This window comes from Sturnira hondurensis, unplaced genomic scaffold, assembly GCF_014824575.4.
Source record: "Sturnira hondurensis isolate 20B ecotype Veracruz unplaced genomic scaffold, ASM1482457v3 Scaffold0018877, whole genome shotgun sequence".
Lineage (NCBI taxonomy): Eukaryota > Metazoa > Chordata > Mammalia > Chiroptera > Phyllostomidae > Sturnira > Sturnira hondurensis.
The window spans coordinates 1,905,071-2,388,597 of record NW_028091508.1 but is presented as its reverse complement, the minus strand read 5'-3'; the positions used below and the strand labels follow the sequence as shown (position 1 = coordinate 2,388,597).

The window sequence follows — 483,527 nt, the reverse complement described above, 5'->3', positions numbered from 1 at the left end:
AGTAGGAGGGATTACAATACCTGATATCAAACTGTATTACAAGGCCACTGTAATAAAAAAAAGCCTGGTACTGGTATAAAAATAGGCACATAGACCAATGGAACAGAATAGAAAACCCAGAAATAAACCCAACTCTCTACAGTCAATTAATATTCAATAAAGGGGGCAGTAACATAAAATGGGGTAAAGATAGTCTCTTCAACAAATGGTGTTGGGAGAACTGGACAGCTACATGCAAAAAAATGAAACTCGAGCACCAACTTACCTCATACACCAAAATAAATTCAAGGTGGATAAAAGACTTAAATATAAGCTGTGACACCTTTAACGTCCTAGAGGAGAACATTGGCAGGAAAATATCAGATATTTCACGCAGCAACATTTTTACTGATATGTCCCTTAGAGCAAGGAATATAAAAGAAAGAACAAACAAATGGAATCTCATCAAAATAAAAAGCTTCTGTGCAGCTAAAGAAAACAGCATTGAAATAAAAAGACAACCAACTGTATGGGAAAACATATTTGCCAATGATATCTCAGACCAAGGTTTAATCTCCAAAATATACAACGAACTCACACGACTTCATTCTAAGAAGACAACTAACCCAATTAAAAAATGGGGAAGGGACTTGAACAGACACTTCTCCAAGGAGGACATACAGAGGATCCAGAGACACATGAAGAGATGCTCAATATCGCTTTCTGTCAGAGAGATGCAAATTCAAAGCACAATGAGATACCACTTTACACTGGTGAGAATTGCTATCATAAACAAAGGAACAAACAAGAAATGTTGGAGAGGGTGTGTGGAAAGGGGGACTCTGGGCCACTGTTGGTGGGATTGCAAACTGGTACAACCATTATGGAAAACATTATGGAATTTTCTCAGAAAACTAAAATTGAGAGGACTTCCGCCAAGATGGAGTCATAGGTGGAAACACTGTGCCTTCTCCCACAACCAAGTTTGAATACAACAAAGGTTTGGAGAACAAAGATACAGCCAAAGAACAGAAAATTGAATTATATGGAAGTCCGCCTACAAGGAACCGTTCAACTGGGATGGTAAGAGGGGCGGAGCCAGCAGCCGAGCAGGGTGGAGCAGGAAAGATCCCTTGACCTAGGTGCGCAGGCAGCCGGAACCTAGTCTGGGTATGCGGCAGACTGACCGGGGTCGGTCGCACATTCAAGCACAGTGAGACAGCCCATGCAGGCCCCAGCAGGCGAACCCAGTGGTGGAGGGCTGATGGCTGTGGCACATTCGCGTGCAGTGGGACGAAACACGTGAGCCCTGGTGACAGTGGTAGGTGCGGTACCTGTGGCAGCAGCGGCGGGAGGCAGCAGAGGGACCGCCGTTGCTCCTCTTTGACCCGGCCTCCACATACAGTGTCACAACCTAGCGACTGAGTTGCCCTGCTCTGGTGAACACCTAGGGCTCTGATCCTGATATTTAACAGGCATGAACAGGCCAAAAGATGGCTCAAGAAGAACTCAAAGCCCCAGAGGCCATAACTCTAAGTGACCAAGAGATTGCCAGCCTCTCAAATGCACAGCCATCAAACACTGGTCATCAGGATGCTCACAGAACTGGTTGATTACAGTCACAAATTAGAGGAACACATGAAGGCTAAACTAATTGAAATGAAGGGAGATGCACAGGAAACCAATAGTGATGGAAAGGAAACTGGGATTCAAATCAATGGACTGGACCAGAAGGAAGAACAAAATGACCAAACAGAAAAGAATGAAGAAACAAGAATTCAAAAAAATGAGGAGAGGCTTAGGAACCTCCAGGACATCTTTAAACATTCCAACATCTGGATTATAGGGGTACCAGAAGGGGGAAAGAAACAGCCACGAGTGGAAAACTTATTTGAACAAATAATAAAGAAGAACTTCCCCAGTCTGGCAAAGGAAATAGACTTCCAGGAAACCCAGGAAGCTCAGAGAGTCCCAAAGAAGTTGGACCCAAGAAGGAACACACCAAAGCACATCATAATTACATTAGCCAAGATTAAAATGAAGGAGAGAATCCTAGAAGCAGCAAGAGCTAAGGGGACAGTCACCTACAAAGGAGTACCCATCAGACTCTCAGTGGATTTCTCAAAAGAGACCTTACAGGCAAGAAGGGGCTGGAAAGAAGTATTCCAAGTCATGAAATCCAAAGACCTATAACCAAGATTGCTTTATCCAGGAAAGCTTTCATTTAGAATGGAAGAACAGATAAAGCGCTTCTCAGATAAGGTCAAGTTCAAGGAGTTCATCATCACCAAGCCCTTATTATATGAAATGCTTAAGGGACTTATATAAAAAAAGAAGATGAAAAATATTAACAGTGAAAGGACAGCAAACTCACAGTTATTAACAACCACAGCTAAAAGAAAAGCAAACCAAGAGGACACCTAGATCAGGAGTGGAACCATAGAAATGAAGAACACATGGAGGGTTAGCAAGAGGGGAGTGGGAGGAGGAGAAGTGGGGAGAAGGCACAGAAAATAGCATAGATGGTAGGTAGAAAATAGATAGGGGGAGGGGGAGAATAGTGGGGGAAATATAGAATCTAAAGAACTTGAGACATGTGGTTATAAACTAAGGGGGGGGAATGTTGGGGGAGGGAGTGTGCGGGTGGAGGGGAATGAAGGGGGGGAATAGCACAACTGTCATGGTATAATCAATAAAATATATATTAAAAAAATAAATAAATAAAATTGAACTTGCCTTTTGACCCAGTAATTCCACCGCTAGGATTGTATCCTAAGAACCCTAAAACACCAATCCCAAAGAACATATGCACCCCAATGTTCATAGCTGCACAATTTACAATAGCCAAGAGTTGGAAGCAACCTAAGTGCCCGTCAGTAAATGAATGGATCAAAAAACTATGGTAGATATACACAATGGAATTTTATGCTGCAGAAAGAAAGAAGGAGTTCCTACCTTTTGCTACATCATGGATGGAACTGGAAAGCATTATGCTGAGTGAAATAAGCAAGGTGTTGAAGGACAAATACCATATGATCTCACCTTTAACAGGAAGCTAAACAACAAAACAAACAAGCAAGCAAAATACAACCAAAGACACTTTAATAGAGAACAGGCTGACAGTGACCAGAGGGGACAGGGGAGGGAATTTCAGGGGAAATATGGGAGGGATTTAAAGGAACATATATAAAGGATACATGGACAACAACTGAGAAGGGCGAAAATGAGAGGGAGTGGGGGAACATGGGGGGTGGGAGGGGATGGAAGTAATAGACAGAAAACTGTACTTGAAAAATAATTAAATAAAAAAATTGCAGAAGACATTGGAAAACAGTCAACAGGAGAGTGTGCTGGGACAGTAAGGTCCCTGGCATCTGCGCGGGACAAAGGCTGCTGTGGCCTGATGCAGGATACAGGGAGGAGAGTTATACCATCAGCTCCCTCCCCTACCAAAGCAGGGAGTGCAGGCTGACACTAGGAGGGACCTAGGTGATGAAAGTCGCTGGGGGAAGTAGAGATGAAGTGGGAGACACACAGAGGTGGTACACACCCACTGGGACGCTGACACTAGACAAATTGGGGTGTTGGCGACACCTGGAGAAGGGAGGAGTTGAGCGGTGTTGGATCCTGACTGGATAGTCTCTGGCTAGTAGAAAAAGCAGGGTTGTGTGGCGTGCTTGTTAAGAACAGTGGGCAGCTGTTTTGTAAGGAACTCTCCAACAGTGGTTGGCGCCCCCTAGGTTGATTTCAGGCTCGCTGGCCCAGTGAGGGTGGAGGTCAACTGTGCACCCTGCTAGTCTCGCACAGTGCGCCCAAAGACAATAGCCAGCTGAACTGTGCACCCTGCCTGTCTGGCACTGAGCACACCCAAATTAAGTGGAGGAGGGGAAATATGCGCCCTGCTGCTCTGGCACTGAGTGCACAAAGACAGTAATAGGGGCACCCCGCTTGCCTGGGGCTCCACTCGGAGATTGACTCACATTGTGAGCAGCTGAGTGGCTGATTTGAGCCTGGCAGCTCTGGAAGACCTGGGTGGAAGGCTGGGAAACGGTGAATAGTGCAACCCAAACCTGGTCCCCATCCTCTCAGAACCAAAGGAAGGGAGAAAAGAGAAGCCCAGCTCCCTCTTCCTGTAGCATCTAGGAAGACCAGAATAATTCATTGAACAGGTTTAAAGTCAGCAGGAGGCTTATTATTATCTTTTTTTTTTCTTTTTGGATTCTCTCTTCCCACCCCCCTTTTTTTGTTGTTTTCTTTTTTTCCCTCATCCAAGTGAGACAATAAGACACAAGTTACAAAGGGTCCAGAGCCTGGTCAAAAGGGAAAGCACAAGGCTAATCCCCAAAACTGAGAAACTGAGACAAATATCACTTTGCTATCCCACAGAGCTGGCATTTTATTGTGTATGTGTATTATTATTAGCATGCAATTATTATTTACCACTTTTATTTTACTGGTATTTTTTATTTCCCTTCCTTATGTTTAGTTTTCCTCAATTTATTTCCCTGTTTAATTGCATTGCTTGACTGTTTTTTCTTATTCTCTCTCTATATTGTATTTTAATTTTCCTTCTTTCACTTAACCTGTGTTCCAATAACACCCAACTCTTTAGTGGGTACTTTCCATTCTATTTATCCAAGTCATTTATTTCTTGTCATATTATTGTTGTTCCAGTACTATTGTAAATAATCATTGTTCCATACAATTGTACACACTATACAACAACCCTCCATGATCTTAGCCCACTTCACTTTGACCTTGATCATTAGTATTGCTGTGGTTAACTCTATTCTCTCTCACACTACATCTACTTTCTATTCTTTACTCTCACTATATCTCATCACTGAACCTTGCAGGAGCTGTCTGTTTTCTGGATTTGCTCACAATCATCCTCTCCTTTCACAAGAGTCTTATCTCTCTTTCACTTTTTATGAAAAGTGGCTAATTAGGTGAAATATCACAGTTATTGCTATACTTATCCAAAGAATCTCCTATCTTTTCTCTACTTGCTGGTATTTTAAACTCCATAAAACACTTTCTTGCTGTTTAAATCCATTTTGCCTACCCCCTGCCACTGAGCAAATACAAGAATAGGTGGGAGCTATGGAAATCAGTATACCTGCTGGAGCAGAGAAACTACCAATAAAGGAAACACCAAAAGGTACAAACCCAAGAACAACAAGAGAGCTGACACAAACAGAAGAAAGGGCAAGCCTAGAGCATCCAATCAAGGATATCAGAGACCAGACCACTGAACATCATAGAATTCCTACCATGGAAGTTCACCCTACAAAGACAACTAAAAAAGCTAAACATCAGGAGACACAGAAACAAACAAAAAGAGTCATCTAAAATGGTCAGACAGAAAAAGAACATGCAATGAAAAGGAATGAAGATTTCACACTAAAAGAGCAAAACAAAATGGAGGTAACCAAACTACCAGATATAGAATTTATATTCATGGTTACAAAGATGCTCAAGGACCTCACAGACAACTAAAAGGAACTGAATGAGAACTACATCAGCATGAAAAAGGAAATAGGAACTATAAACAAAAACCAAGAAAAATGAACAATAAAATATCAGAAATAAAAAATGCATTAGAAGAAATTACAAGCAGACTGGATGAAGCAGAGGATCAAATCAGCGAGTTGGAGGACAAGGTAGGAAAAAACTCCCACATAGAGCAAGAGAAAGAAAAGAGACTCAGAAAGAATGAAGAAAGGTTAAGGGAACTGCAAGACAACATGAAATATAACGATGTCTGTGTAATAGGGATACCAGAAGGAGAAGAAGAAGAGCAAAGGATACAAAACCTATTTGAAAAAGTAATAGTGGAAAACTTCTCTAATTTGATGAAAGAAAAAGTCACACAAATCCAGGACACAGAAGATTCCAATCAGGAGGAACACTAAGAGGCCCACTTCAAGACACACATCATTAAAATGGCAAAATTCAAAGATAAAGAGAGAACCTTAAAGCCAACAAGGGAGAAAAAGGAAGTAACATACAAGGGAGCCCCAATAAGGTTAGCTACTGACTTCTCAATAGAAACACTCCAAACTAGAAGAGAATGCAAGAAATACTCCAAGTAATGTAAGCCAGAGGCCTGCACCCAAGACTACTCTACCCAGCAAGGCTCTCAATTAAAATGGCAGGCCAAATAAGGAGCTTCCCAGACAAAAGAAGTCTAAAAGAATGCACCTCCTCAAAATCAGCTCTGCTAGAGATGTTAACGGGACTGCTTTAAGAACAGGAAGGAAGAGAGTGAGAGAGAGAGGAACACGGGTATGAAAAAATGGCAATGAATAAGTACCTGTCAATAATAGCCTTAAATGTAAATGGATTAAATGCTCCAATCAAAAGACATAGAGTAGCTGAATGGATAAGAAAGCCTGACCCACACATATGCTGCCTACAAGAGATCCACCTCAAAACAAAAGACCTACAGAGACTGAAAGTGAAGGCCTCGAAACAAACATTCCAAGCAAACAGGCATGAAAAAAAGCAAGGCTAGCAATACTCATATCAGACAAAATAGACTTCAAGAAAAGAGCCACAAGAAGAGACCCAGAAGGTCACTACATAATGCTCGAGGGAAGATTCCGTCAAGAAGACATCAACATTGTAAATATATATGCACCCAACATAGGAGCACCCAAATACATAGAGAAAATTTTGGAGGCCTTCAAGACAGATATTGGCAGAAACACAATTATACTATGGGATTTTAATACCCAACTGTCAAAAATGGACAGATCTTCCAAACAAAATATCAACAAAGATATTGTGGCACTGAACAATGCCATAGAGGAAATGGACTTAACTGATGTATATAGAGCCTTTCATCCCAAAGAACCAAAATATACATACTTTTCAAGTGCACATGGAACACTTTCAAAGATAGACCACATGATAGGACACAAAACAAGCCTCAACAAATTCAAAAAAATTGAAATCATATCAAGCATTTTCTCTAATCACGAGGGACTGAAACTAGAAACCAACCTCAAGGGAAAAAACCCAAAATACTCAAAATCATGGAGATTGAATAGCATGCTATTAAACAATGAATGGGTCAAGAATGAGACCAAGAAGGAAATTAAAAAGTTCCTGAAAATAAATGCAAATGAACTCACAACAACCCAAAACTTTTGGGGCACAGCAACAGCAATCCTGAGAGGGAAATTCATAGCTAACAGGCCTACCTAAAAAAATAGAAACATTTCAAACAAACAACCTACCCTATGCCTACCAGAATGCAAGGAACAACAACAAAGACAGCCCAGAGCTAGTAGAAGGAAGGAAATAACCAAGATCAGAGTGGAATTAAATGACATAGAGACTAAAAACACGATTCTAAGGACCAATGAATCCAGGAGCTGGTTCTCTGAAAAAAATAAACAAAATTGACAAGCTTTTAAACAGGCTAATGAAGAAAAAAAGAGAGAGGACCCAAATAAATGCAATCAGAAATAAAAGAGGAGAGATTACAACTGATACCACAGAAATACAAAGAATTGTAATAAATCATTTTGAAGAACTATATGGCAAGAAATTTGAAAACCTAGGTGAAATGGACAAATTTCTAGAAAAATATAATCTTCCAAAACTCAATGAAGAAGAAGCAGAAAGCCTGAGCAGACCAATAACAGCTGATGAAATTGAAGCAGTAATCAAAATACTCCCAACACACAAAAGCCCTGGGGCTTCACAGGAGAATTTTACAAAGCATTTATGAAATAGCTAACCCCTATCCTTCACAGACTATTCCAAAAAATCCAAAATGATGGAAGACTCCCAAACCCTTTTTATGAAGCTGGCATCATCCTAATCCCAAAACCAGATAAAAACACAACAAAGAAAGAAATCTTCAGGCTAACATCACCGATGAACATAAATGCTAAAATCCTCAACCAAGTATTGGCAAACTAGATCCAGCAATACATTGAAAACATCATACACCACAACTGGGTGGGATTCATCCCAGGGATGCAAGAATAGTACAACATTTGCAAATCAAGAAACATAATACATTACATAAACAAAAACAAAGATAAAAATCACATGATCATATCAATAGATGAGAAAAAAGCATTTGATAAAGTACAGCACCAATTTATGATAAAACAATCATCAAAGTGGGACTCCAGGGAGCATTCCTCAACATCATAAAGGTCATATATGAGAGACCTACTGCCAACATCATACTCAATGGACAAAAACTAAAAATATTCTCACTAAGATCAGGAACAAAACAAGGTTGTCCACTTTCACCACTCCTGTTCAACATAGTATTGGAAGTCCCAGGCAGAGCAATCAGATAACAAAATGAAATAAAAGGTATCAAAATGAAAAGAGGAAACAAAACTGTCATTGTTCGCAGATGACAGCATAGTGTACACAGAAAACCCTATAGACTCCACCAAAAAACTGCTCAACCTAATAAATGAATTTGGCAAAACAGTGGGATACAAAGTCAATATACAGAAATCAAATGCTTTTTTGTATACCAATAATGAAATATCAAAAAGAGAAATCAGGGAAAAAAGTCCCATTTGATATAGCAACAAGAAAAATAAAATATCTGGGAATAAACCTAAGGAGGTAAAATACCTGTATGCAGAAAACTACACAACACTGAAGAAAGAAATCAAGGAAGACACAAACAAATGGAAACACATATTGTGTTCATGGGTTGGAAGAATTAACATCATCAAAATATCCATACTACCCAAAGCAATTTATAGATTCAAGGAAATACCTATTAAAGTATCAATGGCATATTTCACAGATATAGAACAAACACTTCAACAATTTATATGGAACCATAAATGACTCCAAATAGCTGCAGCAATTTTGAGAAAGAAGAACAATGTAGGAGGAATCACAATACCTGATATCAAGCTGTATTGTAAGGCTACTGTAATCAAAACAGCCTGGTACTGGCATAAGAACAGACACATGGAACAAAATAGAGAGCCCAGATATAAACCCAAGTCTCTATGGTCAGTTAATATTTGACGAAGGGGGCAGCAGCATAAAATGGAGCAAAGATAGCCTCTTTGACAAATGGTGTTGGGAGAGCTGGACAGCTACATGCAAAAAAATGAAACTAGACTACCAACTTACACCATACACTGAAATAAATTCAAGGTGGATAAAAGATTTAAATATAAGTCTTGACACGACTAAAGTCCTAGAGGAGAACATTGGCAGGAAAATCTCAGATATTCTTTGCAGCAATATTTTCACTGACATGTTCCTAGAGCAAGGCACATAAAGAAAGAATAAACAAATGGGATCTCATCAAAATAAAAAGCTTCTGCACAGCTAAACAGAACAGCATTAAAATGAAAAGAGAACCAACCATATGGAAAAACACATTTGTCAATAATAACTCAGACAAGGGTTTGATCTACAAAATATATAAACAACTCACACAACTCCATTCTAAGAAGACAAGCAACCCAATTAAAACTGGGCAAAGGACTCCAACAGGCATTTCTCCAAGGATGACATACAGAGGGTCCACAGACATACGAAAAGATGTTTAGTATCACTAGCCATCAGAGAAGCAAATTAAAATTGCAATGAGATACCACTTCATACCGATCAGAAAGGCCATCATAAACAAAGCAACAAACAATAAATGTTGGAGAGGGTGTGGAGAAAAGGGGACCTTAGTGCACTGTTTGTGGGATTGCAGACTGGTACAACCACGATGAAAAAAAAAACAGTATGGAATTTCCTCAGAAAACTAAGAATGAAAATGCCTTTTGACCCGGCAGTTCCACTGCTAGGATTATATCCTAAGAACTCTGAAACACCAATCCAAAAGAACTTTTGCTCCCCGATGTTCATAGCAGCACAATTTACAATAGCCAAGTGCTGGAAGCAACCCAAGTGCCCATCAGTAAATGAATGGATCAAAAAACTGTGGTATATCTATACAATGGAATTCTATGCAGCAGAAAGAAAGAAGGAGCTACAACCGTTTTCAACAGCATGGATGGATCTGGAGAGCATTATGCTAAGTGAAATAAGCCAGGAAATGAAAGACAAATACCATATGATCTCACCATTAACAGGAACCTAATCAACAAAACGAACAAGCGAACAAAGTGTAGCCAAAGACATTAAAATTAAGAACAGGCTGACAGTGATCTGAAGGAAGAGGGGAGGGGATAAAGGGGGGAAAGGGAGGAAAGGTTTACAGGAACAATTGTAAGGGACATACGGACCACAACGTGGGGGGAGGGGTGAAAGGCAGATAACTGTACTTGAAATACAATAAAAAATTGTAATAATAAACAAAATTTTTAAACTGTCAGAGTCAAAATATAATTTTCCTCTCATATGTTTATGGTTTTCAGGTTTGACTAATAATCACATGAGACACATTATCAGGAGAAAAGGAAATTGTTTAATAACATGTATAGTACTGTATACATGAGAGAGACTCAGGAAAACTAAGTAGCCAAAATGGCAGAAGTCACCATCTTAAATACTACCCTGAGCTAAAAATGAAAGAAGATATTGGGTATGCAGATTCAGGTATGAAGGTTAGCAAGAAAAGCACAATAAACAAAGTAATGTCGTTATACAGTTCTAAGTCTATGCCTTTCCATTGTTAGTGTAAGGCAGACCTGGTACAGTGAGGAAAACATCCTTACAGATGGAGAGTTCCCTTACAAATATAAATGTCCTTTTACAAAAGGTAATTTCTACTTGGTTTTTATATTTTCTCCCATGTCTACTATTTCTTAAAATTAACTAGCCTAAATTAATGTTTCAAAGGCAGTTTGAATGTTTTAATGTTTAAAATAGGCATATTTTAAAGTGACAAATTCTGTTCCCCTTAGTTTCCTAAAAAGGCTATTACATGTAATTTAAGTATGTCACTTATTTCTTTATATGACAGCGAGATTACAGAATGGTTCTATTATATTATTTTTAAGTAAAATTAATAATTATAGTTCTAATAATGATGGTTCTCACAGGCAAAAATAGGAATAAGCATTCATGTAGTTATTGCTTAAATGAAGTCATAAAGCTTGAGATCAATATTGACCAATAATAGCTTCTGAGGCTCTAAAACATATTTTTATGTGGATCCACATTTTGGACCTATATTTAAATTTTTTTTGCAAAAAGGTGTCACTGTATTAGGAAAAGAAGTACAACTGACCCTTGAGCAACGTTAGGGACCCTTGAGGGTTAGGGATGCCAATTCCCCATATAGTCAAAAATCTGCATGTATCAATAACCGTTGTTACCCCAAAACTTAACTATTAATATTCCACTTTGACCAGAAGGCTTACCAATAACAAATAGTTGATTAACACATATTTTATATGTTATATGTATTTTATATGTTATATTTTATATGTTATATACTGTATTCTTAAAATAAGCTAGAGAAAAAAATGTTATTAAAAATCACACAGAAGAGAAAACACATTTATAGTGCTGTACATATTTATTGAAAAAAATCTGCCTATAATTGGAACCATACAGTTCAAACATTTATTGTTCGAGAGTAAACTGTAATATTATTCTGAGTACCATATACCAGGCACTATGCCACTATTTAACACATGTTGTTATCTTGTTTCATCTTTACCAAAATCCTGTAACATACAAAACTGGGGCTCTGAGATAAATGTCATAGGCAGTTAGACAGACAAGAGCAGAGTAGGTACATGACAGAGAAGTCATGCCATAGACTCCCTTAGAGGAGGAACAAAGGGGCTGCATAGTAGCCTCATATGACTCCCATACAAGCCTTTGCACTGCCATTCAAACATTAAGCCCTCAAGACAATGAGATTCTGACCCACATCAAATAATCTTAGGAACAAAGCCTCAAGTCTGTTGACCACAGAGACAGTGTTTTGGTCAAACTAGATATAATATCTAGGCCTCACTTGTGTTTTAGCTCCAGATCCAGAAAAGCAGGAAAACCAGACAGAACAACGCCATGCCTGGCATCAGGACCAGGTGTAATGACTAATCATCCCCTCCCCTAATGCTCTTCAATCAGTGGAGACCAAAACCCTGAAAGGCCACACTTGGAAAAGTTGATGAATATTCTATTGAGATTCTCCTCTAGAACTTCCCCTAAGATCACCATCTCTAGAGGAGGTTCTCTCCTAAAACCTCCCCCTGAGGGATAAAACCCTCAGGATAAAGGACTCAGTGCTCTCTCTTTCTTTCTCTCATATGCCTATGCCTTTCCCAACCTTTTCTATCCCCAGGTCAGTGCTCTCCCTGGAGCACAACCATACCTTTTCCTCTCCCCCCAACCTCAGGTGTATTACCACTGCCATTTTTCCTCCTAAGCTCTAAGGGCACTTCTCTGGCCTTTGCCACTCATTTCCTGAGCCCACACAGACCTGCTGGCTTCTTCCATGGCTCACTTCTACCTGTGTGATTTTCTACAATAAATAAGTAAACTTTTGCTTGCATTTAAGTCTTGGCTCTGAAATCTTTCTCAGCCAGAACTCAAATACCAAGGTTGCTGAACAAAGGTCCAATTGCTGGTAATATTCTGGTGCCATTTTGTCACTAACATAAATATCTCACTCAAAATTCTATAGCTACTAAACAGTTTTAAGTCCAGAATCTCCAGATGACTCCAAAACTCTTTTGTATTAACTATGCTACCTTGTTAACTTGTAAGGGCATTGTTTGACCCTTGGATTCATTGAATTTAGTCTTAAAGGTAGTAAGATCATAAGCAAAGCATAAGAGCATGTTAATTTTTATATCAGGCAAGTAGAATCTAAGTTGACTATTCTGGTTGTTTTTATTTAGTTTAACTGATATCCATATTGATTTTAATTATGTAACATTACTTGGTCATATAGAGTACCTTGAACAAGCTTAAGAGGTGTTCCACAGTCTCAAATGTTTGGGCTCTTGTACAGTCTTCTGCTATGCTTAGACTATGTCCAGGTGTCTTCCACCTTTCAAATTTTCTTTTCTTGCTTAATAAATCTATGTCTGGGAAGGTTCATCTTGGAGGTATTCTCTTACTTGTCTTACTAAGAATCAAATCACATCAATTCTTCAATTCTGAAAGCACTTCTTCTGAGTCACTTGACTATATGAGCTACTCTCTTCTTCCAAATACCACAGCCAGCAGCCACACATTTACTAGATACCAGTCATTTTCAAGAGGCAGCTTTCTCAAGTTATGCATAAATTTAATAAGTTGAAGTTTCGGTCAAGTCACTATCTCGGAGTTCTAGTTTGGAGGTGGAGACAAAGAATATTCTAAGATTAAAGCTCAGTGAGAGTAAATGCAGAAAGGAGAACAGCCTGGATGATATATAGGGAAAACCAGTAGCTGTGCTTAGGGGAAATAAATATTACACAAAAGAGAGGTAGGGGTTAAGTCTGAAAGGGATGTTTTGGTTCAACTTGTACAGAGCTAAGGAAATTGAACTCTATTAGTGAACAGAAAATAGGTAACAGTTCTTTTGAGAAAAAGGAAACAATCAATCCTCACAGTTCTTTATGAAATAATTTGGGGATGATCAAGAACAGAAAATTTGAAAACTTTTGAAATCATAGTAGAATCTATTTAATTGGAACCATTTGGTTACAATGATGAGAAACTGAACAAAGCATGTGACATAAGAGTATTTAATGAATAACTCCACCTATGAAACACAGCATATCCAGGCAACAAACAGTAGTTAAAGCAATAAAAATTTCATTATAAAGAACTAACTCAGATTTTTCTATTGAATAATTTTGAATAAAGTATACCCGAAATGCATGGTGGGGTACAAAACAGACAACTACTACTACAAGAAAAAAGAAACTCTTGATTTGAGCTCTGTATTCTTGGTGGGTCCACATGTCAGGCCAAAGAGCCTTGATCAGGTGAGTGATGACTGCCATCTGTATCAGAAAGAGGGTCACAACCACTGTGATTATAATGACAACCATACAATAATTCAAGATAATGAATTTGCCGCGGATGAGATCTTTGTGGAACTCAAAGCATCGGTGTTGTTCTGAATAACTTGGATCTATACCATATTGTAAAAAAAATATTGGCAAAAATATTAGGCTACCCACCATCCAAATAATAATGCTTAAAACTACCACATGGTACTTTTGTAACTCTTGCATTTGGAGTTTCTTAAAATAGATGAGCAATCGGAGTATGACAATGATCACATAGAAAACAAAGGTGAAATACATATGCCAGTATATTATGCTGCTAACCAATCGGCATGTAAAGGATCCAAACTCCCAGGTGCCTAATAAGTAATAGCTGAGGCGGAGTGGAAGGCTGATTAGGAGGACCAAGTGCAATACTATGATATTAAGAACAATCGTGGCAATCACGGATAGGCTCTTCCTTTTGATCATTAAACGTGACATCAATACTATTCCAGTAGTACCTCCAAGAAAAACCACGCTGTAGAGTGTTATCAGAATCATCTTGCAGCGGGTGTTGCAGTAGCTTGGTTCTAAGCTTGAGATATTTGACTGGGTAGTTGTATTGATTGACTCCATGTTTCACCACAAAATGCTTAGAAGATCATAGACCCTTAAATGAAAAGTTTTACAAAATTCAGATGAATATATTGAGACTTTACAGCAACTGCACATTAATAGTATTGAGTTTTACAATCTTAGCCAATTATTTACAAACCTAAAATTGGATATCCAATAAATATTGTCAGAGACCCCACCCGATTACCTAAACATATTGAAGGGACAGAATTGAGAGAAACAAAAATCACAAAAATAAATTTTAATATAAAATTCATAATTGCATGTTCAGGTATTTTATGTTTATATATGTTTAATCTCAAGTACTAAGGCCAGGATCAGTGTGAGACATGTTAGCTGCTAGCATGAAATTTAAGGAAGGGCCAAAAACTCAGTATTCAAAGTATATACCATTTTAACACCGTATCTTTTAAAAATCAAAATCAATACAAAAAATTCATGATGGACAAAATAAGAAATTTTTAATAAAAATTGGGTCAGTATACACACAGTGCATATTTAGATCAGATCTATAAAGGTTATCTCTCCTATTGTCAGAAAATCCAACTTGAGGTAGAAAAGACAGTATAAAGCATGTAGTTCTTATAAGAAAGGATATCAGACAACATTTTTAAATATTTTCTGTGAAAAAAATTTGAGCAAGAAGCAGCATATAATATATATGTTATCTGCATTCTTTTTTTTTCTTCCTGACCCTGAATCTGTTCCTAGACTGATGTGCTACCTTTTGGTGAAAAATCTGGGTTTGAAGTTTTTTTTCGTTTTCACATGGTTTTCGGGAATGGATGCATAAGGGCAGTGATTGTGTAGCAGAAAGAGTGCTGGCGACCTACCATCTTTCAAGTAAGTTCCAACTCTGACATTTAGTCTCTGTGGCAATGTGCATGAAGCTTTAGCTATGAAATGGGAAAGGTTGTACTGCCTACTTTAAAGAGTTATTAGAAAATTAAAGGAGTTAGTGTGTTTGAGACAGCTTTGCAACTGACATAAAAAGCCATATGAAAGTTATGATTCTTAAGATGAAACAATAAAAACAAAAAGACACTATTTTCTTCTTTCTCCTTACTCTACATAGGGGCAGATACCCAGTTAAATTAAATAAAATTGCTGTTGCATCAGTAAGTATTTAATAAATATCTGACCATTAAAAAACTTTTTCAGACCTTTGATTAGACTGTATGAGACCCAGGCATCAGCACATCAGACTTTTCCATCAGGAAGTGTGTCCATTTTCCTCACCTATCTCCTGCCCACCTGGCCAGAAGCAAAGATTGAGCATTTGTATCTGAGGGAGAAGTTATTCCACAGTGAACATCTAAATATTTTAATATTTTTCTCCTGCTACTAAAGAATCTTTTTAGAATAATTTAGTTTTGTTTGTGAAAAATTATACTGGACCTGGCATATTTATACCCTCAAAAAAGATTTTATTGTAACAACATAATTATAACTTGCATAACAACCTAAGTTTTACGTGCTGAAATATGCATTTAAACAAAGTATGTATATATAAAATATATAATGCTTATACACTTTTTGTACAAAAACAAATAGTTTAGATAATTTATAAACAAACAAGATACTAACTTGGTTTTAAAATATTCTTAGTCTTTAAGTCTAAGCAGACAAGATTTAATTTTGGAATTATTTTAAAGCTTTGAAAACTTCAATTATTTATCAGATCCACAATTTGAATGGAAACATTGAGAAACAGGTTGCACTGCCACTTACTAGCTGTCTAATCATGGGACAAATATTTCATTGTAAAGTTGTCTCTCAGCTGTAAACATGAAAATGAGAAGACCTATTTTGCAAGAATGTTTTGAGAAGTATGTTAGAATACATCTATAAAGATCATAACAGATTTACTGACAGAGAATAAGTCATTAAAGTGTCAATGCTACTTCTCCCTCCCTAATGTACACAAAGATCTTTCACAAACACAAGTTCCTATTCTTTTGTATTTACTTCTCAGAACTGTCCTACAAATATTTCAATGCACAGTGATGAATTCATTGAACAAGAAGTCATATCATCACTTTTCTTTCCCCTCAGGCTATTACCCTTACGACCATCACAGCCCCAACATTATTCTTCAACAACCTGTAAAACCAAGTACTGAAATTTCTAGATTTGTTTTCTATGCAGAAACAAATTACTACCAAAACTACTCACTTGTTCTTTTCCTCTAATAATTTGCTTCTGGTGGAGGACTTAAAGCATCCTGGTCATTTGTTGGTGCTCTACATCAGGGCAGGCAATAAGAGCAGTTTGCTATAATCCAGACTCCACTAACACAGTCAAGAGAGATCTTGTGATGAGTGATGAACTAGGAAATAGCTCAAACTTTAGGTGGAGGCTCTTGCATTAAACTGCCAAGATGGAGGAACCAGATAAAATGAGTGGACCACAAACGGATGTTTACTTTAAAGCCAGTGGTTAAACAGTTTCAACATTATGTTTATAAGTAAAGTCATTTTTACCATCAATGACTTATCTGGAGGAACTTTTCTTTGTACTGTGGACAACTTAGAGTTCCTTTTAAAATGCTATTTCTTATCACACTTTTATGTTTTACCCAAAATGTTTTACATTCAGATAAAAATGACCTACTTTCTGTGAGACTTTCATAGACTCAGCAGCAAGCTCAAAATAGTTATATTTTGCCTTTCAACCTTTCAATTTCTAAAGACTCCCTTCCTTCATTAACTACCATTTGGAAATTAGTTCTTTGTGAAGCTCAATCCTCCAATGATGTCACTTCAACAAGAGGGTTCATTTAATTTCTCTCAAAAGTTTTTCATTTTCTTACATCGACCTTCTCACTGCCTGTCCTAACTTCATAGTCACCTTGAGGTATGCTAAGAACTCAGGGCATATTTAAGAAAGTATTGTGTTTAGTATACATAAAGATAGGAAACCAACATGCCTTCAGAAGGAGGCAAATACAGCTCCAAATCATATTATCGTTCAGCTACGGGAATTCAAAATGGCCAAAACTCTATTACTGTATAACAAGCTCATTATGGCTTGCATTTAGGTAACAAGTGATAAAATTCTCATTTTCTTTGGAAAAGAATGAGAATTGCGCTCTTTTGTGTCATGTGTTATACAATTGTCCAATAGTGCTTATAGCCATAGAGATATAAAATGAAATAAAAACATAATGAAGCCATATGCTTAATTATTTCAAGAAAAATTCTCTGTAGAAGATACAATTACAACTCTTCTTATTAAAAGCAAATTTGTACCAATTGAACTCAGCTGGAAAAATTTCCCATGGAACCAATTTTTCAACCAATTATATATATGATGAGTATGTAAGTCCTTAAATTAATAAAATTAATTAAAAATAGAAAAACATAGGGTATATGCCTGTATTTGAACATATTTTCTGGCAGGGCTTATTTTTCAGATGTAAACATATTTCTGGAATCTGCAGGGTAAAGCACATACCCAATAAAACCATGCGATACTTAGGGGTTGTTGTCTGACAAAGGACTAAATTGGCAAGAAGTTAATTGTGACCAGGAGTAGAACATCAAAATAAAACTCAGTTATTATTTGGAAGTGTGGCCAGCATACAAATTAATTGTTAACATTGATTATATAAGGATTTCAAAATACTGAAATGTATGTATTTATATTTACAGCACAATAAGAAGAATGCATGTATTCCATATTTTTCCCACTATATTCAGAATTCAGATTTTTTTCTTAAGCAGTGTCAAGGTTTTAAAGAGAATGAGCAAAATCATAATATGAGAGTTAGGAATAACACAGTCCAGAATAGTACAACCATCTTACGAAAGCGATAGGGCCCCCATAATTCAGGGAGTTTTGAAAACTACCATAGGCCACAGGACTAGGTAGGGAGCAGATAAGGTTGAGAACCACATCCTTGTTCAAAGCACACGTGTCCACTGCACTTCAATGCACATATATACGGTGAACTTGAGACAATTTCTGGTGACACATTAACAATCTGTGGCTTAGTTTTCCATCTTCTTCTCTGTAATATCTGGAATCTTATTCTTGGAATGGACCTAATGTTTAAGTAAAAACATTTTTTAATCCTAGAGAATTAAAATTCTTCTCTAAATGTAGTTCCCCCCCAAAAAAATGTTAGAATAAGGCATTAACATTGGTAATTAGCTTAAGGTAGTTTTAAGAAGGCAAAGTCAATCTGTCCTCTGCAGGAACAGGTCCAAACAAATGCTGCTGGAGATGCCAACATCTTGCCCATGTCTCCCCCTCCATGCAACATGTGATTTGAGATTACTGTTGGTGGGCAATCTCAGCTCCTGAAAGAATGGGGTGCAGGTCGTTTGTCCGTCTCGAGTGTTCGATTGCTGCTATACTTAACAGAAATGGGGTTCTGCTGACCACCAACACCCTCTAGGCAAATTCCATAAATAAAGGTTAGTGGGGAAGGAAAAGGTCTTTATTAAGATGCTCCATAATTTGGGGGACAGGAAACTCCCTGGCTCCAGGCCAGTTTCTTCCACAAAACACAGGAAAAAACTATTTGTTCCCAAAAGGCCTGCAACCCAAAACCATCCCCAGAAATCCCATTCTATTCTTATCTGCTATTTGGAGCTCAAGACTGCTAAGCAGATGGCTCTCTGGCTTCAGACTCCCTGGGGTCTGCACACGAGGCTCCCATCAGCATTGCCACACCTTGGCTTCCTGCAATGGGGGCCCAGGGCCTGCCTCCTGGCCACATGACTTCCAGGGCCCACCAGTCTCCTAGTGCTCTGGCACACTTGTCCATTCCATGAATCACAAGGAAGAAAAGAAGGGTGAGTATCTGCCTTCCCTCCATTTAAATCTCCTAATCCAAGCTTCCATGCAATCTGGAGGGCTCCAGCACCCCAACCAATTCCATTCTTTTCCCAGTCTAGACTTACAGGATTTTCCCAGCACAGCACCTCCCCCTTCCACCATGTACCAGAGGGGAGTCAGAGGGCTTTTCATTAGCCTCACCCATGCTCTGTGCAGGGCCACTTTCTGCTGTGTCTCTGTCTGGGGTCGAGAAATCTGTCATCACGGGCCACACCAGCCTCTTTATCACTGCCCTGGGCCACCTCCTCCTACAAACTGTCCCTCTCTAGGGTCTGGCCAGGCTGTCTAGCCAGATCAACCTGTATCACTACTATAAAATATTCTTAGGGAAGTGGTAACAAGATCTGTAACTGCCAATTCTCAAACCTGTTTACCCTCAGAAGTCATTAACCAAGATCTTAAAATACCAGGCTTGATGCCCTATCTTACTCAAAAGGCCTAAAGACTAAGCCTGCCTAGATACTGGAGGCTGTACCTGGGACTTTGATGTCTCCTATTCCAGGTACCTGCATCCTCAGTCCCTCTCTCTGTTTATGTGCATGGCTCTATTTTTCTCACCCTCTCCCAGGAGCAACACAACCTTCTTCCATGGAGACATGAGATTTTAAACCATAAGAGTCCAGAGAAACTATCCCATCCCTCTCCTCCATTTCACAGATAGAATATAGAGACCCGGGAAGGTCATTCTGTCCTTCTCACTCCTTCCCCTAAAGAAGGTGACTCAAGGCAGTATTGCTGATAATCTCTAGGTGCAAACAAACTGAAGATTATCAACAAGCAGATTTCTAGAAACCCATATTTCTTTAAAAATTAAATATTCTCTAGATTTTATTTTTTAGTGTTGATATAGTCTAAAATAATAAAATCTAAGTTGATGCACAATAGTCTTGGATGGTTGAAAGGCATGGATATTAGTTTTCAAATATATATATAAATGTATAATTCATCTTCTCGGTGTGTTCCCTACAGCTGACAAAAAAAATTATGTGATTTTAACCTGGCTGGTGTAGCTCAGTCGATTGAGCACGGCCTGAGAACCACAGGATCACAGTTCAATTCCTAGTCAGGGCACATGCCTGAGTCGCAGGCCAGTTCCCAGTAGGGGACTCACAAGAAGCAACCGTACATTGATATTTCTCTCCTTCTCTCCTTCCCTTCCTTTCTAAAGATAAATAAATAAAATATTTTTTTAAATTATGTGATTTTAAGTACAGCAAGAGAGATTGAGATTAGACATTTAAGAAGAAAACTTTAATGAATGCAGAGAGAGATTTATGCTGGCCCCCAAAACCTTCCATTAACATGTTCAACTTTGATTCATACCACATCATGCTCCATGCTTCAACTTTTTTTCCTTCTTGAGGATACCCACGTGCTCGTATATGGTGTCCTTTGCCATTATGGGTCTTTCTGCCTGGAGTGCTGTAATAACTTCCACATGTTAGTCTGCCTCTTATCATTTAGTTCTCAATACTGATGTCACCTCCTTCAGGAAGTCCTCTCTGACTGCCACAGTGTTAGGCAACTGCTCAGGTACTACCTCTTTGCCCCATTTTAAATCTGTACATATAAGTTTTCCACCAGGTATTTTAATTGTTCAATTGTTCAACCTCGGTTTTTTATTTGCTTTCTTGTCTGCCTCCAGTATCTCATTATACTTAGCTTTTGGACTTTAATATCAAACAGGACATTCTGCTAGGCATTTCAAAGTTTTGGTCAATGACTTGGTAGTATAAATATATTTGAGAAATAGCCATTGCTGATTTATTTACCATTTTCAGAAATATGTATTACACCAGACCCTAGCTGTATTGTTCATTGTTACTTCCCAATGCCCAGAATAGTGCCTGGCACATACTTGTTGAAAGAATCTAATGTTTGTTGAATGAATGTAAAAATGTACATGATTTTCTAAGAGTGACTAGAAATAACACTCCTTTTAAAAAATAGATATCTCTTTTTTCTTACTTTTTAAAAAGCTTGTTTAATTGTTGTTCACATACAGTTTTCTATCTTTTACTCCCATCCCAGCACCCCCCCCCAGTGCTCCCCACCTCCTTCCCATTTCCATCCCCCTTAGTTTTTGTCCATGTGTCCTTTATACTTGTTCCTGTAAACCCTTCCCCTTTTCCCCTGAAATTCCCTCCCCTCCCCCTTCTGGTCAGTGTCAGCCTGTTTTCTATTTCAGTGTCTTTGGTTATATTTGGCTTGCTTGTTTGTTTTGTTGTTTAGCTTCTTGTTAAAGGTGAGATTCTATGGTATTTGTCTTTCACCACCTGGCTTATTTCACTCAGCATAATGCTTTCCAGTTCCATCCATGCTGTTGCAAAGGGTAGGAGCTCCTTTCTTTCTGCTGCATAGAATTCCATTGTGTATATCTACCATAGGTTTTGGATCCATCATTTACTAATGTGCACCTAGGTTGCTTCCAACTCTTGGGTATTGTAAATTGTGCTGCCGTGAACATTGGGGTGCATAGGTTCTTTTTATTGGTGTTTTAGGGTTCTTAGGATATAATCCCAGCAGTGGAATTGCAGGGTCAAAAGGCAGGTCCAATTTTAGTTTTCTGAAAAAATTACATGCTGTTTTCCATAATGGTTGTACCAGTTTGCAATCCCACCAACAGTGGACTAGAGTCCCTTTTTCCCCACAATCTCTCCAGCATTTCTTGTTTATTGCTTTGTTTATGATAGCCATTCTGACTGGTGTAAAGTGGTATCTCATTGTGGTTTTAATTTGAATCTCTCTGATAGCTAGTGATATTGAGCATCTTTTCATGTGTCTCTGGATCCTCTGTATGTCCTCCTTGGAGCAGTGTCTGTTCAAGTCCTTTCCCCATTTTTAATTGGGTTAGTTGTCTTCTTAGAGCAAAGTTGTGTGAGTTCTTTGTGTATTTTGGAGATTAAACCTTTGTCTGAGATATCATTGGCAAATATATTTTCCCAAAGAGTTGCTTCTCTTTTTATCTTGATACTGTTTTCCTTAGCCATGCAGAAGATTTTGATGAAATCCCAGTGGTTTATTCTTTTTTTTATATTCCTTGGTTTAGGGGACATATCAGTAAATATGTTGCTGTGTGAAATATCTGAGATTTTCCTACCAATGTTGTCCTCTAGGACTTTAATGGTGTCACGGCTTATATTTAAGTCTTTTTATCCATCTTGAATTTATTTTGGAGTATGGTGTAAGTTGGTGCTCAAGTTTCATTTTTTTGCATGTGGTTGTCCAGTTCTCCTAACACCATTTGTTGAAGAGTCTATTTTTACCCCATTTTATGTTACTGCCCCCTTTGTTGAATATTAGTTGCCCATAGAGACTTGGGTTTATTTCCGGGCTCTCTGTTCTATTCCATTGGTCTATGTGCCTGTTTTTATGGCAATACCAGGCTGCTTTATTTACAGTGGCCTTGTAATACAGTTTGATATCAGGTATTGTGATCCCTCCCACTTTGTTCCTCTTTCTCAACATTGCAGCTGCTATTTGGGGTCATTTATGGTTCCATATAAATTTTTGAAGTGTTTGTTCTATGTCTGTGAAATATGCCATTGGTATTTTAATAGGTATTGCATTGAATCTGTAAATTGCTTTGAGTAGTATGGACATTTTGATGATGATAATTCTTCCAATCCATGAACACAGTATATGTTTCCATTTGTTTGTGTCTTCCTTGATTTCTTTCTTCAGTGTTGTGTAGTTTTCTGCATACAGGTCTTTTACCTCCTTGGTTAGATTTACTCCCAGATATTTTATTTTTGTTTTTGCTATATCGAATGGGATTTTTTTCTTGAGTTCTGCTTCTGTTGCTTCATTGTTAGTATACAAAAATGCCTTTGATTTCTGTATATTGACTTTGTATCCCGCCGTTTTGCCACATTCATTTATTAGTTTGAGCAGTGTTTTGGTAGAGTCTATAGGATTTTCCATGTACACTATCATGTCATCTGCAAACAGTGACAGTTTTGTTTCCTCCTCTCTGATTTGGTTGGCTTTTATTTCCTTCTCTTGTCTGATTGCTATGGCTAAAACTTCCAGTACTATGTTGAATAGAAGTGGTGAAAGTGGGCAACCTTGTCTTGTTCCTGATCTTAGTAGAAAAGCTTTTAGTTTTTGCCCATTGAATATAATGTTGGCTGTAGATCTCTCATATATGACCTTTATTGTGTTGAGGAATGCTCCCTCTATTCCCACTTTGCTAAGTGTTTTTATCATAAATGGGTGCTATACCTAATCAAATGCTTTTTACGAATCTATCGATATGATCATGTGATTTTTGTCTTTGCTTTTGTTTATGTGATGTATTACACTTACTGATTTGCAAATATTGAACCATCCTTGCATCCCTAAAATGAATCCCACTTGGTCATGGTGTATGATCTTTTGAATGTATTGTTGGATGTGGTTTGCCAATATTTTGTTGAGGATTTTAGCATCTATGTTCATCAACGGTATTGGCCTGAAGTTTTCTTTCTTTGTTGTGTATTTATCTGGTTTGGGGATTAGGATGATGCTTTTTTTCATAAAAAAAGTTTGGGAGTTTCCCATCATTTTGGATTTTTTTGAGTAGTCTGGGAAGGATAGGGGTTAGCTGTTTTTTAAATGCTTTGTAGAATTCTCTTGTGAAACCATCTGCTCCAGGGCTTTTGTGTGTTGGGAGTTTTTTTATTACTGCTTTAATTTCATCTGCTGTTATTGGTCTGTTCAGGCTTTCTGCTTCTTCTTCACTGAGTTTTGAAAGATAATATTTTTCTAGAAATTTGTACATTGCACCTAAGTTTTCAAATTTCTTGGCATACAGCTCTGCATAGTAATTCCTTACAATCCCTTCTATTTCTGTGGTATCAGTTGTAATCTCTCCTCTTTTATTTCAGATTGTGTTTATTTGGGTCCTCCCTCTTTTTTTCTTGATGAGCCTGCTTAAAAGCTTGTCAATTTTGTTTATCTTTTTAAAAAAACAGCTCTTGGATTCATTGATCTTTAGAATTGTGCTTTTAGTCTCTATGTGATTTAATTCCACTCTGATCTTGGTTATTACCTTCCTTCTACTTGCTCTGGGCTGTCTTTGTTGTTGTTCCTCGAGTTCTTGTAGGCTTAGGGTTAGGTTGTTTGTTTGAAATGTTTCTATCTTTTTGAGGTAGGCCTGTATTGCTATGAACTTCCCTCTCAGGACTGCCTTAGCAGTGTCCCATAAGTTTTGGGTTGTCATGAGGTCATTTTCACTTGTTTCCAGAAACTTTTAGATTTCTTCCCTACTTTCATTCTTGACCCATTTATTGTGTAATAGCATACTATTCAATCTCCATAGTTTTTGGTGTTTTGGATTTTTTCCCTCGGGGTTGGTTTTTAGTTTCAGTCCCTTGTGGTTGGACATAATGCTTGGGATAATTTCAATTCTCTTGAATTTGTTGAGGCTTGTTTTGTTTCCTATCATGTGGTCTATCTTTGAAGATGTCCCATGTGCATTTGAAAAGAATGTGTATTTAGCTTCTTTGGGATGAAGAGCTCTATATACATCAGTTAAGTCCATTTCTTCTATGGCATTGTTCAATGACATAATATCTTTGTTGGTACTTTGTTTGGAATATATATCCATTTTTGACAGTGTGCTGTTAAAATCCCCTACTATAATTGTTTTGCTCTCAATATCTTTCTTGAAGTCCTCTAAGATTTTCTTTATATATTCAGGTGCTTCTATATTTATAATGTTGATATCTTCTTAGTGGATTGTTCTCTTGAGTATTATGGACTGACCTTCTGGATCTCTCTTTATGGCCCTTTTTAATGAATGTTTTTTCTGAATGTGTATTGCTACCCCGGCTTTTTTTTCCTGTCCATTTGCTTGGAAAATTTGTTTCCACCCCTTCATTCTTAGTCTGTGTAGGTCTTTTGTCCTGAGGTAAGTCTCTTGTAGGCAGCATATGTGTGGGTCATGCTTATCCATTCAACTTATCCATTCAGCTTTTCTATGTATTTTGATTGGAGCATTTAATTCATTTACATTTAAGGTTATTATTGGTAGGTACTTACTCATTGCCATTTTTGTACCTGTGTTCCTCTCTGCCTCTTTTTTCCCCTTCCTTTAAAGCAGTCCTTTTAGCATCTCTTGCAGAGCTGGTTTGGTGGAGGCATATTCTTTTAGACTTCTTTTGTCTTGGAAGCTCTTTATTTGGCCTTCTTTCTTGATTGAGAAGCTTGCTGGGTAAAGTAGCCTTGATTGCAGGCCTCTGGTTCTCATTACTTGGACTATTTCTTGCCATTCCCTTCTGGCTTGGAGCATTTTCATTGAGAAGTCAGCAGCTAACTTTATTGGGGCTCCCTTGTACATTACTTCCTGTTTCTCCCTCACTGCCTTTAAGATTCTCTCTTCGTCTTGGAATTTTCCCATTTTAATTATGATGTGTCTTGAAGTGGGCTTCTTTGGGTTTCTCTTGATTGGGACTCTCTGCATTTCCTGTATTTGTGTGACTTTTTCTCCCATCAAATTAGGGAAGTTTTCCATCATTACTTTTTCAAATAAGTTTTCTATCCCTTGCTCTTCCTCTCCTTCTGCTATCTCTATTATTTGGATATTATTATGTTTCATATTGTTTTGCATTTCTCTTCTCCCATCAAATTAGGGAAGTTTTCCATCATTACTTTTTCAAATAAGTTTTCTATCCCTTGCTCTTCTTCTCCTTCTGCTATCTCTATTATTTGGATATTATTATGTTTCATATTGTTTTGCATTTCTCTTAATGTTTCTTCATTATTTCTGATCCTCTTTTCCTTTTCTTGCTCTTTCTGGGTGTTTTTTTCTACTTTGCCCTCCAACTTACTGATCCAGTCTTCTGCTTCATCAATCCCACTTTTGATTCCTTCCACTGTGTTCTTCAGTTCAGAAATTGTATTCTTGATTTCCTCTTGGCCCTTGTTGATAGTTTCTATTTCCTTTTTCATGTTGATATAGTTTGCAGTGAGTTCAGTGTAGCTCCCCTGTAGTTTCTGGTAGCTCATTCTGATCTCTTTGAATTTCCTGATAACTAGGGCTTTGAATTCAATATCTAATAGCTGACTTGCCTCTATTTCATCCAGTACTCTTTCTGAGGCTTCCTCCCTTCCTTTTTCATTTGGGGTTTGTTTCTTTTTCTTCACATTGTGAGACTCTTTTTGTTAGTGTCTGCTTCTTAAATTGTTTTTTTTTCTAGGTCCCTGGGTTTATGGTGTGAGTTTTTGTGGTAGAACACTTGTGAGATTTAGTGGTGTGGTCTCCTTGATCTCCCAAGCTCACTGGTCTTGGGCTGCCCTTTAGGTTGGCTCTGGGTTTGTCTTTGGTTTTGATTGTTTTGGGGCCTTTCTTTTGTGGGTCTTTTTCACCAGTTGGTTAACTGAGGGTCACTCTGTCCACCATGTCTTGTAATTTGTTGTGCTGGTGAGGGCATGTTGTATTGAACTAGTTCTTTCATGTGTACAAGGTTTTGAGGATTCTCTTTTGCTCCTGTTCAGTTGTTTGTACTGGGTAGTTTCTCCACTGTTTAGTTGTGTTTCCAGGTAGGCTTTGGATTGAGGTTTGTGTGGTTTCCACTCCCTCCTTCACCTTCTTCTGTTGTTATCTGTTGGTGGCTCCTTTGTTGTTGGGTTTCCTCTTCAGTGGGTATCCTGGTGTTCATCACTTCCACCTACTCTTTTTTTGTGATCAGTTAGAGGGGAAGGCAAAATGGTTTATGACAGCAGGAGAGTATTCTATGATATTTACAGTAGCAGCCAGAGAGAAGAGATAGGAGACAGTGAGGTTGTGGGAAGTCAGATTCTGAGGTAGGGTGAGAGTAAAGGATAGTAAATAGGTGTAGTGTGTGAGAGAATAGAATTAACCACTACAGTAATAGATTTCAGGAAACTGCGAAGTGGGCTAAGATCCGGGAGGGGTGATGTGAAGTATTTACAATGATATGGAACAGCTATTATTTACAGTAATAGTAGAGCAACAATCATATGACAGAAGCTATGTGATCTGGATAACATGAATAGGGGATATAGAATTTTGGATAGTGTGCTAAAGGAACCCAAGTGATGTGAAGAATAGTAAATTAGCAATACACTGTGGAAGAGAGAATAGGGGAAACCTGTCAAATGATATAATGTAACCAGCCAAGCAAAGATGACTATACAGAATGAATAGGAATAAAAAAATACTATTAAAATAAAAGATGTAAGAATAATGAAAAATTATACAAATATGCAGTAACTTGTAGCTTCTCCACAATAGCAAAGTGAAATCTGTCTCTCCGTCTCTACTGTTGGGATGCTCCTTCTTTGAGTCCAACTCTGGTCCTTTCACAGTTCCAAGTTTTTTGTCTCATTTGTGGGTATAAAAAAAGGGCAGGAGAGGGAGGAAGAGAAGATAAAATTGGAAAGAAAGAAAGGAGGAATAAAACAAGAAAGAAGGAAAGAGAGGAAAAAGGTGTTGAACAATAAAACAATAATAAAATTAAAAAAAATAAAAGATTACTTAAATAAAGAACAAAAAAAAAATCACCTCTTGTTGGTTTCAAACTGGCCAAACTGGTTTTTCTGGTATCGCTGACTGCAGCAGGCTGAGGGTGCTATTTGTGTGGCCTCTCTTCCTTTCCAGTGTGTACTCAGCCAGTCTTGCAAGCACTCTCCCAAGAGCTAGTCTGGTGCCTCTTTTAGGCACCTTATGTGGGGTATCCAGGTCTTCTTCAGAGCAGTTTCCCAGGGGGTTATTGCTGTGGGCTGGAGTGTGGGTGAGCACGGGCGCCCAGCCAGGCTGCCTGGGTCCCACAAGTTTGGGCGAAAACGCTTCCCAGTGCTATGGGGGAATGCAGGGCCTTCCGCACAACCTCAAGATTGCTGCTGAACTGGGTGGAAAGTAAGCTGAGCGGCTGTCGCAGGAGAATCCCCTAAACAGTTTACTTTTTGAGAAATTCCTCGTTCTCAAGCCTGCAGTTCAGTACAGCCCAATTCTCCAGCCAGACCAGTGACTATCAGGGTCAGTGCCCATCACTGCAGGGCTCTCAACTCTCCCAAGCCAGCAACCACAGACTCCTCAGGTGATCAAGGCCCTTGTGTGTTTGCCTCTTTGTCCTTATTCCCCTCTCTGCAACTTCAAGCGAGCAGGTCTCTCCCGGTGCTGCTCAAACCCTGCTTGGCTGGGGAGGGAGGGACCAGTTGACCCGGCTCTCTCCCAAGGACTCTGTGGCAGGCCCGTGCCTCCCAAAGAGTCTGTGGTAGACCCAGCACCAGCAACCGGCACTGGGCCTGGGGCTGCAGCCACCCTGGTCCCCACGCTGGTCCTTGGGACCTTATTGTCCTGCAGCAGTCTCCTTACCTTCTGGTTTTTTAGTGTCCACAACAATTTTTGGTCTCTTGTTTTCATATATGCTGTGGTACTGTTGGCTGTCCACTCTGCTCCTCATTAAATCGACCAGGTTTTTCTCCTGTGTGTAGGGGGAAGTGGAATCTGCTCCCTCCTACTCTGTCACCATCTTCCAAGTCCGAAATAACACTCCTTTTGAAGATAATTATTTAATAATTTTTAACTTTCTCAGACCAGGGTTGAGTACGAGAGGTAGAATTGACCTAAAACAGGCTCTATTGAATCCAAGTAAATCATTTTACAGAAGAAGAAACTGAGCCAGAGAGGCAAGGCAGCCTGAATAGAAGCCACACAGATGCCCTGCCTCTGATCCTCCCGGCCCATCCTTTTCTGACCTGCTTTACCACCCCAGGTGACCATCTGACCAATTCCCAGGCCACAACAATGGAGGCTTCACCATATTTCAAGAGTCTTATGTCATTTTTAGGTGACTGTGTCTTCTACCCATTTGGAAGCATTCAGAGAATGGAGACATTCAATCAGTAGTAAGGAAATATTTTGTTCAACATAAACTATTCCTATAATCTTTCTTTTAGCTTCAGATCTCTAAATGCTTTATGTGAATCATGTCTTGTGCCTGAGGGTACCTATCAGTATAGAAAAAGCAGATTACCTCTTTGTAGTTTGCTGTATAATGTGGTTTAGTTTTTTACTTCCGTTTTATTCTGCTCCTTTATGAAAGGGAGGTAATGTTTCCTCAGAACACAGGAAAGTAACAGGTGATTATATTAACACATGACATATACTAGACTGAAGAATGAGATGTAACTCAGATCAATAGATTGAACTCAACTGCTTTCTGAAATGATAATTATCTTAATACTTCAATATCCAGATGTACTTCAGCCAAGATATGGTCAACAGTGAATCTGATTACTATGTCAAGAAGGACTTGGCAAAAATTCACAGAAAAAAAAACTCTTTCAGGGTATAATAATATACAGAAACTGTGCGAGGACTCCCACTGTAGTATTTAAAAAATGACCTTCTGGAGCAATGTGTCTCATGTTATAGTTGTTATGAACCACCTAGGGATCTTGTTAAAATGCAGAATCTGACTCAGTAGGTCTGTGTAGGAGCCTGAGATTCTGCATTTCTAATGGCATGAAGGTCATGCATAAGCCGCTGATCCATGGACCACACTTTGAGTAGCAAGACTGTACTACATTATCCATATGGTAGCCATTCAACACATGTGCCTATGTCAACTCATTTAAAATAAATGAACAACTCATTTCCCCAGCTGTGTTAGGCATATTTCAAGTGCTCAGTTACAGAAAGTTCTATTGAACAGATTTACTAAAGAAAGCATAATTTTAAAAATAATTGCTAGTCCCCATGATCTCCTCTCTTTCCTAGTTACAAGCTGCCAGCTCTTATTTTTAAAATGGCAAGCACCTGATGGAGAGGCAGGTGTGTTTAAAACTGAGGGAGATGGGGCAGAAGAGAACCAGGAAAAGAGTTGTTGAGGAATCCAAAGAATAAGGATTTCAAGAATGGGAAGGTAAACAGTGTCAAATGTTGAAAGCTGCCCATTGACTATGAAAGTGTGGATAGAGTAAAAGAGTAATAGTTGGTGGAACATGGGATCAAATGAGGGTTTTTCAAGATGGAATATTTTTGCTTATATACATGATGAAATTTGAAAATGCCAGCCATGAGCTACAGGGGATAATAAAAGTAAGAATATATAGGTTTTGTATACTGAAGTCAAAAAGGGACCTGTGGTGATCTTGTTCATGCTTTGAATGTTCAAAGAACTTAAATACTACACTCATCACATGAATTTGACATCTTGCTCCCCAGTATATGTCATCAGTTTGGCTCAAATAGACTCTTTTTTTAACACATAACACCTTTATTTTTAAAGGCTTTATTTATTTATCTTTAGAGGAGAAGGGAAGGAGAGAGGGAGAGAAATATCAATGTATGGTTGCCTCTTGTGTGTTCCCTGCTGGGAACTGGCCTGCAACCCAGGCATGTGCCCTGACTGGGAATCGAACCATGATCCTTTGGTTCACAGGCCCACACTCAATCCACTGAGCTACACCAGCCAGGGCAAATAAACTCTTCTTTTTAAATATTTTTTCAAATTCTTACCTGAGGACATGTTCATTGATTTTAGAGAGAGGGGAAGGGGTGAGAGAGGTAAATATTGATGTGAGAGAGAAATGTGGATCATTTGCCTTCTCACATGCTCCCATCATTGATGGAACCTAAAACCTAAGCATGTACCCTGACTGGAAATCAAACCCATGATCTTTTGGTTTACAGGAAGTCTCTTTAACCAACTGAGCCATATTGGCCAGAACTCAGACAAATTCTTATTTAAAAAAAAAAAACCACAACTGTTAAAGACTTCCATACTGATGTGCACAGCTCAAGCCTTCAAAGAAACCTCGCATTTCCTCCTGGTTAAGTATGCAAATAATTGCTTTGTCTTTATTATATATGTGGCTACAGAACTGCTGGCTCTTTTACAGGCTGTAATTAGGATGAAGAGTATTTTTACTAATCACTTTTTACTTAACATCTCACCAGATCCTTAAAAATAAACTGTCTTTTCAAGGAGAAGCCAAAATCCCTAGAAGGGATTTTGTCAATTAAAAAACTAAGCAAACAACTAGAACAGGAACAGAATCACAGAAATGAAGATTGCATGGATGATTATCAGTGGGGACAGGGAGAGGGGAGAAGGGGGGAAAGGATAGGAAATAAGAAGCATAATAGGTAAGTACAAAATAGACAAGAGGAGGTTAAGAATAGTATAGGAAAAGGAGACGCCAAAGAACTTATATGTACAACCCATGGACATGAACTAAGGTGGGAAAATGCTTGGGGGAGTGATGTGCAGTGCAGGGCACAGGAGAATAAAGGGGAGGAAGAAATGGGACAATTGTAGTAGTATAATCAATAAAATATACTTAAAAAATAAAAAATAAAAGTAAACATAGATAATATATTGAAAACTATATGTAACTGTATTTTAATAAAACTTTAGTTATAAAAATAAACAAATCATTCAATGTATAAAAGCAGTTTTAACTAGGGTAGGTTACCTCTGAGCACTGAGTGACAGCAGAATTTTGGGCTGGCTTGCCTATGAATCTCATGACTACAAAATGGCAGTTTTTGCTTTAGTTTTCACGTTCTCCCACAACTTTATGGAGAAGCAGAAAAAAGAACTGTGCCTCTTTTTATCAGGAAGGAAAACATTTCTGGAAGCCCTCTAACAGATCTGTCTATACATCTCTTTGGTCAGAATGAGTTATTTGGTCAGTCCTTTACCCATCTTAGAACCTCTACAGTTTACATTCTGTGGCCGTAGAAGGGTCTCCTTCCCTAAGCCTACTTCACTGCAGTACTAAAATGGGCTGCAGTGCACAGGGAAGGAGTAAGGGGACCTCTTCAGAAGGCATCATTTGTTGTCTTCTTCTATCCTCTCAGTAACACAATCAAAGGATTCAAAATACAAGGAGCAGGCCCCTATACAATATACTGCACAAATTCTTCATGGCCTATCCATTATTAAATGGAAAAAAGTTATGTTCAAGGAGATAAGATCTTAAATATAACTCAGAGCACTACCAATTGTTTATCCATTCATCTTCCTCTAAAACACAGTGCCTATTCCCTCCCAGCACATCCTCCCCTGTGCAGGCTCTGGGAGTCTTTGTGTCATCTCAACCTTTGTGTGGAGATGCACTTAGCTGCATTTCTTAACTTGGGCCTTTTCTTACTTTAAATTTTTGAAACCAAATATTCCTCCTTCTAACCTTCTTTTCATTTTATTTTGATCATCTCATTTCAGATATTTCACCTCTAACATATTTCCTTCTTCAGGGGAAGGTGGAAAAGCATTTCTTTTTAAATGCTATAGAAAAGTAGTCTGTGTTCTGTTTTTGAAATGACATACAAACATTTATGACTAATGATCTCTGTAAGTCATGTAACTCAGAAACACATAGACTTCTTGCTTGATTTAATAATGTTTCATAAATGTAGTGTTTAGTTTGTACAATACCTTTTGTACAATACCTTTGTACAAAGCTATTTCAAAAGAATACTTACAGTAAGACGATCTTAATTGACTTTTGTATTTCTTCTTTCCCTTTTTCCAAAATTAAAATAAAGAAATGAAACATGATCTCAATATCAGAACAATCTCAAGTTTGAACATTCAAGACAGTCAAGCTCTTTTTCCCCATAAGAATAAGAAATGGTATTGCAAAAACAATTAGTCATTGTATCTAGAATATACATAGAATTCCTCATGTGGATAAGTTTTAAAAATCCAGAAGGCTAATTGTTGAGAAAAAACTTACAGTTATAAAACCATCAGTGTTCAAAGAAACATCTATAAGTTAGACACTAATCTTACTGTAAGAAGTTAAAACTAGAAAGGTGATGACTGTTGTTCAAATCTCACCCGAAGTATAGTGTAGAAACAACTTTTGACTTGCTCAGGCTAGACACACACTGCTAAATATGACTGCCCCACATGGCTACTGAGTACTTTAAATGTGGTGCATCCTAGTTGAGATGTGTTATAGATATAAACTACGCACTGGATTTCGAAGACATTATTTTTTTAAATAAAATATTAATTTTTCATATTGATTATATGTTGAAGCAATGTTTTTAATATATTAGGTTACATAAAAGGTTACATTAATTTCACCTATTTATTTTTTACTTTATTAAAATGTAGCTACCAGAGAATTTTGTAGTGTATTTTGAAATCATGTAGTTTAACACCAAGTTTGGGGTGGGGTTGTTGTGTGTGTGTTCAAGATTACTTTGGCTATTTTCTGTCTTTCATGGTTCCATATGAATTTTAGAATTGTTTTTTCTGTTTCTGTGAAAATGCCATTGAAATCCTCACAGAGATGGTATTGAATCACTATATTGATTTAGGTATTATGAGTACTTAAAAACTCTTTCCATACATGAATATAGAAATCTTTCCATTTATTTGTGTCTTTTTTTTTTTCATCCATGTCCTACAATTTTCAGTGTATAGATCTTTTACATTCTTGGTAAATTCATTCTTAAATATTTTCTTTATGTGACTACCCACCATGACCTTCCCACATCACATTTTGGGGACTACTTTACCTCAGTTTAGGAAATTTTCTCTGTAGTCTGATTAACTCAGACCATTTATTTGAATTATAGTGATTGGCTTATTAGCTAGGAAAGCACCTCAGTCCCTCACGCTGACAAATTTCTGGCATTGTAAATGTCCGACTGAAAAAATAAGGAAGTTTTCCATTTGTGCTTCTTTGGTGAGATAAGATGTGTCCTTGATTCACACATTGTGACTCCATTGTGAATTGTATCACTTCCTGTTCTTTAGGGATTTGTAAGGTGCATCATCGTTTCTGAATATTTCAATTGCATACTGTCTTGCTTCATCTACTCTAAAGCCTGTGATTCACACATCTAAGCATTGACCAATTTTCCTAAAGAGAACTAATTTCCCATTTTTAGACAGGCCTTTTCCTCTTCTTCTCAAGGTATTCATGGTATTTTAATTGTTTACTTTTTTAAGCTAAATTAATTAAAAAATTGTTCATTTAATCTGAAGTTATTTCCAGCTTTCTTCAAGATTCTGTTTGGGTAACAGCTAGGAATGGGTGGCAAGAGGGGAAATAAAGAGCCCTTGCCATTGTTATCTAACAAAGAATTTAGTACAGGAGGCTAGAAACAAAGGAAGACAGGTCTCACCCATTGACCCAGCAGTCCTGTCCCTGGTCCAGTAAGATTGCCAGGCATTCCGTAGAACACAAGCAAAATTATAATAGTACAAGAGGAGGACAGAGTCCTTGAGACTGGGCTTCTGTAAGCTTCTGCAACAATCTTACTAAGATTTTCAGGTGTCCTAAACATCTTAAGGCCTAGAAGGTGGAAGAGAAGTTTTTGACATTCTATGTATCGTTTCCACTATCTTGGAAAGAACCCTCACACATACTTATACTTGGGTAGTCATGTCCCTCAGGGGAAGCTGGCACCACCTTTAGCTACCAATCAATATGTAACTCCCTCACCCCAATCCTGCCAATTATAAGTCCTCAGAACAAAGGACCTGATTCATCTTGCCACCATGGTTATTGCCATCCTGCCTCTTGCCACCTTTGCTCTTAATACTCCTTTTTGCCACCCAAACTCTTGCCTTTCTCCCTTATCTTAGCAAGGCCCATTCTCTTCCATGAGAACTTATCAATCATAAACTTTGCTTGCATACTAATAGGCTTGCTGATCTGTAATTCTTTACTGCATCGGCAAGAAGAATTGAGTGAGTTTCTTCTGTAACAATTTCATTTTTATAAATAATAACAAGACCTTCTTCGAGAAGAAGGCCACCTATCAGGCCTTCTCTATGGGATTTTTCTATTTTATAGGCATAGTACATCTGCAACTCCAACATTCAAAATTGGAATAGAAAGATTTAACTTTTATTTAACCAGAATTATACCCTACTAAATGTCTTTCTACATTCTTCCATTTGAAAATAATTAAGTTCTATGGCTTGTCAGCAGCTCTCTTTAATAGTGTAGTCAAATAAAATATAAGATGTCCAGTTAAATTTGAGTTGCTGATAAACAACAAATAATATTTTAGTACAAGTATATCCCACACAATATTTATTTTGCTAAAGATGGCAACCCTATCCCTCACCCGCTTCTGTAATCAGTGCCTTCTCTGAATTTTCATACCACTTTGTTGGTTCGTTTGTTATATAACATATTTCATTCTTCCTTGTCTTATAGTAAATCTAGAGATTTGCTTTTCTATAAGTGTATGAACACCTCTGTGAATGAAAAAGGGGTTCCAGGAAAAGTAACCTCACAGAACAATCTGGGAAGGTCATGGAGGTAGTCATGCTCCAGACATACAACTTTTTAGTGAAAGGTTTACCTTTGCCTTAAGCAAGCCCTCCATTGTTTCTGTGCATCTAGGTTAATATACCTTTGAAATAAGCTTAACTACCCACAAGAGAACACATATCTTAACTATTCTGTAATCCAATCCCTGCTTTGATTTCCCCCCATCTTCAAGTAATCTTTTTTATGGTCCTTTCTTAATTTCAAATGCTGCAAAACTGATATTCTCCAGAGCATCTGAGTCTTGCTCCCCAGAAAATGTGATCAACTTTGCTCAAATAAACTCTTATAAAAATTTTCCACTCGTGTGAACTTTTACTACAATGACATTATAAAGGTGGAAACTCAAGAGTTAAAAATTTTAGCCTTAATTGACAGGCTTATTGACTAACAAACGTGCAAAGCTGTTATTCTGGGAACTGGAATGCATGACACGTGAATGACTCCACAAGCAATTCAATCTTTACCCCAGGGGGTCTGCAAGCCACCAAAAAGATATCTGAGCCATTGTGCTCCAGGAAGGAAACACTCATGATGCAAACATAGGATTTTCTATCACCAGATAAAGAAGTGCAGGAAAAACTACTGCAGGACTGCAAATCTTACCTGATTAACCTTTTTTTCTAAACTCCTTACCTACCCTTCTATCCAATTAACCTTTTCCAAACCCCTTAGCCACACTTTCTTCTCCTTATAAAAACAAGAATTAAGGCAAGTTTTGAGGGTACATAGCATGCTATCCTCTCAGATCACCAGCCATCTGAATAAAGCACCCATGAAGATTCAATCCTTGTCTCTACTTATTGGTTCTGGTAGTGACAGGAAGAAGGAACTCCATCTTTTCCAGTTTCAGAAACTGCACATAGCTCACTGTTTTGCATATAGTCAACGTTCATAAATGTAATGGCTACTGAATAGATTTCATCATCCTAGTATGTTGGTTCCGCTAGACTTACTTAAAATAATATGTCTAGAACCCTAAGACATATTCAGCCCTGTTAAATTGGTATTGATATGCTAATAATATTAACAAAATTTACTAAGTATATTCTCTGTGTTCATACTGCTAAATTATACAGATGACCAGGGCTGGGACTCCATCTCTTTTATTGACCTATATATTCAAAGCCTTCCACAATGATCAGGGTATAAAAAAAATGTACTATAAATTTTTGTTTTTAAATACTAGGTATTTTATCTATATTATCTCATTTACACTTCTGTAAAATCGTGTACAATTGGTATTATTGCACCCATTTTGGGGGTGGGGAGTTGAGGATAATAAGACTAAAGGAGTTACAACACTTTCCCACCATCATTTTTGGAGTGATAAAATAATTCTGGTTCATGTGGCTCTTCAGACCATACTTTGAAGTATTCATGATATGATACAAGCAAGTATTGCTGCCTTTCAAAAATTGATATTCTATCTCAAACTGGATTCAAATGTCCTTGAAAAGTTCCTTGCAAACAGAATAATATATTTTTTCAAGCATTGGAACTGAGACTTTAAAGTTAGGTAATTTGCTCAACTAAATGGCAAAGTTAAAACAGGAATTTAGGTCTGCCCAATTTCAAAGCGCTTTCTGTCCAATTTTCACAAGTGCTATACTTCCCAAACAGTGTTAGTCCATACAAATTTCTAGCTCTTGGGGACTGTAAAAAACACTAAAGGAAAAGGGCTGCTTGCTCTCTTGCACGTAAGTATCGATTCACTCATAGTTCCAACCACCATTCATCTACTTGCTATGTGGCCCAGCCTCTTTGTTTTTCTGCCCTGCATTCCCCTCCTTCTTCTGGAAAAAGAAAAAGAAAAAAAAACTTTCTCTGAATAAAAATTCTGTGGTCCTGAGGAAGCTGCTGGTTTCTTAAATGACCCAACATCTTAGGGAATTTTTGAGGATTCTGAGGTAGCCTCACCATGCTGTCCAATCATAGTACCTCATCCCCTGGCCATAGACCATAATAACCTAAGGTAATTAAATTGGGATTTTGAGAATTTTTACTGATAAAGAAAGGGAGGCTCATAGAAGTTATTTGCTCAAGGTATCATAACCAGTAAAAGTTAAATAAGGCTTGTGCTCCAAAACTGCTTTAACTCTGAAGTTAAGTAACACAAATATTGATACTTGCCTACAAGAAAATGGCAATAACAAATTTCTTGACATACAGTTCCACATAGTAATTTCTTACAATCCTTTCTATTTCTGTTGTATCAGTTGTAATCTCTCCTCTTTCATTTCTGATTGTGTTTATTTGGGTCCTCTCTCTTCTTTTCTTGATGAGCCTACTTAAAGGTTTGTCTATTTTGTTTATCTTTTCAAAAAACCAACTCTTGGATTCATTGATCCTTAGAATTGTGCTTTTAGTCTCTATGTCATTTAATTCTGCTCTGATCTTGGTTATTTCCTTCCTTCTACTTGCTCTGGGCTGTCTTTGTTGTTGTTCCTCGAGTTCTTGCAGGCGTTGGGTTAGGTTGTTTGTTTGAAATGTTTGAAAACCTGGGTGAAATGGACAAATTTCTAGAAAAATATAATCTTCCAAAACTCAATGAAAAAGAAGCAGAAAACCTGAACAGGCCAATAACAGCAAATGAAATTGAAGAAGTAATCAAAAAACTCCCATCACACAAAAGCCCTGGACCAGATGGTTTCACAGGAGAATTCTACAAAGCTTTTAAGGAAAAGCTAACCCCTATTCTTCACAGACTATTCCAAAAAATCCAAAAGGAGGGAAAACTCCCCAACTCTTTTTATGAAGCCAGCATCACCCTAATTCCAAAGCCAGATAGAGACACAACAAAGAAAGAAAATTACAGGCCAATATCACTGATGAACATAGATGCTAAAATCCTCAATAAAATATTGGCAAATCGCATCCAACAATACATCAAAAAGATCATACACCACGACCAAGTGGGATTCATCCCAGGGATGCAAGGATGGTTCAATATACGCAAATCAATAAATGTAATACACCAAATAAACAAAAGCAAAGACAAAAACCACATGGTCATATCAATAGATGCGGAAAAAGCTTTTGATAAGGTACAACACCCATTTATGATAAAGGTACTCAGCAAGGTGGGAATAGAGGGAACATTCCTCAATATAATAAAGGCCATATATGAAAGACCTACAGCCAACATCATACTCAATGGGCAAAAACTAAAAGCTTTTCCACTAAGATCAGGTACAAGACAAGGTTGCCCACTTTCACCACTTCTATTCAATATAGTATTAGAAGTTCTAGCTGCAGCGATCAGACAAGAAAAGGAAATAAAAGGCATCCAAATCGGAAAGGAGGAAACAAAACTGGCATTGTTTGCAGATGACATGATAGTGTACATGGAAAACCCTATAGCCTCTACCAAAAAACTGCTGGAACTAATAAATGAATTTGGCATAACAGCGGGATACAAAGTTAATATCCAGAAATCAAAGGCATTTTTGTATACCAACAATGAAGCAGCAGAAGCAGAAATCAGGAAAAAAATCCCATTCGATATAGCAAAAAGAAAAATAAAATATCTGGGAATAAACCTAACCAAGGAGGTAAAAGACCTGTATGCAGAAAACTACACAACACTGAAGAAAGAAATCAAGGAAGACACAAATAAATGGAAACATATACCGTGTTCATGGATTGGAAGAATTAACATCATCAAAATGTCCATACTACCCAAAGCAATTTACAGATTCAATGCAATACCTATTAAAGTACCAATGGCGTATTTCACAGACATAGAACAAACACTTCAAAAATTTATATGGAACCAGAAAAGACCCCGAATAGCTGCTGCAATTTTGAGAAAGAAGAACAAAGTAGGAGGGATCACAATACCTGATATCAAACTGTATTACAAGGCCACTGTAATCAAAACAGCCTGGTACTGGCACAAAAACAGGCACATAGACCAATGGAATAGAACAGAGAGCCCAGAAATAAACCCAACTCTCTACAGTCAATTAATATTCGACAAAGGGGGCAATAACATAAAATGGAGTAAAGACAGCCTTTTCAACAAATGGTGTTGGGAGAACTGGACAGCTACATGCAAAAAAATGAAACTTGAGCACCAACTTACACCATACACCAAAATAAATTCAAGGTGGATAAAAGACTTAAATATAAGCCGTGAAACCATTAAAACCCTAGAGGAGAGCCTTGGCAAGAAAATCTCAGATATTCCACGCAGCAATATTTTTACTGATACGTCCCCTAGAGCAAGGAACATAAAGGAAAGAATAAACAAATGGGATCTCATCAAAATTAAAAGCTTCTGCATGGCTAAGGAAAACAGTATCAAGATACAAAGAGAAGCAACAGCTTGGGAAAACATATTTGCCAATGATACCTCAGATAAGGGTTTAATCTCCAAAATATACAAAGAACTCATTCGGCTCCACTCAAAGAAGACAAGCAACCCAATCAAAAAATGGGCAGAGGACTTGAACAGACATTTCTCCAAGGAGGACATACAGAGAATCCAGAGACACATGAAAAGATGCTCGATATCACTAGCTATCAGAGAGATGCAAATTAAAACCGCAATGAGATACCACTTAACACCAGTCAGATTGGCTATCATAAACAAAGAAACAAACAACAAGTGCTGGAGAGGTTGTGGGGAAAAGGGGACTCTAGTTCACTGTTGGTGGGATTGCAGACTGGTACAACCACTATGGAAAACAGTATGGAATTTTCTAAGAAAACTAAAAATGAACGTACCTTTTGACCCAGCAATTCCACTCTTGGGAGTATATCCTAAGAACCCTGAAACACCAATCCAAAAGAACCTATGCACCCCGATGTTCATAGCAGCACAATTTACGATAGCCAAGAGTTGGAAGCAGCCTAGATGCCCATCGGTAAATGACTGGATCAAAAAACTATGGTACATTTACACAATGGAATTCTATGCTGCAGAAAGGAAGAAGGAACTACTACCCTTTGCAACATCATGGATGGAACTGGAAAGCATTATGCTGAGCGAAATAAGCCAGGCGGTGAAAGACAAATATCATATGATCTCACCGTTAACAGGAATCTAAACAAACCAAACAAGCAAGCAAAATACGACCAATGACACTCAAATATGGAACAGGCTGTCAGGGCCCAGAGGGGAGAGGGGAGAGAATCATAGGGGAAAAGGGAATGGACTCACATGAACAAGTATAAAAGACACATGGACAATAACTAAGGGTGGGGGGTCGAAAGGGGGAGGGAGGCTGGTAGCATGGGGTGGGGGGCGGGTTTTCTGTCTTGTTCAAGACAGAAACCTGTACTTGAACAAGAATTAAATAAAAATTATATTTAAAAAAATGGCAATAACATTCAATAGCAGGACATTTTAAGATTTTTGCTAAATTTTTAATTCGGTAACTTCCAAATAAGTATTAAGTGAAGAAATAACCTACAAAAGTATTACATAAAAGGTAAAATATAAGTCAGAATCAAAAGAAAGTTAAAGAAAATATAATTACTTGTCTTCCAGATTTTAATTTTGTGTTGTTACTTTTATGCTAAAACCTGAAATATAAACTTTTTAATAAAACTGTTGTTTATTCACCCAGAAAATTACATCATACAAATTGGTTTACTGCTTCTGGGGATCGTTTTAAGCTTGATAGATTAGAGGCAAAGTACTTAAAGCAATTTTGGGGAGCGAAGAAAAAAATAGATTAAATAGGAAAATAGAGAACATTGATAGAGCTCATCATTTTCTTCAAATCTTGTCCTCTCAGGATGCCAAAAGGCATCTACTTAAAACTTGTATTCGCTTTGGCCAGATGGCTCGGTTGAGCATTGTCCTGTACACCAAAAGGTTGTGGTTACATTCCTGGTCAGGGCATACAGCTAGGTTGCAGGTTTGATCTTCAGTCAGGGTTCATACCGGAGGCGACTGATATATGTTTCACTTTCACATTGATGTTTTATATTTTCATTCCTCTTTCTCTAAAATCAGTAAACATATCCTTGGGTGAGGAGTAATTTTTTAAAAAATCTGACCATGGTACTCTTATAACAATCTTCTTTAAATCTAACAATGACTCTGATTACGAAGAAGATTAAGTCCAACCTCAGCCTCAGCTCTCTCCCAACTCTTAGATCACATTTCCAGGACCAGCAATCTGGGAAAGATCATAGTTCTTTTTGTGAGTACTGGTGAGTGTTCAATAACTGTTTGTATCTTATCTCACTGGGTTTGATCATGATATCTATTCTCTCTGTAGAGCTATCTCCCTTCTTCCACACCTTTACCATCTCCACTGCTGCCATCTAGCTTGCTAACAGCTTCATCCTTTAAGGCTCGTCTCAGAAATTCACTCTCCAAGTAAGTTTTTCTAACTTTAGAGTTGGGCTGGGTATCCCTGCTCTGAGTTCTTATAATATTGGGTGCATATCCCTATTAGTGCTCTTTTCATATTAGTAATATAATTACATAAACTTACACTATGAATTCCCTCAATTTTTTTTTATCAAATGGCTTTATCAAACAGCTTGGTGCTTTTTGACAGGCACATAGTAGACACTCAGAAAATAACTACTGAATCGATGAATCTAATTCAATCAAGATGCGCTAGTCAAATAATTACTGAGTAATTACTGAACGCCAGGCCTAGATGCTAAGGATAGAACAGATAAAGTCCTTGCCTTCATTTCCTCAAACTATATAAAGGTAATTATAGTATATTCTATTGCTGTTGAAACAAAATATCACTTAGTAACTTAAAGCAACTCAAATTTATTACATCACAATTCTATAGGTCAGAAGTCCAGGTAGGGGTCAACTTGTTCCTCTGCACCAGATCTCACAAGGTCAAAATCAAAATGTCAATTAGCCCAGGGTGGCCCTGGGGCAGAAAATGCTTTTAAAGGTCACTTAGGATGTCGGCATAGTTCGGTTTCATGTAACTGTAGAAGTAAGGTGTCCATTTTCTTGTTGGCTGTCAGCAAGGAGTATCTCTTAACTCTTTAAGCTCCCTGTATTTCTTGCCAAGTTGTCCCCACTTCTCCCCACTGTCTGTACCAACCAAGAGTATCTCCCACTACTCTTCTGCCACATTTAATTGCTTCCAACTTGAGAAAGTTCTCTGCTTTTAATGGCTCATGTGATTAGATTGAACCAAAATGAGTAATCCAAAATAATTTCCCTTTCTTAAATTTGTGCTCATAATTACATCTGTAAAGTCCCTTTTGCCATATAACATAACATACCCACCAGTTCATGGGTTGGGGCAAGGGCTTTTTTTTTAGGAGGCTATCATTCTACTCATCTTGAATTATTTCCTGGCATATCCCTCACATGGGTAATTAAAAAAATATCTTGCAGTGATATGACTAAATTTATTTGGGGGTATAGCGTTGAGTTTTGTTTGAACAATCAAGAGAAACTAGAAGTTCTTTGTGGAGAACTTAATTATTAGCTGGATATTGTTAGTAGAAAGAGAGGTTGACTAAGGATTTAGAGAAGGGAAAGATCTAAAATAGACCTTGTGAATAGAATAAAAATAGCAAGTAAATGATAGAGGAGCAATGCGAATATTTAATTTAGCAGCAAAAGAATATAATAGGGTTGAACAATTACTGTATTTCACACTATTATAAGTATGATGCTTCATAAATGCTATGAAGTATTATTAATGTGCTATTAAAAACAACATAATATCCTATTTTAAACACTACTGAATTTATTTTGTTTGAAATGAACTGAAATTCACTTTTCTCTTAAAATTTTTTCCAACACCAAATATATCATGAATGGGTTTTATTCTATATTTCAATGTATTAGCTAGTAATCTAGAATAAAATTTAAATTTAATTCAACAATATAGCATTTTAGAGCATCTACTATTTGCTGGATCCAGAAGATTAGAATATAGTTATGTTATTCTCTATGCCTACAGGAAATTCACAGGCATATAAGTGAATAAATTACAATACTGTGCAGACAACGCTGTAAGAGAAGCAAGAACATATGGAAGGAATGATTTACTCTATGAAGTAGTAAGATAAGGCTTCCCTGTGGGTTTCTTTTTCTTCTTAAAGGCAATATTTTTAGATAGGTTTTTGGTTCACAGAAAAATTGAGAGGACAGTACAGAAATTTCCCATATAGTCTCTGCCCCACAAATACATGGTGTCCCCTATTATCAACACCCCCACTAGCGTGGTACATTTGTTACAATCAACGAACCTATATTGATGGATCAAAATACCCCCAAAGTTCACAGTTTACCTTAAGGTTTACTTTTGATGTTGTACACTCTGTAGGTCTGGGCAAATGTTTATGACATGTATCCATCATTGTAGTGTCGTACTAAGTATGTTCGCTGCCCTAAAAATCCTCTGGGCTCCACCTGTTCACCGCACCCCTGCCATCCTAACTAACCACTACTGATCTCTTTACTGTCTCCATAGTTTTGACTTTCTCAGAATGTGATATAGTTGGGATCATACAGTAATATAGTCCTCAGATTTGCTTCTTTCAATTAGTAATAAGCATTTAAGGTTCTTCCATGGGTTGACACTCATTTCTTACCAGTGTTTAATAATATTCCATGTCTGGAAGTATCAGTTTACACATTCAGACATCTTGGTTGCTTCCAAGCTTGGCAATTATGAATAAAGCTGCTATAAACATGTCTGTAGGTTTTTGTGTGAAGATAAGCTTTCAACTTTGGGGGGTAAACACAAGAATTACTATTGCTGGAGGTAAGAGTATGTTTAGTTTTGTAGGCTTTCCTAGTTTTGAAGGAGGCATAAGCAAAGACACTGAATTATAAAAAGGCACAAGGTATTGGGAAATTTTAGGTATGGCTGGAGAGTAAACAGCAAGGAGCAAGTTGGTGAAATTAAGGCTGGAAGGTTGGCGGCGTCAGGGCCTATTCTGCCATGTATTTTATTTTATGGAGATAAAGCACCAGCAAAACCTTTATTGGGAAAACATTTGATTGAATTTGTACTTTAGAAAGATTACCTTGACTACACAGAATAGAATGACTGAGTTGCAGGTCAGTTACAGGCTGGAAAACCAGGTTAGATAAGTCAGGGATACATTCTGAGAAATGTGTTATTAGGCAATTAGATGTTGTGTGAGCATCTATAGAGTGTTCTTTGGCAAACCCAGATGGTAGAGCCTACTATTGGGGCAGCCAAGAAGTCCATTTGGTTTTATCCATAAAATAAAAGACAAATTTTCCATTTTCACCAATAACTTTATTAGTTTGGGTATTTTGAGTATGTCTGCTGTCTCCCGCATGGTATAATGTTGATTGTTCTCAATTAATGTCTCAACTTGATTGCTATCAACTTCAACTGGTCTACCCAACTGTGGAGCATTAGCCAGTGAAAAATCTCCAGCACGAAACTTTGCAAACCACTTTGGACATGTTCACTCTGTCACAGCACCTTCTCCATACATCACACAAATAATTTTTTGCATTTCGGTTGCATTTTTACATTTCTTGAAATAATAAAGTATAATACACCAAAAATGTTGCATATTTCTTCCATCTTCAATATTAAAATGGCTATATAAAATTCACCAATTTGATTAAGTTTTTTAAAATGTACATTGATAAGATAGCTGTCACAATACAATTTAACAAAATTGTTTCAAATGAAGTTAAAGACAAATAAGTGCTCCTAGAGCTACCTTACAGAAAAAAAAAAAACGAACGAACTTTTTGGCCAACCCAATACATACCTAGGCTAGATGGTATACCACCATTGTACGTGCAATCCATTGTTGATCAGAACATTGTTATATGGCACATGACTGTAATGTTACACAATTCAGGGTGATGAATATTAACTGGAATTATTCAGGTGATCATTTTGCAATATACACAAGTATTGAAACATTGCATTGCACACCTGAACCTAATATAATGTTACATCAATTTTACCTCAGTTTTAAAAAGCACAATTCAAATTTAACATTAAGAAAAGGACAGGGTTGTAGGGATGAAAGCCTAAGCTAAAGTTGTGGAAATGACAATGCAGAGTGGTGGAGAGATTTTGAAGAATCAACAGACTTCATGGCTGTTAAAGGTATGGGTGTGTAAAAGGGAGAGAAGGGAAGGGTGAGGAGGAGAGTGAACAGCGAAGACAAGGGTGGATTTGACATTTTTGAAAATTTCTGACATGGTAAAAAAATCCAGGTATTTAATAAAGGCTGATGAAATTAGGAAATAAAAGAAAACAAGGGGTGAACAGATGGTGGCAAACACTTTCCCTTTGACCAAATTTTTATTAGGTTTCTCAAAGCTCTCTTCTTGTCTAAGCTTCCTGTGTGGTTCCTATCTTTGGCCTGCCAAGTCCAGTGTTAGCAAAAATCCTGTTAAATCAGTTCAGATAGAATTTCCCACCGTGGACATCTCATCACCCTTGGTATATGATCAAATTCCTCATCTCTCACCCTTATTCGGACCATCACATTGGTCCATCTTTAGCAAGAATCCTGTAAAGTCAGTTTAGCAAGGATCACCTCCACCCTTAAAGTCCTCTCTTAGTAATTTTCCATCCATTGACTTCTTTTCCTCTGCTCTTGGGTTATTTAGTTCCATCTGTCTTTGTCATATTCAAGGTTGAGGCCAATCTGTCTCCTACTCTTCAGTAGTCTTGACACCTATAGAAATAGTCTTAGGACTATAATCATTTTAACAAGTATAAGAATATTTTTTTCCTTTAACAATGGGGAGAAAACAGCTCTCCAAAACTAAAGATACTTCTATATGCATGCAAAATTTAATTTGTACATACATCCTTTAACTATTGTATAAGCTAAAAAACATGTCTGGATTATGTACTGCAGGGGTTTACCAGGCATAATGATGTATACAATCCATCCATGTGTGTGCCTCAAGAGTCTAGCAAGCTGGCTGTCTCATCTTAATAAAATAATAATTATACTAATGTCAGTCCAGCCCCCAGTGTTTGGCAGCTTACCCTTCCTAAAAGACTTTACAGTAGTTTTACAGGCGAGCTAAAGTTTAACACCCATGAGGGTACTAGTGTATCTAGGGGGAGAGGGTAAAAGCCTTGGTAACATTTTGAGTTTGAGGTACAGTAATGACACTCTTTTGTTTTCTAACCTCAACTTATCTGCTAGTTCAATTCAAAAGAGTAAGGGAGGACACTGTTGTAACTACCCAAATTTGCTGCTGTAGCCTGAATGCTGCTTGACATGTAAAAGAATGAGCAAGGCTGGGTTCTAATAAAACTTTTTTTATGGGCACCAAAATTTGAATTTCATGTAATTGTCACGTGTCCTAAAATATTTTTATTTTTTTTAACCACTGAAAAAATGTAAAAACCATTCCTAGCTCACAGATACTCAAAACAACAAGTGGGCCCTATTTGTCCTAAGGGCTATCTATAGTTTGCTGACCTGGTACACATAAAATGTCAGAATTTGAGTATATACTAACTTCATAGGTAACTTCCAAAGAGATAATATATGTTAAACCGCTTTCCACTGATATTTAGTTCGGCGGCCAAGCCAAGGAATGGTGACAGCTAAGGGGTAGCGGCCCGGACTCAAGCTCCGAGGGAGCGTGACACAGAATGGGAAGCTCACAAAGAACAGAAAACAAACACCTTCGTCCGCCCCCAAGCGGCGGCGCCGTTCCAGTCGCCAGCAGGTGCGGGCCGGCACGCAGGCCAGACGCCTCGCTCCCAGTTTCGCTCTATTGCGCACGTCTGGAGGCGGGGTGAGAGGGGCGACTGACCAGCTGACCGAGGCCACTCCTCCAGGTGGGCGGGCAGACGCTGGCCGCGTTACGTCACTTCCTCTGGAGCGGAGCGGGTGGTCTTGGCCCTGCCCTTCGGTTTGTGTTGGGAGCTCAGCTGATGCTGGCAGGCCTGAGTGGAGGTTGATTCCGGGAAGAGGTGCGTCGCCACAGCCGCGGTAGTAGTTGTGGCCTGCACTACGGTAAGTGGCCGCAGAGGGACACAGGCGGAAGCTGGAAGCCTTGGAGCCCCGGGCGCTTATTCAGCCCTCCTGGTCTCCTGAGCTCTCCTTCGAGGACGCTTTCAGAGAGGGCGGGGGTGTCGGGGGCGGGGGGGCGAGACTCGCAGCTTGCAGGAGGCCCCAAGACCTAGGGTCCAAAAGGCGACCGGACAGGGAAGGAGCTTGCGAGTACTGGGGCTGTTTGGTGCGCCGTGCCCTCCGCCCCGGTACCCCCGTGGGTTTTGTTGGGCACAGACTTGCAAATTGTTTTGATTTCTCTGGTCCCTCCTCGCGCTTCTTGCTCCACCTCGACTTCCAGCCTAGTTACCCAGAGTCTGCTTGGCTTCCCCCAACGGTAGGGTTTTCCAGCATTTCCCCGTTGACTGTCAAAACAGCTTTCCTATTCTACATCATTCTCGAATGTCAGTGCACCGGCTGACTTCATTGCTTAGTATTTTTGTCAGCTACTACTTTTTAACCCCACCCACAATTTAATCCTATCCTTAACTATTGCTTATGCGGATGCAGTTGTATGCTTTTTATTTTATTTCTTAAAACATTTTATTTAGAAGGGAAGGGAGAAGGAGAGGGAGAGAAACATCAATGCGTGGTTGCCTCTCACGCACCCCGCACTGGGGACCCGGTCCGCAACCCAGGCACGTACCCTAGACTGGGACTGGAAACCGCGAGCCTTTGGTTCGCAGACTGGCCTTCAATCCACTGAGCCACATCAGCCAGGGCCAGTTGTGTGCTTTTTAAAAGGTGATACTGAATGCATCATTATACTGCAATGCTTCCCGTCATTGTCATCGTGGGAGGAACCTAGTTTCTGTGCTTCATACAATGGTAATATTAAAGAAAAGTGGTGACTCCTAGGAAAAACTTAGGAGATTTGTCATTAAGGACCATCAGATAATCTTATTTAAAGCAGTGTTTTTACTTCCAGTAATAGTTGCATCCTGCTTTCACAGTCCTAATTGTTGAGATTTCAAAAGTGAAAAAAAAACTTTAAATTTATCAGGAAAGTGCTGTTAAAACGGTGTATTATTAAGAATTTAAAAAGTGAGAATTTTTAGAGTTTATGCCTATGAGGCAGTTGTTTCAAACCTATTGTAATTATTTTGTTAAACTGCTTGAGCAGATTTGTTGTACTTTCAATAATTTCATAATTTTTATTAATAACTTTTTCTTATAATGTTGATATTTTCCAATTCTATGTGAGATGTAAATTAAAATCTTAAAAGCAATATCCTTTTATTAAGTGATGTTGAATGAAAGGCTCAGTTTCACTAGTTTATATATTTACTTAACATGCAAAGTTAAAAGTACAGCTTGTACTTTGGCTTGTTTTTTTGGCTCAGACATTGACAAAGGAATTGTGCTGAAGGTACATATTGTGTCACTTGTGTATCATTTATGAAAATGTCGGAGTTAGAGCTATTAGCCCAAGACACCTTCCTGTTTTCATCATCTTTCTCATATTTTACTTTGTTCACTATCCATCAGTTTTTATTTTTTAAATATTTATTTATTTTTAGAGAGAGGGGGAGGGAGTGAGGAGGAGAGGGAGAGAAACGCCAATCTGTGGTTGCCTTTCATGAGGGCTCCCCACTGGGGACCCAGCCTGTGCAACCCAGGCACGCACTGGGATTGTTAATCAAACCAGTGACCCATGTGGTTCTAAGGCCAGCACTCAATCCACTGAACCACACCAGTCTGGGCTATCCATCAGTTTTTAGAACTTTGCCCATCAGTTTTTATAATATTGACTTCATTGCCCTGACTTTTTTCAGACTGACTATCTGAAATAAAAGTATTTTCCAGATACTTTTTTTTCCTGACTATCTTTTCTCCTGTGCCTTTTGTTTCCTTGGATGACTTCCTCTTTCTAACTCTGGATGGCAGTCAAGGCTCTATCCTTCTTCTCTTTAAACCACAGTTTTAAAATTTGAAATCCAAGGAATACATTAGTAGGTCCATGAATATCCTGAAATGTCATGGAAAATATAGTATACGTATGCAACTAAGCATTTTTCAAAGAAGAGGCAGTTTTTTCAGGTTCTGTGATCCCCAAAAATTATTACTGTAAATCTGTCTTTCGAAAATGCACCCTTACAGTTTCAGCGGTCACTGTGCTTAAAACTCTAGCCATAAATCAGTAGCTTAGTTCCTGTAGTACATCTCCATTTCAATGTATGACTAAGTACAAGAGATTTTTCTTTCATATTTAATTGGCCCCCTTCCCAGTTATTCTATATTTACAAATGGCATTCTCCGTATGACTGATTAAATACCTTTAGTTGTCTTGGCACCTCCTGTTCCTTACCCCATCTTTCCTGTCCTGTGTTGTATCTCCATTTTGAAAGTGTGGCTGAGTTACTCCCCTCTCCATCACAGTACTTTTACCTTAATTCAGATCCTTGTCAGTTTATGCCTGCATTATTGCAATAACTAAGTCCCTAGAAATTTATTCTTTCCATCCCCAGGTGAACCTCTACCTAGAAATTCCTACATTTCTTTTCTATTAAATTTATACCTCCATTGTATTTATACTACCTGCAAAAAGGTAGTCTAATCTTCCCTGCTCTTTTCTTAGTTGATGATACCACCTCACTTTACATTTTTCTCTGTGTATTTTTGCACTCTAACTTAATTTCAGGTACATTTACTCTCAAAACACTTACCTGCATTTACTAGTGTATTTTGGTAGCAGTTAAATTAAGCTTGATTTTATTAATAGCTCTTTACATTTAGTAATTTTTCTTGAGAATTGTCATTTCTAGAGAGGTGTATTAAAAATTGGTTGTGAAATTATCTAGTCTTCCTGTCCCACCCCCTCCCCCTTTTCCTGCCTTATATACTGTATTTCAATACCAGGTTGATAGGTGTATTTATGATTGGTCATGAGGATTATATCCTATTGGAAAGATACAATTCAGACCTCCACTGTAGTCTGGGCTTATGTAGCTCTGTCTTTTGATTGACTCTTGGGCCCATCTCTACCATTTTTCTTCCCTTCAAATCACCTTTTGTTCTTGCTATTCCTGATCAAAGTCCATTCTTGTCTCCAAAGGTTGGTTGCTTTTTCCTCTACCTTGAATGCTTTTTTCCAGATACTTTGAATAATTTGTGTCCTCACTTTATTCAGGTCTCCAGTAAAATGTCAACTCACTTCTGACAGCCTCAACTAAAATACCACCTTCTGTGCCTTTCCTTCCCAACCCCCAGCTTTATTTTTCTTTATGGCATTTCACTACCTGATATTATATGTTATGTTAATTCTTTATTTGTTAATAGATTGTACTGTCCTCCAAGGCCTAAAAGACTACCTGAGATTTAATAAATAATTGGATTATTCTTTTTACTATTATATAGTATCCCTTTTTATACATATTCAGTGATTTTTACCTTGAATTTGCCTTTAAAGTGCTTTTTTGCTTTCTTTTGGTTAGTGTATACCTAGTATATCATTTTCCATGTTCCTTTATTTTTAATCATTCTTTGTCATTTCAGTATGGGTGTGTCTAGTAACTAGCATGTAACTGAAGTTTTCATTTCAGAAATTTGCTCTTTCTGATCACTCTTTGTACAATTCTTGTCTCCTTATTTTTTGTTTCTTTTGTGTTTTCATTGACCTTGTAAATCTACTCAGTTTTTTCTGTTTTTCTTATTCAGGACTACTAAGTCTGGATTCATATTTTCCATTTTGGCTATATTTGCTAGTACTCTTGAGGTGATGATTTACTTTCTTGCTTGTTTTACTCTTTGAGTTAAACTTTAGTGGTAGTGCCTTAGTGTAGGAGTATCTTTTGCCTTGTGCTTTGGAAGTGTTCTTAAATGTTAATTTCTGCTGACTTCGCCAGCTCTGACTAGTTTTCATTTGTTTAGGGTCTCTGTACCATCAAGGTAATGGGACTGTAAATCTAGGTCTGTGATTCCTCTTCACCTGTGGATATCTCACTGTTTTTGTGTTTGTGTGGTCAAAAACACATATAAAATTTACCTGAACCATTCTTATCATATAGTTCAGTGGCATTAAGTTCATTCACACTGTTGTGAAACAGATCTCCAGAACTTTTTTAACTTGTAGAACTGGAACTCTGTACCTATGAAATAACAACTGTCCTTTGCCCAGTTCCCCAAGCCCCTTATAGCCACCACTCTACTTTCTGTATTTGAATTTGACTACTCTAGATACCTCCCATAAGTGGAACCAGTATTTGCCCTTTTGCCACTGGCTTATTTCACTTAAAATCTTTTAAAAACCTTTATTTCACTAAAGGTTCATCCATGCTGTAGCTTGTGGTGAGATTTTCTTCCTTTATTAAGGCTGCATAATGTTATATTTCTTTGCCATGTTCTGTTTATCTCTCCATGGACACGGGTTGTTTCCACCTCTGTTATTGTGAATAGTGCTGCTATGAACATAGGTGTGCAAATAGCTCTTTTCTTTGAGACCCTGCTTTCAATTGCTTTGGTCATATACCCAGAAGTAGGATTCCTGGATCATATGATAGTTCTATTTTAGTAATATTTTGAGGGAACCCCATACTGTCCCCCAGTGCAGCCATACCATTTTAGTCCCACCAGTAATGCTCAAGAGTTCCAACTTTTCCACATCTCTGCCAACACTTGTTATTTATTTATTTTGATAATAGCCATCCTAATGACGTAATATGTCATTTGATTTTGACGTGCATTTCTTTGATGATCAGTGATGCTGAGCATCTTTTCATGTGCTTGTTGGCCATTTGTTTATCATCTTTGGAGAAAAGTCTATTCAAGTCCTTTGCCTCTTTCTTAATTGGGTTGTTTTTTGTTGTTGAGTTGTAGGAGTCCATTATTGGTTTTGAGCATCGCTTTTTGTCCACAGATATCCATAATTATGATTGTATTTTATCAAATATTTCTGTATTGGGGATTTTAGATCTTTTATGTTAATTCAGCTTATTTTATTGACTGCAAGTCCTGAGCAAGAGCTAGGAAGACGGATAGGTTTGCTTCTTTTCTGTCCTCCCCACAATAAAATTGAATATTTTAAAATAATATGCTCACATGCAATTTAGAAAGATTTTAGTTCATGCTACCATCTTCTGAACAGTCACACTAGGTTCTTGTCCCATTACTCCATTCTCTTGGAGATCTGCTAGTATCATCTTTTAATGCAATTCCTTTCCTTAAAATACCTTATTGACAGTTTGATTTTTAATCTCCTTAGCAAGATTTATGAGACCCTTCATCATCTGGTCCGAACTGCCTTCGCAATATCATCTTCTACCTCTCTCGTTGTTCTCTCTAGATCCTGGAGTGAGAGTAGGCTCCTTGCAGCTTTTGTTCGTGTTATGTTTGCTTTCTGAAATGCTTGTTTTGTTTTGTTTTCATTAAAATTCTCTCCTTCCCTTATCTTTGTCCTGTGATACTTTTTAATTTTGCCCAGTTTTTACTATCTTTTTTCAGACTTGCCTGGATATTTACTCTCACTTTGTGTCTTCTGTTCATAAGGCACCATCTATTAAAGTGCTTTAAACTGTTTGATTTTTCTTATTACAAAAGTAAAATAAAAAGTGAAAGTCCTTCTCATTTTCTTTTGACCTCACTCCTCAGTTCACGGGAGTAAACTGGTGCTTTTCCTTTCAGAATCAATCAGTCTGTGTAGCCACAGCTTTAAAGTACACATGTAGGCTTTTATTTTCATTTACTACATATCTACATGCTTACATTTAGTGACTTTGTGTGTATATACTACATATAGTGTTGCAGCTTGCCTTTTACTGTACTCTGTATGAAGGATATGTTTGTATACACAGATCATATGTTTATATACCACCAGGTGTGGTAACTGTGGTGGGGCTCTGCCCTCAGGGCACTTCTGCCAACCAGGGATGCGAAAAAGTCCACCAAGACGTGATCCGCTTGGGGAGGACAGGTGGTTGAGCTCTCAAAGGAGAAGGGGTAGGGGCCTGCTCCTCAGTGGGCTTTTATTCGGTTCAGTTTGCACAGGAATACAGGTAAAGCTCATCAATCATTGTCAGTCAGTATGATCAAACAATAGATAACATTCCAAGAACAGTGAGGGCTTATTTTGAGTCAGGGTCAGTTAGCTAAAGGCCCATAAAACTTTGGGGAAACAAACTCATTCTGTGCTTGGACCTTTATTATTTTTTTTTTTTAATTTTTTTTTTGGTGTGAACGAATCAAAATTATGTCTATTTTTTTGGATTGACAAAATATATATATTTTTTGGTGTGCTATAGAATTTTAGTAATATATTTGTGTGCCATGAGATGAAAAAGGTTTAAAATTCATGCTTAGATGCTCTGTCTTGAACCATAAACATACAGGTCATATAATAGAGTTGTATCTTATTAATCACATTACATAATAAGGTCCCATCTGATTGGGTAATTCTTGGTATGTGAAATTCTTTTTTTTTTTTAGAAGTTTACACATATAACCACTTTATTTTTTTTAGTGAAAGCGTGTGGTCATGTTATACATCTTTAGTTTTAGTTTTTAATTTATTTAATTATTTTTCAAGTACAGTTTTCTGTCTATTACTCCCATCCTATCCCACCCCCCTGTTTTATTTTTATTTTTAATTTATTGTATGTTTTTCCATTACCATTTAGTCCCTTTATACTATCCCACACAATCACTGTACTATTGTCTATGATCAGGAGTTCTTTTTCTGTTTTGTTCAATGCTTCCACTGCCTACTATACCCGTAGGTGTCATTCTGCTCTCTAGCTAGCTATGAGTCTTTCTATTTTGCTTGTTAGTTCAGTATGTTCAGTATACTTGTTAGTTCAGTATATGAGTGAAATCATATAGTATTTGTCTTTCTGTGACTGGCTTATTTTCACTTACTATAATGTTCTCCAGATCCATCCATATTATTGCAAAGGGTAAAATTTCCATCTTTTTTCAATCTGAGTAGTATTCCATTGTGTAAATGTCCCATAGTTGTTTTATCCACTCATCCACTGATAAACACTTCAGCTGCTTACATATCTTTGTGATTATAAATAACACTGAAATGAACCATATGATCTCACCTTTAACAGGAATCTAAACAACAAAACAAACAAGCAATCAAAATATGACCAATGACACTCAAATATGGAACAGGCTGACAGGGTCCAGAGAGGAGAGGGGAGAGAATCACAGGGGAAAAGGGGAGGGACTCACATGAATAAGTATAAAGGACACATGGACAATAATTAAGGTGGGGGGCGGAAATGGGAGGGAGTTGCGGAGCACTGGGGGGGAGCAGGGCAGGGAATATAAAACAGAAAACTGTACTTGAATAAGAATTAAATTTAAAAAAAAATTTTAAAAAAGATATATGAAAAATGTGCTCAGCATCACTAATCATCAGAGAAATGCAAATTAAAACCAAAATTAAGCCCTGGCTGGTGTAGCTCAGTGGATTGAGCGCGGGCCTTCGAACCAGAGGATCGCAGTTCGATTCCCAGTCAGGACACATGCCTGGGTTGCAGGCCAGTTCCTGGCAGGGGACACATGATACATTGTGTGTCCCCAGCAGAGGCAACCATACACTGATATTTCTCTCCCTCTCTCCTTCCCTTCCCCTCTAAAAATAAATAAATAAATAAATAAATAAAATTAGATATTATCTCACACCTATAAGGATGGCTGGCATCAATAAATCAACAAACAAGTACTGGTGAGGATGTGGAGAAAGGGGAAACCTTTTGCACTTTTCGTGGGAATGCAGATTGGTGTATCCACTGTGGAAAGCAGTATGGATTTACCTCATTAAACTAAAAATGGCTTTGCCTTTGACCAGTGTTCCCACTTCCTGGAATATATCTGAAGGAACCTAAACCATTAATTTAAAAGAACATAAACACCCCATGTTCATTTCAGTGTTATTTATAATAGACCTTTATCATTTAAATTGAGGGTATTAGGAAAGGAGGTTTCAGAGGATTTTATGCATTCTTTCTTAGGCCTGATTGCCCTGGGGCAACCTCCCTTTCCAGCACAGGGCTATACCCACCTCTGGCTTTGTTTTAGGCTTAAATCAGGCAGGGGAAATAAGACAACCAAGAGATTAGGAGACTTCTCGCAGACAGAATGAGGACTCAGGCTACGTCAAAGCTCAGGGGTGAGGATCCAACATCCCCTTTTTCCATAGTCCCCCAAGTCCTTCCCTGAGGGCCCCTTCACAACCTAGGCCTGTCTTAGGTTGTCCCTCCCTTGAGGAATCTTACCTGTTGTTGGCACCCTGCTGGGGCCAAGCAGGGTGAAGAAAAAGGGTGCAGAGGTGGGGCCCCTAGGAAGATAAGCTTTGTCTCCTTAGTGGCTTATGGTCCCGAGGTCTTTTTACTCAGCCTTGGTCATGGAGGGGTTACAACTTCTGAAACCAGGTAGGGCATGTCCCAACAGATAACTCATTCCATTGTATGTATGGACCATAATTTATTTACCTGTACCTTGCCAGAAGAAATTTACATTTGCTTTCAGTGTTTTGATATTTCAAGCAGTGCAGCAGAGATTGTGTGTATTTATATTTGCACGACTATGCAAGCAATTCTTAATAGGGGAATTGCTGATTAAAGAATATGTGCCTTTTAACATTTGATAGATAGCATTTAATATTTCATTAGATACTGTCAGATAGCTCTCTGTGCCTGATTTCCCCAGCCCCTTGTTAAATACTGGATATTATGAGTCATTTACATTTTTACCAATTATAAAATGTATTTTAATTAGCATTTTTTAATGCAAAAATGTTTTCATAATTTTTTGTATTCTTCTGTGACTGGACTGTTTATATTCTTTGCCTGTTTTTCTGTTGGATTATTTTTTTCCTTTTTTTACTTGTATGTGTTGTTTTTATATTGTGGTTATGAACCCCTTAGCTGTTAGATGTTGCAAATAGCTGCTTGTAGTCTGACTTCGTTAATAAGAACTTATTACTTGATAGTGAACTTTTCTTTACACAGCTATCTCTAGCTCTAAACTGAAAGTTCCCTAGTACCCTGTTTGTCTTTGTAGTCTAAGCTTTTAGCAACATATGGAGTATAGATTACATATTTTGTAAATGATTTACAATAAATGAGTTATAAGACCTGACTCTTGTCTTCAAAGAACATAGTCTAGCATCACGTAAACTTGTCAGGACTTTAACTACAAAGAAGAAAAACAGCGTACACATTCAGTTAAGTGGTGTATAAAAACTTATCTGTTGAGTAGCTTCTCTAAGTTAGTGCTCATGAAACATCCTACTACTCTTTTTTTTTTCATTGACTTCTGTCCTGAAAGATGAATTATTTTTATTAGCTTTAAACTGAAATCTGTATCAACCATAATGAAGTTATATTATTCTGTCTTTGTGAGAAGTTTCCAAGTTTAGTTCTTGTAGTAATTAATATTTTTTTACACCTAATTTCAATTTTACCTTGAATTCTAATTTTTTTTCCTTGCCATTTCAGGGAAGACCATGAATTATGGCATTTCTTAAATGAAGCATTCAGGAATGAAGTGAAAGTCATAACAAATAGAAAATAAGTGATTTCTAAGTTATGTCTGTTAATTTGACTATAGATATATATATTTACCTCCTTAGTAATTCACGAAGTCTTTGTGGGAAGCAGAAAAGCAAGCAACTACATTTCTTGTGCTCACCTAAATATTACTGGAAAATAATCAGTCTACAAAGAGGTTTTCATACAAGCAAAATAAGATGTAAAGGGACTAAAAGTAAAGCCTCTGCTTGCAGTAAACACTGTTACTCTCCAAGCAACAATGATTTACATACTGGGATTTTGAGACTCAGCACTTCTGCTCCCAAGGGACTTACGAAAGTGAGCGTTCGTATGTCCCGTATTAAAGGTACTGTAACCTCTGTTTCAAAGGCTCTTTTTGGAAATCAGAATGAAATGATCTCACATTTAGCTCAATTTAAGCGAAGTTCTATAACATTAAGAAAAGTATCAGATGGTGGCTGCTTAAAACAGAGAAACATTAAACAAATCATCAAATCTCTAAAAAACTATAGTGACAAATCAACGGAAAAGAGTTCTGTTCCAGAAAAGGAAAGTCACATTATAGATAAAGACGAAAATATTGGTAAACAAACCGTTTTTCATTACACAAGTAGTATAACCACAAAATTTGGAGAGTCATTCTACTTTTTATCCAATCATATTAATTCATACTTCAAACGTGAGGGGAAAATGTCTCAAAAAAGGGAAAACAAACATTTCCAGAATAAATCAAAACTTGAAGATAAGAAGGTTGAAGAAGAGAAATCCAGTTCTCCAGATCCTGGTGTGCTGACTGATAAGAAGCTAGACTCAGAATTTTCTTCGTATACTGTGGATAAGCCTCAAAGTCCCAGTGGAACACCTGAGGTTCTTCCAGTTTCTACTAAACAAAGTATCGCTAACTTCCTTTCTCGTCCCACTGAAGGTGTACAAGCTTTGGTAGGTGGTTATATTGGTGGACTTGTCCCCAAATTAAAGTATGATTCAAAGAGTCAGTCAGAAGAACAGGAAGAAGCCACCAAAGCTGAGCAGGCTGCCACCAAAGATAAAAATGTAGAGGAGAAAAAGCGTTTATCTCTTCAGCGAGAAAAGGCAAGTTGTTGTTATAATGATTTTAAGCTTTAATTTTTGTCAAATTGATGTTTTCTTTCCTAATGGGACTTAGAAACTTTAATCATTTGTTAGTATTACTAGAGCAGTATCATGTTATAATCATATATTTTACATGTCTTTGTAGATTATTGCAAGAGTGAGTATTGATAACAGAACCCGGGCATTAGTTCAGGCATTAAGAAGAACAGCTGACCCCAAACTTTGCATTAATAGGGTTGAAGAATTGACTTTTCATCTTCTAGAATTTCCTGAAGGAAAAGGCGTGGCTGTCAAGGTAATTTTAATTTTTCTAATCTGGTTTTGTCTTGGAGTAAAAATACTGATAAACCTTCTAAAATGGGGAAGACAGTGCCTTTCATTATTTTATTTAAATATTTTTGTGGTTTATATCATACATGTGATGTGTAATATTCAGTAAATTTCCCCATTCTGTAGTACACATTATGCTAAGTGCTCCCTTTTATTCTATGTTATAAATTGTGCTGTTAGTAATAATATCTGTATTTTAAAATTAAACATTTTAGCCTTGGCTGGTGTAGCTCAGTGGATTGAGCACAGGCCTGTGAACTAGAGGATCGCATGCAGTTCGATTCCCAGTCAGGGCACATGCCTGGGTTGCAGGCTGGTTCCCTGCAGGGCAACTCCCAGCAGGGGACGCTCGAAAGGCAACCATACATTGATGTTTCTCTCCCTCTCTCCTTCCCCGCTAAAGATAAATAAATAAATAAAATCTTTAAAAAAAAAATATTTTATAATGGAAGATAAATATCAATATATTAACTTTTCTTTGTTTCAGTTTTTTCAAGTATAAAATAGTCAAGATAATTTACGTCCATTTAAACAGAATATTTTCAGAAAAATACAATAAAATATAAATGATGTGGCTGAGTATCTGTGCATCTGTGGTAGGGTTATTTGTAATATTTAATGAACAATTCAAAATATAATGAATAGACAGTGTTAATACTCCATTAGAGACCTGTAGTGCATATTTTTAACTTGACATTCAGAAAGTTTTAAGTTAGTTTTTATGTATTCAACTTTTGGACAGCCATCTTTGCTGCAAAATTATCTAAATCTTTGAATAATGTAGTTTCCCATTACAATAACAGCTAAACTTTCATGCTCATAAAATTTGGAATTATCTTTCATATGGGTATAATCTGTTACCTAGGATAAATTTTCTAAATATAAATGTTCATTGAAGTCTGTTTAACATTTTCATTCATATACTGAAAGCAGAGACCTAAAATTTCATGTTTTAAAGAACTCTTTAAAAATATTTATTGAAGTAAGTTGTGAGTATAAGGTTCAATGAATTTTCAAAAACTAATACACCCTTGTAACTAGCACCTACTTGAAGAACGAATTGACCATGCTTCAGAAGCTTACCTTGTACCACAAGTCATAGTCCCACTCTAAAGTAATCACAGGTTAGTTTTACTTCATGTTGTGAATTATATGAAATACTGTGACTGGCTTCTTGGAAGAAATCACTCATATTGTTAGTTGTATATCGTTTAGTCATCGTTGCTTTTACATTTCATGGTTTGAATATACCACAATTTATTTATTAATTGCACAATTGATGGATTTTTTATTATTTTCAGTTTTAGTCTATTATGAATAGTCTTGCTAACTGAAATTTGAGGGCTCTTGTTTTGCATAACTGATCCCAAATCAAAGGACCCTTCAGTACCAAGGAGAAATGTGATATAGGAATGTATATTCAGATCAGTCATGTATGAAAATGTAGGTAAAGAAAGTTTCACTCTTCTCCTAAATAATATCTCAGTAACAATGAACCTTTATTTATGTGTTTGTTTGTTTGTTTATTTAAGTGTTGTTCAAGTACAGTTTTCTGTCTTCTCCCATCCCAGCCCATCCCCCAGTGCTCCCCCCTCCCTCCCATTTCCACCCTCCTTAGTTGTTGTCCATGTATCCTTTATACTAGTTCCTGTAAATCCTTCCCCTTTTTCCCCTGAAATTCCCTCCCCTCTCCCCTCTGGTCACTGTCTGCCTGTTCTTTATTTCAGTGTCTTTAGTTATATTTTACATGCTTGTTTGTTTTGTTGTTTAGCTTCCTGTTAAAGTTGAGATCATATGGTATTTGTCTTTCACCGCCTGGCTTATTTCACTCAGCATGATGTTTTCCATTTCCATCCATGCTGTTGCAAAGGGTAGGAGCTCCTTGATAAATTGCTTTGAACATGGTAGCATGTATACTTTCATATGACTTCCCAACTGAATTTTTAATTATTAGCAAGAATCGAGCTGTTGAAAAATGTTAGAATTGTTTATAAAACATCTATATGAGTTTTATTTGTGTGTACCATATTTATGGGCAAGTCTAGGAAATTGTGGGGTTTTTTGTATCTAATGTTCTAAAAGAAACTAGTTTCTGTGTATGTATTTTGTGTACTGCACCATGGCAGCCATATCTAGGAAATTATCTGTGATGATTTTTTCACTGTTGATGGTGAAGATGATACCCCTTCACTATTTTTTAAATAAAAAAGTAACCTTTTATAATTTTTTAAGAGACAGCACATGAAAATTGTAGAAAATTTTTAGAAAAAACAAAAAATAACAAAATAAAGCCATTTCTACAATCTGAGATCACTACTATTATTAAAGTGTTAGTATCTATTTATATTAATTAGGTTGAGCTGAGTTAAGCTCTAATAACAAACAATGCCAAAATCTCAGCAGCTTAACATAAGTTTATCACTCATGCAAAGTCAGCAGTGATTCTGGGTGACTCCAAGAAAGTGTACTTACATGCAGTGGTTACTTCGATCCTGTTTTTCATATCTCAGTAGGAGGCCTCCTCCATCTTTTCTATATCAGGATAAGAGTATTTGAGGAGAAAGTACCACAGGTTTGTTTTGCTCAAAACTTACTTGTCCTGCCAGTTCTACTGGCCTGAGAAGTACTTGCCTTTGTGTTCCTATAGGGGAAGTGAACTAGGTATTGGTAACGTCTACCACAATATTCCTCCAGAAATTGTTCAATAAGTATATATCAAAATGAAGTCATTGTATATGTACTATTTTATAACCTGTTTTGTTCAGTTTGCATTGTACACCTTTCTATATCAGTATATTTTCATCTCATCCCAAATCCAGTTCACAATGTTTGGTATATAACTGATTTGGTCTAAAAGAGGTTCCAACTTAGACCATACATTTCATATGGTTATTTTCCCTAAGCCACTTAAGAGGTCTGTTCAGAAAGTATCCAGCCATGTACTATGAAAGATAGAGACATTTGTTGAAGAAGATACAAGAAATACTGTACATAGGACAACAATGCCTCAGTCCCCTTCTAAGTAGGCACTTTGGCACCTCACACAGTTCTCCCAGCATGTCTTCTGGTATTCAAAACACTCTGCAAAATCCTTTGTTGGAATTGCCATCAGCTGCCCCATCGTATTTTCCTTAATCTCATCAACCACCTGAAATCTCTTCCCTTTCTAGTATGATTTTAATTTTTGAAAAAGCCAGAAATCACAGGGTGCCAAATCTGGGCTGTAGGTGGGCCAAGTCACCTGGGTGGCATAATGATTCACCAAAAAACTACACAGTGCTGCATGAGTGCATGAGCAAGCAAGTTGTAGTGATGCAGCTGCCAATCACCAGTTGCCCATAGCTGTGACCATTTTCATCATGTTGCATGTCTCAACTGACAACGAACATTGAAGTGTAGTACTCCTTATTAATTATTTGGCCTGGAGGGGCGTACTTGTGATAGACAACACCTTCCCAATCAAAAAACACAGTTAACATAGTCTTGATCTTGCCATGACTTTGTTATGTCTTCAGGCATGGAGAACCAGGGGACTTCTATTGGGATGACTGAGCCTTGATTTCTGTCATAGCTGTAGACCCGCGCTTCATCTCAGGTTGAGAAAATCTGGTTCATTGGTAGCGGTTTGAATCAAGTCATTAGCAACTGCAGCACAGTGTTCCCTCTGCTCTGGTAGCAGAAGCTGTGGAACACATTTTGCTGTGACACGTTTCATGCCAAGATCCTGCATCAAAGTCTCAGACAGTAGTTTTTGGAATCCCCAGATCAGATTCTAGTTCTCACACTGTCAGTCACCCATCTTTGTTGATGGTAGCCCATACACGTTCAACATTCTCAGGTGTTCTGCTTGTTGCAGGTGAATCACTTTCAGCAGATTTTTGACCATCTTTGACGTGTTTGTGCCACACTTTTATTCACACTGCACTCAATTGCATCGTCTCCAGCAGCCTTCTGAATCATCCAGATAGTTTCTACAGAGGAATGTTCAAGCTTAACATAAAATCTGATGCAGATTCATTGCTCTACTCTCAGTCATTTTGAATACAATGGCCACACAGTACCCATATATGAGTGAACACTCAATGGTGTCTACTGCCACCACTGACTAGTATAGTGAAGTTGTCATAGTTCACTCATATACATTCCAGTCCACTCTTCTTGGCTGTCAGGTTACATTGATGTTGCACAGACTGTTCTCATATTAACAATATCTGGACTTTTTCCAGACCGACCTTATATAATATAATGTAGACCTTCCTTACCTGCACCATTAGAACTGACTAGTTGAAGAGAACAGGCTGTTTATCTTGTAGAATGGCTTGACTTTCTGGATTTACCTGGCTTCCTCTTTTAGTGTGATTTGCTAGATTCCTCTTTCCTTTATTTCCTGAACACCGGAATTTAAATATAAAGGCTTGATTGAGTTAACCATTTTCTTATGAGAACAAATTGTAGTTGGTTTTCAGTGCTTCATACTGCATCCTGTTAGAAAACATAGTTAGTAGAACAACCTAGTGATGCTAACTAAGGCTGACCACTGGATTAGGGAGGTGACAGTCTTACCTTTTCACTGGACATTTAAGCTGGAACCATTATTTTGTTAACCATTAACCTGTTTCCAGAACTAGTTGTTTCATTAGGATTGCAGAATAAATTTCTAATTCTGTCATTCTTCTGCATTATAATTGTTATTATTCTGTGAAAGTAGAGATTTCGTTCATTAGCTAAAGCAATTAGGTTATTTTTAAAGATCAATTTTACAGGAAAGGCAAGAGAAATAATTTTTTTCTAAACATAAATTTTCAAAGTACAGAGTTGCTCCAAAAGCTTCCTCAATAGTGATATGATTTGGGGCATTTTTTTCTTTACTATCATTATGAACTTATGGTTTTTAATAACTTGTGCTTCTGTAATCCTTTCTTCTTCCCATCTCTTTTTTTAAATGCTGAATTTGTCTCAGCTTTGCCTTGGAGGTTCCCCTTCAAGCTGATTTAAATATCTTTTTTAAAAGTTACTATAAAAGATCTATATCTATAGAAAATATATGTCATAAGTATACAGCTCCATGAATTTTCAAAAATTGAACACATCTGTGAAACCACCACCCAGTGAAAGAGTTACCCATGTTCCAAAGGCTCCTTTGTTGCCCCTCTAATCACTGTGTCCAAAAATATTGACTACTTTTTCTGTTTTCTAGCAGTGTAGATTAGCTGTGCTTTTTTTCTAAATGTTATATAAATGGAATAATACAGTATGTGGTTTTTTATGTTTCGTTTTTCTGTTGAACATTATCTTTGCTAGAACTTTCTATATTATTGAGCATAGTTGTGGAACATTCATTCTCATTGTCGTGTGTTTTGTGGTATGAATACGGCACGATATATATATATCCATTTTATTGCCAATGGCCATTTGGGTAGTTTTCAGTTTGGGGAATATTTAGGAATAGTGTTTCTGGGATGTATCTTTTGGAAAACATGTCTTCATTTCTTGGGGTGAATACCCAAGAGTAGTATTCCTGACCATAGATTATGCTTGTTTTCTTCTTTAGTAGATAATGCTTGATGATTTTGCATAGTACTTATACCAATTTATACATTGACCAGAATTGCATGAGCCTTCTGGTTGTTCTGCTTCCTCTTCAGCACTTTATATTATTTATCTTTCATATTTTAGTCATTTTGTTGAATATTTAATGGTATCGAATTGTGGCTTTAATTCGTATTTGTCTGGTAGCAGTGAAGTTCAGCACCTTTTCAGTGTTTATTGGTCATTTGAATATTTCCTTTGTGAAGTGCGTATTCAGGTCTTGCTCATTTTTCTGTTGGGTTGACCAACTTTTTCCTACTTATTTGGAGAATCGCTTTATATATAATGGATATAAATGTTTCTATATATATCGTAATATATGTATATACAATATATATCTATGTTTATTATAAGTATTTTCTCCCAGTCTAGCTTACCTTTTTATTCTTTCTAATGGTTTTTGGCAAACAAATATTCATAATTTTAATATTGTCCAATTTATAAATATTTTCCTTTTTGCTTAGTGTTTGTGTCCTGTTTAAGATATTTTTGCTTATCCTAAGATCATAAAGAGATTATCCTCTGTTTTCTTCTAAAACTGTATTGTTTTACTATTCACATGTTTGCTATTCATGTAGGATAAATTAGAGACCTGACTTTTTTTTTTTAAATACACATATGCAGTTGGCCTGGCACATAATTGTCATAAATCAGGTGATTATGCGTGGGTCTGTTTCTGAAGGCTGTGTTCTGTTCCATTGGTATGTTTATCCCTGTTCCCATACTATACTGCTGAAATTGTAGCTTTATAATAAATTGAATGTCTGGTAGCACAAATCTTTTAACTTTGTTTTTCATCTTAATATTGACTTAGGTGTTCTTAGCACATTGTAGTTCCATATAAATTTTAGGATCACCTTATCTATCAAAATTTTTTTTAAAGATTTTATTCATTTATCTTAGAGGGAAAGGGAAGGAGAGAGAGAGAGAAAAATCAATGTATGGTTGCCTCCCGTGCGTCCCCTGCCGGGAACCGGGAATCGAACCACGATAGTGTGGTTTGCAGGCCCACGCTCAATCCACTGAGCTACACCAGCCAGGGCCACCTTATCTATCAAAAATTTTAAGAAGAGCCCCGACTGGTGTAGTTCAGTGGATTGAGCATGGGCCTGTGAACCGAAGGATCGAGGTTTGATTCCCAGTCAGGGCACATGCCTGGGTTGCAGGCCAGTTCCCAGCAGGGGATGCATGAGGGGCAACCATACATTGATATTTCTCTCCCTCTCTCCTTCCCTCCCCCTGTAAAGATAAATAAATAAAATCTTTAAAAATTTTTAAGAAGAGAATTATTCATGCTGGGATTGCATTGATTCTATAGCACAGTTTGGGGTGAATTGAGTCTTTATAATACTGAATCTTCCAAACCTTGAATATAATACATTCTTCTGTTTATTTGGACTGTCTTTATTTTCCCTCAGTGTATTAGTAGATTTGGACTGCTACAGCAAAATATCAACTAGGTGGCTTATAAACAATAGAAATGTATTTTTTGGAAGCTAGAAGTTCAAGTTCCAGGTGCCAGCATGATCACTTGTGGTGAAGGTCCTCTTCCTGGTTCCTAGCTGGTACCTTGTCACTCTGTCGTCTCATGCTGGAAAGTGCAAGGGATCTCTTTTGAGACCTCTTTTATAAGGGCGCTGGTCCATTTATGAGAGCTCTGCTCTCATGACCTAAGCACCTCCCAAAGGTTCCATCTCCTAATACCATCCTAATACCACTATACCTCCTAATACCAAAGATATTAGGGCATTAGGATTTCAACATACACATTTTGAGAGGACACAAATACTCAGACCAGAGCACTCAATGTTTAAAAGCTCTTCAGTCAATGGCTTCACGTATTTCATTAGATTTTTTTTAAAAATGTAATTCCTAGGCGTATGATGTTTGGGTATAGTAATTTTATTTTGGGTATTTTTATTTAATATATTTGACTGGTGATTGTTATATTAGGATCACCTCTTGGTCTTTGGTCATTTGGTACTTGTTTCACATACTATATAATTTTTCTGGGTACTGGACATTGTAAATTCAAAAACTTGCTTAAGATCTATATTATATCAAATGATTTCTTTTCCCAGAGATAGTTTATTTGTTCCTGTACTTGAAACATGGAGGGGGGGCACTGATGACTTTAAATCAATTAGGGTCAGAGCTGGGTTAAGGCTGGTTTACAATTTGGTGAGACCTTTAGTTTGCCCTTTTTTAAGGCCATATTTCTCTAGGGCTTGTGGTTGAGAGCCTGGTGTGTTCACGACCACCACTGCCATTACCCTTCTGAGCCTTAAAACTCAAGAATACAAAAATTGCACTCTCATTTGCAGAGTTTTTCAGCTTTACCTTCCCATACTACATAATTTAAGAATCCACCAAATATCTTGAGGTGAAACTGGCCCCTCATTGAGGGGCCACAAATACCAGTCTTCAGTTTTGTGACTCTAAAACCCACGAGACTCTAAATTCTAAATGACCAACTGGTTTCACTGTCCTCCATTTATGGTCTTCTGTCTGAGCCAAACCCAGCATTTCAATCTTCAGTTTCATCTCCAACTCAGCAAATGCTTCAGGGGAAATAAAAGTTCACATCCTAGCAGTTATCCTTTTTCCAGTATCTTAGCTCCTCCTGTACCTACAGCTTCAGCAGCTCTTCAGTGCTTTTAAATCAATGGCCCTTTTTTTTTTACATCAAGCTTTCCAGATGGTCTTACAAAGAGACTGTTCTGTGCCAACAAGAATAACAGTTGATATCGTCATGCTCCACCATTGCTCAGGTTACTCCAGTGGGGCCTTGGAGGTCAACACTAAGCCAGAGCAAATAAAACAAAAAAATTGAAAAATTCAGAACAGTAGTATTTTAGATTTGATTTATTATTTAAAAAAGAATCAAAATGAGCGATACATTGGGGGTTACTTGATTTACTGGAGGTTATGCAGCACAAGAATAGCTACAACTCAACTATTCCTTTAAACCTTAAATCTGGGCTACTGACAAGATAAGATGTTTCTGTGCTCAGAACCTGTAGAGCCTGGGAAACTCATCCTAGAACCCTAGGATTTAAGCTCTTGCCTCTGATCAACAGTATGGAGTTGAATGCGTAGCATCTTAAAGTCCCAGGTTTGTTTAACTTTTTAATAGTAATGGTCAGCTTTTGCCTTCTACCTTAACTTTATTAATTAACTTTTGTTCATATCACTGTGAGCTACCCTAGTGTTCCACGTTGAGTGTACACAAGGTGTTTTTTTTTCTTCTGGTAGCAAGTTTAATTTCCTATAATTACCATGAAGCAATTTCATCTTAACTTTGGTATTTAGACAAATTTGTATAAAAGTTATAATGTTAACCTTTTGTTGTAACATTGTTTGTAAAGTTTTGTTAAGCAAATTACATTTTCTCTAATTTTTCAGTATTGTATCTTTAAAGGAAATACTTGGAAAGAGGTCAATTTTTGACCCAGATATTAGGACAAATATATTCTAAATATTAATTGACATTAGTTAATGTGTCAAACATTAACGTATCATTTAAGATACCTGAGAAAGTAATAAACACTGGCACCTTCATTGCATGTGATGCTATACACATAATGGTTACAAATTAATCACGTATTTTTACTTTTGACTTGACAAAAGTAACAAAAAACCATTTTTCTCAATATAGGAGAAAATTATTCCATGTTTATTACGATTGAGGCAAATTAAGGATGAAACTCTTCAGGCTGCAGTTAGAGAAATTTTGGCTTTAATTGGCTATGTGGATCCAGTGAAAGGAAGAGGAATTCGAATTCTTACAATTGATGGTGGAGGAACAAGGTAAGACTGGAAAAATGATCTTTAAAATCTATATTCCAATTCAGCCTTAGGAATTTTTAAAAAATAATTTGGTATAATTATGTCATTGCAAAATCAAATTTTTTAAATAAAACATGAAATAGTTTTATTTATCTATCAATTTCAGAGTTCCTTCAGCATATCTGAATTTCCTTTTATTTTAATTCAACCTAGTATTTATATTTTAATTTGGTCTTTTCAGTCAGTTTTGGCAGTTTAGAACAGTTTATGAACCAACCTTCTTTTAAAATCTTGGCAGTGTTTTATAATGCTCGCTTTTTAAATTACATTTATCTTACCATATGTCAACGACTTGTTTAGTAAAATGATGGTACTAGAGGAGACTGTATCAGTGGCTTCCTGACCCCCAACATCTTCACTTGCAGATGCCAGTTCTGGTGCTACCCAAGTGCATCCTTAGTTCAGAAGGAGATGATTTTACTGTCAAGCTCCATTCTTCTGGCAGTCCATCCACGCTTCTTATTCTGTCTTAGTTTGTCTAGTTTCTTATGACTTACCAGTTAGATTCTTTGGCTTGGTTTAATGAAACTTTTCCCCCAGTTTGCTGTCTTGGGTCCCAGTTCCCTGCCATTTCTTCTCTTACCTCTTGGAGTCATAGTACATGCCTTGCCTTATGTTCTTCAGTTAATTTATCTCTCTGACTTCCTTCTCCGGTATACCTGCCTTGCCAGTCATTATTCTGTATGATCAAGTACTACACTTATTTTTTGTTAAATTCTATAGTTGTGCATGTTAGCCAAATCTTTTAATGTGAGTGATGAGAGGAGGAGACTATTTAATAATATAGGCAGAAGGCAATAAAATACCAGCCTCATGTGGTGGCAAGTGGGAAGCAAAAAAAAAAAGGAATAAGATGCAAAAAATTTGAAGGGAAAGGTGGGCTGGATATAATTAACAGTAGGTTAATCAAGATCATTCTTAAGTATAAACTCTGTGGGTGACTAGGACAGAATTGCAAGGATAGGGGAGAAGGTGATTGATACTGAAAAAGAGTTCTGTTTTAGACATGTTGAATATAAAGTATCATACTTCCACATAGAAGTGCCTATTAGTTGGTAAATGAATATAAAATTGATTGAGAGGAAAAGTCTTAGGAGACCTTTTGGGTTGTTCTTAGGGAAGTGAAATAATCCAAGAAGGTGGACATCATTCATGTGATAAAGTTGTAAACAATCGAAGAGAATCATTTTAATTCACGGAATTGGTTCAAGGGATGAGAAGCAGGGAAAGTGGCAGTTAAGTGAGTAAGGAATTTCACTGAGGAGTAGGAAGAAGCCAGTTCTCTCTGCCATTAAGTTCAGGGGAGTTGGGAGGGATGATGTTATTCATTGTCAACTAACAAGCATTGATTAAGTGCCCACCATGTTCTAAATACTGATTTAGGTCCTGGTTAGACTCAGTAAACAAAACAGACAAAATCCAAGTCTTCATCATGCTACTATTCTAGAGAAGGAAAGAGACAACAAATAGAAAAAAATACTGAGTAGCGGGTGCTATGAAGAAAATAAAAGCAAAGTAAAGGGATAGAGAGTAACAGTGTTATTTCAGAGAGTGAGCATGACTGACTTCTTTTTGAACAAGTAACATTTAAGTAGAGATCTGAAGGAAGAATAAACATTAAAGGGCATTCAAATATCTGTTTTTAGAGTGAGGGAGATAATGGGGAAAGAGCTTTATGGCGGATAAGTATTTGACTAGAAATGGTAGTTTTGAAAGTCAAAGGAAATTGAAGTGAAGATAATTTGGGAGAACCTAGAGGTGGGTTAGAATGAAGGTAGGGGTAGATCATTGCTTCTTCTCTGGAGACATCTCTTCCCCCTAGAAGATACTTGTGTCTAGAGGCATTTTTGGTTGTCACAACTAGGGGACTGCCACTCGGATTTAATGAGAAGACAGTGGCTGCTGAGTATCTACAATGCATAGGATAGCCTTTCAACAACAAAGAATTATCCATCCCAGAATGTCAACAGTGCTGTTGTTGAGAGAAACCTTGGTTTAGGGGAACGTGACAAAGCAGCCAGAATGGGAAATTTGTGTTGAAATGAGTAAGGTAAGAGGGTTTGTAAGACAAAGAATTTTTATCTTTTATTTATTTTGTGTAAGAAAAGGTACAGTATTGGGCATATAGAACCAACCTGACAAATATATTTATTTTTAAATTTATCCTGAGTTAATTTCTAAATATAGCATTTACAAGTAGTTTTCTTTCTCATTATACAAGTAAAATTTGGGAGGAAAAATACAAAGTAAAACAAATCATAGCTCAGAATTTCAAGATTATTTTTAATATTTTGATTTATTTCCTGAAATATTTTTATGTGAATATATATGCATGTTTTATTTCACTTTTATAAGTAAGGGAGATCATATTATTAAATACACTTTATCCAGCATTATCTTTAACTCTTCATGTCTCACCTTGAATTAATAACATAGCTCTGTTATAAGTCATTTTATGTTCTCTTAACATTTCAAGTCCACGTTATTTCTTACAATTAAACATCAGCATTTTTTATTTTTTGGTGACTTCCTGTTAGCAGTATCAAAGTATAATTTGTCATTCTCAGTTTTATTTTGTGGTGTCTGACTGCCATTGTGTTCCAGGACTTCTCTGCCCTACACCTTGGTTTGGGATTGTAATGTTTCATTATTTCTGTCTATTCTCTGAGTGTTAAGAATTGTCCACATCCCAGAGGTTATTATGCTAAGTGAAATAAGTCAGACAAAAACAAGTATCAAGATTTCACTTAAATGTACAATCTGGAAAACACAATAAATGAACACACAAAACAAACTCGTAGATACAGAGAACAAACTAACGGTTGTCAAATGCAGGAGTGGGTGGAAAAGGTAAAAGGATTTTGAAGCACAGATTGGTACTTAGAAAATAGTCACAGAGATGTGAAGAACAGCATAGGAAATATAGTCAGTGATACTGTGATAACCATGTATGGTGCCAGATAGTTTACCAGACTTACCAGGGTGATCACTTTGTAAGTTATATAACTGTTTAATCACTGTTATATACCTGAAACTAATATAATATTGTATAACAACTATAATTGAAAAGTAACTTCAAAATTTTTTAAAACAGAATGTGTCTACCTTGAATTGGCTTACACTTCCTAGACTATTTCATCTTTTACATTCATTGTGAAGTTATTTGCAGCCTTTAGCAAAGATCCAGAAATGAATAAAGTCAGTAGCATAAATTAATACAATTTTAATATAAAGCACTATCCTAAGGTCGTTAAGACTTTTAAACAATGAATAAAAGCTTAAAAACATGACTAGTGAAATGTGTAAAACAAAATCGTGTAGAAGCTTAGGCAACTGACTGACTACACTGGTAAGAGAAGAAACCAATATGTGGCATCCCCAAACTGGTGAGTGGAGACTCTAAGTATTTTTCACAGTTGGGGTATTTTTTATGTTTTTATCTTTATTATATTCTTCTATGTATTGATTTTTAGGAAGAGAGAGACATCAGTTTGTTGTTCCATTTATTTATGCACTCAGTGGTTGATTCTTCTATGTGCTCTGACCCAGGATCCAACTTTAACCAGGACAACACTAAGCGACTTAGCTACCCAGCCTGGGCAGTTGGGAGTTTTTTTACTTTAATCTTACATTGGCATATCTTTGTAGTCTGGATACTAGTATAAATTTTAAAACATGCAGCAGTAGCATAGGTTTTGTACCATTATTTAGATACTGGATATTCAAAGGTCATCTTGAAAACTTAAGCAACTTTTGCTGAGGCTAAAGTATATTACTTGCTTTTGTATTAGCATACAAGCTAGAAAAGCAACTTTTAGGATTGTTTTATTCAATAATGTAACTTTCCTTGAAACAGGAATTTTTGCCCTTATATTTTGCCTTTATATTTTTATAGGGGTTTGGTTGCTCTTCAGACACTGCGAAAATTAGTTGAATTAACTCAGAAGCCCGTTCACCAGCTGTTTGATTACATCTGTGGTGTCAGCACAGGTAATTATTTTGGGAATGGTACATCCTAGCAGTCATTAAGAAGAATTTTAAGCACTAACGTTCAAGATCATTCTTTGAAATGGTGAATATCAATTTCATGTTTTGGTGAATAATCCTTTGGTTTGCATAATGAACTTTGAAAAATAATTTATTGGGAATAAGGTAACATTAAGAAAAGAGTTTTTAATGTGCTAATATTTTCTAAATACATCACAGTGACAAGTTACAAACTATGAATTATCACTGTGGTATAGTCACTTTAAGGACAGTGATGAAATGAAAGGTCAGTAGGTACTCAACTTGAACCAATAGCATATTAAAGATAGATAAGATTGTACTTATTTGTGAGAAAAAACAAATTAATTGCTTTTTCTATCATTTTTCTTTAATCTGGTTGTTTGTATTATGGAACCCCATCTATGCTGTTCTGAAACAGCTATGGGGTTCGATTGCCTGCCACCAAGAAGCATGACTTTCAAGGCAAGAGTTTGGTGAAAAAGGAAAGGGAGTGTGTGTTTATTTACAGGTTATAAGATTCAGAATAATGACAGATTTCTACTGTTAAGTCCCACTCTGTTTAAAACAGCCCAAAACACATAATCCTGCCCCCCTTTGCCAACCCAGGCCAGTTGTAGAGTACAGCAGTCAGAGGTACTGTCTTTCAGAAAAGCAGAAATCTGCAGCTCAGCATTTCTCGTCATAGTTCCGCATGCCAGGCATCTCCCACTAATCCATGCTTGGTTAGACAGGTCTGTGCATGGCTCCATCAGCTCTGCCACTGTATTCTCTGGGCAGGTTTCCCAGCAAGTCTCCTGTTTCCTTACTCCAGCTCTTAATCCAAATTCGCATGGCATCTCCTTACTCCAAATCACATGGTGCCTCATTACACACCAGACTTCATGGCTGAATCCTTCTACTTCATGGCTCCTTCCTCTTTGCTGCCTCTTTCTCTCTCAGACCTCATGGCTCCTCTTCACTGCTGACCTCGTGGCCAATGAGATGGCCTTTCTACACTTTTTCAAACCACATAGCTGCTACCCTTCTGTTTCTCATTCTGCCCTTATTTTAAATGCTTCCCTGGAGCTTCTTAAGTGACTTCATATCTGACCCCCTACAATGTGCTACTGTTGGCAGTTTCCCCATATCTTTTACCTTGTTTTGGCTGCCATCTTTAATCAGGGCAGGAGTCATTGTATGGTCTAAAAGTCAAGGTCTGAGAGTCACGTAAATCTTTTACCTGGAAGTGAGTGTAGCACTGCTGTCAATTAGCTGTCAACTTGCCATTGTTATGAAAAGTATTTTATTAACTGCAGTGTCATCCCTCTCCTCCATCCCCCAACCTTGGGCTGTGGGGAGTATTTTGGGGGACCCCCATTTTGTACCCCATTTCATTTTCAAATTGATAAATATGAGAGTCTATGTTTATTAAAGGCTATGTTTATTAATACTTTTCATATTGCTAGTTGACACATAGTTAAATTTTATAGTTTCATGTTTGTATAGAAGAACTGGGCAACTTAGGATACAATCATACTGAATAATTTCTTAGTTTTTATTGACTCATCATACGAATTTTTATTTTGTTCTTCTATCTCTTTACCCCAGCTCTCTCACCCATCTGTTCCCCACTCCCAATACCTCCCACCCCTTCACATCTTATCTCAGGATACTGATTGCTATTGCTTAGCTCCCAGGTAACTCTGAAGGACTATTAAGATTGCAGATCCTTGCTATATATTTTACTGTTTGACTTGATAATTTCTCATTTTAGTTTATCTTCGTAGATTTTAATTTTTATATCTTGTATCTAATTTTTTAAATTATAATAGTTTTAAAGACCTCTAGCAACAAAGTCAAATGATTATTCCAGATTATTTGTGTCAAGTATAACAAGTTGTAAAAACTGAATGAGAGTAGTGATTTCATCACAGGGATGATTCAATAGCTTTGGGAATCAGATTTCTATGATACTGCACTGAATACTCATTCCTCAAGGTGTTGGCGTATTTGGAAAATGTTGGGTTAAGGGAAGTTAAACAAGTTTCTTTATGGAAGCACCTCTTAGCTCTTTTGGTGTGTTAAAAGTGCATCATGACTCAGAATTGGAAAATAATATGTATATCCCAAATTTATTTAACTATGGGGACTTTTCTTGAAGAAACATTTTCCAGGGCTAGAGGTTTTTTGGTAATTTTTTAAGTCACAAAGATTAACCCATGGAGTAGAATATCAGTTTATATAATATGTACCTTTCTATATTAGTCATACTATATCTTTTCTGTTGTTTTCTAGCTTATGTTAAACTTAATTTGTAATACATTACTTATAATTTTTCTTTTTTCCATTTTGTATATTCTAATGTAGAAATTTTGTTTCATTTATAATTTCTATAAAGTTAATTAATATATACTTAATACAGGGGTGATGTCCTTACCAGTAATAAAATTCAGTGTTTATAATATCTGCCAATTTATATAGTAGCTCTACTTAAAAGGAAAGGAACTTGATTTTTTGGCAAGTTACTTCTTGTGTTAATTACAACTTTTCTACAGATTGAAAAATAACTATCTATTATATATTTATGCCACACAGTGTATTTTCAAATATAAGCTGTCTTACCTTTCACTAGAATAAAGCTAAATATAATAAAGTATATAAAATACAGTGTATTAGTGATTTTCTGTTTTCTCTTTTTGCAATCTCAAAGTAAGTAGTGATATGATACCGGTCTTTGCCTTGTCCAACCCAACAGTCTCCCCATCCCTCTAAACCTTTCTCCAATTTTTCTTGTTAGTTCAGGGTTAGGCCAACTAGGTACACTAAGTGGCAGCATGTCCCACCAATTGCAGCTAGGATATGAAATATGCTATTTAAAATAATATACTAAAGACCTCATTTCTTTAATTACATTGGTTCCCCACACTAGACTAAAGGAGAAGCAGTTTTTTTAACGAATTGGAAAGTTGTCAAATATACTGTTTTCTGTGACCAAAACTAAGGAATTGTTAAGGTTAGAAAGGACATTCTCTACCACAGTATCCTAATTATATATGATTTAATCTAAGGTAAAACAACACATTTTTTGTATATTTTTAAATTATCGTCATCATCATTGGTTGCCATTTATGTATCCTTATTGAGGCTGAGTAGCCCTTTACATGTGTTATCTCAATATAAGGACCTTGTAAATTTTTTTAAAGATTTTTTAAAAAAATATTTTAGAGAGAGGAAGGGAAGGAGAAAATCATCAATGTGTGGTTGCCTTTTGTGTGCTCCCAAGTGGGGACTTGGCCTGCACCCCAGGCATGTGCCCTGACTGGGAATCGAACCACTGACACTAGAACCTTGTAAATTTTTGTTGTAATTATCCTTGCTTCATAAAGGAAAAATTAGGGCTCTGAGAGGTTAAGTAGTTTGTCCCAGGTGACACAGTTTCTTTTCTTTCAGGTGCTATATTAGCATTCATGTTGGGATTATTTCATATGCCCCTGGATGAATGTGAGGAACTTTATCGAAAATTGGGAACAGATGTGTTTTCACAAAATGTCATTGTTGGAACAGTGAAAATGAGTTGGAGCCATGCATTTTATGACAGTCAAACTTGGGAAAATATTCTTAAGTAAGTTTAATTATTCTTTCTAAAAACATTTTGATTACCTGGGTAATACCGCATGTTCTAATGAGAGCAATATGGAAAAATATGAGGAAGAATATCAAATTACTGATCCCACTAGTTAGAGATAATCATGATTAATATTTTGGTGAATCTGTTCTAATCACTATTTCATTGGGTTTGTATGTGTGAGATTTGCATATAAAAGTTGCAGTTGTCTTTCAGAAATTGATACCATATTGTGTATAGACCATGTCTGCATCCTATTGTTTTTATTTACCATATTAGTTTTCCTCAGAAATCATTAACAGATAATCTTCTAAAACTTTCATTTTTAATCTTTTTTGTTCAAAATACCACAAAGCCATTATAGCCATATCCCAAAGTAGAAGCCTTAAGTAGAAACTTAAAATTTTACACAGTCTTGACCTTGCAGTGTATCAGTTTATAAGATGCATTGGACCAATGCTGATGTGTTTTAAAAATAATCATATATGTCTCAGAGTATCCTTTTGGGCAAAGCCGAACTAAGCTACTATGAGGTGAGAGCTGTGAACACCAGTATACCTGCTAGAAGAGGAAACCAACAAAGAAACAACCAACAGATAACAATGGAAGGAGGTGAAGGAAGACATACTAACCTCAACCCAGGACCAATCTGGAAATACAACTAAATGGTAGAGAAATAAACCAGAACAAACAACTCAACAAGAGTGAGACAGAAGCCTAGAAACCACATACAGACAGAAGAACCAGCCTCAACAAAACGTGTCCACAACTGTGCAACAGAATACAACATGTGGTGGATAGTGACCCTCCGTTAACTAGCTGGAGGGAAGGACCCAGCAAAGAAAGATCCAACAGCAGTCAAAAGCCAAAGACATACAGAGAGCCAACTTAACTGACGCCCAAGACCAGTGAGCTTGGGAGATCAAGGAGACTGCACCACTGAATCTCACAGGTATTCTACCAAAAAATTTCACACCATAAACCCAGGGAGCCAGAACAAATCAATTTAAGAAGCATACACAAAAAGTCTCACAATGCAAAGACAAAGAATCCCCAAGTGAATGGAAAGGAGGAAACCTCAGAAAGAATGCTAAATGAAAGAGAGGCAAGTCAACTGTCAGATACTGAGTTCAAGCAGTGGTCATCAGAAAGCCCAATGAGCTCACAGAGAATTACCAAAAATTGCAGGGAAACTACAACAAACTCACTGCAAACTATAGCAACATGAAAACGAAAATAGAAACTATCAACATGGGCCAAGAGGAAATGATGAATATAATTTCTGAACTGAAGACACAGTGGAAGGAATCAAAAGCAGGTTAAAAAAAGCAGAGGATCAAATCAGTGAGCTGGAGGACAAGGTAGGTTAAAAAAAACACCCAGGAAGAACAAGAAAAGGAAAAGAGGCTCAGAAAGAACAAAGAGGGGTGTAGGGAAATGCAGGACAATGTGAAATGTAACAATATCTGTGTATAGGGATACCAGAAGGAGAAGACTAAGAGCAAGGAATAGAAAACTTATTTGAAAAACTCATGATGGAAAATATCCCTAATTTGATGAGAGAAAAAGTCACACAAATCCTGGAAAAACAGAGAGTCCCAGTCAAGAAGAACACAAAGAGACCCACTTCAAGACATCATAATTAAAATGGCAAAATTCCAAGACAAAGACAAACTTAAAGGCAGCAAGGGAGAAACAGGAAGTAACAAGGGAGCCCCAATAAGACTAGCAGCTGACTTCTCAATGGAAATGCTCCAGCCCACAAGGGACTGGCAAGAAATATTTCAAGTAATGAAAACCAGAGGCCTGGAACCAAGCCTACTTTACCCAGCAAAGCTCTCAGTTCAGATGGAAGGCCAAATATGGAGCTTCCCAGATAAAAGAAGTCTAAAACAATACACCTCCACCAAACCAGCTTGACAAGAGATGCTATGCTAAATGGACTGCTTTAAGAAAAGGAAGAAAAGGAGTGAGAGAGAGAGGAGCACAGGTATGAAAAAATGGCAGTGAATAAGTACCTATCAGTAATAACCTTAAACATAAATGGATTAAATGCCCCATCAAAAGACAGAATAGCTGAATGGATAAGAAAGCATGACCCAAACATATGCTGCCTACAAGAGACGCACCTCAGGACAAAAGACCTACATACACTAAAAGTGAAGAGCTGGAAACAAATTTTCCAAGCAAACAGACAGGAAAAAAAAAGTCACGGTAGCAACACTCATGTCAGACAAAGTAGACTTCAAAAAAATGGCCATAAAGAGAGACCCAGAAGGTCACTTCATAATACACAAGGGAAGAATCCACAAAGAAGACATCGACATTGTAAACATATGTGCACCCAACATAGGAGCACCCAAATACATAAAGAAAACATTGAACAACTTCAAGAAAGATATTGACAGTAAAATAATTATAGTAGAGGATTTTAATACCACACTGTCAAAAATGGACAGATCTTCCAAAAACATATCAACAAAGACACTGTGGCATTGATCAATGCCCTAGAACAAATAGACTTAACAGATATATAGAGAGGCTTTCATCCCAAAGAAGCAAAATACACATTCTTTTTAAATGCACATGGTACATTTTCAAAGATAGACCACATGATAGGACAAAAAAAAGCCTCAACAAATTCATCAAGCATTTTCTCTGACCACAAGGGACTGAAACTGGAAACCAACCTCAAGGGAAACACCCAAAGCACTCAAGGTCATGGAGATTGAATAGCATGCTATTAAACAATGAATGGGTCAAGAATGAGATCAAGGAAGAAATCAAAAACTTTCTGAAAACAAGTGAAAATGAACTCACATCAAAACTTATGGGACACAGCGAAGGCAGTCTTGAGAGGGAAGTTCATAGTGGCACAGGCCCACCTAAAAAAAAATAGAAATATTTCAAACAAACAGCCTAACTCTATGTGTACAAGAACTCTAGGAACAACAAAGACAGGCCAGAGCAACTAGAAGGAAGGAAATAACCAACATCAACAGTATTAAATAGCATGGAGACTAAAAACACAATTGCAAGGTTCAATAAATCCAGGAGCTAGTTCTTTGAAAAGAAACAAAATCAACAAGCCCTTAAGCAGACTCATCGAGAATAAAAGAGAGAGCACCCAAATAAACACAATCAGAAATAGAAGAGGAGAGATTACAGAGATTACAGCTGACAGCACAGAAATACAAAGAATTGTAAGAAATTATTATGAAGAACTATATGGCAAGAAATTTGAAAACTTAGGTCAAATGGACAAATTTCTAGAAAAATACAATCTTCTGAAACTCAGTGAAGAAGCAGAAAGCCTGAGCAAACCAATAACAGCTGATGAAATTGAAGCAGTAATAAAAAAAAACTCCCAATACACAAGAGCCCTGTACCAGATGGTTTCACAGGAGAATTTTACAAAGTGTTTAAGGAAGAGCTAATCCCTATCCTTCACAGACTATTCCAAAAATCCACAATGATGAAAGACTCCCAAACATTTTATGAAGCCAGCATCATCCTAATTCCAAAACCAGATAAAGACACAACAAAGAAAGAAAACTTCAAGCCAATATCACTGATGAACATAGACCCTAAATCTTCAACAAAACATTGGCAAACCTTATCCAGCAGTACGTTATAAGGATCATACACCATGATCAAGTGGGATTCATCCCAGGGATGCAAGGATGGTACAATATTTACAAATCAGTAAATGTAATACATCACATAAGCAAAATGACAAAAATCACATGAAATGACAATCATATTAATAGATGAAAAAGCATTTGATAAGCTACAGCACCCATTTATGTTAAAAACATTTTAAAAATTGGGAATAGAGGGAGCATTCCTCAACATAATAAAGGCCATATACAAGAGACCCACAGCCAGCATACTCAATGGGCAAAAACTTAGAGCTTTTCCACTAAGATCAGGAACAAGGAAAGGATGCCTGCTTTCACTACTCTTACTTAATATAGTATTGGAAGTCCTCCGCAATCACACAAGAAAAAGAAGTAAAAGATGTCTAAATGGGAAAAGAGGAAGCAAAACTGTCATTGTTTGCAGATAACATGACAGTGTACATAGTAAATCTTATGTACTACACCCCAAAACTACTTAACCTAATAAGTGAATTTGGCAAAATAGTGAGATACAAAGTCAGTATTCAGAAATGAAAGTCATATTTGTACACCAACAATGAAATACCAGAAACAAAAATCAGGAGAAAAATCACTTTTGAGACAGCAATAAGGAAAGTAAAATATCTAGGAGAAAACCTAACCAAGGAGGTAAAAAACGTGTACTCAGAAAACTACACACTAAGAAAGAAATCAAGGAAGGCACAAACAAGTGGAAACATAACACCATGTTCATGCATTGGAAGAATTAATGTCATCAAAATATCCATACTACCCAAGGCAATTTATAGATTCAAATCAATCCCTGCTGAAGTACCAATGACATATTTCACAGATACAGAACAAACATTTGAGAAATTTACATGGAACTGTAAACTACCCTGAATAGCCGCAGCAGTTTTGAGGAAGAACAAAGCAGGAGGGAACACATCCCCTGATATCAAACTCTATTACAAGACCACTGTCATCAAAACTGCTTGGTACTGGCATAAGAATAGTCATGTAGACCAATGGAACAGAACAGAGAGCCCAGAAGTAAACCCAAGTCTCTGTGGTCAATTAATATTTGACAAAGGGGGAGGAAGCATAAAATGGAGTAAAAATAGCCTCTTCAACAAATGGTGTTGGGAGAACTTCACAGCTACATGCAAAAAAAAAAAAATGAAACTTGAGCACCAACTTACACCATACACAAAAATAAATTCAAAGTGGATAAAAGACTTAAATATAAGTTGTGACACCATAAAATAAAAGTCTTAGAAGAAAACATCAGCAGGAAAATCCGAGACATTTCATGGAGCAACATCTTCATTGATATGTACCCGAGATCAAGGGACATAAAGGGAAAAATAAACAAATGGGACCTCATCAAACTAAAAAGTTTCTGCATAGCTAAAGAAAATAGCAGTAAAATGAAAAGAGAACCAACTATATGGGAAAACATATTTGCCATTGATACCTCAGACAAGGGTTTGATCTCCAAAATATATAAAGAACTTACACAACTCCATTCTAAGAAGACAAGCAGTCCAATTAAAAAATGGGCAAAAGACTTGAACAGACATTTCTCCAAGGAGGACATACAGAGGGCCCAGAGACATATGAAAAGATGCGCAGCATCATTTGCCATCAGAGAGATGCAAATTAAAACCACAGTGAGATACCATTTCACACCTGTGAGAATGGCCATCATAAAGGAAGCAACCAGTGTTGGAGAGGATGTAGAGAAAAGGGAACCCTAGAGCACTGTTGGTGGGAATTCAGACTGGTGCAGCCACTCTGGGAAACAGTATGGAATTTCTTCAGAAAACTAAAAATGGAACTGCCTTTTGTCCCAGCAGTTCCACTGATGGGATTAATGTCCTAAAAACCCTCAAACACCAATCCAAAAGAACTTACTTACTCCAATACTCATAGTAGCACAATTTACAGTACCCAAGTGCTGGAAGCAACCTAAGTGCCCATCAGTAAATGAATGGATCAAAAAACTGTGGTACATTTACACAATGGAATTCTATGCAGCAGAAAGAAAGAAGGAGCTCCTACCCTTTTTGACAGCATGGATGGAACTGTAGAGCATTATGCTAAGTGAAATACGCTAGGCAGTGAAAGACAGATACCATATGATCTCACCTTTCACTGGAATGTAATCAACAAAAGAAAAAAGCAAATAAAATATAATCAGAGACATTGAAATTAAGAACAATCTAACAATAACCAGAGGGGAGGAGGGAGGGGAAAATGAGGGGAAGTGTTTTCAGAAACTACTGTAAAGGACACATGGACAAAACCAAGGGGGAAGGTGGAAGCAAGGGAGGGAAGTGGGTTTGGCTAGGGTTGGGGCAAGTGTTTAGGGGAAAATGCAGACAACTGTAATTGAACAACAATAAAATAATTTTAAAAAGTAATCATATAGGAAATATTGAACATATAAAGAAAACTGATAATAACATAATCATACTATTGACATAGGGATGTGCATTTTTTGTGTATGTTTGTTTTTAGAATTTCTTACAGATATCTAAGTGTGTGTGTACTGGGTTCTGAGTGTGTGTGTGCTTAAATAACCCTTCACTAAATTGGGGTGATAATGAACCTGTAATTTTGACCCTGCATTTTTACCTTAGCATTTTTTCATGAATGATATCCTACATCATTGTTTTCTGAGACATGTTTTAATGGTTTTTCACTGTCCTATGTTATGGATGCACTACACTGCTTGTTTTTATTTAACAAATTCACTATTTGAAAAGAAGGACAGTTAAGGAATATTTACAGTTTAGGGCCTATGAACCAGACAGTCACGGTTCAGTTCCCAGTCAGGGCACATTCCTGGGTTGCAGGAGCCAGTTCCCAGCAGGGGATGCACAAGAAGCAACCATACATTGATGTTTCTCTTCCTCTCTCCTTCCCTTCCCCTCTAAAGATAAATGAATAAAATATTTTTTTTAAAAAGAAATACTTACAGTTTAAAATAAATCAACTTCCTATATTTGTGCTTAAATCTTGGATTATATCTTTAAAGTAAATTACTAGAGTGAACTTTTGGGACAGAAAATACACATTTTAAAAATTGCTAGCTATAAATATATAGATCTCTCATATAGCTAGCAATTTTTTAAACATGTATGTATATATATATATACATGTCTAGTCATGTATATTTATATATTTGTATATATAAATATACATGAATATATATGTATGAATTCTTCTTCAAAACAGTTGACCCCATTTATTCACCCAACAGCATGAATTTGCATTTCCATTTCAGCAAACATTTTAGTTTTAAAACCATTAGTTTGAGAGTTTTTTAAATTGATGTTTCAAATTTGTATCACTTTGATAAATTGTAATAATTTTTGTGTTTTGATTTTATATATATTTATATAGGTATATATTTATATTTTGGTGAATTTCAAGGGCATAAATTTTCTCATTTTCCATCAGGGTATTCTTCTCTATATTGTAAATATATGAAACATTTATATGTTGATTGTGTTTTTAAGTTAACAATAGCTTTTTTTTTTAAGATTTTATCTATTTATCTTTAGAGGGGAAGGGAAGGAGAGAAGGAGAGAAATATCAAGGTATGGTTGCCTCTCGTGCATCCTCTGCCAGGAACTGGGAACTGGCCTGCAACCCAGGCATGTGCCCCGACCCGGAATTGAACCGCGATCCTGTGGTTCACAGGCCCGCGCTCAATCCACTGAGCAATACCAGCCAGGGCTAACAGTAGCTTTTAATGTTAGAGGAGTTTAAAATCTTTAGTCAAATTATTTTTTATTTTAACTTTGCTTTCATGTTTAGAAGGGTATTTTTACATTAAAATGAAATACATTTTTATATTATTTTCTAGTCTTAAAGTTTAATTAATTTTGTTTTTAATCCTTGTCATCTGAAATTTATTTTGATGTATATTGCAAGGGGGTCAGACTGAATATTTTACTCCAATGTAAATCAAATGTCCCTGTACCTATAACAGGTACTCAGTGTAATCAAGGAGTTTTTTCTTTTTTTCCACTGATTTGAAACACCATATTTATCATATTTTAAATTCTTACCTACATTAGAATCTTGGTCAAATTTTTGGTTTTTTAATTGACTTTAAAATTTTTAGTCCAAATTCATTGATTAGTTATTGATCCTTTCCATAATGTTTTTATATTGATTTTCATAAATCTGTTCTCTATTTTCATTTTATCTCCAGAATGAACCTTAGGTTACTCTTATTTATTTAAAAAACCCTACTTATATTTTGATTGAAATTACATGAAATATAGAAGTTATTTTTGGATTAATGGCATCTCTTGATTTGAGTAATCTTTTTATTCATTAATGTTGTTTGCTGCTTATTTTGGGGTTTTCTTTTGTTTCTATTTAAAAAGAAAATTGTATTCTCATCATAAAATCATACTATTGGTAAAAAGATTTTCATGAATATTTTAAAAATTCATGTTTTTAAAAAGGGAAAAATTTTTTCTTTTTGTTACTCATTAGAATATTTTTATGTATTTGCTTATTGTTCTTTCACTGATGCTCCTTCAGAGGCTTCTTTATTGCTAATCACATCATTGATACAAACTTTCTAAGTGTGATCTTTTTTCCATTTTCAACTTTTTCATTCAACCTTTGCTGCAAAACAGATCACTCCAAAACTTGTTTTAAAATGACAGTGATGTAGTCTCATGCTTCTGTGGTTTGAGGGTGTTTCTTCTGTTCTTATCTACACTCACATGGCGGGGGGCTGTCAGCTGCTCAGCTAAGATGCCTGGGACAGCTGGTCTCTCCCTGCGCATGGTCACTCTTACTCTGGACTTTACCTCATAGTGGTAGTCTCAGAGTTCCAAGAAGGCAAGCCCAGTGCAAAAGTACTTAACAAGCCTTATTTTATTTTATTCTAATGTATTTATTTTTGCTACAGTATATATTTTTTTAATTCAAAGTGAGTCAACAGTCACACACCATAAGTTCTTTTTGATACTCACTAAAATAGCGACCTGGAAAACCTGCTTTTTGTGACAAAGTATAGAAGGCTTGGTCACATTTAAATCACTGAGAACTAGATAAAATTATTACTGAAACTGTAATAATCAGTAGTATCCATAACAGTCTTCCTAGTCCTTGTTTTAATATTGCACAGTACAGTTGCTACATGGTAAACAAGTGCAGCGTAGAAGTAAAAGCAAAAGTAAACTGAAGAAAAAACACAAGTCTAGAATTGTTAAATGGTTAATAGTTTAAACTTAGTAATCAAACCTGTCATTGGGTTAATTAAAACAAATCCTTCTACACCTTGCAGTGTATGATTTAACCTTTACTTTAACACAGACAAGTTTAAAATTATCAGTAGAGATTATAGAAATGAAAAGACTTTTGCTGTGGCATGTTTGCCAATGTCCCAGTGACCAAAGCCGCTCGAACCTAGGGTCCAGGTGGGAAGGAACAATTTACAGGTATATGGATATCAGGAAGTATATTCATTGGGGGCCATTATTGTTATAATCTACCATACCTACTCTCTGAATGTTTCTGTCATTTTTTTCTCAGTGTTTTTTGAGAGCAGTTTTATGGGTGTTTGCTCCTGTGAAAATGCTTTTGTATTATTTTATTTTATTTTTATTTTTATTTTTTAGCTTACAAATTTTTTTTAATTTAATTCTTGTTCAAATACAGTTTTCTGTCTTATATTCCCAGCCCTGCCCCCGCCCCGTGCTCCCCACCTTCCTCCCATTTCCGCCCCCCTCCTCCCTCCCATTTCCGCCCCTCACCTTAGTCAGAGACACTTTTAATTATAGCATCAGCAGCATCTAGAAATGTCGAGATTTTTTAAAAATATTTTGTCATTTCTCTGAAATAAGCAATGTTCCTGACTTTCTCTTTGAATTTATATTTATAACTTAATTCACTAACACATTTTGGTTCTGTTAATAAAAGCAAGGTTTAAACAAAAGTAAATGAGAACTTTGCTTAAAGTGCGAGTGCAGCTGCTCCCGAGGGTCTCTGGCCCAGTTTCACAGCAGGAGTTCTGTGGAAAGGTAAAGTGAAAAATCTGTAGAAAAACAAAATGGCTTTGATCTTCATGCAGAAGAAACATAGGTCATGTTGGGAAAGACAAAGATCTTGTCTGTTTCAGAAAGTATTTTACATGAATATCTTTGAAAGATTGTGAAGGGTATATTATGCAAAATTTGTCAATACTACCCTTATGTGAATTCACTAACATTCTAGTTGAGAAACATGAGTATTATTTGAAAAAAAATGTCATTAGAAAAATGTTTTTTCTTACTGAAGCAAGTTGGTAAAAAGCATAGTCTTTATATTCAACACAAGGGAAAGGGGATATTTTAAGTCAGGAAAAACTCTGCATTGAAATAAAATTCCCATCATGGAATTTTAAAAATTGCTGCCCTAAGACAATATCTGTAATGCTACAGTAATTCAAATGCCAATTCAGATGACTTAAAAAACATTTTGGGGGATGGTGGTGAATTGGCTTTGTATTACTAATAGAAGTTTAAAGTCTGAATGTCCTTGATCTGGTATCTGGATTAATCTGTAACTAGTACCCATCTGTACCCATTCTGCAGTCTTATCTCTATACAGCTCCTTTATCCTGTCAGAAGGACCTTGAAAACAACACATTTATTGTGCATCTGTGCCTTTCCTGTTTATGTCCTGACTTTGAATGTGTTATCTTGCCATGTTTTGGGGTTCTTTTCAAGCTACACCTCTATGTATCTTTCCCAGATACTGCAGCCTATATAATCCCCCCCCCCAGAACCATAGGTACCTGTGGTTTGAATCAGAGATTAATAAATAATCACATACTGTTCATGTGCCTTGATTGGATAAGCCTACTGGAGGAGAGTCTTATACTTTTTTTAAAAATTTGGGCCCTCATGGCACTTTGACAAAGCCATGGGCAAACAATAATTGCATAGTGTAAGTTCCCTGATGTTAGAAGATAAAATAACTTGATACAATTTATTTCTTCTCCTTTAATAAAGGGATAAAATGGGATCTTCACTAATGATTGAAACAGCAAGAAACCCCACATGTCCTAAGGTAAGTTTAGGGTATATAACACCTAGTTAGAGTTGAAGATGACGTGAAAATACTTAAGTTGAAGGCCCTTTATTAAAGGAAAAAATTCTAGGAACCTCTTTTAATAGATTATATTGATTCCTCATATATTGAGTCATTCTATGAAAATATGTGATCTTTAGACATTTTCTATATGTAGTAAAAGTAAAATAATAAGAACATGAAAGACTGAGGCTAAAGATAAGGAAGAATTATCTATAAGGGTTAATCAAATTCAGTGAGTAAGAAAAATTGTGGCATTTTTCTCTCCTAGAAATTATATATGCCTCTTAGATATATATATAGGATTAATATACACATGGAATCCTATCTTAAAAATGTTATGTTACTAGAATAAGTCTCAGCCTGGCTTCTCTTTATTTTGTTTGAAACACAATGTGCTGAGTATTGCTTGAGTTCTATGTTCTGTGATAATACTTTTTAAGGAATAGAATTAAGGAATAGGATTTCTGCATCTAGAAATTCCATGCAGTTTGTATTTATTTTTGGATAACAAGCTGTAATCATGAAAAAAATCAAATACCGCTCCCTCTCTTGGTCTTTCACTCTTGTTTGGTTATATTTTCATTGATTCTTTAGGTATTACTTATGCACCCAAATGTGCCAGAATTGTGCTAGGCACCTTGGATTCATTAGTGAGTAAATGCAGACATGGAATTTTATAGTTTAGTAGGGCAAATTACATTAATCAAATAATCACACAAATGAAGTAAAGTTTCCCTGAAATAAGTTTTATGGAGCATAAAAACAGTTCTCTGAAAGCGTGTATTTACAGGGACTTGAGGGAAGGCTACTGCAAGGAAATGAGATTTGGGATCTCAGTGTGAAGGCTGATGAGTAGGAGTATGCCTGGCAAAGGGGAATGGCCTCTGCAGGAGAAATTCTGGAGATAGTCAGGAACTGGGGGAGTTCCTGAAGACTAGAGCCTACGGATCCAAGGACAACCTGTGAAATGAGGCTGGAGTGGTAGGTGGATCAGACCAAGCAGGGCCTTGGAAGCCATGGTACTAAGAGACATATAGTTCTTTTGGAGAAGACCCTCAGATGCATTGTATACCTCTTGTTTGTTCCCCTGAATCATCGGAGCTTCTTGTTTGTTTTTAAATCATGGGAGTTGTCAACTTTAAATAATAAAGAATAAAGTGGGTGTGGGGGAGCTTTAACCACCTCAAATTGTAATTCACGCATAAGTGGAACAGTTACCCATGTTTCTTAATTCAGCCTGTTTGTATACCAATGGGTAGAAAGATCTGTATTATAGTATATGGCCAACTTTTATTCATAGTCACCTAGAGCTGCACTTGGATCACTCATAGGAACTTGGGCTAAGGCCTTTAGTTTATATGAGAGCAAGGCACACAGGCCCCTGGCAGGGCTTGACCTGGGACTCAACAGCTTTGGCCTTCTCAATACCTTTCACTGTTTAACTTTATACTTCAGGTCATTGGTACATATTGCACGTGAATACAGCTGATATTGGTAAAATCTGAGACCCAGGTTGATGCACATTAGTTTTTTAAATAAAAATAATTATCTAGCTGCCAGTTATTAACTATGATCAGAAAGTCTTAAGAGTTTGTGTAGTCTGAGTTTCAGTTGTTAATGTTTTCAAAAAGCATAGGAACAAAACTAATTAGTAGATTTTATTGTGAAAATAGTATATTTATCTTTAGGTAGTTTTTATTTGTTGCTGCTGTTGCTGTATCTGTTGTTATGTAAAGATCTACAAATGTATGCCTTCTTGAATGTCTTCTTAAATAAATGTCAAATCATGTAGTCAAAAATACCTTTTATATTTTGCAAAATTATCTCAATCTTTGTATCTACTTCTTTATAAAGAAATACCTATTTTAAAAGGTTGGTTTAAAAGGTTGGGTTTCCATTGCTTAGTATTATGGTTATTTTTACATTTATCTTAATGGATAGACTTGTAGGTTTTAATTCATACTACTAAAAATGTTTAATTTTTATAAATCCCAAATATTGCTGCTTACAGTGGGTATTGTTCACTTTTTAATTTACTAGGTAGCTGCAGTAAGTACCATAGTAAACAGAGGGATAACGCCAAAAGCTTTTGTGTTCAGAAATTATGGTCATTTTCCTGGAGTCAACTCTCACTATTTGGGAGGCTGTCAGTACAAAATGTGGCAGGCCATCAGAGCCTCATCTGCTGCTCCAGGCTACTTTGCAGAGTATGCACTGGGAAATGATCTCCATCAGGTAAGTTGAGTCTATGGCCGATCTTTTAAAACTTTACACGATTGCTTTAGCCAGGTTGCCGAGTTGGTTGGGGAGTCATCCCATGCCAGGGGTGTCCAACCTTTTGGTGTCCCTGGGCCACACTGGAAGAAGAAGAGTTGTCTTGGGCCACACATTAAATGCACAAACACTAACAGAAACTGATGAGCAAAAAAGAGGTTTTAAGTAAATTTACAATTTGGTGTTGGGCCACATACATAGCCATCCTAGGCTACATGTGGCCCATTGGCCGTGGGTTGGACACCCCTGCATCATACACCAAAAGCTCATGGATTTGATTCCCTGTCAGGGCACAATCTTCAGGTTGCTAGATTGATCCCTAGTCAGAATGTGTATGGGAGGTGACTGATCAGTGTTCTTTCTCACATTGATGCTTCTTTCTCCTGCTCTCCTTCCCCCTTCCTCGCTCTCTAAAGTCAATAAACATATCCTCAGGCAAGGGTTTAAAAAAAAAACTTTAACCTGATTAAAAAGAATCAGCACTTAAAAAATGTCACTGAACTTAGAACAGATCAACCAAGGAGGCTACTTCTTTATGTTTCCATGTGGTAGAAGATGTATGGTACAAGATTTTTTGTTGTTATTGTTTGTTTTTCTTTAAATTAACAAGCCTTCCGGCTCAAAGAGCATATTGTAGGAAAGATTCTTTGTATTTTCCATAACATGATTCATACCCAGTTACGATAAAGATTGCCTTTCCAAATGTGACAAAAATTAAAAATGAAACACAGTTCCTGGAAGTGCAGAACACAATCTGTTTGACAATTTGGGTGGTCACTTAAAACAGTTTTTTCAGTTATTGTTGACATAGAATATTATGTTAGTTTCAGTTTTACAACATAGTAATTTAGTAATTTATTTGTAGACATTTATGTAACTTAAAAAGTGATCCCTCTGATAAGTCTAGTACCCATCTGACACCATAGATATTGTATTATTGACTATATTCCCTATGCTCTACATTTGGCGGTCGTGTTTTGAATGAGAGGATGTAATAAAATAATAGTAAACACTTCAGTTACCTATGTGCTAGACATTATATAGTCCTTTGTATGCATTATCTCATTTAATGATCACTGCTTATGAGGTAGAGTTATTTCCATTTTACAAATAAATTTGAATCTTTAGAGAGGTCAAGTAACTGGACTAGGATCAGAGCTATTAACTAATAGGATACTTTCTGTAATTACACTCAAAATTTATGGCTAAATGATATATAAAATTGAATATTTCTGGTAATTCATTCCTTTTCTGTTATATAGACTCATTTCCTCCCATCCAAGTACTAACCAGGCCTGACCCTGCTTAGCTTCCGAGATCAGACAAGATCGGGTGCTTTCAGGGTAGTATGGCCATAGACGACTCATTTCCTTATAATTTTTTTTCTCTGTTAAAAGTGTTTCCCACTTTGTGTGGAATTCTTAAATCATAACTTATATTAAGTGATAAAAGCAATAAAGGTTTTGAGCTAATAGTGCTGAAATTTATATATTTTTATATGCTGAATTTTTTATATAATATTCCACTTAAAGTTAATCTCATTTGATGTAATCAGTAGCTTTAGCTTTCCTCTTTAGTCAATGAAGTATATGGCATGCTCTCTCTATTTGGTATTCAGATATATGTTGAGAAAAATAAACTAAAATTTGGACAATTTTCAGATGTTATTAAAAACATCAAAGGGGGGCATGGCTGGGAATATAAGACAGAAAACTGTAGTTTAACAAGAATTAAATAAAAATAAAAATTAAAAAACATGTATAGATCTTCTGTCTAAACTACATGTCAACTATATAATTTTAATTTATATGTGTCAGTGTTTAATAATATTTTTATCAATTTTTTCTATTTTTCATATAGTAGCTTAAATATGTTTTTAAATGTGACTGTTAGCTCTCATTTTGTTTCTGTGTTTGTAGTTAAAAGATTAAAGTAGGACTCCTTTTGTCTTTGGAGTCAATTCTATTTCTTTGTCAAATCAGTCATTGTTGAATTATAGAAGACACTTTCCCTTCTTTCTCTTCTTTCTTCCATCTTCTCAAGACAGAAGCTATGGAGTTTTTCTCACATTGATTTCAGATCTTATTGGTCAAAATAAATTTTTATTTTAATATGTAGCTTGCTGTTTTTAAGAACTATTTCTCTCTATTCTTACCATGTCATAAATGATGAAGTAACAGTGCATTCAAAATATAGTGGTTAATTTTCATAACTTTAAGGTGGTTGCTATATAACCATCTTAAGGCGAGGGATTAGCCAAAAAACATGCATGCATATCCCGAAGACAGCATAACCCCTGGGTACAGACAAGTGTGGCAGTGCCCTGAGGGAAGGAGAGCTGGGGCGGAGGCTGGGTGGCAGTGGACAAAGGCATTCGTTATAGTGTCAATAATAAAAATAAAGTTAAAAACAAAGGTGGTTGTCACGCTACAAAATTGCCATTATGGCAAATATTAGTGAAAGTCTCAAGTAAGTCACTGCACTTCAGAAGCATATGTTCCCAGATTTTCTTTTTATTTTTTATCTGAGAAGTAGTAGTTCTAAAGTTTAATTTGGCCCTGTAGAGTGCATGTAACAAAAGTAATTTAGTGGTTCTATTTCATTTCAGATAGGTCAGTGATACTTCTTTTCATGCTTAGCCATTTCTGTTTTGATGACCATAATCTTTGAATTTAGGTTGAAATAACTTCTATAAATTTTATGTAAAGCATATGAACACATGTACAGAGAATGCGTTTTTACGTAAATGGTGACCGACTTCAGAAATATTGGCACGTGGAATTTAATAGGAATATTCAAAGGGAATCTAGACTCTAAACAAACCTTAAGTAATATTTTCTTTACTGCCTTCTCTTCCAATCCTTGAGGAAAAATGGGGCATTTTTCTCTTCAAAAAATACTATGAAAGATTGATTAGCATATTCTACAGTATGAATGATCTTGATTGCTTAAACAAAGAAAACATTTAAGCAGTTTCTTTTCAGTTCTTCAAAAGTTGCCAAGAAGTTTAAAACTAAATGTAGTAAAATGTACTTACTACAATCCTCTTATCTGTTAAGTTCTTTGGAATGCTCAGTTATCTCCAGTCTCATTTTTAAAACTACTTTTAATTGTCATGTGTGACACATGTTTTAATGTATAAATTACTTCATATCCTTTTTGGAATCAGGAGAGTATAAACTATAGATTAGCATTCTATTTCAGCAGTTTTTGAAGGTAGTGCTATAATTGATTATGTTTTGGAAGACAGCTGTGTGTACAGAAGTGGCCCTCAAATGCTGGAGGAGCTGAGAGACCAAAGAATGGAGCAGACAAGTCCAGCTTGTAGGTTCAAGAGTTTAATAGGGGACTTATATACAGAAACACAGTCCTGGGCAGTAACAACATGAAATGGATCCCTACAACTTCACCCCCCATACCATGTGCTTATATGTCTGAAGCAAGGAGAGTGCTCTGATAATCAGAGGTATGAAGTACTGGGAAGCCCTGGTGCCAGAGATAGACGAGTCAGGAGAGAGACAATGTTGAATGCAACTTGCCCTGGAGAGAGAACTACTGGAAATCCTGTGATCAGCCCAGAGCTCTGTGTACCTATTCTACCAGTCACCTGGGGGAAGCTGAGAGACTCAAGGATCCTCATTTACCCAGATGTCAAGATAAGGTGGAGTCATTTATGTTTTCACACAAGGCAGACGGACAAATTTCATTTGCCTTTGATTACAAAGAGAATATTACAGGTTTATTACGTATCCTAGAACATTATTGTCAACCCACGGTCATAGGAATAAATTCAACATCAACAGAAATCCCTAATTTGGGGTGCAATAAAAAATGAAACTTTATTCAGTACAAACAGTTCAATTATGATTCAGAACAACTAAGAATAGCTCAGTAGTATTACAGCTAAATTATGAAGAAGCACAGCTGTGAAATAGGATGGCTGGGAGGTACTGGGTGGGGCCAGGCCCCTCTTTGGCTAGATGGCTCTGCTCTGCTTGTGTTTGGTCCACTCAGGCCTGCTATGCCTGCTCCTCCCTACCTGTTCTTCTCTGCTCTGATGGCAAGATTTCTTTGGTGTTTCAGCTACAGTCTGGGACATGGCCCTCAGTCTGTGGTGGAAAGGGAAAGTGTGGTCTCAAAGCCAGAAGGGAGCTGACTTATATAGAAGTCCCCACCCTTGGTGCTTGATTGGTCTGCCCTCAAGCAAATAGGACTCCAAATTTTCCCAGTTTGATTGGTCCAAAAAGCACTGCCCTGATAGGTCAGGATAAAGCTGCTCTGATTGGTTGGTGAAAATACTGATAGGGGATATAGGCTCACAGCTCCAATTTTGGATAGGGAAAAAGCCTCAGTCTTATTGGTTCAAGTAATATTCCAGGAACTCCTTTTTAAGGGCTGGCTCAGATGGCAGAAACCCAGTGTAGGCAGTTCAGTGCTGGAAGCAGGCAATTTAGTGCAGGATTTTCCCTGAAGTGTGATTTGTATGAAAAGCCCCTATGGGGAAATGGCTGGTAGGCTCTGTTTTTTTAAATCTGAATCCAATTAAACTACTGAGAGCCCTTCTTAGTAGGTATTTTCTTTCTCATTTTTCATATTATAAAGTGGGAAGAATTACTTTTGAGTAGTTTTCAATGTATTCTCACTTCCCTGCCCAACTAGCATCATATTTATCTTGAAATAGTACTTTCTACATAAAGTTATTTCCCCTTCCCTCCTCTCTCTACATCTCTCCCCCCCAAAAAACCTGCACAGATTTCATGTATACAATTTGATGAATTTAGGCATAATAGATATAACCCTTTTGTTCCCTGTCTTTAGAGAAAAGGCCTGATAAATTGCTTGCATTAGGGATTTTGATGACAGTCTCATATTTTTTTGGCCTTATTTACATTTTAAAAGGTTATGTTCAGAACTCAGAATGCATTAACCTAAAGGGAATTATGATACTTCATAAAAATGTTCTAGGTTAGGAGTGTTTTTAGCAGAGAGTCTGCCTAGCACCTGCCAAGCTGTGTGTCTGCCAGGCCACAACTATTAATTTTTGTTAAAATGTAGTGAGCACTTACTCAGTTTTAGGCACTGTGTTAGCCATGAGAAATATAAAGACTTTTAATCAGTGCTAGCATATTGTTTTTATTTCCTGGATTCTACCCTCAAGCTAGAAGATTATAAATACAGTTATAGAATGAGATGATAAATTCAATAATAAAAATTAGTATGGCCTTAAGAAGTAGTATAGAAGATGTGATTTCTTCTGTCAGTATTAGCTTTACAAAGATGTTTTGATCTGAACTGATATATAAAGAATGAATAATTGATTAGGATAGAACCAGAAGGGGAGGACAGCATGGGGAGTGATTGTGTAATAGTTACAGAGTTTCTGTTTAGGGTGGACAACATTTTGGAAATAGGTAGTGATAATTGTTGTAAAATATTTTGAATGTAGTTAATGCCACTGAGTCATAAACATGGTTTAAAACACCAATTTTATGTTACATATATATATTTTACCATGATAAAAAACAAACTTTTAAAAAAACTTCAAAGAAGATGATATGATTAGGAGACATTTGTGTTGTCCATTGATTATTTTCTGGTAGGTGGTCTGATTTATGATTTGAAAAGATTAAATATGCATTGAAAGTAATTAAAAAGTGCCTAAAATTTAGGCCATTAAGTACATGCACAATGTTTATAGGTAAAATGTAATCCTGCATATACCTCTGAAATTATTCAGTCAGTATGTTTTTGAAGTCTTTTTTACCTCAGCACCTAGCAATGTGCCTGGCAAATGCCAAGTACACAATAAATAAATAAATGTGAATTTGACTACTTAAAGGAATGGAAAGGCTCCATAAAATACCATAAACATAACATTTGCCTAATGACTTACTGAGAGACGCATCTGACAAAACTAGGATAACTGTAAACAGAGTTTAAGGGATGCTGAGCCTCACCACTGCAGTGAGAGAGAGTACCAAAATATTAACTTCAGCACTTTTTTGAGGGAAAGCAGGTAAAGTGTAAAAAACAGGAATTTACTTTGAAGCATGGCAACTTTTTGTTTTGGGATTGATCTTCCTGTTACCAATTCTTGCTAAACCTTGTGTGTCTCTTCTTTTCTCCCTTTTGTTTTTATCTTATTCTTCATAATATAATAATGAAGTGTTTTATTTAATATACCAGATGATTAGAAGTTATGCAGAGTATTACTATAGAATTTAAGATAAAAATAGTTTAATAAAAAGGTAACTTTTGCTGAATTAGCAATCAAAGGTTAACTCTATTATGGGATCGGTATCATTCTAATGTACTATTAATTGAAAACAAAGCAAAAAGTTAAAAAGATAAAATTTGACCTGAGAAAACCTTTAGAAAATAATTATTATTACCTCTATTTAAGGAAACTAAGTAGATATTTAGAAAGTTAAACAATACAAGTTCCCAGTCAATTCATGACTTTCAAAAGATCACTAAATTTAAAAATAGGTTTTTTTAGCTGGTGAATGGCTAAACTGTTACATTTGAATAATTAACTATTGCTCAGCCATAAAAAGGTATGAATTACATGGATGAATTTCAGAAGCATTCTCTAGGTGAAAGGAACCAGACTCAAAAGATTATGTGCTATGTGATTCTATTTATTTTGATAACAAAAGGTAATGTGTGACCTTGGAGAGTAGGGGGAATAGTTTTTGTCAATAAGAGGATTACGGAACTGAGAATCCACGGTACTGTAAAGATGTGAAGTCATGTTGGGTAATATAAAGGATTTCTTCCTTTTGCACATGGGCTGGCAGAGGGCAGAAAGCCATGGCTCACAGCCATGTCTATGAGCCATATGCTGACCAACTTGTTGAATAGGAGTGACTGGTAGGTGACAATGATACTGGGGAAGTGGCGGTGTAGTGGAATAGCAGAGTCTTTAAAGAACATGAAGGTCAGTGGGCCTAGTGCACTAAGAACTTGTCCCACTCACCTTAGTGATCGGTTGTAGCAGGTACCGTCTCACTTCATCTGCTTCAAACGGCACACACAGGAATCACGCTTTTGGGGCTGTCATATAGAGTAGGTAGGCATTTAAGTTTTTAGTGAATGAACTGAAACAATCTACTTGGTCAGAGAAGGCTTACTTCTTACAGTCTGAACTTGCACTTTGATAAGTTTAGTTTAGGATTCTGATGTTTTGTGCATATTCTCTGCCATTCTGTGAGTTTAGGAATGACTCAGCTATTACTATTGCATTTAACTATCTCACTAAAATTTACACTGAAAATTGGGCCTGTTGAGTCTATAATAAAGACTATAGTCTTTATATAGTCTTTTTATTGTACTATAATAAGTACAATGCTAGCGTGTGGGCTGCCTTTTTGTCATTGTGCTCCTGGTACACATTTCCTTCTTCCTGAGTGTGAAGAAAGGAGGAAAGTTTCACCTTTTTTAGCACACCTCCTGCCAGTTGGGGGGCAAAGAAGGTGAACCCAGCCTTCCCGCACTCCCATCATTTTTTTCCTGTCCCAGACCTGGGTTATTCACAAACCATCTTTCTATCGTTTCTAGGTTTCAGAGACAATTGCAGTTTAAGCACATTTCAGCCACAAAGTGACATTCAGGAAAGGAGCCAAAGACCTGAAATATGGTGGGCCTGTGTCCCTATTGACAAGAGATTTCTTTTAAAAGAATTACCTTTTCTCATGAAAGTCACAAATGTGGAAACATAAGACAGTCTTTTGAAGAGAGGTAGTTAGAGAGTGGAGGAGGCTGGCAGCTCAGGAAGGTAGAGGTTAGATTTGAAGGCAGCAAACAACCCACTAAAATGGCAAACAGAGCCAACACTGAGAACATGTGCTACAGCAGCTTTTCTGAGAGTCCACACAGCCCTGTGTGTTCTTGTTCTCATTCCAAAGGTATCATAAAGCTGTATGTTGGGGGTGAATGACATATGCCATGAGAAAGGACCATTAGTCTCCCATTGGGTATTCCTTAACTGAAGAGCCAGTCAACGTTTCTGGAAAGTGTGGTTCTATTTTGGAACATTTCTGTGTTCCTGCCATCAGTGTAATCTCAACAACTTGAACCAGGCTGTTATTTGAGATACCTGTTTTTGAGAAAGTTGTTCTGGTAATGTTTAAAATGAGTTATAATTACCAATGATTTGTGAAATAAGTATGACCCCTCCTAAAGTAACCGAATGTAAGTACACAAAAGGTTGGAAGTGTTTCTCCTTCACAGTCCATAATATATTTTGGTAACAGTAGTAAACTTCATTAGCAGAGCGAAGTCCTGCATAATGTTTTTAATGGGGCCTTAAGCTAGAGACCACTAATACTGACAGTAGTGGAGGTTTCGGGTAGATGATGTTTCACAAGGAAAGGAAGCCACTTGGGAGAAGTTTCTTTGATCCTTTGATAAACTATTTCTGTAAAAAGGCGGGCAGATGATTACCTCTCTCCAGGTTGGGTTGCTGCATGTTCTTTTTACCTTTATTAGAAACTGGCAGATTATTTGAAAGGAAAACTTGTTAAAGTTCTAGGGCCAGTACTAAAATTTGCTATTGTGCTCATGTAAAATTGTGTGTGTATCTATAATCAAAATAATACCTAATCATAAAATTTTGGAACTGGAATGGACTTTACAAATTATCTAGTCTAACTTTATTTTTTAAAGTATGGTGCCTCAGCACCATAATAAAAAGGTGATGATTTTTTATTATAATAAAAGATTATAATGTTTTTAAAATAAAAGATTTAAAATGTTTTTAAAACTTTTTAAATGGTACATTATTTTTGTAAAGTTTTATTTATATTTTATTTTATTTTTTTTTAGAGGGGGGAAGGGAGGAAAAAGAAAAGGAGAGAAACATTGATGTGAGAGAGGAGCATCAACTGGTTGCCTCTCGTACGCACCCATCCAGGGATCAAACCTGCAACCCAGGCATGTGCCCTGACTGGGAGTAGAACCTGTGACCTTTCCCTTTGCAGGTTGGTGCCCAAGCAACGGAGCCTCACCAGTCAGGGCACTTTAAAGGAACCTTTTGTTATTAAATAATATGTTGTTGAATTTATTAAATAGTCCAGCTTTCCCTGATAGTTTTAAACTATAATTTTTGTTTTCATATTTCTAAAATAGAATTTTACTTTTAAGAGTTTTGTGTTATGTTTTCTTGTATTTTGCAGGATGGAGGTTTGCTTCTGAATAATCCTTCAGCATTAGCAATGCACGAGTGTAAATGTCTTTGGCCAGACGTCCCATTAGAGTGTATAGTGTCCCTAGGCACTGGACGTTACGAGAGTGATGTAAAAAACACCATGACATATACAAGCTTGAAAACCAAACTGTCTAATGTTATCAACAGTGCTACAGATACGGAAGGTTAGTTGTTTGCTACCTTAGAGCACTTCAGCTTCTGACTCGAGCTTTTGGAAAACGTGCTGCTGCTTACTGCAAAAGAGTGTGTGTTATGTCTGTATTGTAAGCTTAGGAAGCACGTGGGAGCAGGTCTTTTGTTTTTATTTCTCCCCACTTATTTCTTCTAAGTGACCCTAGAATAGAGACTCTTCTCCATGTGGGAGTTAGGCCCTTGCCTATTTGGAGTTGGAGGAGTACCTATAGCTGGGTTAGCACAAAGGCTTAGTTGGAGACTTGTAAGCCATTTAAGAAACTGGTAATGAAAAGGAGTCAGGTTGGTCCAAATATACACACACAATAGTGAGAGAATTAGAATACTCCCAGCATTAGATTATTTAGTAACATGGAGACAAACTGGAATTAGAGTAAGGTCTTCTGCCCTTGATGCTCCTTTAATCTAGTCTTCATACACGAAAGCTGAAGTGATTTTTTAAAAAACGTAAATCATGTCTTTTACCCTGCTCAAAACCCTCTAGGCTTCCCATCAACTTAGAACCAAATCCAGAAGGCTCAGTCCCTGAAATTTACCAGGCCCTGTAAAACCCAGCTTTTGACTACGTCTCTTCCTCCTCCCCTTCCCCCACAAAACGGGTCCCTTTTATAACATATCCACCTGCACTTTAATTTTTACTGTTCCTCAAACTTGCTAAGAAGTCTCCTGCCTCAGGATCACTACATTGGCTGTATTCTCTTCCTACAAGGCCTTTCCAAGATAACATGCCTGATTCATTCCTCATTTTATTCAAGTCACTGCTCAGATATTATTCACTTAGAGACCTTTCTTCACCACTTTCTTGCTCCCTCACCATTCTCACTCTAACACCTTATCCTGTTTCTTATTTTCAGTTTCTTAAAGCGTTTATCTCATTTGGATGTATGTTACGCATTTGCTTGTTTAATTGCCTGTTGTCTCTCTGTCTTACAAGAATGTGAGGCAGGAATTGATCCAGTTGAATATGTTGATTTCAGTGTCTGGTACTTAGTAGACAGTCAGTATTTGTTGAATTTCTAGTTTTGGACTTGAGATCTCAATCTCCTTGTTTTACTATTTTATTTTTAAATCCTATGTGAAATCAATTATTAAATTTTTAAAAGGAATTGTTACCACTTAGCCCCTTGCTTCTGAATCTCACTTTTTCTTATTAACATATTATTAGCTAACTCATTTGCCTACATAAGGACCCTAATAACCCACAAAGGACTTTCATCTATTCAATGATAACCCAAGAAAAGCTGACATATGTACTGGTTTTTTCACTATGTGAAATTTGGGGGTCAAATCAGTAAAATACTCTTACTCTTACTGCAGGCAATTTACTGAGAAAAAGATAAATTATGCAGCTTTTCATATTAAACACGTACCTTGTACAAACCCTATGATGAGCTCACTTCAGATTTTGAAGAAACGTGAAAGGCTGTCATTCTAGACTTATTTCACTCTCGTTAATGAAGAATTTATGTGGCTGTGCAAAGGACCTAAAATAGCCAAGACAGTTTTGAAAAAGAACAAAGTTGGAGGAAAGCAAGGGACTGTGTTATTTGCATAAAGATCGACATAGATCAGTGATACATGATAGAGTACAGAAGTTGATGTATACATGTAAGCTCAAAAGATTTCTGAGAAAAGGAAATTTTCAACAAACTGTACTGGAATAACTAGATAGCTGTATTCAAAAAAGATCGAAATTTGACCCTTTATTACGTACATAAAAATTAACTTGAATGGATCGTGAACCTAAGCATGACAGCTACAATTGTAAAACTTCCTAGAAGAATACCCCAGAGAAAATATTAATGGCCTATGCTAGCTTAAATTTTGTAAATGTAACACAAAAAGCATGAACCAAAAGAAAGTAAGTTAGACTTCATCAAATTACAAATTTTGCTCTTTCAAAGACACTTCTTTATCTTTTTTTAAGATTTTATTGCTTTATTTTTAGAGAGGGGAAGGGAAGGAGACAGGGAAATATCAGTGTGATTGCCTCTCGCACGCCCCCTGCTCGGTACTTGGCCTGAAACCCAAGCACATGCCCTGACTGGGAATCAAACCGGCAGCAACCCTTCGGTTCACACGCTGGGCCAGCTCAATCCACTGAGCCACACCAGCCAGGCCTCAAAGATACTTCTGATAATGAACAGACAAGCTACATGCTAAAATAAAGTATTAGTAAAATGTATATCTGATCCATTATCAGAAATATATAGTCATACCCAAAATATATAGAGAATTCCTATATCTATAAAGAATATATAAAGAAGAAAACAAGAAATTCAGTAAAAAATAATGCCCAAAATACTTGAACACACACTCCATGAAGATGTACAGATGGGTGATTAATAGGTATCTGAAAGACTTCTCAACATCCTTAGTATTAGGGAAATGAAAATTAAAGCCCCAAGATACCACTACACATTCTCCCAATGGCTAAATTTAAGACTGACAATACTAAGTTTTGGCAAAGATACGAAGAAGCAGTGGGAACTTGGGTGTATTAATGATTGGAATGCAAGATGGTATAGCTTTTTGGAAAACAGTGTTGCAGTTGTTAAAAAAATAAACATACTTTTACCACTTTCATCCCCTGGTATTTACCCTAGAGAAAGAGAATCATTTATCTGCAAAAGATAAAGTGCAATTTATTTACTTGGGTGTAACTGTTTATAGGAGTATTATTTCTAATATCTAAAAACAAGAGAAATAACTGGAGAGAACAAATTATGCTAAATTTTACAATAGAATACTAGTCAGCAATAAAACGGAAGGAACCATTTATACATGCTAAACCTAGGTAAATTTTAAAAGCATCTAGACATAAAAGGGCTGTATCCTTAGGATTCTATTTATGTGAAATTCTAGAAAAGGCAGAGGTAAGGGGAAACCAACTGCAGAGTCCTGAAGGACTTTGGGGGATGAAGGAAATGTTCTATGTCATGATTGTTTTGGTGGTTACATGGAAGTGTATACATTTGTCAAATCGTGTCGAATTACATGGGTAAACTTGGTAAATTTTATTGTATGTAAATTGTGCCTCAACAAACATGATCCCAGAAAACTAAAAACAAATATAGGAGATTGGAAAGGCATTTCAGCTGTGGCTAAAATTTGGTATGACCAAAAACAGAGAGAAGAGAGTATTGGATCAAGTATCCTAACTTAACAGAACTATAGAAAGTATTCTGGGAGTTAAGTTTTATTATATAGTTATATGTATTATTATGGATTTCTTTTCTACTGTTAATTAGCTGGAATGATGAAATAAACGAGGTTTTGTANGAATTACATGGGTAAACTTGGTAAATTTTATTGTATGTAAATTGTGCCTCAACAAACATGATCCCAGAAAACTAAAAACAAATATAGGAGATTGGAAAGGCATTTCAGCTGTGGCTAAAATTTGGTATGACCAAAAACAGAGAGAAGAGAGTATTGGATCAAGTATCCTAACTTAACAGAACTATAGAAAGTATTCTGGGAGGTAAGTTTTATTATATAGTTATATGTATTATTATGGATTTCTTTTCTACTGTTAATTAGCTGGAATGATGAAATAAACAAGGTTTTGTAGTTTTCTCTGAAAGAAGATAACTTTTAAAAAAACATTAGATCACTACAGAAGAATAACTGGTTCCTTATCCACCCTGTTCTCTCTCTGTTTTAACAGAAGTCCATGTAATGCTTGATGGTCTGTTACCTCCTGACACCTATTTTAGATTCAATCCTGTAATGTGTGAAAATATACCTCTAGATGAAAGTCGGAATGAAAAGCTGGATCAGCTGCAGTTGGAAGGGTTGAGATACATAGAAAGAAACGAAGAAAAAATGAAAAAACTTGCGAAAATACTAAGTCAAGAAAAAACAACTCTGCAGAAAATTAATGATTGGATAAAACTAAAAACTGACATGTATGAAGGCCTTCCATTTTTTTCAAAATTGTGATGAGTGTTTGCGTGTATTCCCATAATGAAGGCCTATTCGGAAGATCCACCGAATTCAGTGAGGAATCGTGGGGTTCAACATTAGTTAACTTTGAAATATTTATGAATTCTTGGGGATCCCCAAAAAGACAGGGCTTGGACCAGCTTGCACAGCACAGGGGGTATACTTGGTTTCAGAATATATAAGGAAATTAGGTTTTTATGGTGTTAATAATTAACTGTGCTTTAGGAATATTATTGTTGTGTTAGTTGGTTGTAGTAAATATTGGTGTTACATTGTTTGATGTTTGAAAATTTATTAATATATGTGCCAAACAAGAACTGAAAATGATCATACTTGATATTTTTTCTGTAGTCACCATAATCATGTTGAATTTACTTGATCACTAATATTCTTCTATGTGGAAAAAAGCTAATTACTTAAATTTATATCACATGTTTTTATCAGCCACATTCTACAATCAGAGTGTTGCCTTTTGCTGTAATATCATTTAAACATATAGAAAATTGGAATTTTCTTTGTCAAAGGACTTTTACATTGAAAATATGGAAGAATCAGACACAGTTTTCTATTCCAACTTATTTCAACATCGTTTGATTAAAAATTAAAAGTTTAAGAGAGATTTCAATCACTTTCTGCCCTTAAAATTTCAATGTAATTCTGTATGTTAACTTTTCTAAGTGCTAGCTTATTATTCACTGTTATAAAATTATTTGAATTTACTAAGAAAATATCCCTATCAATAACAAGAATAAACTATTGAAATAATTTATTGTTAAAAGGCTAATATCATTTTAAGATTGTCTATTGTTTGTAACATAGCTCCCCATCTCTTTGTGGCATTTGAATATACCGGTTAACAGTAGTATGCACTAAAAAATGTTAGTCTTGTTTTGCCATATTAACTCCTTTAACTGTCTGGATTTCATAGAAATTAATAACATATACCAACTCAAATCATTGTTTATGCCAACCAAATTCATCTCTGTTGGATTATCTAGCTGCCTTGTTAATCATGTTTAGATTTGTGAAGAAAATGAAAAAAGGTAAGTGCCCTTTGCTTTGTACGTATAGACTAAAGCTAACAACTTCTTTTGCCCAGACTGTCGCATTGCTTCTTTGCAACACTGGTTTATAGAGTACGATGTGGCTCTGAGTGCTGAGGGGAGCTGAGAGTCTGAATGCTAATCCCACCTCCACTGCAGAGTCCTGTTTGTGACCTGGAAGAGGGCAGAAACCTTTCTGAGTTTCAGATATTTCATTTGTAAAATTGGGAAAGCTAGCTCTAAAATATTAAAATATTATTTACATTTCTATATAGCAACCTAAAAACTAATCTGTAAATGTACAAGCAAAGTATAGGAAGAGATGTGAGAATGAATTTTCAGTACCACACAGGTAAAATATGTTTTTTTAATAAGTAAAGAATATTTGAGAAATAAAATGTAATAAATTCTCCAACTTATCAGTTCTGTAAAATATAGAGAATAAGAAGTACAGATGGGCATTACAGACTAGCCATGGGGATATGAAGTACCAGTATACGAAATGGAATAGCTAAAGAACTTATACGTGTGACCCATGGACGTGAACAATGGTGAGAGCATTGCCTGAGGGAGTGAGGGGGTGCTGGGTGGAGCGGGAGCTAAGGAGCAGAAATCAGAACAACTGTAATAGCATAATCAATAAAATAGAATTAAAAATACAGAAAGAATAAAAATTGTTTTGTTGCTCAGGCCTTCTTGGATGTCTCAAAATGTTTATCACTGTAATAAATGGCATACTGGTGATATTTCATTTCCTTCCTTGCTGTGACATTATTCCTTAATAAAAATGGTACCTTAGATAGATTGTCCTTAGAGGCATATGGTCTGGCTGGGGTTTCCTCTAGGGCTTGGAGGTAGGATGGCCTGGGTTATAATTACACTATGCGCTTCTTTCCCTCCCAAACTGCATTTCATTCAGGAGAAAGCAGATATCAAAGGAATCTTCTGAGTGGGGAGGGAAGTCATGAAAAGTCAGCCTGTAGTCTGCTGGGATAGAGGAGGATCTTACAGCTTTGTTTTGGTAGTTGGATGGAGGGGGCCCTTTTTAGCTTCCTCTGCCCCAGTAGCTACTGACACCTGGCTCCCCTTTTCCCTTATAAAGCTGGTGATTACTGAAGTAGCTAGGACTCCTGGAGTTCAAAGCTCAATTTTACCTAACCGTTATGTTCTACAAAACATTCTAACAGTTTTGAATATTTCACAGGTATTGGTGCTAGTAATATGATTAAAGGCATTAACTTTTAATACCTGGATCACTGTTGCTTGATGCAGTGTAAGCAAATATGAAGATATCAATTATTTCTAAAAATGTAAAATTCTTTTGGACAATGGATTTCATATTCATAGGCAACCAGAAAATCTTGTAAATGTAAGAAAAATACAAATAATTGGAAATTAGAATATTTCTGAGTATTCTTTATATTAAGCTGAATTTTATGCACAGTAGAGTGGTGCTTGATACATTTTGCATATGTGCACTTCTCATGAAGTTAACTTTGTCCCTTGTTTTTGCTTAGCTGATTATTTCCCTCTTGAATAACAATAAAATATACAGGGTGGGGCAAAAGGAGGTTTATAGTTGCATGTGAAGCACAGTTTATTGTATTGTTTATTAATTGTATTATTTTCTATACAGACAACTGTAAACCTATTTTTGCCCTAAGTGTATTCTGGGAATAGCTTCTCTCTTAAACCACATAGCATTGTAATAGGGTAGGTTGGACCAAATCGCTGGGGAGCTGCTGAGGGGCCCCAGAAGCAGTGCCAGAGCCAGTACCTCCCCTCTGCCTCAAGGCAGGGGTTGCAGGAAGTCCAGAGGCTGCCTGGATTGCCTGGATTGAAATCACAACCCAAACCACGTGACAGCCTTCCTATACCCTAAGGCAACGAGGCTGTACAAACCAGCGTGACATAGCCTACAAAGATCCAGCATTAGCTGTGGGAGCCATACACCCAACGTCGGGCTGAGACGCTTGTGTGCCTGTGCACTGCTGGGAAACTTCTGCCCCCTTCTGCAAAGTGGCTGCGGGAAGAGGAGCAAAGACACTGTGACAAACATGCCGACTTTGGCCCACATTGGTTGAAAAGCTCGACGCTCCATCACACATGGGTTCCTGGGCCTAGGCTTTGAAACACAACATGTGCGAAAGTGCACTCTTCCTCTCCCTTTGCCTTTGTTTGGGGTGCAGGGAGTGCTCAGCAAGACGCCAGGCCTCACTCCTAGCTCTTGGCCTGACAGCTCGCTTTGGAGCAGGGCCCTTCGAAGGACATGCATTCCACCAGTGATGGACTCTGGCGAGACTCTGCAACCCTACACCACACAGCAGGGATCCTGGACTGCTTCCTCTCTTCCCCTGAGGGTAGCATCTCTTGCTCTCAGGGTAGCACAGATGGAAGGTTCCTTTGTCTGAGGGGCACAAGCAGCTTTGGATATTGAGGCCCCAAAGAGGGCACCCCTTGACTGATTGGAGTGACCTGGCAGAGTGCACCCCCAGACCCTGGGGGAGAGAGGAAGCTGCATGAGACGATGATGACTCTGGAACCCACAAACACACCGCTGTGTACACACCCACAAGTACACACCCACAAGTACACAGCTTTCAGAGTACCTGAAAGCTNGACTCTGGCGAGACTCTGCAACCCTACACCACAAAGCAGGGATCCTGGACTGCTTCCTCTCTTCCCCTGAGGGTAGCATCTCTTGCTCTCAGGGTAGCACAGATGGAAGGTTCCTTTGTCTGAGGGGCACAAGCAGCTTTGGATATTGAGGCCCCAAAGAGGGCACCCCTTGACTGATTGGAGTGACCTGGCAGAGGGCACCCCCAGACCCTGGGGGAGAGAGGAAGCTGCATGAGACGATGATGACTCTGGAACCCACAAGTACACACCGCAGAGTACCTGAAAGCTGGAGAGACAGAGACCTGTTTGGGTAGCCAGCTGCCTTGGACTCCAACAGGACAGACAAGGAGTGATGGAGAACTGGGCATGGGTTTAGATTTCTCTCGGGAAGGAGGGAACTTCTGTGTGTTACAGAAGAGCTTGGCTTGGAACAGAGATACTCACAGCCCCACCAAAGTGGCTATCCTCTTAATAAAGACCTTTTTCATTCTCCAAGCCTCAAGTTATGCTTGCACATGGTGGCAGGTGGCCAGACCCCAGGCTGCTCAGGTACAGCATGGCACCTAAGCAAGTTCCCAAGCTACAGGGGGTTTTTTAGCTCTTACCACTCTGTAACCAAAGGTACACCCAGTTGTGAGGTATGCCGCTTTCAGCCATTGCTGTTTGCATTTGTATTAGAAACTGATTATCTGCAGAACTGTGTAAATTACCTGAGATAATCATTTTATAATGTAGCCAGTGCTTTTCTTTGTCCAAGAGCATATATCTCTTTTCAGAAAAGAACAACTGAAGAACAATCTTTTGAAAGAAGAGAACTCACTGCCAAACAGGCTCTAGATTCTCCATTGGACTGTTGTTTAGTAGGATTAAGATTTTTATAATAGAAATTTTAAGGACAGAAAAATGGCCTAGTTAGCTTCCTTTCAACCCTGTAATTCTGTGATCATATGTATGTACTACAATGATCAGTAAAAGAAATATTTGTTGGTCAAAGAAGAATTTAGGATATTATATTGTTCATTCATATCACTTATTCTATAAGATTTAACTAATGTTTTTAAAAGTTTATGTTTTTTGATAAACTTATTTAAATCAGTTTTCATTCATGCCAATGGATAGATCTTATTTTGTTAATCATGTTGATATTTTAAAACACAGCAATGTGTGCCTTGAACATGGCTATATTTTGAAAAATCTGATTGAAAAAACAAAATTCATCCACTCACAATAGTTTTATTACAGTTTTGGGTAATGTTGATTAGATTATGGTTCTGTTTTTACATTAAGAAATTTCATAGCTACAGAAACAATATAAATGTGTTTTGTTAAGTGTTTTCACATTTATAGAGGAAACCTGAATATTGTTTTTTTAAAGATTTTATTTATTTTTTAGAGAGGGGAAGGGAAGGAGAAAAAGAGGGAGAGAAACACCAATATGGTTCTCTCTCATGCGCCCCCTACTGGGGACCTAGCCCACAACCCAGGCATGTGCCCTAGACCTGGAATTGAACCAGTGAACCTTTGATTTGCAGGCCAGCACTCAGCACTGAGTCACACCAGCCAGGGCAAACCTGAATATTTTTGTGCTGGTTAATAGCCAGTACCTAGTACCTGTGTGCCAAGCAGTAAACAAATCTCTGTATCTGTGATCTCATTATACACCTGTGAAGGAGGTACTAGTAGTCCTATTTCCAACTAAGGACACCAAAGTTATAGAAAGTTAAATAATAGTTTTCAGGATTTGCCTACAATGCTGCATAATGCTGCTATGAAAATCATGAGCATGCCTTTGTGAGGTTGTATGATTTCATTTCTCTTGAATAAAAATCTGGAAATGGAATTGCTGCAGTTGTATGGTAAGTATATATTTAACCTTAAAAAAAACAGCCAGTTTTCCTAAGTGTCTATCATTTTATGTTCCTATCAGCAATCTGTATAAGAGTTCCAGTTTCTTCACATCTTCAGCAGCCGTGAATATTGTTTGTCTCTTTAATTATAGACATCTGTAGGGGTATGTAATAGAATCTCATTATGCTTTTAATTTTAGTCCACTAATGATTATTGATGTTGAGCATCTCTTTAGGTGCTTTTAGCTCTTTGTGTATTTTCAATGAAATGTCCATTCAAATATTTGCCCGTTTTTAAATTGGTTTGTCTTATTAAGTTGTAAGAGTTCTTTATGTATTCTGGAAACAAGTATTTTGCCACATAAAGCATTTGCAACTATATTCTCCTAGACTGTTGCTTGTCTTTTTATTTTGTTTTTAATATTGATGGTCAGTTTATCAATTTGTTCTTTGGAGTTAATTTTGTGTCTGTTGTAAATAACAGTCAAATTTATGTATTCACTCACTATTCATTTATAAGGATAGCCCATTGTTTCAGCATTATTTGTTTAAAAAACCTAATCTCTCACCACCAAAGTGCTTTTAAGCTTTTGTCAAAAATGTGTTTTCATTACATTTGAGAGGTTATTTTTGGACTCTATTCTGTTTCATTGATCTATATGTTAACCTATGCCATTACCAGACTGTCCTGGTTCCTATACCTATGTAAGTTTTGAAATCAGACAGTGTAGTTATTTTGACTCTTCTTGTTCCTTTGCATTTCCATATAAATTTTAAAATTAGCTTATCAGTGTACACAAACAGAGATCTTGCTGGAATTCTAGCAGATATCATTGATGTATAGAGTTGAGAGAATTGCCATATTAACAATATTGACTCTTTCAGTAGTATCTGTCTTTTGAAACATACAATGAACATGGGCTAGCTCTCCATTAATTTAGTTTTAAAAGTTTTTCTCAGCAATACTTTACAGTTTTCAGTGTATAAGTCTTGCACATTTTTGTAAAATTTAATTCTAAGTCACATTTCGATGCAGTTGTGAGCAGAATTTTTAACTTCATTTCTGATTGTGACCAGTATGTAGAAATATACACAGTGATTACAGCCCTGGTGGTAGCATGCTTTGTGAGCGTGTCAATTATCAAACTAGTAATGTCACAGTTTCCGAATCCGTGAAGTACGGGTAGAGTGCTACAGATTGGGAAAAGTAATTGTAGTGGTAGCCTACTGATAATGCAGGACTGATAGTTTTGGGTTGTTTTTATTTGGGGGCATTGAACACCTGTTTTAAAATGTTCAGTTCTAATCGTGCAACTATATATGTGTGTGTATAATTCCACAATGTGTTAAGTATCACATTTACATTACGGTGTTATTGTGACATAACGATATGTAAATCTAAAAAAATATTTACTTAGAAAAAAGTCAGATCCTGCCTTGGTATCTGGATTGGATTATATTTTATTGTGGCAGGCACTCAGTATCTGGTGAGTTACTTGTTACATTTTAGCATTTTGTTATTGCTAACAAATAACATTTTACTTTGTAAAATGTTTTGAGTTTCTTTTTGATTAAATATGTTGATTTGGGCTAGATTTCAGTCTCAATTAGTAAAAACATGAATTGCAGGCTATTTTTGAAAAGAACAACATATTAGGTGCTCAATACATTTGTTAGATCAAGAAGTTAGGAATTAAAGAGCACGCTTCCTTGTTTCATATTTCTTTACTGTGGATTCCTGTGCTGAATACATAATTAAAGAAACAAAACATTTTGTCATAGACTGAGCAGTTATGAACTATCAAATATAGAAGTTCTGAATTTTACCTATTTGAAACAGGAATAGTGATGAGTTTAAAATAGGGCACAAAATAGGAAACATGAAAGCTCCTCTCAGACTTTAGAACTTTATTAAAACACATACTTTTTTTTCACCGGTTAAGACAACAAATAAATTATTTCTAGTAGTAGAAGTTGCCTTTTTCCTTATATATAGTTATTTCTGAAACTGCCCTAATTTACCTTTGTTTCTTCCAGTGTGCGTTATTCTGACAGATTCTTGGTCCTGAATGCCGGCCGTTAAAGGCCTAAACCCCGACCTCGCCACCTTTATGCGTGCGTAACGGCCACACCATTTGAGTTCTTGTTGAATACCAGGAACTGACCTAAGCAAGTTACACGTATTAGGACATTTAACCCCCACAGTAAGCCTATGAGGTAAATATTTCCCTTTCTTAGAAAAAGTTACCCATATTATCACAGCAAAGAAGTGATAGAACTGAGATAAATCCATTTTCTTGACCACAGCTGTCACTCTTTTGTAAAATGTCCTTTCCTGAATGTTACAAAATGAATTCAAATCTAGTATACTAAACTGAAATTGGGAAAGTTGAGTTTAGTCCATGAACAAGCATAATTTCAACATCAAATTGTATTATACTCCAGATGGTCTTGTCTACCACAATAGTTCTCTGCTAGGTGTGGCATTACCCCTCTTCCTGGAAGAATCCGAGAATCTGGGGGAATCAGGAGAGATTGTCTGGGGGTAAACAGAGAGGGCAAATGATAGGCAGTGCACAGGGCATACCACAGACACTCATAATGGAGAACTGTCCCACCCAGAACACCAACATTGCTCCCTTTCGGAAACTGTGAGTTGGTTATCCACAGAATACAAATTGTTCCACAAGAAATTGAGGATATTCTTTGCTCAGGGTTAGGGCATATAAACCATTTGTAACATTCCACTTTGATTCTATCCCAATAGGAATTTTTAAAGAATTAATTGCTCCTTTTTCTTTTTAACTTTTTGCCAAGTTTATTTATTTTTTGTATAAACATGCCACATTTTATTTATCTACTCATTGGTTGATGGACATATGAACATTAGTGTGTAAATTTTTAGATGAATGTATATTTTCACTTCTCTTGAGTATATACCAAGTAATAGAATTGTTGGGTGATAGGGTTTCTGCTGTCTGCTAATTAACCAAACATGTATCCCAAGGTATGTTCCAAACATGTATAAAGATTTGTCAAGAGTTCTTGCCTAAACAATACAGAAGGAAATGAAGATTCCTTAAGCAGTTTTCTTTTTTTATTATTAATTGAATTTATTGGGGTGACATTGGTTCACAAAAACATACAGGTATCAAGTGTACAACTCAGTGAAACAACGTCTGCACATTGATTGTATCTCGTGCCCATCACCCCAAGCAGTTTTCTTTATGTCCTCATTTTCTAATCCTCTGCCCACCTCCACCTGGCCCCCACCACCCTTTTCCTCTGGCTATAACCACACTGTTGTCTGTGCTTATGTACTTTTATCTGCATAATTCCTTCACTTTCTTTCATCTGGTCAACCAACCCCCCTTCCTTCTGACAGCTGTCAGTCTGTTCCATGTATCCATACTACTGTTCCTATTTTTGTTTGTCAGTTTATTTTATTAGATTCCATATATAAATGAGATGAGATCATGTGGTGTTTGGCTTTCTCTGACTGGCTTATCTCACTTAACATAATAAGCTCTAGGTCTACCAATGCTGTCACAAAAGGTAAGATTTTCCTTCTTTATGGTCAAGTAGTATTCCATTGTATAAATGTATCATAGTTTTTTTTTTTTTTATCCACTCATCTACTGATGGGGACTTAGGCCATGTCCAGATCTTAGCTATTAAGAAGAGCAATGCAATGAACATAGGGGTACATGTATTCTTTTAAAAAACTATTTTGGGTTTCTTCAGATATATTCCCAGAAGTAGAATTGCTAGGTCAAAAAGGGAGTTCCATCTTTTAAATTTTTTGAGGAAACACCAGTGTTTTCCAAATGGCTGCACCAATCTGCATTACCACCAACAGTGTGCAAGGGTTTCCCCATCTCTACATCCACACCAGCATGTGTTGTTTGTTGATTTATTGATGACAGCCATTCTGATAGGCGAGAGTTGGTATCCTGTTGTGGTTTTAATTTGCATCTCTCTGATGGCTGGTGTTGTTGAGCATCCTTTCACATATCTCTGGGCCCTCTGTATGTCCTCTTTGGAAAAATGTCTGTCAGGTCCTTTGCCCATTTTTTTATTGGATTGTTCATCTTCCTGGTGTGGAGTCACGTGAGTTCTTTTTATATTTTGGAGATCAAACCCTTGTCCGAGGTATCTTTGACAAATATGTTTTTCCATGTGGTTGGTTCCCTTTTCATTTTCATAGTGTTTTCTCTAGCCCCAAAGAAGCTTTTTAACTTGTTATAGTCCAATTTGTTTAGTCTTTACTTTCTTGCCCTAGAGGGTATGTTGGTGAAAATATTGCTGTGTGGGATATCTGAAATTTTGCCTGTGTTTGCTTCTAGTACTTTATGGTGTCATGACTTATGTTTAACTCTTTTATCCACCTTGAGTTTATTTTTGTGTATGATGTAAGTTGGTGGTCTACTTTCATTTTTAAAAATATTTATTTTTAGACAGAGGGGAAAGGAGTGAGAAAAAGAAGGAGAGAAACATCATTTCTTTGTGGTGGACTTTCACACGCCCCCAACTGGGGGACCTGGCCTGCAACACAGGCATGTGCCCTTGACTGGGAATTGAACCAGTGACCCTGTGGTTCACTGGCCAGTGCTCAATCTACTATGGCCATACCAGCCAGGGCTAGTTTCATTTTTTTTTGCATGTACCATTCTAGTTCTCCCATCATTTGTTGAAGAGGCTATTTTTACTTCATTTTGTGTTCCTGACCCTTTGTCAAATACTAATTGACCACAGAGACTTGGTCTCTCTTGGTTTATTTCTGGGCTCTCTGTTCTGTTCCATTGATATATGCCTATTTTCATGCCAGTACCAGGCTGTTTTGATTACAGTGACTTCGTAATATAGTTAGATATCAGGTATTGTGATCCTTCCTAATTTGTTCTTTCTCATGATTGCTGCAACTATTTGAGGTCATTTTTGGTTCCATATAAATTTTTTAAATATCTGTTCTAAATATGTGAAATATTTCTTTGGTACTTTAATATGGATTGTGTTAAATCTGTAGATTGCTTTGGGTGGTGGGCACATTTTAATGATGTTAATTTTCCAGTCCATGAACATGGTATATGGAAAAGTCCATTTATTGGTATCTTCCTTAATTTCTTTCTTCAGTGTTGTGCAGTTTTCTGAGTACAGGTCTTTTACCTCCTTGGTTAAGTTTATTCTCACGTGCTTTATTTTTCTTGTTGCTGTAGTAAATGGGACTTTGTTTCCTACTTTTTGCTCCTGCTATTTCATTGTTGGTGTACAAAAATGCCTTTGATTACTAAATGTTGACTTTGTACCCCACTATTTTGCCAAATACAGTTATTAGGTCGAGTAGTTTTTTGGTGGAGCCTATAGAGTTTTCATGTACACTGTCATGTCATCTGCAAATGATGACAGTTTTACTTCCTTTCTTCCAGTTTGGATGCCTTTTATTTCTTTAGCTATTTGATCACTGTGACTTGAGCTTCCAATATTGTGTTGAATAAAAGTGGTGAAAGCAGACACCCTTGTCTTGTTCCTGATGTTAGGGGGAAAGCTTTTAGTTTTTGTCCATTGAGTATGATGTTGCTATTGGTTTTTCATATATGGCCTTTATTATGTTGAGGAATGCTCCCTCTACTCCTAGTTTACTGAACTTTTCTATCATAAATGGGTGTTGTACTTTATCAGATGCTTTTTCAGCATCTATTGATATGATCACGTGATTTTTGTCTTTCATTTGTTTATGCGGTGTATTACATTTACTTGATTTGCAAATATGGTATGATCCTTGCATCCCTGGGATGAATCCCACTTGCTCATGGTGTATGACCTTTTTAATGTATTGCTGGATCCAGTTTGCCAATATTTTGTTGAGGATTTTAGCATTGATGTTCAGTGATATTGGCCTGTAGTTTTCTTTCTTCCTTGTGTCTTTACCTGGTTTTGGATTTAGGATAACACTGGCCTCGTGAAAAAAAGTTTGGGAGTCTTCCCTCTTCTTGAATTTTTTGGAATAGTTTGAGAAGGATAGGAATGAGCTCTTCCTTAAATGTTTGGGGAAATTCACCTCTAAAGCTGTCTGGGCCAGGGCTTTTGTGTGCTGGGAGTTTTTTTATTACTATTTCAATTTCACTAATTTTTATCAGTCTAATCAGGCTTTCTGCTTCTTCTTGATTTAGTTTTGGAAGCTTATATGCTTTTAGAAATTTGTCCATTTTGCCAAGGTTGACAAATTTCTTGGCATATAGTAGTAATGTCTTAAAATCCTTTGTATTTTTGTGGTATTTGTTGGAATTTCCCCTCTTTCATTTCTGATATTATTTGGGCTCTCATTCTCCCTTTTTTTTTTTATGAGTCTGGTAAAAGCTTGTTCATTTTGTTTATCTTTTCAGAGAAACAGCTCCTGGATTTATTGATCCCCTGGATTGTTCTTTTAGTCTCTGTGTCATTTAATTCTGTTCTGATATTATTCATCTTCATTTTACTCTGTGCTTTGTTTCTGTTTCTCTAGCTTTTATAGATGTAGGGTTACATTATTCATTTGAGATTTTTCTGTCTATTTTAGATGGGCCTATATTGCTGTGAACTTCCCTCTTGGGACTGCTTTCACTGTGTCCCATAGGTTTTGGGGGGTTGTGTGTTCATTTTCATTTTGATTTTCTCCTTGATGACATTGTTCACCCATTAATTATTTAATAGCATTTTATTCAGTTTTCATGGATCTGAATGTTTTCGAGTTTTTCCTTGAGGTTAGTTTTTAGTTTTAAGCCATAGAGATTTCAATATATACTTGATATGATTTCAGTTTTCTAAATTTGTTTAGACTTGTTTTGTGTCCTACCATGTGGTCTATCTTTGAAAATATTCCATGTGTATTTGAGAAGAATGTATATTTTTCTGCTTTGGGGTGAAAGATTCTGTATATACTGATTATGTCCATTTGATCTAGAATATTGTTCAGTGCCACAATATTCTTGTTGATTTTTTATTTGGAAGATCTATCCACTGTTGACAGTGGAGTGGTAAAATCTCCAATGATGAGTGTGTTGCTGTCGATATCTTTCTTGAAGTTCTCCAAGATTTTCTATATATATTTGGGTGCCTGTAGGTTGGGGGCATATATGTTTACAAGGTTGTATTGCCTAAGTATTATGTTGTGTCCTTCTTTGTTTCTTTTTATGGCCTTTGTTTTGAAGTCTCTCTTGTCTAAGTATTACTACCCCAGGTTTTGGGGGTTTTTTTTCCATGTCCATTTGCTTGGAATATTTTTTTCCATCCCTTCACTTTCAGTCTGTGTAGCTCTTTTGTTCTGAGGTGGGTCTGTTATAGACAGCATATGTGCGGGTCATATTTTCTTACCCATTCAGCTACCCTCTCTCTTTTGATTGAAGCATTTAATCCATTTACACTAAGGTTATTATTGATAGATACTTACTCGTCGCCTTTTGTTTCCTTTTCCCTCTGTACTTTTGTACTTGTGTTCCGTTCTCTCTTTCTTCATCTTTTTTAAAGCAGTCCTTTAGCATCACTTGCAGTACTGGCTTGGTGGAGGTGTATTCTTNCTAAGTATTACTACCCCAGGTTTTGGGGGTTTTTTTTCCATGTCCATTTGCTTGGAATATTTTTTTCCATCCCTTCACTTTCAGTCTGTGTAGCTCTTTTGTTCTGAGGTGGGTCTGTTATAGACAGCATATGTGTGGGTCATATTTTCTTATCCATTCAGCTACCCTCTCTCTTTTGATTGAAGCATTTAATCCATTTACACTAAGGTTATTATTGATAGATACTTACTCATCGACTTTTGTTTCCTTTTCCCTCTGTACTTTTGTACTTGTGTTCCGTTCTCTCTTTCTTCGTCTTTTTTAAAGCAGTCCTTTAGCATCACTTGCAGTACTGGCTTGGTGGAGGTGTATTCTTTTAGGGTTTTTTTTTTTTGTCTGGAAAACTTCCTATTTTGCCTTTCATTGTAAATGAGAGCCTTACTGGGTAGAGTAGTCTTGGTTACAGGCCTTTGCTTTTCATTATTTGGAATTCATCTCAGTAGAATATAGTGTTTACCATACACTGTCTTCTCTTTCCAGATCTGCCCCTGGTGACTTCAGATGGTGTCCCAGTGTGGCCCTTGGCAGCCTGTTTTGAGACTATCAGTGATCCACAATCTGTGGCTGTCTTCCTCAGTTAATCTAGTCAATCTGTAATCAGCCCTCATACTTAAGCACCATAGGGTAGGGCCCAGTAATTCCTGTGGGCAGGGCTATTTTTTCTCCTCAGGCTGAGGCTACTTGGAGGGGAGCGCACTGCCTGAGCAAGATGGCAACTGCAGTATGGGGGATGACTCAGCACAGAGATTCTTGGAGGCTGCTCCCTCAGTTCTGTCCCCAAAACCATTTCCACACTTTCCTCAAGTTTCTCTAGTCCACTCTGTCCCCACTTTGCTGGAGCCCAGGGTAATTGGCCCAATTGTGTGCATTGGCCCCTTAAGAGGTTCCATGTGTCTTCAGCCATCTCTCGCTGGCAGACATAAGCCCTGCTGCTTTTCACAGCTACCTGGATTCTTTTCTGGCTCTGGCGCTGTAGGCATGGGGAGCCCAGCTTGGGGTTTAGAGCCCACATTTCTCAAGGGGAATCCCTCAGCTGCTGAGATTTCTCTCTGGAACTTCAGCTGCCACCTGTGGTAGCCCAGCCAGGTCTCCTGTGCCTCCTGTGTACTCTACTAGTCACGTTGCCGTAAAGTGGTTGCTTACATCTGCCCATGGTCAGAAGGTTTCCAGCTATTTTTCATTTGGGAATTCCCAATGATTTCTCTATAATTTAGTTGTAGTTCCAGATTGGTCCTGGGAGGAGGTTAGTAGCTTCCACATATTCTTCTACCACCTTGGATCCTCTCCTTTTTTGTTTATTCATCTTCTTAAAGCAGGCCTTTTAACATTTCTTGCATTACTGGGTTGGTGGTAACAGACTCCTCTAGGGGTTTTGTTGTTGTTGTATGGGAAGCTCTTTATTTCTCCTTCAATTTTAAATGATATCCTTGCTTGATACAGTGGTTTTAGTTGTAGGTCCTTCCTTTTCTTTTTTTAAAAGATTTTATTTATTTATCTTTAGAGGGGAAGGGAAAGAGAAAGGGAGAGAAATATCAATGTATGGTTGTGCCTCATGCGTCCCCTGCTAGGAACTGGCCTGCAACCCAGGCATGTGCCTTGACTGGGAATTGAACCGCAATACTCTGGTTCACAGGCCCGCGCTCAATCCACTGAACTACACAAGGCAGAGTGGTCCTTGCTTTTCATCACTTTGAATATTTCATGCCAATCCCTTTTGGCCTGAATTGTTGCTGTTGAGAAGTCAGCTGACAGTCTTATGGGAACTCCTTTGTAGGTAACTAATTGCTGTTCTCTTGCTGCTTTTAAGGTTCTCTTTTTCTTTAACCTTTGACATTTTAATTATGGAGTGTCTTCTTGTGGGTCTGTTTGGGTTCATCTTTATTGGTTCTACTCTTTCTGAACACTTGTGACTTTTTCCTTCACAAGGTTTGGGAAATGTTCAGCCATTATTTCTTCAAACAGGTTCTGTATTTTTTGCTCACCCTCTTCTTCCTGTGGTACTTGTGTGTTGTGGATGTTCTTATCCTTATGTTGTCCTAGATGTCCCTTAGACTTTCCTCTGTTTTTTTAAACTTTCTTTTCTTTTTGATACTCTGTTTGGGTGCTTACTCTTGTCTTTCTTGTCCTCTAAATCATCTGCTACTCTGCTTCATCTAGCCTGCTGTTGATTACTTCTAGTATTTTCTTCATTTCAGATACTATAGCCTTCATTTCTGATTGGTTCTTTTTTTGTGGTTTCTATGTCTTTTTAAATGCTTACTATCTATTTAAGTTTTCACTGCAATCATCCTTTTCCTCTAAGGTCCTTGAGCATCCTTATAACCATTATTTCAAACTCTGCAGCTGATATTTTGGTTGCTTCCATTTAATTTAATTTTTTTCCAGGGTATTCTCTTGTTCTTTCTTTTGATGCCTATTTCTTTTTCTCCCCATTTTGTCTCTGTATTGTATTTGCTATGACTTCCAACTTATTTTGATGGCTTTGTGATGCAAGTGTCTTGTTTGACTTGGTGACATAATCTTCCAGATCACCTGAGCTTGGTGCTCCAGGAATATTGTTTTGTGGGTTATGTGTAACCTCCTGTTGTAGGTGTGTTAAGTGCTATTGGCCCTTTTGTGGGTGGAGTTCACCCTTCAGGTTAGCTGACTATAAGGATAAACCTCAGTACCCATGTATGTGCAGAGGCTGCCCCTCAAGGCAGAGTTGTTCCCAGCATGGTCTAGTATCTTCAGGGATCCCCCTTTGGGTGTGCAACTTGGGTAGCTAGTTGGGTTGAGCTCTGGTGTGGTCCGAAGCCTGGTACTGTTTGTGTTGGTTCAGGGTCCATTAGGATGGGGTTCAGTGACAATGAATAGCATGGTGGCTCCAGAAAGGTAGCCTCCTTGGTGTCTGGAGCTGCCACACAATTAACTGTTTGTTGCTGTGTCTACTGGGCCTGACTGTGCATGAGAGGGGCCAATCTGTGTACAGGGGTCTGGTTCCTCCAACTTAGAGCTGGGGCAGATCTGTAAAAGATTCAAGACTCCCTGGGGCCTGCCTCCACCTATCAGCTACTTTGCCTCCCTCTGAGGTTGCCTGGTCTTCCTCCAGAGCCTTGCAAAGACTGTAATAGGCCCAGGCTGGCCACACCCACAGACCTTCTCACAGGTCAGGAGCTTAGTGTGGTAGGGAGATTGGTTGAGAGGATGGGGCTCAACCAATGGGTCCCCCACTTGGGGGCCATGTGGTCAGGCACTCAATGAGGGGAAAGTGGCTCCTACTTCAGAACCAGAGAACTCAGTCTCTGCCGTAGTCTCCAACTCGAGCTCCCCCAGGAACAGTACATCGAAAGGTCAGTTTGGGTACAGCCAGCCATCCCCTCTGCAGGAGCAAGCCTGGCATGGTGAAGCCCCCGGGGCTTGGGGGAGACAGATCAAAAGAGTCATTGTGAGTAGTGCCAGTTCAGCCTACAGTTGGAAGCCAAGCACTTTGTCCTGGTCCCCAACAGTAGCTTCTAATGGAGACAGACTTCAGATGTCCCAGCTCCAAGCAGCCCTCCCTTCCCCCTGCAGAACTGAGCTCAGCTGGGTAGGATCACTGGACTTGGGTAAGGGCAGATCCAAACAGTTTCTCATTGGGGGTGCTGCAGACAAGCTTATAGAGGGGGGAAGGACAGTTGTTCCCCTTCCCAGGATGGCATAGCCGGAGCTTACAGAGGAGATAGGAGTGCCCACCCCACTCCCTGCAGTGATGCCACACAACCCACCACCCACCTGTCTGATTTGTGAGCAGAAGTCTCCATGGGAGACAGCCCTCCAGAAGTACCAGCTCTGCATGGCCCGTGAGCATGCTTGCTTGCGCTCCCTTCTCTCTTTTTGCCAAGTTTAAATACAAATGAACAATTCACTTAATTTGGACCAAATCTATGGCAGCTACTCTTCATGAGTAGGAAACAGAAAGGAGGAAGATGACATTTTTCTTTAAATTTTATTCTGTTGATTTTGGAGCTCTCCACCATCCAAAAAAGACTCAGAGTACAAATGTCCCTGGACTAAATTATTTGCATGTACTTGTCCAGGGGGTTGATAAATGTCTTTTTCAGAAGTCATACTGATTGCCTTATTATAACTTTTATTCAACTGATGCAAGTGGCTTGAAAATTATCATTTTATAGATATGTATACTAGTATATACAATTAAAGTGCTGACTGTAATGTTGACTTAACCTTCATAATAAAATCTTTAACTTAATATAGACATATTCTTAACCAATAGATGGTGTATATCGAGGTGTAGTTTAAAGATCTCAGTCTGGCCCTGGCTGATGTAGCTCAGTGGACTGAGTGCAGACTTGTGAACCAAAGGGTTGTTGGTTTGATTCCCAATCAGTGCACTGGCCTGGGTTTCGGGCCAGGTCCCCAGTAGGGGACGTGTGAGAGGCAACCACACATTGATGTTTCTCTCTCTTCTCCCTCCCCCTCTGTCTAAAAATAAATAAAATCTTAAATATATATATATATATATTTAAAAAATAATTTATAAAAAAGATCTTAGTCTGATTGAATAAGGTCTAAAATGGTTGCATTCTAGTTGTAGTTGTAGCTGATATTCAGCTGTTGGAACTTCACAACAACCGTATGAGGTAGGTATTATCACTGTCCCTGTTTTATACGAGCACTGAGATGATGATGGTGAGAAAAGTCCTCTATTTCTTGGCTGCTATTTAGACTCTGTATAGATTATGGTATGAACATGGTGTATAGCAGTCTTTCTTAAATTACATGTCTAAGATAAATACTGTAGTATCCTTTCACAGATTCTAATCTAACACCACATTTAAATGCCTGGTTTGTATTACCTAGGCAATTTTCAAGGATCAACCCCAAATAAATATATCCATCTTCTAGAAGAATAAAGTAGCTAAAATTACTCTTTGTAGCACTCTTTCTTATAGTATACACTACCACTGACAATTTTGGTAAGAGGCAAAGTAACAGCAATCCGAAAGTACAATTATCTGAGAAGAAAGGAAAGCTGTGTCATCTTACGTTAATTGTATTACTTTGTATTCCCAGTAGACGTTGCTTCAAAATAGTCTTTAATGTAGCATTGCAATTAAATTACCTATCAAAATAATTTTAAAAGAACTGTGAATGCAGTTAAAACTAACCTTTATCTGACCAAACAGAGCAATAAAAGAGAAGAAACAAGTCACTGAGTGTCCCATGCCAAGATCTACAGTCCTTGGTAGTCAGTATAGAAATCTCACCAAAGAAATTCCCTTATCTTTCATTATGTTTTGTACAATTGGACCACATTTTTTAAAATAAATGTTTTAGGATAACAAATAGTCACTTTAGTTTGTGTTTATGGCAACATATATGAACAATCTGAAGAATTCTTAATCAGGAGTTTCTCAAATTGAAAAAGTTAAAACTAGTGTAACTTACACTTCTCTCTGCCTTTCAGATTTATTTTAAAAAAACAAGTTTTTTAAATAAAACTAGTAGGTTAAGAGCCATTTAAACTCACAGTTCTTTTCTGTCTCTTAGTCATTGAAGCCACATTCTTGTAAATTACCGGTTCTCTTATTTTGCTTATTATGATGAACACGCTTGGTATCAGGATACAGTTAATCCATACACATCTAAACATGCCTTCAGGTATCTATTTCCAGTCTGAATTATGGGAAAAGTGCCCAATACTGATACTCAAGCACTGTAGAAGTGATGGAACCTTAGACTATAAGTATGTAATGCAAATACCTTCTTATATATATTATGCATATAGAGTTTAACAAGGAAATACATGCTTCAAGGTTTTGATGAGGTTCAGATAGTACAGAATTTTAATATAAGCTTTGTCAACCAATTGTCATTGGCCATCAATTCCATGTCAACCGGATTTGGGGTGCAATAAAAAAGGAAACTTTTTGTCAGTGCAAACATCTCAATTGTGATACAGCTCAATTGTGAAGCCATGCTGTGAAAACTGCAAGGCTATGGATTAGTTCAGTAGTGTTACAGCTCAATTATGAGGCAGCATGGCTGTGAGGCGGCCCTGGGGCAAGGCCCATCTCCAGCTAGACAGCTTTTCTTTGCTCTGGTATGATCCACTTTGGCTTGACTCTACTCAGGTGAAACATCTTTAGTGTTTCAGCCCCAGATCCAGTCAAACAGTATGCAGTTTCAGTGAAATGGGAAAGTGCACTCCCTGAGCCAGGGGCACTGACTTATGTAGGCAGAAGTCCCCAGCCCCGGTCCCAGGTAGGTCTGTTCTCACACTAATGAGGACTCTAAATTCTCACAGTTTGATTGGTCCAAAAGGCACTGTCCTGATTGGGCTGAGTCAAATGGCAGGAACACAGTGCAGGAGGCAGTTCAACCAGGAAGCAGGCAGGTTAGTGCAGGCTGCTTCCTGAAGTATGGTTTGCATGAAAGGCCCTTGAGTATTAATCACTGCTAGGTTGTTATTTTTGTTTTGTTTTTCGTTTCAGCACAGTTATCACTGGGATCCTGTGGGAGCAACTTTGCCAGCAAGTCCCCCCATCCACTACAGGTGAAATAATACTGCCAAGACGTGATCTGCTTGAGGAGGAGAGGTAGTCAATCTCTCACAGGAGAAGGACCAAGAACCTCTTTCTCAATGGCTTTTATTAGGTTGTAGTACACAGGAATATAGGTAAAGCTCATCAATCAATATCAGGTGGCAAGGATCAAACAGTAGATAACATTTTTTAAAAATCTGAGGGCTTAATCTGAGTCAGTGTCTGTCAGATGAGGGGGCTGCAGAAACTTTGGGAGACAAACTCATTTCCTGCTCGGACCCTTATTGTATGAATGAAAACACTCTGAATTCTTTCTTATGCCCGATCACCCCGGATCCTGCTCTAGCCAGCAAGGGGCTGCATCACCTTCCCATCATAGGTTTCTAGGCTTAAGTGGATTAGAGCCAGGAAGCACTTCTCCCAGAGGACATGGGGACTCAGGCTATGTCACACAGCTGGGGTGGGGGGTGAGGGTCCATCACTCCCTCTTTGCTGCAGCCCCCCAAGTCCTTCTTGGAGGCCTCCCAAGTGATTGTGTCTGACTTAGGTTGCCCCCTCTTTGAGGGTTCTTACCCATCTCTGACTAACTGACCAAACGTTGGGGGCAGGGGATGAAGCAGAAGCAGCGTTTGCTACCAGAGACAAGCTTTGTCCCTTTAGTGGCTCGCATTCCAGAGGTCGCTCACTCAACCTTAGCCATGGGGGGCAGTTACAACTCCTGAAACCAGGCAGAGCTGTTCCCAACAGGAGCTCCTCCAAGTAGGTATCTTCTTTCTCAGGGTTCAAAGCTTATACCACTGTCATTTTCTGAGCATGAGTAAGTGGCTATGTCCTGATATTCAGACCATGTCCTGTGTGTCTACTGTCGTGTGTGGAAAAACAATGTTATATCCGTCACAAGCTTAATAAACAGCTTAAAAAATGAGAGCTCAACTGCAACTCTCTTTAAAAGTTTCACAACCAAAGAATTACTTTTTAAAAAAGTACCTGGAAAGCACTGCAATCATTTGAAAACATCTGCAAAAGTCATGATTACGATTTTAAAACATGTACATAGAACTATTATATGTACTTCTTTAAGAAGCATGAGAGAAAAATGAAAGAAAATAGTCATTGGGCAATAACTGAAATAATGTAGCCTTGTTTTATCTAATTATTTTATGTATTCCCAACTCAATTGTCACATGCTCCTTAAGAATATTTCACAGTTGTAGAATTGTGCACTTGAAACTAGTATAATTTTGTTAACCAGTCTCTCCGCCAATAAATCCAATAAAAGGGAAAAAACCTAAAAATTTAAAAAAAATGGACATTTGAAAAAATAGAGCCTCTGTCACTCTGCTAGATGTGTTAATAGGTCCTTAATAAATATTTTTCTTCAATTTGGCTTAATGGAATGATCTGCTTTATGCCCTTCTGGGAAATTGGCAAAGTGAAAATGCTGGTGGTAGAATCGTGGCCGGGTTGTTTCCTTCGTGTGAGCAAGACCCTTTCCAGACAATAAAAACTGCACAGTGTGCAAAGCTTGTCATTTCATTCCACCCAACACCTGAGGTAAGCATTGTTCACACTGTTTGCGCGTCTTGTATGTTGACAGGGATCAAATGCAACCCTCTGGGCACAGAAGGAAGATTCCTTTTTGAAGTGTGAGCTTTTTCTTTGTCCTTCCTCTTTCTGACCAGTATCTGTTCATTCTGAAAACGTACTTCTCATCTCTGCCTCCTAGCTGGGGATCGTCCTCATTTTGTCAGATTGAGGCTTTTTACTGAGCTGCCTTGTTGCCTAAATCCTTAAAGACACACCTCATTTTACTCAGTTTATGGATAGGGAAGTCTGTACCTTCAATGAACAATAGCTACAGTAATACATTTTTCTACAACACTTATTTGTAGTTGGTACAGCATTTATATACTTTCCAAAACACCTTTAATATACTTCATTTTATTCTAACAGCCATCCTGAGGGTTCGGCAAAGCCTGCATTGTTATCCCAACAAGGAATATATGGAAAGAAAGCACTGAAAAATCCAAAGGCTTATTTGACCTCATCCTGTTAAATAAGGCGGCTAGAGCCAGTGGATTTTCAGCCCAGGGCTCTTACTTCTGCTTTGCAAGTAATAGTTGGAAGTGGTGAGATCAGGTGCAACTAATAGGTTTGATCATGGTGGCAACTCGTATTCTTTCCCAATATTGCACAAAACTTGTATTTCTGTGAGATTTGCTTTTGTGTTTCTAACATGGGAGTCCTTCATCATCTAAATAATATTTGTTAAGTGCCCCTCATATCATCAATCTATTTTTAAAGATTTATTTATTTATTTGTAGAGAGAAGGGAAGGGAGGAAGAAAGAAAGGGAGAGAAACATCAATGTGTGGTTGCCTTTTGCATGCTCCCTACTGGGGACCTGGCCTACAACCTAGGCATGTGCCCTGACTGGAAATTAAGCCACAGACCCTTTGGTTCACAGGCCAGCACTCAGTCCACTGAGCCACACCAGCCAGGTCTGTGTCATCAATCTTAATTTGAATGACATTTCAGCTTATTGAAGAATTTGACCTGTGAAGGTTCTGTGATGATCTGGATGAAAAAAAATAATATAGTGAGTGATATCCTCTACACAATGGAAGTACACAAATGGATCAACATAGTGTTGCCCAGTTTGTACCTAGTTTCTTCAAAGTCCCTGGTCATAGTCCATAGGAGGCAACAGGGTTTGTGTTTAAGATGAAGATCTTTGTCAAAACTTGAATGCGAAGGTTCACAGGAACAAGTATAGGGACACGGACAAAAACTAACAGGGGTGGAAATGGGAGGGAGGTGGGCAGCACTGGGGGCGGGGTGAGCTGGGATGGGAGTAAAAGACAGAAAACTGTATTTGAACAACAATTAAATTTTAAAAAAACTTGAATGGGTTCAAAGTGAAGCCTTAGACATGTCACTTCACATCCCTGCGAATTTTACTTGAAAAATACGGAGTTATGAGCACTAGGACTAATGGAGGTTAAAGTGCCTGGACTGTAATAGCTGCTCACTAAATAATAGCTGTTATTTTTATGTCCTGGGAATTTAAAATACTGAGGGAAGTATACAGAATTAATTTTTACTTCAATGTATTTTTCTGAAATCAAAGTGTTGTTTCTCAAATGCAATGTCACAGATCTAAGTTATGCAAAACTTTCCTTTCCAGTTCTTGAACATACGATCACTTGCTATGACCTCTATACTTTCCTGCATTATCTTTCATTATTCTGTTATATTGTACCATATGGTACATTGCTAAAAACACTAACACTAGTATTATACTTTGGGAATATAAACTGAGTATATAATAATATACACTCTTGTATAGGAAAATAATATTGTAGATCTTGGAGACAAATGCTCTTCTTGCACATGTATTAATACATTTCATGTGATTTGCTTCCAAATAATTATAAACAATTTTCAGTGCCCTAGTTTCTGAAATTTATTTTAAAATATAACAAGTATGAACTTAGAAACTGTAAGCCTTAAATATTTATTTATGCCTAAAAAGATACGTTAGGATATTCAGTAAATTATATATCCCTTAGGTTGCAGAAGTTTCTAAATGTGCAGGTGATGTTATTTGAAATGAAAACAGTTCTGACTTTCTACATTGACAAAGATACCTTCATAAAGATCCTTTTTTCGGGTTCTTTATTTGTATTTAATTATTTTTCAAGTACAGTTTTCTGTCTTTTACTCCCATCCCAGCCCACCCACCAACCTTCATAAAGATCTTGATGTCCACATTTGAACTTATAATTCTTGGACTTCAGTGCCAGCATGTGGTGGTGCAGGGAGCGCAGCCCCAGACCCCAGCCCATGGCCCACCCTTGGCTTAGTCCTGGATCTTCAAAGGCCTCAAGTGTACTTGGGCAAACACCCCAACCTACATGTCCAAGTTCTGTCCACACCCCTGTATCAGTCACTTATCAGAACAGCAGCTTTTTGTTTGTTTGTTTTTGTTGCTTTTCCAGCTTTAGTAAGATATATTTGGCATATAACATAGTATAAGTTTAAGGTGTACAAGGAAATGATTTGATATATGTATATATTGCAAAATAACACAAGATTAACACATCTATCACCTCACGATTTTTCTCTATTGAGATATAGGTGATATATAACATTGTATTAGTGTCAAATATACAACACAATGATATTTGTATATATAATGAAATTACTACAGTAAGTCTAGTTAATACCCATCACCACACATACTTACAATTTTTTTTCTTGTGATGAGGACTTTTTCCCCCTTCTTAGAGAATTCCCTTTAATACTTGTAATACTGGTTTGGTGGCAACAAACTGTTTTAGCTTTTTCTTTTCTAGTAAGCTCTTTTTGTCTCCTTGGATTCTAATTCATAGCCTTTGTGGGTAAGTCTTTGCTTTCAATCGCTTTTAATATTCCATGCCAGTTTCTTCTGGCCTGTAAAGTTTTTGTTGAGAGACCAGCTGACAATCTTATGGGAGCTCCCTTATAAGTAACTAATTGCTATTATCATGCTGCTTTTAAGATTCTCTTCTTGTCCTTAATCTTTGGCATTTTAATTTTGATGTGTCTTGGTGAGGTCCTCTTTGGGTTCATCTCTTTTGGAACTCTCTGTGCTTCCTGGACCTTTGTGTCTATTTCCATCACCAGGTTAGGGACATTGCAGTTATTATTTCTTTAAATAGATTTTCGATCCCTGTTCTCTTCTCCTTCTGGTACCACAATGGTGTAAATGTTGGTACACTTGATACTGTCCAAGAGGTCCCTTAAACCGGACTCATTTTTGAGAATTCTTTTTTCTTTTTGTTGTTCTGATTGGGTGTTTTCCACGACCTTGTGTTCCAAATTATTGATTCAGTCCTCTGCTTCATCTAATCTGGTTGATTTCCTCTAATATATTCTTTATTTCTGACTGGTTCTTTTTTTATGATTTCTTTCTCTTTGTGTAAGTTCTCACAGAGTTCACCTATTCTTCTTCTAAGTTCATTGAGCATCTTTATACCAGTATTTTGAACTCTGTATATGGTAGATTGCTTGCCTCCATTTCATTTAGTCCCTTTTCTGGAGTTTGTTCTCATCTTTCATTTAGGACATATTTGTCTCCTCAATTTGGCTGCCTCTCTGTCTGTCTCTAAGTATTCGGTAGATCTGCTATGTCTCCAAGGCTTGGCCAAGTGGCTTTATATAGTAGGTGTCATGTGAAGCCCAGTGTTATAGTCTCCCTGGTCTCCTGAAAGTGGGTATGTGTGCCTTCCCATTGCAGTTGAGCCCTGATTGTTGTTGGCACATCAGTCCTGGGATTGCGCCTCAGCCTGACTGGCCGTGAGGTCTGGCCATAATACAGTAGACAAGTGGGATTCACTTTAGCTGTGCTCTGGTACCTGCTGGGTTCACCCTATGAGACTGTCATTTGTGGAGCTAATTGGCTGGTACTCTGGTGTAGCCTGAAGTGAGTGTTTTGGTTCTGGGGCTTCTTAGGAGGGGCATACTGAGGCTGGCTACTAGCAGTGCTGGGCTTGGGCCACTTGGCAAGAGGTACAGGACACACTGAGGCCAGCCACTACTTGTTTTGGGTTTGTGGACCTTTGAGAGAGTTTAGGGATATCTTCAGCACAAGCAGAGTGGCTGTTTGTGGGACATAGCCACTGAAGGAGGTTCAAGCTGATTCACTGAGTTGGGCAGGGTCTCAGGGAATCACCAGGGTGGATAAAGCAGTATTGGCCAGATTCATGTAGACTCAGATTAGGCACCTGCCTATACCTGCCAGCTGTGTGTGGGTAGGGTTCAACATGAGATCAATGACACCTGCCAGCATTTCTACTTGGGAGAGAGCTTTACCTCCCACTCTCAGCCTGAGGGCAGTTCAGTTCCTCCCCATATGTCCCTGGTGCTTTTTCAGCTACTGCCCCTTCACTGGAACTTAGGGCAAGTGTTTATGAGTGGATCTGTGCTTGGGCTTTTTAAGAGGACACCATTACAGCAGCCCTTGTCTCATCTGGACAGAGTCCCCACAGTTCTTTAAAGATTTTATTTATTTATATTTACAGAGAGGGGAAGGGAAGGAGAAAGACAGGGAGAGAAACATCAATGTGTGGTTGCCTCTCACATGCCCCACACTGGGGACCTGGCCTGCAACCCAGGCATGTGCCCTGACTGGGAATCGAACCCGTGGCCCTTTGGTTCACAGGCCCTCAGGCCCACCCAATCCATTAAGCCATGCCAGCCAGGGTTCCCTGCAGATTTTTATAACCAGATATTGAGGGGAGTTCTCTTCCTGGCACTGCTGGGACCCCTTACTGCTCAGGGAAGACTTCTATAGCTGAGATAGCCCTCCAGACCTAACTGCCACATGTGGGTGTAGGGCCAGCTCTTTAACATTTCTGCCCTACGTACCAGTCTGGACATGGCTTCCTGATATCTTTTGTTATAGGAGTTCTATTCAGCTAGTTTTCAGGTGGTCCTCAAAGGTGGTTTTTCTATAAGTTCGTTGTAATTTTGATGTAGCCCTGGGAGGAGGTGAGCGAAGTTTACCTACTCAGCTATCTTGACCAAAAGAGAACTTTTTAGATCTTTTCAGGCCTCAAGTTCTGCACACCAGGAGAGCAGTCCTCTGCCAGGTGACTGATGAGCAGGTCTTTGCAGGTTCTGCTGGTCCCAGAGTGGTACTTAGGGCAGCATGGCCTCCTGGTGAGCCAGAGAGGGCTCTCTAAAGCGCAAGGCCCTGGTGGGGTGGTGCTGCACCTGCTCGTGTCCTTTAAAATTCTGACATTTAAAAAATTAGAAAGACCTTCAAGTAAAATTAAATCAATGTTTAAAGAAAATATAAACAGAAATAAATGTTCGTATCTATTTACTTAAAATCTTTGTTGTTCTTTTAAAAATGTGACATAAAAACAAATAGGAAAGACTGTAAGTCAACCAACCATTCCTTTAGATCTCAGAGTATTGTTCCTGAAGTCATTTCCTTTCTTTTCTCTACAGTGAATTCATCTTCGTTGTACCTGTCATCTGTTTCTTCTTATGGCAGATATGAAGGGCATATAGCAAGAGCGTTGGTCAGTATCTCTGTTTTCAGAGCAACAATTTTCTGTCCCCGATGACCCCAGTTACAATGGCGAATTGCACGTTGACCTTGGCTAGTCTGAAATCCATTCAGTAGAATGGATTTGCACACTCTTTTTTAAAGATATTTTATTTATTTGTCTTTAGAGGGGGAAGGAAGGAGAGAAAGAGAGAAGGAGAGAAATATCAATGTATGGTTGCGTCTCGTGAGTCCCCTGCTGGGAATTGGCCCACAACCCAGGCATGTGCCCTGACTGGGGATTGAACCACGATTGTCTTGTTTGCAGGCCCGCACTTAATCCACTGAGCTACACCAGCCAGGGCTAGATTTGCACATTCTTAAAGATAGACAGAATTGTAGGAGGAGATGGAGGAGTTGACCACAAGGAATAGGCTTATTATTATTGCAAATGTTCCTCCTTTTTCCAGCTTGATTCTCCAGGCATGAGGGTGGACAGAGATCTTAGTGACTCATAGCTTCTAGAGAAAAAATCCACTTATAATAACAGCTAAAGTCACATTTTCCTCCAATAGCTTGAGCATTACATTCTTTAGATAGGTGTAGGGATACTGTATTGCTAAGCACTAGGCAAGAAATTGGCTGCCAATTTCTGTTTTCCGTTTGACATATGCCCTAGCAGAGCCAGACAAGCACACAGAATTTTGTGGTTATTTGGTGCATGGTGAGGAGAGGCATGAGAGAACAATTGGGATTTTGAATCTGTGGTAACTTTCTTCTACTCACTGCTCAGGACATGTATGGAACTGCACATTTTATTATTTATATATTATCTGTAACTGCACATCCTATTATTATCTGTAGTGGGTAATAATCACCCACTATGAAGCTTCAAGGGGTGGGGCACAGCGGAGCCTGTGGCTGACATCCAAGAGGAGACAGGAGCAGCTCTGGTTGGGCACAGTAGAAGGCTAACTCCAGGCTTGGCTGTATGAGCTGTGTGTTTTGGGTATGGAACCAGGAGCTGCTGAGGTTCACCTTGGACAAGTCATACTGACATGTTTTCCAAAATTGCTTCTTTAACCATCACCCTATCTGCATCTTATGACAACTATCATCTAATTCGTTTTCTCCTTTCCTGTACAGAAAAGAGATAGGATTGGTGTGGTCAGAGGCAAATTTAGAGTTCTGCACTTATATAACTGTATCAGTGATGAATTTAGCAGCTTAATACTAGAAACATTACCTCCCGGTACAGATGAACTGAGTGTTCTGTCTCTGGGTCTCTTAAAAGGCTGCAGTTGGGGAGCCATCCTGGACTAGAGTCTTTCCCATGCTCACTCACATGGCTGGGGAAGGACGCGGCTCCTCCTGAGCCACTGAAGTGAGGGCCTCTTTCCTCACAGGCCATTGGCCAGAGGCCTCTCTCAGTTCCTTGACATGTGGTAGCTCACAACGCAGCAGCTGGCTTTCCCCTGGGCAAGCAAGCAAAAGAGCAGGACTGCAAGACAAAAGAAGCCAGAGTCTTTTTTCTCTTTTTCTTTTTAAAGCCAGAGTCTTTTTAGGTCAATATCAGAAGTGACATCCCAGTACTCTTGCCATATTATATTCATTAGAAGCGAGTCACTAGCTCTGGTCTACACTCAAGGGGAGGGTCAGTGAATGAATACCAGGAGGAGGGGATCTCTGGGAGCCATCTTGGAAGCTGCCCACCATAACAATTATGCTTTTTGACAATATTTGGTTATAATAATATCCTTTCAAATAGAAGGGTTTTAAAAATTACTGACTTTACTATATCCCTGTCAGAAACCCAATGCATGTTGCCCAGCTATGGAATATTACATTAAGACAATGATGACACTGATGTAAGCCACTCTCGTAGCAAACAACCTTGTTACTACAGGACATTTTCAGTGATCCACTCTTTCTTACCTAGAGTTCTGCTAGCTTCCATCTGAGTTTTACCACAGCAGTTACCACCAGAATCACAAAATGATGCAGCTAACAGCAATTTTTGTTTTTCCCTCGCCCAACTCCTTCCTTTCACAGCATGGAAACACTAAAAGAGGAAATGACTTGTTCAGGGATGCACAGCTTGGTATAGTGTGGCTGAGTCCATGTTAGGTTTTGGTGAACCTAACATTGGTTTTAGGACAGGGCTAATTGCACTACCTCACCAAGGTGGCCTGAGCATAGATGTAGATCAAGAATACTAGGATGGAAAATAAGGTGAGGGAAGAAAAAAGTGAAAGAGAAAAAAATAGAAAGGGAAAAAATCCAAGAAAGAAACAAATAGGGCTGCAGTAGAGGAGGCAAGGAAAAACGCTAAAAACTTATTCACGCAAGTGCCACTGGAGGGCTCCATGACTTTCCGATATAGCTGCTTTAATGCAATGACATTCTTAGGCATCCATCAACACACATTATAGTGTGCTGTCATTGAAAGGCAGCAGAGCACAATGGGTAAGACTGTGGATCCTAAAGCTAGGACGTCCAGGTTTGGATCCCAGCCCTGCTACGAGGTTACGTGACCTCTGCAAGTTACTTAGTCCCACTTTCCTTGTTTTCTACACTGGGGATAATACTCGTACACACTGCATGGGATTGCCATGGGATGAAATGAGTTAATCACTGCAAAGAACAGTGCTGGGCCTATGGAAAAATGCCCTAAGCTGAGTTTGAAGATGGAGTGAATCTTGGGACAGAGAATAAGGTAAGTTCAGGGATGGAATAAGGCTTGGCAGTTAAAGTAAGGCGTGTCAGTGTGCAGTCAGATCAGAATGCTGTATACGTCATCAAGCAAGTCAAGTAGACAGTTCTTTTGCCTACTCAGGCATCTTTCTAATCCTTTTCCAGATCGTTCCTCCTTCTCCTCATGCTCTCTTCTTTTCAGCTCCTTGTGCAGTAGCCGTTTGGTTGTTCCCGTCACTCATCCTCTCAGGACACTAATCCCCAATATGTAGAGCTAAAATGAAATTGGATAATAATGTCATACTATTACAAGTATTATATATATCAAAACAAAAGTATTTATTTATTTTTGGTGCTGTCACTGTCGTAGTGTTTCCTCCACAGCTTTTCCTCTCTGCTGTCTTTGTTCTTTTTATTGAAGGAACATTCATACGACAAAACATCTGATGAAACAATTGCTTTTCAAACTAGAGTTTGCTGAATACCCATTATGTTCTAGACCCTGTGCAGTGTTTTAAATTGACCCTTACAATAACTGTGCATTAAGTATTGCTATGCTACCTGCAGGGATAAGGAAAACTCTACCTAGAGAAGTTGTCGCTTGCCCGAGATTCCATCATGTCTGCATTCCTTCAACAATAACTGCGTGCCTCTACACATAGGCAGTCTTCAAGGCCTAGGACTGACCTGGACCTCCCTAGGCTCCACGCACCAGGGCTGGGGTCTGAAGAGTAAGACTCATTCAATGCAGCAGTTGGAGATGTTTAGGGAAGGTCCTTATGAGGTTGTAACTAACATTGGGGGACATGAGCAGTGCTTCACTGCCCAGGGGACAAACTGTTACACAGAACTAGGGCAAGAACTGAAGAGGGAGAGGTGCCATTTTTCCCACCTCACAGGTTTGCCATGTGGGTGCCCTGGAAAGGAATGTCATCAGGGAATCTGGCTCACAGTGGCTGAGGGAAGGGGCACCCTGGGCATGCCAGAGCCCAGAGCAGAACGTGCAGTACAACCCCAGGCAATTACTGGGGTTGGGAGTTGTACTGAGGAGGGGATTGAGGGCTCTGAAGTCATGCAGACAGTTAGGAATGATGAGTCACTGAGAGTTTAATTATGCGTACCTGTGGCTCTATTTTGTGATAGTCTGGAATGTGGTCACACAAAAATAAGACAAATTGTCCTCAAAGAAGTGATATTTTCTGTAGTCAAATATGCTAATGTAATTAAAATGTGACAATTACTATTATAATAAAACACCTAGGAACTTAGGAAAGACTTCAGAAATGAAGTAACAACTGAGTAAGGCTCTGCGAGATGAGCAAAAGTTTTCCAGATAAAAAAGAGATGGGAGGAATATTCTGGAAAAGAGGAATCTCACATGCAAGGGTTTCATGTTGCAAAAATTCTTTTCTCTGAAGGATGGAGAAGTTAGGGGCAGACTGTGAAGGAGCATGGCAAGAGAGTTGGAATTGGCTTGATAGGCAACAGGGAACCAGCCCATACTTTTAAATAAGGGTATCATGGATTCACATCCCCCCCCTCCTTTTTAAGGAAAGGTAATTTAGAGGGAAATTTGGACAATTGAGAGGTGAAAGGTACCCAGGTAGGGTAGGGCAGGGTTAAGACTAGGATCAGAAAGCAACAGGATTGAGGAAAAGTTATGCAAAGACCTACTAGCCAGAGATCATAGTACTGTTTCAGGAACTGTGGTTTCAGGAGCAGGACGTTCTGTGTGGCTGGAGCACATTTGGTGGTGGGAGGACAGGATGGCAGCAGCAAAAGAAAGAAAAGGCTGCTCACTTGCACGCATGGAGCTGTGGGTAGAAGTGACAAGTTCAAATCAGAGTAGAGCAGAGTTGTCAGGATGGCCTTGTGCCTTTTTTCTTCCTGAACCCCTTCCCTAGCACTGAGGGCCCAGAGCCTGGGAGTGGGGAGAGGGGACCATGGACGACGCAAATGTTTCCTTGAATTAAAGTAGACAACTGACCCAAGCCAGGCTCAGGCTAAGTGAGAGTAGAGCCTGCAGTAAGTGGTGGTCAAGTCGGTGATACCTCGTGGTTGAGAGGAACCTTTGGGAATGCAGGCCGCGGAGCAGAGTGGATTATTGAGGACCTTAAGGGCCAGGCTAAGGGTCTTGGGTACCGTGTAGGACACAGTGGAGTTAGGGCTCCAGAGCCTGGCCCCTGAAGCCCTCAGGGTGTTTGCTAAAATTCTACACATTTAGAAAATTTTAACTATCCTTACATTTCAAATAATTCTTCATAGTGTTCCTAAAGTGGAAAATAAGCAAATTTGAACTAATTCTGTTCTCTGGGACCAGAAGACCCAATTCCTACCGCAAATAGATAGCATCTACCTTACTCTGAAGGCTCCCTTTTCTGGTGGCTGTTTGGAAATAACGCTTGAAAAATAAGTAAGTAAATAAATGAAAACAAAAGGAAATAATTTTCAATCATCCCACCTGGCAAGTTTCGAAAAGATTAAATGTTTTAAAAGAAAAAAGGAAAAGAAAAAGACCACAGACGTTGCACAGAAATGGAAACCTGGGAGAGTGGTATTTAAAAACCACCCATTTATTTTCTGCAACACCTTCTGTAGCCAAATCCCAACCACCCTCGTCCCGGAACCCTCCCACCCTTTGCCCCTCAGTCCCTCCCCACCCCCAGCATCCTCCTGCCCCCTCCCCCCCAACACAACCACCACTTCACACGCTCGCAGGATGACGTTGCGTGGTGGTGGCCGGTGCTCAGGTGAGGAGCTCCCCGAACCCCCCGCCCCCCCAGGCGCTGGCGGCAGAGTTCATTAATAGCCGGCACCTCGGCATAGGGGCGGGAAGGGTGCTGGCCGGGAGGGGAAGGGGCGGGGTACCCCGGGGAGTGCGGGAGCCCAGAAGAGGGAGAGCGGACGCGGGGAGGGGGAGCGACGAGGGCGGGAGCGGCGGGGGCGCGCCGGCGCGGGGCCGGTCCAGCTTTGCTCCGGTCGTGGGCTGGCGCGCGCCGCAGTCGGAGCAGCAGACGCTCGGGCACAGGGACGGCGAGGGGCTGCCGGAGGCGACAGCTTCGTCAGGATCGACTGTGCAGGCTGGGCTCGCGGGCCAGCGCTCCAGGGCTGAGAAGCGGGTGCCACGTTAGAACGTGAGTAGCTCGGTGCAAGTCTGACGGTGGCCCTCGGTGCTGACCGGGGTGCGCCTGAAGCGGAGGCGGGCGCGGGGACTGCTGCCGGGACGCCGGCCCGGGGATTAGAGGAGCGTTCCCCCGCTGGCAGCGCCACGCCGGCCGTCCCTGCGGCCAACTTCCTGCTTCGCCTCGGGCCCCGGACCCCACCGCGGGCACCCGGGTGAGGGCACAGTGCCCACCCGTTGCCCAGGCTGGCGCCCAGCACCACCTCCAGGCCAACTTCTGCCTCCGAGTCCGAGCCCGACGCGTAGGGGGAAGCTTCCCTGGTGGTCCCTCCGTGCAGAGTTGGGCCTGGAGGGGTTGCCGAGCTGGACACTGGGCTTCTCCGGCGCGGACACTCGGTGCGGGGAGGTCACGCCCCAGTGCGGGCCCGGGAGCGCGAGGGCTGGGCCGGCGCGTTCAGGCGTGTGCGCTCCTCGGTCCAGGAGGACGCAGCTGGGCGTGGGCTTTGTTCGTACGTGCTCACACCTGCGCGGACCGGCGGAGTTGTGGGACGAGCAGACCTCGGCTGCCGCCGCCCCGGAGAGAACTCGGGGAGTCTAGAGGGAACGGCAGTGTGGGCTCTGCCCTGGGCTTTGTGGCCCTACAGGTACCGGCCCGGGGGACCTGGCGCCACGCCCAGCCTCTGGGGGCTGGGTCGCCAAGGCTTGGGGCCGACTCGGAAGAGCACCTTCCCTATCCTTGCGCCCCAAAGCGGTTCCTGCCCTCGCTCCCAAAGGGGTTATCTGGCAACAGCTTCGGCAGGCGAAGCTGTGTTGAGCGGGGAGAGACTGCTGGCTCTGGAGCATCCATCTCGCGGCCAGCGCCTTCTGTGCCGGGTCCCTCCACGCTTCGCGGGTGGGAACCGCTGCGTGGTGGTCCCCAGTGGATCGCCAGCTCAACCATTCTCAGCCTGCATCTGCCAGCGCGCAGAGAGGGGGAGCCAAGGAGTCGTCATTTCTTCCAAAGCGGTGTACACAGGGCAGCAAGTGACGCCGGTGGGTTTCCTGGGTCCGGGTGACTGGCGAGCAAGCCATTTTCTTTCTCTTCGGATCTCCTCCCCGCCCACCTGCATCCTAGTCCGCAGCCTCGTTCTCTACCCTCCGCACACTCCCAAGCCGCCCCTTCCTGGGGGTGGGCGGAGAGGGAGGATGCTGGGGCTGAGCCTTGGCATCTCTTTCCCACCCCACCTCTCCGCTTTTTCGTACCGTCAGCTCCAGCCGGAAGCCACAGCCGGTGCGAAGCTGTCTGTCCTAAGAGCGGGGCATTCTTTTCCTGCAGGGTCGCTCCCCCTAAACGCGCAGAGGTGCGGTTCCAAGGGGCTGGGCCCTTCCTCTCCCTAGGCTCTTGCCTGGAGGCGAGTGTACTGGGGTGGGAGTCGTTCGTGCAGTACCAGAAGCTTCCCCTGGGGCTATCCTGGGAAGGGACAGCGGTAACCGCTGAATACAAGCCTAAGGAGGCTGGTCTGCTTTGGGTTGGGACTGTTTTCTGCTAACCATGTCCTGTTATTAAAATATTGTAATAATACCTCGCGAATAAATGAGACCTTCCAGAAGTATAGAAATGGGTTTAGACAATTGGGTACTTTCTACTTTAACGGTAATAATAGTCAACATTTTTTTAAAAAGCTTCAGATATACCACTGGATGCTGGGTATCTTACACGTATCATGTCATTTACTTTCCACAACAATCACATGTTAAAAACTGGGAGATGGAGACTTACAGAAGTCAAGTAACTTTACCAAGGCCACATGCCAAGAGAAGCAAGGGTAAGCTTTTTGCCCCTACACGATGTCATTCAAGACTGTGAAAATGGGGCCTTTTGGAGGCTTATCGTTAGTTTAGAGGAAGCCTGAAATCAAGTGTTCAAAATCAGGGACATATTATAAACCCATTTAATTCTAACCCCTGTAGACCTCACAGTAGCAGGCAATATAGTAATTCAGCGAATTGTATTGTGTAAGTAGCCTTTTATTGCCCTTTAATTCCTTTACAAGTTTCTTTATTCCCGTTAGCTTTTAAGTAGTTGGCTGTTAACCACAATCCAACTAGTTACAGTCACTGGACTGTTCTTAGTGACTAGAGCCATTACAGAGAGGCTGAGAGGTTCCTGACATGTGACAATTTTTGAGAAACCTTTTAATTTATGTAGTTATTTTCTTTTTTAAGAAAAGGCAGTGTTTCCATTTGGCAAATGTTTCTATTTCAGGTTCCAAGCCTTGAATCTCTTTTGTAGACACTTTTGACTGAGGGAGATTTACTTCTCAAATTGGATGTTAAATTTGAATAGACCCTAGTTATAAAATCTTAGAAAAGCATTCAATATCCTAAATATATAAGACTGTGTGGTGCATTTGCAAAAATGTTCCGTGTTAACTATTAGAAACAAGAATTTGAACTAAAGAGAAAGCAACTGTTCCTGCAACAGTTTTTAGGATGATTATAATTGACTGATCAATTTTGGAAAAGTGAGTTCTAAATCCTACTAACTCTTGGTCTTCTTTCAGCCTGCTTTTACTTTATTACAGGAAATTTGCTAAACATTTTATATAATTCAGGAATTTTAGAGCTGTAAGAGAACACTACCTGAACCTTTGGGTTTCAAAATAAGTACAGTGGGGCCTGGGAGGTTACCCAGCTCTCTAATGCAGGGTACTGATGAAGTCTTTGGACTGTAGGCTAGTACCCTCATACCACATCATTTTTTAAAAGATTTTATTTATTCATTTTAGGGAGGGGAATGGAGGGAGAAAGAGAGGAAGAGAAGCATCAATGTGTGGTTGCCTGTTGTGCGCCCCTTGTTGGGGTCTTGGCCTACAACCCAGGCATGTGCCCTGCCTGGGAATCAAACCAGTGACCTTTTGGTTCACAGGCCCAGTGAGGGGTTCAGTCCACTGAGCCACACTAGCCAGGGCCACCCCATCATTTTTTGTTATTGCATCAGTGAGAGTAAGTGAAAAAGAAGTTATCTTTGGAAATCATACTTTCTGTGAGGCCCATGTGACAATGACAATAATAGTTGGGTGTGAGTACTTCAGGAAGGTGAGAGGGTGATGAGAATGTATACACCTGCACTGTAGAAAATTTCCTTAGGAGTCATTTCAAATAAAGCTTTTGTGTTGGTATAGTTTTCCTTGTGTAACTGATTGGAAATGAGTAGAATCTGAAGATATTATATTCTGTATGTACAAAGGAGTTATTTAATAGAATCCTACAGGAAGCTTTTCTGAGAAAGGGAGTCATTCATTCATTTGTTCATTCATCACTACTTACTTTGTGCGTGGCCTGCTGTTCTAGGCAATGGAGTTACAGTGGTGAGTAGAACAGAATCCCTGCCTTCAGGGAGAATAATTCTAATTTTATGCTACATACTTCTGCACACAGAGACTCTCTTTTCACATAGTATAAATGCACAGCTTGCCAAACGTGCACAAACTGAACACGCCAGATTAGCTCAAGACAAGGAACAAAACGTGATGAACACAGGAGAAAGCCCTCTTGTGGCTTCTACCAGTCATTATTCGCCCTGAGGCTAACCCCTTAGACACCCATGCTTTTTTTCTGGTAGCCTCACCATGAAATCAGAGTCTATGTCCTAGTCAGCGTGGGCTACCATCACAAAGTACCGTAGACTGGGTGGCTTAAAGAATGGACATTTATTTTCTTATACTTCTGGTGTCAGGAAGTCAGCGATCAAGGTGCCAGCATGGTTGGGTTCTGGTGAGAGCTCTCTTCCCAGCTTGCGGACTATCTTCTTGGTGGCTTCCTGTTGAGAGAGAGAACCCCCTTCCCCTTTCCTCTTCTTATAAGGGCACTGATCCAATCAGATTAGGGCCCATCCTTATTACTTCGGTTAACGTTGATTACCTCCTAAAAGCAGTATCTCCAAACACAGTCATCCTGGGAATTAGGACTTCAACATATGAATTGGGGGGGGGGCACAGTTCAGTCCGTAGGAGGAGACCTGATTTGCCGCCTCTCTCGGCAGACTTTGGTGTCTCATTCCCATTTTCAAAGAACAGTTTCCATTTGAGGAGTGTGGTAACCAATAACAAATTTAACAAGAATATAGAGTTCCTAATGTATTCTTTTTGTCTGGGAAGTTTTGTGTGTTTGCATCTCAAGACTGTTTTAGGTCAGCCTTCAGCTGCCGAAATAATTGTCAAAGAGGAAAATGAAAAATAATTTGAAATGCTTGAAAATTACTAAATACTTTTAGACATGTTTCCCTTTCATGCTTTCCCACCTGAAGGAGCCCTGGCTTTTCTGCCAGGTGAGAACAAAGGAGATGGTAGGGATCTCCTAGCACCTAGGGATGCCAGGGGCAAGACCCCGATGGCTTATTTTATTCAATCCTTGTCCATCCAGGCAAACAAAAGGCCCCTTTGGGAGGCTGAAGTTTCTAAGACTAGGAAAGTGTTCCAGAATGAACTGATGAGTGTTTATTTTTTCCCTCTCAAAATGTGAAGGAGAGGACTACATGAGGAAAATACGGGAATAGCTCTGCCTCCAGTTTTAGCAATGGTAACTCTTTTCAATATCAGGGTGTCTTTAAATAGGGGAGTAAATGCAGTACATCCATAGTTATACAAAGTGTGATGTTGTTGCTAAGTTACTTTTGCATTGTGGTGAAACATACAACAAAATGTACTGTTTTACCCCCTGGCTGGTGTGACTCAGTGGATTGAGTGCTGGCCTGTGAACTGAAAGGTCACTGGTTCAATTACCAATCAGGGCACATGCCTGGGTTGCAGGCTAGGTCCCAAGTTGGGGGCATATGAGAGAGGCAGCCAATTTATGTGTCTCTCCCTCTCTTTTTCCCTCCCTTCCCCTCCCTCTAAAAATAAATTTTAAAAATCTTTTTTAAATGTACTATTTTAACTATTTGAAACTGTGTAGTTTAGTAGTATTAAATATTTCACATTCTGTACCCATCACCACTGTCCATCTGTAGAGCTTTTGCCACCTTCCTGAACTGAAACTCCGTATCTGTTAAACACCAGCTCCCTATTCCCCTTCTCCCCAAACGCTGGAAAAAACCATTCTACTTTCTGTCTCTGAATTTCTCTGCCCTAAGTACCTCATATGAGTGAATTTATACAGTATCTGTCCTTTTGTAACTGGCTTCATCAGTTGGTGTAATGTCTTCAGGGCTCATCTGTGTGTTAGAATTTCCTTCCTTTTTAAAGCTGAATAATATTCCATTGTATATACATACCACTTTTTAAAAAAATTATTCACCTGTGAATGGACAGTTGGGCTAGTTCCACTTTTTAGCTATTGTGAACAGTGTTGCTGTGATCAGGGGTGTACAAATATTTTTTTGAGTCACTGCTTTCATCTCTTTTGGGTATGTAGCCAGAGCGAGATTGCTGAATCATATGGTAATTCTATTTTAATTTTTTGAGGAATCACTGTACTGTTTTCCACAGCAGCTACATGTTACATTCCCACCAAGAGTGAACAAGGATTCCAATTTCTCCACATCATTGCCAGCTCTGATTTTCTGTGTTCTTGCTAAAGCCATTCTATTGGTGTCAAGAGCTAGAGTTGTAAATTTTTAAAGTTGTAAATTAATATGCAATGTATTATAAACAAGTTATTCATAATGTTTTCTAACTTATCAGTTTAACTTTTATTAATAAGGAGATGTATAGTTTTTAAGAAGTATTCATTGACTCCATACTTTGTGCAGAGCTAAAATAGATGCTGTATAGCATGTGTCATGGTGCAGGATGAGCCAGCATTGGCTACATATATTCATGGTATTTTTTTTGATGTTGAATTGGATGTTGAATTGGATTTGATATTGAATATGAATTGTCATATATGTCTGTAGTGCATTTGTGCTCAGTGATTTTGCTATGAGGATAGATTAAATATTATTAGGGTGCTTTTATTTTACTGGAAAAATGACTTTCTATTTTAACCCATATCAACAGCAAATTTGCTTCATATCTAGAAGTATTCAGGGATGCTCTGGAGTTGTGTTGGGGCTGCGTTGGACATTTCTCCCCATCATTAAGTCCCTGAAGATGACAGCACAAACACTCACCACCCAATTATAATTGCTTAGCTGAGCTAATAAAAAAGATGTGGTGTCAATGTAATTGACCTATTTTACTAGCATACAAGGTTGGAATTTTAAATTAGAAAAAGGTAATTTTAAAAAATTTGATGGAGGGTTCCCCTCAACTGACTAAAAAAAATACTGAATAAAAGAAATGCCAATCGTAAAGGGAACAAATCTGCAAACACTGATGCTCATCTGTGGCACATACTGCCCAACTGGCTTATTCAGTTTAAAAACAGGAATGACAAATAAATCTCATCTTGTCTTTTGTGCTCTCTGATTTTCTTTCACACTCCCCTGTATGCAATGAAGCATTGCTGAATTCACATGAGAGTGAAAATGACAGTTACTATTAGCCGAAAATGATCCTTTTAAGAGTTCTTTTTACTAAATGTTGATAGGAAGAGCTGGAGAAAATATTTTGAATATATAAATGTATAAATTTATATGTACATTTAAGTTTTATGATGTGCATGATATATTGATTCAAAACTGACTGTAACCAGAAAAATATATTCCCAGGGCAATCTGAGGGAATCCTGTAGGAGGTCTTCTACTGTGTAATATGCCATGAATTTGATTTATCTTTCCCAAGTGGGCTGAGAGCATTCAAAAAATTCAGTATATGTATTCAGCGTGTAGCGATCTTTTCTCCAAACTTCAACTTTAAAGCCACTTTCATATGCCCTTGGCATTTGAATGGTATGATTTGCAGCATACATTTTTGATGAACATTACAGACTCCTGTAAAACACCATTAACATATTCTTTCTCAAGAGAAAGGGAAAGCACTAATGTCCCATTAATTGTGGCTTAAGGTAAAAGTGGACTGTCGAAAGAGTTTCATTCTCCAGTTTTTTGGTCTTTGAGGGAGGTGGCTTGTGAGCTGGTGTGCTGCTGCCTTCCAAAGCCTGTGTGCTTTTCAGGGCCTCACCTCAATAGGGAGCTGAAAGGACAAAAGTGAACAAAGGAGGCCTGTTTTGCCTGCCCCACTTGCTGGGCTGTTGTCTTGGCCCTTTTCAGTGAAGGAAGGAGGGGGAGCTGGGTCAAAGTTGAAGAACACTGAAAAGGAATTCAAGCTTCATGTCGAAATTTGAATTATAGCTTTAGTTTGAGTGCTGAGTAGATTAGTTTGAATTGAAATTTGTGAATCTGCGGAAGCTTTAGTGACAGATGGTGTTGGAACAACGTACATGGAGCTGGACGGTGTTCCCAAAATGTTGAGTGCCCAAGCGAGGCACTCGGTAAACATCTAGTTAACTGACAAAAGTTTTAAAATTGTAGGAAGTGCAGTTTGATGCCTTACACTGCATTAAGACATTGGTCTGTGTGAATAAGGAGGGGCCCCTGCATCTGGCATACACTCAGATGCACTTGTCCCTCCTAGTTGCATTGCAAATCTTCTTCTGACTGTTCTGCTGCGTTCACCTCTAGTATCTAGTTGAATAAACACAGAAATGCCCACTCAACATCCCCTGTAAAATCTCACTGTAGTGTTATGATATTGATCACAGATTGTTTTGATATGTGACAAGATAAATCTATCATAAACATTGACTAACCAGTGTTTTCTCCTATATGAATACAGTTAAGAAGAGTGATTTCAGCTTTCTGTTTCTAGTGGGAATCCATCACTATCATATTTGTTATTGAAGTTTTTAATGTGGCACATAGTTCCTCATTCAATTTGATAGGCAGCATCTGATTTAAAACATTTCAGAAACAGAAGTTGGCTGAGTGTATAATGAGAATAATAAGTAGCTACTGGGAAGTTGAGGCTACTGGAATGCAAGAGAATAAAAAATAATTTGGGGTAATTTGAAATACTTCCTGGGGTTCCATAAAACTACAATTGGAAAATTTTGCTTTGGTATCTTTGACCACTTGCAGGACCCGATGATGGTAATAGCCTTTTGTTCTGATGTAAGTGACATGATAGCCAAAAGCCATTTTCATATGCACTTAATACATTCAGCTGACTATGTCTACTTGTTGATAGTTGGAGAAATAATGGCAAGAAATTTCTACATGAATAAGATAGTAAAGTAGAAATCCAGAGATAATTAATACTATTAATTATGTAATATCAACAAAAGTAAATTTACTTCAGAATTGATTACGTTAACTTCTGTTGCATGTTTTCTTTACATAAATTGTGATGCATGCTTTGTATGTCTCACAAATTCTAAAATAACTTGCATTTTAATAAATACTTGGAGTAGGGTTTTAAAAACTCTGTTACTATGTATATATTTCTAGTAACAGTTACCTTGTTGCAAAATTAAGTGGAAGGTAAAATATATCAAAGGTTTATTGCTGTCCTAGAGCCATCTCATTAAACAGCCGGGAGTGAGTTCATGGTCAAATTGATTGGTAGGACTGGGGATTGGAAGCATAGGCATCAGAGAGAGTGAAGGATTCAGATGGAGGGGAGGCTCAGGTGAGTAATGAGAATTGTGACATCCTGGAGAAGTGTCCTCTACAGAAGGCAGAAGAAGTGAAAGGAATTTTAAATAATGAGATGAGAGTAAAGAACAGCACTGTAGAGGCAATAACTTAAAATCTGAGAGAAAGAAAAAAAAAAGTAAAAATGGGGCAATTGGTTGGCTAATGGAGAATAGCCTCTATTTCAGAGTGTTTGATACTAAATATTTTAAAATGAATTTTTTGTGGTATGTTAGGTCATTGAAGTGACTTGACATCATAAAATGGAAATAACTTATAAAACATTCTTCAAAACAAAATATAATACATTTACATTGAGAAGAAATGCAATGAGAAGAACTAAGTCAAAGCTAATGTTGTTTCAGAATAAAACAATTAGATTCTTTTTTTGAGTTATAATTGTACCATTTATGTATTTATTTAATATATCTTATTGATTATGCTATTACAGTTGTCCCATTTTTCTCCTCTTTATTCCCCTCTGTCTTGTACCCCCTCTCACCCGCATTCCTCCCCTTAGTTCATGTCCATGGGTCATACATATAAGTTCTTTGTTTTGTCCATTTCCCATACTATTCTCAACCTTCCCCTGTCTATTTTGTACCTACCGTTTATGCTTCTTATTTCCTGTACCTTTCACCCCATTCTTCCCATTCCCCCTCCACACTGATAACCCTCCATGTGATCTCCATTTCTGTGATTCTGTTCCTATTCTAGTTGTTTGCTTAGTTTGTTTTGTTTTGGTTTTGGTTTTGGTTTTTTCATTCAGTTGTTGATAGTTTTGAGTTTGTTGTCATTTTACTGTTCATAGTTTTGATCATCTTCTTTTTCTTAGATAAGTCCCTTTAACATTTCATATAATAAGGGCTTGGTAATGATGAACTCCTTTAACTTGACCTTATCTGGGAAGTTCTTTATCTGCTCTTCAATTCTAAATGATAGCTTTGCTGAATAGAGTAGTCTTGGATGTAGGGCCTTGCCTTTCATGACTTGCAATACTTCTTTCCAGCCCCTTTTTGCCTGCAAAGCTTTTTAGAAATCAGCTGATAGGCTTATGGGAACTTCTTTGTAGGTAACTATCTCCTTTTCTCTTGTTGCTTTTAAGATTCTCTCCTTATCTTCAATCTTGGGGAACTTAATTATGTGCCTTGATGTGAGATTCCTTGGGTCCAACTTCTTTGGAACTCTCTGAGCTTCCTGGACTTCCTAGAAGTCTATTTCCTTTGCCAGATTGGGGAAGTTTTCCTTCATTATTTGCTCAGATAAGTTTTCCATTTCTTGTTCTAACTCTTCTCCTTCTGACATCCATATGATTCAGGTATTGACACGTTTAAAGTTGTCCTACAGGTTCCTAATCCTCTCCTTATTTTTTAAACTCTTGTTTGTCTTCATTCTGTCCTGGTTGAATGTTTATTTCTTTTTTCTGGTCCAAACTGTTGATTTGAGTCCCAGTTTCCTTCCCTTCACTGTTAGTACCCTGTACATTTTTCTTTCTTTCACTTTGCATAGGCTTCAGTTCTTTCTCTTTTGCAACTGCATTCAATTATTTCTGTGAGCATCCTGATTACTAGTGTTTTGAACTGTGTATCTGATAGGTTGGCTATCTCTTCATCACTTAGTTGTATTTTTGAAGTTTTGAGCTGTCCTTTCATTTGGCCATTTTTTTTTTTGTCTCCATGCCTGTTACACAGGAAGGGGTGGAGCTTTAGGTATCCCCCCCCCCCCAACCCTGGGCAACCCACATCACTGACTTGTGGCTGTGTATGACGGGGAGGGGTTCCAGAGGGAATAATGCTGCTTGCTCGGTGCTCAGCTGGATTTCAGTCACTTCCCCCACTGCCCACAAGCAACTTGGGCCCCTCTGGTGCTGATTCCTGGGTGGGGGGTTTGTGTATGTTTTAGGACCCTGTGGGTCTCTCCAAAGAACTCTCCTGTGAGGCTCGGAGCTTCTCCTGTCACTGCAACTTCCAGTAGTTTTTACAGTCAGAGGATTTGAGGCTTTATTTCCCTACACTGGAACCCTGGGTTGTGCAGTCTGGCTCTCTCCCCAGTTGTTCCTCCTGGTTCATCCACATGCAAATACGGGGCCACTCAGTCCTTCAGCACTGCCTTGCTGCGAGTTCTCTCTGCCCCTCCTACTGGTCTGGATGAATGTTTCTTCTTTAACTCCTTGGTTGTTGGACTTCCATACAGTTTGATTTTCTGGCAGTTCTGGTTATTTTTTGTTTTTAAATTGGTTGTTGTCCTTCTTTTGGCTGTGCAAGGAAGCAAAGTATATAGAACAGTTAAATTCTTAATCAGATCACCTCTTCTTTAGCTATTTTTTCCTTTATAAAATATATAGATGGCCCCACCTTGAGAAAATTAGATATATTAAAATATGAACTTGACCAATATATTTGGGGTGATTATTAATAGTAAATAGGATTCTTTGCTTTGTACAGGACTATATGATGATGAGTGAGCTCCTATAATGTTTCAAAGTCAATTCAGGCACAACTTTCCAGGGATATCTAAGTGGATGGGGTATTTTGTCTATTCAAAGAGCACAGCAAAATAGGTATCAAATGAAACCCAAGCAAAAGGCAAAAGAAAAACCAGTAAAGACATTAACAGGTGGTAAGTGAAGAGAATTACCTCAATTTTATGAAAATATTTGATATTTTCTGTAGATAATATTGAGAGACCAAGGCTCTCGTGGTAAAGAAAGGCAGATAATAGTCATCCAGGGAATCCGGGCAATTTTGGCATTTCACGAGAGAACTCAGTTAGCTCTCCCAGCCTCCAGGTTGTGAAGTCAGCCCTTGCTCTGCTTCATTAAGGGCCTGAGCTGCATTTCTCATTATGCCTGTGGTGTGTATGCACGAGTCCCCATATTTGATGAATGAGTGAATGCAAGAGTGAATGACTGAAGACTTGAATATTGCAAAATGTCAAGTAGATCTTATGTTGGAGAAAATGGAGAATTTTATCCTCCGCCGTGGTTAAAAAACATACACAAAGTCTAGGGCAATGAAAATCAAACATTCATAATTTCATGCCTGGATTCTGTGTGATTGTAATTTGCCTCCTGGTTCTAAACTAGGCACTAAAGCAGACAGGTGAGGTACTTTAATCCAGAAGTGTACCATTTTTAAAATTGCTGCTTTGGAGCCCTAAATGACACTTTTGTATCCCGAAAGGGGTCCTCTGTAAGTGTCTGCCTCTGCTTGTGGCAAATGATTCAGGATCTGCACAAGGCTTTTCTTTCCCTCACTGCCTGCAGCTGGTGTTCGTCATTTCCTTCCGTATGTCTCTGGGTGGCTTCACACCGATCACTGATGGAGTTAAGTACTTTCCGAGATTGCTTTCTACTCTCTGAGTTTGAGGAAATGAGAAGTGAAACAGACAGGACAGAACTGAAATGTAAAGTGTAAGGCTGGTGCATGAAACCAGGGTCAGAAGCGTTCAGGATGCAGTTTTAAAAGCTAAATTTTCTTGCCGTTTAGTTGGTCATTAAGTATTCCTATCTGTTGTTTTCTTTATATTCCAAGATGTGAGTTGATGGCCTGGCCTTATCCAACTAGTTAGGGGGTTACAAGGCAGTGATGCCACGTTTGAGAGATACCCAAAGAAAATAAATTACATGAAATTTATAATTAAATTTTGAGAAGTACTGATCCACTCTACATAGACTAAAAAGCCTCAGTACATGTATAGCTTTGGAAAAGTAGCTTAAGTACCTCTCTTTCTTTAACTAGATAATGAAGGTAAAACATAAATTTACTTATCATCCAACCTACCTCATGAGAGTACGTCATTAGGACAAGTGAAAACAATGAAAGTGCTGAAAGACAACATCAGTCTGTGTTCTTACCAGGCAGCATGCACCTGCCATTTTTTTCATGATTTTCTGCCAAATTTGCTTCAGAGATATATATGTTCACAAGTCCTTAGCCACAGTTATATGTACATGATTTTAAATAAATGAAGTAGTCTCATTCCGCAACTAGATTGATACCTTTTGGATGCTGCATGGCGGGACTGTTTTCAAAACACAGACTATATTCTTCAACAAATAACAATATGTATGCAAAATCACCTTGAGTCAATATGATTAAAAAGTTTGTGAGTTCAGCCAACACATGTTTCCAAATGTATTCTGTCAGTAATAGTCTTTTGAAATCTAACTGTGTTATTTCAAGCCATATCCTATTTATATTTTTCAAGAGGACATGATTAATATTTTTGTGCGTCAGCCACAAGGAACTAGCAGCCCCACAAGCAAATAAAATGTGAAACCATATTAATATATGAAACTAATCAAGCTCACAAATTGCATACACTTTGAGGTTTTATATAAAGAGAGACACATGCAGTGAAGCCTGTGAGTAGGTTTGTGTTTATATTGTTGTTTGTGTTTATTCTGTTCCTCTGCACTGCAGAGAAGAGATGGGCACTTAAAAACTGAAGCCACACAACTACTCTGGAAAACATTAAAAACAGAACTGTTGTATGACCCTGGAGTTCCATTTCTAGGTATATATCCAAAGGAAATAAAAACAGGACATTTAAGAGAGATCTATATCTGCACTCCCATGTTCATTATTGCGTTAGTCACAACAGTCAAGATATGGAAACAATCTAAGTGTCCATCAACAGATGAATGGATAAAGAAGATATTCCATATATATTTGTGACAACATGAATGAGTCTAGAGGAAGACCAATACTGTGTAGTATTAATTATATGTGGAATCAAAAAAACAAAGTCAAACTCATAGAAACAATAGAAAAGTGCTTGTCAGGGGCTGGGGGCGGGGAAATAGAGGTTGGCGAAGTGGCGCAAACTTTCAGTTACAAGAAGAATAAGGTCTGAGGATCTAGTGTAAAACATGGTGATAATAGTTAATAACACTGTATTGTTTAATTAAAAATTGCTAACAGAATAACACTTAAATGTTTTCACCCCCATTCCTCCCCTGGATAGGTGATGGATGTGTTAATTGACTAGATGGGAGGAATCCTTTCACAATACGTAGGTACATTAAATCGTCAGGATGTACACTTAAATATCTAACAGTTTTATTTATCAGTAATACCTCAATAATGCTGAAAAGTCATGGTTATCATTGACCTGGGTATAGACATATAACTTTAGAAATGGGCATGTGTTATAGGTGGTCAGTGTCCCCTCAAATTTATGTTGAAACTCTAAACCTTAGTACCTCAGAATATTACCTTATTTGGAGATAAGGCCTTTACAGTTAAAATGAGGTCATTAGAATGGACCCTAATTCAGTATAACTAGTGTCTTCATAAAAAAGAGGAAATTTGGAGATAGGCAGAGTGGGAGAAAGCCATGTGGAGATGAAGGCAGAGATTACAAAATAAGGAACACCAAAGATTGCCAGCAAACCACCAGAAGCCAAGGACAGGGATGGAACAGATGCCTCAGAAGGAACTAACCCCGCTGACACCTTAATTTTGGACTTCCAGCCTCCAGAACTATGTTGTATATCTATGTATCTATATCCATCATTGTCTACAAAAGGAATATGTATATAAATCATTTATTTAGAAAGTCTCCATGCTTTGAATTAAATCACATAAATACTGGGAGTGGTGGGGAAAGTGTTCATTTTCTTGACAATGTATGGAGTTAGTAGTTTAATCAGGTGATTACTCTTTTTGGTTGTAATCAAGTTGACTCAGACTTGACTGATGTTCTCATCAGTTGGGAACTTAAGGGGGTACATTTTGCTCAAGCCTTTGTAGGTGACTTTGCTGCTCCTTGCCAAGAAGAAGGTGTCTTTACACTTAGACCGTGGTAGGTTGCTAATATTGCCTCGTGCTGAGGAAAGCGAAGGCTTGGACGAGCCTCCAGACTTCGCTGCAGTGGAACAGGGTGACGGATAACATTGTGGAGAACTTTGCAGGTAAGTGTAATCAGGCAGCGCCTCTGTCATTTGAAGAAGCAGATTGTCAAGCACTTTTAATCAACTTGAATATTAGTTTGAATGAATTAAAAATTAAAAGCATTTTGGCTGGTCCTTAGTGATGTCTTCGCACTTGATGTGCATGTCTCGTCTTCATTTTCACCTGTGACAGTCTTATTTGTCTTAGCTGGTAAGCTCCTTTTTGGCAATGACCCTACCTATCAATGTCTTATGTATGGCATTTAATGAGTTGCACGTCCAAAGAAGGGCCCTGTGGTTTTCAATAAAAACAGTGAGATGATTTGGTAGGAAGGTTTTTGGAATGAGCCCTGAAGACTTTATGCTTCTGAGTTGTATGATTTACTAGTTCCATTTTAATCTGTAAACCATTGGCTGATTTGGGATTTCTTCCTGGTAATAGTGTTATTCCCCTGCTATGTGCTCAAGTCAGAAGGGACTAAAGAAAATCCACTAGCACCCGGCAGGAACTAATTTACAAACAGGGCTGTTTTAATTTTGCAGGCTCTTATAGCTTCTCTTCCCCATGCAAGGCAGGGAGATGCAAATTGATGGAGCGAAATGTCCAAGGCCCTAGACAAGAGCAGAATATGGGCAGTGGTTTGTTTCCAGATATCACCAGCTCAGTGTAAATTCTTTACATATCTTATTTATTTTTTAAATATTTATTTATTTATCTTTAGAGGGGAAGGGAAGGAGAAAGGGAGAGAAATATCAATGTATGGTTGCCTCTCATGTGTCCCCTGCTGGGAACTGGCCTGCAACCCAGGCATGTGCCCTGACTGGGAATCGAACCGCGATTGTGTGGTTCGCAGGCCTGCACGCAATTCACTGAGCTACACCAGGCAGGGCTCTTTACACATTTTAATAGCTGCCTTGAAAGACAATTTTGTGGAGATGGCTTGAAAGATTTATGGGAACCATTGTGACATTTGGTGTTGAACAAAATTTATTTGCAAATGTACTAATATGGATCTAGCAGTGCTACTTCTAGGATAAATTACCAGCTTTAGATCTTATTATTTATTTATAATCCTCACCTGAGGATTTAGAGAGAGAGGAAGGGAGAGAGAAAGAGAGAGGGTGAGAGACATTAATGTGGGAGAGAAACATCAGTCTGTTGCCTCCTGTATGCACCCCAGTTGAGTATCAAACCTGCAACCTAGGTTTGTGCCATGACTGAGAATTAAACCCGCAACATTTTGGTGAATGGGGTGATGCGTCAACCAACTGAGCCCCTGGGCCAGGTCTTTTTATTATTTTACATTGTTAGCATAGATTTTGTTACATTAAACTCACATTTTAAATTTTTGTGTTCAAGACCACTCTTTTCTTATTTCCTATCCTGGACAAGTAGAATACTTCTTGGGAAAGCAGTTATTTCTAGGGAAAATGGAAATAGGCTGTGCTCTGGTCATCTTCTGAGCATCATTTCAGCCCTTCCCAGTCCTGCTCCAATCTCCTCTACAGTCAGGAGTGGGGCTAATGATAAATATGCATGTGTCACACTCCTGTGACCAGGATATCCTCCATCAAGGAACAGCAGAGTATCAGTTTCTTGAAATGGACGGCTTGTGGCAGCTGCTGCCCGTGGCCCGCCGGGCTCACTGCCCTGCACCGACAGCTGCACATCCCGTCCTGCCATCACACCACCTTGGTCACCTCCATCAAAAAAGGGGGTTGAGCCTACTGACCCCAAGGCGTTACTTCGTGGGCAGTCTGCCCGAGGCCGAATATATAAGATGCTTCTCTGAATAAGATCACAAGGATTTTTACAATGTTGTACTATTAATAAATAACAATAATCCACGTCTCTTCATTGCTTAAGTATATGCACATCTTACATGAATTATCTTATTTAATCTGCATTATGACCCTTTATGTCAGAGGCCAGCAAATTTTTTCTGTAAAGAGCCAGATAGTAAATATTTTAGACTTTGTAGGTCATGCAGCCTCTCTCAAAACAGTCATAGAAACTGTGTAAATGAATGGACATTTCCATGTTCCCATAAACTTTCTTTACAAAAATGGGCAGTAGGCCAGATTTGGCCCATGGGTCATAGTTCACTAAACCCTGTTTCATGCTATTATATCCCTTTCAAAGGTGAGAAAACGGAGGCTTGGAGAGTTTAAGTAAAGGGTCAAAATAGCACAACTATTAAATTGCAGAACCCAAGGAGTCTGACCTCTATTCCTTAGTCTTAACTCCTGTGAACTACAGGTTATCTTAACATGAGAAATAATAAGAAATTGAGTTTTAGTTTCCACATGTTGCGAGTTCTGGTTATGTCCCAAACTTCGAAGAAAAGCTTCCCGTTCCCTTAGAAACATTGTGAAATGAAGAGTATAAGTCCATGTCTTGAAGATGTGAGGTAGGGAATACAGGCAGTCTAATCTTACAGCCCACTCAAGTGATGGGACTGCATCCTTGTGTGAAGGAGCCTTTTAAGGTTCTACAAGTGACCTGATATTGTGGCCATTTTTGTCAATAGGATTGCAGAAGCCAAATTACCCTAATTTAAAAATATATGTAAACTATTACTTTTTAAATTTGCTTATACATTGGTGGTCCATGTGTTATGTAGCCAGATAACTTTGGCATATTCTCAAAAAAGATTTTTATTTTTATAAAAATACAAATTATGCAGAGGAGTCTCATGTTTAGTGTAAAATCCTTGAATGAGAATTCTAAACAGTTTTTATTTTCCAGGATGGACAACTTCTTTTGTGTCGTATTTCCATGGTAACAGTTAAGTTTCAACTTGAGAACAACAAACCTGCAAGATAACCATCCGGTTGACATTGTTGGGCATCCCCTTAGGGAATTTGTAATGCATCACAGTGTTGAGATAGCACCTGAAGTAGAAAAACACAGGCCTTCTGTGTTTTTCTTATTTAAAGGCTAAAGTTTTTCATAATAGATTGAAGTTAGGAAATATTTAGTTTTAGGCAGCAGTTCAGCACATGCAAAATACCTTGAGTAGCCAAACTTCAAAGATGGTCCCAAGACACCATAAAGAGTTCCAGGACTCCCAGTTCCTGACCGGTGGGTGAATGAGATTTTAGGAAGTACACAGCTGGTAAAATGGAGACTTCATGTGACTAGACATTGTTGTTTGTTCTTTGAGAAAAGCTCAAAATGGAGCCACTCCCTGGTGGAGAAATCAGAGAGTGGAAACTTGTGGGGAGGTAACTCTATTCTCTTTGAAAATCTGAAGTCTTTGAATTTAAGTGAGCTTCTATTCCTTACTAAGAAAGCTGACAGAGGAAGAAAATCCAACTCGTGGAAAAGTTGACTACTGTTTTCCTGGGAAGTAGTTACTTGTGTATTAATTGGTGTAACAAATTATAAAAGGCATGGTCAGATAAAGTAGAAAAGTTCTTTGTTGAATCATTTCCTAAGGGGTTAGTTCATTTAATGAAAAAAAAATGTAGCCCAAATAAAAAAATGGATTTCTGATACATGGGCAACTTTCTGTTTTTCTCGGTATTATTTTATTTATTTATTTATTTAGCTAACAAAGTTTACAGTTTTATTTTCACATTTCACAATACAAATGAATTTTTTTCTCCTACTCCCCTCCAAAACTACTCTCTCTTCAATAGGAAGAGGGGGTGAGTCTTCTTTGTCACACTGTTAGAGGACACTCAGAGTCACGGCACCATGATCTCCTGGTGAAGCAGAAAGACACATCTCCTGGTCTGTCTTTCTCAGCTGCAGAGTCCTGGGTGAGGTGTGTACTGCAGTGGTCACAGGAAACTTGGGCATGTTGTCCTGCAGGCCACTGGCCACTTGGCTGGGTACCACCGGCATTATTTTACATGTTATCTAAACTATCCATGTTAAGTATGCAACTTAGTGATTTCTTAAATAAATTTAAAAATGGAATAACTTAAAAAATTGTGCAACTGTGGTAAACGCATTTCTAAGATGGCCTCTAAGGATTTTGCATATGTAATTAAGGTCCCAAGTCAGTCAATTAAGAGTCAGTGGAAAGGGAGATATCCTGGCTAGCCTGACTTAATCAGTGGTAAAACCTTAAAAAAAAAAAGAATAGTCACAAAAGAGACACTTATCCACAGGCCTTGAAGAAGTTTTTATCCACCTTGTGAATTACTTATGGAGAAGTTTCTTGCGGTACTTCAACCAGAAGGAATTTAGTTCTGCCAACAACCTGAGTGAGCCTATAAGGGGGACCCCTGAGCTCCAGATAAGATGGCAGTTTGACCAACACCTTGACAGAGTCAGCTCAACCATGACCAGACTTCTGACCTGTGACAAACTGTCAGATAATATGTGTGTTTTTTTAAGACTCTAAATTTGTGGTAACTTGTTGCAAATCATAGGAAAATAATATAACAACTGCCCCCCCAATCTAGTTTTGAACATTTTCATCACTTCCCCTGAAATAATATTGAGGGGCTAAAACCACTGATCTGTTTTATTTCTCTAGAACTTTACCTTTACCAGACATTTCATATTAATGGAATGATTCAATTTGGAATCTTTTGTGTTTGGTTTCTTTTATTTAGTATGTTTGTAGCTTATAATAACTTTTGAAATTAGGTAGTATAAATCTTCTAAATTTTTCTGCTTTTTAGTTGCATCCCATAAATTTTAATATTAATATTATTGACTTGGTTGAGTTTATGTATGACACTTTGCAATTTATTTTCCATTTGTGTCACTTCTCGTTTGTGTCACTGATTTTCTTTTACTGATTGTTAAATAATCTTTAGAGTACCATTTCAGTTCCTGTATTGAAGTTTTTACACCCTTTTCTTGAATTCTTTCCTTTAATGCATAAGATATATGCATCTTATCATGCTGTACTTCAGAAAAATACTTTTAGCAAAATATACAAACTTTGCTTCAATATATCTCCTTTTCCTCCTCCTCCTTTGTGCTATTATCATTTACATTATATTTATATATTATAAATCCTCCATTTAATGTTATGTTATTGCTTCATAATATCTTTCTTTACCTAGAAATTATCTTTTTAGGGGGATGCTTTTTATTTCAAAGGATACTTTGTATGATATTTTCTTGGTTGACAGATTTTTGTGCTTTCAGACTTTGATTGTCATTCCCTGCATTCAGGCATCCATTGTTTCTTTTTTAAAAACTTTAAATTACAGCTTACATTCAATATTATATTTTATTAGCTTCAGGTATACAGCATAATGGTTAGACAATTATATGAGAGGGGACCCCCCAAAACCCTGGAATTTATTTATAAAACATTGTATATTTATTCTTACACATTTAAACTTCAGCCACTTTCAAAGCACTCTCCATTCGATGCAATACACGTGTTGAGACCTTTTTTCCACTGGTTAACACAGGTTTTGAACTCATCCATTGTGATGCCTTTTAGTGCTTCTGTCATCTTTTGTATCACCTCTTTCACATCAGAAAAATACTTTCCTTTGAGGATTTTTTCATCCAGGGAAACAAAAAAAAAAGACTCTTGGGGTCAGATCAGGTGAATAGAGAGGGTGAGGCATGGGGGTCATGCTGTTTTATGGTCAAAAACTGATGAACACTTATTGCGGTAGGGCAGGTGCACTTGTAAATCACCCATCATGAAATGGGCGAACACAGTAAAAGAGTCTTCAGAAAGACTCTTCACCAAAGCTGAATGCAGACTCTCACAACACTGCCAGTTGATACATTGGTACAGATGGGATTCTAGAACACTGACCTAGTGGAGGAAGTGGGGCCCACCCTGTAGTAGGTATTTCCAGTACTCATCTAGTACCATACATAGTGATGGCAATATTGCTGACTATATTCTCTGTGCTGTACTTTACATTCCATGACTATTTTGTAACTACCAATTTGTACTCCTTAATCCCTTCACCTTTCCCACCCAGTCTCCCAACCCTTCTCCCTTCTGGCAACCACAGCCTAGGCCTCCACTGTTCCTGATGAGAAATCATAAATTATTTGAGTTTTTGTTTCACTGTAGATGATGAATCATTTTTCTGTTGCTGCTTTCAAGATCTTTCTTTGCCTTTGATTTTCAACAGTTTGACCATGATGTGCTTAGATACAGATCTTTGTGTTTTTCTTATTTATGATTCATTGGACTTCTTGAATGTGTATATTAATATGTTGCATCCAAGTTGGGAAGTTTTCAGCTATTATTTCTTCAAATGTTTTTTCTGCCTCCTTTCCCCTCTCTTCTCTTTTTGGGGGATTACCATGGCACTTGTATTGGTATGCTTGATATTGTCTCACAGTTCTCTGAGACTCTACTTAGTCTTCCTCACCCTTCTTTCTGTGTGTGTGTTTTCTAGGTTGTATAGTTTGTTTATCTGTTTTAAAGTCTACATTCTCTCTTCTTTCTTCTGGAATTGGCAATGAGTATGTCTAGTGAAATTTTCATTTCAGATATTACACATTTGAACTCCAATTTTCATTCAGTTCTTACAACTTCTATTATTTTATTGAGCTTCCTTATTGCTTAATTTTCATAATACTTTTCTTTAACATATTAAAGATGGTGGTTTTTTTAAAGTTTTTGAACATATTTATAATAGCTGCTTTGAAATCATTGCCTGCTAAGTCCAACTTTTAGAACCAGTCAGGGCCATTTCCTATTGATAGCCCCCTTTTCCCTATGTATGGATAATACTTTCCTTTTTTTTTCTTGCCTTGCAACTTTTTTGATGAATATTGATACTTAAAGATATGTAGTAGCAACCCTGGATTCTGCCTTTATTCCCTCTGGGGGATTTGTCGTTGTTGGTTATTTGTTCAATAACTTATTTGTATTAAATCTGTGAACTGTCTCCTCTGCAAAGTGTTACTGCTGTTGCTTCCATTCGGATTCTTTTAATTAAAAAAAATTTTTTAGCTAAGCTTCTTAGAGTTTGTTCTTGTGTCTTCTGAGCTTAGTAGTCAGCCAGTGACTGATTGGTTATTCTCAAACACATCCACCCAGTAAGATTTCTATTTTCTGCTGAGGGATTCATCTGTGCCTGGGAAATACATTCAAACTTCATGCCATTTTTCAAGTCTTCCCCCAGCTTGTTCAGTCTTCTGGACTTCCTTGTGTCTCCTGTGTGGGTACATAAGCTCCACTGTACATAGGTACGGGCTTGGCTTGGGCGCCTCTAGTCTCTGCTGAGCATTTATACCATCTCCATCAGCCCAGTATAAATATGAAGAGCTTTTTCTAGTCCCACCATGTCTGGTTCTCCTACAGAACTCCCAGTTAAGTCCTGATTAGTCCACCAGTTCTTTTTTGCCCCAACTAGGACTTCTGCCTCAGGCTTTCCAAACCACTAGTATGCTTGCTTGCATTCCAGTAAGAACTTCCACTTCATCTGTGAATGCCCCAAACAAGTGAAACCACTCACTTCTGCAGTGAAGCTGATGATTTTCACAGCGTTTCCTGTCTTGGCTGAATGACTTACCACTGCAACAGAGGCAGGGTAGGGAGTGGGCATGGGATAGAAGCAGGTCCAGGCAACAGCACTGCCATGGACTCACTATTCTGACCACGAGTTTAGTAAATTGTTAGGAATAAGTGTTCAGATTGTTGTATGTCTTTGGTCAAGAGCACTGAAATTGTTGTGGTTTTTTGACAGTTTTATCCAATTTTATAATAAATTTGAGACACTTACATAGTCCCATTATCTAAAGGATAGATTTTTTTCTAAAATTCACTTAGATAGGCATGGAAGAGATGAAATAGAAATAAAATGACTTTAAACATTGATAGGCCTTAGTTCAGACCTATCTCTACTATTTGCTACTACTTGTATAACCTCAGACTAGTTACTTGATTTCTAGAAGACTTAGTTTCTTTATTAGTAAAATGGGGATTATAATACCTTCCTTTATAGTGTCGTTGTGAGGATTGAGATAATTTAAAATACTTAGAGCAAAGCTCAGTATATAGGTAAAAAGCCTAATAAATACCAGTTCCTCTTGTATAAAGTTAGCAAGTTATCAACATTGACTCAGAGAATATATTTTTTCTTTTAAAGATTGAAACTATGGCACCTATTTTTTTAAATCTATTTTATTGATTATGCCATTAAAGTTGTTCTAATTCCCCCCCTTCGTTCCCTTCCACCCTGCACACCTCTCCCCCACCATTCCCCCACTTTAGTTTATGGCCACGTGTCTCAAGTTCTTTAGATTCTATATTTCCCCCACTATTCTTGCCCTCCCCCTGTCTATTTTGTACCTACCGTCTCTGCTACTTATTTTCTGTACCTTCTCCCCCCTTCTCCTCCTCCCACTCCCCTGTTGCTAACCCTCCATGTGTTCTTCATTTCTTTGGTTCCACTCCTGATCTGGCTGTCCTCTTAGTTCGCTTTTGTTTTAGGTGTGGTTGTTAATAACTGTGAGTTTGCTGTCCTTTCACTGTTCATATTTTTTATCTTCTTTTTCTTATATAAGTCCCTTTAGCATTTCATATCATAAGGGCTTGGTGATGATGAACTCCATGAATTTGACCTTATCTGAGAAGCACTTTATCTGCCCTTCCATTCTAAATGAAAGCTTTGCTGGATAGAGCAATCTTGGCTGTAGGTCTTTGGATTTCATGACTTGGAATACTTCTTTCCAGCCCCTTCTTGCCTGTAAGGTCTCTTTTGAGAAATCAACTGACAGTATGATGGGAAGTCCTTTGTAGGTGACTGTCCCCTTAGCTCTTGCTGCTTCTAGGATTCTCTCCTTCATTTTAATCTTGGCTAATGTAATTATGATGTGCCTTGGTGTGTTCCTTTTTGGGTCCACCTTCTTTGGTCCACTCTCTGAGCTTCCTGGATTTCCTGGAAGTCTATTTCCTTTGCCAGACTGGGGAAGTTCTCCTCTATTATTTGTTCAAATAAGTTTTCCACTTGCTCTTTTGCTTCTCCTTCTGGTACCCCTATAATCCGGATGTTGGAGCATTTAAAGATGTCCTGGAGGTACCTAAGTCTCTCCTCATTTTTTTAATTCTTATTTCTCCATATTTTTCTGTATGGCACCTGTTTTTAACAATTGAAAAATTAGACTGTTCAAAGAAAGGTTAAAGTATTTGGAATGAGTCACCACAAGAAAAGAAAGCAGGGAGAGACTTAAACATAGTATTAAAGGATATTGAATTAAGAAATGTACAGAAATGCTGATGCAATGGACACTGGATTGAAAAGACAAACAGATAATCCATACGAAGAAGAGAGAGCAGTATCAAATCTCTGCCAACAGGTCTTTAGCTTCACCTAGAGTGGAGGGAAGCTGGTAGCAAGAATTGTGTTCCATTCTTGTCTCCTCGGTACTGCCTTGCCCAGTGCTGTGCACACAGCATGTACTCTTAACAACACCACCCTGGGAGGCGCTCCTGCCCGGAACCTTCCTTCTTTCCGTCCTTAGGCATTTTTTTTCCTAGTTCAGGATGGATCTCTGAGTGTAGTCTCACAATAAAGTTCTCAACCATGTTAAACCCACATGAGACCTAAGGATGAAAAGTGACACTAGTCACTTGTTAGAGGCCAGTCCTGTCACAGTCTTAGCTTCTTTCCCCTCAGAGAAAGAAGGATTAGTCAATCAATTCTAGTGTTTATATGGAAGTACTAACAATTAGATACAGAAAAGGTGTCCAGTGCACCGCCTCCCATCAGTGATGAAAACTAAGTCCCAGGTATGTGACTTGTCCCAGCTCACAGAGCAGTTATGTGTCAAAGCCAGCATTCAGGTAGGTCATTTGCTTAGAATCGGCCTAACTGCATAGACCAGCCTATCCTCAGGTCTAATTACTGATTATAGCTATGCAGAATGATGACTTCAAGCCTCTGTAAGATCTTTCCACTCCATCAAAGAGCACATTAGGGATAGGATGCCTATTTGTTCAGGAAAGTAGACTAATAAGTTTTAGAAGGATTTTCAACAAAGATGGAAACAAAAAGCCTTTCAGATAATTAAAACTAAATAAACTGGACTTCCACCAAGATGGAGGCATAGGTGGAAACACTGTGCCTTCTCCCACAACCAAGTTTGAATACAACAAAGGCCTGGAGAACAAAGACACAGCCAAAGAACAGAAAATTGAATTATACGGAAGTCTGACTACAACTAACCATGCAACTGGGACGGTAAGAGGGGGCGGAGCCAGCAGTGGAACAGGGTCGGGCAGGACAGATCCCCTGACCTAGGTGCGCAAGTGGCCTTGACCCAGTCAGGGTGTGGGGCAGACTGACCGAGGTCGCACATTCGTGCACAGTGAGACGGACCACACAGGCCCCAGGGGGCAAACCCAGTGGTGGAGGGCTGACGGCAGTGGCACACTCGAGTGCAGTGGGACGAAACACGAGGGCCCCAGTGATGGTGGCAGCTGTGGTGGCAGCGGTGGGAGGTGGCAGAGGGGACCACCATTGCTCCTCTTTGACCCCACCCCCACATACAGGGTCACAACCCAGCGACTGAGTTGCCCTGCTATGGTGAACACCTAGGGCTCCAATCCTGCTACGTAACAGGCACGGACAGCCCAAAAGATGGCTCAAGAAGAACTCAGAGTCCCAGAGCCGATAACTCTAAGCGACCGAGAGATTACCAGCCTCTCAGAAGCACAGTTCAAGACACTGTTTATCAGGATGCTCACAGAACTGGTTGATTATAGTCACAAATTAGAGGAACATATGAAGGCTAAACTAATTGAAATGAAGGGAGATGTCCGGGAAACCAATAGTGATGGAAAAGAAACTGAGACTCAAATCAATGGAATGGACTAGAAGGAAGAACAAAACATCCAACCAGAAAGGAATGAAATGAGAATTCAAAAAAATGAGGAGAGGCTTAGGAACCTCCAGGACATCTTTAAACGTTCCAACATCCGGATTATAGGGGTACCAGAAGGGGGGAAGAAACAGCCACGAGTGGAAAACTTATTTGAACAAATAATAGAGGAGAACTTCCCCAGTCTGGCAAAGGAAATAGACTTCCAGGAAATCCAGGAAGCTCAGAGAGTGGACCAAAGAAGGTGGACCCAAAAAGGAACACACCAAGGCACATCATAATTACATTAGCCAAGATTAAAATGAAGGAGAGAATACTAGAAGCAGCAAGAGCTAAGGGGACAGTCACCTACAAAGGACTTCCCATCATACTGTCAGTTGATTTCTCAAAAGAGACCTTACAGGCAAGAAGGGGCTGGAAAGAAGTATTCCAAGTCATGAAATCCAAAGACCTACAGCCAAGATTGCTCTATCCAGCAAAGCTTTCATTTAGAATGGAAGGGCAGATAAAGTGCTTCTCAGATAAGGTCAAATTCATGGAGTTCATCATCACCAAGCCCTTATGATATGAAATGCTAAAGGGACTTATATAAGAAAAAGAAGATAAAAAATATGAACAGTGAAAGGACAGCAAACTCACAGTTATTAACAACCACACCTAAAACAAAAGCGAACTAAGAGGACAGCCAGATCAGGAGTGGAACCAAAGAAATGAAGAACACATGGAGGGTTAGCAACAGGGGAGTGGGAGGAGGAGAAGGGGGGAGAAGGTACAGAAAATAGCATAGACAGTAGGTGGAAAATAGACAGGGGGAGGGCAAGAATAGTGGGGGAAATATAGAATCTAAAGAACTTGAGACACATGGTTATAAACTAAGGTGGGGAGAATGGTGGGGGAGGGAGTGTGCGGGTGGAGGGGAATGAAGGGGGGAATAGAACAACTATAATGGTATAATCAATAAAATATATTTAAAAAAACTGAATAAACTGTCTGGTTCCCTGGATAGTCTAATTTAGAAAAGAATTATAGTGTTTCTGACACATTGACTAGACAGTCAATATATGTGACTGACTGAGGTTGCTCTGATGCTGATGCAGTGAACCCTCCAGTAATTAAATGTTGATTAGAACAACAGGTCAAGGATCAAGTGCCAACATACACCCACTCTCCCTCCCCTAAGTAGTAAATAACACTGGACTTGCCCACTATCCCATTTCCTGAGCAGTCTATTAGACTTCTAAAGCCTAAGAAATGGCATGTACAGATTGTTCATGTTATCCCAAGAAAAGCTTCCTTGAGCAAATGGCTCTTAGGCTTGGGCAGCCAGCACTCCTGCCCTGGGCCCATGGTTAGAGGGTTCTGGTCTGCTGCTCCTTGAATCTGGCTGTTCTTCAAGGGATGAGGGATCAAAGTATATGTTTATTTTGCTTCTCATAGTTTACTGTACACTTGAACCAACTGCATGGGACCTGAGACTCTGCTTCTAATAAGCTCCTAGATGATAATGCTGCTGATCCCCAGGGCATACCTTAGGAAGCAAGGTTCAAGACCTCATTCCAGGAACTAGAGACCCTAGAATTCCCTGTCCAAAGAGCATAGCCTGTATATAAGACATGTATGGGTCTTTGAAGACTACCTGCGGCAAGTGTGCATTTCCACTAGACTGAGGAGTAGCTCGGGATAGCTGTGTGTTTGTGAGAAATGGGGGTGGGTTTGGAAGACAGAGACTGGACCTTCAAGCTGGGATTCTATACACAGGAGTGTAAGGCCCCTCATGGTGCACGACTGAGATGGGGTGGGAAGAAAAGGAAGCCTCCATGTGTACTCTTGCTTCCAGTTGGGACTGGGCCTCTTTGTGGATACCTCAGGAAAGAGTTCTTAAAATTGTGTTAATATTATATATAATGTGTATATAATACATAATAATATATTGTCTGTCCAGAAGGTATCCAGCTATGTAATATGAAAAAGAGACATGTGTTGAAGAAGATACAAAATACAAGAAACATTGTATATGGGACAATGATGTCTCAATCCCCTTCAAAATAGATATCTTGGGACCGCACACAGTTCTCCCAGATGCCATCAGCCTGCCCCACTGTATTTTCCTGAATCTTATCGACAGTCTGAAATCTCTTCCCTTTCAAAGGTGATTTTAGTTTTGGGAAAAGCCAGAAGTTGTAGGGCACCATATCTGGGCTGTAGGGGGGGCTGAGACACCTGGGTGATTTGATGTTTCACAAAAATCTCTGTACAGGACATGTGGCACGAGTGGGAGTGTTGTGATGAAGCTACCAATCGCCAGTTGCCCACAGCTGCACCATTCTGAGTTATCCGAGTAGTTTCCACAAAGGAATGTTCCAGCTTAACGCAGTATCTGATGCATATTTGTTGCTCTACTCTCTCACTCATTTTGAATGTGATGGGGCTACACAGTACACATGCTCCCTCGTGGCATCTACCGCCTCAACTAACTGGTACAGTGAAGCTGTCATTGTTCACACATGGTCATTGCAGTCCACTCTCCTTGGCTGCCAGGTTACATCAGTGTCATACAAACTATTCTTGTTATACTAACAATAGTTGGATTTTTTCTGGACAGGCCTGTGTATATGTGTGTGTGCGTGTGTTTTACTGTTTTATCTCCAGACCTAAACAAAATTATTTTCTAGTTTTTCTTTTTTTCATGCATTATTACTGTCTGAGAAAATGCTTTTATTTCTCCCTTTACTGTGCTCATTAACTACTTGAAGTATTTAGCCAACAAATTTTTAACATACTTGTTTACTATGTTTTTGACAACTGAGAATCCCCCATATTTCTAGCTGGCCACTTAGTGCTGGTGCTAAGATGTGTCTTATACTGTTTGTTGGAAATTGATAGTATTGTTGCATCAATTCTTTGAACAAGAAGAAGCATGCTAATGTTATCTCTGAAGAATTGGCAGAAATAGGCAGTAATTGTCATTACCGGCATTTTAAGTAATCCATATAAGAGAATCAAGAGGGTCAATGCCATTAACCTTCATTCCTTATTCTTTCTAAAAAATGAAAGACCTTGGTTTTTTAAGCAGTTTTAGGTTTAGAACAAAACTGAGAGGGTGGTACAGAGGTTTCCCATGACCCCCCCTGCCCCCTTAGATGCATCGCCTTTCCCGTTATCAACATCACTCACCAGAATGGGGCTTTTTTTAAAAACCAGGGATGGACCTGCCCTGACACATCATAATTACCCAAAGTCCATAGTTCATCTTAGAGTTCACTATAGGTATTGTGCCTTCCATGGATTTGGACTAATACATAGCAACATAGTGTACCCATCATTATAATATCATACTAATATTATTTTCAAATTATATTGGACATTTGTATGGAACCAGAAATTTCTAAGACTAATCTACTCTAGTATGTGTGAATATACCTAATTTATTCTTTTTAAAAAACACATAAGTGGTTGAATTTAGCTTTAGATATTACATTGGGCTGGTCATTCTGCTAGAAGTCTACTGCCCTTTGAGTTTTACAGAATAGACCTACAGAAAAGTAGGTCAGACTCACCTAAGTGCCCAGTGTGGGGGGCAGCGCAGCTTGGGAGTCACCTGGAATCTACAGACATTTCCCCTGACTTGCCTGGGTCTGTTTCCTTCCCTAGACAAGGCAGGGTGGCAGAAATCAGGTGGGTAAAAGCATAATTTACAAGATCAACTATGTCTCTCTTTTTTTAATGTTGAAAAACTAATAATAATAAATTATACTGAGTATTTTCAGTGCCCTAAAAATCCCCTGTGGTCTGCGTCTTCATCCCCACCCCTGAAACCACTAATTTTTGTCATCTCCATAGTTTTGCCTTTTCCAGAATGTTAATTGTAGTCATACAGTGTGCAGCCTTTCCAGGTTGGCTAGTTTCACTTAGTAATATGCATTTAATTTGCCTCCATGTATTTTAATGTCTTGATAGCTTGGTTTTGTTTTTTTTTTTTAGCACTGAATAATATTCCATTGTCTGGATGTACCACAGTTTACTTACCCATTCACCTACTGAAGGAGCTCTCGGTTGCTTTCCAAGTTTTGGCAATTATGAATAAAGCTGCTGTAAACATCTGTGTGTAGGTTTTGGGGTGGATGTTAGTTTTCAACTACTTTGGATATACAGTCGTCCCTCAATATATAGTGGTTCACTTATTGCAGCTTCACTGTATTGCGGGTTTTTTTAAAAATACATATCTAATTCTGTATCTTAAAGTTTTCTCTATATCACAGGATTTTGTGGTATATAGGTATTTATGTAATATTTGTGATTTTAATTATTTTTGCCTAAAAAATTAAGACAATATGAAAATATAAAAATGTTAATTCAAACATATTAAAGAATATTAAATTGAAATAAAGTACCGCATGTATTTCTTTAGTGGATGAATACCATGCTGTACAAAATTACTTAGGTTTAAGAGTGTAGAAAGTGTTTAAGAGCATATGAAGTGTTTATAAGAGTGTGGGAAAGGTTGATAAGAGAGTGGGATGTGTTTATAGGAATGTGGGAAGGGTTTGTGAAGCCTTAAAATACATATAAATAATAAAATAAACATAGTGCCACTACTTTAGATTTTCACCTATCGCTGGGGTCTCTGGAATGTAACTCCCACAATAGGTGAGGGATCACCGTATATTACAGAGTACAATTGCTGGATTGTATGGTAAGAGTATGTTTCTTATTCTTTCGTAAAGCTTGTAGAAAGCTATCGTCGTGGACATGAAACAAAGATTACTGGTTGAGATGGTAGACATTCTGTAAAAACAACACATGCAAACAATATTACAAACAAATCTAGCAACTGAGACAAGGGCTGTCCACTAGGATTCTGAATACATTTCCTAGCAGCACCTCTGCTTGCTTGCCTTCTTCACTTCCTTGCTAACTAACTGAAAGGGTTTCAGCCAGAAGCTGGCTCCCGAATTGCTAGGCTAGTCAGAGAAATGCCAGGTCCACAGAGCAGATTGGCTTACTAAAGCTAAGTTACCTTTACCTCTACCTCTTCATTTAGTTATCATGGCTCTGAACAGGTCTTTTAAAACTAACGTGTAGCAATATTGCCTTGCTCAGATTTGGGTTATGCCTTTAAGAAGTCCTTTGAATTTAATGCTAGCGTCGTACACTGTTCTTTTGACAGGAATTATGCGTCATGATCAAAACTAAGGACAGTAGTCAATTGTTGAGGAGTTGCTGCAGCCTTTGGCCATAGTGCCACACAAGGCCTGAGTTTCCCCAACACGAGATGTATATAACAAAGCGGGTGCTTATGTTGGCTGCCCAGTCAGACTCTGTGGCGGTGGAAAGTGCACAAGCTGTGGAAAGAGCACTGGGCGAAGAGTCTGGAAGCTTTGGCAGGAGTTCAGTCTGCCATAAATTACATGACGTGTCACACATAGCAAATCAAGCATTTTTTCCATTGAAGAAACAATGTTCTTTCTCTTCTCAGGATTATTATTGAGATAAAATGAGATAATAAGTCAAAGTGCCTTGAAAAAGTGAAAAGCAGTGGCAAATATTAGTAGTGTTTTTATTCATTTAGCAAACATGTACATGCCAGACATGCACTGTCTGCATTTGTACACTAGGAGACACCTGACTGATCCGTGAGCTGGATCCTGTGGTTACTGGGTTAGTGGGGAGATGAACCAATACGTGTGTCCTCACAGTGCAGCGTGGTTGGGTGTCAGAGCTTATGCATCTATGAAATCCTATAAGAGAACAAAAGTGGCCCTGGCTAACTCTGCCTAAAGAAGTGGTTGAATTCATCACAGAAATAGTGGGTTTTGATATGGCTCCTGGAAAATGAGAGTTTGCCGGACTGAAGGCAAGTGAAAGAGCATTCTAGGCAGAAGGACCTGCATGTTCAAAGTTATAGAGGTGTGACTGCATAACATTACCAGCACATTAAAATGAACCCAACTGAGAACCTACTCTCTAGGCACTGCTAAGGACTGGAGAAACAGCAGTGAATAAAATGGCCTCAGTCCCTATGTACTTTTGAATGTTTATTTTATTAGTTTCCTATGGCTAATGTAGCAAATAACCACCAACTCAGTGGCTTAAAACAGCACAAGTGTATTTTTTTTTACAGTTCTGGAGATTGGAGGTCCTAAAATAAGGCATCATCTGGTCTGCATTTTATCTGGAGACTCCAGGGGAGTACCTTTTCCCTCTCCTTTTCCAATGTCTAGAGGCTGCCCCCATTGGTTGACTCATGGACTTTCCTTCCATCTTCAGAGCTAGCAGTGTAACGTCTCCAAAATTCTCGATCTCACTGACTAGCCCTCTTGCCTTTTTCCTATAAGGACCCTTGTGATTATACTGGGTCCATTCGGATAATGCAGGGTAATCTTGCCATCTCAAGATCCTTAATTTAATCCCATCTGAAAATCTCTTTTGCTCCATAAGGCTACATAGTCACAGGCTCCAGGAATTAGGACAGAGACATCTTCCAAGGGAGCCATTATTCAGCCTACTGCATTCATTCATTCAGCCAGTAGTTTTTAGTTTCCCAAAATTGGGCACTAGAATAAGGTAAATGAGCCTCTTGCTCTCAAGGATTTCCATGAGTGTCTTGATAATGGGGCATTATGATATAGTCATTTGTGTTCTAGGTACTAGACAGATTTAGCAAAAAAGTGTTTCATACCCAGTACATCCCAAACTGACTTGCTTTCCTCCCCTCATCAGATTTGCTTCATCTCAGTTGATCCTTTTAGTTGCTTCTGCTAAATTTTGGAAGTTCCGCTTGAGCCTTTTTTTTTCCTTCTATATGACGTATCTAACCTGTCGGGAAATCCAGTTCATTCTACCTTCAGAATACATTCAGAATCCATCTACTTCTCATCTTCACCACCAGTTCCACACAGGATCAAGCCACTGTCCGGATTACTATAAAAGCTTCCTCCTGTTCTGTTTCCTCCTTGGCTGCTACATTTTATTCTCAATGGAGAAAACATAAAGATCCTCTTAAAATAAAAGTCAGATCATGTTACCTCTAATAACAACCCATTTCCCTCAGAGTGAAAGCAAGATTCTCTGGGCATTGCCCCTGACTTAGGCTTTTGCACTGGCTACTTCTTAGGCCCTGCACCTTTCCCTGGTCCATTCCTTCACCTCTATCATGTCATTGTCCAAATGTCTCCTTTTAATTTGGCTATTTGGTTGCCCTATTTAAATTGCAACTCCCCATCCCTTCTTTTTTTTTCAACTTTTAGAAACTTTATTTTCCATCACTCTTACTTCCATTCTGTTAAAAGCTTGTGGAAAACCAACTTAAGATCACTCAGTGGTTGTTCCTACCCATTCCGTGGCCTGTGCAGTGGGGGCGCAGACCAGTCTCCAGTGGCAGGCTGAGCACCCCAGTCTTCAGTGGGAAACTGCTGAACAGGCACAGAGGGCACCTGCGCCTTCAGACCAGTCAGCTACCTCAGGCTGCGTAGCAGTGAACTTGGGAGCTGGAGCCCTCCGTTCACCCTGAAATTCCTCCTTGGCCACAGCCTTGTCAGAAGTGGCCTGCTCTTCCTTCTTAATCTCTTCAGGATCTCTGTAGCAGTAGAAATCAGACAGGACCTCCCCTGGGTGGTCTAGGGAGATGGTACTGCGCATGTGCAGAACTTCCCGGCCCGGCATCCACCACAACAGACCCGCTGAGTAATCCGCCTTGTTGTGGCAAAGGATGGCAATGTCCACATAGCTCAGATGAGAGTGTGTTACACAAAGCGATGGTAGGCAGGTTAACATTGGATGCCTCCATGAGAGGCTGGTGATCGGCCCTGGGATCGGTAACCACCAGAAGTCTCGGCTCCAGGAAGGCCTCCTGGACATGGTTAGTGAAGGTGCCAGGAGTGAAGCGCTGGCAGTGGGAGTGGCTCCAGTGGCGGCAGCAGACTTCGGCACAGCTCATTGGACAGTGTTTCTGGATGATGTGACACATCAGCGGGGTTCTCAGTGGCAACAACAGGACAGGCTGCCAGCAAAACTTATTGTGGGTTCTCTTCAGATTTATGATGTAGATGCCGTCACTTTTCCTTCCATAGATGTCCTGTTCCATTTGGAAGTCAAGGTTACTGCTACCTAAGTGGGTTCCTGCAGAAGGAATTTGAGGACAGTTTCCTCTTTCATTTGCAGGACATCGAGACCTCCAGACATTGTGAAAGCTTGCCTTTAAGTTACGTGGGAACTGAGAACAACGCCATACAGGCCCTTTCCTTGGTAGCGTGGAAAGGCCCATCTCTTAACTTCTGACTCCCCTTAACTTGCTGTAGTTTTCCATTTTCCATTCTACTTACCACTTTTTAAATATTGCATATTTGTTTGTTTAATTTGTCTCCCCCCAAAGAAATTTAAGCTTCACAAGACCAGAGATTTTGCATCCCAAGCACATACAACCCAGTATACATTAGCAAATGTTTGTTGAATGAATGAATGAAAAACATCACAGTGTATGTTGTCAAGAAACTTTTCTATGTGAAGAAAAATGATGGGCTCTGCTGAAACAATGTGCACTGTCTTGGATTATTTGCAGTTTAAGTATTGTAAATCTTTAGTTGGGAGAGTCCTGAAAGGTCTGCAGTGGTGAGAAGTAAAATGAACTCAGGTCTGCCTTCTGTGCAGAAAGTGTATATTTGAGAAATGAACATTTGGTTAAAGAGGAGACTCTTTCAAATTAACTCCCTGGTCTTGTTTTGCAATTTAAAAAATAAATGTCATTAATTGAGCACCTGCAACATAATGCATCCTTCACTAGGCCCTCTCAACTAAACAGAGCTTGCATGGAACCATCAACCTTCCTCTTTATGGTCTGGAGAAATGGCCCACTTCGTAATTCTTGGAATGCCTTTAAAAAAATAAAACTTGAGGTCCAAATGAAATGTCAGAATAACAATTTTCCTTCTTACTCTTGGTCTTTGCCAAGAATTACTATAAATAATTTTTAAAGGATAGCATGTATTCTGCCAGGTTGTCAAGTGCTTCAATTCTGCAAAATGAAGAAATTGAAAAACAAGTGTAAATGAAGAGGGATAGATGAAAAAAAGTGTGAAAGATTTCAAAGTCTGAAAGGAAAGGAGGTCTGTACTATTTTAAATATGCTTATGGAAAAGTACATAAAATTATTTACATTGATATCAAGGAAAATTTCTGTGAAAGCTAGTAGTTTTAGTGTATTAGATATTTGTCCACTGAGGGGTGACCCCTGTCTGCTGAGCCCATCAGTATATAGTGAACCCTCTGCTTGGTTCTATTCCCTTTTCTATTTCTCTTACCCTCTCTCCTCCTCTGTCTTCCTTTTCTCCAAGGATCTCAGCATCTTTTGATTTGCAGTGTTTGTGAGTTTGTTGGCAAGAACACGTAGCCTTTTCACAAACCAAAAGGTCACATGTGTAAAGTCCTGTTTCTCTACCCCTTAGGACAGCGGGTTAGTCCACATGCTTTTCTTCTTTATTAGAGCAATTAAAATATGTGTCACATAGAAAGCAAAGAGGTCTAAAGTGGAAATGTTTATATATACTTTATTAATATATTTAGGCAGAACTAATGCAGTCTATTTAATCAATTAATTTTTATAATTCTAGATATATTAGCCAAAAATATAAAGGCCACTTTTTTTTCTCAACTGTGTGTAGGAAAACTGTTTGGTTTTTTTTGCGTATAATAGCATGCAGCTATAACTAATGTCAATAAAATGCTTACAGATTTATATCTTTTTTATTTCTATGAAGTTTTAGAATTTTATTTGTTTACTTATTTTGCTTTATTGTGTCTTTTGTCTGGTTAGAGCTATCCCTCACATAGCCCATTTGTCATTAATGACCCATGGCCCCTTTTTATTAGACATACTGGAGAAGGTATGGATCTTAACTCCGTTGTAAAGGGGACATTTCATTTTCCTAATTTGCAGATTGTGAGACCACAGGGGAATCTTAAAATTTGATTGCTGGTTAATCACTCAAATAAAATATGGAGGTAAAATAATTAAGAAAAAATAAATCTAGAGGATGTTCAAATAACTATGTTTTATAGGATTTCTCAGGCTTATTGTTTATTTTTGAAATAATTATTTTTATTACCAGCTAGTAAATTTTTTCTGAACAAAAGAACTGTGTTAGTGGCCATCACTTGTTATTCAGTAGAGGATTCTAAGTTTCTGATTTCTTTTTGGAAATACTTATGCAGAAAATATGGTATAGTTCAAATGCTATGAATGAAGTGAGAATGGTAACCATAAGTAAATTTCTTTTTCTCTTAAAGACAAAATTGGTGCTACTTCTGAGTAGTTCTCATAAAATTTTCTCTCCAATTAGTGACATTGTAATGAAGAATAAAATCAGTCCATTTCTCAAGAAACTTGATTTAGGTTGAAATTTTGAGCCAAATAATAATTAAATGCAACAAATATTTATTGAAAGAGTAAATTCAAATTTTCAAGGGAGACTGATGGATGACCCCAGGTATTTCTGAAGCAAGGCTGATTATATCCATAGAGCCAAAAAGCGAAGTATCTATACCATCAGAACTATACAAGAGAACTTTACATGTGCCAGACTCATTTGTAAAGTAAGTTATGTTACAGTTAGCTTCCATATGTATTTGATCCTCATTATTTTCATTTGATTATAATTGATCCACATAATAGTCTCAAGCAATGGGGTAAACAATATATATTATCCCAACTACACTATAAGAGAATAAACTAGAACCATGATCTTGCCATGACCAGACAGCTGCTGGTAACAGAACAAACCAGGAAGCCGGTTCTGTGGGCTTCCCGTCCTGTGCCTTCCCCAATATTTTGTGCTGCATTCTTTCTCCTGCCAGTTATCAGCTCAAATGAGTGAACCGTACCAGTAGTTCTTGAAGTGTGGGCACAGGACCAGCACCATCATCTGGGGACTTGTTAGATATGCAGATTCTCGGGCCCTGCCTCTGACCTCCTGACTTGGGAATTCAGATAGAGCCCAGTCATCGGTGCGGAACAGTCTAGGTGATTCTGATGGACACTCCAGTTTTGAAACCACTGAACTTGGGATATACATTTCTTGGTCAGTGAAAATGTGAGGTAGGCCTGGCTGGTGTGGCTCAGTTAGTTGAAGTTTCATCCCATAACCAAAAAGTTGAGGGTTTGATTCTTGATCAGGCCCTGATCCCCGGGGGCATGTATGGGAGGCAACAAATGGATGCTTTTCTCTCGCATCAATATTTTTGTCTCTTCTTCCTTCCTCTCTCCCTCTCTCTCTAAATGTCCTGGGTGAGGATTAAAAATTTTTTTAAAACTTGGGAGAGGCAGTTTATTATTAATCCATAAGAGCTGCCTTATGAGAGGCACAGGGAGTGTTTGACTTCTGGGCACTCATCAAGTTCAGAGGAGCAGACTAGCTCAGCTGAACCAAGTACATGTGCTGGCATTGTTCATTCATTAAGGGCTAGGTCAAGGGTAGAGCTATTCATGCAGTGAGTCTTCAGGAAGGAGAGTCATCCCTGAAAATAGTGATGGTTGGAGAAGCCCTCCCAGAAGAAAAATAAATGGAGCTTGGTCTTGAGGTGCCCTAGGAATTGGAGTGAGGAATCTAGAGAGAGGGAATTTCTGAAGAAAGACAAGTTTGTGAAACAGTAAGGAATACTGGTTTAAACAGAGCTTTTGTCTTAGGAATAGAAATAGATCAAATGAATAAACTGGGCCAAATTGTAATAAACTTCCTTAATCAAAAGATAGTTTAGCACAGGACAATGGAGAGAAATAATGGGTTTTGATTAAATAACTGAGATAGTAACAGCATGGTTAAGGACCATTAAACGACCTGTAAGTAACAGGATCCACATATAATTTGAATGTCTCACACCTTGTTTTGCACCTTGTTTCTTCCCCCCATAAATATTTGTGGGTTTTGAAGTAAAGTCTGGTTTTACAGATATTTTTAAAACAAAAAATAATTTTCTTTTAGATTATGAAAATAATTACATATTTTGATTGCTGGGTGAAATAAGCAGGTGTGCCTGTTGTTTGGATGATAGGACAGGTGGTCTTAATCTGCTGATGAAGAAAGGCAGCCAGGGTCTCCGCTGATCAGTGTAGCTGGTGGTGCTCCCCCTTCGTGGGCCTTCTTGTTTTGTAGGTCAGAGGGGCTTTGGCCTTACCCCGAATGAGGCTTCTGCTTAGAGAAAGAAGAATGATGTGGATTTTTTCTGGTCAGAATGACCTTTCCACGTGGGCACCATGCAGTTGGAAGCTTTATCAATTGCAAAGGCCTTTAGTTAAATATTTATTTTACACAATTAAAATAAAGAGGAAATGGATATCAAGTACCTAATCATTTAAACCTCGTGCCCAAAGCATAGCAATGGCTCTGGTGTGTTCCCTTGTCAATAGCTGGCACCTAGAGCTTTGGGGAGACAGGTACACTGACATTCACAAGAGAATATAAAATGAAAAATAGTTATGTGGCTTCAGCTCACAAGTGAAGATAATTGGAAATGTTACCATATTCTGCCTCATGTACAGTTCTGATGGCATAGATATACTTCGCTTTTTGGCTCTGTGGACGTAATCAGCCTTGCTTCAGAGATACCTGGGGTCATCCATCAGTCCCCCTTGAAGATTTGAATTTACTCTTTCAAATAATTGATGCATTACTGACATCCTTGTGGGGTTGAAAACTTAACGTTTCCATCATAAATAGAGAAGACAACGGTGTAGGCCACCTGATTTACATCCTAAAGAAAACGGTGGGGGGAGGGGGCAGTAGTGACACAGGGAGCTCAGAGCTTTGTTTCCCTCAGTGCGGTGGGGAAGTTGAGGCTCTCCTTAGTAATTGCGCCTCTCCCTGAAGTCTGTTCTCCTCTCCTCCCATTTCTCTCCTGATGCTCCCAAACGGAGGTCAGTGTCAACCGTTTATTTAATCTGCCGTGACAGTGAGAGTGCACGTGATTCGCCAGTACAGTCAGTGGAGCCAGACAGACTGATGTACAATTCTGTGTATTTAGGCGGCCACTCCTACTATTTTGCATTTTATTTTATAACCTCAAATTTTGATCTGATTGTTAGGGTAAGTGTGTATGTTCTAAACATATTTAAGAACTATAAAATCTCGGGCAATCGCCTGAGGCAGCAGACTTACCGTGACGTGTTCACATATCTTGACAGACTCATTTAATAGATTGCAAGAACAATAAACACACCATAAGTTTAAGTCAGAAAACTTCCCACAAATAAAACCTACTGGTTTAAAATGCTGCACGTGGGTCACCTCTTCCAGGTTGGATTCCCCCTTTGCAGCAGGGTAGGAGACAATGCGGAGGGTTAGAGCTGTGTGGGGTCTCCGTCCCCATATGTACATAGAAAAACGAATCAGAAATGGCTTTAGAAAGATATAGGAAGTAAATATTGGGAAAATAATACCTTACTTTTTTAGTGTTTCACTTCTCTGAGTTATTTTCTACCATAAACATGATTCGTTATAATCTTAACTAATAGTGTAGTGTGGTAGTTCTTAACCTTCCTGGTCATGATTACCTTTAGAATCCAGTGAAAGCTATGACCCCTCACCCCAGAAAATCACTCATGTGGACATCTTTACAAAAATATTCATGAAATTTTGGAGGGGTTCATGAGCTTCGTCAAACCCTAAGTCTTAAGGCATTCATTGAATGTAATGAATTAACTTATTATCTATGCCCTGGCTATATTTGAAGAAAATAGTCATGCGTATCATTTTTATAGACCTTAATTCTTTCAAAATTAAGTGAAACCCTGATTGAGAATAGCTGTGGGTGAAATGAGACAAAAACCCTTATGTATTACATGCTAAACTTATAGTCATCCTACTGCTTGAAAATAATATACAAATTTGAAATTTAATAATTATGCATTTCAAAGGTGGATTAGTTTCCAGTATGTTCTTTTGCCCTGATGTTTTTTATGTTAGAATAAGTTATGTTCAGTTTCACTGAAATGACTATTTGCTTGGCACCTTCGAGAACCATTACACACTAGCTACAGGTAGTACTACCCGGCATTCAATTTTTAAAATCCAGAATAACAATTTAAACTCCATTGACAAAAGCTTAGTTTGAAAATGATGGGTTTTAACCTTTTATGTTAAAGGAAGCAGAAGGGATTTTGGCTTCCACACATCTTTGTTTACTTGCCCAACAGGCCACACATCACTCTATTCAAGCGATTAGTAGACGTGCTAATTCTCAGTTTGAGATACCACTGTACATCTGACCAACCTCCTTCTCTCCAGGGCTTCTAGGAAAGCCCAGCACAGGCAGTTTTTCCAATAGTACTTTTTTTTTTGCTGAGTGAACATTATGGCTACCATCTTGGTGATTTCACAGGGAAGCCACACAAGGCTGGAAGTGGCCATTTCTAGCTTATTCCTTCTCACCAACTCTTTGATATTCCATTCCTTATAGGAAACACAATATACCATTATTCTCATCAGTCAACTCTAGGCCAAATTGGGGTCCTAAGAGTTGTGACTGCAGGGATGATACTTCCTTTCTTTTATACAAATGTTCAAATCCAAGTCTGATGGGCACACACAGGCATGCGACTGATAGAACAACTGGCCTGGGGTGCATTTGAGGTAAGTGCAGTGGCTGCTGTCCTCTTGGAGAGGAGCAGAAGCATCTGGAGAAGGGGTGGTGACAACAGTAGATTAGATGTGAGGCTTGCCACTCTATTTAGTAGGAGAAGCTTGAAGATCCACTTCCAGAAAGGAGATTTCTCCATTCTGGTGTCGGTATGTACCAGTTGTTTGGCTTCCCTATAGCTGAATGTCTTCATCCAGGCTTCATCCTGGAATTCCCCACCCTTGCCTCATTAGAGAATGGAGCTCCAGCCCTCCCTTAGGAGCAGCGCCTACACGTATCACTGATGGCCTTGGTGATGACCCTGAGGGAGAGAGAAAGTTTAAGAAGTTCAATTCTGTGTAAGAAGGTCAGGAAGTGTGGCATGTTTTTAGCAAGCTTTCCACTCAAAATAAGGTTGAGGGCTTAAGGTGATAAATCTGTTATCTGGAATATGGACTCATGCAATGGCCAAGATGAGGTGCCACTAGATTTTGTTTTGGAGCCCCGTCAATCAAAATGTCCATGCTTGCGCTTCTCAAGTTTCCCTTTAAAGCAAGCTCAAAACATAGAGTCAAGTTTGAATGAGGAAATTATGAGAGAACAATGGGATAAAAATGACCTTTTATTTTTATCCCATTGTTCTCTCATAATTTCCTCATCTTTATGTCTTTTTATCCTTTCCTCTCTGACTGGTAAGTTCTCCTCATTTTTGTTAAACTCCTGCCCCGTCTGGACTCCTCCCTCAGCCTGCCTTCCCCACCCACTCTACCTTGGATCTTTTTCTCACTTTCTCTTCCTTCTTACCTTAAATCTTTCTTATGCTTTCATTACTTCCTTCCCTGGCCTACTAGAATATTCTTCTTCCCTCAGCTACTTCTGCAATTTGTATGACATATATGTGCAGTTATTTTCATGTATATGAAAAGATAAAGAACAATATAGTGAAAACACTGTCCTCTGCTAAGCTGAAGGAGAACATCACCAATTTAGTTGAATCCCTTTCCCCAACTATAACCCCCACACTTCTGCCTAGAGGTAACTGCTGTCTTATATTTCACATCCTATTCTGATTGCCCAGGGCAGGAGGAAGGATGCTGTCCCCAGTTCTTAGCCTTTCCAATGGCATCTTCTCTTGGCTGCTGGAAGCCGAGCCTGGGCTGGGGGCTGGCGTGAGAAGGCCTTGCCGCTGACTCGAGGGCAGGGGGAGGGCCAGAGCAGGTGGGAAAGGGTAGCATTCACTGCAGAACTTGGTTGCATTGTTCCCCCTTTGAGAGTCATGTTTTGGGGTTTTTTGTGGAAGAATTTTTAATTTTTATTTATTTTTTAATAATTTTTAATTTAACTCTTGTTCAAGTACAGCTTTCTGTCTTATATTCCCAACCCTGCCCGCCCCCTGCCCCCCCCCATGCTCCCCACCTCCCTCCCATTTCCACCCCCCACCCTTAGTTATTGTCCATGTGTCCTTTATACTTGTTCATGTGAGTCCATCCCCTTTTCCCCTATGATTCTCTCCCCTCTCCCCTCTGGACCCTGTCAGCCTGTTCCGTATTTGAGTGTCATTGGTCATATTTTAGGTGCCCGGCTAGCTCAGTCGGTAGAGCATGAGACTCATGTTTTTATTCAGATTTTCTTTTCTGACCTTTTTGACATATTTGAATAATAAAATGTTATGAGTCCAATAAACGTTTAATAAGCACTTTCCCAATGATCGCCACTGTGCTTGATAGGACTTTATGGGGCTTGTAGATGCACTTCTGTCCTTTCTTCCTATTACCCTTTTCTTTTGATAGAGAAACTCCATTATATTTTTAAATGTATTTTTGTATAAAGGGTTATTTGTATCTTTCAATTTAAGTATATTTGTTGACAAGCTGGGTAATGTGTATTATATGCTCCGCTTCTCACTCACTATGTTTGAAATTCTTCACATACACGAAAGAGCTTGGGCCAGAGGCATACAGACATGGGCTGGACCGCAGCTGAGCCACTTATTAGTTGGATGAGCTTAAGCAAATTACTTAGGTTCTCTCAGCGTTGGTTTTTATTTTATTTTTAATAGTTTTATTTTTTAAATTTATTTATTTTCACAGAGAGGGGGAGGGAGAGGGAAAGTGAGGGAGAAAAACATTAATGTGTGAGAGAAACATCGATCTGTTGCCTCTTGCACACTCTCAACAGGGGACCTGGCCTGCAACCCAGGCATGTGCCCTGACCAGGAATTGAACTGGTGACCTTCCAGTTCACAGGCCAGTTCTCAATACACTAAGCCATACCAGCCAGGGCAATAGTTTGTTTTTTATTGTATTTTTTACATTACCTAATGAGGGCTAAGTGGCACAGGTTAGGAACATTACCATTTCATCCCCCTTATAGTCTCTTCCATCTCCACTCCCTCTGCAATAACCACACTGTTGCCCCCGTCCATGAGTTCTTTTTATTTATTGCTCAGTCCCTCCTCCCCCAAACCTCCTTCCAGAACTGTCAGCCTTGTTTTTTTTAAGTATATTTTATTATGCTATTACAGTTGTCCCAATATTTTTCTCCCCTTTCTCCCCCTCCTTCCTGCACCCCCCACATTTCAGCATTCCCCCACTTTCTTAGTTCATGTCCATGGGTTGCACATATAAGTTCTTTGGCTACTCCATTTCCCATACTGTTCTTAACTTTGCTCTATCTATTTTGTGCCTACCAATTATGCTTCTTATTCTGTGTGCCATTTCCCCTCTTCTTCTCCTGTCCACTGATAACTCTCCTTTGATCTCCATTTCTGTGGTTCTATTCCTGTTCTAGTTGTTTGCTTAGTTTTGTTTTTGTTTTTTAGGTTCAGTTGTTGATAAGTGTGAGTTTGTTGTCACTTTACTATTCATAGTTTTTTATCTTCTTTTTCTTAGCTAAATTCTGTTAACATTTCCTATAATAAGGGCTTGGTGATGATGAACTCCTTCAACTTTACTTTATCTGGGAAGCACTTTATCTGCCCTTCCATTCTAAGTGAAAGCTTTGCTGGATAGAGTAATCTTGGATGTACGTCTTTGCCTTTCATGACTTTGAATACTTCTTTCCAGCTCCTTCTTGCCTGTAAGGTTTCTTTTGAGAAATCAGCTGACAGTATGATGGGAACTCCTTTGTAGGTAACTGTCTTTTTTTCTCTTGCTGCTTTCAAGATTCTCTCATCTTTAGTCTTGGATAACTTAATTATGATGTATCTTGGCGTGTTTCTTCTTAGATCCAGCTTCTTTGGGACTCTGAGCATCCTGGACTTGCACTTCCAGTTCCTTTGCCAGACTGGAGAAATTGTCCTTCATTATTTGTTCAAATAAGTTGCCAATTTCTTGCTCTTCCTCTTCTCCTGCTGGCATCCATATGATTCGGATGTTAGAACATTTAAAGTTGTCCCAGAGGTTCCTCAGCCTCTCCCTACTCTTTTTTTTGAATTCTTCTTACTTCATTCTGTTCCAGTTGGATGTTTACTTCTTCCTTTGGTTCCAAATCATTGATTTGAGTCCTGGTTTCCTTCCCTTCTCTGTTGGTTCCCTCTATTTTCCTTTATTTCATTTTGTATAACCCTCATTATGTGACTGAACATCTTCCTTTTTCGACTGAACTTCATCATTTCTGTGAGCATCCTGATTACCAATCAGCGCTTTGAACTCTGTATCTGACAGGTCGTATATCTCCTCATTGCTTAGTTCTTTTTCTGGAGTTTTGATCTATTCTTTCATTTGTGCCATATTTCTTTGTACCCATGCACCTGTTATGTTGTAAGGGGCAGAGTCTTAGGTATTGGCCAGGGCTGGGTAACCCACTTCCATGCATTGTGGCACTGTAGGTGGGGGAGGGGTCAGAGAGGGGAAAATGCCCCTTGCTGGCTTGCTTGGCTCTCGCTCCACTTTCTGTCATTTCCCTCACTTCCCACCGTTGGATTATACCCTTTCAGGTGCTGATTTCCTGGGCAAGAGTGTTGGTTTGTGTACATTCTAGGACACTATGGGTCTCTGCAATGGACTCTTCTGTGAGTCTGGGTGTTTCCCCCGCCACCACAACTGCCACAGATTTTCACAGCCAGAGATTTTTGAGGCTTTAGTTTCCTGCACTGGAACCTGAGTTCAGTGGTTTGCCTTGCTCCTCACTTGTTCCCCCCGGCTTATTGGTGCACGAATGTGGGAAATCCCACCCACCAGCCACCACCTCACCCCCCTGGTCTGCTGCTGCCTTGCCATGCATCCTCTCTGCCCAGGCTGCTTATCTCCACCCCTTCTACTAGTCTGGATGAATATTTCTTTAACTGCTTGGTTATCAGACTTTTGTGCAGTTTGGTACTCTGGCAGTTCTGGTTGTTCTTTGTGTTTAAGTTGCTTGTATCCTTTTGGTTGTGTGAGGAAGTGAAGCATTTCTACCTACACCTCCATCTTGGCTTCTCTCAGTCTTGGTTTTTAAATGTGGGAAAAAGGAGTTGATAGCACCACCTCTCATAGCTGTTTATAAAAGGAGGTAATGCATGTAAAGTGCTTATTGAAGTGCAAGGCATGCAGCACTAAATACAGGTTAGCTATAGTAACACGGAATTTTGAATTTAGAATGTAAAGCAGAGATACATTTAATTTGAAGCCCTTATTTTAGGATGGAATATAGCATTTGAATATGGCATATGGCATTTGTGTGGCTGACTTTGCCACTCAAAAAAGAAGCATAGGAGAAGGGGGGAAAATTCATCATAGACGATACATTCTTCTGCCTTAGAACTTGTGAAGCAGTCCCTGGGGGACGCCTAGTCTATGAAACGTCATCTCGTAGAGGAGGCTGGAATCCCACGTGCTATAGACCTGTTCCTCCTGCTCGTCCACTGTGGATGGCATGTAATAAACATACCTATAGTTTCCTGTGGAGGGGCTGCTGACATTCTGTCTGTCTGATCTTTCTCCTCCTGTTAGGCACAATGTGATAAAATGTACAGTAAACTTCCACAGCAGGTCAGAAAGCTCTGTAAACTTTTAAGATCCTACCAATAGCTGAGATCACAGAGTTCTCAAAAAAGATGTGTAGATTGATCATAAAGCAAAAAGATTGAAGAGCAGTATGACTTATTCTGTCAGTGGTTACTACCCCATTGATATTCCTTGAGTTGTGAATAGCTTCAGTTTCCAATCTGGAATACAGAAAGAATGATACCTCTTTTATTTAAAAACAGAACAGAATTGGGGTCATACTGTATATTCATTTTGTGGTCTGCTTTTTCCTTCAAGTAATTTTACAACTAAAATAACAGTAGCAGTGATTCTGACACTGCTTCATGATAAAGATTTTTCATTTACAAATGTTTTCACATTCTCAGTTTATCTTCAGAAAACCTGGCATTGATATGTTTTAATTATTCTTCTTAATAAGAGAAACTTAGTTTTTCTAATAAATTCCATAAATGTGTTATTTCTTACTATACTAATTATGCAGAACCTGTGAAGGACAGATAATGGTAAAGTTATTTTTTACATACTTTCTTGCTTCTCGGTGCTAATACAGTAATGGAAACATTCTCAGCAGAAAGTATTGACATGTTTTATTATTGATTGATAAATACTTGGTCACAATTTTGGAAATTTTATTACAAAGTTTAACAATACTTATTTTTGAATTTTTTAAAATTAACATTTGTGTATTACAAATAAAATTGCAGTAATTTATATTTGGAATACTTACAAATATTTGAATATATGATTATGAAAACCTAAACATTAACAAATGGCATATGAAATTATTGTAGGCAATACCTCAGTGTGATGTATCAAAGATAAGGCTTTTTAAATTCAATGTAGTTCAGACTAATTTCTCTCATAACGTTTCAACCAGTTCTACTCCATCTAACACAAGTTGATGATTCTTTCATGTTGTTTAATGCACACACACACAATCTTGTTTTCCCAGCACCTACCATAATGTTGAACTCACAGTGCTGGTGTAATGAATGCTTCTTAACTGTCCGTGTAGGATTGTTTTCCTGTGTGTGCTATTTTAGGGTGTGTTGGGGGAGTGGAGTTAGCTCTTTGCTTTCAAACAGTTGTGGTTTTCATTAACCCTTAGTTAACAGGTACTCTTTCCAGTGTGCTCTTACTGTATTAAGGAGATATTTACCACAAGTAATTTCTTCCCCTTTTATTCCAACACATACCCCCTTACTTTCTTCCTCCCCCTCAATTCTGAAAGATGTTTCCTTACAGAACTCTGCAATAGTGCCATACACTGGAACAAATATAATACTAGGGGTACAGAGACATCTAGGTTATCTGGATATTTACTATTGTGTTTCTACTCTGGGCTTTGGGAAGAGATTCAATGAGACCAAAGTTAGGAGACTAATAGAATAGTTGGGAAGAGAAACCATGGGTACCTTAAAAAGTCAAGTCATGATATAAATTCACCTAGAATAAGTATAAAATTAGTAGTTGATCCTATTGGATATGGGAAATGTTTTGTGAATCAGGGAATTGGTCTAATTTTTTTCTAGGTAGCTGAGAAACTGCTCCTACAACAAGGGACTCCAGGATTCCCTTAAAATATGTGGCCAGAAGAAAGGTGAATAAAAATTTGTTTTTATACTTACATACTTTAGAAATCACCAATTCTCATATTTTTAAGAACTTTGCATTAAAAAACACATCGGTTGTTTCTTATTTTAGGAAAGTGCTGCTCACTGTTTGGGAGTGGGGATCTTCTCAGAAACAGAAATGCATAAAGGAGACCACCAAGTGTCTGCAGAGATGCGTTCTGTGTGTTCATAAAACAGAATCTCTGCAGTAGTATCTACTGAAGTAGGTATTTTAATGATTGATGGAGGAAGTAGATTTTGACTAGTGCCAAAGAAAAACAAGATCTGCTCTTTTCCCCAGATTCCTCAGTCTCATGTAGATATTATAAAGGTATATAGCCTTTGTAGATGCAAGTGACAACAAATTAAATTTATATATGAAATTAAAGCACCGTATGAATGCTAAAGTATTAGACTTCCTGATCTGTAACTGAATAACTGAAGGTGGTTCTGTCATACATAAAAATGAAAAATAAGGTGAAGTTCATTTACTGATGCCGACTTCCCCCTTTTTTACTCTGTTTGTCTGTGGTGCTACTGGAGGGACAAAATGCCCACTAGACACCCCCACCCCAACACCAAAACCTGCCCTTAAAAAAAGCCCCAGCTTTAAATCCATTAGTTCAAAATCAGATCATTCTTCACCTGCCGAGTTTTAAGCTATCTCTGTAGTTCTGGCATAAAAAAAAATTTTGTCTTATCTAGAGGAGTTTCAGGTGTTGACATGGGAGTGGAGAAATGTAACTTTCTTGGGGTGTGGGAAGGGAATCTTTGAAGGGAGAGCACCTGGCGAGCCCTCACTTCCCTATGTCCTAGATGTGTATTATTTATCAGGATGATATTGAACAGATATCTCAGAAATACCCTTCCAAACTCATAAAAAAATGAATGCTGAATGAGCTTAGATGGAAAGAGCAAAATTTAATGGATACATGGTTTTATTTTATTTGGATTTTGAGCATTAAAATGTAAAATCTCTTGCACATAGATGAATGAGATTGAATTAGAAAGTAAATCATATGTCTCCCTTGATATATGATAAAAAGAAGGTGGATGGATGTACAAGAGAAAAATCTTGATTGTGAGCTGGGCAGATTATGCAGAGAAGAGGCTAATTGAAGATTATATGTAAAAAAAAAAAAAAAAACAACTCTGCAGCACTCCCTGGGGAAATTGACGCCAATGAGCAGCATATTGTGAAAACACAGTGACTTACGTTATCTTTTAAGAACAGTTTTTGGGATGATAGCATATCTTTTACTTAAATGACAAAAAAATTAACCAATGAATCTGAAAAGGGTGGAATGATAAGCACTCACAGGGTAAGCACTTACCCCATATGATAAGCACTAAACAGGGTAGACACAGTGAAATTTTTTTGGTGAAACCAATTAAGCATACATGTATCCTATTAGTGCCTCTTATTATCAAAGGGACTGTGAGGCATTTTTAGAGGTTATGGGGAGAGAATAATCACTCCTGAACAACTCTTAATTTCTGCTTGCCACTGAGTTACTTGGAAAGTACTTGTGTCACAATCAAATGCCACTGTATTGATAGTCAAATAAACTTTCTTAAAAATGTCTTATTTTTCATTTACAGTTGACATAAATTATAATAGTTTCAGGTATACAACATAGTGATTAGACATTTATATACCCTGGTAAGTCTAGTACCCACCTGGCACAATACAGAGTTATTATAATATTATTGACTGCCATATTTTGCCATGTCTAATGCACAGTTTTTTGCCCAAACTTTTGAGGGAAAAATAAGAATGTCCATTATACCTGGGTATAATGCTTACATACCGTGGGTATGATAATCCTGTGTATAGTGCACACATAACATGGGTGCACATTATACATGGCAAAATAGGGGTATATTTCCGTGCTGTACTTTACATCCTCATGACTGTTTTGATTACTGGCAATTTGTACCTCTTAATCCCTTTACCTTTTCAGCCACCTACTTCAACAAATAAATTTTCATACTGGAAAAATAAGCTAGAAAAAATGTACATGGTCGTATAAAATGTTAAAATTATATTAAATGTTTGGAATCAATCAAATTAATTATTGACCTTGATCATAATGTGAAAATGAGAATGGCGGTGTACTTTCTGACACTTAGGTGTTTAGTAAATGTGGTTAGGCCAAGGCAGCTTCCATGGCTCAGGCTGTGGCGCTTACCACTTCAAGGTGGAGCGTTACCACTTGTCCCAAGTATTTCTGTACTTCAGTGACATCCTCGTCCTGAGAACACACCAGCCATTCATGTCCACGAAGAAGCTCATTTGCTGGTATTCTGTGAAGGGCTTGCCTTTCTTCCCCAAATATGCTGTGGTAGTGTGTGCTTTCGGGAAGCAGAAATCTTTTCTTCGGTCAGAGAATCTCTAGTTCAGAAATATTATGTAAGTCAGCCAGTCCTCTTGCATTGACTGGCCTTGAACTCCAGAAAAGACCAAAGAAATGCAAATCTATGGTACCACAGCTCTGAAGGAAGTGGGGGACTGTACCTCTCCCTGTCACTTGGAGGTTGTCTCTTGTTGTGCGTCACAGGTGTAGCTTCTTCTATGAATGTGGCTTCCAGAGAGCCATGCTTTTATTTCTCCACTAAAATCAGTGTGGAGCCCATCGGCCCACTGTTAGTGACTGCCGCTTTCAGTGCCAAAAGGCTGCGGCAGCAGTTCAAGGTGAGACATTGAGAATTGCTGCCCACTTAGTGTACATCTTGTTGGAAAGTCAGTTTGGCTCAAGGGCTGCCGTACTATCAGAAAGATGAGTAATGAGTGGTTGTCAGCTAGTGGTGTTTAACTAGGTACATACAGAAGTGTCACTCATGCAGCTTGTAAAAGAAGGGGGAAAAAAAGAGAGAAAAGTCACCTGCCCAGTGTCCAGAGATTTGGGGGTTGAGGGCTGGATGTTTCAGTAAAAAGAAATATGCTATAGGTGATTGTGACATGAACTCCCAATTGAATTGCTGGAACATTTACCTCAGTTACAAGAGTATTATTTATTTTCTCCCTTGTAATTGTAATAGGCTACTATCCTTGTCTTAACTATTCCTAGAAGCACCAGTGTTCATGGCAAAAGCAGAGACTCGTGAGGCATTTAGTTAGTTACTCTTTAAGGGAAGATGGGAAACAAATAAATGGCCAATGACAACAACAGCAACCCACCCAAAGTGATGCTCCCAAACGATGAATCTTCTCTGGAGGGTGTGTGTTTATAATGGTGTCAGTTGATTGAGCAGAAAAGTTAACAGAGTGGAGCTGAAATGGGAGGGGACTGTCATAAAGCACACCCTCTTTTAAGAGTTCTTAACAGTAGGTGTTATTTGATAGCAGGCTAGTAAGATCCAAGAGGAACCTCACTTAATTATGAATGGCAATAGTAATTAATAGGATGTGTGAACTGTTCTGCAGTGACTGAAATTTCATTCAAGTTTCCTTTCCCTCCTGCTGGTTTCCTTCTGCTTTGTGGAAGGAGGTCCCAGGACTTCAACTGCCTGGTCCTGAAATTCAAGTCTTGAAAAGTATATTTTATAATATTACTTATAATATTAAAATTTTCCTTGGGGTAATAATCTGTCTGATTAGGAAATACTTATTTTAGTTGTTTCTTTCCCAAAGAGGCAGGTAATTAGATATAAAATGAAAGAAAAAAACCCTACATGATTGCCTTCTGGCCAGAACATGTGACCTGCTGCCATGGAAACATCTCTGTGATCAGAGAAATGATGACAGAGCATAGTTCTGATAAAGCAGATTCTTTGCCACATGTGTAAGGTTTTATCTTCCCCACCTCCAGAATTGTCAACCATGTCAATTGTACTGGAATGTCTCGAAACATCTGTAAAATACTGATTAAAATAGACATAATGGTACTATAAAAGAAATCTGTTGTCTTATTGTGTCTCCATCTTACCGCCTAGAATTGCATTTGCAGTTTTACTAAAGCAAATGTGTTGTCTAACTCTCCTATAGGAGTCCTTTCTAGAATAAGGTAAGTATTTTGGTCAGGCTGGACTAGAAGGATGGGCTTGCTTGTGCTCGCTGGCCCTGCCCTGTCATGAAAGAGTCATTTTTCTGGGGAACAGAAAACAAGTGAAATGTTTCTGAAATGTTTGGGGTGTCTCTAAGAGAAAAAAGAAACCCCATGGCAGAAATACAGCCAGAGAAGGCCACTGTAAAACACACTTGCGGATAAGAAAAACCGCATAAGAGAAACCACATGGAAGCCACTGAGCCCTCTCATGTCCTCTTTATGGGCAGAAATTAGGATGTGGGACAACCACTTAATTAAGAAGCTTTCATTATCTCCTTTGTCCCGCTTGTCATTGCATCCTGCTCTGCACCAAACCCCTCTGCTGTGGTGAGGCCATCAGCCCCTCCCCCACTCGGCACACCCACTGCCGCAGCTGCGCCCTCTTCACCAGGGTGACTCCTCCGCGGAGCACCCTCCAACATTCCCTCCCAGCCTCTCCCCCAGCGATTGGCTGTAGGTGGATTGGGTGGTTTTTCTTCTCTCTGTGAATACCTTTTGTATTTACTGTATGCCCTATTACAAAGACTGCTATAAAATAGTTTCCATTTTCTAACCCTCTGTTCAACAAACCCTTTCATTGCATTCATCCTGGCTTTCCCTTCCTTTCATCCTGTCTACTTCACTTACTGTTACGTGTATAAATGTCTCATCTCCCCAATTAGATTATTAGGTGGCTGTGAACAGGATTGGTTTTTCTGTCCGTCTCTTGTACCCCTACCCAGGGTTGGTCTAATGCACAGTGCAGTGTTTATATTCTTAGTGGGCTTGCCTTAGCTTGGGTTCTGTGGAAAACATAGTCGGAGACAAAACTTACATGGAAGGGCTTTTGGAGAAGGTGCAATTTCAGAACAGCTATACAGTGATCCCTCACCTATGGCAGGAGTTATGTTCCAGAGACTCCTGCAATAGGTGAAAATCCATGAAGTAGCGTTATATTTATCTTATTATTTATATATGTTAAGGCTTTATAAACCCTTCCCACACTCCTATAAACCTTTCCCACCCTCTTATTAACCTTTCCCACAGTCTTATAAACACTTCATACATTCTTCTACACTCTTAAACCTATGTAATTTTAACAACATATACAATTCTATATAGGTACTCACCAGTGAAGAATACAGTTGTCCCTCACTATATTGAGGTTCACTTATTTCAGCTTCACTGTATCTCAGGGGGTTTAACCTGTGATACAGTAAAGCTGCAATAAGTGAACCATGATATATCGAGGGACAACTGTAGTGAGAGAAAAGGGGAAGCCAATACAAGATAACATGTTACCAAGTTGCCCATAGCTTCTTGTGCTATGATACACATTTTCTTACAGACAGGTCTTTGGAAGCACTGTACCTCACAGTAGTCTGTCACAGGGAGAAAAGGCAAGGAATTGATCTTCTACATCCTTCTTGTCTTCTTTAATTGGCCAAGGTTACCCCATTGGACTTTAAGTCCCTGTTTCCAGTTTGTGTTACCCAGCCCCTCTGGGGAAGCCAGATCCTATACCCCACAGCTTGGTGCTTCATGGGATTCCCAAGTGGAGGGTGAAACCAGAGCCTCCACAATACCTGTTCAGGTGGACTAGGGTGCCAGGGCCATTGCTGCTCATGCCACATGCTCATGACAGAGCCGGAACCAGAGCCGTCACCCCCAGAGAGACTGAGACAGCTGATGGTGTTGGAGAAAAGGTGGCAGCAGGAACAGCAACTGCGTGGAGTCCAATACAGCACACAATAGTTTGATATTGGCTGAACAACTAAGCATAATAAATGTATAATAAACATTTGCTCACTTTTGTTGTTTAATTGCTTCCTATATTTTTACCTTACTAATATTATTGGGAGATACAAAGAGAAATTTAATAATCAGCACAAAATAAATAAGTAAGTATTGAGAAATCAAAGGAGAGGAAGAACTAAAATGTGTGAGACCCAGCAAATTAATCAAGGAAGGCTTTCTGGAGGAGGTGAGTTTTAAGTTGTCTTTTGAAGGCTATAATGGTAAGGATTTATATATAGGAGGGAGTTTTCTGCAAATGTCTCTTTGAATCTTAGAACCTGAGCAAAACGCCAGATTTGGGGGTAGATTTTTGACATCTTCACTGTTTTAGCTTCACTGTTTTTTGAAAAATGCAACAATAGTCTAGAATATTGCTATTTTGGCTTATGATCCAAACTTTGGCAAAACCCAACATTGTTTTTTGCCTTTGAGATTGGAAAAATTAAAGTATTTAATGTTAGAAAGAGGTAGAGAAATAGTTTTCTTATACTTTTTTTTTCAAAGTGTGTAAATAATCACAGTGGTTTTGGAAGTCAGTCTATATTTTTTTACCAAAATTTTAAATCCAAATAAATTATTGATACAAATTCCATTTTTATTATATATATTTACATGATTATCCATTGCAGTTTTGTTTCTAATAGTGGAAGGGGGTTCAAATGAAGTATCTATTAACAGTGGAATCGATAACAAACTAACGAAATGTTTCTGAAACATCGGTGGTGTCTCAGAGAAATAAGAAATTCAGTGGCGGAAGTATAACCAGAGAAGGCCACTGTAAAAAAAAAAAAACATTTGAGGATAAGAAAAACCACATCAGAAAACACGAGGTAAGCTACATTTTTGTCTGTTAAAAGATGCAAACCCATATGCACTGGTATGGAAGGATCTCAGTGCACATTGTCACACTGAAAATGCAAGTTGCGAAAGAGCTTATAGAGTATCAGCCCAGAGGGGTAAGAGACAAGAAAGAGCAAAACTCTAAAGAAAATTCCAACCAAAGGGTTGGGACGTGAAGGGATTTTTTCTTTTTGTTCTGTTTGCTGCTGCATGTATTACCTAGTCTAAACTTAAGAGGGGGGAAGAAAACCCTTAAGGGTATCATCCTTCAAATAAGAACAAAAGTTTATCTCCCAGAAAGGGTCAGAGCAAATTTTAATATTAATGCTTCAGGATAAAAAAAATTAAAAAGATAATTGAAAAAGAATCCATAGGTAGTTCTGTATCAATGACATTTCAAAGAACATGTAGAATGAGGAATTTTTTATTAATTGAAGAAAGGAAATGCCAACTAATTTAAAGAGGCCTTTTATAGGCTGAAGTAGTAGAAAGATGGAAAATATAAAAAATTAGAATATAATAATTCCATTAGTTGTGGAAGGAAAAAATTAATAGACTAATACTGGAAACAATAAAGTTTTTATTTTACTTTGTAGATTAGGAAGTTTTTTGTGGACAGAATTTATGAAAGAATTTATGCAATATGAAAGAATTTATGCAAATTATTTTGTTCTAAGAATGGCATTGCAAATGAGGTATTTATTTTTGTTTTCTAATTCTAACTTAAATGCTGACCCTAGGAGGAACTAGTAAAAAGGAGAAACGAATCAGTTTCAAAGATTCTCCATGGTCCATGATTGGGGCTCAGATATGCAGCCCCTCCTTCCAGGCTTGCTGTGACAGGCAACTCACGCCCCCCCTTCCCCTCCCAGTACTATTTAAGTAAAATCTACCTTGGGGGAAGGTTTACTTCTAATACAGGGAATAAGCTTTAAAAATCAATCAAGACCCAGTCCCCACCCTGAACCAATTAAGTCCCTGGGAGTGAGGCTCCAGCATTAGCAGGTTTTGGCAAGTGCCCCAGGGAGCTTCAGGTGCAGAGAAGATCGCCAACCGCTGTGCTCTGGCTGCGTATCCTGTTTACAAAGAACACTCTCATGTTCCACCTTCATGTCTCCACGAAAATTATCTTCCAGTCTTCATGTGAAACAGCTTGTAATATTTTAAAGTGCTGTATAATGAGTATCAATTTGTAACTGAGATAACTATAACAGGGTTTGTCTTTGTTAGGAATTATGTGAAATATAGTTGTAGTGATAAGAATCATATTACCAGGAAACAGACCAACATTTAACCATGGGTTATTTAGTATATACACATGGATTTCTATTTTCTTATCTGTACTTTAATGCAGTTTGTTAACTTGAAATCCAAGATCTACTCAGTTGCAACATTTGGATTAAATACCCTGTAAGGGTGTGGATTTGGGAGTTTCCTGAGTCAGAAATCCCTGTACTAAGCAGGCTTTTCTGAGTCTAGGTCTGTTTTGTAAAGTGTCAGCATTCTGCTTTTTGTACTGATTTAAAAACCAACCCAGGGAAGTGATGGAAATAAGCTAAAGGTGGGATACATACAGCTTTATAAAAAGAAAGAAATAATAGAAAGGATATAGTTTTTTGGTGTCAAGTTTGGTAGTGAGAACTAGAAATTATAATATGGATAATTTTAGAATCTAGGTTTCCTCCCTAGATACTCTATGATACTCTTTTATCTTGCAAAATAAGGTAAACATAGCCTTGTAGTCACAGTTGCTATGGAGTATAAGGATTGCTTTTGCCTGAGGAAATTTTATTAAAGTCGAATTTCTCACTGCTGAAATGAGGGCCCATCCAGGTCTCTCATAGGGGATGTTCAAACACCCAGAACGTGTACGTGTGTGTGAGGGGAGTAAGCCGAGGCATTGTGGCTCTCCTGAAACAGAATCGCTCTGGGTTCTGTTGCTTGCTGCCAAAAGAACTATGACTTTCAATGCCAGAGTCTTATGAAAAGAAAAGGAACTATTTTTTCAAAAGTTATGTTACAGAACAGACCCAATGGGGATGTACGATATACTATTACCAAAAGGACCCCCCACTAGGTTTGCTATGCCCGCTGCCAAAGACGTCTCTCAATGCCAGAGATCTGTGAAAAGGAAAGGAATTATTTATTTAAAAGTTATACAGACTTAGAGTAATGACTTCATGTCTTCATTAAAATACTAAAGTCCTTTAGAATATCCACAAAAGCTCACAGTCCTTCCTTCTCCCTCTGCCCAGTCCGGGGGACTGTATGTCAGGAGAAGGAGTAGAAGGCTGTGGTTCAGGCAGCCCCTCGGTTCCACCGTCCTCTGTGTCACCGCTGCAATCTCCAGTTAATCCAGAGCCATGTGGCACCTTCTCATGGCCCACAAGCAAGAGTCCTTTCTCCCCTTTCGTTCGAGCAGAGTTACTCCTGCTGCCTAAGCCAAGTGGCAAAAGGAAACACCCCAAAGCCGCATGGTCCTAACCTCTGCCCAAGCCATGTGGTCCTGCCCAGGAATGGCTGACACGCCTGGGTTTAAATCTAGTCTTCTTCTGCACTAGTCTTCCTCTGCAGCTCTTTTTCCAACTCCTCTCACAATCGGCTACACCTGCCAGCATTCCTGTATTATTCCAGGTTCACTGGGCTGCTATCACAAGTCTGGGCAGGCGTGGCCCCAAGGCATGGAGCCAATCTTCTCCAGGCTCTCAGGCAGGCACTGTAACCAGGGGGAGCTACCTCCTGGTTACATCTTGGGTGGAAGTCACTGCCATCCTTCTGACTCAAAGCATGGCCACAGCTATTTAACTTATCTATGAAGCCAGTTAAAGGTTATAGATATGTTAAATGACCATGCCAGAGGTTAGCTGCAAAGCTGTTGCTATATAACACAGCTCTCAATGGTCCTGCTCCATGTGTCCCATCCCCCAGCTCAGACTTGTTGGGGTGAGGACATCCTATATATCTTTCTAATATTTCCTAGATGCCTTGAGTTCTGGACCCCATTACAAATCCCTATTTGGGGTCCCCCTCTTGGCTGCACCCTGTTACAGTCATACAGGATTAAAATGGTGGGATTTTTCAGTTAATTCCTAATCCCTTAGAATAAAAAGACACCCACAAACACACAGTCCTGCCTCCCCTTGCCAGACTAGGCCAATCAGAGGTACCATTTCTCAGGAAAAGAAATAGAAGTCTATAGATTAGCTAGGCAGATTCCTGTTTCAACATTCTGGCTTCTCCCAGTTGTCTGTGCTCAGCTAGGCTCCTGATCTTAATCCCAAACCACATGGCCCCTCCTCACGATGGGCTGGTGGGGGTCCTTCTGCATCCTTTCAAACTGTCCGGCTATGACCTTGTTCTCCACTTCCAAGATCCATGGTTAAGAGAGCACAATTGCCCTACACTTGGGTTTGAATCTTGGCACAGATCTTCCTCTGAAACTCCATTTCCGACTTCTCCCACAAAGGATTACACCTGCCAGTACTCTGGTTACTTCTGCCTTTCTCAACTGCTATTGTTAATCTGGGCAAGTGTGGCCTGTGACACGACGTGGAAAACTGCCTTCCTGCTCTGGCACAGGTGTTTTAGACAGGGGACCGCCTCCCAGCTGCATAGTGGGTTAGAGTCAGGAGTTCCTGTCTCCCTGGCTCCAGCAGGCGGGCACAGCTATTACCGTTACTAAAACGCTAACCAAGTTTTTTAGATATGCAAAGTAACCCTCAATAGCCTTACTCTGCTGCTCCTTTTCCCCAGCCAGGTTAGAGGGGGGACTTTCCCATTTTGGAGGGACCTCGATATTCCCTGTTACATTCCCACCCAAAGACTGGTTTCTGAACCCCAGATCTAGGCATTGGGATGAAGATGGGGTGACCTGGTCCTCAGGCCTGGAGACAGGTGATCTTGATATAGGGTGCAGCCGGGGTGAGGGGGGCGCAAAAAAAGATTTGGAATGGTGTCCAGAACTCAAAGTGTATAGGAATACTGGAGAGACATATAAGATGTCCTCACCCCTTCCCCTACAGGTATGAGTTGGGGGAAAGGACACATGAAGCAGAAACATGTAGGGCTGTTTTGTACAGCCACAGCCTTGCAGCTAATCCATGGCATGGTCATTTAACATATCTATAGCCTTTGGTGGGTCACTCGGGTATGTTAAATGGCTGGGGCCAGGCTTGGAGCTAGGGGAATGAAGTCACTTCCCCCCAAGATGTAACTGGGGGCAGGTCCCCTGAGTTACAGTGCCTGCGTGGGAGACTGGAGAGGATAGGCTCCATGCATGGGGCCACACCTGCCCAGACTCACAATGGCAGCCCGGTAAACTTGTAATAATACAGAGATACTGGCAGGTGTAACTGATTGTAGGAGGAGTCGGAAATGGGGCTGCAAAGGAGGACTGGCGTGGGGATTTAAACCCAGACTCGGCAGCCATTGAAGAGAGAGAGCCCCACGGTTTTGGAAGAATGTAGACCCCTGCAGCCATTGAAAAGAGAGCCGGTTTGGGGCAGAGTAAGGACCCCCTCTTTCCCAGGTGAAAGGGAAAACCACACAGCTTTGCCAGAATGGAGATCCCTGCAGCCAGGTGAAGAAAAAAGACATGGGCTTTTGGTGGAGTGTGGACCCCTGCATCTTTGGTAGAAGAGGCCCACGCGGCTTTGGGGCGCTCCCTTTGGCCACGTTGCCTGGAAAGCAGGAGAGACGTTGACTGGAAAACTTGGTACAAAGAACTCTTGCCAGTGGAAGGTGCTGCATGACTTTGGATTAATTGGAGATCCTGCCTGGCCGTCAACACAGCTGATGATACTAGCGGCCTGGAAAAACGGATGTGTGCTCTTTTCCTGATGTACGGTACCTGGAGTTAGGACAGGGGAAGAAGGGAGGGCTGTTTGTATAGGTGTATACCCTAAAGGACTTTGATATTTTAAGGAAGGCATTAGGCCTGAATAACATTAAATGTTTCCTTTTCACAAATCTCTGGCATTGCGAGATGTCTTTCCAACTGGCGCCCAATGATCGGCCCAGTAGGGGTGTCTGGACAGTATTAATATACTGTCCTCTGGAGTCCAGGGCCCCGGTGTATCTGTTCTATAACAGTTTTTTTGGCATCCCTGGGTGGGCCAAATATTGCCCCCCCCCCGCCTTGGACTTCTGCTTGGTAACAATCTGAGAAATGGATTTGGGGTTGAAAATGGAACTGAAGACTGATCCAGGCGTGGATCTTAAAGAGACTCTGAAGAGAGGCCAACAGTGGGTGTCAGATAGCTGTGGAAGTTTGCGGAGGAAGTGTCAAGAGGAGCCCCAGTGTTTAGTATGAGTGTAGCTGTCAATCTTGGCTCTTAGTAGGAGGGAACTGTGTAAGGCATTGAGCTGAGGTTAAGCTGTAAGTGGATCTTTGTTTTCTGTAAGGGATATATCTATTTCATCCATTTCAGTTGAGCAAAATACAAGTTCACTGTTGCTTAATTTTAGCTAAAATGGTGATAGTGGCCAGCAGTCTGGAAATCATACCTTTTCCCATTTTACATTTTTCTTAATACTCTGCACATACAGACTCTAACCTTACTCTTGAATTGCTACTTGGTGTTCGTTCATTCATTGTGACTGAAGTGGCCATAGGCAGCCCAGCATTTCCATATTCATCTGGCCAGTTGCTCTGCATCTGGCCTCACTGCAAGCAGCTCTCTGGACAAGTGACAATCTCAGTCCACACCCAAAGTGCATCAATTATCTGTGACATGGTGCCTTATGGAGATCAGCGGTGAAAAGGAACTGAGAAGGAACTGTGTTAGCCACAGTTCTGTCCCCAGCACCACACACAGTCATTCTACTTAACTTAGACCATTTCTTTCTGAATGAAGAGGGTCGGTTCCATTTCTTTTCTTCAAATTCCTTTCAGAGAGTGCTCAGCCTTGGTGAATAATGAAACCCTCTGCTCCATGGCCCATGTCCAGCTGGGTGCAGTTCCAAACTGTACTCAAAGCCAACACTAATTATGTTCAAAGTTTCTTATTAATAACAGAGTAAAGACATATGAGTGAATATTGAATATCAAGTTTCTTTAATAAGAGAGCTTGGCTATTTTATTATGATGTGAAGCTGTGTTGGTATCTATAAATGGAACCCTGGCCTAGAGCCTCAAATATCAGGAGGGGATGATGGAGCTCTCTGGCAGGAAGCTTCTGATTTTCTGGGACAGCTATTCCTGCATTCTTGCTTAAGAGCCCGAGCCCAGCTCATTGGCTTATCAAATAGAGAGTTTGAAACCTCCTGGATTTTACCCACTGTGATTGCTCTCTGGGGCCATAACAGCTTCATTTTTACATTTTCTGTGTTTAGTCTTCTAGATAAATCAATGTTTAAACAAGCTTTTTAATTAATCTGATTTAAACCTGCTTAAGAGAATGTTGAACTCTTAAAAAGTAGCAATTCTGCACATAAGCATTATCCATGATATGCCTTGAATAGCACTTGGTACACAATAGGTTCTTTAAAGTTTGATTAATGAATTATTACAAATTATTAGGGCAAGACTAAATTTACTCACTGAGTAGCACTTTTTAAAACAGCAGATTTTGTTATTCTTTGTACTTGAAAATGATGAAATCGTTTATTTAAAAATATCCCTTTATTAATTTCATATCAATTAATTAATTTTAATTTAAGAAGATTCATTCTATATTAGATCAATGGTTGTTGGCTTTACATTAGGAGCCCCTCTTAAGACCAGTCAAATCAGAATCTCAGGTGTGGGTTTTGGGCACCTGAGGTCTTAGTTTTTTAACAGCTTTATTGAAATATAGTTAACACACAACAATTGTGCATATTTAAAATGAACAGATTGATAAGTTTTGACTACTGTGATACCATCGCCACACTAAAAATAGAGAACACATCATCTCTGGATTCCTAAGTGCCAGCAAGGTTGAGAACTATTACAGTGGAGACTCAATCATAAGCTGTTCTTCTTTTTTAAAATAAATATATTGTATTGATTATGCTATTACAGTTGTCCCAATTTTTCACCCTTTAAACCCCTTTACTTGGTATCCCCCTTCCCTCCAGCAATCCCCCCCCCCTTAGTTCTTTGGCTACTCCATTTTCTATGCTATTCTTAACATCTCCCTGTCTACTTTGTACCTACCAATTTGTACTTCTTAATCCCTGCACCTTTCCCCCCATTCTTTCCCTTCCCCCTCCCAACTGATAACCCTCCAAATGATCTCCATATCTATGATTCTACTTCTGTTGTGCATGTTTACTTAGTTTTTTTAGATGCAATGTTGATAGTTGTGAATTTATTGCCACTTTAATGTTCATAGTTTTGATCTTCTTTTTCTTATATAATTCCCTTTAACACTCAATATATTGATAGCTTGGTGATGATGAGCCCCTTTACTTTTACCTTCTCTAGGAAGCATTTTCTCTTCCCTTCCATTCTAAGTGATACCTTTGCTGGACAGAGTAATCTAGGTTTTAGGTCATAGCTTTTCATCATTTTGAGTACTTCTTTCCAGTCCCTTCTAGCTTTCAAAGTTTCTTTTGAGAAATCAGCTCACAGTTTTATGGGAACTCCTTTTTAGGTAACTATCTGCTTTTTCTTGCTGCTTTTAAAGATAAAGTATCTCTTTATCTTTAACATTTGACAGTTTAATTATGATGCGCCTTGGTGTGGGCCTCTTTGGGTCTATCTTGTTTGGGACTCTGTGTGCTTCCTGGACTTGTATGTCTATTTCCTTCACCAAGTTAGGGAAGTTTTCCTTCATTATTTTTTTCAAATAAGTTTGCAATTTCTTTCTCTTCCTCTTCTCCTTCTGTCACCTCTATGATTCGGTTGTTGGTGCATTTGAAGATGTCCCAGAGGCTTCTTAGCCTATCCTCATTTTTTAAAATTCTTTTTTGGTGTGTTTTTCTGATTGAATGCTTTTCTCTTCCTTAGGTTCCAAATTGTTGATTTGATTCTTGGCTTCATCACCTCCACTGTTGGTTACCTGAATATTTTTCTTTATTTCACTTAATGTAACCTTTATTTCTGCCTAAGTCTTTTTTATGCTGTTGAAGTACCCAATGAGTTCCTTGAGGATTCTGATAACCAATGTTTTGATCTCTGCATTTGACAGGTTGCTTATCTCCATTTCATTCCGGGGTTTTTTTGGAGTTTTGTTCTGTTGTGTTCTTTGGGCCACTTTTCTTTGTCTCCTCATTTTGACAGCCTCCCTATGTTTGCTTCTGTGTATTAAGTAGAGATGCTTTGACTCCCTGTCTTAGGAACATGGCCTATTGTAGAAAAGTGCACCTGTAAGTTGTATGGGGCAGAGCCTTAGGTGATTGCCAGGGTTGGGCAACCCATGTCACCTCTCTGTAGCTCTATGGAGCAGGGGGGGGGGGGAGGGCAGAGAGGAGACAATGCCACTGCCTGGACTCTGGAGTTTTGCCTGGGAGAAAGCTGTCTCTTGGCACTCACCCTGATGCCAGTCACTTCAATAGCTCCCCCATATGCCACTGGTGCCCTTCCAGCAGTTACCCTTTTGCTGAATCACAGGGGTAGTGAAAGTCCTAAGTACATTGTGGTCCCTTTAAGGAGAAGTGTTTTAAGAATCCCAGTTTCTTCCACCATTCCAACCCCCACTGGTTTTTACAGCAAGAAATTATGGGGATTCATCTTCCCAGCACCGGAACCCTGGGCTGGGTGGTCTGGCCTAGGGCTGGGGTCCCTCACTCTTGAGGCATCCCTCCTGATTTTTGTCTACTACATGTGGATGTGGGACTTCCCATTCCATGTCTCTGTGCCTCTCTACACCACTGTGCTGTGGCTCTCCGAGCCTCTCCACAGGTCTCCATGTCTCCACCCCTCCGACCTGTTTAGATGAATGTGCTTCTTTAAATCCTTGGTTGTTTAGCTTCCACAGAGCTCAGTTTTCTGGTTATTCTGGGTGATGTTTGTTTTGTAGACAAGTTGTAATTTTTTCTGTAGTGGTTTGAGGGGGTGAAGTGTGTTTACCTATGTCTCCATCTTGATTGGAAGTCTGTTCTTGTCATCTAACATGTAATAATAGTAATAACACAAAAGAAAATAGTTACCAATAATTTCAGAATCTAGCCCTTTGTTTCTTTTGAGACATAATATAACCACCTTATAACAAGAAGAAATGTTATCCTTTTTTAAATGTCAGGCTATCTACCAGTGTTTCCCCTAAATTCTCTTTCTGTCCTAGACAGGACTGTGTCCACACATAGTCTGGGGTTATGGGCCTATTGGTTCATCTGTTGTTCTGCAATATGTTCATTGGAAAATTCAAGCTTTTAAAATAATCTGGGTTAAGAGTCAGCCAATGCCTCTGATCACATGTAATGAGGGAGACTACCCATTGCCAAAGTACAGATGTGTGACAGGTGAGAAGGCAAATGAAGCCAGTGAGAAAGGCAGGACTTGGATGGCAAAAGGTGGGACCAGGCGGGACATGGGCTGGTGCTTCTCTGAGCCAGCACCAGCCTGACACCTTGTCACTGAATAATGACCCACATAGTAATTGTGTAGGAATTTTACTGGCTCTTTTTCAGCCAGTGCTACTAAAATACTACATCTCTAGTAAATGATATAAAAAAGTTAGCCAAATAGAATAACATTAATAGCCAATAAGAAATTGGTTAAATAAATATGATTTTATATGGTAAAACATAGTGCAGAAACTAAAACTGATTTTGTAGAATATATAATAACTTGGGGAAATGTTCATTTTATGTTGTTAAGTGAGAATAGCAGGTTACTAAATCCATGCACACTGTATGATACAACTTCTATGTTAAAAAATGTGTATACAGACCTTTGTATTACAGGAAAAATAAAACACTTGCAAGACAAACACCAAAATATTGACAATTTTTATTTCTGGTGGTGGAAAAATTGTTTATTTTTAAAAAAGCTATTATTAAAAATAGCTTTAAAAGTTCCTCAGAATAAAAGTAAAACCCTTTCTAAAACAATCCAGTTAAAATGAGGAAAGAAAATAAAATTAATTAGCATTCTGGCTTCAAACTAGTATGTTACCCAAAAGGCACTCACTAAATGTTTTTTGAGTGATTAGAATAAATGACTGGAGCTAAGCAAAATAAACAACCCCCTGCTAAAGTTGGAACTAGTTCAGTTGCTTTTCAGAGTCATCAAAACAGTTTTGTTTGTTTATTCTATTAAACTCAAGTTTGAGGTTGTAAGTATTACAGTTGAAGTGTGTTGGCATTTCATTTCATTTTGATTGACTCCAACTGTTTTTAGTAAGAGGACTGGGCAATATGCAAATAAGCACGTTTCTGCACATGGGCGGTATGTTGCTTCCATTCTTGAAAACTAATTTCAGAAGCGCTTCAGTCTGAGGGGTGTTCTCTCCCACATGGGAAAAGAAATGGAGTGTGTCACAGGCTCCTTATGTTGAGGTAAAGGGGCCAAAGTAGAGCGAGAGCCCCATTCCTTAGGTGTGTGTCCCTTTTACCAAGCTGTGGCTTGGGCTGTGGCTCTCTCCACTACTTTTGCCACTTGCAGCTTCATTCCCTCTGTCTCTTCTTGCTGCATCTGTCTTCCCACCTTCAAATGTGCTCAGATCTCCACTTAGCTTCTCTTGTGTGCTGCTCCCTGGAGTTAGCATTCTATTCCTCTCCTTTCTTTCTCTGCCAACATCTCAGTGAAGTCATTGGTAGTTACTGCCTGATCCCAGCCAGGGGTGCTCTCTTCCTCCTCTGAACCCCCATGCACTTTATCAGTGGGAGTCCAGGCACATTCTTGTCTTTGACACATTTCTTCCTCTACCACCAATTTTTTAGGAACACACCGGGCCCTGTGGGGACTGATTTCTGAGACTCCAGATTAAGAACATGGAAAGGTTTGTATAGGTTCCTGGCTTTTCCTGTGGAACATATTTCCACTAAGCACCTTGTGGGGGGTTTTCTTTGGGGGGGGCATTGCTTGTTTGTTTTATATATACCTCACATCTAAAGTTAACTGCCTCTGCAACATTAGCAAAGTTTTATTTCTCAGACATATCAGGCTCAAATCCCATCTCTGACATGGACAAGATTTCTGACTTTCTGTGCATTATTGGGCTTCTCTGTGCCTCAGTATGCTCATGTGAAACATTAGTATAACAATGGCCACTTTAGGGGATTATTGTAGGATTGAAAGAATCCTTTTGCCCTATATGACAGTTACTCACTGAATTTGGTTTCTGTTGTATTGACTCCCTCTTTTCATACCTGAAAGCAGGTTCAGAGTACTGCACTGAGGTGTGAGTGCCTAGCAGCCAGCAAATTTGTGCCACTCGAGCTGGTGTCCCAGCAGACGGCCAAATCACATACTTCATGAGCCTCCCGGGCAGTCACTGCAATATGACCAACCATGCATGCCAGGGGTCTCCTCTCTCTGCTTTGCTCAGCCAGTGAGATCCATCTGAAGAATTGGAAACTGTAGAAAACACACATTGCAAGTATTAATGCAGCAGGTGCTATTCATACGCTGGAAGCTCTCGTTGCTGTCAAGTCACTCACACCACCATAGTCATGGAGGAGGGAAAGGGGGAGCATCACATTTTCCTCTCTTCTTAGAATGGCCATCTTTTTCTCTTCTCTAGTGCCACTGTCTTCTTACAAGATTAACGAGAGAAGAAAAGTTTCACTGCTCTGGAAATGGTAAAAAAAAAAAAAATTCCCAACCTTTCTAAACATTCTTCCTAACAAAGGGTCCAGTGACTTCCTCCATGCATCTTCCAGGTGCACTGCTCTCAGAGTGTTTTATCAGTGTCTGCCATCTGCCAGGCATGCAGCTGGGGGTCAGTAGTCACTTTCTGTGCCTCAGTTTTCTCCTCTGTTACATGGGGATAATAGGATCGCTCACCTCATTAAGTTGTTATGAGGACCAAAATTATGCCAGCCAGTTACAAAAGTAACTAATTACACATGTTGCTTTGTAATAATTTATTTGCATAAACAATTAATGGACCTATGGGCTGGTGGAAGTAATGTGGACTAAGAATCACAGAGTTTACCTCTGGGGTCCTGCCTTTGCCACTTCCTATCTGTGATGAATCATTGTGAAGTCCCAAACTCATACTGAGGCTTTCCTTCTCTCTGTAAAATGTTGAGAAAATACTTATGTTTCAGTATTAAGTGAGATTGCTTCTGTGCAAAATAAACCAGAAAATGCCGTATAACACAAAATAATATCATGTCTCATCTCCGTCTTTGAGCTGCTGAGTCTGTCATCTTTGTGTTTCTTGTGGCCCCCAGGGTAATACCTCCCCCCAGTAGATCTAAACAGTAATTGTTGCAAGAACAGTTTAATAATTCAACACAGCTGAGAAAAAAAGCGGGCCAAGAAGGCCTCTGCGTGGCCACCAGCGATGGTAGGAAGCCTACACACACCCTCCTGGGAGCACTGGAGTACCCAGTTAGAAGCCGTGAGAAGGGGTTTGGTCCCTCCAGGCAGACACACTGACCACCATGGGAAACTGGAGCTCGGCAGTCTGACTGTAGTGGTGGAGACAGGAAAACTAGAAAAGCAGACATGAGAACTTAAAAAGCCACTCAGTGAGGTGCTTTTAACTGTAGGAAGAGATCCAATGAGGCTTACCGAAAGATAAATTAGACAAAGCGGTTGAGATCTTCAGGAAATAATTTCACTTTGGCAAGAATAGACCAGGTGACCTAACATGACAGATTCTCCTAATTTTCATGATTGCCTCAGGGAGGGATGAAGCCGAACTGGCTCGGTTGTTGCAATATGTCTCTCGAACATAACTTCTTGGCCTGCTGCACAGGTAATTACTCCAACTACAAAGTTCGTGTTGCCAATTATCTCAACTATGGCCTAGCCTAATTTTCTCTAATGGTCCTGGAACCTAATTCTCCTGGGTTTTGCAATCTCTACTAACTAAATGTTAAAACCTTTATTTAGCAAATGAATTGCTTGGTCACGTCAGTTTATGTAGCTATTTATATCTTCAGGATGATTTGCAGTCAGTTTGGAGAGTTGGTAATTATTAATTTTAAGTAATGACTTTGACACTAAAATAAATTCATTTAAATTTATTGACTATTTGGTTTTCACTACTTTTATGTTACAATTAGCTCTGTGAAATAGCATCCAATTTAATGTTTTTATCACATGAACATCAGTCTAAATGGCATGCTTAATGGCATCTAGATAACAATGGCATGTTATCCAATTTGTAGATAACCTGAAGAGGAAAGGCATAAAAATATTTTAGAAGGAGAGAATTGAAAAGCCAGAGTTTTGAGCAGGTTAGAGCCCTGCTCTAAAAAGGTAAAATATGAATGTGGTAAAAATAAAGCCTTCACTAGGTTCTAACAGAAACACCTACAAAAAGATAAGGGAAATGTCATCACACTGATATTGAGCTACAGGATCAGCTGGTAAATGAGATGCTGTAATTTTAGTTCACATGTATTGCGCATTTGAGGTTGTAGAGAATAGATTCACTCAGGGCACCATCAGAGGAGTGACTTACCAACACAGCAGCCCATCTGGAGCTGGAAAGTGCAAAGTTATCAGGGTCATCAGAAAATTATCAGTGGGGAATTAAGAGGCAACTTCAGGGACTGCCTCCTCTCTCTCGTGGTGTCTCTGGCCTTTCTGAGTACCTCTCATATTTAGTAGGTTCTCCTGTGACTGCTGATATTCCGAACATATTAAACCAGAGAGAGCTGGTTTAATTGGCTTGATTGATTATCATTTCTTTTCTAGGGCAGAGACCTTTGCACAGGTCACCTCATGTGTCATCCACCAGACTCTGTGGGACACCCTTGAGGCAGGCCCTCACCCCTGGTCTCATCAGTGGCCACCTGTGCTAAAACAACAACTTAGTCCTGCTTTTCAGAACAGTGGGCTGTGGTAGGGGAAGTTCACACTAGAATGCAAATCTGGATATATTTCTAAGGGCCAGAATTGGAGCCAATGGGTGAAGAGAAATTCAACTCCATTCAGAATTCTCTAAAAGTGCAATAGGCCACAGGCACTAGATGCTTGGATACTGTGACCTTTCAGGTCTCTTCCAGTTCCCCAAATTGTGTGGTCTTTAAAAAATTGCTCTTTTGTTTCTTCCTAGAAGTATCTAATGAAAGCCATTTTCCCCATTATTATCATTGTAACAAGCCATGAAGATAATTCTGCCATAGCATAAGCAAGATATGCCTGCAGTGTCAGAAATAGTAATACTTTTGCATTAACCTCTTAAATATATTTCATATGTGAAGTATTTATAAGTTAAATTTTATTATGGTTAATACCAATATTTTATTATTTATTTATTTTCAGAAAGAGAGAGAGGAGGGGAAAGAGAAAGAGAGAGAAACTTCTATTTGTTGTTCCACTTATTTTTGCATTCATTGGTTGCTTTTGTATGTGCCCTCACTGGGGATCAAACTCATAACTTTGCCGTATGAGGATGATGCTCTAACAAACTGAGTACCCATCTAGGGCTAAGAACAATACTTCAAAGAAAGGAAATTATTTTAAATAATGTAAATGAAATGAGGCAGCAAATTGCAGCAAAGATATTTCTCTAAGATAACTGAAGATGAGCATAAGAACGTTTGGTGAATTTTTTCCAAATGAACTATAAATGATGTTCCAAAGGTATCAGCTAGGCTTTTACACTCATATGACATGACGGGCTGAGTCATTTAGGGCAGATTTCAGTGATGGCTCTTCTGATAGTAGCCGAGCCGAAGTCTCCAAAATAGTATAATTAAATCCTAGCATTCAAACTCTATTAATTTGGAAGTATGTGTGTGTGTGTCGTGAAGGGAGAAAGGTGAATCCTCTTACAAACAACAGAAATTTGATCAGAAATTTTCTCAGATTTAATCTGAGAAAATCCGAGAGCCCTGGGAATACTCCAGAATGCTTCTGCGTCCACTTCCAATGTGGAAATGCATTGTGACAAATGAATACAAAACAGATACAAGGGCAGAGTAGCCTTGCTTCCAGCTACCTGTTAGCTGCATCCCCTCAAGGCAATTTATGGTTAAGAGAGAGAGACCAGCTTTGTAAAAATTCTAGTTCCATTATTTTGGAGACAAGGCTAAGCTCTCTTGGCTTCAGTTTCCTCTTTTATAAATTGGGGATGATAACAGTACTTAGGTCAGAGAGTTCTTACGAGAATTAAAGCACTTCTTAGCACAGTGTCTAGCTCACATGAAGTGCCCAGTAATTTAGCTACTAGGGTTATTTTTATCTTTATTATTTCTTAAGGGGTGGGAACCCTGAGGGTAGGCTCTCCTCTGCCCAGACATCCATGGCATCAGTGCCTAGTCATCAACGTGGCTCCACCTCTTATGATCATACCCAGCCCAGCCTAAAATAGAGTCAGGACCAGTTCCTGATCCCACCTTGTCCTCTCCAGATGCCTCGATTCTACCCTGGAATTTGCTCCGACCTTGCATAAGTCACTGTACCTCTCAGACCCTCAGTTACGGGACCTCCTTTCGAAAATTGGTCTATTGATCTATTTAATTTTACTGGGTTTTTAAATTTTGGATACTATTAATTTAAATTTGTTTTAAAACAAAATTTTGAGTGTTTTCTTGTACAAAATGTGTAGAAAAGATGATGTTAAGAGTAGACGAGTTGTTGAAAAACATTTCTGACTTCATTTTGAAAAAATGTCTATACTTGAGTTCCATCCTACTGGTTGAGGAATTTTTTGGCCTGTGGGGGGCCGGGCAAGCCATCATTATTTTTTTAAAAGCCCTCCCAGTGATGCTCATGTGCCCAGAGGGTGAGAAGCACCTAGCAAGCCCAAAGTCGGTCTGTGAGTGGTGGACGCTTTTCTGCATCTCCTGGCTTCTGCTCTTCTCACTACCGACTGACCACAAGTTCTGGTTTCAAAGAGGTTCTCTAAATGATTCTTTCTGTAATTTTCACACTTCCCCCAACAAGGAAGGTATTAAATAAGCACACTATTCAAGCACTTCTGTTTGTTGGTTTCTTTTTAATTAAGATTTCACTCTGTATAGTTCTACTCTAACCTTATGCTTGTTTTTCTTATCCCCAGTTGCCTCTTTTCTCACTGCCTTCAAAGCTGCCTCTAAAATGTAATTGTATTGCTGAATTCCTCTCTTACATCGTCAACCTTGATGAAATACTTGGTCTTGATTGTTTGTTCTTTTCAGTCCGTATTAGATTTTTCCCATCCATGAGCTGGGTGTTTATATGATTATAAAGTACAGTGTATTCCCATGAAGTATGAGAGTAGAATAAGATCAGGTACCTTTTTTACTTTTTGATTTATGTATACAGTGTTTCCTACTTACCCCTAGGGGTAAGTCAGACAAAATGTAATTGGAATTATGCTACTTTTATCTCATTACCTGTTGCCATTAAATTACTTAAAATTTCTTAGACATTGATGTCCTTAAGTACAGTAATTCCTGGTTCAACTTAATCATGGAATTTAATATGTATTAAATTCTCTTTGTCAATTGTAGTAGGATAATAGAATGAAATCTCAGTTAATAGAATTAACTAACTGAAAACAGTTTTTCAGCATTCTGTGGTTTTTTCTTTTCTTTTCAGGAATCTGTGATATTCTTCCTCGGCTTGCTGAAGACCTACCCAGCTGCTGTCAGCTGTTGCTGTCAACCTGAGAAAAAGGCAGCTTCAAAAATCAGGGAAATGTTCCGGAAACTCCCGGCCCACTAGATCCTCCAAAGGTGAGAACCAATCAGTTCTCCTTTTGTATTTGAAAATCTGAATTAGCTGTTTCATCTTCTGAAATAGCCTTCTTTAAAGTAGAGTGGATAGAGGATTAGGCTATTGAAAACACTCTATAAAGAATTAAAAGTTTTTCTCTATTAAGAGAAATTTTTAGTAGTTATGAAGGGAATCCATTGGCTATTTTGACCAAACAGAAGTTTATTTGAGGTTGTATTTCTGACTTATGAAAACCTATTGAACACACACATGTACATGCACATGCATACACACCCTTACCTTAAAAAATTAATAACATCTCCTTTCAGAGAAATTTCTTATATACGAGAGTACCCCCTTATCTGTAGGAAAAATGTTCCAGTGGGCCCTCAGTAGTTCCCTAAAACTGCAGATGGTACCAAATCTCATATATACTGTTTTATATATATACTGTTTTTTCCTATACATGCATACATACATACATACATACCTTTTCATTTAAAGGAAATGCTTAATGGCTCTTTGACAGATCTGAATGGCCAGCATCTTGCACTTTGGGGCCATTGTTAAGTAAAATAAAGGTTACTGGAACACAAGCACTGAAATATGGTAATATTCAATCTTTCACCATAATGGCTACTAAGTGACTAGTGGGCATGGATACACTGGACGAAGGGATGAGTCACATCCAGGAGAAATGGATGGGGATGGCGTGAAATTTTATCGTGCTACTCAGGGCCATGTGAAAGTTAAAACTTACGAATGGTCCATTTCTAGAATTTGTGTATATATTTTTGGACCATGGCTGACTGCAGGTAACTGAAATTGTGGAAAGCAAAACTGTGGACGGGCTCCTGTGTTTGGAGTCTACATCAGCCTTCATATGCACCTTCCCCTTCCTTCTAGGATTGTTTTAAGGCTCAAACAATATAAACAATATGAAAGCACCTTGTAAATCCATGAAATATTACTTCTGTAAGTAAGAAAAACAACTATCATTTCTAAACAGTTATAACCCTCCAAAATATTCTTATACCCTCCAATCTGTTTTCTTAAATAGTTTGATTCACTTTAATTTGATTCAGTAAACTTTGCTAGGGTTTCAAGAAGCAAAGGTGATGAGTACCTACCTTCAAGGAATATCTGTCAAACACAAGAGACATACACATAAATCAATATGCTTAACTCCAATATGATAAAAGTATACTAAGATTATATTAAGAAATGGAAAAGACATGAAATGGAACATGAGGCCAGAGGATTGTGTATGAAGAAGTCTTTTTGGAGAAGGTGACCCCTGAGATGGCTCTTGAGAACTGAATAGGAGTCAACCTGCTAACGAGCAGGGGGGTGGAGGGGGGCATTGCAGACAGGAGCAGTGGGATTGGGGTGTGAAACCCACATGTGGAAATAGCAAGTTGTACCAGGTGTAGGGTGTGTGTGTGAGCACTGAGGTGTTTTGAGCCCACAATCATTAGCATTGCAAGTATGTTACCCTGGAGAGAATATAGAGAAAGAGCTGGAGGTGAGCAACATTGAAAGGAGGAAGATTCATTTGTAATGATTTGAGAAGATGGGAGGGCTAGAATTGGTAGAAGCACAGAGGAACACAGAGAGAGAGAAATGCAAAAGAGCTCGAAGGTGTTGGATTTGGTGATAGTCTTGGCACTAGAATTGAAACCATATTAGGACTTGGAATTCTGAGGTATCTGACTTGGGTGACTGAGAGAGTGGTTTTACCATAAAAGGGATTTAGGAAGAAAGAGGACTTATTCTTGGGGAGAAGAAAACTTTGAGGCATGTATGTAACATTTACATAGAAATGTCCATTGGCAGTTGGAAGTGTAAATGTGAAGTTTATTTAGGAGATGCAGGCAATGGTTAAACATATTTTTTTAGTTTTTTTATTGTTGTTTGGTTACAGTTGTCTCCAAATTCCCCTCATGTCTCCCTGTTACCCATAGACAGCCATCCCCACCTCCCACCCTCAATCCTACTCTCCTTTGGCTTTGTCCATGTGTCCTTTATACACAAAGTTGATTTTGTACTTAAGCCTTCAATATTGTTTATTTATATACTTTAAAAAAACTTACCACATTCTCAATTTCCATTTCATTTTGATATTACCTATCATTTCATCTAACTATACTTGTTGGTCTTATTTCTTGGCATAATAAATTAAGATTTTCCCTAGGAACATATGTGATAACTTTTTTAGTTTGATAAATGAAAATTTAAACCAGTATTTAAAAAACAATATAAGCCCTAAAATTTAGAAGAGTTATAAGCCAGTACTATTCTCCATTTTAATTCATAGTAGACACAGAAATTAAGAAAGCTGCTTTGCTTTCCAAACTATTGTTCTTTTTCTTCATGAATCATGGTTTCTTGTCAATTCCTCACTTTCATTGCTCTGCCCGGGATTTGAACATTGCATACCGTAGACTAAGCAGGATCTTTCTTCATTCTTCAGCAAGATAGTGCCAGGATTTCCCCACCGCTTTGGGTCTTCCCAGCATCAACCCAGAATATCATTAAGGGGGCCTGTTAAACAGAGGCTGCACTGTTTGAGATCAAGTATACACAAGTTAGACTTTTGAAACTCAGAGGCTTCTTTGAGGGAATGGCATGGGGAAAATTTTAAAATTGAAATAATACTTACAATAGTACTATTTTGAGTGAATTTCATTAGATTACCATGGCCTTCCTTACCTTACTGACATTTTTTAAGACCTGTTGTAAAATTGCAAAATGCTCCTTTTTATAGTCCACTTCACTACCATCTTTCCCCCCAAATTCAAAGATCAGCTAAATTCTCACTTTCATTTTCATATACAAGAAAATAATGTGAAGCAGAAATAACTTATTTAATGGTAACAGCTAAAGCCAGAGCCCTGGTTTCTTGAAACTCATTCTTCTCTTTTCACTTCATCATTTTTTCTCTTATTCCAAATCTTTATTGAACTGTGAAGTTATCTGAATGTCCTAAAATAGGAAATTGAATTAAGGAAATCCATTCATACTGATGGTGTTGGCTTTGATTAGTCACTCTTCATTCAACAAACAGATTTTGCATTAGTAATTTTGGCTCTGATTAAGTTTTTATTATTTTAAACTTTGATATGTATTTTGTTTTCAGCATCTCTTATTTATCACACTGGTTAAAATGAAGGATTGGGAGAGAATCAGAACCACCAGGTACTTGCAGTACCACTGAATCAGGAGCTCTCATGAATAGTGCAAGTTCTAGCTATACAACCCGGTGTCATGAAACATGCTATTTTTCTCAGTTTTATTTTCTCATTTAAATAAAAGATAACTTTTACACATAAAAAGGCACTCAACAATTATTGTAAATAACATTTTTAAGCACAAGATAGTTCTGATTTGCTCAAATACATTACAGTACCCTATGAATTTTATGTATAAAAGTTTATGGAAATGCTGAGTTGGTGTAAGTTAGAATGATGTCACATGCATGCAAGCTGTAGGTGGTCTCAAGGACAATGGATTGTTCTCTGAAATGTACAGAATGGTCAGTCATTGCTGTGAAGCCAGTGGGCTGTAAATCATCAGGATGCATGTACAAAACATGATTCACTCATCCCCAAAGCTGCCAGTAACAAAAGAGGTTTCCTCCCGTTTCTCTCTAAAACAAGAAATAGGTCTCCCTATTTGATATCTTTCTTTTTTTTTTCTTCTCTTTTTGTGGGGGTGGGTTCTTTTTCTGCCTCTTTCATCTCTGTGTCTTTTTCCTGTCTCACTTATATTCTCTGTGTGGTAGATACATACTAATATGATCTCCAGAATGCAATACCCTTGGCAATATGTGTCTATGGAGCTGGCTGTGGAAGCAGATGAGACNGTAAATCATCAGGATGCATGTACAAAACATGATTCACTCATCCCCAAAGCTGCCAGTAACAAAAGAGGTTTCCTCCCGTTTCTCTCTAAAACAAGAAATAGGTCTCCCTATTTGATATCTTTCTTTTTTTTTTTTCTTCTCTTTTTGTGGGGGTGGGTTCTTTTTCTGCCTATTTCATCTCTGTGTCTTTTTCCTGTCTCACTTATATTCTCTGTGTGGTAGATACATACTAATATGATCTGCAGAATGCAATACCCTTGGCAATATGTGTCTATGGAGCTGGCTGTGGAAGCAGATGAGACACCCTTCATTTGATGAGGGGTGAGAGCTGTGGAAGGCATTGTCTGACATGGTTGCCCTCTGTATAACTTGGCTACATTGGGCAGAATAACAATATGAACAGGGATGGACAGATAGGGAGTCAGTGAACACACGATGCTGTGGCTAGTAAACAGCTTTCACCACTGTTGTCTAGTGGTGGGGTCTTCTCTGAACCATCTCACTGTGGCCGACGTGCAGGATGCAACAGTAGTGGGCGGCTGCTTAGAGTACCACTAGGCTGCAGAATGATGAATAGAGTTTATGTTGGCTTGAAGCTACCACTTACAAGTATTAAGAATTTGAAAGAGTAACTAAGACTGCCCGCCTACCATGTGGTTAGAGCACAGAGTGCTGCTGGAGGAGGATTGTTCAGGGGGAACCCTTATTAGAAAGAAGCCATAGGTGAGTTGCTAGGTGACGCTTTTGAAATGGGCAGGAAAATGTGTTATCCTATGCCTTTCTGTAGTGTGGGATTTTTTTAAAGAAAGGGGAGGAATATGCTGAGTCACCAACTTTTGATACAAATTCAGTTGTATTATAGAGGTCATAGACTGCATCAGCAATTTGTGGACCATTTTTGGTGAAGGGCAATGATAATGGATTTCTAATCAGATAATGTCCTGCTACATTTGAATTTTCACTTTCCACTGCCTTCTGTTGTTGGAGTACTTTTGAAATTATTCTTGATTCAGGTTTAGTATTAACTTTTTAAGCACTAGCTTCTGCACTAATATCTTGCTGCTCATGTTAAAATGAGAATGGTGACCAGAGAATTTATTTTTGCATTTGTTAATAGAATAGCAAGGCAGCATAATATGAATTAATGACTCTTCCCATTTTCCCATAATATAAGTGGGATTCGTTATCCCCTGGGGATCTATTTCAAATTTATGCCCTAATAAGCCATTCTTGCTAGCTGTTGTCTTTCTTGCATTTTAAAAGCTCCTACATAATGGATAAATAGATAACTATCAATAGTAAATCACTTTGATTTTAAACTTAAAACAGTTTTGATTGTTCTCATTATAAAATGGAAAATGAAACAGAACTTCCGCTTCACGATTGATTTGTGCTGTTTTGGGCAAGAACCATCCTGAGGCAATTGTATGTTTTAGAAAATAAAACCTATGAGGAAAGATTGAGGGTAAAACAAATTATTGAGGACTCAGAACTACTAATAGGGTTTATTCATTCTTTGCAACATCTTTCATTTAGGGGACATATATTATCATTGACAAAACTATTTTAAAGTGACAGTATCTACTTGGGTAGTAATTATCTGTTACCAATATTTGGGTTATTCTCTTTTATTTCCCCTCTTTGCTATCAAACTTGCCATGTTTTGTTGAGAGTCATCACATTAGTGTGTTGTATGTGACACATAGAAGGGACAGATACAGAGAGAACAAGGAAAACAGAGGTGACCAGAGAGAGACTGAAACAAGAGATAGATATTCCTCATTTCCAACACATAAATTATATCAGTATTTATAGTTCTTCCGCCCTCTATCTTATTTCTCTGATTTCTTTGGCATTAAAGCCATGTAATTTCTGTAATGTACAAACCTATAAACAGGTACGCAGAACTCTATCCTAAGTTGGGCATCAGAATACAGTCACCATTGTTGGACTCTGAAGTGCCACCCAGATCCCTTGCCCCCTTGAGGACTGAGGTACTCCTCCTCCAGCTTCTGGGAGTTATCAACAGCTGGGAGCTCTTAGCCCAGTCCCTCCTTTTGGAGACTTCCTCCAGTCTTCAGCTAAAGAGTAGCCTTACTCAAAGTTATACCACCTGCCCCAGGGCAGCAGCGTACATTCAGTGGCTGGTCTATTTGAGGACACAAAGGCCCTTACCGCAAATTCAAGACAACTCTGTAGGACCTGTAGGGTCAGGTGAGACTTTTATTGTGACTGCATCACAGCCCAGCTTTCCCAGCAACCATGTAGGACTTTATTCCGTCATTTTTACATAGTGAACCCAAGAGCCCACACCAACAAAATTCCTGCCTGCAAATTCTCATCTCAGAGTCTGGTTCTAGGGAAATTTGACCTGTACAGTTACCAGACATGGACCATGCATGCCATGCATACATGTGATTGTATACCTTTATAGCACTGTGATATGGTGCTAGCTCCAGAATCATAATCAAGATCTCTGGAAATCTAGGCCAGGCATTTCTGTGAAAAATAGGGATAACAATACTGACCTCTTAGAGTTATTGCCAGAATTTGATCGCAAGGTATTCAGTGCCTGCACAAATGAAGCACTTATTCAATTATACCTTTTATTGTAATTACTAGTAATTACCTACAAATAACCCACTAGTTCTGACCTATTGTTACAATGAAGAATGCATTTTAGTGTCATTTTTATTACTACATTTATTTTAGTAGAGTATGAAGGTTAATGAAAGATATATCACCTGCAAATTTAAATGATTTTTCAAATTTGTTAGTCTTCTTTTATAAAGTACGTGGAGAAATTGGGCATAGTTCCATAAGAAACCTAAAGTGGTTAAAGAGATTAAAATAAGTCCTATGAGTAAAAGTTAAAGGATCTGAAATTGTTTAAGATTGGAAGATTAAGGTAAAATTTGCCTTCTATTTTAAAGTGATTGGAGGTCTTTTGTGTATGTAATTGGTGTGTGGGGGGCATTATTTGACATGTTTTGTCCATGTTTACAGAGAATACAACAACAAAAAATGGGCATAAATTAAAGGAGGAAAATAGTTGGGTTTATATCAAGGGAATTTCTCTATTCTTGGACAGTAAGAAACAGGAAGGAGCTTATAGAATATACACTTTTAAAAAATCTTCAGAGAAAGAAGAGACAACATGAAATCCTTAATCACTGAGATGCTTCCCAGGGCATTGATGGAGAACTCTGAACTCTCGGTTCTGTGATTTCATATTTCAGAAATATTTCCAAGAAACTCAGTCACATGTTCTGTTTTGCAAATGGGAGAAAATAACTATCCACATTTGTTTTTTAAATATACTTTATTGATTATGCTATTACAGTTGTCCCATTTTTTCTGCCCTTCATCCCCCTTCACCCTGTACCACCCTCCCAGCCAGCAGTAGTTCATGTCCATGGGTCATACATATAAGTTCTTTGGCTTCTCCAATTCCTATACTACTCTTAATCTCCCCCTGTCTATTTTGTACCTACAGTTATGCTCCATATAACCTGTGCCTTTTCCCTCATTCTCCCTCTTTCCTCTCCCTGCTGATAACCTACCATGTGATCTCTATTTCTGTGGTCCTGTTCATGTTCTAGTTATTTGGCCAGTTTGTTTTTGTTTTTGTTTTTGTTTTTCAGATTCACTTGTTGATAGTTGTGTGTTTGTTGTCATTTTACTGTTCATAGTTTTGATCTTTTATTCTTAGATAAGTCCTTTTACCACTTCATATAATAGGAGCTTGGTGATGATGAACTCCTTGAACTTGACTTTATCTGGGAAGCACTTTATCTGCCCTTCCATTCTAAACAATAACTTTGCTGGATAGCGTGCGTAATCTTGGATGTAGGTCCTTGCCTTTCATGACTTTGAATACTTCTTTCCAGTCCCTTCTTGCCTGCAAGGTTTCTTTTGAGAAGTCAGCTGAGAGTTATAGGAATTTCTGTGTAGGTTACTCTCTCCTTTTCTCTTGCTGCTTTTAAGATTCTCTCCTTATCTTTAATCTTGGGTAATTTAATTATGGTGTGTTCCTTCTTGGGTCCACCACTTACAATGTAACAGGCTTGCCAATACAAAGAAATGTGGCCCAACTGAAGTAAGAGACCAAAACTCCAGAAAAAGAACTAAGCAATGAGGAGATGGCCAACCTATCAGATGCAGAGTTCAAAACACTGGTAATCAGGATGCTCACAGAAGTGATTGAGTACAGATGCAAAATAGAGGAAGCAGTGAAGGCTATGCAAAGTGAAATAAAGAAAAATATACAGGGAACCAACACGGAAGGGAAGGAAACCAGGATTTAAATCAATGATTTGGAGCAGAAGGAAGAAATAAACATTCAACCAGAACAGAATGAAGAAAGAAGAATTTTAAAAAATGAGAAAAGGCTTAGGAACCACTGGGAGAACTTTAAACATTCCAATGTCCGAATCATAGGGGTGCCAGAAGGAGAAGAGGAAGACCACATTTGTTTTTTAGCTGAATTTCTTAAGAGTATATTTGAAAGTGTCCATATGCACTTTGTATGTGGTTTCTGATAATGAAACAGATTTGTTTCACTGAATAGATGCCTTTCTGTACATTTTAAATTCTGATAGAAATTATAATAATTTTCAATCTCACTGTATGTCATCTCTTTATATTTTATATAAAAATGAATTAAAGCCTACCAACATGGGCCATTTATTTGTACCCAGTGTAAATTCTGAGATTCAGATCCTGGGATGACATTGTTAAAACACTAAAGAGTGTTACATCTCTATGAAGGACTGCAACAGCAAGAAGTCTGGAACTTTGGAGTAGAACAGCTTTTTCAGTTAATTAATTGCTCATAAACAAGACTAAAGAATGGGTAATGGAGCTAGGTTTTTACACGAAATGCTCTTTTAAGACTTCAGTGTCAGAAGATAAGAGGAAGCCACTAAGAAGTTTCTAAATTACTAATAAGTATATTGGATTTTGCATTCTCCTTGGCATATCGTGTCAAGTAGTAACAGGCCTAGAGACAGAACATAGGTAAGAGAGCACTGGACTGGAAGCCAAAATGTCTGGCTCTGGTTTAATCACAGCCACTGAATAACCTCTTCTTCTCTCATAAAACTATATCTCTCTCGGTAGGTTTCCTTTCTAGTTCCAGCAGCATATCTTAGATGCTCATCACACTACACTACATTACCTTCTTTCAAAAGAAGCCCAGTAGACCTGAGGATTCAACCTCAGCCTGGGAGCTCTGTCACACGCTGACCTAAAGTAGCTCTGATTGAACTTTAAAATTTTTTTAGCATTCATAGGTAAATAGACAAGAGATTTTGTTTCAGATTTCACTTGGTTCAATGGATCCACTGCTAGAAAAATTAGTTTTAAAGGTATCCTTACTGATTTCCATGTTTTTAATATTCTCCCCAATGTATTCCATCAAAATACTCAAGTTTATTTCTTCTGTTACTACCAAGCTAAAACTCTTCAAATGGCTCTACGTCTCATGAGGAAAAACATATGCAATCCTTGCCTTGGTATTTCAGGCCTCCCTGGTTACTGCATGAGTTGAGGGGCCTCAGTGTTCTATACAAGATCATCCTGATCTGGTTAAATATGGGGCCTGACACTGGGTGCGGTATCATGAGCCATTCATTCAACTGTGCTCCCACTCTTATTTTGCTTAGCGTTGTTCTTGGTCCTGTACTCAGCTATCTAAGCCATCGTTTTTCTCTCTAGCTAGCCCCCAAACACATTATCTTCCTCCCAAAAGTCTTCCTTGGTTATTCTAGTCCACATTCATCTGTCTACCTCTGAATTATTTTGTGTGTTTGGGTATTTATACTTGTCTACATTACACTTTATCTGGTTGACCATGGTGTTATATAGACTGTGTGAAGACTTAGCATTGCTGTGAGTACAGGGAGTACAGTGACCTAGGGAAATACAGTTGCTTGAATCTCCCCATATCATATGTACATGTTCAGTGTAATATATAGATTGAGACAGGAAGGAAGATGTATTTTGGAAATAAATTTCAGCAGCATGGATGGAAATAAAAGTGATCTGGTCCTCATGTTACCTTAAGATGCAACACTGCAACACAGTGAACCTCAAAGTACTTAAGGTCAGATGATAAAGTTTTAAACATAATTCTGCCTTTGCTCTTTGGGTCCTTCAGCAAGATTTATCCTATGTGATTTTCTTTTTAATAACCATGATAATATTCCTGTTCTTTCTTTTTTGCACATCACAAAACACTTTTGCATGTTGTTTAATTTTAGCTTCACCGTGATCCATGAGGTAACTAGGGCAAGCTAGTATCTGTCAAACAAGAAAACTGAGCTTGGGGACGTCCCCAAAATCCTAGTACGTTAAATTCACAGCAGGCACTGAAACTCAAACTTTCTGGCTTCTATGTTACCGTCCTACATGCGTGTTACTAAAAGTACGATCTGTAGTTCTGCAGCCTGGGCATCACCTAGGCACTATTAAAAATGCAGAAGCTCAGGCTCCACCCCATTTTAACAAGATGCCCAGGGATTTGCATGCACTTTAAATGTGGAGAATCTCTATGATTTAAATACAGTGTAAGCCTCTGAGGTACAAACATGAAAAGGTTCTATTTTTGTTCCTATCACTGCCATCACATCTCCTCTTCTCTTTAACAAGGTCTCTAGCCGATCTGATAGTTTTTTTGGTACTTTCAGGTTTTTAAGAATTTAATACACTCCAGTCCACTTTTAAAACTCCAGACTCATGTGGAAGTAAAAGCCCACAGCCCAGCTGTGCCCTTCGACAATGTTTTCCGTATTCATCAACCTGCTCCTGAACCACATGGACCACTTCCAAGCTCTGCCTTTTAGTGACGGACCATGATGGTGCTCATTTTGCAAAATAAGAAATGCAGTTGCCCCACTCAGTCTTCAGTAAAACTCAGAAATAAAAACCAAGCCCATCTATCCAACATAAGATAACTAAGAAATTTCTGTCTTTATTCATTATATTTCACTAAGTTATTGGCCCAAAAATGAAATAATGGTTGTCTTTGGCAAAACTGAAGTTGATGAAGTATGAGAATATACTTCATTAGGAGAGACAACTGTTAAGCTGTTGTTCTTAACTTTTATTTGAAATTTTTAATATTCTCAGGCCAGGAAGCTAAGAGTTAGTCTATTCACTGTGAGCCAAACAGCTGCCCTTAAATATTCCAGAGGAACTGCATTGGAGGACCTGGGGGCTGCGCTCACTGGAATTCTGAGGGGTTGTATATCACCCAGTCTGAGCTATCTGTTATATTAGACTTCTATCTTATGTTCATTCCTGTAATGAGGTTTTATTTTGGCTCTCCTGCTCCCTCCTCTGTTTTGTTTGTTTTCCCTTTTAAGTGGCGAGAAAAGACAGGTTTTGTCTTTATTTCTGGTTAGCAGACTTCATAAATATTTATTAACAGGTTCCCTTTCCAGCTACTATTTTGTGATTTGTTATTTTGAGATGAAATCTAAAGTGAAAAATAACTCCCAGTTCTTACTTAAGTGCATTGGAGTTGTTAATCTTGATTTTGGAGGTAGTGAGCCAGACAGGAGTAACTTTTGAAGACTGTTTTCCTGGGCTACATCATTTTGAGAAGGCGCAGGCCCTGTGTAGGTGGGGGGTGGGGATGGTGGGGAGAGTCTTGTGGCTCCGTGGGCAAGTAAATGGGACTAGTGAATAAATAAATGCAAGGAATATTTCCAAAGCATCTGCAGGGGTGTTGTGCTAGGCAGTATAATCACTGTCCCCCCATATCTTCACGAGAACACTGGGAGGCAGGTGTAAGCATATCTATCTCACATGCTAGGAACTAGATAGAGCTCAGGGGAATTTAGCCATTTGTTACAATTCACAAGGGTAGTAAGTGAAGGACCCATGCTGTCAGAAGTTGATGAAGAGTAAGTGTTGCACAATGCTCTTCTGGTTGTACTATTGAAGTTGATAGTGGGTAATTTTGGAGTAATTACCTTCAGAGAGTCAATATGCTTTTATTTTGGTGGATTAACTTGTTAAGAAAAAAAAATGTTAATAGGCCTGGGCTACTTGGAGTAGAGGCTGCCTTCCCTGTGCTCACTTAAACCTGAGGTGGGTGCTAGCACTCAGATGCCAGGGGACTGACCCTGCATTTCTTTGGATTGACCTTTAAGTTAGTGTTTTCCTTATTGGAGAATGCTACTAAACTCTGCCATTATCTGTCCGTGGAGAGATTTTTCCCTCCTTCAAGAAAGCTCTGCTTTGCAGAAATGTTTTCCTGTCTTGTCCTCTGGAAAGCACAACAGATGCAACTCTCAAGTGACGCTGTGGCTCATTTTAGCAGTTGCCACGCACCCCCTTTGCAGTCTCCCATGTTCTTCTGAATGTCAGTAGGGCATTCACGCTCCCATTTAAGAACTCCTTTTCTTGAAAAATAATTAAATTAAAAAAAAAAAAGGTTACCCATACAGGCATGCTGGAGCAAGCCCAGGTAACCTGAGAACAGTCGTTCTCTCTTTGTGGATAAAAACAAAAGTCTGTCTAGATATATGCTTGGGACTGGTGGCATTTACTATCAGGGGGCTGGAGTTTACCTTAAAAATGTACTTTATTGAAATTTATATTTGTACTGATTTTATAAAAGCTTTAGAAAGAGAAAAAAAGAACTCCTTTTCTAAACTTGTAGTCAGGCAGTTAATCTCAGGCAGTACTGTGAGTCTGTTTCTTGACTGTGGCATAAAATTCCTGTCTCTCCTTATTCAGCTCAGTGGCTGTGGACAGAAGATCGCCCCCACCACCATCACCACCCAGGCACCTTTCTGCCTTGGGTAGGTGGGGGACTGTCCCAAAGTCACATAGGCACATGTTAAGACAAGCCTAAAGCAAACTCTTTACCAGCCTGTTAAATTTTTTTTGCCAAAATTTAAAACACTGCTTTTGGATACAAAATGAAGGCCCTTATTTTGGAACCCAGTAACACTCATAATTGTCTATTATCTGCCAAGGAAAGATGTAATTAGGCTTCCTGTGTAATTTACCATGTGATTTAAGGTATGTCATTTACACACAAAAAAGCAAAGGGCAGAGATATTTTTAAATAATATTGATCTTTCCTCCTAAGTATAAAAGTAGTACATAGTCAATACAGATCATTTATCAAATGAAGAAAAATGTGAAGAAAATAAAATAACAGATGAAATGATTATTAATTTTTGGTGTACATTTTTGTTACATTCATATACAAGTATAGATAACACACATTGGCTGCAAAACATTTTTAATGGCATTACTCCTTGGGACTTTAATGCCAATCATTTTTTCCTTTCAATTCTTTCTTTTTGTTTTTAGAATGAAATATGAACATAGTATATACAAAAGAGAGAGAAAATACCTCAGTATTCAGGAACATTTACTACAGAAACACATTGCCGAGGTTCTGGTCTTGGGTCTGTCATTTGCTAGGCTGGAATCTTGGGAAAGTTACTTCATGTTTCTATGCTCAGTTTTCCCATATATAAAATGGGGATAAAATACTTCTTATATCATTCATAGGGTTATTGTTAGAATTACATAATAAACTGTTAGCTATTATTATTTTTAAAAATGAGTATACTATATATAAGGCAAGATGAATAAAAACAGATACAACTAACATAGGAAATCTATTATTATTTTGCTTGTTTTATTCCTTGATCACACACCCCCATTTCTCCCAGAAGTAAACATTACACTAAATCATTGTTCAGCTTTACATATCTTGAACCCCTTATAATTAATGTCATAGTAATTTTCACTTAACATTATGCTTTCAAGATTTCTTCAAGGTGACTTTTTTAGAATGCTTAGTATATATCGCAATTTTTTATGTCTTTGGGTTGTTTTTAAATTTTGTATGATTGTAAGCACTGCTGCTATGAACATGTCCTTTAGTGCACATGTGCAGAGTTTGTTGCTCTGTTCTTATTTAAATTTATTCTAGAGAGAGGAAGGTAACACAAGAGAAAGAAGAGTAACGTTGATTTGTTGTCCCACTTAGGCATTCCTTGGTTGATTCTTATGTGTACCCTGACCAGGGACTCAAACCTGCAACCTTGTGTATCGAGACAACCTCCTAACCAACTGAGCTAAGTACAAGGCCAGGGCCCGGTCTTTTGATTTTTGTTTTTTAAAGAACTCTGATTGCTGAGTAGAGTTGTGTATGTATTTTAACTAGATAATGAATAATTATTTTCCAAAATGGTTGTAGTGGTGTATATATACTTGGATTTGTAAGAGATGAAAAATCAGTAGGCAATTTAACTTTTGCTCAGTATTGATGATATGCATTTTCTCTTTGATGCTTTTAAGATATTATCTTGTCATTGGAGAGCTGTAGTTTTATTATAATGTGCTGCAGGGTATTTCTCACAATTCATTCTTTTTGGAATATATTACAGTTTCTGTGTTAGGGCATCCGCGTCTTTCATCGCAGCTGGAAAATTGCAACCATTCCTTCGTCGACCATTGCCTTGCCTGCATCCTTTGCCTCTGAACCTAACTAGAATTACTTAGGCCTTCTCATTTTACCTTATTTATTTATTTTTATTGAATTTATTGGAATGGCATTGAGTAATAAAATTATATGTATTTTAGGTGTACAGTTCTATAATTTGTCATCTGTATATTGTATTATGTGTTGACTATCCCAAGCCAAGTCTCCTTTTATCACCATTTATTGCCCCGTTCCCTGTTCTACCCCCCTCTACTCACTTTCACTCTGGTAATCACCACTCTGCTGATTGTCTCAGTGGGTTTTTTCTTTTGCTTCATCCCTTTACTTTATTCACCAGCATTCCCTCAACCCCTTTGCCTTCTGAAAGCTGTAGTCTGTTCTCTGTATTTATGAGTCTGTTGCTATTTTGTTTGTTAGTTTACTTTGTTCATTAGATTCCAAATCTAAGTGAAATTATATGGTACTTTTCTTTCTCTGACTTATTTCACTTAGCATAGTAAGCTCCAGGTCCATCCATGCTGTCTCAAGGGGTAAGATTTTCTTCTGTTTATGGCTAAGTAGTATTCCATCATGTAAATGTTCCAGTGCCCTTTTACCCGGTCGTCTAGTGATGAGCACTTTGGTTGCTTCCATAGCTGGCTATTGTAAATAATACTGAGCATTGTTGTGCATATATTCTTTCAAATTAGTGTTTTGGGTTTCATCAGTTATGTTCCCGAAAGTGGGATTACTGGGTCATAAGGCAGTTCCATTGTTAATTTTTTGAGGTAACTCCATAATGTCTTCCATAGTGACTGCACTTGTCTGCATTCGCACCAACTGTGTACTAGGGTTCCCTTTTCTCCACATCTTCACTGACATTTGCTGTTTGTTGATTTATTGATGATAGACATTCTGACAGGTTTGAGGTGGTAAATCATTGTGGTTTTAACTTGCATTTTTCTGATGATTAGTGACACTGAGCATTTTTTCATGTGTCTGTAGGCCATCTGTATGTCCTCTTTGGAGAAGTGTCTATTCAGGTCCTAGGCCTATGTTTTAGTTCAATTGTCTGTTGTTAGATGTTGAGTTTTATAAGATCTTTATACATTTTGGCTTTTAACCCCATATCAGATGTATCATTGGTGAATATATTCACCCATTCAGTGGGTTGTCTTTCCATTTTGTTAAAGATTTCCTTTGCTGTGCCAAGACTTTTTAGTTTGATATAGTCTTATTTGTTCATTGTTTCTTTTGTTTCCCTACCCAAGGACATATATCAGAAAAAATATTGCTATAAGAAATGTATGAGATTTTACTGTGTGTTTTTCCTTCTAGGATTTTTATGGTTTCAAGTCTAACATTTAAGCCTTTAATACATTTTGAGTTTTTTCTTATGTATAGTATAAGAAGGTGACCCAGCATCATTTTTTGGATGTATCCAAATTTCTCAATAGATTTTCTCAACATTCATTGAATAGATGATCTCTCCCCCATTGTGTGCTCTTACTTCCTTTGTCAAATACTGATTGATTATAAAGGCATGGGTTTATTTCTGGGCCTTCTATTCTGTTTCATTGATCTATGTGTCAGAGGGCTGTGGAACACTGGAAACCCAGAGGGCAGCTTTATCACACAAATAAACCATCTTGCCACCCCAGAATCTCATGTGCATGGGTTCCTGAGTTGCTTTTCTTGTGAGTCTGTGGAAAAGCCTAATTCCCACCTACAACACTGCTACTTTTCTGAATTTATTATCAGTTCTAGTAGAGTTTTTGGTGGAATCTTTAGGGTTCTCTATATACAGTATCACTTTTTTCTGCAAATAATGAGTTTTACTCTTTCTTTCCTATTTGGATGCCTTTCATTTCTACTTCTTGTCTAATTGCTGTGGCTAAGACTTCCAGTACTAAGTTGAATAAGAGCAGTGAAAGCAGACATCCCTGTCTTGTTCCTAGTCTTAAGGGGAATGCGTTTAGTTTCTGCCCGTTGAGTATGTTGTTGGATGTGGGCTTGTTATATATGGCCTTCATCATGTTGAGGTATGTTCCCTCCATTCCCACTTTCCTGAGAGCATTTTTTTAAATGGGTGCTGAATTTTGTCAAATGCTTTTTCTGCATCTATTGATTTGATCATGTGGTTTTTATCCTTCATTTTGTTTATGTGGTGTATCATATTTATTGATTTGCAGATATAGTGCCAATTATATTGGCATTCCTGGAATAAAGCCCACTTGATCATGGTGTTTGCTAATATTTTGTTGAGAATTTTAGCATCTATGTTCATCAGGGATATTGGCCTATAATTTTCTTTCTTCATAGTGTCTTTATCTGGTTTTGGAATTAGGATAATTCTGACCTTGTGAAGCGAGTGTGGTAGTCTCTCCTGCTCTTGAATTTTTTGGAATAGTTTGAGAAGGATAGGTGTCAGTGCTTCTTGAGTATTTGTAAAATTTGCCTGTGAAGCCATTCAAACCAGGACATCTTTTAATTGGGAGGGATTTTTTTTATTACTGCTTCAATTTCATTAGTGCAATCAGTTTATTTTGGTTCTATGACTGTTCCTAATTCTGGGGGTTTTTTCCCCCAAATTTTTTTATTTAATTATTTTTCAAGTACAGTTTTCTGTCTATTACTCCCATACCATCCCACCCACCTGCTCCCCCCCCTCCCATTTCCACCCTTCTCAGTGTTGTCCATGTATCCTTTATATATGTTCCTCTAAATCCCTCCCCTATTTCCCCTGAAATTCTCTCCTCTCTCCCCTCTGGTCACTGTCAGCCTGCTCTCTATTTCAGTGTCTTTGGTTATATTTCGCTTGCTTGTTTGTTTTGTTGTTTAGCTTCCTGTTAAAGATGAGATCATATGGTATTTGGAAAATTATATGTTTCTAGGAACTCACCCATTCTGTCCAAATTGTGCAATTTATCGGCATATAGTTGCTTGTAATATTTCCTTAGCATCTTTTTATTTCTTTGGTGTCATTTGTTATTTCTCCCCTTTAATTTAGCTTTCATTTATTTGGGTTCTCTCTATTTTTCCTCTTTTTAAAAAATTAGTGTCTTCTCTTTTTTTCAATTAGTGTATCCTTCATTTCTGACTGGATTCTTTTTATGCTGCTGAGGTCCTTACTAAGTTTCTTGAGCATCATTACAAGCAGTGTTTTGAACTCTGCATCTGATAGATTTTGTTTTGCTCTTTCTCTGGAGTTTTGATCTGTTCTTTCATTTGGGCCATACTTTTTTGTCTCCTTATTTTGGCAGCCTCCCAGTGTTTGTCTCTATGTATTAAGTAGAGCTGTTTTGACTCCAGGTCTTGGTAGTGTGGACTAATGTAGTACCTGTGCTATAGGGTCCAGTGGCACAGCCTTTCTTATCATCCAAGCTGGGTATTTAAGATGTACCCTTCTGTGGGCTGAGTACACCCTCCTCTTGTAGCTGAGCCTTGGTTGCTGTTGGCAGATCAATGGGAGGGATTTACCCAGGCCAGTCAGCTGCAAGGACTGGCTGTGAGCACTTACCACCAACTGCCACCATCCACCGAGAATCAGCTGTGCAGAGGCAGGGAGGGGGTGTTCGGACACGGTCTGTAGCTGTCCACTGGGTGTGTTTACCCTGAGGTTTCCCGGGTGTAGCGGGCCACCAAGGTCAGCCCCCACCTGTGTTTTGCCTGGGGTACCCTGCCTGAGCTATAAAGCAATCCACGGTGGCTGTTACTTGTGCTGGGCTTGGAGATTCCCAGGCAAGCCAAGCTATGAATGTAATCTGGCTGCTACTAGAGCTCACTGAAGCCATCTGTTGCTTGTTTGATAGGATTTAGGATCCAACACCAGCCATTTCATATGGTTGTCCAAGGAGGTGAACCATGTCTACCTACACTGCCATCTTGACCAGAAATCTCTTTTTCTTGAGTGGCCTGTAAGTTGGGTGGGGCTTCTGGGGAACTCCAAAGCATACTAAATGCTGGTAGCCAGGTGGATAGAGTCTCAGATATGGCACCAGCTTGGCAGCTCTGTGTGGGGAGGATTTAGCAAAGGGACAATGGCCTCCTCACCTTGATGCCACCTTGAACTAAGGGCAGGCAGCCATGAGGGAATTTGGCCATGAGTCTTGGAAGGGAGTAGAAGAACCATGAGAGAGCCATGATGCAACCGATAGTGAAAGTAGATTCCACAGGCTGCCAGTATTGAGATAGGAGCCGTACGATCTGTAGGAGCTGGTCTGCCATGGGCTAGTAAGAAGGCAGACAGGCTGTTTTGATCATGTCCCACTCTAGTGGACTCCAAAGCCATCAAGGACCCTTCTTGCAAGATGCTGACCTGCTGCTTTGCAGACCCGGATTTTATCTGGACTCTTGAGACTTGTGATGTTCCTGGATTTCACCAAGATCCAGTGCACACAGCACACACTCTCCTGGACTGTCACACGGAGGCTGATGACAACGTATCCCAGATCCTGAAGGGGAGAGCTGCTTCATGGGGTAGGCAACTTTGATACCTTCCAGAGAGACTGGAGAACTGTTTGCACAGGTAGCTTAAGATAAGAATATGGGGAACTATTGGGTTTGCCTTTGGTAGCCTTTTGGGATACAAGGGAAGTGCTGGGTTTTGTGGGAAAGCATAAGTACTCTGAGCCCCACCAAAGTTGGAATATTGTAAATTAAGACCTATTCCTTCCAATACTAATTGTTGGGTCATTCACCAAGGTGCCATGTGGATGGGCCCCTGTCTGCTTGGCTATAGTTTCAGCTGTTTTTTCCCCCTTTTTCTCCTTCTTTTCCATAATACTCCTTCCTTATTTTTTTCTTGTTTCTCCTTCCCTCTTCCCTTTTCATGTTTTCTCTTTATTCACCATAATGACTTGTCTTTGAGACAAGTTCTTGAGGTTTTCTTTTTGCCTTTGGAATTCTGAAATTTCACTGTCTTCTCTGTGTAGGAGTCTAGTTTCTTTTATTTATTTATTTTTTTAGGAACTCCTACTTATTATTTATTCTGATTCCTGAATCTTGGAGTTTGTGTATTACATCCATCTTGGAAACTCTTAGGCATTCTTTCTTCACATATTGTTTCTCTGGAATCTCACTATTATCTCTTTCTAGAACTCCTATTATATCTGTTATTCATTTATTTTCACTCTTTATGCCTCTTAATCTTTTTTTACATATTTTTCTTGTTGTTTATTTTTGTCTTCATTACCAGATTTCTGTCCCAGTTACCTAAAACCCTACTTTTATCTGCATCTTATTAGCTAGTTGACCCATTCAGTATATTTTTTTACTCAAATCAATACATTTTTATTTCAGGAAGTTCTATTTGGTCCTTTTTCAAATTGGCTTCTTATTTTCATAGTCTCATATTCTTTGCTTATGCACTCGATTCTCTCTTTAATCTTTTTTAATAGCAGATAATTTATAATTTCAATATACTGTCTATAGCCATACCTCATACACATCTAATCTCATCTGATCTTGGAAGCTAAGCAGGGTCGGGCCTGGTTAGTATTTGGCTGAGAGACCAACATATCTTGGCTCTTTGTACAGTGTATTATTTTGCTGACTCTCATTTATGGTGTCTTTTGTTTTCATGTAATCTCATTTTTTATTGTGAAGTGATATTTGTTGGGATTTATCTGTGGGGCTTCTGTAAGGTCTGATTTAAGGGTACATTCCGCCATAGAGGATTTAGGTTAATTTCTAGAGGAAAAGGAACTGGTTTAAGTTAATTTGTTGGCTTTGGAGGATTATGCAGAGAGTATAAATCAGGACCTAAATTCAAAAAGGAGGTGTGTGTGTTGGTTTCTGATTACATATTGTCTAGGAGACTTTTTTATCTTTCACTCAATATCAAAATCAAATGGAGCAGTTTCTTGGCCACCTCTGTTTGTAGGGTGAGCTTTTTTTCCTGCTTCACCAAGGCTATAGCTCTTGGGAGTCTGAGCTTTACATAGTTGCCTCTGTTCTGAATTCTCTCCTGATACAGGCCCAAAACTTTCTCCCCTCCCCAAACTAGCTAGGAGCTCCTCAGCCAAAAAAAAAAAAGAGGCCTGGAAATGAGCTAAACCTACCAAGACAGGCAGCCTGGATGGTGAGGCCAGGTTCCCTGCCTTCTAGCTTTCAGATAGTTTGTGTTTTAGATAAAACATTTAATTCCTGACAACTACACAGTTCCATGCACTCAATAAGTGTTTCATGGGTAAAGCTACAGAATTATCATTCTTGGTAATCACTAAGGAACAAAACAATGAACCGATATCTCCTGCCTAAGATACCGCTAGCAGGAAACTCATTATTCAGGACTTCTGTGGACTGACAGCCCCTTCTTTGACCTCTCCCTAATCAGTGAGCATGAGCTTATGCTCGCCCACACTGTGTTCTGAGTTTTGCTTTTATTATGGCGTCTATTTCATTTCATGGCATCTTTTTACCTATAGGCTTACCTTGTATTTGGAGAAAGGAATTTCTTTGTTTCATCTGTGTAACTCCAGTGTCTGACAGAGTATCTTACACAAAGCTCAGTAGAGATTTGTTGAACTGAAATCTCACTTTATAGTTTGGATTCAATGTTTTTCTATATATTGTTAATATGTGCCCTGACTTGAGTGAACTCAGATAGAAACAAGCCTCGTTAAGAGAGTACTCCATTATAAGTTCAGATGGCCTGCTGTTGCTCACTTTGGGAACAGAACATCGATCACAGTATCTAGGTAATGTGTTCCTCTTGCCCTAGCTATCACTACACTAAAGACTGAGGTTCTTTGCTTGAGATCTCATGAAACAATAATTTGGTAAGTGTAGTGATATTTTATACCTAACTATTTGCAGCAAACTCTGAGTGTACATGCTACATTGGTTCAGTTATGTTCTTCCTCTTTAAGTTCTGTTGATAGCCGTTAGTGATTGTGACTTAAGTATGGTTCAGACTAGATTCTCCTGCAGGTCCTGTGTGTTCCACTTGGCTTCCTCTGTTGGGTTGCTTATTTCTTCATTCAGAATCCTAATTACTGGTTATTGAGTAGCTCATAAGTTATAGGTTACTCTTTCAGGAGCACCATTTTCCTACTAAGTATTGGGTTATCTCAGTGGGAGGCTTTCCTGTACCCTGGTCTGCATGGTAAAATCCTGGCTTCCCTCTTGAAATATCTCTACATGAAGCAATTCTCTGTTTCTCTGGTCTGGATGTGTCGTTTCTTAATTCTGTTTGGTAGCGATCTTGATCTCTTCCAGCATCACTGTTCTTTTGCACTCTTTATAGATGGGAAGAACATTTAAAAATACACTTGGTGAATAGAATCGCTATCTTAATGTGGGAGCTTAAGCATGTTCTCCGTTTAGAATAAATGTGATTGAAACTTCCGATGTAACATCAATAAACATCTCCCACCCCCACAGTAACTTAGGAAGTTACCATTCAGTCACCTCAAGTCTGAGTGTATGTGGCCTACCCACTTATGTCCCAGGAGTAAGCATTTGCTTCCTTGTTCACAGGTCTTGCCCTCCTGTTATTATCTGGGGCAATCTGCAATGACTACAGATAGGGTGGTTGCATACTCAGTGGCTCCTTTGCCTATCTAGTACAGGATTTGCAGGTACAACACCAGCATGCTGGCAACCATAAATGATTTTTGTTACTTCCACCTTACTCTAGCATCAGCCTGTTGTGGGAAGAGCAGCTACACCTCATGGTAGATTTGGGTCTGTAGTTGAAAGTAAGAGGTGGCAGCAGGACCCCTGTCCCCTGAACAGGTCTGTAGTGCAGTACAGAGGGAGGGCTCTGTTCACACCAATGTCTGTCAGCCTCTTTATGGAGAAGCTTTTTTATGTTTCACCAGAAAGTTTATTAGTAAGTTTCTTTAAAGAGTGAGACTGCTTGATGTATTTAAACTGTGATTTTTAAATGCTATTGTTTATACGGTTGTTTTCTGGCCTTAAAAACCTTCCTTTGTTGTTATTATTGTTGCTGTTTTTAATTTAGAATTAACCATTCTTTCCCAGCCTTTCTAAAGTACATGGCTTCTATCAGAACACTTTCTCTGTGTGTAACATAGTCTTGGAGCTCCTACCCTGGCTAGATAGACTTCTGGAACAAGTAGGTAGTGTCCTGTTCATCTGTGTATCCACAATGGCCATTCTAGTGCCTTACATCAGAGATGTTCAGTAAGTAGTTATTAATAAATGAAAATATGTTTACTTACCCTAAAATTTGAGAATGCTTTTATAGCATCAAGTTTCCTTGAACCTACAAAGGGACAGCATGCCCTTTCCCCAAAAAAACCCTGGAGACACATATGTGCATTAGCATGCCCTCTGTGCCCCGGCACTCCATGTTGCCCACTGAAAGGCCCTGTGGCCATTTTGCCTGCTGGTCTGCTGGTCGCACATATCACTTTGCAGAAAAGCAAAATTATTCTTTCCCTTGGTCATAGTAGGAATAGAGTGCTATTAGATGGTTCATGTCTGGCACGCATGAATGCTTGTATGTAGCCTAGGCATCCTGTGAGATTCCCAAGGACCGTTTCAGCACCAGGGACAAACAGAAGAACGTTCTACTTTGTTGTGACAAAGTGATGGTAAACTAATGTAGCGGGTCCTGGTAAATTGGGCCAGGGCATGTGGCATAGGCCCGAGGCCTACATGGGGCTCTTGCTTCAAATTTTACCACCCAAGGATCCTGAGGATATTACTCGTGTAGGCCACCTGAAGAAGTGTAGGGAGAGCCAAAAACCTTTTAATCCTCCCCACTGTTCCCTTCCTTCTTCCCAAAGTTGGTGTATTAGACGAAAGGGTTAGGGAGATGTTGCTGATGAAGAATCAAAACAACAAAGTTTCTGTTTCTGCTTTATCAAGAATTGTTTAAAGAAATAAATTTGAGCTCAATTTTTCCCTTTCTTCATTGCTTTCTAAGGCATTTTGATAGCCAATATGTCTAGTGTCTAACATCTACTAGGTCAAATTATTTCTCAGAACACGTTTGCTTAAGGCCTCAGAGTCTCTGCAAAAAGAAGTAAATCTGAATTATCCTTAGTTGCAACTTTGGTTTTGATCTGGGAAAACACATTTAGTCTTTATAGGAGGCAGTAGGAAATTCACTTTCATTTAGTCTGTAGTCTGTGACAGATTTCACAGTTTTTTAAAAAGGAAATCTAATTCTGGTAGATAGCATCAATGCCTAAAAACCAAGCAAACTTTGGAGGCTGAAGTAAGCAGAATGTGGTTGGGAAAATAGCTTTAACATGATTGCAAGCATATATGAATTTTGTAGGGTGTGAAGAAGTAGTTGTGAAAAATGTTATATTTTAAGCCTAGAAACGTGGGTGGACTGCCATCTTGACTAGATTTAAAATTAACCACAGTCTTGAAGCTTTAATTTGTATGTATAATGTGGGAGATGTGTTACAGGAATAGATACACCAAATGTTAGAGTTCAATCTACTCTACTTTTGCTGCTACTTTGTGGCACATAGAAAGAGTTATCTATTGTAATATCAAGGAAAGAGTGGTTAGTGAATGAAATATTTGGTTGTCTGAAAAAGTTATGGTTTTATTAATGCCTATAGAAGTGACATGATGATTACTAATGTATTGTCCCAGAAAACTTTGACAAAATATCCTTCTTATATTTACTTAATCACTGTCATCAAGATATTTTTTTTCTTTGCCACTCATGCCTATTATCTTTGAATATGATACTTTTATAGTGGAACTGGGAAATAGCAGGAGCCTTTACACCATGCAGTAAAAACATTCTCTGTTGCCTGACTCCCTAATTTTATTTCTGAGGGTTCTTTTTTTAAATATGTTTTATTGATTATGCCATTACAGTTGTCCCATTTCCCCCCCTTCCCTCCCCTCCACTCTCCACACTCCCCTCCCACCTCCATCCCTCCCCTTAAGTTCATGTCCATGTGTCATTAAGTTCTTTAGCTTCTACATGTCCCACACCACTCTTGCCCCCCCCCGTGTATTTTCTCCCCACCTTCTATGCTACTTAGTCTCTGTACCTTCTCCCCGCCTCCTTCTCCCACTCCCCTGTTGCTAACCCTCCATATTTCTGAGGGTTCTTGATGTAGCAAGTGAGATGAAAAGAAAGCCATCCCAGTACAAAATAATGTACTCCAAGTCCAAATTGCCTAGAACAGATTTAACTTGGAGCTATGGAAAATATTGGCTCAAGGTTGGATCTTTCCCAAGATTATAGTACTACCCTGAATTCCTTTCCAGTAATTATTTGCATCTGTTGTATCATAACTTTGGGGCACTTTTGGATTTTATGTTAGAAAAATAATGGAAAGGTATAGAGAAATATAATTGAATTTATCACTACATCTATAAAATAAATCAGCAGTTCCACCAGAATAAATGATTCTATTTCCAAATATTTTCAGATAGCTGGAATTAAATTTTTTTAATTCCCATTTTATTTTAAAAATTTTTATGTTTTTACATTAAAATGTATTGAATTTATTGGGATGACATTAGTTAATAAAATTACATAGGCTTCAGGTATACAATTCTGTGATACATCATCTGTATATTGTCTTGTGTGTTCACCACCGAAAGTCAAGTCTCCTTTTGTCACCGTTTACCACCACCCCCCAACTATTCTACTTCTCCCCACCCGCTTTCCCTCTGGTAATCGCCATACTGTTGTCTGTGTCTGTGAAGGGTTCTTTTTGCTTATTCTGTTAACAAATCTTTAAAACTCTTCATTTTCATTACTATAAAATTATCGATTAAAATTGATATTTTATTATCAAGTAGCATTTTCTCTAAATGATGCTGAAAGTCATCTTCAACACTTGCAAACATTATATATTCTTTAAAACTTTTTTTTTGTTTGTTAAACACCTGAGGTATTGTGGCTGCAAAGGGAAAATTTCATTTGAATCTATGTTAAAGTTAATCAGTAAATGTTTTATGACAAGAAAATAGGTTAATTGACTTGGGAGAGTTCAAAGATGGATAATTCATTTCAACAAACATTTTAGGTAAGGCACAATATGTTGTTCTCAGGACTTCTTAGTCTACTAGGGAAGAAAAACTTGTCCATAAGTAAATTAATTGAAATTCATGAAGGAAAACAAATTCTACAAGCTTCATATGAACAAACAACCAAGAACTATTGGGGAATGAAATATGTTTGAAGAGGAGAAACATGATGAGCTAATAGCATATGTTGACATTTCTTTAAAATTTTAAATGAAGTCAATTTAAAATTTTGTTAATTTTTTTAAGGAAAATGTTTTCAAATACTTTTCAGTTGACTGTACTTCATAAAATACTTTTAAAATTTCAAGAAAATATCATTAGTAACTTTATATAATGCTTTGATAAATTTACAAATTACTAATGTAAATGGTGAAGATTTATAAATAGGTATCAGAAAGTTTATGTGTTTGCGGGCAGAGCAATAGATAGACTAGTATTGTAATTATAATCTGATGAGTATAAAATCACTGATACAATTAGAATTTATTGGAATAGGCTTATAGTCTTTGAAAATTCTGAAACCTGTTAAATTATATTATACATGTATAACAAGATAAGCAATTTCAGTAAAGTTAAAAATATATTGTTTATATAACAATCTACGGTTTTATTGAAGAATCTTTAATTTGGTTTCACCACAGGGGAATATATGATATAGGACATTTAGTATTTTTAATATGGTTTATTTTATCTCTTTGGTACTTTTAAAATACAGCACAAATCGGGACCAGGTTGTCTGTCAAATGCCCCTTTTTTAGTTAATCACAAGACAATTCAATATTTAGATTTGTAGCCTATCCAGAACAGGTCATTTTCACTGTACTGTTGGGAGGTTTCTATCAGAGGCTGCCGTGTGAAAATGCACCTCTAAAGTTCCACTGAGTGGGTTTTTTGGAGAACGAATCTTTCAGAATTATATGGTTTCTTACGGTATTTGCTTTACTTCATGCTTGTTTTGTTTCTGGTTTGAGGAATTTGTTCAGTGGCATGCTTGTTAGATCAGCTGGCCCTCAGCACTGCAGTGGTACAAAGTCTTGCAAACAGATGGAGAAATTTAATTTTCAGTTAGGAAGGCTTCCATAGCAACATCTGAGAGAAATATATGTCTGGTTACATTTACTGGGCTATTGTTGTTACAAACCAAACATGTACATAAGTGTGATCTGGACAGGGACATTTAAAATACATGCTGCTCATCTATTCCCTTACAATTTATCTCTTTTTCAGTGTAGAATATGTTTTAAACTTTATTTTGGAAATATTGAGTGTGTCTCTGTTTATACTTAGCAAGTCAGATGGCTTTTGACAAGCCTTAATACACTTCATTTGGTAAGTCAAGTCACATGAAAAGATGTTTCCCCTCATATTGTTGTGAGTAGAAATTAATCACTCAGAAACCGTATTTCAGGATTTAGATGAAATATTCAGCAGCAGTGAGAGGGGTGTGGAAGTGTGACTCCATGTTGTCTAGGCTGCTGCGGGAAGAGCTGGTGCTAAATATACCGCAGTGGGATCTAGGCAGACAACAAACCCTGGTGAGGAGCATGATAAACGTAACACTTCTGTCGAGCCCCCTCTGTCTGGGAGACAGTCATCCTCAAAGCTCAAATAGTTAGTGCATTTTCGTCAAACTGTATTAAGTGGTGATTAACAGACATACTAGTAATACTGAGGCATGATAAAATGCTGAACTACTTCTCAAAGCATGAAAAAAATATTAAACTGTACAGTGTGTTAATCCTTAGGTCTTTTTATACAATAGCTTGACATTGATGGATAAGCAATGTGGGGTTTATATGGTAACGTTTAGAGATAAAGTATTTAAACTAGATTTTTTCATTTTGCAACCATTTTCTTTTTTAATTAAAAAAATTATTTAAATTTTTTTTATTTTAATTATATTTGACATACATTAATTATATTAGCTTAAGGTGTACACCCCAGTGATTAGACATTACATAAGTTAAGTGATTATTCCAATAAATTTCACACCCATCTGACACATACACAATTACTAGGATATTATTGACTATGCTGTACTTCACATCCCCCCATGACAATTCTATAACAACAGATGTGTACTTCCTCATCCCTTCACCTTTTTCACCCATCCTCCCAATACCTCTCCCATCTGGCAGCCACCAGGATGTTCTCTATCTATGAGTCTGTTTCTGTTCTGCTTGTTTATTTTGTTTTTTAGATTCAGTTGTTGATAGATGTATGTTCATTGCCATTTTGTTAATATTTTTATCTTCATTTTTCTTCCTCTTCTTTTTATAAAAAAACATTTAACATTTCATATAATACTGGTTTGGTGCTGATGAAATCCTCTAGTTTTTTCTTGTCTGACAAGCTCTTTATCTCTCCTTGGATTCTGAATGATGGCTTTGCTGGGTGAAGTAATTCAATGCTTTTCATTACTTGGAATATTTCTTCCCAATTCCTTGTGGCCTGCAAACTAGGGTCTAGTGGCATAGCCTCCCCAATCACCCAAGCTGGGCACTCAAGGTGTGGCCCCATGTGGGCTGTGTGCGCCTCCTCTTGTATTTGAGCCTTGAGTGCTATTGCCATGTCAATAGCAGGTGTGACTGACCCCTGTGGAGGATCAGCTGGGCAGGGGCCCACCCCAAAGAGCAGGACTTACATCAGTGGGGCCCTGGTGCCTGCTGAGTCTGCGCCTTGAGTGTGTCATTTGTGGAGGTGATTGGGTGGTGGTGCTGCAGTGTGATCTGATCGGAAGCTGTCTACTGGGTATGCTGGCTCTGAGGCCTATCTAGGGATGAATTACAAAGCAATTTGCAGATGGCTGCTACTTGCGCTAGGTGGAGGTGCCCAGATGAGGCCAAGCTGTAAACCAAGGCCACCTGCTGCTGGTGCCATGCCTGGGACCACTTAGTGAGAGGTATGGGGCCGTGTGAGGCCAGATGGTACTTGCTTGAGAGATTTTAGGAAAATCTGAAGCATGAGCCAAGACAGGCCATTCATTTTGAAAAGCCTCTGGAAACAGCTTGTGTGGGCTTGTAAGTTGGTGGGCTGGTCTCAGGGAATTACTAGTGTGAGCCAAACAGTGTGAGCCAGGTTGATGGGAGCATGCCTGCTGGCTCTGTTGGGGGAGGGCTCATCAAAGGAACAGCCACTTCCTCCAGCACTTCTGTCTGGGAGAAAGCTTACCCCCAGCTCTCGCCCTGCTGTTAGACAATTCAGTTCCTCCTTATATGACTCTAGTGCCTTTCAAGCTGCTGCCTCAGTGCTGGAGCTCAGAGGGAGTAAGTCAGAGGAAGTCCTTCAAGAAGAACTTCCTGGGACTGCAGAAGTCCTCCATCTCCTTCAACCTCAATCCCTGCTGGTTTTTATAGGTAGAAGTTATGAAGACTTTTCTTCCTGGCGCTGAAACCCTGGGATAGTTGGGTCTGGTGTGGGACTGGGACTCTCGCTCCTCAGGGGGTACTTCTGCCACCAAGATACCCCTACTGATATCTATCCACCACACGTGGGTGTGGGACCAGCCTGTTCTGCATGACCACCCCTCCTACCAATCTCAATGTGGCCTCTTCTTTAATTCTCTAGTTGTAGGACATCCATTCAGCCAGACTTCAGGCGGCTCTGAATGATGGTTGTCTGTAGTTTAGATGTGATTTTTATGTGGTTGTGGGAGGAAGCCAGTACTGCATTTACCTGCACTACCATCTTATCTGGAAGCCAAATACCTTTCATCTTTTCTAACCATTTTCATAAATGGATATTTATATTATACCTCAAATTTTTTAGCTCCTCAAAAATATTTTCACTTATAAATGTGAAAATTGTGATTTTTCACATGGTTCTTTGTAGAGAATCTTGTTTAGATAGGTAAGAAAAGAAAACTGATTTTGGAGACAAGATGATGTTTTACAAAAACATTAAATATGAAACATTCCAGCAAATTCCCAAAGTCTAGTTTAACTCTGCTTATGAAATAGCTTTCCAAACTGCTATATCATTCCTGAGCAAACAATACATTTATTTTTTTAAAAGTCTTAGTGGATGCAGTAGGAACCCTATAGATAGAATCTCCAGTTTTCATTTTGGAATTAGTCTTGAAAACTGAAATGTTTTGTAAGATGCCACACAATAAGTCAAATACCTTCTTTAATCTTAAATCAGCTATAAATTAAAATGAAAATGCTGTGTATATAATTTCTATCTAATATAATTATTTAATTTTATATGTAAAAAAGATGAACCTAGAGTTTTAGTGGGATAGTATTTCAAGGCAATTGCTTTATGGATATAATGGGAATCCTTAGCTGAGAATATGTTTATTGATGTTAGAGAGAGAGGAAGGGAGAGATGGGGAGAGAGCAACATCAATATGAGACAGAAACATCAATCTGTTGCTTCCATACGTGCCCTCACCACAGATCAAACCCTTAACCTACCTAGGGTATGTGCCCTGAATGGAAATCGAACCTGAAACCTTTTGGTATACAGGATAATACTCCACCCCACCGAGCAACTGGCCAGGGCAAGGAGGCACCTTTTTACAGGCATCTCCAAAGTCACAATCTGTGTGACTTCCATGCCCATCATTGGTTGAGGCAACCACTTTCACTGTTTTATATCCATTCTAGTTAAAGTAGTTTACTGCCATAGAATTGACTAAATGCCTTTTTAACATTTGAGATTAGGTTTATAACATTGCTCCCCCAAATCATTTCAACAGTTTTTTAAAAATTTATCTTTGGGTAGAATTGCTCCACAGTATAAAAAAATAATAATGAAGATAATGTGTCTTGATCTCAGATGGTAAATTTTTAGCCTCTTGTCCCAGGTTTACTTAGTCATCTTCCAGGCTCCATGCTAAGACAGTAAACGATCATTATGATATACTACGGTGTAATCCAATGAATCGAGTCAGATGGATCTGGGTTTGAATTCCAGCTCTATCACCCTTTAGTTAAATCCAGCTAAACTAAATCCTAAAACTTGGAGGGGCTAAGAAATTTGAACAAAGAAGCAGAGATAAGATTTAAATTCAGCTTATCTGTCTATGGCACTGGCCCATCTCTGCATTACATTACACTGGCAAAACTCGGTTTAGGAAACATTCAGATATGACTTCTAAAAATAAGTGGGTAGTTAAAATATATAATTTCACATTTACAGTAGTGACTTAACAGGAGGGTTATATATAAATTGTCTAAAACATACCTCTACCTATTCTTTTAGTAACAAAAAAATTAGACAAAGTCACGAATCGGATATGTATTATGCTTAAAATCTTTGTATTTTATTATACTTAAACATTCAACAATGAAAAGCACGATTTTATCCCCTCCCCCCAAAATACTCCACAAATAACCAAAGAAAGTATGTTTTCACAAAAGAAAATTAAATCTCCTCTGAATTGGGAAAACAAGATATTTAAATTGAAGCAGTTACAAACTTTTGTAGCATTCTTATTCACAGCTTCAGTGTTCAGGCCTCCCGTATCCATAACCAGAGCATATGCCGTTTGTATGGTTTAGCTATTTGATTTTCATTCTGAATGTGTTTGTCTGAATATAAAAAGGAAGAATAAGTTAATAATTCAGAAGCTAAAAAGCATTTTTATATTATCTAACTTGATCCTAAAGACAATTCTATGAGATAAGTAGGACAGTGATGAGAAATCTAACATTTGAGAGGTTGAGATACGGGGAAGTATAATGGTTGAGAGCTGGCCACGCAATGAGTTGGCCTAGTTTTACAACCACAGTTGTAAATTGCAGTTCTTTAAATTGCAGATAATTTTTCGTCTTTAAAATGTAGATAATAATACCTGCTTCTTGGCTTGACTGTGAAGATTGAATAAAATAATATGTATTAAATGCTGAGCTAGCTATCAGGCAGCCTCCAGGGCTGACGTGTAGGTCTCTTCACAGATCACACTCTCCAGCACCACATACGCCCAGGTACGTGATCACTGCTTCTAGCTCAGGGTGGGCTGGGGGCTGGCTTCTTTTTTTTAAATCAAATAATATTTTTATGCTTTTCGTTTTCAGTTTCTCTTCTGACACAGCACTTATTTGACCATTTTTTATTTTTTTCATTAACATTTATCCCCCTTAAACCCCCTCCCCACTGCAATCACCCCACTGTTGTCAGTGTCCATGAGTCCTTTTTTCCCTATTTGCTCAATCTCTCAGTGACTAACCACCCCCATAGCTGTTAGCCCACTCTCTATCTATGAGTCTCTCTCTGTTTTGCTTGTGAGGTCAGTTTGCTAACTAGACTCCACATATGAGTGAGATCGTATGTTATTTGCCTTTCTCTGACTTGCCTGTTTCACTTAGCATAATAATGCTCTTCAGGTGCATCCATGTTGTTGCAAAAGGTAAAATTTTCTTGTTTTATTGTGGCTGGGTAATATTTCATTGTATATATATGTCATAATTGTGTTATCCACTTATCTACTCATGGACACTTAAGCTGCTTCCATATCTTGGTGATTGTAAATAATGCTGCAATGAGCCCAGGGGTGCTTATGTACTTTCGAATTAGTGCTTTGGGTTTCTTCAGATATATTCCCAGTATATTCCCAGAAGTGGGATAGCTGGGTGGAAAGGCAGATCCATTTTTTATTTTTTGGGATATCTCCATACTGCTCTCCACAGTGGTTGCACAAATCTGCATTCCCCCAACAGTGCAGAACTGTTCCCCTTTCTCCATATCCTGGCCAGCACTTGTTTGTTGATATTGATGACAGCCATTCTGACGGGTGTGAGAATGATATCAATGATGATATCACTTCATTGTTTTAATTTGTATTTCTCTGATGATTAGCGATGGACATCTTTTCATATATCTATTGGGCATATGTGTGCTCTCTTTGGAGAAGTGTGAATATGGGTCCTTTGCTCATTTTTTAATTGATTTTTGTTTGTTTGTTATTTTAATTTTTTAATTTAACTGTTGTTCAACTACAGTTTTCTGTCTTTTACTCCCATACCAGCCCCTCCCCCACCCTACCTACCTCCCTCCTATTTCCACCCCCCTTAGTTGTTGTCCATGGGTCCTTTATACTAGTTCCTGTAAATCCCTCCCTCTTTTTCCCCTGAAATTCCCACCCCTCTCCCCTCTGGTCACTGTACCCCTGTTCTCTATTTCAGTGTCTTTGGTTATATTTTGCTTGCTTGTTTGTTTTGTTGTTTAGCTTCCTGTTAAAGGTGAGATCATATGGTATTTGTCTTTTAACGCCTGGCTTATTTCACTCAGCATAATGTTTTCCACTTCCATCCATGCTGTTGCAAAGGGTAGAAGCTCCTTCTTTCTTTCTGCTGCATAGAATTCCATTGTGTAAATGTGCCATAGTTTTGGGATCCATTCATTTACTGATGGACATCTAGGTTGCTTCCAAATCTTGGCTATTGTAAATTGTGCTGCTCTGAACATGGGGGTGCATAGGTTCTTTTGGGTTGGTGATTCAGGGTTCTTAGGATATACTCCTAGCAGTGGAATTGCTGGGTCAAAAGGGAGATCCATTTTTAGTTTTCTGAGAAAATTCTGTACTGTTTTCAATAGTGGTTGTACCCATCTGCAATCTTACCAACAATGGATTAGGGTCCCCTTTTCTCCACAACCTCTCCAATACTTGTTGCTTGTTGCTTTGTTTATGATGGCCATTCTGACCAGTATACAGTGGTATCTCATTGTGGTTTTAATTTGAATCTCTCTGATAGCTAGTGATACTGAGCATCTTTTCATGTGTCTCTGGATCCTCTGTATGTCCTCCTTGGAGAAATGTCTGTTCAAGTCCTTTGCCCAGTTTTTAATTGGGTTGCTTCTCTTCTTGGAGTGGAGTCATGTAAGTTCTTTGTATATTTTGGAGATTAAACCCTTGTCTGAGATATCATTGGCAAACATGTTTTCCCATATAGTTGGTTCTCTTTTTATTTTAATACTGGTTTCTTTAGCCATGCAAAAGCTTTTAATTTTGATGAGATCCCATTTGTTTATTCTTTTCTTTATGTCCCTTGCTCTAGGGGACATATCAGTAAAAATGTTGCTGCATGAAATATGTGAGATTTTCTTGCCAGTGTTCTCCTCTAGGACGTTAATGATGTCATGGCTTATATTTAAGTCTTTTATCCACCTTGAATTTATTTTGGTGTATGGTGTAAGTTGGAGCTCAAGTTTCTTTTTTGTTGTTGTTTTTTTGCCCATAACTGTCCAGTCCTCCCAACACCATTTGTTGAAGAGGCTATTTTTAGCTCATTTTATGTTGCTGCCCCCTTTGTCGAATATTAGTTGCCCATAGAGACTTGGGTTTATTTCTGGGCTCTCTGTTCTGTTCCATTGGTCTGTGTGCCTGTTTTTATGACAGTACCAGGCTGTTTTGATTACAGTGGCCTTGTAATTCAGTTTGGTATTAGGTATTGTGATCCCTCCTACTTTGTTCTTAATACCCAAAGCAATTGTATATTGCTTTGGGTATTATTATTGCTTTGTTCTTCTTTCTCAAAATTGAAGCTGCTATTTGGGGTCATTTATGGTTCCATATAAATTTTTGAAGTGTTTGTTCTGTCTGTGAAATATGTCATTGGTACTTTAATAGGTATTGCATTGAATCTGTATATTGCTTTGGACATTTTGATGATGTTAATTCTTCTAATCCATGAACAGGGTATATGTTTCCATTTGTTTGTGTCTTCCTTTATTTCTTTCTTCAGTGTTGTATAGTTTTCTGCATACATGTCTTTTACTTCCTTGGTTAGGTTTATTCCTAAGTATTTTATTTTTTTTCCACTATATTGAATGGGATTTTTTTCTTGATTTCTGCTTCTGCTGTTTCATTGTTGGTATACAAAAATGTCTTTGATTTCTGGATATTGACTTAGTGTCCTGCTGTTTTGCCAAATTCATATATTAGGTTGATCAGTTTTGGGGTGGAGTCTATAGGATTTGCCATGTACACTATCATGTCATCTGCAAACAGTGATAGTTTTGCTTCTTCCTTTCCGATTTGGATGCCTTTTATTTCCTTTTCTTGTCTGAATACTTTGGCTAAAACTTCCAATACTGTATTGAATAGAAGTGGTGAAAGTGGACAACCTTGTCTTGTTCCTGGTCTTAGTGGAAAAGCTTTTAGTTTTTGCCCATTGAGTATGATGTTGGCTGTAGGTCTCTCATATATGGCCTTTATTATATTGAGGAATGCTCCCTCTATTCCCCCTTTGCTGAGTATTTTTACCATGAGTGGGTGTTGTACCTTATCAAAAGTTTTTTTCCACATCTATTGATATGATCATGTGGTTTTTGTCTTTGCGTTTGTTTATATGTTGTACTACATTTATGGATTTGCGAATATTGAACCACCCTTGCATCTCTGAGATGAATCCCACTTGATCATGGTGTATGGTCTTTTTAATGTATTGTTGGATGTGGTTTGCCAATATTTTGTTGAGGATTTTAGCGTCAATATTCATCAGCGATATTGGCCTGAAGTTTTCTTTCATTGTTGCGTCTTTATCTGGTTTTGGAATTAGGATGATGCTTGCTTCATAAAAAGAGTTTGGGAGCCTTCCATAATTTTGGATATTTTGGACTAGTCTGTGAAGATTAGGGGGTACCTGTTTCTTAACTGTTTTGTAGAATTCTCCTGTGAAACCATTTGGTTCAGGGCTTTTGTGTGTCTAGAGATTTTTGATTACTGCTTCAATTTCATTTGCTGTTATTGGTCTCTTCAGGCTTTCTGTTTTTTATTCATTAAGTTTTGGAACATTATATTTTTCTAGAAATTTGTCCATTTCACCTAAGTTTTCCAATTTTTTCACATACAGTTCTTCATAGTAATTTCTTACAATCCCTTCTATTTCTGTGGTGTCAGTTGTAATTTCTTCTCTTTCATTTCTGATTGTGTTTATTTTGGTCCTCTCTCTTTTTTTCTTGATGAGATTGCTTAAAGGCTTGTGTATTTTGTTTATCTTTTCAAAAAACCACCTCCTGGATTCATTGATTTTTAGAACTCTGCTTTTAGTCTCTATGTCATTTAATTCTGCTCTGATCTTGATTATTTCCTTCCTTCTACTTGTTCTGGGCTGTCTTTGTTGTTGTTCCTCGAGTTCTTGCAGGTGTAGGGTTAGGTTGTTTCTTTGAAATGTTTCTATCTTTTTTAGGTAACCCTGTATTGCTATGAAGTTTCCTCTCAGGACTGCCTTCACTGTGTGCGATAAGTTTTGGGTTGTCATGAGTTCATTTTCATTTGTTTACAGAGAAACTTTTTGATTTCTTCCTTAATTTCATTCTTGACCCATATGATGTTTAATAACATGCTATTCAATCTCCATGATTTTGAGTGTTTTGAGTCTTTTACTGTGGGGCTGGTTTCCAGTTTCAGTCCCTTGTGATAGGAGAAAATGCTTGGGGTGATTTCAGTTTTTTAAAATTTGTTGAGGTTTGTTTTGTGTCCTATCATGTGCTCTATTTTTTAAAATGTTCATGCTTAATTGAAAAGAATGTGTATTTAGCTTCTTTGGGATGAAGGGCTCTATATACATCAGTTAAGTCCATTTCATCTAGGGCGTTGTTCAATGCCACAATATCTTTGTTGATATTTTGTTTGGAAGACCTGTCCATTTTTGACAGTGGGGTGTCAAAATCCCCAACTATAATTGTGTTGCTGTCAATATCTTTCTTGAAATCCTCTAAGATTTTCTTTATATATTTGGGTACTCCTATGTTGGGTGCATATATATTTACAATGTTAATGTCTTCTTAGTGGATTGTTCCCTTGAGTATTATGAAGTGACCTTCTGGGTCTTTTCATGGCCCTTTTTTTGAAGTCTATTTTGTATGATATGAGTATTGCTACCCCAACTTTTTTTCCCTGGCCGTTTGCTTGGAAAATTTGTTTTCAGCCCTTCACTTTCAGTCTGTATAGGTCTTTTGTCTGAAGTGAGTCTCTTGTAGGCAGCATATGTATGGTTCTTGCTTTCTTATCCATTCAGCTATTCTCTGCCTTTTGATTGGAGCGTTTAATCCATTTACGTTTAAGGTTATTATTGATAGGTACTTATTCATTGTCATTTTTATACCTGTGCTTCTCATTGTCTCTCTCTTTTCCTTTCTTTCCTTAAAGCAGTCCTTTTGGTATTTCTTGCAGGGCTGGTTTGGTGGAGGTGTTCTTTTAGACTTCTTTTGTCTTGGAAGCTCTTTATTTGGCCTTCTATCTTGATTGAGAGCCTTTCTGGGTAAAGTAGCCTTGGTTGCAGGCCTCTGGTTCTCATTACTTGGAATATTTCTTTCCATTCTCTTCTTCCTTGGAGTGTTTCTATTGAGAAGTCAGCAGCTAACCTTATTGGGACTCCCTTGTACGTTACTTCCTTTTTGTCCCTTGCTGCCTTTAAGATTCTCTCTTTGTCTTGGAATTTTGCCATTTTAATGATGATGTGTCTTGAAGTGGGCCTCTTTGGGTTCCTCTTGATTGAGATTGTCTGTGTTTCCTGGATTTGTGTGACTTTTTCTCTCATAAAATTAGGGAAGTTTTCCATCATTACTTTTTAAAATAGATTTTCTATCCCTTGTTCTTCTTCTTCTCTGTCTGGTATCCCTATTATTTGGATATTATTACATTTCATATTGTCTTGCATTTCTCTTAATCCCTCTTCGTTCTTTCTGAGCCTCTTTTCCTTTTCTTGCTCTTTCTGGGAGTTTTATTCTTTGTCCTCCAACTCACTGATTCGATCTTCTGCTTCATTGATCCTGCTTTTGATTCCTTCCACTGTGTTCTTCAGTTCAGAGATTGTATTCTTCATTTCCTCTTGGCCTTTGCTGATAGTTTCTATTTCCTTTGTCATGTTGGTATAGTTTGCAGAGAGTTCATTGTAATTCCCCTGTAGTTTCTGGTAGCTCATTGTGAGCTCTGTGAACTTCCTGATAACCAGTGCTTTGAATTCAATATCTGATAGCTGACTTGCCTCTGTTTCATCTGCCATTCTTTTTGAGGCTTCCTCCTTTCCTTTCATTGGGGGATTGTTTCTTTGTCTTCCCCCAAAGAAGAGTTTGTGAGACTCTTCTTGTTAGCCTCAGCTTCTTAAATTGATCTGTTGTTACTCCCTGGGTTTATGTGTGAACTTCTGTGGTAGAATACCTGTGAGATTCAGTGGTGTAGTCTCCTTGATTTCCCCAGATCACTTGTCTTGGGCTGTCCTTTATGTTGGCTCTGAGTGTGTCTTTGGGTTTTTGTTGTTTTGGGGTCTTTCTTTTGTGGGTCCTTCCCACCAGCTGGTGAACTGATGGTCCCTCTGTCCACCACCTGTTTTAATTTGTGGTGCTGGTGAGGGTGGGTCGTGTTGAAGCTTCATCTTCTGTGTGTACAGAGTTTTGAGAATTCTTTTATTCTTAGTCACTTGTTTGCACTGGGTAGTTTCTCTAGTGTTTAGCTGTATTTCCAGATAGGTTTTGGATTGAGGTTTGTGTGGTTTCCACTCTCTCCTTCACCTTCTTCTGCTGTTATCTGTTTGTGGTTCCTTTGTTTTGGAGTTTCCTCTTCCAATGGATATCCTGGTGTTCACCGTTTCCACTTACTCTTTTTTGTGTGTGTGATCAGTTGGAGGGGAAGGCAAAATGGTTTATGACAGCAGGAGAGTATCCTATGATATTTACAGTAGCAGCCAGTAGAGAAGAGAAAGGAGGTCCTTTGGGTATGTATAGTAATAACCGTAATCTTCAAGCCAGCTAGCCACTTTTTAGAAAGGATGGAAAGAAGGTAAGGCTCTTGTTGTGGAGGGAAGGTTTGTGAGTTGGATCTAGAAAGCAATGAGGTTATGGGAGGTCAGATTCTGAGCCAAGGTGAGAATACAAGATGGTAAATAGGTGTAGTGTGAGAGAGAATAGAGTTAACCACTACAGTATTATAGTATGGGCAACAATGAATTGGCCAAGATCTGGGAGGGGTGTTGTGTAGTATTTACAATAGTATAGAGTGGCTAGTATTTACAATAATAATAGGGCAACAGTCATATGACAGAATCTATGAGATACCAAGAATAGGGAGTATTGGTCCTCCAATAGTGTGTTGATGGAGCACAGGTGAAGTAAAAGTGAGTAAATTAGCAATAAACTATGAATGAGGGGACAGGGAAACCCGTCAAATGATACAATATACCCAGCCAAGGCAAAGAAGACTATATAGAGACAGGAGGAATACAAAGATATTATTAAAATAAAAGATGTAAGAATAATGAAAAATAATGAAAAATAATAATAATACAAATATACAGTAACTTGTAGTTTTTCTGTTATAGCAAAGTGAAATTTGTCTCTCTGTCTCTACTGCTGGGATGCCCCCTCTTTGGGTCCAACTCTGGTCTTTTCACAGTTCCAAGTTTTTTGTCTCACTTGTTGGGGGTAGAAAAAAACAAAAAAAAAAGGTAGCAGGAGGGAGAAAAAAGCTATAAGTTTGGAAAGAAAGGAGGAAGGAATAAAACAAGAAAGAAGGTAAGAGAGGAAAAAGGTATTGAAAGATAAAACAATAATAAAGTTAAAAAATAAAAGATCACTTTAAAAAAAATACCACCTCTTGCTGGTTTCCAGCTGGCCAAACCGGTTTTTCTGGTCTCACTGGCTGCAGCAGGCTGAGGGGGGATTGGTGTGGCCTTCCTCCCTTCTCCTGTACTCAGCCAGTCTCATGAGCGCTCTCCCAAGATCCAGACCAGTGCCTCTCCCCAGCGCCCCAGGGAGGGAATCCAGCACTTCCCCCCCACCAACAACCCTGGGAGTCACCACCAAGGGCTGGGGCTCGGGTGCACCCACCTGGCCAGGCTTCCCTGGTCCCGAAGGCTTGGGGTCAAACCTTTCCCAAAGCTACAAGGGAACGCAAGGGTGACTCAATTTCCCCATACTGGTGACCACAGATTCCACGGGTGATCAAGGCCCCCTTGTTTTTTTACTTGTGCCCATTCCTTTCTCTGACACTTCAAGGAAACAGGTCTCTCCCTGTATTTTTCAAACTGCGCCCAGCCGGGTAGGGAGGGAGCTGATGACTCTGCTCTGTCCCAAGGACCTTGCTGCCAGCCCTGGGCTCTCAAAGAGTCCATGGCAGATCCTGCCGGGTCCCTGGCTCCCGGAGCAGCGGAGTCGGTAGCCTGAGACAGCCTGCCTCAGCCTCCGGCCTCTGCAATGGCCCCTCAGACCTTATTGACCTGCAGCTGTATCCTCACCGTTTGGTCATTCAATGTCCGATGCAATTTCTGGAGTCCTATTTTCCTATATGCTGGGTCACTGGTGGCTATTTGCTGTGTTCCTCTGCAGATCAGCTGGGTTTTTCTCCCATGCCTGGGGGGAAGCGGAATCCTCTTTGTCCTACTTTGCAGCCATCTTCCCCATTCTCGGGACTGACTTCTTTCACTTAGCATAAAGTTTTGAAGGTTCTCTCATGTTTTAGCATGTATTAGCTACCCAAGAAAATAATATGCCATTGTGTGGATTACCACATTTTGTATATTCATTCATCACATGATGAATATTTGGGATGGTTTCTCATTTTAGCTATGATAGATAAAGTTCCTCTGAACATCTGTGGACAGGTTTTTGTGTGGGTATATGTTTTTAATTCTCTTGGGTCTATACATAAGGTCACATGGTTATTTAGTGTTTAACATTTTGAACACCAGCCAAATAATTTATCAAAGCGGCCTCATTATTTTACCATTAAATCAGCAATGTATGAGGATTCTAATTTATCCACAGCCTCATCAACTCTTGTTATTGTCTGACTTTTTTATTACAGCATGGTCTCAGTAAATATGACGTGCTAACTTACTGTCATTTTGATTTGCATTTCCCTAGTGATTAATAATGTTGAGCATCTTTTCACATGCTTATTGCCATTTGTTTAACTTTGTTGGACAAATGTCTATTTAAATCTTTTGCCTTTAAAAAGTTTTTATTCATTTAAGCAGCTTTAGTTTTACAGAAAAGTTGCTCAGATTGTATAGAGAATTCCTTTAAACAGCATTCCCAGTTTCCCTATTATTAACATCTCACATAAGTGTGACACATAAGTAACAATTAACAAACTAATATTGATACAGTATTACTAACATTAAAGTTGTTTAGATTTACTTGAATTTTTGCCTGATGTTGCTTTTCTGTTCCAGGATCTCATCTAGGATACCACACTACATTCAGTCATCATATCTCTTTAGGCTGCTCTTTACAGTGACACTTTCTTAGTCTCTTCTTTTTTTTAACCACTTGGACAATTTTGAGGCTTACTGGTCAAAAATTTTATTCAATGCCATTCTATTGGGATTTAAATTTTTTTTCTCATGATTAGACTGGAGTTATGGTTTGGGGGAGGAACACCACAGTGCTATAGCACCATTTTCACAATATCGTATCAAGGTTGCACACTATCAACATGTCTTATATATTGATGTTGACTTTGATCACCTGACTGAGGTAGTGTTTGCCAGGTTTCTTCAGTAGGTAGTCACCCCTTCTGCATCCTTCCATAGTCTTATAGTCACTGAGAAGCTCAGATTTAAGAAGTGTGGAGACAGGCTCAACCTTCTTGAGGGTGAAGTATCTTCATAAATGATTTGGAATTCTGCACAAGAGATCTGTCTCTTTCTATTCATTTTTAGATTTATTCAATTATTTATGATATTGCTATGCACTCATGCATATTTATTTTATGCTTTAATTATAATCTAATACTACTCTATTTATTTTATTTCTCATATTGTTCAAGTTTGAGCTAGTGGGGCCTATTTCAGTTGGTGCCTGTGTACCTTTGACATACATCATCATGGTGGGTTTTTATAATCATTGCCTTGTTTTCTGGCACCACTAGGCCCTCCAGGATCATCTTGTGTATTTCCTGCCGCAGACCTAGATTCAGCCATTTTCCATGGAACACTCATTTCTTTTATTAGAAAACGGCATTGGAAATCAAGATGTGGCCACTAGATGTGCTCGTTGACATGAGGATGTCCTTCCCTTTAGGCCTGACAGGGCAAAGATGCCTAACAACCTTTCTTATATACATATTCCTATATATATAGGAATATGAAATTATCAGAATCTATAGTAAGCTAAACATGGGTTCATACAAATGCCCCCTACTCTAATTCATTACCACAAGGATCATTCTAGTCTCTTCCCTTTGCTTATATGTAAACTTACTCCAACAGTGAGAACCTTGGCTTTTATTGTTAACCATCCATTTACTTTGTCTTTGTCCTATAGACCTGAGATATATATGTGTGTGTGTGTATATATATGTATGTATGTATGTATGTATATGTATATATATATAATATATATATATATATATATATATATATAACTTTTTCAACAGTGTAGTATGTCTCCATGCCAGTATCACACTGTCTTGATTATTGCAGCTTGGTAGTAAGTTTTGAAATCAGGATGTATGAGCTCTTCATCTTTGTTCTGTTTTTTAAAGATCATTTTGGCTATTCTATATCCCTTGCATTCCCATGTGAATTTTAGCTTTAGAAATATTTTAGTCATGGAAATTTATCTCTTAATTATTTTCTTCCTTTCTATCCTTCCATGCAGTGTTAATGTGTATTTGGTACTGCCCTTTCTTACCAATAACTTACCTTTTATCAGGACCAATCAGCTAAATGTTAATTAATCCTATTGGAAGCTGCTAAATAATCCTATGCATTAAACTTGGACCTTGCAGGGACTTTACCTGAGGAGGATATGTTTATAATAATTTTTGGCTTATTCCCTCCCCATTTTTCCTTCTCCAGTTAATTGACAAATTCTGTAGCCTTGTAACTACCCCAATATCATTTGAATCCATTCCCTCTGTATATTTCAATAGACCTCATTCCCCTCAAATATGCTCCTGAAATTATTTTCCTCTCTTCAGCAACTTCTTTTTTAATGTATATTTTATTGATTATGCTACTATAGTTGTCCCAAATTTTTCTCCCCTTTATCCCTCTCCACCCTGCTCCCCGCTACCCTCCAGCATTCCCCCTCCCCCTTAGTTCATGCCCGTGGGTTGTCATATAAGTTTCGTGGCTTCTCCATTTCCTAGACTATTCTTAACCTCCCCCTGTCCATTTTGTGCCTACCAATTATGCTTCTTATTCCCTGTACCTTTCCCCACCATTCTCCCCTTCTTCCTTCCCACTGACAACCCTCCATGTGATCTCTATTTCTGTGATTCTGTTCCTGTTGTAGTTGTTTGCTTAGTTTCTGTTTTTCTTTTTTAGGTTCAGTTATTGATAATTGTGAGTTTGTTGTCATTTTACTGTTCATAGCTTTTGATCTTCTTTTTCTTAGATAAGTCCCTTGAACATTTCATATAATAAGGGCTTGGTGATGATGAACTCCTTGAACTTGACCTTATCTGGGAAGCACTTTATCTGCCCTTCCATTCTAAATGATAGCTTTTCTGGATAGAGTTATCTTGGATGTAGGTCTTTGCCTTTCATGACTTCTAATACTTCTTTCCAGCCCCTTCTTGCCTATAAGGTTTCTTTTGAGAAATCAGCTGATAGTCTAATGAGAACTCCTTTGTAGGTAACTCTCTCCTTTTCTCTTGCTGCTTTTAAGATTCTTTCCTTCTCTTTCATTTTGTGTAATGTAATTATGATGTGCCTTGGTGTGTTCTTCCTTGGGTCCAACTTCTTTGGGCCTCTCTGAGTTTTCTGGACTCCTGAAAGTCTATTTCCTGTGCCACATTGGGGAAGTTCTCCATATTTTCAAATAAGTTTTCAATTTCTTGCTCTTCCTCTTCTTCTGGCACCCCTATGATTCAGATGTTGGAATGTTTAAAGTTATCCTGGAGGTTCCTAAGCCTCTCCTCATTTTCTTGAATTCTTGCTTCTTCATTCTGTTCTGGTTGAATGTTTATTTCTTCCTTCTGCTCCAAACTGTTGATATGAGTCCTGGTGTCCTTCCCTTCACTGTTGGTTCCCTGTAACTTTCCTTTATTTCACTTTTCATAGCCTTCAATTCTTCCTCTATTTTGCAACCATACTCAACCAATTCTGTGAGCATCCTGATTACCAGTATTTTCAACTGTGCATCTGATAGGTTGGTATCTCTGTATCACTTGGTTGTATTTTTCTGGAGCTTTGATCTGTTCTTTCATTTGGACTATATTTTTTTGTCTTGGCACACCTGTTATGTAGTAAGGGGTGGAGCCTTAGGTATTTGCTAGGGCAAGCTATGTTGCAGTGTTGTGGTGCAGTATGTGGGGGAGGGGTGTGAGAGGGAACAATGATACTTGCTCTGTTCTCTGCAGGCTTTCAGTCACTTCTTCTGCTACCCACAAACTAATAGGACCCTTGGCAATGATTCCTCGGTGGATGGGTTTGTGTATGTTCTAGGACCCTGTGGGTCTCTCCAACAAACTCCCCTGTGAGGCTGAGTATTTCTCCTGTGGCCTCAACCCCCACAAACTTTTTCAGTCAGAGGTTTTAAGGCTTTATTTTCCTGTGCTGAAACCCAGGGTTGTGCAGTCTGTCTCTTCCCCCAGTTGTTTCTCTCGGTTCATCTGCAAATGTGGAGCTGCCTGGTCCACCAGCCACCACCTCACCCACCCTGACCCTCCAGCTGCCACCTTGCTGCAAGTCCTCTCCACCCTGGCTGCCTGTCTCTACCCCTCCTTCCAGTCTGGATGAATGTTTCTTCTCTAACTCCTTGGTTGTTAGACTTCCATACAGTTCGATTTTATGGCCGTTCTGGTTATTTTTTGTCTTAAAATTTGTTGTTGTCCTTCCTTGGTTATATGAGGAGGTAAAGTATATTGTCCTATGCCTCCATCTTGTCTGGAAGTCCTCTTTTTTTGGAGTCTTGATCTGTTCTTTCATTTGGGCCATATTTTTTTGTCTCTGGGCACCTATTACATTATAAAGGGCAGAGTCAGGCAATGCATACTTTCTTTTCTGCCTTCTGGTGCTGTCTGTGGAGGTGGGGTCAGAGAAGGAACAATGCTGCTTGCTAAGCTCTTGCCCCACCGTCCATCACTTCCCTGGCTTCCCACAAGGAGATTGTGCCCTTTCTAGTACTGATTCACAGGTACTGATTCACAGGTACATAGGTTTGTGTACATTCTAGGACCCTGTGGGCCTCTCTCTCCAAAAGACTCTCCTGTGATACTGGGAGTTTATCCCACCTTTGCAACCCCCTTAGATTTTTACAGCCAGTCATTTTGAGTCTTTAGTTTCCCATGCTAAAAGCCCTGGGTTTCTTGGTCTCAGTCCCTATTTGTTCCTCCTGGTTTATCTCTGCACAAATGTGGAATGGCCTGGTCAGCCACCCCCCGGCCTCCTTACTGGTACCGTTAACCTCCTTGCCACATGTCCTCTCTGCCCTGCTGTCCATCTGCCCCTCTTACCATTCTGACTGAATGTTTCTTTACCGTGTTGGTTGTCAGACTTCCATGCAGTTTGATAACCTGGCAGTTCTGGTTGTTTTGTTTTTAAGTTGGTTGTTAGCCTTCTTTTGGTTGTAGGAGGAAGCAAAGCATTTCAACCTATGCCTCCATCGTGACTGGAACCCCTTCCTCTTCAGCAGATTCTAAACACTAGGGCCAGGTTAATTATCTAAAGTACAATTATGATCATAGTATTTTTGCTGCTTAAAAACATTTTAAAACATGGAAAGGAAAGCAATGGATAAATCTCGAAAATATGTTGAGTGAAAGAACCCACACACAGAAGAGTGACTGCCTATTGTATGATTGCATTTTCTTGGTGTCCAAGAACAGACAAAGCTGATCTGTGGGAATCAAATTCAGAGTATTGTCTGCCCCTGGAGATGGGAAGAGGACTAGACTTGAATGAGATGGGAGGAACTTTTCTAGGGTGTTTGGGTCATTTGTTATTTGTATGGATGCAGACATTTGTCACAACTCATTGAGATGGACAGTGAAGATGTGTGCATTTTCTGTATAGAATTATAGGCTTCAATTTTTTCAAGTAAAAAATAAAATGTAAACTTTTGGTTGTGCAGCATCACCTTTAGCTCAAATGCCTTGACTTGCCATTTCAAGACTTTGAAAACCTGATATCTACCTAACTTTCCAAGTTTCTCTTATTATTTCCCTTCCATACCCTGTAATCCAGCAAATTTCTTTCTCTTCTTCACACGTGCCATGTTTTCCCACTTCTGTGTCTTTGCTCTCACTTTTCCCTCAGTCAGGAATGTCGTCCAGTAGCCCACTGCCAATCACCATGTGTCCAAATTATCTTCCCTCAAATTCCATAGCCAAAGCCATCCCAAAAACACTTACCTTGGTAGCATTTTGTATTTCTGTAATGGCACTCTGGCTTTCCTGATTTTATCATAATTATTTATATTGCTATGTTTGTATGTTCCTGGCATTGTTTATGAACATCCTATTCCCCCTTCAGCCCATATTTCCATTAAATGCAATACTTACATTCGCCTCATTTCTATCACCAACAGGACCTAGATAAGCATTTATTAAATAGATGGATGGAGTAATGGGTGGAAGAATTACTTGGATGGTGTGGGCAGTGGGGGATACTGGGGAGCAGTAGCCATCTCAGAACCTTTTAAAACCTCTATCATAACTTATGTCCTAGTTGTAAGGTGTATGAATGAGGTGAAATACGACAAGAGATAAATAAAACTTTTGTAGCTGTTAGCCAAGTCCTGAGCCTATAAATAGATCTATGCAAATATGGAAAGTATGATAGCTCTCGGAATGATTGTTTAACAGTGCAGTCAGTTAACTAGTTTTTCTCCATTGTAATCCCCCAACTCCTGGGGGTTTGATGTCCTCATCCTAGCAGTGCCTTTAGACTTGGTCCTCAGGCTTTGATTCCCAACCAAGGCATCTGGCACATTGATGGGCCCAGAGGCGGGACTTAGTTGGTTTTGCTAATACTCCCTTAACAGGAGGGACTGATTTACAATTTTCAGGGAGCTTGTGGAAGCTGAAGCAAGTGAAGATCTGGTGGTTACACAGTCATTACACAGGAAAGCCTGGCTCAAGCTCAAGAGATGAGAGCTTTCAGCAGGGGCTGGTACATTATAGGTCCTGAGAATTTGTGTTTGAGTATGAATTCAACATCACCTGACATTGGTGAAGCATCCTTATGAAATGTAACAAAACAAAGCTAATGTCTTCTTCCTCTTCCTTTAAAATATTTGTTTTATAGAGGCATCTTGGAAAGGTGACAAGAAGCTTTTAAACCCTTAAAAAGAAAGAGGAGCCAAAGAACATTTGGCCAGGAAGAGGAATGCTTGTGAATTTCATAATCAGCTTATTGAGATTTCATTCATAAGATTCTTTCCTGAGATTTTACATACAGTGTGTAAGGGCAGGCTAGTTCTTTTGGATGAGAGGGCCTCCCCACCATTCCTTGCCATATGTACTCTTTTCAAGGTCAGGAGGACCTCGATAGCCAAAGGAATAATGTTTTACCCTCATTTTTTTCCTTCCCAAATAAGCCACATTAGTAAGGGGAGGGAAAAACATAACTTGAGAAATTTGAATGTCTGTTCAAAATCTCAGAGAACTGATTAGGTCAGAATACTTGTGTCTGATTTAGTCAATAGGAGCACTTACTGAAGGCAAGAGAAAAGAATGAGCCCCTCCACTCCTGCAGTATGGCTAATTGTATATGTATATATATAATTTCCATTTTGCTAAGATGTTGGACCCATTCAGCAAAACTTTTTAATACAATCCTGTTATGAAAAGACTCAAGAACAATGAAAATCTTGGAAGAGCTTTAAACAAACCTGCAAAAAAACCCATAGCTCAGAAAGTATACACATTATAGTGACAATCAATGTTGTTTGCAAAGTAAAGCTCCCAGCTGAGACTTTTTACCCCGTTTTTTCCCTGCCATCATTACCTGCCTAGAGGGATGACTTAGCAAAATAGTCATGCATAACAGAGCTCTGTAGACTGTGCTGGATTCAAAACACTCAGCTTCCGTGGATCTCTATGTCATTGTGTTGTGCGTGTGATTTATAACTCATGTAAGACAAGCCCTCTGGTTCCTCTTTGGTCTATATAACTATATTTTGGCAGGCTGTAGTAATCATTTAAAAAGAAACAATTTGTCTTTTTTTTCTTTTCTTTTTTTAAAAATATATTTTATTGATTATACCATTACAGTTGTTCTATTCCCCCCCCCCTTCATTCCCTTCCACCTGGCACACCCCCTCCCCCACCATTCCCCCACTTTAGTTTATGGCCACGTGTCTCAAGTTCTTTAGATTCTGTATTTCCCATACTATTCTTGCCCTCCTCCCTATCTATTTTCTACCTACCGTCTATGCTATTTTCTGTACCTTCTCCCCCCTTCTCCTCCTCCCACTCCCTGTTGCTAACCCTCCATGTATTCTTCATTTCTATGGTTCCACTCCTGATCTAGCTGTCCTCTTGGTTTGCTTTTGTTTTAGGTGTAGTTGTTAGTAACTGTGAGTTTGCTGTCCTTTCACTGTTCATATTTTTCATCTTCTTTTTCTTAGATAAGTCCCTTGAACATTTCATATAATAAGGGCTTGGTGATGATGAACTCCTTGAATTTGATCTTATCTGAGAAGCATTTTATCTGCCCTTCCATTCTAAATGAAATCTTTGCTGGATAGAGCAATCTTGGATGTAGGTCTTTGGATTTCATGACTTGGAATACTTCTTTCCAGCTCCTTCTTGTCTGTAAGGTCTCTTTTGAGAAATCAGCAGACAGTCTGTTGGGAAGTCCTTTGTAGGTGACTGTCCCCTTATCTCTTGCTGCTTCCAGGATTCTCTCCTTCATTTTAGTCTTGGCTAATGTAATTATGATGTGCCTTGGTGTGTTCCTTCTTGGGTCCAACTTCTTTGGTCCACTCTCTGAGCTTCCTGGATTTCCTGGAAGTCTATTTCCTTTTCCAGACTGGGGAAGTTCTCCTTTATTATTTGTTCAAATAAGTTTTCCACTCATGGCTGTTTCTTTTCCCTTTCTGGCACCCCTATAATTCTGATGTTGGAACATTTAAATATGTCCTGGAGGTTCCTAAGCCTCTCCTCATTTTTTTGAATTCTTGTTTCTTCATTCTTTTCTGGTTGGATGTTTTGTTCTTCCTTCTGGTCCACTCCATTAATTTGAGTCCCAGTTTCCTTTCCATCACTATTGGTTTCCTGTGCATTTCTCTTCATTTCAATCAGTTTAGCCTTCATATGTTCCTCTAATTTGTGACTATAATCAACCAGTTTATAGTGAGCATCCTGTGAGCATCCTGATCACCAGTATTTTGAACTGTGCATCTGAGAGGTTCGCTATTTCTTTTTTGCTTAGACTTATCAGCTCTGGGGCTTTGAGTTCTTCTTGAGCCATATTTTGGACTGTTCGTGCCTGTTACATATGAGGAGCAAATCCCTAGGTGTTCACCAGGGCGGGGCAACTCAGTCACTGGGTTGTGACTCTGTGTAGGGGGGCAGGGCCAAAGGAAAGCAATGGCGGGTCCCCTCTGATGCCTCCCACCACCACCGCGGGCCACATGGGCCATCCCACTGTGCATGAATGTGCGACCAAGGTCAGCTCACTGCTGGGTTCGCTGCTGGGGCTGCACAGTCCGTCTCACTGCTCACTTCCCTGCTGGTTTATCTGTGCACAAATGTGTAGTCACAGCCAGCCCTCCACCCTGCGCCCCTACTGGGTCAGCCCGACTAGGGGCTGCCTATGCGCCTGGGGTCGGGGGATCTTTCCTGCCCATCCCCGCTCCGCTGCTGGCTCCGCTCCTCTTACCAGTATGGTTGGATGGTTCATTGTTGTTGGACTTCCGTATAGTTCAATTTTTTTTTTTTGCAGGCTACCTGTTTCTTTTTTTAAAAATATATTTTATTGATTATACCATTACAGTTGTTCTATTCCCCCCTTCATTCCCCTCCACCCGCACACTCCCTCCCCCACCATTCTCCCCTGTTCTTTGGCTGAATCTTTGTTCTCCAAACCTTTGTTGTATTCAAACTTGGTTGTGGGAGAAGGCACAGTGTTTCCACCTACGCCTCCATCTTGGCGGAAGTCCTTTATTTTTCATTTTCTTACACAGATTTTTGGACTACAGCCACATAACATTTTGCTGTTGGGCTATTAGTAGAAGTGGAATATATAGTCAGTTTTTCTCTTTACATTTCTCTTCGCATCAGCTTCCAGCTGATTACTTTATAAGCCACACAAACATTTTTCATCACTCTTCATTTTATATATTGCTCAGATAATATGTAAATGTGTTATTATCATTTTAGAGTATAATTCATAATTATACAGATGAGAAATAGAAGTTCTTTATTGGTGTCCTTCACCCTCTTAAACTTATGTTCCTCCCTCCCTAGAGGTAACAGCTGTTACCAATTTTGTGTCTGTTCTTCTGGATCTTTTCTTTACTTTTACATCACATTTCTACATTTAGAAATCCATTGCCCCTTTGCTTCTTCATTATACATTTTAGAATCAGCTTGTCAAGTTTCATAGAAAAATGACATGGGATTTTATTTGCAATTGTACGGAATTTATAGATTAATTTGGAGATAATATATAAGATAATAAAGCTTTGTATTAAGGAACAGATGTATTTAAAATTCTTAAATGAAGTTTTATTTCTACCATATGGTTTTACACATTTTATTATATTTATTGCCAAGTATGTTGTATATTGTGTTGTGTTGTGTTAATTTACTTTTAAAAACTAGTTGTTGCTGGCATTGAGAAATAAAAATATTTTTGTGAGCATTGGTCTTATAGCCAACAAACTGCTCAAATCTCTATGAATTCTATCATATGTGAACTCAGGTTCCCATGAGTCTTCTTCACAGGAAATCATACTGTCTATAAAATGTTACTGGTTCTGTGTCTTTATTTCTATCATTTCACCTTTTGCTTCTTTTTCTTACCCGACTGTCCTGACAAGAATCTCTAATACATAGTGGAGTAGAAGTAGTAATAATGGCCATCGTGTCCTGTTTTTAATTTTTAAAGGCAGTGCTTCTAATGTGTCACTATAAACTCTGATGTTTCCTGTAAGTTTTTGATAAGTTTCTCTTATCAGGTTAAAGAAGTTTTCTTCTATTTCTAGTTATCTAAAAGCTGTATGTTAAGTGAATATTAAATTTGATTGAGTATTTTTCTGTAGCTAATGAGGTGAAAATATAGTTTTTTCCTTTAATATTCATATTAAAATATTGTTTTAATGCATTTTATGATGAACTATTTATATGTTCCTTGGAAACCTATTTTACATTTATACATTTCTGTGCATTGTTGGATACTTTATTTAGCAATATCTAATGGAATTGGGAGCTAGACTTTGAAGGCTGTCTAAAGTAACTTGTGGCTTCATGGTTCTCTGATTTGCTTTAAGGACTCTATGATTTGTATAAAATTTTGGGAAGGACATGTGAGTGATAATTCTTCCTCTTAGGAGGAAACTAAAAACTCTAAATGATCAATCTAAGACCACACATTGGCAACAGGAGTTACCAGTGTGTGCAGTGGTTGTACTTCATGAATTTTGCAAGTCTGTCATTTACTATTTCATGAGCCCAGTGTTCCTCTGTACCATGGAAATCATAGTAGTCCCTATCTCATGCCTTGTTGGACCCTAAAAGCAACAGTGCATCTGAAGTGCTTTGCACATTTCTTAGCATACAGTAAAGAAATTATTCATTCATTCATTTATTCATTCATTTTTTTCTTTCCACAAACAATTATTGCACACCTGCTGTGTGTTCTATGAATTGAGGACATAGCAGAAAATAAGACAGAAGAGGTGCTTGTTTGTCAGAAGTTTATATTCTAGTAACAAGGGACAGATAATAAATGCATACAAAAGAAAATGGAAAATCACTGAAGGATTTCCAGAATGGGTGTGACATGATGTGGTTTATATTTTTAAAAGATCATTCAAGTGCTCTGTGGAGGATAAACTAGACAGTAGGAGGCTGTTACAGTCTTCGGTGTGAGTAAGTGAAGATGGTGGCTGGGACTAAAGTGGTAAGAGCAGACTTGGTGAGAAATGGATGAAGTTGGAATATATTTTGTAAATGAAATAAGTGGCTAATGTAATTATGATGTGCCTTGGTGTGTTCCTTCTTGGGTCCACCTTCTTTGGGACTCTGTGAGCTTTCTGGATTTCCTAGAAGTCTATTTCCTTTGAAGGAGAGAATCCTGGAAGCAGCAAGAGATAAGGGGACAGTCACCTACAAAGGACTTCCCAACAGACTGTCTGCTGATTTCTCAAAAGAGACCTTACAGACAAGAAGGAGCTGGAAAGAAGTATTCCAAGTCATGAAATCCGAAGACCTACATCCAAGATTGCTCTATCCAGCAAAGATTTCATTTAGAATGGAAGGACAGATAAAGTGCTTCTCAGATAAGATCAAATTCAAGGAGTTCATCATCACCAAGCCCTTATTATATGAAATGTTCAAGGGACTTATCTAAGAAAAAGAAGATAAAAAATATGAACAGTGAGTGGACAGCAAACTCACAGTTACTAACAACCACACCTAAGACAAAAGCAAACCAAGAGGACAGCTAGATCAGGATTGGAACCATAGAAATGAAGAACACATGGAGGGTTAGCAACAGGGGAGTGGGAGGAGAGGGGGGAGAAGGTACAGAAAATAAGTGGCATAGATAAAAATAGATAGGGAGGAGGGCGAGAATAGTAGGGGAAATATAGAATCTAGAGAACTTGAGACACGTGGCCATAAACTAAAGTGGGGGAATGGTGGGGGAGGGGGTGTGCCAGGTGGAAGGGAATGAAGGGGGGGGAATAGAACAACTGTAATGGTATAATCAATAAAATATATTTAAAAAATAAAAATAAAATTTTTATGTAAACTAAAAAATAAAATAAAAATAAGTGGGATTTGCTGATGGTTTAGCTGCATAGGTGAATATTAAAGATTCTTTTAGCTTACATTTTATAGTTCTGACTAGAGAAATGAGTGCGGCAAAAGAATATAATTCAAGATCACCCCTAGTTTTTTATTTTGACAACTGGGCCATATATTTTACTGAAATCATAATGTTTGTGGAATGAACAGATATTCCCCCAAGAAGGAACAAGAGTTGATCATCAAAAATTTTACACCATTATACTCAATCTTTGCATTATATTCCAAGCCTCATTGCTTTCTTCTCTTTTGATGAGTTAAAGTATTTATAAATTTGCAGGAAAGGAATAAAAATAAATTTTATTTTAGTTAAAGATAAATATAAAATATAAGCAGAGCTATATTTTTAACAAATAGATTTTCTCTTTATTTTCAGTGATATTTTTTTATAATATGAGGCCATTACACAATATGTAAAGTGTATTCTTCACTAAAAGAAAACACATATAGGGAAGCATGTGCACTGTTAATTACCATTCCCCTGTCTAAGCATTGTAATTATGAATTGTATTTACTTTTGCTGCATGTCAAGTAAAATGTGGTCAGTAAAACTTTCACAAAATATTTAAAATTATTTCTGTGTGTGGTTATTTTTATAGTAACTCCTAAAAATATCCCATAAAATTTTATTTCCTTCATAGAATTTTAAATATGAAAGTATCTATCGCAGGCAGAGCAGCCTTTCGGACACTCAAGCAGAGCGCTGCACTGTATTTACTTTCTTCAGTAGTTCTGATACTGCCTGACCACATGCCACCTTTGAAGGCAGATTCCCTTTGACTTTAACACAGAGCACTCACTGTTCAGTACCTCTTTGATTTGATTATACATAAAATTTACATGTATGTCACTCACCGGAGATTAAATAATTAAGATGCTCTTAATATTGCAGGGGAAACATTACAATTCTCATTATTTTAATGGACTGGTAGACTCCAGAGATTTGATAATAGGATGCAACATCTTACATTTATGTTAGCAAAATTCAAGATTTTGAATGTTTGGTGACCTAAATTTGTAAGCTTTTGATGACTTGTGCAGGAAGATGTAGTCTCGGATCAAATCTTAGCAGACAGATCATTCTTAAAAATAATAACAGTAATTCATGTAATGGTGCCTTGATTATTAGTGTCATTCAAGCACTAATGACTCCACAGCCCAGGAATGAGTGGTCTTTTAATCTCTGCTTTGAGAGGGGTCCCGGAGGCCCGAGGCCCTCTCAGGGCTGCAGCACAGCTGTCTCTGCTTTTCAGGACATTGTCTTTTAGGGGCCTCACTATGAATGACTAATAAGTCATATAATCCAATAATTACACTGCAGTGTTTGAACTGGAAATACAAAAAGACAAATATTTTCTTTTGTTAAATTTATGTTCCATCTTGTTCTGAAACTAACCTTAACTAGCTTGTTAAAAAACAAAAAGTATGACCTGCTCTACAATCCTGAGGTACGATTTCTGATTTTGTCTCTGTAAATCTGTAACTTAGTGGTTAAGCCTATCATAGTAGCATTGAGTCCAATATCTTCCTCCACAGAGTCACCCTCCTTCTAAGTTGTAAAAAGCTAAAGTGAAACAAATGTGAGGTCGTAGGCGCTCTCATCCTGAAATCTATCTAAAGTCCTGTGCTCAGTGGAGTGGGCCTTTCTCTAACCAGTCCAACGCTGCTGTTGCTTGTTGTAGCTACCAGCATTGCCTCTTGTCCTCCACAGTCCATGATGAGGTTAGTCTACCCGAGAAGGGACCCTGATGGTCCATTTTCCTCAGGATGAACTGTGGCTCTTGAAAGGAGGCAATACTGCCCCCTCAATGCCACACCTGATCAAGTGTTTTAGTAAAGCATCTATTCTTCTAGGCACTTTTCAGTTTAGCAGGAATATAGTGGAGAATGGAAAATAAAAAACCAAACTTCTGAAGATAGCATGTATTCTATTGGGGGTTCCAATCAACAGGTAACTGACAAGCAGTCTGCTTTATGTAACACCATGAATAGATGCTACTGATAAGTTCATTTGTGCAGGGACCCCAATGGAGGTTGCCTCAGTGGCCCAGCCCACGTCACAAATCTAAACCCCAGTGAGCCTGCGCTTATGGGAAGCACCTTTCGAGGAATCCTAACGAACACCAGTCACAGTCCTCCAACTCAGCTTAGGTAGGTTAAATTACCCTAGAAAACAGGGCCTGCTAGCTTTGTAAAGAAATCTTTACCCTCCCAGCCAGTCCTGCCTCGTTTCATGTTGCCTCTTACTAATGTTCTGTAAAACTCTCTTTTGCCTACAATCACACTGGAAGAGCGTTTCACTGCTTGTAAGGCACTTACAAGTGCCTTACAAATGTATGGGTTGTTTTCCTTTAAATCAAGAATATCAAACTCCTTACTAAATTGATTTAGTTTTGTCATTTGATACTGCCAACTAAACTGTGACAAACCACCTACTAGATAGAAGGAAGGTGATTTTTATTTTCAAAGATGTTGTGAACAGAGAGAGAGAGAAAGAGAGAGGGGGAAGGAGGGAGGGAGGGAGGGGGACAGAGAGGGGGAAAAGACAGGAAGGAAAGAAGGTAAATGGGTTATCCCAAAAGAAGACTTTGAGATAAGGACTGGAGTACAAGTAATTTTTTTGGGAGTGGTCCAACCAGGGAGTGGGTACGTGAGATACGAAAGAGAGAAAGCCAATCAGGATATAGTAATGAGCAGGCAACCTTATTACTTATGTGCAACTAGGGAACTCAGTCCCACTGCGAGTTTGGGGAGTGATTTAGAATTTGTCTGTGTTGTCCCCTCAGGTTGCAAGGAGGATGGGACATTTATCTACCAATTCTTTGTTTGTTCATAGTAAAATGTTTTATGAGAACAGTTTATTTTAGAGTACTAATACAAAGGACACTGATTATACAACAAAATATAACCAACACAAAGTAGCACTGACCATAACATAACCCCATTTTCAGTCCACAAAAGTATAGTAATAACAGGATAGTCCAGAGTTTCAGGAATTCATCAAACACACTTAAAGCTGTTCGCCGTGACTCTTAGGGTTGGCCACTTTTCTGTAAAGGACCTAACAGTGAATATTTTTAGCTCTGGCACATGTTCGTTTTTTTTCATTTCTTCTTTCTTTATGTACATATATACATATTATATGCATGTATGTATATACACATGTACATATGTGTGTATATATACACACATGTATATTTAGGAGGGTATTATTGTTATTACAATCCTTTAAAAATATAAAAACATTTATTTTTTACATTCAATATTGTTTTATATTAGTTTCAGCTATACAGTATAGTGACTAGACAATCATGTATTTTAAAAAGTGCTCCCCCTGATATTTCTAGTACCAACTGGCACCACACATAGTAATTACAGTGTTACTGACTGTACTCCCTCTGCTGCACTTTATGTCCCCATGACTACTTTGTAACTACGGATTTGTACTACCCGGTCCTTTCACTGTTACCGCCTGGTCCCCTACACGTCTCCCTCTGGCAACCATCAGTCTATTCTTTTTATCTATGTGTCTGTTTCTGTTATGTTTGTTCATTCATATTGTTCTTCAGATTCCACATACAAGTGAAATTATATGGTGTTTTTTTCTCTGACTGACTTTTCTGACTTTACTTTCACTGAGCATAATACCCTCTGGCTCTATTCAGGCTTTCACAAATGGTATAATTTAGTTCCTTTTTGTGGCAGAGTAATATTCCATTGTGTGAATGTACCACAGGTTTTTTATTCACTCATCTAATGATGGGCACATGGGTTGCTTACATAGCTTGGCTATGGTAAATAACACTGCGATAAACATAGTAGTGCATATGTTCTTTCATATCAGTGTTCTGAATTCTTCAGATATATTCCCAGAAGTGGAATCACTGGGTCATAAGACAGATCCATTTCTTATATTTTGGGGACCCTTCATACTGCTTTCCACAGTGGCTGCACCAGTCTGCATTCCCACCAACAGTGAGTGAGGGATCCCTTTTCTCCACATCCTCGCCACACTTGCTCTTTGTTGATTTATTGACAATGGCCATTCTGATGGGTGTGAGGTGGTATCTCACTGAGGTGATATGAGGGGAACACTGACAGTGTCTGTTACAATAAGCACCTTGGGATTTTTGAACAGAAATTTTAGATAGTAGTGGACACCATGAAGGAAATAAAGTGGAGGAAAGTTGTAGCAGTGGGAGGGGAAATGCCATTTTTGAGAATATGGTGGGAGTAGTGTGCATTGAAGAAAGTGACCCTTGAGCAGAAAACAGAATATTGAGAACTGAAGCATTAGCAGACCAGAGGAAGAGGTCTCCAGTGGAGGGACCAACAAGTGCAAAGGCCCTGAAATGGCAGAAAGCTTGGCAGGTTCTGGGAACTAAAGAGGTCATTGTGGATGAAGCATTGTCAACAGAGGTGTAAATGGTAGGGAATGCCCTTGGTGGGGTAGACGAGGCCTGATCATGCAGAACCGTATAGCCAGGACAAGGAATTTGGATTTTATTTTGAATATGATGAGAAGCTATTAAAGGATTGTGAGCAGTATGTATGATTCCATTTTCTTTTAAGCAATCGCTCTGACCTCTGTATGGTAATAAGAGTAGAAACAAGAGATGGATCAGGAGGCTATTGTAACAACTCAGGTGAGAGATATTTGTGGCTTAGAACAGAAAAATAGAAATATTACAATAAGAAATGTCCCTATGAGCCCTGGCTGGTGTAGCTCAGTGGATTGAGCACGGGCCTGCCAACCAGAGTATCACGGTTCGATTCCCAGTCAGGGCACATGCCTGGGTTGCAGGCCAGTTCCCAGAGCAAGGGACACATGAGAAGCAACCGTATATTGATATTTCTCTCCCTCTCTCCTTCCCTTCCCCTCTAAAGATAAATAAATAAAATCTTTAAAAAAAAGAAATGTCCGTATGATAAAGGAGAGTGCTTTCTGTTCAAAAAATGCTATCTAACCATTAATAATAAAGAATGAAATATGTCGCAGACAAGATCTAAAAATGGAATGGATCATTGACTCAGGACAAGACTTAAGAATTAATAACTAAGTGCATACTTATAGAGCAGTAACAAGGATAGTGGCAAATATGCAAAAGGGTCAAAAGAGCCAGGAGGCTCAGAGCAATAATAAAAATAAAATGCAGACAACGTAAAAATTTTGCAAGCCTCTAGGCCATAAAGTAACATTTAGTTATTCAACAGTCCAAAGGGGAAATTTCTGAAAAATGACGTAGATTGTAGTTAGCTTTTTGGGCCCTGGGATTTTGCCCATCACATAGCAAAACTTTCCCAAATGCCCTTTTGCCATCACGGCCCTTCCATCAGATAGCTCATCCACTCCTTGGATGCCTGGAAAGACTTCCCTTCCCAATTCTAAATTTCTGTAAGTGCTGCCCACAACATCAAGCCAAAGGCGCCCTTACTCCTCATTCATTGCCCCAATAGATTCTTAATTGCTGTTTTTGCCTTTAATCCTCTCCCAGCACACAGTGCACTGTTCCCTATAATACTCCTTTTATCCTGTCAGTTTCCTGAATGAAATCTTTCCGAGGTTCTTATTCCTTGTCTAAGGATAACAATCTCCTTAGTTGCTAGATAAGGTTTATCTCCCACTCCTCCCTCACAACCCTCAAGCATAACAGAGCTCGCCGTGAATATACCTTGTGGCCACCCCTTTCGGTCTTTTCTAGTCTTCTTCCCCTATTCTGGACTTTTACATTGTGACACACACACACACACATCATCATCTCTGCCTACAAAAAAATACTTCTCAAGCCTGCCTGCTTTTCTCTTTCTTTCTTTCTTTCTTTCTNGGTTCTTATTCCTTGTCTAAGGATAACAATCTCCTTAGTTGCTAGATAAGGTTTATCTCCCACTCCTCCCTCACAACCCTCAAGCATAACAGAGCTCGCCGTGAATATACCTTGTGGCCACCCCTTTCGGTCTTTTCTAGTCTTCTTCCCCTATTCTGGACTTTTACATTGTGACACACACACACACACACACACATCATCTCTGCCTACAAAAAAATACTTCTCAAGCCTGCCTGCCTTTCTTTCTCTCTCTCTCTCTCTCTCTTTCTTTCTCTCTCTCTCTCTCTCTCTTTCTTTCTTTCTCTCTCTCTCTCTCCCTCTCTCTCTCTCTTTCTAGAGAGAGGAAGGGAGGGAGAAAGAGAGGGAGGGAAACCTCAACCTGCGGTTGCCTCTCATGCACCCACAATTGGGACCTGGCCCACAACCCAGACATGTGCCCTGACTGGGAATCGAACCAGTGACTCTTTGCCTCACAGGCCCATGCTCAACTGAGCTACAGCAGCCAGGGCTCACATGTTTTTCTTGAACCCTTTCCTATATTTGATGCATCCCAGCAGAGGATCATAAAGTAGCCCTGTTAGAAGTATTAGCCAAGCATTTAGTCATTTACTGAATGCCTACTTCATACCAGCTTCTGTATTTAGTATATAAATATGAATATGAAACACTCCTGCCTCAAGGAGCTGAATCTTTTGGGAGAGATGAATGCAGAAATACAGCTTTGTAGAACATGGTGAGTGTGATGATTGAGATATGAACAGGGGTTAGGGCTGTGGGTGTCCAGGATCACAAGTAAGGCAGGGTGAGGCAGAGGGGTTCAGCTGGCAGGCACAGAGAACCAGTCTGAGCTCAACCAAAGGCAGAGGTCTCTCAGTACCAAGGAGAGCGCCTTGTGCACCCAGCTTTGAGGCATTCCTCACATTTTTGGAAGCAGCTCAAAGCTTCTGTTAGGCTCTGTCCTGACAAGCAAGAGTTTCTGGTAACGGAACCCTCAGACATACCTTAAGCCCCTTTGAGTAAGGAAAATAGTACTTCAGCATATGAACTTAAAGATTTGGGGGTTGAACATTAGTTGAGGAATTTATATCCTTAGAAGCCCCTTTTTAATCAAATCCTCAGAGGATGGTTTTCACTCCAGAATCTGAGTTGGAAACCAGGACTCTGTTTTATTGGGCTTTTCTTGCTCAGGCTTTGGGAGATTGCAGCCTGATTCCTAACTGCTATAGATAAAATTTATATCCCCAGTCTCATATACTATGTACCCAGCAGCCATCATGTTATTATGAATGTCATACTTTCTCCAAATATGATGTAAATTTCTAGAGTAGCACAGTCTAATAGAAATATAATATGAGCCACTTTATGTAACTTTAAATTTTCTAGTAGCCAATTAAAAACGTAAAAAGAAACAGGCGAGATTAATTTGTTTTACTTAACCCAGTAAATCTAAAATGCTATTTCAACATGTAATGAATATTAAACAATTAATAAGATATCTCCCATTGTGTTTTTCACACTAACTCTTCAACATCCAGCATATATGTTCTCACACAGAACATTCCAGTGCCGAGTAGCCATGTTTCAGGTGCACAGTTGCCACTTGTGGTTAGTGGCTGCTGGACTGGACAGCACGACTCTGGGCGTTAGCCTGTCCATACTCCCACGCCAGCCTTTCTGACGTTTCATCTTCCCAAGTCTCACGGATACTGGTGAGTAAATCAGCATCCCTGTGAGAGGTGATATCAAACCCAGTATGTTTTGTCCTCTGTTTACAACTGAGCAGGAGGAAGGAGGAAAGAATGTGTTAAGTTTCAAAATAAGTTTGTGTATTTAAAAAAATCAGCATAATAGAATTGACCAGCTAGTTGGCTGTGTAGTGAGTAGAAAAATGGACTCATGAATGGTGACAAAATACTTAATCTGTACAGAGATGTATCATAATGAGGAAAACTAATGCTCAGGAGTATAATATACTTCTTTCTCCTGAAAAATATTTTTAGAGTGTTAAAAATATATATTCTGCTGGTGAGGAGAAAAGAGCACTGGAGATCAGGAGATTTTCATTTTAGTTTTTTGTTCTGCCACTAAGTAATTAAATTTAGATTCTTAAACAAGTAAATTAATCTTTCTAGCCCTCAGTTTCCTCATCCCTAAAATAAAAGAATTGGACCAGATGTCCTCCCACTCCACAACCCTGTTGATGTGGTCTCTTCCATAAACTCCACAGCCGTCGTCTCCTCTCCAGCCCTACTGAACAATTTCTCACCCAAACTACCACGTCTAGTCTCCTTAGCAATTTCTCAGATCTATTCTGTTCTCTACAGTATCATCCATGAGATCTTTCTAAATAAAATATCTCATCACCTCATGCTAATGTCATCAGTGGCCCCTACAGTCCATGGCAATTGGTGTGGTCTGCTTTTATCTGCTCCCCAGCTTTGATTCCTGGAAAGGCTTGTAATTTTTAATACATGTGCAAAGAAAACCCAGGATTTAAAAACCATACAATGTTGTTGGAAGTCTAGTAGTATTTGCTGGTAAATCTTACAGATAAGTTTAAATCAGCTAATCTCTCTAGTCTGCATCCTTATGAAAGTCTTCTATGATTTCACTGTTATGTTTCTGTAACCAGTGCACCCATTCTCCTGGGCACATAGAAGTAGATACAAACATAACAAGTGACAGACGCTCCACCACAAAAGCTTCAAATTCGAGTCAATAGCCAGCAACAGGCACTTGGAGGGCGGGTCACCTGCCTCCATTATGTGAATGAGTCGGGTGGTATTATACAGCCTTTTAAATATGAATAATTAACTATGGAAAATAAGGTCAGCAAAACCTTCAGCTAGAAAGAGGTCATTTAAATGAAGCAGAGGTCATGAACTGCAAGCAAATCATATGGACCAGAACAAAACGGGTCTAGGGGGTCCGTTTGTGTGTGAGGTCATTTCAAATCAAATAAATGAGAGAGGCATTTTCAGAATTAGTGTTTTGATTAGAATAAGTCATTGAAAATAGGCTTTCTTTCTTGATATTAGTCCTCATAATGACAACCCTTTCTGCTGCTTGTAGAAAGTAGGAAGAGAAAAAAAGTTAAGCAACAAAGGGAGACAGTGGACCATTAATACACAGATGTTGAGTCCTATGTGTGAGTGGTGAGTTCTCCCAGGATTGGAATTTGAGGTATTGGAGGACACTGCAGTCAATTTATAGCAATACTAATATTTCTGTGCTTCAGCTAGAGGAAAAAATAAATCTGACAATCACTAAAGAGCACTTTTTCACTCCAGCACTTTGAAACTGTCTCTAAAGGAACAAAACCCTGCCCAAATCTTTGGAGATTTCTGTGTGGAATAAGCATCTAAGCATTTTCTGAATCTAAACGGTGGAAAAGAGATCAAAATAGTTAAATCTGAGATGGCCCAAGCATTCTCAAAGCTACGTTCCCAGATTTGGCAGGCAGCCAGCCCCTTGTCTTTGCAGTGAAAACTCAAAAGGAGACGATGGAGGAGTGGGGGAGGGGAGGAGGAAAAGCTGGCAGAACAAATTCACAGGACGGGAACCAGCCAGATGAGGAATTGAAAGGAGAAGTGCCTATTCACTTTTCCTTTCCTTTTTTTTTAATGTTATCAGAAAAAAACAAATAGGGAATCTCCTGTCTGTCCTGTGAAGGAAAATACATCAGTGGCAGAAGCATTTGTGACTTTATAGAGCCAGTTGTGAGCTCTATAGATTTGAACGGCATGGTCCACTTGAGGTTAAATAGAAATTTTGGTACAATACCTGTGTCTGAAGGAATGCCCATGAACCACTAATACTAAGGTTTGCACACTGAGAAATTCTAGCTCCAAAATTTTCTTGCTGTATGACTTTAGGCCAGTTGTGAAACCTCTTCGAACGTCTGTATACTCTTCTGTAAAATGGCAGCAGTGATTGGAAATACATCATCACGTTATTGTCAGGATTGGATTGGTTACTGCGTGTACATATGTCTAAAACAGTGATAGATTCAGCAGATGCCACCTTGTATTACTCAGCTATATCAAATTTTCCCATTTTCTAATCTATCTCTTCATTTCTCATTCTTCATCTTACATAAAATATTAACTACATCAAGAATTCCCACTTTATTATTTTTTGATTACTAGATTCTGTCTTATATTTATTTTAAAATAATTGAAATGGTTAAAATCATTGAAAAACCAAAATAAATTATGGTTTTTGCTAACAAGCCCTCCTTTCAGGTTGTGTGAGTCATTGCAGGCACAAGCTGCCCAGGGGGTCGTGCCTCCGTGTCCAGTTTCTCATCTCAGGCAGGACTGTGATCTGGGCATGCCCGTCACCAGTGACAAAGCCCCACAGCTATCAGTTCTCTTTCCTGGTCAGGTCAGATCTTGTCCCTCTGTCCCTCTCACACCTTTGCTCCTCTCATCCTTTTCATTCAGGAGGGCCCTGCCTGTTCTTTTCCAGAGATGGGCATACATCAAATAATGTTTCTGTTTCTTCTATGGATCTGTTCAGACTATGAAAAGGATGGCTTTGTACAGTTGTGGGCTTTAGAAATGCCAACCATGAATACATTATATTTGGGACTATGGTTGTGAATAAAAGGGGTTAAGGAACTGTGTAAGCTTATGAAATAGTAGGGATGCAATGAACTTGGAAAGAAAAAAGCTAGTGGAAAGTCCTGGATGAAGAAGATACAGGTTAACAAACTTGCTTTCAAATTCTCTATTCTGTTAATCATTTCATTACAATTTTCTTTACTAATTAATTATGCTTAGTTTCCAATTTCTTTTTTAATTAATAACAGAAAAGGGAAGAAAAGGTAGAGAGGATTTGTATGATAGATAGTAGGAAATTAAGAGTAATTGAGAGAAGTGGCAAAATTTTAAAACAGAATTTATAAAACAAGTAGATTGATCTAGTTAAACATTAGTTAACATTAAGCATTTGTAAATAAATAAGATAATGCTTTGCATGTAGTTTAGTATTTTTTTTCCTTTAGACTCTGTGAGGTAGGTTACTATTATTAGGGCCATTTGCAAATGTAGAAAATGGACTTTGAAGAGGCAAAATGGGCTAAGGTTACAAACCAGTAAAGGGACAGAGCCAGAGTCTGAACCCAGGACAGTTTGACCCCAAAGTTCTTAACCGCTAGGTCCCTCTATGAATATATAGAATAAATGAGCTGAAAAGGAAATGGAAACATGATGTACTAACTGAGGAAGAAGTAATTTTTAGGAAAAATAAACAATGGTGTCTGAATTGGTGGAAATGATGGGATGATTGAAAGACTGTTAAAGGAAAGACAGGAGGTGTGGAAGAACAAGGAGTGACAACGTGCAGGGAAAGGCATATAGCCAAGAAGTAGTTGTTCATGCTAATAAACACGTGATGAGGTGAGGATTGCTGTATTTGAATGTATTTTTTTCTCAAGTTACATACGAATTCATACACAGGAAAGCATAGCCATACTCAGACATTCGCCGACTGGTCTAACAGGTAATAGGTAACTGCTGTGTTCAAAGCACAGTGCTTGGTGTTAGAGTTTATAGAAAATAGATTATAGTTCAAATTGGGAAGAAGAGTCAATTATATTTTTAAAAAACTAAATCACAAAAAATCGGTAGTCAGCATTAGATAAGTGCTAAACAATACAGTCTAAGGGCAAAGAGGCAGTTCCCTGATGACTGTGTACCTCGGTTAAATGGTCATGGGGGCATATGGACTTGATCTGAGTGTTGATGGAAGGGAGAGATTTAGACAAGGAAGGGGGTTGGGAGCACACTCCTTGAGTGATGTCTGGAAACAGAGTCAACAGAGGTGCAAAGCTAGAATGGGCAGCGATCATAGACCTGTTTAGATGGAAGAAAATGTGTGTGTTGAAGACTCATGGAGTATCAGCTTGGAGTTATAGGTAGGGGCTAGATTGTAAAGGATTTTAAATAGCAGTCTAAGGACTTCATAGGCAATGGAAATCTCTTAACATTCTGATAATACATGCTTAATTTGGGAAAACTAGCATGTCTTACACCTATTGCACTGGCCAAAATATTTTAAGATAGCCCTGGCTGGTGTAGCTCAGTGGATTGAGCGCAGGCCTGCGAACCAGAGGATCGCGGTTCGATTCCCACTCAGGGCACATGCCTGGGTTGCAGGCTGGTTCCCTGCAGGCCAACTCCCAGCAGGGGACGCACGAAAGGCAACCATACATTGATGTTTCTCTCCCTCTCTCCTTCCCCTCTAAAGATAAATAAATAAATAAAATCTTTTTTTAAAAAAAGTTAACTCAAAAAAAAAATTTTTAAGATAATTTCCAGTATTGCAACATGTAAAGGTGACCACATACACTTCTGATTGTACTAGAAATAACAATGCAACCATTTAAAAATAATGTGGAATGGCATATCCATAAAGATGTTTTCACTTATAATTATTTTAAGAAAAGTTTTTCGAAAGTCTTTGGTGTCACCCTAGCTGGTGTGGCTCAGTTGGTTGGAGCATCATCCCGTAAGCCCAGGGGTCACAGGTTCGATTCCTGGTTAGGGTGCATATCTAGGTTATGGGCTCAGTCTCCAGTCCTGGCATGTGCAAGAGGCAGCCGGTTGATATTTCTTTTTTGCATTCATCATTTTTCTCCCCCTCTCTCTCCCTCTCTTGCCCTCTCTCTAAGATCAGTGGGCATGTCCTCAGGTGAGGATTTTAAAAAATCCTTGGTATATGGTGATAAAAATTGTGGTGCAGCACTACAGTGGAATATTGGCTATTCACTTAAAATCACAATACTGAATACTGGTAGCAATATGAAAAATATGTATGATATACTGTTAACCTCAAAAATAAAATACTTTAAGATTGCAACTTTGCTGAAATCATACACACACACACATTCAGACAAGAACTGTAGTGAAACTCTGACACACTAGAAGACTTTGAAGAATTTTATTGCTTCCTCTTAGTGTTGTCTAAGAAAAAGAAAGATGAGTGAGGAGTAGAATGAATTGTGACAGAAAAGGTAAAATCAATTAAAAGAGTTGCATTAATCATTTAGGTACTCTTAAATTGGATTCTTGAACTTTCTATCACATGTGTTTAGGAGTTTCTGAATTTTCATGGGTTAGCATTCTATACTTTCAACAGATTTCTTAAAATCATTCTATTGCTTGAACTACTAAAATATGTCTAAGGAAGCTTGATTTGTGATGTGTCCCACAAACATTCTGTAACAATTGAAATGAATGAAAATTCACTCACTGAGAATTTTTCTAAGAAGAGGTGGTAGATTCTACAATTCAGAAAAGATTTGAAAATATGTGATTAAAAAGATCTCATCTAGCTTGGATGATTTGTGTGAATTTTGTTAGAATAGAATTGGCAAACCTCTTTCTATTTTATGTTTATGAGTGAATTGCTTCTGCATTATTCAAATAAGATTTCAGATGTCACATGTAAAGTCATTTTGAAAAATGAACTGTATTATTACACAGAGGTATATTCAGGGGGACTGATTCTAGAAAAGGTGTGTATGTGTGTACATGTGTTTAAATGTGTAATTAAGAAGAGGTAGGAGAAATTACTTTGTCACTCAAACACACTTCAGCAATATGTGACAATTCAAGGTCATTGATTATAGCAACTGAAACTTCTACAAAATGGCTATGAATCTTGTTTTATACCAGTGATAGAAATGAGAATCATTTGCTCTGGGAACCTGGCCTGTATTTTAGTTACACAATTTGGATATTGCTGGAATTGGGAAGTCCCAGGCAAGGAGTTAGGTTTAATAACACGAAACTACTGATATTTGGCCTTTTTGACCTAGAAAATGGACACTTAATGTGGTTTGACCCCTAATATGTTTCCTATTCCTTACAACCTACTTTTTTACTCTTCTCATTTCTATTCCTTGTTGTTATATCCTTTCCAATTTCAGTTATGATTGCATTGTTGCTATTCTGTTCTTTACATTGTCTGATAAATTTTGATGTATGTAAAGATAATTCTAAGAAGACTTTAAATGCAATGCACTTAAAGATATGTTTTAAATAAAATGCACATCATGTAATATATTGATACACATATAAATTGCCATAAAGGAGCTCTATATAAAATGTTGCAAGGATATAGTGTTCAAAAAATTCTGGTTCTTGTTACTTTTGTTAATGGTGTCCAGTGTTTTCATCACTTTCATTTGAAAAACCCTTTTCTTATAGAATCATTCTTAATGATACTCTTATTGTAATAATACCAGAGTTCTTTAAAAAATAAATATACCATATATTTATTATATGTTAAAAATAAAATTATATTTTCCAAACCACTGTTTTTTTTTAAAGATCTCTGGTATTGTTACAATTAGAAATATATAGCCCTGGCTGGGTTTCTCAGTTGGTTGCAGTGTCATCCCATACACCAAAAGGTTGCAGGTTCAATCCCCAGTCAGGGCATGTTCCTAGGTTGTGGTTCTATCCCTGGTTAGAGTAGGAGGAGTCGGAGAGAAATGGGGATTGGGAAAAGAAGGATGAAGACTTATTTGACTTGGGGTGCCGAACACACAATACAGTGTACAGGAGATGTGTCATAAAATAAAGCACCTGAAATCTGTATAATTTTGTTAGCCAGTGTCACCACAGTAAATTTAATAAGAAGGAAAAATATTAAAAATTTTAAAAAGAAGAAAGAGATGCAGCTGAGAATTAATGTTTTATTGTTTTGATGGTACACAGATTCAGAAAGAAAATATGGCTCTGCTGTTCTCTTGAAACATTTGCACCAATTCTCTTCAAGAACAGTTTCTCTCAGCCTCCCTCCTTAACTCAGCATCACAATGCCTTTCTAGAATCTTGGCGTTTTGATAAGCAGTAAATTATAAAAAAGTAATAGGATGACCGTCTTTTGTGCCATCATATTATCTGTGGGGTTCCTGGGTCTCTGTACTGTGTTTACAGAAACAGATGGCTTGTGTGACACTTTCACCGAATGACATGACACTTAACATGTCCCTATCATACAGAGCTGCATCTTTGAGAAATATGCCTGTTGATACCTGTCAGCTTGTGAGAATAGCATAGCATTTCAGGATGGGGGAAAGAAACACTAATTAATTCATTTTCCACACTCAGTTTATAGGCTACTTTAGCAAAAAACAATTGTATCTCACATTTCACCATCTAATTGGCATTCTTTTTTCTTTCTGCAAGGGAATTCAGAAGAAAGGCACTCACCATTTCTGTACTGGAGAACTTAGAGACTGATGCAGAAAACTGACAGTGAATGTATACTCGGGCAAATATAAAGGCCTGTTAAATAATGATAAAAATTAAGGTCATGAAGGTAAACTAATAGTTCAGGGTAGAACTCTTCTATTCTGGAAGAATGCCTGAAAGAATCATTGCTTATTTTCTAATTCATAGATAGTATTTGATTTATTTTTATTTATTTAATATAGACACTCACATAGCATCTACTGTGTGCCAGGCATTGTTCTAAGTACCTTAAAATATTAACTAATTTAATCCCCCTAGCAACTTTAGGATGATGGTCCTGTATTGTCCTCATTATACAGATAAGGAAACCAAGGCGTAGAGGTTGGGTATTCTGCACATGGATTATGACATTTAGAACTGTAAAATTTGGATAGAATGCAATTTTTAAAAAACTGAAAATTTCTGATTGTGTTTATTTGAACAAAAATATAGAAACACAATTTTATATTTAAATGAAGAGCTATATCTGTTTTAAAAGCACGTCTAGCTCTGGCTGATGTAGCTCAGTGGATTGAGCACGGGCCTGTAAACCAGAGGATCGTGGTTCGATTCCCAGTCAGGGCACATGCCTGGGTTGCAGACCAATTCCCAGCAGGGGACCCGTGGGACAAAACCATACACTGATATTCTCTCCCTCTCTCCTTCCCTTCCTCTCTAAAGATAAATAAATAAAATCTTTTTTTTAAAAAAGCACATCTAATATTCTTATGCACTTTTAAGAATGGGTACCAGGTCATAGCATGTAGAAAATCAGTTACATGCCAGAAGTGGACAAGTCCTTGTGATCTGAGAGACTGTGTGTGGGAAACGGAAAGAAAGCGTATTCAGAGCCATACGATGCCTCACCTGGTTCCCCAAATGGGACTGCTTGAGAATGGAGTGCTAAGCAGGGTGGTGAGTTAGTAGCCAATGAATTGTAAATGAAATATTCAAAATTGCATTTTCAAAACAGAGCAGCTTCTGTGAAAGAAGTAATAACTGTCAACTTCAACTTTTCTTAACAAAAATATATTGCAAAGTGAAAGACTGACTTCCAAGGGCCCTCCCTGTGCAGCAGTCCCAATGGCATTGTTTTAGAGTGGGACAATATCCATTCTTGTCATAAAATGACAGATTTGATTATGGATTTTAAGAAGCCTGTTAAGCCCCGTACCTCTATTTACCAAAAACTGTTTGGAGTAGCCCACTGAGTAACCACTGTTGAGAAGTAACAGGTCACAGTGGGAGACAGAGCGAGAAGCAGGCCTGCAGAAGCGTGCAGCGTCTAATGGGTCTGTGGCTGTAGTGAAGCAGTGTGCTGAAATAATTCTGATTAGGCTCGGTCAGTCAGCCTGCATAATCCGACTGGGCTCTCCTCCATTCAGCCCATGCTGTTCAGAGCACAGTCACAGTTTAAAGCACCATTTTATGTAGCCCTTACACTGTCCTTTGAAATACAGCCTTCATTCACATTCCTTCATGAACCTTTTTATACCTGTGGGAATAGCTAACTAGGAAAATATAAAGTTTTGTTAACATAGTAATAGAAAAACATAGGCACATTCTATTTTCCAATGGGAGTATTAGAATTTATAAGATTCACTCCAAAGAAATTACTGGGAAATACCAAAAGGGGTACCAGGTGTGAATCACACTGTCTAGCCAGGCTTCTGTTACCAGCCGTGTGTGACACTGGTGACCTGGGCAGCTGATCGGTTGTTTCCTATCAGATGGTGCCACTAATAATACAGATGCAGAGCAGCAGATATGTAGTCAGGAGGAAATACCTTTATAGGCTTTCCCTCCTACTCGTTTTATTTTTTAAAAGAGTAAAAAAACTAAGTCAGAAATTATTCTACATTTTCAAGTTTTTGTGAGCGAATTTAAAGCTGATTAGGATACAGGAAGCCGAGAAACAGCTGTGTGGAGGTGGGACCCAGTCAGGAGTCTCTGATGTCTCTACTTGGTTGGGTTTGAGAGGTCATGTGGCTGTGGTTATTGTTGATCTCCCTGACAATACGCTTTGAAGGAGATTGTGTTACATTTTGGTTGTGCTTTTGTGAAGAAAAGCATTATTCTAAGCAGATCTTAAGAAGTGCTGAAAAGTGCTTCAAAGAAATATACCCACCCATTGTTCGTGACTGTCACTATAATAAATGGGGGACAGATTTTTAGGTTTGTTCTTAGGAAGCAAATAACTGTAATTGAAAGTACAGTGAATGGACACTGTCTAAACCTGAATCGTAGCCCATGAATGACTTGTAAACCTGCATCTCTTGAAGTTTTTCCAGAGAACCTTAAAGCTTGCAGAATAATCATTGGAAACTCAAGGAAAAACAAGCAGGCTTAAAGCTTCATGGCAGTGTCTACCGTGAGGTAGCCCTATACATACATTTTAGAACACCTTCCATCCCTTAGGTCTTCTTAGCATGAAATACAACTCAGATGTATTTAGCACTCTAATGAAAATACTTGTTCATGATTTATTATTTTTATTTGTGTACTTATGTATCAGTAACATCTGACTTACAATAATAGTAATAATCAACATTTAGATGTTTTTACAGCTTGAAAAGGTAAATACTAGTGACAATAGACCAGAGAAGCTGAAAAGAGGAATGAAATTGAGAAATAGGAGAAAGAGGCAAAGAAAAATAGTTACAATATTTATTTTTTACTAAGATCTCATATAAAATTAGTTGAAGCAAATGGAGTTTCTAGGCTACCGTGAAAGGAAAAAGGTAGGAATTATTGTTGTGAGTTAAATGGACGGCAGGTAGACATGTATGTGAAGTAGGTTCTGAGGCTGAAATAAACAAGCCATTCTCGAGGAGTTACTGGGTCCTCTAAAGAAAGAATATTTAAACAAAGACCAGATAGGAATTATAAAATGTCACCTTGAGTTAAAAAAGAAGAAATTATATAACATCCCACCCACATAGAAGAAAATAAGGCAGTTATTCTCTTCAAACAACCGTATTACCAAACTAGAACCTATGTGTGTTTTGCTGAATAATTTTGAGCCACTAAACAGATTTTTCGTGCTTCTAAATGGATACGAGGAAATGTTTAACCCCCATTGTATTGCCACAAAGCCAGGCTGATCGCCCTGGGAGGCCCCAGAGGTCTGAGCAGCTTTGGATTGGCTGGCAGAGGACTTTTAACATTTTACTGCACGTGGTCCAGCCACAGCAGGGTTCAGTTGCAAATGTTTCATCTGCACAAATGTGCTGGGATAAACACTTTGTTTAGGATTTTTCTTTTGCTACTGAAAGGAAACGGGAAGCAGTAAGATAGTTTCATTTGGCAGGTAATAACTGCTTGTTTCTGTGCAGAGGGAATTGATGTTTGACTACTTATTGGGACTGATTGATTTTTATTCCCACTCTCAGGTATCATTTTAATGATTTGTTTAAAACTGAAGCCAAAATTAGAGGTGTATTCCAACTGTAAAGGCTTGTCTGGAGCAAATGTTCTCTGTTCATTGATTTGGTTTTATTTAGTGTGTTGATCTGGTTAATGTAATTTCAATGTGTTTTGTCATTCTGTGTATAGATATTTGTTCTCAGTGATCTCATGGACCTTTTTTTTTATATTACTGGAAAACAATTTTCCAGCCAGAACTTATTCTCCCTTTACTGCGGCATTCCTGTTTTTTAAATTATTGTAATGTAGTATTTTTGTGTATAAGGTGTGGTATAAGCTTTACCCGTTTGTGTTTTTAATTAAAAGGAGGATTCAATTGTGATTCTTTCTGCACCGGCTTGAGAGTTTCTCCCAAGTTTTCTGTATTAATTCTCCTGTATTCCAGAGAACTCAGTGGTCGAGAGGATGAAAAAAAGATTAGAGGCATATTTTAATGCCATAATTGGATTTGTTAGCTTTAGCTGGTGGAATATGTTCAAAGATCAGCTGTACAATTATATTTAATGCCTCATTTTTTAATCTCACGAAATGAAAAGTGGTGTGATGATACTAATGCAACAAAGTTTTGCATCCTTGAAAATACCCCTAAAAACATCCATTATCTGACTTTTTATAGCTAGACATGGAGCAAGTGTATTGAAAGGCATTCTGCCTTTTCCTGTGGCAGTTTTCTCTTTATGTTTATATTTTCCACTGACAGTAGTAAAATAGCATTAGAATCACAACAAAAGTAAATTATATTTGTATATAGTGTTTTTCAGTTTACGTTATATAGTTTGATCCTCTTAACTATTTTCTGCAGAAATGGCAGTTCTCAGTATTCCCATTTTCAAGGTGAAAAAAGTAAGATTCGGGGAGATTCAGTGCTGCACCCCAAGTAATTCAGCACAGAATGTACAGAGCTAGATTTTGACTCCGGCATTTGGGCCACTGCTCTTTCCAGAGCACCGTGCGGGCTGCCTGTGCTGGATGTTTGCTTTAAAGATCAGACTGTTTGAACTAAGCCCTTTAATAGGAAAGCTCTGGCAACAGCTGGTGTTAGGTGGATTAAAAATAAAATCAAAGTCCTTGGTTGGAAAGTGGAGTAATCAAGAGAGTGAGAGAAAAGGCTAAAAAGACACGAAAACATCTGAATGATGTTACAAGAACTGCGGGAGAAGGGCAATATGATTCCTGAGTTTCGTGTTTCCTTCTTTCCTCTCCATCCAAACAAGCCTCCATCCCTCCAGTGCTCTCTGCCTTGTCTCTTATTTCTTTTGGGAAATTTGCCATGCTTTGTCACCACAGGCCACTGTTAATTACAAATAGACTCCAGGGCACATTTCCCAAACTTAAATGCACATTTCATTTCCAGAAAACAAACTATCAGATCTGTAAATCTTCCCTTTATGTGACATATGGCCTAGATCTCTTCTTTACCTAAGTTACATTGAGAATAGTATTTATTTCAAGTTGTATTCACTTGTCATATCTTCCTTCTTTTCCTTCTAAATTTTCTTACTCTTTAAATAACGATTCTTTCGTGATTGAACTCTACTACTTTGTCAACCCACTTCTCTCTGACTGTCCTGACTGTACCCTGGTGTTCATGCTTCTTTCACTTTTCTCAGGAAATCTCATTATGGCAGATACTAAATTGTATAACAGCCTTGCCCTGAAATTCAAGTGAAAACTGAAATGGTTTTAAAGCCTTGGCTTCAGTAGAAATACTTGCCACCACGTTGTTAGTATAAGTAAAGCGCTTCAGTGTTCAAAGTGTCCTGATTATTGGGAAGTCCTTTAGCTACGGTTGTCTTTGGTACTGACCAGATCTGTTAGGTGTGAGTTCTTTGAGCATTCAAAAAATAGAAGACCAATTAGATGTATTTTTTGTATTAACTTTGCATGTGTCATCAAATACTTTGTATATGTTTATGTGTATATTTTTACACTTATTTTGTGGTTACCTAATTTTAAATGAACATTTAGTTGTTTTACTATTGAAGATTATAAAAATAATTTAAAATGGCCCATAATTCATATCATCCAGGTATCTCTGGGTACTAATAAACAAATTCTAATGATATAAACATGTCGTTAGTACATTCAACTGAGTAATGATATGTAAATTTCTTCCCCTCAAGTCTTCCCTGAAGGTAAATTCTGTTATCAGTCTCTTGTGTATCCTTCTAGAAATCTTACTATGCATGTGCTAGCCAAAACTGATCTTTTAAATACAAAATTTCAACTTAAGATTATTATCTGGTCACTCTGTGGAATTCGTTCATTCAGTAGCTAGTTACTGATGTTCTCTCTATGTTAGACATTGTTCTACTCGGCACTAGGAATATAGCGTGAACAAAAGCAGGTAAAAATCTCTGTACTCTTGAAGACACGAAACAAAATATGTCAATAAAATATGTAATATGTTAGATGGTGATTAGTGCTAAGGAGAAAAATAAAGCAGGGAAAGAGTACAGGAAGTTGGGTGTAGGTTGCCATTTCGGACAAGGCCAGCCATGGAAGGTCTCACCAAGCAGGTGGTATTAGGCCCTGAAGCAGATTCAGGAACAGGCAATGCAAACACCTGGGGGAACTAGAGCCAAGGATAGACACCCAAGCTCAGAAAAAAAACCATTTTCTTCTAAATGTCAAGAAGTATCTCTTTTCTGGGTAAGGCAGCCAAAATGAAGAGAAGAGAGATAATTTATTTAAAGTAATAATCCATTAATAAATGTCATGTCATTTTATTTATAGAATGGAAATTCTCATTCCTACTTATTCTGAAAAAAATGGGGGGATCCAGGTAAAAAGTAAGAGTATTCCCGCCTACCTGAAGAAGATGCCACAGTAATCCAAGAACTCTCTGGTTGCACATTCTTCCTTCACCATTGGCCTTAAAGTTGCTAAAAACTTTTCTTCTAGGTTGGCTGTAAAGACTAATGTATTTACTTCTTTTCGCATAAGGGCCATTTCCGGAATCTTCTCTTTGGGCAGTAACCATTGCTACTCCCTCCCTAGAGTGAATGAAACTGTGCTGAAGTGTGGGCCACCTCCTTTCTGTTTGGTGAAGGGAATATCTGCCCTTGTTTCTCCACAGTCAGGGCTCAAAGCTTAGGTTTGCCTGGCACATGATGTCTCATTATAATGATCCTGGCTAAAGATTTTTTTAAGTACTAAATTTTCCTTAAGTACTAAATTTTACACACAGGAGTTAGAAGTCAGTGAACATTTCTTTGGTTTCTATGGACATAAGAGCAAAGAAAAACAAGATAACAGTTTGTTTCAAAAAGTGGTTTTTGCATTCTAAGTGGGACTTAATTAACTCAAATGCAAGCAGTTTTGTACAACTTACTGAAAACTGAAGCTGTTGGCCTCATCCCAGACTTCTGTACCAAATCCAATCACTCCTCACGAACCCCCACTCCCCTTTGAAGGGAGGCTCTCACTCCACAGTCAAATCTACCTTAATACAGTGCCTGTTGGAGAGTGGCAGGTGTCTTTACTGAGAACTTGGATAGAACTCTATCAGGTCCTTTGTGCTTTGGGAGAGCAGTGTTAAAAATGAGACAGCAGGCCCAGAAGGGAATCACTTATGCTGAGACTTAACTTGTAGTTTCAGCTCTCCTAGAAATGGAATCTTAAACCAGTCAGTCAGGAATTTCCAGATCAGCAGTAGTTAGGTAATCTACTTCAGAGACCCTTGCCATCCCTTAAAAGGAAAGCAACCTTCTAATATCCAACCCACTTTTTCACCTGTGTGACTTCCTTATCCCTACTCCTGTCTGTGAACGTCTTTCATTTAGTAGAGCTCCTTGGAGTTCCTTTCTATCTGCTAACTATATGCTGTCTGATTCAAATAGATTTTTCCTCAAATAAACTCATAAAAATGTATAATATGCCCTCAGTTTATCTTTTAACGGTAGCGTACCTGCTGATTTGACTACATTCAAATGCGGCCTGTTTGATCCTAAGGTGGTCTGACCAGAGGGAAAGTATTATTATTGGCAGGGAGGGAATAGAAGGAAGGCTATAAAGAAAAATATACTTTCTTGGAAGTAATTCAAATAAGGAACCACAGCTAGATGAAGAAGAATATGATTAATCATTTAAAGCTGTGAAACTCTACCCATGGGCCACCCTCACTGGATCAAGCCACTAATATCTGCTCTGAACTATTACAATAGCCTTCTATGTGGCCTATTCTCAATACAGCTGTTTCAGTCTTTAAAATAGAAGGCAGATCATGTCACTCTGCTTGAAACTTTCTTTGGGCTTCCCATTTCACTCCCAGTGAAAACCAGAGGCCTTGCAATGATGTACCCTAGATCATCTGGTACCTCATTCTGTCTCTGCCTTCATCTCCCACTTTTCTCCTTTTGCTCTCTCCCTTCAGCCATCCCTTATTTGAACATGAAAACTCCTGCCTCAGGGCCTTTGCATTTGTCTGGAACTGTTGCCTTATGTGCGAGCCCTTTCCCAGTGACTGACACACTCAAGTCCCTCAAGTTTTTACTCAAATCACACCTTCTCAAGGACTTTTATCCCCACTCACCACACATAAAATCATAGACTTCCCTCATTTTTACACTCTCATCCTCTCACCATTTCTACATTTGAACATATTTTTATCTACCTATTAATTTTGCTTACTGTTTGTTTTCACCACTAGAACACAAGCTATGAAAGAGCAGGGATTTCTGACTTCTTTATTCACTGCTGTCTCCAGCACCTAGGACAGTACCTGGCACCTATTAGGAACTCAGTAGTAACTATTAGTCAGTGGTGAAGGCCAGGAGGAGGACCAGCCTGGGTGGAGAGGAGAAAGCAAGGGAGGAGTGGGGAGCATCCGTAATAGTACCAGCAATAAAAAACATGGCTACCCCCCCTACTCCTAAAAAATGTGTGAATCATGGAAATTTAACTCAGGAAGAGAACTTACATTCTCTAAAAATAATGAAAGTCTGGGGATCAAACAATAAAAAAACCTTAAAATGAAAGAAGTGTAGTGCCTACACAGCCCATGCCTGATGACAGACGTGTTTCCTGGGTGTGTCCGAGAGTTGATTCAGAAAGAAAGACCTTGGATGCTCCGAAGTCACGCTTTAAAGCAAATTATGCTGGGAGTAGCAATGAGAATGATGGGGAGCAGGAGGTGATGGAAATTGCACATGGTTGTTTTCCTTCCAAAATAATGATTTCCAAAGCAAAGGAATTGAATAGGAAATAAATTAACAAAAATTCTGTGTCTCGGAAAATGCAAGCTTCATTTACATTCTGATCTGTGCTGTTTTTCAAGTTCAGTGATCCAAGGTCACAGGGCATTTGTATTTGCATAGACCTTGCTTTGTTAATTCACCTCTGACTAACCCTGTGAATTCTTTTTTATGATAGTCACATTCTAATGACAATAAAACCAAGCTCTCATAACACCAGCAACATTTATACAGCACTTAGACAACTGCTAAATGCATTGTCTCTGGAGACCCTAAAAGATAGATTGAGATTATTAACCCCATTTGTACACAAAAAGGAAGTAATTTGCTTAATGTCACCTGGTAAGGCTATTGAATTCATACTTTAACTGCTTTATTTAGAAATAATAGCTTGTTTAACACAGGTCATGTTGCATTAAAGACGACCTCTTTTTAAATGGACAGCTTCAAATTTGGACTTAATTTTATTAGGGACCTGGAACTAATAGTATTCCAGATTTCTATAAGAACAGGGTCTTAAATTCTCTCTGAAATTGAGAGACTGATGTGGAGAACTGAGAGATGTGAGATTCCCAAAGCCATTTTGTTATTGACCAGGACCAGGCCATTCTGCAATGGTAGGCTTAGGTGTAACTGGGGACCTTCCCAAGCCATGATTTAAGTCCTGTTTGAATTTCTTTGCTTTTATTTTTTGGGTTGATAAAGTTCCCCTTGGCTCAAAAAATCAGTATAGCTAACTGAAGATCACAGATAACTGAGAAATGGAGACAAATCCTCATTAGGAGGATTTCAAGTGCCTAGCAATGTTATAGGAAACACGGGATGAATGTTACTGAAACTGTATTAAAGTTGTGTTTGGAGCCCAGTTTACTTGTTGTCTATTGTGGCTCATTCTTTTTCCTTCCAGAGCAGTATTATGAAAAGACCTCAACTTCAGTTCAATGAACATGGCAACTCATCAGGAAGTTCTGAGGAAAAATAAAAGAGAGGGGGCTACTTGTAAGTTCATGTCTGTAGCAAGAAAGGACTAGAAATCCAGAGCATCTAAAAGAATGATGAAGCAAAAAGGACTTGCTGACTTCGAATACGGATAGTTAAGAAAAAAATATCTAATCTTTAAATGTTTGACAGTTTTTCAAACCTCTTTACTTTATCTTTACAGTGACGTTTGTTTAGTGCCAGCAACAACAAAAAATGTACAACCAAATTATAATTTTAATATTTAAAAATATTTTCCTTTTATGGCAAATGCTTTCGTTCCCCTTTACTGTTCCTAAATATGATTTACTACACTCCCCCTTTCTTTATAATCTGACTTATTATTTATAATATCTACTAAGGATATGATTTGCAGTTTTGATAACAAGGGGCTATTCAGCCGGGTCTTTGAAACTTTGTGTTAAAAATCAGAAGTATTCTGCACGTGAAATTTAAAAACATTTTGTATCTAAGTACATTAAATTGCTTAGACCAAAGTATAAATTGATAGAATGATAAAATTGCTACGTTATAAATCAAGTCAGATTAAACTTTATAATTAAGATCTTTGGAAGGCTCAGAAAGTGGTGGTAGTAGAGGCCTCTGCATATAAGGTGTAACTCTCAGAACCTGTGAAATCAAGGGGCCTTTGGTGGGTTATAATAGAATGTAGCCAGAGCATCCTCGGAAGCAGTCTTCTAGCCATATACATGCCCTCCTTAAGGTAGTTTAAGCAGAACAACAGATGGACAGGTCTGAATTGTATAAGTGACAATTTGGTGACAAGGTGAATTTTGCAAATTATATGGGTCAAGTCTATACAACTTTTCTGAACTTTGAGAGACAGTCTGGAATCTATTATGTTGTTCAGTGGTCAGATCAGCTTTCAACCAAATTAAATGTTTACTCTTTTCTACCCCTATGGTTAGCCAGAAGTTGGAATACAGAATTATCTGTTGCCTACTTTTTGAATTTTTAAATCTGCTTAAATTAAAATAGTAAGCACGTGACTAATCTGATTACACATGAAAGTTGAAGTTTTTTATTACCTTATATATCTGCTCTTTGCCCACAAGCATTATGGCAATCTGGATTTTTTTTCTGTTCAACAATAAACATTAACATTGATACTAAATTTTTAAGGGAGAAATGCTGTGTGTTGGATTCTTTGTTCAAGTTCTTAAATATTAATCAAATTGGTGCAACATTTAATTAAGTCTCATTGTCACCTTATGTTTTGTTTTTGTATGTGTTTTTATTTTCTTATTGAATTTATTGGGGAGACATTGGTTAATAAAATTATACAGGTTTCTGTTACACAGTTCTATAACATTTCATATGTATATTGTGTGTTCACCACCCAAGTCAAGTCCATTGTCACTTTATGTTAATGGAAGATGCCTAAGTAATCATAATTTGTGATGTTTAATATACTTTATTTTTATGAAATAGTTTCACTGTTTTTTCCCTTTGAAGCTTCCACTTTTTAAAATTTCAGCTTCATTTATTGTTTCTCTAACACTCTACCTTTCATTATTATTACCTTTTTCCTAGCAGAGTTCTTTTTTTAAATTATATTTTACTACTTATACTATTACAGCTGTCCCATTTTTTTCTTTTTGCCACCTCTACCCAACACACCCTCAGGCAATCTCCCCACCATTGTTCATGTCCATGAGTTCTGCATTTAAGTTCTTTGGCTACTCCATTTCCTATACTGTACTTTACATCCCCATGGTTATTCTGTAATTAACTGTTTATACTTCTTAATCCCTCCACCTATTTACCCATTCCCCTACACCCTCCTCCCATCCAGCAACCATCAAAACACTGTCCATATCTATGATTCTGTTTCTGTTTTTCTTGTTTGCTTAGTTTATTTTTAGATTTGATTTTTGAAAGATATGTATTTATTGCCATTTTATTCTTCATAGTTTTTATCTTTTTCTTAAATAAGTCCCTTTAACATTTCATATATACTGGTTTGGTGATGATGAACTCCTTTAGATTTTTCTTGTCTGGGAATCTCTTTATCTGCCCTTTGATTATAAATGATAGCTTTGCTTAGTAGAGTAATGGGTCCCTGCTGTTCATCACTCTGGATATTTCTTGCCAGTTCCTACTAGCCTGCAAAGTTTCTTTTGAGAAATCAGCTGACAGCCTCATGGGAATTCCCCTGTAGGTAACAAACTGCTTTTCTCTTGCTGTTTTTAAGATTCTTTCTTTGTCTTTAACCTTTGGAATTTTAATTAGGATGATGTGTCTTGGGTATGTCTTGGAGTGGGCCTCTTTGTATCCATCTTGTTTGGGACTCTGTGTGCTTCCTGGATTTGTATGTCTGTTTTCTTCACCAAATTAGGACAGGGGTTTTTTCCCATTATTTTTCTCAATAGATTTCCAGTTTGTTGCTTTTCTCTTTTCACCCAACACCCCTATGATGTGAATGTTGGACCTCTTTTTTTTAATTTAATTGTGGTTCAAGTACAGTTTTCTGTCTTTTACTCCCATCTCAAACCACCCCCCAGTGCTCCCCACCTCCCTCCCATTTCCACCCCCCTTAGTTGTTGTCCATGGGTCCTTTATACTAGTTCCTGTAAATCCCTCCCTCTTTTTCCCCTGAAATTCCCATCCCTCTCCCCTCTGGTCACTGTACCACTGTTCTCTATTTCAGTGTCTTTGGTTATAGTTTGCTTGCTTGTTTGTTTTGTTTAGCTTCTTGTTAAAGGTGAGATCATATGGTATTTGTCTTTCAACGCCTGGCTTATTTCACTCAGCATAATGTTTTCCACTTCCATCCATGCTGTTTCAAAGGGTAGAAGCTCCTTCTTTCTTTCTGCTGCATAGAATCCCGTTGTGTAAATGTGCCATAGTTTTTTGATCCATTCATTTACTCATGGACATCTAGGTTGCTTCCAAATCTTGGCTATTGTAAATTGTGCTGCTCTGAACATGGGGTGCATAGGTTCTTTTTTATTGGTGTTTTAGGGTTCTTAGGATATACTCCTAGCAGTGGAATTGCTGGGTCAAAAGGCAGGTCCATTTTTAGCTTTCTGAGAAAATTCTATACTGTTTTCAATAGCGGTTGTACCCATCTGCAATCCCACCAACAATGGATTAGGGTCCCCTTTTCTCCACAACCTCTCCAACATTTGTTGTTTATTGCTTTGTTTATGATGGCCATTCTGACCAGTGTAAAGTGGTATCTCATTGTGGTTTTAATTTGCATCTCTCTGATAGCTAGTGATATTGAGCATCTTTTCATGTGTCTCTGGATCATCTGTATGTCTAACTTAGAGAAATCTCTGTTCAAGTCCCTTATCTACTTTTTAATTGGGGTGCTTGTCTTCTTAGAGTGGAGTCATGTAAGTTCTTTGTATATTTTGGAGATTAAACCATTTTCTGAGGTATCATTGGCTAATATGTTTTCCCACATAGTTGGTTCTCTTTTTATTTTAGTACTGTTTTCTTTAGCTGTGCAAAAGCTTTTAATTTTGATGAGCTCCCATTTGTTTATTCTTTTCTTTATGTCTCTTGCTCTAGGAGACCTATCAGTAAAAATGTTGCTTTGTGAAATACATGAGATTTCCTTGCCAGTTTTCTCCTCTAGGATTTTAATGGTGTCACAGCTTATATTTAAGTCTTTTATCCACTTTGAATTTATTTTTGTGTATGGTGTAAGTTGGTGCTCAATTTTATTTATTTATTTTTTTGCACGTAGCTGTTCAGTTCTCCTAACACCATTTGTTAAAGAGGCTATTTTTAGTTCATTTTATGTTGCTGCCCCCTTTGTCAAATATTAGTTGCCCATAGAGACTTGGGTTTATTTCTGGGCTCTCTGTTCTGTTCCATTGGTCTATGTGCCTGTTTTTATGCCAGTACCAGGCTGTTTTTATTACAGTGGCCTTGCAATACAGTTTGGTATCAGGTATTGTGACCCTTCCCACTTTACTCTTCTTTCTCAAAATTGCTACAGCTATTTGGGGTTGTTTATGGTTCCATATACATTTTTGAAGTGTAGGTTCTATGTCTGTGAAATATGCCATTGGTACTTTAATAGGTATTGCATTGAATCTGTAAATTGCTTTGGGTAGTATGGACATTTTGATGATGCTAATTCTTCCAATCCATGAACATAGTATGTTTTCATTTGTTTGTGTCTTCCTTAATTTCTTTCTTCAGTGTTGTGTAGTTTTCTGCATACACATCTTTTACTTCCTTGGTTAGGTTTATTCCTAGGTATTTTATTTTTCTTTTCACTATATTGAATGGCATTTTTTTCTTGATTTCTGCTTCTGCTGTTTCATTGTTGGTATACAAAAATGCCTTTGATTTCTGGATATTGACTTAGTATCCTGCTGTTTTGCCAAAGTCATTTATTAGGTCAAGCAGTTTTTGGGTGGAGTCTATAGGATTTTCCATGTACACTATCACTTTATCTGCAAACAGTGACAGCTTTGTTTACTCCTTTCTGATTTGAATGCCTTTTATTTCCTTTTCTTGTCTGATCACTTTGGCTAAAACTTCCAATACTATATTGAATAGAAGTGGTGAGAGTAGACAACTTTGTCCTGTTCCTGATCTTAGTGGAAAAGCTTTTAGTTTTTGCCCATTGAGTATGATGTTGGCTGTAGGTCTCTCATATATGGCCTTTATTATATTGAGGAATGCTCCCTCTGTTCCCACTTTGCTGAGTGTTTTAATCATAAATGGGTGCTGTAGCTTATCAAATGCTTTTCCTGCACCTATTGATATGATCATGTAATTTTTGTCTTTGCTTTTGTTTATATGATGTATTACATTTACAGATTTGCAAATATTGAACCATCCTTGCATCCCTGGGATGAATCCCACTTGATCATGGTGTATGATCTTTTTAATGTATTGTTGGATGTGGTTTGCCAATGTTTTGTTGAGGATTTTAGTGTCTATGTTCATTAGCAATATTGGCCTGAAGTTTTCTTTCTTTGTTGTATCTTTATCTGGTTTGGGGATTAGAATGATGCTTGCTTCGTAAAAAGATTTTGGGAGTTCATCATTTTGGATTTTTTGCAATAGCCTGTAAAGAACACGGGTTAGCTGTTTCTTAAATGCTTTGTAGAATTCTCCTATGAAACCGTCTGGTCCAGGGCTTTTGTGCTTCAAGAGATTTTTTATTACAGCTTCAATTTAATTTGCTGTTATTAGTCTATTCATGCTTTCTGCTTCTTCTTCATTAAGTTTTGGAAGAAAACTCTATTTTTCTAGAAATTTGTCCATTTCACCTAAGTTTTCAAATTTTTTAGCATACAGTTCTGCATAGTAATTTCTTACAATCCTCTGTAGTTCTGTGGTATCAGTTGTAATCTCTCCACTTTCATTTCTGATTGTGTTTATTTGGGTTCTCTCTCTTCTTTGCTTGATGAGCCTACTTAAAGGCTCTTCTATCTTGTGTATCTTTTCAAAAAAAACAGCTTCTGGATTCATTGATCCTTAGAATTGTGCTTTTAGTCTCTATGTCATTTAATTCTGCTCTGATCTTAGTTATTTCCTTCCTTCTACTTGCTCTGGCTGTCTTTGTTGTTGTTCCTTGAGTTCTTGTAAGCATCGGGTTAGGTTGTTTGTTTGAAATGTTTCTATCTTCTTTAGGTAAGCCTGTGTTGCTATGAAGTTCCCTCTCAGGACTGCCTTCACTGTGTCCCATAAGTTTTGGGTTGTTGTGAGTTCATTTTCATTAGTTTCCAAAAGCTTTTTGATTTCTTCCATAATTTCAATCTTTACCCATTTGTTGTTTAATAGCATACCATTCAGTCTCCATGCTTTTGGGTATTTTGGGTTTTTTCCTGTGGAGTTGGTTTCCAATTTCAGTCCCTTATGGTCAGAGAAAATGCTTGGTATGTTTTCTATTTTCCTGAATTTGTTGAGACTTGTTTTGTATCCTATCATGTAGTCTATCTTTGAAAATGTTCCATTTGCATTTGAAAAGAATGTGTATTTAGCTTCTTTGGGATGAAGGGCTCTATATACATCAGTTAAGTCCATTTCATCTAGGGCATTGTTCAATGCCACAATATCTTTGTTGATATTTTGTTTGAAAGATCTGTCCATTTTTGACAGTGGGGTGTCAAAATCCCTAACTATAATTGTGTTGCTGTCAATATCTTTCTTGAAGTCTTCTAGGATTTTCTTATATATTTGGGTCCTCCTATGTTGGGTGCATATATATTTACAATGTTAATGTCTTCTTGGTGGATTCTTCCCTTGAGTATTATGAAGTGACCTTCTGGGTCTTTTTATGGCCCTTTTTTTGAAGTCTATTTTGTCTGATATGAGTATTGCTACCTCGGCTTTTTTTCCCTGGCTGTTTGCTTGGAAAATTTGTTTTCAGCCCTTCACTTTCAGTCTGTATAGGTCTTTTGTCCTCACTTTTGAAGTGAGTCTCTTGTAGGCAGCATATGTATGGTTCTTGCTTTCTTATCCATTCAGCTATTCTCTGCCTTTTGATTGGAGCATTTAATCCATTTACGTTTAAGGTTATTATTGGTAGGTACTTATTCATTGTAATTTTTATACCTGTGCTTCTCATTGTCTCTCTCTTTTTCTTTCTTTCCTTAAAGCAATCCTTTTGGTATTTCTTGCAGGGCTGGTTTGGTGGAAGTGTATTATTTTAGACTTCTTTCATCTTGGAAGCTCTTTATTTGGCCTTCTATCTTGATTGAGAGCCTTTCTGGGTAAAGTATTCTTGGTTGCAGGCCTCTGGTTCTCATTACTTGGAATATTTCTTCCCATTCTCTTCTTCCTTGGAGTGTTTCTATTGAGAAGTCAGCAGCTAACCTTATTGGGACTCCCTTGTATATTACTTCCTTTTTCTCCCTTGCTGCCTTTAAGATTCTCTCTTTGTCTTGGAATTTTGCCATTTTAATGATGATGTGTCTTGAAGTGGGCCTCTTTGGCTTCCTCTTGATTGAGACTCTCTGTGTTTCCTGTATTTGTGTGACTTTTTCTCTCATCAAATTAAGGAAGTTTTCCATCATTACTTTTTCTAATAGATTTTTTATCCCTTGTTCTTCTTTTCCTCCTTCTGGTATCCCTATTATTTGGATATTATTACATTTCATATTGTCTTGCATTTCTCTTAATCCCTCTTCATTCTTTCTGAGCCTCTTTTCCTTTTCTTGCTCTTTCTGGGAGTTTTTTTCTACTTTGTCCTCCAACTCGCTGATCCGATCTTCTGCTTCATTGATCCTGCTTTTGATTCCTTCCACTGTGTTCTTCAGTTCAGAAAGTGTTCTTCATTTCCTCTTGGCCCTTGCTGATAGTTTCTATTTCCTTTTTCATGTTCATAAAGTTTGCAGTGAGTTCATTGTAATTCCCCTGTCGTTTCTGGTAGCTTTGTGAGCTCTTTGAACTTCCTTTGATAACCAGTGCTTTGAATTCAATATCTGATAGGCTTCCTCGTTTTCTTTCATTGGGGGGTTGTTTCTTTGTCTTCACAGTGTTTGTGAGACTCTTCTTGTTAGCTTCAGCTTCTTAAATTGATTTGTTCTGGCTTCCTGGGTTTATGGGGTGAGCTTCTGTGGTGGAATACCTGTGAGATTCGGTGGTGCAGTCTCCCTTGGGTATTCTGGTAGTCACTGATTCCATCTACTATTTTTTGTGATTAGTTGGAGGAGATGGCAAAGTGGTTTGTGAAAGCAGGAGAGTATTCTATGATATTTACAGTAGCATCCGGTAGAGAAGAGATAGGAGATCCCCTGGGTACGTACAGTGATAACCATAATCTTCAACCCAACTAGCCACTTTTCAGAAAGGATGGAAGGAAGATAAGGCTCTTGTTGGGGAGGGAAGGATTGTGATTTGGATATAGAAAGGAGTGAGGTTGAGGGAGATCAGATTCTGAGGTAAGGTGATAATAAAGGATAGTAAATAGGTGTTGTGTAAGAAAGAATAGAGTTAACCACTACAGTATTATAGTTCAGCCAAGAATGTAGTGGGCTAAGATCTGGGCGGGGGGTTGTATAGTATTTACAATAGTATGTGACAACTATTATTTACAATAATATTAGAGCAAAAATCATATGACAGAATCTATGATATACCAAGTTTAGGGAGTATTGGTCCTTCAATAGTGTACTAACTGGGCAAGGGGAAGTAAAGGACAGTAAATTAGCATTATACTATGATTGAGGGGACAGAGAAACCTGTCAAGTGATATCATATATCCAGCAAAGATAAAGAAGACTATGAAGAAAGAGGAGGAATACAAAGATACTATTAAAATAAAAGATGTAAGAATGATGAAAATAATGAAAAAATGCAAATATGCAGTAACTTGTAGTTTTTCTGTTATAGCAAAGTGAAATTTTCTCTCTGTTTCTGCTGTTGGGATGCCCCCTCTTTGAGTCCAACTCTGGTCTTTTAGCCATTCCAAGTCTTTTGTCTCACTTGAGGGGGAGGGGGGCAAAATGAAAGAAAAAAAAGGCAACAGAAGGGAGGAAAAAGTGGTAGGTTTGGAAAGAAAGGAAGAAGGAATAAAACAAGAAAGAAGAAGAGAGAGGGTAAAAGTATTGAAAGATAAAACAATAATAAAGTTAAAAAATAAAAGATTATTTTTTTAAAAAGGTGAAAAAAAACCCTCTTGTTGGTTTCTAGCTGGTCAAACCTTTTCTTCTGGTCACACTAGCTGCAGCAGTCTGAGGGGCAATTGGTGTGGCCTTTCTCCCTTCTCGGTGAACTCATGTGGTCTCACGAGTGCTCTCCCAAGATCCAGACTGGTGCCTCTCTTAAGTGCCCCACTGAGAGCCAACTTTCCCCAGGATTCACAGTCCTGGGTTGGGGTGTGGGCATGCGCTCCCAGCCAGGCGTCCCTGGTCCTGCAGGCTTGGATGCGAACATTTCCTAGTGCTACAGGGGAAGGCAAGGATGACTCTCAATTCTCCCAAGCTGGCAACCGCAGACTCCACTGGTGATCAAATCTCTCTGGTTCATTTCCTCGTGCCCACTCCTCTCTCTGACACTCCAAGCAAACAGATCTCTCCTGTCATTTTTCAAACTGCACCCGTCAGGGTAGGGAGGGAACTGATGACTGGCTCTCTCCCAAGGACCTTGCTGCCAGACCTCAGATTCCAGAGACTGAGTCGGACCCCCCGGCCCTGGCGCAGCCTGGTGGAGGGCCTGCAGCCTCTGCGCTGTTCCCTTGGACCTTATTGACCTGCAGCTATATCCTCACCATCTGGTCATTCATTGTCCACTACAATTTCTGAGTCCTATTTTCCTATATGCTGGGTCACTGGTGGCTATTTGCTGTGTTCCTCTGCAGATCTGCAGGGTTTTTCTCCCATGCCTGGGGGGAATCGGAACCCTTTGTCTTACTCCACTGCCATCTTCTCTTTCTGCCTTGGACCTCTTGAAGTTGTCCCAGAGGTTTCTTATACTATCCTCATTTTTTTTTAATTCTTTTGTCTTCTTGTTCTGGTTGGTTGTTTTTTTCTTCTTTGTATTCCAAGTCATTGATTTGATTCTCAGTTTCATTCACTCCACTGTTGTCTCCCTGTAAATTGTTCTGTATTTCAATTAGTGTATCCTTTGTTTCTGGCTAGATCTGTTTTATGCTGCTGAGGTCCTCACTAAGCTCCTTGAGCATCTTTATAACCAGTGTTTTGAATTCTGCACCTGATAAATTGCTTATCTCCATTTTGTTTAGTTCTTTTTCTGTAGTTTTGATCTTTTTTTTTCCATTTGGGCTGTGTTTCTTTGACTCCTCATTTTGGCAGCCTTCCTGTGTTTGTTTCTATTAAACAGTATTAATCAAATCTGAGCAACATAAGTTACCAGGCTTACAAATTCAGGTGACTCACTTTTAATCAAATTAAGCCTCATTAGTAAATTATACAATAGAACCTTAAGAGATTCTGTTTTGATCAACTCTAGAGAATTAAAAATTAGAGTGATGTTTATAATTTCTTACTTGATCATGATAATTCTTTCATATGTTAAACACTGTCTTTCATCTGAAACCTTCAAAGAGTTTCATCTATTTTTATAACTGTATAGGAATTCACTTGTAGTTCTTGCCCTCATTTTCAGTCAGTCATTTTTAAATCGTTATAGCAGCTAAGTAGGTATTATTTTTGATCAAGTGATTCCTTCCCAACCCTTTCCTCCCCAGCCTCTTTAAAGTATGTCAGTGACTCCCATTGTCCTTAGGATAAAGACTGAAAGATCTGTAGGGCTACATGTGACCAGACCTCTACCTCCTTCTTCAGCTTCAACTCTCCTCCCCAGTTCTGCTCAGCCCACACTCTCCTTCCCAGCCCTGTTCATCAGTCATCATTTCTTTTAGAATGACCAACCTTCTTGACTAAGCCAGTTCCCATCATCACACACTCTAGGAGCTTCACACATCTCTGCTTTGTTGACTTTTCAAAGTTGATATTTTAGATTCCTTTCTGTGATTATTTGGTCAATATCTACCTCCTGCACTTGGCTACGAGCTTCATGAGGGCAGGGAAGGGTCTGGTTTGCTGAGGTTTTCATCATTATCTTTTACATTATATTTCTGGTATTTAGCGTAGAGACTGGCAAGTGATAGACATTTAATAAATATTTATTGAGAGTATGAGGGAATGAATGAACAAATGCTATATGAAGACAGGACAGGACTTTTTAAAATTCTGTTAAACGTTGTACCTACAGGCCCAGAACAATGCCTGGGCCATGAACAGTGCTCATTAATATTTGTTGAATGAATTAATTTTTCCTGACTTTTCAAAGCCATAAAATGTATTAATGGGATAGTGTAAAATGTAAGTTGAATTTTTCCAGCAAATATCCTATTAGATTTATTAACTTACAGAACTAGAAGGAAGTCCACAGCCATAGCCATGTGGTTTTATAAAACTTTTGTTGGTTTTCCTTGGAATCTTTTCTTACCAGCACTTTACATGTTCAATATGTAAAATATGTAGACATGAACTGCTTTTGCTGCATTTTTTAAAACGTTGTATTTACTTACTTTTAGAGAGATAGGAATGAAGGGAGACAGAGAGGGAGAAAAACATTGTTGTGTGAGAGGGAAGCAATTGCCTCTCACATGCACCCAACCGGGAACCTGGCCCACAACCTAGGCATGTGCCCTAACTGGTAATTGAACCACCAATGTTTCGGTTTTCAGGCTCACACTCAGTCTACTGAACCACACTAGCCAGGGCTGCTTCTGCTTCTTGAATAGAGTTGGGTGTGTCCCTGTCCTATTTCATTCTGTATCTTAGTTGAGGATAACATTATTTGGAGACTGTGTTTCAGGGCAGGGGTACCCAGGGGAGATTGGTGAACCTGGGGCCATGCTGGGGACATCTGCCCACCCAGGCATGAGATCTTATCTTCCCAATTCAAACTGGAAGTCATCTTTATTTCTTCCTTTTCTTCATCACCAGCCCCTCTACACATACACACACACGCGTGCGCACACACAGATATAGTCAAGGTCACTCTGCTAAGACTTTGAGCTGCTTATGGGTTGGGATCCTATCTTACTTGTCTAGACTACCAAACCTCTGTAATGTTTCTTGACAGAGTGTGTTTTCCACCTGGTAGATGAAAAACTTTCCCAGTTTTACTTTATTATTTAGGAAGGAAATCGACAACCTCACCAAGTGGTATACATGTTTCACTGTTTAACCATCATTACCCTAGAGACATTCTTCACTGTACTGCTCATGTGTGTCCCCTGACGACTTGCATCAGAACCCCCTGGGGCTGTCTGTTAGTGAAGTGGATTTCCAGGCCCTCCCTACACTTACTGAATCAGGTTCTCTCCAAAACTTTCAATGTTCTAAGTACAATGTTGTTTTATATAGCATCCTGTAAATCTTCTCTATTTGTTTGGTTTATATTTAATGAAGTTGAAAAATAGTTTTTCACTATGTGCTATAAAAATTCTTAGGACCTTCATGTATTTACTAACAATTTCACTAGCCTCATTTAAACTTTTTCTTCCCTGGGAGAAGTAAACGCGGTTACTTTCATTATCTTTAGTAGGACTAATTCAATAACTTTTAATAATGCTGCTTTACTGTTCTGGATACATTAATATTTTAAAATTAGAATAGATTTAATTTAATGTTCCTATTATGTTCATGACATGTTGACTGCCAGATAGGGCAGAGTCAGCTGGTACAGCAAACCCCTAAATTATAGAAACTTCGCTGGATTAAAAGTCCTTTCTTGCTCACATAACAGTCTAGTGCTTGTAACGTAGATCATTTGTATGAAGGGAAGGATCTCTACTTGTCTCCCTTCATGAACCTGTGCTGACAGAGGCCATGTCATGCAACTTCTAGTCATGCTGAGCATAGACATCCAGCAGACTGGAGAGCTCAGAGGGGTGGGAAAACACAGGGCACGCTTCTTAAACATCTGGGCAAAGAAGCGGTACACATTAGCTCTGTCACATCTCACAGCTGCACCCACATATAGGGAGAGCTAGAAATGCCAAGCCCGGACAGGAGCCTCTTCCCCACAACCACTCTACATGGGACAGCTAACCATTACTGCACACTGCATTGCTAGGCTTCTATTTATAGTTACAGTAATTCCTCCTATAAAACCATAAAATGTAATAACAATATATGTGGCAGTATGATTATCACTGCACTGAGAGGTAGTAAGATGACATATGCCCGACCTGCCATAGATCAGTGTCATTTGCCCACTGTTGGATGTTGACACCAGTCTACAAGGTAGTAAGTGATGATGTCACTTCAAATAGTCAAAAAGCTTTTGGGGTAGTCAGTATTCAATCTGTTTAATTTGGTTTATCAAGGGATCAGTGGTTTCCTTTCTCAAAAGACTAAAGCAGGATGCACCTGAAGGTTTCCCATCAGAAGGGATCCATCAGCCTTGTTTCCATCCTGACATTTAAAAGGTCATGGAGTTGGTACCAAGTCCCAACAAATTTACTAGTCTTGCAAGAGGCTAAAGTTGGGGCTAAAAGTCAGGACCTCATGTACCCAGAACACCAGCCAGCCAGGTGGTGGTAGAGGTGAGTCCATCTGGGCACTGTCTGCTTCAGGTACAATTTGGAGAACCTGCTGTATTTTAGAACGTACTCTGTTCTTTGGAATGGGTTATGTTTCATAGCTTGCTGAAGTCGGAAGAACTGGGTTTTGAGATGGTTTTGGCTTTTTCTCATGCCATGCTGAATTAAGCTGCTGGGTAACAGACATACCCCAGAGAAAATGAAGATAAATGCCAATTTTAATAGGGCTATTTGATTATCCTTTTCTCTCTGGTTAATAAGTATGAATGGCCCTGGCTGATGTAGTTCAGTGGATTGAGCACGGGCCTGTGAACCACACAATCGCAGTTCGATTCCCAGTCAGGGCACATGCCTGGGTTGCAGGACAGTTCCCAGTAGGGGACTCACGAGAGGCAATCATACATTGATGTTTCTCTCCTCTCCTTCCCTTCCCCTCTAAAGAGAAATAAATAAAATCTTTTAAAAAAAGTATGAATGGACCCCAAATTCAGTCAAGAGAGCATGTCAATGGCAGAAAGTTAGAAAAAAAAGAAGTGTTTTGGGATTAGTTCATGATTTTGGTACTACTGAAGTTTTGTTAAAATCAAAGATTAAAAATAAGTTTATTAATTGCTGTCATTTTATAGTGATAAAAGCTCAAAACAATTTTGCATGCTACAGAAATATATAATAGTACATGGTCATAAATATATTGTTACATGTAAAGTTTTCAAAATTGATACTTTAAAAAGTATTTCTCACCTGTTTGCTTTTTAAGAGTGTAAACAGGAAATAATTATCATCGTTGAAAACACAATTGGCTCAAGGGGACAGATGCTTGGTATTTTAGTGTAGTCTATCCTTTGCTGCATCATCAATAAGGCCAGTTTTCAGAAATCAACCTCACAGGAACCAAAGAGTAAGTGTGTTGAATGTCCTCATACTTGTTCCATAGAGTATAAGCCAAATGAGATCTTGGATGGTTTTGTTTAGTAATAATTGTTACCTACTAACATTTTCAATAATTGATTTTTGTGTTGTCTTTAAATGTTATAGATTTTAACTTTAAAAAACACAAAAATATTCCTGCAAAAAATTTACACCAGTCAATAGTTTGATCTACTTTGGCAAGAATAGGGGAGGTCTAATATTTTACTTTTCCGTGAGTGGCTAAGGCAAATATTCACTTTCTTGAATTATTAAAATCTTTATGTAATACTTATGTACCATTAAATTACCTTTATTGTAACTGGTTTATTGTGTGTACTATGGGCTTTGGGTTTTCACTTTTCACCTAGATATTCATCTTTTCTGAAGGCTACTTTTAAATTACATCAGATCTCACTTGACCTTTTGACTTAGGACTGGCTTTATTTAATAGGATAAGTTGATCATATTTTGGTAAAAAAATTAAACTATTAGTTTGTTACTGGAAAAATAATCCTTAGCAATGATGTATTACTTTATTCCCTCCACCTAAATGTGTTCCAGAATGATGAAAACCCTTTGACATAGTCATCCAAGCAAGAGTAATGAATGTAACAAAAATGTATTCCCTAGAAATGCTTGGCATAATTGCTGATATGGCAATACAATTAATTTCTAGGTTTTTGGTATTCTTTGCAAAGACTTGAGGGCTTAAATCATCACAGGGCAATTACAAATGAGGCAGTGCCCTATCAATAATAACACTAGCAAGGATGAAATAATTTTTCCACAGCATGCCTATGGAAAGCATACCTATGCCAAACTACCTATGTGTTCTTTTCAGGGCAATTGGCCCTGAATTAAATTATACTAAAAACTACTCAAACAACCACCTTACCCAATCAAAACAACCACCTTACCCAGTAGTATTTTCATACCTGCCTTATTTGTGAAACATTATTAATAAAAGTTACACTTAGCATAGGGGCATAGAAAGGGTAGTGCGGTTATATGTTACTGAAAACTAGATACCACGTTCCCCAGGGAGGATGTGGTAGTTGCCAGCTCAGGCTTCAGGGACTTCCCATTGACAGCTGTTGAGAGGGAGGTATTGAGGAAACCAAGAAATAAGGGAATCAGGAGAGGAGGATGGTCATCCACAGGGTCAAAGCCTTCAGGAAGGATGTAACTGGGGAGAGCCATTTCCCATGGTCATTCTTTCTTGCAACCTCTGCTGCTGCCACTCTCCCTTTAAATCTCTGTAGCACCCCAACTCCCAAGTTTATTCTGTCTTCTCTCAAAAGCTATAGGGTGAAGATGAAGAAGAACAAGTTTTATATTTAAATAGAAGAGGTATTGTATTCCAGGTGTATTGCTTGCTAGTTGTGAGTAGGGTATTTCTTTAGCCTCTCTGTGCTTTAGTTGCTGCCTATGTGTTGAAGCAACAGTGATGCTTACAGAATTGGTGCATCACCTGCAATATACATACAGGGTCTGGGACATAGTAGTAGCCCATGAAATATGAGTTCTTTTCTCTCTTCTGATAAAAATAACAATAAAGTTATTTTTATTGACATGTGTCTTTGATTCATTCATTCCCCAATATTTAGTTGTAGCTTCTAGTCATCTGTAATACGTATTTTCAACAATAGTTTTGAAGCAGTGTGGTGTAGGTTCTTCAGACACAGTGAGGAGTCCCAGATAATTAGGGTGAAGATTCTCCTTAAGGACTTGGTTTAGCAAACTAATGGGCTCTCTAAGTTTCTATCGATTTTATCATACACAGAAATTTGTTTTAGAAGAGACTTTAAAAAGGAAGGAACAGGCTACACTTTTGAGTTGCATATCTATCTTACCATGATTTTTTTGAGATGGCTAGGTGGAAAGGAGAGAAATGAGACTACAACCACCTACTGACCTAATCAATTTCTACCTATAAAGGTACACTCACAAATCAGGACAACAGAAAGTCACAACATTATTCCACTGATAAAGTAAATAGATGTGCAATAATACTAGCCAGCATGGCCAAATCAGTGTCCTTACCCCTAAGTCAGTGTTGCATCTATGTATCTTGATTCATCTTGGGGAGGAGACAAATGTGTGCTTGTTGGGTTGGGCTTGGGAAGGAGGCAGTGATTGCCCTTTAAATTCAATAATCTAGTATGTTGATCACTGAAACACCCTTTAAACAGTCTCTCTTTCAATCTCTGCCCTCTCTCAGACAGTTGCCCACTCTACTGACAAGTGTTCTGTCATCCCACCTGAAATATTCAATAAGTCCACATTGTTTTTAAGTTCAAGTCCAGATTCATAAATTGGTAGGTGCTCAAAAAGCCCTGTGCACTCTGCTTCCAAAAGATCTCTGTAGCCTCCCCTCTTCGCCATACTCCTTGCCCACTCCTTATAGCTTCATTGCTGTACTAGAGGGACATATCACCTGCTTTGTCATTGCCATGATTTTGCTCCTACCCTTCCCTGTATTCAGAATGCCCTTTCTACCCATGTTTAAGGTTCAGCTTGAGTGTTATCTTCTATAGAAATCCTTCCTTTTGTCCCTTCTGTGGTCTTATAATGCTCTACGTACTGCATTTTTATGATGGTCAGTGGCAGTACTGTTTTTCCTAGTAGCATCTGGACTAAGATCCATTATGGTAGAAAACATGTCTTATTTACATTTTATTCTTTTTCTTTATTTATATTTATCTAATATATTGACATATATTAAATGTCAGTATGTTTGTGGAGTTGAGTTATTATTGTAGACATAGTCTTTATGGACTCTTTCCTACCCACCTCTAGAGCTAAAGGAGTTTGTTAACACCAAACTAGTACTGCAACAAATATTAAAGGGCTTGGAAGAAAGAAGAAGGAGAAGGAGAGGGGGAGGAGGGGGAAGAGGAAGAAAAGGAGGAGGAGGAAGAAGGGGAAGAAAGAAAGAGAGAGAGAGAGAAAAAGAAAGAAAGAAAGAAAGAAAAGAAAGAAAAGAAAGAAAAGAAAAGAAAAGCAAGAAAGAAAGAAAGAGAAAAAGAAAGAAAACAGAGGAAAATAGTCTAACAATAAAATGGTCCTAAATACATATATATCAATAATCACCTTAAATATAAATGGCTTAAATGCTCCAACCAAATGACACAGGGTAGCTGAATGGATAAAAAACAAGACCCATATATATGCAGCCTCCAAGATACCCACCTCTGATCAAACAATACACACAAACTAACAGTAAAAGGATGGAAAAACATATTTCATGCAAATGGAAAGGAAAAAAAAGCTGGAGTAGCAATACTCATATCCAACAAAGCAGACTTTAAAACGAAGGCTATAGTAAAAGACAAAGAAGGACACTACAAAATGATAAAGCGAAAAATCCAACAAGGGGCTATAACCCTAGTAAACATTTACACACCCAACATAGGAGCACCTAAATGTGTAAAGAAATCTTGATGGACATAAAGGGAGAGATCAACAGAAATATAGACAGAGTTGGGGATTTCAACAAGTCTTTGACTTCAATGTATAGATTTTCCAACAGAAAATCAACAAGGAGACAACAGCCTTAAATAACATGCTAGATCAAATGGCCTTCATTGATATCTTCTGAAAATTTCACCCCAAAGCAGCAGAATATATGTACTTTTCAAGTGCATATATGGAAGATATATGGAACATATATGTACTTTTCAAGTGCATATGGAACATTTTCTAGGATAGACCACATTAGGACATAAAGCTTGTCTCAATAAATTTAAGAAGATCGAAATCATACCAAACATCTTGTCTGACCACAATACTATGAAACTAGAAATCAATCACAAGAACACTGAAAGGCATACAGAGACGTGGAAGCTAAATAACATGTTACTAAACAATGAATGGCATACAGAGACGTGGAAGCTAAATAACATGTTACTAAACAACAAAAAGATCAAGAAAGAAATCAAAAGGTACCTTGAAACAAAAGAAAATGAGAACATAATGATCCAAAATCTGTGGGACACAGGGAAAGCAATTCTAAGAGGGCAAGTCATAGCATTACAGGCATATTTCAAAAAAACAAGAAGTTCAAATATGCAATCTAACTTTATACTTAAGGGAACTTGGAAAAGAACAAGAAACAAAACCCAAAGTGAGTAGAAGGAAAGAAATAAAGATCAGAGCAGAAATAGATGAAACAAAGTCTTAAAAAATGATACAAAAGATAAATGAATCTGAGAGATGCTTCTTTGAAAAGATAAACAAGATTGACAAACCTTTAACCAGACTAGCCAAGAAAAAAGAGAGAGGACCCAAATAAATAAAATCAGAAATGAAAGAGGAGAAATAACAACTGATACCAAAGAAATACAAAGTATTGTAAGGGGAAAGGAGTATGGAGGACTAAATGGTAATGAAAAAATATAATAAAAATTATTTTTAAAATAATAAAATAAAAGTGGGAAATGAATGAAAATGAAAGAAAACCCTGTCTAAAACCTCACTCTAAAAATCTTGCTATAAAATGAGTATTAATTGTAAGAAAGAATTACCAACCTTCACAACACTAACAGTTTGTTCTGATAAAGTATTGCATCAAATTCAATGAAAATCTCTATTAAAGATTATGTGTAAGATTTTTGCAGTTTAATTCAGAAAACACTTTATAATGTATGTATAACCCAAAACATCTGAACTGATTACACATCTTTTATTTTAATTAATGGAATCGTTTGAAATTTATAGTTTTCTTAATATTTGAGTGCAGCCAGGAAGTCCTGAATTGACACTTGTTTCTCATCTCTGAAGGGTTTTTCAAAGGTTGATAGTGTGACTTCTGTTTCCAAAAGTCCAAAGTCCAAAAAGCCACAAATCCCCTTTAGAAAACGATGGATGTCACTGAGTTGGTTGTCTGAAAAAAAATGCAACCTAATGTGCTCAGCTGTGACTGTACTACTCCGGGTCCCTGCTGTCCTTTTTTGGCTAATTCTCAGCTGGACTATTTGCAAAGCGAGCATTTAGGCTAGGGAGAAAAGAGTTCAGGACCACGCTCCGAGGCCTTGCATAGCTGAGCCTTTGTCGTAGCCCAGGTGGGGCTGCTCTGCCTTGGCTGTTGCCATCATCTACTTATGACCCTCTTTGAAAACTGGGCCTTTCAAAAACAGTCAAAAGAATTCCTGCTATGATAAATGAAAAATCTAAATAATAATACTACTAATAAATAAGCCCACAGCAAGGAAATATTTTATTCACACATAAATGCATTACAAAACCTCTCTCTAGTCCCCTAAAATTAAAAGAGAAAACAGACATGACTCTTTGGGGTGGGATCCATTAAGGGCTTCGCCACCGAAGTTTTAGTAACCTATCTGCCTTCAGTTTTGATTGAAACCAGCAGTGATGTGTTTTGCCAGATGTATTCATAATTTGTCTTTCTTTACAGGAGTCCTTCCTATAATTGTGTTTCCCATCAGGGAGTCACTTGGAGTTAGTATATTGACAATCTGCTGTGATTGATGACAAATGTCTTGTTAATATTCCCCCTCCCTTCGATCCACAGAGCGATACTGAGAAGACTTCTAGTTTAAATTATTAAAATGAATAGCAACTTATTCAGACCTTCTTCAGAGGTAGTAGTTTATCTTTTTGAAAGAAAGAAATTATACCATAAAGTGATGTGATTATGTAATATTTTTGCCATACATAATACTCTTTAATCCAGAGAATATGATAAAAGGCAGGAAGTAGGAACATAGATGCAAAACATTAATCATACTCTTCGTTGAAGAGGACAGATCAGGTACATAGAATACATAGCAAAGAAAACCAGCCCTTTGTGTTCTTTCATAGTAATAAGATTTTTGTTTTATTGAATTATGAATCATAAACTTTAGGAAAGAGACAGCAGGATAATAGCATTGCTAGTAAACAATATATTCTGAAGGAATTAAACATTTAAAGTAACAAGGAATCATGGACAAGAAAAGAGTTTTTCTTTTGATTTAATCATTTATCAAAAATCTCCAAAGAACATACTCTCTGTACATGATTTTTCTTGTCTCACAGTGAAGTCCAATATACAAAAGTCCTTTGGAAAGCTTAAATATTACTTTGATGTGTGCTTTCTGCTTTGTAAATTCCTTCCCCACCCCTGTTTTCCACCCCCATCACTCACCCCACTCCCATTTATTTATGTCATTTAAAATTATCGGCTTCAGAATGGACTCTGCCAGGCCTATGATGCCTTCTGAAAGGCCATTATTATAGTATTGACCTTCATGAAAAATATCTTACTTGGAGATCTGGAACACAGTTCAGAGGACCACATCTTAACCAATAATGGCTTTCTTAAAAAATCTGTGAGAACATGATTGTTCAGACATTTAGTCCTATGCCTCATCAGTTTCATTTGGTAAATAAACTCTCATGGACTTTAATTAAGAAAAAAGATTTTATACAAGATTTTGAGGTAGTAAAATAGTCTAAACATGTTGTCCCTTGTCCTTGAGAATTCTTTGATTCATTCAGATGTTGTTTTGTATTTAAAAGGAAATGATTCATGCCTTAGTTGAATTTGCTTCCATTGTGTTGTATTGAAACTGATTTTATATGACTAACTAGTTTTTATGGTGTTTAAGAATACCACCAGAATTCCCCAAATCAGTAGCCTGGAAACTAAGATCATTGCTTTTTACATCAAATAACACATTTTGTTTTGCTTGAGTATGACTAATACCAAAAGAGCCTTAGTTTGTTGATGTAAAATGTCTACTTTTACAATGTTTTTGATATACCTATACATACCTCCTCCAACAAGTGTTCATATTTCATAAAACAATACCCCTGCCTTCCAGATAGAGCAATGTAATAGTGAGATCCATTTGTTCTGATAGAGACGTGAGAATCTGTGTATACCAAATCACCGTTGTTAGGAACTAAGACTTAGGAGTAATAGTGTTCAGTGGCCCTAAATAAAACACTATCAGCAGTAAGTTACAGCAAGTCCTTCTGTGGATAATGTATCCTGTGATACCCAGGAGCGGTAGAAAGACAGCAAGACCAGGTCTGTAAATGGTCATTTCTAATGAAAGAAGAGAAGGCATGAAGACAAGGCCAGGGAGGCGGCCCCTGGGAAGGAGTGCACGCAGCCCTTTTAAGGGGGCAGCAGTGGGGCTCAGTAAAAGGTGCTGTCCCACTTTTGAGGGTGCTCTCAGCTGGTTTCTAAGGGAGTTTTCCTGGCTGCTTCCATTCTTTTCCCTTTTATTCATTGTGTGAGAGTTGTTTGACTTAAAATCTCTATCTTCTAGAGTAATAGGTAAAAAGGTTTAGCCCTACCTCTCTCAACATATTCTCATTGATCTTTTTGTCTAGTCTTTTGTTAAATGACTGAAGTGAACCTTTAGTTGTGAAGCACTATTGGAGCCACTAAAATATCTCATTTTACTTTTGTGAATGATTTGATCTGGTTGAAACTAAATACTGAGTGTCTTCCCCATTCTTTCCCTTGCTTCACAAAGACTCCCTAAAACTTCCCGAAATTCTGAAGCACACTTGTATTCAGAATGTCGCCAGGCTATTCAAGAATTGGCCTCTGACATTAGAATGAGAAAGTTTTTTGTAGTTAGTGTTTTCAGTAGTCTTTCCCACACTCACTGGTGTGCTCTGGTCTCTGAAAGATGGGAGCAGCCAGAACTGTGGTTTGTGAACCCCCATTCCCACTTCCACATCCTTCTCTCTGGAAAGGGCTACCTCTACCAATTTCCAGTGGCATATAACAACTGTGCTCACATTTATTATTAATACTATTGTGTAAATTCTCTCCAAGGGAAATCCGCCTTCCACCTGGGCTTGAAACCCTTGAGCTAAAGTGCAGGACAACAATCGCAGAATTTCAGCAGCAACCACAGTGAGAAGAATGGCTGCCCCCAAAATGACTTCACGTAACTGGTTTTCTGCTCTGGCTGCATGTGTATAAGTTTGGTTCTGGTTGTAACCATAAGAAGTCTGAAGAAGCATCATGGCCAAGCTGCCCCTTAAAAGCATGTTCCCATTTTACAAGCTATATAAAAAGGAAATTCTGACATGTTATTGGAGTTCTTTAATAATCGTTTTTGGTTAATGATTTGAAAGTTTTTCTTTCCCTTGGACTCACAGTTCTAACTTTCTGAAATTATGCATACATCTCAGGAGAATGGTAATTAGATTTGACCCTTGAATAACACAGAGATTAGGAGCCCTGACCCCTTGTAAAGCTAAAAATTCAGGTATAATTTTTGACTCCCCCAAAACTTAAGTTGTCCCTTGATATCTACATGTGATTAGTTCTAGGACCTCCCCACAGATACCAAAATCAGAGGATGCTCAAACTCCCTATATAAAATGGCATAGATCGATGCATACAGTTGGCCCTCCACATCCACAGACTCTCAAACATTGATCAAAAACAATATAGGCACTTACCAAAAAAAAAAAACCCAAAAACCCTTGTGTGAGTGGACTCACACAGTTCAAATCTATGCGATTCAAGGGTCAACTGCATATATTGAGTAGATCACAGTAAAACTTGTGACAGTAAAAAGACTATCTTATAATTAAGTTGATTTGTAAATATGTTTCAGTATTTTATAACAAAGTCCAAATGGGACTAGTGATTTACTATGAATGTTACATACACCAGACAAATCCAGGAGACACATATCATCCACAAAAGGAATATTCACCTCATGAAACTGGAGATGAATAAAAGCAGTTACCCCAGGAAGCCCTGAACTTAAAAAAAAAAAACAAGATTGGAATCTAAATTCAAGCAAAGGATTGTTCTTTCTTTCTTCCTTCCTTCCTTCCTACCTTCCTTCCTTCCTTCCTTCTTGAATTAATTGGGGTGACATTGTATAACATTTCAGGCGTACAATTCTATAATACTTTATCTGTATACTGTATTGTGCGTTAAACATCCCAAGTCAAGTCTCCTTCCATCACCATTTATTCCCCCTATACCTTCTTCTACCTCCCTGCTGCAGGCCTGGGCGGAAAGGGTGAAGGGATTAAAAAAATAAAACCTCAGAGACACATGGTGATTATCTTTGAATAGATGAGGCATTTAGTCAGCTAGAAAACCAGAGTGATCTTTTCTTATACTTACTGACTTACTCCCTCTTTATCCTGACATATGGTGAGTGACCACATCTCTTGAAACAGTAGCACTCTCCATTGTGATTGCAGCAAACTTCTTAATGGAATGAACTTCACCCAAGTTCAGCATTCCTAAAAGTTGAATGAGGAAGAAAATGCTCTGTTCTTCCTTCCCCGTGTACCACCCAGCTTTCCATTACTGTGTGGAGACTGAGTAAGGCCTTGAGACCTGAGGTCAGGTGGAAGAATATTAAATCTCATGTACAGTGATTCTGTAGGGATGCTGGATAATAATATACTTTGTGATATTTAGCTCTGAGTTACGGCATCCATGATTGGGATACATTTATTCAATAAGTCCTTTCTGCTCCTTGCCTCCTGTCCTCATAATTGTTACGGGGCACAACCTTCTAGATCTGTGGTTGCATTTACAAAGGCACTGGTGTGAAATATACACAGGGATCAGTTGTCTCTGGTAACTCCCCCCGTTCCCCTCCCCACTACTCTGGACTGCTCAGATTGTTAATGGTTACTGAAGGCCCAGAAAGAGCCACTGAAAGGTATGTGAAGAAAGACATCAACTTGCTCTCTTAGAAGGTAGTGGGAGGTGGGTAATCATGCCAGGGTGAGAGAGTGATGAGAAAGGTGTCATTATGTTTTTGTGGCAGCAACAATTAGTGCTAGTGGTCATTAGAGGAATCTTGCAACTTTCAACACTTTGTAAGTGTGATTCCCCTCACCTCCCACTGTGGTCTAATGGGGAGAAATATCTGCTTCGAATTTTGGAAGGGAAAAATTGCCTGAGTCACTCCAGTAGAGGAAATGCATAGCAATTTAGCATTTATACACAAAGGGGCTGATGCAGTGACATTTGCAAAGAGCTCTTTGCACATACTTAGTGGATCAGATTTGTTTTCCCTGCTGCACTTTTGGCTTGTTGTTTTAAAAAATATTTTCTAGTATTACCAGATTTAGGACTGGTGATAAGTCTACATTAGTGGGCCATGGACTTTAATTTGGGGGCTCACGGAAATGACTAGAAGTCTACCTCCAGAGAGGGGAGCCTCTGCTCTGTGACCCTTGTTTCCAACAAATACAACCTCTAATGAAATAACTCTGCCCCTGAGAGGAAGCTTACTCAAACTGATAATTATAAATAGTACCCATTATTCATTCAGAATTGTGATCTTTATGTTCAGCTTTCTCATGACCAAAATCAATAGTTATTGAATTTTGCCCACCATAACCTACTGCATGAGATACTCTGGCTGTTGATAATACCAGAAAGCCTGAAATGTTCAGGTCTATGTAACTGCACACACAAAGGTAGAAATGTGTGCCTAGGTTCTGTGGGGGCTTTATCAGATCCTTTTCTTCCAGCATCTGGACATTTCATCCCTGGCTGCTTTTGGAGGGAGTCAAATCCTGACAGGAGGGTTATCTAGGGAACTACCCAGGGGGAAAATGAAGCCCAATGTGGAGCAGGAGGCCAGACCCAGGCCCCTGCTGGTAATGCAGTATGTCGCTGTCACATCTGACTGCATACACAAATAGATGCTTGAACTTCTGTTTTGTTTTGTTTTGCTTTATTTTTCCTTTCACAACAGCATTCATTTTGTAAGGCAAAGAAGAAAGTCTCTTGGAAGGATTCACATTTTCATATCTGCATAGAGCATTGCTACAGCTTTCTTCAAATTTAGCTGGTCTATAAAGCGTCTTTGTTTCTGGTTGACTTCTAGAAAGCAAGTACGTAAACTAGTGTGAACACAGGAGAGAAGGATTTCCATTGAAAGTGTCGAGTCGGATGTGGTGCATGGATCCAGTCCTGAGAGGGCTTTGTTTCTGGCAGCATGGTGGAAATTCACATTCATATTGCTGCTTCACGTCCGTTAGCATGCATGGTTAAACAATAGGGCGTGCCAGCCAGCACGGCAGTGTTGATTAATGCATTCCTCAAATGTGTTGATTAATGTGTTCCTGCGATGCCTCCTTAAGCTGCCACTGCACCTGAGGTGTACAAAATGTGCCTTCTCACCCACTGCTGTGTCGCTCACACAAGCCCATTGCACATGGGTCTTCTCTGTGTATATTTCACACCAGTGCCTTTGTAAACACAACCACAGATCTAGGAGGTTTTTTACAGAAATACTTTCCTCTCACAAAAGTGTCCTACACTATAATGTACAATAGCAGGGACTCTATACACTATGAAGTTACCTAGAAGGAATTATCTGATAGCTGAATCTATATCCTTGGTACCATCTGTCTCTCCTGTGGATGATTCTGCCCTGATTTTAATTTTTGTTCTCAGTGTATATGTAAACAAAAAAAGCTGAAAATACTTATTACGTACAATTTTCTGTAGAATGAAACAGGGAGAGATATGCAAATAAACTGTCCATGAGACACTTGGTGAACTTGGCATCTTAGCTAGAAACCCAGTCTTCCCAGAGGCAGGGATTCCCATCAGCCCAGCCAAGGTACTTCTGTCTCCAGTCAGCCTCATTCAGGGTGATGACTTGCCTTGATGTATTATGAATTCCCATTAAATCAGATGTGTTTTCATGTTTTGTTTCCAAAAAGTCTCATCTCGATGGGATTCTGCCTGGCCAATGGGTTGAAGAAGGACAGTGTTTGTTTGAGAGTTTCTATTTGTGCAGTATCCTTTACTTGTTATTTTCAGATATAAGAATTCTACTGCTACTTTTTAAACTCTCTGTCCTTAGAGGTTTCAGCAAGATGACCAAAATGATGAAAATACCATGTTCTAAAATGTTGAGAGAAGGTCTGAGCATAGAAGAAATGGTTCTGTTGTGCTGAGAGTGATGGCGTTGCCCTCCATGTCTCAGGCTCCAGCTGTAACGTTTTACAGAGAAAACCAGCAGTGCAGTTCAGAAACACTTCTTTCAACACTGGGAAAAGTGGAGCAAACAAGTTCATCCTGAGCAAAAGGAACTTTTATATATCTGAGAATTATGAAACCATTATATGAAGAAATAGTAAAGTCACCGATATTTATCCCATTTTATTATTGGATGAAATTAATGGTGAAAGATGGCATTCTGATATTTTCAAGAATAAGACTTGAGTGAAGGTTCTTTAGTCCATTTACACTGAGCAGTGATAAGACCATTCTAAGGTCTACTTTGGAGATTCTTAGACTGTATGACTTCCATTATTTGATTAATGGCATCTAACTCTATTACTTTAAAATGCTTATTTATGTCTGTCTCACAAGGAATACTTATGCAAAAATTCAAAACATAAAATATTTCATTATTTCCTTGGCATTTGGATATATAAGTTTTTTTGGAATTTGAGGTACACAGAATATGTGTTTAAATAATTACAATACTTATTTGATATGGAAAACATTTTGGAAAACTAATTTCATTTCATTTTCAGAGAATCTTTTTTATATGATATGTTTAAAAGAGGAATGCACCAAAATAACCGAGAGAATTCACGTTTGTGATTAGACATGCATTTTCTTGGTTTGCTTAAATTCTGCAAGAACCAAAGGGGTAAAAAAGAGAAGCAACAAACATGATTAATCTGTTTTCCTGCAGGCTTTTCATACTGTCCTAAATAAAAGCCTTGCAGACAGAAGCTGTTAGCCTGGTGAAGGAAAGGCCATAGGAACAGGTTATGAAAGGAGAGAATGGAAGGCAGAGAACAATCCCCTTGGAGAAGGAGCACAGGGGAAATGGTTTCTGCTAGTTTCTTTTTTCTTTTTTTTTTTGTCAATAACACAGAGAACATGTAGTTAATTTAGTTTCCAAAATGGCTTTGTTCCCTGGAGCAAAAGCAAAAAAAACAAAATGGGAAAAGAATTTGACAAATATTACTGGACAAAACTACCACATTAAAATTATTCAAATGACCTGGAAAATATATCTATTAAGTTCCAAGTGCCCTAGAAAATATTTCTTCATTGTGTACCATTTCCCTCTTATAGAGAATATAACTACAGATATGCTTCATAGCAAAAAAAAAGTTTNTTCTTTTTTTTTTTTTTGTCAATAACACAGAGAACATGTAGTTAATTTAGTTTCCAAAATGGCTTTGTTCCCTGGAGCAAAAGCAAAAAAAAACAAAATGGGAAAAGAATTTGACAAATATTACTGGACAAAACTTCCACATTAAAATTATTCAAATGACCTGGAAAATATATCTATTAAGTTCCAAGTGCCCTAGAAAATATTTCTTCATTGTGTACCATTTCCCTCTTATAGAGAATATAACTACAGATATGCTTCATAGCAAAAAAAAAGTTTTTGAATTGATATATTGTACAAAATAAATTATTTGGTGGACATTTTTTAGGGCCCTTGAAAAGCTTTCTTGCCATAGAGGAATGGAAAAAAATGCATATGTCTTAGGCAGCCTCTTGCACCATCCTGGGTACTTAGTTCCTTTTTTGTAGATATCTGTTCAATTGAAATGAATACTTGTTATGTACCAAAACCAGAAGGCATGCCTCGAGAAAACTTTCCCACTAATTCTCTCTGGGTCTTTCCATGGGTTGCTTATGACTGTTGGTTACTCAGAGCAGCTTTATTGTAAATTTTTTTAAATACATTTTATTGATTATGCCATTACAGTTGTCCTATTTCCCCCCTTCATTCCCCTCCACCATGCATACCCCCTCCTCCACCATCCCCCCCTTTAGTTTATGCCCACGTGTCACAAGTTCTTTAGATTCTATATATCCCATACTATTCTTGCCCTTCCGCCTGTCTATTTTCTACCTACTGTCTATGCTACTTATTCTCTGTACCTTCTCCCCCCTTCTCCTCTTCCCACTCCCCAGTTGCTAACCCTCTATGTGATCTTTATTTCTATGGTTCCACTCCTGATCTAGCTGTCCTCTTGGTTTGCTTTTGTTTTAGGTGTGGTTGTTAATAACTGTGAGTTTGCTGTCCTTTCACTGTTCATATTTTTATCTTCTTTTTCTTAGATAGGTCCCTTTAACATTTCATATAACAAGGGCTTGGTGATAATGAACTCCTTGAATTTGACCTTATCTCAGAAGCACTTTATCTGCCCTTCCATTCTAAATGAAAGCTTTGCTGCATAGAGCAATCTTGGATGTAGGTCTTTGGATTTCATGACTTGGAATACTTCTTTCCAGCCCCTTCTTGCCTGGAAGGTCTCTTTTGAGAAATCTGCTGACATATGATGGGAAGTCCTTTGTAGGTGACTGTCTCCTTATCTCTTGCTTCTAGGTTCTCTCCTCCATTTTAATTTTGGCTAATGTAATTACGATGTGCCTTGTTGTGTTCCTTCTTGGGTCCAACTTCTTTGGGACTCTCTGAGCTTCCTGGATTTCCTGGAAGTCTATTTCCTTTGCCAGACTGGGGAAGTTCTCCTTTATTATTTGTTCAAATAAGTTTTCCACTTGTGGCTGTTCCTCTTCCCCTTCTGGTACCCCTATAATTCAGATGTTGGAATGTTTAAAGATGTCCTGGAGGTTCCTAAGCCTCTCCTCATTTTTTTGAATTGTTATTTCTTCCTTCTTTTCTGTTTGGTCATATTTTTCTTCCTTCTGGTTTACTCCCTTGATTTGAGTCTCATTTTCTTTTCCATCACTATTGGTTTCCTGTGCGTTTCTCTTCATTTCAATTAGTTTAGCCTTCATTTTTTCATCTAATATGTGACTAAAATCAACCAGTTCTGTGAGCATCCTGATCACCAGTGTTTTAAACTGTGCATCTGATAGGTTGGCTATTTCTTGGTTGCTTAGAGTTATTGGCTCTGGGGCTTTGAGTTCTTCTTGAGCCATAATGTTTTGGTCTGTTTGAGCCTGTTACATATGAGGGGCTAGGTGTTCACCAGGGCGGGGCAACTCAGTCGCTGGGTTGTGACACTATATGTGGGGGTGGGGTCAGAGAGGGGTAATGGCAGTCCCCTCTGCTGCTTTCCACAAGCCGTTGGGGTCTGCACAGTCTGCCTCACTGCTCGCTCCTTCACCTGGTTTACCTGCGTGCAAATGTGTGATCACAGTCAGCCTGCCGCCTTGCACCCTCACTGGGTCCACCCGTGGCCACCCCCAGCCTGGGATCTGCCAACTGCCACCTGTGCGCCTGGGTTGGTCTGCCTGAGTTTTCCTGCACAACCCAGCTCTGCCAGCCACTGACTCCGCCCCTCTTACTGGTCTGGCTGAAGGGTTTGTTGTTGTCAGACTTCCATACAGTTCAATTTTCTGTGTTTTGGTTGCATTTTTGTTACTAAAACTTTGTTGTCTTTCAATTTGGTTGTGCGAGGAGGCAGTGTTTCCACCTATGCCTCCATCTTGGCTGGAAGTCAGCTTTATAGTAAATTGATAGACATTTTCATTTTTCTAAAAACAAATTTTTGAACATTAGGTTAAGCATCTTCCAGGTTTTATGAGTAAGTATATTTCAAGTACCTACATTACAATGGATTTGCTGAATTCTGTCCAAATTATTATTTTAAATCTTCACCTGAGGATATGTTTATTGATTTTAGAGAGAGAGTAGAGGGGAGAAAGAAAGAGAGAGAGAAAAATATTAATCAGTTGCTTCCCATATACGCCCTGACTGGGGATGGAACCCACAACCTAGCTATGTTCCCTGACCAGGAATCAAACCTGCAACCTTTTGGTGTATGGGATGATGCTCCAACCACCTGAGCCACCCAGCCAGGGCCCAAATTATTTTTATTACTGAACTGTAACTGCCTTTATCTAGTAAGTGTTTCAATAGATACTGAAAGGGCATGGACAGATCTTTGTTAAGAATAGACAATTAAAAGACTCCCTTTTATAAAACAGATTTTCCTCAGCTGAGAGTCAAACCCAATTCTTCACAAGTAGAGGATTCAGTAACCACCAAATGACTTATGAAACTATTGCTCATGCTGTAACCTAGACTCTCACCACTTTGCTGGCAATAAATCAAAGTTTTTTCTAGAGTTATTTGGGTTTTATTTATACAAATAAAATACTAACTTATGGAACCTACATATAGTTTCTATATGGTCACCACCTTCACTAATAAACATGGCTGATTGTGTTTTATATATAGGAAATTATGAGAGATTCTAATAATGCATTCTGAATTAAAAGATAGGGCTCTTGCCCTTCAGTGACTCACATTCCTTAGTTATATAAGTATAGGTTGCCTGTTCACATAGTCTTTAAGCCTTGCAGTTGGTATACTTTGAGTGTATTAGCATGGCTGAAGGTGGAGAAGTTGGAGGTGCCATGAAGACAGGTCAGAGAGCCAGTTGTCTGGGCTAGGGTTTTAGGACAGGTATGGGATTCTACTTAAGGATTTTGAGTAGAGTAGTCACATAATTAGATCTGAGTTTAGAACAAATACCCTGGTAACTATGTAGAATAGATGGAAGAAATTGGAAACTGGAATCCAGCAGTAGGCAAGAGATGATAATGCCATACCCAGGATCCTAGCATGGGGCTACAGAGAAGGAGATAGTTTAGATTAGATTATATTTCAGTGGGCCTACATGCCAATTGGGAATGAAGAATGAGGAAAAGCAAGGTTTGACATCTGACTTTAGAGACTGGGTAGATGGTTGGTGGTGCTACCGACTAGAATACAAAATGCTGAAGGCCTGCTTTTGAGAGGAAGATAGACAGTCTGTCATAACTGTGTTGAGTCTGAAATATGTCTGATTATGAATGTATGGTACTGAGTTTGAATTATGTTTGGTTATTAACCCATTTAGTTCTAGAGTGAGAAGTGATATGTGCCCACCCTCATTTTGAAAAGGTTAATTCAGCATTAGTATTTTAGGAAAATTCAGTGAAAGCACCTTGAAGATGAGGACAGCAGTTACTATGAGGAGAGTGGAAACTGTGGCTGTGGGGCGCATGAGTACTGACATCCCAAAACTAGGAGACAGGCTGTGGGTTTGGCAAGTGGAAATGCCAGGAATCAAAAAGCTACAGCTGGAGGAGAGAGACCCCTTGACTCTCATCATTTTATTTAAATTTCTCCAAGCTTTGCTTCATTGAACTTTGTTTCATTATTTCATGAATACAATCTTAGTCGAAACATCTCTGCCTTGACTGAGTTCTTTGGAACTCAGAGGATTGAGTTGGCAGCATAATCACGTGTCATCCCAGGTTGTCCTTGGAATTAGCGTATTTCTTTTAAGTGGGGTGGTTTCCCATGGACCACATGTGAGGAGAATTAATGCCATCAATCATCCCAGAGAAGAACAGGCTGTAGAAACCAAAAGGTCAAAAGCTCTTATTAACCTCAGGACCTAGAATGTACACAATTTAGACTGAAATGACTTTCTCAAAGAGTGATCTAAACAAAGAAGTTTTGCCGAGGGCATAGCATTCCCAAGAGTCACTGGAAACATTTTTGAAGCAATAATGTGGGGTATTACTAAGCAGACAAATTTGAGTCCACTGTAAGTGGAAAGAGATGCATTGTTTGTTTCTGTTGTTATGTTCATATTTAATTTTTTTCTCCTGCAATCATTATTTGGACACATGCCAAATAACCAAGATGGCATTAACATTAAACATTTTAATTTCAATAATTCTTTCAGATTTATAGACAAAAGGCAGCTTAACCCTAGGGTAGTGCTAACATGAATCACTAGTCTCAGAAATAGTGTCCTACCATGATGCGTTGTCTGTAGACAGAATGCATGTGTACTCATAGACAAATTCTGAAGTAATTAGTGCCCCAAATCATAATTTTAAATGTCTAAATCATAATTTATATTCATACATTTTTCATATTTTGAGATCCTAGGTATTTTTTAAACAAAACTCATACCACTGTCCATTCATCTTCTATTTAATCAATCAAAAGGAAAAGCACTCTAGTTTTTTTCAGAATAAAAAAGTTATCTAATTTCCCTTCTACTTCTCATGTACGTAAGATAGAGAAAAAACTCCAAATTTTGGCCCTTCTTTCATTTATCCCAAAAACATGGGATGGAATAGTAAACAATAAAGTAGTTCATGTTGTGGGGGCACCTTGCTTGCTTCCTCTACAGCTTACCAGTTAAGTCTGGTTACTAATAACCTCCCAGGTGCCTGGTACCAATTTCATTAGCTCCTGTTGTCCTGGAAGTCATATTGGTCATCCATGTGGACCGTGGAGCCTATTTTTTTGAGAATTGTCTAATAGGTATTTTAATTTCTATAAATTTTATCTGCAGAAAACTCTCTGTTTTGTTTTCCAAATTTTACCTATATTGTTTTGAATGTGGCTGACATATAACATACTTTGGCATCTGTAATGAAATTGAATTTATCATCTGTCAGTAATTTGCTTCCTGATAAAAAGCATGGGACACGTTTGTTAGAGTGTACAATAGCAGTATTTTTAAATTGTTAAATTATGTAGAGTTCTTTGTAAATGATGTTAGAGAGTTCATTACAATGTAAATCTATTTTCTTATCAAAATTTTCCTTTTTCTTCTTGCCATTATATAGCTGTGTCTTATATTCTTCTTCACTGTAATTGAATGTTTTACCACTATTTATAGAATACAGAGAACCTTACATATTTTCCTTTATTAGTTTTATAAAGATTTATAATGAGAATTTATGAGTTATTGAAATATAGCTCTATTGAAATAGTCAGTCATATTGTAAGTACAATTTGTTTCCTAAATAAAATGTAAAGTAAAACAGTATATATTTTAATGTTTTTTGTTACAGAGTTGATAGTATATTTTGATTTAAAATATTTGAATTTAAGGAGATTCTTTTTCATGATTGAGCTTCTGTTGATTCATAAAAACATTGATTCATCTGTAATGCCATAAATTCAGCACCATAATTTCAATTTTATGATAAACTAGAAAAGAAAATGAAGAAATTCTAGGTTGTAAAACCAGATCTGATACCAATTTTGCCTATCTCTTTGTTGTTAACTTACATTTCTTCCTGGCTATGTGCTTCCACCATGGTAGACATTTGCCATTCTTTGGAACTGCTCATTTGACCTGTTCCTAGTCTAGCACAACACAGAAGCAAGTTGTTTTCCCGAAGGGTCTTAACTGACCCAGGGATGCATTTGTCTCATGCTTCTCTGTTTTGTTGGCGTATATGTACAACATGATGGCCTTTCAGAAAATAGATGTTTGTTGTAGAAATAGCACCTGGGGTCCTCTAAGGCTGTATTCCACAAAGACAAATCAGTTTAATTTTACATAGTGTATTTTAATTTCTTCCCAATGGTGATGGCCCCTTTTCAATATTTAATAAGGTAAAATTAACACACTGTGACAATAACAACTGAGAATATTCAAAATATGCCCCAAGCTGTATTTTTCTTTTTAACATCAGTCCTTCCTTCCTTCCTCACTTCCTTCCATCTTCCTTCCTTTCTTTTTTGTCCATACCTATAAAAAATGTCAACAGAATGCCCTGGCTGGTGTGGTTCAGTTGGTCGGAGCATCACCCTGTAAACCAAAAGGCTGCAGGTTCAGTTCCTGGTCAGGGCATGATGCTTCTCTCTCATGTTAGTGTTTCCCTCTTTCCTCCCTTCTTTCCCCTCGCTCTAAAATCCATGAGCATGAGCTCAGGTAAAGATTAAAAATATGTCAACAGAAGCTTTTGGAAGGATTAAATTTTTATATAGACAGTAATACCATAATAGTGAAATTGAATATTCTCACTGGTGCCTGTGCTGAAAACCATCATGTTCCACTGTAATAATAGTCACCATTCATAAGGTTTACTATGTACTAGACAGGCTCTAAGCATGTTTTACCTCATGTCATCCTCACAGTAACCTGTTGTCATGTCCATTATATAGATGAAGTAGAGACTTAAGTACATTGTCCATAGATACGCAGATAGTAAATTGTCAAGCAGGGGTTCAAAACAAGTTAGTCTACTTCCAGGACACATATTCTTCACCAGCACACCTCTCCTTCAGCAAGAGATGTGCCCACAAGATGCTTAATTCATTAATAAAGGAAGCCTCTGGCCTTAGGAATTCTCATCAATATGCTATATGTACGTGACAAGTAATGTCTCTATGGAAATCAAAGCTATTATACTGCTGCCCATTCACATCAAATAATAAATCTAAAGGCAGTTACACTGCACCTGTGGTTCTAAATATCCATTTCATATCGTGTGAAAGGAATGGGGGCTAGAGAATGAGGAAAAATCTCTCGGCCAAACAGTCTAATAAGTTAGGAATGCTTGCCTGTTACAAGATGGCATGACATCAGTGTTGGCCATTTTTCTTATCTCTTATGTGGCTGATTATACCTGAAAAAAAGTTCTTGGGATTTTAGTAGCAGTGTGATTGGCTCAGAGATGTGACATGTGTCCACTTTAATAGAAATAGTCATAATTAAAGCTTGCTTTTTAAAAATATTTTATTTATCTTTAGAGGGGAAAGGAAAGAGAGAGGGAGAGAAATATCAATGTATGGTTGCCTCTCATGTGTCCCCCGCTGGGAACTGGCTTGCAACCCAAGCATGTGCCCTGACTGGGAATCGAACCGCGATCATGTGGTTCGCAGGCCTGTGCTCAATCCACTGAGCTACACCAGCCAGGCCTAAAGCTTGCTTTTTGTACCTTGTGTCCACCTTTCCATTGCACCTGTGCCTCCTAGAGCTCTTCTGCAGGAACCTTCTCCATGTTTCGTTCACCCAGGATATCAACAGCAGCCTCCTGCCTACTGCTTCTCAGAAATCACCTGGTAACTGCTTTAGGTGTGACTTCCTACTCTTTTCCCTGCCCCCTTCCCATCCTAACCTAGTATTTGTATTTTAATAGAAGACTCTGGAAAATAAATGGCCTTGAAATCTAAAAGGAAAAATTAAATCCTATCATTAAAGGAGTAGAATTCCATGTGAGGGTTTTTCTTTTTGGACGGGGGTGCCCTGACCCACAAACCCCTGAAAGCACTACACAGTAAAACTGTGTACTCATGAGCCCCCCACATACTTAGATTATAGTAATTTCAGTAAATGATCATGTCTAATATGTACTTTCTAAAAAATTATTAGTAATAAAATATGGCTTTGCAATATACATTTTATTTAAATTTATAGTTTTTATTAACTATCTTATTATCAATTGTTTTATTGTAGATATTACTTTATCTTAATTAAGTGTGTACAAAGGCAAAGCCCTTATCCTGACCTCACTCGTGTTCCTTTCCCCAACTCTGTTCTCAATATATTGGGCCCCTTGGTGTCCCTTGAACAAGTCAGGCACACTCTCCACCTCAGGGTCTTCACACTGTGGTTCCCTCTGTCCAGAAACCCTTTCTGCATATGCTCCAGTTGCTTGCTACCTTTTCTTCAGGTCTTTGCTCAAATATCACTTTTCAGTGAGATATTTCCAGATCCTGTGGTGAACCAGTGAACCTATGCACGTACACACGCACACACACACAACCTTGGCACCCATACCTCATTCTCTAGTTCTCTAGTTTTATTTTTTTCTCCAGAGTACTTAACCACTTAATAAACTGTAAAAGAAACTGTTATTTTGTTATTATCTGTCTCCCTTCACTAGAGTATATGGTCCATGAGAGCAGGAACTTTTGTGTATTGTGTTCATTTTCCCGGCACCAGGAATACTGCCTGGCATATATTAGGTGCTTAATTTGTTCAGCGAATGAGCCAATGATTGAACGAATGTAGCCCTTTGAAAATTTTAAGTTTCAGCTCTTGAGATAATGTCATTAGCCAAATAAATTCTGCTTCACTTTTGTGTAACATTCTGACTTCCAAAGTTTCAGAAATGTCATAATTAAGAACTAGGCTCACTCACATATTCTGCTAACAGTCAGAAAGGGTATTGTAGTTTCCCATTGTTAAATGTGGAGGTGGAGTTGGAAAACAATCAAAAGAAATGTTCCTCCTATTTTTTGGAACAAATGAACAAATCTAGCATTTGATTTTGTGAGAACAAATGCTCTTCGCAAAGAACAAGAAACTGTTCCCGAAATCTTTGAAGTGTGTCACTGATCCCTTAACCAGTAGCTGGAAAAGCAAGTATCCCAGTGACAAAAATGGGCTTTGTTGGGATGAAAGCTGATGATAAGTTTACAGAGACTGACTGGGCATTTGGCTTGTGACTAAATCCTGGCAGTGACACAGAGCATGCTCTGAACCGGCCCAGGCATATATATTGTAAGTAAAGATGCTTGTCCTCAAAGAAATTTGATTTTTTTTGCCTAGGGCTCTCATTTAAATTAAAATAATGCATTGCTCAAGATATAAATAACATTTAGAATTCTGCCAAACTCACAACAGTTTCTATAATGGTAGAGGGAAACAATTATTAGGGGTTATCATTATTTGTTTCTTAGAAGTTCTTTTTTCCAATAATCGTTTAATTTGCTGGTTGCAAAACTGCAATGAATCAGAAAAATGTTTCTAATGGTCTTCCAGTTTTGGGATCTGTTTTCTGGTACAAATATCGAAGCCAGCCTACTTCCTATCAACAGTAAAAATGTTCAGTCAACCACCAAGGCGCATTCACGTAGTGATTTCAGGATGTTCAGAGCTCTCCAACCTGCCGGCTGGTGTCTAAACTTCTGCTAGAGCACGGCTCCTTAACTCAGTTCTGAATGTATTGAGCTGCTTCTGCTTCAGTCACGTATCAGACATGGAATTAGCACTGGGTCACCTATATACTCTCCCATATGCCAGGAACTTTAAGCTTTCATCCTTATTGAAATGAAACCTCTGAGGTCTCATTCATGTAATATTTTAATGGCTCCCTGAAAGGTATCATTCCCAGAAAGGTATCAGGATACCTGTACAGAACTAGACAGTACAATAGAGACACTTTCCCAGCTTTGAAAAGGTGTAGAGGCTCAGCCTTGTCCACAAGTTATAAGGATAAAAATGCCAATTGCTTGAAAGCCTGTGGCTCTCTTAGCAGATACCCTGTTTCTTCCTCCCTTCTTAAGACCTTGAAGATGTGAAAGTGCAGCAGGCAGAAGTGCCGATTTCCATCTATAACTACACAGAACAGAGAAGTAGCCTTTGCTTCTTGAGACAAGCTCTGGGAACTTGGAACTTGGTACTAGCTCAGGTGCACACCTTCAGCAGATTCAGTGGGTCCCTTTTCAAATATAAAGTCGTGTGTAGAATCTCAGTGTGTAACTCAGAGAAGAGCTGAGCTGTTCCGGAGCCCCTCCTGTTAAGCCTTTCCCCAGTGCCCTGAAGAGGCTCTGCCCCATGGTGCTCTCCTCCGGCGTAGGACACTGACCACAGAAGTACTTCAGTGGTTGTCACAAATGCTCTTCTCCATCCACAGAAACAGGGCCAGTTCAGTGTTGTTTTCGCGGGTACAGACTCTGGAGTCAGACAACCTGATTAGACAACATGAATCCTGGCTTTGACAATAATAAGTAAGGAACATGGAGAAGTAACCAGACCACTGTGGGCCTCAGTTTCTTCATCTGTAAAACGGGAAAACATCCGGTTTTGAAGAGGTATAACAGAGTACTATGTGCAAAGGACCTGGTATAGAGTGAGCCCTTAGAAAAAAGTAGTTGTAAAAATAAATGAAATTCAATCCCAAATGATATAGAATGTTTCAGTTTTAGAGGAGAAAAAATAAAATCAGTAGCTTTAATAAGGACTGAAAAAATGTGACAATCCAGCAATCATTTAATCACTTTTTCTTCCACTCTTAACCCCTGTTGTAATTAATAGTTCTACCCTTTCTTGCTGTAGACAAAAAGTTTCTGATGTATGGTGATGCAAATGTGGATTTAAGGGATGCTAATGTTATAATGAGCCAGAAGTTAATGAGAAGGAAACTGAACAAGAATGGGGCAGACAACTTGGCACCAGAGATGGCTTCGGGGCAGGAAGTATAAACCCGGCATGGCCAGAAAGGGGAAGTGACTTGGAAGCCCAGAAGAGTGGACTGGATAAGGGGTTGTGTCTGCACTGGCTGTGAACAGATTTCACTGTGTGACGAAGGGAAAGCAGAAGTGAAAGTCCCTGTCCTTGCATGAAGCAAATAGTTTGTGATGTATTTTCCAGTCTCACAAATAGTCTGCGTGCTATTTACTTCAGCCCCTGAATATGTCTATTATTCCTTATTTACTTGTTGTTCAAATGTATTAATTCTATTACCCGGGTAGATTATAGATTTCTTTAGGGCAGGGACAATGTCTTCTGCTTTATACCTGTCTTCCAAAGTATTGCCACATAGCAGGTATATTTGTATTAGACAAGATACAGAGGAAAACAGCCCTGGCTGGTGTAGCTCAGTGGATTGAGCGCGAGCCTGCGAACCAGAAGATACAGAGGAAAACAGAAGACATTTTAGGTATTTTAAACAAGAGACTGTATTAGAAAGGCTGGAGCTGCAAGAGAGAGAAAGAGAGAGAGAGAAGTGTTGGAAAAACAAAAAGGAAGAAGAGGCGATACCTATTTCAGAAGCAGCTAATGTCTCTGAGCTGGAACCCATGAGGTTGCTTTAGCTCTTGCAAGTTGGTTGGAGACATAGGCATTTGATTCTGGACCTACTCAGAAGGTGGTGTGTTAACCAGGGTTGAAACCCATAAAAAAGTGCTGGTCCTTCCTGTGCCGCTGGAGTCAGGAATCACACCAGCCCCACTGCTACTATAGCAACTACCATCAACTGCCTCATTCTGAGTCAGAACTGAGAATATTGTCTTTACCATTCTTTTGTATTACCCTCATTGCCTATAGTTAGCAGAATCAAATGGAATGACAACTGGTAAAAGAGTGTGGAATTTTAGTTTGCAAACTCCTAGCCCCAGTAGTACAAAGTATGGTAGGACAGGTGTGGAACTTAAAGACAACAGATGCATAATTATAATGGAAAGAGCATTTGATTTAAAATCGAAAGGCCTGAAACTAAGCCCATATCTAAGACATAGTAGTCAAGTGATCTTGCACAAATTACTTCATCTCTCAGAGCCTCAGCTTTCTAAGAATGATAATAGTACTACCTAAAAGAGTTGTTAGGAGGAATAAATGAGATAATGCATATGGAAAACATTAAAAATGGTTAAGTTCTGTGTGAATGTTATGTTACACAAACCTGTTATGAGACAATCATACAGGCTTTTTTTATAAACTAGAAAGACATCTGCCATTCTTGCATGTACTTAGACTTCCTTTATGACACCAGAGAGCATTACTAAATTATGGGAGATGTGGGTATTTGTCAATTTAGCAGATTAAAAAAATTTTGAACAGTTCTCTTTTGATGGGTTACATTCAAAGATAAGCAGCTGAGCCCTCCTAGCAGCAGGAAGGAAGGGAGACTAGCCTTGGGTTACACAAATGAACTTATTAAGGGGATTTATAAAGCCATCTAGTTAATCAGAAAGGAGGGGAGTAAAAACAGCCTTTCTTAGCCAAGCCATGATCACCCGCTGGACAATTAGAATCACAGCTTTCACTATACTGTTGTAGTCCTCTGTTGGGGTCAGGCATAAGAGCCAGCTACAGCTGGTGGATGCACGCAGTAAGGCTGTTAATTAATCACAAGGGGGTGGAAACCAAGGAAGAGGCATTCACACCCTTTGATTTCGAATGGCCCCAGTTCCACTGCATTGACCCGCCTTTCCTAAGTTGACCTCCGTTAGATGTCTATGAACTGTGGCATGTTACGTCCTCATTTACAAGTTGCCAGTGGAGTTGTTTAGGCAGACCATTGACTTTAGCCTTGATTGGATGAAGGTTTAATTTATTTTCTGTATTCTAGAGTAAAATGCTAGTTTAACCCGTGTGAGAGATTTAGTAGATTTACCTATTAACATGTTTTACATTAGTAATAACAAGAGCTAATTCTTTCCTGATACCTTTTCTGAGTCAGACACTATGCTAAGCACTACCAAAAATTTATTTAACCTCCATAATAACACTAAGAGGTAGGAACTGTGATTCCCATTTACATATGTGAAAATTAAGGCACACAGATCTTAGGCAACTTGTGTAAGACACAGTTAGTAAATGGGCAAATGGGCTTTGAACCCAGGCCATGGCTGGCTTTAGTGTGTGTTCTTGATACTAGGAAGCACTGCCTCTCAAAAATGGAAAATTTTTTCATGTCTCTTCTTGTTTGGTGATTGTTCACCTCATTAGATATGGCATATTTAACAACAGAAACTTCTGTAGTTAAATCATACTCCTGAATTAGCAATCAAGTTTCTTAATGGTGATTGTCCTTTTGGACTTTGAGATCACCTATTTTAGTACTCTGACTTACTGAGAATTAAAGTTTCTAAACAGTTTCTCCACAAAAAAAGAGATTTATTACATAAAGCACCAGAGCAGCCCTGGCTGCTGTAGCTCAGTGGATTGAGCGCAGGCCTTAGAAACCAAAGGATCATGGTTTGATTCCCAGTCAGGGCACATGCCTGGGTTGCAGGCCAGTTCCCAGCAGGGAACTCACAAGAGGCAACCATACATTGATATTTCTCTCCTTCTCTCCTTCCCTTCCCCTCTAAAGATAATTTTTTAAATCTTAAAAAAAAGCACCAGAGCAGGCATCTGGTACCAAGAGAAACTTGGAAATGTGTGTTTCAGATAAGGAACCTGTCTCAAGGACACCCACAGCTACTTAGTAGCAGCAGAAAGTCTAGATGGCATCTGGCCCTGGACGTGTCTCTCTGTCCTGGAGCCACACGACACTTTTACATTATACTTTCAACATATGAAATTAACTGTTTTTACAGTAGTAGCAATTTCATATGTTAATTTGAATTTCTGGCTGTCTTTTTTTTTAATAATTAGGTGGTCTGGCAACACTGGATTTTTATTTCCCTGACCACAGTCAGCTGGAGCTGAGCAGCAGCAGACCCCTAGCTGCAGGGCCTAAGCCTTCATTCCTCACTGCGCGTGTTCATTCTGTAACTGCGTGGCCACTCACAGCATTTTAGTGTGAGACCTCTAGTTTGGGACAAAGACTTCCTGACGCCAATCAGGTCTTTTTACACTATCACATCGTTCTCTCAGCAGATGATATAGCTATTTACAATTCAGATACCTTAAAAACTGTTTTAGTGAACATTATAGTCAGTGTTGAACTTCTCCTATTGGATAATAAAGTTGGGTGTCTTTCATCTCCTTCCCTTTTTCCCCTTCTTCATCTACCCTCTCCTCTCCAGGTACCTGTGGTTATATATTAGTTTTAGGCACAATGAAAAGAAAGCTTGATCACTCTCCTTGTTTACATGCAATACATATATACATATATATTTAAAACCTGGTGGCACACCAAAGAAGATAAGCATATGGCAAATAATCGTATGAAAAAGGAAAGATGCTTCACGTCATATATCATCAGCAAAAATAACTATTAAAACAGCAATGATTGAGTGGAATCACAAAAGAGCCCAATAGCTAAAGCGACCTTGAGAAGAAGGAACAAAGCTGGAGGCATCAGGCTTCCTGATTGAAACTATAACAAAGCTATAGTTACCAAAGACTATGGTGTTGGTATGAAATAGAGGCATAGATCAATGGAACAGAATAAAGACTCCAGAAATAAACCTATGTCTGTGTGGTCAATTAACTACAACAAAGGAAACAAAAAAATATATGATGAAGAAAGGACAGTCTTTTCAATAAGTGGTATTGTGAAAACTGGACAACATGCAAAAGATTGAAACTGGACCACTACTTAAACCATATACAAAAATTAACTCAAAATGGATTAAAGACTTGAATGTAAGACCTGAAACTATAAAACTCATAGAAGAAAGCATAGGTGGTAAGTTCCTTGACATAGGTGTGATTAGAGGTGATTTTTGAATTTGGCACCAACAACAAAGGCAACAAAAACAAAACTAAACAAGTGGACTCTATCAAACTAAAAAGCTTCTGCACAGTAAAGGAAACAATCAAGAAAAGCAAAAAGGGAACCTACTGAATGGGAGGAAGAATTTGCAAATAATCTATCCAATAAGAAATTGATATCTAAAATATATAAAGAACTTCTACCATTCAATAGCAAAAAAAAGACCCCCCAAAATTCAATTGAAAAATAGGGAGAGGATCTGAATAGACATTTTTTTTCCAAAGAAGACATACAGATGGCCAGACATGTACATGAAAAGATGTCCAAAGTCACTAATAATCAGGAAAGTGCAAATCAAAATCACAATGAGATATCACCTCACACACGTTAGAGTGAATACTATCAAAAAGACAAGAAATAACAAATTTTGGCAAGGATGTGAAGAAAAAGGAACATTTGTACTCTATTGGTGAGAATGTAAATTGGTGAAGTCACTGTGGAAAAGAGTAGAGATCCCTCAAAATACTAAAAATACAATTACCATATGATTTAGAAGTATCTGAAGAAAATAAAAACACTCACTTGGATAGATATAAGCACTCCCATGTTTATTGCAGTATTATTTACAATAACCAAGATATGGAAGCAACCAAAGTATCCATTGATGAATGAATGAAGATGTTTTATATATAATATATAAACTGGAAGTTTTATATGTATATATAAAACATCTATGTAAATCTATATATAAAACATCTCTTTATAAAAACATCTATATATAAAACATATGTAATATAAATTATACATAATATATGCACATATTAATTATATGTGAAATATATGTATACATTAATTATATGCATATATACTATATAATATAATTTATATGAAACACATAGGATCCACATGAAATACATATATAATACAATGTGTGCGCATATGATACACCTGTGTGCATTAATTGTGTGTTTCATACATATATAAGAAATATGTGTGTATATGTGAGTATTGTGTGTGTGTACACACACACACACACACATAAAAATTTAGCCACAAAACAGAATGAAATTTTTCATATGTGACAACATGGCTGGAACTTGATGGCATTTTGCTAAATGAAATAAGCTAGAGAAAGACAAATGCCATATGATCTCACTTATTTTTGGAATGAAAAATTTTGCAAACTCTATCTATCTATAGATAGAGTGAGCAGATTAATTAGCAGAGGTAGAAGGATGGAGGTGGACAAAATGGGCAAAGGGAGCCAAAAGTTACAAAATTTCAGTTATAAGTAAATAAGTCATGGGGATATGGTATATAGTATGGCAACTGTAGTTAATAATCTTATATTGCACATTTGAAAGTTTCTAAGAATACATCTTAGAAGTTCTCATTACAAGAAAACCATCTATAACTATGTATGGTAGTATATGTTAGTTAACTAAACTTACTCTGGTAATTACTTCACAATATATACAAATATCAGAGTATTAAGTTGTACACCTGAAATTAATGTAATGTATATGAATTATGCCTCAGTCATAAAAATGAAACAAAAAGAACAACAATGAGAACCCAGTACACACTGAAATGGCCAAACTCCAGAACACTGAAAACGTCAGATGCAGATGAGGATGGAACAACAGGAGCTTGCCTACACTGCTGCTGGGAATGCAAACTGGTACAACCGCTTTGGAAAACAGTTTCAGGTTTCTTACAAAACATACTCTTCTGTGATACAGCAACCATGCTCCTTGGTATTTATTCACAGGAGTTGAAAATATATGTCCACACAAAAAAACTGTACACAAATGATTATAGCAGCTTTATATATAACAACGAAAACTTAGAAGCAAATAAGATGTCCTTCAGTAGGTGAATAGATAAGTAAACTATGGTACACCAATGTAATAATATTCGGATCTAAAAGGAAATGAGCTAGCAAGTCATGAAAAGGTGTGAAGAGACCTTAAATACACATTACTTAGTGAAAGAAGCCAATTTGAAAAGGCTGCATTACTGTAGGGTACCAAGTTTATGGCATTCTGGAAAAGGCAAAACTGGAGGCAATGGAAAGATTTGCTGTTGCCAGGGGTTGGGATAGGGGTAGGGATGCATAGACAAAGCACAGAGGGTTTTTAAGACAGTGAAAATACTTCATATAATAATGGATACATGTTATTATACATCTGTCCAAACCTATAGCATGTACAACACCAAGAGTGAGCCCTAAGGTAAACTATGGACTTTGGCGGTTTTGATGTGTCCATGTAGGTTCATCAGTGATAACACATGTGCCACTCTGGTGGGGATGCTGATCACGGGGGAGACTGTGCACGTGCGAAGGTAGGGAATTCAAGGGAAATCATTTACCTTCCTCTCAATTTTGTTTTTAGTCAAAAATTGCTCTAAAAAGTAAAGTCTTTAAATTTTGTTTAAAAAAATCAAAACACTGGTGATGCTCTCATTAGTCAGTTTTTATGACCCATGATTAACTCAAGACACATGAAAGAACAAGCAATTTAGAATCAAATTGTCTTTCTTTATGCTGTTCTGCCAGTCGTTAAATTGTATTAATTTCTGCACCTCTAATTATGTATCATCAATCATATGACCTGTAAGCATTTGCTTGTTATCTGGCTATTTTTAATTCAAAAATAAATTGTGTTATGAAAATAATTCTATTTTCCATTGAGATAATGTATTTTTAATTACTCAGAAGGGAGTCAAATTAAGTAGTATTTACCCAAAGTAAATGCAGGAGATAATAAAATGTCTTTATGGCATATTTAATTCAAAACAGTCATGGACACAAGATAATTTGTTGTTGCATTAGAGGTATGTGGAGGAAGAGGTTGCCCAGAGACACAGCTCTTGTCTTTTGATCTTGTGTATTTCCCCTGCCAAGAGCTAAGCAGTTAGATTCTGGAGTTGCCAGTTTCTTTTCCTGTGGAACCATTGAAAATGTGACTAATCTCAGGAGGTTTTGTTCATGTTCATGTACAGTTTGGTCTCTGGAACTGCTCAGATGTGAGCACTGTAACTCTAGCTTTGTAATGCCATTTATCTAGCAACAGAAGCCCTGTTTGCCGTAGTTAGCTGTCTGTTTTACATTTACCATGGTCCAGTGGTGTCGCAGAGCTTTGTGGCTTCAGTAGCTAGTTGATGACAATCAGCAGATTCTAAAGGCTTTCAGAACTCGGAAAGAATGGATACTGATAATGTATAATGCTGAAATGAGGAAAAGAATAATGGATATTCAAATGTTGATGCAATATAGCTTGTAAAAAAACGATTACAGTTCATTTTCTTTGATTAGCTTTTCAAGTTTTGACTTTAATTCTGTATTGTTTAACTTCTGTAAAATGGCAATCAGAAAAACATTGCCACATGAAATCTGTCAGAAATGTTTAGACAGTTGTAATCACAGAGTAGAACTGCCTGCTTTGTTCTGTACTGTTGACCTTGCTGTGCCCTACACTGGTAATTGCTGATTCGAATTTTTAAGGGTATAAATGATTGCATTTTAAATGTTTGAGGGAAACGTTGCTTAGCTTCTGTATGACATAGGAACGGTGTTCAGCTGACAGAAACTTGGAAAAAATAAGTTAAATGAAGTAGTATTATTTTTACTCAGGTCAAGAATTTCCAGAATTTCACAACTCAGGAAAATATGGTACTCCACAGATTATGATCAAGACACAAGATCCTTTTTGCTTTCTGCTCTTCCCTCCTTAGGCTGTGTTCCTAGTCCTCTTCCCTTGAATCTGACTGTTAGGAATGCCCACATTTCCAAGATAGGACAGGGGCAAAAAAGACGAACTCCTCATGACTATTATTTTTCCATATGACAAATTTATCAGATTTAGCACTAAAAATTGAACTTTGAGACTCTGAGATGAAATGGAGCCTTCAAACTTTGATGAGATTAATGTCTAAGCCAACCTATTATCTAAAACCGTGTAAGTTTATATTTGGTGGCACCATAGGTTTGCCCCAAATGTGGGAAGTGTATTTCTTCCTCTTAGCAGACTTCCCTTCAGGAAAGCAGGAACCCCACAGTACCACTATTAGTTTGATTACAGTGGTTCTCATATGTTAGTGTCAGAATCACCTGAAGGATTTGTTGCCATATCCTTCTGGGATTCCAATCCCATCTTCCGAGTTTCAGATTCAGTGGGGCTGGAATAGGGCCCAAGAATTTAACTTCCCAACGAATTTCCAGGTAATGCTGATGCTAGTGGTCTGGAGACCAAACTTTGAGAATCACTAAGTTAAAAGACTTTTATCCACAGCAGGTCAAAATTCCTGCTAGTAAGAAATTAAAGCTTTAACTTCTGTGACTTAGCTATTAAGTCCATTTAATTCAACAATCACTTCTTGAGTGCTTGGTGTGCCTGGCCCTGACAGATACTGGTAGTCATGAGAAGAGAAACAAAAGTGAGTTAGACAAAGACTTAAAACATTTACAAACATATGCCAAGTACCTAAAAAACTACTGAGAGGCATAGAATCTGTACTTTTTCTGTTTACACTGTTGGCAGTGTATATAGGAATTTTAATGGAATGCCAAAATTTCTTTGATCACACTGTTCCAAATGCAGTGGTGAGTCTGCATTTTTATTTAAAACAGGGGGTCATGTCCTGTGGCCACTCCGAACCATAGATAACCTTTATTTTGAGAAACCCCAGCCCAGTTCACAGCATGTGCTGTTCCAAGCAGGCTGGTCTTCAGCCCATCATCCTGTTATTCCCTGCTCACCCCCGCAAAAATAGAGATGGGGAAAAGCCATCAAAAGCAATAACAGAGACTCAAGATCTAAATGGTAGTTTTTGGCTAAAGAAATAACTCATAGCTCCTCCCACAGAAGGCAAATAACACCTGTACCAAGTATAAAAATACACAAATTCAGTAGTGATGGACCATATGCTTAGTCATATGACCTCTTTTTATTGAAACACTTTCTCAACTATTACTCTTTCTCTTGCTTTCTCCTTCTCTCCCTGGCCACTGAAGATTGCTGATTTACCCTGAAAAGTATTTAGAGAGTGAAGGTAGCCGTGGGGAAAGATACTAATATAATTTAAACTGTCTACCAACCTGAGGAAGGACTCATTTCTCCAATAAAACATACTATTAAGCAAAGATGGGGGAATACAATAAATGAGTGAATTCATATAAAGTGAGCTAAAAATAAAAAATCCTATTGAATCTAGACTAATTGGCACATCCAATTAAAAATTAAAAGTAAAAAGTAAATAAACTAATTGGCATAGAGAGAAACATTTACAGTAGCTTACTTAAAGTTCTCAAAATACTACACGGATACATATTTCCCATGTGCCATTGAGTAACCATTGCTAATACACGCATTTTGGTGTTAGAAAATATACTTAGTAAAGCGTTTGAATGCACAAACGTCTTTTATGTGGCCCTAAAAATTTCCTATTTAGAATTTCTTAATATTTAAAAACTCTTAAATGTCACTATATGGAATGTCATATATATATATATATCACATATATATATATATCATATATATATATATATATAAAACAGCAATTTTCAAACAGTGTGCCATAAGAAGTTTTGAAACATGAAATACCTGACTTTTTAGTTAAGGACATTGACCTCTTTTTTTTTTTAGACTGTCAAATAAAAAAATTATAAGAGCCAACACAACAATAGCCATCTGGTGTGAATGAATCAAAATTATACTTATTTTTTGTTAGATCGGCAGAATATATAATATATATTTTGGTGTGCCACAGAATTTTAGTCATAAAATTATGTGTGCCATGAGATTAAAAAGGTTGAAAATTGCTGCTACGTAAGATATGCCTAAAAATAATAAAAAAGACAGAGCCAATCTGATAGACACCAAAGTGGAATGGAGAGAATATGGGCCGTGGAGTAACAGAGACCTGGCTTTGAATCACAGCCCTGCCATTTAATAGCTAAGTGTTGATAAAATGGGAAAAGTAATACCTACTTCACAGGATTTGGGGGGACTAAATAAAATGAGGTACATAAATTACTTAGCAGAAGGTTTGATGTATGTTAATCACTCAATAAATACTTTTCCACCTCCAATCTTTCCTTTTTTCCTCTTCCTCCTCCTCGTCCTCTTTTTCCTCCTCCTGTTCTTTTCCTCTTCTTTCTTCTTTCTCTACTCCTTCCTCTTCCTCCTTTTTCCTGGACTTAACTTCCTACTCCTCCTCTTATTTTCACTGTTCCGTTTGTCTCCGTGAGTACTGCTCTGCTCAAAGAATCATCCCGGTGAACTCTGGCATCGTTTTCACCTGTGAGGCTAAGTTTGCTTTCTGACTGGGCAAATGTCATTTACAGACAACACTGCACCTGTGGGTAAGGCTAGTGCGCGCTGTACTAAAGCAGTGATCCACAAACTACGGCTGCTTCAAATCCAGCTCTCTGCCTGTTTTATGTGGCCCATGAGTTAAAGATGGTTTTTCCATTTTTGAATGGTCAGAAACAAAAACTCAAGGCTCCCAGGGAAGAGAGTAGGGGTGGACTGGGTCTGCGTGCAAACAAAGAGTTACCAGCTCGATTGGGTGAGGCATTCTGGGACAATTCTATGGCCATGCCCGGTGGAACCCTTCCTCTCTTACCCCCTAAAAAGAAAGAAAAAGAAAAATCAGGAGAATATTTCATGATATGTGAAAACTACATGGAATTCAAATTTCAGTGTCCATAAATAAAGTTTTATTGGAACCCCACCATGAAAAACAGGCTGCTTTTATACAGTGGTGCCGGAGACAAATTGTTACAACAGGGAGTATATGGCCACAAAGACTAAAATATATTTATTATCTGACCCTTCCCAGAAGAAGTTTGCTAATCTATTCTAAAGGAATGGAACATGTTGAATTTTAATTTGGTGCTGAAGCCACTTCTGAAAGGGGAGCTTTGTGGTAGAAGCTGCTGCCGCAGGGTTAGAATGAGTATTAAGCTTCTCAGGTGACTGTGGGGAGGAGAGCATTCAGGGAGATAGATGGTGGAGCTTCTGATAGAATTGCCTACACAGGGACAAAAATCCACCTCTTTGCTCGTATTCTGTTAACTCCTGACAGATTTTAGTGAATCATGAGCATATACAAAGGAGTTTTATTACTCACTCCTTGATCCTTTTTAGACCATTTTATCTATAAAGCAATCAGGCCACTAGTCTGGGGGAGACGGGTGCAGCAGGGTTTCACTAAAACAATACCTAGGAATGGTTTGGACCTGCGTTTCAGAAGATATCCAATGACAATGCAAATCCCTCTCCTTCCATTGAAGAAATCCATTGTCTTCCCTGAGCAAGCTGGGAATTCCATTGTACCTCTTTAGGAGAAGGACCGGCCAGATCAAATATCCACCTTGAAACCCATTGTAAATGTTTTTTTAGAAACAAATTGAAACTGATCACATATTCCTTGATAGTACCTTCAGATGGAGCCAGTACTGACATTTGTGAACACATGGGTATTGTTGTTTTTTTTTCAATTAAATGCAAACAGCTAATCCTGGGAGGGTTTGTAGTATAGTGTTTTGCTCTAAAGAAATGGAACTGGTGAATAGAAAAGGGTGGGAGGTCAGTTTTTTCCTGCAGCCATGTCAAAGACACGATGTGATCTGGTATCCAGTGACTGACACAGAGGGAGAAGACAGGAATAAAGCCATTAGTTGGACTACTTACAGCTCAGATGGTTGAATTAGACAAGCCAGTGTGTTTAATAAGTTAATGAAGGCCATCTGTCAATTACATCGGTTCTCCTGACTTTTCACAGTAGCTTCAATTTCTCCCTTCTCTCAAAGTCTCGCCACAGCCTATTGTTCACATTGCTGCTCCAGTCATTCAGTGAGAAGATGAATGAGCCCTTCTCCCACACAACTCTGATTAGTCAGTCACTCATTCAGTTGAGTGCTAATTGTGTTCCAGGCATAGTGCTAAGTGCATGAGACACAAAGCAGAACGAGAAGTGTTTCCTGCCCTCCCCAGTAAGGTGCTCGCTCACAGGCTCCCAGCAGAGACAGACTTGTAATCAAATGTAGTGAAATATCTATCCTAATAGATGCATGTGGGAGTGAAAATCTTGCCCCGGGGACAGACAAGTAAACTAACAGTTGCAGTTCTGTATAAACCACAAGTTGGACACAGAGGAAGGACATCTGACTCAGAGCAAGAATCTTTGAAGATTTCCAGGGAGAGGACTGAGACTTGAGGAATAAGAAGGGAGGAACGTGAGGCAGGCAGGAGAAACCACATTTAGGAAGGCACACAGACCTGAACAACTAACTGCAGGTGGGTTTGAATGGCCAGAATCACAAGTGTGTATGAAAGAGTATCGTGTTAGAAGTCATCAAGTATCAAATCATAAGGGACGAATGTGCCAGGTAGGCAGTCTGGACGTTAACCTGGGAACCCCAAGACCCTGAGCAGGGGAGTCATGTCATTTGGGATTATGTAATGAGACTCTGGAAACCGTGTGGAGAACAGACTGGAGTGTACCGATGCTGGAAGCAGGAAGCCTAGCGAAAGCAATTAGTGTAACTAGAGAAGGTGAAAAATAGAGAGTAAGGAGACTCAACTAAACAACGTAACTTCTTAAGGTGGGAGAAAAGGAAAGAGAGGAGTGGATGGCATATAGGTTCCACCTTGAACTCCAAACACATGAAAGTAGTTCACATCCTGTACTTTTGCTGTATGGGAAATGAAGACAGGATAGAGTAAATTCAGGGACAAGAAATTTGGGGGAAATGCGATAGAATTTTGGGAATGAGCAATATGCAGGATGAGTGGAGAAAGAGAAGTCTACAGGGAACTGGAAAAGGATGCTGGAAAGCAAGAAAATAAAGGATCTTGTGGATCCTGAGGGAAAAGAGTGTAGGAAGGAGGGCAGCAGGTAGACAACAATGCCACACGCAGAAAGATCCAGTAAGACCACAATAGAAACTGTCATTCATGTCCCAGGAACCTCAAACTTAGACATGGAGGATTCTCCCAGAAGTGCTTCAACCTTCTTTTTGGGATGTATCACCTTTTACTTCTTGCTTCTGCCAAATTGAACTTCTGTTTCCTGGGTGTATGCCTCAATTTCCAATTTTCATCTCTTGCTCTTTTCATTTTATGAAATGAATGATTCAGAGTTCACATCAAATACTATCACCTTTAGTTTTGACTGAACTGGGAATGAGCTCTTCTTTTTCTCTGCAATAATACTTTTTTTTAAAGATTTTATTTATTTATTTTTAGAGAAAGCAGAAGGGAAGGAGAAAGAAAGTGAGAGAAACATCAATGTGTGATTGCTCCTTGCATGCTACCCAGGCATGTGCCCTGATGGGGAATGGAACCAGTGACCCTTTGGTTCACAGGCCAGCGCTCAATCCACTGAGCCACACCAATGAGGGCTTTTTTAAAAAAAAGATTTTACTTAAGCAATGATAACATTTTATCTGTACTATATCTGTGTGTCACTAGTCACCTTCTACGTAATGTTACAATTACTCATGAAATTACCCCCTTTCTGCTCACTGGCAAAACCTACAAATCATAATTGCACAACACTTTAGGATTCAACGATGAGGTCATACTAAACAGGTGGGATTGTCTTTGGCTAATGATTTAGAGAATTCTAAAATCAATCCTTCCACCACCAAAATTTAGCACTTATCAGAAATTTAATTATTTGTGATATGAAGTCAGTAAAGCTGACTTTCTTATAATATTCTTGCATTGTTCATTTTCGTAGAGAATTTGAATTTGATTACAAAAGGCTATTATGCTTAAGGTGCATGAAGCAGAGGAACATTTGAAAACACTGGTTCCCACACACTGGGATCGCCAGGGGAGCTTTTAAAACACAGACATCAATGCCTGGTTCCACCCCCAGAACTTCTGACTTCATGGGTGGGGAGCGTGGTCTGGGCTTCGGGAGCCATCAGATCATCTCCGGTGGCTCTCGTGAGCAGTAGAGTTTGAGAACCACAATTTTTCAAGCTGATTTGCATTTGAAGTTTCACATCTTTTGCTGGTGATGACCTATTGTTCCTACACTGAAATCTGTGTGTAGTTATAAGGCGGAAATTTGTTTCAAAGTATAAGGTATTCTCTCTCTCACTCTCTCCTTCCCTCTGCTCCCAACCCAGGAGAGAACAATCCTGAAAGCATGAGACTGACAGAAGTTTCCTCTCTGCCAGGAGAAACAGGCCATTCTCTTCTATAAATATGTCCCTTTGGCCACGTGCCAACAAACAACAAACTCTTGAGTCTACAAATATATTTTATACTGAAATTTTGAGGTACCTAAATGTCATTAATGGTACTAAGGCCGCATATTAGCTCTGTTCTTAATAAGTTACACTGAAACTGAAATTCCCAATAAAAATATGTTGGTGGATGCTACTGTCCAAGTTTTATATATCTCTAGTAATCATGTCTCAAGAAAAAAAATGTGTAAAATGCTTCTCTTTTTAAAGAGAAATAAAAGAACAAGAGAGAAGCCCTAGGTATCTATCATTCAGTTCATTGCAGACATTAGTAAAATACTCCTGCTTGTGTTTCATGGGAGAAATGATTTTCTGCTTACCTTCTCTGTTAAGTCATAATTTGGGTCATTTCATTAGAAACAGTAGTAATATTGAATATACTTTGTTATACTACTAAGTTTGTATACATATCCACTCTTTATAAAGAGCTAGATTTATTTTAAAATACTAAATAAATTTCCATATGTGGCTGCTGGAATTATTTTATTATTGTTTAAGATATTTTATATTTATAAAACAGTTATGTCAAAGAAGCAGGACTGAATGACATAGCATGTCGTTTATTTTTTCCCATGGCCTCCCCCACACTCCTGCTCCTGGAAGAAATCGCCATTTATCCACTCGCTGTGTTTAAATCAAAAGTCTTTTAGGCACTTGAAGCCCCCAAACACTCTCAGTTCTGTCATTATTATGTCGTTTAGTTTATTCATCAAAACTGTCAACTTTATGGAAAGACAGAGCTTTGTCCCTTCCCCAGCTCCAGCCTGCAGGTGTGGGCAGAGCAGCCCATGCCAGCAGCCATTGCCCGCTGATCTCTCCGGAGTTCCTGAGAGACACCCCCTCCCACCTGCCCTTCGGACTTTTTTACCTGCATGTTCTGGTGGGCAGATTATAATCCTTCTGTGTCAGCCCCTGGGCAGCATCCTTTCAAATCCTTGCCATGATTTATTTCAAATACTTCCTGCCTTATGAAACCCATTGGATTCAAAATCCTAAGATAACTTGCCTTTCTCTGAATTCTCACAGAAAATTGTGCTATTTCTAAACTTTCTATCCCTTTATTCCTTGCATTACAGTTATTTATGATACAGTCTCTTGTGTTATCTCCCGTATTGCTCTCAAAGGTCCTTGAGAACTCACATCATTCATTTCTTGTTGCCCACAGGGCACAGGATACAAAGGTAAAAATAACGGCATTTATACAATGTGTAGTTAGGTTATTATCATATAAAGTTAAAGTTACATAGATAAACAAGTGTACAATTGAATGCATAAGAAAATTGCTCAAGGTCTTAATTTTGCTTATTTCATCAGGTTCGGGGGATAAAGTTAGGTTTATGTTTTTACAGTTTTTTTTCACATATTTTAAAATGGACACGTGTGCAATAATTTAGAGCAATTTATCTAAATATTTTAAGTTGTTCCTGAAGTAATTATCATAGTTATTGTGTTACACCAAAGAGCAGACAGCAAATTATTTATTTCCTTTAGCAAGGAACTCATTTCTAAAGACCACTGGGACTTTAGAAGGACAGGTTTTTCATCATTTAATTTTTAAGGGTAGTTAATGCTTCCATTTCAAGAGCTGTTGGCATAAGAGTCCCATTGCTTCCCTTTCTACCTTCCCTGTCTTTATGAGGAAAATAAGTCATAATTTCATCTTTTTTGACCTAGTGTTAGTGAGCAGACTAAAACACCTTATTAAATATTTTACAATATCATATTAAGGTAGCATCTGTGTCTTTATAACAGCTTCTAGCTGTATTGCCAGATCCTTTATTTTATTATGTAAAATACAATGACTTTGTTTTCCTATCAATCCAGTTTAAAATGGACAAGGCTCAAACTACAGGGCCTGGCACAAATAAAGCCCCTTTTTTATTACAAAATCTTTTATTACAAAACCATAAGCATGTAATTCTGTAATGTAACAATTTCATACTCAAGCACACCATATGACATGTTAGGTGAATGTTAAAATTAAAGCTATAAATTATTACACCCATATTACTACCCTACCACCCACCCTCAGGTAGGCATTACTTCTGCCAGACCCTGTATTTTCAGTGGCACCAAAGGCACTACATATAAAGGCCAGCCCTTACCCCAGAGGGTTCCGTTGTTCTCTTTTCATCCTAATGTTTTAAAATTATATTTACTATTAAGTTGTTTGAATATAAAAATTGCTTGGAGAGGCCTAAGACTTTTGGTTTTGATAGTAAATGTGGCACTGTTTCTGCTGAAGCTGAATATGCAGCTGAAAATCTGAAGTGCTATTGTTTCTTCTGCCTCAGTGCACAGATTACCCCCACTTTAAAACACTCTAGGCCCATAGTTATCTTGCTGCCAAATTACAAATAAAACCCATCTTCTTTAGGAAGAATTAAAACGGTGCAAAAGTCTCCCTGTGGAGGAGGCATAACTCTCCCACACCCCCAAGTCCCCAAAAGATAATATTTTATATATTTATGTATATAATATATACAATGTATTTATATAACTCCTTGCCTGAGGATATATTTATTGCTTTTAGAGAGACAGGAAGGGGGAAAGAGACAAAGAGACAGACAGAGAGAGAAACAGATATGAGAGAGAAACATCAATCAGTTCCCTCCCATTCCCACCCCGACTGGAGATCAAACTTGCAACCTAAGTGTGTGGTCTGACCTGGAATCAAAACCTTTTTTTGCAGGGCACATGCCTGGGTTGCAGGCCAGTTCCCAGCAGGGGACTCGCGAGAGGCAACCATACATTGATATTTCTCTCCCTCTCTCCTTCTCTTCCCTTCTAAGGGTAAATAAATGAAATCAAAAAAAAAAAAAAACCACCTTTTTTTGGTGTACAGGCCAATGCTCCAACCAACTGAGCCACCCAGCCAGGGCTATATACAATATATTTTTAATATTTTAAGAACACAAGTGTTTAAAAGCATATGAAACAAATTATAGCAATTGTGAAGTATAAGCCAGGCTTCTATTTGATTTGTAAGTGTAGAAAATTTTCATATTTTTTCATGAAGACAGGAAATAAAAACAAAGAAAATACAATGGATAAAAACTGAAAATACTACCAGTATCACACTCAAGTAATAAGTATCTGTTCAACTTTTTCAGTTCTGTTACACTTATGCCAGGAAGCTCACCCACACAGCACCAAGTCACCAAGCTCACCCACACAGCACCAGTGTAAGGTAAGGTCATCTCTTACCTTACACTCTTTTCGTATCATATAATTTAATGGAGAGTGGACAGCCACTATAGGGAGACAGCCCTCTTTCAGTACCTTTTTGCCTCTTACTTGCTATATGGCCTTGGCAAGGTACCATCGCATTCTCTGAACCTCAGTTTCTTCATCTGTAAAATGAGAATGCAAGTTCATGATTCTCTTTCTGAAATCTTAGGACCAGGTGAGTTTAGAATTCGGGATATTTTTAGAATTTTTGTTTTAGAAAGATAACACAGTGTAAATACAATTTTGATATAACAGCCCCAGCAGGGTCTGAAAAAGAATTGTGTAATCAGTTACGTTAGTAATTCTGCAGTAAAATGTACAGATAGTCACACTAATGGGATGGAGTGCGTAAATGGGTCAAAGCTGTTACTAAAACTTGTATTTTTCAGAATTTATGGATAAGTGAACTTGTACTAATCCTTTCTTTGAGGATGTATGTATTTGCTCAGCAAATAGCAGTTGCTTTACCAATGGAAGCTGTTGTTTTTATTAGAATTCGTGGCAAATAATGTGTTTCATCTCTTAACAGAAATTGGAATGTGAATAATTCTACTCACCATATCTTCTCATTGACATTCAATTTCATAAAAGGCCATTATAATACTTTTAAAATGGTGATCTTCACTCTTCAAGAAAATATTCATGAAATGGCATGAATACTTTTTCAGTAATTTTAGATCTAGATAGTTACGCTGCTCTGAGATGATTGATAAGGTCAGAATTATAGATTTAGGACAGGAAATGAGCTTTCCATCTCATACAGTTAAAATTAGCACTAGCACATTTTTAGCTTTTTCTCCTTTCGCCATAATTCTTACTTGAGGGGATGAAAATCAGTCACTTCACCCATTCTCTTAGTGTCTGAACACTCTAAAATGACTTATGTTTCTTCATGCTAACTTTTGCTTGCTAGCTTATGCCTGATGTGACCTTAGAGTCATAGTTTTCAACACCCTGGTATACAAGGATCAGTGTGAGCTGCCTCATAAAATGTTTTACCAATAATCAAGTACCAGACTTTGTAAATTATTTAATTAAAAAGTCAATGAGTCATTATTTCAGGTTACCCTATGATAATGTCCTTTTCACTTTCTTAGGTTCTAATACTTTCTTAAATGGAAGAGAAAAGGGACAGCATTGTGAAGGACTGTGTATTGATTGAATGTTATCCAACACATCTTGGCAGGAGAATTTTCCTTTTTATTGTTCTATTACAGCTGTCACAATTTCTCCCTGTTGCTCTCCCCTGCCCAGCCCACCACCCACTCCCACAGTCAATTCCCACCCTGTTGTCCATGTCCATGGGTCATTTATACCTGTTCCTTGACTAGATCATTCTCCTTCTTTCTGCCTTTGTCCCTCTTCTCCTCTCCCCTCTGGTTGCTGTCAGTCTGTTTCTTCTTTCCATGCCCCTGGTTCTATTTTGCTCATTTGTTTGTTTTGTTCATTAGGTTCCTCTTATAGCTGAGATCATATGGTATTTGTCTTTCGTTCCCTGGCTTATTTCACTTAGCATAATACTCTCCAGTTCCATCCATCATGCCATGAAGGGTAGGACTTCCTTCTTTCTTTCTGCTGCATAATATTCCATTGTATAAGTATACTGTAATTTCTTGCTCCACTCATTTACTGATGGGCACTTAGTTTGCTTCCAGCCTTTGGCTATTATAAATTGTGCTGCTATGAACTTTGGGGGCCATAGGTTCTTTTGAATTGGTATTTCAGGATTCTTAGGGTATAGTCCCAGCAGCAGAGTTGCTGGATTAAAAGGCAGTTCCTTTTTTAGTTTTCTAAGGGAATTCCATACTGTTTTCCACAGTAGCTACACCAGTCTGCATTCCCACTAACGGTGCACTAGGGTCCCCTTTTCTCCACATTGTCTCCAACACTTGTTGTTTATTGATTTGTTTACGGTGGCCTTTCTGATCCATGTGAGGTAGTATCTCATTGTGGTTTTAATTTGCATCTCTCACTTCCCTCCAAGATGGAAAGCATAAGTAGACACACTGTGCCTCCTCGCACAACCAAAAGAAGCAACAACCAATTTAAAAACAAAAACCAACTAGAACTGACAGAAAATCAAACTGTATGGACATCCAACAACCAAGGAGTTAGAGGACACATTCATCCAGACCAGTAGGAGGGGCGGAGAAAGGCAGCTGGGCAGAGAGGACTCGCAGCAGCATGGTGGCTGGAGGACCGGGGCAGGCAAGGCAGCGGCTGGCGGACCCAGTGAGGCGACAGGTAGTGGAGCGGAGTGCACGAGGCTGCAGCTGACCGGCAAGGCAGCAGACTGTGGACTGTGTAGTCCCACATTCACGAGCAGATAAACTGGAAGAAACAACTGGGGAGCAAGACAGACTGCATAACCCAGGGCTGCAGTGCAGGGAAATAAAACTTCAAACCACTGATTGAAAACACCTGTGGGGGTTGAGGCAGTGGGAGAAACTCCCAGCCTCACAAGAGAATTAGTCAGAGAGACCCACAGGGTCCTAGAACATACACAAACCCACCCACATGGGAATCAGCACCACAGGGGCCAATTTGCTTGGCGGAAGTGACTGAAATCCAGCAGAGAGCACAGCAAGCGCCAATGTTCCCTCTTGGACCCCTTCCCCACAAACAGCATCACAACCCAGCAACAGGGGTTGCCCTGCCCTGGTGAACACCTAAGGCTCCACCCTTCACTACATAATAGGCACATCAAGAAAAAAATGGCCCAAACAGAAGAACAAGTCAAAGTTCCAGAAAAAATACAACTAAGCAATGAAGAAATAGCCAACCTATCAGATGCACAGTTCAAAGCTCTGGTAATCAGGATGCTCACAGAATTGGCTGAATTTGGTTGCAAATTAGATGAAAAAATAAAGGCTACGCTAAGTGAAATAAAGGAAAATGTACAGGGGATCAATAGTGATGGAAAGGAAACTGGGACTCAAATCAACAGTGTGGACCATAAGAAAGAAAGAAACAACCAAACAGAAAAGAATGAAGAAATAACATTCCAAAAATATGAGGAGAGAATTAGGAACTTCCAGGATAACTTTAAACATTCCAACATCCAGATTATAGGGGAACCAGAAGGAGAAGAGGAAAAGCAACAAACTGAAAACTTATTTGAACAAATAATGAAGGAGAACTTCCTCAATTTGGCAAAGGAAATAGACTTCCAGGAAATCCAGGAAGCTCAGAGAGTCCCAGAGAAGGTGGACCCAAGAAGGAACACACCAAGGCACATCATAATTACATTAGCCAAGACTAAAATGAAGGAGAGAATCCTAGAAGCAGCAAGAGATAAGGGGACAGTTACCTACAAAGGAGTTCCCATCAGACAGTCAGCTGATTTTTCGAAAGAGACCTTGCAGGCAAGAAGGGGCTGGAAAGAAGTATTCCAAGTCATGAAAGGCAAGGACCTACATCCAAGATTGCTTTATCCAGCAAAGATATCATTTAGAATGGAAGGGCAGATAAAGTGCTCCTCAGATAGGGTCAAGTTAAAAGAATTCATCATCACCAAGTCCTTATTATATGAAATATTAAAGGGATTTTTCTAAGAAAAAAAATATAAAAAATATAAACAGTAAAAGCAAACTCACAATCATTAACAACCACACCTAAAACAAAAACAAAAGCAAACTAAGCAAACAACTAGAACAGGAACAGAAACACAGAAATGGAGAGATCACATGGAGGGTTATCAACAGGGGCATGAAAGAGCAAGAGAGGAGGAAAAGGTACAGAGAAAGTAGCATAGGTGGTAGGTAGAAAATAGACAGGGAGAGGGTCAGAATAGTATAGGAAATGTAGAAGCCAAAGAACTTATATGTACGACCCATGGACATGAACTAAAAGGAGGGAATGCTGGTGGGAGGGGGTGTGCAGGGCAGAGGGGAGTGAAGGGGCGAAAATGGAACAACTGTAATAGCATAATCAATGAAATATGTTTTTTTTAAAAATTGCATCTCTCTCATGGCTGAATTTTTCTAAAGAATATTTTTTCTAGGATATCTGCCTGTTAAAGTGTGTAGATTTTAATCTTCTTTAAANAAAAGAATATAAAAAATATAAACAGTAAAAGCAAACTCACAATCATTAACAACCACACCTAAAACAAAAACAAAAGCAAACTAAGCAAACAACTAGAACAGGAACAGAAACACAGAAATGGAGATCACATGGAGGGTTAGCAACAGGGACATGAAAGAGCGAGAGAGGAGGAAAAGGTACAGAGAAAGTAGCATAGATGGTAGGTAGAAAATAGACAGGGAGAGGGTCAGAATAGTATAGGAAATGTAGAAGCCAAAGAATTTATATGTATGATCCATGGACATGAACTAAAGGGAGGGAATGCTGGTGGGAGGGGGTGTGCAGGGCAGAGGGGAGTGAAGGGGCGAAAATGGAACAACTGTAATAGCATAATCAATGAAATATGTTTTTTTTTTAAATTGCATCTCTCTCATGGCTGAATTCTTCTAAAGAATATTTTTTCTAGGATATCTGCCTGTTAAAGTGTGTAGATTTTAATCTTCTTTAAATATGATTTTGATGTTACACTAAGAAAGATTAATTTTTAAAAATTCTTACTGGCAACTGCTTAATTATAAAAAATACATAACATGAAACTTACCAATTCAACCATTTTTAAGTGTGCAGTTTTGTGCTGTTACGTACATTCACATTGTTGTGCAACCATCATCACCATCCATCACCAAATTTTTTATCTTCCCCTGCTGAAACTCAGCAACCATTAGACATGTAACTCCCCACCCCTCTCTTGCTCCAGCCCCTAGTAACCACCACTCTACTTTCTGTCTCTAAGAATTTGACTCCTCTAGGTACCTCAGATAAGTGGAATCATACAGCATTTGTCTTTTTGTGACTAGCTTATTTCACTTCACATGTCTCAAGATGCATAAATGTTATAGCATAACCTTAGCATCAGGATGTCCTTCCTTTTTATAGCTGAATAATGTTTGTATGCATGTATATCCATTTTTTAATCCATTCATTCATTGAAGGCTTCTTGCACTGCTTCTACCTTTTGGCTGTTGTGAGTAGTTCTGTTATGAACAAGGGTGTAGACATGCCTGAGCTTGAATTAGTACAGTTACTACTTGTGTGTTCAGTGACGTTCATATTATCATAAAAATAAGTCTGTTAATATGTTAACTTGGCTATTTAAAATCTCAGTAGCAGAAATTCAGTATAAATAGTTTTAAATTGAACATTTAACTGTGTAACACTGGTATTTCCCCTGTTGCCTACCTGTGAATTATTAAGGTACCAGTCTGTATATGCAGAGAGCCTTGAAAAGGGGGTACTTGGTCTTCTCTGACTAAGGAAACATGCAAGAGCATCACCAACTAGATTTCTTAGGATAGGCTCTGAAGGCCAGTTCCTTAGAATCTAGGATGTACTGAAGAGGGAAGTGCTTGGTTTATTACTCAATTATTTTTGAGTCTCAAACTGTTTCTCTTCTTACCTTGCTGTCTTTTCCCATCTTACAGTTCTTCAGGTAATCAACAAATAATCTCCTTACAAGATGGGGATAACGAAGATTTATGAAACAGGGAAACTATTGTTTTCCAAACTCATTATAGGTTGAGAAGATAAGGAAAGCTTTTTTAGGTGAAATGTTTTCAACTCTAACAAACAGAGTCAAAAAACAATGTCTCTTTTAGATGTAAAATCAGATAGTGCAGAGTATGGTTGTCATGTCAGAGAACCTCATTAAGATTTCTACCTCATTCAAAACCTTTTATATAGCTACAAATTTTTATTTATTCCTTCCCACTCCTACAAGTGCTCTGGTGATAAATGCCTGCATCTTGGACCTTAGGATGAAATAACATTAGGATGATATTTTCGATTTTAATAAAAATTTTAATTTGCTTTAAGCCCAATTCATTTTATTTTTAGCTTAATTTCTTTTATGATTTAGGCACGTGGGCCTTTGATTGTATACCTGGAGTGTATTATTTGTCATTACAATTTTGCCTGGCTTTGTATTCATTATCTGTTATATGGGTTCCTCATATCGGATATGTAATCGTGTCATATTTGAGTGTGTAACCTATAGGAGCCATGTCCCTTCCTTTTATGACAGCCAAACAACCTGCCTGTCAGGCACTCCTATCTCCTAGTCAGACCCCTCTTTCAGCCTGTCGGGGACAAAATAGTGACCCAAACCAGGCCCCTGCTCTCACAGAGTTTACCATCTTCAAAAAGGCAGAGGGACAGGAGCCTGATAAGCACCCCACATTCGTACAATTACAAACTGAAGTCAGAGTTTGAAGAAGAGAGAGATTTTTTAAGAGACTGTTGACCATAATAGTTACAGACACAAACTCCAAAGCAGTGCCCTGCTGAGCCAGATTGGAGGCTGAAGCAAAAGGGTAAGTCAGTAATGTTGATCTTCTCTTTATTTCGCCTTTTGAGATTTGTGCAGATGAGTCATCTGCATTAATTTGTTTTCTCAAATGCTTTATGAAGATATTGTTTATCTTGATCATTGAGTTTGGTGCCTTCATAAGTTTTGCACCGAAGGCTGTTGCCTCACTCTCCTTACCCTAGTCCTAGTCTTGTACCAAAGCCAAACTACCTGACTTCAAGTCCTGGTTTTGCCACTTACTGGCTGTGTGACATTGAGAAAGTTGCTTATATAGTGTCCCTCAGTTTCCTCATCTGTGAAGTAGGGATGGTAGTAGTAGTACTTCAAAAGGTTGTCAGGAGTATTAAAATAAAGTAATGTTCATAAAGCATCAGAGAAGTACCTGGCACAAAATACTACATGTACTTAAGATGTGTAATAAAGATGCCTCTAGACTGTTTCCAGTACTGAATGAGTCAACATGAGCTGGATCCCATGTGTCTGGATTCACCAGGCTGCCATGAGTGGGTTTCTGCGAGACCGCAGAGTTGTTTACGAGATGTGCACGGCCGTTACATTCTCACCCTCACTCACTAACGAGTTTCACACGCAGCCCTTTCAGAGCACTGCACACGCGTGAACATGCCGGTCTGGGGTCAGAATCCCATTTGTAAAATCCACTGCTTCTTTTCCTCCCTGTGGGGAAACTCTTAGCCTTCTGCTAGCCTTTAGTTCTAGTGCCATTTTAAATTCCACTCACAGTGTTCTACAGAGTCTAACACACTCCTGTTTATTCATGTAAAGCACCTTTTTAATAAAATATCATTCCCTTATGACAGAAGTATTGTGTTTACAGTTTAATAGGATAAAGAGTAAACAGGAAAAAAATCCTAATTTAAAAAGTGAAGAAATTCACTGTAAATTAATTTTACTTATTCAAGCTATTCATGTGAAAATGGCTAAACACATGTTCTAATTTAAAAGACAAACTCACATGTGCACTAATTTATTGCATAAGGTTGGGACAATTCTGTGAGATAAGCAGGAATTTAATTGTCTGTACAGAATTCTGGTTAACAGGTAATATTTTTGCTAAAGTAGACTCTATGTATGAACACGATAAGTGCCCTCAGGAAAATAACATTATACCATGGCAGAAATGAGCTTTGTCTCTGAGTGAATGAATGGATTCTTTCCTGATTTACCCTTAAGCTTTGAGTTAACAATTTGTTGAAAAAGGACCACTGGATTAGAATTAGCATCCTCCTTGGATGAGCTCTATTCATTTTTCTGTCTGAGATGATAAGTACATGTAAGTATCTTTCTATCTCTTATAAAGAACCCAAATGAAGTAAAGTTTAAATGCAGTGTTTCAATTTAAATAATGAAGCATTAAGATATTAAAATGTTTCCCTTTAAGGATATATGTTTTGTGGTCACACTACTAAAACTTGGTTAAATGGAAAGGATTTGCAGTGAAACCCTAAATAACTTTTTAAAGTTATTAGAATGTCTTGGTAAATGTGGCCAGAAGTCATTATTTACGTTTACATTCCCTTTGGAGGCTGTGGGATTCTCAGGGCCCAAGGCCAAGAGCCTTGACTGAAGGCATGAGGTTGCCTGCTAAAAGAGTATCGCCATATTGCAGAGCCCCACGGTTGGCCTTTCTGCCTCAACTCACAGCAGCAAAATTAAGAGATTGTTGGGAGAAAACGCTCCATAGGTCCCTTGCACATCTTGCAAGTAGAGGCACTGGTTACACTTTGTTGCAAACTCTGTTTTTAATGATGTTTGTATAAGGAACAACCTTGGGAGGCAGAGAAAGTGTTTCCCTCTAGAGCAAAGGGCAGGCGTGCTCACCATCCATTGTAAAAGATTCCCTAAACTCCAAGTTCCTCTTTCGTAATTCATTCTGCATACAAGTGTCGCCTGGTCCTCTTTATATCACCTTGTAGGAACTGAAACCTTGGAAATCTGGGCAAGAAAATGCTGATATTCTGTATACTCTGGCTACTGTTGTTATTGCTGTATGCAATAAAGTCTCTGTTTTTGACCCAGAAGTCTCGTGTCCTCTACTGGCATCTATAAAACTTTAGCAAACTGACTTGTTAGCTTATGAGTGAGGTAAAATCTCAAACCCTTTACACCTGTTGATGGGAATGGCCATTAAAAGGAAGATAAAGATCATAGGCTTTTTCCCCTCTGTGCATGATCCCAAGTAGTTGTGGGTTTATAGAGAACATGGCCTGAAGGGTAGTGCATGGACAGAGTGCGGCATGAGAGGGCAGGGCATCCAACTCTAAATGTATAGGGTGGTGTCCATTGGAGATAGTAACTGGTATTTCTCAAAAAGTGTAGGAGATTGTCTTCTCATAAAGACTTTGTACACCCAAGGACAAAAAGGATGCTGGATCTGATTTGGACTTCGTCTCTTTTGGCTCAAGAACAACATTATCTAAATTTACCTAGAGAACTTGCCATGTATGCTGACTGCTTACTCTTGGAGACAGCAGATAACCACAAGCCTTATTATATAATAATAGCTCATTTTTGCTGTCACGTCCAGGCTTCACCATGCCAGAATGCCAAAGTCTACTGTGTAATGACTTATAAAACAGCAACATTTCTTCATATTTGCCTTCCTAGTATGGACTTACCTCTAAGAAATGTTATCTGCTAGACTAGACAGGAATGTCTTGTACTTCACCCAAAGTGATTAAGTTGAGGCCACACCATCCGGAATAGGGGAGCCAGCACGTAGCTTTTCTGGTACCTGTTAACTCACAAAAAAGAATGCTAAGTGATTTTTACATGCCATTCAGATGAAGGCCCAAAGTGGCCATTTCTACATGTTTTGGCATATAATATGGTGGGAGAGATAAAAGGACTTCACCTAAGAGTGGTAATAAGAAATTATAGAGGAGTCTTCACTAGTAGCCCAAAGGTTTTTCGTTGTTATTGAGTGGCCAACAGGTGGCACTGGTGCTGCCACTGCCCCTGTCTGTGCCCTCCTTCTCCCTGAGGGCACTGGACTCCAGCCTCAGGCTTCTCCACTCAGCCCTCCATGGAGCCACTGCCAACTGACTCATGGTGGCTGGGGAGTCTAAACCTGTTTGTTCCATTTCTGTAAATGTTTATGATGATTCAGCAGGCTTGGGAATCATAAAGCCCCACTGAAACAATGATGCAGACAAACCTTACAAAGAACACTGAGAAACGGCACTTCTCATACATAAGAACATTTTAAACATTCCCAACAGTGTTAAGAATTGAAAAAATGGAAAATTTCAAGAAAAATAGTAAAAACCAGATTAGATGTATGAGAGGCATATTTCAAATTATTTCACTAGTTCAGAACTGTCCGAAATGATGAATGTTATTCTAGCACTTACACGACCGCTGTTTTTCATATTCACCAATTTTCTCCTCTAACAGGTATGCTTTTATTGTCTAAACACCCATGGTATATTTTAGTGGAAACTATACTGCAGATAAGAAAGGCGTGATTTAAAGAGAACTGCTCTGATGAGGATATAATTGTGCCAGTTAATTCTTGAAGAATATTATCGTTTTTATGAATTCTGCTATGTATCTGTGAAGCTTTATATTAAGAAGCCTTTATCTGTTAGTTATAATACCTAATTTAGAGAACTGCTGTGAAGATCAAATACGGTAATGTGTGCAAATTTCTCAGCACTTAGTAAATGCGTGGTAGATGTTGACTGTTATTATAAGAAAGGAACAGCTTAAAACATGTGTTTTAGACATTAGGAATGGTCAGAAGAAGCCAAATTCTGCTAGGTAATTTGAAAAGTATAAAATAGAAGTCAGATGTGATTTGTTCCTAGAAGGTGACGAGGAAATAAAAGGAGGACTGTACCTACTTGCTAAACTGGGTCAAACTGGGGTAGGTCTCAGCACAGGTGTGCTGTGAAGTCATCTGTGTCTCACAGAGGGACACTGGGATCCATTTACGAGGTGACCTACCATTACTACTCACTCAATGGCGAGGTCACCGCTAAGGCTTTCCACCAGGGGAGGGGTATTCCATTAACCTGTATCCCAAAGCGCCAGGGTTGACAGCAGGATCCAGAAGAACTGTGCAAAGCACCAGAGTTGCACAGATGATGAAGGGACGACCGGGAGTGTGTCCTGGGTATTGTTTACAGATTTACTTTCTAAATGCAGCTATGTCCCCTGAAGCCTTATGTGAGACTTAGCTGCCACATGTCAGCTCTGAACATCTTTCAGGTGAGGTTGAAATGAACCATCGGTCGTCAGGGGTTACCCAGGTGCTACCATTGCTCCAGAAGTACCTCATGGAGCTTAAGGCTCAGATATCTTGGTCTCTCTTGAGCAGGGGTGTCAAACTCATTTTCACCGGGGGCCTCATCAGCCTTGCAGTTGCCTTCAAAGGACCAAATGTAATTTTAGGACTGTATAAATGTAACTACTCCTCAACTGTTAGGGAGTTGAAATTATATTCGACTCTGGCAGCAACTGCGAGGCTGATGTTGCCCCCAGTGAAAATGAGTTGGACATCCCTGTGCTTGAGCCAATGTACGGTCAATGTTCACTACCTATCTGGTAGCTGACCTTCACTGTTTATCTGCTGTTGGAGGGAGAGATCATTGCTTTTTCATTATACTTGCATGGAGTGAAAGAATAATTTTTCTTCTCTTCTCCCATTTCCATAGAATTAGAAACCTAGAAACTGAATGAGGGTTTGGTCCAATTAATCAGGCTGGAAACAGGCTCTGATTTCTGATTAAAGAGGACAACCCAGGGAAAGAGAAACATACATGTCTGTTATGGGAAAAATGGTCTTTGATTTTTGTCCTAATTCTGGAGAAGAGCATATGAAATAATGGTTGCCATTATGAGGCTTTTAAAGACAGCTACTATGTAAGTGATTGATGCCAGTTACAGTTAAATGCAGTATTATTTAGTATAGGGTATAAATGTATATCTGAAATATGAGTTTGTTATGGTGGTTGGACCATTTTTGGAGTGATCATTTCAATTAAAAGTAGAGGACTAATCCTAGTTTTGGTGAGATCTAAAGACCTTAAGATTCTTGTAACTTCCCCAAGAGTCCCAGTTGTGTGTTATATTTAAAATTAAACCAAAAAAATTAACTCAGCTTGCAGAAATTATAAGCATAATTAAAAATGAAATCATGCAGCTTTAAATATCTTCTTACTTAAATGAACAAAGAGTTTTACATGGGAAATGGAAGATGCTAATCCATGTTTTATTTTCAAATACATAGCATTAAATGTAACAGTCATATTATGGTATGTTTTAGAAATAGCAGGCAATGCAATATGGGAAGACTGAATCAGAGAAGACCTACATGGATTATAAGGTACATAAAGTTCAGGAACTCTCTGGACTGTGGGGCTAGAATGAGGCCTGGCCCAGGTCATTTTCAGCTGTCTAACATGTGTTCCTCACTCATGGCACCCACCCAAAGTGAAAATGAGCTGTTCTGATTAAGTCATCTCATAAGCCCATGAGCCAAGCTTTGTGGAGTGGGTCATTCATGGTGATGAATGGCTTCTAGTTTCCTAAGTGGTTTCTGTGTGACAGTTGTGCCCATGGCAGCAGTAAGGGCTTCAGGGAAACACCCCATGATTTCAGGCAATTGCACAGCCTAGTTCATGGCTGGGAAATGCAGCACCTGCCAGATGGTGCTGGCAGGAAGTGGGCACAGGGAGAGCCTGTTTCAGCACTGCCTGATGAGGAGGCCACTTTGCACCTGTTAGTGAAGAGACCACACTATTGTATCATTCATGTGCAGAAGAGTTCTTTCTTTCTAACCTTTGGAATTAGTGTTATTCTCCTCTTGTCTCCAGACTGGGGGAAAAGAACATCAGTTTTCGTTTGCATTGAAAAAAGGAGGGTAAGGAAAGTAGTGAAATTTTCTTCTGTGAAGAAGAATGAACAGAGTGAAGTGAGGCAAGCAGACAAAAATAATATGATTTGGTTATTTCTCCTGGAGTCTAAATCTGGAGGAAATTTGAGATTTGCTGCCACAGGGCATCAAGGTGTTTTTTGAGGGGGCCATAGAGGAATGGTACTCGATCTAACTTAGCTCCCTGGAAATTGAGAGTGGTTTTGGTTGTCTCTCAGACTATAGTGTGCTCATTTTCCTTCTAGTGTGTGCCCCCATGTCAAGCTGGTAGACAAGCTTGAGGAGACGTTAAGTATGTCTGAGAAATGCCTCTCCAGGATGTGGCTAATGCATTCTTGCATATAACAAAAGAATCTATAGCAAGAGAGTTTATAGTTATGTTTCCAGGGAGGCAAAGCTGAATAAACAGCTAATCCAAGAGACTTCAAAGTGGAAGAATGTGATCCAAAAAGGATTCATGGTGGCACAGTGGCTGTTTCTTTGCCCCAGTTCCTGTGAGGAGGGATATGAAATGCATCTCAGAACTATCTGCCATGAAATGAAAGTGTGATCCACTTATTCACTGGCTCCAGTTGATCAAGAGTAGCTCCACAGCACTAAGTGCCTGGCCCTGCTGGGCTCAGCATGCCTGAATGTGGAGTGGATTCCTTGCACTTTGAGCTACAGACTAGAGGTGCCAAGAGCAGGAAGCAAACAATCCCTTATGAGGGACAAGGTGAGGCTGCTGTCCAGGTGCACCTGTGCAGAGCTGCTCAGATCCTTCTGGGGAGCAAGACCCTAACAGTTCTTGCTGAAGTACAAGGAGCAACAGAGATGGTTTCGCAGTGGTGCGGAAGAGGGACGAACACACTAGTTCTCATGGAAATGCCTCCTTTTGTCCTTCTTTCCGGAAGGGAGGTGCTGGAATAAATAACTTCTTGGAGTGTCTTTGGCCTTTCAAGTCTATGATTGATGAAGATGGGAAAAAAACTTGCTAAAAATATCTTAATAAAATGTGAATGGACACGGCAGATCACAGCAACAGCAATTATTCTTCAAAAGATATCTGCCACTTGTAGACAAGGTATGGAACAAAATAGAGCTGTGTCTAGTGTCTATTTAGAGACCTGAATAGGCAGCTGTGATATGTACTGAAAACCAAGAAATCAGTACTTGGTCTCTGAGGAAAATCTGGTGAAAAGTCAAGTTTATTGATTCTTAGTATCATAACCATTACCTGGGCTAAGTGGTTTTTATCATTTAGGTAAATTTATTAAAGGTGAAACTTTGGAAGAGGTGCCAGGGTGGTTTTATGAACATGAGATTTAAGGAGAGGACATAGGAAACCTTTTGAAATACACTTGACTCCAGGCAAAATTATAAAGTGGATCAGGTTTGTTTTCAGCTCTTCTCTGTTCACCAGACTCCCCAACAATCCCATACTCCCTATTTCTGCATTATCTTTACCCTTTGGGAACCTAGAACCCCCACTGGGCTGCTCAGATGCCTTTATGCTGTCATGCAGTTGACTTTTATTAATGCTTATCATGCACCCAGAACCTTGCCAGGGACCAAGTGTGGGAACACAGAATCTTCTCCAAAGATTGTAAATCTTCTCCAAATGTTTTATCCTCTGGTTTCCAATTTCTGCCCATGATGACTAGATAATTTGAAAGATAAATGTATATACATTGTGCCAGACATCTTTTATGCTCCACTTCAGAGCCTCTTGGGCTCTCCATGTCTTGTTCCAGCTTTTCATGGGCTCTGACCAACTTGGTACCAGTACACTTCTCATCTCCAGCTGCAGACTCTGGGGTTGACCCACTGCAGGACCTACTAGATGCCCAACTTGGAATATACAACACAGAGATAACTAAGCAGAGCCTAGAATTAATTTTTCCTCCCTTTCCCACTTTATCCCATGGCTGGCACTTAACTGCCATTTATACAGCATCTTGGGGCTGTGGTCTATGAGTTGAACAGTCATGCTCAGCAGCTTAATATACTTCTCCATATTACCTCTTCTTCCTCCTCAGCTCATTCCCTTTGTACTTCAATCCTCCCTGAGATTATATTACACGATAAGGTCATAGCACAATCAGTCCTTCAACTAATATTTGTAAGGTACATGTTATGTGCTGGACACTATCCCAAGACACTGTAAGTACAGAGATATTTTATATTCAGTGACTTGTCTGACATCAGATATTTTCCCAGACTCCATATTGTTTAATTTTCTTTCTAGGAAGTCAAGAAATCCTGGCCACATGGTATAGAGCTGGGCTTGCCCAAACAGGTTAGGGACCCAGAGTGACCAGAAACAAATATAATCCCATAAAAATACATGATGAGAGGCAGAAGAGGGACACCAGGAGTAGAGCAGTAAAAGCAAGATATAGCAGCTGATTTGGGAAGACACACATCAGAAAAGAGGTAAGAGTCAGCAGTCAAGGAGGTCAGGAACTGAATTAAAAAATTTGGAATGGATTGAGAAATAAAGGTAAAACAAGGCAGAACCATCCAGGTCCAATTGCTGAAAGCAAGGATGTCAGGAAGCCCCTTTGTCGTGACACTGGGGCCTCCAGGCAATTAAAACAATTTTTTAAAGCCATTTAATTAGTTTCTCAATAACTTACTTACCAAACTCTTACCAATTGAAGCGGCACTTCAGAAAACTCATAGTTCATGTAGAAAACAAAGAGTCAAAAATGAAAGCATGAAACAATAAGTGCCCTTATAAAAGTATGCATTGGGAGGGTCCAAGATGGCAGAGAAGTAAGTGGAAGCTACACTAACTTCCTCCCAGGACCAATCTGGAATTACAACTAGAGTATAGAGAAATCATCTAGAATAACCAACTGAACAATAACTGGAGAGAAGCCTTATTTATAACTATGGACAGACAGAAGAAACCACTACACTACAATGTGACTGGTATGGAATGTGGTGGAGAAGCAAGAGGACTGGCTGGGCTCCCACAGGTGGCAGCTGAAGTGCTGGAGGGAAATATCAGTGGCCAGGTCCCCCTGGGAAATGTGGGGTCTATACACCCCAAGCTGGGCTCCCCAGCCTGAGCACCAGAGCTGGAAAGGAACACAGATAACCTTTCACAGATAAAATCCTGTGAAAAGCAGCAGGATTTCTGTCTACCAGGGAGACAAGGCTGTAAACACAGAGAGCCTCTTGAAGAGCCAATGCACAAAATTTTGTTTATGGCCACTCACCCTGGGCTCCAGCAAAGTGGGTACAGAGTGAACTAGAGGCACTTGAGGAGAGTGTGGGGGTGGTGGCTTTTGGGAGAGAACTAAGTGGGCAGCCACCAGGATCCCTGTCCTGTCATTCACCAACTGCAGGAGCCATTTTGCTCAGGCAGAGCAGTCCCTTGCAAGTGGCATCAGCCTGAGGGGAAGCCTGCAGGAATTACTCTGCCCCACCCTGTGGAGCATAAGCCTGACTGCTGATTACAGACTGACTACATTAACAACTGAGGGAGATAGGCTGTGGATTGCTGGTAGTCTTGAACAGGTTGTCTAGGGCCAGACTGGGACACCATCTGACATCACCAGGGGTTGATCTGGAAAGAGAAGACAGTAGAAAAGACTGGATTCTACTGTGATGACTATCAAGTAATGAAAAGCAAAGGCTGCAACCAAGACTACTATACCCCGGAAGGCTCTCATTTAAAATGGAAGGCAAAATAAGGAGTTTCCCAGACAAAAGAAGGCTAAAGCACTACATCTCCACCAAACCAGCATTGCAAGAGATGCTAAAGGGACTGTTTGAAGAAGATGACAAAAGAGAGAGAGGAAGACAGGTACAGAGGTACAAAGGGAAAAAATGGCAAGAATAAGTACCTATCAATAATAACCTTAAATATAAATGGATTAAATGCTCCAGTCAAAAGACATAGGGTAGCTGAATGAATAAGAAAACAGGTCTCACATATAAGTTGTCTACAAGAGACCTACATCAAAACAAAAGATCTATACAGACTGAAAGTGAAGGGATGAAAAAAATATTCTGTGCATATGGGCATGAAAAATAGCTAGGGTATTAAGGTATTTTATTAAATAAGGTATTTAAAATGGAATAACCAACTGAACAATAACAATTAAGGTATTTAATAAAATACCTTAATACCCTAAAATCTAAAAAATACCTTGATACCCTAATATCCAAAAAATAGCTAGGGTATTTTGTCTGATGCTTATATCAGACAAAATAGATGTTAAAATAAAGGCCATAAAAAGAGACACCAAAGGACAGTACATAATACTTAAAGGAATAATACAAGATGACATAACCCTTGTAAACATATGCACCCAAAATAGGAGCACCCAAATATATAAAGAAATTCTTGAAAAACTTCAAGAAAGATATTGATAGCAATGCCCTCATAGTAGAGTATTTTAACACCCCATTGTCAGCAATGGATAGATCTTCCAAGCAAAGAATCAAGAAGGATATTGTGGCATTGAACAACACTGTAGATCAAATGCACTTAATTGATATATGCAAAACCTTTTACCCTAAAGAATCAAAAATGTACATTCTTTTCAAATGCACAGAGAACATTTTCAAAGAAAGACCATATGGTAGGACACAAAACAGGCCTCAACAAACTCCAGAAAATTAAAATCATATCAAGCATCTTCTCAATCACAATGGCTTGAAACTAGAAACCAGCCTCAAGGAAAAAACTCAAAAACATTCAAATTCATGAATTTGAATTTAATAGCATGAATAACATGCTATTAAAAATGAATGGGCCAATAGTGAGATCAAGGAAGAAATTGAAAAGTTTCTGTAAACAAATGAAAATGAACAAGCAACAGCCCAAAACCTATGGGGCACAGTGGAGTCAGTCCTGAGAGGGAAGTTCATAGCAATACAGGCCTACATAAAAAGATAGACAAATTTCAAATAAACAATCCAGCTCTACAACGACAAGCAAGAACTATAGGAAAAACAATAAACAAAGCCCAGAGCAAATATAGGGAAGGAAATAATTAAGATTAGAGCAGAATTAAGTGACATAGACACAATTCAAAAAAACAGTTCCAAGGATCAATAAATCCAGGAGCTCGTTCTTTCAAAATATAAACAAAATTGACAAGCCTTTAAACAGATTCCTCAAGAACAAAAGAGAAAAGACCAAAATAAATAAAAGAGGAGAAACTACAACCAATACCAGAGAAATACAAATGATTATAAGACATTACCAATATGTGTCAAGAAATTTGACAACCTGGGTGAAATGGCAAAATTTCTAGAAATATATAATCTTCCAAAACTGAATCAGGAAGAAGCAGAAAGCCTGAATAGAATGATAATAACTAGTGAAACTGAAGCAGTAATCACACAAAAGGCCTGGGCTGGACAGCTTCAGGGATGAATTTCACCAAACATTTAGGAAGACCTAACTCCTATCCTTCTCAAACTATCCTGAAATATTCAAGAAGAGGAAAAACTCCTAAACTATTTTTATGAGGCCATTATCATCCTAACTCCAAAACCAAGTAAAGACACAAAAAGAAAGAAAACTGCAGACCCATATCATGAATAAACATAGATGCTAAAATCCTCAACAAAATATTGGCAAACCAGATCCAGCAATACATTAAAAAGATCATGCACCATGATTGATTGGATTCATCCCAGGGTTGTAAGGATGGTACAATATTCACAAATCAATAATCTTAATATACCACGTAAACAAAATGAAAGACAAAAATCATATGGTCATATCACTAGATGCTGAGCAAAGCATTTGATAAGATATAGCACCCATTTATGATAAAAATGCTTGGCAAAATGGGAACAGAGGGAGCATACCTCAACATAATAAAGACCATATATGAGAAACCTACAGCCAACATCATAGTCAATGGGAAAAACTAAAATCTTTCCCTCTAAGATCAGGAACAAGACAATGGTGTCCGCTTTCACCATTTCTATTCAACATAGTATTTGAAGTTCTAGCCACAGTGATCAGATAAGAAAAAGAAATAAAAGACATCTGAATTGGAAAAGAGGAAGCAAAACTGTCATTGTTTGCAGATGACATGATAGTGTACATGGAAAACCCTATAGGCTCCACCAAAAAACTTCTCAACCTAATAGGTGAATTTGACAAAATAGCAGGATACAAAGTCAATATTCAGAAATCAAAGGCATTTTTGTAATGCCTTTGTAACACCAACAATAAAATAACAGAAACAGAAATCAGAAAAAAATCCCATTTACTATAGCAACAACAAAATTAAGTACCTAGAAATAAACCTAACCAAGGGGGTAAAAGACCTGTATACTCAGAAAACTACAGAACACTGAAGTAAGAAATTAAGGAAGACACAAATAAATGGAAGCATATACTGTGTTCATGGATTGGAAGAATTAACATATTAAAATGTCCATACTACCCAAAGCAATCTATTGACTCAAAGAAATCCCTATTAAAATGCCAAAGACATATTTCACAGATTTAGAACAAATATTTCAAAAATGTATATGGAACCAAAAATAACCCCAAATAGCCTCAGCAATCTTGCAAAAGAAGAACAAAGTAAGAGGGATCACAATACCTGATATTAAACTATATTACAAGGCCACCGTGGTCAAAATAGTCTGGTACTGGCATAAGAACAGGCACATAGATCAATGGAAAGAGCCCAGAAATAAACCCATGTCTCTGTAGTCAATTACTATTTGACAAAGGGGCAGGGGAATAAAATGGAGGAAAATACAGCTTCTTCAAAAAATGGTTTTGGGAGAACCAGAATGGTATATGCACAATAAAATAAAACTAGACCACCAACTTACCATACACCAGAATAAACTCAAAATGTATAAAAGACTTAAACATAAGCTGTGATACCATAAAAGTCCTAGAGGAAAACATAGGCAGTAAAATTTCAGATATATCATGCAATATTTTCCTTGAAATACCCTCTGGGGCAGGGAAATTAAAGGAAACAATAAACAAATGGGACTACATCAAATTAAAAAGCTTCTTCATGGTTAAACAAAACATCATGAAAATGAAAAGGGAACCAACCCTGTGAGAAAACATATTTGCCAATGATACCTCAGACAAGGGTTTGATCTCCAAAATATAGAGAGAATTCAACCGACTCAGCACCAGTAAGACAAACAATCCAATAAAAAATGGGCAAAGGACATGAACAGACACTTCTCCAAGGAGAACATATAGAGGGCCCATAGGTATATAAAAGGATGCTCAACATCACTAGCCATCAGAGAGATGCAAATTAAAACCACAATGAGATACCACCTCACACTGGTCAGAATGGTCATCATTAATAAATCAACAAACCATAAGTGCTGATGAGGATGTGGGGAAAAGGGGACTCCAGTGCACTGTTGGTGGTAATGCAGACCGGTGCAGCCACTGTGGGAAACAGTATGAAATTTCCTCAAAATACTAAAAATGGAACTGTCTTTCAACCCGTCAATCCCACTGCTATGATTATACCCTAAGAACTTCAAAGCATCAGTTCCAAATAACTTATGCACTCCAATATTCATAGCAGTGTTATTTACAAAATCCAAGTGCTTGAAATAGCCTAAGTGCCCATCAATAAATGAGTGGATGAAAAAGTGTGGTACTTTACACAATGGAATACTATGCAGCAGAAAGAAAGAAGTAACTCCTACTTTTCTCAACAGCATAAATGGAGCTGGAGAGTATTGTGCTGAATGAAATAAGCCAGGAGGTGAGAGAAAAATACGGTATGATCTCACCTATAAGAGGAACTTAATGAACAAAACAAACAAACAGGAAAAATAGAACCTGAGGCATGGAAACAAGGAACAAACTGACAGCAACTAGAGGGGCGGTAGGTGGGTAAAGGAGAAAATTACACATTGGTTCTTTGGTGAAAGGTTAGCAAAGTCATTTTCCTCTAGAACTGTTCTATGCAACTGAACTTCCTATGATGATGACAATGAGTTCTTTTCTACAATGCCCATCACAGCAGCCACTAGCCAGCCACATGTGGCTATTGGGTACTTGAAATGTGATTAGTGTGTCTGAGAAACTGAATTTTCAATTCTGGTTCATTTTAGGTAATTTAAATCCAAATAGGTGCATATGCTTAATGGCTACTGTTTAGGACAGCACAGTTCTAGAAGATGACATCTTAGCTGAGTCTTCAGGAATTAGGTGGCATTATCTAGGTCATGAGGAGGGTGAGGGTCAAGTAGAGAGTAGGAAAATTGTTCCAACCAGAGGAAACAGCAATGAAAGGCATAGAGATCAGCGTGTCTGCTTATTAGTCTTGTGATAGGCAATAAAGGAATCTAGAAAGGTACATGGAGGCTGTGTGTGACAAGCCTTGTCACATTTACTAAGTCACCATTTACTGAGGGTACACTCAGTGCCTGGCATGTTGCGGAGTGCATTAGATATTCATCTCGTCTCCTCTACAGCGCTGGAGGTGGGTTAATTAGCCCCATTTTGTTGGTGAGGAGACTAAGGCACACAGAGTTGATTTAACATAACCAGTGCAACACAGCTTCTAAGTGGCAGAGCCAAGATTTAAAAGGGTGTTTGACTCCACAGCCTTTCTTCTTTCCACTTTAGTACTTCACCCCACTATGCGTGCCACAGGGGCAGTTTGGGCTTTATGTAATTTTAGGCAAGACTAGTCCACATTGGTATTTTTCCTAGACAGGCATAATGTAAACACAAGGAGATAAAGGAGTTGAGAGGATTGGCCAGAAAAAGTGAAGGATCACCTATGGGACCCAGGCTAAAAAGAGAAGAAAGTAAAGATAAGCGAGGCCAAAGGAGAGAGTGGAATGATTAACTGCAGGTGAAGACATTATGGTCAGAGAGGATTATTGCCATTTTAGTGGCTTTCAGCCACAAGACTGGGTGACTGTTTTCAGCCCTGGAACTGAGGGTGTTAATGGGTGGAGAAAGCCTTCAGCCAAGGTCCTGTCCAGCATACAGACAACCTCCTCTTTTTCCGAGAGGCAGAGACCCAGGCTCCTCCTCCACGTGAGCAAATGGATTCCTCAGAAACTGAATATGAGTTTCAGAAGTTTTATTTTTTTAATCTCTATTTTGGTGACTTATTTTTGCTTAGTAAAATAGAAATAAATAGCATTGATTTTTTTAAAAGTTAGTGTTTGTATCCCTCGGCATGCTAAGAAATAGGAAGCTAGGCAGGAGGCCTCGGGATGTACAGACAGGGTGTGTGCCCACATCTGCAGCTCTTGGGCCACAGGTCCTCTCTGCCTGACTTATGTTTTAAGATTTCATGTGTCTTAGATGAGATGGAAGTGAATTTGAGGTTAAGTGTATTTTTTATTTGAAATCAAAATTACATAGAAGTGAGTCAATATATCATAAAAATCATTTTGAAATATACTAAAATTTTCCTGATCTCTTATTAAGGAAACTGATTTGCAGATGGTGATAGAAATATTTTTCATGAAAATGACAAATGTAGCTTATTTTCATTGTCATTATCTGTTTTAGTTAAAATAGCACCTATCTCTACATTTCTTCTTTTAAAATGACTCCTTCAATAATTCAGTTAGACTCATAAAATAATATATTATTTGTCATTCCCCTCAGTATTACTTAGTTTTCTTTTTCAGAAATAGATATACATCTAACTTATACTGGGACTGGAGTATTATATGTATGAGCACATACCAGGTGAAATAAGGCAATAAATGTATCAAGTGTGTCCTGATTTGGGAAATTCAGGGTGTTCAAGTAATTTTTCTTTCTTATAGCTTTATTGATATATATAGTTTACATACCACAAAATTTACTCATTTTAAGTGTAGTTTTAAGAACAAGTATAAATGACCATGAACATGGACAACAGGTTGGGGATCGACTGTGGGAGTGAAGGGTTGGTGGGGCAGGGAGAACAATGGAAAAAAATTGGGACAACGAGACTAGAATAACAATAAAAACAATAATAAGTGTAGTTTTGTTACCAAAGAAAAGTGTGGTTTTGTTGCTTGCTGTCCAACACAGGAATATTCTGAAGACAAAGAATGGTGGGGAAGGGAAGTGGTGTCTATTAGGATGTTGCACAACTTGGGGGAATAGGAGGCTCCTCAACTCAGGCCAGTCTCTTCCATGAAACAGAAAACAACAACAAAAAAACCCATCTGTTGCCAAAAAGCCTGAAACCCAAAACCATGCCCAGATGTACTGCTCATCCTTATCTGTCCTTTGGAGCATGAAGCTGCTAGACAGACAGCTCTCTGGCTTCAGGTTCCCTGGAGTCTGCATGTGGGGCTGGCGTTGCTGTGGGTCCTGGGCCACTGCAAAACACTGTAGCTGGCCATGCAGGGGGTCAGTCAGGGCAGCCACAGGGGCCAGAGCCCACCGCCTGGTCATGAGGCTTCCAGGACTCACCAGTCCACAAGCACTCTAGCCCACATATCCGTGATGCAGATCCCCAAGGAAGAGAAAGAGTGAGACAAGTCTCTGCCTTCCCTTCATCTAAATCTCCCAACCTGAACTTGCCTGCACTCCAGAGGGTTCAGCCAATCCCGCCCTTTTCCCAAGCTAGACTAACAGGTGTTATTCTAGTGCAGCACCACCCCTGCTGCCATGTTGACCTTGAGGATACATGTGACCATACCCTCTGGTCCCCCCTTTAATCAGGGAGCAGAAGTGGGTAGGAGAGCTTTCCCCTTTTTCCATCCCTCGAGTCCCCTGCATACTCAATTCAGGGCCTCCTCTTGCTGTGTCTCTGCCTGAGGTGTGGGGAAACCTGTCATCATGTGCCACACTAGCAGCGCCGCTTCAACCTGCTGCCTCCTGCAACCCCTCCCTCACTCCCGGGCCTGGCCAGGCCAGGTCTGCCGGCACCAGTTTGATGAATTTTTGTAAATTTAGACACTTGTGCAGACTTCACCCCAATCTAGTTTTAGAACAATACTATTGCCTCCCCAAATTACTTCCCATCTCTAGTCAATCTTATCTCCCAACTCCAGATGCAGGCAGCCACTGATCTGTTTTCTGATTCTAAAGTTTTACCTTTTTTAGAAAGTTCGTATAAATGGAATTATATACAGTTGACACTTGAACAACATGAGTTTGAACTGAATGGCCATTTATATGTGGCTTTTATTTCAATAGATATAGTTGGCCCTCTGTATTCACACCCATGGATTCAACCATTTGCAGATGGAAAACTATTCTGAATCCACAGTTGGGAAATTCATGGATTTGGAGAACCAAATGTATGCATTATTCTTTGTCATTTTACATAAGGGAATGGAGCATACACAGATTTTTGTTCAGTGGGGGTCCTGGAACCAGTCCCCTCGCAGATACTGAAGAATGGCTGTAGTTAAGTTTTGGAGGAGTCAAAAGTTACACAAGGATTTTCAACTGCACAAAGTTATTGACTCTTAACTCATTGTTCAAGGGTCAACTGAATAGCCTTTTGTGCCTGACTTCCTTCACGCATAATTTTTAGGATATAACCAAGGCGTTGCACATATCAGTAGTTCATTCTTTGGTATTATTGAATAGTTTTCCATTATATGAATATACTTCATTTTTCTTTTCACCAACTGATGTACATTTGGATTGTTTCTAATTTTATGTTAGTATTAAAAATGATGATGTGTACATTCATATAAACTACTTTTGTTTTCATCACTCTTAGGTAAATATCCAGGAGTAGAATAGTGGGTTGTACAGTAAGTGTGTCTTTTACCTTCTAAGAAATTGCCAATCTGTTTACCAAAGTGGCTGTGCTTTTTTACGTTCCCATAGCAATGTATAAGAATTCCAGGCTCTCCACATCCTTTCCAACACTTGATATAATCAGTCTTTTTAAATATAGCTATTCAAATGATGTCTAGTGGTATCTCATGGTTTAAATATGTATTTCTCTAATGATAAATTATATTGAGCATCTTTTCATGGGCTTATTAGCCATTTGTGTATCTTCTGTGGGAAAATGTCTCTCCAACTTTTTTGCCCATTTTTTGTTGCCTTATTTTTGAGTTGCAAGCATTTCTTTATATGTTGTCAATACAAGTTATTTACTAGCTATATGATTTGTAAATATATTTCTCCGAGTCTGTGGCACATCTTTGCATTTTTATTGGTACCTTTTGAAAAAATATTTTTAGTTTTGATAATGTTCAATTTATCTTTCATTATCTTTTATGGATCATACTTTTAGTATCATATCTAAGAATCTACCTAATCTAAAATCACAAAGCTATTTTTTTACATTAAAATTATTGACTTTTATCCCTTTAAAAATGATCAAGAATTATCTGAATGTCACAACAATACCTTAGCAGGCTCTGTTTGTTGGTTTGATGGTTTTTTGGACTTTAAAAAATATTTTGCTTTTTAGTTCATAATGGTAATTTGAAAACAAAATTCCCGTTATTAATTTTTCTTTATGTGGCTTTTGAAAGTGAGAATATTGATAAGAAAAATAACAAATTATTTAATCAAGAAATGCCAGAAATAAACTGTCACCAAGATAGAGTAAACAAAGTAAACTTAAACTGATGACTTGAGAATTTTATTCTTTAAGTTTCTTATTTTTTTAAATCCTCAGGTGAGAGGATTTAAAAGCGAGAGAGAGGCGGGGAGAGAGACAGATCAATATGAGACAGAAACATCAATTTGTTGCCTCCCATATGCACCCAGACAGGGAATCAAACCTGCAACCTTGGTATGTGCCCTAACTGGGAACCTGCAGCCTTTTGCTGTATGGGATGACACTCCAACAAACTGAGCCACCCAGCTAGGGCTTAAGTTTCTTAACCACAGTCCAAGAATTTATTTATATGCAGTATCTGAAACATTAAGTAAATATGTTAAATTGGGACTTTGCTTAATCCAGTCTGTTTCTCCCATTTAAGGTATATTTGGTTTGGTGGTTGTGGTAATGATAGGGGTCAGGAGGCCTGGTGTACTCTTGTCACTTTACATAGATATAACTTGGCCCCAGAAGCCTTCTATCATTCATTCTGCGTAGCACTATACTCAAAAAAGTACCCTCCTGATTGTTTGCCATTCATCTCTGACTGCCCTCAGCCTCAGGCAGCCATTGAACTGTACATAATTGATTCTCAGATTATTTAATTTAATTGGATTCTCTAAAATTTCCTGCACATTTTACTCTTTGCATAGAAGATGGTTCTCTCCATAGTCCTTTTGAAAAAGTTAACTCACCATACCCAGCTTAGTACTTTGAAACTCATTTAATTGTATGATAAAGTCCACACTCAATAACATGGCATTTAAGTTCACTTACAGTCTGGTACCAACTCGCCACTTCTGCCCCATTCCTCCCTTCCCACCATGTGTCCTTCAGCACCATCTAGGCACTTACCAGAAACATGCAGCACCCTCGGTGCCCTGTGACTTTACTCAGGGTTTCCATCTTCTGTGCCTGGAGGATTCTTGTCACTCTCCAAGGCAGAGTTCAGATCTCACTTCCTGATGTCTTTCCTCAGGAAGAGCATCTCCTCTTGAGCAGAATTGGTTGCATCATCCTTCTTCCTGCTCCCATCAGCTCAGGTCCTGCAGCTGCTGGAGCACTTACCTCATTGTTTTTACATTTAGTTCTTACAGAGTTTACTTCCCTCTCCAAAGCCCAGATTTGAGCACTTCAAGGGCATGAGTTATGTCAAATTCACTTTTGAAATCCCCCTGGAATATCTGAAACTTAATAGGTATGCAATGAATATTTTAAGTAAAATGTTTGAAACCAGTCTTACAAAGAAGTCTATCTAATTGCACTTAGACACAGCTCTAATGCTGCAGTTTTAAAGCTTCTGAGAAAAACTGAGTGCACTCTCCCTTAAGCTCTCATTTTAGAAATACCCAGGCCTGACAGCCCCCTCAGGCATCACTGCCTTTGTGCTGCTAGTGTGAGCTCCATTCTCGATTTTGTAGCTTTGCCCTCCAGTTACAATTTTCAGCATCCATTGTAGAGATTTTATCACTTGCTTCCCTGTCTTGAGTGAAATAGACTCATAAAAATATCCAGATATTTTTCTCCATTTAAACCCTTGCTCTCAATTGAAACCTAAAGTATATCTTCCAAACATGACTGTTGTTTTCTGCTTCTTGCTTGTCTACCTGAGATCTTAGCACAATTTGGAAGTATATACATAAGAACCAGGTGCTTTGTTTGTTTGTTTCTTTGTTTAATAGTAAACTTTATTTTCAGAGCAGTTTTAGCTTTACAGAAAAATTGAGCAGAAAGTACTGGGAACGCCCATATGTCCCCTGCCCCCCGCCATTGGACAGCCTCTCCCGCCATCAATATACTGCACCAGAGTGGAACATTTATTACAATCAATCAGTCTATAGTGAACTAGTTAAATATATGTGGAAAAATGAGAATGTAAATATCATGTTCTGTAATCAACTTTGATGAGAAATTGGAAATTACCACTGAGCTGCTATGGTGTATTGACAGATCTTTCTAGAAGGGGACTTGGCCTTTCAAAAATAAACACAAACTTCTTCTCTACGGAGCTTGTGAGAGAAGTTGGAGATCAACAGTTAATGTTTCATACTCTAGCAATGGCCCAGAACACTCTTATTTTAAATTCTTGAAGAAAACAAAAACCTAAACTTTGCCTTGCTCAGACTGGACATATTTAAGATGCTGCCCTTAGCCTAGTGAAGTGTGGCAAGAGGGCCCCCAGTGTTTACCGACTTAATCCTAACTTGCTGACCCTGCTGGGAGGGGAACTTTAACTGTTTCTTCCTGCCCATTCCTGAGCAATTCCCACACTCACACTCAAAACCCTATGAAAGCCGTATGTAGTCATGCCTTTCAGTTCTAGGAATGTCTCTAGGTTTTGTCTCCACATTCCTTGCTCTCAAGCCTCATACATGGTGGTCTCCCTTAGGAACCTTTCTGCTATCTCTTACCTGGACTGTTCCTTACCCAGGCCTTTTACTTCTAAACTCTATTGGCTGTTCTGCCAGGCTTTTGAATTGCCTTCTCCACAAGAGGTTTTCTCTTGTCTTGCCCCAGTTGGCCCCACTAGACACAAAGATCCAGCAAGTGGTGTCCAGACCAAGACACCAGTGCTCAGCCTTGGCTAAGAGCCCCAAGCCCACTGGTCTGAGAGAAGGCACTGGGCACAGACTTGCCTTACCTGCCCACATCATGCTGCCCTTTGTTGAAACAGCAACATGGGGCTAATACTCATTTTTTTCATTCCTGCCTTGCCTGCCTTCATCAGAATCTGATGAAGAACAGGCAGCCTCACAGAATCTGAAGCCTAACTCGCTGTTTTCCAATTTCTGGGCTTGGTGTTTCCTTCTGCTGTGGCATCTCAGTGGCTGTACAGTTTGTTGATGGCTGCACTGCTTACGGATGGCTGCTTTATCTGACTCCACTTACATTTCAGCAGATGCGGCTCTCATGATGGAAGAGTAGGACTGGAAGAGACTGGTGTCCTCAGAATGACCCTTACAGAGGCGCTCCTCCGTAAACCTTTTCCTTGAATTTTTTGTGATTCCTTCCATATGCTTAATTTTTTCCATAGCAATTTTTCTGCTCAGTTTCTTTGTGAATTATAATTTCTGAATTCCCTCCAAAAAAGTGCTGATAATAGTAATGATATAACTTGAAATTATCTTGCATCTATGACATTTCTTTCTTTGCTTTCTCTTTATCCTCTTATATCACTTTTCCTTCTTACTTCCCAACTCTCTTCCCAGAAAGGCACAAATATCTGTCTTTGGGAAATAAATGGTCAGTTTACCTCAAAAATTTTTTCGTGAAAACCCAACTGAAGAAACACAAAAAGGCAGTTTTTCTGGGTTTAATGTTCTTATCAACTAACTTTGATAATTTTTTAAAAACACAAAAACCTCTGAGGGCCTTTTTTTGCTCATTCTTTCAGAGAGATGGACATTTGGACCAAGAATACTTTCTTCCAGATGGCATTTCTCACCTGCTCTTTGACTTGCCATTTCTTTCACACCAAGGCAATGGAATATATTCTTTCTATAGAGTTCACTTAACTAGTAATGGAAATAGAATATGATCTTCTCCTAGAAAAAGTGGTTCCTGAGAAGCTGGTGTCCATTAGCACACACAGCAGAATTTCCTAAAACTTGGAATGTTAAGTTGGTTAAATCTCACATTGCAGATGGTGTTTTTAACATTCACACTTTTGTGTATGTGGCTTTTATAGAGAATATGGCTCTTGAGGAACTAGTATTTTACTTCCTGGAAACTAAATTATGCTCTAAATGCTCAGGAAGAAGATGTTGTTTGGAGTAAATCTGATAAGTTATTTTGGAAGCAAATGATCAGTTACTGATTTTTTTGTGGATTTTCACCTGGCCTGTTTAAAATTAAATGTGCCTGGAGCCAAATAGTATTTTATGCATGACTCCCCTGTTTTGCTGGTAAATCCTCTGCAGTACAAAATGCATCAGAGCAAGTGACTCAGATTTGTTCTCTATGTAAAATAGCCTCTGGCTCGAGTGAAGCATTTTCACCTATTTAATTTATGATAATATATCTTCCCCAGCACTGATGACAAGGGGAAACCACAATTCTTCATGTCACATCAGTCTCCGTTTCTCATTTTCATGGTCCTGTTGCGATTATACAGAGCCTGGATACCTTAGCAAAATACATTTGGAAATGTTACTGTGAAGATTATAGTAATCTGTGACATGGAAAGAGTGATGTCCCTTAGATTTGATAAATCTGGGTCCTCTGCCTCCTCACCCCCACACCTAGGCTCATGTTTGGGAAAAGCCCAGCTTACAGGAAAGAAGGATACAGAAATGCAGCTGGGAGGTGGGCAGAAAGGGTGACTGCAGCCAACCAACACCCACACAGTCCTTGCTCATAGCCATCATTCTGCTCCGTAACTGATCGCTGAGATGAAACAGAAGAGAGCCTTCTTGTAGAATGTCACTTCTGAAACTCTTTCCAGAAACAGGCACCTTCCGTTTTACTGTGAACCAAGCATGTACTCTGTAACACAGGCAGAAGTGCTCGCTAAATATTCCACAGGCACCTTGCTGCTGTCTTCATGACTGCTGCTGGTCAGTGGGTTGTGAGCAAAAGATGCGTGCATCATCTCTAAGTGCAGGCAGTAAAGAGCAGGGAAACGTGGGGGCTCCGGAAGCCACCCGTTGAAATGCCAGCATCACGAAGTGGTGGAGCCTCCATCAGCCTGGAGCAGAGCCCCTGCCACCCACTCTGCACATTAGCGTGAGTGAGGTATGAACTGTTGTGGGCCAAGCACTGAGATCTCTGGGTTAATTTCTCACTACAGTATTGGCTCATTTTCTTGCATGCTCCCTCTTCTCCCTTACCCCTCCCTGTAGCCCCATTAGGAGAGGAACACACACTGAGATTTTGGCCCATGTGCTGCCTCTCCACCCTGAATGGCTCATTATAGTTTACATCCCGGCTTTTTAAATATATATGTATTATTTATTGATTCGAGAGAGATTGATTTGTTTGGACTTATATTGGTCGATTCTTGTATGTGCCCTGACTAGGGATCAAACCACAAACTTGGCCTATCTGGATGACATTCTAACCAACTGAGCAACTTGGCTGGGGCCAAATTCTGGATTCTTATATTTGAAATGTAACAAAATTTTTTTGATGACTAGCCTACTATTCAATACATGGCTACAATTTTGCCATATATGAATGAGGTATAGTTCCTTTAAAATATTAATATTTCATATGGCCTCTTTGATGAAGGTTCTAGTAAACTTTCTAATACCTCCATCTTTTCAGTGATATTTGTAGAAATCTCAATTTATAGGAAGATAGAATCAAAGCTTTCTCAACAATTCAGCAAATGTTTTTGAATATGTTACTGAAGACCTATGTTCAGAATTAAATTTCTATTTCTCAGACTTCACCTTTAGAGAAATTTCCTACTTTCATTTTTAAAGATCAGAAATTTTTTGGCCCTGGCTGGCGTAGCTCAGTGGATTGAGCGGGAGCCTTCGAACCAGAGGATCATGGTTTGATTCCCAGTCAGGGCACGTGCCTGGGTTGCAAGCCAGTTCCCAGCGGGGGACACATGAGAGGCAACCATACATTGTTACCTCTCTCCTTCTCTCCTTCCCTTCCCCTCTAAAGATAAATAAATAAAATTTTAAAAAAGATTAGAACTTTTTTTAAATTTTATAATTGGAAGGAAACCAACTGAAAAGCAGGCCTTGTGATAAAAGAATAGATCTGTCTCTAGCTTAATTTTTGCTTTTCTGCATTAGAAATAAATTGCTGTAATGCCTAAGACTCTCAATTAGGCATAATCCACAATTATTTTAGTATAAACAAACTTGTTAGACATCAGTGGTACTGTTTTCTATTTATTTATTCTGTGTATAAGTTTTGTGTGAGAAATGTAACTTGTCTGTGCATTTTGGTTGCACCAACATATATAGAAGGGAGTATATCTAGAAAAAAAATGATACATCACTTTAGAGGGAAAGACCTGTTATCACCATACTATTCAATTAGAATCCCTGTGGTTCCAATCATGCTCTTATAAGGAAATCTGTGTATCTGAATCATTAAGGATTCTCTTAAGTGTTCACATTAGGGTCTTTCTGATTACATGAAATAGCCAACCTCTCTTTATCTTAATTAATTGTTTCAGATATCTGTACTTTGTAACAAATAACCTCCAAAATCTGTGGCTTAAAACAATAATAATTATTATTTATCATAATTCTGAGGGGTTGTCAACTCTCAGATGGCTAGCAGAATCTGAGAATAGAACAGAATCAGATTTTCAGAACAGAATCAGAGGCAGATTCTGTGGATTCACAAGTCACAAAACTGCCTTCAGCTGGGAGCTCAGTTGGGACCAGAAAGTCCATGATGGTCATTAGTGTTTCAGGATCTCTTTCTACGGATCTCTTACCATTTTTCAGTTTAGCTCAAACTTCCCCAAGGGAACATTACAAGAGAATACAACCCCAGTGTGCAAATGTTCAGCACACCTCATCTTGCATAGTTCTTGCTGAAATCCCACTGACCAAAGCATGTCACTCGGTCAAGGCCAGAGTCACTGTGAGAGGGGACTACACAAGGGTGTGGTTGCTGGGAGGAGTGCTTCCTATGAGATTCCAATGTAGCAGTCTACCCATTGTACTGTGTTAATGAAGGCTTGTTGAGAATTGACAGATAGCACAGAGACAGGAAGACATTTCAACCACAGTCAATATTCTGGCAGAATTCATAGAGAATTAGAACACTGTCTGGGATACTAAGAGTCTTAGAGGCCTGGTAATCGTAGTGCAACAGGAGCAGATACTCATTACCACCTGTCAGTCATTCCATTGGTGCCACAGTCCCTCAATGACTCTTGGCCTCTATTTCTGCTGATTTTGTTGCTGCTCACTGACTTCATTCTGCTCTTGATACATCATATCCTCTGTTTACACTGGTTTGTTGTGCTGTCCTGCCTCTGAGTATCTTTGACCTTTCTTCCTGCTCCAAACCATTGACTCATCTTCTCTTTCTGCCTTAGTCACTCTCCCCATGAAAAAGGAATTTCTTACCATTTCATTGGTCATTCTTCAGCCCTCTGAAACATGCAAGTCATCCCACAGGCTCTATGTGGCTGCTGCCTTTTGTCAGACACCTCCCATGCCCTAATTCTTCTAACCTTGGTCAGGATGGGCAGAAAGTCAGACTATGAGCATGGCAAACCTTCCCGGTAGAATAGTCTTCTCTCCATTCTGTTTAGTTAATTGGGGTGGGATTTGCAGGTAGGAGTCAGGAAGGCTTCCTTTGAGAAGCACTATTCCTTTTCTCTCGTATTCCATCCTTCCTTTCTTTTCCAATCAGCTCTCTCACTCCTGAAGCCGATGCTGACACCTGTCATCATGTAACTGGTTGGACGTGTGTAGGACAGGTGCTGTCCTTGGTCAGAGTCACTGTTAGTCTTAAGCATATGGGCTTTCATTAATTATGCTTTATCTTTCACCTTAGATCTCTCAATTATATCACTATCTACTACTTCATTGCTTGTAATTTCCATGCTTAATAAAGGAAGTACAAAAAAGCCAGTATCCAAATAATTTTATGTGTTGCAAATAATTAGATTTCATCCAAAGACATTGGTATTTTTGATTGTCTAACATCAATGTCAAAAGGCTTTAAAATTTTTTTCAAAATCCAAGTGGTCCTTAGAACGTTGTTTTATATATTTTTATACTTATTTATGTATAAATTATCTCTAGAAGGATTCAGGAAACTTGGTGTAGCAACCCTCCCAAGGGAGAAACTGGGTTTCTGCATTGCTTACTTTGAATTATATGGCCTTTTGTACCTTGTGAATGTTGTAAGGTGTACATATGTTGCCTACTTTTAAAATTAACTTTTTAAAAGTGTGTCTTGCCTACACTGTCCTGACCTGCCATTCCTTTACAAGGCCAAGGCCAGCACATGGTGCACTTCCAGCTGGCACCATTCTCACAGACCCCACCACAGAGAGGCCCCCACTGTGAAGATCTGTTGATATTTAGAAGCCATTCATTTTTTTAACGTGCCTAAATGTGTTCATTCTGTTTGCCAACTGATTAAATGCAAAATAAGAGGTTATGAGAGGGAGGGAAAGATATCATTACCATCTCTGTAGTCACATAATCTCAAACTACTTTTTTCTGAGGTACATTCATGGTAATGTCATTGTACTTTATTGATGTGTTAATTATACGAAGTCATTGTCCACTCTCTCTAACCTTCCTTCTGTTACCAGACAGGGGCCTGGCCCTGAGGAGGGTCGGCCTAGGGCCAGCTGTAATGTGTGGGTTCTTGACTTTATATACAAAAGCTTTCACAACACAAGTCCAGATGACTACTGACTACATTTATGAAAGCTGGAGACAGTAAGACAAGGAAAGGGCTTAGCATAGAAGAAGCAACAGGAGAGCCTAGGCAGGGCTGCCTTAGCTCACTGGGACAGGTTCAGGGGATCAGTGTAGGACAAGCTGCCAGCTGCCCCATTGCCTTAGAGTTTAGGAAGTGCATGCCTGTGGAGAAAGAAGTGTGGGAAGAAGAAGAGAATGACGTGGGCTGCTCCCCACAGGGAGAGCACAAGCTAGGTCCTTTGTCTTGAGCACGTTCTCTCTCTCTCTCTCTCTCTCTCTCTCTGGAATCTTAGGAGAAGTCTCAGGGGAGGGTTTCAGCAGAATATTCATCAGTTCTCCAGACATGCCCTTTCAGGGAAATGGTCTCCACTGATTGGTCAGTCATAGGGCAGGGGGTCTTTAGTCATTGCAGTTGGTCCTGGTATTGCTCGTCTGGTTTTGCCACTTTTCTGGGTCTGGAGCTTCAACACAACTGAGCCCTAAATGTTATCTCCAGGGAGGAAAGGCCAGGGGGAAAGAGGTTAGTTACCCTGGGGGTGAGGTCCTTATTTTCCCAGTTTTGCCCCTTGACAGGCACTGGGAGCTTTTCACCCTGGTGACCATCTGTATCTGGCTGGAAATTGCTCAGCTACTGTGTTCAGCTGTCTGTCTCAGTTTCCCTAGTCCAGTTGCCAAGGAATTCTCCTAGCTTCTCACTATCCTGCCTCACTTCCATAGTCTCAGACTCAAAATCTGTGGTTGAACAGCAAAAGCATGGGCTACAAATGGGCATTAATGTGCTTATTCCTTATGGTAAATATTTGATTAAATATAAAAAGTAACCATCCTCAGGTTCACTGCTGAAAAATACCTTTCATGATCAAAATAATGTCATACCCTGTTAGCTATCCAGTCATGGAGGCCAGCCACTGATGAGTCACCAGAACAATAATTAGTGTGCCCAAGAGCATCCAGTCATAAGTTTATTGGCTCAGAGACGATTGTGTTACATTGTGCCATCAGCATTGAACCAGCCATGCTGAGATGGTACTGAAGGTACTGTCTACAATTAAATGGTAAGTAATGCATGGCCTTCCAGTTCTAATAAAAAGCTGGGTGTTTTTAAATATAACTAATTTCATCTTTCACTTGGGAGAAAAAGGTTTTATTTTCTTTTCAAAGATGACTCCTTGAGTAAACAACAGAAGAGCCAGGTTTCTTGGGGTTAATGTTAAAGCTTTAGGTTTTTAAAAAATATACAATAAATAATGCAGGAGAACATTTGCTCTATGATTTAATATGAATTTTAGGCAGAAAGCAGTAAGGGGGCCTTGAATTGCGTTTCTTCTCTAATGATGAAAAGTTTACTGGAGGACAGTGTTTTCCCTTCTCTTTCAGAGGTTCTGCAGGTAATATGTGAAAAGTTCCTTTGAATGGAGTTAAATGAAATGTTAAAAGGCTTTATTGTTTATCTTACTCTGAGTCATTTTTACAATATAGTAGGTTTAATATGTCATGGTGACTTGTATTCCAAAGGTGAACTTACCATTTATCTCATTCAAGCATTCTTTAAAATGTCTGTGGCAAATGTTTTATTCCAAATTACAAGTTATATTGTACTAACATGCTCTTTAGCCTAGACTAAACATGACTTGCTGTTTCAGGTTGGGATTTCATTCATTTAAATGTAATTACAAAAATAATTTAGCTTAAGTTTGTGATTCTCTTATAAGGGAGAATGGCCATCACTTTCCAAGGTAAACTACGAGGCAGCTGGGCTCCTAGCAGGGCAGGGCGTTGACATCAACATTGATAATGCAAAAGCAGTGATGCGTCTTTGTGAGGCACGCAGAGCACATTACTCTTACAAAGTATAAGCTTAATCTTTTGTAGCTATATTTGATTTTCACTTTAACTGAGTGCTGGGAACTTAATGCTGTCCTTGGGCATTGGGTTTCCCACCTATGACAGCATCCATAGGAGGAATGGGTGACTTTCCATAGGCAGGAGTCAGAGGGTAGGTTTGGCCACTGCTTTGTCCTCCTTACACAGAACCTACAGTGAAGACTATTTTGTAGTTACTGGTGCAGTTAACTTCTTGGAACAAAGACCACATCTTCAGTTATCATAGTTTATGCCCTTCCCTCATTGTGAGGATTTACTCATGTCTCTTTAAGTAAGTGCTTTCTCAGTTTTTCTTAATATTTTTCTTTATATAACACTGTGATTTAATATGCAGTATTTTATTCTATATATATTCTGAAAAGGTAAAGCAGATTGGATAATACTTCCTTTTATATGAAGTTACATAATGGTTTTCTCTGTTTTAAAGGATGAATCAGTAAGGCATCCAGGAAAAATAAATAATAAGTGAAGAAGTGTAAGAGAAATTATATGTAGTTGCTTCAGATCTTATGAGCATTGCAATTTATTAGTACGCCTTTGAGAGAGTTAGTTCTCTAGCACTTATTCAGAGAGCAGGGCACTTAAGTCTAGTAAACTCAGTTAGCCTGACCCATAAATCAGGCAGGTATGCCATTTGTTTCCTTGGCATTTGATTCTGTCATCTTCTCTCAGAATGTGTAGGATGTAAAGCCAACTTTTATGCCAGTTACTTTCATTTTCCCTGAAGCTTATGTGTAAATTCAGAATTAGCATTTTAACAGAAAATCATGACAGAACTAAGTAAATTCAGCTAATTGATGAAATTATGCCTTGGACACACAGAAAGACAGTCTGGTTTGTATTTTGGTTAGAAGTGTTTGTGTGAGCTTCTATATTTGCCTCTCAATTCTTAATGGGCCTGATTGTTTATATATTATATTATGGAAAGCCAAATTTCCTAGATCTTAAATGAAACCACATAGTATGCATGTTTTATTCACAAAATACTTATGTATATATAATGTCTATATTTAGCACAGTAATATTTTTGTGCTTGTTTAGCAAGAAGTGTCCAACTACAGTTGTGATTAGATTAAAATCAGAACTCCATTGCTAGCAAAACATGTTATCAGTATTGTTTCATTCTCTTTTTAAAGTATATTTTATTGATTATGCTATTACAGTTTTCCCAAGTTTTTTCCTCTTTATTGTCTCTCCACCCTGCGCCCCCAACCCTCCAGCATTCCCCCTGCCTTAGTTCATGTCTGTGGGTTATACATAAAAGTTCTTTGGGTCTTCTGTTTCCTATACCATTTTTTTAATCTTTCCCTGTCTATTTTATGCCCACTAATTACGCTTCTTCTTCCCTGTACCTTTTCCCCCTATTTCTCTCCTCCCTCTCCCCCCATCCCCTCTGAAATTCCTCCATGTGATGTCCATTTCTCTGATTCTGTTCCTGTTCTAGTTGTTTGCTTAGTTTTTGTTTTTTAGGTTCATTTGTTGATAGTTGTGAGTTTGTTGTCATTTTGCTGTTCATATTTTTTATCTTCTTTTTCTTAAATAAGTCCCTTTAACATTTCATATAATAAGGGCTTGCTGATGATGAACTTCTTTAACTTGACTTTATCTGGGAAGCACTTTATCTGCCCTTTGATTCTAAATGAAAGCTTTGCCGGATAGAGTAATCTTGGATGTAAGTCTCTGCCTTTCATGACTTGCAATACTTCTTTCTAGGCCCTTTTTGCCTGTAAGGTTTCTTTTGAGAAATCAGCTGATACCCTTATGGGCACTCCCTTGTGAGTAACTATCTCCTTTCCTCTTGCTTCTTTTAGAATTATCTTTTTATCTTTAATCTTGGGTAACTTAATGATGATGTGCCTTGGTGTGTTCCTCTTTGGGTCCAACTTCTTTGGGACTCTGGGCTTCCTGGACTTCCTGGAAGTCTATTTTCTTTACCAGATTGGGAAAGTTTTTCTTCATTATATGTTCAAATAAGTTTTCAATTTCTTGCTTTTGTCTTCTCCTTCTGGCGCCCCTATAATTCGGATAGTGGAACATTTCAGGTTGTCCCAGAGATTTGTAAGACTCTTTCCTTTTTTGAATTCTTGTTTCTTTATTCTGTTCTGGTTGGATGTTTATTTTTTCCTTTTGTTACAAATTGTTGCTTTGAGTTCTGGTTGCCTTCTTGTCACTGTTGGTTCCCTGAATAATTTGCTTTATTTCATTTTGAGTATCCTTCATTTGTTTTTTCATTTTTTGACCAAGCTCAACCAGTTCTATGAGCATTTTGATTACCAGGGTTTTAATTTATCTATCAGATAGATTGGTTCTCTTCATCGCTTAGTTTTCTTTCTGAAGTTTTGCTCTGTTCTTTCATTTGGGCCATATGTCTTTGTCTCAGCATACCTGATAAGTTATAAGGGGGCAGGGCCTTAGGTATTCACCTGGGCAGAGCAGCCTTCCTTGCTGTGCAAGGTGCTGCCTGTGGGGGAGGGGCCAGAGAGGGAAGAGTGCAGCTTGCCTGCTCCTCTCTGGCACACTTTTTAACTAGTGTGAGACTGGGAGTTTCTCACACTGTGGCAACCACCCTAGCCCACAGTCAGCTCTGAGTCTCAGTTTCACCTTCAGCCAGCCCTGCCCTTGTGGTCCACCACCTTGATACAGTTTTTCTGAGTGGGCCTCCACAGTCCACTATCTTACCAGTTTGGTTCTTCTGGTTGATTCTTTCCTTTAATTCCTTGGTTGTCAGAGTTCTGTGCAGCATGATTTTCTGGTGCTTTTGGTTGTTTACTGATTTTAGATTGGTTGTTATCCTCCTTTTGGTTGTTTGAGGAAGTGAAGGGTTTCTTCCTGTGCCTCCATCTTGGCTGGAACTTCTGTTTCATTTTCTTTGTATACATTTAAACTCTATTCCACAGGCAGACATAATATGACAACTAATTTGATTATACTGACAAGAGTTTGGTTTTTCAAACCAAATAGATATAAATGTAGAATTGGTTATATGGTGGTGAGCCTGCCTATAAGAATAAAACCTCATCTTCAAAGATGTTAAGTCTCCATTTCCTTCCCCTTTCCTCCTTCCATTTTTTTTTTTGTCAAATACTAAATAATTTACTTCCTACCATGTGTCCTGTGATGGGCTCTGGGGACAGGAGAGATGCAGTCCCTATCTTCAAGAGGCTTTCAGTTTAGTAGGAAGGGTAGACATTATAAAAATGCACACTTACACAAATGGTAAAAATCACATAAATAATTCAGTAATGAAGCTGGAGCTACCCTTGTTTATAAGAATAACATCCCTCCTACCTTCTCGAGAGAACCATTGGTCACTGCCACCTCCCTTCATTAGTGAGAAGTGGTGATTAAAGCTGTCCTTTCAGGTGGGAGTCCTACTGCAGGACGGGGGCTGTGCTCTGTGTCTGTGCTCGTGCTCCCCCATGTGTAGCGAACACTTTAATGTGCATGGCGCACTCCATTACGTGATGGGAAAGGGGCAGAAAGATGGAAGAGATACAATCTTTGCCTAAAGGAGTAATGGAGGGAGTTTGCATACAAAAAAGGTCTATTTGTCTCTCTATCTGCCATATAATATATGTGATGTCTAAAACAAGGAATTTCAGGAATTCTTAGGGGGTGAAATGACTTCTAGTTTTAGTGATCAGCTAATGTTTCAATTTTAACTGATCTATAAATAAATAAATTGAAATTTGATAAGGAAATATGATGGAATGAGTATTCAAGGGAGAAGAAATGGAATAAACAAAGGCAACCTGGCTAGTATGGCTCAGTGAATTGAGGAATGGAAGGCCAGCCTGTGAAGAAAGGGATGCTGGTTCGATTCCCAGTCAGGGCATGTGCCTGGGTTGCAGGCCAGGTCCCTAGTGGGGGACGTGCTAGAGGCAACGGCATGTTGATGTTTCTCTCCCTCTTTTTCTGTCTCCCTCCCCCTCTAAAAATAAATAAATACACAATTTTAAAACAATATACAAAGGCAAGAAGGTGGGAAAATTTAAGGCATTGACCCAAGAAAGAAAAACAGAAACAAGTCATCAAACACAAAAAAATCATGTGAAAACAGGAGGAGATAAAGGTCAATAGGATAAAATGAAGCCTAATTATTAAGGGTTTTTTAATTCCTGTCTAAGGGTATATTGAATTCTATTTGGTAGATCCCATATGACTACTCCCAATGTTTAACCAAGTAAGACCTTTTAAGAAGAATTAACCAGAATTGTTCAGGAGGGTGACTTCAGTGGAGAAGGACTGGAACTCAGAGCCCAGGCATATCTGTTGCCACCGTCTGTATAAGAGATGGGGAGGGCCTGAACTGTCGGTGGTTAAGCAGGCAGATTGGTGCATGTGGTTTGAAGCTGATTTGCAACAATGCCCTGGAGCTACTCTGGGATAATCTCTAGAACAAAGAAGCCAATATGCCTTCAGAAGTCATACTTTCTGACTGACATGGAAGCCACATTTGTATGACCTAGGAGAAATAGCATGACAGCCTGTGATACAAGTGCAGATGCTTGAAATGAAAAAGACTATAAAGATGGCAAAGTAGGCATATTTCGCGTAGCATCACTACAAGTATTTCTGACCTGATTTCAGTTCATTTATGCATAAATGATTATTCCGATCCTGAGAGTTAAATATTTAAAAACCGTTTACTTTTAGAGTTCATGTATTATCCAGGACTGATTTTCAGATCTGCAGATTTCCACTCATTTCCTTCTTTTTAATACACTATAACTCTTATTCTATCCTTTTCCAGTTTCCTGCATGAAAATTTCTTAGACATTGCACACAAATCTTTTGTGAAAGAAGAAAAGGAAATTCAGTTTGTGGGTCTCAGCAGGAGTTAAGCTAATGCAGCTTAAAATAATGCCGAAAAAGAAGCGCTTATCTGCAGGCAGAGTGCCCCTGATTCTCTTCCTGTGCCAGATGATTAGTGCACTGGAAGTACCTCTTGATCGTAAGTATTAACGTTTTAAAGCTGTTAGGCCCGGGAGTCAAAAGCTCCCTAGCATTTACCATCACTCTGAACCGTGCGAACGGAGAAGGTGTCTGTGTCATACTGAAAGCTAATCAAAATTAATTTGGCTTTTACCTTCAGCACCTGATGTTTATGAAGAATCACACCGCAGAAACGGCCATTGAAACAGTCGTACACATTGCGCCCTCCCTATCATTATCTTTCTCCTCCCTCAGGTGCCTTTTGTGTACCAGGGCCGTTGGGGGGCCTAAGAAGGAGTGAATTGTGGGCTGCGCTGATCCTCCCAACAGGAGACTCTTTATACAAGCAGTACTGCTGGAGAGCTATAGGAATTACTTTAAAATGATTACAGAGACCTCCCCACTTCTTTAGCCTCTCATATGCTGGGAGTGCCCTGGAAAAGACCGGGAGATGGTCTCTCAGCCAACCCCACAGGGCTTCTACATCCCCAAACTACCCATGATACATTACTCTTGATTCAAACAAGAAAAAATTCACCTTGATTTTTGAATCTTAAATACAAATTTAGATCTAGGAAATGTATCTTATCTAAAACCTAGTGAAGGGTCTTTTGTGTTTAAAAAATGTAATCAAAGATCAAGATGTAGATTTTGAAAATAAAGCAAGTCATCTACAAAAATATTACTTAAAATAGAGCAAGTAGCAGCTACTATATTAGCCTACCCTTTTCCTAATTAGTAAAGTCTATGCTGGACTCTCCCTGGCCTGGGTGGCCGATTTATGAAAAATAAAGGCAATGCTAGATTTCAACTGGTCACTTTTCTTGCAATGGAAAGCAAAATTTCAAATCTGGACAATTACTATACTTCAGAATCGATTTATTCTTTATCCCTAATCTGCCTGACCTCCTTAAATCCATTAGCTTCCTGAAATAGACATCTGTTTGGCAAGCTTTCTGAGGGGCAAGGAAGGTAACACTTTCCTGGGTCTGTTCAATTGTTGGGATGCCATTTTTGCCAAAGAGGTTGCAACTGCCAGTGGGAAGACATTAAGAAGCCGTTTGCCCCACACTTCGTTGAATTCCTTTCCTCTGCCTCTACAAGTCTAAAGTACAATAAAATGCAATATTTTACTTATATTCAAAATATTATTTCAATGACTTTAACTTCAATTTTCAAAAAAAAAATAGATTGCTTATGCTCATAGGAGTTGGAATGCTTAAGTAAGCACTTGCCCTAAGAGATATATAGGAAAGAGAGAAAAGCACTGGAGAGAAATGCTTTTGTTGTCTTTTGTGTTAAATATAGTCCCCCTTTATCTGACTGCTCAATCTAACAAGCCAAGGGGGACAGTCACCTAGGGCTAACTTAATTATCCCTGCTGATGGAGAAGAGGCAGGACCATGATGAAAAGAAAGTCACAGACAACGCAGGCACTCCTGCATTAACCTTTGCTAGTACCAGTGACAGGCAGCCCTGCAGAGTCATTTGAATTGCATACTAATGTAATTTCTTCCCTGCCCCTCATCCTTACATCCCTTCTACATGAGCTGCTCCTTGATGTGGCTCCTTGTTGCCTCTGGGTGATGAAGGAATTCTGAAAGCAGAAATATCCTAACAGTGTGATTGGGTGATGAACCATAGAAACATAAAAACCTAAAGTCAGTGTTGGATTTGTCTTGGATGGAGTGCTGTCATTGCGGCCATGCCCCATTGTTAAGGATCATCGCCATGTGCGTGGTGATGTCTGGGACAATAGGATCAGACACTACACAGTATGTGACCACTCGGATTAATTGTAGATTTCAGCAGTTTTTCCTATTGAATGTAATTATTTGTCCAGTACAACATGGAGAGAATGGAATTGGCCATTCTTACTCCTGGAAGAACCATTTTTTGCGTACAGCATTCCTTTTGTTTCATCCGTACGTTATGTGGAATAACTGCTCCAGGAATGAAGAAGGCCGTGCATGGGAGTTGCTCCTATAACTTCACCACTGCAAGCTTTGCTGTCCTAGTTTTTTAGGTCATATCAAATAGACAAGATGCCCCTACTATATCTTCAGCGTTCTGACGTTCTTATTACTAACATTTGGTTTTCTTTAATCCTGTTTGCCCACTCACCTGCTGATATTGATGGGAAAAAGCAAAACTTCTTGAAGACTGTAAGTGTCCTTCTGTAATTACTAGGCAGTGTGAAAATTTGGCCATGTCTTTGTTTTTGAACGAACAGTGTGAATTAAATTGTACAGTTTTGTGTTTTGTGACTAAAGTATTTTTAAGCATGCATATTTACTGTGGCTAAACATTACTATACCAAGAAGCAAGTTAATGTAGTCCCTGCATGAATTCTGAAGACTCAGGTATTAACTATTTTTCATTTACCTATATTATGCTCTACTAACTTCTGTGCTTTGTTCACTTCTGATGTAACTCATGAGAAAATTCACAAAATTTAAAGAGAATAACTACCTGGTTCCAATGGTATTAAATGTTTGCTGGAATACAGACACATCTTTTGGTACCTTTAGAAAAGTGAATGCGTGCAGACTCTTCATCCAAGTCGGCATCCCTATACCCTGTTATCCTTCTTCAGCCTGTAAACTGTGTAGACAAGTGTGTCCAGGTGTCATCGGTATAATGGCCTGGGGCACTTGAATACTGTTTTGAAATGTGCAAAAGGCAATAAGCAGCTCTCCCTCGCAGCGGTTCTGAGTGGCCTCCTCTAAGCAAGAACTTCTGCTGCCTCTGACAGTGGAGCAGCATCTATCATATACCTAACGCACAGTTTTCAGGTGTTTTAAAAATCCTTTGATGTTGGATGAACCAGGAAACTATATAAAATCACCTTTTCCCCTTATTACTTCACAGCAATTTTTTAGTTGCCAGGCGATTTAAGCACTGGCTAAATCAGGGGTGTCTAACTCATTTCCACCAGGGACCACACCTCACTGTTACCTTCAGAGGGCTAAATGTAATTTTAGGACTGTATAAATGTAACTTCTCCTTAACAGTTAAGTGAGAGCTCGGCGCTGCCGCTGGGTAGAAACGAGGTGCAGGGCCAGATAAAACAGGGTGGAGGGCCGTGTGTTTGCCACTCAGGGTCTAGATGGTAAACTCCTGGCAGTTAGGAGTAGCATCAAAGCTAGCTCTGTTGACGCATAAATAGAAGCCGTGGGTCTGAAACCACCAGACTTGCACCTCTGTTGCTTGCAGAAAAGCACAAAAAATTGGGCTGAGTCACTTCTAAGAATTCCCTCTCCTACCACCTATGTCCACTATTCTCTGGGTGTGAAATTCCAGGTTTCTTTCCATCATCCCAAACACTATACTCCTAGAGCCTAAAGGATCACTCAAAGGTGAAGCCATTCCAAATAAAAATAATTTTGACAGTAATGTAAACGCAGCTAACATCACTACACCGCTGTAGTAATGGCATATACTTCCTTAACCTTTCAGTTTACACAACTTCCTTAACCTTTCAGTGACTCCAGGTACTAGATACCACTCTTAAATCCCATTTTCTCTCTCAGGAAACTAGGACTTAGAAGTTAAAAAAACTTGCTTGAAGTCTCAAAACTGGTGAAAAAGAAACAGACTAGCTCGTAGTCACGAGACCAAACTACTAAGCAACATTGGGAACAAACAGAGCTGGAAGAGTGAGGGCTCCGTGCTGTTGTGGAGGCTGAGAAGAGCCGCTGGTGTACCAGGAGGATGAGGAGGGGGTGGATCTTGCTGAAGGGAGAGGAAATTGATACTGTTTAGCGTCCCGCAGGTAATAGGTTGCACAATAAGTAGTGACAATAATGGGTTCAGCTTTTGATCTGTATTTTAGGTGTCATTCAGATACTTAGTAAAAGATGTCTGGTGCACAGTACAGGACTGGAGACAAAGCAAGACAAGAGAACCATGTGCACAGAGCTACGAGACTTGGACATGGAAGTGAAAAACTTAGCCCTGGCGACAATGAACCATAGGAAAGACATACAAGAACAGAGGGCAGTTGTTAAGCTTAGGGAAGCACCCGGTTGGCAGGTGGAAGAGATTTCACAAAGCAAGCCCAGCGCCTGGGCAGGGAGGAAAGGGGAGATCTAGAACATGAAGAACTTCAATGATCAAGGCAGCTTTTGTCCCAGGGAGTGGCTATGCATTGTAAGATGTTTAGCAGCATTCCTGGCTTCTGCAGTAGATGCCAGTACCATGCCAGCCCCAGAGGTGACAACCGAAATTGTCTCCAGATATGGCCAAATGTTCCCCAAGGGAAGGAGCAAATGGCCCCTGGTTGGGAAGCACTAGGTCTCCCTGGCCTTGGGCGAGTCAGTGGGTCCAGCCAGGAGAGCTTGGTTCTCGACTCTGTTGTGCCTTCCCAGTCAAGCCTAGTTGCCACCCGAAGCAAAAACTAAGTTGAAATAGATTATGTTTTGAGCCCCTACCTGTTCTAACACTCTGTAATTCTGATTTCACAGGAAGAATATGGTCCTTTTAGAGTGACTTGAGTGCTGGATGTCCAGAGACCAGCTTTCTTCAAATTAAATTGCTCCGGGTCATAATGGTTTATATAGTAAATGATCGTATATAACTTTGAAGAGTGAAATGGAAATATAATCTCCTATAACAGAGAACTTCCCAAATCTATTTATCTCCTAAACAAGACTTTCATCTTTATTCCTACTAACCACCTGTATACATCCTGACTCTAATAAGACATGTCAAGTCTATAATTTAACCATCTTTTTAGCATTAACTTCTCAAATGTATTTGTTCTTAACATACAGGGTGGGGCAAAGTAGGCTTACAGTTGTTCATATGGAAAATAATACAGTAATTTAAAAATAACAATACAAGAATAAACTTTGTGTTTTGCATACTCACAACTCTAAATCTACTTTTGCCCACCCTGTGTGTTAAGTTACATTAGCTCACTGATGAACTACAAGTCAGTTACCCTTTCCTAAGAAATGCAAATTTTCCTCACAACTGAAATTTCCTCCTGAAAGGCCTGTTTGAACAAATGGAATCGGAGGAAGGAATTTCTCATTGTTACATCAGAAAAGAAACTGTCTTAATATTAAACTTGTATTGCTAATTACTTTCCCAGACTTTAGGTGGGAAAAAAAGGACTTTGTGAGTAGTACGTATAAAGTTGGAAAAAGGAAGTTGTGCTTGACCTCAAAGTTTTAGGAGACTGCTGGTTAAAAGTCGACTGAGTATGTGCTGCCACCATAGAAATTTCTAAAAACATTTGGAGCACATTTAGTCTGAGGTGATTATGATCAAGAAAAAATGATTGCTATTATGATATGAAATGATTTATTTCTTTATATTATTCTTCTTTCCACAATTAAGTGGTACAACCTCCAACCATTACTCAACAGTCTCCAAAAGATTACATTATTGACCCTCGAGAGAACATTGTGATCCAGTGTGAGGCCAAAGGGAAACCTCCTCCAAGGTGGGTGTGCTCTCTGCTTTGTTCTAGTAACACAAGTAAGTATGGGCATTAACATCAATCAGTGTCCTGTGCATCACTCAGCGTCATTTGTAGGTTCACTGTTTTGTCACTCTGCTTAGTCAGTTTGCCCTTGGAAACTCAGATGATTGCACTTCTGTATTCGTGCCGTCTGTGAAATGCTCAAAAATTGTGGGGAGATGGCGGAGAAAACCTTCTACTGACTCTAATTGACTTATGACACAGGCAAATCCCTTTTTTCTGGGCCTCAATTTCTTCATTTGTAAAATAAAGAAATTGAATTTGATGACTTCTACGATCTCTTCTATCTCTGGAAAGGTCTGTAAAATAGTCTTAAGTGGGTTTCCACACTTGGCCCAGGTTCTGTGAGCACTGCATGACATTTTAGAGTTGGGGGAGATATAGAAATGATCTGGTCCAACCACTATATTATATAGATGGGAAACTGATACCTAGATAATTTATCCAAGGTCCCACAGCTAATTAGTGGATAATCTATAACTTGTCCAGTAATATATAGGAGTTTAGGAGATTTGGATTATTATTATTAAAATGTAATTTAAATGTTTAGGTAATAAAGAAGTGAAGGTTTCTAAATATTTTGAGTTTGTCTATTACTGGCCTTATCAAACTATCACCGACTAGCACCTGAGAAAAAATTAATGGGTACTAAACAGTGAAATACATCAAAAACTTCCATCATGGTTTGCTTCAAAACAATACGTTCTGCCGTATCACTAGAAACTCTAGTGCTCAGGGCCTGACATGATGCCATTTGATGGAGTTCCCCTTTGGTTTCACGTTTACTCGACACTCCTGTAACTCTCTGTAAGGCAGAATCTCTTCATCTCAGCACTAGTGAGAATTTTTTACTGTGGGATGGGCTGTCCCGTGCATGGCAGGTTACTTGGCAGCATCCCAGTGTGTGCCAGGAGCACCCACCACCACCCCCTGCCCTAGCGGCTGTGACCTCTACTGCTCCAGGAAAGCAGGGGGGCAGGAAAGCCAAGTGGGCCCAGAAAAGAGTGAAGTTTAGAAATGCATGCCTCTGTGTGAGCATGTTCATGGTGACTATTTGTGACTAGTTGTACGGTATTAAATTACTCGAGCACTGTGACTTTTATATAAGGGAATCTTCTATATAAATAAAACTGAGAAAGTAGAATTTCAGTTGATAATTTGAAATATTTCCTAAGTAATTTACAAAATCATCTCTAGAATTAAAAATTCTTAAAATATATTATATATAGAATTACCGCTTTTATTCACCAACATTTAAAACACCACTGAACTCATAGTTCTTCCCCTCCCCGCAACCTACACTTTGCATTTTGGTAACTTGAAACTTGTCTGATTACTTGTAAAGTCCTTTCTTGTCACATTTCAGCCCAGAGCAAATTTTTGTAGCGAGGTTGTCAAAGCCATGAACAATGGAGTTTACAATAAAAATGCTAATGAAGCTCTAAGATAGTGTGCCTAGGAGACCTACTTTCCATATTTCTTTGAAAAAATGACAGGCAGTTCATGTGCATTATTTTTTTATTGAGTCAGATTTCAGCTAGTTCTAATAAAGACATGTGCCTTAAAATGTTTGGCCAGCACTCTTTTCTAAGTCGTGATTCAGTGAAACATTTTAGGTATGGAGCCTATTGCTTTTTACTGAGTGTTAAAATCTAATAAGTATTTCTGGAAACCCATAGACTACTAGGAATTTGTTAAATAGTAAAAAATCCTGTTTTCCTAGACCATTAACAAGCTTAATCCTCTATGTATTGGGCAGCTTCTCCTGGACCAGAAATGGGACTCACTTTGACACAGATAAAGACCCTCTTGTCACTATGAAGCCTGGCTCAGGGACCCTCGTAATAAACATCATGAGCGAAGGGAAAGCGGAGACCTATGAAGGAGTCTATCAGTGCACAGCCAGGAATGAACGTGGAGCTGCAATTTCAAATAACATTGTTGTCCGTCCATCTAGTAAGTGGGACTTGCCCTCCAACAGGGGGACCCTCTGAAAGGACAGCTCTGAGACTCAGCATCCATTACGTCATCCAGATACCATGAAAAGAAAGAAATGACATTGATTCAATACTCCGACTTTGTTTGCATGAAAATTGTCATTGCTTTCCACTTTACTCTAAACTCCTCAGCCTAATACTTTGCCAATCTCATATGTCTTTTACTTGTAAAGTCCAGAATTAAACACAACAGCTAAGAAAAGTGTTTCCTTCCCAAATTGTTCTAATTATTAATTTCTTATGTATTTTATGTGTGAGCAAGCTCCCTACAGCCAGATGGAAATAAATTCAGTATGAATTGACTAAGTGAGGTCTAAGTATAATCTTTTAAACATTTCTGTTTCAAAATTTAGGTGCAGATAGAGTGGCCTCACTACCTTGATATTGTGGTGGTCTGTACCTAAATCCTGTCTACAGCCCAAGAGCCTGTATTTAAAGAAAAGTGACCATTGGCAGTTCTGGTCATTTTAAAAAACTTTTTTTATTACATTACACATGTAATACAATGTAATGTGTTCATTGTATAAAACTCAGTTATAAATAGACAAAAAATAAATTTAAAAATTACTCATGAATTCTTCCACTCAAGAGAATAATTTTACTGTTCTTTCCGTTTTTTTCTAGATATGTTTGTATGTGTTTGAAACAAGTTCATTCTGAAGTACTATTTTATAGCATTTTCTGACTTACCTATGGTATATATATTCTCATATCAATCTTATGAATAAATATAGTTATGTAATTTATAATACTGTATGATATTCAAAGGTACAGCTGTACAGTTATGTTATTTGTTTTACAAATCTTTGGACATTTAAATATTTTTCATTCTTTTGTGATGAACATGCTTATAACAAAATCATTACATATCTTTTCAATTTTCTTAATACAAGTTCTTAGTCCTCAGTTGGTGTGGCTCAGTGGATTAAGCACTGACCTGCAAACCAAAATGTTGCTTGTTCGATTCCCAGTCAGGGCACATGTCTGGTTGCAGGCCGGGTCCCCAGTTGGAGCATACAAGAGGCAACACATTGATGTATCTCTCACATATCTAAAAATAAATAAATAAAATCTAGTATACACACACACACACACACATATATATATGTGTGTGTGTGTGTGTGTATACTAGATATACATATATATGCTCTTAGGCTTGGAATCACTGACTTAGAATTTATACTACTAATGGCAGTGAATGAAAATTGTCACTTTTTAAACTTTAAACACTCTATTTAAAAATTATTTTCTTGTTATCTTAATGTACGTAAATGAGTTACTATTTTCCCAAAAGTTTAGTTTGTCTTTCTTTCTAGTGCTCTTTTCTTTTTTAATGCACAAATGACTTAGAAGCTATTATTTTATTTCATAGGGTCACCATTGTGGACCAAAGAAAAACTTGAACCAATAACACTTCAAAGTGGCCAGTCTTTGGTACTACCCTGTAGACCCCCAATTGGATTACCACCACCTATAATATTCTGGATGGATAATTGTAAGTTTTAAAAATACAAACTTTATTTCTTAAAGATTCTTATAATTATTTACTGTCACAATAAATCATTACTTCTTGTGATTCATAAAATGTTTTAGAGATGCTCGGGAAAATAAATGTTCATTGAAATAAAAACATGTCATTTCATTCATTCACTTGATTTTGCCATGCACCTGCTATGTACTAGGCAGTGCTCTAAATAAACCAAAAAAAATTCTGCTCTCCTTAAGCTTATATTCTATGCTGTGGAGATAGATAGGGGTGGAGAAGGAAGCAGACAAGAAATGCATGTAGAAAACATGTGTCGGCTCAAATACGGAACAGGCTGACAGGGTCCAGAGAGGAGAGGGGAGAGAATCATAGGGGAAAAGGGGATGGACTCATATGAACAAGTATAAAGGACACATGGACAATAACTAAGGTGGGGGGCAGAAATGGGAGGGAGGTGGGGAGCACGGGGGGGCAGGGCAGGGAATATAAAACAGAAAACTGTACTTGAATAAGAATTAAATAAAAATAAATAAATTTAAAACTACTCTAAAAATAAAGTACATAGTTTAAAAAAGAAAACGTGTCGGTTAGCAGTAAGTGCTATGATGGAAAATAGCAGAGTTTTGAGCAGACACTTAACAGAATGAGAGAATAAAGCAGGCCTCTAAATATCTGGGTGGAAAGGGAAAAACTGGGGCAAATCCCTGAGACAGGAACACCTGGGGTATGTAAAAGACAGGGGAGCCAGTAGTGCGTCAAAGGGAGAGCGACAGAAAAGGCCAGACAAGTCCATGGGCTCGGTGCAGGGGCTTTGGCTTTGCTTTGCACGTGAGTGACTTTACCTAAAACCAAGCTGATAGTAATAACATCACTTCAGTGTATGTGTGGACAATAGAGGACAAACGGAGAATAGGTCTCCTTGTTTGGAGGCCGCTGCTATAATCTAGGCAAGAGTTGACGGTGACTTGGATTCAGGTAGTAGCACTGCGTGGGTAACAATTGGTCAGATTCTGGATGTATTTGGGAGGTGGATCCTCTAGCATTTATTGAGGTTGGGCTGGGGGGCATGAAAGAGAAGAAGCAAAGGTAACTCCAAAGCTGAGGTCTGAACAACTGGCAAAATGAAATTTCCATTTCCTGAAATAGCAGAAGCCTATAGAGGAGAAGAAATCAAGCTGTTTTGCTTTTTTTTGTTCTTTTTTTATTCCCCAACAGTAGCTAATATTTATTGGATATTTACTAAATCCCTTTGCTAAGGACTTTATGGGTTATCTCATCAATTTTTTACAACAACCCTATGAAGTATATCTGGTTATTCTTTCCACTTTTTAGGTGAGGAAACTAAGGCACAGAGACATGAACTCGTCCGTTACGCAGTTTAACATATGTCCACTGTCCCTGTCCTTGAGGGAATTGTTTCATTGCTCTGCCTCTCCACCCTCCAAAACCTCCTCTGCAAAGAGGTTACCATGTTAAGGTGGTCCACGGTTCTGCTGGGAGACTAGGAATCAGGGTTTTGGAGGTGAGAGGCCTGTGACACATCCATGAGGAGATGCCCAGAAGGAGTCAGAGCTACAGGAATCAGAAGAAAGATTCTGTGCTCTAGCCAGCAGTGTTTGTGTGTGGAGCCAGGGGCTGGATGAGAGAACAGAGGCGGGGAGAGCAGGTGGTGAAGAGCAAAGTCTGGGTGACTGGGACCAGGAGCTCCCCAAGGAAGGATAAACCAGCAAAACAGATGAGAAGGAGCACCGCTGATGTGAGAGGCTAGAGAGCGGTGTCCGCAGGGCAAGGTGAAGAAAGAGTTGCATTTGAGTGCTGCAACAGTAGACGTAGCAGCTGATAGTCGGTCCTCCTGGAACTTAAATTCCAGCATGGGGAGACAGGCCATAAGCCATATCTGTGACGAATAAAATATTGTATATGTTAAAAGGTGATGAGTAACTCAGACAAGAAAAAGTAGAGGAGGTGAAGGAGGCTGGGTCGTCTGCAGCATTAAATAGTGTCGTCATTGCACCCTATTGTTAATCGCCCCTTTGCTGCCTGATTCTTCAGTTAGACAAGCTCAGACAGGGTAGGGACCCTAGTGTGGCCAACACCTTGCACGGGGCCTGGCTCACAGTTAGGTGTTCCCACAGTATTTGATAGCTAACCGTTTATGAAGATGCGACCCAATTTAACATCTTTACAAGCATCCTAATGCATTTTCCAAAGCATGTGTGTATATGTGTTTAACAATTAGGAGCTACTTAAATATTAGGAAGAGCCACAAAAACTCTTTTTGCCAAACTTTTTTTTGGTTTACACTTGCTCAATAAAACACTTCACTGTGCAACTCTGATCTCACCTTTGCTCTACTCCAAAGAAATTAGAGTCAACAAGTAAAATTGGAGTTTTAGTGTGTTATTTCGTTGTTATTGCTTACAGTTATATGCTTTTATTCAAAGAACTTTATAGAGAAAAATATTCAAGTGAAATTCATAGATCTATTGGTAGATGCATTTATTTTGCTAATTTGGGAAGTGGTCACTTTGTGACAGAATGACCTATATTATCTTTCTGCCTTTCTCCAGCCTTTCAAAGACTTCCACAAAGCGAGAGAGTTTCCCAGGGTCTGAATGGAGACCTTTATTTTTCCAATGTTCTCCCAGAGGATACCCGTGAAGACTATATCTGTTATGCCAGATTTAACCATACTCAAACCATACAGCAGAAGCAACCTATTTCTGTAAAGGTGGTTTCAGGTAAGTTTAGATTCCTGAATCTGTCTTTCAATGATGTATACAAATATGTGCAAAATAATAACTATTAGATACTACTGACTGAAGAAAACAAGAGATCCATTGATCAGGAAACTACCTGTGCATAGTAACTAAAGTGTTGCATGTGTGCCGTAAAGGGCATGCACGCATACCCTAAATACTATGTTTTACATGCTCTGCTGTTATTTACATATGTGTTTCCCTGATAACTTTCTGAATGTACTTGAGTTCTGCACATTTATGTGTTCTTTATGCCCCATGATGCCTTTAATTGGCAGTCCTGCAGCTTCAGTTGTATGTTCACATAATACTGGTTGGGGATAACTGAGTACATTAACGAGTTAGTCATGTACAATGTAAAACACTCTTTTCAGTTGGTGAGGATGGTACTTGGTCAGCATAGCTGTATATGTTTGCTTTTGTTGCCCAGTACTTTTTTGTACAATACCTTCTCCCCTATTTTTTACATCTTCATAATGTTCTGTTTATTTCAGTGGATGAATTGAATGACACTATAGCTGCTAATTTGAGTGACACTGAGGTTTATGGTGGTGAGTTATGGTGATTGTAACTGATATTCTCTCCTTCATTGTAGAATTTAGTTCACTAACTTCACCTCCATGGCTATTTAACCCCATATCTTTATGAAATTCCTAGTTACATGTTTAATACCACTAGAATAAATGTATGTTTTTTATGAAATTTAGCTATAAGCTTGCTAACATGCCACTAAAACATTTTCCATGATATATGTATAATAATGAAAATTATTATAGCTGTTTTCATATAAAGAACCATTTCATGTGATTTGGAATTTTTTTCATGTATGTTCAGAATATTTTTCATCTTTTGTCTTATTCATAAATTTTCCTCATGAACTAAGTAAGAATTGAGAGGGTGCATTAACCTGCTTGAATACTAACTATTCAAAATCTTAGTAACCTTTAGCAACTAACGTTAAGTGGATTTTGATAGTAAATCATCATATTTCCCGTCTGTTTTCACATGACATTATCAATATCATAAAATTAGGAATAGTATTTCTCTTAGTTTTGTTTAAAACCCAGTCACTATCTTCAGTGGAAGTAATATCTAAAAATAAAACATTTGACTTTATTCTGTCAAAAAGAAAAGAATTTTATTTCCTTAAGGGGAATGTGGGGGGGTCTCAGATACAGAGTTGATCGATGAAAATTACTCTGGGTATGGGGTCTTCTTAATTATCTATAAGGCAGAATTTCTGCTTTATTAATTTTTTACCTTTGAGATGTGAAGTAAAGAACATTAGGGTTCTATCAATGACCAGAGTATACATACCACAACTCCTGTCTCATTTTATTTTAATATACTCCTGAAAGATACAGGCCTCAAAACCATTCCCAAAGTGATTTCAGAAGGGTAAGATTTCCTCTACTATCTCTAAAATCTTAGCAAAACTCTAATTTCTCTCAAGTAATACCTTTTTTATATTCAATATTTTCTTCTGAGAAATGAGAATAATTCATATATTGCGTTTTATTCAATTTTTGTGAGCATCAAATAGTTAACACATTAAAGTTTTGAAAACTGTCAAGGGCTGTAGAATCTGAATATGGTGATTTCTACTTTAAGTTTTTCTGAGAGTTCGTCAGAATGTAAGGGCACATTTAGGCAATGCCTCCCTGAGAAAGACGGCGGCCTGCCTACATCTCCCTGAGAGCTCTGACTGGAGCCCTCTTTGTATTTCCATTGAGGAAACCAATTTCAATTTCTTTAACCCCACGATTACACTTAATTTGTGGCAAAATTGGCCAGACCTCTATCAGAAACTTTCTAGTTTTGCTTTGTTTTCCATAAACCTTGCAATTTGGGGAGTTTGATATGTTAAATATCTACCACAGATTTATCTCTGTGAGTAATCTTCAGAATTGAGTGTAATGTAGCCCCTGGTATAAGCCAAAATAGCCTCTCCATAGCCATACTCTTCAAAAAAATATAACATCTCCCAGACTGTAAATAGTCAATTTTCACTTTGACCTGAGCATTAATTTTAAGTGATGTATGTTTTGGGAATATGATTTTCCTTTCTATGTCTACATTTTGAAATTTTACGTTCCCACAAAAAATTAATAAAAGTATAACCCAAATTAAGAAAACGTACACAAAGAGAATAGTTCTTATTTTTGTTAGCGCTTATGCAACTCAAATGTCTCTATTCCTGGCTGAGAGAGCAATAGCTATTTGTAAGGCAGAGAGTGTGCTGTGTAGTTTAACACATTTTACAATGTCAAATAGTTTTGAAAAGGGATTAGATTTTTTAGGCAGTGAACTGTTTCTAAAAATACATATTCATAACTTTTTGTGCATATTGATTTTCTCATTTTCAGCTAAATCAAATAGAGAGAGGCCACCAACATTTTTAACTCCAGAAGGCAACACAAGTAACAAAGAGGAATTAAGAGGAAATGTTCTTTCACTAGAGTGCATTGCAGAAGGACTGTGAGTTAATGCTTTCTGTCTTAAATGCTTTAATTTCTTGTAAAAACATAATAGATTGGTAGAGAAGTACTAATACCATAGGAAGAGTCATTGTTTTATACTAATTCAATCAAGCATCAAGAAAAATCTGATAATTATTTCCAATATAGGCCATATGAATCTCATATGATTAAAATATTTTAATATAATATTTTTTCCTGAAATAAGTAGCAGTAATCATCTTTTGATTGCTATGGTTATAATTAGGATATATTATTTTGCTACTGTGTGTAACTAACCACCTCAAAACTTAGTGCCTTAAAAACAATAGCTATTTATCATTGATATTTTTCTGTAGGTCTTCAGGGAGGTTGTGCTAGAATGGGTTAGATCCAGCTGATACAGGTCAAGCCTGCTCTTGTGTCTGCCTGGCGGTTCAGCCACGGGTTCACGGTTCTGAGGGTCTGGCCACTGAGCTCTTGGCTTTGAGTTTCTTGCACCCCTCTAGCAGTCCAGCTCAGGCTAATTCTCCTAACAACAGAGGCACACAAGACCTCTTAGGGCCTAGCCTTGGAACTGGTACACTGTTCCTTCCATTACTCCCTAATGGCATGTCACAAGCCCAGAGTCTTTGCAGATGTCTTGTCTGTGCACGCCTCAAAATTGATGCCACCCCTAGAACCCATGCACCTTTGACAGGAGTTGTGGGAAGGCCTCACTCAGATACAAGAACCACTGTTACATTAGGCACACATTAGAAGCAAGATTCTACCTAGTCCCCTCTGATGCCTGGCGCAGAGCAAGTGCTATTGATATAAGCATGTGTGCTGAAAACATTGAATAAACTCTCAGAAACATGTTGTGATCACATGCGATCGGTGCTGTCCTTGGCCTGCTAACTCAGCAGTCTCACATTCATTCCTGGAATCAGCCTTCAGAAACAGCTTTACTGCGGGAGACACATGGAGGCCTCTTCTGGCCACGTCCGGGAATCACACTCTCAGTAACTGAAAACCAGCAAAACCTGAATTAGAGTATGTATCTTGCCCTAAAATTAAAAAACAGAAGACAAAACCCTTGCAATTTTCATCATTGCTGTGTTAAAAAGTGATTTAATCTACCAACCTTTGACCCTTTGGGAGTAGAGATACTCATTCTCACAATTTAGTGATCCCCTTTCCACAAATGACATACTAAAAAAAACCCTAAAAACTAAAATATGGTCAATATTTGGAAATTGCATCAAACTTCCAAGTTTTCTTTAAAAGCTTGGAATATTATAAAACTAAGATGGGAGCTCTATCACTTACAAATCAATAAGCATAAGACTCATGGAGTCAAAATATTTCTAATTCCTAACACCTGCTCGGCAGAGTAGCAGGCCTCCGGAACAGTTAGTGACTTAGCGAAGCCATGATCTCATGCTGCTCCCTGCGCCACCCACTCGCCTCCAGACTGTGTGAGATGCAGTTTAATCTGACTATAAAGAAACATCATAATATGCTGTCAGATTCCACATGTGTATAGTATCTGTAACTTTTCAAAATGATTTCACATTTTCTACCCCTTGTTGTAGTCATAGCATGTCTTATTTTAGAGGCCATTTCATGAGCTATGCATGTTCGATTATTTTTATTCAACCAGATAAACCAAAACCAATTCTAAAAATCAATTAATCCCACTTGCATTTCTAATGACAAATATTGTGATCTTCTTGAGAACCTGGATCATTCTTTTTTCAGCTTTATCTTCCCAACACACAACTCAGTGCTTGGTCTCTAGTTCAGTGCTTAGTAAATATTTGTGTCAAATAGACTTTTATTTTACCCTCATGAAAACCTTCTAAAGCCACTTTTTCTTACCCCCCAATAAAACAGCTAAGGAAACTGAAGCCCCAAGAAGGTCAGGGATCCAAGGTCAGAGAGCAATTTAGGGACAGGGCTGGCACTTTGAAGTAGATACTTTAACTTTAAGCCTGTGTTCTGGCTTCTCCTCTCTCTATATATTTCATAATTTAATGCAAAACACCGAAAGAAATGGTGTGAATAATACATGAGTTTATTCTTATCAATTGGTTTAATATTTTAAAATATAACTAGTAGTGAAATTTAAAAAGAGCGCTATTTCTCTCATTACCTCATTGCACTACTAAATAGCCTGCTATTAAATAACAAGTTTCTTCCATTTGATATGGAAATATGTGGAAAAGTTTCTGGACACAATTATGTGTTTCAGCTCTTACTCTGTGCATCTTTAACTCTAGCTGATAAAAAATTCTAACTCAATGTCATTCATTTCATGGTAATTCTTTTTTTTTTAGATTTTTAATGAATTATGTATTTATTTTTATACAAAGGGGAAGGGAGGGAGAAAGAGAGGGAGAAAAACATCAATGTGTGGTTGCCTCTCCCGTGCCCCCTAGTGGGGGCCTGGCTGGCAACCCTGGCATGTGCCCTGACTGGGAATCAAACCACTGACCCCTTGGTTCTCAGGCCAGCACTCCCTCCACTGAGCCACACCAGCCAGGGCAATTTCATGGCAATTCTTTTGACTGCCATAGTACCTCCATGCAAAATTTTCCAAGTGTGCCTCATTGATCAGAACTTTGAAGAAAACGTTTAGGCCCCTTCAGTAAAGTAACTCATGCTGGCATTCTCACTGCATCACTGAACTCAAAGTTCATGGCACGCCACAAAGTAGTACAGTTCTGCTTATGTGAAATAGTAGCTTATAGCTTTAAATATAAGGTTTTGAGCATTATTTATAAAAGTGTGATGGTAAAGTACCTATACACGTCTCATTAGCTTTATGAGTATACAAAGAATTTGTGACAAACTTTCATGAAAATTCATCTTCAAAAGTAGGTAGGTCAACTTCTTCCTTAGTATCATCATTGTTTATTTATTTATCTTCTCAGGCCTACGCCACTTATTTACTGGATGAAAGAAGAAGGAACACTACCCTTCAACCGGACATGTTATAGGAACTTTCAGAAAACGCTACAGATCCTTCAGGTTTCTGAAGCAGACTCTGGAAATTACCGATGCATAGCCAAAAATGCATTAGGGGCTATTCATCACACCATCTCTGTCACAGTTAAAGGTATACATCACTGTTTAAAATGCACTGGTCTTGTATTCATGAGAGGCCCTTAATCTTCTATTAGCATGCCTTTCATTATATTCATCAATAATAAAAATGTGAATTTATATCAACCTCATGATACCTTGAATCTCTTCTCATTGCTATTTATGTTGTACTGTATCTAAATCAGCTTAATAATTATCTCCCCCAAATCTTCCTGACAAAAGAATTCCAATTAATAAATACAGAAAGAGGGAAGGAAATGGAAAATCACCATTCGAATCCCTCAGTTATCACTGCTGTGGGCAAGAGCCAGTGAAACGCTGCAATTAGTGGATGAAACCTTCAAGAGAAGCAGGATATTTGCATAGCTCCACCCCCGCCCCTGTGGCTAAAAAAATTTAATTACTAAGGCGGTTTTAACATGTCTGCTTATTCTTTACTATTTCTCTCCAATGGAGATAGATGAATTTCCCTGTCCTTGAATGTGGGCTGAACTTAGTGACTAACTAGCAAATAGAGTATGGAAAGCAGGAAAATAATCACATTACAGTGGAGAAACCTGGCAAACATCACCTTAACTAAGCGATGGAGATTAACGCAACCAGTTATAAGTCATGTTGATACCGTGTACTCCCTGATATGATGTAATCAGAAGGGTCCATCACCCAAAACCTCAGTCTGATTATGAAAAAACAAGCCCAAGTTGAAAGACATTCTACAAGATAACTAATCAGTGCTCTTTAAAAGTCTGAAAGTCATGAAAGACACAAAAGACCAAGAAACTTTCAAATTGGAGGAAGCTAAGTGAGGAGACATGACAAGTAAATGCAATGTGGTAGCGAGGACAGGGATTTGGAACAGAAATAAGACAGTGAAAAAACTGAGGACGTTCTAATGAAGTGTGTAGTTTAGTTAGTGGTGTTGTACCGATGTTAATTTTTTGTTTGGATGACTGTATTTTGGTTATATAAATGTTAACATTAGAGAAGGCTGGATGAAGGGCTTGTGGGAACACATAGTAATTTTGCAACTTTTCAAATTTTTAAAAATTGCTTCCTAATCTTATAATTACGTATATTCTGTGGGGCTCAGAATTTAAATTTACATTTTTACCTCAATCTCTGCCTGTAAATTGCTTACCTTTAGATAAATCTTTCACCTGTTTAATGTATGATTAATTAATGTAAAGCAGATGATGATAATTATATCAAAAGCTCTAGAAATAATGCATAGATATCAGTGAATCTTTTTACATATTCTTTTGAAAATCTAAAGTATGTTTGAAGCACCACTTATAAATCTATTCACTCTAAAAAATAAAACTAACAAATGTTTTGCAAAATAGTTTTTATTAAAATAGTTTAATGCGCAAAATTTGCTAGAATACTTATTTGACTAAAATTTTTGTATTTTTTTCTTTCCTCAATAAAGCGGCTCCATACTGGATCACGGCACCTCAGAATCTCGTGCTGTCCCCAGGAGAGGATGGCGCCCTAATCTGCAGAGCCAACGGCAACCCCAAACCCAGTATTAGTTGGTTAGCAAATGGAGTCCCCATAGAAAGTAAGTTTCCTTACCCGGCTCCAGTTGTGGTGTATTTTCAAAGCATAGATAGCTACATTTCAACAGAGAAAAAATCATGGCAAAAATAATTTGGCTTAAGGAAGGAAACCATGTATAAATTAAATAGTCACCAAATTACCTTTAGATTTTTATCTTACTGCCTTTAAGCGTTCATTATGACTGAACATTTTGTACTATAATGGTATGTGTTGATTGGGACTCGGGGACATTTCCTTTGGTTTTTTTACATGTATCATATGAGGAATGTCAGGGTCAGAAATAAAAGTCACTGAGCAGTCCAGATTATCTTCTTGTTCAAAATGTGAAGTGGTTTGTGGAAACATGTAAGAATCAGAGGAGGTGGGTTAGCGTTAGAGCCAGTGGTATAAAAATAAGAAACGCAGCTGTCTTAATTTAAGGAGTTTTTGTTCCTAAATATAACCCAGATGTTCCGAAGTTCTCAAGGCTGCAGAGGTCACTGTCCCATTGAATACCCAGAGAAGAACACACCCCCGTCAAGTGCAGGACACTCAGTCTTTGACCAGCTTCCCTGAGTCCTGGCTGCGGAGTCACTTCTCTCCTGCCACCTTCCCGGGACCCCTCTGGGCAGTTTTCTCAGCCAGCTTCTCCAGGCTGCCATCCTCCTGCCCAGAGCAGTCTCTCAAGTGTGGCCCCAGGCCCTTCCATTAATTTCCTAAATCACAGCAAAGACCAGCTTTACACAAAGGTGGTTAAAGGCTTGAGGATAGTAGACGGGGTTTATAGCACAGGAAAAGAAAACTGGAAACAGATATGATACCTCTCTGCCACTGGATTCCCAAGACACGGCCATGCACTGAGAGCCCACTGGGTCTCCTCTTTCCCAGCCTCACCCACCACCGACTGCTGCCCCAGGGAGAATGTCAGAGCTTCCCCTTCTGGGAGTGCAGACCTTCCCTTACACAGAGAGGACGAGAAGATCAGCTTCCTCTTAAAACCCAGCCTTAGGGTCACCCTTTCAGTCAGTAGCATGATAATCTGCAAAAATACCCTTTACTCACAATAAAGACAACCTTTTAGGCTTATGATGTTGAGCATCTTGCACCCTCATTGCCTCAAGACAAAATCAAAAATTGGTTCTATATTTCCATAACCAAAGGTCCATTAAACTGGCTTACCTGAAACAGTCTTTACCCTAAGATGAATCTAAAAACTGCTGGCAGATTTGAAATGGCACAAGTCTCTTTTTCTCACCACCAAGGTCTTACATTTGCGAGTCTAGACTATTAAAAGCACCCCATTCCATGAATATTTTTTAGGAGTTTGTTTTCGTCACACAGAAGTTATCCAATGTAGTCATAAGTCACATCATGACTTTTCAGTCAAGGACAGAAGGCATATACAACATTGGTAACCATTCAGACTGAGTCCGTAGTAGGCTACGCCGCCTAGGTTTGTGTAAGTACACTCTATGGTTTCACACAACGACGAAATCGCCTAATGACTCATTTCTCAGGACGACCCCCGTCATTAAGCAGTACATGGTGATACTCTGCAACAGATAGCCTGTAAAAGGAAGTATACCCCTGGGAGAAAACAGATTCTAAAGCAGATTTTTAACCCCAGCAAGTGGTGGTTTGGATGTTTCTACTAGCAATTGTAACTGTGATCAGAATCAAGAACCGCAGAGTGGTTGTACATTGGGAAGCTGTTACCGCTCTTGGAGACATATGAATGAAAGCTGAGAAAAACAGTGAAAGAAAGCCCCGAACTAAAACAAGTCTTATGGTACATTTTCTGCTTTTCTTAGGAATGCATGGTAATAAAGGATGGAGCATGCTCAGCACTTGGACACCATATTTCACAGCCCAGAGGCCTGTGCCCATTTATGGAAGGTTAAATGAGCACCTGAGATCTGGCTTCCACAGAACTCAGTGGGCAGGGTCATCCTTCTAGCCACAGGGCAGGAAAACCAGGGAGCCAGGGAATGTTGAAAAGATGAATCCTCCAGCTTGGCAGCCAGAATGCAATCATAACCAAGGAAAATTAAGACAGAAGTAGATCAGCGACACAAGAACAAGGGGAGAATAAATAATGAAGCTGATCCTTCCTCATTCCCTTGGCTTATTGCCCTTCCAGTCCCAGCATAGTTGTTATATTGAGTTTTATAGACACTCCTCTTTAAATGGAATGTTTTGGGGGAGGATCAACTGTGAAAGGCCTGCTTTGGGCAGGTGGGGGTGGAGGGGTCTTGGCACAGGACAGTGGTCTCAGGAGACAAGGAAGGTCCTTCTACTATAACCCTAAATCATCTGATTAGGTCCAGAGCAGATAAAGAACAAAAATCTCTCAAGTCAGGTCCCATATTAGTTTGTTTCTTCCATTTCAAAAGTATCTAAGTCCCCACTGGAAGGAAAGTAGGAGATTGAGCAAAGATAGGATCAGAATTCTAACAGTGCCAGAGATCCCTCAACCTCTGGTGTGCCTCAGAACAGTCACTCTGGTGGACAAGCAAGGGGAGAAACACTATGCAGTGTGGCAGCAGACATGGACCCTCCCTGGCTCACCAGGCTGTTGCACGGTGCCAGGAGAAGGTGCTATATGTTTACATCACAGTGATGGGAAGCATCCGTGAGAGGTTTCTTTCTCCACATTTGGTGGCCAGGCTAAATGTGTATGGATTGCTTTTTCTGAATCTCATAACTAAGAGGTAAATTGCTGAGATACCCGTTGGGAACCCTCATAGCTCTCTGCACAATGATACCACAGGGACACCTCTGTTCTTCTCCCTGCCCTGAGCAGCTGGTCTACCTACAGCTTCTGCTGAGTGGCCTTTTAGCTGGATGCTGAGTCATAAACAGCTAAGTTCAAAGCCACTCAACATGCCCTCACCTTGTGTTAACCTACCCTGATCCAACGTAAGGAGTAAATGAGGAAGAAAAATGTTAAGAATTTCATGTAAGTTCAAGGACCTTTGTGCCTCTCCACCTTGCTTGACGGTACCCCTATGAATTTAGAGGACCCTAAACAGAATTGCCTTTGAGGTCTGGAAACAGGGAAATGAGGCTTTTTTCTCATCTGCAGTTTGCTGTGTTCAGCAATGACGGGTCCAGGGTGAACGGTGGTGAAGAAGCAGGGGTAGGCAGAGCAAAGTTTGCAGCAGTACAGAGAGACACAGAATTGTCATGGCAAATATTCCTAACCTCTAGGGGGACTAGACTGGGCTGCAGAAGTTATCTGGAAGCACACACAGACTTGCTGACAACACCTTTCACCAAAGAGGCTGCTGAGAATGAGGGGCAGGGGGCAGCTATGCCCCTGCAGCATTGTTGCACAGGAGCTGTGTCGCATCCCCGCCAGGTGCCACACAACAGAGACACTCCCAACGCCTGACTGGCAGGCAGTCACCTGAGGACAGTGACACCTCTCCATCCTCTGCAGGCTGTAGCTGCAGGTGCACATAAATACTATAAAAGGAGAAGCGGGATCAGGGAGAGAGGGGGATTTTTTAGCAAAATGGTGTTAGTGATTTGTGACTGCGTGTTTCAGACCTGGCACCTGTTTTACAAAACTGGGAGAATAAACTCAGCAACTGAGCTCTAATCTCAATGTCTTCCAAAGCTCTGTCCCTGCAGAACTCGCCAAGTTACTTTAAACTTTTCTTGAAGCAGAAAATCTATGAAATATGTAATTTGTCCAAATCTACCAAAAATCTTTTTAAACAATCTATAGAAGTCAAGAACAGGAACACAGATGCAGAGAGCTGGTGCTGAAAGGGAACTTTGATTTTACCATATGACTGGCAGTGTCTGGGGTAGTGCGGAAGTAGAACCCAGAACCAGAAAGAAAATGTCCAAGGCCACGGCCATTTGCACCCTAGTTCTTGTCCCTGTTATAGGAGGCAGCAGGAGAGCCTAATGCTTGTAGATCTGGAATTGTGTTCCATGTGAGCTGTGGGAGCATATATAAGGGAGAGTATATAAGATCACACCATTATTACGTTAAAAGGAATGAAGAGAATGAGAACTCAGAAGACTTTTTCCTGACACAGTTATGTATATTGCTGGCATTGCAGTGAGAGACTGAAAACCAGACACACATGTCAAGCAGCCAGGGGAATGGAGGAATGAACCAGGATATTCCCAAGATTCAACCAAGGCATCTTCCTTCTTCTATGTCTCAAAAGTAAAGGGTTTGCATTCCCCTATAGTGGATGGAATAAGTCATTGAAGAGGGAAATGTATCTCTTCCTCTAGAGACTTGTTCTACATTACTCTCAAACGTTCCGATTTCTGGAGATGTGTATGAAGCAGACTAACTGAGAAACGCTGAGCACTGATCTCATGCTAAACAAACTGTGAAGTGTTCCACTCTTGAGTTTCTCATCTCCAAAATGCAGATTCCATCTAGTTAATCTAGTTCACAAGGTTCTTTTTAAAATAAAATTATGTAATAGATATAAAATATTTTAAAGTTGGTAGTACTCTATACATGTAAGGTGGCACTAATCATTATTAGTCTCATTCTCTGAATGTTGGAAGCATGTCAGAGCACTGTCCTGACATGGCTAGCCGAACTAGCCATGCATGTAACTTAAAGCTAGTTTAGCTAGCCATGTCAGGACAGTAAGGACAAGAAAGACTGTGGAAGGCTGTCACCCCTGTTCTGAACCTTACCCTTAGGGCTTTAAGTTACATGCAGTGATCTGATGCTCTTAAATTTCTTTCTCCAATATTCATTTGTAGAAAATGAAATTAATTATTTCCGGAATCAATTATTATTCCTGTGGATAACTTAGATTTGGATGCTAGAGAGTTACTCCCACCCAGTAGTGAGCACAGAGCCCAAAGGCTTCAAGTATCTCTCTACTAGCAATTTCATTCTTTGTCCAAATACCAGCTGAGCCTCTGTGTGTCATGGGGACAGTTCCTGGGTTTGTTTGCATTTCATTAGTAAGTGCTTAAGGAAAATGTAGCCCAAACCCCACGGAGAGAGACATGCTTATTCACTGCTCTTACTTAAAAGGTTTATTTTATTCCCAAATACCTTGCCAAAAATATGCAAAGCCTGCTCCATTTGCTGGAAATGGGGAACGCACAGTTGGATGCCTTTCAGGGAGAGAATAATACCAAAAAGTGCAACTGTGAGCTGCATAAAACCTTTCAAAGTAGTTTATGTTGTGATGTGATTGATGAGAGTTCTTACTGGGGGAAGCTTGTCTTCCAGCTTTGTTTACTGAGCTGATCTTTGGTGTTCATGGCAATGTAACTTTTTAAAATAATGATTATGGTTAAGAAACATATAACATACAATTTACCATCTTAACCATTTTAAGTGTACAGGTCGGTAGTGTTAATATATTCACCTCACTGAACTTTTCCATCTTCCAAAACTGGAACTGTACACCATTAGACAACACAGGGTGCTGTAACTCCTAAGAGGTCAATATACTTAAGGAATCAGAGGAGCTGCCCCACTCAGTCTGCCACCCATTGAGACAGATTCAGCCAGAGCCTCATCACTGCCCAAAGTACCCATCACCCAATCCCAGCCCTCCACTGTCTGGCACAACCACAAAGGTGCGGCCCAAATGGACATGTGGGGATACTGAGAGTCCCCTGATGAGTTCCAACAGTGAGTGCCCAAGTGCTGGGTCTAAAAATGCTAATAATTGACAGAGAATGAGTCTCAGAAATGCTGCTCTGTCCCAGCACGCTTTATTGAGGCAGTGATGGACATCACTGAGAGCATGTGAGTCAGAAAGACCCTGAGGATGCTAGATTTGAGATCTGAGCCAAGGAACCTGGCTGTCCCAAGACCTGCATTCTCAGGGTACCTGGCTCCCCAGCTACAGCTGTAGTTCACTTCCTAGGTCAGTGTGACATTTCTGTCCTTTGCTGTAGTTTATTGGTGAAATATATACCCATGCAAGGAATTAGGACTTATATTTGTCCTCTGGTTAAACAAACACGTTTCTGAAGGCAATTTTGAAAATACCAGAGTCATAAACAGGAGAGATAAGTTAAGATGCCGACTCAAGTATCTTGGCATAACCAGACCACTTGGAGCACCTAAGAGGATTCATATATTAGCTGTTGATTGTGATCAGAGTGTTGAACAACTACATACAAATCTGTATGGTAGTAAATCTGTGTGGTTTAAGCCACTAGGCTTGTTTGTTATGGCAGCGGTAGAAAACTAGTGAAGGAAGAATGAGCACAATCCTTTGAATACGGGTAAAACAAGGCTTCATAACTATATGTTGGCTTATTCTTATTAGTGAGCTAATAAGTCACAGATGAACCAAATATTCGAGACTTTGAAGTAACAAAGGAGTTTAAATGCAGTGATAATTATGTCTTAGATGCACCTACTTTTCCTGTCATCGAAGAGGACAGTGGTATGTAGAATGAAAGTAAAGTTCATCTTAAACTTACAAAAGCAGTTTAAGAGAAAAGCTGCTGTTGTTTAGTTTTTATTTTGATCAGCATGCTGAGGCAGATACCCATTATCCCTTTTAATGTACCTTCAAAGCAAGGCAAGGTCCCAGCCTAAGGTTTAGCATTTATAAAAAGGGATTTATCTCCAGTAGCATAGCACCTCCTGATTGTTGGGCATGCCTCAGACATCATTCTCACATATTGTGTTTCCCAACCAGTTTCTTTCTGCTTCAGTAAGGATCAGTCCTGGAGTTAACATGTTTTAAATTTCTTGGGAGATTTAGCTGAAAATACTACCTTCAAGAGAGAGTTTACACCATCTATTTCTGTGTCAGCCTCAGGGATTTCCAAAGCAGGAAAATAAATATCTTCACATTTGATTATTAGTTCTATATTTATTTACTTGTTTATCTAGTTATCTCAATAAAAGGCTCTTCAAATACAGATTTAGATGAGCTAGAGGGTTTCTATAGTTTTTGACTCCCTTTGCCATCTCCTCTTAATATATTATTAACTTGCTTCCTCATAAATGTCTACAGTTTCTTTGTGAACAAGGCAGTGTTTCCCTAAATTTGTATTGTTGTTTTCATCTAACTTGTGCTTTTCTGCTCCTGCATTTCTTAAAATAATATTCAGTTTTACAGAGTCAACCCACTTAAAACTAAATGAATATTGAGTATACACCCATGTTAAGTGGTAACTAAATTCTGAGAAAAAAATTAGGCTTCTGTTTGGGTTCATGGTCTTGTCCTTCTTACTGGATATACCCTCATTAGTCTGTATTTCTGTTTTGCTTACTATAACGTAGACCTCAAGCTTTACATCTTCTAAGCAAAGAGGAATAAATATATACTTTTTATTTTTACACCTAAACAGTTGCCCCTGATGACCCCAGCAGAAAAATAGATGGTGATACCATTATTTTTTCAAATGTTCAAGAAAGATCCAGTGCAGTGTATCAGTGCAACGCTTCTAACGAATACGGATATTTACTGGCAAATGCATTTGTGAATGTGCTGGGTAAGCTCTTCCTCTATTAAAGACATGGCAAATTAGGTTAATGGCTTCTGTTGTTTCCCATTCATTCAGCAAAAATGCACTGAGCATCTACTATGTGATATGGAAATGCTTAGTACTTGGAGCAATAAGGGACGTAGAAAGATGAATAAAATACAAACTTTGCTCCATCTAAAGGGTCTTGCAGTCTGCTCTTAATGTTCTTTCATAACACAGTACCTATCATGGGATATTCTCTTTGTACAAGTAATCAAATAGTCATTCTTCTCTGTTCACAGATGGTTAGACCAGGTGTCAAACCCCTCAATGGGAAAATAGCATTGATCTGTCATTAGTAACGGAATATTACTGCTATTCCATCCTTAAAAACTGACAACTTGAACAACAATTTCATGATTCTGATTTTTTTTAAATAAATCATTGATCATAATATTTGGCCTTCATCCAAGTCATAGACGTGCATTTATTTATTAATTCATAATACTTCATTTAGAAAACTGTATCATATTCAAACATATTCTGAAATGCTTGGTTTATGTGAACACTGTATTTCTCATAATGAACAAAACTACCAAAATACCAAATTTGTTAAAACTTTATGTGAGAATTGTTTTCATGGTGCCAGGAAATTATATTCCAATTTAAGTGTAGTAGGCTCTCTTTCGAAGTTAACGTTAGGAAGCCAACCAATTCTTGGTATTTTTTTCCTTCTTGTTTGAATGAAGGTCAGCAAATCAAACAACCTGAGCAGTTAATATATTGGTGGATGTTTGAGAAGCACTTTTCACTTCTAGTCCTTTTTTTTAACCCTTCAAGGATATGTTCACTGATTCCAAAGAGAGAGGAAGGGAGGGAGGGAGGGAGGAAGGGGGTGGAGAGAGAGAGAGAGACATCCATGTGAGAAACATAGATTGGTTGCCTGCCATAAGCAGCACAACCAGGGATGTATGGGACGACGCTCCAACAAGTGGAGCCACCTGGCCAGGGCTGGTTCTGTTTTTGAATCATCAACACTCTGCTTTTCTGTGCCAGACGCCCCCGCCCCCATGGTAACTGTGGGGCTATGACGGGCCAGTCACCAACAAAAATGTACTTAGCCATGATATTTGTGCTAATTTGGTATTTTGGTAGTTTTAGGGCCAAACTCTATTGGCCGCTGTGCTAGTTTGGGGGGGAAAAACAATAAAAGTCTCATTCTCTGCCCTCAAGGGACTCACAGTATAGTAGGAGATACAGATAAATAAATCAATTATTAAAATTCTCTGCTTGAGTAATACGTGAGGCATGACGCAAAGGGAGAACATTTTCATTTTTCTCCGAGAGTGACTGGGAGTGTCATACCTGACAGAAAACATAAGGGCAGAGGCATATTTGTTGTGCTTTACCACAAACTCTATTGGCCTTAAAACAAAATGCAATAAAATCCACGGTGGGTCTAAATGCTAATTTATTTTATATTTACTTTACCTTTTTGTAATGTTTTCAGCTGAGCCACCACGAATCCTTACATCAGCAAACACACTCTATCAGGTCATTGCAAACAGGCCTGCTTTGCTAGACTGTGCCTTCTTTGGGTCACCTCTGCCTACCATTGAATGGTAAGTATTGACCCTACTTCTTTTTAATATTTACATTTGCAAAAGCCTTCATATTTCTCAGTGTGTTGGGTTAGAACAGACAGGGGGAGGATAGGGCAGAACCCGTCATTTTATTAATTATTAAATTTATTCACAAATATTTGTTAACTACTTGCTCTGTGCTAAATACTTTCACGTGTATGATCTATTTAACAGCACACTTTGTCAACCACAGAGATATCTGCAAATGTTTTTTTTTTTAAATTGAGGTTTCTGTATTTTACAATGCCACGGACATTGAGGTTTCTGTATTTTACAATGCCACGGACATTCCCTGAGACTTCGTGAATGGTGGCTGGAGGGCTTGGTTAGGGACATTTCCTGATTGTTAAATACCATTTGGGATGGGGAAGAGATTCTATAAGCTCAAAATCAGAATTGTTGTTACCGCCAGTGTTTGTCTTTAGTACCTCTTCCCCCTGAGTTTCCTGACCTGGATCCAGCCAAGCTCTCCTGTGTTCTTTCACTTCCCACGCAGCCCGTCTCTTTCACATGACACTCCTGGTACAAGTTCTGCTCATCCTCCTAACCTGCTAACTTTAGCATGAGCTGGAAGAAACAAGGCTGTCATAGGCAATAGCTCAGAAAGAATGAGTGAAAGAAAACCAGAACATTCATTTATTGGTCCTCTATCAGGTGTCAGACACTGTGCTAGGCTCCGCCTACAATGACAGATGAAAGCCAGGTGCAGGGTTAAAGGATAATCTCACCACATCCCACTTCACCCTCAGAGAAGCATGGGTGCTTGTGCAGGTGATTTCCTAGTGAAGGTGGCAGGGTAATGCTTAGTCCTGGGTGATTTGGCCTTTTCATTCATCCTCACTTCTGTCCCACACTAACCAGGAAGCTGAAGGTACATATGATTTACATATATGCTTTATTTTTTTCTTCCTTGAATATTTTCCTGGTCATACTTTCAAAAGTACAACCCTTGTAACCCTGAAATCAAAATCTCTTTAGAATTGTGTCCTGCAGATGGAGTTACAAATACATCACAGTAGGGAAAATATCACAAGGAGCAGTCTTCATTTTTGCCCATTTTATCACTTATTTAGAGAGAGTATTTAATAATGTGTCTATAAAATTGTGAATTTCTCATAAGGAAAATTACAATTTAAGTAGTATTTTGTACTGTCAGTCTAATTCTGTATGCATCATTGATTATTGGATGCTCCAGTTTTATATCCTATCCTTACATGGACCAACATGCATGCAATATGCTGTGCAGGCTCCACATGCCTTTGAACTTGATACTATAATGCAGATCGTGGTATGTTGACTGCAAATATGGCATTTTACGTCTGACTTCAAATTATAATGTGTTTTATTTCTCTTTGTGGTTATTTCCATAATGAAGGTTTAAAGGAGCCAAAGGTAGTGCTCTTCGTGAAGATATTTATGTTTTACATGACAATGGAACTTTGGAAATTCCTGTGGCCCAAAAGGACAGTACAGGAACTTATACGTGTGTTGCAAGGAATAAGTTAGGAATGGCAAAGAATGAAGCCCACTTAGAAATCAAAGGTAAGGCAAAAGTGACAAATTTTTTTCAAGAATTTTGTGACTTTGAGCAAATTCTCCAGCTTTGGCAATAGATAACGATAACTTTAAATTTCAGATCCAACCAGGATCATTAAACAGCCCGAATTCTCAGTTGTGCAAAGAGGGAGCACAGTGTCCTTCGAATGTAAAGTGAAACATGATCACACCTTAATCCCTACTGTTCTCTGGCTGAAGGACAAGGGTGAGCTGCCCAGTGATGGAAGGTATTTGAAAACGATTTCTTTCCTTTCTCTTGCTTCTCTTTTTAAGCTGCAGTTGAATTAAAGGATTATTGTATAATGACTTAACCATAATGTTTTAAATGTTTCTGAAGTCTGCCCTCTCCAAAATAGATACGCATTTCCTCCCTGTTGTATAATGTTTGTACCTAAAAAGGCATCGAGTTATTAAAACAAGGGCCTGAGAATATTTTGTCTATCATTGTGTGTTGCCTCCTTGCAATTCAGGATGAGAAAAACCTTTCAGGCTTTGGGCAACGTCTGTTGTTTTCTGCCTTGTGCTGTGAAATGTCAGCAGATGTTTTCATTACCATTCTACAAACAGGCAGAAAGTCAGACCTCTGTACTCACTGGAGTGTGCCTGAATCCTTGTATTTTACAGGACACTAGTTTTTATTTAGATAGGGAGTTTTCTTTTGATTTTACTTAAAGTCAACAAAAAACAAGAAAAAAGTTTAAACAGCGTTTAAAAGAGCCTGAGCCTGTTGCAGCCCTTTGGCTTGTGTGAGCATGTTGTGTCCCCCAATTTGACCTAGCGAGTTCGGAGTTGAAGGTGTGAATCGTAGCTGTCGGAGTGTGACTACAAGCATCACCTCCTATTGGAAGGAATGCCAGATGCTGGTGGAAATAGTTTTTGTGGTTTGCTTGCAGAGGGCAGAAATGGTGCCCTGTTGCTGTTAATAGCCCCTAAAAGAACAACGTGGTCTTCTCTGTATGCCCAAAATTTCCATCTAGTTCTATGCTTCCACTGGTCACTTTTGCTTCTGGGATCTGAGTGACAAAGATGAGAAGAAAATATGAAGTAATGGCCTTCAGGTTAAGTTAGCTAAAGTTTTAAGTTTGAAATTCTCTGTGAAGACAGCTAATAATTTACACAGCTTTGTTAAAACCTTGCATGAATTGACATAAGGATTCTCATGGATTTTTCACCTACTTAGTAATTTCTCATGACTGCAATGACCTTGAGAAAACTCTTCATGGTGGTGACTGCTGATCTAAATCTTCCTGTGTGTAGTGATGAAGCTGATTCTGGTCTTTGCATTTACTTTCTCTTATAAGAGTTTATGCATGTGGCAGAAATGTCTCAAAATTTCTATGGTAAATACTGAATTACTTTAAAATATACACTCCCTTAGAGATTGAGCTGGATGAGTGGTGTTCACAAGTGTCTTAGTGGCAGAAGCCATGGGAAAGCCCTCTGGTAAGGTAACTGGAGCTGCCCCCCACCCACGCTCTTCCCCACCTCTGGGTGTCCCTGGTCTCTAAGAAAACTCCTAATACTCCAGGGGCGTGGTTGAACACCGCCAGACCAGACAACAGACAGCCCTGATAACCCAAGATGGTAATTCATTCTAATTGTTTTCCAGTTTGAATCATTATCAAAGTGGTACGTGATGTATAAGATTTTCAGCTCTAATGTGCTGCAAATCTTCATCATCTTCCTCTCTTATCAAATCCACAGCCTCAAGGCAGTAAAGCAATCATTAGTTGTAGTCAGATGTCCATTTCCATTGCTCTGAATGTGTTTTATTCACAGGTTCACTGTTGACAAGGACCATTTGGTGGTCACTGATGTGAGTGACGATGACAGTGGGACCTACACGTGTGTGGCCAACACAACTCTGGACAACGTTTCTGCCAGCGCTGGGCTTATCGTTGTTGGTAAGAACCCGGGGCACACACAGCGCCACTGGCTGCCCTGTGTTAGGTGGGAAGGAAAAATTGTCAATAGTAGTTGTTTGCTCATTAGAGTTTTACAACTTTATAGGTGAGTTATGTACTCATGTGTTTCTTTTCTTGGTAAGATACCCATGAGGTGATAATTTCAGTGTAAATATGCTCTGTAGCAGTACTGGAATAAAGTAGTGCTTATGATATTAGTCATATTTGTATTAAGAAATTGGGGAACATAATCTACTTTTATTTCAAAGGGAAGGTTTTCCACCCTAAATTGTTACTGCATGTTTATCGATTCCATATCTCACAACTAAGCATAAGGCTTATTTAGTTTTATAATTTTAATCATGTTCGGTCTTTGTCTTCTTGTGCTATCTTTTATCTTTCCATTACTAATTGTGATTAAAATCCTTTATATTAATGTCCTTTCTAGCTCCTACTCCAACTCCAGCTCCTATTTACGGTAAACTAATGAATCTTCTTTCTCTATTTTCTGTCAAACAATTTCACATTTGCAGAAAAATTACTTTGTTCCATCATATCATTGTGTTCTTTAGGGGAAGGGGTTCTGTCAAATGTTCTGTTGGATTTCTCCTTTACTCCTATGCCTCTTTCTTCTTTATAACTCTGGAACTTTCTGCTGAATAGATTGCCACTCTTTTCTAAAGATTCCATGTGTTATTATAAAGTCATTTCATTGGATACAAGTCCCTGTTTCGTATAATTTCCTTGTAAAGAAGCATAGTGTTTTCTCAAGCGCCATCATCTACATTTTACAGAATGAAAAAGCTGTTTCAAGTATCCCACAAATCAGATTTTTACTTCAGTCTATTAATACTTATTTTAGGATTCCATTTTTTAAGAAATTTACATAGGGAAGCAATGGATGTTTAGAACAACATTGGACCTTTGTATCAGAGAAAACCAACTCATTGTGCATTAGTGAAAGATAAATCACTCAAGAAAAAACAAAAGGGGGGGTACTTAAGGTTCTGTGCATGTTCTGAGTCTGGAAAATAAATCAGAAATATTTCCAGAAATCTTTTAGATTAAAGAACCCTCATTTTTATTCAGCATATAAATATGTAAATTAATTTTGTGGCATAAACTCAGCTGGATTTTATACAGTATTATTATTAGTTGTGCTATAGACCTGTCCTTTGTAGACATTTACTGCTACTTTACTGACAGGACAAAAAGTGCCCATATTTGTATATGGCTTCTGATCCCCCAAGAGCCACAGTCAACCCCAGGAGCAGGGTCAGGAAGAGTCCCAGAGAGGAACACTAACTCTCTGGATCTCAGAAGCACCACTAGAAGAGGCAGACTGCTTCTGGGACAGCTTCACCCTGAGAAGCATCTGTACCCTTGTGTCCTCTGAGAGTAAACACACCTCCCCATGCGCCTGCCTGACTTTGTACTGCGTATCTGTATAAGGTATGCGTGCTGGGGGCTACCTATATAGCATCAATTTTAGAATTCCATTAAAAATATGTTCTTCAGGAGCCCCCAGATCTATAATTTAGCTTAGCATGTTTCAGGAAGAACATTTGAGTCTTCTTCAAAATGTACTGTGTATGATTTTCATCGTCTACTATTCTGTTCTTCATTTATTAGAAATCAAATTTCTATACAATTTTTTTCTGTCTTCACTCATCCGTGTTTATTAGAAGACACGTACTGAGGGTGCTGGTGAACCATCCATGCCTACTTCACTGGTTCTGGTTACAAATAATTTAGTTTCATTTGAAAAAGAAACCAGCAGATCTCATTGATGGGTGTCTGGAGTGTGCTTGTGTATTCCCAGCAACCTCAGTTGTTTCTATTTCATTTCAGTTGCATGCTTGTTGACCATTCAGTGTACTGTGTCTTTAATATGTCCCTTCTGTGAGTAATATCACAAGTAAACAAGAGCCTCATAAGGATGGACGGTTAATTATGATGTCTGTGTTTGGTCTACAGATGTCCCAAATCCTCCCTTTGATTTAGAATTGACAGATCAACTCGACAAAAGTGTTCAGCTGTCATGGACCCCAGGCGATGACAACAATAGCCCTATTACAAGTATGTGGTGTCATTCACTTTAGAACATAAAAAGAATGACCATTGCTGAAGCACTTTATCACATGCAGTGGAAATTCCATACAGAGATATTTGCTGGCACTCTCTGCTTCATTACTAATAGAACAGAAACATTTAGTCATGGCTCCCTTCAAAACGAGTTATTTCTGTTACAGCTTTTGGTACAGGACACTAATTAATTGCTGGAGATGTCAATTATGTAAATACACCATCATTTGTGTTTAAGATCCATAAGAATCACCTTAAATTTCTACCACAGGAGGAAGATGCGTTCATTTTGCCCATTAACACGTGAGAAGAGAATAAGAGAGCCAGGTGCTATAATGCCTTGTCTATATGTTAGGAAATTGACACTTACAGAGTAAACTGACTTTTGAAACCTACAGTTGGTGAAAGAACCGTGTGTTGACAGCAGGGTTGTTAACTTCTAGTCCCAGGTCTCTTTCTTCTAATTAGCCTTTACTACAAAGTGACAGCACAGTCAGCAATGTCAATTCCTCACCTTGGTGACATAAGCCTAGGGAACAAAATCAGGTGAGGGACCGCGCTATAAGGATGCTGGAAAAGCTTAATAAAGGTAGGCTACAAATAAGCTTAGACATTTTAAAACCGTAAAGATACTTCAGTGTAGACACAAGCGAGACACAAGCCTGTTATACTACCTTCAGGTGTGTACTGCAGAAAAACTAAATTCCTTTCTGCTGCCTACCTCAGATTGCTCTGAAGTCATGTGGGTGTTGACGTATTGTGCATGCTGGTAAAGTAGAATATTGCCAAAAAATTAAACGGAGTCGCCTCTCCATTTGGTGTAATTCAGTAGTGTTCCCTTCTCAATTGATTTTTCAGTGTCCATGATCAGAACACGCATTCATTCATACTGAGTCTTCCAATTAACTCAATACATTAGCCTGATACAGGGCTAGTTTAGCATCCCAGCTTAGGATGCTCAGAGGCTCAGTTGCAATGATAGGATTAGATTTCAAGGCATCTCTACTCATTCCTTCATTCACACCTTCATTTAACAGGTATTTATTGAGTGTCCATTATGTACCAAGCATTGTTCTAAAACAAAACAATGAAATAATCTCTGCTTATATGGAGCTTATATTTTACTCGAAGGCACAAATGAGATAAAATTAATTATATATTATGTTAGAAATAATGTCACCATATGTTTGTATACATGTATGTATGTATAGATGCACATCTCAGAACTCTCTTCAAGAAAAACCCTGCTGTAAGGACTGTGAATAGCAGGCTCCATCTGCTGCACCTTCCCCAAAGACCCGCTGTGGTGTTCACAGGACACCACTATCTTCCTAATCCACTCCAGTGACTGAGCACAGCCAGCGTCCTAGAGCGCAGCTGCACCCAGCCCAGGACTTGGCTCTGGGCTCCTCATGGCTGAGACGAGACTGCAGTCTGAGGCTTTTCCTATACACTGCTCCCTCCTTCCCCCTCATCTTTGACAGACATGGGACCTTTATCTCGGTCTGAAGATCTTCCCTGCCTACTCCTGCTTTCTCACCCTTTTATCTCCCATGGGTATTTCCCCCGAAAGCCTCTTGCACTTCTAATTCTGTCTTAACATCTGCTCTTAAAGGACTCAAACACATATAAATCCATACACATGGTTGGTGTGTGTGTGTGTGTATACATTGTATGTGTGTGGTGTGTATTTAGGCCATGCAGAAAACAACAAAGAGTAAGAAGGAAATTAAGGAACATGGGGGCCCAAGGTATAGTTATGTGTAGTGTGGTCAGGAAAGGCCACATATATGTGTCTGACTCCTTTAAAAAGCAGATGTTAAGACAGAATTAGAAGTGCAAGAGGCTTTGGGGGAGAAATGCCCGTGGAAGATGACATTTGAGCATGTCAATAAAGACATGAGAAGGGGAAAAGTGAACACACTATGCAGTTTCAGGGGGGCGGGCAGGGAGTCTCCCAACATAGCAAGAAAAAGAGCAAAGGCCCTAGAGCAGGGGCATGTCTGCTAGGAGACCAGTGTGGCTGAGTGAAGTGAACAAGAGGAGGTGACATAGGAGAGAATGTCAGAAAGGCAGAGTTGGAGAGTGGGCGTGGAATGTGAACCTGCAGTGTCTGGTACGCCATTACAAGAGTTTGGGAAGTCATCGGAGGGATTTAAGTAGAGTAGTGTTTATGGATCATGTGGTTATTCTACTGAAAACAACAGTAATCTCTGTTCTCAAATTGCATTGAGTCCTATAAGGGACCTCTGCAAATTCACAGGGGTGCTTCAGGAAATTTTTTAAAGTTTTTGATTTTTAAATTTTGATATTTGAAAAACAGAGACATATATCACATGAAATATTAGCTTGAAACAGTTTGCAGTTTTGACATGATATTGCTATATCATACTATAGTGATGTCATATCTTTGCAAAGCCTTTGCTGTGATAAAAAGCAAGGACCGTATGAAAATCAGCACAGAACAGGAAATGAGGAAGGTGATGTCCAATCTGTTTACAAGGTTTCAGAAGTTGTGAGGTACCCATAGGTTTTAAGTTTTTAAGACGTGAATATTAATTAAGTTAAATAGACCTAACTATTTACCTGGAAATGTTAGTTATTTCTTTTTCTCCAAGAGAGTCATGAAACAAATTTCTAAACACTCAGTGCACCATGAACTGAGAAAGTTTGGGAACCTGTGAGTTAGCAGGATGTAAATTAACTGAGACAAGAGATTAAGGACACTTGGGACAGGCAGAGAGTGATGGAGGTGCTGAAAATAGTCATATTTTCATGTATTTTGAGGGAGAGCCAACAAGACTATTGGGAATACAAAAGAAGAAAAGGAGCTAAGAACTTCGAGGTTCTGACCAGAGTTGTCACTATGAAGTAGGGAAGCAAGATGGAGATCAGCCTTGGTCATATCCAATTTAAGTTGCTGTAATAGACAAACTAGTGAAATTGCTGATTAGGCAATTAATTATCCAAATATTCAGTTCAGGGAAAAGGTAGGGCTGCAGATATAAATGTGAGAGTCATCAGTTTATGAGACTAAAGATCACCTCCAAATTAATGTAGATCAAAAGGAGAAACCATAAGTACTGAGCTTAGGAGCACTGTAACACATGACGTCCCTAGTTCATGTTTGTATTTATAATTCATCTTATTGCACATGGCACTTAGTAGGCAATTAATGAATATCTAAACACCTATTTCTTACAAGAGTAAAACATGTACATACCACAATATTTTGGTAGATGCAAAAGGATATGCACTAGAAAATGAGTCTTTCTCCCACCCATTTCCCAGTTCCTCCAGCGACACCAGCATATATGTGTATCTTTTGAGAGGTAACACATGTGCATTCAAGCATATATGGATATATATGTGTCATAGTAAACCTTTTCACTTTTACACAAGTGTGGTATCTGGCGCGTACTGATCTATACCCTCCTTGGTTTGACTTAATGATGGATTTTAGAAAGCACTCCATTCCGGTACATGCGGAGCAGGCCCCTTCACTTTTTACAGCAGCAGAGTGTTCCGTTGTGAGGATGCACTGTATTTCATCAGTTAGGTTGTTTCAAGTGCAAACAGTGCTCCAATGTGAATCTTTTTCATATATCTTTTTCGTATATCTTTGAGTACATGTGTGAGTGCATTTATTTGAAATAAATTACCGTAAATATAATTTTTCATTCAAAAGGTGTCTGAGTTAATATATGCTTAATGCTCTAAATTGTCCTCTGTAGAAGTTGTACCTTCCCACAAAGTATGAGAATGCTTGTTTATCTAAGTCACAGTCAACAGAGTGTGTTCAACTTTTCATTGTTGCCAGTTTAGTAGAAAATGGCATCTCACTGTATTTAATTTAACTTCTATTATGAAAACATTAACAGTCTTTTCATATACTTAAACATTCCTAGGGATACATGTGGATCCCTTCTAAAAAGTTTAAAGCAACTAAACTCAGCATGACAGAGAAATATTATTAGGTATGCTTAAGTGTTGAGGATAGTGATAGAACTCTGAAATCAAAATATTCTAATGAAATATTTCTTGAAAGCAAAATAATTCATGTCTGGCTAATCATGTTCGATTGCCCTATTAGTGATTCTAGCAACCTACCCCTGAGGGACTGAATCCACTGTCTTACATTCCTTGTGTGTGTATGTGTGTGTGTGTGTGTGTTACGGCCAGAATTTATCATTGAGTATGAAGATGCAATGCATGAGGCAGGGCTATGGCACCACCAGACTGAGGTTCCTGGGACACAGACCACAGCCCAGCTGAAGCTGTCGCCTTTTGTGATCTACTCCTTCCGAGTGATGGCAGAGAACAGCCTCGGGAGGAGCTTGCCCAGTGAGCGGTCTGAACAGTATCTGACTAAAGCTGCAGGTAAAACAGGACTTTTGTGATGTGAAATAAAATAGAAAAGTTTTCCAGTGTTTGAAAAAGACAAAGCTTACATGTATATGACTGCTTAACTTCTAGAACCGGATAAAAATCCCACAACTGTGGAAGGACTAGGATCAGAGCCTGATAATTTGGTGATTACGTGGAAGGTGAGCTACATGTAAAGCCTTCGACTTTCCCCGGTATATTTGTAGAGTGAAAAAAATACTTGTTTTAAAATAATACCTGTACTAAAGTTCCATTTTACCCATTTTGGGAAAATATATACTATATCTCTTTATATAAAAGACTGTGTTGTGCAGTAGTTAAAATCTCGATCCTTGGAGCAAATAAGAATGAATGCATATCCCAGCTTTGCCACTCACTGTGTGGTTTTAAGCCAGTTGTTTAACATCTCCGTTATGTATTTTTGTATAATTAGCATAATAATAGAAACAACCTCATAAGATTTAAAGAGTTAATATCTATAATGCCTAGAACAGAGCTTAGCACATACATGTGGTCAATAAATGGTAGCTAGTATTATCATCATTATACAGAACCATCTAGAAAATATGTACCAACTTATTCACCATAGTCAACTTCTTCTTTCTTTCTTTCTTTCTTTCTTCCTCTTTTTTTGCCTTATCTGTATTTTCTAGACTTGGAAAAGTCTAGAAAATAATTTAATTATTTTAATTATAATTTAATTATTTTAATTATATTTCACCATATAATTTTAAAAACTTGCTTTAGATAGATTTGATCATGCATACGTATATGCAAACATAGATTTGTACATACTTATGTACACACCTACATGTAGAAAAAGGATAGGATGACAAAAAACAGCTTTTTTTTTAATAAAGACAGAAGCAGTTCACAAGTTTTATTCTCCAAGTGAAATAGACAATGAGGTACGTTACACAAACAGGAATATAAAGGATCCTATATAACTGAACTGTGGAGCCTGAGTTTGAGAGGCTTATGTGGTATTTACTACTTCAAGATAGAAATTAACAACTTTTGAAATGTTGACCACAAAACAAGCTTTAAATCTCTTCAAAGGTGAAAAAAAGATAAAAGGTCCCTGGAGAATATGTTAATGGCTTACATTTTAGTGTTTCAGTGCTCACTTTAATTCTGAGAATTGGTTTTGCTGTTCCTGTAAAAGGTTATGTATTCAATCTGTTTTTATAAGCCCTAATTATCTGGCTTTTCTTGTAGCCCTTGAATGGTTTTGAATCTAATGGGCCAGGCCTTCAGTACAAAGTGAGCTGGCGCCAGAAAGATGGCGATGATGAATGGACGTCTGTGGTTGTGGCAAATGTATCCAAATATATTGTCTCAGGCACGCCAACCTTTGTTCCATACCTGATAAAAGTTCAGGCCCTGAATGATGTAGGGTTTGCTCCAGAACCAGCTGTAGTCATGGGACATTCTGGAGAAGACCGTAAGTGTCTGATACTGTTTTGTTTATACTTTTTCCCAGCAAAACAGACTTACCGAAGTGTAAGCCAAGTCTATTTCCAGAGGTGCTTTGACTGGGCGGAAGACAGGAAGCAATTATTTTGTCCAACCTTTCTGAATTTACATAGTCTGCTATGTAGAAAATAGATTCAAAATGTTAAAAGTTATTATTTTTAAAAGATATGTTAATCTTACAAAGTCCAATGAACAGATACCAAAAATCTACTCTCAATCCTTCATAATTCGTAGAATAGGGCTGGGGCATGCCTCGGTGAAGCTGATTTATTAGAAAGTGGTATTTTTTGCATGAAACTCAAAATAACATCGCTACTTCTCTCCTCCTTCCCTATCCCTAGTCCCAATGGTGGCTCCTGGGAACGTGCAAGTGACGGTGGTGAACAGCACCTTAGCTGAGGTGCACTGGGACGCAGTCCCTCTGAAAAGCATCCGAGGACATCTACAAGGCTATCGAGTAAGTGTAGGGGGACCTTTCCTATTCTTTCCTTAGGAACAGCCCATCAGTGAATGCCAGATGCACTTCTCTTGGTTGGAGGAGGCCTTCAGTTCCTCTGGTTTATTACCCTGGGCAAGCCACATCTAAATAACCCCTGCCTGCTAAAGCTGAATCAAAATCTCACTGCATGCAAAGTGAGAAAAGAAAATGTTTTCTCCATCTTTCCCACAGATTTTGCCAACTGAGCAATTAACGTGTGCACAATATGAGGAAAACTAATGTTTAAAATACTAGGATATGATCAGATGCACTCAGGCTTAAAACAATACTGAGCACATGAGTTAAATACACAAATTATCCTGAAAATAATGTAGAAAGAATTTTCCACATTATTAAAAATAATTCAGAGTATACTGTCAATATAGTACCAAATGGGTCATTCCTAAGAACATCAATTATCTTTGTTCTTGGGAAACACATATAAACTGTTTATAGAGATTTTTTTTTGATTGGTTGATGGTCAAAGAACTGTTTTTACATCCACAAAAAAAAGGTCACTACTTTGATTTGTCAACTCTGACCCCTAGAGGCCACTTTTTGCACTGCATCATGTTCAATTGTGTTTTTTTCTTTAACATTGCTAGATTCTGTATATAGTTGATGTCTCCTAAAAATGCCTTTAAACTCCTAAGAAGAGCTTATGAGGACATAATAAACAACAATTCTGGATTTTTAACCAGACTTAACCAAAACTTTGTTAATCAACTATAAGACATACATACATACATAAATAAATAATCAAACAAATAAATAAATAAATACGAAAGCCCTAGACTTAGCATGAAGGGTTCACTGTCACTCTTGATTGCCCTGTGGCTTTAGATAAGTCACTTGGTAACTGGGAGGCTCATCTGTACTGTAGGAATAATAATAATAAAATCTTCATTGTGGTTTTTAGGATTGAACTACATTATATATTGTACATGAAGTTCTAGTAACTCTGGAAATGTATATAAATATTGGACAGTAATTTCACTTTTAGAATATTTTATATGGCATTTAAATCCTCCTGTTGTCTTCTCTTTTTTCCACTTATTTTTCTTCAATTTTTTATTATTTTTTTCTATTACAGTTGTCCCAGTTTTTCCCCCTCTGTCCTGCTTCACCCAGCCCACCCACCCAGTCCCCACAACTGTCCATGTCCATGGGTCATGTCCTTTGACTAGTCCTTCCCCGTCTTTCTACCATTTCCCCTCTCGCTTCCCTCCGGCAGCTGTCAGTCTGTTCCATGTTTGCATGTCTCTAATTCTATTTTGCTCATTATTTTATGTCATTCATTAGATTTCTTTTATTAATGAGATTATATGGTATTTGTCTTTCACCAACTGGCTTACAGATCAATGGAACAGAATAGAGAGCCCAGAAATAAATCCATGTCTTTTTAGTCAATTTATGTTTGACATAGGAGGCAGAAGCATACAATGGAGTAAAAATAGTCTTGTCAATAAATAGTGTTGGGAGACCTGGGCTTGGTACATGCAAAAAAAGGGAAACTAGACCACCAACTTACACCATACACTGGAGTAAACTCAAAGTGGATAAAAGACGTAAATGTAAGTTGTGACACCATAAAAGTCCTGGAGGAAAACATAGTCAGGAAAATTTTGGATATCCCATGTAGCATTATTTTTGCCAACATATATTCTAGGGCAAGGGAAATATATGAAAAAAATAAGCAAATGGGACTACATCAAATTAAAAGGCTTATGCATGGCTCAAGCAACTATCATCAAAATGAAAAGGAAACCAACTATATGGGAGAACATACTTGCCATTGATATAGCAGACAAACGTTTAATCTCCAAAATGTATAAAGAACTCATACAAATCAACACCAGGAAGACAATCCAATTAAAAAATGGGCAAAGGCTCTGAATAGACACTTCTCCAAGGAGGACATACAGAGGGCCCATAGACATATGAAAAATGCTCAACATCTCTAGCCATCAGAGAGGTGCAAATTAAAACTACAATGAGATATTACCTCACACCTGTGAGAATGGCTATCATTAATAAATAAAAAAAAAAAACAAGTGCTGGCAAAGGTGTGGAAAAAAAGGGAACCCTAGTGCACTATTGATGGAAATGCAGACTGGTGCAGCCACTATAGAAAACATATGGAATTTCCTCAACAAATTAAAAATGGAACTGCTTCATGACCCAGTGATTCCACTCCTGGGAATATGCCCTAAAAGTCCCAAAACACCAATTCAGAAGAACCTATGCACCCCTATTTCATAGCAGTGCAATTCACAATAGCCAGGTGTTGGAAAAAGCCTAAGTGCCCTTCAGCACATGAGTGGATTAAAAAATCTGTATTACATTTACACAGTGGAATACTATGCAGCAGAAAGAAAGAAGAAATTCCTACCATTTGTGACAGCATGGTTGGAACTAGAGACTATTATACTAAGTGAATTAAGCTAGTCGGTGAAAGATAAATCCTTTTATTGTCTTTTAGAGAGAATTGCATGGGTGCTATTTCATTTATTTCACTTATATTCCTCCAAAAAATAGTATAGAGTCCAGCTTTATCCCATATTCTTAATTTAATTTTCCTCACTATCCGGGGACTTCTTACTCTCTTTCCTCAGAGTCAATATTTTTCAGTTTTACCAGTAATCCCCTAAAATGTACAATGGGAATTTTTTGGAAAATACTCCATAAAAAATTTTGATCTTATTTGCTTCCTTATACATTCCTGGCTGTTGTTCTTGCTGCTTCAGATTTACTACTGGAAGGCACAGAGTTCATCAAAAAGAAACAGACGCCACATTGAGAAAAAGATCCTCACTTTCCAGGGCAGCAAGACCCACGGCATGTTGCCCGGGCTGGAGCCCTTCAGCAACTACACACTGAACGTCCGTGTGGTCAACGGGAAAGGGGAGGGCCCAGCTAGCCCAGACAGAGTCTTTGGGACCCCAGAAGGAGGTATGAGGTGGACATGTCTCTGAGGTCCTAGCAACATATGGCATTTGCTAAGAGGCTCTGAATGACAGAATGGCCCTTATAAAGTGCATTACAGAAGCCAAATGCAATTTCCCAGAGATGAATACAGGATGCACAAAGCTGGCAAAGTGTCAGCTTGTGTGTGGACTGAGGCTGTGAAGGCTACAGATCACAAAATGATGCCCTAAAATGCCATCTCTCTTGACTTCAACTTTTGTCTCCATGCTTAGTCACACTCTCAGAAACCTTGCTAATCAGATGTTTATTTAGGTCATTAACTTCCTGACTGGAAAGCAAATTATATAATTTCTATAAGCCTCAGCTTCCCCATTTGAAAAGTGTGGGAACTAAATGTGAAATCCTAAGAAAAATATCTGGAAAAGAAAATAGTTCTGTAAATGATGATTTACTTCTGTCTCAGTGCACTTTCATAGTTTATGCTAAACATGAGCTAAGTTAGGTGTTTGGGAGTCTTGTCAAAACAGATTGGGAAGAGAAGGAAAAAGTCATTGCTAGTATGGGCCACCATAAGGGGAAGAGAAAGAGGACCCCCATATATGTCATGTGTGGGGAAGGGAGGCAGGAGGAGTTTGGACAAGCACATGGGAGCCTAGGGACGAGGGAGAGAAGGGCCGTAAATAAGAGAGATAGGAATTTGAGAAGACACTGAAAATAGACCTTCCCTATTCTGGGTTTTACCTCAAGCCAGTATTGAAAATGAGCTAGATAATGCCTATGGACTCAATATGAGTTATTTTAGAGAAAAGCAGTTTACAGACAAATTCCAACCTGGCTCCTTGTTGCAGAACCCATGATGTCAGCTTCCCAACACAGGTCCCATGTCATTATGACTGCTGGTCCTTGGTCTCATTGCTCCTTGGAGGTTAAGGGCTCCTTCCACTCAAGGCTTTCTCTAGTGAGACACCACACTGGTCCTTTAGATGGTTCAGGGGGAGGTGTCACAGAAGAGATGACCAGGGGATGAAAGGATAAAGCAGAGAGGAAGTTTTATGCTCAAAAACACAAAGGTATGACACACATGGGTCCTTCACGGAGCTGCAAGTAGTGTAGCTAAGAATAGTGAGAAAAGGGGGAAAATCAGCCAGCAAGGAGCCATATCCTGGATGGTCTTAAACACTGTGGATATTATGCCAGAGGCGCTTAATCGCTGTTAAGAGGGCTATAGTTGCACAGCTATAGTTGCACAGGAGATCAATGAATGCGTTTAAGGAGCCCCATGAACCTCAGTATTGTAGAAAAAGCTGTATATTTTTCTAGGGAGTGTTTATGGTTGTCATCAGATTCTAAAATGGGTCTGTGATTTTCTAAAGTTTTGAACCACTTACTGGTTTAGGGAAACTTAGAAACATGTGCCAGGTGTGCTCTAGGCCCAGACAGAGGCCACAGAGGCCCTGAGATGGGGTGGCGGCAGAGGGCCGAGGAGGGAGTGCGTATTGTCGAGATGAACTAGGTGGATTACACAGTCTTTAGTGGCCCAGGAAATGGTGGGAATGAGGCAGAGGGAGTAATTCAGGTTGCCTCCCCGGCTAGAGTGACAGGAGGGACGGCGGTGGCAGGCTGGGCAGAGGAGGCAATGATCACAAAGGAGAGCTGCCACCATCCATCATCCTCTTGAAGCCGTGACTAAAAGGAGCCCAGGCATGTCTCCTCTGGTGATTTGCCAACCCCTGCCACTGAGCACCTGTCACCTGCAGGCCTGCCCCGGGGTCAGGGTTTGCCAGCACTGGGGCTTTTGTCCGTCCTCACCAGGAGATTCTGGGTGTCTGTCAGCTCTCCAGGTGTGAACTACTCTATACCTGGGCAGGCTGGCTCCTGCCCAGAGCCCAGCAGGCAGGATGTTCTGACGGCCTGGAAACACCTGGTTTGTTGAGGCAAACAACCCTCAATAGCACAGAACACAGCTGCTTCTACTCAAAAGTCTGGTTAGAATAGTGTCAGTCACTAGTTTGCTTTTATTAAGACTTCATTCGTGAAACAAATACAGTCTCTTTTTAATTTTATTAACTTTATTGTCTCTTTTAAAAATATTGATTTGGGTCCATATGAAGGCAAAGTCTGTATATTTGAGATAATGGTTTTAATTAATCTAAATGGAAATGGTGAGAAAAAATAGGAAGAGAATGGATAAATGGGTACCTGTCATGGATTTCTGTTAATGTATTTTCAGCTAAATCAGGAACAAGAATGTGTTACAAAACCCCAAAATCTTGATGAATTGTGTGACCATGGTGAAGTATGTCATTTTAATACATTCTGAAACCCTGGAAAACCTTTGTGTTGACTGTGTTCTCATTGTAAGTTCCCAGTGCGCCGTCCTCTTTGAAGATCATTAATCCAACACTAGACTCTCTCACTTTGGAATGGGATCCACCGAGCCACCCAAATGGCATTTTGACTGAGTACATCTTAAAATATCAGCCAAGTAAGTTATTGGGAGAAGAAGAGAAAATACCATTCAAAAAGAAAAAGAAACTAAACTGTTATATTAAAATACCAACTGGTTATTAATTTATAGCTGTAGAATATATACATACAGGGTCCAGTGCAAATAATGCCTTTTTATTACAAAATTATAAGCCTGTAATTCTGTAACATATCACACTTAAGCACACCATGTGACATTTTAGGTGAAATATTCACATAAAAACTATAAGTTATTACACCCAGATTATTACCTACAAACCACAGACAAGCAGTCGTTACTTCCACTGGACCCAGTATACGCTCAGTTGTTATTCCGGAAGGAATTTCAAATCCTACTTTTTAAAGAAAAATTAACATATCTGTTACTGAAAATTAAGTATTCTGTAGAATAATACAGACCTTTGAGCATGCGGTTTAGGTTAACAGCTATTGTTAGGTTAGGTAGACGTCATCCGTATCGAAAATAGTAAGGAGTTCCTTTGGCACGAGTCCTCTGAAGATGAGGTTTGGGGTTACCTAAGAGTGTATGGCTCCACCTGCAAAATCTCTGAGATGAGAAATGCTACTGTAAGTCAACTGTAGAATTCCCCAGCCTAGAAACCAGTGGAGAATATTTCCTCTCGTTATGCCATATTATAGGAACTGTAAAAGGGTGTCAGTTACATCAGGCAAAAAGTGAGTGTGGTTACAAAAGTCAGTGTAACCCAAGCTTGACGTTTTTAGTGAACACATTTATTTATAATAGTATTCCTATAGCAATTAATGGGAAATGTTCCTGTTTCTTATTTTTCTTGACAGTTAATAGCACCCATGAATTAGGCCCACTGGTAGATTTGAAAATCCCTGCCAACAAGACTCGCTGGACTTTAAAAAATTTAAATTTTAGCACTCGCTATAAGTTCTATTTCAATGCACAAACATCAGCAGGATCAGGAAGTCAAATAACAGAGGAAGGAGTAACAACTGTGGATGAAGGTAAGATGGGTATGTATAAAATCCATAAAACTATAAGTGTTTTGAAACAAAAATTTTAACTTAAATTTATGCTTTCCCTTTCCTTCTGACCATGGAGTATTCATCTTACCTATTAATACAAACACTTATTTGTAATTTCTCATTCAGATAGGTATAAAATCAATTATTTAATTCATATTAGAGTGATGACTTGGTATTTGTTTTCCAAGTCCATATGAAATTTGTAAACTTCTATTAAAATACCGAGGTGAGAGTGGGAAATTACAATATTATGTCACACTTGAATTCAAAGTTCAAGGCATTGTTTTTCCTTCTACAAATAAGTATATGTAATTCTACTTCTGGTCTTCATTCACAAGAAAATAATTTGCTAGTCCACATACTGATTTAGGTTTTCTTGCAATGAAATTGAAACAATATTAAACAGTGCATTTATTTTGTGTTTGAGCACGGCACTTCGTACCTGAGTAGGCTATCTACACACAGAAAGCAAAATAACCCCATCAAAGTATCCAAAAAGGGAATTAACATTTTCAGTCATACTTTTAAAAATTATTTTGAAAAAATTTGAAAACTTCAATAAAAATGATGAAAAATACTGTAAAAAACTTTTTTCTCTTTGCATGTCTCTAAATTGTAGAATTGCTTAAGGATTATTTATTTGACTGTCTTCCATAACATAATAAATTGACATTTCTACCCCAAAATTGTCTTGAGATATCCTAAGCCTTCTTACATAATAGGCAAGTATGAACAATGTACCTTAAGTAAAGTGTAGATTTGATTACTGGGTCATTTGGGGGACACCAACATATCTTTGTTCCCTGTACCTGACACGATGCACTTCATTCTTCTTGCATGCTTTAGCATTTTAAAAAGTGTTTTTTATATAGCTTTACATGCTCATGGATGTGCTACATTTAACTATATAGTGTCCTGTTTCTGTTTCCCTTCGTTAAAGCTGGTATTCTTCCACCTGATGTAGGTGCAGGCAAAGGTAACATAATTCATCTGCATGACTTTATTACATGTGTGGAATTTGCAATGTTCATTAAACATGGGGAAGTGCAGCATGGGTTAAAAGAGAAAAAATAACATAAGCATTGAAACACTAAAAAAAGAGAAGATCTTGGAAGATCTTGGCTTTAAAATTAATATCTAGTCTTTTTTACAAATAGCCACATTAAATTCTGCTAAGAATTTCTCAAGCCTTATCCCTGGTACAAACCCAAATGTTAGCTTTTTATGACCTGACTGTGGCTGGATCAGACAGGACCAAACTGTGGATTTGTCACATGTCTTCTATATGGCCATGCCACATATTGAAGCTTCAGCGGTATTAGTCCTGTGATTAAAATAGCCTGTGAGGAAATCAGATAAACTGAGCTTTCCTTTCTAATCTGATTTAGCTTTAGTCCTCATAGACACAGTGTACACTCTGCTGGCATCACACTACACTGTCCATTTGAAACTTTGGGTACCCTTTAACTGGCCTGAGACTCAAAGTGTCCCCCCAGGACCCCTTAGAGCACGTCTTCCGGTCTGCCTGCATGCTCACCTCAGTTGTGTTATTCCATCCCGTTGTCGCCAGACTGCTCGGTCTCCTTCTCCTGAATAGCAGCCAACTGTCACAGTGGATTACTTTTATTTCCTTTATTTCTCAGAGCTCACTGAGTGAGAAAGATTTGTTGGGAGAAAGGTGCCTGGTTCAGTTGTAGTGTATCTTCCACGGGAGGCATCCCAAAGATCTTCCCATGTACAGCTTTGGATGCTGTTTCCATGTAGAGTTTTCTTAGGCTTTGACAGACTAAATGAGGACAAATAGAGAAGAGTACGAGAAATAAGTGCCTTGTCCTAAATTATTCAAATCTTGTGAGCTTAGGCCTGATATATATCTTTTATTTTTTTTAGAAAGCTGCTTATATTCAGAGTCTTGGTAGAGTATTAAATATAGATTAGATTTTGGAGTCATTGAATAAGAACTGCAGCCACTTTCAGTAATCTTAATATGTTATACATGTGTTTCTTAGACATGAACAAAGTTGTAAACATTCAAAGTTTCCACAATATTGTAGAAAGATGTAAACCTCTCCTTTATATGTGTTCTTCTTTCCTGAGATAATTAGGTGTCAATTAAATCCCTTGGTTGTTTTACTATAATTTACTACCACGTCCCCCCCACCCCCCACCCCCAGCCTTTCACTGGAGCTCCCGGAGAAGGTGGCCTCCTCCCGGAGTGATGGGGCCCCTGCTGCTGCTCTGTCTGCCTCCGCGCAGAGGGGTCCAGCTGCAGCAGGGCTGCCTGCAAAGCCAGGCTGAGTTTTGTACTGACTCGTCATGATGGCGGACACGCAGTCCACTGGGAGAAAAAGTCCTCGGCCTAGATTAATATATTAAAACTAACTACAATAAACTTTTATTAAAATAATTTAGGTTTTACCATTTAGTGTTACTAAATTGAATTAGAAATTACTTATGATTATACAAACAAGTAAAAATGGAGCATCAGAAGGTTCTTGAAGCCCCCAACATTGAAATCTGATGGATTGCAGATAAGAAGAGAAATAGCATTTAAATTTCAAAAGAAAGCTAAGTCTATCCTTATTTTCTATATTGTTTCTTTTACTAGTACTCCAGTAAATAAGCATTGCTTGCATTAAGCAATGACATTTTACTGGTAAGACTTTAAGCTGCTCAAAAAAGAATTCTTTATCCTGGGCTTTCCTCCCTTAAAAATATTTTTTTCAATCTAAGAATAAATTTTATCTTCTTTATTTTCTTCTCCAGATGGAGTTTAGCCACTCCCTGACAGAGAAGAATAAAAGTGCACCACAGTCCTTCCAAATTTTAATATTTTATATTTCTTTTATATATTAATTTAAAACAACATGAAAGAGAACAAAGGAGACAGGAATTAACTTCTGGTTGAGGGAGCAGAAAGAGATGCATCTAACTTTACATATTTTTTAATTTTCCTACAGATTTTAAGAGATATTAATGAAACCCAGGCTTACAAAAGATATACTTACAAATATGTACTTACAAAAGAATTATTTAAACCACAAAGAAGAAGCCAGGATAATTCAATTTGCTGTATTATGCCTGCTTTCCCTTTTCCATAACAAACATTTCCTCAGTTTGATCATGGAAATACCCCTATTTTTCAAGTCACTCATTTTGATCCATGTCCTTATTTGTTTTCAGTATTTCCGTAAGAATCGTAGCTGCTTGGCTGCATTTGTTCAATTTCTGTGTCCCTTTAAATAGTTTTGTGTCTGGAACTCTAGGAAATACACTGTGAAGGCATCTATAAAAGTGACCTGAAACATGCTAATGGCAGATTTAAGGGCTCAGTATTGCTGATGGATGGACACTGCTTCATCCAGAGCTCGTACTTTCTCACCCTTGAGACCAGACTTCAGAACACTTTTGTAAAGTGACTAGTTAGGGCACAGGGATAGGGAGAAACTAAGTAGCAAGTCAGAATCTGAACCTGTTCCTTGACCTAATTAGCAGCTGACTATTAATTAAGAGGAGTACACTGAGGAACTGGTGACAAATCCTCTCTGGGGTCAGACTCTCACTATATAATATGTCAGAGTTGGTCCCATCTTTACCAACTCTGGGTCAACAAACAGGAAAAGCTAAAGGACCAGTAAATTAAAATGAAGTTTAAAGTTCACAACTTTATTTGGCCTGAACAACAACAACAAAAAAACTACATAGGCGTTTCAGTCAAGTTCAACGGCTAGTGTTAACATACATAAAGTGCAACAGCCTTTTGTAAGATCCCGAGTGAGATCTAGATGGTGAAACACACCCCGCCTTTGATGCTTAACACCTGTCAGTTAAGACCAATGTACAAGAAAGTAAAAATAGATGCTAAACTACTCATGTGAACAAAATCTTATGTAAGCACAGAGGAGTGAATCATTTATTTTGCTAAGCAGGATCAGGAAAAACTTCAGAAAGGAAGCAATAATAAACTAGGCCTTGAGACAAGAATTTTGGCAGGTGAGTCAGAGTTGAGGTGTATAGATTCTTGGTAGGGTAAGAAGGGCATGGGGTTTGAAAATCCACAGAAAATTTGGGTTGTATCCAAAAGTCCAGTTTGGCAGAAATGTAGAATGCATGGAAAAGAGAACCTGAGGTGTGCCTGAAGAAGTAGGTGAGGCCAGAATGACCCTCAACAGCCATGCATGCCTTGCTAAGGAATTTACGTTTACCTCTCAGTAGCAGCAAGTCATCTTCATGTTTTCAACAGAAACGATAGAATCAGATATGTAGTTTTGAGGTGAAAGTGTAGGTAACTGCACTGGCAGAATCTACAAAGAAAGACACGATAAGAAGAGAGACTGGAGGCAGACTTCTGAGACAGCCCAGCTGAGAGATGACTCCAGCTTGTCCCTGGAAACTGTCCACACATCACGGGTGCTCAGTGTGTGTTTAGTAAGCAAGTGGATGAGTGGGGAGTCAAACCTAGGACAGTTGGAATTCTCTGATAGAAGTGGCCAAACAGCATCACCTCAGAAAATTGCAGTATCTTCTCTGGGTCTCTCTAAGCCACATGCTCTCCTGTCGACAGTGTTTCACTATGGTCCTGCCCTGACCATCTTCCGTGGTCACTCCAGACTACATTGCTCAGTTCCATGATTCTAAACTCTTTCAAAGAAAAATAAATGTTTTGCCTGGATTCTTTGCCACTGATGTTTTTACACGCATGTTTGTATTTACTGTCTCTGTTTATTGATCATGTTCCTATCATTATCTATTCCTTTAAGTGTAAAATCAGTTAGGTTCACAGACGAGCTCTACATGATTCAATAAATTGTTCTGTTTCCGACCCTTAACATGGAGGGGCACACAATGTACAAGCAATGTTGCATCTCAGAGATCAAGTGCCTTACGTAATTTCTTAATATACTTGTCTTTTTTGTCCAAAAAATGCTATTTTGTTACATTTTAAATTTAGTAGAGGCCTTTCACTTCTAAATTATATAACATAATTTGAAATTGAATTTTAAAGTGTGAGTAAGTCTTCTGATTGATTTACTATACTAGGATGTTTCCTCTGGGACAATAAATTGATCTTACCAGTGTTAACTACCCACATTAATGTATCTGTAAATATGTCATTTTAGTGTAGGCAGGTGCAGTAGGCTGATATAATTGTCAGCCTCAGATGGACAAATAACATCTTTTAATAACTATAGGTGTCATCTTTATTCAGTAGCAAGTATATTTCATCATACAATCTCCATAATTTGGTGTTTAAGAAGCTACTTTGGTTGCACCATGATTTTTTCAGAACATGATATATAGTGAGGTAAAATTTTTACTTAGGTAAAATTGTCTTGCTCCCTGGGATGTGTCAAGTAAAATAGTTCTTTTATTTCTTCTTTCTTAACTTCTGACAGAAGCATATTTGACAGTTCTTTTGGGAGCTTTCCTTCCAGCGTACCCTGGCCATTCAACATTCTCCAAAGCAGGTGTTCTTCACCTGGACTCCCTGAACTCCCCAGAGGCAGATTCTTAAAGAAGTTTCTGACTCAAAACAGGTCAAAAGCCGCTATTCTAAGGAGATCCTTTCCCACCCCAACACAAATTATTTGAAGACCCGCACTGAGACGACAAATAGAATTGAAAAGTGGCCACCTGGTGTTGGGTTTTACTTTGCATTCCGTGGCCTCTGCTCCCAGGATTGCTCAGCAGTCCCAGACCTCACTGTACGTCAGTGAGTGAGACCGTGATGTTTCCTGGGACTGTGTCTGATGGACAACAGTTCACGTTATGCAGGACCCATATAATAGAAATCATAAATTATAATATTGTGCATCATTATTTCTGATTATTGATTTATTTCCTAATGCTGTGGTTTAATCAATGAAAACCCTGTCTATAATGATACTGATATATGAGTGAACCCTAAATTTTAGCAGTAAATTGTAACTCAATTTTATTTGCACAATTTCAGAGTGCTTATTTTATATCTGTGTATGGTGTTGCAATTTGATTGTTTGTTTGTTTTCTTTTTCTATTATATATTTATTTCAAGCAGTAAATCCCAGGATCAACAAACTTACTGTCGCAGCTGCTGAGACCTATGCCAATATCAGTTGGGAGTATGAGGGGCGAGAGCATGTCAACTTTTATGTTGAATATGGTGTAGTTGGCAGTAAGAAACAACTTCATTGCCGGTTTTTAATTTGGGGGATACATTTAAAGAGATTAAAAACATTTTAAGGATTTATTGTGGATCATCTTGAAAAATAACTTGATCCAATTAAATGAATCAGATTTATCTAAAAAAAATTATAGTGAACTCTGACCCTGTATATGTTATACATACCAAACAATCTTTTTTTGTTCCTGTTACTAAAAAGAAGAAACACAGTAAGTTCCATTTCATATCATGGCACTTAAGACTGTTCTATAACCACAACGTGTCAATAGGAGTAACAATGAATAATTGCATCTGTAGATACCATAGGAGAGAAAAAAGGTTTATTAAAATTGGACCTTAAAGTAATACATCAAACTGACGTAGTCATTTTGCCGTTACTACCCAAGAGAAGTTTATCAGAAGCTGCAGAAAATTACCACTTTTATTTTGATGTTAAATGTATTCCAGAACAAGGCTCCCTACGTACACCCTGGCCACCTCTACCAGGACGTGGGGCAGCTCCATTTCTCAGCAGTTCATGGAAAACCAGGGCCCCTCCTGAATGCAGTGTGCCCTGCACATAAGCTGGGTGGCCAAGGAACAATTGTAAGAAAATGTTGAACACAGTCCAACTTTCTGTGTAGGCCTTATCCAGGCAGATAAATATTTTTAGATATAACATTCCTTTAGGAAAACCAATACGCAGGAAAGATTGAATCTGTAACTTGGATACATTTCAAGGCATGTAAGTTTACTGAAATTTATGAATCTTAAAAACAATTCTTACCATAGTTCATTTAAACTATTTAATGTATAACACTTCTTTTCATACACATTAATAGAAAAACTCAATATTTTTATAAAGAAAAGTGCATATGAAAAAGCTTCCTTTGTATTAATACATGGTAATATGTGCAATTAAGCAATCTGCATATCCAGTCAGTTTTTCTTTCAGGATATTTTTATGTAGTTCTGTATATTAATTGATTTATTTGACTTGACCTAAAATGACCTACCTAAGTATCCTAAATCTTGTCTTAAGCTTAGAAAGATTTTTCCTTTCTTGAAGCATTAAATGACTTCCAGTCCCTTAAAATATTATAATTTCTTGTTTTTTGCAAAATTTCCATAGGCAAAGAAGAATGGAGGAAAGAAATTATAAATGGTTCTCGGAGCTTCTTTGGGTTAAAGGGTCTAATGCCAGGAACAGCATACAAAGTTCGAGTTGGTGCTGAGGGGGACTCTGGTTTTGTGAGTTCAGAGGATATGTTTGAGACAGGCCCAGGTGAGGTGCACGCCACGCCAGTTCTGGCTCATGCTCCCAGGTCAAGCCATCGAGCACTGCAGCTGGAGATGGGGACTAGTGACGCTGTTCTGGATAGGGCTAGGAATGGCTGTCTGTGGGCTCCGGCTGGGTTGGGAGTTGGGTTTTTAATTGTCTTTTGCTCTTTATAGCAAATGAATTATAGAATTGAGCAAATCGTTTTCTAATCACATTATTACCAAAAAAATTACAAACACAGCTAACTATGATCCCTTTATTCATTTTAAGTCATTTTTATTTTTTATTATAGTGGACATACATGATTATATTAGTTTCAGGTGTACATCCCAGTGACTAGACACTACATAACTTACTAAATTATTATCCCATTAAATAAATCTTGCACCCATGTGACTCCATACACAGTTTTACAATAAAGGATGGCGTTAAACTGTACTTTACATCTCCTTGACTATTCTGTAACAACCAATTTGTGCTTTACCTTTTTCACCCCTCCCCCAACTCCCTGCCCTATGGCGACCATCAAATTAACTTCCATTAGTTAGGTAATTTAGTTGTTCATGTCATGTACATGGAATATTAACTTTCCCTCAGAGTTAGAATGAAATTTTTGAAACACTTTTGTAATTGAAATAATTCATTGATAAAGTCACAGTTTTTCACCTCAAAATGGACTATAACCCAGCAGAACCCTGTAGGTTGGTTATATAACTGATGTAACTATTGTTACATTTATATAGAACAAGGCATTGTTCAAGTCATGCATTTCATTGTTATCACAGCATGTTTGACTGCCTGTGTATTGTTTTAGTTATTTGAACATTATCAAAACACATAAGTAATAAAACCTCTAAAATAAAGTGTTCATATAAGAGTCAGAAATGTTCATATTTACTCACAAGATGGGAAACAAGCTCTGTTTAATTGAATTTAAAGAAGGGTCGTGTGGCACATGTTTGTTTTGTGATTCATGCATCCACGTTACGTTCAGTCATTCCATGTGTTCTTGTGGAGATGTTGCACTTCTACAGAACCTACAGGCAAACAACATTTTCTCTTTCATTACCCAAGCATTATGATTTTAAAGGCATTGCTTATAACTTAATATACAATCAAGAGTGCCTTCTAAAAAGAAAGAAACCAAAGGTAATACTAATTTACTAAACTATATTTTTAAGCATTTGTGAGCTAAAATCATAATGTATAAAAAAATTTTTCTGTTCCCTTGTATTTTCATATCCATTTGTATACAAAGTTTTAGGAAAATACTCCATTAAACTTAAAAGAGGAATATCAGTTGACAGTATTACCAGGTGTTTGTTATTATCAATAACTTTTAATTTCAAAATGCTAAAAGCTCAAGTGGATATCCTGTCCATGCATAGCTAGAACACTAGTAAAAATGACGACACTAGCATTTAATCAGCTCTAGTCTATAGCAGGAGAATGGCTTTCGTGGCTTTTCTCATTCAATCCTTACAACAATCCTATGAAGCGGGCAGTGTTGTTACCCACATATACATCACATCAATGGTCTGCCTATCACCCAGCTGGAATGTGGGAGAGCTGGGCATAGAGGCTCAGCCTCCTAACACTGCAGGAGAGGCTCTTGCCACAACCCCTGTATGGGGTCACAGAGGCCACATCTAGGGGAACAGGTGGTCTCAGAAATAACCACTTAGCCTTTCCAGATCTTACAAACCCACGGTCCAGTGCACAGCCAGCTTGAACATCTACCTAGAATTAGATTCCACCCTTAAAATCAAGGTGTGGCAGTTTTTGTCCTTTTATAGGACAGAAGGCAAACCCTTCAGGAAAAAAGTTTTTCTTCAGTGTTGCAATATCTATACAGCTGCAATACAGCTGCAGCTGATAGTTCAAGGTGAGCCCCTACGATGGGTGGGCCATTCTTGTGTGCCAGCGATGGAGAAATAGGATGAGGCTGCAACCAGTTATTGTTGCCTTTTAATTATAAGTGCAACTATTAAGAGAAACAAATATGGATTAAACCCTAGTGACCTTAGTGTGACTTATTACCCCTTGGAGCAAATATGTGTTGTTAATCTAACTCCCTTGTTCTCCCATTTTCACTGCTCTGTCCTGTAGGGCTACTGGATTAACCTCAGTGTGAAAGCACGTCTTCCACTGCTCTTGCTTCTCCTCTCCTTCGTGCCAGGTTCTGAGACTGCGTGTCAGTACTGGGCACGGAAGCGTACCAGTGGGGCTAATTTTGTAACTCTGAATTAATGAGCACCTTCTCTGAGTTCTAATTTCAGCAGTGAAGACTCAACTTTCATCAATCATGAAAGCTTATAATTCATGAAGCTTATTTCATGAATCTTCTTAACATGATACCATCTCTGCCTTTGATAATCTGAGTTTTTAAGATTTATTTCTTAATTTTTTCCTGTGGCACAAGCTGAACACTACATCAAACACAGTTGTAGGAAGTGTCCTAAGGCTGTGCCTCTTATCCACACTCCTGTTAGGAGCCTCTCCCCTTCCTGTTCCTCCTCTCTTTCTCTCACCTACGCTGTGTCTTCTCCCATATCACCAAAGATTCAAAGCAGATTTGTATTCACTGAGGCCTGTCAGCTGCCTCCAAACTTTAGCCAAGGTAATTTCGCCCTTTCTATACATTTCTAGCTACTTTAATGAAATAGGACATATTTTTATTTTTAATGGATTCTTTATAGCCATTCATATCACTGTCTCTTCCATGTTTATTTTCTAAGTACTCTGAGATTTTCCTTCAAAGGCCTGCTACCCCAGAGCACACACTGTGTGCAAGAAAAGAAGCAATGCCATAGCGGAAGGCTATTGTTAAAACTAACTTCTTAGAGACAAAGCAAATTTCATTCCTCTGGCTTATTTTCTTTTTTCACATTCTTAATATTTGTCTGTTTAATTTACGACTATAGATTACTCAAATAATACATGATATAATTTTATTATAAACTTTTTAGGTAAATTAAAAATCTTCTTTCTCTATTCTGCCCAATCCTATTATTAACGCACCCGTTAAAAACCGGATTCAAGCCCTGGCTGGTGTGGCTCAGCGAAATGAGCGCCGAACTGCAAACCAAAAGGTTGCTTCGTTGATTCTCACTCAAGGCTCATGTCTGAGTTGCAGGCCAGAGGCAACCACACATGGATGTTTTTCTCTCTCTCTCCCTCCCTTCCCCTCTCTCACCTCTCTCTAGGATAGATAAAATATTTTTAAAAATAAATTTTAAAAAAACAGATTCAATAACAAACAGCCCACGGGCTTCATTCTGCATGAATGTGTGTGTATGTGAGGCACAGTGGTGGTCACAACCTGAGTTTGTAGACTCATCTCTAGTTAAGAAGATTTTAGAGTGTCCTGGGAAGACTTGAAGCCTTTTATAGTCATTGTGGGCTTTAGATCCCTTCTTATATAGATAGGAAGTCAACAGCAGTTATTTTAACTTACATAATTTTTGTTTTTTCAACTTCTAGTGTACTTGTGAGTGTGTGTATGAGAATGCACACACATGTACTGTTACCATTGTGTCAGCCTAAACTTGAATAATGGGGTAGTGAAATATTTGGCACTTTTTTTTAGGTATAGAGGCAAATTCAAGCACAGTTTGGATGTTTCTTTATGAACTGTCAAAGAATCATTTTCACTTTTTACATAGTTGTGTAGTAGCAGGCTGCGAGTGGGCAGTTCAACGTAGACAGTCGCCATCTTTATAAGACAATGTTGTGCTAGTTTTTGAGTATCTTACTGCATTTCCCCCTATCAGTGCATTTAATTAGAAGGAAAAATTTTAAATGCAGATACCATTCATGACAAGACTGTAAAAAGCATTAAGCATACCAAAAACTCTTTTAACTTTAACCAAATGCTCAACAGATTTACACCAGTTGAGTTTTGGTTCAGTTTTGAAGAAACACAGAAAAACCATGTAAGAAGTGACAGAAATATGTTGCCAAAGAGTGTGTCATGATGCACTTTTAAAATACTTTTACCTGTCCTGAAATAGAAAGTCCCTACAATGTTTTATTCTCATATGTAAAGACTCCTGCAGATTTGATGTCTGGACATGTTTTCAGGAGTACGTTATGACAGCAGGTGTAATGGCTACTACCGTGTCCCCTGGAATTGGCAGACGTGGGTCACATTCCAACTGTTGGGCAAGTTCTGTACCCTCTCTAAGCATGGGTTTATTCCTCGTGCTTACCTCAAAGGATTGTTGCGAAGATTACATGAGGTTTTTTCTCCCAGCACAGTGATTTGCAGATAGTAAGATTTCAAAATATAAGCTCTCATTATGACTGTGTTGCTCTTCTTCATCATCACCATCATCATGATTATGGTGCCTGTGTGGGAGGGGAGCCCTGTCCACAGTAGCGCTTCAGTTGTACCAAGTTAGGGTGCAACTCAAACCCCTCTAACCAGTGAGGCATGAGGGGCTCTTGGGGGAGGGCACTGCCATTTGATTTGTATTCCAGATCATGTGTTTTCATTTCTCATTTTATTTCTTTAACACACCTCTACACATTTTTCACATTCCTATTCGCACTTGAGTTTAAGCATTTCATTTTTCTCGTGTTTTGTATGGAGAAAAAAAAGCAATGAAGTGCCATTTTTGCACATATATCAGAACCTGAGACACATGTAGCTATGCTTATACCTGTATCCAGAGATCTCATACACCTAACCCAACAACATTAAGTGTACTCAGAAGAATTTCAATCAAATTAAAAGCATGACAGAGGCATGCTTATGAAACAATAGAAGAAAACTCTTTATGTTAATTATCATGATTACAGTGAAAAGAGAAAAATAAAGGCCTTTAAAAAAAGCTTTATACCAATTTATTTGAACAAATCCTCATGGGCATGTCTGAATAGCCATTGATGCTGCACTTTGTCCCATTTGATTAGCACTTTTGAAAGCACTAGAAATGCCGATGATTCTCTGTTGTTCGTAGGAGATTTGCAAACTGCCGCTGGTTGAAAAAGAGATTTTACATTTATTGACTCAAACAGAATAGATGAAAACTTAAAGAACATGTATACATGTGAATGAGTATTTTCTCTCTAAACTAGTCACATCCTCTAATAATGACACCACTGATCAAGACATATTTCAAAGTTTTTTAAATGGAGAATAAGCAATATTGAATATTGATCTTTTGAGGGTAATTTGGATTTTTCAGAAATTTGAAGAAGTCATTCAGAACCAACTTTTATAAATAAGATGAATAACAATGGAGATGAATAACAAATCTAATATTTGGGGTGAAAATGAGATAAAATAATAAGGCTAGTTATATGGATAGGTTTCTTATGTGGAAAGTTTTTTTAACAGATTTCCACAACATTTTGAAAAGTGGCATCATCATTGCAATGATATGTCAGCCTCTAAAGTGGTTTCTTTGAAGGAAAAATACTCCATTAGATGTATACATTCTGTTTTATTTAAAATCCAGTCTTATATTCTTACTATTGTACTTAATGAACAATTTATCTTATAAACAGTAAACTTATTTGTTGGTTTGGGACTGTGTTTCCACCGAGAATGCATAGTTAAAATAACTGTGAACATGTTGTTCAGCAGGGTTTTTGGCATTTGGTGGTATTAGCATTCAGATTTCTCTGTGAATTGTTTAAGTTAACATTTTTCAAAGTTAAGTATTATATAATACCCAGTTGATAACTGACAGATTCCAATTTGCGGCCACACGTAAAATATGTAAAAGTTTATTACTATGGCACTTTTTATACGAGATACAGCAGTTCTCATCTCTCTGTTAGCCTGTTCCCCCTGACTCCCTTCACTTGTGTTTCAGCAATGGCAAGCCGGCAGGTGGACATTGCAACTCAAGGCTGGTTCATTGGTCTGATGTGTGCTGTTGCTCTCCTTATCTTAATTTTGTTGATTGTTTGCTTCATCAGAAGAAACAAGGGTGGGAAATATCCAGGTAAGAAACAAAAATTAAAATTGCCTTATAATGCTGCATAACGATCCATTGAAGTAATTAGAAACCGTGAAGGTGAATTGTGGAGATTGCAATAAGTGTATCTTCCCCGAGCCATAAATTTGGACTCTGTTCAAACATTTTTTTGTCTCTTTCTATCTAATGGGAACCTAAACACTGTCAAGGATCAGAAGGCATTTGGGGGGAGTAAATGAATCTGTTCTTTGAAGATATTAGTGATTCTGCTTCCTTAGGCTGCATATAAGCCATAGGTGCACCTATAACCAACAGGCAGTGAGGGGGAAGGTACCTAAAGTCTTCCAGAGGAAATAATGCATGAACTGAGTCTTGATACCAACCATGATGTTTAACACTACTTGCCTACAGGGTTAATGTTACACAGCCCACAAGTCTGTGTAAAAGTATTTTCTACCACTGCGTATTTGAGTGCACTCTTTAAAACTTTGAATAAGGAAACATGGAATTAATAGATAAGAATGTATGGGGGGAAATGGGGATAACTGTAATTGAGCACCAATAAACAAATTTTTTAAAAGAATATCATTTTGAAATTTTTAGTTAAAGAAAAAGAAGATGCCCATGCTGACCCTGAAATCCAGCCTATGAAGGAAGATGATGGCACTTTTGGAGAATACAGGTGAGCCTCCGCGGCGGCTCCACCCACGCCTTCCCTGCCCCACACGACGCTGCACTGGGCCTCCCTGTGCTAGGCTCGGGCCAGGGACAGGCTCTCCCTCGCATTTTGCACTTTCCTCAAATATTAGTTTATAAACACATCCCTCGCCGTTAAAATAGTCTCTCACTTCTCATTAAATAACAAATTTCTATTTTAGTCATAAGTTGAGAGGCAGAGTATCTTCTACAGTGAAACATCGTACAGAGGCCTTGTATAGATCAACCTAACAAAACTAGGAAGTTGAAATAAGAGTTAAATCTACAACAAAGACCCTACAAACCTTCATTGTAGCAAAAACTACACCTGTCACGTTCTAAACAGTGCTTTTAAAAACCAGTGTTACTTGCCCTGGCTGGTGTGGCTCCGGTGGTTGGAGAATTTTCCCATAACAGAAAGGCCGTGGGTCTATCCCCAGTCAGGGTGCCTATGAAAAGGCAACCAGTTGATCTCTCTCTCTGTCTCCATGACCCCCCACCCTGGCCCCCAACCCCCCCCCCCAACTTCCTCTATTTCTAAAAGCAATGAAAAAAAAGTCCTCAGGTGAGGACAAAAAAAATAAAAGTAAAAAAGCAAATTTAAAAGCCAGAGGTACTGTTATTAATCTTGGATTTGAAACTTGTTTTTCCAAAACAAATATATATAATTCTCCCCACCAATCATAAAATGGCGACTAGTATGATTTAGAGGCTGTTAATTATTAAGAAATATCACAGCTCTGGAGGCGGCATGATAACTCACAGTACTTTGATAAGACAATCTTAGCTTGGCTCCATCATTAAGGATGAATTTTAATATAACCTGTGTGTAAAATAGTTTAAAAATAAAGGAAGGAAGGTAGGAAGAAACTTTAAACAAAGGTATTCTAGCCTAAGGGTTAGAAGCCTTTCTAAAGAAAAATAAGTGATTACTTTAAATATGTTTTAAATATATATATATATTAACTCACATAAAAGATTGGGATTTTGGTGTGCCACAAGAATACTTCTATTTATAAAATTCCTTTACACCTTGCTTTTTCCTTTTATAAGCCTCTTGATTACATAAAATATAATCTTATAAATAGGCACCAAACCCACTTTAGGCTTTTTTTTTTTTTTTTGCCAGAAGAAAAGGCTTTTAGGTGAAATCACAGTATTTCACTATTGTGATTTCCAGGTGACATTTATAGATATTTGTGTTACTTTCTACCTGTCTCTAGAGCTCATTTTTAGCATTTTCATGTCAGTATTCTGAGGGGAGAAATAATGCCAAAAATAAGAGATAATTGAATTGATTGGGGGAAAAAAACATGCTTTTGACAGGATTGGTTTTTATACCAGTTTTCATGCAGGTACCAGTGTCCTGTGTTTGTGTCTTGGCACCTGACCTTGCATATAGAGATGACTATGATTTCTAAAACTTCTCAGAGTTTCTATATCTCAGGATATAGAAAAATGTCTAGTGAGGTTTGTCTTGATTTCAAATGTTTGACTCTAGGGCTGAACGTTTCTGAAAACCCCGTAGGATCCCCCCGACCCACAGTCCACACAGAAGCTCTCCTGGCACAGGAGAGAGCCTGCAGATGGCCACCCCCTAGGGCAGCCTCATTCTAAACTGGATGAGTTGAAATCACTGCTGATTTAATTCCCTCTTCTACGTGTTTCTCCTGTAAAACAGGGGAGCTGATAATGACTAGAGTTCTCGCAGCTAAAATTCTACACAAGATATGCAAACACTCGCTTTTATATATTATATTGGAACTAAATCTTTCATATAGCCTGAAAAACTATGTATTAGCATGAATTGAAAATAAACCATTTCGCTTCATACATTCTTCACATGGTGATGGGTTTCTGTTCAACCTTATCTTGTTTAAGTGAATCTGGGAGTGTATTGTTCATCTTGTGCCAGCAAATGTCAACTTGCTACTACAGGGATGTGAAACCATCATCTGCTTTACTGTGACTTTCTCAGGATAACTATGCTGCCGACTCCGTTAAAACTAGACTGAAATGAAGGTTGGATGAATGTGATGTAGCTAGGAATCAAGAGACTGTTAGTTTTACTGTCAACTCAGCCATTAACCTTGGTTTCTTTAGTATCACTTAATTTGTCTAACTCTCTATTTTTTTCATATTTAAAATGATATCGTTGTTTAAGATTTAGATCTCTGAAGGTTTCTAGTTCTATGATTTCTATGCTTCTCTATGGGCTATCTACTAAGAACTTTTAATATGATTTTGGATTCCACAGCGGTACATAGCAAGTATTTGGTCTGGCCTCAGTATCACTGAGCTTAACATTTATTTGGTCATATTTCTTTGTCTTGGTGTTAAGTCATATGTGATATGTTTGTGTTTTCCTTTTCTAAGTATATTTTATTTATTATGCTATTACAGTTGTCCCAATTTTTTCTCCCCTTTCTTCCCCTTCTCCCTGCAACCCCCACCCTCCAGTATTCCCCGACCTTAGTTCATATCTGTGGGCCATAAATATAAGTTTATGGCTTCTGACATTTCTTATAGTATTCTTAACCTCCCCCTGTCTATTTTATACCTACCATTTATGTTTCTTATTCCCTGTACCTTTTCCTCTTCCCCTTCCCAGCTGATAACCCTCCATGTGATCTCCATTTCTGTGATTCTGTTCCTGTTCTAGTTGTTTGCTTAGTTTGGTTTTGTTTTTGTTTTAGGTGTGGTTGTTGATGGTAGTGAGTTTGTTGTCATTTTATTGTTCATAGTTTTGATCTTCTTCTTTTTCTTAGATAAGTCCCTTTAACATTTCAATAAGTGTTAATATAATAAAGGCTTGGTGATGATGACCTCCTTTAACTTGACCTTATCCGGCAAGCACTTTATCTGCCCTTCCATTCTAAATGATAGCTTTGTTGGATAAAGTAATCTTAGATGTAGGTCCTTGCCTTTCATGACCTCAGATAACTCTTTCCCCCTCTTGCCTGCAAGGTTTCTTTTGAGAAATCAGCTGAGAGTCTTATGGGAACTCCTTTGTAGGTAACTGTCTCCTTTTCTCTTGTTGCTTTTAAGAGTCTCTCCTTATCTTTAATCTTGGGGAACTTAATTATCATGTGCCTTGATGTGAGCTTCCTTGGGTCCAACATCTTTGAGACTCTCTGAGCTTCCTGGACTTCCTGGAAGTCTGTTTCCTTTGCCAAATTAGGAAAGTTCTCCTTCATTATGTTTTCAATTTCTTGCTCTTCCTCTTCTCCTTCTGACACCCATATGATTTGGATGTTGGAATGTTTCAAGTTATCCCAGAGGTTCCTAAGCCTCCCCTCATTTTTTTGAATTCTTGTTTCTTCATTCTGTTATGGTTGAATGTTTCTTTCTTCTTTCTGTTCCAAACGATTGGTTTGAGTCCCTGTTTCCTTCCCTTCACCATTGCTTCCCTGTACATTTTCCTTTACTTCACTTTTTATAGTTTTCACTTTTTACTCTATTTTGTGACCATACTCTACCATTTCTGTGAGCATTCTGATTACCAGTGGTTTTATAATACATTTTATTGATCATGCCATTACAGTTGTCCCATCCCTCCCTTCATTCCCCTCCACCCAGCACACCCCCTCCTATCCACATTCCCCCCGTTTAGTTCATGTCCGTGTGTCATAAGTTCTTTAGCTTCTATATTTCCCACACTACTCATGCCCTCCCCCCTGTCTATTTTCTACCCACCATCTATGCTACTTATTCTCTGTACCTTCTCCCCCCTTCTCCTCCTCCCACTCCCCTGTTGCTAACCCTCCATGTGATCTTCATTTCTATGGTTCTACTCCTGATCTAGCTGTCCTCTTGGTTTGCTTTTGTTTTAGGTGTGGTTGTTAATAACTCTGAGTTTGCTGTCCTTTCACTGTTCCTATTTTTTATCTTCTTTTTCTTAGATAAGTCCCTTTAACATTTCATATAATAAGGGCTTGGTGATGATAAACTCTTTGAACTTGACATTATCTGAGAAGCGCTCTATCTGCCCTTCCATTCTAAATGAAAGCTTTGCTGGATAGAGCAATCTTGGATGTAGGTCCTTGCATTTCATGGTTTGGAATAGACTTCTTCCCAGTCTCTTCTTGTTTGTAAGGTCTCTTTTGAGGAATCAGCAGACAGTCAGATGGGAACTCCTTTGTAGGTGACTGTCCCCTGATCTCTTGCTGCTTCTAGAATTCTCTTCTTCATTTTAATCTTGGATATTATCATTATGATGTGCCTTGGTGTGTTCCTTCTTGGGTCCAACTTCTTTGGGACTCTCTGAGCTTCCTGGACTTCCTGGAAGTCTATTTCCTTTTCCAGATTGGGGAAGTTCTCCTTTATTATTTGTTCAAATAAGTTTTCCACTTGTTGCTATTCCTTTTCCCCTTCTGGTACCCTTATAATTCGGATGTTGAAATGTTTAAATGTCCTGGAGGTTCCTAAGCCTCTCCTCATTTTTTTGAGTTCTTGTTTCTTCATTCTTTTCTGATTGGATGTTTCTTTCTTCCTTCTGGTCCACTCCATTGATTGAGTCCCAGTTTCCTTTCTGTCACTATTGGTTCCCTGTCCATTTTGCTTCATTTCCCTTAGTGTGCCTTCATTTGTTCATCTAATTTGCGACCAAATTCAACCAATTCTGTGAGCATCCTGATCACCAGTATTTTGAACTGTGCATCTGATAGGTTCGCTATCTCTTGGTCACTTAAAATTGCTGGCTCTGGGGCTTTGAGTTGTTCTTCTGTTTGAGCCATAATTTTTTTGGTCAGGTAGTACCTTTTATGTATGAGGGGCAGAGGCTTAGGTGTCCACCAGGACAGGGCAACCCACATCGCTGGGTTGTGACACTGTATGTGGGGGCGGGGCCAGAGAGGAAACAGTGGTGCTTGCTTCATGCTCTCTCAGATTTTGGTCTCCTCTGCTGCTTCCCACAAGCACATTGGACCCTTCTTGTGCTGGTTCCTAGGTGGGTGGGCTTATGTACATTCTAGGACCGTTTGGGTCTTTCCAAAAAATTCTCCTATGAGGCTGGGAGTCTCTCCCGGCACCTTTTCATTCAGTGCTTTTAGGCTTTATTTCCCATTGCTGGGGCTCTGGGTTGTGCCATCTGTATTGCTGCCTGTTTTCACCTGGTTTATCCGAGCGCGAATGTGTGACCACGGTCAGCCATTGGCCTTGTGTGCCTCACTGGGTCTGCTCATTTCCTCCCCACACCCAGGGTCTGCCAGCTGACCCCTGCACACCCATGGTCTGCCAACCACCACCTTTTTCTGACGGGACCCCTCTTCACCAGCCGCTGACTCCACCCCTCTTACCAGTCTGGGACTTCCATACAGTTCAATTTTCTGTCTGTTCTGGTTGTGTTTTTGTTACTAAAACTTTCTTGTCTTTAAACTTGGTTGTGCAAGGAGGCACAGTGTTTCCACCTACACTTCCATCTTGGCTGGAAGTCTGATTACCAGTGTTTTTAACTCTGCATCTGATAGGTTGGTTATCTCTTTGTCATGTAGTTGTATTTTTACTGGAGCTTTGATCTGTTCTTTCATTTGGACCATTTTTTTGGTCTTGGTTACCTGTTACATAGTAAGGGATGGAGGCTTAGGGCAGCGCAACCCAGTCGCTGTGTTGTGGCATTGTATATATATGTGTGTGTGGGGGGGGGAGGTCCTGGAGGAAACAATGGCACTTGCTCAGATATCCACTGGCTTTCAGTTACTGCTTCTTCTACCCATAAGAAAATTGGGCCCTTCTGGTGCTAATTCCCAGGTGGCTGGGTCTGTGTATGTTCTAAGACCCTTTGGGTCTCTCTAACAAACTCTACTGTGAGGCTGGGAATTTTTCCTATTGCCACCTCAACTCCCACAGTCATTTTCAGTCAGAGGTTTTGAGGCTTTATTTCCCTGTGCCAGAACCCTAGATTGTGTGGTCTGTCTCACTCTCCAGTTGTTCCTCCTGGTTTAGCCACACACAAATGTAGGACCACCTGCTCCACCAGCTGCCACCTCACCCTGCCAGCTGCCAGCTGCCACCTTGCCTCAAGTCCTCTCCTCCCAGCTACTCATCTCTTCCCCTCCTACCAGTCTGTAGGAATGTTTCCTCTTTAACTCCTTGGTTGTCAGACTTCCATATACTTCAATTTTCTGGCAGTACTTGTTATTTTTTGTCTTTAAATTTGTTGTTGTCCTTTTGGTTGTCTGAGGAGGCAAAGTGTATTTATCTATGCCTCCATCTTGGCTGGAAGTCCCAGGTTAATTTGTTGATAGTTGTGAGTTTGTTGTCATTTTACTGTTCATAGTTTTTGGTCTTCTATTTGTTAGATAAGTCCCTTTAACATTTCACATAATAAGGTCTTTACATAATAAGTTCGTCATCACCAAGCCCTTATTGTGTGAAGTGTTTTCAAATGGCTGTTTTTAGCTTATATCTTGAGTTTCTCAGAAGAGAAAGACATTTTCTTGGGCCTTTTGAATACAAACCCATTGGTTCATGTGTGAAGACAAAAACACTCATCACACATATATTTACACTGACCACTGACATAGGAAGTGCCAAGGGAAATAAGTTTCTGACAGGTGACTTAGACATGAAACATAACTCAGTGATTATTTTATACCGAAATAGAAAGTTCATAAGGACAATTCCACAAGTGAAAAAAAATTCCCCAAATACCCAGCCAACCCTTTGTTACAGATGTAGCTTCATCCTATGACTTCCTGACATGACCTCAAAATTTTTCCATTTGGTTCCTTTCCTACTTAACAAGGAACAAAAGACCTTAGATGTTGCAATTAATTAAAATGGTTTCAACTGTTTATTACAGAATATTTTTAATGATATATTTAAGTGTCACTCTCCTCCATAAATCTCCAGGGTGCCTCTCTGCTTTGCATGTTGGGAAGCTTTGATCTCTACTATTTATTGATTTTTATGCTGTCTTATTATGAAAATAAGTTAATATGCTGATCACACACACACATACACCCATTAGGGCAATTGCCTAAGTATATATTAATTTTGTTTTAATATGCTCATTCTTCAGATTGAGGGTGAAACAGTCTCTACATGGTTGTCTCTGAGACAGAGAGTATTTCACAGTGCAAAGGGGGTGGAACTTCAGTGGCCAAATTTGGTGTTTTTTATATGCTATAAACTGGTGCCCTCACTCCAAAACCCAGCCCCAAGCAGTTATCCTCCTCTGGAGACCTGCAGCTTTCTTTGTTTCTTTAACTATATGGACAATAGGATCTGTATCCATATTAGCATATAGAAAAATCAGAGAAACAATGCAACCAGCCATGTATTTTTTATTATTTTATAATATATTTTATTGATTATACAATTCTAGTTGTCCCAATTCCTCCCCCCTCCACTCAGTACTCCCCATTTCCTCCTGCAATCCTACCCCCTCAGTTTATGTCCATGGGTCATGCATATAAGTTCTTTGGCTACTCCATTTCCTATACTATTCTTAGCATGCCCCTACTCTGTACCCACCAATATGTACTTTTAATCCCTGCACCTTTTCACCTATTCTTCTCCTTCCTCCTCTCAACTGATTATACTCCAAATGATCTCCATATCTATGATTCTGTTTCTATTCTGCTTGTTTGCTTAGTTTGTTTTTTAGATTCACTTGTTGACAGTTGTGAATTTATAGCCATTTTAATGTTCATTGTTTTGATCTTCTTTTTCTTAAGTAAGTCCCTATAATATTTCATATAATAATGGCTTGGTGATGATGGACTCCTTAAGCTTTATCTTGTCTGGGAAGCACTTTATCTGCCCTTCAATTCTAAATGATACCTTTGCTAGATAAAGTAATCTTGGTTGTAGGTCCTTGCCTTTCATGACTTTGAATACTTCTCACCAGTCCCTTCTGGCCTTATACACAGAAACAAATGCAAAGTTTCTTTTGAGAAATCAGCTCACAGTCTCATGGGAACTCCTTTGTAGGAAACTATTCTGTTTTTCTCTTGCTGCTTTTAAGATTTTCTGTTTAGCTTTAACCTTTGACTTTTTAATTTGATGTATCTTGGTGTGTTCTGTTTGTGTCCATCTTGCTTGGGACTCTCTGTGCTTATTGTAATAGACATACAATAGGCTTATATGAGTATTTCCTTCACCACATTAGACAAGTTTTTTTTTCATTATTTTTTTCAAATAAGTTTTCAATTTATTGCTGTTTCTTTTCTATTTCCAGCACCCCTATGATTCAAATGGTGGTACATCTGAAGTTGTCCCAGAGGCTCCTTATCCTATCCTCATTTTTTTCAGATTCTGTTTTCTTCTTGCTGTTCTGAATGTTTTTTTTTAAAGATTTTATTTATTTGTCTTTAGAGAAGAAGGGAAGGAGAGAAGGAGAGAAATATCAATGTATGGTTGCTTCTCGTGAGTCCCCTGCTGGGAACTGGCCTGCAACCCAGGCATGTGGCCTGACTGGGAATCGAACCGCGATCATGTGGTTTGCAGGCCTGCGCTCAGTCCACTGAGCTACACCAGCCAGGCCTGTTCTGAATGTTTTTTTTTTCTTTCTTATGTTCCAAATCATTGATTTGATTCCTGGCTTCATCCACTCCACAGTTGACTCTCTGTAAATTTTTCTTTATTTCACTAGTGTAACCTTCATGTCTGTCTGGGTCTTTTTCATGCTGTTGAAGTGTCCAGTGAGTTCTTTAAGCATCCTATAACCAGTGTTTTGAACTCTGCATCTAATAGATTGCTTATCTCCATTTTGTTTAGTTCTTTTTCTGGAGTTTTCTTCTGTTGTGTCCTTTGGGCCATATTTCTTTGTCTCCTCATTTTGGCAGCCTCCTGCATTTGTTTCTGTGTATAAGATAGAGCTGCTTTGACTCCCTGTCTTAGTACCTTGGCCTATTGTAGAAAAGTGCACCTGTAAGTTGTATGGGGCAGAGCCTTAGGTGATTGCCAGGGTAGGGCAACCTGTGTGAACTAGGTTGATGGAGTCTCAGATATGGTATCTCTATTCTGTGGTTCTGTGCGGATGAGGGCTCAAAAAGGTGACAGTGGCCACTGCCTGGACTCTGGAGTTTAGTCTGGGAGGTAGCTGTCCCCTGATACTCATCCTGATGCCAGACACTTCAGTTTCTCCCTATATGCCACTGGTGCTCCAGTGCTGGAAGCCCAGATGGAGTGTGTCTGTGTAAGTCCAAAGTCCACTGCACGCCCTTTAAGAGGCAACTTCTGCCCCTGCCCCAGCTGCTCAAGACTCCAGTGATCACTGTGGCTCACTAGCACTCTGGAAGCTGACCCTTCTCAGGGGTCATGATGGGCAGTAAGATGGTGTCTGCTAGCAGGATCTTTCAGGTAGTCAAGCCACATACTCCATTATTAATGTTTCCTAACAGAAGAAACCCCCCTAGACTCAATGTATCAGAAGTTTTGAGATCAGCAGGACTACCATCTCACTCTTCTTCAATTTCACAACATTCTAAGGGAAGTAAATCGCCAGATTGGCTAATGCATCAGGGTCCACCACACAGTGCAGAAATAATAAAAATATTGCCTTAGCCCTCACTGGTGTATTGAGCGTGGGCCTGTGAACCAAAGGATCATGGTTTGAGTCCTTGCCAGGGCATATGCCTGGGTTGCAGGCCAGTTCCCAACAAGGGACGCACGAGAGGCAACCATACATTGATATTTCTCTCCCTCTCTCCTTCCCTTCCCCTCTGAAGATAAATAAATAAAATCTAAAAAAAAACACACACATTGCCTTAGAAATATGAAAGGAAACCTATGTCTCAAGAAAAAATTGAATTTATCCAACATGGAGGCCCAGAATAATCACTGACACTGGCTGCTGTTTGTCATCAGACAAAAGAATAGTCTTGACAATAAAGGACTTCCAAAATGACAAATATGACAAATTGTACATTAAACAACTTTAATAAATATTCTATAAACAAAAAGCAATATATAGAAAATTTAGATGGACACATATCTTACAATTTATGTATCTTGGTCAGTTCCTCCACAAGCTTACCTAATTGTTTACAGACTTTATACTTATTAAAGTATACATTTTAAAATGTTAGCCTATTAATTTACTCTTGATTATCAAGTATTACCAGTGTTGAACTATTAAAAGCATACAATGTGTAGTAAAGTACCATGGGTTTCTCATAACTTCACTTTTCTTTCAATTTCTGTTTAGACATGAATTTATCAGGCAGAGTTGCTGCTTTTTGGAAGTGATTTGCCTGAATTGGATGAGGATCAGTGAAATAATGGCTCCGTTATTCATTCTTATTCTCTTAATATTTTTTTTTCATTTCACAAAGTTACTAGAGTACTACTGGCTTAATAAGCACATCCTACTCTGAATGATAAAAATATAGCCAAAGTAAAGCCAGTAACTTTGTGGTATTAAGACTGGGTAGTTAACACAAAAGATTCTTTGTCACCTATTTTTAGAAAAAAAAAGTCAGTATAAAATCAGAGATCAAAGTGAATATAGCATAGGTATAAGTGTTTGACTAAGAATTGCAATTTTTTATGTTTTCAGGGGTGTTAAGTGCTATTCTTTGGTTTATTTTGATGTTTTTTTAAAGATTTTATTTATCTTTAGAGGGGAAAGGAAGGAGAGAAGGAGAGAAATATCAATGTATGGTTGTCTCTCGTGAGTCCCCTGCTGGGATCTGGCCTGCAACCCAGCCATGTGCCCTAACTGGGAATCGAACCTCGATACTCTGGTTCGCAGGCCCGTGCTCAATCCACTGAGCTACACCAGCCAGTGCTATTTTGATGTTTTAATTGTAATAATGTATGCAAATCCTGGTCACCATTAATTTTCTCAAACTTACTGTCTGAAAGATTCATAAAATCAACCTAAGTATTTACCTTATTAAGGTAATTTATGAAACTTTAATAGTATCTTCCTAGATAAGAGTATATATTGTGAAAATAAAGTCTCACACAGCTAAATAATTTTCTTCCATACCTTTAAAAAAAAGGAGACTCCTGAGAATCCCCAGTTTCTTCCACCACTCCAACCCCACTGATTTGTATAGCCAGAAGCTATAGGGATTTATCTTCCTGGCCCTGGGACCCTTGATTGGATGGTCTGGTGTGGGGCTGGGATCCCTTACACCCAAGGTATCCCTCCTAATTTTTATCCACCACACATGGGTGCAGAACCACCTGTTCCATGTCTCCATGTCTCTGCCCCTCCACCCCTCGGAGCTGGTCTTGATGAGTGTGACTTCTTTAACTCCCTTGTTGTCAGACTTCCATACAGCTTAATTTTCTGACTGTGCCCGGTGATAGTTGTTTTATAGTTTAGTTGCAATTTTTGCTGTGGTTGTGCAAGGAGGGAAGCCATGTTACCTATGCCTCCATCTTGACCAGAAGTCTTTTTTTATTCTTTAGAATCATTCAACTAAAAACCAGAGTGAACCTGGGTCATAAACTATATGGCCATTATACTTGAACTCATAGCATAAATGGAGGCTCTTGGCCTGGGAATCTTGTCATTCATGTGACCGTGGTCCTGTTGCAAGCATTCTAACCCATACTCATAAGGCTTGAATGATAGGAAGATGTGTCACATTTGTTATATTAATTTAGATTTATTCTGCTTAAAAACATGAACAAGTGTGTAAGCATTATAAATAATGACAGATTTTTAGGGTGTGTTTGGAAAGAATGTTGAGTCATGAATGTCAATGAAACTGCAGTATGGTTTGGCCATGGTAGGGTGGCGACCATAGGAAATGAGGTCAAATAACTACAGATTTATCCACTGTTGCTCAATTTTTCCCAGTAAAGGTACATTCAGTGTGCACAACCCTGAAGTGTTTTGGGGGGAAAACATGTGAACTCCCTAAAATACATTCTTAGGGTAAGAGAATGGAAAGAATACATATACATATCCCAGTGCTTTGCCCAATATTCTAAAATTAATGAAGATGGAATGAAATTTTTTAATCCTCACCCGAGAATAGTTTTCCATTGTTTTTAGAGAGAGAGGAATGGAGGGAGAGAGAGAGAAGGGGAGAAAAACATCAATGTGAGAGAGAAACATTGATGTGAGAGAGAAACATCAACATGAGAGAGAAACAATGATCAGTTGCCTTCTTATATGCATCTTGGCTGCTGATCATACCCACAACCTGAGCATGTTCCCTGACCAGGAATCAAACCCATGACCTTTGGCCTGCAGGATGACACTCTAAACAGCAGGACCACACAGGCCAGAGCTGAAATTTTTTTAATGTTAGAATTCTGTAAAATTTCTAAAATGCTTATTATCTCTTCTGTTGTTATTTTACAGTGAATTTGATTATCCAATATTTATTGAGTGGCTACTGTATGCCAGACTATAGAGGTATCAAAACCAATAAAATGCTATTCCACTGATTTATAGTCTACTGAGAGATGCAGGAAGTAAAAGATCAATCTGAGCATCATGTGGTAAATTCTATGAAAGGAATAAAAACTATGGTGCCAAGGGAGCAGGAGCAGAAAGTCAAAGCCAAGCAGGTAGCAAAGAAGGAGAATGGAGCAATAGTTTCCCCAGAAGAAGTGATTCAGGAACTGAGTTGTGATATCATAACATGAACATTTCTTTTCACTGCACAACCATCTTTTTTCATGGGTAAAAGTATCAAAGGTATATTTTGTGGCTATAGTGTACTATTTTATTACTATTTTATGACATTTTGAAATTTGTTTAATTTTCAACACTCTAGGTTCAGAATTAACATCTGACCCCTTCTGCCCTTAAAAGTTTTCATAAAAATGTGCATGACTGCCCGGGCTGGTGTAGCTCAGTGGGTTGAGCGGGGGCCTGCGAACCACATGATCACAGTTCGATTCCCAGTCAGGGCACATGCCTGGATTGCAGGCCACTCCCCAACAGGGGACTCATGAGAGGCAACTATACATTGATATTTCTCTCCTTCTCTCCTTCCCTTCCCCTCTAAAGATAAATAAATAAAATCTAAAAAAAATGTGCATGACTTTTTAAGCTTTGAATACAATGTAGCTAAATAAGTATATGACTTTTAAACCACCTTCTATATCTTTTAAATTTATATCATTTTGGAAACTACCTTTTTATACTTAAACTTGAGAAAGTGTCTTCCCTTGGTACAATGACAAAAGCAGTTTATTTACTATTTCATTATAAAATTCATCTTTGAGTTCAAAAAGGAAAGCACTAATACAGGCTTCAACACAACCTTGAAGCTCTCATTACATCTCAAAAGTTCTACGTGTGTGTTACACAAAGAATTTCTTAGAAAATAAATCCCTCGGTGGTGAAGACCCAGAGTGGAGAGAAGAGGCATGATGGCAGGTGGATGGGCTCGAATCCCACGCTGGGCACTGCACTGGCGCCTCCTGGGGCTACTGCTCATTTAACCAGATTCTGATGATTGAAGTGTGAAGTTACATCACACCACTTTTACAAAACTAGGCTTAAAAAACCTTGAGCTGCCTTTAAAGAGCTGTTCCTTAGCCCTGGCTGGTGTAGCTCAGTGGATTGAGTGCGGGCCTGCGAACCAGATGATCGCGGTTCGATTCCCAGTCAGGGCACATGCCTGGGTTGCAGGCCAGTTCCCGGCAGGGGCCAGTTCCCAGCAGGGGATGCACGAGAAGCAACCATACATTGATGTTTCTCTTCCTCTCTCCTTCCCTTCCCCTCTAAAGATGAATAAATAAAATATTTTTTAAAAAAAAGAGCTGTTCCTTGAGAGATTCTGTTGGTGGTTAGAGTATCCCCTTCGGACTTGACTTCTTTTCAGCCCAGCCCATGTTGCTGTAGGTCCTTCCTCCTCCACTAAGCTGGGCTGGATGTTTCCAGGAAGCTCCTTCTCACAAGGCCCTGCGATTGTGTGTGGGGAAACCCAAGTGAGTCTGCAAGAGGATAGTAGAATTAATAATAGTATTTACTAATGTTGCTTGACAAAAAGTTAATGTGAAGTGCGTTGTGTTTCTATGTACCAGCAAGCAGTTGGAAAATAAAATTTTAAAACTAATTCTAGTTATGATAGCATAAAAATATGATGTTATAATAAACCCAACAAAAAGATCTCCTAACTATTACAGGGCTCTGTATTCCATTCGGCTGATCAGTTTGTCCCTTTCCACCAGAAATACATTGTCCTAATTAATGCTATAGCTTTGAATGAGTCTTCATATCTCGCAGGTCAGTCAGTCCTCCAACTTTGTTATTTTCCCTCAGTAATTTTTAGATATTCCTTGCCTTTTTTATTTACATGTACATCTTAGAACCAGCTTGCCAAGCTCCATGTAAAAACTGGTCAGATTTTTATGGGAACTAAACCGCACCCAAAGAGCAATATGGAAAAGGCGAACCTACCTGCCATATTTGAGCCTTCCTGTCCGTCGTGATGGTATATTCCCCCATTTACTTAGCTCTTCTTTAAAACTCTAAATAAAAGTTTCCTCTTCTTCCTAGAGGTCTTGCACATATTCTTCTGGGATTTTTTCTTATATACCTTATATTTTTAAGATACCATAAATGGAATCATTTTTTAAATTTTTATTTTCTAATTGTTTGCAAGCACATAAAAATTGACTTTTATTTTAATGTTCGCCTATAGATTCTTTTGGATTTTTTATACACAGAATCAGATCATTTATGAATAATGACAGCTTCCTTTGTTCTTAAGATATAGGCCTTCTATTTCTTTTTCTTACCACTTGCTTTTCGTGACGAGGACTGGCAACGGCAGGCATCCCTTCTGTTGTTTTCGATGTCAAGCCTGGAGCACTCAACGTCCACCGTCAGGTGACATTTGCCCTGGGTTCCTTATAGATGCCTTTAATCAGGTTAATGAATGTCCCCTCTTCTTCCAGTGTATTGGAGTTTTTGTTGTGAATGGGTGTTGAATATTACCTTATTTTCTAAATCTACTGAGATAATCATAAGATTCTGTTCTTTTCTTCTGCTAAAATGATGAATTATGTGAATTGGTGTTTTAATGCTAAACCAGACTTGCATTCTTGAAATAAACCCAACCTGGTCCTGATATACTATCTTTTTAGTAGATTGGTAAATTTTATACGCTCATGATTTCTTTGGGATTTTCTCATCTATCTTTGTAAATGAGATTAGCCTGTAATTTCCGTTTCTCAGAGTGCTCTTGTTAGTTTCAGATATCAGTGTCACCTTAGACGCATGAAAGGACTAAAGGAGTGGTTCTTCTGACGTGTCAGACTCCCACACGTCCAAAACTGAGCTGAGCTACTCGGTCTTCCGCACCAAACATGCTGTAAGCCAGCAGGGTAACTCTATCCTTCCTGTTTCTCAAACCAAAACTCTTGGTGCTGTTTCCTTGTCTCTTATTCCCATATAATCCACCAAAAACCCCTGTTTTTTCTACATTCAAAATACGTCCATGCCCTGACCGCTTCGTGCTGCCCCAGTGTTCCGCGCTGGCCCAAGTCAGCCAGCTTACCCCTGGTAAGCTGCAACGGGCCCCTGGCCTCCTAGCCTGGAGGACAGCAAACTTTTTCTGTCAAGGGCTTGATGGCAAATGTTTGACTTTACAGATTACAGAGCACCTAGCCCCTGCTGCAAATCTACACTTCTGCTGTTGGAGTGCAGAAGCAGCCACAGATACTATGTAATAAATGGGTGGCCTTGGCCCAGTTTTGCCGGTTACCAACCCTGCCCACTAGGGTAGGCTCTTAACATGTAAGATCATGTCACCCAACCTTTGGAAACCCTCCCGTGGCTTCTAGAGTTAAAGACAGAACCCTTACAGTGTCCCACAAGGAAGGCCATGATCTAGTCTCACCCTGTCTCCTTTCTGGTCCTTCAACTCGCTCTCCACCCGGATAACTCAGCTCACTTAAGTCTTTGATCAGGCCTTACTTCTTAATGAGGCCTTCTCTGGAGGTCCTATTTTTTTAAAAAAAAAATACTTATTTATTTAAATTTAGAAGGGAAGGAGAGAAATATCAGTGTATGGTTGCCTCTTGTGAGTCCCCTGCTGGGAACTGGCCTATAACTCAGACATGTGCCCTGACTGGGAATCGAAACCACAATCATGTGGTTCGCAGGCCCACACTCAATCCACTGAACTACACCAGCCAGGGCTTGGAGGTCCTATTTAAATGTAAGTCTTTCACATCCTCCCCTGACACCTTCCTTTATCTTTACTTGGCTCTTTATTTGATGGCACTTTTCCTCTGACATACTATACAACTAGGTTTTGTTTATATATGTTGATTGTTTATGTCTGCATTTTCCCAACTAGAAGTAGCTCAGTGAGCTCAGGGTTTCGTTCTATTTTGTTTGCTGCTATAGCCCCACTGACAAGGACATTCTCTGTCCTACAAAAGGCAATCAGTAAACATTTATGAGATAATGGATGAAAGCATGGAGGGGTCAAAGAAATGCCGTAGGCTAGAACTGGAATCCAAGTGACAGAACTCTCCTTATTGAAAGCTTCAGTGGAGTTAAGTGCCTCACCATGTCATGAGCAATATTTCACATGGAGCATTCAAGCAAAACCTTGGAGTTAGTGTTAAAGATGGACAACTTATTCTTGGAGCAGATGGGAGGATGGATGCTGTGTCCCATAACAAGCCCCAAGCACAAGCCAGCTCAAGGTTCTGTGATACTTCTCCAGTTGTTCATTAGTAGTGGTGATAACAGAGTTTGTTCAGTTTGTGACAAAAACTAGGGTTTTGTTGAAACGACCAGTTTTCAATAGTATATGTGAGTATCTTATTAAGCTGCTACTGTTTTCCAGTCTTAAGATTTTCTTCTTGGAGAAAATTGTGAACATTAGTAGGAATTATTGGCAAAAGAGCCAGAATATTTGTGCATCTTGAAATATTTGTATCTTGGTTAGAAAAAAAGTCACTCTCAGAAGCAAAGGGAGTAATGAGGTCCTGGTACAAATTGGTGGGTGAAATGTAGCTAATGCAACCTTTTTTCTTCTTTACTGTAAGCCTTTTTGTTTTTTACTAATATTGTTTATGGGTTTTTTTATTTTGCCTGTATTTTTGTTCTTCAAAAAAAATATTATAATTGCCTTTGTCTTTTTGTTTTTTTAAGCCAAACGCTCCCAGTTAAGGATAGGCCAATGTGCACACCCAGATACAGGACTCTGTGAGCGGCCATGCTGAAGCACAATGAGCCCTCTTCTGCTTCCGGATGCAGGGCTTGGGGGTTCCACAGAGAAATCAGGGGGAAATGTGTGTTAAAAGATTTGCTGAATTGCACTCCTTAGATTCCCACCTGGTGTGGCCAGGCTGCACAGCGCACTTGGGAGAAGAGGGCAGTGGGGGAGAGATGCTGACCGGAAGCGCTTGCTTTTGCACTTTTGGAGTCTTTCACACTCTGGAATATATTGGCCTGCCATCTATGGTACAAATGGAGTTCTCTAAAGTTATGTTGTGTTGCTTTCTAAAATAATAAATCTTTCCCCATTCACTGGAATTCTTACAGAGAAAAAAGTTCTGTATTCTACCAGTACAAGGATTTTGCTTTTCTCCTTAGGCCGTTTTCATTTGTTTCTTCTGCATCCTTTTAATGGAATGTATAGGTCTCTTGAAAGGTAAGGCTAATGTTTACAAGTCTGCCCTGCACTCGGTAACAAAAGTATTTGAAATGCAGGACTTGGCTTCTTCTTCTTGATCAGAAAAAAAATCCATATTTCACACTTAACCAAAATCATCTCCATTTCATATCCAAGGAATCAGAGATATTGCACAGTTTAATATATACTAACTTCTTTACTTGCCATAATCTTTTACAGCCTTTTGAATTCAAGACAGTAACAATTCTCATCGTTTTTCAAGTCTTCCTTTCTTAATGCTTGTGATTATTTCTGAATCGTTTCCAAATCGGGAGCCCATACCTGACACTGAGGTTGATTGCCATGCACAGTAAGGAGCCACCCACCCACTGAAGACTTCGCAATTAAACCACTCCTGCTCCTGATTCTCATTCCAACCGCACGCCAGTCACCAGGGCTAACCCGACCATTAGGTGGGGTGGCTCAGGACTGCACATGCTTCAACATAACGTGCATGCATGATCTTTAAGAACGAAACATTTTACCTAAATGCCACTCTTGACAAATTTTTTTTTTTTCCCAGTGATGCAGAAGACCACAAGCCTTTGAAAAAAGGTAGTCGAACACCTTCGGACAGGACTGTGAAAAAAGAAGACAGTGATGACAGCCTGGTGGACTATGGAGAGGGTGTGAACGGCCAGTTCAACGAGGATGGCTCCTTTATTGGACAGTACAGCGGTAAGAAAGAGAAAGAGCCCGCTGAAGGAAACGAAAGCTCAGAGGCACCTTCTCCTGTCAACGCCATGAATTCCTTTGTTTAATCTGCAAGCTTCTTGCCAATATCCCATTCCTCCAGAATGGTCCTCTCCAGCACTGTCTGTCAGCCTTCTCATACTGTGCACATAGAGGCAGGAAGTATAAATTCTGCTGTTATGTGAATATTATGAGAACAGTTAGAGTAAGAACATGATTCAATCAGATGATTTATTAATGTGAACTGCAGTGGAAAGTGCACACTTTTTCATTCAAAATAGGTATTCTTGATCTTCTCAAAACTGATAAAAAATAGTACATCGTCAACAGATCGTGTTATTTCCTCTTCAGGATACAGTTAAATGTGATGCATGAAAAATGCTGCACAGTTAAAGACCATACCTGCGTATGTTACTAAAACATGGTTTGATACTTTGTTTATACTATCCTCAGCTGAAACCCTAAATACGAATTCCGTTTTCATTGTCAAGAGTGTTACTATAGTGTTCTTTAGAACTTCAATGTCTTTGTGGACATTGTTGTGAAATTGGTGACTCTGTGTCTAGCTGTTAGTCTTTTGGGGAGACTGTTAGGAACAGTATGTACAGTATATACTTGCTAAATGAGTTAATCATGACAGTTGCTTTTGCTGACGCTTACTGAGACTCTGTTACCTGCTCTTCGCTCCTGTTACTTCATAGCCTTCTTAATCTTCCAGGTATTACTGTGGTGCAGTGTTCTACTCTTTACATCATCTCTACATTCAGTTGTTTTTAGGCATAAATAATGTGTATTACAATGCATTTTGGCATTTGTGCCATGCTTAAAGAATCAAAAGCAAAGCACTCTAATTAAATTGCAAAACTTATTCCAGAAAGCACAGGGCAAGACACATGCAGTGCCTTCTGATAAGAAGCATTCCGTAACATACTGCCTTCTGTATCAAAGATACAGTTGACACAGAGTTCTAGGTGACTGTCACTAAGAGTAACCTTTAAAAAAGCAGAGATAATGAAAGTAGCAGTGCTGGGAAAAAAGGAAATGTGAAAAAGAAATTAATAAGATAGCTTATTTTAAAAAGTATTGCCCCCATATGTACAAAAAGAGAAACTTCGTCACCAACTGGAATGAATGCGTAATGATTTTTTTAGCCTTTTATGGTTTCTACTAAAACATGTCCCATTCAGTAAGAAGGATGTCAACTTGGTAGGAACTTTGTTTTAAAAACAAGTTATTTCAAAACGAAAAGCGTACACAGCATGCCAACAGGAGTATATTCGCTCTAAGTTTTTACCTATGTGGCAGCTTTCGAAACTCTCTGTGGCATTGGAAGGACTGGATGCAAATGGCTATGGACACGTTTCAGCCTCTGAAAAGTCTAGTAAGTGCTAACGAGGCCAAGAGTCAAACAGATTACATCTGCAGTTTCAAAATACGTACACTCTACCATATTCATAAACAATATCTATTAAGTGGTTTACCTCCAAATATGAAATTCTATAACAACCTATGGTTGAAGGAATGCTCAGTTTCATTTGCCAATAAATTGGTTTCTCATAACTTGCATCAAGTTTAATTTTAAGTAAAGCTTTTTATATGTAGATATTTTGTTGAATTTGTAAATACACTTAAAATGTAGACGCTATATGCTTATAGGTGTCACATACAAATAAACACGCAAACAATGTTTATGTTGTACTGTATAAAAAGTTACCTAATTAATAGAGTGCATGGGACTGGAAAGCATTTAAATACCTTTGGGCTTTATTTTCCCTCTTTGTTGTGAAATTTAAAAAGTAAACTATTCTACACACTGACAACAAGTTTCTAGATGAACTCTTCAGAGCTTTTCCTCTGGGGCTCAGTAAGCCGAGTCGCCTGGCATCTTGGATACTACATATAGGTAAAGCAGAATTTGAAGTAACCCAGGTGAAGATAGCCCTAAATATTTCGCATCTCCACATTTGCTTTTTACAGGTCAGCCTTTGTAACAGAAATACAAAAAGACAAAACAGGCTTGCCTTGGCATCAGAGAGCACAAAGACAAAAGTTACTCCAAATTTGCCAGTGTTTGGGGAAGCCAATCGAAGTGCAGTTTTTACTCATCTATAACAGTAGATGCTAAACTTACCTGTGCATGAAGGGGTCACCTCTGTAACAGTGCAACATATTTTGTATTAAAATTAAATGTGGTTTTAAAAGTCCCTCTCTCTTTTATAATATGTCATATTCCTAGTGGAGTGCGAATGTCCAGCAGTATATGTAACGGTATAGGCAGATATGACTGGATTTCATCAAAAAGGAACTATTAAACAGCCTTGATCCCTTTGTGATTTGTAACTCTTTCAAACATGTTTCCTAATGTTTGAAAATAAGGCAAATTTTTATGTTTGCTTTTACAATCATATATGTGCAGAGATAATTAAACACAAAACTAAACTCATAAACAGAGCTAATAAAGTAGGGTGTGTCAAAACATTTTCATGAAAAGCAGGAATGGATATTACCAGCCTTTTGAGAGACAGTCTGAGAAATCAGGTGCTGCTTCCTTTCCGGAATGCTGGCCCCCGCCCCAGCCTGGCTCCCGGCTGTGCCAGCCTGTCTTCTGCCCGCCTGGACCTCCGCCATCCCATCCACAGTCACCTGGGACTTCTAACCCTCCCCCTCTTGATGGGAGAGTTTGGGCATTTACAAGCATTGCGGAAATGCCACCCACTGGCTTCACCCCAGCCCCATTCTTTTTATTGTTTCACACCCGTCTAGCTCTGTAAACTGCCGGGGTCCGGTTTGTCCACCGCCTGCCCCTAGTCACCTGTCCCCTGGTCCCAGCTTTCCACTCACAAGACCTGCTGGCACAGAGCCCCTCTCTACATGATTATTTGGATAACAACATGTTACAGTGCCCCCCCGCCTTATCCAAGCAGGAGAAGATTCCAAGACCCTGCATAGATGCCTAAAACCTGAGAGAGTACCAAGCCCTATATATACTATTTTTTTGCATACATACATACCCATGATAAAGTTTAATTTATAAATTGGGCAAAGAATGAGATAACAATAACTGATGATAGAACAATTATAGCAATATACTGTAATGAAAGTTATGCAAGGCTTTGGGACCATTATTAAGTAAAATAAGAGTTACTTGAAAACAAACACCCTGATACCAAACCACCAATCCGATAACTAAGACGGCTACTAAGTGACTAACGGAGGGGAGAGCAACCAGCGCAACGACACTGGATGAAGGGATGTCCATGCTGGACAGAGCAGAATGGCTCCAATGGCTTGTGATTTAAAACTGATGAATTGTTTATTTCTGAGATTCTTCATTTAACATTTTTTGAACACCATTGACCGTGGGTAACTGAATGAAACTGCAAAAACCAAAATTGTGGCTAGGAGGACTACAGTATGTAAGTCAATGATAAAATGCTATGTAGACCTTAGTACTTCTAGCACAGAGAGCATTCACTTCTGAACAGAAAACCGAGACCTCCACTTCACTCTGCGGCCGGTTCACAGCCCACTTCCTAGGGGCACATCATCAGTCACAGCTCCGGTCAGCAGCAGGGCTGGTGAGTTGTAAGCCTGAGCAGGAAAAGCATTGGTCCATTAATGCCTTCTTGTTCAGATGGTTTATAATAACCCTGGTTTACTTTTATTTTATTTGTTTTTTTTATTTTTTTAAGATTTTATTTATTTTTAGAGAGAGGGGAAGGAAAGGAGAAAGAGAGGGAGAGAAATATTGAAGTGAGATGAGTCTGGCCCACAACCCACGCGTGTGCCCTGACAGGGAATCAAACCAGAGACTTTTCCGTTTGTAGGACGATGCCCAACCCACTGAGCCACACCAGTCAGGGCTGGTTTACTTTTAGTGGCTGATTTTGGAAATGGCTTGTGGAGGCAAGAGACATACAAATAACAGAATTCGCACCCTGACGCAGCAAATCTCTCCCCACCAAGAGATCTTCCTACAAATGACCACCAGAGGCCTCCCGTGCTTTATCCAGAGCAAAGGAAACGTCGTGGGGGAATGACGCCTCTGGAGAGACTGTGAATAGCTCTTGATCCATGGTCTGTGCAAACAATGGCTGCCTGCCGCCACCAGGGGAAATGGGATCTGCCGCTTCCAGGGAGCAAGTGGCTCATGTGGCCTGAGCCTTGCTGGTCTTCTTCCTCTTACCAGCTGTGTCCAGGCAGCTGGTGTCTGGGCAGCAGGGAAGGAGCAGAGTCAGCCTCCTGGCTCCCACCAGGCACCCCCTCGTTGCTGCAGGCTGGTGAGGGGGAAGGTAGGGCCATGTCCTTAACATGGTTCGCCCCCTTTCCCCAGAGCACGCCATTCTGCCTGCCACCAGTGATCCGATGTTTTGTGACATGGTTTGCACACAGACAGCTTTTATTTTTTCACTTGTGAAAAAGCAAGAAAGGGAGAGGATACTATGAGAGTATTGCTATTGAGAAAACAAACAAACAGTTTCCAGGTTGAGGTAGAAAGTGCCCAGAATTTACATTCCAGATCCACTGCATAACCGTGTGTGAATGAAGCCTGCCTTTGTCTCCTGCCTCTAAGGCTCCGTTTCTTCAACTTTAAAATAATGGCAGAAAACAGATGACCTCTAATATCCCTTTCTGATTAAGTCCCATGGTTTTAAATGACCTTCCCTTCCCCTGAAAAATGTATTTTGAGGGCCTATTAGAGGTAAATGGGAGTGCACAAGACGAGCTAAACCAGATGTGGTTCCTGCTCTCGAGGGGCTGAGAGCCTGGTGTGAGCAGAGGTTAATCAAATAACCACCTGAACGAATGCGTGATTCCAAACGGGAATGAGCACGGGGAGTCTGGGAGAGCAAATAGTGGAGGAGGCTGGCCTGTGAGGCCGGGTTACAAAGGCTTCCCTGAGGAAGTGGAGCGTAGCGAGAGCCGAGAGCCGAGAGCGGGGGGACAGAGAGAAGGCAGGACAGAGGCCAGTGTGCTAGGAGCAGGCGCTGGGGCTGCCCAGGCAGAGGCCTGAGCCCCTCGCACGGGTTTTTGTGTTTATTCAAGGAGTAGTGGAAAGTGGGCAGTAATTGAAGCAGTTGAAGGAAAGGATTATATGATCACATGTGTGTCTGGGGAAGAGACAGGAATCATGGGATTCAGTGTGGAGAATGGGCCGGCGGGGAGCCGCAGAGGTGGGTGAGAAGGCCCGGAGAAGCTTCGGGGAAGCCATTTGGTGGAGAGATGGTACGGGCTGGATCCGGATCTGACACTGGAGAAGGAGAGAAGTGGTGGGTTCTAAAGATATTCAGGAAGCAAATTGATGGGAGTAAGAGGTAGGATAGGGGAGGTTGAGAGAAAGGGAATCTCTTAGGTTTCTGACTTGTGTAACCAGACAGGAGGTACGCTTAGGGGGGAACATCAGGAAGGAACCAGACTTGAGGTAAGTTATGAGTTCAGGCTCATAAATGAGAAGTTTGAAAAGCCTCTGAGGCAGCCAAGTAGAAATGACTAGTAGGAATTGGATATATGGGCTTCATGCTCAAAAGGAACTTGCAAGGTGATGAGTAGTCATTGGAGCCTGAAAAACCAATGCAATTGCCTGGGGAAAAATACAGACAGAGGGCTGAGGATTGCAGCTATTAGGAAAATCCCACGCATAGATGGACCTCTAACGGGAACTGATAAACTGGAGCCAAAGAAGTTAGGAAGAAATAAGGAGAGTGTGTTGTCTTGGAAGGCAGTGAAAGAAACCATTTCAGAAATAGAGAATGGTTTACAGTGTTGTATAATGTGAAAAATCAAGCAAAATGAGCATTGGAAAATACTTTTTGGATTTGAAGGCAGGGAGGTCATCTGAGACCTCAGTAAAGCTGTTGGGTGGTGCGTGATCACAGCATGGAGTGAGCTGAGGAGAGAGGAGAAGGGGAGGAAACAGAGACGGTGAGATTTGCCATCACCCCTGTGGACAACCCACCCATCCCCGCCTCCGTTCCTTGACACCTCTGCCTTCGCAATGTGACTTCAGCATCCTGCTCTCTGCTCACAACCTCCCCTCCAGACTACTGACCCCTCTACTTTCTCTCAGTCCTCCAGCTGCCTCTGTTTTTCCATCCCCTTTCCAGCATGGATTTTATAATGCCTTTTTAACTTTATTTTTAATTACAGTTTACATTCATGTAGTTCATTATTTTTGGAACACTCCTTCTTTACCCCAAAGTCATTTGCCCATCTGTCTTTTCTAAATACCTGTGGAGCTAAATACCTGATGTTACTCGGGATCAAGTCCTCTGTCTGCTTTCTGCCGCCTGCCCCCAGGAGCTGAAGACAGAACAGAGGTCAGCATCATTATAGAGTCGTAAACGTCTTCAGATGGTTCAACTCACCACGCTGCACAGTAGACCGGCTTATTTTTCTCAGGCGAACTTACATCCTCACGCTTAGCAATGACCGCTTCGAATCTTTTCTACTCTCCTCACACATTCAACCCGGCTTCGTCTCCCCACCCAGCCTCACAAATCATCCTCTACAAAATGACCTGATATCACAATTAGTTAAAACAAGAGAAATAAAAGCAGAGATGGGAATTCCCTCACCAACCAGCAAACCAGTGCCGGGCTCAATGTGCTCTCATCCTCCACCTCCTGTGAAAGTGCAGGAGCCGCCCTTCCCCCATCCTGGACCAGTCCTCCTCCTTGGGTCTGGAAACTCGCTGCCTGTCAGCGGAGTCCCCACCATCAGTCACCTCTTCTTCTGCTCAACCAGATTTTCTGTTGACTTTTAAAGGCACTCGTAGCCTCTCCTATCTGAAACAAAGAGACCCTTGAAACCTTTGATTTCCCACCAATCCACCCGCTTCAGTTATCATTTTCTGTCCTCTACTTCATGGTCAAAAAGGTTGAAAAGCTGAAATAATACCAGAAAAATTAAATGAGGATAATCATAGAAGCTACTCTGCCAGACAGTGCATTCTCTCCTCCCCCTCCAGCCATAAAGCTTCCCCACTCTCACTCGGCTTGTCCTATGACACCGTCTTTCTTCACTGGCGATCATGTGGCTGTTATCCCAGTGACTGACTCCAACTTTTTTTAAATCAGGGGTCCTCAGCCTGCCCACTGGAGTCACCTGGAGAGCTCTGAAGCCCTAATGCTTGCCCTCGCACCCCTCAGGGACCTGGGGGTGTAGCCTGGCAGCCCCCCCCCACAACACAAAGTGCAGCCGAGGCTGAAACCAGCAGAAGAACACGTTGCCGCACTCTCGTGTGTGCACTTACCTAGTCAGTGAATAGTATGTCGAATAATTTCTTCACACGTTAATCTCAAATTCTCTTGTATTTCTCACATTAAAAATACATGCCATGGGGAAATGGGCTTCACATTGCTGGTGGGAATATAACATGTTACAGCCACTTTGTGAAGCAGTTTGGCAATTTCTTCAAATGTTAAATATAAATTTACCATATGAGTCAGAAATTCCACTCCTGGGTGTCTGTCTAAAAGGTATGAACTGATGATAAATTAACATAACATGGTCTGTTTTTACAACTAAATGGTATATCCATGCAATTAAATGGAATACTACTTGGTAATTTTTTAAGTACTAACACATGCTGCAACATAGAGGACCCTCAATAACATTAAGCTAAATTAAAGATGCCTGAAAGGCCACATATTGCATGATTTCATTTACTTGAAATATTCAGCAAAGCAAAGCTATGACCCTGACATTGTGGTTGTCTGGGACAGGGAATGGAGACAAAGACGGACTGTGCCTTGGCAGGGGGTGTTTTACCAGAGTGGTGGAAAACAGTCTAAAACTATACTGTCTTGATGATCACACAACTTGGTGAATTTACTAAAAGTCATTGTGTACGTAAAACAAGTGACTCGTGATATGTAAGTTATACCTCAGGAAAACCGTTAAGATCACTGTCCCTAGGCTTACATGTGTCTGGGAGCGTTCAAGGCGCACAATGAGCACACCACCACCAGAGGCCACCCCGTGTCCCTGTCCTCCTGTTTCATCAAGGACACATCACGAGACTGGTGGTTCTCAAAGTGCGGTCCTGGAACAGCAGCATCAGCCCTATTTGTGAACCCAATCAGGCTCTGGGTTCACCCGCATCTACTGAATCACAAGCTCGGGGCTCGGGGGTGGCGCAGCCCCTGGTTTACTGAGGGCTCAGGGTGGTTCTGACGATGCTAACAGGTGAGAAGCTCCATGCTGCATCTACACGCTGGCTCTCTCCTCTCCCACCTGTAGGAATAGAAGCACCTCACCCGTTGAGATTAAAAGAAGAAACCAGGTTGTTTTCATAATAGCAAGAAAGTTGAAATAACTCAAATGTCCATCAATAGGTAATGGTTGAACACTTTGGGGTGAATCACATCAATATCTATGCCAATGATTTACTAATCTGCAATACAAAAGGAATAAACTACTGAACTCATTCTGGGGAGTGAAAGGAGCTGACACAACAGTATCACTTATATGGAATGGGCGAGACCAACCCGCAGTGACGGAGAGCTCACTGGCACTTGCCGGGGCTGGCGAAGGGGAAGGCGTCACTACACAGAGGCTGAGGGAAGTTGTAGGGCTGATGGACATGGTCTATCTCTTGATTATGGTGGTGTTTGCAGGGTTGTATTTATTTGTCAGGACTCAAAACTAAATTCTTAAAATGGGTATGTTTTACTATACATAGTTATATCTTAATAAAGTTTATTTTAAGAGGAAAAATTAAGGAACAGGGTCTAAGTGATCCTCTTCTGTTCTTACTCTTGGGTCTACCTGCCCAAAGAGGGGGCAGGAGCAAGGGACATGGGGCAGGGCCCTTGTCTCTGCTCCCGTTTCCATGTGGCAAGTGCAAGTGGTCAGGACCCGGCCTGCCTTCTGGAGAAAGCAGAAGGGATCTGCCAGAGGCCCTCTCTCCCTGCCTCCCCCAGTCCTGCCCTCAACGTCCAGGGCTCCAGTGCACACCCACACCTCCCTGGGTAGTGCCCCACCGAGACAGCCCCTTCCCAACTCTCGTCTCTGTGTGACCAGGCGCCCTGTGGGGCTTTTCTGAAACCCTAGCTGGTTGCTGTCTCTAGCCTGGTGCCTCAAGCCATCCCTTCTCTCTTCCTTATTTTTCTTTCTCGGGCTTTTCACTATCTTCCTTACTCCTTGCTGGTATCTCAGTTTTGCGCTCCTGGGCCTAAACAGCATTATGTTTCCTAGCTTTCAATTCTCCATCCAAATGAAGTCTAATTGATACCCCGGAATTAACCTGTTTGAAGATAAATCTTCAGTTGTTTTATGCTCTGTAACTCTTCCCTTCCCCAATGCACCCATCTCAGTAGATGACACCCCACTGCATCAAGGGACCCATGACCCTAGGAGTCACTGTTCTTCCTCCCCACGCCAAAAAAGCCAAGAGCTGATTCCCTGGGTTTTTTCCAAAGTATGTGTTGAATACATCCACACTTCTTATCTCCAGTCTCCCAAATACAGGGTCTGGCACAAACAATGCCCCTTTTGTTTATTACAAAATCGTATCATGTAATTCTGTAACATGACAATACCACTCTCAAGCACACTGTATGATATTTTAGGTGAAATGTTCAAATTGCTGTCCATCTCATGAGAGGCATCCACGTACCCTACCAACCACACCCCAGCAGGCGGTACTTCTGCCTGACCCTTTACAGCACCTTCCACCCTTTACATGGCCGGCTTCTCCTGCCCACCGGCAGGCCAACACCCCACAGTGGAGCACGGTTGGCAACTTGTTCTTTAAAGTCCCAGACAGTAGATAATTGAGGCTTTGAAGGCCATATGGCCACAGTTGCAAGTACCCAGCTCTGCTGCTATAGAGTGAAAGTAGCCTCAGACGTCAGACTTACGACGTGTAAGATAAACAAATTGGCGTGGCTGAGATCCCATAGAGCTGTGGGATCAGTAATAGCTGTGTGTCGGGTTTTGTGCTGGTCTCAGCTTATCTGGTACAAATGCCTGGGGCAAGAGTCCCCTCCGTTCCAGGACCACTTGCCTGAGAGTTCACGACAACCAACAATCGTTAGGACACTCGGGGAGGCCAGCCACATGGGGACGTGGACCTGGACAGAAGATCCAAAGAACTTTAGGTTGGAGAGCTCACTGTCCAGTCTCGTCAGAGGTACCATGGTGCCCTGGTGAGAGCCAATGTCTGTTTATCCAAAGGAACAACAATAAATTTAGCAAGGAAAGAGAGGACCTGTTTGGAAGAGGAATTCTCGGAAGGGGTCGCCGAGAGGAGTCCTGTGTAAGCACCGTTGATCCCAGTGTTGCATCGGGAAGCCCCAGTGCGGGGGCAGGAGGGGGGGCAGTTGGCAGATAAAGTCACTGCCTGAGGAAGTGTAGTCAGCCCCCCCAGGGAACATGGCCCCATCTAATGCCTCTGTTGTTTGGTTTGGGCACAGAGAGTGCACTGGTCTGTCATAAGCTTGGTGCCAGAGAGAGGGATTCCCCTGGCTTGAGCCCAGTTGTTGAGGTATGAGCTCCCTGATGACACAAGCTAGTGAAAAGGGTGAGCACTCTGAGGTGTCCGTGCCTGGCTGAGTGTGGAGGGCTTCGTGAGGGCGTCTGCGATGCCGTGGAAAATAGCTTCTGCCATGGAGCACTCTGTGTGAACAGAAGCGTAAGTGGCAATGATAAAAATTGGGGGCTCTGCTCATTTCTTCCATATTTGGACACCAGATGGGTTTGCCTTGGTTGAGGAAATTGTCCTCTGCCACTGGCCAGAGCAAACGTCAATGCCTAGCAAGGACCCAGGAGTCTGAAAATGTGGCCCTGGGAAAGACCCTTTCTTAGGGCCCTTGAGGGCTACACGAGCAGCAACGTTCCGCCCACTGGGCTGAGTCAGAAGTGCCCTCTTCCACTAGCAGGGTGTCTGCTCGTGGGATGCCAAGCCCGCCAGCATGCTGCATGGCACACGGTGGTGGTACGGCTCCTGCTGAAGAATACTGACTCTATCTCAGGTTGCTGGGGCTCCAGGGCCTCCCCAGACAGCCAGAGGGGAAGAAGCAGGGAGCACTGCTATCACTTCTTCAAGGCACTCCAGTGAGAAGGTGAGCAGGGGGCGGGGAACCATATTCTCCTGTAATTTGGAAAAGCCTTTGGCATCAGGGTTAGCCCTCTGGTGAAGGCACCACCTCGGTTTCCCCAAAGAGGCATGCATCTCTCTCCCAGGACTTTATAGAACCCAGGTACGAAGTAGTACTGGGCGGGGCCGGTTAGGGCCTTGGTTTCTAAAAGAGCCCAGTTTCAGTAGGATGCTGAAAGCTGGTGCTTAAGAGGAAAGTTTCAGGCTGCCCCTGGTGGCAAAGACTGAGTGCAAACCCACGCAGGAAGCCAGGTAGACTCACGTTGGGTCCAGGGACCCTGGGAGGCAAAGTCAGGCGCAGCCAAGGCCTCAACTCGGAATGTGGAGCCTGAGGGGACAAAAGGTGAGGCCTGTGGGACAGCCTGCTGGGCACTTTCTAAAGGCCACTATTGGGTTCTGTCCCAGTGGAGGGGGCAACTGCACATGGCTGCATATACAGGGCAAAGGACCAGTGAGATGCGTTGCCTTAAGAACATGAAAAGAGCTCACATGTGTTGTGCCGTGTGAGTGTGGTGGGCGTTGTCATGTCATTAGTGTTTGCCTGGTGGGGGAATTCCTTGGCTCTCAGAGGACTGGATGATGCCCAGGAACTTGGCCGGGAGGCTGGGCCTTGAACCTTGTGAGGGGCGATTGCCCAGCCATGTTGGTGTCCGTGGTCTGTGAGGGTGCGCACATCTGCCTATACTGCTTGCTCAGAGGGACTCCTCCACATGCCATCAATATAATGCCAAAAATTGCATTTTCCAGTTGCAAGGTGCTGAGTTCACATGCAATTGCAGGACTGTTTAAATACCCCACTGGGAGCCTCGTAAATGTATACTGAGCCCCTAGCGAAGTGAAAGCAAGCTGGGGCTAGGATTCCTCTGGGGTAAGAACAGACTAGAACATGTAAGTTAGGTCCTAAACCTCAAAGAATGCTTCTCAGCCATTGTGGTATGTCCTCGATCAGTTCTATAATATTAAGAATTAGGACCTTAGTCAAGGGAGTCTGAGCCCTGAGTCTCCAGCAGTCAGGAATGAGGCTGCACTCACGGGTGGCTGAGTAAAGGACCAGGCAAACAGGGTGTTTACAGGGGAGGCTGTGGGCTTAATGACACCACCCCAAGCTTGCCACTGGGCAAAGCCTCAGTGCCCTGTTTAAGTTGGTCCTGGGCAGTGGTTACCATCCTGACCTCAGGGGGAAGACTCGCCAATGTCCACTTGGTGAGTCTCACCAGGAAGGCAAAGAACTTGGGCTTGTTCCAAGTTGCATGGTGACACTTCAGTGTCTCCGTGTCTATAATAAGGGAAGAGCAAGCCAGGGGCCAGCACCGGGGGAAGCTCGTTGAGGGGAACAGTCCCAACAGTTACATTCAAATGGGTTGGTAAACTTTGATTATTTTACCAATCAAAAGTAGAAGGGTTTCCTTTTTGGGAATGTAGAGAGATTGCCCAGAATGACAGTGACTTGAGTGCTGGTGTCCAATCTGCCCAAAAAGAACTGTGCATTTTTCTTTTCCCAGCGGACCACCAGAGTGAATAGGGTGATTGTCCCTGGGAGGTGGAACAATACCTGGGAGCTGCCAGTTTCCTAGGGCAGGGGCTCCGGGGACTGGCAGTCCTGAAGGTGGGGGAAGGGGCAGAAGTGGTAGCAGAGACTGGCTGGGCCAAAGGGTCAGAGGGCAGCTCTGTGGCAAGAGGATGGGTGACAGAAGGATGTTTGTAGCTGGGACGATGCTGGATTAGGGCCTGGAGTTCAGAGTCTGGCTGTCCAGAGCTTAAGTGGCCAAAACTCTGAGTTCTCACATCTCCCACAAGAGGTTTGCCTGGGCATGCCCACAGGGGTAAAACTAGGGGAGGGAGCAGGGAAACCTTTCCATCGAGGCAAATTTGTTCACCATTAGATCCTTCCCGGGCAGCAGAAGCAGAGGGACATGGGGCTGAAGTGTCTGGGCATCTGGGAGGGAATCTCCTTGGTGTCCAGCATCCTCTCAGCACCCTCCAGCCCTGGGTGGTTTTGGTATCCCAACAGGATGTAGTCACACTGTCCTGCCATGAGGGGGAGCTCCCTGTAAAAAGAATTCTCTGGACTCAGGATCAAATGGGGCCTCTTCAGAGTTGTGAATAAAGATGGGGTCAGTTGGGTCACTATGATCATGGAAGGGAAACCCATTGGACCCTGCCAATTTTGCACAGTGGGAGATGACCTCATCTAATAGTTTCCATGCACCGTAAGCCTTAGCACTGATCACCCTCATGGAAGGATGGGCACAGGGTCAGGCAATAAGTAACCATTTAAGGAGAAGGAGAGCCCTGTACAATATCAGTGGCTCTGGGGGCCTTTGCCTCCCCTTCCCCCTCTTCCTCACAAATCCTGTTAGCTTTCCCCTGGGTGGCTGGGATGCCTCCTGGCGCATATTTCCTGGTTCTGCCCCATTCCCAGAAAGCTGGGGACCTGGGGTTCTTGGAGTAGGGACATACAGCCCAGATGGATCTTTGAAAAAGTTATGGATTTTGGAATTTACAGATTCCAAGCAGTTGAGATGTTTCAGTCGCCATGAGTATCTGGGCCTGCTTGAAAAGCCTGCAGTAGCCAATAAATTCCCTACTTTTCTTCCTGCTGCACGAAATCTTTAAGGAAGTTTGCATTTCAGTTAAAGATTCTGAACTCAGTTAGAGTGTCCTGGTCTTCTCCTGTTAACTTGCCTGTTGTTATTGCACAAATTTGTGGATGACATCCCTGTGATCCCTCCTCATGGGCAGTCACATTCTTTTCCAGGGGATCCCAATAAACCCACCCAGACTGGGGTCTGTCTCCACTAGTTCAGTGTGCACACGGTTTTTGGCCAAAGCCCAGGCCTGGTGAGCACAATACCAGAGCCTTGGCTTCTTTGTGTCCGCAGCGCTGCCAATGCTCAGGAAGCTTCTATGGAGTTTGCATGTGCCCAGGAGCTGGTGCCCTTCCTCGGGGATTTCAGGAAGCACTGGCTTCCTAAAGCACCAGGTATTCTGGACATTTCCATTTATTTGTTACTTTTTTAGCGGCATCGTGCCAGAAATCGGAACCACAATATCTCATCGGGTCAGGGGATGAGGAGTGACAGCAATGAGCAAAGTGCTAACGCAGGGACCATAGGTTTCTGCTGAGCATCCCCGTCCGTGGTGCCATCCGTCTCCTGCTGCAAAGGTATTTATTTGTCCAGTTTGGGACACACAGCCCAGGCGTGGCCCACCGACTCCATGGTCACAGACAGAGTTCCTCGTCCTCCTTACCTTCGTGTGTGGAAGCCCCGCTCGCAGAGCTCCCCTGGGCCATTGCGGATGAGAATAAATCTACCAAGACATGATCTGCTCGGGGAGGAAAGGTGACCAGGCCCTCAGAGGAGAATGACCTCGAACATTTCCTTCCTGCATCTTTACTGGGTTCAGCTCACACAGAGATACACAGTATGCACATAAAGATCAGCAACCAATGCTCAAAAGCTACACTCATGAGAAACTGACATGATTTACAGATAATGGCTGGAGAAACACAGGGATCGTCTCTGGTCAGGGTTGGCTTTGGCTCAAGTGTCTGTTTCATAGCAACAGGGCAGAGCAGGCCTCAAAGGAAACAATGTATATTCTTTCTCTGGCCAGATTCGCCCCCAGGAGCCATCTGTTCCAGTACAAGATCCTAGCTGCCTCTGGCATCATTCCCAGGCTGAGTCAGGTGGGGAGAGCAAAACAGCCAAGAGACTAGGAGACTTTTGCAGAAAGACTGAGGACTCTCTCAGGCTATGACAAAGCCGAGGGATGAGGGTCTTTCTGCCCCTTCTCTGAAGATCCCTAAGTCCTTCCCTGATGGCCCATCGCGACTGTACCTGTCTTAGGTTGCCCTTCCTCTTTTGAGGGGTCTTACCCATCATTAACTAGTCACTTCCCCAGGCCAAGCAGGGGAAAGTGAGGGAGACAGGCGCTGCACTCCTGCTAGGAGAGAATGTTCTGTCTCTTTAGTGGCTCATGTCCCCAAAACCCATTCACTCAGTCCTAACCGTGGGACCTTTTTGTTTATTAATGAGGCTACAGTCCCTGAAACCAGGCAGGAGAGCTCCCAACACCTGGAGGAAAGCCTTTCCTGGTGGCTTTAGTCCAGAGCCTGTCCTTTTTCCCTGACAATAGTCTTGCGATCCAATCCACCCTTTCTGCCTCTCCTCAGTTGCTTGCTGAGTGTTTGTATTCCCCAACTACATCCTAGGAAGGCTGGGGCTTGGCTCTTACACTCACCATTGTGTCGCTCATGACCAGAATAGAATGCCTAAGACTCATGCAGAAACACATATTGAGTGCCTAGTGTGTGCCAGATGCTGTTCTAGGCTCATAGTTGATACCAAATATATGTTGATTGAGAGAATTAAGGAAAGAGTAAGTGAACGATACCATTCCAAGATTCTTTCTGTAAGTCTCACTAGGGTGAGCATGCAACCATGTTTCTACATACTTCAGCATTTTTAAAAGATGTTATTTATTTATTTTTAGAGAGAGGGCAAGGGAAGGAGAAACAGAGGGAGAGAAACATCAATGTGAGAGAGAAATATCGAATGGCTGCCCATTGCAAATGCCCCAGCTGGTAACCAGACCCACAGCCCAGGCACATGCCCTGACCAGGAATCCAACCAGCAACCTTTCACTTTGCAGGATGATGCTCAACCAACTGAGGCACTCAGACCAGTAGTCCTGGCCAGGACTACTTCAGCATTTTTTAAAATCCTCACCCAATGATATGTTTATTGATTAGAGAGAGGAAGAGAGAGAGAAATATCAATGTGAGAGAGAAATATTGATTGGCTGCCTCCCATATGCACCCCAACCAGGGATCAAACCCAGGATCCAGGTATGTGCCCTGACCGAGGATTGAACCTGCAACCTTTTGGTGCACAAGATGACGCTGCAGCCAACTGAGCCACCTGGCCAGGCCATGCTTCAGCGTTTTTCTTTACATTTCTATCACCCTGTTAATGTGCACCTGACCTCTCTACTGACATTTGAACATATGCTTCCATCTACCTGCTGGAGCTCCTTTAATGAAGATGCACAAAAACCACATTTGCAGAGCAGGACTTTTGCATTCCCACTTTGGCCCAGGAAGCCACGTGAACACATTCATCTCTGGCCACACAGAGTCTCGAAATTCTCTGCGTATAAAAGGACTGGTCCTCAGCTAACCTGGTAACCTTTCACTTTGCAAACAATTGTCCCAGGCAATAGAGCTCACAGCCGAGGGTGCTGCTTCACACTCAATGGTTGTTAGTAATGAAAGTGACAAAACAGCCTCCCCAGATGACCAGGCAAACCCCTTCTATCTTTCCCTTGCCAGCATCACACATTTTTGCTGCTCCTGGTTGTGGCTTTTCCTTTGGACCTGTTGTTTTCTGTCTTCTCTGGCTAAATGGAAATAAGCTATAATCTCTTAAAAAATAAAAGATATCATTTTATACAACACTGCTGGATACTACGTACAGGAAAGCGGGCATGGAGCTACTCTTCACAACACGCATTTTCAAGTGCATTTTCAGAATAAGACATTGCTGCGTCAAGTGACATACAGAGATATCAAATAATCAGTACAAATAAAAGTAGCAGCAACTGGCATGTTTATGCTTTCAACGGACACTGACTAGGGTATGCGGTGTGGAGAGACTGCACAGTCTTTGGAGGAAGGCGATATGAGATTCCAGGTCTGTTGTCCCTCCAGCTCCTTCCTTCGCCTCTGCATCTCTCCCCAAACTGCCGAGGGCTGAACTGTGCTATGTGAGGTTACAGAAGGTAACATTAGAAGTCTCCTTTCATTTGCAATGAACCGTGGGAACACTCATGGAGCTGTGCGTGGGGACCTGCGAGAAGACCCCACTCATCTCCAGCTGTGGTGAACTGACAAAGCAAGAGTGACGCTGCTCCCCTCCCCTCTCTGGTCTCCTTCCCCCGCAAAGTCCAGGAACAAAGCAGGAAAGAAAGCAGTTTCATAGGTCTTAACACAATTTAAATCATTCAGGGTAAAACCTAAAATGAAAGGAAATGCCAAGTATAAATATGAATGAATGTGTCCCCAAAGCTCCATGTATGACTATATCCCCAGTCCCCAGTATGACTATATTTGGAGACAGGGCCTTAATGGAGGCAACTAAGGTTAAATGAGGTCATTGGGGTGGCACCCCGATCCCAGAGGGTTCACGTCCTTATAAGAGGAAATACTGGAGAGCTCACTGGCTCGCTGCACTCCCCATCCACCATTCTAGGGTACAGGGAGAAGGCAACCATTGACGAGTCAGCATCCCGGAGGCTGGTGCCTTGGTCTGGGACTTCTGGCCTCCTGTGAAAAAAAGAATTTCTGTTGTTCAAGCTACCGGTTCCATTTTATTATGGCAGCCTAATCTAAGACATAATCCTTTGCAAATCACTTTCTATTCTTTGACATTTTGTCCTCCAAAAGCAAACAATCATTGTGGTGTTTTCTACTTTATATGTGTTTTCAGCATTTAACCCTCTTCAGTTAGCAAGAACAGAGAAGAAAAGAGCTAACCGGGCTTTGGTGTCTGTTAAATGCAGGGCACTTAGGAAGTACTTGTGTCTACTGATACACTGCATATCCTTCCCATTCATACTCCCATCCGTCCTGGGAGGTGGCACCCTTCACTTTCCAAACATCACACAACCACGGAAGACCTCTGACAGACGAACTTGGGTGTGTCTGACTCAAAAATACAAGCTCCTTCCCTCATGAAATTATTTCTCCTTAGACCTGAGCTACATAAAATAAAGCTCTGTCGTTCAGAGGGAGGAGAGTAGGCCTATAGAATGAGGTCTGCCTTATAGCAAAGGATTAATATTTAAAAATGAAATGAAAGCCTATTGTGCCGTTTAAAGGTAAGTTCTCAATCCAAAACCGATGGAAGGAAAAGACACATGCCCGTGTCCAGGCCTGGACCCATGTCTATGCAAGAAGCGAGACCCCCAGCTTACCCTGCAGATTCAGGCACACGGTGCACAGCCCAGGACCGCCCACTCTCAAGAGTCACCCTGCTCTGCTGGCGGTGGGCGGCCAGATCTCTGGCAGGTAGAACTCACACTGGCAAGTGCTCCATAAAGTCCCTAAAACATTGTTGGGACTCGTCTGAGGTTGTCTGGGATGTGTACTGATCATTATTTTCCACAAAGATGGGAGGGATACCATGAGAATATGAAAGTCACACCCAACTGCTTACCCGCTGGACTCTAGTAGCAGCTCACGGGCAGACACAGCCGCTGGCATCTCAGCTCTCTGCCCAGCCCACCTCCGTCTCACCTCTCGCATAAGTAACCAAAGGGTGGAAGTAGAGGGCAAATGTGGCACTCTGGAATTTGCAGCTCTGCACATAGTTACTCCAGGCGATAATGGAACCTCCCATCTGCACCGTTTACATCTTTGGGTACGTGGGCAGGATTTCAGGAGAGCCAGTGGAGTAGAACAATAGTCTCTGTCTTCAAGGCACCTTCAGAGCAGTTAGAGAAAGAGATGAGCTCATGTCCAACAATTAGAGATCTAGGACCAGGCGCCATGATGGCGTATAGACTGTAATTACAAAGGCAGATGTCATTGTGAGCTGAGGTAAAGGAGGTGAATGGAATTTGGAAAGGATAAGGATGGAAAGAGGTGTGGTGGCCTCCCAGAGCTGCCCGTGTCCTAATCCCGGTCACCTATGCATATGTTAGGTTACATGGTAAAAATCTACTTTGCAAATGTGATCAAGTTGAAAATATTGAGGAAGGGAGATTTTCCTGGATTATCTGAACGTGCCCAATGTCACAGGGTCCTCATAGGAGGGACGCAGGAGAGCCAGAGCGAGAAGTTAGAAGCACAACAACAGAAGAGATTAGAGTGGAGGGAGGAAGGGGTGACAGAAGGCAGGAGCCTCTAGAAGCTGACAAAGGCGAGGACGTGGATTCTCCCCTCAGAGCCTCTGGGGAAGGAACCAGACCTGCTGGCACCTCGACTTCAGCTAATGAGACTGATGTTGAACTTCCAGCCTCCACAACCATGAAATGATAAGTTTGTGGTCATTTGTTACAATGGCAACGGGAAGCTAATGTGGGGGAGGTGTCCAATTCGGAAAAGCAGCAAGATCAACAAACCCAAAAGACAGTGACTCTAAGTAAAATAAACCCCTAATCCCAATATCGGGGACAGGGAAAAGAAGGATGAAAAGTGCGGTGCCATGATGTATTAGTTTGCTGCAGCTGCCATAACAACAGAAACACATTGTTTCACAGTCCTGGAGGCCACAAGTCCAAGATCAAGGCGCTGGGCAGGGCCATGCTTTCTCTGAAGGCATGAGAGAAGTTTTTGTCCCCGGATAAGGGGTAAGTGGAAAACATTGAGGAAGCTACTCCCAGGAGTCGAGCCAAGAGCCTAGTTAGCCCTGCCCTTCTCGGGAGGGTAGCTCGGGCCTGCCAGTCCCGCAGAGACTTTTAAACCTGTGCTCTCCTCCCACACATCCCTCCTGTGCAGAACAAGGTCACCACGTGAGGCCGTGGCAGCTGGTGTTCTTATTTCCGCCTCTGTCATGCCCTTGATCACTTCATTTCAAGGGAATTAAAAGAAATAATGGTGTATGTCATTTTATTTTAAAAATAGGTAGGCTTGTGTGGTTGCTTTAACCTCCCAAAAAATAAAAAAATAAAAATAGGTTGATAGTCAGTTACTAAATGCTGAATGCTATGATATTCAAATGCCCTTGTTATCCAGTATAGGAAAGAGAAGCATTCGTTCAATGAATATTGAGAGCCTATTGTAAGCCAGGCACTGTCTTAGGCTCTGAAAATGCAAGGGTGAACTAGGCATAGTCCATGTCCTCAAAGGATTTCCAGACTAGGCCTGAAGGCATGAGAAGAGTGAACACTCACAAAACAGATGGCAACTGCCACAGTAGGACACACACAGGGTGTTTTACTACCCACAAAGGGAGCCCAGCCCAGAAGGGAGAGTTAGGAAGTGTCCTGGAGGAGGTGCTGAGACTTTAGGGGCATGAAGTAGGTTATGGATCTTAGTCCATTCGAACTGTTACAACAAAGCACTATAGCCTGGGTGGCTAATAAATAATAGCAATTTATTTTTCACAGTTCTGGAAGCTGGAACTCCGAGATCAGGGTCCCAGCATGGTTTGGTTCTGCTGAAAACCCTCTCCCCAGCTGCAGGAAGCCAACTTCCTGCTGTGCCCTCACAGGGCAGAAGGGGACAGGGAGTCCTTTTATGAGGGCACTAATCCCATTGCTGAAGGTTTCAGCCTAATCGCTGAAGCACCTCCCGAAGGCCCCACCTCCTAATATCGTCATCCTTGGGGTTAAAATCTCAACATATGAACTGGGAGTAACCTGAACATTCAGACCATAGCAATGGGTTCAGAGACTTTTCCTGAGAAGAGCGAGATAGTAAGCATTTTTGCCTTTACATGTGGTGAGATCTCTTTCACAACTTCTCTGTCGTTGGAGTGTAGACATGGCAGCTGTACACAACACATAATGATCAGTACAGACATTTCAATTAAACCTAGTTTACGGACACTGAAATCTATATTTCATATCACTGTCATATGTCACAAAATATTATTTTAAAAATATTTTTAACCTTAAATGCCAGGCTTAGCTTGTTGGCCATTACAAAAGCAGGCAGTAGGACAGACTGGAACCAGGTCTCGGACATTGCTGACCCCTGAACTAGATAAAGGGGCGAGCAAAGCATCACATGGAGAGTAAGCAGCTCATGAGAAAAGCACGTACGCACATTCAGGAACTATACACAGTTGTTGAAGATTAATTTTTTTAAAAAACGTAACATCATGAGTCCTACACAAACATAAAACAAATATGTGCCAAAGATTTATTTAACTTATTAATTAATGAGTAAACCAGTAAAATATTATAACCAATTCAAAGGACACATTTTTTAAAATACATTTTATTGATTATGCCATTATAGTTGTCCAGATTCTCTCCCTTTGTCCCACTCTGTGTGGTACCTCCATTCCCTCTGGCAATCCCCCCTTAGTTCATGTCCATGTGTCATGCACGTAAGTTCTCCGGCTACTCCATTTCCTACTCTGCCCATGACATCCCCTGTCTATTCTGTACCTACTAATTCGTGCATTTCAATCCCTGCACATTTTCGCCCATTCTCCTCCTTCCCCCTCCCACCTGATGACCCTCATGTGGTCTCCATTTCTGTGTTTCTGCTCCTGCTCTGCTTGCTTGTTTAGTTTGCTATTTGGATTCAACTATTGATAGTTGTGAATTTATAGCCATTTCAATGTTCATTGTTTTGATCTTCTTCTCTTTCTTATACAATGCCCTTTAGCATTTTATATAATAATAGCTTGGACGGTGAATTCCTTTAGTTTTACCTTGTCTTGGAAGTACTTTAGCTGCCCTTCAATTCTAAATGATACCTTTGCTGGATAGAGTAATCTAGGTTGTAGGTCCCTGCTTTTCATGACTTTGAATACTTTTTACTAGACACTTCTGGCTTGCAGAGTTTCTTTTGAGAAATCAGCTCACAGTCTCACGGAAACTCCTTTGTAGGTAACTATCTGTTTTTCTCTTGCTGCTTTTCAGATTCCCTCTTTATCTTTAACCTTTGGCTTTTTAATTTGATGTGTCTTGGTGTATTCTTGTTTGTATCCATTTTGTTTGGGACTCTCTGTGCTTCCTGGACTTGTATGTCCATTTCCTTCACCAGATTAGAGAAGTTTTCTTTCATTGTATTTTCAAATAAGTTACCCATTTCTTGCCCTTCTTCTTCTCCTCCTTCTGGCACCCCATAATTCAGATGTTGGTACATTTAAAGATGTTCCAGAGATTCCTTACCCTTTCCTCATTTTTGAACCCTTTTTCCTCCCTGCTGTTCTAATTGAATACTTTCTCTTCCTTATGTTCCAAATCATTGATGTGATTGTTGGCTTCATCCCCTCCACTGTTGGTTCCTTGTAGAATTTTCTTTATTTCACTTAGTGCAACCTTCATTGCTGCCTGGGTCTTTTGTATGCTGTTGCAGCACACAGTGAGTTCTTTGAGCATCCTGATAACCAGTGTTTTGAACTCTGCATCTGATAGGTTGCTTATCTCCATTTCATCTAGTTCTTTTTCTGGAATTTTGCTCCATTCTTTCATTTGGGCCATATTTCTTTGTCTCTTCATTTTGGCAGCCTTTCTGCACTTGTTTCTGTGTATTAGGTACAGCTGTTTTGACTCCCTGTCTTAGAAGTATGTGGCCTATTGTAAAACAGCACACCTATAAGTTGTATGGGGCAGAGCCTTAGGTAGTCACCAGGGCAGGGCAACCCATGTCACTGCTTTGTGTCTCGTTGTGGAGGAGGGCTTTGAGAGGGGACAATGCCTCTGCCTGGCCTCTGGAGATTTTCCCAAGAGGAAGCTCTTCCTCAGTACTTGCTGTGTTGCCAGTCACTTCACTTTCTCCCTGTTTGCCACTGGTGTCCTTCAGCTGCTGCCCTGGTGCTGAATCTCAGAGAGAGTGTGTCTGCATAAATCTTAAGTCCATGAGTCTTAAGTCCTAAACCCTTGAATAGGAGTCTCTAGAGAATACTGCAGTTTCTTCTAGAGCCCCAACCCTCACTGGTTTTTATAGTCAGAAGTTATAACAACTTATCTTAATGTCACTGGAACCCTGGGCTGTGTGGTCTGATGTGGGATCTCTTGCTCCCAAGGTATTTCTCCCGATTTTTACCCACCATATGTGGATGTGGGACCATCCGCTTCATATCTCTGCACCTCTCCATGCCTCTCTGCATGTCTGCCCTTCCCACCCATCTGGATGAATGTGGCTTCTTTAAATCCTTTGTTGTCAGACTTCCATGCAGCTCAATCTTCTGACAGTTCTGGGTAATATTTGTTTTAGTCTCATTGTACTTTTTGCTATAGTGGTGCAAAGAGGTGGGGCTTGTTTACCTATACCTCTACCTTACCTGGAGATCCAAACTTTTTAAAAACACACATATATAAGCTATCAGAAATGTCAAAATCAGTTGGTCAACGTCTAGAAGGCAATGTCTAGAAGGTACACTTTGCATTCCTATGAACATGACTCATTTGCATTATCAGTAACCAAGAGCAAGCTCCTTACTTCTTTGTGCCCCAGTTTCCTCATCTATAAAGTAAGAATAACTTAGTATACTTCACGGGATTGATGTATCCGAGTGATTTAAATGATTTAGTATGCCTCATTATTCCACTAAATATTTCCATTATTCTGGACCCACTGAAACCTTAAAGTATGCTAGCGTGACACTGTGTCACAAAAGCACCACAGAGTGAAACAATAGAAACCTGGCCAGGTGCAATATGCTGTTAGTGTGGCAAAGATGGGTGAGGGCTGTTGCCCCATGTGCAGTGTAAGCTGAATCCTTTTGGTGTAGGTTTTCGTTTCCTCATCTTGAGGGCAACAAGAACTATAGTTATCTTTGACTTTGTTAACAATTTTTACTTAGAAGTGACAGAGTTTTCACATTATCAATAACTTAAAATTTGTTGCATTCTACCACCTTCCTATAGGGATTAAAATGCATTTACAAATGCCGATAGGAATTATAAAAGCTCACCAATGGCCCTGGGTCACCTGGCTGTCTCTTAAATGGCCTCTGAGCTCCGTCTACCTCTGTCTGGTAACAGGAGCTCTCCAAGGCAGAGTCTGAGGTGGAAGCTGCCAGGAGCTCCTCAGGCCCAAGTACCTGGAGGCTGCATGGATTGTTCCATCTTCCTCTGTAAGGAAAGGAATTAGGAAAGTTGGTTATAAAAGAAACCAAAAGGTAAATCTGTTAGTATTCTCTCCAGGTCCCAATGAGCTCTCTGCCTGGGGTCACTCAGAGGTAACACACGGCAGCTGACATGGGTCCTGACAGAAAGGGTTTTGTGGCTTTCTCACCACCTGAAGATGTTGTAGGCGGGTCCACACCCATCTGTCCTTTCAGAGTTTGACAGCACGTGCCATCTCCATTAAGCATTGAGATCTTGGGTCATTCAGGGTCACAGAATCTTATTAAAGGCTGGTGAGCTGTTTTAATGTCTTCTCAGACTTACTAATCCTCCACACAGCCCACTGGGATGTGTAAGCCTCCTGGTCCCCCATGAAGACTGCTTAGCCCTCATGAAGTCTCCTTGAGTTTGGGCGAGTCTCTGTGGGTGCTGCTTCCTCAGCCCTGCCACCAAGGAGGAAAGGCAGGTGGGGTCACCGCTGGACAAGGCTCATCAAAGAATTCTGGTTGAGATAATGCTGCCATCTCTTATTTTCTTTTCCGAGAACATAATGGCTTTATTGCTTTCCCTGAACAAGACTAAATGCTCATATCTTCCCGGGCTGCCTACCTAGGAGTACGCAATGTTCACTTCTCCCACGTTTGAGTTCAGGTGAATGCATTGAATTGTGTACCTCTAACAAGTGGACTTTATGGTGTGGAAATCAAACCTAAGGAAATGTGCCAGCTTTGAAGCAGCAGAGTGGGGATTCCACACCGCTGAGTCAGGGACTCGGCCGGACCCTCGGCCGGACCCTCAGCCGGCCTGCCTCTGTTTCTCAGATGAGAGCGAAAGGAAGAGCTGGCAGCCCTGAAATGGAAAGACACGAGCCCAGTTGTCCAGGAGTTGCTTTCCAGTATGCGCATGCAGGGCACAAAAAGTAAAGCCAACGGTGGCAGCAATTTAAAATGTAGCAATAACTTAAACACAATTATATAACAAGTCAGAACCTTTGAAACACACTCCGAAAGAGCGGAAGGGTCAATAAAACTAGTGTTTGGAGAATGTTTGTTAAATCTATTCTCTATTTACTCAATGTTGTGTGAAAGCGAATGTTTCGTTTTGGCTTAGTGCACTACCATTATCTACCAGGAGGGTATTTATTCTCCATTAGCTTACAGGAATCCTAAACACATCTTTTCAAGCAACCAACAGACTTGCCCACTGAAACTGCACGTGAGGTTTGAAATGGAAATTTTAATATTTGATTAAATGAATGATTCACCCATCATTCACTGATGGGTGAATGAAATTGAAGACTCTGACTTAGTTTCGCCTCTATCCTATAAACCTTCTTGGTAGGAGAATCAATCCCAAGCCATATAGGTCCCCGAACCACTGGATCCTGCCGTCCCCACAGTAGCCGTACTTGCTGAATCACAAGGCAGACAAAAGGCGTGTGAGAGATCTTTAGGATGATCCTGAGTCAGTTGGGATCTGACAGAAATGTTGCAAGGCAGAAAGGAACCATTCTACCTGGTTCCCCTAGGAGTGGACTGGGGGTGGGGGGGACCTCCTGCTTCTTCGAAACAAGCCCCCTCTGGTGCAGCGCAGTTTGTAGCCGATAGGTATCGAGCTGTCTAAGAATGACTACTGAAGCATGAACCAGCAAAAAAGGAATGCATAAAACAGGGAACAAAATGCCCCTGCATTAGCCCTGGCAATTAAAATTGGCTTTAGAGAAAACGAGAAGGATTAAGGGAAGAAAATTAAGAAGCTGTAACAGATGCGGGAATGGGAATGAAACAAAGGCAAACGACATTTTCTCAAGAAAGGCAGATGGTGATTGATTTTTAAAAATGTAGCAGTTGACTGAAGTTACCGCAGGGGCTTGTTAGGGCATAAAAAGTTATTCTAGCTGTTCTAAGATATTAGATTCCAGAGAAGATTGTCGTGTTCTTATCTGGAATATTTTCCTCCCAAGAAACTCCCTCTGACAACTTTCCTGTGCCCTCCAACTCTGGTAATTTACCGGGCTTGACAGAAGCCAACCTGAAGCAGTTCAATTCATGTGCCCTTAAATTTTACAACATAAATTCTAAATCTAAATTAGGATTTAGATTTTTTTCTGACATAAATATAACCATATAAATTTGTTAGCAGCGTCTGCAATTTAATATCAGTTCATTCAAAAAAGGAAGTGCCAACCATGTGCACTAAGGTTGGCACTTGAGAATACAGTGTGGTATATTTTAAATTCTTGGCCAAAACCTTGTGGTGTAGGAGATCATGCCCAAGCGAATTCGTCACAGCTGGGCAAATGACAAGCTGTCCATCCGTACTCTAAGACTAGAGAAGGGGGCAGAAAACCGACCAGGTTCATCTCAATTCTGGCATAGCCGGCTCTGTGGAGATTAGGCAAGACCTAGCAGAGGAGAATCCATGCAACATTCAATATTGAGGATCTGTCTGCTGTGGCAGGATGGTAGGATGAGGCTGACACAAAGGAGGACCCACCCCAAAGGAAAAGACAAAGGTTCCTGGTCGAAAGAGAGGGCTCAAGGTAGACCCAGTGAAGTCTCCATATACTGGGCCAGGCTTCCTAGTAGGAATAAAGGACCCTCGACAGAAACCCAGTCCTGCAGAACAGGAAGAGGCTGCATGGTGAGGGAGAAGTGCTGCCCCCTGCTGAGCACTAGCATACCCGGAGCTAAGTATCTGGTGATAATGAAGAAGATCAAAGGAAACATGGGAGTTTACCTGCTGGAACTGAGCCATTGGCTTCTGGGCAGAGGAAACGTGAGCACTACTGGACCCAGAGCGGAGCAGTAACCATGGGTCTTCTCTCCCACCCTTGCCATTGCTCAGAGTATTGCGGGGAGGCTGACACCAACATTCCACTGCAAAAGAAAGCCTGGCGCTCTTTCATCGTACTTTTAAAGGAGGAACAGCCAACTCTGCCTGGAGGAAACAAGGAAGCCTTTACAAAAGGTGAAAGGTAAAGGTAAAGTGGAGAATGGTGCGCCATAAAGGTGACGGTCTACACGAGGCCAGTCATAGAAGTGTGTGGCATGCCCAGGGGCAGCATGCATGGAGCCGAGCTCCCACGGAGGGAGCGTGGAAAGCGGCCGGATTGTGAACAGGCTTTGTTATGCCACAGTAAGAAACTGGAGACTGTAAGTAAAAGGGAGCCAAGAAAGGTTTGTAAGCAAAGAAATAACACGTGGAAACACGTGTTCTCTGGTGACAACGAGGAGAATGGCTCGGAAGACTCGAGGACGAGATTTAGGAGACAACCAGAGTCTGTCAGAGGGAGCCGATGGCAGCCCCCACTGTACTGCTGCCAAGCTCTAGGGTGAAGAAGAAGTGGGCTAGAAACGGCATGCGGAAGCTGGGGGTTTCTGTCATAGTATTTTATCTCATCCTGGAAAAGGCTAAGTTAAGAGTCACCCTGAAAATATAATGTTTTAAAATGTTCTGCATTAAGTAATTGAGGTAGCATAACTTTGTTTTCATCATCAAGACCTGGCCACAAAAATATTAAATTTGGGTTTTCTAAGCAAAATAATACAGTTTAGTCGATACTATTTAACCTTCTTTCTCCAACCTCCTCTCACACCCCGTTCCCACCCCTACCCCTGTTCTTGAAAGGATCATAGGTGTAAACAAGCCAGTGAAAATTTTAAATCTTCTGACCAACAATGTTGAGTAGAAATAGTGATGATCAAAGAAGGAAACGCTGAGTCTGTATGTCCTGCCTTTGGGTGATGCTCTGAGACCCAGGCTGAGCCCTGCAACTTCTATCTGAAAGGACATGATTGTGTCCTAGAGCCCGCAAACCATGGCCCCAGGGAAGTCCCAACTGCTGTGCAAATCACCAGCGGTGTCTCTGCTGAGGGGAAAACACAGGGACTTTGGGGGAGCAGTCAGAGAAATAGCTAATGCTACGTCCCTTTTTGTCGCTGAACTCCATCGATGGTTCAGGGAGGCCAGGCTCAGAGACTTTGATTCTATGTCTCAGGAATGAAAGGAAAAGAGAGAAATTAAGCATAGCTGAGGTTCCTAACTTGCACAAATGAGTGGGTAAAGATGCTGTTCCGTTCACTGAGATGGTATGGAAATGAGGAAGATGGACGGGTTTGAACAACTGTGGACATTGTGTGTTTGAGGTGACTTACTGGTGACTCATTGGATAGAGTTATCAAGAGGCAGTTGGAAACATGGAATTAAAATGTAGGTGTAGGTGGGGTTAAAAGCAGAGAAAGAAGAGGTTTAAGCCATTAAACTATCCAAGGGGTTGCCTGAGGAAAAGAAGAGAAGGAGACACTCAGGAGATAAAGCTGAGGAAACACCAATGTCCAAGGGGAAGGTGGAAAAAGAGAATGTTTCCTGTTTCATCTCCTTGGTATATAAGAATATGAACAACTTTGTTTGCTGGGTGACTTACTGAAATACTCAAACCCAATTAAATAATGAAATAAGAAAATCTATCTGCCCAATTTAGGAAGCACTTAATAGTATCATTTTCAGAACTTCTATGTTATAACATGCACCACCAAAGTACCTAGGTAATGGTAAAAATGGAGAGAAGTTTTTCAAGACTTCTTGGAATTCTGAAAGACTGGCTCTTTTCCATCCTGAGGACGAACACGTGTTGCGTTGCGGGCTGCAGTTACAGGCAAGGTTGCAGCGTCCGGGGCCAGCCGGGATCTAGCCTCCTGAACTTTTACTTTCTTTTTTATTCTTGTCTGTTCAATATGAGCTGTTCTTCTTCTCCTCCTTCTCCTTCCTCTTCACAGATATCAGTCAGTGTAACAGGTTAGCTAACTTTGTCTTAGTGTTGTATTTGCAGAGATAAATTTGCTACTCAAATTCTAGGAGCCAAAATATCCCATGGACTGCCCCGCCCCTTCTCCATGAGTTTCAGCAGACACAGATTCCTCTCTGCATATGCCCAGAACC

General features: G+C 39.1%; 2 protein-coding genes and 2 pseudogenes across 24 annotated transcripts; 3 read left to right on the top strand and 1 right to left on the bottom strand.

Moving 5' to 3' along the window:
- Positions 1-47,422: 47,422 nt before the first annotated feature.
- Positions 47,423-102,985, top strand: PNPLA8 (patatin like domain 8, phospholipase A2). 4 transcript variants are annotated; one of them, XM_037070610.1, is made up of 10 exons: positions 47,423-47,515; positions 57,038-58,183; positions 58,329-58,478; positions 67,761-67,912; positions 71,847-71,941; positions 75,389-75,560; positions 86,212-86,269; positions 88,334-88,528; positions 97,744-97,939; positions 101,638-102,985. In XM_037070610.1, exons 2-10 carry the CDS (start codon positions 57,128-57,130, stop codon positions 101,910-101,912), a joined length of 2,349 nt encoding a protein of 782 aa, XP_036926505.1. In that variant the 5' UTR covers positions 47,423-47,515; positions 57,038-57,127; the 3' UTR covers positions 101,913-102,985. The 4 variants fall into 4 exon arrangements, with proteins under 4 accessions (XP_036926505.1, XP_036926506.1, XP_036926503.1 ...); XM_037070611.1 differs by having other exon boundaries at positions 47,423-47,558; positions 57,172-58,183; XM_037070608.1 differs by having other exon boundaries at positions 47,423-47,558.
- Positions 102,986-134,258: 31,273 nt separating this feature from the next.
- Positions 134,259-456,933, top strand: NRCAM (neuronal cell adhesion molecule). 20 transcript variants are annotated; one of them, XM_037070638.1, is made up of 32 exons: positions 134,259-134,409; positions 204,049-204,185; positions 376,055-376,255; positions 378,384-378,401; positions 381,583-381,688; positions 383,487-383,683; positions 385,097-385,219; positions 387,781-387,951; positions 388,464-388,520; positions 390,336-390,447; positions 393,344-393,528; positions 394,945-395,076; positions 402,372-402,515; positions 403,999-404,110; positions 405,507-405,673; positions 405,768-405,915; positions 407,468-407,592; positions 408,041-408,070; positions 409,570-409,671; positions 413,860-414,057; positions 414,154-414,224; positions 415,282-415,507; positions 415,881-415,996; positions 418,765-418,969; positions 421,308-421,430; positions 422,231-422,407; positions 423,369-423,404; positions 428,457-428,582; positions 429,703-429,855; positions 435,678-435,809; positions 436,386-436,464; positions 454,560-456,933. In XM_037070638.1, the coding sequence occupies exons 3-32, from the start codon at positions 376,150-376,152 to the stop codon at positions 454,795-454,797; spliced, it is 3,915 nt and encodes a 1,304-aa protein (XP_036926533.1). In that variant the 5' UTR covers positions 134,259-134,409; positions 204,049-204,185; positions 376,055-376,149; the 3' UTR covers positions 454,798-456,933. The 20 variants fall into 20 exon arrangements, with proteins under 20 accessions (XP_036926533.1, XP_036926515.1, XP_036926512.1 ...); XM_037070620.1 differs by lacking the exons at positions 428,457-428,582; positions 429,703-429,855 and having other exon boundaries at positions 134,261-134,409; XM_037070617.1 differs by lacking the exons at positions 428,457-428,582; positions 429,703-429,855 and having other exon boundaries at positions 134,261-134,409; positions 422,231-422,416.
- On the bottom strand, positions 166,935-167,855 carry LOC119003973 (40S ribosomal protein SA-like; annotated as a pseudogene).
- LOC119003974 (28S ribosomal protein S36, mitochondrial-like) lies at positions 445,743-446,330 on the top strand (annotated as a pseudogene).
- Positions 456,934-483,527: the final 26,594 nt, after the last annotated feature.

Excerpts from the sequence above, each read along its gene's own strand:
- PNPLA8 (XM_037070610.1), top strand. The coding sequence starts at position 57,128 with ATGTCTGTTAATTTGACTATAGATATATATATTTACCTCCTTAGTAAT. Across the intron at positions 67,913-71,846 it reads ATTGATGGTGGAGGAACAAG|GGGTTTGGTTGCTCTTCAGA; the intron begins GTAAGACTGGAA and ends ATATTTTTATAG. Across the intron at positions 97,940-101,637 it reads CAGTGCTACAGATACGGAAG|AAGTCCATGTAATGCTTGAT; the intron begins GTTAGTTGTTTG and ends CTGTTTTAACAG.
- NRCAM (XM_037070638.1), top strand. The coding sequence starts at position 376,150 with ATGCAGCTTAAAATAATGCCGAAAAAGAAGCGCTTATCTGCAGGCAGA. Across the intron at positions 414,225-415,281 it reads ATTTGGTGATTACGTGGAAG|CCCTTGAATGGTTTTGAATC; the intron begins GTGAGCTACATG and ends CTTTTCTTGTAG. Across the intron at positions 423,405-428,456 it reads TGATGTAGGTGCAGGCAAAG|TTCAAGCAGTAAATCCCAGG; the intron begins GTAACATAATTC and ends TTATATATTTAT.